Genomic DNA, 576,716 nt, shown 5'->3' with positions numbered 1-576,716 from the left:
GGTGAAGAAAGGGGGGATGGAAACTGTATGATTAGGACAGTATAGGATGATATCATCAGCATAAGCTGATATCTTAATGTGTTTCATCCAATTTGAAAGCTAGATACATGAGCATATTGTCTGATTTTGGTAAGAAAGGGTTCCAGTGCAATAATAAACAAAAGAGGTGATAAGGGGCAAACTTGTCATACCCCTCCAAATAAATGGAAGTTACCTGATAGCATACCATTAGCAAAAATTGTGTCTTTGGGGCCTGTGTACAGCAAAGAAATTAAAGCAATCATCTGTGGTTGAAAACCAATTCAGTTTATGCCTTAACCAAAATCCCAACCAAGCCTATCAAATGCTTTCTCTGCATCCAAAGCAATAGCAGCAATGGGGTGGTCTCATATAGAAGCCTTGCCTAGAATGCTTCAAAAAGACTTGAACATTGTTAGAGGTTAATTGACCTTTAATGAAAGCAGACTGCTCAGGACCTATGAAATCAGCCAGAATAGAATCAATTTGTGATGCTAACTTTTTTGCAAAAATGGTGTTATCCATATTAACTAAAGAAATGGGTCAATTATTCTTATACTGTGAGACAGCTTTGTTAGCTTTTGGAATTAAGCAAATTATGGCATCCTGGAAGGAGCCATGAGAGGTACCTTAAGTGATGAAAGAGATAAAAGTAAAAGGTTGGGAAGGAGAAGCTTTGCAAAATAACTGTAGAATTCAATAGTGAAACCATCAGTTCCTGGGGCTTTAACCCAGCGTAGGATGGAGACTATGTGGATGATTTATGAGAGTAAAATATCAGCCTCTAGTGGAGCGAAATCAATATGTTGAGAATAAGGGGAAGTAATTGGATTGAAGTATTTGATCAAATATGATTGTAGTTGTTGAGTTACTGGAGAGTATACATTTATATAAAAGTTAAGAAATTAATTCAAGATATCTTTACCTTTAAAAAGAGTTGCTCCTGCATTATTCCGTAAAGATTGAATTCTGGTTCTGCCCTTCTTATTTTTAAGTAGCTCACAAGTGATTTCCCCATTTTATATTTACCTCTAGAATAATGCACACTGCTCCTTAAGAGGTAAGAAGAAGCAGCGTTCGAAGATAGTCTGTTAAAAGGGAGTTTAGCATCAATAGGATGTTGAAAGGAAATCTAATTTTTAGAGTGATAGTATGTATGCTCCAATTTTTTATGTTATGAAGTAGCTGATTTGATTGGGTTTCCATATTTTTTTTCTTTTGGGACACATAGGTGGTCATTATGACATTGGCTGTGACTGTTAATGTGGCAGTAATACCGCCAAATTAAGACCATGGCGGTGATAATTCCCATAGACAGCCAATGCACCACACCAACTGCCAGGGCGTTAAAACCATGCATCACGGCGGTAGCTATCAACAGCCAGGCGATATACAAGGTACCGTCCACCATAATATGACACAGCAAATGACCACAATTTCCGAGGTGGTACCAACGCCATCAAATGCCTGGCGGAAACATAACATAGAAGACCAAAGACTCACAAACAGAGAAACAGAGAAGATCAACGCCGCCATGGAACCGGAACTTCAAGTCTTCCCGATGCTGTTCTATGCCATGCTCCACCTGGAACACCAACACTGACGAAGACACCGATGGTGAGTACAGCTGGCTAGCACACAAGAGAGGGAGGGAGGAAAAGGAGAGTGACACACACATGCACGACACACACCATTCACACACACACTGTACACACAATAAGCAGCAGATGCAAACCAATGGCACAGGACACACAGCATAATAATACAAGGACTACAGGTCGGCAGTACTGAGATTGTAATTACATGGCAACAGCCACCATATGACCCAACTGGAGAACAAATATATATGAACAATTGTCCAGAAAGGGCCATTGCCCAGTCCAAAGTACAAAAGGCTCACATGGTCACAGGGCTCAGTCCAAGGCCCAACTTGATCCTGACTAACTCCGCAAAAAACTGTGCAGGGGCAACATCTCGGAAGTGCACAGGCACCTCAGGGAGAAGGGGGTGGGGGCACCTCAGCTGAAGTCGGGAACTTGCCCACTGGTTCTGGAGGGGGCTCCATGCCTATTTCTCTGTGCTGGGGAGTGCAAGGTCACAGTCTCTGAGGTGGGGAACTTGCCCACTTGTTCTGGAGGGGGCTCCATGCCCATTTCTCTGTTTTGGAGAGTGCAAGGTAACAGTCTCTGAGGTGGGGAACCTGCCCAATGGTTCTGGAGGGGGCTCCTTGTACATCAGTCCCTGGAGGATGGCCTACAAGCCCTCTGCTGGAGATGAGGGCTGCTGTGTCTCAACAGGGGATGAGGGCCCGTGCCCACTTGTGGTGGTGGTGTTGGTAGCCTGCCAGCCTTTGTAGGAGGTGAGGGCTGCTGTGTCTCAGCAGGGGATGAGGGCCCCATGGCCACTGGTGGTGGTAGTGTTAGTACCCTGCCTGCCTCTGCAGGAGGTGAAGGCTACTGTGTTTCAGCTGGGAAAGGTGCCTCCGGGCAGCTTCTGCTTGAGGCGAGGGCTGGTGTGTCTCAGCAGGGGATGAGGGCCCCGTGCCCACTGGTGGTGGTGGTGTTGGTACCCTGCCAGCCTTTGCAGGAGGTGAAGGCTGCTGTGTCTCAGCTGGGGAAAGTTCCTCCTGGGCAGCCCCTGTTGGAGGCAAGGGCTGCTGTGTCTCATCAGGGAATGAGGGCCCTGAGCCCAATGGTGGTGGTGGTGTTGGTACCCTGCCAGCCCCTGCAGGAGGTCAGGGCTGCTGTGTCTCAGCTAGAGGTGAGGGCTTCTTCCCTTTCCTGGCTTGTGGAGTGGGATCCTTCCCTTTCCTGGCTGGTGGAGTGGGATCCTTCCTTTTCCTGGCTGGTGGGGGATCCTTCTCTTTCCTGGCTGGTGGAGTGGGACCCTTCCCTTTCCTGGCTGGTGGAGTGAGATCCTTGCTTTTCTTGGCTGGTGGAGTGGGATCTTTCAATGTATTGTCTCCACGACTAGGTGGTGCCTCCACTGTCCCCATGGACTGTTTGGCTGAGTTGCTGGGCTGGGTCGTTGGGCCCCTGCTCTTACGGGCAGGATTGGGGGGAGGAGTGGGGAAGGGAAGAGGTCAAGTTGGGCAAGGAAAAGCTTCCTAGGGACTGTGGGGCGGGATTAGGGAGGAGGGATGGGAGTGGAGGTTGAGGGAGTGGTTGTTGGATGAGTACGTCTGCTGGACTTGCGTGCAGGTGTATGGGCAGTGTGCTGATGTAAGGTGGATGGCTGTTGGGTGTCTGAGTCTCTGTGTTTGTATCCTTTAGGAGGGGGGACAGACACGGTGGGAGAGGACACAGGGGACACGTGGATGGATGTTGTGGAGGTGTCTGATAGTGAGGTGTGTGCTGCTTGATGTGGTGATGCTGGTGGTGGCTGTTGAAGAAGTGCATGCAGGTGTGAGTGTGGATGTGACTGTGAAGGAGGTGGAGGAGGAGGAAGAGGGGAGACAGTGGAGGCAGTGGATGTGGATGTGTGTGCAACTGTCTGTTGTTTGTGTGAGTGCTTGTGGACTGACGTGTGGTGCCTGTGTTTGGCTGTGCCACTCTTGTGTGATGTCTTGTGTGCATGCTCGTCTGTATGTATGCGTGGGATGGGTTGGGGTTGAGGAGACTGCAATTGGGAAGTGGTAGTTGGAGGGGGGACAGTAGGGAACAGGGACAATGGCTGCCATCAGAGTAGAGGGCAAAGCCTGAATCGATCTCTGTAGGGCCACCAATCCACTGTGGATACCCTCAGGAATGCATTCCATTGCTGCATCTGGTCACAATGGTTGACTGCCTTACAGAGATGGATCTCAGGAGGTCAATAGCCTCCTTACTCAGGGCAGCAGGGCTCACTGGGGCAGGGCATGTGGTGCCTGGGGTGAAGGAGATTCCCACCCTCCTGGGTGAGTGGGCACAGGCAACTCACTGTGACGCTACTGGGAGGGCGGTGCTGGTGCGGGGTAGCAGCTATATCTGCAGCTGGGGTGGTCACAGAGGTGTCTGCAACCACCAGGGAGCTTCCATTGGAGGAGGAATCTGAGTCAGTGTTGTCACCTCCTGTCTCCACTGTGGTGCTCCCCTCGCCCTCATCCCACTGGTTCCTTCGGCGTCGGTGGACTCTGACTCCTGGGTCCTGTGGGATGCAGCTCCCTCTGTCATCGGTGCTCCTGTTCCTCTGCCCGATGATGCTAATGCACACATGAACAGGATGACAGAAGGAAAAAGGGGGGCACTGTGTCAATTACAGCACCAAGACCACAGTTGGCATACACAGTACTGTCACACACAGGGATCAGGATTGAGCACTATGCATTGCACTGGCATTCAATTGTCTATATGCCATAGCAAGATGAGGGCCAAACTATCACCAACTGCACCCCTCCTGGGACCCACAAAGCCCTGCCTGACATAGAATGCAACCAAGCTAGGTTACCGGCATTTGCTATGCACCCATCACCCTTGAGCTGGATCACGCTGCAATGTCTGTCCTGGCATTAAGGGGCACCCACTAACTCACACCCACCACCCGGATCCCATGCCACCTACCAATTATTGTGGTAACGCCCTCCGTACTCACCCCTTGTGGCTGCTGTGAAGCTCTCAAGCCCCCATCCAGCTCTGGGTAGGCCACCGCCAGTATGCGGGCCATCAGAGTGGTCAGGTTCCAACAGGCACTCCTTCCTCGTTAGGAGGCTATCCCCAGCTGGGCCTCCGTGGTCTTCCATGCTGAGCATCTCAGGTCCACCCAACATTTCCTGCAGTGGGTGCTCTGCCTCCTGTAGACCCCCAGGATCCACACGTCCTTGACGATGGCATGCCACAATCCCTTCTTTTGATGGGCGCTGACCTGCAGAGGTAATACAGACAGGAGGACAGCATTACACATAAAATCCAGCTGTCACACATATGGCCCACAAATTCTGTTTCCAACTCCATTGGCACACACATTGTCTGGTGCTCACCATGTACACTACCACAAGATCCGCCCCCCCCCAAATGACATGATCCCTGCACACACATCTCCCTGCAACCTTCCCACATGCATCGTGCCCAAGGTGTACTGACCTGTTGGTCTAGAGGCCCATACAGCTGTCCATACTGGGGTAGGACCCCATCCACCAAGTGCTCCAACTCCATCAAAGTGAAGGCAGGGGCCCTTTCCCCAGTCACATGGGCCATGGTAGGTTCCAGGCACAGGTCACAGCAGCACATGCAGTGTAGATGTTGTCCTGTGGAGAGTAATGAATCAAGTGAGGATTCAGTTGGAAAATGGCAGTCACGTCCGTGGCGGTGTATACCGACACCGCTGCCGCTGATCCCCATTGGCCACTGTACTCCATAGAGCCCCATCTCAGCCAATGAGGAATTGCACAGCGGTGCAAGACAGCCTTCCACCATGATGACCAACGTCGGCGGAGTTACCTCACTCCTACCTGTCTCTAGATACATGACAGGCAGTCATCATTTCATGGGGGTGGAAAACATTCAGATCTTCCATAACTGCATCATTGCCAAAAATTGCACATACATTGCCATTCCCAATGTCCAATCACATTAATGCTGTATGCAGACTGAGGTGGTGGTTCTATTGCTCAATTTGTGACAGCCTACTCACTCTTGTGTCCCTTAGATACCTACCACTGTGGATGAATAGGAAGAGGAGACAACCCCCTGTGTACAGACCCCTTGTGGACTTGGCTACATGGGAGGACAGGCACATTATACTCACCTATGGACTGGACAGGGCCACAATCACAGAGCTGTGTGCCTAATTGGAGCCTGACCTGATATCAACTATCCGTCATCCCACTGGGATCCACTTTCGTGTGCAGGTTCTATCAGTGCTCCATTTCTTGGCAACTGGTTCTTTCCAAGCGACAGTGGGCTTGGCAGCAGGAATGTCACAGCCAATGTTCTCAATCGTGCTGGAAAGGGTATTGTCTGCCTTGGTGAAACACATGTGCAGATACATTGCTTTCCTCCAGGTGGAAGGTTTGGCCACTGTGAAGGCAGGATTCTATGCAATGGGATATATACCCAATATTATTGGGGCGATTGATGGTACACACATTGCATTTGTCCCCCCTGCCAGAATGAACAGGTGTTCAGGAATCAGAAGAGTTTCCACTCATTCAATGTGCAAATGGTGTACCTGGAGGACCAGTACATTTTCCACATGACACCTTTGTTCTGAAGAATAGCAGCATCCCAAACGTGATGGCCCAACTACAGAGGAACAGGGTGTGGCTAATAGGTGAGCCAGAGTCCCCACCCTTCAGGTGTTATCCCATAGCATTGTGCAAGGCTAATGTTTGTCCCTCAATACTTGCAGGTGACTCTGGCTACCCAAACCTATCGTGGCTCCTGACCCCTGCGAGGAATGCCAGGACAGGGGCTGAGAAGCGTTATAATGATGCACATGGGTGAACAGGAGAATAATCTAAAGGACCTTCGGCCTCCTAAAGGCCAGGTTCCGATACCTGCATATGACAGGTGGATCCCTGTGCTACTCACCCAAGAAGGTCTGCCAGATAGTAGTGACATACTGCATGTTGTACAACCTGGCCCTCAGAGGACAAGCGCCTTTTCTACAGGAGGAGGTGACTGGAGATGGCCATGTGGCAGCAGTGAACCCTAAGGACAGTGAGGATGAGGAGGCAGAGGATGAGGATGTGGACAACAGAACAACAGTTATACGTCAATACTTCCAATGACACACAGGGGAGACAGTGGAACTGACCATTACTCTGACTATTGGCTTTACCTGTGTGGTTGTGGCATGAAGGCATTCACTTCCTTTGCATCTCAACTTACTGTCACCTATGGCTTGTCATTTTAGAGATGTTGGTGATATTACAACAATGTCCTGATGTGATTACATGACAGCTACAGGTCATTATGTGTATGCTATCACAGTGTTCAGATCATTTGCACTAGATGTGACTGTTCCCTTAAATGCACCTTTTCAACACATAAAACAGTGTCACTCAAGTTGTGTTCAAGGGTGTTTATTGTAGTATAAATAATTGAGGGAAGGAAAGGTGCAATGGAATCGGGTAATGGTAGAGGAAAGTCCAGGGAATTGTTCCAGTTTGTTTGTAGCACAGGGCCAGAGTCCAAGGGGCCATAGGAAGGGGAACAAAGGCAGTTTAAAGTGGACAGGGTGACACGGTGGGACACAAGGGGGACAATCAGGAAAGTCTCATTTCCTGGAGGTGGTCTTGGCAAGTGTCTCTGGCTTCTGTTTGGGTCATAGGGAACGCTTGTGGGGTGGTTCACCTTCTGCAGGGGGAGGGGTGCTCTTGGCCTATGGGTCCTGTGGCGGGGACTCCTGCCCACTAGCTGCAGTGGAAATAGAGGGCTGGTCAATAGGCTGGCTAGTGGTAGTGGTCCGCTGGTGTGCTGTCGATTTCCTTATGATGTTGGCTATGTCTGCCAGGACCCCTGCTATAGAGATCACAGTGGTGTTGAGGGCCTGCAAGTCCTCCCTGATCTCCTGATGGTGTTCCTTCTGCAGCCACTTGTTCTCCTGTATGTTGGTAAGGATCTGGCCCTATGTGTCCTGGGATTGTTAGTAGGCCCCCAGTATCCTGTCAATTGCTTCCTGGAGAGTCGGTTCCCTGGGCCTGTCCTCCCCCTGGTGCACAGGGGTCCTCCCAGTGTCCCTGTTGCCCTGTGCCTCTGTCCCCTGAATGGTGTGCCCACTGCCACTGACCCCAGGTCCCTGATTGTCTTGAGGGTAAAGTGTGGTCTGGGGTCCCTGTACAGGTGGGCACACTGCTGATTGACGTGTCCTGGGGACAGAGGTGTGGGGACGCTGGGTGGGTGCTGTGGTTTTTGATACTGATTGAGGAGGCTCTGTGGTTGACTGGGAGTGGGATGGGGTGACCGACTGACCAGTGGTCCCTGATGGGCCAGGTAGTTCATCCAGATCCAGAAGTCCAGAGTTACTGTCATCACAGTGGGCATCTTCTGTTGGGGGACTGGTTTGGCGTGGCACCTCCTCTCCGCTGACTTTGGCTGGGGTACCTGTGGGGATGTAAGTGATGTATTATGCTTCATGTCTATGACATATTGTACATCCCTAGCTTCCCCTCTATCGTTGCTATTGCCCTGCCACCTGTATGGTGATGTATTGTGGGATTGTTAGTTCCCCTATGCTGTGCATGTTTTTGCGATGGGTGTCCATGCAGGGCTGGGAGGGCTGTCCATGCATTGGTATGGCATGCAGGTTTTGGCATTGGGGTTAGTCATATGTGTAGGTGCAGTGTGTGAGATGGAGTGGAGTGATGGGAGGGAGGGTGAGGAGGTGTGATGGCATGCAGGTATGGGGGTGATAAGAAGTAAATGTTGACTCACAGTGTCCAGTCCTCCGGCAACTCCAGTGAGTCCCTGAGGATGCAGTATTGCCAAGACATGCTCCTCCCATGCTGTGAGCTGTGGGAGAGGAGGTGGAGGCCCACCGCCAGTCCTCTGGATTATGAACTGGTGCCTTTCTGCCATGGATCGTACCTCCCCCCATAGGTTGTTCCACCTCTTCCTGATGTCATCCCTTGTTCATGGATGCTGTACCACAGTGTTCACCCTGTCCACAATTCTATGCCATAGCTCCATCTTCCTGGCAGTGGATATTTGCTGTACCTGTGCTCCAAACAGCTGTTGCTCTACCCTGACTATTTCCTCGACCATGACCGCAATTCCTCATCTGTGAAATGGGGATGCCTTTGTGGGGACATGGGTGTTGTGTGGTGTGTAGGTTTGAGGATGTTGGGTGATGTGGTAGGGTGTGTGAAGTGGGGTGTATGAGGGATGTATGGGTGTATGTGGTGTGTGTGTCTAGTTGTCACAGTTGTCTTGGTGTCAGTCTTGTGGCAATAATTTGTATTCCTAAAGGGTTGTGGGTAATGTGAGTGTATGTTTTATAGTGCTGTGGGTGAGTGTGTGTGGTGTGTGTATTGGTGTCAGGTGTGTGTTTTTGGTATTGGCCAATGTTGTGTGGTTTAGTATTTGGGTGTCCATTCTGAGCATGCCAGTGTGTACCGCCAATGGTTTACTGCCATTGAATGTCCGGCCGTGGTGATTCATGGGTCATGAGGTAGTGGGTGTTGTTTTGTTGGCGTAACGGTATGGGTGTTGCTACTGACACTTTAACACTGACCTTTGGGCTGGCGGATTTGTGTATGTAGCAGTATTCTGTCGGATTGGTGTGTTTGTGTCATTATTTGGCGCATGGATGTTCGCCTCCGCAGCAGTATGTTGGCAGGCGTCACTGCGGCGGTCAGTGGGATTTACCTCCAATGTCATGATGAGGGCCATATTTTTTTATGAAATCTCTTACACTGCTTTAAGGGAATCCCAAATCATAACAAAAGAGGAGTCAGGTGTATTATTAAGAACAAAAAAAATCAGAGGCAAAGGTTCCAAATTGAGATGTGAAGATTTTATCTGAAAATAGTGAATTTTTAAAAAGCTATCTACCTGCTTGTGGAGAAAAGGGTATGAGGTCAAGGTGTGTATATACTTGAGTGTGGTCTGATATCAGAATTGATCCTATATCGGACTAAAGGATGTGTTGGGTGAGTGATTCACTGAGAGAAAAAAGATAGTACATTCCAGATTGTGAATGGTGTTGAGCTGAATAAAATGTATATTCCGTGCTATCTTGGTGGCATAATCTCCAGTTATCAACTTATGTTTTACATTGAATGGCAGATTTGAATTCTTAGTGCATTTTAGTGGAAACAAACTTGATAGAATAATTTCTGTCTAATATAGGATCATGTACTTCGATGCAGTGACATCCTAATATAATGTAATCATCACGGTGCAAAAAAGGTTTGTCAAAAATTATGGTCCAAAAACATTATCAACAGAAACTGGACCATAGACATTAAAAATTGTTGAAGGTATATTATCAACAAGAAGTTTAACAACAATCTATCGACCTTCAAAATCAGACTCATGGTTAACAACTGTAATGTGTAACTTTTTGTGAGAAAGAATTAATACATCATTATTCTTATCTAAAGCAGCTGAGGCAAACACATTACCTTCCCAACATCTTTTTTAATTTGGCAACCTCTAGCTCGATCTTGCAGTAAGGCAACATCTGCTTTTAGTCTAACTCAATAGGAGAACACCCTATGCCTTTTAATCGGGTTACTTAAGCTTGTAATATTCCATGTGACAACCCTGAATAAACTATTACAATGGAAGAATGAACAATTATTATGTCTACGGTAGCAGAATTAACAAACATGCATGAAATAAGAAAGTGAATGAGAGTTTTGTTCAATAAGAAATGAAAGAGAAAAAGGTGTGATAGGACGAGAGGGAGAAAGTCAAAAAGGACAGAAAAGAACCATAGAAATAAACATCAGTAAGGAGACAATAAAATAGAAAGTGAAAAGACAGTACAAGTCATACAAATGATGTCTGAAAAAACATACCTACAAAAACACAGAACGATAGGGGGGTGGCAACACCGGAATATGACAGCAACAATAAGAAGAGCCCAGAGAATGCCATGACAGCCTTGAATTAAATGTAGATATCACAGAAAAGTGAGACCTTACAGGAATGAGACGTGGAGATGTAGACCTGTATCATTAGCAAAACACATTACGGAATTAGGTTTATTAGAGTGAAAGAAAAGACATCATAACAATTAAAATAAATCAATAATGTATTGATATTAATGAGAAAACTGGTGAGAATAATAAGATTTAGTTCAAGTAATTCTTGATTTGTCCATATCTTCTCCTCTGTGTTGTCGAATAAATCTCTTGAGTACAGTCTTCTCTTCATAAGTGATTGTTTTGTCCTCGGATGTCACTTTAAAAAATAAAATATGGATGAGACCATATCTAGCATTCATGGCTTTCAACTGATGATGCATATCGAGGAATTGTTTTTGGCGATCTGTAATAACTTTAGGTACATCCTGAGTGAAGAACAGACTGTGGCTGGCCTAAAGAATTTGTTTTTTTAGTTTTGACAGCAAACAGAAGTCTGTGTATTTCAAGAAAAAAAGAAAAAACGTATTGTGGAACCCATTGTAATTTAAGAAGAATGGTTGGGCTAATTTCCAAAAGATTCGGTTCAAAGGACTGAAAATAGGTAGTCAGATAGGAACCCTCAGTGTTTTCAGGAAGTCATATATCTGCAGGTCATTCCTGAGGTTTCGATTTTCAAGGTCCTCAGTGTGTTTTCATGAAGAGAAATTTCTGATTATAGATGAGAAATACGGAAAGCTGCAAGTTTTAGACTGTTTTTTGTTGTGTCTGTAAAAATTGTGATTCTAGAGAAGACTATTTGTCATCTAAAAGTTGCAAGGTTTTGCTAGTCTATTCCATGAAGGGTTTCAGTGCACTGATTTCTTCAAGAATCACACCTATGGAAACTGGAGTATATTTTAGTGGGGATGGGGAAACTTTTTTAGGACTTTATTTAGATCCTGATAACAATTTACTTGTTGAAGAGGCTTTTGGAATTGTACCTCTGTAAGACTCAAATTTCTGAGAAATAGCATCATCCATATTGTTATGTTTAGAATCTGAATCTGACAGAAGAACTTTGGTGGAGGCAGCAGATAGCTTGAGGTTTTTTATTTTCCGCATATATGGTAAGAGGGCCAGAGAAAAAGGAGGAAATTCAAGGAGATTACTGGTGTCGACAAGCACAGAAAGTCAAAATTTGGTTAGAACACACTTGAGGAAGTAATAACTTTTTAGGAATCTCAAATGCGGGCACAATGACTAAGGCAGTTATAAATAATAAAGCACTGAAGGATTGTTATCAATTATCTGCTCGTAAACAAGACAACGCTCTTATGAAAAATAGGTTACTGTGTTAAAAGTGATATGCGGCTTTGCAGGAAACATAAATGCAATTGGCAGTATGTTACGTCAGTCATTAGTAATTATATCATACCTCAGGGGCCAGTTGAAATAAATAAATAAAGGGAAGCATTGTGGTAAAGCAGCATGTTAGTGTGCAGAAATACTGTGTAAATTGCTCACCATTTATGGCCCAAAGTATAAAAAGTCATTACTATTTGTGAAATAGCATCATGAGTCAAGTTGGAAAAATACTGAAAAAATGTGGCTTTGAATCAATGAAATTATTACTGAAGCACCACAGCTCAGAATGCAGCAAGTTTGTGAGGATACATGCCCGCCAACTTCCAGTATGGCAGGGACGACCTCTTATGAAGTAAAATCCCCTGGGCTGGCTGCGCATTCAATAGGACATTAACTGAGTCTCAGATTGGCTCTGACAACTCACTGAAGCTTCAGGAGTAGACGTATGTTTGTATCCTTAGTTAGGTAAGGGACGGAGAGGTCTCAGAAGAGCTGAAGGCAACCACGTCCGCAGGAGCTCAGCTAGACGCTGCCATCTCAATTGGCACAAAGACCACACCACCACCATGATGACTTTGTAGCCATATAATCCCCTCGGGCAAGGCAGTGTGCCCTGGGAAGGGTATTACCAAAGCAGCCTTAGAAATTTATGAGCTTTGTAAAACTGTATTTCTCTTAGCTGCTAGAACATTCCCTGACATTGCAGGAGCGACATGAATAAAAGTGAAAGCACTGGGTGGTTTCAGATATAAAGAACTACCATATTTTTAGGTAACCGTGGGAGTACAATTCGCCCTGTGGACTTACATGTATGATCCAAGTATGTCATTGTGAAAGACGCTATTAGCATCCACAGTGCTGTAGTAAGTCCATGCACCCTATTGTGATACTCTACTCTTAGACTTGTATTCTTCTTGATAAGAATTCTTCATTTAAACTCTATTGGGCCTATTCACAAACTGAACTTTGTAGTATGTGTAGTAGTGCTACAAGAGTACTAGTCATGTATTACAAAATGCCCCAGATGCAGAGCTCTCAAAGACATGTACATCCATTTTGTTATAGTAAATGTGAGAGCAACTGGGAGTGGGAGGTCTAAGCAAGATTAAGAGAGGATTAAGGAGGGATTTATGAAAGGAGAGACACCCACCTACAGAAGAGTAAGCCCACAGCTTTTTACAAACTATGCTTTTAAAGTCAATCCAGTCAAAATAGACCCAAAATAGTAATACATGTACTCCAACTCAGACTTGGAATAAGTCAAGTCCCACGCATGTCCATTCACATGACCTGCAACACACTCCCTTCTAAAATAACAGAGCCACTAAAGATCTAGAGAAATATACTGGTAAAAAGGAACGTTTTATTCTTAAGATCCTCTAATTATGTAAACATTTAAGTAAATCATGTGTAATGTTATTGCAAGGTATGTTTTAACATCCAGTATATCTATATATTTTAAAGTTAATCCTATTGAATATTATAACAAGCATTACAGCACTTGCAACACACCTGGTATTGTAAGAAGTGATGGTTCTGAGCTCTATCATCTGCCTGCAGGTAAAATAAATTTCAACACCAACCAATCACAGTCAGGCTTACCAGATATTAAATGAACTCACACACCAAACAACGTTTTACATTTTCACATTGTTGGTGAATGTGTTTAGTTGCTTTCACCCTCATATTGAGGAATAATTGTTTAAGAAGGAGTCAAAGAGTTTAGAAGCAAAGTATCAACATATTTGTGATGTCAGGAGAAACAATTACCAGATGCCACTTCTCACCAGAAGTGTTCTTTGATATGGCTGTAGATTGAGAGCAAGAGTTGGATCCAGCTACAGCCCACACCCAGGCCATTCATGCCCATGTCTAAATACTAGTTGCACTCCATTTCATGACCACTGTTAGAAATGGGTTCTTTGGCTGGCAGTCACGTTACCCCCTGTCCAAGCAAGGACCCTCACTCTAGTCAGGGAAAGTCACACACAATCCAAATTATGATGTGCCCACCCACTGGTGGCTTGGAACTGAGCAGTCAGGCTGTACTTAGAAGGCAATGTGTAAAGTATTTGTGCAATAAATCATACAATACCACCATATAGCACCAAAAAAATACACCACAAAGTGCTTAGAACAATGTATAATATTTATCTGATAAGATGCAGGTCAAAACGATTAAAGATGCAATGAGTAAATGTTGAGATATCACTGAGAAGTGATATAAAGTGTCTTAAGTCTTTGTAAAACAAATAAATGTCTCTTAAAAACAATAAAGGTCACTTGCAAGCACAAAGTCCCTGGTTCACGTTCAAAATCTCTGCAAGGGACCGCAGAATGCAATGCGTGGATAACAGCGAGATGTACGTCAGTTTTATCCTTTCGGACACCGACTTGCGTCATTATTTTCCACGCAGGGGAAGGCTTTGCATCGATTTCCAGCGCGTGGACTTGGTTCCTCTTCGGGTTGCAGGGTTTTCTGGTGCCCTGGGGACTGTGCGTGGAATCCTGGGCTTGTGGAGCGAAGTCACAAGTGCTGCATCGATCCAGTGGGCGTTGCGTGGAAATTCCTCACGCACGGCAGGTGCTGCATTGATTCCTCTCTGGAAGTCCGGATGCGTTGTCCTGGGTCAGCTGTGCGTCGATCTGGTGGGCCATGCGTCAAAGTTTCGGTCGCCTTGCAGGAGATGCATCGATCTTCTCCTTGCGAAGTCGGTCTGCGTCGTTACGGTTCGGCGTGCAGTGAATTTCTCACAGCGGGGCAGGCTGTGCGTTGTTTTTAGCAGGCTGTGCATCTAATTTCCGCCACACAAGGAGTCCAGTTGCAGGAATTAAGTCTTTTTGGTCCTGAGACTTCAGGGAACATGAGGCAAGCTATATCCAAGCCCTTGGAGAGCACTTCTCAGCACAGCCATGGAGCAGCAAGGCAGCAGGGCAATAGCAAGACAGCAGTCCTTGTCAGAAAAGCAGTCCCAGTGAGTCCTTTGGGCAGCCAGGCAGTTCCTCTTGGCCGGTCTAGTTCAGGGATTCTTCACCAGCAGGTTTCTTGTCCAGAAGTGTCAGTGAGGTAGAGTTTCTACCCCAAGAAGTGCCTGTGAGGTATAGTGTCTACCCCAAGAAGTGTCTAAAGTTTGTGGTTTTGGGTCCTCTTCGTATACCCATTTTGGCCTTTGAAGTAGGCTTACTTCAGAGAAAAGTCTCACTTGTTTGTGAAATACTGTCTTGCCCAGGCAAGGCATCAGACAGGCACCAGGGGGTTGGAGTCTACATTGTGTGAGGGAAGGCACAGCCCTTTCAGGCTCGAGTGACCACTCCTCCCCTTCCTCTTAACACAGATGGCTCATCAGAATATGCAGGCTACACCCCAACCCCCTTTGTGTCCCTGTCTGGAGAGAGGTGCAAAGAGCCCAACTGTCAAACTAACCCAGACAGGGAATCCACAAACAGGCAGAGTCACAAAAATGGTTTAAGCAAGAAAATGCCCACTTTCAAAAAGTGGCATTTTCAAACATAAAATCTCACAACCAACTTTACTAAAAAGATGTATTTTTAAATTGTGAGTTCAGAGGTGCCAAACTCCACATGTCTATCTGCTCTCAAAGGGAATCTACACTTTAAGCTTATTTGAAGGCAGCCTCCAAGTTAACATATGAGAGAGATAGAGAGATAGGCCTTGCAACAGCAAAAAACAAATTTGGCAGTATTTCACTGTCAGGACATATAAAACACAATAGTATATGTCATACCTTAACCATACACTGCACCTTGCCCATGGGGCTACCTAGGGCCTACCTTAAGGGTATCTTACATGTAGGAAAAGGGAAGGGTTAGGCCTGGCAAGTGGGTACACTTGCCAGGTTAAAATTACAGTTTAAAACTGCACACACAGGCACTGCAGTGGCAGGGCTGATACATGATTACAGGGCTACTTATGTGGGTGACACAATCAGTGCTGCAGGCCCACTAGTAGCATTTGAATTACAGGCCCTGGGCACCTCTAGAGCACTTTACTAGAGACTTACCAGTAAATCAAATATGCCCATCACACTGAGAGCATAAGCACTTTAGCACTGGTTAGCAGTTGTAAAGTGCTCAGAGTTCAAAAGCCAACAAAAACAGGTCAGGAAAAATAGGAAGAAGGAGGTAAAAAGTTTGGGGATGATCCTGCAAAAAGGGCCAGATCCAACAACCACTGAATCTTCTCAGAGAGTCAGCACAGACAACATAGGCATTACACATGCAACCCAGTCTCTGTGCTTGCATGAGGTACTGAGATGCATCAGCAGAAGAGTGCACCAATGTATTACCACACAGCAAATCCTTTCTGCAACAGACACTATTGGAACTCCCTTAACTTTCAAGATGTCTGCAATGTCCGGGGATGTTTTACACATGTGTATACTGCCTTTTCTGGAAACACACATCGCAGCTACATCTTCAGATAGTCACCTCTTGCATATCACTTTGTTGCTGAGGAATTTGATGACATGTCGATCATTGGTAAGTAATAGCATCTCATGCTGTGGCCACATGTGCATCCGGAGGGTGGTATGTCAAACACATTCATAAAATCACTATACCACAATACTAGCTGCTGTGGCGGTATTTTGGCGGCCATCACTGCGGCGGTAGGCGGTTCTACCGCTGATGTCATAATGATGACCTTTGTTTCTTTGATATCACAGAAGTAGGTTCAAACACTATTGTATAAGAGAGTTGTTAGTTTGATAGGGCATGCACCAGTATTTCTGTCAAAGCCCAGCTCACCTGAGTTCTTGTTCAGTTCTGATGGAGGTTGAAGACAATCCGACCCCACCCTGAAACTGCTTGTTCCAGCACACTAGTTTTTAAAACAGTGCACTAAGAACAGAAGCTCAAGGGAAGGGGGGAAGTGGATAAAATAAAAAAGAGAGACAACACCGTTCTTGCGTTTCCACTGTTGAAGTGCTGCACAAATCTGCGGCCCTTTCTGACTTCTGTAGAAACTGGTGCCTAATGAAACATAAACAAAGAACAGATAAGTGCAACCTATTCCTAAATGGGTTCCTGACTATCCCTTTATTTATTAGAAATTCTCTTCTAAAAGTACCTCTTGGATCCTGGTCTCTAGTTTCCAGGTTTGGAATGTGTTACTGCTCTGGGATGTGTTTTCTATTACTGTAAAGCTTCTAAAACATTAAACAAATACCGTTATCAGAATTACCAATATCAAACATTCATCATAATATAACTAAAGCCTAAATTCCCAATAGCAGACTCACTTTTCCCATATTTCCAGAATCTTTTATAAAACAAATACTGTACTTTTACATCAAAATACAGCATGTAATTTGTGCAAGTCCTTGATTTACTGTTTGCCTTGCTGTTAATGGTTTCCACTGTTCGATTCTTAAAAGTTCCATGAGAAAAAACAATGTTTGCTTCACAAAGTTCTGCAAAATATTCTTGTAACAAAGAGTTTGAATCACAATGTTCGTGGAAGGTATTTCGTTTCAAATTGTCTATACATGAATCCAGAAATTGTTGTCAAAGTTCTTTCAGGTAATAAAAGGTTTTGCACTTACTTGTTGCTGGCAAGAGATACTGATCAGTCTAACCTTGTCTTCTTTCTCTTTTGCAGGTTACTCATAGGAGAGAGGCTGAAGCAAGAAGGAACCGGAAACCGGAAGAAGGAAGAGCCAGAAGCTGCGCCCATTGAAGTCAATGAAAGTCTGTAAAGAGCAGGAGTGCCAGCGCCGAGGGATCTGTTCTCAGGTAAGCGGGAGGTAGACGAGCACAAGCACTGGCTGAGGCTCGGGGATGCCTTTTATAGACAGGGCTGGGTGTGGTTTGAAGGGCTGGGCGTGGTCCTCACATGCTGCACATGTTCTTGGAAGGTGTGCAGAGCTGGGTGTGGTTTGAAGAGCTGGGTGTGGTCCTCACATGCTGCACATGTTCTTGAAAGGTGTGCAGAGTTTCAGTTATTATACAAATGAGTTGGATTAACACATGGCCTAGGGAGGAGTATTTTAAAGAAGCCTTGGTAAAAGCAAGGCCCAATGTGTAAACAAAACAGCACATTAACCAACATACACAGAAGCCTAGGGGGGGGGGAAGGTGAGATAACAAGAAAGGCTTTCAAGTAAGTTTAAAAGGGAGCTATTACAGAACCCACTAGTGCAGTGAGAGGGGACATGCTCTTTGCTGTGTACAAACCCTAACAGTTGCCCCCCTCAAAGGCCCTCCTACAGGACGGGGTTTTCCTGGATTTTTTAAATAAAACCGTCTAATCAGCTGTGGGGCATGTACATATGATGCTGGTTCCCATGAATTCTCAGATTCATCATATCCTTTCCATTCTACTAAATAAAACAGACGTCCACTAATTCTTTTTGAGTCTTTTATGCTTTTCACTTCATATTCCAGATTTCCCTTAATTGGTATGGGTGGAGGTGGTGGTTCAGGTCGGGTTTTTGAGTTGTACGGCTTAAGCAAGGACACATGGAATGTAGTATGTACTGGATATTCTTTTGGTAAATCTAATTTTACTGTTACCGGGTTTACTATGGCAGTTATACTAAAGGGTCCAATGAAACGTGGTTGCAGCTTTCGGGATCCCTCTATGTTTAGGTTCTTTGTGGAGAGCCATACCTTGTCACCAAAGTTATACATTGGGGCCTCAGACCTGTGTTTGTCTGCTTGTCTTTTCATGCTTTCCTTGTACTTTAATAAATGTTTCCTGGCTTTGTCTTGTATGTCACCTAACCTTGTTAGTCTATCCGTTACTGTAGGCAACAGGGAATCTTCTAACAAAATGGGTATAGCTCTTGGATGATATCCCTGCAATAAATAGAATGGTGAGCAAAGTAGAGCTGAATGCTCAGTATTATTATAAACAAACTCTGCTACAGGGAGAGCTTCCAACCATTCACTAGAATAATCAGCCAATAAACAACGTAGCGTTTGAAGTAAGGTTTGGTTCAGTCGTTCAGTCTGTCCATCTGTCTCTGGGTGGAAAGCAGTGGATAAGGCCACATCTATTTTCAGTTTTTCACATAATTTTTTCCAAAATCTGGAGTTGAACTGGCTCCCTCGGTCTGACACCACTTTGCTTGGCAAACCATGTAAACGCACAATTTCCCTTATAAAAATATCGGCAAATTCTGCCGCTGTGGGTAATTTCCGTAATGGTACAAAATGTGCCATTTTAGATAAAAAATCCACTATAACCAACACTGTTGTGAAGGATTTTACAGGTGGTAAACCTACAATAAAGTCTACGCTCACAGTGTGCCAAGGTTGTTTGGGTGTTGGCATTGGTATTAACAAGCCGTCAGGAGCCTTATGAGAAGATTTATGTCTTGCACAAATTTGACAGGTAGTGACAAATTGCTTAATGTCCTTTCTTATAGTGTCCCACCAAAAGTGTTTTTGCACATTTTCCAGGGTTTTTACCCAACCAGGATGACCTGCCAACGGTGAGGCGTGATGCCAAATTATCACCTGTATTTGTAATTCAGAGGTGGGCACTAACAGCATGTTGTCGTGATACAATAAACCTCGTTGTATTGTGTTATGGGAATCCTTTAACCAATCCTGAGGTGCTATTTGCATGTGTGCATTATATAGATCTGTGATGAAATCCTTCTGTTGTACTGGTGCCAACAACTTTTGGGGAGGAATACTGGGTTCTCCTATTTTATCTTGTTTCATGTCTGAGGTATGTCCGTATCTAGATAACACATCAGATTGAATTTGTTGTGCACCTGGTCTATAGGTTATAACAAAGTCAAATGTGCTAAAAAAATTTAACCAGCGCATCTGACGTGGTGTTAGTGCTTTAAGTGATCCAAAAAACTGTAGGTTCTTATGGTCAGAAAAGATTGTAACTGGGTACTTGGCTCCCATTAAATGGTGCCTCCATTCTGAAAAGGCTACTTTGATAGCTAGTACTTCCCTTTCAGCCACAGTGTAATTTTGTTCAGCTGGCAATAACTTTTTAGAATAGAAGGCTATAGGATGTAACTGGCCATCTACTGCATCTCGTTGAGAGAGAACTCCTCCTAAAGCTACTTGTGAAGCATCCGCTTCAACAAAAAAGGGCAAGTCAGGATCAGGATGTTTCAGAATTGGGGCTGAAGTGAACTTTTGTTTTAGGAGTTGAAAGGCGTGTGCCGCCTCATCAGTCCAAAGAAATCGTTGCCCTTTCCGCAACAAGGTAGTTATTGGGGCCGCAATGTCTGCAAAATGTGCAATAAACCTCCTATAAAAATTGGCGAAACCCAGAAATTTCTGAATATCTTTTACAGAGGATGGTTCTGGCCAATCAGCAATAGCACTGATTTTCTTTACATCCATAGTTATTCCTTGAGGTGACAGGCAGTATCCTAAAAAGTCCACCTTGTTGACATTAAAAGTACACTTTTCTAACTTAGCAAAAAGATGATTTTCTTTTAACTTTGATAATACTGCACGAACATGTTGGGTATGTTCTTCTGAGTTCTTAGAGTAAATGAGGATGTCGTCTATGTATACTATGACACAAACGTCCAGGAATTCGTGTAGGACCTCATTTATAAAGAACTGAAAGGCCGCAGGGGCATTACATAACCCAAAGGGCATTACTGTGTACTCAAATAAACCAAACTTTGTCTTGAAAGCTGTCTTCCACTCATCCCCCTCTTTTACTCGGACCAGGTGGTAAGCTCCCCGCAGATCTAGTTTAGTGTATACAGTAGAATGTCTTAATTGATACAACAACACAGGTATTAGAGGAAGAGGATATTTATTCTTTATTGCAGCCTTATTTAGTCCTCTATAATCGATACACGCATGCAGGGATTTATCCGGCTTCGGGATAAAAAAGAGTGGAGATGACACCGGAGATGTGGAATGACGGATGAACCCAGACTGTAGTAGGTCATCTAGGTAGGTTCTTAAGTATTTGGTTTCTTCGTCAGTCAGTTGACCTCTGTTATTAGGTAAAGGGGCCCCTGGGATAAGATCTATACGGCAGTCATAAGACCGATGTGGGGGCAGCACACTAGCCTTTACTGGATCAAAGACGTCTTTAAAGTCAGAATATTCAGGAGGGAGACTTGGTTCATCTTGTGTAACACTAGCACAGTGTAATACTGTGCTCTGTTCTGTACCTGCTTCTTGATAGCAATTGGTTCTACAGAAAGAGGAGTCCAAAGTAACAGTTCTATTCACCCAATCAATTTTTGGGTTATGAGTTGTTAACCAAGGTACCCCGAGAATCAAACCAAAATTAGGAGTATCTATTAGATCAAAGCTAATCACCTCTGTGTGCCCGTTCTGACAGACCATAACAAGTGGACTTGTTTGTTTTGTGATTAATCCAGAGGTCAATTCTGACCCATCCACTGCACATACTGCTTCTGGACAAGGCTTTAGGCACATAGGAAGTCCTAAGATTTCAGCTAACTTATTATCCACAAAATTTCCTGTCGCGCCTGAGTCCAGTAGGACAGGGAGAGAATGCCTCACTTGGGTAGTAACAATTAAAACGACCTGAATTATGAAATGTCTAGGTATGTGCGGTACCCTGAAGGCTGCAGCATTAGAGGTTTGATTAAGATGTTTTCTCGAACAAGTAACCTCTCCCCTTGTCGAGCGTAATCGTTTCCCGATTCAGTTGAGGAGGTGGAGGAAACAGCACCCTTTCGTGGAGTTTTAGGCTTTACTGGACATTCTCTGGCAAAGTGACCTGCCCTGCCACAATATAAACATAATTGAAATTTTCTCCTTCTTTCTTTTTCCTCTGATGTGAGTGGACCTCTGAGTGTCCCTATTTGCATAGGCTCTGGTTCAGGGAGTTTATTATCTGTGTCTTTCTTCTCGTGTCTAATAAAAGTTAACCGTGATTCCAGTTTGTATTTATCTCCCTTTCTTTCTCCTAGTCTATGTTCTAATTTCACAACTAAATCTACAAAGTCCGAATAGTCTTTTGGCAAATCAACGATATGAGCCAGCGCGTCTTTTAACTCGTCTCTCAAACCTTTATAAAAAAGGGAGACACGCTTTTCTTCTGGCCACTGTGTCTCGGTGAGTAAACGATTAAAACTAGTGAGATAGGTCAATAAATCCTTGTTACCTTGTTTAAGATTTAAAAGCTCATTATCACTTGCCTGCATGAAAGTGTGTTTTGCAAAAAGGCTGGTCATGGTACGTTTAAATTGATTCCAATTATGGAGGATGGGATCATCTCTATCCACGAAAGGAATTGACCAATTGGCTGCTGTGCCACCCAAATAAGACAAGACGAATGCCACTTTCGTATCATCAGTAGGGAACTGTTGTGGCTTACAAATGAAGTGTAATTGACATTGATTGATAAAAACATGGAATTTGTTACTATCTCCATGAAAACGTTCAGGTGCTGCTAAGGGCACAACATTAGGAACATTAACAGTAACCTCAACTGGGGAATGCAAAGTTGTATGTTTTGATGGCGCCACTGTCTCTGAGGAGGTTTTAAACAAAGGAGTAGAAGCTGTGTTCCACTGAGATCCCCTAAATTTATACCTGCTTAAATCCTGTTTTAAAGAGGTATTCTCCATCTTTAATCTCTCTATTTCCTCTTGCATATGTTGCAAGATGCCAGACAATGATTCATTATGAGCCAAGTCCTCATTTAGAGCCTGCGCCATATCCGTGACGTCAATGCCCTCTATTTCTTCCCCGGTATTCATCGTCCACCAGAACTGAAATTTTTTTAAGGCTTGTGCTTCTGTCAAAACCCAGCTCACCTGAGTTCTTGTTCAGTTCTGATGGAGGTTGAAGACAATCCGACCCCACCCTGAAACTGCTTGTTCCAGCACACTAGTTTTTAAAACAGTGCACTAAGAACAGAAGCTCAAGGGAAGGGGGGAAGTGGATAAAATAAAAAAAAGAGACAACACCGTTCTTGCGTTTCCACTGTTGAAGTGCTGCACAAATCTGCTGCCCTTTCTGACTTCTGTAGAAACTGGTGCCTAATGAAACATAAACAAAGAACAGATAAGTGCAACCTATTCCTAAATGGGTTCCTGACTATCCCTTTATTTATTAGAAATTCTCTTCTAAAAGTACCTCTTGGATCCTGGTCTCTAGTTTCCAGGTTTGGAATGTGTTACTGCTCTGGGATGTGTTTTCTATTACTGTAAAGCTTCTAAAACATTAAACAAATACTGTTATCAGAATTACCAATATCAAACATTCATCATAATATAACTAAAGCCTAAATTCCCAATAGCAGACTCACTTTTCCCATATTTCCAGAATCTTTTATAAAACAAATACTGTACTTTTACATCAAAATACAGCATGTAATTTGTGCAAGTCCTTGATTTACTGTTTGCCTTGCTGTTAATGGTTTCCACTGTTCGATTCTTAAAAGTTCCATGAGAAACAACAATGTTTGCTTCACAAAGTTCTGCAAAATATTCTTGTAACAAAGAGTTTGAATCACAATGTTCGTGGAAGGTATTTCGTTTCAAATTGTCTATAAATGAATCCAGAAATTGTTGTCAAAGTTCTTTCAGGTAATAAAAGGTTTTGCACTTACTTGTTGCTGGCAAGAGATACTGATCAGTCTAACCTTGTCTTCTTTCTCTTTTGCAGGTTACTCATAGGAGAGAGGCTGAAGCAAGGAGGAACCGGAAACCGGAAGAAGGAAGAGGCAGAAGCTGCGCCCATTGAAGTCAATGAAAGTCTGTAAAGAGCAGGAGTGCCAGCGCCGAGGGATCTGTTCTCAGGTAAGCGGGAGGTAGACGAGCACAAGCACTGGGTGAGGCTCGGGGGATGCCTTTTATAGACAGGGCTGAGTGTGGTTTGAAGGGCTGGGTGTGGTCCTCACATGCTGCACATGTTCTTGGAAGGTGTGCAGAGCTGGGTGTGGTTTGAAGAGCTGGGTGTGGTCCTCACATGCTGCACATGTTCTTGAAAGGTGTGCAGAGTTTCAGTTATTATACAAATGAGTTGGATTAACACATGGCCTAGGGAGGAGTATTTTAAAGAAGCCTTGGGAAAAGCAAGGCCCAATGTGTAAACAAAACAGCACATTAAACAACATACACAGAAGCCTAGGGGGGGGGGGAAGGTGAGATAACAAGAAAGGCTTTCAAGTAAAGTTAAAAGGGAGCTATTACAGAACCCACTAGTGCAGTGAGACGGGACATGCTCTTTGCTGTGTACAAACCCTAACAATTTCTTTGTACTTTTATCAGATTTTTAAATTTCATTGTGGTGTGTGGCCTGGAGTTTAAATAGGGCCTAGTTAAGTTTTGCATTTCGTTTTTCATCTTTTGTTAAGAAACAATGTTGCATAGTTCAGTACCTTTTCTCCATAATTGTTACATTTGCAATATTAATTTCTTTTACTATGTGGTCTAGACTACCAGCAGACCATCTAGCCAGTAGGCCCTGTACTAGTCATCAGTACATGAAAGAAATGTTTCTGTGGTATATGTTTATAAACCTTCATTTGTGACAGGGATGACATTGGATTAAATTACAAATGTTGGCTATTGTTTTTATGTATTTTTTTTCCTGCAAAAAGTGTATATGTGGAATAACATTTGATTCCATTTGAGGATTTGTGTTCTTGTGAAATTTTTGTAGCTCTGTTAATTTTCGTGTTTTACATTGCTGAATTAATGGTAGCGTTTTTTTTTTACCCTACCACCATGCCTTCTTTTTCCGGCCAGTCTGTGTGTGTGTGTGTTTATGTGTGTGTGTGTGCACGTGTGTGTGTGTTTGTCATCGGCCACCTTTTGTCTTTGTTCTCCATAGTATGTGGCCAGGAGACATTTTGTATAATCTGTGGCAATAGGCCTGACTGTGTTCTTTGCTCCCCATGCCTCCTTGCTAATCTTCATAAAAACAAAAAAAGATTATTACATACATCAATGCACTTCCCTGACTGTCACTGGTTTCGCCTTTAGAGTAGAGGGACATAAAGCAAAGACCTACATCTTTATGTTCTGTTATACTGATTGGAAATTACATTTTATGGTGTGGTTTGACTTTAAAGTGATGGTTTTACTATTACCTAAGTAACCATCCACACTAATATTACCCTTTTCTGTACTTATTCAAACTACAACACTGCCACGTTTCACTAAATGTTTTTCTTGCTTTTTTTGCACAAGAGAAAAAGACCCGTAGTACTGTCAAACAGAAGGCATGTACAGTTTTGTCAGTTCTTCAGTTTCTTCCATTTGTGCAGCTTAGTGCCATTGCCAACTAAGAGCTTTAAGATGGCCCAAAGAACCTTGCTTCCAAGAAAATGAGAAAAAGAAGCTTTCCGCCAGTGGTATGCCGACCACAACCTTTTTCTGGACATGTCTGCCTGCCTCACCGGCCTCCGGGGAGGAACCTGGGAGCAGCACTCCCTCATCAACAGCAGCACCCCAACCTAATCCCAAGACCATATCTGTCAGTGAGGTAGCCACTGCAATCATTGTGAGGAACAGTGATGCTGAATTTGATTTGTCTCTTTCACAAACTAGTACCCAAGCATTTCAGAAAACAGAGCAAAGTGGACACAGCTGCAACCAGCAATAGTAGATTTTCCTGAAGTTGGAGCAGAACAGGAGGTTGAACTTCCAGCCGAGCAATGACCTCCTCTTTTAGAATCATTGGCTTCCAGATCTCCAGCAACAAAAAGAAAGGGGACTCCTCCACCATCTTCTCCAAGCACCCATTTTGATGATGATGATGATGATAGGGACATAAAGTGGACCCAGCCAGAGTCTGGATGATACCAGGAGAGGCAAGGTAAAAGGAAGGTTCCTAAAAGCTTTAGAGTTATGGAAGGGAATGATGAGAAGGATGATGAGGACAAGCCAGTCATTGTGGGAGATGGAACAGAGGAGTCTGACATTACTATTCAGCCTGCTCTCAGGAATGTGCACAGGTAGCACAGCCAGCTCCCACATTTGTGAGGCCCCAGCTGAGACCTGCACCAACCCCTACCTTAGTAGAAGTATCCACTGCCGAAAGGCAATCAACGACACACCCACCTACCTCCACTTCATCTTCATTGGCCCACAATGAAAGTACTTCTTCCCACTTTAGGACTTTTTTTGCGCTTAGTAAACATGAGGAGAACATTGCAATATGCTCCTTTTGCCACACGAGTGTTAGTTGAGGTAAGCCTAGTTCACATTATGGTACTGGAGGCCAAATAGCCCCTATGAAAAAACATCACGCATTCCGGTGGGAGGAGAACCTTAAAAAAATTGCTAAACGTGGTCATGGTGGCCAAGGCTAGGAGAGCCGGGAAACATCAGCTACAAGTCCCATCATGGTGGGAGGTGATGCGAAAGAAGAGGGCAACATCCTCATGGTAAGCAGCTCTATCCCCAGCAGTGCACCAGAATCACTCACCTCAGCGACCTCACAATGGCACAAGAAGACTCAGAGTTAGATAGAGACAGCACGGCATACAGTGACTGCACCATGATTACCACCTACATCTCAAAAGTTGCCTGCGTTAGTGGCCACCACAAAAGAAGAAGATCCAGGCTACAATTACGTGCATGTTTAGGCAGGAGGGGCCCTACGACCACAACTACCCAATGTCACATTTGTACAATGGAAAGCTGGCTCACACAGCACCTGGTGATGGTATAGCTAGTCTGAAAGGGGGGTGGAACGGGGTAAGGGATAGGCAGCTCCAAGTTGCTGGTTGCCCTGCTGTGGCCTGGAGGCTGAAGGTGCAGCTAGTTGGCTGGTGGAACTGGACCCAGGAGCAGGGTCATGTGCCTGGCCCTACTCGTCCACCAGCCACTGGTAGAGGGCCCTGGTGGCCTCAAGCCTTTGCCACTGGAGCTGGGCCATTATCTCCTACTGGGTCAGTGGTGGTGGTGGACCAGCAGGAGTAGCTATATCAAGAAAGAAAAAAGTCAAAATATACAGTATAAGTACATTGCTGGTCCCATAGGACCATTGGAATTTTTTATGTGATTAGAAAAGTCACAGGGAGTGGATTTGATTTTACCAACACATGCCTCATATAAAAGGCCTAGGGAACCGACTCTCCAGGAGGCACTCACCACGATCCTGGGAGCATACCACCATTCCCAGGAGACCATGGGCCAGATACTGGACAAATTGCAGGAGAACATGCGGCTGCAGGATGGACAGTACCTGGGGATCAGGAAGGACTTGAAGAACATTAACACCACCCTGGTCACCATTGCAGGGGTGCTGGCAGACATGGCCAACACGATGAGGGAGGCAGTGGCACCCCAGCAGGCCTCTGCCACTAGCAAAACTGATGAACAGCCCTCCACGTCCGCTGCCTCTAGTGTACAGGAGGCCCTGCCACAGGACCAACAGGCCACCAGCACCCTTCCCCCTGCAGAAGGTGAACCACCATGCAAATGTTCCCTGCGATCCAGGCAGAAGCCAGAGATTATTGCCAAGACCCCCGCCAGGAAATAATACTCTCCTGATTGTCACCCTTGTGTCCCACTCTGTTACCCTGTCCACCTTGAACTGCCATTGCTCCCCTTCTTATGCCCCCTTGAACAATGCACCTGTGATACAAATAGACTGGACTCCAACCTGGACTTTCAACTATCATCCCCCCAGCCCATTGCATATCCTCTTCTACCTCTTAGCACTTAAATAAACACCCTTTGAAAAAAAGTATGGAGTATGTCAAATGATTTAAGTATGTATTAGTTCAACAAGGTTTAAACATTGAAAATCAACTATAGAAATGTAAACATAGGAATGACCTGCAGTTGGCTGTAGTCAACACACCAGGAGCGATAGTGGGGCACAAATATCTGCAAATAGAGATGCCAAAGGGTACAGTGAGTGGCCATAGAAGTGGGAAAAACAGCCTGCCAGTGTCAATGTCCAACACAAAACTGTCAATTAAATGTGAAGTTACACTGTATTACCTGTGTGTGCCTGTGTGTCATTAGAAGCATTGACAATATGTGTACTGTGACTCAGTTAGGAGCCATGGCCTGCTTCCCCCCCCCCCGAAATAGCGTCCGCCTGTCCTGTTTTGAGGGATGGTGGAAATGAGGTAATTCCTCATTGGTTAACATTTGGCCCTATGGGTTACAGTGGCCAATGGTGATGTACGCCGGCAGTGATGATATGCACCACCGCAGACGTGACCGCCATTTTCTATCTGTTCACTCACTTGCTACCTGACCTTAAACAGAAGAGGACCTACACTGAAAGTGCTGCTGTGTCTGGAACTGACCATGGTCGTGTCACTTGGGAAAGGGCCCCACCCTTCACCTCGGCGGAGTTGGAGCGACTGGTGGATGGGGTCCTACCTCAGCACTGAATGCTGAATGGGCCTATGGACCAACAGGTGAGTACTGCATGAGTACGATGCATAGGGCATGCATGCATGGAGTGCTGTGTGTAGGGGGGCGTTGGTGGATGGGCCCTGGTCAGCGTATTGCATATATGGTGGGCCATGTCTGTGCTAATGCGGATGGAAAAGGGCATTATGGGCCATTTGTGTAACAGGCACGACGGTCGGACTAATATCTTTCCCTGTGTCCAATTTCCCTGCAGGTCAGCGCCCATCAGAAAAAGGGAATATGGCATGCCATTGCCAAGGATGTACGGACCCTGGGGTTCTCCGGCAGGAGGAGCACGCACTGGCGCAAACGGTGGGAAGACCTGAGACGCTGGGCACGGAAGACTGCAGAGGCCCAGCTGGGGTGGCCTCCCAAAGAGAAAGGGGTGCCCGTCGAACCCTGACCCCCCTGATGGCCCGCATCATGGCAGTGGCCTATCTGGAGTTGGATGGGCACTTGGGGGCATCACAGCAGCAACAAGGGGGTGAGTACAGTGCCCCAATATACAACTTGCGCATGGTGGGGTGGTATCCGGGTGGGGTGTGTGTGCCTGTGAGTGCCCCTAGGCCAGGCCTGACATTGCAGAGTAGCTCCCATGTTAGGCAGAGTTCTGATGTAAAATACCTCCAACCAAGCTATTAGGCATCCACTACTGGGCAGGGGCCTGTGGGTCTCAGGTATGCTGCAAGTGGTGTTAGGTGTCCCTATCCATGGGTTGGTGACTAGCATTGTGACTGGAAGTGCATTGCATAGTATGTAGGGCTGTTCCCTGTGTGTGTGTGTGTGGTGTATGTCAACGGTGGTGTTGTTTGTGCCATTGACCAAGTGTATCCTTTGTCTCCCCCCCCATTTTTGATTTGTCACCCTGTCCTTATGTGCATTAGCATCACCTGGCGGAGGAGCTGAGGCACCAGCTTCGGAGGGAGCTGCAACCCACAGGGCCCAGGAGGCCGAATCCACCGACGGTGAGGGCACCAGTGGGATGGAGGGCGAGGGGAGCACTACAGCGGAGACAGGAGGGGACAGTTCTGACATGGATTCCTCCTATGATGGAAGCTCCCTGGTGGTGGCGGACACCTCTGTAACCACCCCAGCTACAGTTATAGCCGCCACCCCGTACCACCATTGCCCTCCCAGCAGCCCCTCAGCATGTTTCCAGTGCTCGCTCACCCAGGAGGGTTGGCATCTCCTTCACCCCAGGCACCTCAGGCCCTGCCCCAGTTTGCACTGCTGCCCTGAGTGAGGAGGCTATTGACCTCCTGCGATCCACCTCTTTTGGGCAGTCAACCATTGTGAGTGCCATCCAGGGGCTGGCAGCTCAATTGCAACAGACAAATGCATTCCAGGAGGGAATTCACACTGGCATGGCGGCCCAACAGAGATCAATACAGGCTCTGGCCTCCTCTCTGATGGCAGCTGTTGTTCCTGTTTCTAGCCTCCCCCTCCAACATCCTCTACCCAATCCCATTTCCCTCAACCCCAACCTATCACAAGCACACAGTCAGATAAGCATGCACCCAGGACAACACACAAGAGTGGACATGACAAACACAAGCACCACACTTCATCACACAGGCACTCACACAAACACCATCCAGATGCAGACATACCAACATCCACTGCCTCCACTGTGGCCCCCTCCTCCTCATCATCCACCTCCCTCCCACTTGTGTCTACACTCAGACCTGCATGCACTACATCCTCATCCACTACCCCATCACCAGCACACCTATCAGCACACACCCCTCACTAGCAGTCACCACCTCTACTTCCATGCACACGTCTCCTGTGTCCTCTCTCACTGTGTCTATGCCCCCTCCTCCCAAAGTAGACAAACGCAAACACTCAGACACCCAACAGCCATCCACCTCACAACAAAATCCAGCCCATGCACCTGCACCCAAACACAGCAGACAGACACCTCCTACAACCACTCCCCCTACCTCCACTCCCAGACCATCTCCCTCTTCCCGCCCCAATGTCCTACAAAGCTTTTTCGCTCCATCTTTAACCTCTTCCCTAGACCTCCCTTCACCCCATCCCTCACGTTAGGCCATGGTGGTTAGAACACATCCAAGCACCTCAGGCACCCAGTCCGGGGGCAGAGTAGTATCCACAGCTGCACCAGGTGGGAGAGGATCCCGGGCACCAGGCAGCCTCACCGATATGGTGCCTGCACCAAGTGCTGCGGGGAAGGGCAAGGAGGCACCCTCAGCTGCTGCAAAGAAGGGCAAGGAGGCACCCACAGCTGGAAAAAGGAAGGGCAAGGAGCAGTCCCTAGCTGCTGCCAAGAGGAGCAAGTAGCCATCCCAAGCTGCTGGCAGGAAGGGCAAGGGGCCTGCAGCAGCAGGCAAAAAGGACAAGATGCCTGGTGCTGGGACTCAGTCGGAGCCCCCAAAACCAACCATGGTAGTTCAGCCGTCTGAGGCTGGAGGGGATGGGCTGGAGCCTCCCCCATCACTGCTAACACTGCCACTAGCACCCCCATTGGCAGCACCAGCCCCAGTGGGCAGCCATCTGAGGCTGGAGGGGATGGGCTGGAGCCTCCCCCTACCACTGCTAGTGCTGCCACCAGCACCACTGCCAGCACCAGTGGCTGTGGTTGGCAGCCCCAGTGGGCAGTCAACTGAGGCTGCAGGGGATGGGCTGGAGCCCCCCCCACCACAACCACCACCAGCAGCAGCAGCCCCAGTGGGCAGGCATCTGGGGCTGCAGGGGATGGGCTAGAGCCTCCCCCCACCACTTCCAGCACCTCCACCAGCATCACCGCCAGCACTGAGCAGCCATCACTGCTGGCCGACAGTGTGTAGTCCTGCGTCCATGGGCTGTTGTGCGGCCTGGCCCCTGCAAATCCTATGGGTCTGACACCCAGGTAAGAGACTGTAGGGGTTATTCCAACTTTGGAGGAAGTGGTAATCCGTCCCAAAAGTGACGGTAAAGTGACTGATATACCACCAGCCGTATTACGAGTCCATTATATCCTATGGAACTCGTAATACGGCTGGTGGTAAATCCGTCACATTTGGGACGGATTACCACCTCCTCCAAAGTTGGAATAACCCCCTGTGACTTTGCACTCCCCAAGCTCTGCATCACAGGGCACAATGCCCCTTCCAAAGCCAGTGGAAGAAGCCATCCACTCACCCCATCCTTCTCAGGATGATGCACACTGGGCACAATGCCCCCTCCAGAACCATCAGAGAAGCCATCCACTCACCCCTTCCTTCCCAGGATGAGGCACACTGGGCACAATGCCCCTCCAGAACCAGTGGAGAAGCCATCCACTCACCCCATCCTTCCCAGAATGAAGCACACTGGGCACAATGCCCCCTCCAGAACTGGGCACAATATCACCTCCAGAACCAGTGGAAGACGCCATCCACTAGAGAGACTATGGTCTTGCACTCCCCAGGATGAAGCAGTGGAGAAGCCACCCACTAGAGAGACTGTGGCCTTGCACTCCCTAGGACCAAGCAGTGGGCAAGTCACCCACTAGAGAGACTGTGGACTTGCACTCCCCAGAACCAGGCAGTGGGCAAGTCACCCATTTGAGAGATTGTGGCCTTGCAGTCCCCAGGATCAAGCACAGGGCATGTTGCCCCCTCAAGGGCCAGTGGCATTGTACCTTCTTCCGGCTGAGGTGCCCCCCCATCCCCTTGAGGTGCCTGTCTATTTTCGACCTGATGCCCCTGCAGTGTTCTCTCCGTGTTGTTGCAGGAATGAGGTTGGACCTTGGACTTTGTGATGTGGCCCTGTGGCCCACAGACATTGAGGACTGGGCATTGTCCCTTGCATTGTAAATATGTATATACTTTTTTATTTGGATGCACGTAATTATAGTATTTTATCTTATTACACACACTTTAATCAATTCATTTTGTCCTTGCATTATTCCTGGGGGTACAGGTTGAATATGTAATGTTATTGCATCTGCTTGTGTGTGTGGTGTTGGGGGTGGGGTTGTTGCGTGTGTGTGTGTCACACTCTCTTTCCTCCCCCCTCTCCTGTGTGCTAGGCTGTAGCACTCACCGTGGCAGTCTTCGCCGGCATTGGTGTTCATAGTGGAGCAGAAGGTAGAAGAGCATTGGGAAGACATGCAACTCGGGCTCCATGGTGGCGTGGTTCTTCCTTGAGTGAGTTGTTTCCCTTCTGTGCAGTGTTTCCGCCAGGCTTTTGATTTCATTTGTATTGCCCCGGAAAAGGTGGCTGATAGGTGGGTCATATTACTGTAGGCGGTACATTGTCTTCCGCCTGGCTGTTGGCGGTTACTGCCGTGGTGCCTGTTGGTTTCGCCCTGGCGGTCGGTGTGTTAAAGTAGTTGTCTGTCTGAACGGTTTCTGCCGTGGTCATAATTTCATATTTATTACTGCCAGCCTGTTGGCGGTATTACCACAGCTTTATCACCAACCGCCAGGGTTATAATGAGGGCTTTTGTGTGGAAAAACCAAAAATAACTCAGATTAATGAGTATGGCATCATCCACTATGGAGTGCAGGTATTCTATTCTTGTTCTAAATGACTGAAAGCGTGCAAGCTAGTGCACCAGGTACAAATTTGCTACTCTCTGCAGTCTGCAATGGACAAAAAGTTAACTTTTATTGGCCCTGCTCTTCTCCAAATATGAGCAACTTGTCCCGCAACATGTGGCACATACCAAAAATATTTGTATTCAATGTTTTCAGCAGAATGGGACAGAACTTAGGAAGGAGTGTGGTACTAGGAGGTGACTGAGTGGGCATTTGGCAGGAAGGGAAAGACACTTTGGCCCTCATTATGACCCTGGCCGTTGGCGGTAATATGGTGGAAAGTACTGCCAACAGGCTGTTTGTCCTTTCCACCAAATTATGACATTGGAATCCACATCGCCAATGTACCACACCGACTGCCATGGCGGTAACAGCCGCCGGGCTAGAGATATCAATCCCCAGCCCGGCGGCCATCACTGTACCGCCTGCAGGATAATGACCCCGCCTACCGCCATGGTTTCCATGGCTTCCTTACCGCCACGAAAACCATGGCGGTAGGCACTATCAGTGACAGGTGATCCTTTCCCTGTCACTGATAGAGGTCTTCCTCACCCAACCCCTCTCTCCAGATACTCCCCACTCCCATCCTCTACAAACCTCCCCTACATTCATGCCCCCTTCACACACACACACACACACACACACACACACGCACACACACACCCATTCCCACATGCAAACACACATGCATACATCCATTTACAAACATATCTGCACACACTTTCATACATACACACAGACAAGCATTCACAGAACAAAACATACACACACTCACACCTCCATACATGCACATACATTCAACACGAAACACACACCCGCATACACGCATGCACAAATATTCACACACACACACACACAACACCGCCATCCCCTCCCCTGTCAGAGCACCCACTTACCTGTGTTCAGGGGGTCCTTCAGCAGGAGACGGGACTGTGTGCTGCTGCCAGCAGCAGCGTCCACCAGCAGAACACCACCAGGCTATATTATGGGTCATAATACAGCTGGTGGCGGTCTACTGGCGTGGGGCTGCTGAAGGCAGTAGCACCACATTACCGCCATCCACCGGCATGGCCACAGCCGAATTTCCGCCATTCTTCTGGTAGCAATCCGGCTGTGGTCATAATACGACGGGCGGCTGGTAGCCACAGGGACGGTCTTTTGGCGCCCGTCACCTTGGCGGTAAGTGTTTTTTACCGCCAATATCATAATGAGGGCCTTTGTTTTTATTTCGGTTGGCAATCCTCTGAAAGCTTGGTAAATGCCACATTAACAGAAGCTGATGCATGTTTCACAGCCAACACTGCTGTACTGGAATGAACCATGCTGCAGTTAGATGGAGTCATGGCCCATAGGTCGCGATCGCGAAGTACCATGGGCAGGGAGGTCATGGATGTTGATTGGTGGGATCTGCCTCACTTATCAAATACAATGGGAACACTAGTAATTGTCAATAACCAAGCATCGCCTATCCTTGCCACCGCAGAGACTCCCCCTTCAAGTGCTGCTGCATCTTCTGGCGCACTGGTGCAGACCCCGGCACTGGTGGTCTGTGAGACTACAAAAAAAATGTCACATTTTAGATGACAGATACACCTCCCCCCTTTTGTTTTTTTTTACAAAAAATGCAACTGCAGTACATGACTACAGTTCAAATCCCAGTATCTTCTTTCCCCTCTAAAATATCACTTTGGCCATTTTGTTGGTTGACAATGTCAGAAAAGCCAGTAGTCAAGCCAACCGTAATGGATGTGCACAGATATGATGATGACTGTAAGTCATTTGAAGCACAATGAAGGGGTACAACAGATTGGTCAATGAATGTAGGACATATGGTTTTGGTTACCAAACGCAATGGGACCATCCTCATACTACCTTCCTGCCATGCTGCACTGTCATCAAAACTGCTGGGATTCTGAATATAATAAATGGAAAACAGCATTGGGGGGATTACCATAACCTTGTCATTTGAGCATAAGCAAGAAATAGATTGCCTTCTCAACAAGCAAGTGTAGAAGAGCTTCTTGGGTCTGCGAATTCTGCAATCTTCACAGTCGACTACCTAATCTATTGTCTTAGTCTTGCAGTTTCAGTCTACAGAGTATATAAATAAGCGGAGAGGGACAGTTTAATAACCAAGCAGAAGAGAGATTAAGCTACAGATTAGTACAGACAAAAGTCAGCTACAGAAACAAGAAATATGGAAAAAAGTATAATGCAGGAAGGGGTAATACTAATCAACATTAAACAGAACAAAGATGATTTGAAAAAAGTCACAGTGTAAGAGCGAGGAGGAAAATATTTTCTAAGGGGGAAAGGTAAAAGTTGGAGAAATAAATAACATTAACAAGAATTTATTGGGGCCAGCAAAGCCATCTGCTGCTGCTGTGGTGCTAGTGGTGGAATTTCCACCCGCTGCAGCAGTGGTGGTGGCACCCTCCTCAGCCTGGCCATGTGATATCCTCTTCCTGCCCTTGGAAGTTGATTTAAGAAATGAAGAAGATAAAATAGATTAGTGGCACAGTTAATCCCCTTGAAAATATTTGGCAGACAAACATAGTAACAAATTGACTTTGTGCTTTTCTAAATCCGATCACCTATATTTTCGAGTTGACCTATTCCTAATTTCAGAAACCTTACCTAAGACCTGTTCCAAATTTCCTTAACTACATATGGAAATACTAATGCATTACAATGAATGATCTTTGCTTCACAAATCACAAATCCCTTTGATCGGCCAACTCAGTCAGTTTCCCATAGATGAATAGTACACATCACTAGGAGATTGCTTGGGACTGTACAAGCTACATAAAAAGAAAGACACAGAGAATGCTAACTCACTCATAGTATGTATTACTACTACTATGACGGTACCAATATCTTAGTGACAGGAGGACAGAGGAGTCAGAATAGCCTCTTAAATATTCAGCCCAAGCAAGTGCCTACAGCAATGAGCAAAACTAGATAGCACCAAGTATCTGGCTCACTCAAATTGTCTCACATTATAAACGTAACATCACGTGAACTTAACTTACCTCTGAGTGGGAGCTGCATGCTATTTGAAAAAATAAAATTAACATTGTAAGACACAACAAAATTGGTCATAATGACTAGGCAAGTACTACTACTCACCAAGCCCCCCAAACAGGACACCCAGCAGGACGAGCAGGCCCTGCTCCAGTTCCTGGATATCAACCCAGCGGTACATTAGCTGCTGCTAGGTGCGCCGATTCCCAGTACTTTGGTGGATGCAATGGCTCGACCTCCTCCATAGCAGCCGACGTTTCAGCAGGGTATACCCAGTCCTCGGTCTGCTACCAGCATGGAGGGGAGGTGGCGGTGCACAAAAAACAAGTGCAGCCACCTTTGCCTTGCTAAAAATGGCACAAGACTGCACCCCCTGGCGGCACTGGCGGCCACAGGGTGTGTGGTTTGCTGCACTGATGCCACCTCTGCCTCTCCCACACTCTTCAATGGCACTGGGTGGGAAGGGAATTTAAAAAAAGACAGAAGGAAAGAGAAGGAACAGAGAGGAAGACATTAGGGAAAAACAAGACAGGGATAAAAAGTCACAGAAAATAAAAAAAGAGCTGAAAACTTAAAGTACGACTGTGACTGGGGGTGAATGTATGATCTGTGACTGGGAGTGAATGTTTGCATTGTTCAGCGTTCCGTCCATTATCTGTTGTTTTTGTCACTCTAAGTGGGAATGGTAAGCCCAGATGTGGGGCATTTGCTCAATGTGCTACTGAATTGATGAGGGGTGACACCTGGAAACCAGTCCAGGGATGCTTGTTTCTGGTCCAAGGAGGACTTGGCCTGGCAGTTTTGGTTGCACTGTTCCTATGGGCAGCAGGTTCAAGACTGATTTGCATATGGCAGGGTTCAAACTGGGGTGGCATGGTGAGTAAAATAACACTGGATAAGTCCAGGTCTGTGACTGGGGTGAATGTTTCCATTGTTCAGCATTCCATCCATCATCTGTTGTTTTTGATTTTGTCGCCCTGAGTGGGAAGGGTATGCTGAAACGTGGGTCCTGTGCTCACAGTGTCACTGAATTCAAGCTAGCGTGGCTGATGAGGGGTGATACCCAGGATGCTTGTTTCTGGTCCAGGGAGGACCTGGCCTGGAAGTTTGGGCTACACTGTTCCCATAGGGAGCAGGGTCAAGACTGATTAGCGTATGGCAGGGTCCAAATTGGGGTGGTATGATGAGCAAAATAATGACAAATTAAACCCAGGTCTATGACTGGCTTGAATGTCCGAATTGTTCAGCATTCTGTCCATCAGCTGTTGTTTTTACTTTTGTGGCCCTATGTAGGAAGGGTATGCCCAAGACGCAGGTCCTGTGCTCAGTGTGACACTGGAGTCAAGCTAGCCTGGCTGATGAGGAGAGATACACTGGAACGGGTCTTAGAGTGCTTGTTTCTGGTCCAGGGGGGGCTTGGCCTGGCATTTCGGGCTAGACTGTTCCCATGGGGAGCAAGGTCAAGACTGATTTGTATATGGCTGGGTCCCAACTGGGGTGGCGTGGTGAGCAAAATAATGATGGATTAAACCCATATCTGTGACTGGGGGTGAATGTTCACATTGTTCAGCATTCCATTCATCATCTGTTGTTTTTGCTTTTGTCAAATTAGTTTTTGTTGGCATTAGGGACTTGTATGGGCATTTAGTTTACTCATAAGTCCCCACTAAATGGAAGTACATGTAGCCAGGGCCTGTAAGTTAAAGGCTACAAGAGGGCTGTAACACTTCTTCTGCAATACACTAATGTAGCACTGTAAAAGTTATCAAAAGCCTGCCACTCCATGCTGTAGTGCAGTTTTAATTTGCCATTTCAAACTGACAAAATAAACCATATGATAAGCCCAAACCTTCCTTTGTATGACCTATAAATAATTCATAAGGTATGCCCTAAGAGCACATAGGACAGGGGGCATGGCATTTAAAAGAAGAACATGCATACTTAAATTGTACATGTCCTGGCAGTGTAATACTGCCAAAGTCATTTTTTACAGTAGCAAGGTCACCTTTCCATATACCAAAACTGGGTTACCTTATTACAATTAATAAGTGACAGTTTCAGTTTGGGAACAGATAGCGAAGTACTTCTTTCACTTACTTGACCTGAAATTAATGGTGAAGTCAGATTTTAACTTTCTATTCTGAAAATTCCAGTTGTTAATGGCAGCATTTTTCTTCCGAAGCCAAATGTGCCTTTCCTCCTGTGTTGTGTTCATTACTGTTAATGGCTTTCCTATAGTGTGATGTATGTTCCTTCCAGATAGTGGGCAATAGACCCTGGGTGTGGGGGCAGTTGTTACTCTCCTGAGTAGGATGACCTGGGGGATCATACTCAGACCTTCCTGAGCTTCAAAGGCAGTCTACCCCCTTCCTGACTTCTAAAGCCACCTGCTGTGTCAATGGCCAGTGCAGTTCACACCTATGCCTGTCTGTCTTTTATTACCCTAGACAGATTGGAGCCAAATCCAGGGGAATAGAAGAACTGACCAGAGCCAGATTTGTGTTAGACAAAAAGGTGAACTACCACAAACAGGCCGGCATTAGGTATGAGTGTCACACTCATAATCCATCATCAGAATATTCCCAGACTTGAGAAGATTCAGAAGAAAAATTGCCCTGCTATTTGAAGATGGAAGACTTTACCCCCTTGCCTTGAACCCAGGTTTTCAAAAATGACACCAAAGGTCATTTGGCTGACTTCTTGTTTGAGCTACAGAGAAACAAAAAGCTTCCAGATGCATCCCCTGCAACTGCCTTGCTGACCTGCACCATTGCAAGTGCCTTGACCCTCCCGCTGACCTGTGATGGAGTGAACCCTGACCTTGATGGGATGCCCCCCACGTTATTGACACTTTGTTGGTGTTACATTGTTCTCCTTCAACCTAAAAACAAGAAGAACTGGTGAAAATCCAGAGATTCGGGGCTCTTCACATCAAAAAGAACAATCCAAAGTCGCATCACGGATGTGAGCGGACTTCCCCGAAGCCAAAACAGGAACTGCTTTCAACTATTGATTCAACCTTCCCAGCTACAAACTCTGGACTTCAGCCCCTGCTCTATGTGCTAACTATGATCTCCTCACTTTACCTCCCCCTCGCAACAGAAGCGCAGACTGAGGTTCCTCATGTGGAACTCGACTAAGTTAGAAGGTGAACTTTCCAACAGGATAAACCTGGCCCTTGTATTTAACCGATGCTCCATCACAGTCAGCGTGAACCTTTGACTTTGACCCTGTATAGTGCAATTAGATAACCACAATTGATGCTTTGTGCTTCTTGGTGATATTTTTATTTTTAACAATTCATAATTCTGGTTCTAATTATTGGATTTTTGTTGTTTTTGTATTGTTTTGTTCATTAAAGTCTACTACATTGTCCTAATCAGGTTTCTGATTTTTCTTGTGATGTGTTTTACTTTATTACTGTTTGAGTGCTGCATAAATAATTTTTGCATTTCCTCTAAGTTAAGCCTGACTGCTTTTGTGCCAAACGGCCAGAGGAGCAAGCACAAGTTTATTAGTGATTTTTGTGGTTCACCTTGACAAGGATTGTGTTTTTTATTTGAGTTGGGCACTTAACCCTTTCAACTAATACCCCAATCACTTACAACCATGATGACATTTGTTTGTGTGACTATAACATTTGCTCGTATATTTTGAAAAACTGGAGTTCTTTTCTGTAGACCTCTCTTTCTCAGAATTCTAGAAGATTCTGCCGTTATGAAACCTGCTCTCCAATGTTTATCAAAGGTTGACTTAATGGCACATAGAGATCACCATCTTCTATTACCTTCCTTACCTCCCTTTTCCTTATTCCCAAGAAGAACTGTTTGTTATTTTTTATGATGTGAGAATAGCTATTTTAAACTGTTTAGACTGGGGCAAACCTTTTCACAGCCCAGATCACAGTTTTGTTATTTTCGGGAGTCCAGGTAAGCATTCTGAAGTTTCTTCTATTTCAGTCTGGTATTGTGTTGTACCTACTATCTTTTTGGCATGCATTCTATCTGGAACTCTTCTCCAAGAGTTTTTTAAGAGGAGATCGATCTGGGCAACAACTGAGTTGCTGCTTTCTTGGCAGAGATTCAGGGAGTTTCTGTTTCTGAAATTTGTTGGCGAACTACTTGGGCTTGCCTGGACAATTTTGTGAATTATTACTATATTCAGGATGTATATGTGAAAAGTTGTTAGCTTGACCAGGTGGTATTGAGTTCTAGCCAATCTCAATGTTTATAATTATTCTTCATTATTTTGCATGGTTTGAAAATTGTTAACCCACTACTAAATTTGCTTCTTGCAGTATTAGATGGTCCATGTGATATTACTTCTCCTTTGGAAGTCAGCTGGTTTTGGTATTCGTCACAAATTCAACAAGGACAATGGATTGAGGGATAATATCCTAATTACTTCCTGGTAATCATCATTATCAGATCATCATGGTCAGAGTCATTGCAATATAACTACCCACTTATGCTTTTTAATTTCAGGAAGATGCAGGCTCAACTAGTCTTTTACACTGCTACTGTACGGAGGTGGAGAATACTTCCAAATAAATGACTGTGACAAGGGTGATACAGAATAAGGATGATGAAGACTGACAGTAAGTAATTTGGGCAAGAACATCTTACTTGAAATCATTCTCCAGGGACTTTGTCAGGAACTAAGAAATTCAGTTTCCTGATATGGATTGCAGTCACATTGAATTGTGTGTTTTATGTGAATAGTCTTTTTTACCTATAGAGGAAAGAGAGCTAATTGAAGCAGCGTGTTTGCAAAATGTAATGTAAATAACATGTGAAACTGTCCTGTGAAGAATATACATTTAGCTAGAACTGAAGATACTGGCTTGACTTGAACCACTCAGGTAGTTGGATGGGTACTGAGTCTGATGTGGATTACTCAGCTGTGTTGTGGAGGGTATTTCCTAAGCTCTGTAAGTGCCTGGGCATTGTGCTGGCCCTAGACACAGGAGGTCAGTGGTCACTAAAAAGCTGCAGGTGTGCTGGAACCTGTCTTCTGGACTGGGTTTAAGAGAAGATGCTCTCTTACAATTAAATAACTGAAACCGGAGGTCGTAGTGTTCTTGTCTGAATAAATCTGTAAACATATCACTTAGCATTTTTTATTTTTTTCCGAGCCAACCTTGCTTTTGAGACATGCTACCTCCTTTGCAAACCAAAAGATCCATATTGTAAGTCTGTGCAGGATTGGAGTAAATGAGAAAAAACTATACAAGAAAGGCCCATTCTGGTTGTACAGTACAAGACTATGGGGGTGATTCTAACCCTGGCGGTCGGTGATAAAGCGGCGGCCAACCCGCCAACAGGCCGGCGGTCCAAAAAATGGAATTCTGACCCTGGCGGCAACCGCCAACACAGCCCGCCACATTAACACTCCGACCGCCACCGCGGTACAGACAAACAGCGCGGCGGTCACCGCCAACAGGCAGGCGGCAGACAATGTACCGCCCACACTATCACAACTCACCAATCCGCCACCTTTTCCGGGGCGGGAGCCCCGCCGATAAAAACACGGCGGAAACAGACTACGGACGGGAAAACGCGCACCAAAACACACTCCACGAGTACGGAGGACAGCATGGAACCCGAATTAAACATCCTACCTGCACTCGTCTACCTGCTCATCTACCACGAGTACGAACTCCGGCGCAGACGACAACGGTGAGTACTGCACCTACGACACACGGGAGGGGGGAGGAGGAAAGCTTACGGGCACACACATATGTGACCCCCACACCCCCCAAACTATGTACACACCAATGCAGAGCAACAATGCACAGTGACACCACCCAAACCCCCCTGAAAAATGCAAAGACATAATTAAATTGTGAACCAAATTTTTATATAAAAAATAGACTCTGAGATGTATCGGCAACTATGCAAAATATCCCTAACAAAATAATACTATACACACTGCCATGGAGAACCGAGGCAATTAGTCCGCTACATCAAATTCAAATGGAACAGTCCGTGGGCTACAGTGTAGCGACACAAGGGCAAAGCCCACACAGGAGACCTGAGTCCTTTGGAGAGAACACTGCAGGGGCATCTGATGAAAATACTACAGGCACCTCAGGGGGAAGGGAAGGGGGGGGCACCACAGCCACATGAGTCCACGACGCAAGATCCACGAAGGGGCCACCATGCCCACTGTGCCATCCTGGGGAGTGCAAAGCCACAGTCTCTCAAGTCTCTACAGTGGGTGGGTTGCCCACTCTGCCATCCTGGGGAGTGCAAAGCCACAGTCTCTCAAGTCTCTACAGTGGGTGGCTTGCCCACTGTGCCATCCTGGGGAGTGCAAAGCCACAGTCTCTCAAGTCTCTACAGTGGGTGGCTTGCCCACTCTGCCATCCTGGGGAGTGCAAAGCCACAGTCTCTCAAGTCTCTACAGTGGGTGGGTTGCCCACTCTGCCATCCTGGGGAGTGCAAAGCCACAGTCTCTCAAGTGGATAACAGTGGGTGGGTTGCCCACTCTGCCATCCTGGGGAGTGCAAAGCCACAGTCTCTCAAGTGGATAACAGTCTCCACTGGTCAAGGAGGAGGCATGGTGGGCACAGTGAACCATAGACAGTGCTTGAGATGGCGGGGCCCAGCGGAGCGGTGCTTGAGATGAAGGGGCCCAGCGGAGCGGTGCTTGAGACGGCGGGGCCCAGCGGAGCGGTGCTTTAGATGAAGGGGCCCAGCGGAGCGGTGCTTGAGACGGCGGGGCCCAACGGAGCGGTGCTTGAGATGAAGGGGCCCAGCGGAGCGGTGCTTGAGATGAAGGGGCCCAGCGGAGCAGTGCTTGAGACGGCGGGGCCCAGCGGAGCGGTGCTTGAGATGAAGGGGCCCAGCGGAGCGGTGCTTGAGACGGCGGGGCCCAGCGGAGCGGTGCTTGAGACGGCGGGGCCCAGCGGAGCGGTGCTTGAGACGGCGGGGCCCAGCGGAGCGGTGCTTGAGACGGCGGGGCCCAGCGGAGCGGTGCTTGAGATGAAGGGGCCCAGCGGAGCGGTGCTTGAGACGGCGGGGCCCAGCGGAGCGGTGCTTGAGATGAAGAGGCCCAGCGGAGCGGTGCTTGAGACGGCGGGGCCCAGTTCATCGGTGCCTATCTTCACGGCGGGGCCCTGTTCAGCGGTGCTCTTCTGCACGGCGGGCCCTGTTCAGCGGTGCTCTTCTGCACGGCGGGCCCTGTTCAGCGGTGCCTATCTTCACGGCGGGGCCCTGTTCAGCGGTGCTCTTCTGCACGGCGGGCCCTGTTCAGCGGTGCCTATCTTCACGGCGGGGCCCTGTTCAGCGGTGCTCTTCTGCACGGCGGGCCCTGTTCAGCGGTGCCTATCTTCACGGCGGGGCCCTGTTCAGCGGTGTTCTTCTGCACGGCGGGCCCTGCTCAGCGGTGCCTATCTTCACGGCGGGCCCTGTTCAGCGGTGCACATCCAGTAGGTTCAAGGGAGCCAGACCTGGCCTGGACTCCGTGCTCAGACGCCCTCCGGCCGTGATGTTCCTGGGCCCTTCAGTGACGGAGTCCTGGGCCCTTTGGTGTCCTCCTTTACAGCTGGGATGTGGCATGTGGGGCCCACCTGCTCCGCGCTCCTGCTGGCTGACGTCTCCGCCCTGCTGCCCTTACGCTCCTTAGATGGGGCTCTCGGGCCCTTGCCTCCCCTAGACGTTGTGGCTGGTGAAGTGGGCGAACTCTGCTCCTTGGGGGCAGCCGTGTCAGTCTTCGCACGGCGGCCCTTGTGTTCCCTGGTCCTCTTGCCGGGGGGGGGCTGGATGTGTCCTTGCTGCTGATGGAGGTGTCACTGCTGGCAAAGGGTGGGCTCCAGAACCCATGCACAACAGTGACACCCGAAGTTGGGCTGGTGGTGGCTGTGGTGCTCTTGGGACTCTTTGCAGATGGAGGGGGTAGGTCATCGGAGGGGAAGAGGTCAAGATTAGCCAGGAAAACATTTTTAGGGCCAAGGTAAAAGGTAGGAGAAGTGGAGATGGAAGTGGAGGAATAGGATGTGGTTGTAGGAGAGTCAGGTGTGCTTTCATTGGGTGAAGGTGCAGGTGCTGTAGGCTGTTGTGAGGTGGATGTCTGTTGGGTGGGTGTCTGCCTGCGTTTGTGTGTCTTGGAAGGGGTGGTGACAGACACAGTGGGAGAGGAGCACAGGGCCATGCCTAAGGGAGAGGACTACACTACAGAAAGCGCCCTGGCCTAATGTCACCCCCAACCCTCCTCCCCACCCAGACGCCTCCACTGCGCAGAAAGATAGCTGAATGTGCTGATACTCACCCCCTTGTGTCTGCTGTGATGCTCTCAAGCGCCCATCCAAATTAGGGTAGGCCACCGCCAGGATCCGCGACATCAGGGGGGTCAGGGTACGACTGGCACCCCTCCTAGGTTGGGAGGCCATCCCCAGCAGTGACTCGGCGGTCTTCCTGGTTCCGCGGTGGATGTCCTCCCACCTCTTGCGGCAGTGGGTGCCCCGTCTGACGTGGACCCCCAGGGCCCGGACTTCCTTGGCGATGGCACGCCAAATCTCGACTTTCTGATGGGCGCTGACCTATGTGACATGTACCGGGTGGGAAGGAAACATTCATCAACTTACTGCATGTTAGATGTGATTGCCCCCCCTCCCCAACCTTGCAATATAGCACATGCTCTCATCTGTCGTGCGTTGCACTCCTCATTCGCCCCCCACCCCACCAACTTACATCCACCCCACTCCACACAGGCATCGCCCATTCCATGTGCACCCGGTGTACTCACCTGTTGGTCTGGAGGACCGAAGAGTAAGGCATACTGGGGGAGGACCCCATCCACGAGCTTCTCCAACTCTTCAGACGTGAAGGCAGGGGCCCTTTCCCCAGTCGCAGCAGCCATTGTCACTTCCAGACCGAGTTCACAGCAGCACTTGCAGTATAGGTCCTCTCCTGTGGATGATCAGGTCTCGAGTGATTAAGCAGATAGAAAATGGCGGTCACGCCCGCGGCGGTGCGTACCGCGGCGGTGCGTACCGCGACCGCACATCGTCATTGGCTCCTGAAACCCATAGGCTTCAATGTTGTCCAATGCGGCTCCGTATAGCGGTCTTCGACCGCCTACCGCCACGGTGTGCCCCGCCAGCGCAGTGACCTCACATCCCATTGTCCCACTTCACAGGTCAGGCAGCCGCCATTTCAAGGGCCCACATGGCATAATCTCTACTGCGACACACATGCCTAGGCCTGGCATTGACACACATACACGCCTTTCAATACCTAGATAACCGTGTGCCATGCAAGCAGTGGTGAACGTACCAGTGATTATCTTGACTCTGTGCTCCATGTTGTCCTTCCTAGGCACCGTCCGCTGGGATTTGCGAGGAGAAGGATGAATCCTCGCGTGTACCGACCGCTGGTGGACCTGTCGACAATGGAAGAACGCCACATCATACTACGATACCGACTTGACCGTGCCACTATCCATGAACTGTGTGCCCAGCTGGAGCCAGCCCTGATGTCCCCCATCCGCCAACCCACAGGAATTCCCCCTCTGGTGCAGGTGCTGTCAGTCCTCCATTTTCTTGCAAGTGGCTCATTCCAGACAACAGTGGCCATGTCATCTGGAATGTCTCAGCCAATGTTTTCTAAGGTTTTGTCTAGAGTGTTGTCTGCCCTGACGAAACACATGCGGAGATACATCATATTCCCAGAGGAGGTTGATTTGCCCACTGTGAAGGGTGATTTTTATGCCCTTGGACATATTCCCAACATAATTGGTGCCATTGATGGGACCCATATAGCCTTAGTCCCCCCAAAAGACGATGAGCAGGTGTACATAAACAGGAAGAGTTACCATTCTATGAACGTCCAGGTGGTCTGTTTGGCTGACCAGTACATCTCCCATGTGAATGCAATGTTCCCTGGTTCAGTGCATGACGCGTATGGGATGCATAATAGCAGCATCCCTTATGTGATGGAACAGCTACAGAGACACCGTGTGTGGCTAATAGGTGACTCTGGTTACCCCAACCTGCCTTGGCTATTGACCCCAGTGAGGAATCCCCGGAGCAGGGCTGAGGAACGGTACAATGAGGCCCATGGGCGAACTAGGAGGATCATAGAAAGGACCTTTGGGGTTCTGAAGGCCAGGTTTAGGTGTCTGCATATGACAGGGGGATCCCTGATGTACTCACCAAAGAAGGTGTGCCAGATCATCGTGGCCTGCTGTATGCTTCACAATCTGGCATTGCGACGTCAGGTGCCTTTCCTGCAGGAGGATGGTCCAGATGGTGGTGTTGAAGCAGCTGTGGAGCCTGCGGAGAGTGAAGAGGAGGAAGACTCAGAGGACGACAGGGACAGAGTTATCCAACAGTATTTTCAGTAGCACACAGGTAAGAATCAAGCACGCCATTTTACTTTTCCTGCAAGCCTCCTGCTTCTCAGCTTTGTCTATGACCCCCCAGTTCTTTAAAACTGATGTTTGATTTTCCCTTCCCTTTTCAGTGCTGTATGACCCACTCCGTGACTACTGCTTGGTTAGCCCATGGACTAATGCTTATTGATCTTGGTATGTGTTCAGCACAAAGTTAACAGAACATAATTGATCGGTAATGTGTTATACATTTGTAAATAATACAGCCTGACTCCTGTTTATTTTAAGTGCATTGAGTGATTTATTTTTTGTGCTAGATAATGTTACATGATATAAACACGGTGATGGGTGGGGGTGGAGTAATGGCCATGGCAGAGTCCAGTTCTCAGTCTCACAGGTGCATTTTCCATATGCCTGTGGAAGGATGGAGCAGGGGCAGTTCAAGGTTGGACAGGGTGGCAATGTGGGACAGTGGGATGACTTCAGGGGGGTCTCATGCTGGCGGGGGTCTTGACATCCTACTCTGTCGATTTCTTTGATCTCAGGCTCCTCTTGCGGGGTGGTGGTTCTTCAGCAGGAGGTGGGGTTCTGGTGGCCTGTCGTTGTGGTGGGGCCTCCTGTCCACTAGTGCCGGCGGAGGTGGTAGGCTGTTCCTGGCTAGGGACAGGGGCCCTGTGTGGTGCCACACGGTCCCGCAACGTGTCTTCTATACGGTTGAGGGCCTGGACTATGCTCCCCATAGCGGTAGAGATGTTGGTGAGTTGATTGGTGAACCCCATGTAGCGTTCCTCCTGCTGTGCCTGGATCTCCTGGAACCTGGCCAGTACCGTCGCCATCGTCTCTTGGGAGTGGTGGTAGGCTGCCATGATGGTGGTGAGGGCCTCTTGGAGAGTGGGTTCCCTGGGCCTCTCCTCCCCCCCCTGTCGCACAGCAGCCCTCCGAGTTGCCCTGTTTCCCTGGGCCTCTGTCCCCTGGACGGTGTGCCCACTACCACTGCCCCCAGGTCCCTGTTGTTGTTGGGGTGGTGGGTTAGCCTGGTTGCCCTGTAGTGGCAGACACACCGCTGATTGACCTGTCCTAGAGACAGAGGCATGGGCCCGCTGGGTGGGAGCTGTGCTGTTGTTCCCAGAGGGGGTTGGGTCTGCTGTGGCCTGTGTGTGGGGAACCCACTGTCCAGAGGTCCCCGATGGTCCGGGCTGGTCGTCAGGTTCCAGGTCGACAGAGCTGCTGTTATCGCTGGGTGCCTCTTCCGGGGGGGGGATGGACATTTCTGGACCCTCCTGGCCAGTGTGTTGGCGTTCGGGTCCTGCATGGGGTAAGAGAGTATGGGTATTGTTTCTGTGTGTGCTATTGCGTGCCATTGATTGGTGCCCTTGTCCCCCAGTGCTGCCATTCCCTTGGGGGAGGTGTTGTGGGGGTGTTGGGGGGGGGTATGTGCAGTGGTCATGCTTGGGTGATGGGTGTCCATAGTTTGTGGGGGCATGCAGGGGTTGGTGTTGGGTGGGTTGTGCTGGAGAGACATTCTCAGGGAGGATGTGTGATGGGGGGTTGGGGGTGAGGGTGGTGGTGGGGGTTAGCATGCTGGGGGGGGGAGTAGTTGAGATTGTACTTACCAGAGTCCATTCCTCCGTGTACTCCAGCGAGGCCATCAGGATGCAGGATGTTTAGTACCTCTTGCTCCCATGCTGTGAATTCGGGAGGAGTGGGTGGGGGTCCCCCACCAGTCTTCTGCACTGCGATGTTGTGTCGCGAGACCATCGAGCGCACCTTTCCCCTTAAGTCGTTCCAGCGTTTGCGGATGTCGTCTCTATTTCTGGGATGCTGTCCCACCGCGTTGACCCTGTCCACGATCCGCTGCCATAGCTCCGCCTTCCTGGCTATGGTGGTGTGCTGCACCTGTGAGCCGAAGAGCTGCGGTTCAACTCTTATGATTTCCTCCACCATGACCCGGAGTTCTTGGTCCGAAAAGCGTGGGTGCCTTTGGGGTGCCATGGGGTGGTGTGGATGAGGTGTGGGGTGGTATATATGGTGATGAGTGTGTTGGTGTGTGGTGCTTTGTGCTTCTATGTGGTGTGTGTGATGGTGTAGTGTGCCTCTGTGTGATGTAGCTCTCTATTCTGTGATGTGTGTCTCTCTCCTTCGTCTCTGATCTTCGGTCGTAGGGGTTTGTGGGTGATGTGGGTGTGTGTTTTATACTTGTATGGATGTGTGGGAGTGTTGTTGGTATGTGTGTCAGGTGTGTGTATTTCAAATTGCCCAATGTGGCAGTGTTTTGGAGCTGTGTGTGTATTTTGAGCGCGGCGGTGTGTACAGCCAATGGAATACCGCGGTTGAAAGACCGCCGCGTGGATTGGTGGGTCAGAATGGCATGGGCGTGTTTGTGTTGGCGTGGCGGTGGAGGTTTGGTCATCTCCAGTTTTCCGCGGCCCGCTGATGCGGTGGCCTTCCTTGGATGTCGGGTTTTTGGCGGATTCACAGTTGGTGGTCAGAATGACCGTGGCGGTTTACCACGGACGCGGCGGTAGTATGGCGGAGTTCTGACCGGCGGTATGGCCCTTTTACCGCCAAGGTCAGAATGACCCCCTATGTCCTAGTCTGAACATTTAAATGCTTACAAAGTGTGCTGCCTTCATTTACAACACTGTCCATTTGGCATTGTGAAGTTAATTGATGTCATATACTGCAAGTGATGATCTCTTGCTGGATCGTTACAAATTAACAACACTTTTAAGTCTCAGGGTTGAAAGTTTTTATAAATAGATGCAACATCTTCAGGTAGGCCTTGTGCCCTAAGGATCTGATTTACTTGGCATCTTTTCAATTTTTTCCTCATAGGAATGAGGCCCCTGTAAGTCTGTCATGCCTCTTTGAGCCTTGTTTAGGTACAGTTACTTGATTGGGCTTCCTTAATGTTTTTCAGAACTAAAAATTCCTCTAGTTCTGTACATGAGAATTAGAATGCGGCAAATCACTAATTTCAGGATAATAGTGTGCATCCAAAAATCATTCTTACTTTTAACTTTGTTCCTCTCATAATCTTTTTAATCAAATGTCCATAATGCACTGAGGACTTTTGCAAAACATATTCAACATCTTTTTTTAACTGTTCAGTTACAATCTCAGGTTGGTTGAGCTGGCCTATTACTCGATAATTGTGTTGAAACTGAAACTAAAAGGTTTGAGTGAAAGGAAACCGCAAGCTTGTACCTGGCATGGACTGGTACTCATAGATAAGATTTCTCTAGAGGTCACTCAGGAATACGTTCACCAATTTCAAATGACTTTCATTGCAATGATTGGTCTCATTTGTTTTTATTGTTGATATTTTCCTTTTCCCAAACAATTCTGAAACCCTAGAAAAGTTGAAGCATGTTTACCCATGTTGAATAGTTGACACACTACTGTATAGGGGTCATTATGACCCCGGCGGTAGGTGAGAATGTGGCGGTAGTACAGCTAACATGCTGGTGGTCCATACCGCCACATTATGACATTGGCACCATTCCTACTGCCATGGCGGTAGCAGGCGACAGGCCGGAGATATGAATCTCCAGCCCAGCGGCCGCTATAGTGCCGCCGACGGCATTTTGACCCAGCCAACAACCATGGCAGTAGGCCCGACCAGTGACAGGGAATTCCTTCCTTGTCACTTGTAGGAGGCTTACCCACCCCACAAACACTCCCCAGACGCCACCCCCCCTCCATCCATGCTCCCCCCTTCCAATCCCCCACCCTCATACACGCACACACCTGCAAACACGCACAATGCATACACCCACTCACTCACACTCGCATACATGCATTCATACACGCATACATCCAGTCATGCTCACACACATCCGTACACACATTCACACTGACATACAGACATGCATTCACATTTCCATTTCTACACGCATTCACACACATGCACAGACCCATGCAAACAACACTATACACACAGACGCATTCACGCACACACTCACACATTCATGCACACAACCCCCCCACACAAACACAACACCCCCCAATCCCTCTCCCGTGTCGGAAGCCCAACTTACCTTCATCCAGCTAGTCTTCCATCAGGGAATGGGACGGGGTGCTGCTTATGCCAGCAGCGCCGGCCAGCAGAACACCGCCAGGCCGTATCATATGTCTTGATACGGCTGGCGGCGGTCTACTGGCGTGGCGTGACGGTGCTGGTGGTAGCAGTGCCACCTTACCACCATCCGCTAGTATGACCACAGCCGGATTTCTGCCCTTCTTGTGGTGGAAGTCCGGCTGTGGTCATAATCTGGCGGATGGATGGTAGCCACAGTGGCGGTGTTTTGGTGGCTGTCACTGCAGCAGTAGGCAGTTTTTATCGCTAGTGTCGTAATGAGGGGCTAAGTCCTTCAGTTTAGGCTGTTTTGGGAGGTCAGCTAGAGATCAGGTAAATACTGTTATCCCTCCCCGACCCACTTGTGAACCCTAAAAAACTTTACCTGACAGATCGCTACACAATTTAAAAATCTAAAGAAACAAGGGTTAAATAATGCATTCATTGCCAACAACTGGAAACATCTCTTCTTGTTTGCATTGTTGTGTGGGAGGGACCACTCTGTTATAATTCATAGTAATGAACAGTGATGCTGGTGATAGTTGGGATGAACTGTAGTTCCCTGTAGACTTTGGGAAAGATGAGTAGTGGTAGTTTGTAGAAAGTCATAAGTGCATGGGATAGACTATGCAAGTTATGAAGCAGAAGACACCTAAAACAACTGAAATAACACTACTAGAACATGTTTGTATTAAAGGTATTAAATCTATGCACAAACGGCAAAACAAGTATTTGTCAGTACACAGAAAACTAAACCTTTTTGCTTCTTCGCCTCAGGTACTGGCAAGTAACGTAGTGATGCAAGACTATCAGTAGCTCTGTGACATATGTAGGGGTCCAAAATTGAATGGTGTGCTGATATAGTCAGCCTGATAGGATAAAAGCACAGATATTCCAGGTGCTGGTTGCATGTAAGCAAAGGCTGTTATTTTTAAAGGAATTTTTCCCAGGATATATTAAAACACATGTGAATTGTTTTAATGGCCAGTGCGTTCTAGAGAATCTCTTTCCAAAAAAGGGCAATCCGCATCTTGGGAGCACAAAACATTTGTAGACGTCACAATTACATCACTTTATCAACTCAAGGGTGTTGTAGTCTCATTATTGTCAGGCCATAATTCTGTAAAATTGGGAAATCCATTATCCCCTCCTTTTTTGCTTCCACTAATGACCGAGCTAACAAAAACTCTGAAGACACCTCTTAGTTCAAAGAAGACATTTATTATTATTTCACCACGAGGTTCCTAAAAGGAGATTAGCGTGTTGAAAGCACATGTTTAAAAATAGTCACAGCAATGAAAGGAAAATATACCAAAATGATTCTCAACTGCAATGTACACAGCAAATAGATGTATTTATATTATATTATAATTTCAAAGAAAATAATGAAGTAAAAATTCATCACCGTAGGGCCTGCCAAGCTCTTCATCTTTCTCATGCCAGCCAGCCAGTTCGACTGCGAAAGAGAAGGAGATCTCCACCCTCACGGGACAGATATCAGGCATCCAATGCCAAGAATCCTGATTGAGGCCACTCTCACTCTCACTGTCACACTGGGTCTTTTTATATCTTAAAAAACAGAAGAAGCTTTCTGGAAAATACCCTCATTTAGCAATTCAAACATGCTGGCTAGTTTAGGTCTGTTTTAAAAATAACATGTTGGGGTTTGGCCACAATCCCTAGATGTCAAATCAAAACAAGGCCGTTCACTGCTGTCTGAGTACATCCTTATCAACCAAAGCCCTTGGTGATAAAAAGCACGAAAACAAGCACAGTTTAAAATGTGGAAAAGTACGGTCAGCTTTAACATGACAGTGCCTAATGCTACGATAAAGTCAATAGGCAGCTAAACTGAATACAAAATGTAGTCTACAACTGGTGAACACAGGACAGCTAGCCCAGGTGCAAAGTGGTGCAATACAAAGTTAGTGGTCAAAAACACATATTTCAACACATATTTCACTACACCCCTTCAGTACAAGAATATTACCACGAGGCATTACCATCCGATATGAAGAAATGTAAATCACTAGGACCAGGGCTTTAAGTGAGATTAAAAAAAAACTGGGGGAGGGGGTCTCTTGAAGGGATGTGACTTATGAGCACCGACAGGGCCTGGCCCACTTAAAGCCCTGACTAGAATGTTTCTCATATATCACTGAAAATCATAAGATGTCAGTGCACTTAGGGGCACTGCCTTGTGCCATATTTACACAATTTCTTTTTACGCTTATGTGGCCCAACAAGACCAAAATCACGGCACAAGATATACAAATGGTGCAATGCATACATTGCATCACTTTGTAACCCTTTGCACTACATCATGCCTGCACCAGGCATAATGTATGGAAAGGGAGCATTCCTTTGTTAGGGGGGCTGAAAAAATGATCACAGCAAGCGTTAAAAAGAGGCATAACATTGTTTTCAATAGGCCTCAATGGGCTAAGTTTTGACACTAGTCAAACTACAGCCATGGTGCGCCTTATCTTAGATACAGTGCACGCATGGTTGTATTAGGGGGGTGCTAAGGGGTGCAAGAAAAGTGGTGCTGCACTTAATGCAGCACCGCTTTTCTTAAATCAGGGCCTTAGTAGTTTTAGGGCCTCTTTACAACATTGAGGGACCGATGGCTGCAATGCCACAGTGGCAGTCGGACCACCGCACTCTATGCAAGCCGACCAACACATAACAACTCTGGCAGTTCCCAACGGGCTGAAGGCAGTCGGAGTCGTGGTCAGCTATGGCGGCGCTGAGTTCAGTGCTGCCATGCTGATAAGGAGTCCAGTTTCCACCCACCATTAAAAGGATGGTGCTAACCCAGTGCTAGGGGCCACAGTGCGGCCCCTGCACTGCCCATGACTGGGTCCCCCCTGCCCAGCACCCTGCTACGCAGACAGTGTGCGTTCTGAGGGTGCTGGGTGCACCCTCTATGGGACGACATTGGCCCCATGAGGAGCCGAGGTCAATACAGCTGCACTGCTTCCAATGGGCTGACTGGTGGACACCTCTGATTTCAGAGGTTTCCTGCGGTCAGCTCAGTGGAAATCTCATAATGGGTCCAGGGGTAGACAGCCAGCTATGCAGCAGTCTCCTTTCCATGGGGCTAGGAGGCCAACAGTTGGTCTGCCAGCCTCATAATGAGGCCGTACATGTGGGACTTTTTTAGTCTATATGATTATATGAATACTTGCATTTTATCTCAATAATTTCTACCTGTCCTTTCTAGGCTATGGACCTCTCCAACTGTACCTCCCAGCAGCATGGTAATCCCGCAGGAGACAGTAGGGTTATTTTGCACATCAACTGCTCGAGTGTTCTACTTGCCTCAGATTTGTTGGCTAGTATAGGCCCCAGTGGTGCAGTGTCAGTTGGTGAGAAAGTCGTTCTTTCTAACTGATACAGAATTAGGCCAAGATGTATACTATTTGCTACAAAACCGCGCAAATGCAGTTTTGCGGCAAAAGTATAGTGCTGGCTTGTGCCATTCCACAGCGCCAGCTGGGCACCATATTAAAGGAATGGAGCAAACTTGGGCTAGCATCTTTAAAAAAGACACTAGCCGGGTGGGGGTGGTTGTAGAGAAGGAGGGAGTTGTGCGTCAGGAAATTATACTAGCCTGGTTAGAGGCAAAAAAATGTCTCTAACCAGACTAGCGCCATTTCCTGCTGCACAACCACCAAAAACATGATCACTGTCTTAGGAAACACGGGAGTCATGCCCACCACCCCAGTGGCCAGCACAGGGGACATGTGTCCCCTGGGCACGGCCATTGCACCCTGTGCCATGCAAGGGGCCCCAAGTTAGGGCCCCTGATGGCACTTAATTTTTTTTTAAATACTTCCAATACTTACCCTACGTACCTGGGACTGGGTCCCCTAATCTTTGGTGTCCCTCTGGTGTTGGTGGGGGTGTTCCTAGGGCTTGGGGAGGGCACCTGTGGACCCATTCCATGGTGTTTAACCATGGAAATAGGTTCACAGGTTCCCTAGCGCCTGGTCTGACCCAGGCGTTAAATACTGGTGCAAAGCAAGCTTGGCACCATTTTTTAGCCCCTCCTATATTTTGACGTTATAGGTGTCTAATGTCAAAATATAAATATGGAGTTTGGTTTGTGCCGAATTTGCGTAAAAAAATGACACAAATTTGGCGCAAACATAGTATAAATATGCCCTTTAGTTTTTACATTTTCAAAAAGATAGGAACTGCCCATAATTAGGGGATCACTAAGGGTGACAAGGTTGGTCAACATACATTTTTCAAATGAGCCTCTGTAAAGAGTGGGTGTGTTGCACTGGTGTGCTGGGAATGAAAAGGAAGTCAGCTGGACACACTTTCTAAACCTATCAAGTAATCTTTGTCAGAGTGAGCAGGCAGGCATTTGGCAGTCTACTGCCTGTTCTACCAGTAACAATTTATTTGCCATTTATCTAACCATCCACTCAATTGTGATGTGTAGGTGTGCAGCCTGCCGAAGTCTGATCAAGCAAGTCCTCTATTGCCCCACTGACCATAAGCATTGTTTTATTTGCCCTCACTCTAACCCCTCCTCAAATAAAGCTCAGTAATACTTGCTGCATTTTCCACTGATTCAGGTTTTGGGATTGGAACGGGCAAGGTCTGGAAGATATGTAGTAGTGGAGATTATATTATTTTGAAGGCATTTAGCCTTTTAAACCAGGAGGTATATAAAGAGTAATACCACCGTAAGCCTTCTGCAGTCTGCCCATGCAGTCCACCATTTTGCATTGTATTTAACCTCTAAACAATTTGTGAGCTGGAAATTCATATATCTAATGTATATATCTGCTGATTTCAAGAGATAAATCAATATTAAGAGGGAAAATCTGCTCTGGAAGGTCAGAAATGTTTAGGATTTCAGACAGTGTTTATTTTAGTTTCCAGAGGTTTTTGTGAACCAGGCTAGTACACCAAACGTTGTGAGCATGGATAGATGTTTCCAGGTCAGCTTAAGTTAGTGGTGCATAATCTATGAATAGGCAGTTTTTGGGTTCTTCTGTTCCAAATTGTAGTCCTTTAAGTTTGAGTGATTGTGTATCATTATGAATAGGGTCCACTACTAAAGTTAAACACAAAATGGTCAATGAGCACTCCTGTCTATTTCCTCTCTCTTGATAAAAAGTATCTAGCCTGTCACCAGTCATTCCAACTATCAAGCACGGTGACATATAATCAGAAAAAATGCACCCCAATATATGGGGACCCAGATCAATCACCTTAAGAACCACAGGCATAAAGTCCCTTCTCATGCAATCAAACGCTTTCTTACCATCTAATGTGATCAATAACGAGCACCTGCTTGCTGATGGGCTTCTCATTGACATAGAATGTTCTTCATCCACTGTCCCATCTTTATCTGGTCAGCATCAACCAGAAAGGGGATCAGTTTAAGTATTTGTTTTGTTATGGTCTTGGTGACCCAACCCTTATGAATGCATTGAAAAGGTCTGCATGTTCCTAACAGAAGCAGGAGAAGATAAAAGTCAAAAGTGAAGCCCACTGACCCTGGGCTCCTGATTGCACTTCTTAGATGTAGTGCTAAATATATTTTGACAGATGTTATCAGCTCCTCCAAGCCTCTCAGAAGGGAGTGATAAAGTTTACATGTACCAATAAAAGCTTTATGTCATTGGGGAGTTCTTGACCATTGGAGTAAAGGGACTTGAAGAATTATTTAAAATGGATTGCCTTTCTTATTCACTGGTTGCCTAAACCTTGTCTCCCCTCTTAAAGAATTAGATGTGTCTTGTTTTGCCATTGGGTCCTGCACGGCATGGTCAAACATAGATCCTATATTGTCCCCTTTTTGGTAAATTATTAGCCAACATGTGAGTACTGTCATTTCTGCTCTGTTAATGCCTAGTTTTGTAATTTGTCCTCATGGGGTGGCCAGTTGATGATGTGAAACTTTCATGCTGTTTATATATTTGGTCAAGGGCATTTAGTATTGCAGTCACATGAGTGTTCTGGGGTCTTCTATTCCTGTAGACCATAGCAGTTATGCTCATCACCAATCAGGATATAATTGTTTTAAGGTGTTCTAACACACTGCTCTTTGAATGTTCTTTACCTTGTTAAGATCAAAGAATTTTATGATGAACTCAAGCAACTTTGAGCAAAACATCTGATCACTGCAGATAGCCATGATTAGCATTTACACTGTTTTACATGGGGTGCCCATAGTGCACCTGCATCAGCATGCATGAGCATGAACAGGGATGGAGAGGTCTGATATGTGTGCTTTTAGGGAATATATATAGTCTGTGTGTAAATATGAAGAATGCGTGCATGAAAAATATATAGTGCCCTGACTTTGGGGTAGAGCATTCCTCATACATCCTTTGGACACAGATCCCATTGCCCAACATAGCAACATAGCGTTTCCGGTCGAGCTCTGCATTCCTCTCAAAATTCAATTCTCTGCAGAAGATAACTGCACATACATTGGAAGCATGTACATTGATTAAGGTGATGATTTGGTGGCCAACTTTGTTTTGTACTCTGATGTATCTGCCTGCCTCTGATGTGTTTTCCCTTCAATTGATTGCTTACATAATATAGTCGTTGTGGTTGTCCTGGTGAGTGCTGAGGCTCCAAAGTGTGTGGGGTACACTTTAAGATTGATGCATAATTGATATTTCACCATCAGGTGTGTTTCTTGGAGGACAGTCATATCCAGGATGAGTTCTCTTCAGAGCTATATTAGGGGAGTAGATACCCCCTACGTTGAGTGACATTAACACGAATGCTGGCATGGCATGTTGCGTCCCTTTGGAGCAATATCCCACATTGTTTTAGTTCCGGGTTGAAAATCCACCTAACTTGTTGTAGATCTCTCCACTAAAGGCCCAAGTGAAGCCGCACAGATGGGCCCCCATCACTTTTATTGTTATGTTCCTATGTCTTAGTATTTATAAACAGCTTTACTGAGTCCAGTGTACCTCCCCAGAGGGAGAACTAGCAATGACAGAAAGCAAGAGCAAGGCCACCTCTCTAAGATACTCCACTGTCATTGCAGTGGGAGGTCTACCACCTTTGTTTTTCCTGGGGTTTTAGGATTCATTTGCACCACTTTGTTGTCATGTCACTGCCTTTCACCATAGATTCTGGCTGGTTCAGATCTCCGAGAAGAATATTTTGAAAACATTAGATCCTCTGAGTGTATCTGTTGGAGGTCATGCTCTGCTGAGGTGATCAACATCTTTTTATCCTGCTTCTGGAATTAGAGACCAAACATGAGACGTCATCATAGCAGATTTTCTTAAGCATCAAGTCCTACAGTACAAACTGAAATGATCTCCCAGGTTAAAATGTAGTGGTGTAGAGAACTTCCAAAACCATCACTTGACTGTTACAATACGTCAGTGCACAACTCAGTGTGGCCACTTGTATAAACCTTTTAGATTATGTTCTGCTTTCTGCATCTCGTTGATTGCTATTCTGCATTATACAATTCTTTCTTCTTTGATTTTCTGTCGATTTCCAAACGTATCCATTGTCTGTTACATCCCTGTATGCATTCATAGCATGTCTTACCCAGCTCAGTGTTGACAGTCTCCGTCTAACTTGACACTGAATCCAACAGACTCTAGAAGCTATTACTTTGTTGTATTTCTGTTAAATCATCTGCTGGCAGCCTTTCCATGAGGTTCCCTAAGCTACCAAACACCTTGCATCATACACCACTATACTTTTCTTTTATGACACTGAGAGAGCGTAGCTTATATAATCTATATTAACATGGAATGTTTATGAATTAATGTGTGATAATGCCGCATAGAAACAGATGTAGTGAATTTTTGCTTAAACGTGCACTTAAAATGTGACCACGGGGAGTGGCCGCCAATGTATACGTGGACTAATAATGATGACTAAAATGTTTATAAAATGTTATACTGAATAAGTTTTATACTAATTATTAATAATTGCGTTATTGAATTTGTGCTGAAATCCTTATAGGCCTCAAGTTAGCATGAGCCGAAGCTTAGCTGCTTGGCTCTCATACTAAATGTATTTTCCCTATCTTGCAGTGTGCTGACTCGCAAAAGGACATGACCTCTTGTTTTCTTCAAACTAGAAGCTAAATGTAACCATAGCAGATCCGTTCCCATGAATTCTTCATTGCTTGTAGAAATTATTAGACAAAATGCAGCAGTGTAGATTAATGTAATGTACAAGGTCATTCAAACCGGTAAAGACAATGGAGCTACTGGCCAAAAGATGTGCAAAGAATTACAAAAAGATGAAATCATACCGGACGTGCTACCTCTGAAGACATCAAACATGAGGACCAATGAGAAGCTTGTAAAATAATATGGGGAGAAAGATTAATGACATAGGGGGTCATTACAATATTGGCGGTATAAGGCGCTTACTGCCGTGCAGAAGACCGCCAATACACCGCGGCGGCGGCGGTAGACCGCCACAGCTATTATGACACACATCACGAAATCCGCCGAAATTCAGACACCCACACAATACCGCCACACCAAAGGTCAGCGATAAACATGCGGAAACAAATCCTCCACCTCCACGCCAACAGAAACACGCCCATGCCATTACGACCCACGAATCTACGCGGCGGTCTTTCAACCGCGGTATTCCATTGGCGGTACACACCGCTGCACTCAAAATACACACACATCTACAAAACACCGCCACATTGGACAATTACAAATACACACACCTGATACACATACAAACACCACACCCACACATCCAATACAATATAAAACACACACCCACATCACCCACAAACCCCTACGACCCGAAATTCTGAGAGAAGGCGAGAGAGAGAGCACAGAATAGACAACCCCATCACACAGGGCACACAACACCATCACCCACACAACATCCAAGCACAAAACACCACATACCACTACACTCACCACACTCATCACCACATACACCACCCCACACATCACCCACACCACCCCATGTCACGCCAAAGACACCCCCGCTTCTCCGAGGAGGAGCTCAGGGTCATGGTGGAGGAAATCCTATGCGTAGAGCCACAGCTATTTTGATCACAGGTACAGCACACATCAATAGCCAGGAAGATGGAGCTATGGCAAAGAATAGTGGACAGGGTGAACGCAGTGGGACAGCACCCAAGAAATAGGGAGGACATCAGGAAGAGGTGGAACTGTCAGGATACTGTAGGAGGCTGGACTGGCTTGTAGTGAGTACCAAGGGGTACTTGCACCTTGCACCAGGCCCAGTTATCCCTTATTAGTGTATAGGGTGTCTAGCAGCTTAGGCTGATAGATAATGGTAGCTTAGCAGAGCAGCTTAGGCTGAATTAGGAGACGTGTGAAGCTACTACAGTACCACTTAGTGTCATAGGCACAATATCATAAGAAAACACAATACACAGTTATACTAAAAATAAAGGTACTTTATTTTTATGACAATATGCCAAAGTATCTTAGGGTGTACCCTCAGTGAGAGGATAGGAAATATACACAAGATATATATACACAATAGCAAAAATATGCAGTATAGTCTTAGAAAACAGTGCAAACAATGTATAGTTACAATAGGATGCAATGGGGAAACATAGGGATAGGGGCAACACAAACCATATACTCCAAAAGTGGAATGCGAACCACAAATGGACCCCAAACCTATGTGACCTTGTAGAGGGTCGCTGGGACTATTAGACTATAGTGAGAGTTAGCAAAATAACCCTCCCCAAGACCCTGAAAAGTGAGTGCAAAGTGCACTAAAGTTCCCCTAAGGACAAAATAGTCGTGTTAGAGGGAAAATGCAAGGAAAACACAACTCAGCAATGCAACAACGATGGATTCCTGACTGAGGGTACCTGTGGAACAAGGGGACCAAGTCCAAAAGTCACAAGCAACTCGGAGATGGGCCTATGCCCAAGAAATGCCAGCGGTTGGTGCAAAGAAGCTCTTACTAGGCTGAAGAACTGTGAATACTGCACGAACGACAAGGGCTAGAGACTTCCCCTTTGGAGGATGGATCCCCCACGCCTTGGAGAGTCGTGCAGAAGTGTTTTCCCGCCGGATGGACGCCAACAAGCCTTGCTACACGCAAATCGTGCGTTTGGCGTTTTTGGACGCTGCTGGGGCCCAGGAGGGACCAGGAGGTCGCAAATTGGACCTGCAGAGAGAGCGGACGTCGAGCAAGACAAAGAGCCCTCACTAAAGCAGGTAGCACCCGGAGAAGTGCCAGAAACAGGCACTACGAGGATGCGTGAAACGGTGCTCGCCGAAGTTGCACAAAGGAGTCCCACGTCGCCGGAGACCAACTTAGAAAGTCGTGCAATGCAGGTTAGAGTGCCGTGGACCCAGGCTTGGCTGTGCACGAAGGATTTCCGCCGGAAGTGCACAGGGGCCGGAGTAGCTTGCAAAGTCGCGGTTCCCAGCAATGCAGCCCAGCGAGGTGAGGCAAGGACTTACCTCCACCAAACTTGGGCTGAAGAGTCACTGGACTGTGGGGGTCACTTGGACGGTGTCGCTGGATTCGAGGGACCTCGCTCGTCGTGCTGAGAGGAGACCCAAGGGACCGGTAATGCAGCTTTTTGGTGCCTGCGGTTGCAGGGGGAAGATTCCGTCGACCCACGGGAGATTTCTTCGGAGCTTCTGGTGCAGAGAGGAGGCAGACTACCCCCACAGCATGCACAAGCAGGAAAACAGTCGAGAAGGCGGCAGGATCAGCGTTACAGAGTTGCAGTAGTCGTCTTTGCTACTATGTTGCAGGTTTGCAGGCTTCCAGCGCGGTCAGCAGTCGATTCCTTATCAGAAGGTGAAGAGAGAGATGCAGAGGAACTCGGCTGAGCTCATGCATTCGTTATCTAAAATTTCCCCAGAGACAGAGACCCTAAATAGCCAGAAAAGAGGGTTTGGCTACCTAGGAGAGAGGAGAGGCTACTAACACCTGAAGGAGCCTATCACAAGGAGTCTCTGACGTCACCTGGTGGCACTGGCCACTCAGAGCAGTCCAGTGTGCCAGCAGCACCTCTGTTTCCAAGATGGCAGAGGTCTGGAGCACACTGGAGGAGCTCTGGACACCTCCCAGGGGAGGTGCAGGTCAGGGGAGTGGTCACTCCCCTTTCCTTTGTCCAGTTTCGCGCCAGAGCAGGGGCTAAGGGGTCCCTGAACCGGTGTAGACTGGCTTATGCAGAATTGGGCACCTCTGTGCCCAACAAAGCATTTCCAGAGGCTGGGGGAGGCTACTCCTCCCCTGCCTTCACACCTTTTTCCAAAGGGAGAGGGTGTCACACCCTGTCTCAGAGGAAGTTCTTTGTTCTGCCATCCTGGGCCAGGCCTGGCTGGACCCCAGGAGGGCAGCTGCCTGTCTGAGGGGTTGGCAGCAGCAGCAGCTGCAGTGAAACCCCAGGAAGGGCAGTTTGGCAGTACCAGGGTCTGTGCTACAGACCACTGGGATCATGGGATTGTGCCAACTATGCCAGGATGGCATAGAGGGGGCAATTCCATGATCATAGACATGTTACATGGCCATATTCGGAGTTACCATTGTGAAGCTACATATAGGTAGTGACCTATATGTAGTGCACGCGTGTAATGGTGTCCCCGCACTCACAAAGTTCAGGGAATTGGCTCTGAACAATGTGGGGGCACCTTGGCTAGTGCCAGGGTGCCCTCACACTAAGTAACTTTGCACCTAACCTTTACCAGGTAAAGGTTAGACATATAGGTGACTTATAAGTTACTTAAGTGCAGTGTAAAATGGCTGTGAAATAACGTGGACGTTATTTCACTCAGGCTGCAGTGGCAGGCCTGTGTAAGAATTGTCAGAGCTCCCTATGGGTGGCAAAAGAAATGCTGCAGCCCATAGGGATCTGCTGGAACCCCAATACCCTGGGTACCTCAGTACCATATACTAGGGAATTATAAGGGTGTTCCAGTAAGCCAATGTAAATTGGTAAAAATGGTCACTAGCCTGTTAGTGACAATTTGAAAGTAATGAGAGAGCATAACCACTGAGGTTCTGGTTAACAGAGCCTCAGTGAGACAGTTAGGCACCACACAGGGAACATATACATGCACTCCTATGAGCACTGGGGCCCTGTGTGACAGGGTCCCAGTGACACATACATATAGGCCACAAACCTATGAGCACTGGGGTCCTGACCAGCAGGATCCCAGTGACACATAACAAACATACTGAAAACATAGTGTTTTCACTATGAGCACTGAGGCCTGGCTATCAGGATCCCAGTGAGACAGTGAAAACAGTGACAAACATCCTGACATACACTCACAAACAGGCCAAAAGTGGGGGTAACAAGGCTAGAAAGAGGCTACCTTCTCACAGATACTTCAATTCGATTTCCTCAGAAGCAGAAGATAACTCCTCAGTCCCGACCCGAGCTACTCACAACGAGTATTAATCCTTTGTGCTGAGTACCCCGGAGGGGGAAAGGGGAATGGGATGGTACAGAGGCTGCCACAGAGATGATGAACGCCAGTACTCAGTCTGCCTCTTCACATCTAAGATTGGATACAGCACCTGCAAGAGTCACAGTCGCAATTACTAGGGACATACAACATCAGTTTTTCACTTTCTACTCTCAACAATTAATTCTCTTTAATTCTAATATTTCTTCACTCACCCTGAGTTCTCTGTAGCCTTGCTTCTCTCTATAAATGATAGCTCTTCTTAAAAAATGCTTATTACTGATTCTGGAAGAACTTCTCAACCTTTGTTAGAGATTGGTTTTATGTTGCTATATATATATATATAGTTGGTGATAATGCGTTCTTCAAATCAGCTGATGTTATTTAATTTCTCCTGTCTTATTGTGACTTCTGTCAATACTTGTATTTGTAAATGCTTGTTTATTTAAGTTAGTTTCTCCTTTCTTACTTCCACATTTGTTGATAACTTGTATTTGTAAATGCTGATTTATTACAATTAGTTTCTCCTTCCTTACTTCGACATCTGTCGATAACTTGTAGTTGTAAATGCTTGTTTATTTAAGTTTGTTTCTCTTTTAAACTCTATTTTGGTTTATTACCATTGAATTTGTAAATGCTTATTTGTTAACAGTTTGTTTCTCCTTTAAACTTGGCCTTTGTTTATAACCTTGACATTTGTAGATACTTGCTCTTTTAAAGTTCGTTTTTTCTTTGACTTCAATATCTTAAACAAGAACCTTGTAAACATAAGGTTAATTCATACATTAACTCTGTAGCCTTGCCGACTTCCACAGGAATGGTCTACTATCAAACTCTTCGAATAAACCTTGACAATATTTATCTGTTTTCTGTAATATAATCTTCAAATGTAATTTTACCTCACAGGAGTTTCTGTTCTGAAATGCGCTCTCTCTTCACGCAGCTGATTCCTGTCAGACCTCAGATGAAGTGCAAGGCTTCCAGCTGGAGAGCTCGTAACCTAGCAACCAACCGATTGCAAGACTAGAACTGTAACTAACCTTCAGGACTCACAGCGGCCATCTTGGATCTTCTCTTCTTGATTCTTCCTTTGAAATAAGTGCAAGATTACTCTGCAAACCTTCTTCCAGTTTGGGCTTTGCTGTCTCCACTGAGGATATCTCTTTGCTTTTCTCATGCACTTCTTTGATTTGACTTGGCAAGTTTGTGTGGTCATGACAGTACTCCCCCTCAAGGAACAGTTCTCCAATTTAGGTTTGCTTGGGTAGGTTCTATGAAAGTTTCTCACTAATCTTGAAGCATGTACATACTTGTGCGGCTCCCAGGATCGTTCCTCTGGACCATAACCTTTCCAATCAATTAGATAATAAAGCTGGCCATTACGGATTTTGGAATCTAAGATTTGATTGACCTCATACTCTTCTGCAGAGCTAATCTGGATAGGAATTGGAGGGGAGTTTTGACGTAAATTTGGAGGACTGTTCTTTAACAAGGAGACATGGAAAACAGGATGTATCTTTAGATGAGCTGGCAACTGCAATTTAACTGCCACTGGATTGATCATCTTGTCAACTTTGAATGGGCCTATAAATCGTGGCTGAAATTTGCGATTTCCTTTGAGACGTAAATGACGAGTGGATAACCAAACTTTGTCTCCTTTCGAATAAATGGGGCTCTCTCTTCTTTTTCTATCAGCCTGAGTCTTATATGAGTCTTTTGCTTGAATTATGTTTTTTCTAGCCCTAACTAACGTGGTCTGCAAATCCCTCACCATCTCTTCTACTGCAGGCACTGAATCATCTTCTTTACCCAACATTACATTAGGATGTCTACCATGGGTCAGAGAAAAGGGGGTGAACCCAGTGGTGGAATGAACAGCATTATTGTAAGCAAATTCAGCTGCCCACATCAACTCGGCCATTCCTTCTCTTTATCGAATAAATTGAGTCTTAAATACTGTTCTAACTCTTGATTCACTCTCTCTGTTTGCCCATCGGTTTCAGGATGGTAACTGGTAGAGTAACGAGAATCAATTCCTAATCTTTTACTAAAGGCCTTCCAAAAGCGAGAAACAAATTGGGACCCCCTGTCTGAAACTAGAATTTTTGGGATACCATGGGCGCGTACTATGTGTTGTGTAAACAACTGTGCAACCTGTGGGGCTCGAGGGATTTCTTTCAAAGGAATGAAATGCGCCATTTTAGTGAAAGTGTCTACAAAAACTAGGATAGTTTTAAAACCTTGGCTACTAGGGAGGTCCACTATAAGATCCATAGTAACAGTATGCCAGGCATGGGGTGCAGTGGGCTAAGGTCTTAACAGACCTTGTGAAGCTGTTCTATTTGATTTCCCTCTTTGACATTTGTCACAAGTTGACACATATTGTCTTATCTGAGTTTTCATTTTTGGCCACCAAAATTCTCGTCGTATTAGATTTTGAGTCTTTTGAATTCCTTTGTGTCCAGCCAATTGATCGTCATGATAAGCCTGAAGAATTTTTTCTTGCAGCTCCACAGTCGGAACATACAGTGCACCTTTAAAGTATGGCAAACCTTTTTTGATTTCTCTTCCTTGGCCTTCTTTGGACCACGTCAGCATTCCTTCGAATGTTAAGTTTTCTTGAATTTCTTTGGATACATTTTCATACAATATGGCAGATATGAACTTCTCTTGTGGAATAATCAATTCTTTTTCTGAAGGCTCTTTAACTGCACCGGTATCAATTCGAGATAGAGCATCTGCCTTCCCATTTACTTTTCCTGGTCTGAAAGTGATAACAAAATCAAAGTCTGCAAAATATAGGGACCAACGCAGTTGTCTAGCTGTTAGAGTTCGAGCTGATTTTAAAAACTGTTAATTTCTGTGGTCCGTGTAAACGGTCACTTTATGCTTAGCTCCCAAAATGTAATGCCGCCACTCACAAAAAGTTTATTTGACTGCCAATAGCTCCTTATCCGCAATTGAATAATTTATCTCTGGGGGTGTTAATTTTCGAGAGAAATAGGCCACTGGATGTAATTGACCTGTATCTTTATGACGCTGGGAAAGGATACCTCCTATGGCAACATCTGAAGCATCTGCCTCCACATAATATGGCTCATCTGGATTGGGGTGGAGCAAGATTGGAGCTGAGACGAAGGAATTCTTCAAAAAATTAAAAGCATTTTCAGCTTCTTTTGTCCACTCAAACTTCACTCCTTTCTTCAACAATCGAGTAATGGGTATAACTGAGAAAAATTGGATATGAATCTTCGATAAAAATTAGCGAACCCCAAGAAACTCTGGATCTCTTTGACATTGCAAGGAGAAGGCCAATGTTGCACTGTCTTTATCTTGGCAGGATCCATACTAACTCCTTCTGGTGACAAAATGAATCCTAAGAACTCAACTTCTCCAATTTTACATAGAGATGGTTTTCTTGCAACCTTGTGAGGATGGATCGAACATGGGAAATGTGCTCCTGTATATTGTCGGAAAAGATTAAAATATCATCTATATAAACCACGGCAATCCGGTCGAGGAATTCTCGTAATATATCATTAACGAAATGCTGGAAGGCAGCAGGAGCATTGCATAACCCATAAGGCATCACCTGATATTCAAATAATCCGTATCGAGTCCAAAAAGCGGTTTTCCATTCATCCCCTGAAGCCACTCAAATCAAATTATATGCTCCTCGCAGGTCCAATTTGGTGTAGATTCTAGCATTCTTTACTTGATCTAATAAAACTGACACTAAAGGCAGTGGTTATCGATTCTTGATGGTAACCTGATTGAGGGCTAGATAATCAATGCAAGTTCGAAGACTCCCATCCTTCTTTGGTATGAAAAATAGTGGGGATGACACTGGAGATTCAGAAGGACGAATAAAACCATTAGCAAGATATTGATCCGAATACTCCTTTAAATGTTGATTCTCTGCTTCGGTCAATGCGTATATTCTGCTACATGGCAATATCGCACCTGGCTCCAGTTCAATTTTGCAGTCGTAGGGTCGATGTGGTGGCAATTTCTCAGCCTCCTTTTCATCAAAAACGGCGACTAAATCCTCATATTCTTTTGGGATTTCTGCTGTCTTTAGTGCACAGATCATTGAAGAGTGTGATGATGAACAGGCCGCTTGGGACTTGGTGGACACTTTCACTCCATCATGAAAGCAATTCTCTTTGCAGTAAGAGGAATTCATCTTGATCGTTCTTTTGCTCCAATCAATTTGTGGATTATGTTCTGTAAGCCAGGGCAGACCCAAAATGAGTTGAAATTGTGGAGCATCTATCAAATTAAAGATTATCTGCTCCTGATGTCCACCAAAACCTTGCATCTGAATTGGTTTGGTCTCATGGGAAATGGGTCCTGAAGAAAGATTGGTTCCATCCACAGCTCTTACTACTTCCAAAGTAGATTTCTTGATAAATCGAATACCCATTTTAAGAGCGTATTTGATATCACAGAAGTTGCCCGTAGCTCCAGAGTCTATCATAACTGAGATCCCTTGAATTTCATTCTCAAGGGTCTTAACTGATACTGTTTGTACCAAATGTGGCGCTGCGGTTTGTAAGGTATTCGCCACTCGTTGATCTAAAGGAGTTGTCTTGGGTTCTGCTTTCATCAGGGCAACTCCCTCTACTGATGAAGCTGGCCTTTTCCTGACTGAAGAGCTTTGGGTTTCTTGGGACAGTTTTTAACAAAATGCCCACATGCACCGCAATATAAACATAGTTGATTCACTCTTCTTTTCTCTTTTTCTTCCTTAGATAAAGGACCTCGGATGGAACCAATTTGCACTGGTTCTTCTATCGTTATCCCTTCTCCGGCTCTCGTATGATCATTTCTTACACAATCAATTCTCTGGGGAAATGGTCGATACTCTCTTCTCTTTTCTGCTCTTCGTTCAGTTAACCGGTGGTCAATCTGTAACACAAGATCAATTAACTCCGAAATTTTGGTGGGTCTATTTGGAACTTGTGCTAAGGCATCTTTCAATTCATCTCTCAGTCCACGATAAAATATGGTGGCTCTTTTTGACTCCGGCCAAGCAGTCTCTACAATGAGTTTATTGAAATGAGCCAGATAGGCTACTAGATCTTTATTACCTTGCCTGATTTCCAGTAGTTCATTGTCAGTGGCTTGAGCTGCAGTTCGCCGATCAAATATTCTTAAGAACTCCTCCTTGAAATTTTGGAAATTATATAAAACAGGATCATTTCTGAAAATTATTGGCATGGACCATGCGGCCGCATCTCCTGTCAGATAAGACAATATAAATGCCACTTTGGACTGGTCTTAGGAAAAAATGACTGGTCTACATAAAAAATGCAATGAGCATTGGGTCAGAAAAATCTGCGCCTTATTTGGATCCCCACCGAAGCGCTCGGGTTGAGCCAAAGGAATAATAGAGGAAACCGCATGAATTACTTGAGTGGATATACCTGCAGACTGTGAAGGGCTAGGGATTTGTGAAAACACAGATTCATTTGATTTAGCGGTGTTCCCTAACTCATTTATTCGCTGTTTTATTTGGACTGTTTCTTCTATGGTGTTATTTAATTGTTTCTGTAACCCTTCCAAAACGGTGGCTAATGCTTTTATATCAATTCCTTCTGCCATTCTGCTCAGGAGGAAATCTGTTTTTTCCCTAAAATTAGGGTGATGGCACTTCAATCTGTCAGGATACTTCAATTCGATTTCCTCAGAAGCAGAAGATAACTCCTCAGTCCCGACCCGAGCTACTCACAACGAATATTAATCCTTCGTGCTGAGTACCCCGGAGGGGGAAAGGGGAATGGGATGGTAGAGAGGCTGCCACAGAGATGATGAACGCCAGTACTCAGTCTGCCTCTTCACATATAAGATTGGATACAGCACCTATAAGAGTCACAGTCGCAATTACTAGGGACATACAACATCAGTTTTTCACTTTCTACTCTCAACACTTAATTCTCTTTAATTCTAATATTTCTTCACTCACCCTGAGTTCTCTGTAGCCTTGCTTCTCTCTATAAATGATAGCTCTTCTTAAAAAATGCTTATTACTGATTCTGGAAGAACTTCTCAACCTTTGTTAGAGATTGGTTTTATGTTGCTATATATATATATATAGTTGGTGATAATGCGTTCTTCAAATCAGCTGATGTTATTTAATTTCTCCTGTCTTATTGTGACTTCTGTCAATACTTGTATTTGTAAATGCTTGTTTATTTAAGTTAGTTTCTCCTTTCTTACTTCCACATTTGTTGATAACTTGTATTTGTAAATGCTGATTTATTACAATTAGTTTCTCCTTCCTTACTTCGACATCTGTCGATAACTTGTAGTTGTAAATGCTTGTTTATTTAAGTTCGTTTCTCTTTTAAACTCTATTTTGGTTTATTACCATTGAATTTGTAAATGCTTATTTGTTAACAGTTTGTTTCTCCTTTAAACTTGGCCTTTGTTTATAACCTTGACATTTGTAGATACTTGCTCTTTTAAAGTTCGTTTTTTCTTTGACTTCAATATCTTAAACAAGAACCTTGTAAACATAAGGTTAATTCATACATTAACTCTGTAGCCTTGCCGACTTCCACAGGAATGGTCTACTATCAAACTCTTCGAATAAACCTTGACAATATTTATCTGTTTTCTGTAATATAATCTTCAAATGTAATTTTACCTCACAGGAGTTTCTGTTCTGAAATGCGCTCTCTCTTCACGCAGCTGATTCCTGTCAGACCTCAGATGAAGTGCAAGGCTTCCAGCTGGAGAGCTCGTAACCTAGCAACCAACCGATTGCAAGACTAGAACTGTAACTAACCTTCAGGACTCACAGCGGCCATCTTGGATCTTCTCTTCTTGATTCTTCCTTTGAAATAAGTGCAAGATTACTCTGCAAACCTTCTTCCAGTTTGGGCTTTGCTGTCTCCACTGAGGATATCTCTTTGCTTTTCTCATGCACTTCTTTGATTTGACTTGGCAAGTTTGTGTGGTCATGACAGTACTCCCCCTCAAGGAACAGTTCTCCAATTTAGGTTTGCTTGGGTAGGTTCTATGAAAGTTTCTCACTAATCTTGAAGCATGTACATACTTGTGCGGCTCCCAGGATCGTTCCTCTGGACCATAACCTTTCCAATCAATTAGATAATAAAGCTGGCCATTACGGATTTTGGAATCTAAGATTTGATTGACCTCATACTCTTCTGCAGAGCTAATCTGGATAGGAATTGGAGGGGAGTTTTGACGTAAATTTGGAGGACTGTTCTTTAACAAGGAGACATGGAAAACAGGATGTATCTTTAGATGAGCTGGCAACTGCAATTTAACTGCCACTGGATTGATCATCTTGTCAACTTTGAATGGGCCTATAAATCGTGGCTGAAATTTGCGATTTCCTTTGAGACGTAAATGACGAGTGGATAACCAAACTTTGTCTCCTTTCGAATAAATGGGGCTCTCTCTTCTTTTTCTATCAGCCTGAGTCTTATATGAGTCTTTTGCTTGAATTATGTTTTTTCTAGCCCTAACTAACGTGGTCTGCAAATCCCTCACCATCTCTTCTACTGCAGGCACTGAATCATCTTCTTTACCCAACATTACATTAGGATGTCTACCATGGGTCAGAGAAAAGGGGGTGAACCCAGTGGTGGAATGAACAGCATTATTGTAAGCAAATTCAGCTGCCCACATCAACTCGGCCATTCCTTCTCTTTATCGAATAAATTGAGTCTTAAATACTGTTCTAACTCTTGATTCACTCTCTCTGTTTGCCCATCGGTTTCAGGATGGTAACTGGTAGAGTAACGAGAATCAATTCCTAATCTTTTACTAAAGGCCTTCCAAAAGCGAGAAACAAATTGGGACCCCCTGTCTGAAACTAGAATTTTTGGGATACCATGGGCGCGTACTATGTGTTGTGTAAACAACTGTGCAACCTGTGGGGCTCGAGGGATTTCTTTCAAAGGAATGAAATGCGCCATTTTAGTGAAAGTGTCTACAAAAACTAGGATAGTTTTAAAACCTTGGCTACTAGGGAGGTCCACTATAAGATCCATAGTAACAGTATGCCAGGCATGGGGTGCAGTGGGCTAAGGTCTTAACAGACCTTGTGAAGCTGTTCTATTTGATTTCCCTCTTTGACATTTGTCACAAGTTGACACATATTGTCTTATCTGAGTTTTCATTTTTGGCCACCAAAATTCTCGTCGTATTAGATTTTGAGTCTTTTGAATTCCTTTGTGTCCAGCCAATTGATCGTCATGATAAGCCTGAAGAATTTTTTCTTGCAGCTCCACAGTCGGAACATACAGTGCACCTTTAAAGTATGGCAAACCTTTTTTGATTTCTCTTCCTTGGCCTTCTTTGGACCACGTCAGCATTCCTTCGAATGTTAAGTTTTCTTGAATTTCTTTGGATACATTTTCATACAATATGGCAGATATGAACTTCTCTTGTGGAATAATCAATTCTTTTTCTGAAGGCTCTTTAACTGCACCGGTATCAATTCGAGATAGAGCATCTGCCTTCCCATTTACTTTTCCTGGTCTGAAAGTGATAACAAAATCAAAGTCTGCAAAATATAGGGACCAACGCAGTTGTCTAGCTGTTAGAGTTCGAGCTGATTTTAAAAACTGTTAATTTCTGTGGTCCGTGTAAACGGTCACTTTATGCTTAGCTCCCAAAATGTAATGCCGCCACTCACAAAAAGTTTATTTGACTGCCAATAGCTCCTTATCCGCAATTGAATAATTTATCTCTGGGGGTGTTAATTTTCGAGAGAAATAGGCCACTGGATGTAATTGACCTGTATCTTTATGACGCTGGGAAAGGATACCTCCTATGGCAACATCTGAAGCATCTGCCTCCACATAATATGGCTCATCTGGATTGGGGTGGAGCAAGATTGGAGCTGAGACGAAGGAATTCTTCAAAAAATTAAAAGCATTTTCAGCTTCTTTTGTCCACTCAAACTTCACTCCTTTCTTCAACAATCGAGTAATGGGTATAACTGAGAAAAATTGGATATGAATCTTCGATAAAAATTAGCGAACCCCAAGAAACTCTGGATCTCTTTGACATTGCAAGGAGAAGGCCAATGTTGCACTGTCTTTATCTTGGCAGGATCCATACTAACTCCTTCTGGTGACAAAATGAATCCTAAGAACTCAACTTCTCCAATTTTACATAGAGATGGTTTTCTTGCAACCTTGTGAGGATGGATCGAACATGGGAAATGTGCTCCTGTATATTGTCGGAAAAGATTAAAATATCATCTATATAAACCACGGCAATCCGGTCGAGGAATTCTCGTAATATATCATTAACGAAATGCTGGAAGGCAGCAGGAGCATTGCATAACCCATAAGGCATCACCTGATATTCAAATAATCCGTATCGAGTCCAAAAAGCGGTTTTCCATTCATCCCCTGAAGCCACTCAAATCAAATTATATGCTCCTCGCAGGTCCAATTTGGTGTAGATTCTAGCATTCTTTACTTGATCTAATAAAACTGACACTAAAGGCAGTGGTTATCGATTCTTGATGGTAACCTGATTGAGGGCTAGATAATCAATGCAAGTTCGAAGACTCCCATCCTTCTTTGGTATGAAAAATAGTGGGGATGACACTGGAGATTCAGAAGGACGAATAAAACCATTAGCAAGATATTGATCCGAATACTCCTTTAAATGTTGATTCTCTGCTTCGGTCAATGCGTATATTCTGCTACATGGCAATATCGCACCTGGCTCCAGTTCAATTTTGCAGTCGTAGGGTCGATGTGGTGGCAATTTCTCAGCCTCCTTTTCATCAAAAACGGCGACTAAATCCTCATATTCTTTTGGGATTTCTGCTGTCTTTAGTGCACAGATCATTGAAGAGTGTGATGATGAACAGGCCGCTTGGGACTTGGTGGACACTTTCACTCCATCATGAAAGCAATTCTCTTTGCAGTAAGAGGAATTCATCTTGATCGTTCTTTTGCTCCAATCAATTTGTGGATTATGTTCTGTAAGCCAGGGCAGACCCAAAATGAGTTGAAATTGTGGAGCATCTATCAAATTAAAGATTATCTGCTCCTGATGTCCACCAAAACCTTGCATCTGAATTGGTTTGGTCTCATGGGAAATGGGTCCTGAAGAAAGATTGGTTCCATCCACAGCTCTTACTACTTCCAAAGTAGATTTCTTGATAAATCGAATACCCATTTTAAGAGCGTATTTGATATCACAGAAGTTGCCCGTAGCTCCAGAGTCTATCATAACTGAGATCCCTTGAATTTCATTCTCAAGGGTCTTAACTGATACTGTTTGTACCAAATGTGGCGCTGCGGTTTGTAAGGTATTCGCCACTCGTTGATCTAAAGGAGTTGTCTTGGGTTCTGCTTTCATCAGGGCAACTCCCTCTACTGATGAAGCTGGCCTTTTCCTGACTGAAGAGCTTTGGGTTTCTTGGGACAGTTTTTAACAAAATGCCCACATGCACCGCAATATAAACATAGTTGATTCACTCTTCTTTTCTCTTTTTCTTCCTTAGATAAAGGACCTCGGATGGAACCAATTTGCACTGGTTCTTCTATCGTTATCCCTTCTCCGGCTCTCGTATGATCATTTCTTACACAATCAATTCTCTGGGGAAATGGTCGATACTCTCTTCTCTTTTCTGCTCTTCGTTCAGTTAACCGGTGGTCAATCTGTAACACAAGATCAATTAACTCCGAAATTTTGGTGGGTCTATTTGGAACTTGTGCTAAGGCATCTTTCAATTCATCTCTCAGTCCACGATAAAATATGGTGGCTCTTTTTGACTCCGGCCAAGCAGTCTCTACAATGAGTTTATTGAAATGAGCCAGATAGGCTACTAGATCTTTATTACCTTGCCTGATTTCCAGTAGTTCATTGTCAGTGGCTTGAGCTGCAGTTCGCCGATCAAATATTCTTAAGAACTCCTCCTTGAAATTTTGGAAATTATATAAAACAGGATCATTTCTGAAAATTATTGGCATGGACCATGCGGCCGCATCTCCTGTCAGATAAGACAATATAAATGCCACTTTGGACTGGTCTTAGGAAAAAATGACTGGTCTACATAAAAAATGCAATGAGCATTGGGTCAGAAAAATCTGCGCCTTATTTGGATCCCCACCGAAGCGCTCGGGTTGAGCCAAAGGAATAATAGAGGAAACCGCATGAATTACTTGAGTGGATATACCTGCAGACTGTGAAGGGCTAGGGATTTGTGAAAACACAGATTCATTTGATTTAGCGGTGTTCCCTAACTCATTTATTCGCTGTTTTATTTGGACTGTTTCTTCTATGGTGTTATTTAATTGTTTCTGTAACCCTTCCAAAACGGTGGCTAATGCTTTTATATCAATTCCTTCTGCCATTCTGCTCAGGAGGAAATCTGTTTTTTCCCTAAAATTAGGGTGATGGCACTTCAATCTGTCAGGATACTTCAATTTGATTTCCTCAGAAGCAGAAGATAACTCCTCAGTCCCGACCCGAGCTACTCACAACGAATATTAATCCTTCGTGCTGAGTACCCCGGAGGGGGAAAGGGGAATGGGATGGTAGAGAGGCTGCCACAGAGATGATGAACGCCAGTACTCAGTCTGCCTCTTCACATATAAGATTGGATACAGCACCTATAAGAGTCACAGTCGCAATTACTAGGGACATACAACATCAGTTTTTCACTTTCTACTCTCAACACTTAATTCTCTTTAATTCTATTATTTCTTCACTCACCCTGAGTTCTCTGTAGCCTTGCTTCTCTCTATAAATGATAGCTCTTCTTAAAAAAATGCTTGTTACTGATTCTGGAAGAACTTCTCAACCTTTGTTAGAGATTGGTTTTATGTTGCTATATATATATATATATAGTTGGTGAAAATGCGTTCTTCAAATCAGCTGATGTTATTTAATTTCTTCTGTCTTATTGTGACTTCTGTCAATACTTGTATTTGTAAATGCTTGTTTATTTAAGTTCGTTTCTCCTTTCTTACTTCGACATTTGTTGATAACTTGTATTTGTAAATGCTTGTTTATTACAGTTAGTTTCTCCTTCCTTACTTCGACATTTGTCGATAACTTGTAGTTGTAAATGCTAGTTTATTTAAGTTTGTTTCTCTTTTAAACTCTATTTTGGTTTATTACCATTGAATTTGTAAATGCTTATTTGTTAACAGTTCGTTTCTCCTTTAAACTTGGCCTTTGTTTATAACCTTGACATTTGTAGATACTTGCTCTTTTAAAGTTCGTTTTTTCTTTGACTTTAATATCTTAAACAAGAACCTTGTAAACATAAGGTTAATTCATACATTAACTCTGTAGCCTTGCCGACTTCCACAGGAACGGTCTACTATCAAACTCTTCGAATAAACCTTGACAATATTTATCTGTTTTCTGTAATATAATCTTCAAATGTAATTTTACCTCACAGGAGTTTCTGTTCTGAAACGCGCTCTCTCTCCACACAGCTGATTCCTGTCAGACCTCAGATGAAGTGCAAGGCTTCCAGCTGGAGAGCTCGTAACCTAGCAACCAACCGATTGCAAGACTAGAACTGGAACTAACCTTCAGGACTCACAGCGGCCATCTTGGATCTTCTCTTCTTGATTCTTCCTTTGAAATAAGCGCAAGATTACTCTGTAAACCTTCTTCCAGTTTGGGCTTTGCTGTCTCCACTGAGGAAATCTCTTTGCTTTTCTCATGCACTTCTTTGATTTGACTTTGCAAGTTTGTGTGGTCATGACAGGAACGACCTACGGGGGAAGGTGCGTTCAACGGTGTCCAGGCACCACATCGCGGTACAGCGGACTGGCGGCGGACCCCCACCTCCTCCCCCACAACTAACAACATGGGAGGAGCAAGTCTTGACCATCTTGCATCCTGAGGGCCTCGGAGGAGTAGTTGGAGGAACAGACACAGGTAAGTCAAATCTTAACTATCACATCCCCCACCCTACCTCCATGCTATCACACACCCCCACCCTCACACCCTCCCCTATCACCCAAACTCCTCACTAATGTACTAATAACACAAACTACACATCCCAACCCCAAGACCTGCATGACACAAATAAGCATGGACATCCATCACTAAAGCATGCCCACTGCACATACCCAGAACACCCCCCCAACCATCACCACACAAGTCCCCACACAGGAATGCCTGCACTGGGGTTCATGCACACCCAACCATTGCACACCATGAAACACACACATGCAATAATCATGTACTTATACCCCCGCAGGAACTCAAAGGAACGTCACCACACCAGAGGGTCCAGACAACAACACTCCACCCCCAGAAGAGGCCCACAGTGACGATAGCAGCTCTGCCCTACTGGATCTTGATGACCTGCCCGGACCATTGTGGGCCTCAGGACAGTCACAGCCCAACACTGACCTTCCACCCTCTGGTAACACCAGCACAGCACCCACCCAGCGGGCCCAAACCTCCCTACCCATGACAGGTCAATCAGCGGTGTGTCCGCAACTACAGGGCACCCAGGGTAACCCACCACCCCAACAACAACAGGGACCTGGGGGCAGTGGTAGTGGGCACACGGTCCAGGGGACGGAGGCACAGGAACATAGGGGAACTGGGAGGGCTGCTGTGCGACAGAGGGAGGACAGGCCAAGGGAACCAACTCTCCACGAGGCCCTCTCCTCCATCATGGGAGCATACCACCACTCACAGAAGACGATGGCGACGGTCCTGGACAAGTTGCAGGAGACCCTGCGTCTGCAGGAGGAGCAGTATTTGGGGTTCAGGGAGGAGCTCAGGACCACCGGCTCCGCCCTGGGCACCATCGTAGGGGTGCTGACGGACATTCAAAAGACCTTGAGGGACACCGTGGCACTCCAAGGGGCCCCTGACACTAGCCACGACGATGAACTGCCCACCACCTCCGCCGGCGCTAGTGGACAGGACGCCCCGCAACAGGACCACCACACATGCACCCCATCCCCTGCAGACGGACAACCACCACGCAAGCGGTCCCTGAGATCCAGGAACAGGACAGAGCAAGATGGCAAGACCCCCGCCAGGAAATAAGACCACCCTGATTGTCCCCCCACTGTCCCACTTTGTTACCCTGTCCAAATCGGAACTGCCCCAGCTCCACTTCCAATGGGCAGATGTGCAATGTACCTGTGAGACTAATAGACTGGACTCTGCCATGGACATTCCTCCACCATCACCATTTTACAACCCCCCTTCATTTTTTGAGCACTTAAATAAACACCCTTGAAACACTGAAAAAACTGGAGTCAGTCTATGATCTGTAATTTTGTATTATCAATTACAGTGTCATAATGGGTTACCCATTGGAAGGCTAACATACCAATGTCACACATCACAAGCCCTTCAAGGATGCAAGCAGTTGACACGTAGGTTACCACATTTGTGAAACTGAAATGGCAGGGGACAACTCAGTTAATAAATAGTGAGTGAAATGTCGGTACAGGATAGAGGTAGACGTTTGAAAGTTAATGTAATGTTAAACCAGAAAATGTACTCACCTGTGTCTCACTGGAAATATTGCTGTATAACAGACTCCCTGTTGTCATTTTCTTCTTCCTCAGCTTCATCCTCATCACTGTCCACAGGCTCCACAGCTGCTACAACACCGTCATCTGGATCATCCTCCTGCAGAAAAGGCACCTGGCGTCGCAATGCCAAATTATGGAGCATGGAGCAGGCGATGATGATGTCGCACACCTTCTTCGGTGAGTAGAATAGGGACCCACCTGTCATATGGAGGCACCTGAACCTGGCCTTAAGGAGGCCGAAGGTGCGTTTGATTACCCTCCTAGTCCGCTCATGGGCCTCATTGTAGCGTTCCTCTGCCCTGGTCCTGGGATTCCTCACTGGGGTCAATAGCCACGAAAGGTTTGGGTAACCAGAGTCCCCCAATAGCCATACACGGTGCCTCTGGAGTTGACCCATCATATCAGGGATGCTGCTATTTCACAGGATGTAGGCGTCATGCACTGAGCCAGGGAACATAGCATTTACCTGGGAGATGTACTGGTCTGCCAAACATACCATCTGGACATTCATCGAATGATAACTCTTCCGGTTCCTGTACACCTGTTCACTCCTGCGGTGGGGACCAGAGCTACATGGGTCCCATCAATGGCACCTATGACGTTGGGGATATGTCCAAGGGCATAGAAGTCACCTTTCACTGTAGGCAAATCCTCCACCTCATGGAAAACGATGTATCTCCTTCCGTGTTTCAGCAGGGCAGACAACACTCTGGACAAGACGTTGGAAAACATAGGCTGGGACATCCCTGATGCCATGGCCACTGTTGTCTGAAAAGACCCACTTGGAAGGAAATGGAGCACTGACAGTACCTGCACGTCAGGGGGGATTCCAGTCGGATGGCGGATTGGTGACATCAGGTCTGGCTCCAACTGGGTACATGGGGCCAGATGTAGCAACCCGTTTGCGAGTCGCAAACGGTGAAAATCGCCGTTTGCGAGTCGCAAACGTGGGTTTGGCATGCAGAAATGCATATTGCGAGTCGTTACCGACTCGCAATATGCATTTCCGACTCGCAAATAGGAAGGGGTGTTCCCTTCCTATTTGCGAGTCGCTGTGGGATGCAATACCATTTGCGACCGCGTACGTGGTCGCAAATGGCATCGCAGTTACCATCCACTTCAAGTGGATGGTAACCCACTCGCAAATTGGAAGGGGTCCCCATGGGACCCCTTCCAGTTTGTGACTGGACCCCAAAATATTTTTTCAGGGCAGGGAGTGGTCCAAGGGACCACTCCCTGCCCTGAAAAAATACCGAAACAAAAGGTTTCGTTTTTTTTGCAGTGCAGCTCGTTTTCCTGTCAGGAAAACGGGCTACACTTCAAAAAAAAAAAAACTGCTTTATTTAAAAGCAGGTCGCGAACATGGAGGTCTGCTGACGTCAGCAGGCCTCCATGTTAGCGAGTGCCCATACTCGCTATGGGGCCGCAATTTGCGACCCACCTCATGAATATTCATGAGGTGGGTCATTGCGACCCCATAGCGAGTTGCAGTCGGTGTCTGAGACACCGTACTGCATTGGGAATTGCGACTTGCAATTTGCGAGTCGCTCCGACTCGCAAATTGCAAGTCGCAATTCCCAAATTTCGTACATCTGGCCCATAGTTCCTGGATTGTGGCACGGTCAAACCTGTAGGTGACGATTAAATGTCTCTCTTCCATTGTCAACAGGTCCACCAGCGGTCGGTACACCGGAGGATTCCGCCATCTTCTCATATGTTCCAGCTGACGGTGCCTAAGAAGGACAACAGCGAAGAAACAGTCACTATTCCTCCAGGTATGTACCCACAGTCACACACAAGACTACACCAGACAATAAACCCTTCCTGTATGTGTGTTGAGTATAGGCCTAGCTATGTGTGACGCAGTAGTAAATGAAGCCATGTGGGCCCCTGAAATGGCGGCTGCCTGACCTCTAAACTGGGACAATGGGATTGTGGGGTAACTGCGCTGCCGTTGCACACCGTCGCGGTAGGCGGTCGTAGACCGCGGCGCAATGCTGCATTGGTTAACATTGGACCCTATGGGTCCCAGAAGCCAATGAACAGGTGCGCCGGCGGTGATGATGCGCCCCGCCGCGGACGTCACCGCCGCGGACGTCACCGCCATTTTCTATCTGTTCAATTACTAGATACCTGACCTTCGACAGGAGAGGACCTACACTGCTAGTGCTGCTGTGACCTCGGTCTGGAAGCGACGATGGCTGCTGCGTCTGGGGAAAGGGCCCCTGCCTTCACTGCACAGGAGTTGGAGAAACTTGTGGATGGGGTCCTCCCCCAGTACACGCTACTCTACGGTCCTCCAGACCAACAGGTTAGTACACAGGGAGCACGTTGTATGAGCTAGGCCTGGGTGGACAGGGCTGGGTGGAAGAGGGAAGGGGGCAGAGTTCATACTACAGTAAAGCATGGAAATAAATGGGCCACATGGTCAGAGTAGGGAGGGGGCCACTCACATTGATGGTGCAGTTGGTAATGACTGTTCCTCTTCCCTTGTGCATGTCATGTAGGTCAGCGCCCACCAGAAGAGGGACATTTGGGGTGCCATCGCCAAGGAGGTCCGGACCCTGGGGGCCCACCAAAGACGGGGCACCCACTGCCGGAAGAGATGGGAGGACATTCGCCGCTGCAGCAAGAAGACAGCGGAGGCTCAGCTGGGGATGGCCTCCCAACGTGGGAGGGGTGCCCGTCGCACCATGACCCCCCTGATGTTCCGGATCCTGGCGGTGGACTACCCGGAGTTGGATGGGTGCTTAAGGACATCACAGCAGACACAAGGGGGTGAGTACAACCTCATTCTGTGGACTTTGCGTGCAGTGGAGGGGTCTGGGTCGGGGAGGTGGGCTGTGGGTGTCCCTAGGCCAGGGCGATTTAGGTAGGCAAGGCCCCTTCGTAATGTAGGCCATGTGGCACTCTACCCCACCTCAGAAGAGTGGCAAGTTGAGGTATAGTTGCCCCTGTGGCATCCATGTGCGCAGATTTCCACCATTGCCATGTAGGCCATATCCCAGAAATTGCAGAGGCCAGGAGCACGGCGTTATGCATGGGGCTGCTGCGTCTGTCTTGTCCGCCAACGGTAGCGGTATGCCATCCACTAAAACTCTCTTTCTTCTGTCTCCCCCCCCCCCTTTTTGTGCTCTCCCTGTTTTTTTGTACATCAGCATCATCAGGCGGAGGTACAGTGGCACCGGAGCACGAGGGAGCTGCATCCCACATGGCCATGGAGGGCCACACCACAGACTCTGAATGCACCAGTGGGACGGAGGGCGAGGGGAGCTTCACGTCGGCTACCGGATCACCAACCAGCGACACGGACTCATCCACCGATGGGAGCTCCCCTGTGGTGGCGGCATTATCTGTGCACCCCACTTCTACAGGTACAGCTACCACCTCCCCTACCAGCATCGCCTTCCCAGCAGCCCCTCAGCCTTCGCCCGTGCCCGCTCACCCAGGAGGGTGGGCATCACCTTCGCCCCAGGCACCTCAGGCCCTGCCCCAGTCACCCCTGCTGCCCTCAGTGAGGAGGCCATTGACCTCCTCAGGTCACTCACTGTTGGGCAGTCTACCATTGTGAATGCCATCCAGGGTGTAGAACGAGAGTTGCAACACGGTAATGCATTCCTGGAGGGCATTCATTCTGGTCAGGCTGCCCTTCAGCGAACCCTGCAGTCTCTGGCCTCAGCACTGATGGCAGCCATTGTCCCTGTGTCTAGCCTCCCCCCTCCAACTTCCTCCACCCAGACTCAATCCCCTGTACCCCAGCCCATCCCAAGCACACCTACAGACCAGCATGCACACAAGTCAACACACACAAGTAGCTCAAGCAAACATAGGCACCACACACACCACAGGCACTCACACAAGCATCACACCCATACAGACACAGCAACATCCACTGTCTCCACTGTGTCCCCCTCCTCCTCTTCTCCCTCCTCCCTCCCAGTCTCGTCTACACACACACCTGCATGCACCACATCTACAGGCACTAGCACTCGCACCAGGACACCCAACATCACAAGCCGCTGACCTGCACTCACCACCTCCACTGCCATTTACACGTCCCTTGTGTCCTCTCCCAGTGTGTCTGGGACGCCCCCTCCCAAAGTACCCAAACGCCGACAATCACTCACCCAACATCCATCCACCTCACGACAGCCTCCAGTACCTCCACCTGCACCCAAAACAGCTAAAGTGACACCTCCTACAACCACCTCCTCTTCCTCCACTCCCAGACCCCCTCCAGCTACCCATTCCAGTGTCCGTCAGAAACTGTCCCTATGTCAAATTGACCTTTTTGCCCCCCCCCTCCAATTCATCAGTCCCGTTGTAGTGCCTCAGCCAAAAAGCCTCCAGTGCCAAGGCACTGGTAGCCCACCCCCTGTAAAGGCTCTGAAATTGGAGAGTGGACGACTGGACCGTGTCAATACTCCTGGTGGGACAACAAGTGAAATGGGATCGAAGGCGATTGGTGAGTCAGCTGTAACTCCAAAAAAGGTGGGGAAGGTCCAGAGGAAGTCTCCCCAGCCTGTTGTGAGTGTCACGGCGGAGAAGTGCGCCATCATTTCTGCCGGTCCAGACACAACCGCCAGCACCGTCGTCACTGGTCCAGAGACCACCTCCAGAGTCACAGCCCAGGAGGGCCCAAGTATCGTTACTGGTCCAGAGACCACCGCCAGAGTCACAGCCCAGGAGGGCCCAAGTATCGTTACTGGTCGAGAGACCACCGCCAGAGACACAGCCCAGGAGGGCCCAAGTATCGTCACTGGTCCAGAGACCACCGCCAGAGTCACAGCCCAGGAGGGCCCAAGTATCGTCACTGGTCCAGAGACCACCGCCAGAGTCACAGCCCAGGAGGGTCCAAGTATCGTTACTGGTCAGGAGACCACCGCCAGAGTCACAGCCCAGGAGGGCCCAAGTATTGTTACTGGTCCAGAGTCACAGCCCAGGAGGGCCCAAGTATCGTCACTGGTCCAGAGACCACCGCCAGAGTCACAGCCCAGGAGGGCCCAAGTATCGTCACTGGTCAGGAGACCACCGCCAGAGTCACAGCCCAGGAGGGCCCAAGTATCGTTACTGGTCAGGAGACCACCGCCGGAGTCACAGCCCAGGAGGGCCCAAGTATCGTTACTGGTTAGGAGACCACCACCAGAGTCATAGCCCAGGAGGGGACAGGATGCCACAGCCCCGCTGGGCAATGATGGAACGTCATGCCAACACTAATGTCCAGTGTGGAGATCGTCATGCCACACACCAATGTCCAGTGTGGAGATCGTCATGCCACACACCAATGTCAGTATCTGAACCGCCATGGCAAAGCACCGCTGAACAGGGCAAAGACCGACATGGCAAAGCACCGCTGAACAGGGCAAAGACCGCCATGGCAAAGCACCGCTGAACAGGGCAAAGACCGCCATGGCAAAGCACCGCTGAACAGGGCAAAGACCGCCATGGCAAAGCACCGCTGAACAGTCCTCAATTCCCATGGCAAAGCACCGCTGAACAGTCCTCAATCCCCATGGCAAAGCACCGCTGAACAGGGCAAAGACCGCCATGTCAAAGTACCGCTGAACAGGGCAAAGACCGCCATGGCAAAGCACCGCTGAACAGGGCAAAGACCGCCATGGCAAAGCACTGCTGAACAGGGCAAAGACCGTGTAGGAATGAATGGACCGCCACATCAGGTATCCTTATCCCATGTGCAGCTGGGACAGTGACAGGACAGGAACTTTCACGGGGAGACTCATCCAGTCTGGGCACCAGTCCCCCTCCAGAACCAGTGGAGAGCTGCATCTACTTGAGAGACTGTGGCTTTGCACTCCCCAGGATGGCACAGTGGGCAAACCACCCACTGTAAAGACTTGAGAGACTGTGGCTTTGCACTCCGCAGGATGTAACAGTAGGCAACCCACCTACTGTAAAGACTTGAAAGACTGTGGCTTTGCACTCCCCAGGATGGCACAGTGGGCAAACCACCCACTATAAAGATTTGTGAGACTGTGGCTTTGCACTCCCCAGGATACATCAATGGGCATGGAGCCCCGTCGTGGATCTGGCTCCGCATTCATGTGGCTGAGGTGCCCCCCCTTCCCTTCCCCCTGAGGTGCCTCTAGTGTTTCGATCTGATGCCCCGGCAGTGTTCTCTCGGATTTTGGTCAGGCATCTATTGTGGGCCTCGCCCATGCATTTTTGGACTGTTGGTGCACGGACATTGTTGTGTACATATCTGCACTACTTCTTGTATTGTATATATAATTATGAGTGATTTAGAGATACATATCAGTATATTTTTGTATGACATGTATATTGGCACATTACAATGTTTGACCGACATTCGCTTTGTCTTTGCATTCTTCTGTGGGCATTGTGGGTTGTTAATGTGTTATTTTTGACTGCATTGGTGTGTATGTTGTGATATGCGAGGGTGGGGGTGTTTGGTGGGTGTCCCCCTAACTTTTGCCTCCCCCGTGTCGTAGATGCAGTACTCACCGGTATCTTCTGCGCCTACGTCGCTGTTAGTCGTAAAGGAGCAGAAAGACAAGGGCAGGGAGTATTTGGAGTTCCGGGTCGATGGAGTCGTCGTTCCTCGTGGGATGTGTTAAGGTGAGCGTTTTCCCATAGCAAAAGCTGTTTCCGCCGTGTTTTTATCCACGGTGAATCCGCCCCGGAAAAGGTGGCGGATTGGCGGGTTGTAATGGTGTGGGCGGTACATTGTCTTCCACCTGTCTGTTGGCGGTAACCGCCGCGCTGCTTGTCTGTACCGCCGTGGCGGGCGGTGTGTTAAAGTGGCTGTCTTTGTTGGCGGTTTCCGCCAGGGTCATAATTCCCTTTTTTTGTCCGTCGGCCTGTTTGCGGTATTACCGCACCTTTTACACCGTCCTCCAGGGTTGTAATGACCACCATAATCTGTTTTGCAATAGGATAAAGATAGTGGGGTATAACAAAGGTCCAATAGAATTTTAGGGAAATGTACAACGAAAAAGGGATAAAAACCCATCACATGGGGAGCCATTTAGAATTAGGTAGGGAATGCTATTGATTTTATCCAGAAACCTTGTCACTCTGTTTGGTGACTTACTTTGGTTTACTTAAACCATCCTTTCCTAGATTGCCCATATTACACTTTACCTCCTTATGAGGGAAGAGCCCCTTTTTGCCCCGGAGCTGAGTTCTAACTGATGGCGATTTGACTGATGTCTTAAAGACGAAGACTAAACCTGTGCGCTGACCTAAACCTTGGAGGGTAATTATACCAATGCATTTGTGATTTGTCTGTTTGCTTTTCCTTTCTAGGTACCAACTGCTTACTTTTGACAGAGACCATAGATAGATGTTTTCCAAATTGGTGTTCCAAATTGTTTTGCATGAAGCCCAACATGCCAATGCTAATTAGCGGATAGGACAGGTGTTCACTAAACTGAGGCAAATAGACAAACGACTGATTCTATGCTTTGTTGAACTGGCGCATTATTGACACTCTGCTAAATTGATCTATGTTCACGCAGTGTTATGTTTTGATGTTTGTGATTCTCGCCTTAATGAAATCTTACCAAAGTTGCCATATCGTGACTATGCTATTATGTTTCTTGGTTTTGAGATTAACACATCTGCTTTTAGAATTGTAACCAATAGGGAATAAAACTCATAAAATTCTACTAAACTGGTGTGGTTATTCATGACTGCAAGGTCATGGTAGTGTTTTGAATTGATTAAAGACTTTGACTAAAGTGAAATGTATTGTTGTGATAAATATTGATGAGATCATAGATGTATTGATTGACATATTGATTAGCTATGTCGTCCTAAGGTGTCTCTCAACTGGGTCAAAAGATCCATTGGCCTAAAATGAGTCCTGACGTGTAATAAATTATCATAAAGGGACGCGTTAACAGTTCTGGTAGCAGAGCGACGTTTTGGCCCTTTGGGGCCCTAGGACAGAGAGTTATTGTTTAAATTGTTTTTCTGAGATAATGCAAATTGGAGGTATGATGCGTTTCTAAATTCACCATGACTTTCCTGGGATCTCGGAGCCTGCCTAAGTGAGTTGAGGATGTTCTCGGCGTTTTAACATTTGTGGTGTAGGATTTGTGCTTGCTCAGCTTATGCAATTTGCAGGTGATTTATGAAGTTTGTGTGTATTTAGGCCAGGTGATGTTGTTTTAGTAAGAGTGGGCATACTCCGCAGTATGAGAGTAGGGAAGTCGGCGTACTTCATGGCGCTTGGTGCTCAAAAATTATCCACGTGGTTGGTTGTTAGTGTATGGATCCGTCGTGGTCTAAGACTCCGGAGTATATTGATAAGGGTAGGAGACACTTGGGTTTATGTTGTAATTTGTGCAGTTTGATTAGGTCAATCGGGCGTGGTTGACAAGTCGAGTTTGAGTCAAATTGTATGTGTGAGACCTTCGATGGAGATTTGGCAAGTTCTAAAGTGCACTAGAGCAAACCATTGACAAGTCGAGAGTAGGATTTGATGGTCGAATTCTGCGTGCGGGTGCGGGAACTGAGAAGGAGAGAGTAGCGGCCGAGGCTTCTAGTGAAATCTCTGTAAAGTTCTGAAGAGACTGTGTTACCTTTCCTGTAGTAAACCGGCAAATTTGAGTTGTTGTTGTTGTTAAAAGAGCTTGCAGTAGTTTTGCATTAGTTTGGTGTGAATCTAGTGAGGGGAGGACGAGCCGCAAGACTTTGTCAGCTGCAGTGTGTGTGCGTGACGTTAGTGGTGCCACGCTAAGATAGGTCAGTTGCTGAGAGGGGTCGCGCACGGATTGGCTGCCGTCTGTGAGAGGCAATAGGTTGAGGAAGGTGGGTGAAGAGTGTCCTGGGAATTAAAGTCACTTTCTGATTAAATACAAACAAAAGAAAAGACGCAAAAATGAATTTTATCAAAGGTTTTAGGAGCGCTCTGAAAGGAGACGCATACAATATGTCGCGCCCTGCTTATGGATGAACCAGTGGCGCAAATTGACAGAAAAAGAGGGATGTTTGGCGTTTCTGGAGCATGGAACGTTCAATGCGAGAATTTTTGAGAATTTAAGGTGGATGTTAAGTGAACAAAACCCACCTCTAAGGCCAGCTCAGTACGAGGCATTAGCAGCTGGGATTTAATGGCCATTAAGCAGAGACAGCAGAAATTCAAGAGGAGAATGAGAAGGGCAGAAAAGACTTTAGCTGAACCTAGACGGGACAATGAGAGCAAGATGTGGAGATGGGGAATAGTTGACGGACTGAAATTGTTCCCACCAATAGCACAGGACAATGAGATGCAGGGAAAGAAAGCCTCCTGTAAGACAGACAAGGACTCTAAGAAGCCTAAAGAGACTAAGAGGTCTTGGATAGAGGAAGATGACTCAGACGATGAAGAGTTTCTTAATCAGTTACTGCATGATTGCCCGCCACCTTATGCAGTGGACGACAATGTTCCGAGCACCAGTGCGGGTCCTGGGAACCAGACGCAGGAGAAGGGAGTTACCGATACAGTACAGACTAGTGATACAGGTTTGATACAGAATGATGTAAGTGTACCCACTGCGCCTGACATGCAGATACAGTTGCAACCTCGACCGCAGATACAGAGAATTTATCCAGACGTCCCAGTACTAGAGACTACTACGAGTCTGATAGTGCCGCCGGACCCGATATAAACAAAATCAAGGTTAGTACAGATTGAGCCAACTCCACAATTGCTGCCCCAGCTGCAGCAACAGCTGATACCAGGGTATAATCCAGCAGCAGGACCTCCATTAATACCTGCCCTAGCCTCAGTGAGTCAAGCTCTGGGAGTTACTGCTCTGCGGAGTCTAGGACCAGGTCAGACACCAGCTGCCATATCATTACCAATTACTGTTGGTCCACCGGTGCCATTGTATGCACAAGGTAAGCCTGGTATGTGTGATCAGGGAGTAATGACCCAAGATGCAAAAAGAGGAGGGTCCATAGGAACTCCCCAGTTAATGGCCCCAGGAGAGCAATTAGTTGAAAGACCAAGGTCTTTACTAGACCTTAGCCCGGTTGAAGCACCGTTGGAGGCAATGAGACAGGCAGGGCTAGGTGTGCTAACCCCACAGTCAATAAGTACGAATGCTTCGCAGTCACCAATGATGCATGCGGGGAATATTAAACTGCAAGGTTTTACGGTGCAACAGCTGAATGACTGGTTAGAGAAAACCTATGCTCAAAAGACCACAGCAACTGTAGAGAAGTTAGAAAGGTCAGAGAAGGATGAATACCTGAACTTTGTGAGATTGGGTGTGGAGGCTGCTGAATTAGTGGAAGGAACAATGGGGGTGAACAGATTAGAGTCATAAACCGAAGCAGAATTGAGATATCTGTGCCCTAAGATCACTAAAGAAGTAGGTAAGGTACATCAGAGGTTGGCAAACCTGGCAGACAAATACAATATTGATATTGAGAATAATAAACTTTTGAAAAGAAGCTACAGATTAGAGTTTGATTCAAAGGACTTCGAGCACATGAGGTCTGCCGGAATGAAAGCGCATCTAAAAGAAATACTGCAAAGTGCTCAGATCTGGGGAGCCTTAGAAAAGTGGGAAGGCAGATGGGCAAAGAAAAGATATAAGGAGAAAAGCGACAGTCCGGGATCAAGTCAAGCTAAAGCTTCACCAGATACAGGATCAGTGAAGATGTTACCAATGAGAGAAACTGCTGGTGGGGTTCTAATCCATGTACCATGGACTAGGGGAGACATTCTGTCATTCACAAATGATTATCCCAGGTTGAGGGAGAAGCCGATAGAGTGGTATCAGCAGACAGATAGGTTTGTGAAGCTTGCAAAGTGTCTCTGGGAAGACTTAAATACTTTGTTTGAGATTATTGTTCCGCCCGAATTATGGCTTGAGTGCAAGAGAGGTGTAGACTGGCCGACACAGGAGCCGGCAAGGGATAAGGCGACCGGAGCACCCTCTGAGGAGGTGATGAAGTACTATCACAAAGTGATTGAGTTTTTGAAGCAGAAAGTGTCACCGAAAGTGACAGATTGGCAGAAAATAGACTGGACCTCACAGGAGGTTAAAGAATTGATCCATGCTTACTACGAGAGGTTGTTGAAAGCGTTCAAACATTACAGTGGCACTGAGACTATTGAACCGAAAGACATGAACCATCTCGTGTTCAGATTTGTTGAAGGGCTGAGACCAGAGGTTAGTCAGATGATTAAGAATCATTTGATTTGCTGGCAAGCGAAGCCGATTGATGAGGTGTTGCAGTATGCGAAATACTGTAGTGATGAGATTGAGCTGAAGTAGAGAAAACTGAAGGAGAAAGTAATGGTGATGCGGATTAAGGCAGCGCCGGCAGGTATGCAGGGAAATGGAATCCAGCAGATGATACAGCCGCAACCACAAGGAAATGGTGTGTTTCAGGTGCAGCCGAGAGGCCGAGGTCGAGGTTTTGTGAATCGTGGTCCAGACTTAAACACTGTTATAGTTCAAAAGGACGTACAAGGGATGAAAAAGATGTCACCATGTCACACGTGCGGGGGCGTGGGGCATTGGAAGCGGGAATGTCCAAATGTGGTGCATGATGGTGTCGTCCAACAAAGCACTAATGTCGGTACATTGCAAAACGTGAGAGGTCCAAAAATGAGAAGTCAAAATCAGAACTTCCAAAATAACATGGTTCGGATGTGGGGGCTACAGCCCATGCAGCAAATGCAAATGCTGCATGTTCAACCAGCACAAATGCAGCAAGCACAACAGCAGGTTCCCATGGTACCTAGACAGCAAATGCAATTACCATTAGCTCCAATGGGACAGCAACAGGTGATGCTTCCTCAGCAGGTCACAGGTCAAGTAGTGAGCCAAAATAATACAGTACAGCAATTTCCATTGCGTGGTGAAGATGGAATGAATGAGGAATGGTTGGATGACAGTTCAGACAGTGAAGAGTGCAGGCTTGCAGCGTCCCTAGAAGTAGATCAGAGGGGACCCTATGTAGAGGGAAAGGTAATGGGTCACACGATTTCCTTCTTGGTTGACACCGGAGCTACACGCTCTACAGTCAGAAGTGCAGAGGTTCCAAAATTGCCACTTTTAGGGCGTACCATAAGAGTGGTAGGAGTAGCAAACTAGTATTTGACAAATCCAATCACAGATCCGGTGCACGTTGAGATTGGCAACTTCCAGGGACTGCATAAGTTTGTAGTCTGCGATTCAAGTCCCATGTCCCTACTGGGAAGAGGCCTACTGTGCAAGACGAAATGTTCGATTACCTGTTCCAACAATGGCATTGAGGTTCAGACAAACAGTGATGATGAACGGGATGATGGTCAGTTTTCAGAATTAGAGAAGGAAACCGCAAACGAAGATTACCCTTTGATAACCTTATTCCCGATACTTACAGTAACTGACTTACCTGCTGAATTACAGGGGACAGTGATAGAGAAAGTGTGGGATTTGACAGGAAAGGAAGTGGGATTAATAAAAGGAGTGGAACCAGTTAAAGTACAAGTGAAGCCAAATGCAGTGTTTCCCCTGGTGCCCCAATATCACATGGCACAAGATGTCCTTATTCAGGTGTCGCAAATAATTGCAGACTTTGTAAAACAAGGAGTTCTGAAAGAGGTATTGAGCAGCCCATGTAATTCACCAATAATAGGCCTGAAAAAGCCTTGTGGGAAGGTTCGAATTGTGCAGGACTTGAGGAAAATAAACAAGATTGTGGTAAAATGTTGCCCCATAGTGCCGAACCCAGCAGTGATTATGTTTCAAGTTCCGTGTGATGCAGAATGGTTCACCGTTGTAGACTTGTCACAAGCTTTCTTTTCGGTGCCTCTTCATGAGGACAGCGAGTTTTTATTCAGTTTCAAATTCCTGGACATGGTGTACAGTTGGTGCAGAATTCCTCAAGGGTTTTCTGAGTCACCGTCCATCTTCAATCAAATATTGAAGAAGGATTTGGAGTCACTAGAACTGCCTTTCAGTTCAACTCTGGTACAATACATTGACGACTTACTAATTGCATCCAGAACAAAAGATGACTGCAGGTATGAAACAATTGCCTTACTAAATCATTTGGGAAAGAACGCACATAAAGTGTCCCCAAAGAAGTTGCAGTACTGTCAAAAAGAGGTGAAGTACTTAGGACACTTGATTGAGAGAGGGTCCAGGAGAATATCAAAGGAAAGGGTGACAGCTATTTTATAGATGAACCCCCCGACAACAAAAAGAGATGACAAGATGTTTTTGGGAATGGTGGGCTACTGTCGCCAGTGGATACCCAACTTTTCAATTATCTCTAAACCATTGATAAAGCTTACAGGCAAAGAAACTAAGGATGACCCGTACACCATAACTCTGTCCAAAGAAGAGCTTGAGTCATTCATTGGAATTGAGAGAGTGCATGTGCAGGGCACCAACATTAGGTATGCCTGATTACACAAAGCCTTTTCTACTGTTTTGTCATGAACTTGATGCTTGTTCTTTGTCTTGACACAGGTCCATGGAGGTGCAAACCGTCCTGTAGCGTATTTTTCAGCTACCTTAGACCCTGTCGCAGCAGCCTTACCAGGTTGTTTGCGCGCAGTTGCAGCAGTTGGTCAAAGCCTCACGCAGTGTGAAGGCATGGTGATGGGACATCCCTTAACAGTAATGGTTCCACATTCAGTTGAAATTCTGTTGACTTAAACTAAAACCCAGCACATGACAAATGCCCGACTTACCCGATATGAGACAATTATTTTGGGGTCACCAAATGTCTCCTTGAAGTGATGTACTGTATTGAACCCGGCAACTCTACTTCCTGTTGAAAGTACTGAGATTAATAATGAAGAGGAAGTGGAGCATGATTGTCTTGAGGTAACAGAACTATGTACCAAGCCCCGACCTGACATTCAAGATACACAGTTAAAAGAAAATGACTGCATTATGTTTGTTGATGGATCCTGTTTGAGAGACTCAGTCGGAATGCTGAGAGCCAGTTATGCTGTGTGTACAATAACTGGTATCATTGAAGCTTCCTGGCTCGAGAGAGTGTATTCCGCACAAGTGGCAGAATTAATTGCCCTTACTAAGGCATGCCACGCAGCTGAAAATCTGAGAGTCACTATCTATACTGACAGCAGATATGGATTTAGAATTGTACATGATTTTGGCCAATTGTGGTCACAGAGAGGTTTCATGACCTCTTATGGTTCTCCCGTGAAAAATGGCGAACACATTAAGGACTTATTGCATGCGATTCAGTTACCTCTTGAAATTGCCGTGGTGAAATGCAATGCTCATGTTAAGTCACATGACTTTGTGTCCATGGGAAACGGCTATGCGATCAAGTCGCAAGGTTTTGCGCATTGAACTGTATATCGTTCAAGGATCAGTGGGAATTATTACCGCAAACTGAAAATTAAACATACTTGAACTTTGCATTAAAGGTGGTTGATACACTAGATGAGCTAAAATCACTACAGGGTCGTGCAAGCAGGGAGGAGAAACGCTCTTGGCAGAGAATGCAATGTGTACAGAGGGCTGATGACTTGTGGGTCTCAGAGGAGGAGAAGCTAGTTTTACCAAACAGTCTTTTGTCACAATTTGCAAGACTTTATCATGGACAGGCACATCTTGGGAGAGATGCAATGATCAGGTCATTCAAAATTGACTGGTTTAACCCGAAATTCAGACAAGCCGCAGAAGTTACTTGTCACAGGTGCATCATCTGTCAACAGATGAATGCAGGAAAAGGGACTGTGGTATCTTTGAGCCACATAGGGAGAGCTGGCGGTCCATTTAGCTAGATGCAAATGGATTTCATTGAGATGCCTGTTTGTGGAGGATTGAGGTACATTGGTGATTGTGTGTGTTTTCAGCCACTGGATTGAAGCTTACCCCACATGTAGGAATAACAGTCTCACAGTTGCTAAGCTGTTGCTTAGAGAACTAATACCCAGGTTTGGTTTTCCAGTCTCTTTAGAATCAGATAGGGGCAGACACTTCGACAATGAGGTGATTAAGCTTGTGTGTGCTGCATTAGTCATTGAACAGAAGCTGCATTGAAGCTACCACCCTGAAGCCTCAGGACTAGTAGAACAAATGAATGGTACCTTGAAGTCGAGAATGGCAAAAATGTGCGCAGCTACCAATATGAAATGGCCAGATGCATTACCCTTAGTGCTGATGTCAATGAGAAACACTCCTGATAAGAAGACAGGACTCTCTCCTCACGAGATATTGATCGGCAGAGCTATGAGGCTACTCGCAGTACCCGCAAATGCTCTTGTGAATATCACGGATGATATGGTGTTGGACTACTGCAAAGGTTTGGCTGATGTGGCTCGCTCTTTTTCCCACCAGGTGGAAACCAACACATTGCCACTGATCAGTGATCCAGGTCATACCCTGCAAACCGGTGACTGGGTGCTTTTCAAGAAGCACGTGAGAAAGTCGTGTTTGGAGCCGTGCTGGAAGGGGCCATATCAAGTAATACTGACAACAACCACTGCTGTGAAATGTGCAGACTTTCCAAATTGGATACATGCCAGTCACACAAAGAAGGTAACATGTCCGACTGATGAGGAACCTGAAGTTTCTGACTCAGCAATTCCATAGAAAGAAGTCTCAGGGCCAGAAAATAGCCAAGGGGGAACTGAGACTGCAGGAGAGCCCACTGAGAACAGCCTAGTCCCTCGAACAGTAAACGAGTTCGAGAGAGGTGACAGTGAGCCTATCTCGGTAGAGGCAGCAGGAGAACTAAATCAAGGAGAGGTTCTCCCAGAAGTAGACGGGTATGGGTTAGAGCTTGAACCTGTTACAGACCCAGAAGAAGAATAAGGGGAAATAGTAGAGAGAGGTCAAAACACACCGGCATCGCCTGAGCCAGTTGCAGGTCAGTCAAGAGAAAACACCATAGCACAAGAGGAGGGTGCTGTTCAGCGTCCTGAAAGGACAAGCAGGAAGAAGTCTCATAAAGTTGATAACTGGCCAGAGAAACAGGCTGCGAAAGAAAAGGTCGTACCAGGTGAAACAATAACAGAAGAAACTGATACATCCTGAGTAGAGAATCTAAGTTAAGGAGAATTGCAAAGCGAACTCAGATTGAAAAGAAAAAGAACTGCAAATAGAAGGTCTGCAGGTCCTGAATGGGCATATGCAACGACATCCGAATGGCAACAAGAATTCTTAGCATTCTGTTTTGATCGAGAAGTACCAGCCCAATACTAAGGTACCTGAAATCAATCAGAGAAAGAGACTGTGTTAAAACTGACATTGCAAAAAAAAATTGAAAGCTGAAAAGCTGAGAAAGAGACTTATAAATTATCGGATGTGACACTGACAACCTGAATTGACTTTGAAACCCGATATTGACAAGCTGCTAACCTGATTGACGAAAAGGGGTCTTGGAGTGAGTGAAACGCTGTAAATACACGCAGAGAGAAAGAGACTTTGCATCAAGAAAAAAAAAGTTAAAAAAAGAGCTTTTATATTGTCCTCAAGTTGATTGTTTTGCTTTGTTCTGCTATCTGAGTCTTTACAGACCATGGCTCATAATAGGGGTAGTAGCAAGAAGGGTAAGGAATGTGGTTGGTTAAGTGTTATATTAGGTATTGTGTGTGCAATAATAATTATAGGTGTGATTGTGGGAATGCTGTGGTTGGATAAGAAAGCGAGTAACAGTGCTTCAAAACCTGAGACTACAACACTAACACCGTGGAAAAAGTTTGAGCAAGATACAAAACACTTGCATGAGGGAACTAACTCAAAAGGGGAACTCTACACTAACGTCTTCTATCGCTTGCTGAAAGAGTATGTTGAGACCATGGATGCGAAAAACTGTTATGTGCACAAAGATTCCTTCATCAGTGCAAGAAGGGGTCACTTATCATAGCGTACCATTAACATATGGGATAAGCTGTAGTTTGCTACTTACAAGATTCTATAATCAAGAGCATGTGCAATACTTTTATTCAAATTTGGATGTGGTGTTTTCTTTTGTGCCAGTGATTGAGTTTCTGAACAAATTAGCTAAGGAGCATAGTATAAAAATAGTTAGAGGTTTCTTCGAACAGACACTTACATTTGGGACAGCTTATGCACACCGCAACAATCTGACTTGCTTATTAACACCTGTAGAGAAAAGCTTCTTAGAGCACACTGATGATAGACGCAAAGCTTTGAAAGAGAGACTAGAAAAGGGGCTAGAGAAACGCACATATGCAAATGATTATGCTTACACTGCAATAAAGACACAAGGCAAATTACCTAAAGATGCATTACATGTAGGAAGGCTTTGTATACATAGACCGAAATCTGAACATGACACTTTATTTGTGGGAACGAGTGAATGCAGGCATGTGTTTTTGTTTCAGAGTAAATGGACATTCATGTTAAATGGACAGGATCCAGCGATCCCTGGGATCTATTATATCTGTGGACTTAATGCTTATTACCGTCTCCCTAAGGGATGATATGGGACATGTTATTTGGGGATAGTTTTCCCAAAGATTTACCAGATCGATGACTTAAAACAAATACCTAAAGCGTCTGAATTACAACATGCTAGACAAAAACGAGAGACAGAGGCTGCTGTCGTTGGTGACGTATTTGGAGCCATAATTCCTTCAGTAGGGGTTATTCTAAACTCCATAAAGATTTGAAAGTTGTCTACTATTGTGGATAACATGCTGACAAATTTTACAGGGGCTATACTCCTGATGGATACTGAACTTGCTGCGGAAAGAGCTATGACTCTTCAAAATCGGCTTGCTTTCGACATTCTTTTAGCAAAGAGCGGCGGAGTCTGCAAGATTCTCAACGAGCGTCATTGTTGCTCGTATATACCGGATAATAGTAAAAAGATTAGAGGTATGCTTACTGACCTAACTAGAGATAGTGCAGATTTGAAGGATTTGAAGGAACCTGGAGTGTGGGAGAAAGTGGGAAAAGAAATTGCCAGAGTAGGGAGCTGGTTTAGCAACATTTGGAATGGGGTTCTTGCAAAAATATTAGGGAGTCTATTAATTGTTCTAGCCTGTTTATTAGGTTTATGGGGAGCAAGCACAATTAATGTTAAAATTAAAAGAAATTGGACAAAAAGAAATAATAAGAATGAGGAAAGTGAAAGGGAGAAAATGTTTAACGAAATTTGGGAAAGTTCACACAAAGGACAAGGAGCCAGATGTATCAAAGGTTTTTAACCATTCTATGTCTATGGGAAAATGTGTTCATACATTTGGGCCAAGATGTTGAAATGCTCATTATGCGCAAGGTGAAACATTTAAAGTGAAAGGTCGAAAAGAAAAGGTTTGTGTGATGACGAACGTCATCAGAGGAGGGACTGAGAGAGCGTAGCTTTTATAATCTATATTAACATGAAATGTTTATGAATTAATGTGTGATAATGCCGCATAGAAACAGATGTTGTGAATTTTTGCTGAAACGTGCACTTAAAATGTAACCACGGGGAGTGGCCGCCAATGTATACGTGGACTAATAATGATGACTAAAATGTTTATAAAATGTTATACTGAATAAGTTTTATACTAATTATTAATAATTGCGTTATTGAATTTGTGCTGAAATCCTTATAGGCCTTAAGTTAGCATGAGCCGAAGCTTAGCTGCTTGGCTCTCATATTAAATGTATTTTTCCTATCTTGCAGTGTGCTGACTCGCAAAAGGACATGACCTCTTGTTTTCTTCAAACTAGAAGCTAAATGTAACCATAGCAGATCCGTTCCCATGAATTCTTCATTGCTTGTAGAAATTATTAGACAAAATGCAACAGTGTAGATTAATGTAATGTACAAGGTCATTCAAACCGGTGAAGACAATGGAGCTACTGACCAAAAGATGTGCAAAGAATTACAAAAAGATGAAATCATACCGGACGTGCTACCTCTGAAGACATCAAACATGAGGGCCAATGAGAAGCTTGTAAAATAATATGGGGTGAAAGATTAATGACATAATCTGTTTTCTAATAGGATAAAGATAGTGGGGTATAACAAAGGTCCAATAGAATTTTAGGGGAATGTACAACGAAAAAGGGATAAAAACCCATGACACGGGGAGCCATTTAGAATTAGGTAGGGAATGCTATTGATTTTATCCTGAAACTTTGTCACTCTGTTTGGTGACTTACTTTGGTTTACTTAAACCATCCTTTCCTAGATTGCCCATATTACACTTTACCTCCTTATGAGGGACGTGCCCCTTTTTACCCCGGAGCTGAGTTCTGACTCGTGGTGATTTGACTGATGTCCTGAAGGCAAAGACTGAATCTGTGCGCTGACCTAAACCTTGGATGGTAATTATGACAATGCATTTGTGATTTGTCTGTTTGCTTTTCCTTTCTAGGTACCAACTGCTTACTTTTGACAAAGACCATAGATAGATGTTTTCCAAATTGGTGTTCCAAATTGTTTTGCATGAAGCCCAACATGCCAATGCTAATTAGCGGTTAGGACAGGTGTTCACTAAACTGACGCAAATAGACAAACGACTGATTCTATGCTTTGTTGAACAGGCGCGTTATTGACACTCTGCTAAATTGATCTGTGTTCACGCATGTTATGTTTTGATGTTTGTGATTCTCGCCTTAATGAAATCTTACTAAAGTTGCCATATTGTGACTATGCTATTATGTTTCTTGGTTTTGAGATTAACGCATCTGCTTTTAGAATTGTAACCAATAGGTAATAAAACTCATAAAATTCTACTAAACTGGTGTGGTTATTCATGACTGCAAGGTCATGGTAGTGTTTTGAATTGATTAATGACTTGACTAAGGTGAAATGTATTGTTGTGATAAATATTGACGACATCATAGACGTATTGATTGACATATTGATTAGCTATCTCGTTCTAAGGTGTCTCTCAACTGGATCAAAAGATCCATTGGCCTAAAACGAGTCCTGACGTGTAATAAATTATCATAAAGGGACTCGTTACCAACACCTTGTGACATATGTGTCTCTTTACTTACAGTCAGCACAGGTTTCTGCTAACAAACTGACTTGCACAGCTCTTGTTAAAGTTATCAAGCTTTGTTTTATCTTCCCAATCACCTGCCCCTTCCCTTTGTTCCATAACATTGTCTAAACTCCACCAATACATGCACAGACCCTGAAAATATTCTTCCGGCATCAATAGGTGGCCTCATGGGAAAAATTGCAGGAGTAATATTTCTGTTGGCTAGACCATTTACTTGAACTGTTGAATGTCCTGTACCCTAAGGAAGATACACCAATTCAGAAGATCCTTGGAAACAGTTAAAGACAAAGGACTTTATCCACAACTGCGGGCATCTGAAAAGCTCTATCTCCCATTGAAAGCCACTCCCCATCTTGGTGAGATCCTCACAATGAGCTCTCCAGCTGTAATACTGGCATCATACCCTGGCCCTTAGTTATATTTCAGTGCACAGGATACTCTGTCGCAAACCTGACAATGTGACGGATGTCCCATTCACAGTATCACAAGTGCTTTATATCCAATGGCTTTTGTAATAAGGTTGATGGGATATCTGTCACACTTGTGAGGGGGTATCCTGTCTGCTAAAATATAAATCTGACCCCTTGTTAGTGTACAACTTTGGTGTTGCCAGTCCAGCCATATGTTTTTGAGGCAGCACATTAAAATCTGCTGCATGTAAGTGAATGTAAGTGATCCTCGAAAGACAGCCCTAAGGCAAGCATAAGGCTATTCACTTTGTGGACTACTGCTCTCTTCAGGCATAGCATCTGGGGATGGAAGGGGTTGGGAACGTGATACCTCCCCAAATAAATGCATTCTTGGCTTGGTAGCAAATTCTAGGGCACTGATTCAGATCTGGTATGTCTGTGTCTGTTTTCCTCATCAGGCATCAACAATAAAAGACAAAAAAGAGACCTTTGATGTAAGTCAGGAGACTGTGAGCACGACAGAGATATACATCTAGCAGCTGAACGTCATCATGTGACACCAGATAACCTGGAATCAATGCTGGCCTCCCTGTTTGCCCAAACTGTGAATCTAGGCAAGTATTTTATGTTACAGAGCCTCCTTTTTCTTTATTATTACATATAAGAGCAGATTGATTTCAGGATGTGCACTGTACAAGCACCTCCTATAGTTGAATTATTAGACACTAATGTTGCTCCACTTGCTATAAGAATCTAGGTCACGTTTAATGTTTACATGAATACAAACTGGCCTCTTAGTTCACTGATGGTATTTTCATTGTGGGGGGTGGGGTAGCCATTAGTATTTCTAAGTTAATGTTTAAAAACAATCACTTTTAACAAATTTCTGACTTTGCAGTGATATAATATGATCAAGCTAGGTGAAATGCTTCAGCATGTTAAAGAAATACACTTTTTAAAAATTTGAGGAGACACTAACATATTATTGCACTATTTACATGCCAAACGTTTCCTGGTGTTGCTCGTGCATTGACTTGTAGAGCCAAGCCAGCCACTTGGGTTGACTGTGGCTCAGCTTGCCCTATTAATTTGCAGGCACACTCACCTCTATTTGCAGCTTAGACTTAGTACATGGGGCTGTCAGTCACTTGATAAAATGATTTATAAAAGGCTTCTGACAGTAGAGACGAAGAAGAGTGTGTGCATTGAAAATACATTTAAAACAAAATGAGCCCATTGTATGGACTCCAGGCTGTTGTTTTGTATGTGACCATACAGTAGTCTGAGTTCTCATGGACAACTACTGTGTCAGTTTTCTCCTCATTCTCATTTTGCTAAGAGATTTTAATTTGTTTACTTTTTGGAGATGAAACTTAAATGTCTATAGTGATTGGTTTACAAGATAAATAGTAAATGTGCACCCAGTGAAGTACTCCTTGCATGGGTGGAAAACTGCTATTTTTTGTAACCCACAAACATTGGCAGTAAAAGGCTTGGAACGCTGCAGCAGTCTCAGGTTTCCAGACATAATACTGTGTTAAATAAATATTTTATATGTAAAACGTTCTTTATTGAGCACAGTACCACAGGTGTACATGCTAGCAGGTCCCCTGGAAACTGAACTCCTTGCATGGATTCTATAGCATGCTTAGTGCCAACAGAACAAGAACTGCATTTGAGTACAAACATATACACCCAAAGAAATAGACTATGTAAATATAATATGTCTTTTCCCTTAAATAAACTAATCAAAAGACAACAACATAAATCTATGCAAGTCAAACATAATCATTAAGCTTTACAGGAGGACAACCAATCCTACTTTACCTCTTAACACTAAACATCACAGATTCAGCATCAATTCATCCATTTGTATTTGTTTCTGACACCTTATTCATAGTGTCATTACTTTGGTTGCCCAAACTTGTAGGGACACTCTCACTCAAATCATTGGAAACATTAATACTTGGCTTGGTTCATTCTCAGTACACTTTGATTTCCCTCCATCTGACTCATTTAATCACATTGTGTCCTCTTATCTATGCACTTGACCACTCTCCTCGCATTCCACACCCTTGCATCCTGAGTGACCACACTGTTCTTATTCACTCACATGACTTTTAGAGCCGACCGAATTTAGAACCGCCTTTCACTTTAAATCCTGGTTTGAGTATTTTCACTCAGTCTCCCACTTCAAAAGTAGTTTCTCTTACTCTTCATTTGTCATCAAACCTACTTTTCATTTTTTCTTGTTTCTCCCTCACCCTTAGAGAGGTTTTCTCCAAAACCATGACATAAGCATTAGGCATTTTCTCCTTTATGCACCATGGGCATAACTTGGATACCAGGTCTCTTCCTTTCAACAAATGTAAAGGACTCACTTCTGTGACATAATGAGGAGTAATATGGTACATCCAAAACCTTTCCAGTAGAATATTTTCCCACTCCCTTCCAGATTACCATGCCAATTCAACACCATCCTTGTGTACACAATTCAACTTCTCAAACTGGCCATTTCCTTGAGGTTCAAATTGGACTGTGATTATATGCCTAATGCTACACCTATTCAGAAATTCCTCCATCTCATGTGATTGTAACTGAACAACATTGTCTTTTACTAGCACCTACGGACATGCTTCATGGGCAGAAAATGTTCCTTGTTGCCATTTGTTCAATACAGATTTTATATTTAAATGTTGTTTGTTGAGCACAGCACAATACCACCGGTCTACACACTAGCAGGTCCCCTGGAAACTGAACTCCTTGCACAGATTCTAGCACATGCATAGTGCCAGCAGAAAAAGAACTGCATTTGAATACAAACATATATACCCATAGTAAAAGACTATGGCCCTCATTCTGACCGCCGCCCGCCAAAGTCCCGCCGTCAGATTACCGTTCCGCGGTCGAAAGACCGCGGCGGGAATTCTGACTTTCCCGCTGGGCTGGCGGGCGGTCGCCTTCAGACCGCCCGCCAGCCTAGCGGGAAAGAGGCTTCCACGATGAAGCCGGCTCGGAATCGAGCCGGCGGAGTGGAAGCTGTGCGACGGGTGCAGTTGCACCCGTCGCGTATTTCACTGTCTGCGCAGCAGACAGTGAAATACATGTAGGGGCCCTCTTACGGGGGCCCCTGCAATGCCCATGCCAGTGGCATGGGCACTGCAGGGGCCCCCAGGGGCCCCGCGACCCCCCCTACCGCCATCCGGATCCCGGCGGTCGGACCGCCGGGATCTGGATGGCGGTAGGGGGGTCGGAATCCCCGCGGCGGTGCAGCAAGCTGCGCCGCCGTGGAGGATTCAATGGGGCGGCGGTACACTGGCGGGAGCCCGCCAGTGGTGCCGGTCCGACCGCGGCTTTACCGCCGCGGTCGGAATCCCCATTGGAGCACCGCCGGCCTGTCGGCGGTGCTCCCGCGGTCCTCCGCCCTGGCGGTCAAAGACCGCCAGGGTCAGAATGACCACCTATGTAAATATGAAACACTGGCAAACAAACACTCAAAAGGTGATGGGATACATGCATGCCAATAGTCTAATCAGTGGCAATCCATTTTGGGGTATCATTCCATCCCATTCATCATTTTTCAACCACTGTGCCACTATGGACAGAGGCCCACCTAATGCAAATTAGCACTGACCCTGTCCCTGTTGGAAACAGTCCATTCTAAACTTTGGGCATCACACCCTCCACACTGCAGCCCACTTCTTTTAAGTTGGGAAATTTGAGATTCACATCCCTTGAATCTCACTTACTAAGCTACATCAATGCTGCTCTCTAAGGTAAAACGTGACATGGTAGGATGTCTCTGACTTCTTCCTTGTAAGGCAGCTTTCAAGGAAAGGATGTTGCACAAGCCAATGAAGTGGCTGAAAGAAACCTGATAAACATAATGGCTGGGAGGTATAGGTTAGTGAGTGTTATTGATTGAGAACACATTCTACATCCTGTAGAAACACATTTTGGGCATCCTCTTCAAGTGGTACCTTGAAGTGCTCCCCTGGCACTGTGGAGCTTTTGTGCTAAATTATAAGGCAGGTAAAGTGTTTCAGAACTCACACTGCCCCCAGAATGGACCCCAAAATAGCACCTACGAAGTTCCAAAGGGAGTGTCAATGTCAGCAGCCATGTTGTTGGAAATATGTTTTTTCATTTTTACTGCCAAATGACAGCAAACTACTGTTGACCTAAATGTAGTGCTGCAAGCATATTAACAACAACAATGAAAAGACTTCTGGATGCAATGGGACAGGTTTCAGTTACAGCACATTCAAAGCATTATGTGCTGTCAGATATCTAACACCCCTACTTTGGAATATTAATTGAGAAGAATTTGATTGAATCCTGCACTCTCTTAAGAAAACATGTTGTGGGAGCACAAACACAAATCACGGTACTGGGTTATAACGAGGTCACCAAGAGAAGTGACTGGATTTTGGTTTGTCTGAATCTGAGGCACTGATGGTCACATCACTTTCCAGGTGTCAGCAGACAAAAGGCTGCCATCTCCTCAACCTCAGAGTGGCACAGAGAGGTCAAAAATTACATAGAGTTGTCATATATGTTCTTTATTACTCATATAAAAAATTAGTCACCCTTATTGTTAGAAATTGTGTTTCTAGTCTTCAGTGTATGTACCCTGTACAAGCAGGAACCACCACTTTAGTCAGAGTAAGTGAGATACACATTTTGAAATAACCTGTGCTCAACCTCTGGTAGCTTGGCACAGAGCCGGCAGGCTTAATTTAAGTGGCAATGTGTAAAGTATTTGTGTGATACACACACAGAGTAACACAATTAAAACACTACCAAAAAGACTCCACACAGATTTCGAAAAATAGCTTTCTGTTTTATTAGCAAAACGAGACCAAAGTGATATCATTCTCCAGATATGTGCATTCAAAGTTATCAGCATAAAATATAATGCTCCAGACTCTCGCCATAGTTCACTGTACGTGTGTGATCATACTGGACCAAAGAGAACCGATAAAATGTTGGTGAAACCTCCATTGAGGCTGTCACCCAGTATCAAGTACAAATAAGTCACTAAAGCCCAAAGGCACTAGAAGGAGGTTGGTGGGATACTCAGGCCATGCTCCAGTGCAGGGGAGCTGACTGCAAGAGAGCACAAGTGGGCAAAGCACAGTACCTGGGAGTGGTGTAAAAAAATGGAAGCCTACAGTGCCTAGGACGATCCAGGAGGCAGGATGCAGAAGTTGTTGGTGGGCTTTGGGAGCGGGACCAGCATTGTCGGCTAAACAGGATCCCTGGCAGAGGCTAATGCAGGGAGTACCGTGCGGCTCTGGTGTGTAGAGCAGGCTGCTGAACCTTGCACTTTGGGACATGCCCCTTGTTACTAGGGCAATGCGTCGTTGAGAACGACACAGAGTTTGCAGCAGTTGCTGTCAGCGATTGGCAAGAGTTCAGCTGTTTGTTAAAGAAAGGAGTGCTGAGTCCTCTGCAAAGTGGGAGCACTGGTCATTTTGAAAACAAAGAATAGAATGCTCAATCACTGTAAAGTCTCTTCTGCCGTCAGGTAAGTTTGAAGTCTTTTCTGGCCCTGATATTTCACAAACAAGGGGCAAGCCAAGAAGCTCCTAGAGTCACTCTGATTTTAGTCATTGTCCTCAGCAGGGAAGAGATCAGCAGGTAGCAGGGCAGCTCAGCAAAGCAGAGAAGCAGTTCCTCAGAACAGCCAATCAAGGCAAAGTGTCAATCCTTACAGCACAGAAGTATTTACTCTAGCAGAGTTCTTCCCAGGTCGAGTAGGGTACTGATTTTACGAGGTCAGAGACCCAGTACTTATAACCTGAAGTGCCTTTGATGTAGGGGGTGACTTCAAAGGACCTCTGTGAACTGCACAAGGATCCCTTTCAACCCAGCCCTGTATGCCAGGTTATTTGTGTGGGGGTAATCAGTCCTTTGTGTGGGGTCCGGCCACAACCCTTTGAAGTGTAGGTGTGAGCCCCTCCGATCCTTCCTGCCCAGGAAGACCCATCAGTATGCAGATGCATGCAGATGCAGTTGAGTGTCCTGTGTTGTGGCTGTCTATAGAGAATGCACAAATGTATCTGTCACCCAGCCCAGCTCAGAGGTGTACAGGAGACAGGAGGTCAGGCACACACAGAGTAGTAGAAGGAGAGAAATGCCCACTTTCTAAAAGCAATGTTAAATCCAACTTTACCAGGAAAGAGGATTCTCATTACCATGCCATTTATATAAAACATGATGTAGCTACTCAATTCTGGTTAATAACTAAAGCTTAAACATATATTAAGGGATTCCAAGTGCTGGCCTATAAGAGGATTAGACCTCACAGTAGTGAAAAATGACTTTGGGAGTTTTTCACTACCGGGACATGTAAAACTTAAAGTGCACGTCCTGCCTTTTACTTACATAGCACCCTGCCCTATGGGCTACCCAGGGCCTACCCCAGAGGTGATTTATATGATTTATATGTAATAAAAGGGTATTTAGGGCTTGTCAAGAGGCTTTAAATGCCAAGACTAAGTGGCAGTGAAACAGCACATACAGACTCTGCAATGGCTGGCCTGAGACATGTTTAAGGGAGCTGAAGTGGGTGACACAATCAGTACATCAGGCCCATTAGTAGCATTTAATTTACCAATCCTGGGTATATGGTATATCACTTTACAAGGGACTTACAAGTAAATTAAATATGCCAATTGTAAATACAACAAGGTTACCTTGTTTAAAAGAGAAGCAGGTGCACTTTAACACTGGTCAACAGTTGTAGAGTGCTCAGAGTTCTAAGGCCAACAAAGGCCCATTAGGCCCATTAGTAGCATTTAATTTACCAATCCTGGGTATATGGTATATCACTTTACAAGGGACTTACAAGTAAATTAAATATGCCAATTGTAAATACAACACGGTTACCTTGTTTAACGGAGAAGCAGGTGCACTTTAACACTGGTCAGAAGTGGTAGAGTGCTCAGAGTTCTAAGGCCAACAAAAATAAGTCAGAAAAAGAGGAGGAAGGCAAAAGGTTTGATGGTGACCATGAAGAAAGCACAATTTCCAACACTTTTGGTCATCATTCAGTGCCAAAGATAACAAATATTGGCATAGTCAATAGGTCTTGGCTTTAACATGCAACATTAAACATGCCCATCAAATTTCTAATGGATTTTCTATTGAAAAGAATGATTTCAAAATGGCTGCAGAAGCATAAGCATTATCATAACTCTTGTATGTTGTCATGCATGACTGTCTTGCTGCTTGCATACTAATGAAAAAATTAAACAAGTATTTAAAATGGGAAGCTAGAGAGAGAGCAGGATGGAAAGCATCTGGAAGCAGAGAAGGGGAAAGGGAGAGAAAAGCGAAGGCACAGAGGGTGAAGCAAAAAATGGGAGCAGAAGCAAAGCCACACACTCACATCCATGGAGTGCTAAATGTGAAGTGAAAAACAAACAGTCCTAAGTCAATATTGGAGGACACTAAAATGTTCTTGGGTGAACACGCCTGAGAATAGGAAGACAAGTCATCAAATCAAAAGCAGGCACATGAGATAAACATCAAAGCCATTCAAAGATGAGCACACACTAAGCATATATTTTGGAAACAATAGGTAGGCCTCCAGGCAGCTAAAGATGCCTGTAGCTGAGACCTAAAAAGAACGCCAGTAACCACACTTTGACACAAGTGAACCTGTCCAAAATTTAGGCACGTGGCTAATTCCAGAGGCATAGCTTCCATTAGTATAGCAGGCACGGTGGCAACGAGCCCCAGAGGCCTCTGAGGCCGTTTGAACTCCTGGTTATTGCAGTATTTCACAGTTCAAATAGTGGCAAGATGCTCACTTAATTCCCTGCAATACAGTCCATGAAACACTGGCAATAACACTTCCTAAATCCCATTTTTATGCTAGGAGAATATTCAAAAAAATTGTCAAGACAATTAGATCAGTGTAAGAAATTGGGTTATTTGTTGAGGAGGTTGGAAATCCCATTTTGGTAACAACCACAATCTTTGTCATGATGAACTACAAAAGTCACTAAATTAACCTGTGCTTAACCTTCTGGTAGCTTGGCACAAAAGCAGTCAGGCTTCACTTAGACTCAATGAGTAAAATATTTCTGCAGCACTCACACAGTAATTAGGCAAAAGCACAACACAAGAAAAATTCCAAATCAATGTAGAATAATAGAGTACATTTCAATAAATAAAATGATACCAGAATGACAAAATCCAATTTGTAGAAGCAAAGATATTCAATTTCAACATTTTAAGTAAAAATAAAACCTAAAAGCACAAAATGCCACTCATGATCATCTGGTTTTATTAGATTGGGAGAATATCACAAGTTCAGTCAATCAATGACAAAGCCTGGACCAGATTCAGGGACCAGGTTAGTCCCTTCTATGTCTGGCGCACAGAGTTCCATTTGCGCAAGGAAGAGGCTGAGCATCGCCAACTGTTGTCGCAATAGCGCGAATAGCAAGTCGGGTGCCGAGGACACTCATTGTTGTAGCTGGAAGAGCCAGTCAAGCACATTGGGTGGTTGTTGCTGTAGCTTTGTGTTGGCAGTCACCATGGGCTGTTGTTGGTGCGCAGAGCAGGTTTCACCAGAGCTTTGTGTTGCCAGCTGTAGCAGGCAGCAGAATCTTGTCGCAAACCTGCCCATTTGCAGTCATAAGGCACCCAAACTTCAGGATTTTCACCTTTTCTTTAGGAGAAATACACCCAACCAAGGATCCAGAGAAAGGGAGGAGCACATCCTGGAGACCAAGGACTCGCTCGTGTAGAGGCCAGTAGAGTTCAGGCATGTCCAGAGGAGGTCCAGACATGTCCAGTTACAGCAGGTCAGCTGGGCAGATGCAAGGATGCATCTGAAGCTTGCTAAGTCCCTGTAGCTCACACAGGAGGTCAACCAACAGACCCTTGGAGTCACTCTGGTTAGCTTGATATGAAGGCAAGCAGGTCCAATCTTACTTCTCAGAAAGCAAGGCAGTCCTTCATGCAGGAGGGCAGTCATCTGGCAGCAGGACAAGTCTTTGTCTGTAACTTCCACTGGTATAGGAGTGTTCTGCTGAGTGTCTCTGGAGGTCCAATATTCATACCTGGTGCCATCCTTTGTGTGGGAGGACTCCCTGTTCTACCCCACATCCTGTTATAGAAAGCTCTTCCCCTTTCCCTGGTCAAGGCTCCAAACTCCCTAGGGTGACAAAAGGCAGGGCAGGCCTAGTGTCAGAGTCCTTTGTGTGTGCATGAGGCAAAGCCTTTTCAAGTGTAAGTTGGTCTGGCTACAGTCATCCTGCCATGCTGGCACATTCTATCGACACCTAAGGCCCCTTTGTGTCACTGTCTGGAAGGAATACAAAAACCCCAGTAGCAGAGCTACTCATAATAAAGTGACCCAGGACACTGGCAGAAGGTACAAATGATTGGACATTTAAATACAAACTTTCTAATAGTGGCATGTTCACAGTTATGCCCTAAATTCCAACGTTACCATTAAAGAGGATTTTAAATTACCATTAATTTGCGCATGAACAGCATTCCTCTAGTGGCTCCCAGCCTAAAGTCATCATTTCTTAAACGTAATAAGGTAATCCAATGTTAGTCAATGAGAGACAGGGTGGCCTTACAACAGTGGAAAATGTCTTTAGGAGTTATTCACTGCCAGTACATGTAAAATGTAAATACACATATCCTACTTTTGAAATACAACACATGCCAGGGATTTCAGGCCTCACAATCAGAATGATAGTTACTAGGACACTTGTATCATTCTCACAACTGCTGGGCTTCAGATTCACAGTGCTATGTTAGCAGTCATTACAAATACAAGGATGAGTCAATCAATTATTAAATATTTATTTCATCTAATGCAAAACATATATAAGATTACATTTTATAATACAGAGACAAAATATAGACCACAGTATACTATGGATAAAAACCAAATCAAAACCATACAGCTAAATAAAATGTAAGCAGATCATGACTCCACATTCACATAAACAGAGATAATCGCGGGTAAACATTTCCGTATCTTTAAAACACGGTTTAAAAAACGTTGCTACTGAGAAACATATAAAGTGCGAGTGCAACTGCTGCAGGTACAGTAAAAAAATGAACACTCTCCTTGGCTGAGAATAAAAACTACACAAAATGTCAAGTGTGAAACAGAATGTTCTGTAAAATCGTCACATGGACATATAGGTATTTATAACAACCCATTGGTCTGATACCAGAAAGTAACGATCAAGTGTACTGTATTACAACGAAATCTAGTCAACAAAAATCGTGCTGTATTTAAAAAACCAGACCTACATACAGCTGAATACTTGGCTGACAGGGCATACTAGCGTGTTCTCACAAAAAGAAAAATGGCCCTCCTCCAAAAAAAAAGTATAGGTCTGGTACCAGGGGAAAAAGCAAACCAGTATACAAAAAAAAGTCCCACATGACCTGCGTAGCTTCTAATGTGCTTACCACATGCTATTAGTTCCGACCCCCTACAAGATAATGAAGTTTTAAATCAAAAATATAAATTAATTTATTTACCTAATGATAACATAATATCATCAAATAACAAATCTATTCAAAATATCTGTCATAATGTCTCTACCCAGTGTTCTCTATAAAACTATTTGCAATCAATATATACAGCAACCAACATATTACCAACAAAAGACAGACAAAGAAATGTACATAAATACAGAACCCAAAAAATTGAAAAAAAAAAAAAAAAAGGCCCCCAGTAATCACTCACTCATCCTCACATAATAAACATTTCCTCTTATATTCTCAATTCATGTCCCATTCCAGCCATACTATACATACAAAAACACCATACAATGGAAAAACAATGTTGATTTTCAGCCATTGCACTGTATAAACTTTGGTCTGTAGTCCATCACCTTTTTCAGGATCACTGTACAATACAATAACTTCTAAGACATGCGGGGGAATACCTCTCATGAGCTCTTCAAGCTTGCAACCATGTACATAGATCTACACGGCAGGGGATCCACCTCTCTTTAAACCTCCTGTTTCAATGATACCACCTTCAAACATAAATCCAGGAAGAAAACAAAGAACCGACCTTCCTCTTAGCCAGTCATGAAAGACAAATTCTCCTCCGTCCATACAAAAAATAATTTAGGCTGTCCAATATACGCAAGTGAATCTAATAAATGAGACCTGGGACCCCAATGTTTAAATCTCTAGGAAGCAAGGAGTTGAGCTGCATCCTCACTTCTGTGGTATAATCTCCTGTCTTTCACTAGCATATGCTACCATAGTGCCTTTTTTTAGGGTTATGCATGCAACAGCATGTGCCAGTGCACGGGTCTCGATTGCAAGACACTGCTGCATACAAAAAGGGCTGGGAGCCTGCTCATTGTTTACCATTGGTTGGCTTGCATGGCACTCTTCTTTACAGCCCCATAATTTATCACTGCAGGCATTTGTGTTCTCCCTGTGCAACAGGGACCAAGCACTGATTGATTCAATTTAATCAGTGCCTGTCCATGGCTCTTTACCTGACTGAGGTACTATTTTGTTCTTTTTTTACTTTTAGTGCTGTGCAAACAGAAGGCGTCTGACTAGCAAAAACCTATGCAGCAGGACAAACAGAATTGCAAAGATGTATTTTCTATAGCTAACACTTTTTTATTTTTCCAAGTCCTCTTTTCTTACTGTGCACTCATGTTTTCATTTGTTTTTTTCTCTTGAGCGCTGTTTTCAAAAGATGAGGATTATGGTATTCTAAATATTGCAAAGGGACTTTTTATTTTCTTATGTGAAACTTTTTAAATGATGCTTTAACACATAATCACGCAGTACACCCCGTCCCAACCCATTCCAATCCACCCCACCCCAGCTCATGCAAATCCACCCCACCTCATGACACACCAATCCACCCCACTCAGTACAATCCACGCCAGACCAATCAATCCAACCCACTCCAATCCAAAGCACTCATCCCTTTCCAGTCCTCTAAACTCCAATCCTCCCAACCAACCCCACTCCAATCTGCCCCACTTCAAATCACCCCACTATAATCCTAAAAAACTGCCACACTCCAATCCACCCCACTCCAACCCAAGACAATCTGCCCCAATCCAATCCAAAACAATTCCCCCACTCTAATCTGTCCCACTCCAATCCAAAACAATCTGACCCACTCCAATCCAAAACAATCCACCCCACTCTAATCTGTCCCACTCCAATACAAAACAATCTGCCCCACTACACACCAAAACAATCTGCCCCCACTCGAATCCACCCCACTGTAATCCAATCCACCCCACTCCGGTCCAATCCACCTCACCCCAATCCATTCCAATCCAACCTAATCCAATCCAATCTCCAATACGACCCAATCCAATCCACCCTTGTCGAATCCTACCCACTTCAATCCAGTCTACCCCACACCAATCCAATCCACCCCAGTCCACTCAAATCAAATCTACCCTACTTCATTTCACCCCATGCCACCACACTCCACTCAATCCACTCCACCCCACCCTAGTCTATTCCACGCCACCCCAATCCAATCCTCTTTAGCCCAATCCAACACAATCCAGTCCATCCCACTCACTGTAATCCACCTCACTCCAATCCAATCTATCCTGCTGCAATCCAATCCACTCTACTCCAATATATCACACCTAACCCATGCCAATCCAATCCCCCTACTCAAATTTACCACACTGCATTTCACTGCACTCAATTCCACCTCACTCCATGTCACCCAACTCGTTCCACCCCACTCAGTCCATCCTATGCCAGTCCATCCACTCCAATCCATCCACGCAGTACATTTCACCCCACTCCACACCACCCCACCTCAATGCAATTCACCCCACTCCACCCAAATCCAATCCAATCCAAACCATTCAAACCCACCCAATCCAATCCAGTGCACTAACCCCGCTCCATTTCACCCCACCCCACCCCACCCCACCCCAATCCTATCCACCCCCATTTTAACCCACTTCGATCCCATCCAGTCCACCTCACTCCAATCCAGCCCACTCCACTGCAGTCAAATACACCTCACTGCACACCAATCCAACCCACTCTACCCCAATTCAGTTCATCCCACTCCAGTTCTGTACTCCCCACTTAATCCAATCTATCCAGCCGACCCCACTCCAATCCACCACTCCAATCAACCCCACTCCAGTCAGTCCATCCCACTCCAGTCCAATCCACCCCAATCCATCCCACTCCAATAAAATCCACCTTTCCAGTCCAGTCCAATCCACCCCACTCCAGTTCAGTCTAATCCACCCCACTCCAATTCATCCAACTCCAAACCACCCTAATCTAATCCAATCCACCCCGAACCTGCACCAATCCACCCTACGCTAGTCCTATCACTCCAATTTAATCCACCCCATGACAATCCACCTCATACCATTTTAATCCATAGCACTCCAGGACAATCCACACAATCCAGTCCACCTACTCCATTCAATCCAACCTACTCTACCCCAGTCCGATCCACCCCAAACCACTGCAATCCACCACACTACCTCAGTCCACTCCAACCCACTCCACCCTATTCCACAACACTCCACTCTGTCCCACTCCATTCTATGTTACACCACTCTACGCCACTCCACTTTACATCACTGCACTCTACAACCCTGCACTCTTCAACATGTTCTCCAACAGAATCACTGAATTCTACTCCCCTCCACTCAATTCTATAACACTCTACTCCCCCCACTCCAATCTGTGACACTTTAAGCCACTAACTTTTAGTAATGCTTAACAGCAGCCACACTGATGTACAACATGGCAAAAAACATGATGCCAAAGACAATAACTCTTTTATAGGAAAGACCAATTAGCTTTGCCAATGTTTGTTTAAATTCTGCTTTAACACACTCATTCTCGATGTACTCTAGAAGAAACAAGTTAAAATCTTTGCTACTGTTGTCTTTTCACATCTTTAAACATCTTAACCAAGGAATACGTTTAACACAATTCAGAAGCAAACAGCCCCCAATTAATTCCCTGTTTAACTCGGCAGCAGGCTTAGACCAGACCGCTTGGATAAAAGTGGGTGGCTGTAGATATAAAATCCTCAATAAACTGGAAACCTAATTCAGCATGCCAAACGTAATTTGTGCATCTTTATGGGTCAGATAACAACTGTTAAAAATGGGGTCTCTAGTTGGCAGAGTTATACACCCTTGTCCAAGTAAGGACCACAATTCTAGCCAGGGTAAGTCACACACAATCCAAATTATCCTGTGCCCACCATCTGGTAGCTTGGCACCGAGCAGTCAGGCTTAAATTAGAAGGCAATGTGTAATCATACAGTAACAAAGTGAAAACACCACAAAAATACACCACACAGGTTTAGAAAAATAAATAATATTTATCTGAGTAAAATAAGGTAAAAACGATATATCACTTTTGTTAAAGGTTCAAACGAGTCTTAATCCTTAGAAATAAACAGTTGTCTCTTTGTTACACACAGTACCTGGTATGTGTAAAAAATAACGACACACAGAGACAGCAGAGGAGGAGATGCATGGAAAAATAAGGTGTACGTCGGATTTTCGGAAGCGGCACAGATGATGCATTGTTTCTTTCCACGCTGCAAGGGGGTTTGTGTCATTTTTCATCACGCCGTCTTGGTTCCTCACTGCGATGCAGGGATATTTTGACGCCCAGGGACAATGCAGGGAAAATCCTTGATGTGCTGGAAGAAGGCACAGGCGCTGTGTCAATGCGGTAGGCGATGTGTCTAATTTTCTGTCGCAAGGCAGGTGCTGCGTTGAATTTCCAGTCGGGAAGTCGAGGCTGCGTCATTCCGGTCGGCTGTGTGGTGATGTCTTGGTTGCAATGCAGGCTTTGTGTCAATTTCGGCAGGCGGTGCATCGATTTTCAACGCACAAGAAATTTCTTTAAGAGATATAGGGCCAGATGTAGCAAAGGGTTTGCGCCTCGCAAACAGCGAAAAACGCCGTTTGCGAGGCGCAAAAGCCTCTTTGCTATGCAGAAATGCATTTTGCGAGTCGGATCCGACTCGCAAAATGCATTTCCGACTCGCAAATAGGAAGGGGTGCTCCCTTCCTATTTGCGACTCGCAGTGGGATGCAATTCCATTTGCGACCGCGTACGCGGTCGCAAATGGAGTCGCAGTTACCATCCACTTCAAGTGGATGGTAACCCACTCGCAAATTGGAAGGGGTCCCCATGGGACCCCTTCCACTTTGTGAATGGACCCAAAAACATTTTTTCAGGGCAGGGAGTGGTCCAAAGGACCACTCCCTGCCCTGAAAAAATACCGAAACGAAAGGTTTCGGTTTTTTTTTAAGTGCAGCTCGTTTTCCTTTAAGGAAAACGGGCTACACTTAAAAAAAAAAAACTGCTTTATTTAAAAAGCAGTCACGAACATGGAGGTCTGCTGACGTCAGCAGGCCTCCATGTTAGCGAGTGCCTATACTCGCAATGGGGCCGCAATTTGCGACCCACCTCATGAATATTGATGAGGTGGGTCATTGCGACCCCATTGCGAGTCGCAGTCGGTGTCTGAGACACCGTACTGCATAGCAATTTGCGACTTGCAAATTGCGAGTCGCAGGGACTCGCAATTTGCAAGTCGCAAATTGCCAAGTTGCTACATCTGGCCCGAATTTGTTTTGGCCCTGAGACTTCAGAAAACTAGAGGCAAGCTCATCCAAGCCCTTGGAGAGCACTTCTGGGGAAGGCAGAGTCCTTCTCAGCAAGGTCAGAGGCCAGCAGGGCAGCAGTCCTTCTCAGCAAAGCAGTTCAGATGAGTCATTTGGGCAGCCAGGCAGTTCCTCTTGACAGGATGCAGGTCCAGAAGTGTCTGGTTTGGTGGGGTCAGAGACCACGTTTATATACCCAAAAATGCCTCTGAAGTGGGGGAGACTTCAAAGAGTTGTTTTGAAGTGCACAAGTTCCACTTTCAGTTCAGTCCTGTCAGCCAAGGTCCCAGTGGGGGTTTAGCAGTCCATTGTCTGAGGGCAGGCCACTGGCCTTTGAAATGTTAGTGTCAGGCCCTCCATTCTTCCAGCCCAGGAAGACCCATTCAATATGCAGATGAATGGGGATGTGACTGAGTGTCCTGTTTTTGTGGTTGTCTGGGTGAAATGCACAAAGGAGCTGTCAGCTGGCACAGACCAGACATTGATTGGAGACAGGCTGTAGGGCACAGGTGGTTTTAAGTGAAGAGACATGCTCACTTTCTAAAAGTGGCATTTCAAAAATAGTAATATTAAATCCAACCTCACCAATAAGCAGGAGTTTGTCTTATTATTCTGACCTGGTTACCCCTTTCCGATGAGAATCTACCACTTAAAAAGTATAAGAGGGCAGTCCAAGTGCTAGTCTATGAAAGGAGCAGGCCTCACAGTAGTGAAAAATGAATCTTGGAGTTTTTCACTACCAAGACATATAAAACACATATGTCCATGTCCTGCCTTTTACCTACGTAGCACCCTGCCCTATGGGTTACCTAGGGTCTACATTAAGGATGACTTATGTGTAAAAAAGGGGAGTTTAAGGCTTGGCAGGTACTTTTAAATGCAAAGTCAAAGTGGTGGTGAAGCTGCTCACACAGGCCTTGCAATGGCAGACCTGAGACATAGTTAAGGGGTGACTCATGTGGGTGGCACAATCAGTGCTGCGAGCCCACTAATAGCATTTAATTTATAGGACCTGAGAAAATGTATTGCCTTTTACTAGGGACTTATAAGTAAATCAGATATACCAATTGGGGTTGATTTAATGTTACCATGTTTAAGGGAGAGAGCATATGCACTTTAGCACTGGTTAACAGTGGTAAAGTGCACAGTCTTCAAACCAGCAAAAACAGTGTCAGAACAGTGGAGGGAAGCAGGCAAAAAGTTAGGTAATGACCACCCGAAGGCTGACAGGTCTAACAACATTTTAATAAACCAATTTTCCACTACCTCCATTAGTGTGTCCTCACAGCTCCGTCTCACAGCAACCCCCAGAAACTTATTTTTTTCTATATATATTCCAAATTTCTTTACCGGCTTCCGTTTCAACTTTACTGCAAATCTATCCACAACCGACAGTTTTCTCAAAATTCATTTTCTTACTTCTCATGTGATTAGACCATGAGTTAGGACACTTAAATAATAATTGAAGATAAGAAGAGATATCTGCAACCAAGATTTTTTCTCCATGTATAAAATATGTACAGGCCTTTTTTCTTTCCTGGCTCTACAGTCATGGTAAATCGTTGTTTAGATAGTAGTAGTGCAGTACTTCATTGTAGAGACTTTTTAGTTGTTTAGCAATAGTGGTTTAGGCAAGAAGTTGTTTAGGACCTAGTTGTTCAGGATGTTTCTCTTTGTGTAACACCCCTCACCACTCTAAAGTGTTCTGGGTATTCCACTCGCTGGCTGTATCTGACTGATGCCACAGTGTCTATGCAGAATTGCAGAAAATGTAGAAAATATATTATGCCCACATCCACTCCCATATCCGATAGAAAGCCCATCATAAGGGAGAGATTTACAAAGTCCAATGTGTAAGATTGTTTCATAAAGGACAAATAAAGTGTCCACTTTGTTGTCTGAGTATACCCTGCTATTAAGTAACACAAGGTTCAGACATGGTTCCACAGTGCGGATTCCCTTCCTAAAGCTATACTGAGCATAACTCACTGCCTGATTTTTTGATGCCTGATCTTCATGTTGTGATAATAATATCCTTCCTGCCACCTTAATGGAAGAATTTAGAAGAGAGATTGTCCTGCAGTAATTCGGGGTAGCTTTATTCCCTTTCTCGAATATGGGCACGATGACAGACTTTTTCGAATAAATAGTTGGGCTGACCTTCGATATAGCATTGAGAATGTAAGCAAAGGATCCAATAAATCAATACTGTCAAGGAACAAATGTAGAGAGAGGCACCTGATCTGGCCCTGGGTGCTTTGTCCTTTCAGCAGCCATAGAGAGCTATATTGACTTCCTCTATCTTAGTGGTCCTCAACCTGTGGTCTGGGGACCCCTGGGGGTCCGCAAACCCTCCTCAGGGGGTCCGTGACTACTTGGAAAACTAAATAACAGATTAATAAAATGTATATAAATAAAGTGGATAAATGTACAATTGAACAATTTAAAACATACTGTAAATGTCAAGGAATTTGAAATTGGAGGCTAAAAATTAAATTAGTATCCTCAAATTGATTCGTGGAGCAGTGCAGGTGCATCAAACAGAATTTAGTATGAACAAAGTGTGGCTTCAATTGAATTTAGAAAAGCTCCAACATTCTTATTAAAATTTTGTTTTTTTATTTTATGTGTTTGCAAATTAAATAAAATGTGTTATCATTTGTGTATGTGTTTGATGGAATGTTTGTTTCTGTATTTTTTGTGTATTTGTTTTGTAGTTCAAATCAGCGACAGTCTTTAGGCCTGGGTCTTCTGCTTCCAGCAATGACTCAGTGGGGGGTCCCTAGATTCCAAAAATGATTCAGTGGGGGGTCCCTCGGTTCCATTACTGATGAAGTCGGGGTCTTCAAAAGTAAAAAGGTTGAGAACAACTGCTCTAGCTCATATACAAGAACAATAATCCCTGCCTCTAGTCCCCTTGCCTTCATTATCTGCTCCGAGTAATGTACCATCAATCCCTGAAGAGAAGATAGTAGAAATATGACCCATCCACTTCTCCGACGAGATGACTGTCTCTAATGTAGGACAGCTAGTTTCGTAAAAAAATTGATATTAATAATTTTCCGAAAAGCAACATTATCAAATTGCTTACTTGCTTCAGGAAAGGCTTCCCAGGCCTCATCCCGTATCTGTTGGTTCCTTCACACAGTATTCTCTTGTACACTGATCTACACTCTTTAAAAACCCTCTTATCCCTCTGGACAGTATGAAGTATTAGCTTAAGAGATGTATGTGCTTTGCTGCATTCTGCATCAAATCAGCCAGACTTTCTGCCTGGCCGGGGGTACCTCATTAACCCTGCCCTTAAATACGAGGTCAAGGAGGCAAAAGATTGTAATATGTTGGTACCTGGGGCATTATGATTCAAACACGAATTTACTTGGTCCCTCTGTGAGCTCATTAGTTCTGATAAAATCGCATATTATTAATCTTTTTCTATTTCACAGTAACTCAATTCTTTCCACTGATCTAATTCCTTCCTTATTAATGATGACCCTTCGTTCCTCACTGGAATATCGAAGTGTACGATAAGAGTACTGTGGGGGCTAAGGTACGAGGGATAAAAATCTGAAAATTGCTCACATGAGAGCTTAGGTTATATTAAATCATTATAAAATCAATTGTTCTGGAGAAACCATTCACTGCAAACGAAGGGCACAGCAAATGTACAGTACTTACAAAATCAGAGGCAAATAGAAACTTGTACTTTTTTAGAAGATTATTTAAAACCTTCCCATATCTTGAGTGAGTAAAATGTGTTTCCCGGCCCACACCGTGTAAATCTCAGAAATGCAGCGTTTAAAAAAGATTTCCCGTTCCTTTTAGCTCTATTTATACGAGAACAATTAAAATCTTATTATAAAAATCATTTTGCAAGAATTGCGTGCCACCCTTCAGATCGTAGTAGACAAGTTAAAAACTTCAGGGATTTATAACTCACTTTGCCCAACATGCAATTAGAAATATGAATCACCAAACTGACTTTCGCCCTCTATTTTTAGATGCAATAGCTGGGGTACAATAGTCATCCATATGGAATGAAGTCGTCAGCCAGGTTTCCTGCAAACGTACTATATGGAAAATTGGATAAAGCTGCACCAGTCCTTGTTCGATAATTTACTTCACACCCCAGCGACATTCCAACACAGTAGCGGGGGTGATTCTAAGCTTGCCGCCCGCCAAGCGGGAACCGCCAGAAGACCGTACCGCGGTCAAAAGACCGTACCGCGGTCAAAAGACCGTACCGCGGTCAAAAGACCGCGGCAGTCATTCTGGGTTTCCCACTGGGCTGGCGGGCGACCGGCGAAAGTCCGCCCGCCAGCCCAGCGGGAAACACCCTTCCCACGAGGACGCCGGCTCAGAATGGAGCCGGCGGAGTGGGAAGGTGCGACGGGTGCAGTTGCACCCGTCGCGAATTTCAGTGTCTGCAAAGCAGACACTGAAATTCTTTGTGGGGCCCTCTTACGGGGGCCCCTGCAGTGCCCATGCCATTGGCATGGGCACAGCAGGGGCCCCCAGGGGCCCCACGGCACCCCATACCGCCATCCTGTTCCCGGCGGGCGAACCGCCAGGAACAGGATGGCGGTATGCGGTGTCAGAATCCCCATGGCGGCGCAGCAAGCTGCGCCGCCATGGCGGATTCCCATGGGCAGCGGAAAGTCGGCGGTACACCGCCGGCTTTCCGCTTCTGGCCGCGGCTGTACCGCCGCGGTCAGAATGCCCGGCGGTGCACCGCCAGCCTGTTGGCAGTGCTACCGCCAACCTCCGCCCTGGCGGTATTTACCGCCAGGGTCAGAATGACCCCTAGTAACTTCAACTCTGGCGGTACAATCTGCTGTAATTGCCATTTAAGATCTAACCTACCGCCATAATCTCCCTCCTCCTCCTTCTTAATAACGTCAGCCCACCCCACCCCCCCCAACTTGGGTCTCCGGAACCCCCGATCACCTGGTATGAGCAATCCTGATCTTCAAGTGAGCTGACAGGAGTAAAACGTTTAACAGTACAACCTGACTGAGCCGGACCTGGACAAGAGACCAAAGCTTGCATATGGGTGATAGGAGACCGGGTAATCCTGCTACTCTCATTCTGGGTATAAGGAGGTTTGTAGAGAGGTCCAAAGACTTCATTCTATTCTCAATGGGTTTACCATGCCTTGCAACAGTCCTTAAGTGAACGTAAAGTATTGTCCAATAAAAATTAAAGCAGAGTTTTTAAAACAACCATCTACTGAGCCTCACAAGTCATGGTGATATGATCCATGGCTGCCTTTTCCCTTACTGTAGATGAATAAAAGCTGTTGATACTGCCATGGTAGGCTTGGACATTACTTTCTGGTTAAGCCTACAAGTAGAGACTTTTAGCTTCTTTACTGGCAGTAGGCCAATAGGCAACGAGGAATGTTCAATAATGAGTACTCCAGTACACCTGGATTGGACCTGCTCCACAATAACAACTCTTACACCGTACCTTCTCCCTCTTCACCTGGCATTCCACCTTCCAGGATCACCATCACCTTGCCCTCTCTTATTGTGTTTTTCTTGTCTCACCTCCACAGTGTTGATTTCGTCATTTAGTACCCCCATGGCATTTGATAAAAAGGGCACAATGGCTGGGTTTGGCTTCTCCAGATTCTGTGGGGCGGCTTTTCTCTTACCCATAGTGTGGGCCGAAAGGAGGCGCTCAAGACACACAGACACAGATGAAAGAGAGGGCCCAGCGTGTTCAGATGCGTCCTGCACTGCGGGAAGGGTAGACGCTCTTTAAACGCTCTTGCGACTCCTCCTCTGCATCCTGGTGTCAGGGGAAATGTGGGATACGAGTCCCCACCAGCATCAAACAATCCAGCAAGGATGAGTCAGTGGTGCATGTCATACAACCAAAACAGGCATGAGTTGGAGAGGGTACTCTGAAGATTTTATACGTATGCATGCATATTAGACAGACTTCAAGAAACATACTGCCACAGCAACCTCCACTGTCACTGCCATGCAAATTATTCATCAGCGTACAAGTCTTGGTAGGTACGGTATTAAGAATTTCCACCCAATAAGAACTCAACATCGGTATTTTTAAATGTCTTCACCCGTCTTTGATCAACTCTGTTTCAAGTAAATTGGAAATACTCCTCTGTGCCCTTTTTGATACATTGTCTGATGATGATTTTCCAGAATTTCTAGAAAAGAGAAAAAGTAATTACCAACATAATGACCAAATGTGAATGTCACAACAGTTGTGAACATTTCAGACTCCGATGTAAAGCCCAGGAGTTGTGAAGGAAACTGAAAAATGCAAATAGGGGCCCCTAAACACAAGAGGCTAATATTCAGTAGAATAAAGCGATTTAATGTTTTTACACCTATTTGAACAAGACCAAACAACTAATGACAAAAGCTAGGCAGAGTGATCTCTTTGGATCCTGGTGATGAAAACAGTTAATCCCATTCGGATGTCATTTGAATATTGTGCACAGGCAGAGAGCTGCGAGCATGCTTTCTTAAACCCATTAAAAGAGGTTTTTTTTTTATCGCAGCTGAACACAACACATGTCTGTGACACTGCATAGGCCAACTGAAGTGGCTCTTTACCATGGACCCCAACAGATACATTACTTTTTCAACCCCAGTGACTGAAACGTTTCCTATTTTTTGCTCATGTACATGAAAAGCAAATATTTATGTATTGATGCTTCAGATCCTTCCACAGTTTCCTGTTTGAGATAATGCGTAAGTGATGTGCATGGATAACATTGGCTTAAACTTAATGAGAGGACCTGAGTACTGAAGATAGAATAACGTGCTATAGAAATATAAAGGGCAAAAAATTGAAACCAAGTTATCAAAATGTAAGTAAATCATTACTGAATCTAAATCCACATACATGTACCTTGACAATATATCTTCATGTACGGAGATATGGAGTTAGGAGTATTAAATCCATACCTCCTCTATGTGCACTTATCTTTCAATAATTTGGTCTTTAATATTTTCTCCAGAGTATACCTGTATCATGATATTCATATCCTCCCTCCTCAGTAGCAGAATCAGCCAAATGCAGAAACCTAGAACTACTAACAGATTACCAACTCAATTTGAATTTATCAAGTGGTGCTTTAGTAAAGTGTTCTTACTATTAGCAGTGAAATAGAGGAAACTAGTGCCTTTACATCACGAACAGGTGAGGTGTTTAGGGGCATTCCTAACTATCTGATCATGGTTGAACTAATGCAATGGTCTGTTGTAGGGCTACTTGTTCATCTTCAGTGTACCCACAATACGGATGCATAATTTGTGACTGGTGTAACAAAATGACCCTTGCCACTCCTACTCTGGATAGGTTTCATGGATTAAAAGTGCATCAAATATGAACATTTAAGGTGCACTTTAGTGATCCCAAAGCCCTGGATAACTATGATCCTGCTTTATCACTGCCCATTTATAAGCTAATGAATATTCTCCATTTGGCCATTAGAAACTTGATTTGGATCCATTTATTTCATAAGGCCGAAATGTGTAGAAGAAGCCTTGTTGTCCAGGCAGCTTTAATGTGGAATCTATCCCATTTGCGGAAACTTACAAAGCATTTGGACTTCTGCAGGTAATGTCACCCTTTAGACAGTAAATACATGGTTTATATATAGGAGAACTTTGTTAGCAAGCTAGTTAGATAGAAGATATTTTTTGTTAGCAGTTCACGTTACATGAAAAAATAAACACATGTGATAATTCGGATTATGATGTGATTTGAGTATTCTGCACAAGCAGTCAGACTTGGGAATGGTCTGAGATATGCAATCTCTGGGTTTCTCTGCTGCATTGTCGAGAGGATTCAGATTCACGGACAGTGTAAATTGTAAACGTTGCTGGTCAAGAAATTAGTGGTTAAAGTAAATCAAGAGTCAGCAAAGACTTTAGCCTACAAAGATTACTTCTATGCCAATATTTTGGATCTGTGTTACAAGTATGCATTACATATTTTTCTGTCTAAGTCAACGTGGTCTTACTTTACACCTCTGTCTTCCACAGGGCTGTGGCGTCTGAGACGGATACATTTTAAGAGTACAGGAAAAGCGCTGAAGAAGTGTTTTTCATTCCTTTCTATAGAAACACTGTCAGTAGTAGCATTACTTCACCATGATCACACTAAGTGCACAGCAGCAGTCAGTACTCTGAAAAAACACCAAAAGCCAAGTGTATCCTTGTTTTTGAAGTGAGTGGCAGTCCCACTTCTGTTCTCAGATTGTTCAGGTCAGAAGCTCATGTCCAAGGAAATGGATTATTGAGTGCCAATGTCCTCTCACTCTATATGTACAGAAAAAGACACAAGGAGTACAGCAGACAGATTTTTAGGTTGAAGGAGGAGGGTTCAATGTACATATTCATAAGGCATGGTCTTTCTAGGCTTCATTTCTAAATCTAATGGAGAAAGAAATTTCCCTCTGAAGCCAAAATGCTACTAAAAAAAGTGTATTATTTTTTAGGGAAATGCCTAGTTGATGAAGTCTTCAAACCACCAAAGTTTAAATAGCCGGCTCAGATTTATAGAGGTTTTATGTTGAGTTTGTGTTACTTTTTTAACACAGACTCAATGTAAAATCCTTTTTGGGATTTAAAAAGCAACAAAAATTGGTATTTGCACTTGTTTGTAAGAAAGGTGCAGCAGGTACGTGTACTGTGTTTTTTAATGTTTGGGTCATGGTGTGTGTATGGGTTTATGCAAGTATGAATAATTGGTAGTGGGTGTTGTGGATAAGGGTGTGAATGGGTGTGTGCACATGTGTTAATGCATGAGTGTGAGTGTGTATGTGTGCAGTTAGCCTTCCGCATGCCACTCTCCATTCTAAAATTGTCAACTGTCACTGCACTGCAACATATTCTACTACACTATGATAACTCAAAATCCTGAGGTATTTGTCCCCTCTCTCTCTCTCTCTCTTTGTTTCTCTCTCTCTCTCTCTGTCTCGACCTCAATTCTCATTCTACTTCAAAGTAAAGTCCCTCTTGTGCGTCAGATCAAGGGGGCTTGGTCAGCTTTCCTCCCCGGGATCTAGGTAAACACTAGCCCTCCTAGATGGCTTATAATACCAAATTCACATTTGCAGGATTTGCATTAGTGACATTGCAGATACTTCATTATCACACTCATTTATATTTGCATAACACTATAGAAGCCAATCCCAGCTAACTTTCAATAAATGGATTGAATGCCTAACAGAAATGCATAATTATTTAATTCACAACATAATTACAAGTGTACTAATTTGAGCAAGTGATTCATTACATTTTGTAAGTACATTTGAATGTTTTGTGGAAGCTACCATGTGGGAAACATGAGCTTAACACTTAGGGCTTGATTAAGAACTTGACGGACCGGTTACTACATCACAACGGTGATGGATATCCCATCCACCGAAATCTAAATCCCATTATTTGAAATGGGATTTAGATCTTGGCAAACGGAATATCTGTCACTGTTGTGAAGGAGTAACCCATCCGCCGAGTCACATCAAAGTAAATCAGGCCCTTAGATTCGACCTTAGAGGTTTACAGACACAAAGACTGTAGGCATCTGTATAAAAGACCTATCCTTTTACTAAAAGCAATATTCACTGTACCGACCAACAGGACTGAATAGAATTAGATCACTCTGTTATCATTTTGGCTGTACCAGGCAAGGGGATAAAAAGCACTATGTGAAAAACAAAACATTTGGGTGTTCTAATAAATGTTTATGGGTTCTTTGCAAGGCAAAGGCAATATGCAGCTTGGCCTGCTGGAGAAAAGGATTTGTCATGTAGCTTGCAGTCCAAAACTTATGTTATTTGGCCTCTCATATTGTTGTGAAGCTTGGTGCTCAACGAGTTAGTTTCTCCTGGTGCATGATGACCATGTTATGCTGTTTTACCTGCCTTTTTATGCAGCACAGCTTCCATAAATTGTTTGGTCCCTTGCCATTACTGGAAGTATTGGTTGCAGCTGTCATCTGCAAGTGTTCGATCAGAACTCTGGAGATGACTTCATAGGCCATAATCATCTACTGCTCTTCTCTCTAAGCTAGTGGATTGTATGTGCTTTTTGGTCAAGTAGAGTTTGTTGTGAGGGTCCAACCAGCTGCCCTGGTCCATGAATCAGCTTGTTGCCAGCAGTCACAAAGGAGGTTAGTTCTAAAGGGCAGGTTGGGGCTTATGACAATTTCTTTTCCTGTGAGTGTGTATGTGTGTGTGTGTGGGGGGGGGGAGTTTGTGTGTGTGTGTGGTGCATGCATACATGTGTATGTATATAATGAGCAAATAGTGAGTTTGGTTACGGGTTTACAGCGGTCACCAATAACCTAACCTAAATGAATGGGATTAGGAATTCCTTCTGTGATAGGTGGCCTGAATAAGATTATAAGCATAATTCTCTTGAGTCAATGAGGTGCATGTAGTGCTAGAAAAGGTTCTTTTACGGAGGCACTATTGCATTCAAATGGTCAGTCAATGTCTGAGTATATGAAATTGGATTACTGGTTAAAGAGGGTGAAATCCTACTGCAGCAGCAACCACTGTTCTTTTCAAGGTCAAGCACAAGCCAACACCAAATTAGCCTGTACTCAACTGTCAGGTTGCTTGGCACAAAAGCAGTATGGCTTAACTCAGAGGCACTGTGTAGGGTTAATGCAGCACACAAATAGCAATATTGTGAAAGTACAGCACAAGAAAAATCTCACAACAATTTAGACAAATAGAGTAAAATTCTACAAACTATTTGACACCAAAACAACAAACATCCAAGTAGAAGAGCCGGAGATATGCAATTTTAAAGGTTTTGTGAAATTCAAGCAATAAGAAGTAAACAGCACCAACTGAAGTTATCTGGTTGTGTTAGACCTGGTCCAACTCACAAGTTCAGGCTGACTCTGATGGACCGCAGGCCAGATACTGGACTGAATTCAGCCTGAAGTAAAGTATCTTGTGGACCCGGGAATCAAGATGCTAAGTCTTTGGGTTGAGCTGTGCGGGCCAGCGTTGATAAATCATTAATGAGGAGCTCCAATGTGAGGATCAGCATTGAGCCTTGTCATGCAGCAGTGGAGTTGGTGACCATCGACAAACAGCTGCAATGCGAGGTGCTGTGTCATCGTCAAAGAAGCCAGTGGAGCTTGTGTAGACTTATGCTGCAATACTTCGGCCTTGAGGACGAGCTGTGTTGCATTGGGCTGAGTCAATGGCACGCTACGTTGCACTGCTTCGAGATGTGGAGAGATGCATCAACGCTGAACAAGCCTGGTATGTCCCTGTGCCTTTGAACAGGGGGCCAGCCAACTGATCCTTAAAATTTTACTGAAGCTTTGGGTGCACACAGGCAGGCTGGATTCATCAGGGCAGCACACAACAGCAGATGGAACCAGGTACAACAACAGGCCTTTGGCAGCAAAGCAGGTCTTGCCCAGCAAGGAGGTCAGCAGGGCAGACTTCACAGCTAGGCAGACCTGCTTTCTGGAAGAGTCCACAAGCTCAGATGTGATCTGAAGAGTTGGGTCTGACAATATGTCTGACATTTCTCACCTTCCTGCCCTGGCCCCAGCTTGTCTGGGAGTACTAGTGTGAAACCCTTTGTGAGTGTGCTGAAGCTGAGTCTTTGTGAAGTTCAAATGTGGTAGTTACAGCTCTGCCTCATCTATCAAGTCAGAAATGCACCATCCTGCCAACACCTATTGCCTCTTTGTCTCATTGTCTGGGAGCAGTACACAAAGACTATCTGCCATCTACACCTAGTCATGTGGCCCACAATACAGGCTGCAGGCATCAAACTGCTAAGACAAACAAATACCAACTTTCTGAAAGTGGAATTTTCAGAACTGAGACATCAAATCCGACTTTACCATGAAACAGGGTATGGTTTTAAATTACAATTGTTCAGAGACCAAACACAATGTTTCTACCTGCTCCCATTTGAAAGTTATCACTTATTGAACTTAATAAGGTAACCCAATGTTATTCTATGGGAGAGGCAGGCCTTGCAGTAGAGAAAACAAAGTTAAGAGTTTTTAATTACCATGACATGTAAAAGTTAAAACTACATGCCCTACTTTTTGAATGCTCTGTACCCTGCCCAGTAGGCTGCTTCAAGTCTAACCTAGGGATGACGTATACGTATTAAAAAGGCAGTTTTAGGCCTAGCAGAAGGTTTATTTTGCAAAATTGACATGGCACTTTAAACTATATGCACTAGGCCGCAATGGCATGAGACATGTTTAAAGGGCTACTTAAGTGGGATCTACAAAGAGTAAAGTAGGCCCACTAGTAGCAGTTAATTTAGAGGCCCTGGGTACATATAGTATCTCTTTACTAAGGCCTTAATAGTACATTAAATTAGCCAATTTTGTGGGTGGCAGTTTTATTCTGTTTTAGGGAGATAGAACATGCATTTTAGCATTGGTTACCAGTGGTAAAGTATGCAGAGTACTAGGGCCAGCAGAAACAAGGTCAACAAAAACAAGAGGATTGAAGGCAGAGAGTTGGGGAAACCCATGCAAAGGTTGTAATATCAGGTGTGTCCTAGAATAATGACACTTTTTCTTCAGTTTTATTTTTTTTATTTTTATGGTCCATTTTTCGTGAAGGTTAACTTTTATATTATGAGTTTGCGTGTTATTTGCGTGTTCATGATTGACATTAGGGTGCTGTGCTACTGAATATGCTTGTTCAACCATGTGTCATTGTGACGTATGTTCAGTCATTTCAACTTGGAGTAGGTGATTTTTCCATCATTTGTTGCTTATGAAGTAATTTGTTATACTAGGCCATAGGTGAATCCTTTCTGTTATTTGTGACATTTTTATTATAGTAGGACCTTAATAATTTAGCTGAGTCCTCGAATGCTGATGGTGAGGAAAAATTATATTGATTTCTCCTTCAGAAGTATTGAAATCACAAAGGCTGAAATAGGTCTAGGAATTCTCCGAAACTGTGGTCAGTCTTTAAAGTAGTGTTGATATGAAGGTGTACATCAGGACGAGATTTTAAAGGCAAGGACCTTGGCTAGTTTCTGGGCTAAAATATTTTTCAACCACCTCTGGTATCACATTGTTTGTACCTTAGAAAGCATGACAAAACAAATAAATGTATTGACCTGGGTGCTGATCTAGGTATTGAACTAGGTGCTGTAACTGTTATTGAAGCATACCTTTTTTAAATTATGATTAGGATATGTAATTTATGATGCATTATTGAATACTGCACGTCCACAGCAGTTGTTGCTGTTGATACAATGTCAAACAGAGCTTCCTGTTGTGATATTTGGACTTTGATTTGTGGGCAGTGGGTGTTGTTCAATTGGTGGAGCAGTTCTAGCCTTTTCTCATACTTTAGTTATTGGGTGGCATATAGGTACATGCAATTGGTACGTTATTCATTGGATACTGGATTTGGAGCAAATAGCATAGTTTGCCTGGGTACAATTATTGTTAGGCTGGTTGGAGTTTAATGGCTGGAGGAATTTGATGGTCGGCTGTAGTTGAGCACTTGGTGCTATCAGTCGTTGACAGCTTTGCTGCCCATCCGATTGCAATAGAGCTATATGCCATCTTATATTTGCAATTAGGATGTCCACTCGGTAAACAAGTATTATATTGTACTAGAAGTCGCAATAATTTGAAGAGAAACGGGGACTGCAGAACAAGACATTTCATGGATAACCTTCAAAAGTGTTGCAATAAAGAAAGGGAAGGAGAGAAAGGGAAAATTACAGCTTGCAGCCGAAGAACTGAGAACGAATGGAGAACACACATAACAGAAACAGAAACATTTTAGCGAGAAAACAGGAAGTTAGAAGGAAAAGGCGTATGGATAATAGGCGACTCTGTTTCAGTTGTCAAAGAAGCAATGGCCTGGAAAAAATACTCAATCTGTAAACGAAATAGTTGAAACGTCAATTCCCAGAAAGAAATGTATTTATTTAGGATTCAGAAGAATGTTGGATTTATTTAAGATTCAAGCGCAGTTCAGAGAAATGCTGGTCATTACTAGTTAAAATGCATTTTTGAACTAAGAGTAAGATACCGATTTGATGAACAAGAGAGCTTTGTAGAAGAATATGTGATAAATATAGATTTTTGTAAAGCGTGATACAGACTCTCCCAGGAAAAAAATCGTTTTGCGCATAGAGGTGTAGGGAAGAAGGATTTGGGAAAGCGGAGATGAGATGAGTCATTCAAAGAAAGGAACCTTTGTAGAAGGAGCCATGAGCAAGACAGCATTGTGTTTTTCTTTCACACTGTCTTCACGGTTACGAAAACACGTATATTGTACAGGCTTGAAATGCTTTTATGCTCATCTGCTGGGATATTTTTTTGCAGAGAAGAACATGGTACCACGCTGACAGCTATGGGCTAGTGTACTAGCTCCCAGTTTCATATTGTCATGCCCAAATGTAATTGCACACTCACCTAAGGCACCGTACCATCACATCACGTAATGTCTCCAATCAATGTATTTTCATCATAATGTGCAGAACTGTGAATATACTATAACGTACAGTGCCTTAGCATTTTGGCGTTTATTTTATCACAACTACAATGTATTTGTGTCATAGAATCCATTTATACTATTTCCCAGATATTCAATGATAAAGAGATGAATTATCACTTTGCCAAAGGTCTGTGCATTTGCAAAAAGTATGACATTTAATTTTACCATTATTTGTTGCATAGGGATGGGATGCTATATTTTCATCTCTCGGTATATATGCACATATACATATTACTCCGACTGTTACTATTACTACTACTATTAGTAATAATAATAAACATAGCATTAGTACTTCTACAACTATTATTAATACAAAATGACATAATAATAATAATAATAAGAAGAACAATAATAACTCTAATAGGAATAATTGTAAATGATTTATTTAGCACCATCAGTGCAAATAGCGTGTTAAACACACGCAGCAAATACTTGAATAGGGGTGAGACGTTTTATTTAAATATGCCCAAATCAATTACTATGGATGGCGTGCTTTATTGATATATTTCTGAATATATGAATAATAATGATAATAATGATAATAATAATAATAACACTAATACATGGAAATCAAAGTAATACTAATAACAGTATCAATTTTACTACTGGTAAACCTACTACTACTACTGCTATTATTATTATTATTATTATTATTGATAATATAATAATATTAATAATAATATGATTCTGCCAGTGATAATGATTGTCGCTGATGTATTTATCCACATTAATACAAATCATCTACTGAACACATGGGACTGATGAACGAAAAACAATCTATAACACTGCTGCCTTTTGGCTGGGTTAGTACCATACATACATAGAAAACATATAAAGGAGGAAAAGGTGTCATAGACACTAGAAAACGTGGCATACCAGCTAGGTCGTTCAGTATTTTTCAAAACAGAATGAAGAACTCGAGTATTGCGAACACAGTTGTAGGTTAGTGAGACACAGGCTGAAAAAGTACACCTTCTACTTGGATGCCTTAGTGTGACAGAGGCATCTCAAAAGTAAGGGATCGGGTGGGAGAGTAGATGTTCCTCGCAGACCTATGAACACATGCTTCATTATCTGTTGGCAATTATCATAAATGAATGGGTAACGCCATTAAAGGCTGAGAAACTAAACGTCAAACAATGCAATTTTATTTATATTGTCAATGAGGACTGAAGACGTACAGCTTGGAAAACAACTGAATGTAAATATAAGCAGGTATTATATTCAACCCGCAAAAACAACCGAAAGGCAACCTCTCTGTACAGAGGGGTCATGGCATTTCAGCTTTGGGTATGAAATGGGCAGGGTGCAGCAAATTAGCCTAATCTGCTAACAGGCGTAATAGAATGAGTAGGGTGTGCCTTGAGATAATTTAGTTCAAACGCAAACTCTTGAAGCAACATAAAGAGATAAACAAAACATATAATAGCAGAAATGTGTAAATGGCAGAGAAGCTTATTATGAGATTACAATCTGCACCCACCAATGAGATTTGAGAATCAATACAGAAAAACAATTTTAGCAAAAGCGATTTATGCTAGCAAAGCCAGGTTTGTATTGTCGCAATATTCTTTTTATAAATTAGCCAAAGTTTTAACCTTCCAGTAAGTTACTGCTAATAAAATGAATAGCAGATAGTGACAGAACTAAAAGAAACCATTTGTTTCTACTTCTTGAAAATTTCCATTGTGAGATGTTTTTAAAAAGTATGTCTGTTCTACACATGCTTTAAATGAAAGGAGCAATAGTAGGAAGTTAAAGAGGCATATGTGCAAACGCAAAACTACATGCCGAATCTCGAAAACTGTCTCATTGCATTGTCAGCTTGCACTTGCGCTGAGCAATCCTGCTGGGTGTGGTCGCCCAGGAATATTTTAGTCCAGATGGTCAGAGGTTCAAATGCTGGTGGCTCTTGTCCTTTCGAGGTCCCTACAACGATTCCCTTTAAGTTGAGTAGCAATAACTTCTGTATTCCAGTGCCAAAATGCTCCAGGGGTAAACGTGCGGCTCACACAATTTATGCTGTTTTGAAACAGTCTAGAATTAATATCTTCACTCACTATATCTAAAATGGTGTGACTGTTTTGGCTCTACAAATATCACGTTCGCACTTGGTGCAAATGCTGGAGCCAAGTTGCCTGGAGTGCGTGTAACTTTGCTCAAAATTTGTATACAATTTTGCAACAATGGTTTAATTTACTTACCTGGCTTCACAATTACTGTATCACTTATATACAGGCATGAAATCTCGCAATCTGATTTCACAGTTTAACAATCCTAGCATTATTTTGTAATGTAATCTATTTGGAAAACCATTTAATAGTAGCACATTGTTTAATGCTACATTAACACCCATTATACTGTGCAATTTATTATGGGGCATATCATAGATGATGCACCACTTTTCTTGCGTCCCCCTACTGGCACCTAACAACACCATGATTGTGCCATATTTACAACACGGCTCACCATGGCGGTCATTATCAAAATAATGTCAAAATTTTGTGCACTAATGTAGCGCTCTGCTACACTAGGGTCAAAAAAGTTGAAGCTAGTGCAGCAAAGCAGAGGGAGGGACATTGAATATAATGGGTGTGTCATTTTACTACCTGGTCTGAACATGCATTAAAAATGATGGAAACAAAGTCACAGTGAAATGTTGTAGGTTTCAATGTGCCATTTTTTCGGGCCGCTCTGCACCAGAACACCCCCTTGCAAACATTATGCGTGACGCAGACATAATGTGGCGCAAGGGGTTGCAAAGTGGCCCAATGCAAGCATTGCACCACTTTGTCAATATTGGTGCAGCCGAAAAGTCACGTTTAGTTCCACTTTAGCATTAAAAAAATTACGCAATGGCAGCGCTAAGATGGCGCAATAGGCATGTAAATATTCCCTATATTCCATAAAGGAAGAAGTATAACTACAACTTAGTATTAAATTGTTAATGAACAAAATTATTTAAATCTTGCTGCGTTTGTATGAAAAAATATATGTTTTACATTCTAAACATTTTGGATTATTGCTTTTATAGTTGTTCACTAATGTTATCTCAATTAATTTCAGGTAAAAATATCGACTAAAACAAACTTACAATGTTCATTGGACGTACAATCTTCACATTTTCGATTCTATTCACTCATTACATTTCTTTATGAACCTAAAACTCTTGCCATTTCCTCCAAGGACATCTACACTTGAGAAGGTAAGACACCGACTCGACTCCTACTGTTTTAACCCATACACACCCACTTACATTGTTTGTACATGAAAAGTTGATACCATATTAGAAATTAAATGGTGCATTGAGATTTTGCCCCATCTTTGAGCAGGATAACATAAATGTAGCTGTGTACAGGGATTTTCTTCTTCCTGTAAGGTGGGGACAGAAAGGGGGATTCGTTTTGCATCTGCATCCATGTGGGTATGAATATAAACAAGCATTGAAAAAGCCAACACCTATGTGAGAGCTTTGGCCGATCTCCCTAAGCAGCGATAACATTATTTCATTCTAATATTAACTCCTATTCCTTTCCTATGAATCTGCTAACACCTCTACGGTGAAAATAGCTCTTGTGTAAAGACATGTTTTTATTTTCCCTATATTTAAATACTACGCATCTTGCCTTATTGGGCAATTAGGCCTATTTAGGGATGACTTCGAAGTGAGATTTTAGGCCTGTCAAAAGCGGTGAGTTTGTCAAATTGAATTTATAGTTTTAAAATTTCACAAACAGGCTACATTAGTAAGCCTGAAGTCAAGTTTGCACTTTACACTCTAGTGGTGGCCCAGCGTGTGCTGCAGTACTAGTGCCATTTAACTTACTGGCCCCAGGTTTACTCTATAGGTAATGTTAATAGGCAATCGGGTGTACGCCAGTTTAACTTGTTTCTAGGGATTAGGTTACATAAACTGGGTGCTGGTCCAAAATCCAGCACCAAATCATAAGAAAAAGGGAGGGCGACCATGCAAAAATACAGGTCGTAATACCACTTTCTCTGCAACGAAACATAAAAAAAGAGATGAGTGCTCAATAAAGCTCTCAATTCTTTAATCCTATACCCATAACGGACTGCTACTAAAAATAGTATTTTGCAAGATAACATTTTAAGAGCTGATGCCACTAGAGTTTCGTAAAGAGGGGATTGAAGAGCCCTTAACACCAGTGGGTGGCCCCAAGAATGACTAGGAGAGCGAGTTATTGGTCTTTTTTTTTAGCAAAAAATCACCAAGAGCCTTGTTACCAGATTATCAATTGCAAAACAGGCTGCCCTTTTGAAAGGCCAGGATTGCAGACCAGTGGCTCCTACGGGGGTCCCTGTTGATCCCAGCAGGACAGGACACTATCCCTGAATAGTTCAGCAAATTTGAGGATTATGTGAAGATCTTAATTGATAGCCTGAATGGATGATCTGCCAAAGCACACTTGACTATAATTTACTTTCAGAATAACGTTAGGTGACCCCCCTACTCAACTTGATTGTCTTTCTATGTAGCAATGCATTTGGAGGGACCGAACAATTAGGGGGATGAGTTGACTGGTTACTGGTATTTGTCCAAAACAGCCCTCATCACAGCCACAACCCATATAATGAAAGGTCGGATCTGTCCCTCTTGTGTTTGTACTTGCTCCAAACAATCTTCTATCTTTGGTTCTTCTTCCTCTGAATCTTGAAGATACAGGTTGACCCAAATTACTATCCTACTGTAAGTCCCTCTGGTTGAGGACCAAAAAGTCTGTGACCCATGAAGGAGAGCCTCTTTAAAAATGTTTTCTCGGAGTTGTCAGCCTTCCAAAACCGGATCTATAAATGTCTTCTCACTGCCACTGTTGTTTATGAGGATGACTCAGCATGCTCCTAGTAGGTCAAAAGAAACATCAGAGAGGAAGCAGACTTGTTGCCCCATAATGACAAGTCAACACCATTTGCTCTGATAAAAACTGAATGTTTTTAACAATGAGTGAATAGTGTATTTTTTGTATTTGGACAAAATATCGAGTTGTACATATCTCATTACAGAAATGTCAGAAAACATATTGTGATACAAAATATCATGGTTCAGAAACATTGTTGTCAATAATATTGACTTTTAGGTAAGTAATATTGTTGTCAAGAATATTGTTGTTGTTAATATTGTTTTCAATAATATATTTCTGTGTGTTAGTTCATAACTCATTTCTATGGTTATTATTGTTTGCATTGTTGTTAAAATATTTGTAAATATAGGTTGTGATATAAATTGATTTTTTTTTTATTTAATTGCAAATAGTAATTTATATGTGGTAATAAGTTGCTAGGTTTGCAGTGACATAAAGTAGGAAGTTAATTAAGTATAATTAATCAACAATTCTTTATTAATGAATTATTATTGATTCCATTGATGAATAAGTATGTAAATTGTGTAATAATTGTATTTGTCAAGTTATATATTAGGTACAAGCTGCTTAATTGATTATTAATTATGAAAATTGTGTACTACATGTTATAATTTGAAGTTATATATTAGGTGTGGGCTGCTGGGCTTGTAGGGGCATAGGATGGAAAGATACTTAGGTAATAATTAATGATTACGTTCTTATAAATATTTAATTCATTGATTACTTTGAGAAATTGGGTTATTGGTTGATTGGGGTGTGAGCTCTAGATATGAAACAGCTACAGTCCCTTGCAGGGCGAACAATAAAAAGGCACTAATTTAACCTTTGCTTAACCCTTGGTAGCTTGGCACAACAAGCAGTCAGGCTAATCTTAGAGGCAATGTCTATGTATTTAGTCAGCGCACAAACAGCAACCCAGTGAAAACACAACACAATAAAAATCCCAAAACAATATAGAATAGAGACAACTTGATTAAATTATTTAATGCCAAAACCATCAAAATCCAATCGGTAGAGCAGGAGTTATGAATTTTTAAAGTTTAAGATTGAAAATAGCACATCCTCAGTTTTAGAAAATGGCCATCTATGCACATTTAGCACCACAACCAAGGATCCAGGAGTGGATGGAGACAACGTGGGAGTTCAGGACTCACTCAGGTTGGGTCCAGGTGTGGGTTCCAGATGGTGGGAGCCTGTTATGTCCCTGTGGCTCTGAACAAGAGGCCAGAAAAACTAGGCCTTGGAGTCACTTCTGAAGTCCTGGGTGCAGGTAAAGATGTAGGGCTCCACAGGAGGGCTGGCCTCTGAAGGTTCAAGGCATGCTCCAGGCAGCAAAGAGGTCCTTCCAGGTATAACAGCAGTCTGAAAGAATGGGCAGCACATCACAGAAGCAAGCAGTCCTCTGAGAGTTCTTCCGCAGGTCCAGTAGTGAACTGAAGAGTGGGTCTGAGAGCTTTATTTTTATACCCTGGTACTCTGCTTCTAGAATTTGGGAGAAGTTTCCAGAAGGGTTCTTTGAAGTTCCAGGATTTTCCTGCCTCCCCTGCTCTGACTCTTAGCTGGCTCTACGTACAATACAGGGTTGGTAAGCCTACTGTGTGGTGGCAGAGCATAGCCTACTCAGGTGCAAGCAGGGCTGTGCTTAGCTCTGCCTCCCATCAAGTCAGTTAACAGACCATTCAGGCTCTACTAGCCCCACTATTGTGTGAGTGTCTGCAGTGAATTCACAAAGTATCAACTGTCAGTGATACACAGTAGTGTGACCTAAGTCAGACTGCAGGTACAGAGGGCTAAGGGCAGGAAAGTGGCATTTTCAAACTTGCAATGATCAATTCAGCTTTACCATTAAAGAGGGTTTATCATTACAAGTTCGTAGATATGAAAAATTATATATCTACCACCTCTGGCTTAGGAATTAGAGCTTGTTGTACATAAGAAGAAATCCTCAATGTTATTCTATGGGAGGGGTAGGCCTAACAGAACTGAAAAATGAAGTTGGGAGTTTTTGAGTACTAGGATATGTAAAACTTAAAAGTACATGTTCTACCATTTAATTACACAACAACTTGCCCTCTGGGCTACCTAAGGCCCACCTTGGGGGTGACTCACATGTAATAAAAGGTTTTTACGGCTTCACAAGGTGGTTTCAATGCAAGGTCGACATGGCAGTGTGACACTGCATTCAAGCTGCAAAGGCAGGCCTGGGACCTGTTTTAAAGTGCTACATGAGTGGGTGACACAATAAGTGCTGCATGTCCACTGTTAGCATTTAATGTACAGGCTCTAGCTGCATGGTATACCACCCTACTGGGGCTTACATGTAAAATAAATATGCTAATGAGTTATATGCAAATCAAAACATGTTTAGGGGAGGTAGCACAATCACGTTAGCACTGGTTAGCAGAGGTGAGGTGTACAGAGTACTAAGGCCAACAAGCAAAAATCCAGCAACATTTAGGAGGAAGGCAACAAGTTTGGGGGAGACCCTGTATAGAGTGCTATTTCCAACAATTACTAATTTTGTTAATTGTGTTACACTTATTTATTATAGTTATGTTGTGGACTACCAGGTTTGTGGGGTTAGAGAGTGGTAATTAATAAATAACTATTATTTTTAATTGATAATGAATTGCTAAATTGTTGACTAATTGTTGTAAAGTAGTTTATTAGTAAGGGCAGGCAGGTACCTACACTTAGCAATAAGGCCACAATCACATATAAGGTCCAGTCAAGGTCTCAGTAAATTAATCTTTGTCAACCCTTGGTAGCTTGACCCATGAGATGTTAGGCTTAACTTAGGTGTGTAAAGCATTTAGGGCCAGATGTAGCAAGCAGTTTTGCCCATTCTGTGTCTATGGGAAAATGTGTTCGTACATACGGCCCTTAATATCAACAAAACAGCAAAGAAGAAAAACACAGCACACAATAAAAATCCAACACCAATTTCTAAAAATATGAAAATATTTTGATCTTTCGAATGACATTAAAACAGCAAATATCCAATACAGGGATCTGAAGATATGATTTTTTAAGTTTAAATCCAAAAATGTGCTTTCTAGTGCATAAAAGCAAAAAGTTCCAACTGCTGACATCTGGTTACTCCAGATGGGACAAAGTTAAAGTTTGAGGCCAACCATGACAGAGACCAAGTTGGATACTCTGAAGATTAGGCCTCCATCAAAATGTCACCTTTGGAATTAGGGCCTCATTATGAGCCAGATTCACAGGGAGGACGCCGTAGCCATCGAAGTGACGTCCCCCCAAGAGTATTACAGTGTTCCCACAGGGCTGACCAGTGGAACATTGTAACTCGCGGTTCGCTTCGGCCTGCCTGGCGGAAACAGTGCTAAGATATGGGCTTCGACTCCTTTAAGGGAAAAGCAAAGCAGACAGTGCGCATTCTGATGGTGCTGTGCAGTGGGGGGGCCCTGCACTGGCTTTCTGTCAGCCTTTCCATGGCGGGGTCCCCGCCAAAGAAAGGCTGGTGGAAAGTGGGGTTGTAATCAGCCAGTCGGTGCTGAGTTGAAACAAGCCACGGCGGCACTCAACTGTGAGTTGAGTGCCACCGTGGCTTGTTACAACTCCAGCCACCATCGAGCTGACGGGAACCACATTCAAATTGGAGAGGGTGGTCCCCTGGCAGGTCCACCTGCCAGGGTTGTAATGTGGTGGTTGAACTGCCACATTTGCAGTGTTCTGACCGTCACCATGAGGCTGCCAGTCCTTGGACTGACAGCCTTGTAATCAGGCTCAATGTCTTTTTTCAGAGTTTTTTCTCTTGACATCGAGCGGGTCTCCCCCTCAGGCCGGCTTGCAGTTCAAGGACAGTGGCTTGGCTCAGCACAATACCTGGAGGTCTCATCAATGGTGAAAAGCTTCAGCGGGACAAACCTAAAATTCAGGCCGGGTCACGGTTTGACGTTGCTGGCTTGGCACTCAACTCTATACTTCTGGATCTTCTTCCAGAAGATCCTTTTGAGGTTTTGAAGTATCCACAAACTTGATCCAGTATTACAGAAGCTCTGAAATGCATCTTGGGAATGGGACTACAATTCCCACAATGTACCTTGTCATATCCTGAAGAGTCCACTGGATGCTGGTCAGCTGGGCTCTCCTTGCAGAACGTGCGGCAGGGGACTCTTAGTAGCGCCTTTGTACCTGTTGCCTACAGGGAATCCACTCCTGAATCTTTAGCAGCAAGGAAAAGTCCTTTTTCTGGTGAAGCCCAGATTGTGCAGCAGGTGTAGTCCTTTAGAGTGCAGTCCTTCTTGGTGCAGACCATGGGTTCAGCAGGGCAGTCCTTCTTCTTCTGATTCCTTCCAGCAGAGATCTGAGCTGCTAGTAAGCTCTTCTACTTTCATCCAGGTTTCTGGCATGGCAAGCAGGGGGGCACCCCTGACTAATGGGGTGCAGGGTCTCACCTTTTGTGATGACCACTTCTTGCAAAGTGTGGCACATTTCAAACCCGGAAAGCAGACTTTCAATATTCAGGATGGAGAAAATCTCTCCTGGAGGTTCAGGTCAGGATACGTCTACCCACAAGTGTAGCTAACCTTCCCCTACACTCCCCTTCCAAGTCCTCTGATCTAATTACAGCGGCTCTTATATGGCATCTGCAGCAGGTGCCAGAGCAGGAAATGGGGGAGGTCTGGTTCCTGTCCCAAATGTCTTTTCCTCCTTTGAAGACCAGTTTGGCCACCTAGCCCCCTTCCTGCTCTGGCACAAAGGGGAAAACAAAACTGGTAGTTTCTCCCTCACCAGGGCTTATAAAACAATGTTTATAATGTCCCTGCTTATGATTGCACTGGACTCTACCCTTGGGGCACCTAGGGTAGACCTTAGGTGTGACTTATACGTAGAAATAAGGTAGTTTAAGACTTTGGAACTACTTTTAATTCCAAAGTCGAATTTGGGCATACCGTTATATTGAAAGCAACCAACGAGGCAGAGCCGTCTTTAAAATAACACTAGACCGTAACAGCACAGCAGTGTACCCATAACTGCCTCAAAAGTACTGAACCTCTAAACCCACATGCCCTGCCATATACTAGGGACATACAGGTAGGGTTTCAGTACCAATTGGCAGTATACCTAATTACCATACATCTTTTTAGACAGAGCACTGGCCCTGGATTTGGTTAGCAGAGCCCAGTGCACAGAGTCAGAAAACACTAGTATCATTCAAAAACTGGAGCAAAAAGTGAGGGCAAATCTTTAAAAACTCAGTTTTCTCACATTAATCATTTAAATTGCATAATTGATTTATACGATTAAAATGATCATTTTTTAGGTTAAGCACTAATGTTATTGTTAAGGGTTGTATATTTGATGTAAATTAATAGGGTTATTCAAATATGTTATGTGTTTGAAGTGAGGTACTTTCCCTGGAGTGGGAATAGCCAATGTATGTGCATATGATCTTTCAATTGTTACTTCCACTTTCATGTCTACAGGCCCTTTGACTACAGCCTCCTCCCTTGGAAATGAGATCCGCAATATGGGAATCCAACTTGACTGTTATTGAACATCCATCAGAAAAGTTCTGAAAAAGGTAAATGTGAAGTACAAATCTTGGAAAGATTGTCAGTCTTTGGGACAAATTTAAGAAAAATGGTGCTGCTTCCAATGCAGTGCCACTTTTCTTGCACCCCTTGCACCCGCTAACATTACCATGTGTGAGCCATATTTAAGACACAGCGCACCATGTTTGAAGTTAGAACAATAGCATCAAAAGATTTGATGCTATTGGGGTGCATTGCTACGCAAGCGTCAAAAGTTTTGACACTAGTGTAGCGAACTGCAAAGAGGCCCACTGATTTAAATTGGTGCGTCATTTTAACAACTGTCCTGAGCAGGCATTAAAAATGACAGAAACATGGCACAGTGAAATCTTTTCAATTTCACTGTGCCATTTTTTTGGGCCTCCTAATGGGGGAATACCTCCCTTGCATACATTATGCCTGGCGCAGCATAATGATGCACATGGGATTACAAAGTGGCACAATGCATGCATTGTGCCACTTTGTAAATATTGTGTGGGGAAAAGGCACTTTAGCCCCGTTTTAGCATTAAAGAAATGATGCTAAGGTGGTGCTAAAGTGGCACAAGGAGCTCTTAAATCTGCCCCTTTGTCTCTTCACTTTCCAGACTGCACCTTCTTTATTGCAGTATTTCATTGGCAGTGACTCTGCCTCTCTTAGTTGATAATGGCTGGAGAAATCCTCCTTATTGTTCACATCTGGAAGTTCTCTCTTCCCCATGCTTCAGCAAATATGAAAGGTATGTCACCCTAACAGGAGTGTGTATGCTTGGGCATTGGTCCCGTGCACAGTGTGTCACTGGAACCATGCTATACCCAGTTGATGAGCCCTTAAAAAGGATGAAACTGGTCCTGGGTAGCTTGTGTTCTCATTCAGAGAGGTTCTGGCCTGGCGGTTTGGGCTGGTTTGTTTCCAATGGAGCAGGATTTAGACTGATTTGCATAGAGCTGGGTCCAAACTGAGGTAGTATGGTGTGCAAAATAATGATCGACTGGGATACGTCCTGAATGATTACCAGTGGCTGAGATTAATTCAAGCATTCCATTAATCACTTTTTGTTTAGTTTTATAAAGATGACATTATCGTGTTCTAACCGTTTAGTGCCTGCTGCTTGTGTCCTGGTCACATGACTGTGAATAGATTGGCATTTGACCTTTGTGTATTGCTCCCAGATAATGAGACGAAGGTGGACTAGGTGTTGCAAGATGGGTGGTGCCGATCTGTTTCATGTCCCACTTGCATTTCAAAGGGCTGCATCCAGCACACTCACAGAGGGATCTGACACCAGCCTTTTGTCACTATAGACTACTTGGAGCCTAGGCAGGGAAAGGGACTTTCCAGAACCAGATGTTGGGGTATCCTAGAAGATTCCCCCACTTTAAATGATGGCACCAGGTATAAATATTGAATCCATAGACCAACTCTTCAGTACACCTCTAGGGCTATGTAGGACCTCTGAAGGATTGCCTTATGCTTCAGAAGGGGGAAACAGCCTTTACCACGAAGCCAGAAGCCCACATGCCTTTTCAACGAAGGCTTAACCACACATGCAACACTACCACACATGCCATTTCCATGCATGCCTTTACAACGAATATGCCTTTACCACGCATGCCATTCCAACAAATTTTAGGGTGGGTATGGGTGATTGAGTGGTAAGGGATTTTTAGGGTTTAGGGTGAGTATTGGTTTTTGGGTGGAAAGGTGCTTTTAAGGTTTAAAGTGAATATGGGTTTTTGGGTGGTAAGTGTTTTAGGGTTTAGTGTGGACATTGATTTTTGGGTGGTAAATGTTTTTTAGGGTTTAGGTTAGGTTTTGTTTGTGTGGTAAGTGTTTTTTAGGGTTTGTGGTGGCTAAGTATTTGTGGGTGGAAAGATGTTTTTAGGGTTTATGGTGGGTATGCGTTTTTGGGTGGTAAGGTGTTTTCAGTGTTTAGGGTCGGCATGGGTTTTTAGGTGGTAAGTGTTTTTTTAGGGTTTAGAATGGGTAACTTTTTTTGATGGTAGTGGGTTTTTAGGGGTTAGGGTGGGTATGGGTTTTTGGTTTTTACCAGACATGCTTCTACAACAAAAAGTTTCATTGTAAAGACATGCATTGTAAAGACATATTTGTGGTAAAGGTTTTCTTTGTAATTTAATATATGGTAGTATTGCGGTCAATGTAATGACCACGGGGTAACTGCATGCGTGAGAATGGCATGATTGGTTCCATCATACAACCCCTCAGAGGACTTCCTTATCCTAGATCGTTGGAAGTGGTGCTAAATGTACTTCTGCCAAAACTTGAAACTAGTGACTTAAAGAGGTTTTCACTAAGAAACGGTTGAATACTGACAGGAGGCCAGGGCCTACCTGATTGCTGATCCGCATTGCTGGCTGGCCTGAATTTGCTGTAGCTCCTGCTATGTTCTTCTCTGCAGTAATCCTGTTCAGTGGGACCTTTGAACAATTGTATCTTGCCGCGCAGAGCCCTTATCAGCTACAGCCTGCAGCCTCATCCTGCAAGAAATTTTTGAATTCCAAACAAGTGACAAACTTGATACATAGAAAACTTCACTGCGACTTTGTCCAATGGCTCTCTGACAATGATGCCTTCTCCTCAGACACTGCAGACTCCCTTGCCCTGTTGAACTTTACCTTCTTAGGAATTTTTCTTCAAAATGTATTTTAAAACCGAAGGTAAACCGAGGATAGCCTCAATCCATATCGTGTAGCTAAACCATGATCCATCAAGGTCGGCCTTAACTTTTGACTTTGACCCATCTCACATGACCAGATACTCATGCTTATAGATTTTGGCCCTCATTACAACCCTGGAGGTCGGTGATAAAGTGGCAGTAATACCGCCAAATTATGACTATGGCGGAAACAGCTCAGACAGACAGCCATTTTAACACACTGACCGCCAGGGCAGAATCAACATGCACCATGGCATTAACCGCCTACAGCCAGGCAGAAGACAATGTTCTGCCCACTGTATTAATACAGTCCAATCTGCCACCTTTTTTGGGGCGGTACCAATGACATCAAAAGCCTGGTGGAAAAAGAGCACAGAAGTAAAAGGTCTCACCTATGGAGACTCAGGGAAGAACCACACAGCCATGGAGCCCGAGCTGCATGTCTTCCCCATGCTCTTCTACGTGCTACTCAAGTACAAACACCAACAACGGCGAAAACGACCACGGTGAGTACAGTCACCTAGCACATGGGGGGGAGGAAAAAGAGAGTGCCACACACACGCAACACACACACACCCAACTCCGTACACACAAGCAGATGCAGTAACATAACATATTTACCCCGTACCCCTCAGGAATAAATCAAGAACAACTACAATAGATTAAAAAGAGTGTAATAAGATAAAATAGTAGCAATACGTGCATCCAAATAAAAAAGTATATACATATTTACAAATGTAGGGGCACTGCCCAGTCCTCAATGTCTGTGGGCCACAGGGCCACATTACAAAGTCCAAGGCCCCACTTCACTCCTGCAACAACACGGAGAGAACACTTCAAGGGCATCAGGTCAAAAATAGGCAGGCACCTCAGGGGGACAGGGAATGAAGGGGGCACCTCAGCCAGAAGATGGTACAACACCACTGGTTCTTGAGTGGGCAACATACCCTGTGCTTGGTCCTAGGAAGTGCAAGGCCACAGTCTCTCAAGTGGGTGACTTGCCACATACTCTGGAGGGGGCAACATGCCCTGTGCTTGGTCCTGGGAAGTGCAAGGCCACAGTCACTCGAGTGGGTGACTTGTCCACATGCTCTGGAGGGGGCAACATGCCCTGTGCCTGGTCCTGGGAAGTGCAAGGCCACAGTCTCTCAAGTGGGTGACTTGTCCACTGGTTCTGGAGGGGGCATTGTGCACTGTGATCTTCATCCTGGGGAGGATGGGGTGATGGATGGCATCTCCACTGGTTCTGGAGGGGGCATTGTGCCCTGTGATCTTCATCCTGGGGAGGATGGGGTAAGTGGATGGCATCTCCACTGGTTCTGGAGGGGGCATCGTGCCCTGTGATGCAGATCTTGAGGAGTACAAGGCCACAGTCTCTCAGGTGGGTGTCATACCCACTGGATTTGCAGGGGGCAGGCCCCACAACAGCCCATGGACGCAGGTCTACAGAATGTCCACCAGCGGTGACGGCTGTTCAGTGGTGCTGCTGCTGTTGGTGGTGGGGGAGGCAGCAGCCCAGCCCCTGCAGCCTTGGACGGCTGCCCACTGCTGGTGATAGTTGTGGGGGGTATATCCAGCCCATCCCCTGAAGCCTCGGGTGGCTGCCCACTGGTGCTGCTGCTGCTGGTGGTGATGCTGTGCTGCTGGTGGAGTTGGTGGTGGTGGTGGGGGGAGGCTCCAGCCCAACCCCTGCAGTCTCAGATGGCTGCCCACTTGTGCTGCTGCTGCTGGTGGTGGTGCTGGTGTCGGTGCTGCTGGCGGAGCTGGTGGTGGTGGTGGAGGGAGGCTCCAGCCCATCTCCTGCAGCCTCGGACGGCTGCATCACAATGATTGGTGGTGGGGTCTCCGACTGAGTCCCAGCAGCAGGTCCCTTGTCCTTACTGCCTGCTGGTGCAGGCCCTTGCCCTTCCTTCCTGCAGCTGGGGCTGGCTCCTTGCCCTTCCTTCCTGCAGCACTTGAAGCTGGCTCCTTGCTCTTCCTTCTTGCAGCACTAGGGGCTGGCTCCTTGCCCTTCCTACCTGCAGAACTTGGGGCTGGCTCCCTGCCCTCCTTCCTGAAGCACTTGTGGCTGGCTCCTTGCCCTTCATTCCTGCATCACTTGGGGCTGGCTCCTTGCCCTTCCTTCCTGCAGCACTTGGGGCTGGCTCCTTGCCCTTCCTTCCTGCAGCATTTGGGGCAGGCACCCTTTCCATCTGGCTGGCTGGTGGCCGGGATCCTTTCCCACCTGGAGTTGCTGGGCACACTACTGTCCAAGTGGAATGGGTGGCTGAGGTGCTTGCCTGGGTTTTGACCACCCTGCCCTGACGTGAAGGACGAGGGGAAGGGTAGGGAAGAGGGGACGGGAAGATGGAGAAGGTTTGGGAGTGGAGGAAGAGGGAGTGGTTGTAGGAGGTGTCAGTCTGCTGTGTTTGATGCAGGTGCATGGGCTAGATGCTGTTGTGAGGTGGATGGCTTTTGGGTGTCTGAGTGCTTCTGTTTGTGTACTTTGGGAGGAGGGGGCACAGACACAGTGGGAGAGGACACAGGGGATGTGTGCCTGGATATGGGGGTGGTGACTGCCAGGAGGTGTGTGTTCTGATAGGTGTGCTGGTGATGGGGGTAGTGGATGAGGATGTAGTGCATGCAGGTGTGAGTGTAGACGCAACTGGGAGGGAGGCTGAGGTTGAAGAGGAGGGGGCCACAGTGGAGGCAGTGGATGTTGGTATGTCTGCATCTGGGTGGTGTTTGTGTGAGTGACTGCGGGATGAAGTGTGATGCTTGTGTTTACCACGTCCACTCTTGTGTGTTGTCCTGTGTGCATGCTTGCCTGCCTGTGTGCTAGGGATAGGTTGGGGTTGAGGGGAATGGGATTGGGTAGAGGAAGTTGGAGGTGTGAGGGTGGATACAGGGAAAATGGCTGCCATCAGAGAGGAGGCCAGAGCCTGGATTGATCTCTGTTGGGCCACCAAGCCAGTGTAAATGCCCTCCAGAAATGCACTGGACTGTTGCATTTGGGCTTCCAGCTCCTGGATGGCATTCACAATGGTTGACTGCCCAACAGAGATGGATCGCAGGAGGTCAATAGCCTAATCACTCAGGGCAGCAGGGCAAACTGGGGCAGGGCCTGAGGAGCCTGGGGTGAAGGAGAAGCCCACCCTCCTGGGTGAGCGGGCACGGGAAACTCACTGAGGGGCTGCTGGGAGGGCAGTGCTGGTATGGGGGTGGTGGCTGTACCTGTAGTTGGGGTGGGCATAGAGTTGTCCTCCACCACCAGGGAGCTTACATCAGAGGAGGTATCTGTGTCCGAACGGTCCTCTCCAGTCTCTGCCGTGGTGCTCCCCTCGTCCTCTGTAATAATGGTGCCCTCACCGTCGGTGGATTCCACCTCCTGGGTCCTGTGTTATGCAGCTCCCTCCGTCGCCGGTGCCTCTGCTCCTCCGGCAGAGGATGCTAATGCACATAAGGACAGGATGACAAAACAAAAAGGGGTGGGAAGAGTCAAAGGAAACAGTTGGTCAATGGCGGCACCATCACCACCGTTGGCGTACACAACACACTCACACACAGGAAACAGCCCTACACACTAGGCAATGAACTACCAGTTACAATGCTAATCACCAGGCCATGGGTAGGGACACATACAGCCAATTGCAGCATACCTGAGACCCACACACCCCTGCCCAGTAGTGGATGCCTACTAGCTAAGTTGGAGGAATTTTACATCAGAACCCTGGCCAACATGGGACCTACTCTGAAATGTCAGACCCGGCATAGGAGCACCCACAGGCCCACATCCCCCACCCGGGTACCACCCCACCAGGCATAAGTAAAAAGGAAGGGCACTCTGCTCACCCCCTTGTTGCTGCTGTGATGCCCCCAAGCAACCATCCAGGTCCAGATAGGCCACCGCCAGTATGCGGGCCATCAGGGGGGTCAGGGTTCGACGGGCACCCCTTCTTCATTGGGAGTCCATCCCCAGCTTGGCCTCTGTGGTCTTCCGTGCCCAGTGTCTCAGGTCCTCCCACTGTTTCTGACAGTGGGTGCTCCACCTGCCGTAGATCCCAAGGGTCCACACGTTCTCGGCGATGGCACGCCATATACCCTTCTTTTGATGGGCACTGACCTGCAGCGAAAATACACACAGGGAAAGGTGTTAGTCAGACGGTCCTGCCTGTTACACTCATGGCCCACCATGCCCCTTCCCATCCCCATTAGCACAGACATGGCCCAGCATACATGCTGCATGCTGCCCAGGGCACATCCACCAACCCCCCCCACACGAGACCTTCACATACAGCACTCCATGAATTCATGCCCCATGCATCGTACTCACAGTGTACTCACCTGTTGGTCTGGAGGCCCATACAGCAGTCGGTACTGGGGTAGAAACCCATCCACTAATCGCTTCAACTCCACCGAGGTGAAGGCAGGGGCTCTTTCCCCAGTCAAATGCACCATGGTAGGATCCATACACAGTTCACAGCAGCACATGCAGTGTAGGTCCTCTCCTGTTGAAGGTCAGGTAGCAAGTGAGTGAACAGATAGAAAATGGCGGTCACATCTGCGGCGGTGCGTACCATCACCGCCGGTGTACATCACCATTGGCCACTGTACCCCATCGGGCCCAATGATAACCAATGAGGATTTGCATGGCGGTTCCCGACTGCCTCCCACAACGGCGCACAACATCAGTGGAATTACCTTCACTTCCACCTGTCTCTCCATACTTGACATGCGGATGCCATTTCAGAGGGGGCATGTAACCTAACTGCATCACAGGTCACAATTTCACATTCTGGACATATGTCACCAAAATATTGTAACAATCACAATATACATTGAACTGAAGTGGTTATAATGTACAGATAATGACCAGCTGCTCACTATTTTACCCCATAAATTGCAACCGCTGCAGATGAATAGGAGATGGAGACATCCCCCGTGTACAGACCCCTGGTGGACTTGGCAATACTTGAGGACAGGCACATTATCCTCACCTATAGACTTGACAGGGCCGCAATCACAGAGATTTGTGCCCAATTGGACTCTGACCTGATATCTGCTATCTGCCACCCACCTGCCCCCCCCTGTGCAAGTTCTATCAGTGCCCCATTTTGTGGCAACAGGTTCTTTCCAAGTGACAGTGGACTTGGCAGCAGGAATGTCATAGCCAATGTTCTCAATGGTGCCGACCAGAGTGTTGGCTGCCCTGAGTAAAAACATGTGCAGCTATATTGTTTTCCCTCAAGTGGAGGATTTGGCCACAGTGAAGGCTGACTTCTATGCAATGGGACATATCCCCAACATCATTGGTGCGACTGATGGGACACATATTGCATTTGTCCCCCCCACAAAATGAACAGGACTTCAGAAAATCGTAAAAGCTATCACTCGATGAAGGTGCAGATGGTGTGTTTGGCAGACCAGTACATCTCCCATGTCAATTCTAAGTATCCAGGCTCAGTGCATGATGCTTTCATCCTGAGGAATAGCAGCATCCCAAATGTGATGGCCCAACTCCAGAGGCACAGGGTGTGGCTAATAGGTGAGCCCTGGTTCCTACCCAGTGGATGTTGGTGTATGGTGTGGCTAACAGTTGTCCCTCGATATTTGCAGGTGACTCTGGTTACCCCAACCTATCATGGCTACTGACCCCTGTGAGGAATTCAAGGACAAGGGCAGAGGAACATTACAATGCGGCACATGGACCAACACGAAGGATTATTGAATGTACATTCGGCCTCCTGAAGCCCAGGTTTCGGTGCCTCAATCTAACAGGTGGATCCCTGTGCCACTCACCCAAAAAGGTCTGCCAGATCATCATGGCATGCTGTATGTTGCACAAACTTGCCTTGCAATGCCATGTGCCTTTTCTGCAGAGGAGGAGGCTGGAGATGGCCGTGTGGCAGCAGTAGACCCTGTGAACAGTGAAGATGAGGAGGCAGAGGATGAGGATGAGGACAACATAAGTTCAGTCATTCGTCAATACTTCCAATGACACACAGGTAAGACAGTGTTATTTCACATTTCATTGACAGTTTGATGTGTGACATTGTCACTGGCAGGCTGTGAATTCCTACTTCTATGGCCACTCACTGTACCCATTGGCATCTCTTTTAGCAGATGTTGGTGCCCCAATATTGCTCCTGATGTGTTCACTGCAGGCAACTACAGGACTTTCCTATGTACACATTACAGTATAGTTGAATTGCACATTATGAATCTTGTTAAACAAATACATTTTGAAATCATTTGACATACTCCATACTTGTATTTTTTCTAAGTGTGTTTATTGAAGTGCTATGAAGAAAAGGGGGATGTGCAATGGGCTGTGGTGATGATGGAGGAAAGTCCAGGTTAGAGTCCAGACTATTTATAGCACAGGTGCATTGTCCAAGGGGGCATAGGAAGGGGAGCAATGGCAGTTCAAGGTGGACAGGGTGACAGAGTGGGGCACAAGGGTGACATTGAAGAGAGTCTTATTTCCTGGCGGGGCTTGGCAATAGTCTCTGGCTTCTGCCTGGATCACAGGGAACGTTTGAGGGGTGGTTCTCCTACTGCAGGAGGAGGGGTGATGGTGGCCTGTTGGTCCTGTGGAGGGGCCTCCTGTCCACTAGCGGCAGTGGAGGTGGAGGGCTGTTAAGTAGTCTGGCTAGTGGCAGGGGCCCGCTGTTGTGCCACTGCCTCCCTCATATTGTTGGCCATGTCTGCCAGCACCCCTGCAATGGAGACCAGGGTCGTGTTAATGGACTTCAAGTCCTCCCTGATCCCCAGGTACTGTCCCTCCTGCAGCCGCATGTTCTCCTGCATCTTGTCCAGGATCTGGCCCAGTGTATCCTGGGAATGTTGGTATGCTCCCAGGATCACGGTGAGTGCCTCCTGGTTCTCTGGGCCTGTCTTCCCCCTGGTCCTCCCCCTGGTGCACAGCAGTCCTCCCAGCTTCCCTGTTGTCCTGTGCCTCTGTCCCCTGAACTGTGTGCCCACTGCCACTGACTGATTTTCTTGAGTGCAAGATGTGCTCTGAGGTCCCTGAAGTGGTGGACACACTGCTGATTGACGTGTGATGGGGACAGAGGTATGGACCCACTGGGTGGATGCTGCAGTGATGTTTCCTGAGGGGGGAGGCTCTGCGGTGGTGTGAGACTGTGGCTGGGTAACTGACTGTCCGGAGGTCCCTAATGGGCCAGGTTGGTCATCCAGATCCAGGCGACCAGAGCTGCTGTCATTACTGTGGACCTCTTCTCTGGTGACACTGGCTGGGGTATCTGTGGGGATGTGAACGCAGTGTTATTGTTTCTGTGTGTGACATATTGTGCATGAGTGGGTTGCCTTCTATGGTTGTTACTGCCCTGGCAGCTTTGCCTTTTGTGAGTTGGTATTTGGTGAGCTAGCTGATTCTCTCTCGTGTGCCTGCTGTAGTGATAGGTGTTCATGCAAGTCTGTGAGTGGTGTCTATGCAAAGGTACGGCATGCAGGCCTTGGCATTGGAATGAGTAGGATGTGATGGTGGGGTGTGTGGGAGATGGTGGAGTGATGGGAGTGAGTGTGAGAGTATGTGATGGCTTGCAGGTAGGGGAGTGATAGTAATAGCGAGTTGACCTACCAGAGTCCAGTCCTCCTGCTACTTCTGCCAGGCCCTCAGGATGCATGATTGCCAAGACTTGCTCCTCCTATGTTGTTAATTGTGGGGGAGGAGGTTAGGGTCCACCACCAGTCCTCTGTACAGCGAGTTGATGTCTTGCTGCAATGGAACGTACCTTCCCCCGTAGGTCGTTCCACCTCTCCCTGATGTCAACCCTTGTTCTGGGGTGCTGTCCCACGGCGTTGAACCTGTCCACAATTCTCCACCATAGCTCCATCTTCCTAGCAATGGATATCTGCTGCAACTGTGCTCCAAATAGCTGTGGCTCTACCCGGATGATTTCCTACACCATGACCCTAAGCTCCTCCTCAGAGAATCTGGGGTGTCGTTGTGGTGCCATGAGTGTTGTGAGAGTGGTGTGAGTGAGGGTGATGTGTTGGGGTGTGTGATGTAAGGTGCGTGGGTGGTGTATGGGTGATGGTGGTATGTGGCTCGGGCTATGTGAGTGCTCTTGCTTTCTTTCTCTGCTTGCCATTATTGGTATTCGTAAAGGGTTGAGGGTAATGTGGGTGTGTTTTATAGTGGTGTGTGGGTGTGGTGTGTGTATGGGTGGCAGGTGTGTGTCGTTTCAATTTTCTAATGTGGTGTTGTTTTGTTTGAGTGTGTGTATTTTGAGCACAGCGGTATGCACCACCAATGGTTTACCACCATTGAATATCTGCCGTGGTGATTCGTGGGTCATAATGTAGTAGGCATTGTTCTGTTGGTGTAACGGTGTGGGTTTTGCTACTGCCAGTTTTTCACTGACCTTTGGGCTGGCAGATTTGTGTGTGTTGCTGAATAGTGACTGATTGGTGTGTGTGTGTCAAAATATGGTTAGCGGATAGCCCCCGTGCCAGCGGTATGTTGGCGGCAGTCAGCATGGCGGTAAGTGGGATTTACCCCCAATGCCATAATGAGGGCCTTTATATTTTAGAATCAATTTTCACTCAAAACTTTATAAAATCGTTACTCTGGTTCAAATGATTGGATTTAATTGATTTTGGTGTCATTTTATTGCTTTAACTTTATCTTAGTTTTTAAAATTGGTATTAAAATGTTCTTGTGATGTGTTTTTTCTTTATTGCTGTTTGTGTGCTGCATAAATTCTTAACACAATGCCTGTAAGTTAAGCCTGATTGCTTTTGTACCAAGTTACGAACGGGTTAAGCACAAGTTAATTTAGTGACATTTGTGGATCACCATGACAATGATTGCGGTTATAACTTGAGAATGGTTTATAATCCCCTCAACTGAAAACCCAAGTTCTTACAGCCATTTATGTCCAACGTTGTCCTCCGTACGTAATAGATGGCTGACACCCAATTCTAAACCATGCTAACTTTGTACAATATGCACCTTCCCACTTTAAATCCCATACATCTCTGCTCTGTTTCATAATGACTTTAAAAAGAGATGTTGTATAAAAGATGGGTGAGCTACTTCACATTCACTTTGAATTGTTTTTTCTGATCTATTCCAGTCATCAATCAGACCTCAAGAAGTTACAGCTCTAGAACTGATAAGATGTAATTTTATCCAGTTTTTGGCATACTCTTAAACCTCTTTCACCATGTTATAACAAGTTATTATTATACGATTCCACATAGTTTTCTCAGGGCTACAGTGCATTTTCTACATCTTTGGATGTCCAACATGAATAGCAAAATGAAGTGATATTTACTGCACAACTATAGTGAGAAGTGAGCATCTGCCTTTTTTCTAAAGCCAAATGTCGGTCTTTTGGCAGGCCTAAACTATGCATACCTTTTCACTGTTTTAGAAGTCTGTTTCCTGGGGGTTCAACATGCATTGAACTTCAGTTTCACTCTCGCCATTTAAAGAGGAAAGTAAACATTTCTAAAGATAGAGGCCCTCATTACAACATTGGCGGTAAATGTCGCTTACCGCTGTGCAGAAGACCGCCAACACACCGTTGCGGTGGTGGAATGCCGCTACAGCTATCACGACCCACAGCTCAGAAGCGGCCATAATACAGACACCCACACAAGTCCGCCACACCAAAGGTCAGTGATAAACTGGGAAAACAAAACTTCCATCATCACGCCAACAGGAATATGCCCACACTATCACGACCCACGAATCCACGCGGCGGTCTTTCAACCGCGGTATTCCATTTGCGGTACACACCACCATGAAGCATCACTTTCAGTGGAGAAAGGCGTCCACTACCTCTGTCCTTGGTAGGATGAAGCACTCTGGGCACAAAGCCCCCTCCAGAACCAGTGGAGAAAAGCATTCACTGCCTCAGTCCTTGGCAGGATGAAGCACTCTGGGCACAAAGCCCCCTCCAGAACCAGTGGAGTATCACATCCACTGCCTCAGTCCTTGGCAGGATGAAGCACTCTGCACAAAGCCCCCTCCAGAACCAGTGGAGTATCACATCCACTACCTCAGTCCTTGGCAGGATGAATCACTCTGGGCACAAAGTCCCCTCCAGAACCAGTGGAGACTGGTACCCACTTGAGAGACTGTGGCTTTGCACTCCCCAGGATAAAGCAGTGGGCAACCCACCCACTGAAATGACTTGTGAGACTGTGGCTTTGCACTCCTCAGGATAAAGCAGTGGGCAACCCACCCACTGAAAAGACTTGTGAGACTGTGGCTTTGCAATCCCCAGGATAAAGCAGTGGGCAACCCACCCACTGAAAAGACTTGTGAGACTGTGGCTTTGCACTCCACAGGATGAAGCAGTGGGCAACCCACCCACTGAAAAAACTTGTGAGACTGTGGCTTTGCACTCCTCAGAATACATCAATGGGCATGGTGCCCCCGCGTGGAGCAGTGGCATTGTGTGTTCATCAGGCTGAGGTGCCACCCCTCCCCCTCCCACTGAGGTGCCTGTTTCATTTCAATCTGATGCCCCTGCAGTGTTCGCTCCATTTCCAGTCAGGTATCTAGTGTGGGCCTCGCCCACGCATTTTGGGCCCAATGGTCCACGGAGAACGATTGGTGCACTATCCGGACTTGTATATATGGTGTACATAATTGTATATACTGGATTTGGAGTTTTGACTACTGGATTCTTATTGATTACAATCATTCAAATCATGTCCTTTTGTCCTTGCGTTATTCAAGGGGAGGAAGGGGGGTGTAAATGTAATGTTGTAGCATGTATTTGTGTGTATGGTGTTGTGGGTGAGGGTGGGGGTAGGGGTGTTGCATGTTGCATGTGTGTGTCACTCTCTTTTCCCTCCCCCCTCCCCTGTGTTGTAGGTGCAGTACTCACCGTGGTTGTTGCTGCCGTCATTGGAGCTCCTGAAAGAGGAGCAGGAAGACCATCGCTGGCAGGATCTGCAGTTCTGGCTCCATGGTGTCCTGGTTCCTCGTGGGGTGTAGAGAGTTGAGTGATTTTCCCTTCTGTGTACTGTTTCCGCCGTGTTTTTATTCATGTTGGTTCCGCCCTGGAAAAGGTGGCGGATTGCCGGGTTGTGATAGGGTGGCCGGTACGTTGTCTTCCGCCTGTCTGTTGGTGGTTACCGCTGCGCTGTTTGTTTCTACCTCCGTGACAGTCGGATTGTTAGAGTGTCTGTCTATGTTGGCGGTTTCCGCCGTGGTTGTGATTCAATTATTTTTTTGCCCGCCTGTTGGCGGTATTACCGCCGCTTTAACACCGACCGCCAGGGTTGTAATGATGGCCAGAATGTTCAAAGCTCCCCCACCCTCATTCAGAGCAATGCTCACTAATAAAGTGCAATATTTCCCACCTTAAACCCTGTACTCATATGTTGTGCATTATTGCATCATCTCAACTTTTCAAACCAACAAAACCTCTCTAAAAGTAATTTGCTATTCCTATCTACATTTAACCAGTGCATGACCATAAAACACCTGTTGTTGTTTGTTTTTTGTGTCATGACAAAATAGAACAGCATAAAATCACTTCTGCCATGCAGTGCTTCATGTACCTCAACAAAAAAAGCATAAATCAGGGCCTAAGTGTCTTATATTTGAAAAAAAGCATATGTGTCTTTTTCGTTCACTCTGTTCTTTCTTTGTATGTAACTAAATAAATATTTTTATTGCTGTTTAGCTTGAATCGAAACACACATGTTAAACTACAGAGACTATTTAACATGCAGCAAAGAGTGATCCTCCCCCACTAATGTGCAACAGTTTCCTAGGCAACAAAAGAAGAACTGGTTACCAGCTTGACTCCAGTTCAAGGGTAGAGTAAGCATAGTGTGTTCCACAGAAGGATCCAAATGTCACAATTGCAATTCTCTTGTTCTGCTAATGACTTTGAGGCAATATCAGCAAACACCATATTTAGGTCTCTCTCTTGTCTAATCAAAAGCCACAAAAAAAAAGTCAGTTTACTTGTTACCTAACCTACTGTTCTATCTCACTAACAGCAACACTCTAACAGACTTTTTTTCTACATACTCTTCCACAACACTGATCATTTGGCCTCGATCTCTGTCTTGCAGTAGGATAACTGCATCATCATATTGCATCATGGTGACTCCTTTGTCGTTCAGGCTTAGAGTATGCCAAAGTAGCAGCATCATGGGTGACTCCATTGTTTTTCGGGCTTGTGAACATTCCGAAGTAGCAGCATTGACAAAGAATTAGGGTTTCCTTAAGTGGACATTACTTGGATTGGCCACAAAGGGATGAAATAGCATCACATATTGCATATGGTGCAAAATGATTTGGGCACAAACACAGGTTCAGAAAGAAACCTTGGGAGAATTGATAAATCTCTTTTGCTGAGCTGCCTCTGCCTGTTCCAATATGTATTAAAAATAGTAATAGTCCAACACCTTATGTGCAAAAATTGGGAAATCCCAGAAGCACTTTTAAGACTACAACATTTTCTCCATATAACACTTCAGATGGAATAGAATGCATTTCACAGCAAAAACTGCAGGATCTTCTTGAAGAACATAAAGAAATGTATCCAGTTCTACCTGTTAATGTGTACAAAATGCTATTAAAACAAGTGACACCTTTTCTCACTATTATACATAATGTTTTAGCTACAATTGTACTTCTGAGGTACTGGTTAAATACCTATTTTCCCCATTTTTTCTGGGGAGGGTCCCTTCCTGGTACAACGGGAGCACCACAGTACCAATAGTACACCGACATATAAGCATTTACCCTACCCAGAGGATGGGTGGTAAAGAATAGAGGCAGGGTCATCAAGCTGACCAGTGAGCTCAGGCAGGAGGGGCAGGTCCAGAAGAGCAGACCACAAAGTGCATGCGGGGGACTGCAGGGTATGGCCGCAGACAATGAAGGGCAGTGAGGAGGGGGTAAGGGCAGCAAACTAACCACAAAGGGCAAGCAGGAGGGCAGTGACAGGACAATGGACCACACAGGGCAAGAGCGAGGTAGGGAGGGAGCAGGGGTGCAGACTAGAGCAATGGAGGGCTGTGGAGAGAGCAGGTACAGCAAGATTACTATGGAGGACAAGGGATAGGGGAAGTGGAAGTACAAGGGAACACTAAGTACACAAGGGAAGGCTCAAGGGTACTTTTAGACTTGTGAGCCTCAGGGTGGTCCTCTCTTAAATGTTTTGCCTTCCTCTTCCTTGTTTGCCGATCTCTTTTTGCAGGCCTTTGGACTCTACACACATTAGCACTGCTAACCAGTACTAAAGTGCCTGTACCACTCTTTAAAAGATGGTAACACTGGCTTAGCCCCAATTGGTATATTTAATTTACTCAGAAGTCCCTGGTAAAGTGGCACTACATGTGTCCAGGGCCTGTAAATGAAATGCTACTAGTGGGCCTGCGGCACTGAATGTGCCACTCACTTAAGTAGCCCTATAGATATGGCTCAGGCCCCCCATTGCAGCATATGTGTGCAGATTTAAATTGCCATGTTGACCTTGGAAAATAAACCTTTTACTAGGCACTAACCTTCCTTTGTAATGCATTTAAGTAGGGGTGGGTGAAATATTCTGCTCCACCGGTAAATTTGCAGAGCATGAGGTTTCGGCAAAACTCCATGTGGTGGAGTTTTTTCTTGGGTGTGGTGAGTGATAATGAGAATTTGCTTCCTCTAGCTCGGTTTTGAGTGCTAAAACGTCTCCTGGTGAGATTTCTCAACACAGGCGGTGGTGGCAAGTCACAACCATTTGTGTTAAGAAAGCTACCACTTGAGTAGAAAATCTACTTGGGCAGCAGAAAGAAGCAGCACCCTCTGCTGTGCCACATAGTGCTGTTTGTGATGATTTTATGGCACAGAAGAAGCTTCTGCTGCTAAAAATAAGTATGAGCAGTGTGATGTGACCAATTCCGCCCGTTCGCGGAACTCTATGAAATCTTCAGAGTTTTTCTGTAACTCTGTGGATTTCTGTGGAGTGAAACTCAGCAGATTCCCCCCAGGCCTACATATAGGTCACCCCTGGGGTATGACCTTGATGACCAAGAGAACAGGGTGCCTTGTATACAAAAAAATAGTCATGTCCTTTTTAGTTTTACATGTCTGGTTAGTTAGAAATTCTTACATTTGTTTTTCCCTGTTGCAAGGCCTACCTCTTCCATAGGACATCATTGGAGTTACCATATTACATTTAATAAGCTGTAATTTCCAAATGTGAACAGGTCACCAGTTCATGTTTTGTGTCCTTGGACTTTTAATGAAAAATCCTAACATATAGTGAAGTCAGATTTTAAATTACAATTTTGAAAATGCCACTTTTCGAATTATGGCATTTTCCTGCCTTAGCCATTTACTGCTGGTAGCCTGTCTCTGGGTCACATGGCTGGGTGTAGCTGACAATTGGGCTTTGTGTGTTCCTCCTAGACAGCCACACACCAAAAAAGAGCTTAGGAGTGCCTGGACGGGGCGCCACTGGCAGAATCAGAGGGCAGAGCTTAGCACAGCCCTACTTACACTTTTTTTTTATCTCTTCATTAATTTTGATACAGTCACTTAGAGCGAATTGCTCACATGTAGCAACAAATGAGAGGTATAGTTACAGAGACAAGGGTTATACTAATCAAATAAAAGTACAATTGAAATAGCATCATTTAACTGTGCCACAGAGCAAGAGTTAGTGTTTCAGTGTAATTTGCGGGGGTGGGACGCCATCTTTGATTTTAGGCGCAGTCGCGCTAAGGTGAATGAGTGTGTAATTTCAACCCTCTAAGTATGATGAGCAGCACTGAGTAGCATTACTGATAGAGTGATCCGGTCTACGCCACAGATGACTGGGTCAGATGAGGAATTCCTAATAGCACCATATAGGTGGACGCAGGAGATGCAGATTGGCGCGCCCCGAGGAAGCTGAGGAATTCACATCAACAGGGTGTTGGAAACCCCAATAGCAGGGGGATTTTGTGCCTGTCTAGTGTGGTTATTAGCTTCAATGTGTACAATGAAGGCATCCCAAATTTCAAAGCCTCCCTCTGCTAACCCTCTGAACTGCAAATGCTGCAGAGTTTAGGCCTCTGCATAGGACCACTGAAGCAAGTCGTGTATCCACTTGGTGTAGATAGGGTTGCTATTAAATGTTTAAAAGTTATGAAGGCCAAGTCAATAAATCTATGTAGTTGTTTATCCCTTTTGGTGCTGCAACGCGTCCCAGCAAGCAGGACTCTGGGTCTGGCGTCAGAACATGGGCAGTAATTTCCGCAACTGTTTCAGTGATGCGTTCCCAAGCCGTTGCCAACGGAGGGCAATCCCATACCATATGATAGAAATCCTCCAATTGATTCTGCGCATCGAGGACCACAGGATCTAATGCAGGAAGCATGCATTTTATGTGGGAGGGGGATAAGTAATAGTGGTGGAAATAGTTAAATTTGGTGGAATGGAGGCTCAGGTTTCGAGAAACACTTACCGGTAGAAAGCGCAGCTTTCCAAGCCGACTGGCACAGGGGAGCAAGAAGTGCTGCATCCCAGCCAGATCCTGTGTGTTCCAAAGTCGGGCAGGCCTCCGACAATAACATAGAATATAACTGTGATATCACTCTTTTGGTGACACTAATAGATAGGATCAATGTGAGAATCTGTGATGTCTGGGGTTCATCATCTCCTGCATCCCATGTGATACACAATGAGTTCCATATTGTGCAATATGTCAGAAAGACGCCAGCATGTATCCCTGTAATCTCCGTCAGTCGCCAAACGCTAACAGTGTAGCGTCCGATTAAAAATCACCTACTTTCTCAAGACCCGCTTCCCGCCATGGGGCCATGTTGTGGTGCACTAACAGGTCCAGGGCTCGGGACAGGTGCAACAGTGGGATCAGAGGTGAGTATGATGCATTGGGACCCCTTCCATGGACATAGTGCAGCCAGTATGTCTTGGCAGCATCCAATATGACGTTACCACGAGGTGTGGGGCATGTCTTTTCCAATAACCAAGCCAGCAATGGTGTTGGTGCAAGTTTGTCTGCCAACACTTTTTTATCTGCTGTGTGATGTTCCCCTATCCAAACAATAGGCCATTGCAGCTGGGCGGCCGCACAATACATTGCAAAGTTAGGCATACCTAAACCCCCATTAACCTGTGTGTGTTGGGTCGTGGTTAATGCTACGCGGCGTCTGTCTTTCCCCATAATAAATCAGTTGTTATACTCTGTAGGGACTTAAAGAATGAGCGAGGGAGAACAACCGGTAGCGCTGCAAAGTAGTGTAAAAGTAGTATAATAATCGAGAAAGGATGAGCATTTTGGCAATAGCTACTCTGCCCATGGGTGATAAAGGGAGAGATCCCCAAAAGGGGAGCGAGCCGGTATGGAGCGGAGAACTCTATCTATATTGCCCTCTCTGATGTCCTCCATCGAATGATACACCTGTATTCCCATATACTTAAAGGTGGAATGACACCACGGCAAATGGCACTCTGGTAGTTCCGATTGGAGATCCGGGAGGACAGGAGTCAAAGGGAAAATACAGAATTTAGACCAGTTTACTCGCAAGCAAGAAATGTCCGCAAAGGTATCCAATGTGTCCATCACACCCGGCATAGAGATTGCGTGGTCTCGCAAGTAAATCAAGGCATGGTCTGCATAGAGGAATATAATGTGTTGTGTGTGCAGCTCCGGGATGCCCCACTGTCGTGCATGTGTGCGTAAATTGGCAGCCAGTGGCTCTATAGCCATGGCAAACAGAAGGGGAGATAGCGGGCACCTCGACCTGGTGCCCCTGTGTATGGGGAATGAGTCTGAGATAATTTGCCCTGTCTTAACTCGAGCCGATGAGTTAGAGTATAGTGTTGTGATCCATGCTATATATCCTTTGCCAAATCCCATTGCACCAAGCGTTTTGATGAGGAAGTACCAGCTCAGTGTATCGACGCCTTCTCTATGTCTAACGATATGGCCACTCCACGATGGTGGGACCCCAAATTGTTGTGAAATATACGAAGCAGTCTCCTGATGTTCAGGAAAGTGTTTCTGCCCGGTATAAATCCTGACTGATTTTCACAGATCAGTTGTGGAATAAATTGGAGGAGTCTATTGGCTAGAATTTTCCCTAGCACTTTACAATCCATGTTCAGCAGGGAGAGAGGGCGATATGACCTGACATCAAGTGGATCACAGCCAGGCTTCGGGAGCACCGCAATAATGGCCCCATATAACGCTTCATTAAACACATTGAGCATGGGCTACAAAAGGTGGCTTGCCTGTATCCCACAGTACTCTATTGGCAAGCCATCTGTGCCAGGCACCTTATTTCGGGCCATTTGGGTCAGTGCAAGATGTATCTCCTCCAAGCAGATGGGGCCATCAAGGGCATCCACCTGCTCCGGCTGCTGGCGCCTCGGGGGGGAGAGTCCAGGAAGCTAGCTACTCGCCCTGTCGCGTGGGGGAGGAGGATGCGTATAGTTTCTGATAGTAGGCATAGAAAGCTTCATTAATCGCCGCTTGGGTATTTACTATCTCGCCAGAGTCTAATCTGATTCCCCCTATGGGTGAATGCTGGGGGGCATCTCGGACCAACCAAGCTAGCAAGCGGCCCAATCTGTCTCAGTCCGCGTATTGTCGTGTCATGTAATGCCTATAATCATGTTTGCCTAATCTAGCGTCAGCTTCCCTATGTCTGGCCCTCAAGGAACTAAGCTCCCCGGATGGCGCCCCTCCTCTAGCCGCAGCAATCTCCGCTGCCTGCATTTTGGACTCCGGTTCAGCCAGCTCCTTAACCAGAACCCGCCGGACCCCCACATAAGTGGCCATACAATGTCCATGAACTACCACCTTATGTGCATCCCACTGTCGCTTAACGCATCAATGTGTGATTATTGTGCGAGAAGTAAGTAGCTACGCATTGGGCGAGCTCTTCGCGAAAGGGGGGGTCATTTAATGCCTCTACCTATAAGTGCCACGTAGGTATTTCAATCGTTCGGGTGGCCCCAACCTAATTCACGCGTAACCAGCAGTGATCTGATGCAGTGCGTGCTAGGTAGTCAGAGCTGTGAACCTAATGCATCACTGTTGATGTTGCAAGGATCAAATCTATTCTGGTGTGCAGGTCATGGACAGGAGAGTAAAAGGAGTATTCACGTTCTGTTGGATGTCCCAATAGCCAAATGTTGTGCTAGCCATTCTTCACTCTCCAGGCCTCAAGCTCATGAGAGATATGTCTACTCGAGGCAGTCGGCAGTTGGGAAAGGAGCGGTCAAGATGAAGGTCCAGGACACAGTTGAAGTCATTACCCCAGAGGCTCTCCCCAGCAGGATCCCGGAGTAGCCCAGCCGTCGTCGCATGTAAAAAGCTTTTTGGATTAGTGTTGGGTGTGTATAGTGCCACAAGGGACAATGGTGCGCCGTCAAGATAGCCCTCGGTTACTACATATCGACCCTTAAGGTCTATTTGTGTGTGGTTGACCACGTAGGGCACTCCGGGGGCAATCCAAATTGCCATGCCCCGGGCGAATGATGAGGAGGTGGTATCAAATGTTCGACCTTTCCAGCTAGAGTGTATTCTCCCTAGGGTGGACTCCGACAAATGTGTTTCCTGCAGCATAGCGATATGCACTAGGTGGCACTTCAGGTTTGCGTGTATGCGCTGTCGCTTTCGTGGAGTGGCCATACCCCTTACGTTCCATGTAACCACATTGTAGCGTGGTGTATGTGCTTGTGTCTGTGTAGTCATGTCTGTATAGTAATGTTAGTCAGTGATGGAACCCAAGGGTTCTGGTCCGCATCCATCCAAACAAGACCTGTCCGCATCCCTCTGTAGGCACCGCAGCACCCCCAAAACTATGAGCGCGCCCCCATCCCTTCTCTCTAAGCATCTTTAGTGCAACATTATGAATTATTAACAATGTACATATAAAGATAAAACATAGTCTGCGAGCAGGCATGAGGAACAACTGGTCCATACGGAATAAGGGGCGGGGTGAAAGCCAGCCAGTGAAACCCGTGCTTCTGACCATCTGGATAGCACCTCGAGTCCCGCCGCCCCCTGATTCCACCAAGGAATCCTGGGAGACAACCCAGAGACCCGGTGTTGCCCATCCCTTGGCCCGAAGGGGCGGCCAGTTTCCAGCCATGGAGTTAACAGGGAGCCAAATATCATCCGCAGAGCATGGAGTGAGCAGCGGGCTTCGGGGGAGTCCTCGGAATCGAAGCGGCCTCCCCAATCAGTGTCAGTGTCTACGGGATCTCATAGTGTAGAGAAAGGGTTAGACATGGACTGTGTGGTCTCGCGCAACAGACGAGATCGTTCCTCCACCGCCAGTGCCGGGGTGGGCTTGGCTTCATCCGTGCCCGGCATTTACGCTTCCCCTTGGGAGTCGACCAATGCTCCCCTGTATCTTCCGGATGCGTAGGTTGAGCGAGTCCCTTGGCATGAAGCCAGGTCCATGCATCTTCCAAGGAGTCTAAAATGTGTACTTTGGGACAAGCTTGTACATGTAGTTTCGCAGGGAACAGAAGGGTGTACTTGACGTTATGCTCTCGAAGGTGTTGCTTCATTTGATAGAAGGAGCTGCGCTTCTTTTGAACTTCGGCAGTGAAGTCCAGGTAGGCAGATATTAGTGCATTCTCAAACCTCTGTGGTCCATCTTTACGGAAAAACTATAGAATAAGATCCCTATCTTGGTAATTGAACAGACGGGCTATTAATGGTCGAGGGTGCGCTCCCAGCGGCAGGGTCCTGCCCGGGACCCTGTGTGCTTGTTCCACCGAGAAAAAATTCTGTACTTTATCCTGTAGGACTGTGTCTGTGAGCCACTTTTCCAGGAACAATTCAGCGTTGGGGCCCACAGCCCGTTCCGGGAATCCCACCAGGCAGATGTTTTTATGCCGCCATCTCCCCTCCGCATCCTCCGCTCTGTGCTGCAATGTGTCGACCTCCGTAGACAATTGAAGCATCTTCTCTTGAAGTTCCTTCATGTTGGGGGTTAACACAGTCACTTCTTTCTCCGTTTCTGTGACTCTCTCGGTCAATATGCAATGGTCGGCTTGTAGTAAGTTAACATCAAGTGATACAGCATTGATCTTTGCTTCCAAGGTGGTTTTGGTGTCCAATATGGCCTGCAGTACCTTTTTGAATTGCGATGTGTGATTGTGTAGGGTGGCTTCCATTTGTTGTAATGCCTGGGAGGTTACATCCAGTCCCTTAGTTGGGGTATATGCTGTATCCATAATCGCTGCAGGTGTCCTAGCAGACTTTGGCTTGCCCATCCAGCCTCCAGATGTTGGGGAGGCCCCCGGGGGTCGCCCATCCTCTTGCGTGCCAGATAGCATGCTGCAAACAATGTTTATCAAGGGGGTGGTAGCAGTTGTCCCCTCAGGCGACCACGGATCACAGAGAGGCACCTGTCCCCGTGCAGATTTAGTACTACTATATAGAGCTGAATAAGGCCTGCGTCTTCCAGCGTGGTGGTGAACTGGTGTAGCCTGTGTCTGCCAGGCCGTGGCACAGTCAAAATATGAGATATCACAGTCTCGATAAAGCTTCAGTATCAAGTAGGTACGGGAAAGATGTCATCAACCGTCACCCCCTCGTTACAGCACAAACTGGGGGTTGCGACCAGGCCGTCCTAAAGCTTGGTCCATTTATTGGGCCCTGAAAGTCAGTTCCGAATGGGTATCTCCTGTGGTCCACCAAGCCACAGTGCCAGGGTAGGAGTACCAGTCCCCCAGCCACCAGGGTGAGCCTCCAGGCATCAGATCACAGCCCCAGTCCCTCAGTCCCCAATCAGCCAGCCAGGACCTTACCAAATGCCACGCTCCTCCTCCACTCAACACAGTGCAGGCCGCACAGGCTGCGGCTTGAAAAGTGTTGTCGAGGTGCCCAGGTGCGGACCCTCGTGCCCCTCTAGCGACCACCAGCAATGGGTCACGCACCTGCCGATCGCCTTCGACCGCCCCAGCCAAGCGTCCTCCCCCAGCGATGCCCGCAAATGCACTCACAAGGGCTGGCGCACGCATCCTACGCAGGCCAAACGGCCTCGGCTCTTGTCGCGTGCAGGTGAGGAGTCTTCTCAGCCTCCAGTCTTGCTCCACCGTAGGCTGGTACCCTCTGGGGTGTCCCAGGGGTGGCAGGGTTTGCAGCGATCTGCCAGGAGAGCCGGAGATCGCCTGGATACAGGAGATTTCTTTTGGCCGGGTGCGGAGCTTCAAACTATGCTGCTGCTCCGGTCACCATCTTGGCCACGCCCCCACAGCGCTACTTACCCTTGAATAGGCTGTGTCCTTCCTCCATACAAAGGGTTGCATACCCCCTGTAGATAGTCTGGAGCCAGGAAAGGGAAGGAAGTATACCTAGGGAAACCTCTACAAGCTTCTGCCACATTTCAAAGACACAACTGTGTATAAACACTGGAACTCAGACCCCAGCTCTTCAGTACATTTCTGGACCTGTGCATACTCTGCCAGGAAGAAGGACTGCTGTGCTGCTGAAAAGACTGCCATTCTGCTGGATGACTGCCTTGAAGGACTGTTGCTCTGTTGTGCTAATCTGCTGCCTGTTGCCCTCTTTCCTAAGTGAGAAGGGCTAGACCTTCATTTGTTGAACTGAGGATCCGCAAGTGACTCCAATAGCTAGTTGGCTAGCTGCCAGCATTTGTGGTTCTGAGAACCTGGGTAGGACCTGGGTCATGTTCCAGTGGGGTGGATAAGAGCTCCTATTCAGACATCGCGGCTTCGTAAGGCGTTTTGTAGGACGTGGTTTACAGAGATATTTTAGCCACATATTTCCTAATATTTTGAGGAAATCACAGGGACCATGGTGTCCTATGGGCTGGAGAGGGATGCCATGAAGGCATGAAGGTGGTCATGGGGGGGGGGCACTGAATCGCCATGAAATGGGGAATTAAGGCATCTCTCACTTGCATTTTGGTGTCACTAGCTTGAGGCGGTGTTGATACCTGATGTGTGCCCTCTCTGAGGTGAAACAACTCTGTGACCTGGACTATACGTCCTTCCTAGCCAACCAACATGCAGCTGGTGATAAACCAGGGGGCACATTGGTGTGGTTACTGTGATCAGAGATCACTGTGACTCTGGTGGGTGCCATACATGATTGAAATATTCAAGTCGACATCAATGAAGTATTCGCTCAGTATTACAAGCAGCTGTACTCTTCCCCCCAGGAACTGTCCGTGGCGCACGTGATGGATTACCTGCAAGTGGTGGTACTTCCTCGCTTGACCCCGCTGCAGTTGTTGGACTTTGAGCAGTCTCTCCAGATAGATGAGATTACCTTAGCAATCCACCAGCTGGCGCACTACAAGACTCAGGCATAGCCAGGTTTCCCGTGGAGTAATATGCAGCTTTGGAGCCACTCTTGCTCCTCGCCTGCTAAAGATCTACAGAGGGTGCACCACCATTTGTTTTTACCGAGTTCTCTACTTGACGCCCTCATAGTGGTGCTCCTGAAACTGGGTAGAGAACTCCTTGAGGTGAGCTCTTATTGCCTATTGTCAATCTTGAACATTGACTACAAAATCTTAAGTAAGGTCCTTGTGAATAAGTTATTTCCAGTGCTTGGTTCCCTTGTTCATTCAAACCAATGTGGGTTCAAGCCTCGAAGGGCAACTCATGCCAACATTCAGCACCTGTGTCACATTATGGATGTGGTGTCTGGGGGAGGGGGGTTGACATTCCAGGGCTGCCTACCTGGATTTTGAAAAAGTGTTTGATATGCTGAGTTGGTCCTACTTACTACAGATGCTGGAGTTATTTGGGATGGGTCTGAATTTTCCAAGTTGGGTCAAGTTTTAATATACCGCCCCACAGGTGGGGTTCATGACACCGATCAGATCTTGCTCTCTTTTTCCGTAGGGTGCTCTTTATCTACAGTCATTTTTGTATTAGCTATGGAGCCACTAGTGTCCAGGGTGGGACTAGACTGGCACACTGTGTCCTTATATGTGGATGATGTGTTAGTATATTTACAAGACCATGCATCCACGCTAAAGGCCCTTTCATGACCTGCTCAACTGCTTCAGGGAGATAGCTGGTCTCAAGGCCAATTGGGGTAAATCCTGTGTCTTCCCTTTACGCTGGATTGAACCAGAGCATCAAGAAGTGCCGGGCGTAGGGTGACTCCCCTAGATTTTTTAGACCTTTCGCCATCTCGTTCTACCACAGAGATAAGGACCTGCTCAATGATAATCATAGTAAGGCCTTGACCTTGATTTCCCAATCCATGCACTTTTGGACATGACTACCCCGCTCGCCTATGGGCAGAGTAATGGTGGGACAGATGCTGGTCCTTCCAAGACTACTATATTTCTTTGCAGATTTGCCAGTGAAACCAGCTAGATCATTTTTCAGGATTCTTAGGAGTCTGAGCTAGTTTGGTGACCTGCTCAGAAGCGGGTTTTGATCCCTATACTTCAGCACCCCATGCTCAAGAGGGGGACTTTGGGCCCCGAACCTAGAGTTGTGTTTCAGAGCAGTCCAATTAGAGTGGCCTATGTGCTGGCTGGCTGGGGACAGAAGGGCAGAGGGTGGCCTGGTTCAGGCAGACCTGTGGAGCATGGATGTTCTGGAGTAGCTGCTCTCCCCATGTAGACCGGCTAGAGGATTAGGGCGTCTCTCAAGAGTGGTCAAGCTCATCTGGACTTAATATTTCCAGCAAGGATGTCTACCGACCCCCTGTGCACCGCAGCTACCGCTCTGGAGCATGCCACTATAAAAAATCTGCTGAGGGTTCATGGTTCTTCTCCGTAGTGAGATGCCGGGCTCCACCAAATGGGTAATCTATACAGGGATGGTGCTCTGCTATCCTTCCAAGGGCTGCAGGAACTATGTAAGAATGGGGCAGGTCTTTTTCTTGCACACACTGCAATTAGGGCAGGGATTGGGGACGTATGACCATCAGAGCTGGCCGAGCTGCCTCTGCACTTGGGTTTGCAGTGCTTTTTAACACATGGGCTAGGCCACTGGGCAGTTTCAGTTTTATACACAGCTCTACAAGGGGGAGGGAGTGAATTTCTGACCCAGCGCAAGCCCAAGTGGGATGACTGCTTGGGCACAGAATTGACCATCAAGCAGTTGACCATGGCCTTAGAGCAGGTGAAGTTTGTCTTGCGCAACGCCCATTTAAAATTCACACAATTCAATTACTTACATCAAGCCTACCTTACACCGCACTGCTTGCACAAAATGTTTCTGGCAGTGTCCCCGGAATGCCCATGATGTGGTCACATCGATGTTACATTTATTCATATGGTTTGGGGATGCCCGCCACTATTGTGCAAATGGACTCAGGTGTTGAAGCATGTGTTGACGGTGATTGATGTCCATCTGGCATGAAACCATTTCCTTTGTCTTTTAGGGATCAAAAACTAAACTCAGTGTGCCAAACACTGCCTGTAGCTAGTTTATCTGTCATGGTCTTTTTCAAGTGATTAATTGCCATGGCTTGGAAGGCCCCTCATCCACCCGTGATTGAGTGCTGGCTTCAAGTGACTCATAAATGGGCTCTGGCAGAAGTGGACGTCTTGATACATGATCAAAGGTTGTGAGGGAGAGGTGAAGTAGCTATAATGTGGAGCACATATTTTCTTAAGTTGTTCGACAGATTAAGTCCACTGCCTCCCTAGGTCATAGTACCTCTCACAGTGAAACCGGCGGCTGGCCAGATCATACCAATATGTGACCCATTTGCTTCCACAAACTTGCTCACTGGACATCAGTTGGGGATCCTTCACTCCCTGGGGTGGACTACGAAGGGGTTCACCTCACCCTCTTCCCCCTCTTGTAACCACCACCAGGTTGCATCTTCCATGTTTATATTATCCGTCGGTTGCCCACGTTACCACACTCCAACGAAGGTGCAAATGGAAGCACCAGTCAGAGGGCTACAAAAGTTATTGTTTTGCTTCATTTAACTTTTTGATCCACACATTGGATACTTCTCTGCATGACATGGTGCATTTTGTCACTTTAGGTTAACTTACTATACTCATTATCTTTTGCTACCCCTTCTATGTCACTGTATGACCTGCTGCCAGAATATTTTTTAATGTTCAAATGATGGGGGTGTCAATCTATCCACCTCATGAACCTGTTGATTATTGTATCTGTTACATTCTAATGAGCACGTGAGTGAGAACCTTAAGAGGTTCTTAGAATGGAGAGGGAGAGCTGTGAGCGCGAGCTAGGAGCACGAGCGGTGGACGTTGTGGAGAGAAAACGAGAGGCTCGGACGTTGCTTTAGGAGAATCTTTTTAATGTAATAAAACCAGTAAAATATCTTTCTGGTCTGTGGATTAACTTCAATTCAACACTGGCGAAGAAGGTGGCTGACTCTGCATGTTTATGATTCCTGTAACGTCTCAACTCCGGCTTTTGGCAACAGCGGATCGTGTTTCTTTCATCACCGCTATTTTTGGCATTCTGCCAAGACAAGAATACACTGTGTTGGATTTCGACACTTCGGGCGGATCGTGTGTTTTTTTTCTTCAAGACTGCTATTTTTGACATTCCTGCATTGATTTCAGCACTACGGAGCGGTTTTGGGCTAAATTTGGATCGCGTTTTCATGACGCTGTTGCCACTGTCATTGGCATTCTTCTAGATAACGTGATTTCTATTTTTATTTGTTTTATGTTGCTCTCGGTCTCCTAGCAACTGAGTGACACCATTTCTGCTGTTTACACGCTATCTTCAATTTAGGATATTGACGCTGTTGTTGCTAGGTTGGTGCTTCCCAATCTCCTAGCAACCGAGAGACGCCATTATCACGCCGGCTCAGCAATTTTTTTTTTTGCTTTTTTTTTCACTGTGCTCTCAGTTTCAAAGGAACTGTTACGAGAGACGTTTATGTTGCTTCCGCATGACACTGTTGCTACTTGACTTACTTTAAAAAAAAAAAAAGTATTATTTTTGGGGACTGTTCTGACTTTTATTTTCCCACAGACACTGTTGTGTTGTTAATATCATATGTTTAAGTTTTCTCTAAGAATTTATTCATGCTCCTTTCAAAATTAGTACTAAATGTAGGTTATCTAGGTTCATTTCACACAATGTTCTGTAGTGTGTTGTTTTTTACTTATATGTTCGCATGTTATTAAGTTTGTTTTACAATATTTTTCACTGTATTTTAATATTTACATATCATTAAGTACTGTTGTACTGCAGTACATCTAACATACTAAAAATGCAGAATGTTTCCTCCCCACCTTTCTTTCTTTCCACTCCTGGTAAACCCCCAATCAAAGGGGCAAAGTGGAAAAAGGTTTTCGAGAGATACTCCAGAGTGTGTGGTACCTCGTTGAGCAATGAAAGGAGAACTGCTCTACTTCTTCATTGTTTGGGGACGGAAGGTCAAGAAGTTTTTGACCATCTTCCTGATCTTCCAGACAATGAAGCAAGTAATTTAAATGAATATGAGATATGCATTAGGAAACTGGATCTACATTATCTTCCTAAAGTTAGCACAATTTTAGAGAGGTACTATTTTGGAAAACGTGAACAAGCTGAAGGGGAAACTGTTTAAAATTATGTCACAGATTTAAGGCGTTTGTCCTCATCTTGTAAGTTTGGGTCAACGTTGGAAGAGAGGATCCGTGATCAATTCATGCTAGGGTGCAATATCGATAAAGTAAGAGATGAATTATGGCTTTTAGATGATCCTCATATTGATCAAGTTTTATCATTAGCCAAGAGAATTGAGCACTCACTTAAGTGTGTGGAGGTGGTGAAACGCTGTGACCCAAAGGAAGTGAATGTGGTTGGAAGTAGTAATAAGTCCAAAGTGACCCAGCCTTCTAGCAAAGGAATGTTCTCCAATAGTAATGGAAAGAAATGTTTTAGATGTGGGAGAGGAGGTCATCTAGCAAATAGTAAGCTTTGTCCAGCCGTTAACAGCTTTTGTTTGTATTGCAAAAAGAAAGGTCACTTTTCGGTTGTGTGTAATCTTAAAAAGACAAAGCAGTCGGTGAGTGTGATTGATGATAATTCTCATGTCAACAATGATGAATCTGACTTTGCTTGTGGTCAAATTGTACTTCAAGTTTCTAATGACAGCTTGTGTGGCCCTCTGGATTATATCACTGTAGAGGGAAAAAGAACCAAAGTGCTTTTTGATTCTGGCGCAAAGATTTCCATAGTTTCTAATATGTTTTATCAAGATGAGTTAAAGGGTAAGGTTAACCTTTTAAAACCTGATATTAAGCCTTGTGGATATGGTGGTGAGCCCATTGACTTACATGGTTATTTTGTTGGGTTGATTGAATATGGGGATTCTGACACCCCCTACCGCCATCCGGTTCCTGGCGGTTCTCCCGCCAGGAACAGGATGGCAGTAGGGGGTGCCGCGGGGCCCCTGGGGGCCCCTGCAGTGCCCATGCCAATGGCATGGGCACTGCAGGGGCCCCCGTAAGAGGGCCCCACGAAGAATTTCAGTGTCTGCTTTGCAGGCACTGAAATTCGCGACGGGTGCAACTGCACCCGTCGCACCTTCCCACTCCGCCGGCTCCATTCTGAGCCGGCGTCCTCGTGGGAAGGGTGTTTCCTGCTGGGCTGGCGGGCGGACTTTAGGCGGTCGCCCGCCGGCCCAGTGGGAAAGCCAGAATGACCGCCGCGGTCTTTTGACCGCGGAGCGGTCTTTCGGCGGGAACCGCTTGGCGGGCGGCGACCGCCGTCCGCCGCGGTCAGAATCACCCCCTTTGTGTTGATCTGCGCAAACTTAATAAATGTGTGATGGTAGACAGATATCCACTTCCCAACATATCTGAATTATTAACTATGGTGTCAGGTGCTAAAGTTTTCTCTACCATAGATTTAACCTCGGCATATCATCAGATAATATTGGATGAATCGTCCAGGAATTTAACGGCTTTTGTTACGCCTTTTGGCACCTTCAGGTTTATTCGTCTACCTTTTGGTTTAATCTCTGCTGCATCAGTGTTTCAGAGGGCTATGGAACTAATTATGCGAGGGATTAATGGTGTATGTGTCTATCAAGATGACATTCTGATCTATGGCAAAGACAATGTTGATCATAATGAAACTCTTAGAAAAGTTTTATCGAAGATTTCGGAGAATGGTTTAACTATTAAAGCAGAGAAATCCAAGTTTGCAGTTGAGCATATTGACTACCTAGGGCACACTATTACTGGAGGTGGTTTAATTCCTAAGAAAGATCTTGTTGACACAATTACGAGCTTAGCTTCTCCAACATCCAAAGAGGAGTTGATGAGATTTCTGGGTATGGCTGAATATTATAATAAATTCATTAAAGATTTTGCTAGTTCTTGTTATAATATGAGACTTCTGTTGAAGAAAGGGAAAGAGTTCATATGGAGTGAAGAGTGTGAGAAGGAGTTCATGATGTTAAAAAATTGCTTATGCAATGCCCCCAAACTAAAGAATTTTGATCCTGATTTACAGTCGATTCTCACAACGGATGCCAGTGGGAAGGAGTTAGGTGCGGTTCTACATCAGGGTATATGTAGTTCAGAGAACACAATTGCTTTCATCTCCAGGAGTTTGAAAGAAACTGAGACTAAGTACTCTGTAATAGAGAGAGAGGCTCTTGCAGTTTACTGGGCAGTTAGGAAATTTAAAACGTTTTTGTGGGGAAGGCCTTTTGTAGTTAAAACTGACCATAAACCTTTGTGTGAGGTTTTTAAATCTAAAGGTATTGATACTGTCTTGAGCAGGATTACTAAATGGATTGTAGCTTTGCAGGAATATGATTATGTTGTGGAGTATGTTCCTGGATCTGACAATTACTCAGCGGATGTGTTATCCAGACTAGTATCACCGAATTTGTTAAAGTTTGATGAAGTAGAAGATTTTGAACAATTTGATAGAGTATGTGAGGTGAGTTTTGAAATTATATCTGAGGAAAAGTGGCGTGAGGATACTAAATCTGACAGAGTGTTACAAGAATTGGTAAATTTGCTGCGGTCTGGATGGAATAGTAAGAATCAATGTAGTACAGAGTGCAGAGAGTTCTGGAGTGTGAGAGATCAACTAGCTGTTGATCGGGATTTGTTGCTTAGAGGGATGAGGTTAATACCACCTTCTAGTGTGAGAGGGCTACTGATAGATCATGCACATAAAAGTCACATGGGAATATCCAAAATAAAGGAGAGATTACGTTCATCGTATTGGTGGCCTGGTATGGATACTCATGTGGAGAGGGTGGTTCGTGAGTGTGTTCAGTGCGCTCTTAGTGAAAAGGCTATGAAGCCTAAGGTTCAACCTATGATTATAAGGGACAAACCGATAGGACCATGGGAAGATATAGCATTGGATATTTTAGGTCCTATATACAGCGAAGGGTCAGCTGAATATGTCATAGTGATCATGGATATGTATTCTAGATGGCCTGAAGTTTGTTTTACCAGGGGAATAGAAACTTGGAAAGTGATAGGATTTTTCACAAACCTCATTAGTAGAGAGGGTATTCCATCCACCCTTCTTACTGATAATGGTGTGCAATTGATTTCAAGAGAGATGGAGAGATTTCTTAAAGGGTGTGGAATAAGACATAAATTGTGTGCGTTATATCACCCTGAGTGTAATGGTTTAATTGAGAGATTCAATCGAGTTTTAAAGGAAACTATCACATTAGCCAAAGACAATCATCTAAATTGGAAACAGGAAATAATTAAAAAGGTGGCTGTATATAGGCATACTCCCCATTCAACCACAGGTCAAACTCCTTTTGTCTTATTTCGTGGAAGACGAGGGAACACTATTCTTGAGCCGAATTGGGTTAATGAGTTTTTAGGGGTGAAAGGAAAGAAGTTTATTGATGAAGGGTGGAAAGTCAGGGAACGGGAGAAATCTCTGATGAGTAAATGTAACTTTGATAAGAAGAATTCGGTGAAGAAAACTGTTGTAAATGTTGGTGATTGGGTTATGGTCAAGAATCCAGTTCTGAAAGGTTGTGGAAAGAAACTTTCCTCTCCAATGGAAGTTGTGAAACTTTTCACTAATGCTTTAAAACTTAGTGACTGTCGAATTTGGAATTTGAATAGAATTGCCAAGCTTCACAGTAACACTGTGAATTTGGAAACTCTGGAGGGACAGCAAGATGAAATCTCTCGTTCTGCTGATGAGATGAAACTAAGAAGATCTGAGAGGAACATCAAGATACCTCCACATTTAAAAGACTATGGGGGTCATTCTAACCCTGGCGGTCCGAGACCGCCAGGGCTAAAATGACTGAAGCACCGCCAACAGGCTGGCGGTGCTTCCCTGCCCATTCTGACCGCGGCGGTAAAGCCGCGGTCAGAAAACCGGGTCCGGCGGTTTCCCGCCGGATTTCCCCCACCTGGGCAAATCCTCCATGGGGATTCTGACCCCCTTACCGCCAGCCTGTTTCTGGCGGTTTACACCGCCAGGAAGAGGCTGGCGGTAACGGGCATTTAGGGGCCCCTGGGGGCCCCTGCACTGTCCATGACCCTGGCATGGGCAGCGCAGGGGCCCCCTAACAGGGCCCCAGCCTGCTTTTCACTGTCTGCCCAGCAGACAGTGAAAAGCGCGACGGGTGCAACTGCACCCGTCGCACACCTGCAACACCGCCGGCTCCATTCGGAGCCGGCTTCAGTGTTGCAGGCCGCCTTCCCGCTGGGCCGGCGGGCGTTAACATTGTTAGCGCCCGCCGGCCCAGCGGGATGGTCGGAATGGCCCCAGCAGTCTTTTGACCCCCTATGTTTTAAAAGGACCGAAGGAGTGGAATTAAAACACTATGGACGTGAGGGAGTGTATGAGACCGAGGAGAAATATCATGACTCCTTCCCACTTAAGAAACTGTGGGCCAGATGCAGGAAACGATTAGCGTTTGCGACTCGCTAATCGCATTTCCCGATGCAGAAATGCATATTGCGAGTCGGGACCGACTCGCAATATGCATTTCAGAATCGCAAATAGGAAGGGGTGTTCCCTTCCTATTTGCGATTCGGAGTGGCATGCAATACCATTTGCGACCGCATATGCGGTCGCAAATGGTATCGCAGTTACCATCCACTTCAAGTGGATGGTAACCCACTCGCAATTTGAAAGGGGTCCCCTTTGCGAATGGACCCAAAACCATTTTTTCCGGGCAGGTAGCGGTCCAAGGGACCACTACCTGCCCTGAAAAAATACCGAAACTAAAGGTTTCGTTTTTTTTTTTAAGTGCAGCTCGTTTTCCTTTAAGGAAAACGGGCTACACTTAAAAAAAAAAACTGCTTTATTGATAAAGCAGTCACAAACATGGAGGTCTGCTGACGACAGCAGGCCTCCATGTTTGCAAGTGCCTAGACTCGCTATGGGGCCGCAATTTGCGACCCACCTCATTAATATTAATGAGGTGGGTCATTGCGACCCCATAGCATTTTCCTACATCTGGCCCTATGTGAGGATGTAAAAAAATAATTAAAAAAATAAAAATATGCTAGCTTTATGTTTCGCTTATATTTTTGGAATGTTTCAGTATATATGTAGTGATGGTTATCTTAAAGTTTTTTGTATCTTTTCTTTACTCATACTGTTATTTGGTCATCAATGAAAGGGGAGAGATGTGTTACATTCTAATGAGCACGTGAGTTAGAACCTTAAGAGGTTCTTAGAATGGAGAGGGAGAGCTGTGAGCGCGAGCTAGGAGCACGAGCGGTGGACGTTGTGGAGAGAAAACGAGAGGCTGGGACGTTGCTTTAGGAGAATCTTTTTAATGTAATAATACCAGTAAAATATCTTTCTGGTCTGTGGATTAACTTCAATTCAACAGTATCCTATACCATTTGTGGTGACTCTCAATTAATGCCAACAAAGGAATTTGAACAAAATCAGTTACTGATCAGACAAACTTAATTCCAGTGGGGAGCTAACCCTTAAAGGGAGTTTAGACAAAATAAGGTCAAGGTATGTCTGGTTTGATGAGTGGATGTTCAAATCAAGAGACTAAGATCAAGGCAACTAATATATTGGTAGCACTATCAAGATATTTTAAGTAAGGACTTTACAACAAATAAGAGTGTTAAAAAAGTACAGTAGAAGCTATCCAGTGGCCAATCATTTCCAGAGTCCAGACTAATTGTAATGATGGGAACAGAAGCTCTTGACACCACAACAACAATGCATAACTACATGTCCATTTGTGAGGTACATTCATTACTTTGTGCAATGATGTTGGCAGGAATTATGAATGGACAATATCTGTTAGAAAATAAATCAGATTCTCCCAATAGGTCAATTGATTAATTGATAGCGCAATGGTTGACTTATGAGCATTGTTATTCGTAACAGAATGATTAATTAATTGGTACTGATGGATTGGTATCATGTATACTTGTCATGATTGGTGGTTGTTTTAGGTACCATGCAAAGCACTTCATCAAGTTTCACCTTATCAAATTGTACTTATTTAGTGCCTATTGCACTTTTGCATGATGCACCTTGTGAATAATACTCTATCATATTGAGTTAATGTTGCATGAAAACCATCATATTATTTTAGACTTGTTCAACGCAATAGGTTTTGATTGATGATAATTCAAAAGATCTTGTAAATGTTCTCAGAACTGGAACAAGCTGATTGTGATTAAACACAGCATGAATTGGGTAAAAAGTATTGTATGCTGAACAATTGTTTTACAACATAACCAAAACATGTTATGAGAAAATAGTGGCTGATATTCTCCAAGCCATATTGGGAGTTACTGGTCTAGTTGTTATTGGTTCATTGATAATCTTGAAGGACTACACTAATATGTATAAGGGAAGTCATTGTGTGTGTTCATTTGGCACAAGTAGAAGGCTTTATGTATTGTTTGTGATTTTTCATTTTATTGTAGAATAAGAAACTATCCTTTTAAATCACTCTGAGCATAAAAGATTTCCTGAATGGTGCAATAACCGGTCGGGGACGAAGAACCGACAGGTAATTAAAAATTTAAGGGCACCTCCAAAATCACACCGTTGGGTGAAGTTCAGGAGTAGTGAGGGTTTTTTTGGTTTAGGGATGGGTGATGTTTGGGGGTAATGAGGGGTCTTTAGAGTTTTAGGTATAGGGGTGGCTGAAGGTTAGAGATTATGAAGGATTTTTAGGGGTGTGACAGGACGAACAGTATAAAGGCAACGGAGAGGCGTTGGTGTTGCTCAGGTAAGTGGTTTATTCAAATTAAATGTTTGCTTTTAGGGAGTATTGGTTTTTAGAATTAAGGTGTTGTTTTTCTTCTCTGACTGGTGGTTTCCTCTGTTTCTCTTTCTTCTCTTTCAGGTTGCTGCTCAGGTGGTCTCTCGGGTGGTTCCAGTGTTGGGATACCGAAAACAGAAGGACATAAACGCTACGGTAAGTGGGGTGGAACAATACGTCTCTTTCTCTCTATACTATAACAGACTGGGGAAGAGGTAAGAAAGGGGTGGGGTTGTGCAAGTGAGGAGTTGTGGGAGCGAAGTGACCACTGCCTGGGGTTTGTAGTGCCTTGCAAAGTGTCTCACACATGTTTGTCCCTGTGTCTCTTAATTCCCTCCCGCTCTACCCTTCACCCTTCTCTAGCTCTCCTCCCCAGTCCCCCTTAAAGTAGTGCCCCCTCTGTGAGTCCAAAAGGACCGTACCTTGTTTAGCCACAACCCTCCAGGGTCGTGGCTGGCGCTAGGGTGGTCCCTCTGTTGATCCCCTTCGACAGTGTTGACCGGTTCCGGCACCTCGTGGTACGTGGGATCTCTTCTTTCGGGGTTCCCCGTCTGGCCGTCTCCGTAGATTTCCTCGTCCTCGGGTTTCTCCTCTGTGTGCTCTGCTTTTCTCTCCGTTCTCCTCTCTTCGGGCTTCTCTCTCTCCTTACTCGGTGCACTCGGGCTCTTTAGCGTCCCGGGCCGGAAACCCTCCTGGGTTACCCCGGCAACGTCTGGTCGTCGGCCTCTCTCCGGCTGCGTTTCCCCAGCAACGCGGGAACGCGGAAGTGACGTATCGGATGATTCCGATACGTCACCTGCAGCACTGCTCGCTGGATTGATCGGGGATACCCGGTCACAAGGGGTCAGGCATGGGTGCAGTGTGGGGTGGTGAGGGTTTTTTAAGGTTCATGGATGAGTGGGGATTGGGATGGTGAGGGTTTTAGGGTTCAAGGATGGGTAGCATTTATGGGAGTTGAGGTTTTTTAGGTTTTACAGATCAGTGGAGTTTAGAGCTGGTGAGTATTTTAAGCGTCGTTGTTGGGTAGAGTTTTAGAGTGGTGAATGGTGTTCAGGAATAGATAGGGTTCAGGGTGGAGGGGATTTTAAGGATTCAGTGACAGGTGGAGTTTATATGTAGAAAGTATTTTAGGTTTCAGTGATGTGGGAGGTTAGGGGTGGTGTGGGTTTTTTATGGTTCATGAATGGGTGGTTTTAAGGGGGTGGTGTGGTTTTTTTTTTCAATGATAATTGGAGTTTAGGGGTGGTGTAGGATTTTAAGAGATCAGGGATGATTGGAGTTTAAGCCTGGAAAGGGTTTTTACAGTTAAGGAATGGGTAGAGTTTACTAGTAGTGAGGGGGTTTTAGATTAAGAGAGAGTTTAGGAGTAGAAAGGGCATTAGGCTTCAGGGAAGGGTGGAGTTTAGGTGTCAGAGGTGCATGCAGTTTATGCATGGGGAGGCATTATTAGGGGGCACAGATAGAAAGTGTTTATGGGTGGTGATGGTTCAGCAAATTAAAAACATTCAAAGTAGTTGCTTGACAATGTAAAAGAGATAAACCAAAAATAATGTCCCCTGAGAGCAAAAATGTTTCTGAAAGTAATCATTTCATCTACACCTTAAAAATAGATATGCAGAAGACAATTTTGAAAAACAAACTTTCTATGAAATGTTAAATGTCATTTATACTGAAAAAAACTATAAACCAGTTTAGACAAAATGGTTTCTTTATAATGGTATTCCATTAAATAATTATTCTAGGATAGTTTTCTACAAATTAGTTTGTAAACGGAAATCAAGAAAATTATGTAGTATGAGGGGCAGGCAGACAAACAAGAATGTACATGTAGCCAAACCTTCCAATTTAGGAATTAGCGAGGTTGATAGACTTTAAACACTTCAATTACAGGGTGATGGAACAGAGAAAAGAGATTTCTACCTCAGTTTGGATGGATTTGAAGTAGAAGAGGGACTGAGTAACACTAGTGGCTTCAAACCTACATCCCCCTTTGTTCCAAATGTGGCTTATGACCCTGTAGATGCCTTTCATGATGTCGTTCAATAAGAACTCAAGAAAATAATTCCAAAACTAGCAGGTCTAACTTGACACTGAAAGCCCTTCAAACTCAACAGAGTATGAAGGATCTGTTCATCAGCCCTTCTAACAAGGGAGGTAATATGGTGTGCTTACCCAAAACCATGTACATTGAAGAGAGAATGAAACAATTGAATGGTACTGCTTGCTCTGCAAATACGACCAAAGCGGAGGGAAGATGCATGAAGGTTCCATATAATGAATTATCTGTTCAGTGGAGAGTCAGAGGGCACCTGGAAAAGGAAGGAATTTCAGTTCCTAAAATGTGATCATCCAAATATCCCAAACCTATACCTGCTGCCAAAAATGTATAAGGACTGAGTAATTCCACCTGGTAGACGTATTGTGTCTGCTTTTGTTAGCCTCTTGGAAAATACATGTTTTGTGTGGATTTTTTGCTGCATCCTTTTGAGGAAACGTTACAATACCTGTTGGACCTGGCTTTTTGACAGGGTCATCCCCAAACTTTTTGCCTCCTTCCTCCTATTTTTTTCTGACCTGTTGTTGTTGGCTTTTGAACTCTGGGCACTTTACCACTGCTAACCAGTGCTAAAGTGCATATGCTCTCTGCGTAAATTGTACTGTTGATTGGTTTATCCATGATTGGCTATTTATTTTACTTGTAAGACCCTAGTAGAGGGCACTATATGTGCCTAGGGCCTGTAGATTAAATGCTACTAGTGGGCCTGCAGCACTGGTTGTGCCACCCACTTCAGTAGCCCCTTAACCTGGTCTCAGGCCTGCCATTGCAAGGCCTGTGTGTGCAGTTTCACTGCCACTTCGACTTGGCATTTAAAAGTACCTGCCAAGCCTAAACCTCCCCTTTTTCTACATATAAGTCACCCCTAATGTGTGCCCTAGGTAATCACTAGAGCAGGGTGCTGTGTGGGGAAAAGGCAGGTCATGTACCTGTGTAGTTTATTTGTCCGGGTAGTGTAAAACTCCTAAATTCATGTTTACACTGTTGTGAGGCCTTCTCCCTTCATAGGCTAACATTGGGCTGCCCTCATACATTGTTGAAGTGGCAGCTGCTGATCTGAAAAGAGCAGGAAGGTCATATTTAATATGGCCAGAATGGTAATACAAAATCCTGCTAACTGGTGAAGTCGGATTTAATATTACTATTCTAGAAATGGCACTTTTAGAAAGTGAGCATTTCTTTGCACTTAAATCTTTCTGTGCCTTTCAATCCACGTCTGGCTAGGTTTAGTTGACAGCTCCTTGTGCATTCACTCAGACACACCCCAAACACAGGGTACTCAGCCTCACTTGCATACATCTGCATTTTGAATGGGTCTTCCTGGGCTGGGAGGGTGGAGGGCCTGCCCTCACACAAAGGACTGCCACACCCCCTACTGGGACCCTGGCAGACAGGATTGAACTGACTGAAAGGGGACCTGGTGCATTTCTTAGCCACTCTTTGAAGTCATCCCCACTTCAAAGGCACAATTTAGTATAAAACAGGGCCTCTGCCCTACCTCATCAGACACTTGCTGGAGAAGAAACCAGAACCAGAACCTGCATCCTGCCAAGAAGCACTGCCTGGCTGCTCAAAAGACTCACCTGTCTGCTTTCTACAAAGGACTGCTGCCTTGCTGTTGGCCTGCTGCCTTGCTGAACTCTTGTCTGGCTGCAAAAGTGCTCTCCAAGGGCTTGGATAGAGCTTGCCTCCTGTTCCCTGAAGTCTCAGGACCAAAAAGACTTCTCTTTTTCAACTGGACTCCTTGTGCGCCGAAAATTTCGACGCACAGCTTGCTCCGCGGTGAAAAATTCACCGCACAGCGATCCAGAAAGACTCCACTCGATGCGACGCCTGTGGTGCGACCGGAACTTCGACGCACGGCCTCACATGGACAACGCCGCCCAACTTCCAGAGATGAAATTGACGCGACGCTTGCTGTGAGAAAGAAAATTCCACGCACAGCCTCCAGGAATGACGCGCAGCCGGATAACAAGCCGAGGAATCCACGCACAGACCCTGGGACATCTGGTAATCCCGCAATCCATAGAAGGAGACGGTCCGCGTGCCGGAAAACTATGCACGTCTTCCCCGAGTGAAAAATAACGACGCAAGTCCGTGTGTGAAGGGGCGAAACCGACGCACACACCATTTTTCCTCCCATAGAACGACGCACGTCTCCGCACATGAAAAATAACGACGCAAGTCCGTGTCTGAATGGGCGTAACCGACGCACACACCATTTTTCCACACATCTCCTCTTCTGTGGCCCTTTGTGGAGATTTTCCACTCCAAATCAGGTACTTTGTGCTTGAAAGAGACACTTCATATCACTTTTTAGTGATATCTTTACAAATTCATATTGCATCTTTGATCGTTTTGACCTGCAAATACCCAGATAAATATTATATATTTTTCTAAACACTGTGTGGTGTATTTTTGTGGTGCTATATTGTGTTATTGTATGATTTATTGCACAAACGCTTTACACATTGCTTTCTAAGTTAAGCCTGACTGCTCGTGCCAAGCTACCAGAGGGTGGGCACAGGATAATTTGGATTGTGTGTGACTTACCCTGACTAGAGTGAGGGTTCTTGCTTGGACAGAGGGTAACCTGACTGCCAACCAAAAACCCCATTTCTAACAATACCACATCAAAGATAATTGCAATTTTCTGACAAGGACCGAGGGTATCATATGGAAAACTGACTTCTTTTGATGACAGTGAATGTGAGCAGCTTATATATGTCTGCAGGCTAGATCACTCTCTTACTTACTTTTCATAATGAGATTCTGATTGAAATGTTGCAATTTTGGTTGACAAACAACTACTTCCTGTTTGAGAGACATTTGTATATGCAGCTCCAGGGAAATGCAATGGGGACCTACTTCGCCCCAGGTACTCTTATTTGTTTATGAGTTGGTGGGAGAAGGAGGTCCTCGGTGTAGAGAGAGCCTTCCTGAAGCGTGTATACATAAATGGAGAGAAAGAGGGAAACAAAGAGGGAAATGACCTGGACATGTCATCTATTTCACAATGCATTCATAAAAGGTGTCAAATCCCTGCATGGGAACTGCCTTTGTCGGTTGTGGTTATCCTATAGGAATCCGTAAAGATTTTGAGAAATCATCTCACTCATGATAATTCCTGGCATGCTTTGCCATTGGTAATTTTTCCCACCACTAGAGGTAAGAGGTCGAGATTTATGAATAACAGGCCTGATTCACAAAGGTAAAATTAGACTTTTGATCTAAATTTAGACCAAAAGTCTAAATTACGACTTTTCAGTATTCGCAAAGGTAAGTTATGAGTAGTATCTTTATGTTCGCAGTCGGCTCGGATCATCCACACCGGGGGCGGATCATCTGCATTCGAGGTGAATCATCTGCACTCAGGCCGGACTATCCGCTCTCAGGGTGGAACATCCATACTTGGGGCAGATCATCTTACCTTGGGCTGGAGTCATTGTAATTACATGCACCTGCACATCATCAATGCTACCTGCAACCCTGCACCAAAAACCACATAAAAGCAGCACACAAGCCAGGTTCTGGTTTCTCCACAACTACATTGCACCTGCCTGCTCTACTTAAATAGAAGTCATGCTACCTTCTGGGAGGAAAAGAAACTACACTGAGGAGGAGACCCCCATGATCCTCAGATACACAATCATGAACTATAAGTGACTGCATGGTCTCCTATCATACAGCAGCTGTTCTGCACAGAAGGACGCCCTATGACATCAGCTTGCCACAGCCATCACTACATTAGGAGAGGACATACAGACAGCGACTGACATCAAAAAGAAGTGCCAGAATGCGAAGAGGAGGGCTAAGGAGAACTACACCAGGATGGAGGTGGCCAGAGCTTTTCCTGGTGTACCAACTCGAGCCTGCCTCCAACTCAGCCCACTTGAGAAAGACGTACTCTCCACCATAGACCCCCCACCTTCTCCATGGGCTGCCTGTGAGTGATGACCTCAATGTAGTGCCAGGTAATAGGTGACGATACTAACAATGACATCAAATGGGCAATGTCAGTAATACTCCACAAATGTGACCATGAATGTTGTCCCAAGTATGTAAAATCTGCATGGTGAGTTACACCCTCATTTGTCTCAACTAGTCCATTGCACTACAAGTCCCAGAATCCTTTATGATGGCAATTGCAACTTCCAGTTCTTCAGTCCCAAGCAATGGCCTATCACTGCTGCCTCATCCACTTAACACTGGTAAACCGCAATAGATAATATCCCTCATTAATTTACCAATGCAATTGTCATGTAGATGCAATTGTGTACAAATGTGACAGGTTGCACATATTCAAATATCTTGGTTGTGTCTGCTGACTTCTCCCTTTTGTTACCACATACATCCAGGGTACAGTCATACACTGGAGTAGAGGTCCCTGCACCATCAGAGAGGCAATGTCATGGAGCACAACAACCCATACTATCAGCACAAACTGGTACATAAATATGGCCAGAAGTGGGCAATAAGTCCTACTTTGTGATCAGTCAACTCATAGATACATTACATGGAATCTATAAACTGTGCCAAACCTGTGATATGTACTAGGTAATGTTGTGTATCACGTGTCAACTAGAATGTAAAGTGAAAACACACATATTATAGGCCCTGTAATATTGTCCAGAACGACACAGCCTGCAGTGACCTCTGAAACATGTATGGGTTTGATATCTGGTTGATATGCCGGACACTTGTAAGAATTACTTTATCAAATGGTCATGCTCTTAAACTGTGGTTTAAATGTCAGCAGCATGTGCTGTGTGTCTAATATCACTTTGTCACTCATTTCCATATGCTCACATATGGCTCATAACAGTATACCACATCCTAACATGTTGGCCAATGAAAGGTCAACTCAAAATGTATGTGTACAGCACCTACCTAAGGATTCATACTGACCCTCATGTAGGTGGATTCTACGTAGGTCAGTGCAGCAAGTCTATATGTTACAAGTCATCATGACTCACCTCAGGAGGTGTAAGGTGTTTGTGCCTCCCTAGGTGTACATGATTCTGTCACTCTGGGGAAGTGTCACAATCCATAGGTGTTATGTAGGAACAGCCCCAATGTTCATCGAATGCCACTCAAGTTCAGAGTAAGATAATACAGTGATTTGTGCAGCCTTGACTCACTCCATCGCTCAGAAGCCATTCCAAACCATGCAATGTGGCTTGCCCTGGCCTCATAGACATGATTTACTGGTGTTCCCAGCTGGAGTTACACAAAGTGTGATGCTCTGGTGCCTTGAGGGGCTCAGAAATATGTCCATGAGTCTCTCATAGAGAGGAGTAGTCAAAAATAGTTTAGAAGTCCATGACATGGATATTTGCTGACAAAATCCCAGGAACCAACAGCTAAAGTAAGGATGTGGATGAAGGGTGCACTGATACCAGCAGGCTTGCACTTAGGGAGTGGGGTTGTGGCTGGTAAGGTGGGTGTAGAGGAGGGAACATATACACATCTAGTGGTTGAACTGCACAATGTGTAACCTGTAAAGGTGGGAATCAGCCTAGCTTCTCCAGTAGACCAAATTGTGTAATCCTAGATCATTGTTTATTTCATTGTGCCTCCCCTTCCCCATAATCACAAATGAGTAAACCTTGGAATACTGGACTTTAGGATGTGTGTTCTAAATAACTGTATCTAGTATCAGGTAAAATAAACCATGATGTTGTTCTTGTACATTGGGAACACAGGCCAGAAGAAGAGTGCACAACAGAAATGGCTGACCTCACAGTCCACAATGGGCAATGTTGTTCTGTCTGGGGGGGAGCAGAATGAATGTTACCCTATCTTGCGTGATAAGTGGGCATATTGAACATGTACTCTGCAATGCACTGACAAAATCTGATGTGCACAGATGAACCAGCCCTGCATGTTGTGAAAGACTCCTTTACAAATTAGCAGATACTACATCATACATAGGATACATAATGTCCCTAAAAATGAAGGTGTGATCAAAGGTAGGCAGTGCAGGACACTTTAGTTATTTCTTTTTTATAGCGCTCAGTAACCTCCAAATCTATGTTTGCTTGTAAATGTGATACTTGGTTGATATGAGGGCCGCCTGTAACTTGTAGACCATTGTCCATACATGTACATGTACAATCAGCACCATCAAACATTGCCTTCAGTTATGGATATCCATGTTACATTACACCTGCTGTCAGTTCTGCTTCAGTGATATGAATGACACCTTCCAGGTATTTAGGAGACATCCTGTCTGTAGCAGTCAAACCCACTGCCATCTGTCTGACAGATGAGTGTGCCATATAGTGTCGCAGACAATTGATACCCTACCTATGTACAATCACCAAATCCTTGTGGAAGAGGATAAGCAGATATTGCCACTTCAGCATTACATCTGACGTTGGTGTGTAAAATGTACTCAATATAATCAGTGATGTGTGTGTCAAGTGTGCATATTCACATATAAATCATGCAGAACCTTAACCATGGTGCCACTTCTTTCACAAGCTGCTGTATCAAGGACCATGGGGGTAATTTTGACCTCGGCGGTCTTTTTCCAAGACCGCCGAGGACTGCCGCGCGGAAGACCGCCAGTGGTGGCGGTTTGCCGCTCGGCATATTATGACCGTTGGCAGCTCTCGATCCTTTTTCGGATGGAGAGCCGCCAACAGCCATACTGGCGGGCGGCGGGGAAGTGGAGGTTGCTCCACCTCCACCGCCCCGTCAACAGAACACCGCCCAGTGAATCACGTCCTGTGATTCGGCGTGGCGGTGTTCTGTTGACGGTGTGGTGTGGGCGGAGCAGCCCCCATGGATCCCATCCCCTCCCAGAGGATCGACGGACCAGGTAAGTCGATCGTCCGTTAGGGGAGGGGGTTGGGGTGTGTTGTGTGGGTGCATGGGGGTGTGCGTGTGTGTATGTAGTGGGGGTGTGTGAGTGCGTGTATGCTTGCGGTGGTGTTGTGAGGTTGGGAATGAGTGCGTGTATGACTGTAGGTATGTCTATATGGTTGTGTGCGTGTATGTTTGAATGTGGGCGTGCGTGTCTGACTGTGTGTGTGGATGTTGGCATGTATGTCGGTGTGTGTGCATGTATATGTGTTGGTGGTGCCTGCGTGCGTGTCGTGTGTGTATGAGTGATGTTATGTTGGGGGTCGGGTGGGGAGGGGGGTCCTGCCACCTTTGGGGGGTGGCAGGGATGGTGGGGGGGTAGGGCAGGGAGTTGGGGTGGGGGTGGGGGAGACCCCTATCAGTGCCAGGGAAAGAATTCCCTGGCACTGATAGTGCTTACCGCCATGGATTTCATGGCGGTTCCAAACCGCATGAAATCCATGGTGGTCAGCCGGGTCAAAATACCGCCAGCGGTATAGTGACGACCGCCGGGCTGGAGACCCTGGTCTCCAGCCCAGCTGTCGTCTCCGCCCTGGCAGGCGTAACGGAGAAGTGGCGGATGACCATGGCGGTATCCGCCATGGTCATAATTCCCAAAAAAAGACCGCCAGCCTGTTGGCGGTCTTACCACTGCTTCTCCGCCTTCCGCCAGGGTCATAATGACCCTCCATATCTTCTGCTAAGTACTCAAGGAGCCCAGCCCAGCAGCTTACATCAAGGGGGATCTCAATAACACACAGTGCTGTGGTTGGAACTGGCGAGTTTGCTTTTGCATTGTACATCTGCATTGAACACCTCAATGCCACAGTGTGAGCTGTCACTTGTAGGTGTACACAAACCAGGTCATATGTGACACATCCATTGATGTGAAGGTAATTGATTTAATACCTGTGTTGCACCACATGATATCATAAGGCAAATACTTAGCCTGTTACAACCTCTTTCTCACAGTTGGATGATGACGATGAGTCACTCAGAAGGAAAGACTATCCTCCAGTGGCGGACAATGGGCAACCTGAGGGGAGAACACACTCCTCTTTCACGCTGCCTTGTCAGCTGCCAGAATTAAATGAGAAGAGGAGGAGGAGGAAGTAGAGAAGGAGAAAAATCAGGCCCGCTTCCAATAGATGTAGAGGTCGATCCCCTGCACACTATTATTGGCCCACGCAGCATTGCATTAAAGCCTATATCTGCTTTGATCAGCATAGTGCCTCCTCCCACACCCCCAAGTATTGTCCATTTGTTACACATCACAAAGCAACCATCACTTCCTCACAGCCCTCACATCCAGGTCAGACATGTTGGTTCCCCTACACACTCCTACCCTGAGAGTGCCTCCAAGGCCTTCTGTACAACATCTGAGGTACATGCCAGCCCTGGTGAGGAGCAAGTAGCTGCCAGGCACAAACCTCCTCCTCACAACATCCCACCTGCCATCACCCCCCACCGACTGGAGTACATGCTGATTGCATCTTAGGCTGTCCCAGGCAGAGAAAACTGGCAGATATTCATGGTGGATAGTTGGAGGAAGTTTCTCCCAACAGCAGTCTAGGAAGCATACTCCCTGCACAGGGACCACCACCCCCTGTCCAGAAAGCAGCCCCCGTGTACAGGGAACACCAACCCCTGTCCAGAAAGCACCCCACCCCGTACAGGAACCACCACACCCTGAACAGGAGGCATCCCTCCCTTTACAGGAACCACCACCCCCTGTCCAAAAACACCCCCTAATATGGGCACAGGCACCCAACCTACCTCTACCTCAGAACCCCAGGAAGCCCCAACATCACAAAGATCCTCTTCACTGAAATTGAGAAGGTGCAAACGAGATCCCACATGCGCACTGTAACTTATGTTTGCACAGAAAAATGTAAATAAAAGACATATTCCACATTTAAATTGAGTTGAGTAATAGCTGATGATGGTCAATTGCTCATTCTGGTTGTATGCCATGTATGTGTTGATAAACGTGGCTAAGACATGTTCACTAGTAGAACCATCTAGGTACAAAGGTATCATGTTGAAGGCATAGCTAAACCACTCCAGATAGATACTTCCATACTTTGATTCCAGCAAATACAATGAACTACATAACATAGTGCTTTTTTTTCTTTAAAAAAAATATATGATTTGAAAGACAGGAACAAAATCAAATAATGCTCTTCAAACAGAATGGGCAGGGGACTTGAAGGACAATGGACAAAATAAATAAAACACATCAGGAAACGCTAGTGGAATCAGTCTATATACAGTATATTGTCTAGTCACACGTCATCCTGGCCATCCTCCCTCTCAGTGACAACCAGATCCTCTACATCTTTGGCCTCTTCTGGGCTCTCTGGTGGAGGACCTAACACTTGACGGGACTGGGACACACGAGGAGTACTGGGGAAACAGAGTAGGAGGATGAACAGAGAGACACATAGAGTGTGGTGTGGGAGGGAAGCTGGGACAGGGCAGACATCATGGCTGTACCCAAGGAAGTCAGGATGGCATTGAGGGAGACCATGGCATAAGCATTTTCCTCTCTTTACATATGCAGTTCCTCAAGGATCTGTTGTAGGAGCCGAGAGGTCATGCCATGCTCCCCCTCAGATGCCACCATTCCTTCCTGGGATGCAGCCATAGGGGTGACATATCAGGGAAGGGTTTGGGTTGCACACAAGGGCTGTGGGGTGTTGGGACAGGGATTATCCTCTGGGCACTGGGGCAAGGACTTGGAGGGGGACTAGTGGCAGGGGGTGCAGCTGTGGGCTCCAATGGAATGGCAGCCTCAAGAGGTAGGGAGGGGTCAGAAGCTGGCCCAGGTGTTGATTCAGCCCACCCTAGGGATACCTCAGGTAGGTACAGTTATTGTGTTTTGGTGGGAGAGTACAATTCCTCCTCCCCTGGCCTTAGGTGTCTAGTTCAATTCCTCCCCTACCGTGTCCACATCCTCCACCCAGTCTATGGCTGATATCGTGTCCGCCCAGGTGGACACACTCCCCCTACCTGAAGAAGTTCCAGGTCCCTACTCCTCCTGTTCATCTTCTGTTGATGAAAGAGGCCATGCTTGCCAATGTCTCGAGGGTGCCCTCCTCTGTCTGCGGTCCTCTTCCTGGTCTTCCTCGCCAGCTTAGGCCACTGAAATAGAAGTGAGAACATTATGTAGCTAGTGTACAACCCAGGGCATAGCACATGAGTACGTGAAAGAAGTGCTGACTTTGTTCTCCTTTGATCTCACTAACCAAACCTAGGTGACTTGGATCCCAAATGTATGTGTACTATCACTGTAATGCCCTGACATTACTTACACATTGATATCTGACACAATTGTGAGGTTTATACACTTCTATAGTGACAAAACCTGACCTTCAGCATTATTGCAATACTGAGCCCCAATTCACAAAGGTAAATAAGGATGTTTGTTATAAATAAGGTCTCCAATTTTCAGATTTTATAGATTTTTACAGATAAATACAGACTGAAAATAATCTACTTCCTGTCTGTATTGAGAATTTATTATTAAAATCGGACTGACTTTCCTTGTTGTCCTTCTGAATTCCAGACCAGATACTAAGCAGATAGATACCATGGGGATTCAAAAACAGGATGAATTTCCTTAAATACAGGCATATATTGATATATATTTGTATAAAGTGCTAATATTTACCTGTCAGTGTAGTGTTTTGTTATATTTGGCTGCTTAATGTGCTAAAACACAACAGGTATTAAAGTATGAGTGTATGTTTATCAGTTAAGTAAATATGGAAATATACAATTTTAAGACTCCATTTATTCTCAAAACATAAAATAAATACAGATAAATACCAATAAAATGGCAAAAAAAATTAATATGGATAAATACAGATGGAAATCTTAAACAAATAAATACCATAAAACCGGGAGCTCTAGTTATAAACTTAGATCAAATAACTGAGTTTACCTTGGCAAACTGGGTCTATGGCTTCCTGTCCTTGCTCCTAGTCATCTTCCAAAGTCAGTCTACAAGTGGAAATGGGACACAGTCTTGATGAAACTGTCCGCACCTAAGCATGTATCTATGATCTGAAATGTTCAGGATAGTTTTACACTGACTAGCACATGTCATCTGATGTGCAGCATGGTCTGCTTTCACACAAATGCTTGAATGGGTGTACAAATAAAAATCTGGCTTTGGTTATGACCTATGCTAAGCTGTGGGTCTATGTATTGGAGGATCCCTGACAACATCAGCCAATCTACATGCAGTTACCACATTTGGCATGCCAAGACTGCATGTTGGTGCTTTAAACCAGTTGGCATGTGTGTATAGTAGGTACAGCTAGCTAGACATTACATTTGACATACCAGCCACTGACATGTGCCTTTAGTTTCCCTTGGAAATGTTCGCACCATTTTGTATGAGACTAGTATCTCAAAGTCAGCCTTTACTTCAAGATACATGAAATGATACCTTACACTGACAAAAAACACACAAGAAGCATGCATGATACCACATCCAACACCAAAAAAAACATCTTGACCCCACACTGAACATTGCCTGGTTCATCCTTTTACCATTGCACCCAGCAGTGATAAGGACCTTGGTTTACCAGTCATGGTGTTGCATTGTATTTCTTCCTTCAAATGCAAGAGTGAGACCCATTTCTCCAGTAGTGTTCAGAGCACTACAAGCCTCAGGATGCACACTGGTTTCTGCATCCAAAGTGCTCCAATGAGGCTTTGGCCTTATGACTACTGCAACAAATGCTCAGGATGTGTACATGGAGTCATGAGTCACATGATGGTACAGCTCAGTCACCACTCACATCATACTAACAGAACATGATGCAGACACTGCACTTATCAGGACTCTGCTGCTCCAACTCCTCTAGCTTGGCCTGGAGGGTCGGCCAAGCTATCCTCAGTACCTCCTGCACAAAGATGTAAAGCGGGGCTGGTGCACTTGGGGCTGGGAAAACTGGCCCAATAGTTCCTGGGCCCTCAGTTGGGCCTAATGTTTCAAGTCCTCCTAGCATTTGTGGCATGTCCTGGCCTGCTGGTGGTACATGCCCACTGCACTGCAGCACTGCACAATGCTCTCCCAGAGTCAGGTATGCACTGCATTGCTCAGCTGGTCCTTGGGCCCCCCATAAAGCTAAGAGTAATTTTCCAGCGCTCTCCCAGCTAAAATGGCCGATACACATTTACTGAAGGGGTGCCTTCTCATCAAGTCCCTCAGCCATGTTGAGGGCATTTAGGGTACACAGAGCAGCAGGATGGCAGAGGATCCTATCTGTAGTAATGTATGACTCAGAATGACAGTAAAATGGCTGCATACAACTTCCTATCAAGGTCTTCCTGCCAAGCATTTCCTTAGTGTCATTTACGGAGAAATTCCTTAGGTTCCGGCCTGTCTTCAGATTCTCTGCCCTTATGTGGATCATCTGCACCCAGAGTGTACTTTATGCACCCAGATTTTACTCACCGTACTCGGACTGTAGAATCTGTATTTGGGCAGACGACCAGGTCAAACATGTGTTACAAATGCAAACAAGTGTAAAAAGGGCAGGAAGTCAAATGGTGGCATGGAATAGTTTATAGATATATTCTACATTACATTACTGTCCAGCAAAGTTTGGACTTTTGCATTATGGTACGCTTGGACAACATATGGTACTTACATCAAAGTATTCTGTAGTGCATCACCAAAGTAGGCACAGGGAGTAGTATTCATCCTTGGACATATAGGGCTAGATTCATACAGGACCAAAGGGCCAGAGCAGCAATGGGAACCCATAGCAGCACTGTCAAGTATGTCAGACCAGCACCCAAACAGAGACAGGAAATGCAAGTGTGTGGATCATGCACGACTGCTGCTTTGTTACTGAGGGTACTTATTGCAGCACCGGTTTAGACCCAAAACACAGTAACAAAACCAGCTCCCATCCCTCTAGCCCCCCAGGGAACCACAAAATATCCCCTGGCCACTCTGGCCCTGGGCTATGCCCCCATGCTAATGAGTGGGCACCCGCTCGTGCTAGTGTAGGCACTATAGGTTCACAATCACTATCCGTACTGCAGGAAGGGCAGCACATACATCTGCTGCCCTTTCTGTGCTACACACGTGCTTAGGCTTGCACAGAGCAGGTGCACAATCAAAGCGCATACCTGGGGCTCTTTGAAGAATATGACCAATGGAGTTTATTCACTGCGTGCTGCAGGGTAGTGTGTCTTTGTACCTGCGATAAGCCTTGATATACCTTTGGTGTATGGCGTGTGTGTTAGAATAACATTACCTGCCCAGCTTGAGGCAGCATCTCCATGTCATGTATCTCGCAAGCTACCTGTAAAGTTGACAAAAGACAGTGGCATGTCATGATAGGGGTACATGAGATGTGCATGTGTGATGCATTCTCCATTACACACAATCCAAAAACGCTAAACATTATGAAAGTAACCAATAGGAGTAAGTCTGAATCATGAGGAAGACTGTTAGTGATCATGGAACTCTCCCAAATTTGCCAGGTCCATTCTTGATTCACTGATCCAGATCAGATGGTCATGATGAATTCTGAGTCATGTACTCTCTGTTATTCCATAGTGAAACAGGAACAAAAGTCCCATGCCCCCACTATAATTAACAACAGACCTGGAGTGGCACATCCCATGGGCACCTCCCAAACATGTCAGCCATGGGCATTGAATATCCATGTCTCTACACTGGTCAGTTTGTTCCACGGTTTACATATGTCAGACATATGGCCATACTGCCACATGATTTGCCACACACGCATACAAGGTGCCTGGTTCTCAAAGGACCTGTGCCCTCGTAGGAAAGGCCACACAGTTGTGGGTGAGTCAATGCACTTGGGGAAGGATCACAAGAGTGTGAAAACTCATAGCAGCAATTTACCTTTAGGTACAAGAACTCCCCCTCTGATGTGGCACCTTCACCCCGAGGGGAGAGACACTTTGTGAAGCAGACCCCTCTTGTGACACTGTCCAGGGAGGTCTCACACATGCAGACATTTACCCTCCAGAGTCAATGAAGCCCTAAGAGACATTGTCCATGCTAATCCCTGAAAGGTGCACATGACATTTGACTCTTGGCAATTGCGTTTTTTTACAGACATCATGTATGGCTTATGAAGTAGTCTTAGAATGGAGTGTCAAAAGTCCAATTATCATCATTGACAACAGACTCAAACCACATGAAGACCATGACACAACATTTTGCTTAGGTGAAGAAAGTGTCAACCAGCTGGTCAGGCACCCTGCCCTCTATTTGGTACAGTGGCCCAGTTGCCCAGATTCAGACCTAGATGAGGGTCCAGAGGTATGTGCAGGCCATGATTTAATGCTATGTTGTGCAAAACACAACTGGTTATTATGATCTTGCACACAACTTGAGGTGAGTACGGCAGCACCTCCCTGCATGGTCAAGACATCTGAATCTTGACTACAGGAGACCAAACTGCACTATGAAATGGTACATACTGTGTCTGTTGAGGGCATATATGTGGCATGATGATAACATTCTTCTAATGGTTGTACATCTTAAAAAACAATTAATCATCTCATACTTGTGTGGTGCTTGGTACTTGCCTAGTAGCTAGATGTTGACAAATTCTCCCGGTGCAATTGACTGGGCAAGAGGTGATTTGCGGAATACATAGCTATCATGGATACTGCCTGGGAACACTGCATGCACATCAATGAGGCTACCACTGGCATCACAGTCACCCTGCTTGTGAATGGAGTGGCAGCAGTGTCTATTGCATAAGATGTGTGCATTGCGGTGAGGTGGATGAAGAGCCACGGGTGCAAACAAATGCACCCAGCACATGTAGGAAGTGTGAAATGAGGTAGAAATGCCTAGCTACCCTTTGCTTCTGGCCAGTGTAAGGGGCATTTGTATATGGTGATGTGCTCTCTTATTGATGCAGCCTAGTACCTGACGCAGGCATCGGGACTTGGTTCCCTGGGAGATGCCCACAAGGTCATCAGAGACCCTCTGTCACTACCCTTTAACAAAAAAATGGAGAGCTGCTAGGATCTTGACATAGGCTAGGATGGCATAAGAGCCACAGGTCACAAGCCAAGATCCTGCTCCCACTCACAAAACATCTCCAAGATGATATCAGGGGGAAAACAGTACCTGGCCCCGACATCCTGGCTGGACATCCCAAAGAAGATGGTCCTTTGTCTGAAGATCCTCTCTATTCTCCGCCTCCTCCTCCTCCTTCTCCTCAAATCCTACTGTTGCCTGGCAAGGGCCATACCAACAAACTCATTCAGCAATATTGAAAAGTCTGTGCACAGCAAGGCTAGGATTGGGTGTGGGCTGAGGAGTTTCAGCTGGAGCCAGGTAGGGGGATGATAGGCACTGACACATGTGTGTCAGTATATTGGATTATATCCTCTGCTCCATGTGCAGATGATCTGTCATAAATGCAGATAATCCACCCTGAGTGCGGATGTAAAGATAGTACTCATAACTTACCTTTGTGAATACAGAAAAGTCGTAAACTTAGACTTTTGCTCTAAACTTACACCAAAAGTCTAAGGCCCATATTTATACTTTTTAGCGCTGCATTTGCATCATTTTTTGATGCAAAAGAGGCGCAAACTTGCAAAATACAATTGTATTTTGTAAATTTGCGCCATTTTTGCATCAAAAAGTGGCACAAATGCAGCGCTAAAAAAGTATAAATATGGGCCTAAGTTTACCTTTTTGAATCAAACCCAACATCTTTGCCATTTACAAAGGGTCCAGGCAGGAGGCAGAAAAATGTGCTGAAGCCTTGAACAAAAATGGCTGTAATCTGACAAAATCTGTAATGTTAGTGTTGTTTTTACAGTCACACTTGTTGGAACATTTTCATCCTTAGCTGTAATCAATGCCCTTTGAGGTTGATGAATCTTTGGAGCCAGTAAGTGGTGTGGTAGAACCACTAACACAATTTCAGTGCAAACACAATTAATTTAAACACCATGATCAATTTGGACACAGAATGATATTTCTAGTTAGGTATAAAGTTAAGGGATTTATTACAAACTCAAGCTCACAGTCATATAGACCATTCACAAGACCACGGTATAAAGATACATGATCACCAAGGGTTTCCCCAGGTGGTGAAATAAGTTCAGGCGAACTAACATTAACAAAGGTAAACTTTCAAGAAGGACAATACATATCATTAAAAGAAATATCTGTGATACAGAAATTAAATGTTGCTCAGGATTAGCAATCATCAGTCAATTCAATTTAGCAGAGTCATAATTTTAACTGAGCTCAGAGAAACCCTAGAACTAGCCAAATTCAGGGAAATACATGGCAAAAGACAAAAAGTTCAAAAAGGCAAAAATAATTTGGAAAAAGATAATCTCAGACTGCAGACTACTAGCTGAAGTGGGCACAAGATATGTAAAAAGGGAAAGAGTCACCATGTCAGAAGCTCAGTCAAGAGCCTTCTAAGAGGGTTAGAAAAGGTTTTGAAATGTCAACGGGACATTTCAAAGGGGCAAAGGCTGAGAGAGGAGGATCCCTCTCCATGGGGCACCGCATTTAGGAAACAGTAAAGGAGATCAGCAATGCTTCTTCGAGCATGTGAATCTATTAGGAATCTGGAAAGCATCTTCTGACCAAAGTCCATCTGATCATTGATATATTAAAGTTCATAAAGCATTCTGATTTGCCAAAGGTATCAGTCCATTGTACGCAATATGGGCATCATCCAAGAGAAATTGATCACACAACTCCAAACATCCACATCTTTTCCCAAGTCTGTCATGGAAACATCATCCTTTTGTGTGACTCCATGTAAGTTTGAAACAACTGTATACAATGTCAGTCCATGTTTCGCAATGCTATGTTCTCAAGGACAATCTGATACATTCTCTGTATGGCCCAAACAAAGGGCCTATTAACAAATTCTTGTCATGGGAATAAAATCTGAAAGAAAACTCATGTTAAGGAATGAATAGGCATTTCGTACACAGTCATGAAATACAAACTTAACCGGGTTCACTTAGGCTAACGCAAGAGAATTACAGCAATACATTCAATTAACACATTTTAATAAACACATGTAATATGCAAACTTATAAGTTCAGCAATAATAACACTTCAGTAAGATGTGTGTTTCATTTCAATTTTAAATGCGGATAACTTTATTAATGCATTTCTTTAAGCACAATAGAGAAGTACATGTCTTTTATTTGTGGCCGCCTTTTTTACATTAGAAATTCAATATTGTTTCAATACATTGTTAGTCTAATGTCTAAATTGCATGATAGTATTAGTTCAATCCTTCTAGCATGTGACTTACTCAATGCAATTTCAATCTCAAGAATGTTGATGGACAATTTGTGCTTGTCCATGATAATGTTGTGCGATAGGGGACAGTTAACTATTTGGCAACTCTAGTCTTCCATTGCTTGAAACCCAAACATCATCTTCATTTCTCTTCACACATCCTGCTCTGACCCAACTTTGCTGTCCTTCTTCTGACACTTCATCCTGCAATCTCTTCCCTTCTTCCCATGTATTAACAGCAGTTAATATGAACGTTTTACTTGTCTCATCTTGTGTATCACTATCCCACTCTCCATTAAAGGAGGTACAACTATGGGCACAATATTGGGCAACTTCACCTGCACAGGTATTTCCTAAGGTTACATAATAAGTCGATTTTCTATGTGCCATGCATTTTACAAGGGCAATTTTTGCTGGTAACTGTAATACATTCAACAGATGATGAATTTTGTCACTGTTTCAGAAGAGCGAGAAGAAATCATGAAGCCTCTCTGGGACCATAACTGTCCGAAATCATGAACAACACCAAAACAATACTGACTATCAGTAAAACTTGTGACTTCTGCGGTTCAGAAACACAGAAGGTTCTAGTAAGAGTGGGCAATTTGTCTACTTGGGCTGAAAAGACTCCTCGAAACCCTGGAGACTTCTATCACGACTGAGACTGTGCAAATTGCATAACCTGCTCTCAGGGTACTGTCTTTATCTCATAAACAGAAGCCTTTAACAAACAGGACATAGTAATTTTCATCTAAGGGGACATCATGAATGTCAGGTCTTGGTTTGGTGCACAATTCGGTCCCATCAAGACAATCATGTTCAACCTCATCCTCATGGTCACTTGCATTTTCAACAGGATTAAGCATGAAAGTGGCAGGGTTCAGGACCGTGCATCTCCTGTTATTTACATCAAAGGAAGTGAGTACAAGCTGATCGTAATGGGTCAAATGTGCACTTGGTACAGGTCAACAAAATTTCCACTTAGTGGGGAATAAAAATGTTCACTGGGTGTCCCATAACAATGCCTTTGCACTGTTTAATGCTGGCACTAAGAGCTGCAAAGGCTTTCACATAACCAGCAAATGCCAATGCTACAGGATTAAGTGTAGCAGAAAAAACAGCCACAGGCTTGTTTGCATTTCTAAACTCAGAGAGCACATCCATCTCTTTCACTGCAAAATAAAGAAAAATATAGGTTATTATCAGGCCTTCACAGAGCTGGGGCTCAACATAGGCTTTCTCTCAGCTCAGTGAAGGTACATATGCAGTTGTCATACAATGGTACCGGATCAGACATATTTCTGTGTGTTAGTCTCTGTAAGTGCTTGGCCAAAAGGGAAACCTATGGAATCCACTGACGACAGTAGCCAACCATTTCTAGAAATTGACTTCTTTTGTGTTGCAGGGAGATTCATTCTCATGATGCTTGAAATTCTCTCTTGTGACACTTTCCTCACACCTTTCTCACTATGTTGACCTAAATACAGAACTTTTTTCTTACAATACTGTAACTTTGCTCGGTAACCTTTATGACCATTGTCTCCTACATGATTCCGGAGAGCAATTGTATCTCTTCTGCATGCTTCTAGGATATTTTACACAACTAGTAGGTCATCTATACATTGGATAAGACTGAATGATAAGGAATTTTAAGGGATGCCAGATCTAGGTGAAAACGGATGGTGACTCAGCATAGCCTTGTGGAGTTTGGCACCGTGCCAAAACATGCTGAATTTGTTTTAAAAAATGAATTGGCTTTCCTTGTGCAATGGCATGCAAAATAAAGCATGGCAAAGAGCAATCACAGTAAACAATTCTGCTTCACAGGGAATCTGAAATAAAATCACTGCTGTATTCGGTACCACAGGACAACATGGAACAACAATTTGTTTTCACTTTTCTCAAGTCTTGAACTAAGCAGTACTTCAATTGGGCTTCCACAATCCTGAAAAGGGTGAGTTACATGGACTTCCTAAAGTTTCCTTAAGGATACCTTGTTCAATCAGAAAGATAATCAAAGTGGTTGTTCCAGCAACTGTCTCTGGTGATATATTATACAGGGGTGTTTTTGGATACACTGAGTTTGGCTTCAATGTTACTTTAACAGGCTCAACTCATTTGATGATTCCTATTTCTTTTCCTAAAAAATTCCAAATTTCAGGTGTCACTGTTTCTTTTGAATCTTCAGGCAAATCATTACATGCCAGAAGTGGGTACAATGTGACACTCGGGTACTGCTTTTAATTTTAAAGGGCACATCTTCCTCATTTGTCTGAGTCACTACTCCTCTGGGTGTGCAGCTAATAGAACAGTTTAGCTTACACAGCAGACCATGTCCTAGCAAGCTTACATTACTTGAATCACAGACCTCAAATGGGTGCTCATCTTCAAATGAACCTGTTTTTACAGGGATGCACTCTGCTACATGGTTGATCAGTTGCATATTTGTGACTCCTACAACCTGGATTATTTTTCCTGAAGGGAATTTGGCATTTTAGCTGTTCTGACAGTAGAACATGTAGGTCCTATGTCAACTAAAAATTACACATGATGGCCCATAACATTGGCATTTACATAAGAACCACGTTGATATATGTCTATGGATTCACCTAGCATGCAATCCTCATCATCAGTTCTATCAGTTTGAAGAATTTTTGAAAATTCCTTGTCACTCAGGTCAATTAAGGGAAATTATGATGCTATCTGATTCACATATATTTTGCAATTTAATTTGTGTTTTGTTGAGGAACAATCATTTGCTATTATGACAATAGGGCTTGTCGTACCTGCAACTGCTGTCCTGGGGACATATTCACCTTTTGCAACAAGGGTCTTTGAACTCTTTGAACTTGGACTTGATTGTTGCCTGGTATCTGAACAACTCCAGCATTTTGCACTTGATTATTCACATTATTATATGGACCCTGCTATCACCAATGACCAAACTTTCAACATACATGACACAGATTAGTTCTCTTCAAAGCCTGGACATCAAGAGCACCTCCACTCTAATCTGAACAGCACATACTCTAACTCTAAGCTGGACAACATCCATCACCTGCTGTGGTACACCTTGCATCGCACTTGTGTTCACCATCATCTGTAAATTCTGATTTGCTTTCTGTGCTGCTTTCAGCTGCAAAACCATTACTTTTTCTTTCAACTTCACCTGCTTCAATTCCATGTCATCACTACAATATATTGCACAGTGCAGAATTTCATCAATCTGTTTATTCTTGCAGCAAGCCAGGTGCTGCTGAAGCATTTCACTTAACTCTGGCTTAAATCAGGCAATCTGCACAATGTGAACATAAATGACCCATATCTTTAGCTTCCATAGTCTCAGTACCACTGTGATGCTTTAAAGTATGCAACAATCGCTCATAATAAGCATGAATCAACTCTTCCAGTTCCTGGCCTGTTCTATCTATGTTCTGCCAATCAATATCTTTCAGGGGCACTTTGGCCCATATTTATACTTTTTGACGCTAAACTGCGCTAACGCAGTTTAGCGTCAAAAAGTTTTGCGCCGGCTAACGCCATTCTGAAGCGCCATGCGGGCGCCGTATTTATTGAATGGCGTTAGCCGGCGCAAGCAGACCGGCGCTGCCTGGTGTGCGCGAGAAAAACCACGTACACCAGGCAGCGCCGGCGTAGGGGGAAAATGGCGCATGGGCGTCTTAAAATGGGGCAAGTCAGGTTACGTCGAAAAAATCGTCGTAACCCGACTTGCGCCATTTATTTTCGACGCCCATCCCCCATCAACATGACTCCTATCATTGTAAAGATAGGAGTCATGCCCCCTTGCCCAATGGCCATGCCCAGGGGACTTCTGTCCCCTGGGCATGGTCATTGGGCATAGTGGCATGTAGGGGGGCACAAATCAGGCCCCCCTATGCCAAAAAAAATTATAAAAATAAAATAAAAAAATACTTACCTGAATGTCCCTGGGGTGGGTCCCTCCATCCTTGGGTGTCCTCCTGGGGTGGGCAAGGGTGGCAGGGGGGGTCCCTGGGGGTAGGGGAGGGCACTCTGGGCTCATTTTGAGCCCACTTGTCCCTTAACGCCATGCCTGACCCAGGCGTTAAAAAGCGGCGCAAATGCGCCGTTTTTAGCCACGCCCACTCCCGGGCGTCTCTTTTGCCCGGGAGTATAAATACCACGTAAAGGCCTGGGAGTCATTTTTTAGACGGGAACGCCTCCCTTGCATATCATTAACGCAAGGAAGGGGTTCACGCTAAAAAATGACGCACATTCCGGGAACTTTGGCGCTATTCGCCTCTAACGCCATAGTATAAATATGGCGTTAGTTGGCGTTAGTTTAGCGTCGAATTTGCGTCGAAAAAAACGACGCAAATTCGGCGCAAACGGAGTATAAATACGGCCCTTTATTCTTCAGAAACTCAATCATGTTGTAGTACGTTTTCCTCACCTCCTCAAATGGTGTGCCTGTTACCGGATCACTTTGAGGTCCACTATTAGGTGAATCAACATGCACTTTACAAACAGTCCACAAATCAGTTGGAACCACAATGACAAACAACGTATTCACATCTTCCCACAGACATTTTAAAAGTTTCACAAATGTCTCTGCTTGCTTATACCATTCTACAGGCTTTTCTCTCACTCTCAGGTAATCGTGTGTGAATGACAGTATATCACTTGTACTCCATGATACATGGACATAACCTCCGCCTGTTATTTATCTCATGGGCATGATTTTCACATTGCCCTCTGCTTGATTTTCTACTGACAGAGGCACATTTGGCTTTGCCTTCTTCTGATCTTGTTTCCTTGTCCATCTACCTTCCCACTTATCTAAAGCTCCCCATGTGTGTATGTATATAATCAATTCCTTAATATGCAATTTCATTCTGGGAGATCTCATGTTAACTATATCTCTTGAGTTTAAACTAATCTGTATCTTCTCTTTAAGGGTTTTGATTTTTCTAAATCCACATCATATTCTTTTTTTTACTTCAGCTAATCTCTGATAAGCCTGTCCTGCTCACTGTGTAACGTCTTTGAAGATGAACTGTAGTTCATCTTCTGTGTAGGTTTCCAATTGAGCTGTGTCTAACATTCCTAAAATCATTTTATTTGTTTACAATTTAAATGAGGGGACATTTACTGATCTATCTCTTGCAGGTGTTTCTTCTGCTTTGGCATTGCAAATTCTAGTTGAACGCAAATTATTTTACCAATCAGTCAACTGTTGTGCTGTTAAACCTTGCAAACTGATATTAGTTCTCTGAGCTACTTCTCCTGATCAGGTCTGGGCATGAAATAAGGTGGGATTCCCTGATGGAAACCTCACATCAGAAAAAAGTCCTGATTGATTTAACATCAGATTAGGTTCTGCAATTCATGTAGGAGTCAAAGTATGAATAAGAAAAGCCGTTCTCTCCATCTCCAAATTATTTCTATATACCAATCACTGCATTCTGATTGATGATATCCAAGAAGATATGACAGGTGTACCAGAAACAGTCAGGATGTTTATTGAATGAGCATTACTTCCAGAGTTGCCTAAAACATACAAGGAAACAACTAGACCTATGGTCACAGGAACTGGTAATAAATCGGGACCCAAAAGAGTCATCTGGTTCTGAGGCATTGCCATTCTTACACTCTGTCCTTTCATGACAGCACTGAAACTTTGTCCTGTTTGACTCTAGATTAAATTTGGCAGTGACTGCATTAAATTGATGCATGGTACAATTTTGCAGGGGCGGATTCACATAGGCGACAGCCCAGTTTGACTCACATTAGGACTTGGTACGGCATGATTTACAACTGGACTTGGGACGAACTCAACTTTGTTGACAGTCAGAATTGGTGGATACACTAGGGGCACTTAATTTGCAGGTCCTGGTACTATCTGATTTGGGGTCTGTGCAACTGGAAAAGTTGACACAATCTGGGTTACTTTTGTGTTGTTTCACTTCTCGCTCCTTCCTCAACTGAGTGACACAGAGGTGGATGATTTATCAGGAACTGATTTATAAACTTGTCATCTGAATCACTATCATATGTTACTGTCTTTTTTATTTTCAGCTTCTGTAGTCGGTTCTGCCATTTCTGATTTCTTCTTCATCTTAGGTTTTGTGCTTTCACTGTCTTCATTCAAAATAACTGGAAACATTCTGACTTCATCTAAAATATCTGATCTCCACATTTTCTGCTCTGCATACCATCTGGCTTCTGAAAGTGTCTTAATTGCTTTCTACATTCTGTTCTCATAGGTGACTGACATTCTTTCATGGGCAGTAAGTTCCCAAATACTAAGAGTTTCAAATGGTACTGGTCTTGGAGGTAGTTAAATTTTATTCATTATTCGGCTCAAGTTGTCTAAAATTCTCAAATTAAATGTTCCATATTGGGGAAGCGCTGAGGCACCTTCTTTCCTAGTAATCTTGCACCTTTGTTCAAGCCAAGTACATGCATGAAGACATTTAACAGACAACACAATATAACATGGAGTTCCTTCTGGTCGTGTTTCTATACCCTCCCTAACTGAAAAAAATACATCTCCTCAACACACTTTTAATTGCCTTAAAAAGCTTTATTTTCAGTTAATTTTAATCAATTACAATAACTTCAATCAAATCAGGAAGTAACTTCAATCACACAATCCTTTGCTCTCGATGTTCTCATTCAATAGCAACGCAGCACTGTTCACCAATGCCAGTGAGGCTTCTCATAAACAACCCATTCCAGTACGCACAAAATGACATCACACTTTTTTCAGTAGCTGCAGTCACTTCACATTTGTCCCACACACAATCACTGACACACACATCATGCAACATATTGTGTGCAAAAACCAACAACCTGTGTGCACACTACGGGTAGGAACTTAAACACTTAAAAGCTGTATGGGCTTACCCTTTCTGACTGTACCTTTCACAATTGCGCAACAAGTGAATCTTGACCAGCAATTCTCACTCTAGTTGAAACAGATCTTCCATGTGCACACAAGATTCATCTAATACTAACCAATAACTCACATTCACTCAAGGAAAAACTATTGTCACTGTCAACGATGTCTCATGATAAGCACCTCACTGCAGACAATAAATTACCCAAGTGTCTTCCACACTTGTGCGTTATCCCATGATCTTAGGTCACAATGGACCCGTCAGCACTAACAACAACAACCACAGACATTTTTCTGCAAGAAGAGCCACAATCACTTTGAGTACGACGACTCTGCAAAACACTTCTCAACATCACACTTCAACGCAATCTTCAAGCCAAAGCAGCACAAGTACAAAACCCTATTAATACTCACACATCTATCACTTGTAGGCACAATGCTGGAACTTCATCAATCTTCAGAATAAACCATGGGACAGAAGTCAGGTTGAACAATCTTTGGACTGGGCAATCACATGAGGGAAATACTATCTCCTTACCACTACCCAAAAATGGTTCTCCCTCCCTCATGGGACAAACCATACCTCTACTACCAGAACTGTTGGAGCATTTTCATCCTTCATTGGACTCAATGCCCTTCGAGGTTGATTAAACTTTAAACCCAGTAAGAGGTGTGGTAGAACCACTAACACAGATTCAATGCAAACTCAGTTAATTTAAACACCATTCCCAATGTGGCCAGAGGAGAAAAACTCTAGTCGGTAATCAAGGTTAGGGATGTTTTACAAACTCAAGGTCAAAATCATATAGACAAATTGCAAGTCCAAGTTATAAAGATACATGATCACCAAGGGTTGGCCTATGTGATGAAATAAGTTCTAGCCAACTAACTTTACCAAAACTACACATTCAAGAAGGACAATGCATATCATTATTAGACATATTGGTGGTATAGAAATTAAGCATTGCTCATGAATATCAATCATCAGTCAATTCAATTTAGCAGAGTCATAATTTTAACTGGGCACAGAGGAACCATACAACTAACCAAATTAGAGAAATACTTGTGTGGGGCAAAACGCATGTGGGCAAAGGACAAAAAGCACAAAAAGGGCAAAGATAATTTGGAAAAAGATGACCTTGGACTGCAGGCCATTAGCTAAAGAGACAAAAGAAAGGTAAAAAGGGAAAGTGTCAACATGGCAGAAGCTCAATCAAGAGTGCAAAAAAGGGTTAGAAAAGATTTATAAATCTCAAAGGGACAACTCAAAGGGGGCACAGGCAGAAAGAGGAAGATACCTCTCCAAAGGGCGTAGCATTCAAGAGACAGGAAAGGGGGTCCACAATGAATATTCAGACATCTGCATCTGTCAGGAAACTGACCAAATTATCATTGATACATTAAAGTTCATAAAACATTCTGATTCACCAAAGGTATCAGTCCAATTTACATTGTAGGGACATCATCCAATAGAAATCGATCACACAATTCACAATTGAAACATCCACATCTTTTCCCAAGTCTGTCATTGGATCTGTGTGACTCCATGTAAGTTTGAAACAATTGTATGAAATGGCAGTCCATGTTCCACAATGCTTTGCTCTTAAGGACAATATCATATATTCTCTCAATGTCTAAACGATAGGGCCTATTACCAAAATATAGTCTTGTCAAGGGAATGAAATCTAAAAGGAGACTCACATTGAGGGAATGAATCAGCATTTCCTGCACAGTCATGAAATACAAACTTAACAGGCCTCACTTAGGCTACCACAAGAGAATTACAGCAATAAATTCAATTAATACTTTTTAATAAACACATGTAATATACAAACTTATGAATTCAGCAATAATAATACTTCATTATTCATCATCAAAATGCTTTATTCGGTATAAAAATAATCAACCATATCAATAAATAAACATCACATCATATAAAAACAAAATTAATTCGGCCAATATATGTATTCCCTCATATCCTACTAGACAAATATACATGAGTAAAAGATTGCAGTCAAGAATTCATTAAGAAAAAAGAAATAAATCAATCAAGATAAAAATGTAAAATCATTTAAAAATACTCCAGATTATTTCGCTATGTTATGGTTTTCCCTTAAGAAAAGACCGCAGCCACCGCCACACCAATGCATCAGAAGCCATGCGCAGCCACAAAAAAGCTGAGTGATATTGCACAAAACCCCTAGGCCTTAGCTGGGGTAATAAAAAACGCCGCCTGAAGGGTGCATAAAAAATGCAGAACAAGGTAAAATGGATCAGAGTCTGCGGAGACACTCCATCACAGGGGCAGGGTTTTATAGATTTTTCGTCATACTGACCTAACAGAAAGCATAAATTACTTCTGATAACCCCAAGGCGGAATTGTGAGATAATAGTCCTTTCCCTCACATTTCTAATCTCCAGAAGATGGGGCTCAGGACCCACCCCCATCTTCAGCATTATAGAGTCCGTTACTGATTTTTTTCTTTAACTCCTCCTCCTCTCTTTTAGCCCCCAAAACATTCAGGAAATTTTCCTTAGCCCAACGTTTGTTGCGGCTGGTAAGACCCTCAGGAGCCTCAAACATATCCGGCCGCCCCAGTACATAGGCTACTTTTCTTATATACATTAGCCAGGGGATATCCTTCGCATAATCACAGGCCAAACAGTCCCGCAGAACCTCTCTATTAAAAGAGGCACATTCATTCATAACAAGAAGGGCTCAAGCTGGATGGTATCTTGTACAAACTCAAGATTTAATTCAATATGCAGAAAGAAACCAGAGGTATTTTGACCCACTCCTATCAGCCTTCTGCAAAAACGATTTTCCTCTACTACAGGGGCCCTATTATCCTTATACCCCCAAAGTGGAGCCCCATACAGCAAGACTGGGAGGCATTTACTTCAAACAAGGGCTTAATAGGTTTACTTCCCACCCGTGCAGCAAAGTCAAACGTGGCCCCAAATGTAGCATTAAAGAGCACCCCTCTCCTGACAACACAAGGTTTTCAAGAGCCTTTGTCATCAAAATTAACCCCTAAAAATTCGTTATTATGTGTAATACATTTAATATTAATCAGGGTAAACTAAATGGTGCCCCAAACTTGACTCCTGAATGCCATCTAACCTCCACAAGTAGGGTCATCAAGAGGGCAGGCGGGCACCTCAAGGATCCTTAGGTGGTGGTGGGGGAAGAATGCGCTTGGGTTTAGGCTTGGGAGGGGGGATTTAGGCTAGGGTTTGGGAGGGAGATTTAGGCTTGGTCTTGGGAGGGGGTGGATTTGTTTGGGTCTTGGGCGGAGTGGACTTCCTCTTGGTGGGTGGAGGGGCATGGGTGTTGGCGGGGGGTAGTGGAAGCCTTAGAGGTGGAAGGGATGGACATGAGGAGGTAAACAGACCTTTTGGGGTGTCACAGGGGAGGAGGAGTAGGTAAAACATCAAATTAAGTAAAGAAAGGTTTCTTGTATACATGGGGATGGTCATCTGAAGGGGGTTTGAGTGCGAAGGGTGAGGCAGTGGTTGTATGATGTGTCGGTGTGGATGTCTTTGGTGCGTGTTTGTGGGAAGTGTTTGTTGGGTGGGTGAATGTGGCTGTTTATGTTTCTTGGGCTGAGGGGTGGTGGAGGTGCTGAGGGATGCAGTGGTGGATGGGTGGCTGTTGGGGTGGTGAATACAGGTATGGTTGATGTGCTGCATGTAGCAGTGTCAGTGGTTGTGGTGTCTGAGGATGTGGTGATTGGTGTCTGCTGGTCTGCTGGGATGATGTCTGCAGGTAGGATATGTAAAGTAGCTGGATCAATAAATGTTGGTGTGGGCATCTGCAGGAATGCCGGCTGTGGTGTCTGTGAAGCTGGGGGTAGTGGGAGTGTCAGCACAGGCTGTGACTGTTGTTTTGTCTGCAGGTGAATGTTTTCTCTGTGTGTGCAGGTGGTGTGCCTTGTGGTGCTTATATTTGTCTGTGCTCCCCTTGGCTGTTGAGATTGATGCATGCCTGTGTGCTTTGGCTGGGTTTGGGAAGGGGGGATTTGGACTGGGAAGAGGAAGGTGGAGAGCAGTAGTCAAAGGGTGATTTGCTGCCGTCGGTGTGGAGGCCAGAGCCTAAAATTATCTCTATAAGCCAGCCAGTGCACCGTGAATGCCCTCCAGGAATGCATTGCTCTGTTGGATTTGAGTTGCCAGTCCCTGGATGGCATCCACGATGATGGACTAACCCACAGAGATCGGCTTCAGGAGGTAAATAGCCTCCTCACTGAGGGCAGCAGGGCTGGCTGGGGCCGAGGTGCCTGCGGTGAAGGAGAGCCCCGCGCTCCTGGGTGAGCGGTCATGGCCAACTGGGTGGGGAGCTCCAGGGAGGGCGGTGCTAGTAAGGGGAGTGGGGGACAAGAATGGTGCTGGGCTGTTCCCAGATAGGTCTGCCACCACCACGGTGTGTTCAGTGGAGGAGGATTCCAAGGATTATGTAGATGATCCAGTCTCCCTTGTGGCACTCCCTCGCCTTCCATCCCACTGGGTCCCTTGGCCTCACTGGATTCAGCCTCCTGGGTCCCGTTGGCTGCCACTTTCCCACTTGCCTATGCCCCTCTTCCTTCTCCAGATGATGCTGATGCACACAAAGGGAGGTAAATAGAGGGAGAGAGAGAGAGAAGGAAGGGTGAAAATGTGTCAACACCTAACATCCAGAAACACATATGAATATGTGCATAACATCTCATGGCCAATCTTGCCATTGCAAATGCACTCCAAGTTTGATAATACTTATTGCCCAAGGTAAGCTGCTTTGGACAGTTAACATCAGATCTGCACATGAGTAAAGATATGGACATGAAGAAGGTAGTGACTCACCATTGCAGCAAACGATTTGTCAGGGACATCTAAAAAATGACATGAATACACAATGTTGGTACTTCAGGGACCTCCCAGGGCACTTTCCTCATCAAGTACCGTCCCATAGTTGTAAGTCCAAGTCCTCACAATGAGATATACAATTGCAGCAATTGCTGTGCAATCTGCTCTCATGTGGTCTCATGTAGCAATATTCCATTGTTGTTAATCTACACATCCCTACACTCTGAAGGTGACATATGTTTGCATCGTGACCTATCATGTAAATACTCCTGTCCCATTGAGGCCTTTCTTTTGGTGGAACTGTGAAGCCAGACCTACTATCAGCCCATGGCAGCTACTTTACAATACCAAGACATTCTCAATTCATGTCGGGGACTTACACAGATGGGATTGCACTTACACCACTGATACACTGATGCTGAATGTTGGAGCTGGTCAGACACAATACTTAGGTTACCAATACTACCCCAACCATGGGATATTTGACATTTCAATCCAGTAACAGCATTGTCTTGTCACATATAAATCATATTTACCCTGGCTGGGTCACTGATATCCATTGTTGCTGTGCATCTACCATTGTCCACACTCACAGTATTCCAGTAGTAGGCCACCCAATCCCACTCAAGGCCTGACAAGGGCCAGGTCACAGTCAGTACTCACCCCATTGCGACTGCTATGCTGACCTCAAGCGCCCATACACCTCAGGAGAGGCCACCGCCAAAATGCGAGCCATGACAGGGGCCAGGGTCCGACGGGCACCGCTCCGTCTTTGGAGGACATCCCCTGCTGAGCCTCTGTGGTCTCCCAGGCCCAGCGGCTCAGGTTCTTTCACCACTTCTGACAATGGATGGTGTTGGAAAATGGGTTATTGGTAAGGGCAGGTGGTTACCTACACTTAGCAATAGGCCACTAACCTCCACTAAGGTCCAGTTAGGTCTCAGTAAATTAAACCCAGCTCAACCCTTGGTAGCTTGGCAACGAGCATCAAGGCTTAACTTAGGAGATAGAGTGTAAAGCATCCAAATATCACAAAGCAGTAATTAAATAAAACACAGGAAACAGTTTAAAAATCCAAAACCAATTTATCAAAATAGATTATATTATTATCTTTAAAATGACACCAAAACTAATAAAATCGGATAAGGGGAACCGGAGATATGAATTTTTAAAGAATTATTATTATTTTAGCGCCTAGAAACAAAAAGCGCCAATCGGGTCATCTGGTTGCACCTCGACCGTGGCAAAGTCAAAGATTCAGGCCGACCGCGATGGAGCCCTGCTTGGCTACAGACCGCGGGAGGCCTTGGTTAAAATGTTACCTTCTCCGCCGCCCGCCAAAGTTCCCCCGACAGAATACCGCAGCGCGGTCAAAAGACCGCCGCGGTAATTCTGAGTTTCCCGCTGGGCCGGCGGGCGACCGCCAGAAGGCCGCCCGCCCACCCAACCGGAAACCCCCTTCCACGAGGATGCCGGCTCCGAATGGAGCCGGCGGAGTGGAAAGGGTGCGACGGGTGCAGTTGAACCCGTCGCGATTTTCAGTGTCTGCTATGCAGACACTGAAAACCTTTGTGGGGCTCTGTTAGAGGGCCCCTGCAGTGCCCATGCCATTGGCATGGGCACTGCAGGGGCCCCCAGGGGCCCCACGACACCAGTTCCTGCCAGCAAGGTTCTGGCGGTCAAAACCGCCAGAACCAGGCTGGCGGGAAGGGGGGAAGCGCCGCCATGGAGGATTCCTCAGGCCTCCCTTTTCTGACCGCGGCTTTACCGCTGCGGTCAGAATTGGCCTGGATGCACCGCCAGCCTGTTGGCGGTGCATCCGCGGTCCCGGCCCTGGCGGTCGGAATGACCCCCTTAGTCTTTTTTTTCGAAGATTTTCTTCAGCGGGACGAATCTGCCAGTCCAATCCGACCTCCTGGAGCCCTTCTCCGGATACGCGATGCTGGAATCCTCGGTGGATATTTTTACCTTCGGACTTAGTCGTTTTTTCGAGATGAAAATCCTTCGACCGGGGTAAACCTGGATCTTGATCTGACGTCCATGGAGCCCTTCTCGGATAGGCTGGCTGGGAGGTCACGGTCACGGTCGCGGTTGAGGCAAGCCGGCTAGAGTTGCCGCGGAGGGTCGGTCCGTCTATAGAGCTTTTTTACAAAAGTTGTCCAAACTTCTCCAAACTTCTGGGGCTTCTCCCAGATGTCCTTTTAAGGTTCTTTTGGGGTCCACAGCTCACCCCAAGGGTCCAGAAGTTTTGAGATGGTCCTTGGGGGGGGGGAGGTGCGGACTACAACTACCAGAATGCACCTGGCGCAAACTCCTTTTTGGCCACTGGATAGTGGTCAGCTGGTCGCTTTCTTCCGGAGTTGGTGCAGGGGACTCTGGATAGCAATTTTTCACCTGTAGCAAACAGGGAGTCCCTCCTTGAACCAGTTGAAGCCAGGCAAAGTCCTTCTTGTGGTGAAGCCCAAGTGTGCAGCTGGTGCAGTGCTTCTGAAGGCAGGTTCCAGGTGCAGGCCAGGGGTCCAGCAGGGCAGTCCTTCTTCTTCTGTTGTTCTTCCTTGTTGGATGTGGTAGGGAACTGAGGTGTGGGTGCAGGCCTGCCAGTTTTATCCTTGCTCCTGGGTGAAAAGCAGGGGGGTCCTGATTCTCCTATCAGGTGCAGGGTCATTCCCCCTGTGATGACCACTTCCTGGGAAGTGTGGCAAAAATCAATCCCAGGAGGCAACATTCTCTAAAAATCCATCATGGCTGAATCTGATTTTTGGAGGTTACATCTGGCTGAGCCCACCCACTGGTGTGGCTAAAAATCATAAACACACCCCTCTCCTGCCCTCTCCTAATCTAATCAAGGGGGCACCTAGTTGTCTGGGGTTGCAGGATGTGGGGGTGTTGCTGGTTGCTCCAAATGTCCTTCTCTGACTTTGAAGACCAGTTTGGCAGCCCTCCCCCTTCCTGCCTCACCATCTGCTGAGGGGAGATTCCCTCCCACAGGCACATTCCTTTGTGTGAAGCCAGGCCACTTCACACCTCATCAAGGCAGCTTGGCCAAGCTACTAGAGCTGGCCAATCAGAGCACAGCAGCAAAAACAATGCAGGGCTGAAATGGGCAACTTTTCAGGTAAAGTTTAAAACTCTTTACCTGAACAAGTTATATTAAATCCAACAACTGGAAGTTGTGGGATTTATTACAACAATTAATTTGATACCAAATTCTTGGTATGCATCATTTAAGGAGACTTTAAAAATTAAAATAAAGTCTCCCCATTCTAGCCTATGAAGGCCATTTACTACCATAAGGGAAAAACGAATTTGGCTGTTTTTACCTCACCAGGGCTTATAAAACTATTTTTATAAAGTCCCTGCTTATAGTTACATGGCACCCAGCCCTAGGGGCACATAGGGCACATCTTAGGGGTGACTTATATGTAAAAATAAGGCAGTTTGAGACTTTGGAACTACTTTTAATTCCAAAGTCGAATTTGCATATAACTTTAATTTAAAAGCAGCCAGCAAGACAGGCCTGCCTTTAAAATGACACTGGGCACCTCAGCAGTTCACCTATGGGTGCACTACCTATGCTGTGGTCCCTAAACCTACATGCCCTACCATATACTAGGGACTTATAGGTAGGTTAACTTAGCCAATTATAATTAGCCTAATTTGCATATCCATTTTACACAGAGCACAGGCCCGGGGACTGGTTAGCAGTACCCAGGGCACCATCAGAGTCAGGAAAACACCAGCAAAAAGTGAAAAATGGGGGCAAAAAGTTAGGGGGGCCTCTGCAATCAGCCCTGTTTTCTCACAGATGGTCTGTTGGCTATGGACCCCACTTGTTTGGGGATGGCATGTCAAATCCCTTTCTTATGATGGGTGCTGACGTGGATGGGTGACACAGACAGGACGAAAAAGTGATTAGGACTGGCACAAAGTAGACAGCATTTGCCTACACATGTCAGACACACCACATCACTATCCACATCCATTGTTACTGGTCACACTCCTAATATCCATGCTCCCAGGATGCATGTACTCTGTGGCCGGTATGCCTACACCATTAATAGTGACACAGACCCCTACCACACACGACAATGGCATGGGGCTCACCTGCTCCACTTGGGCCCCATGCAGCTGTCCATACAGGAGTAAAACCCCATCAACCAGCTTCTCCAGTTCTTCTTGGGTGAAGGCCGGGGCCATATCACCTGCAGGTGATAGCTACCAGAGACAGTACACAGCAGTTGACATACTGGAGGTGTTGCTTGCAGGAGTGTCAGGAGTCAAGTGAGCTAAGCGGCAGAAAATGGCAGTCACGGGCGCCGCGTACATGACCATCACTGCTGGCGGTGATCATCATTGGCCCCATTCCCACATAGGAAAGCAATGTTAACCAATAAGAAGTTTCACGGCGGTTGCTACTGTCATGACGTCATACGCCGGCGGACTTGCATCACTTCCATCTGTCCTGTGTTGCAGACAGGTGCCAGCCATTTTATGTACAGTAAAGGGCTTGTTGTTGAAAAATAAGTGTGTCATGGTACTTATAGGTCCAGAATGCTGGGCAGGCCCATTTTCTACAATCATGTTTTGACACATACATGTCACATTCAACACACAGTGATGTAATGTGGGCGGAGTTCACATGAACTGCATGTTCACCTACCAGCTGCCCTGTAGGGGCTGTTGCACCCTAGATCTCTGTAACATCTAAATACATAGCCCATGCGGGATCCATATGTGTATACAACATGGGACATCACACATGTGTTGTGTGGCACATATAATCTACAGGCTCAACATTGGCCAGCAGGGATGGTAGATATGGTCATCCTGCATTCACAATGTAGTATGTGTCACCTGTGTAGGCATGTATGCATTGTTTGGTGTGTGGGACAACCTTTTGTGTAGCTAACATTTTTGGAGCACTAATCACAATCTACATTCTCTCCACTTCATCCTAGTTACCATGTAATGAAGAGAATGAGAAATGCACTGGTGTACCATCCACTAGTCGAGCTGGCTACCTTGCAAGAGAGACACATCATCCAGAACTATCGTCTGAATCGTATCACCATCATGGAGCTCTGTACCCAGTTGGAGGAAGATCTACTGCCTGCCATCCGCAATCCCTATGCCATCCCTCACACAGTACAAGTATTGTCGGTACTACACTTCCTTGCCACAGGGTCCTTTGAGGTCACAATGGGCTTGGCTGCAGGGATGTCATAGTTTAGTGTTGAAACATGTAATATCTGCTTTCCTAAAACACATGGACAGCTACATGAGGTTTCCCCAACCCAACCTGCAGATTTGGCCACTATAAAGGGAGACTTCTATGATCTTGGACACTTTTCTCATGTCATAGGAGCAATTGAAGGCACCCATATTGCTTTGGTTCCTACCACTGTAAACGAACAAGTATATAGGAACCAGAAGAAATTTCACTCTATTAAAACCAGGCGGTGTGTTTGGCAGACCATTACTTCTCCCAAGTGAAGGGCAAGTTTCTGGGATCTGTGCATAACGCCTACATATTGAGGAACAGCAATGTCCCACACATGATGGCATGTCTACAGAGAGAGAGGACTTGGCTCATTGCTAGGTATCAATATGGATGTGTGTCTCTGTTGTAGCACCTGTCAACACATTATTCTCTGTGCCTGGCCCTGGTTTGTAACATCTCCTGCCTTTATTCGTACAGGTGACAAAGTCTATCCTAACCAGCCCAGGCTGTTCACACCACTGAGGTTCCCTGCCAAAGATGCAGAGACACGTTACAATGAGGCCCACAGCAGGACGAGGCATGTAATTGAAAGGACCTTTGGCTTACTTAACTCACGATTCTGATGTCTCCACATCTCTGGAGGTACCCTTCTCTCCAATCCCCAAAAGGTGTGCCAGATCATAACTGCCTGCTGCATGCTCCACAATCTGGCCCTACTATCTTACATCCCATTACTGGCAGATGAGGAGGTGGCCGCTAGACCAGTGGGTGGTGATGATGACATGCAAAGTGATGAGGAGGCAGATGAGGATGGTGCAGCACATTCTAGAACAGAGTTGATCAATCAGTAATCAGTACTTTCAGTGACACACAGGCATGTTGTGTGTGTTGTAGCAGGTGATATATTTGCACTTGGGTTAATGACAATGCTCCTCCAGGCCATTTACATCAGTGCAGATGGACCATTTACCAATTCCTATGTGTGGGTGGTGATAGATGACTGATTGTATGTCAGGAGCAGTATAGCTGGTCTCAACTCAGCCATATGTACCCAATGCAGGATGCCAGGTATACATTCTATAGTGTGCTATGTGTCCTGTCATCTCATGTCCAGATGTGAGTCCAGCTATGGACTGTGTACACTGTAACCTTTCCTCTCCTAGCAGTTGCCTGAGCGATTCATGTCAAGTCGCCTTTGCTAACAGTTGAAGTTTTTGAGTTGAGCCCATTACAGATGTCAACTACAGCTATTTAGTCATGTACTTCTTGTGTTTGTTGATGTAGAAGTGTAATCAGTTGTGCACTGTTGCCTTGCAAAACCACAATGGCCACCACAATGATGGACTGCATATGCATCTAGAGTGCTACCATGCCTCACATCCTGATTTGTGTCCCTGTGTTGTGTTTATTTCAGATTTGATTGCTGGATCTACTCTGGTGTGGCTGGACTTCTATCTCTCATTCAAATTCAAATGACTATTGTGCCATCTCTGATGGCCTCACTCTACTTTAATTTCCACTGGCTGTTGGTTGAGGGGTATTACTACAAATGCCATTTAGCTGAACACACATTTGAATATCACACACACACAATAAAGACACAAATGCATTTGCTGTGATCTACCATGTTTAGTGAGCATATTTTGTCCAATAGTTGTTGAGTGGGTAATGGTGGATGAAATTATCGGAGTAGATGACCTAGCTGTGGTAGTTCAGGGCCAGTGTCCAAGGGCCATAGGTAAAATGGAGAAATTACATTAAACAGTCACTGGGCTGTGTCAGTGACTAACAAGGGAGGATATTCAGGAGAGGGTAATTTCCTAGCAGTGGGTTTGGTCTTGGCATCAGCTCCAGCCGGATGTTTGGATGGATGACCACATTTGCGGGGGTTCCTTAGCTACAGATGGTGGGCTGTCAGTGACCTGTGGCTTCCCTGGCTGCCTCTGATGTAGATGCATCAGATAAGGGTTTGCTAGTGGAAGGGGTCTGCTGGTGGGTGGAGTTGCGATGCAGCATGTTGGGGAGGTCCTTTAGCACCCCTGCAATGATGGCTAATGAGGAATTGAGTGCCTGCCACTGCTGCATGGCCTCCTGGTGGTATTCCCACTGCAGCCATTGGTTTTCCCCCAAGATGTTTAGTATTTGGCCCATCTTGTCCTGGGATTGCTGGTATGCTCCCAGGACCTGGGAGATTGACTCCTGGTCAGTTGGCTTCCTTGGATGCCCCATCCTCTGGCCGACAGGTTCTCTCCCATTCCCCCTGCCCACCTGTGCTTGCACCATTGGCATGGTGTGCCCACTCCCAGTGTCACCAGGACCTTCATTGTCTTGGGTGTGAGAGGTTGACTTTGGTCCCTGTACTGTGGGGCACACCACTGATTGACCAGTCCTTGTAACACAGGTTTGGGGACAAGGGGTTGGCTGTGCTGTCATTGCCCAAGGTGGGGGGGGGGGGGTGGATGTGGACAGGTTAAGGCTGGGATTGGTGGACTGACCAAGTGTCCTCAGTGGGCCAGGTAAGTCATCAATGTCCAGACATCCTGAGGCGAAGTTGTCACTGGGGCCTACATCCTGGGGAGGGCTGGCATTCTCTGGCACCATCTCCATGGTGGCAGTGTCAGGGGTACCTGTGGATGGATTGGATGAGTGTTACCTGCTGGAGGAGTCATTGGTTGTCTCTTTTTCTTATGCATACAGTGGGCTGACACTGCAGGCATTGTTTGTGGATTGTGGATTGTGGATTGTGGATTGTGGATTGTGGGGTAGGTCCATTTGGGCTTGACGAATGGGGATTGCATTTCTATCATTGCCATCTGTTGGTCCTCAGTCGAAGCATCCAGTTGGTGTGGCATGTGCATTTGTTATACATGCAGGAGTTGCTCTGTGCAGTGGACACAGCAGGTTTATTTGTAGTTGGGTTGGTGCATGATGGGATTTGTAATGATTGTTGTTGGCAGTGCTATCCATGCACTTAGGAGGGACTTTGTGGGCATTGTGGCTGGTAGTGGTGTGGCATGCAGGGGAGGGGTGCGAGGTAATTGGGTGTGAAGTGGAGTGGTAGATGGGATGAATTGCGGAGTGCTAAGGTGGTGAGGAAGCACGCTGGACAGGAGTATTGTGTGCCAGGGGGGTGGTAGTTATTTACCAGATTCCAGTCCTCTGTGTATTCCAGTCAAGCCGTCAGAATGCAGTGTTGGCAAGACCTTCTCCTCCCAAATTACGACCTCTGAGGGAATAAGTGGGAGCCCACTGCCAGTCTGCTGTACACAAATTTGGTGTTGTGATGCCATAAAATGCACCTTACCCTGTAGGTCATCCCACCTCTTCCAGATGTCCTCCCTTGTGTGTGGATCGTTGCCCACTGAGTTCACCCTGTTGACAATTCTCTGCCATAACTTCATTTTCCTGGCTATGGATGCTTGCTGGACCTGTGCTCCAAACAGTTGCGGCTCTACCCTGAGGATTTCATCGACCATGACCCTCAGCTCATCGTCTGTGAAGCGTGGGTGTTTCTGATGTGACATGGTGGTTGTGTTGTGGGTGGTGATGTGTACTGTGTGCAAAGGTGGAGTGGAGGGTGGTATCTGGTGTTTGTGTGCAGTGACAATGTGTGTATTGTGTTGCTGGTGTAGTTGTGTGGTGTGTGACGCATGTGAAGTGTGATGGTGCCTATGCTATGGATGTGCAGTGAGCTCTGTTGGTGTGCTGCTCACTGCCTGCGTTGGTAGTTGTGGTTGCAAAGGATTGTGGGCGGGGGTATGTGGGTGTGTTATATAGTACAGTGAGCAGGTGTGTATGGTGTGTGTTTGTGTCTCAGGTGTGGGGAATGTATACTGGCTAATGTGGTGCTGTGCTCTGGTAGGGGTGAGTTTTGCTTCGCAAATGGTTTTCTACTGTGCAATGACCGCTGTGCTAATTTGTGGTTTGTAATATGGAGGGCAGAATGTGTTTGGCAAGGTGGTGCTGGTGGTGGGACCGCTTCTATCTCACCCTCGGTCGTCCTGGTGGTGTCAGATTTGTGACTGTATCTTGGTGGTCTTCATTGTGGGCTCTGAACACTGGCAGTCTTTTGGCACCGCAACCACAGCGGTCTTGCCAATAGACCGCCAAACTTGTAATGAGGGACTCAGTCACAATTGTGATCTCCTCAGAAACTATTTACATTGGTGGATGCTAGTTATTTCAATTAGATTTCATCTTGAATTAAATTAGGAATGTGCTTATCCAGGATCAAAAGGTCAAGAGAACAGAGGACTTTTTCTTTGTTTCTGTCAAAACCACCATCTTTTGCCTTGAAACAACAAAACCTGATATTCCTAAACCTTGAAGTTCAGTTTAAGCCTTCCTGATCGTGGCCAGGAAAACCTTAAGCTTTCATCTATTTGTTTTAGAAGTGTATATTATATGTGCAAGGATTTTTTTATTTATTCATAATGGAAGAGTTTTGTAGAAGGGTTTGGGGCTCAGAATATAGGGCCATATGTGCGAACACATTTTCCCATTGACACAGAGGCCCTGATTCTAAGCTTGGCGGGCGGCGGTAGCCGCCCGCCAAGCGGGAACCGCCAGAAGACCGTACCGCGGTCAAAAGACCGCGGCGGTCATTCTGGGTTTCCCACTGGGCTGGCGGGCGACCGCCGAAAGTCCGCCCGCCAGCCAAGCGGGAAACACCCTTCCCACGAGGAAGCCGGCTCAGAATGGAGCCGGCAGAGTGGGAAGGTGCGACGGGTGCAGTTGCACCCGTCGCGAATTTCAGTGTCTGCAAAGCTGCAATGGCTGACGGAATCGGTATTGAAAAATAATGTCCCAAAGTTCTTTTCCATAGAGCGCGCCCACAGGGTCCCGGGCAGACCTCCACCACCGGGAGCATATCCACGTCCCCTCATAGCAAAATTACTGAACTACCGTGATAGAGACCTTATACTGCAACTATTCCGAAAAGCAGGCCCAATGCACTTTGAGAACACGCAAATAACCGCCTACCCGGATTTTACAGTAGAGGTACAAAAACGAAAATCATTCTACCGGGTCAAGGAGCGTTTGAGAGAGCACAATATCAAGTACTCCTTATTGTTCCCCGCTAAACTTCGCATACAAGACAATACCCGCACTCTATTCTTCTCTACGCCTGAAGACGCATGGACATGGCTTCACGCAAAAGGTCTAGCTGACCCACTATCACCCAATGATAAAAGCCTACCTCCAAGGGATAAACGCAGACCTCGCAGTAAACATGATAACAAACCTACTCCTGAACAATCGCGAGTTGAACGATCGCTATTGCTACAGTCTACATTGCGATTTGCCAACGCATCACCGACATCCTTATCTGGACAATCAGAAACAGATCCTGACCCAGAGTTAAACTCCGACTCGGCGGAGTCTGCCCGCGGCCCCAGCCTTACTCCACGTACAGCAGATGACATTTGTTAAATCTTTTCCCCTGTAGATAGGTGATCGCCTCATCCGCTACTCCTGTCTAGATACTTCCGTAGTTTGTCATCACAAAATTACTTTCCCTAACTCGTGTGGTCGGCTTGCTGCCGCTCCTGCTCGGCAAGGATACCAACATGCGCAAAATGGGCCGGGTCTAAGACACTCATCCACCTGCAGTCTTGGATAACCCCCCGCTCCATATGGACCGTTACCCTAATTCGACAAGTTTTGTTTCCTTCCTGTTATTATTGCAACTGCTGCTAAGTATAGTAGATTTTATAGTTGTAGTTGAATGTAATGTTTTATTGTTATATGTATTGACATGTACTATTTACAGAGCATCACAACACAATATACACCTAAGAGGCAGGCCACACACTCCAGTGACTAGGAGGCTAATTGACAAGTATGCGTTTCTAAGGACAAAGAAATTCAGGTTTACGCAGCCACAGGCGGTATCCCCCCATATTGACTCACTTAAATTCCATGGCATCCCAAAATCAGCGCTATACCACACACTATAAAATTCTCACATGGAATGTAAAGGGCATGGCATCCGCAAGCAAAAGGCAACGGATTTATACATACCTCAGGAGGCACCAGATACACATAGCGATGCTGCAAGAAACCCATCTAGTTGAGTCCTCGCTGGCATATACCAAAACGAAATGGAAAGGCCAATTATACGGGACCACCTTCTCAACATATGCTAGAGGAGCGATAATCTGGATAGCCCCCGGGGTTCCATACACTATGTCCCGCACGCAATGTGACCCAAACGGGCGGTACGTGGTACTGGAGGGTACTTTAGATGGAGTCCCCCTAGCCCTGATAACATTATACACTCCTAATACAAATCAACAAGACTTCCTCAAGGCACTGGGTAGCAGCATGCTCAGCGACCCCGCAACAGATGCCATATGGGGCGGGGACTTTAACTGCGTTCTAGATATCTTGAAAGACCGTTCTACCCCTCCATTAACTCACGCCCCGGCTAAACGAGCATCGCTTGACCTGGCAGATTGGGCATCCAATAATAGGCTAAGTGAAATCTGGAGAACTTTTCATCCCACACTACGTGAGTACTCTTTCTATTCACCAGTGCACAAACTTCACACCAGGTTAGATATGTTCTTCGCTACACCTAACATAATCCCAAAGGTAGCTACATCTGGCTACCTAGCCCGTACTCTATCAGACCACAACCCACACTACTCAACATTGCTCTGGGGCTACATACATGCCCGTATTCCAACATGGCGCCTGCAGCCAGACGCCCTGACTGACCCCCCTTTTAATACTGAATTGGCCACATGTCTGTCGTCCTATTTCTCTCTAAATAGAAAGACAACATCAACCCGAGCAACTGAGTGGGATGCCCATAAAGTAGTAATTAGAGGGCATTGCCTGGCAGCATCTGTGGGCATTAAGAAAATGCTGACCACAGAGTTATTAAAATTAGAATCCGAAATACATAGGGCGGAGATCGAAGTCTCAACCAATAATACCCCACTAGAAACACTAATCTCACTGAAAGCAAAATACAGAGAAACGGATGACAGTCTTAGCAAGCATGACTACAGACACTTCAAAACGAGACAACACGCCGAGGGGGACAGATCGGGCAAACTGCTGGCGTGGCTGGTGCGTCAATCTCCGCAATCGTTGCCGATAGGGGCTATCAAATTACAAACAGGAATAGTGGTTAACACTCAAGCTGATATTAACAAGGCCTTTTACACGTATTATCACTCGTTATACCAATCCTCTATCCCCCCTGCAGAACAACAACTGGCTGAATTTCTAGCTCAGATCCCTCAAAATTCAAATATTGTCAATAATGCTGACATGCTAGACGGCCCCATTACTATTGAGGAGCTTCGCTTGGCCCTCTCCCAGATGGCGCGCGGCAAGACCCCTGGCACAGATGGTCTACCACTAGAATACTATAACTCACAAAGCACTCATCTACTGCAACCCTTACTAGAGGTGTTTAATGAAGCACGAAATAGAAAACAATTACCAGACTCTATAAGGGAAGCATTAATAGTGGTCCTACCAAAACCGGGACGAGATCCACTGGATGTTAGATCATACAGACCACTCTCTCTTTTGAACTCGGATTGCAAACTCCTAGGGAAAATCCTAGCAAATAGATTGCTCCCCCATTTGCCGCACTTAATACACCCTGACCAGACGGGGTTTATCCCGGGTAGAAACACCTTTCTTAACATAAGGCGCCTAATCCGTATCATGCAAAATACCACTGACCCAAATAGTGTGACCGTGTCACTAGATATAGAGAAGGCGTTCGACACACTAGGTTGGGAATATTTATTCCGCACCCTCAAGGCGTTCGGCTTCCAGAGTGGCTTTATCAACTGGATTGCTACACTATATTCTAAACCAATAGCCCGAGTTAAAACCGGTCAGGTAGTGTCGGAAGCCTTTCCTGTAAATAGAGGAACCAGGCAGGGCTGCCCGCTTTCTCCATTGCTTTTCGCAATAGCTATGGAACCACTCGCAATTAAGCTCAGGGGATGCGCACAAAGATGGGGCATACGGGAGTTTGACACATATCACATAATATCATTGTACGCAGATGATGCCCTGATATACTTGCGCAATCATTTTATCTCCCTTCCCGGGATAATGCGCATACTGAACATGTTTGCTCTTGCCTCTGGCTTACATGTGAATTGGTCTAAATCCTGTATCTTCCCTCTTACTTGTTTGCCCTCTGTACAGCGAGCGTCTCTCCCCATGCATCAACTACCATGGACACACCAGACCTTCAAATATCTGGGTGTTCAAGTATATCACTCTATGTCAGATCTAAGGGAAGGTAACATAGACAGGCTGCTTCGCTCCACCCGAGGCTCCTTGATATTTTGGAGTTCCTTATCTCTATCGCCAATGGGCCGGACAGCAATAGTCAAGATGCTAATATTACTGAGATTTTTATATTATTTCTCCGCACTTCCGGGGATCTTGCCGCGTTCGTTTTTCCACAAAGCGCATTCCCTGTTAACTGACTTGCTCTGGGGCAGAGACAGACGCAGAGTAGCTCTAACTACCACACACTATCCACAAGAAGAGGGGGGCCTGGGCATGCCGAACCTTGAGCTGTATTATGCAGCAGCCCAACTTCAGTGGGTCACTAAATGGCTCAATGAACCATCCAATACAGAGTCCACAGCTATTAGGGCTTACACAACCCCAACACCGACATTAACATGTTTACTAACGGGCCCCTCTCATCTACAACATAATACTCCCTTACTGGACTCGGCCAGACACTGCTGGAAGAGATACGTACAGGGCAAAGGGCAGCCCCTCCCCTATTCTCCCCTGCTCCCACTGCCACAGCTACCAGGTATCCAGGCCCTAACCTCTCATCATGACGTACGAGCGGTTAATACCCTGAATGTGGGAGATTTTTACTATGACTCCAGTGCAATCAGGTTTACAGACTTGGTTGCTACGGAGGTAATGAAACCGGGTGCCTTTCTGACATACAATGCCATAACTAATCTTCTACGTCACATATGGGGCTGCGGTCACAACGAACCAAAAGAATCTCCCCTGCTTACTACAATACTCTCTATGGGTGAGGCAAAACGCGCTGTTACCAAACTATATAAAATACTTCTAGCAGGTAGCTGCAAGGCCCTTACATAGGTCAAGCACCGCTGGGACACCGTCCTTCCTGCACCAATTGCACAAAAATCCTGGGACACAGCCCTTAGTTCGATTAAGTTTGTATCTCGCAACTCCAGATTAAGATACACGCAATTCAATTATGTGCATCAAGCATATCTCTCCCCAGCTCGTATTCATAAAATATACCCAGGCGCTAATTCCATATGTCCGAGATGTGCTACCCCCGCAGCAACTTTCTACCATATGGTCTGGGAATGCCATGCAATTAACACTAGCTGGAACCGCGTTGTTGCTACAACCGCAGACGTGGTAGACCTGTTATTAACCCCTACTCCAGTATCTTGTTTGCTTAACATACGCCACCGCACAAAAGGAGATAAACATATCCACAAGTTTGTGGATCTGGCGTTTGTGACATATAAACGCCTGATAGCTACACATTGGAAGGCCCCAAATGCCCCTTCTCATTCCCTCTGGCTGCGAGACCTGCACGATTACGCACTGGCGGAATCTCAAACACTAAGGCAATTACAAAATAGAGGTCAGGCACAAGGCGGGACTGAAAGCTGGGACCTTTTTGTAGTCAGAATTGAATCCAGAGATGACAAATATCCACCATGAGAAAATCCCTTTAATACTCCTGGGACACGCTATTACTAAAATTAACCATAATAATCAAGTTTGCTGAAAACAGTCTCATCCTGCTGTAACGCCATGCCTAACCCATAACTTATTTTCCCGCCAGACGCCCCCTGCAACTGTCAGCTCCCTACACCACAGCGCATACATAGTAATGAAGCCCTTAATGCCTACATAGTCATACGCTCTCAATATTATATTTGACGCTAACATACATATTTAAGAATAATAACCTTTATGTCAAGTGTTATTTGTTATATAATGTTAATTGAAAGCCAGTACACTAAAATACAGCTATGTTGTACAGCGTAATGTACAAACGTTAAGAAAAGCATATGGAGTGGGAAGCTGGGCATTCTCTCACCAAGCCTTATGTACTGTACTGCTATTCTTGTACCCTGTTTTGTATTAAGCTTAATAAACAGATTTAAAAAAAAAAAAAAGAAGGCTGCTGCCTTAAGCAAAGTTGGATAACTGAATTTTAGAAGTATTTTTGGTACACCTAAGGATTTAAAAGTTCTGCAGAAGAAGCTAGGAAGCCCTCATGCTATGAATCACTGTTAGTGATCTTAGTGATCCTGTACAAAGTACAGTAGTTTTATATGACATCCCTGATTGTTATACTTTTGACATGTATTCTTTGTTGATTTCATCCCAACTTTCCAGAGTGCATTTAAAACCCTGTACTATTTTCTGAAGTTTGTATGTCAGGATACCAATCACAAAAATATTGTCAACATGAAGTGCATGGCCTACAAATAGATTACAGACACATTGCTCACTCTGGTGTAGAATTTCTATGATTATATTTAATCAGCTGATATTTTTCTAAACTCTAATTAGGACATATTTTCATCAGGCAGTATTTAGTCCATGATACTATGGTACTATTCCTTTTTTAAAGACTTGCATTATTTAAGTGATATTTGGAATTATTTTATATTGTTAACTTACTCATAATTGTTTAGTGCCCTCTGCCATTAGTAAGGCACAGTAGCACTTTCTTGATCTGGGCACCAATTTTCTACGGTTCAGGCATTTTTTATTGTTCGTGTATAGTTATTTGTTTTGTGCACGTTATATGTGGCTGGTGTTGATTTGTTAAAGGTCAATTTTTGTAATGGTCTTCTCAGTTAATGTGAAAGTAAAGTGCTAATTCAGATGAGTATCTTTCTAGTGTGTTATGTATATGGAAAGATACGTGTGGACAAACTTTTCAATTTTTCAATGGATTGTTAGTTGTTTGTTGCCTGGAGTTTTCAGAATGTTTTCTAGAAAAGCATTGCTAAACAGACACAAAGAAGTAATGGCGTGTACACATTAGTGTGGTATGTTTAACCTAATAATGTCTGCATCTATCTAACTTATATGTTGGTGTGGGGCATGTAAACGCTTTTGATCTGGCAGTTCTCTGTCCACAATATGGGTTTGGTGCTATGTTTTATTCAGTGTGTTCCATTTAAAAAGCAGCAAATGATATGTCTAGGTGGGGAAATGTTGTGGTGTGGGAGCATTTAGAGAACTACTGTGCTGACAATGGCATATGAAAAGTGTATTCACAGTGTGTGGTAAGGTCTGTATACTGTTTACTGATTGTGTCTTTTGTAAATTGGGTTTTGGTGATGTTTGTATAACAACAGTAGCAACTTTCATTGATCCTGAGTAGCATTGATTGCATGGTGGATTTCACATTGAGTTAGACTGATTTATAATTTGAATGGCCTGTGGTAGAGAAGCACACAGGTCAAACAGAACAGGACAGAAAATAATTTCATATCATCAGATCATGGCTTATGTTAGGATATCACCGCCATTAAGCAGTATGCCAATGGTAGTGGCTTAAGAGGCAAAGTAAGACAGCTTAAAATGTGGTAGTTTGTATGTGTTTATGTTTTATAGGTCTGAAGTTCCCCAGAATGTGTTGTTGGTATTTTCATTGTAGCTAGCTTCATCTGTTGAAAATTACTGTTAATTTTGAAAAATAACCTAAACTAAGTTTTAGCCATAAGACCGAGCATTTATTTTTTTCACTTAAAAAAAACTTTTTTATGCAATATCACATTACAAAACAACTTTTATAAATATGTTAACCCATGTAAGTAAAAAGAATAATAATAAAAGAAAATTGTGTAGTAGAGGTAGGTAGGGAAGGAAAGAAAATAAGTAAAATATTATAAGTGATTGAAATTATGACTAATTAAAGCTAATAATAATGTCACAATACCTTGAACCGAATTAGATACAAATAATGTATGACCATCTCATGAATATATTAATGATATAGCAGGTATGAGATTCATAGTTCATATTTAGTAACTGCATATAAAAGTCAAAGATGCTTGGCAAATTCTTCTATATCTGGCTGCTATAAATTATTAATTACTTTGGAAATGTCAAGGAAAACTATTACCAGAGACCATGCTGACTCTCTTTTCAGAGCAAGAGATCAGTGAGACACAAATTCTCTACATAAACTGTGATTGTATCATGTAGCACACCACCATGCTTAAAAAGATAGTTCTCTGGAACCCTACTTTTTTTCTGATTTGCTGAAAAGCAATTGCTAATAGTGTCAGTTTTAATGACATTCAACTGAATGTTTTCTAGTCATCTGACAAATTACCTCAAAATGTTTAAAGAATGAAAGAGAATATTTGAATGAAAATTAGAATTAGCCTGAGTCCGAACCACTTCCTAAAAGTCTGGCACAAAGTGACAAGGTAAACTTGAATGTTTCAAATCACTAACTAGGTGTTATATGATCAACATGTACCATGAACATCAGAATTAATTTTATGTAAAAACATAAGGTGACAATGCAAGTCTATTCTAAATGAAAAACAAAGTTAGAACAGTGTTTGCAGCATGACATGATGTTCTAACCCTAGGTCATGTTTTATACTATAAAGATATTTACCAGGTGACATTTAAATCCTGTTGCCAAACTAATTTAACCTTGCATTTATGTCTTTGAATATCCGATTGTTTAAAAAGATTTTAAATGATAGGATCTCCCAAATATTCCTTTTATACTGCTCCCATGTTTTTGAGAGTGTGAATTCTAAAATTAAAATATTTTAGACTTGTGAAAAGGAAATTATATTCTTCTCCAGAGAATAATTGGTAAATTCAAATTAAGCCTTAATTTCTAAAAGACTGCTAGTAAACTCATTTATTATCTATATGAATCAGTGTATTGTGCCAGAAGGTTTAAATAAAAAAAGTTAATTTTCCTTCTCTGTAGGAAAATGCTAGAGGTTCTAAAATTCTGCATGTATTTTTAACAATATGTGTTAACATAAATTTTGGTCTTTGGTAGAAGGACCTTAACCCAGCGTACATATTGGACAAGAAGGCCACAGCACACAGAATGTAATGTCCAACAGTAAAACACGAATAGATATTCCTGATGTCGTTCTGTAGGTTGGAAGAAGAAGTATGAAGTTGAAACAAGTCACGGATCCTGTTTGCAGATAGTGTCTTTATTTATAGTTGCTCAAAGCCATTGAGTCATCATGGAGATACAGCCAACACATGTTTCGTCACACAGGTGACTTCATCAAGGCTGTGGTAGCTAGCCGATGTGGGTAAGTGGTGATGCTAAGTAGCAAAGTAGCTCAGTGATCAGTTGAGTGGGCTTAGTGTAATGGTAAACCTGTAAGTAGTAATGCTGCGCCAAGCAGCTGCAGGTGCGTAAGGTAGAGAGCTTGTGTGATAATGCTGATATAAGAGGCCCTGATCCGCCTGTGATCATAACCAGCAAAAAGATTAGCGGTGAGCTTCCCGTAGTCGCACGATCTCGCGACTACGGGAAGCTCACCGCTAATCTTTTTGCTGGTTATGATCACAGGCGTATCAGGGCCTCTTATATCTCATTGCTACTTACAGGTTTACCATTATACTAAGCCCACTCAACTGATCACTGAGCTACTTTGCTACTTAGCATCACCACTTACCCACATCGGCTAGCTACCACAGCCTTGATGAAGTCACCTGTGTGACGAAACACGTGTTGGCTGTATCTCCATGATGACTCAATGGCTTTGAGCAACTATAAATAAAGACACTATCTGCAAACAGGATCCGTGACTTGTTTCAACTTCATACTTCTTCTTCCAACCTACAGAACGACATCAGGAATATCTATTCTTGTTTTACTGTTGGACATTACATTCTGTGTGCTGTGGCCTTCTTGTCCCATGTTTGCCTAGGGTACTCCTAGTACCCTTTTTGGTGCCTACTGGGTAGTAAGGCACTGGGCCGCTTTGCACCGGACTTTGCTCGTACTTCTTTACTCTGTGAATACTATTTGTTTACTGCTTAGAGGTGCGGCGCCTCTCACCCTTACTACCTTTTTTTCTCTTTTCCAGCGTACATATTGTTTAAACTGAAATGCTATTTGATAATCATAGAAATTGGGAAAGTTTATCCCTATTTTACTTACTCCTATTAAGCATTAATGAAGGCATACAGGATTTCCTTTCATCCCCAACAAAAGAGGATAATATAGAATTTATTTTCTTAAACAATTTAGAAGGAAGAATAATAGGAAGAGCAGCTATGATATATAGAATATTGGGAACTGTAGGGCACTGGTTTTATATTTAGTGGGTGAGTACCAATGTCAAGTAATCATCACAATTCTTGTCAGTACAAAGAGGTATATTCACTAAATTAACCTGAGCTCTACCCTCGATAACTGTGGCACAGAGCAAACAGGCTTAACTTAGAGGCATTGTGTTTATGCCATACTAAAACATTACTGAATTGAAAACACAACACAAGAAAAATTCCAACCCCATTTACCAAAATATAGTAAATATTAATAAATCAAATGACAGCAAAACAACATAAATCCAAGAAAAATCATAATTTCGTATTTCTAAACTTTAAATATATAAAATAGTGGCAAAAACCCTTATATGCCAACCGGGGTCATCTGGTTGCATTTGACCAGTAACTAGATGCAAGTTAAGGCTGACTGCAATGGGGCATGGGTTGGATTCAGACACCATGTTCAAGTCATTTGAAAGTTTTACCTTCAGACTTAGGTGCATATTTACAGGCCTCCTGGTGCAGGGCACCACAAGATACGGTGCATTTCTGTTAATTTCACATGCTCAGGTGCACAAATTGCTGCCTAGTGCCAACACAGGCACCCTTGAACCATAATGCAAGGGTGTCGATGTTATCAGCAGGATTGCTTTGTGCAGGAAGGGGAACCTTCCTGCACAACAACAATCCTGGGAGATTTTTTCTTCTTTCTATGTGTGTTGCACCTGCTCCAGGAAGGCTTATAGTTTTGACGCATTCGCAGGTTTGCAGATTCTTGTAAATCTGGGAATGTGGCAAAATGCATAGGTGTTGCATTGGAACACCCCCCGCAACACCCATGGTATGCCTCTCTGACATAGTGTAAGTCGACTTGCGCCGCATTGCCTTACACCATATCTACAAGGCCATGAAAAGTCATGCAAAGTCTGTAACTCAAAATTCCTCATTGCTGCAAATCAGCAGGCTGCCAACACCAGAGTGACTCCAAGTTGACTGGCCTTGTGTGAGACCTACAGGGACATACCAAGCTCCAGAGACCTTGAACTCTGTACTTGGCGTCTGCATAAAATGGCACCCACATAAATTTAATACAATTAGTAGTACCAGAGTGTTGATTTTTTAAAGTTCTTAATTCAAAATGACACCTAAAAGATTAAAGCACCAAACATAGGTATCTTGTCGTGGAGACTGGTGCAAAGTCAAATGTTTTTGCCAATCATGATGGTGCATTTTGGTGTCATTTTATTAATTAACATTTTCTCTATGTTTTTAAATTGGTTTGAGATTTTTCTTATGTTGTATTTTCACTTTATTATTATATGTATGTCTCTAAGTTAAGCTTGAATGTTTTTGTGCGACGCTACTAGAGGGTTAAGCACAGGCTTATTTAGTGACTTTTTGTGGTTCACTCTGACAAGGAGTGAGGTTGTTGCTTGAGTAGGGTTTATACCTCCCTCAACCAATAATCTGATTTCTTACTCCCAGTGAAAATTTGTGCCTCCGGATCTAGGGCCTGATTATGAGTTTGGTGATTGGGCCACCAGACTGCCCTGTTGGTGATCCCAAAAAGACTGCTGCGTCAGCAGTGTATTATGAGTTTTACAGCCAGTAGAACTGTCCACCTGGCAAAAAAAGCAGACAGCCAGCAACACAGCAGCTTGGTTATAGGTGGTCTGACCTGTAGAGCATTCAGCGCTAAGGCCAACCATTGAGCATATTATAAACACACAGTCACCATTACAGTCTCCTCTCCGCTGCCAGCCAATGGCGGTCGAGCACCATGGTTCACGTTCAGCAAAGTAACAGACAAGTACACATTGGATGAATAAAAAAAAAAACAGCTGACACACGTGACCAAGTGGACACACCTGCAAAGGACACTATAAAACACACCCCGTTAGAGGCCACAATTCTCTGCACTTCACTGCAGCACAGCAAGACAGCCCACACATCTTGTCGTCCATTGTTTGTCATAAGAAAGCCCTTTTTTCACCCACCCCATTTTACATGCCTCACAGACATTGGCCCTCATTACAACCCTAGCGGTCGGTAATAAAGCAACGGTAATACCGCCAACAGGCCGGCGGTAAAAAAAATAGAATCACGACCATGGCAGAAACCGTCAACACAGACAGCCACTTTAACATTCCGACCGCCATGGTGGTAGCAACAACACCGTGGCGGTGACCACCAACAGACAGGCGGAAGACAATGTACCGCCCACACTATTACAAGGCACCAATCCGCCAGCTTTACCGGGGCGATACCAACGCCATCAAAAGCACAGCGGAAACAGTCTTTGGAACGGAAACCACTCAACTCTCTACACTCAACGAAGAACCAGGACGCCATAGAGCTCAAGCTGCAGGTCCTGCCGATGCTGGTCTACCTCCTCATCTACCAGGAACATCAAAGACGGCGGCGACGGTCACGGTGAGTATTGCACCTAGTACACAGGGGAGGTAAAAGAGAGTGACACACACACGCAACATGCCACACCCCCACCCCCACCCTCATCCACAGCACCATACACACTAACACATGCAGCAACACTACATGTACACCCCGTAACCCCCCCGGAAAACACAAGGACCAAATGAAATGATTGTAACAAGTATAATAATCGAAAATTCAGATAGGGCAAGATAACTTGAAATTATCAGTGTATACAAATATTTACAGCAAGTACACAAGTCCGAATACTGTTCCATTAAATGTCCGTGGACCAGTGGTCCCAAAAAGCATGGGCAAAGCCCACACATGACACCTGCCTCAAAACAGAGAGAACACTGCAGGGGCAGCGGGTAAAAAAAAACACAGGCACCTCAAGGGGAAAGGGAGGGTGCACCTCAGCCGGAAATGAGATGACACCCCTGCTCCTCGAGGGGGCTCCATGCCCACTGCCTGGTCCTGGGGAGTGCAAGTCCACAATCTCTCAAGTGGGTGGTTTGCCCACTGCTTGGTCCAGGGGAGTGCAAGGCCACAGTCTCTCAAGTGGGTGGGTTGCCCACTGCTTGGTCCTGGGGAGTGCAAGGCCACAGTCTCTCAAGTGGGTGGGTTGCCCACTGCTTGGTCCTGGGAGTGCAACGCCACAGTCTCTCAAGTAGGTGGCTTCTCTACTGGTTCTGGAGGGGGCTTTGTGGCCAGAGTGCTTCATCCTGCCAAGGACTGAGGTTGTGGATGCTGTTCTCCACTGGTTCTGGAGGGGGCTTGTTGCCCAGAGTGCCTCATCCTGCCAAGGACTGAGGTTGTAGATGCTGTTCTCCACTAGTTCTGGGGTGGGCTTTGTGCCCAGAGTTCTTCATCCTGACAAGGACTGAGGTTGGGGATGCTGTTCTCCACTGGTTCTGGAGGGGGCTTGGTACCCAGAGATGCTGCACCTGGGGTGTAGCAGTTCCCATTCCGTCACCTGGGTGTCTGAGCCACGAGTTTTTCAGGGAACAGGTAGCATGATACTCCATGGAGGCAGAGACATACTCCACCCTGCGGCAACTTAGCCTGCCAACTGCTGGTAGTGCCAGTGCTGGTTGTGGTGCCTCATGAAGTGTGTGCAGGGTCCAGGACATCTCCAGCAGCCTCAGACGGCTGCCCACTGGGGATGCTGCTGATGTCCGCTGTAGTGGCACTGGCTGGGCACGTCGCGGGGCAGGTGGCCGTGGCTGTGGTGGTGTCTGCGTCGGAGATGCTGCCAGTGGTGCAGGTGTCTGTACTTGTGGAGGGAGACACCAGGCCGTCTCCTGCAGTCTTGGAAGGACACCCACTGAGGATGATGCTGGTGACTGTAGTAGAGGCAGCAGACATGCAGGTGGCGCAGAAGGTGGCGGTGCAGGTGGCGGTTGTTGTGGCGGTGCCCACTGCTGTACAGGTTGCTGGTCTGTCTTGCAGAAGGGGTGACACCAGTCCCTCACCTGGAGGCTCCGTGCCCTGATCTGACTTCCCTTTGCCCTTGTGTCCCTTCCCCACCTTGGAAGTCACTGCTGGGACATTGTGTAGGATGCTGGTCTGGCTTGTAGTGAGTACCAAGGGGTACTTGCACCTTGCACCAGGCCCAGTTATCCCTTATTAGTGTATAGGGTGTATAGCAGCTTAGGCTGATAGATAATGGTAGCTTAGCAGAGCAGCTTAGGCTGAACTAGGAGACGTGTGAAGCTACTACAGTACCACTTAGTGTCATATGCACAATATCATAAGAAAACACAATACACAGTTATACTAAAAATAAAGGTACTTTATTTTTATGACAATATGCCAAAGTATCTTAGAGTGTACCCTCAGTGAGAGGATAGGAAATATACACAAGATATATATACAAAATAGCAAAAATATGCAGTATAGTCTTAGAAAACAGTGCAAACAATGTATAGTTACAATAGGATGCAATGGGGAAACATAGGGATAGGGGCAACACAAACCATATACTCCAAAAGTGGAATGTGAACCACGAATGGACCCCAACCCTATGTGACCTTGTAGAGGGTCGCTGGGACTATTAGAAAATAGTGAGAGTTAGAAAAATAACCCTCCCCAAGACCCTGAAAAGTGAGTGCAAAATGCACTGAAGTTCCCCTAAAGACAAAGAAGTCGTGTTAGAGGAATAATGCAGGAAAGACACAAACCAACAATGCAACAACTGTGGATTTCCAATCTAGGGTACCTGTGGAACAAGGGGACCAAGTCCAAAAGTCACAAGCAAGTCAGAGATGGGCAGATGCCCAGGAAATGCCAGCTGCGGGTGCAAAGAAGCTTCTACTGGACAGAAGAAGCTGAGGTTTCTGCAGGAACGAAAAGGGCTAGAGACTTCCCCTTTGGTGGACTGATCCCGCTCGCCGTGGAGAGTTGTGCAAAAGTATTTTCCAGCCGAAAGAACGCCAACAAGCCTTGCTAGCTGCAAATCGTGCGGTTAGCATTTTTGGATGCTGCTGTGGTTCTGGAGGAACCAGGAGGTCGCAAATTGGACCAGGAGAGAGAAGGGACGTCGAGCAAGACAAGGAGCCCTCTCAGCAGCAGGTAGCCCCCAGAGAAGTGCCAGAAACAGGCACTACAAGGATGCATGAAATGGTGCTCACCCGAAGTCGCACAAAGGAGTCCCACGTCGCCGGAGACCAACTTAGAAAGTCGTGCAATGCAGGTTAGAGTGCCGTGGACCCAGGCTTGGCTGTGCACAAAGGATTTCCGCCGGAAGTGCACAGGGGCCGGAGTAGCTGCAAAAGTCACGGTTCCCAGCAATGCAGCCCAGCGAGGTGAGGCAAGGACTTACCTCCACCAAACTTGGACTGAAGAGTCACTGGACTGTGGGGGTCACTTGGACAGAGTTGCTGGATTCGAGGGACCTCGCTCGTCATGCTGAGAGGAGACCCAAGGGACCGGTAATGCAGCTTTTTGGTGCCTGCGGTTGCAGGGGGAAGATTCCGTCGACCCATGGGAGATTTCTTCGGAGCTTCTGGTGCAGAGAGGAGGCAGACTACCCCCACAGCATGCACAAGCAGGAAAACAGTCGAGAAGGCGGCAGGATCAGCGTTACAGAGTTGCAGTAGTCGTCTTTGCTACTATGTTGCAGTTTTGCAGGCTTCCAGCACGGTCAGCAGTCGATTCCTTGGCAGAAGGTGAAGAGAGAGATGCAGAGGAACTCGGCTGAGCTCTTGCATTCGTTATCTAAAGTTTCCCCAGAGACAGAGACCCTAAATAGCCAGAAAAGAGGGTTTGGCTACCTAGGAGAGAGGATAGGCTACTAACACCTGAAGGAGCCTATCAGAAGGAGTTTCTGACGTCACCTGGTGGCACTGGCCACTCAGAGCACTCCAGTGTGCCAGCAGCACCTCTGTTTCCAAGATGGCAGAGGTCTGGAGCACACTGGAGGAGCTCTGGACACCTCCCAGGGGAGGTGCAGGTCAGGGGAGTGGTCACTCCCCTTTCCTTTGTCCAGTTTCGCGCCAGAGCAGGGCTAAGGGGTCCCCTGAACCGGTGTAGACTGGCTTATGCAGAATTGGGCACATCTGTGCCCAACAAAGCATTTCCAGAGGCTGGGGGAGGCTACTCCTCCCCTGCCTTCACACCATTTTCCAAAGGGAGAGGGTGTAACACCCTCTCTCAGAGGAAGTTCTTTGTTCTGCCATCCTGGGCCAGGCCTGGCTGGACCCCAGGAGGGCAGATGCCTGTCTGAGGGGTTGGCAGCAGCAGCAGCTGCAGTGAAACCCCAGGAAGGGCAGTTTGGCAGTACCAGGGTCTGTGCTACAGACCACTGGGATCATGGGATTGTGCCAACTATGCCAGGATGGCATAGAGGGGGCAATTCCATGATCACAGACATGTTACATGGCCATATTCGGAGTTACCATTGTGAAGCTACACATAGGTAGTGACCTATATGTAGTGCACGCGTGTAATGGTGTCCCCGCACTCACAAAGTTCAGGGAATTGGCTCTGAACAATGTGGGGGCACCTTGGCTAGTGCCAGGGTGCCCTCACACTAAGTAACTTTGCACCTAACCTTTACCAGGTAAAGGTTAGACATATAGGTGACTTATAAGTTACTTAAGTGCAGTGAAAAATGGCTGTGAAATAACGTGGACGTTATTTCACTCAGGTTGCAGTGGCAGGCCTGTGTAAGAATTGTCAGAGCTCCCTATGGGTGGCAAAAGAAATGCTGCAGCCCATAGGGATCTCCTGGAACCCCAATACCCTGGGTACCTCAGTACCATATACTAGGGAATTATAAGGGTGTTCCAGTAAGCCAATGTAAATTGGTAAAAATGGTCACTAGCCTGTTAGTGACAATTTGGAAAGAAATGAGAGAGCATAACCACTGAGGTTCTGATTAGCAGAGCCTCAGTGAGACAGTTAGTCACTACACAGGTAACACATTCAGGCACACTTATGAGCACTGGGGCCCTGGGTTACCAGGGTCCCAGTGATACATACAACTAAAACAACATATATACAGTGAAAAATGGGGGTAACATGCCAGGCAAGATGGTACTTTCCTACACATTGCCACTGTCCTCTTTGGTCCTGGAAGAGGCCTTGCTGGGTGGTTGGTGCAGCTTCTCTCTTCAGCATGCAGGCCCCTTCTTTACCTTGGCAGGTAGTGGTTGTAGGAAGTGCACGTCTGCTGAGTTTGGGTGAAGGTGCATGGGCTGGAGGCTGTTGTGAGGTGGATGGCTGTTGAGTGGGTGTGTGCCTGTGTTTGCTTACTGTGGGAGAAGGGCTCACAGACACACTGGGAGAGGACACAGGGGACGTGTGCATGGTAGTGGGGGTGGTGATTGTATGTGAGTGGTGTGTGGTGATGGGCGTGCTGATAATGGAGGTAGTGGCTGAGGATGTAGTGCATGCAGATGTGAGTGGAGATGAGACTGGGAGGGAGGTGGAGGATGTGGAGGAGGGGGACACAGTGGAGGCAGTGGATGTTGTTGTGTCTGCATGTGTATGGTACTTGTGTGAGTGCCTGCGGGATGTGTGGTGCTTCTGTTTGCCTGAGCTACTTTTGTGTGTTGATGTGTGTGCATGCTGGTCTGATCTTGTGCTTGGGATAGGCTGAGGTAGAGGAGGGGGGAGGCTGGACACAGGGACAATGGCTGCCATCAGTGCTGAGGCCAGAGCCTGAAATGCTCTCTGTTGGGCAGCCATGCCAGAGTGAATGCCCTCCAGGCATGCATTTGTTTGTTGCTAATGCCTGTGGACACCATGGATGGCATTCAAAATGGTTGACTGTCCAACAGTGAGTGATCTCAGGAGGTCAATAGCCTCCTCACTGAGGGCAGCAGGGCTGACTGGGGCAGGCCCTGAGGTGCCTGGGGCAAAGGAGATTCGCACCCCTCCTGGGTGAGTGTGCACAGGAAACACGCTGAGGGGCTGCTGGGAGGGTGGTGCTGGTGGGGGGGTGGCAGCTATAGCTGTTGTTGTGGTGGGCACAGAGGTGCCCGCCACCACAAAGGAGCTCCCATCAGAGGAGGAGTCGCTGTCGCTGGTGTCCCCTCCTGTCCCCGTCCTGGAGCTCCCCTCGCCCTCCGTCCCACTGGTGCCTTCAAACTCCATACATTCACCCTCTAGAGCCATGTGGTTTGCAGCTCCCTCCTGCTCCGGTGCCACTGCTCCTCCGCCAAATGATGCTAATGCATACAAGGACATGGTGACAAAAGAAAAAGGGGGGGAAAGACAGAGGAGACACATGGTCAATGCCAGCAACACCACTACCGTTGGCGGACACAACACACAGGGAGCAGCCCTATGCACTAGGGCATACACTAACAGTTCTTAGGAAAATCACATGCCCATGGGGCATGCCTAAACCCATTTGCTGCACACCTGGAACCCACAGGAGGCTGACTAGTTGTAGATGACCACTACCACTATTGGGGTTGAGTGCCACAGAGCCTGCCTAACAAGGGACCCACCCTAGCAAGCTTGCCCTGGCCCAGGGGAACCCACAGCCCACTTCCCCTACCCAGACACCTCGTAAAGCGTGCAGAGTCAGCTGAATGAGACTGTACTCACCCCCTTGTGGCTTCTGTGATGCCCTCAAGCGCCCATCCAACTCCGGATATGCCACCACCAGTATCCGGAACATCAGGGGGGTCATGGTGCGATGGGCACCCCTTCCACGTTGGGAGGCCATCCCCAGCTGGGCCTCCGCCGTCTTCTTGCTCCAGCAGTGCAGGTCCTCCCATCTGTTGCAGCAGTGAGTGCTCTGTCTATGATAGACCTCCAGGGTCCGCACTTCCTTGGCGATGGCACGCCAAATACTCTTCTTCTGGTGGGCACTGACCTACAGGAAAGGTAAAGTAAGAATGGTTTTCACTCCCCCGTCTGGTTAATCTTACTCATTGGCCACAACTTCCCAACCATGCCCTGAAACACATACACTGACCATCCTCACTTGCAGACCACAGCCGCCACCCCACCCCCCATTTAACTTGCATCCACACCACTCCATACATTAATGTCACATCCACCATGCACACAGTGTACTCACCTGTTTGTCTTGAGGACCGTAGAGTTGCGTGTACCGGAGGAGGACCCCATCCACCAGGTTGTCCAACTTCACCGACGTACATCGTCATTGGCTCCTGGAACCCACAGGGCCCAATGATAACCAATGCTGAATTTCGCTGCGGTCTTCGTCCGCCTACCGCAACGCTGCACAATGCCAGCACAGTTATCTCATTCCCCCTTGTCCCTCCTTACAGGTCAGGCAGCCACCATTTCAGGGAGGCACATGGCAGGGCACCTAACTGTGTCACAGCACTTTTGGGCAGGAATACGGACAGACAGCGCCACACACCGATTAAAGCACAATAGTGCAAGACACCCTTGTGCTACCTATGTGGTATATGACCCTCTGCTCACCCTTCTCCTCCATAGGGCACATCCGTTGCGGTAGATGATGAGATGGTGTCAACCTCCGGTGTACAGACCCCTGGTGGACCTGTCGACAATGGAAGACAGACACATCATTATCACCTACAGCCTTGATAGTGCAACAATCCATGAACTGTGTACCCAGTTGGAGCCAGACCTGATGTCAGCTATCCGCCATCCCACAGGGATACCCCCTCTAGTGCAGGTCCTGTCAGTACTCCATTTCCTGGCAAGTGGGTCTTTTCAAACAACAGTGGCCATGGCATCAGGGATGTCTCAGCCAATGTTCTCTAATGCTGAAACACATGCGCAGCTACATCGTTTTACCCCAGGTGGAGGATTGCCCATAGTGAAAGGTGACTTCTATGCCCTGGGTCATATCCCCAACATCATTGGTGCCATTGATGGAACACATGTGGCATTTGTCCCACCCCGCAGGGATGAACAGGTGTACAGAAACCGCAAAAGCTACCATTCCATGAATGTGCAGATGGTGTGTTTGGCAGACCAGTACATCTCCCATGTGAATGCCAAGTATCCTGTCTCAGTGCATGACGCTTACATTTTGAGGAATAGCAGCATCCCTTACATGACGGGCTAACTCCAGAGGCACCGTGTGTGGCTAATAGGCGAGGCCAAGGTCCCCACACAGTTTGAATTTGTGTCTGGGTATGGGGTGGTTCTGAAGGGTTTGTGTATGTCTAACAGATGCCCCTCGATATTTGCAGGTGTCTCTGGTTGCCCTAACCTGTCATGGCTACTGACCCTAGTGTGGAAACCCAGGACAAGGTCAGAGGAATGCTACAATGAGGCGCATGGACGAACTAGGAGGATTATAGAGCAGACTTTCAGCCTCCTGAAGGCCAGTTTCCGGTGCCTCCATCTGACAGATGGTTCCCTATACTACTCACGAAGGTGTGCCAGATAATCATGGCATGCTGTATGTTGCACAACCTGGCTTTGCGATGCCAGGTTCCTTTTCACCAGGAGGATGGGCCTAATGTTGGTCTTGTGGCAGCTGTGGAGCCTGTGGACAGTGAAGAAGAGGAGGCAGAAGAAGAAGATATAGACAACCAAAACAACATCATCATGCAATACTTCCAGTAAGACACAGGTAAGAGACTGGCACTGCTCCTCTCATATCAGACTACTGTAGAACATTGCATAAATCTGCCTTTTTACCTCTGTGTATGGACCCTGACAGTTCACTTTGGCTTTCCTTTTCACAGATCTGTGTATCACAATCAGTGTTCTGCTATGTTTACTGCTGCCCAACAACTGTCATACTTTGGTATGTGCAAATGAACATTGCAATTCATATTTGTCAGAGAGGGTGTAATAACACATTTGTGACAGTACAGACTGACTCCAGATTTTTTTGTGATTCAATGGTGTTTATTTAAGTGCTAATCAGTGGAGGGGTATGTGCAATGGGCTGGGGTGATGGTGGAGAAATGTCCATGGTAGATTCCAGTCTATTGGTATCACAGGTGCATTGTCCAAGGGGGTATAGGAAGTGGAGTAATGGCAGTTCAATTAGGACAGGATGACATAGTGGGACAGAGGGGTGACAATCAGGAGAGTCTTATTTCCTGGCGGGGTCTTGGCAATGTTCTCTGTCTTGTGCCTGGATCTCAGGGACCGTTTGCGGGGTGGTTCTCCTTCTGCAGGGGGTGGGGTGCTGGTGGCCTGTTGGTCCTGTGGCGGGACCTCCTGTCCACTAGCACCGGCGGAAGTGGAGGGCTGTTCATCGTTCGGGCTAGTGTCAGGGGCCCGGTGGTTTGCCACTGCCTCCCTCGTGGTGTTGGCCATGTCTGCCAGCACCCCTTCAATGGTGACCAGGGTGGTGTTAATGGACTTCAAGTCCTCCCTGATCCCCAGGTACTGTTCCTCATGCAGCCGCTGGGTCTCCTGAAACTTGGCCAGTACTGTGCCCATGGTCGCCTGGGAATGGTGGTGTGCTCCCAGGATGTTGGAGAGTGCCTCCTGGAGAGTGGGTCCCCTGGGCCTGTCCTCCCCCTGTCGCACAGCAGTCCTCCCAGCTTCCCTGTTGTCCTGTGCCTCTGTCTCCTGAACCGTGTGCCCATTGCCGCTGACCCCAGGTCCCTGATTGTCTTGGGTTAGTGGGTTTGCCTGGGGTCCCTGTAGTGGTGGACACACTGCTGATTGATGTGTCCTTGGGACAGTGATATGGGCCCACTGGGTGGGTGCTGTGGAGGTGTTTCCTGAGGGGGGTGGTTCAGTCGTGGTTTGGGACTGTGGCAGGGGAACCGGCTGTCCAGAGGTCCCTGATGGGCCGGGCTGGTCATCTTGATCGAGGCGTGCAAAGCTGCTGTCGTCACTGTGGGCCTCTTCTGTGGGGGGACTGGATATGGCTTGCACCTCCTGTCCGGTGACATTGGGTAGGTATCCTGTTGGGGTGTAAATGCACAGTTATTGTATCTGTGTGCACCATCTTGTGCAATGTGTGAGTTCCCTGTACTCCTGTGCTAGCATTATTGCCTGGGCCCTTGTGTGAGGTTTGATTTTGTGGCCTGGGTGAGCCTCTCTACTGGACATGCTTTGGTGATGGGTGTCCATGCAGGTCTGTAATGGGAGTCCATGCATTGGTGTTACATGCAGGGATTGGTTTAGGGATGTGTGAGTTGTGATAGTGGGGTATCTGTGAGGTGTTGGGGTGATGGTGTGAGGGTAGGGATAGGGGTTTGTGATGGCATGCAGGTAGGGTGGGGGGGTATAGTAGTAAAGATTTGCCTTCCCAGAGTCCAGTCCTCCTGCTACTCCTGCGAGGCCCACAGGATGCATGATCGCCAAGGCTTGTCCTCCCATGTTGTTAGTTGGGCAGGAGGAGGTGGGGGTCCATTGCCAGTCCTCTGTATGGCTACCTGGTGTCTGGATACTACGGAACGCGCCTTCCTCCGTAGGTTGTTCCACCTCTTCCTTATGTCATCCCGTGTTCTGGGGTGCTGTCCCACTGCGTTGACCCTGTCGACGATTCTCCACCATAGCTCCATCTTCCTAGCAATGGAGGTCTGCTGCGCCTGTGATCCGAATAGCTGTGGCTCTACCCGGATGATTTCCTCCACCATGACCCTGAGCTCCTCCTCAGAAAACCTGGGGTGTCTTTGAGGTGCCATAATGTGGTATGGGTGATGTGTGAGGTGATGTTTGTTGTGCTGCGTGATGTGTTGTGTTCGGGTTTGTTCGTTATGGTTTGTGGATGTTGTATGAGTGATGGTGTTGTGTGCCTGTGGATGCTGGTGTTGTGTTTGCTATTCTAGCTATTCCTGCTTCTTCCCAAAAAGTCGTTGTAAGGGGTTGTGGGTAATGTGGGTGTGTGTTTTATAGTGGTGTGGGTGTGTGGGTGTGGTGTGTGTATCAGGTGTGTGTATTTTGAATTGTCCAATGTGGTTGTGTTTTGTAAATGTGTGTGTATTTTGAGCGCAGTGTGTACCTCCAATGGTTTACCGCGGTTGAATGACCACCATGTTGATTAGTGGGTCATGATAGTGTGGGCGTGTTCCTGTTGGCGTACCAGTGTAGGTTTTTCTATCGCCAGTTTATCACTGACCTTTGGTGTGGTGTACTTGTGTGGGTGTCTGTATTGTGGCAGATACCGGGATGTGGGTCGTAATACCTGTAGTGGATTTCTGCCGTGGCCACGGTATGTTGGCGGCCGTCAGTACGGCAGTAAGCGGGATTTACCATCAGGGTTGTAATGAGGGCCATTGTCTATTTTTTCCCCATATTCACTTGTCTTGTTTAGTTAGTCACTGTCACCCCCTTTCATTTCTAGTCATGTCACAAGCCAAAAACCCTCAATTTCCAGAGAATGAGTTGAGGGTCATGGTGAATGAAATCATAGAGGTTAGCCACAATTGTTTGGATCCCAAATTCAGCACACTCCTCTCAGTAGGAAAATGGAAATGTGGGACAGGATCATCGACAGAGCGAATGCTGTAGGCACCACCCTTCACACAAAGGAGGACATTAGGAAGAGGTGGAATGACTTCAAGAGCAAGGTCTGTTCCCTGATCTGCAGGCACCAGCTGCAGGCCAAGAATGCTGGCAGTGGCCCTCCCAGTGCCCCATTAGAACTCTTTCTCTGGGAGGAGAGGTCCTTGACCATCATGAATCCTGAGAACTTGTTGGGACTACTTGAGGGAATGGAGTCTGGTAAGTTACAACACAAAAATGTCATGCATGCCCACAGTTCAGCTTTTGCCACTGTCTTGTTCATGTGCCTCGCCAACATTCAATACCCAGAGTATCTGAGATATAACAGTCAATCTGTATAATTGGATACAACATCACAGCTGCCAATGCTCATCACATGCCATATGTCCAAAGGGTGCCTGGAAATCTCACAATGATAAAAACTCATTTCAGGATTCATGCTGTGTCTCAAAACATAAACATATGCTCAAAACTAATTGCAGCCTGCATACAGATATATAATACCAAATGCTTGTGAACTGATGGGAAGTAGAGGGCGTGACCCGACTGCAACTACCAGCAGGCTCTCTTTCAGTAACTCTAACCTCCAGCCCAATGGTCATTTGTCCAAATGCCCTTGTTTATGAGCTCCAAAATGAAGTGTACTTGCCCTGAAGGATACCATTTGTCAAGTGTTGGGGAGTAGACAGAGTGATTTGAATGCAAACTACAATATGCCCTGTTCCAGTAACTCCAACCAACAGCCCAGTGGTCACTTGTCCAAATATCCTTGTTTGTGAACTCTCACTTGAAGTGTACTCACCTGGGGAGATTTCATTTGTATAGTGTGTATAGTAGAGAGAGTGACCTGACTGAAACTCACAGGAGGCACTGTTTCTTTTACTCCAACCACCAGCGCAGAGGTGCTGTGTCCAAATACCCTTGTTTGTAAACTCTCAATTGAAGTGTAGGTTTGCATGCAATCCACTCTACTATGTCTTCAAATGGTCAAAACCATATCTTGACTCTCCACTGTGTTGGCTGTACTGGTGCTATAATGTCATTTTCCCCCTGAAGTGGCATGAGTCTACATTTGGTAGGCCACATGTCCACACATGCACAGGGAACACCCTGTCCATACCCACCACACCAGTCCTTTCATTGTCACTCAAGTGTAAGGATGAAGTCTGTACCATTATAGTTGCCTAGAGGGACTGTATGCAGTGAGTCAATCTTGGAGATTGTGCATGTATTTGTCCAGTCAGACCTAAAGAGTTTACCCTTCAGAAGCCCTAATGGTGTGTAGAGTCTTATTGTCGATCACATCACAGTACATGTTGCTGGGCATGGGCTAACTGATGTCAGTAGGCTTGCTTAGTCATTGTAGGACATCAGCAGGGTAGTGGGATAGTGTGCAAATGAATCCAAAAGTGTGTAGTCATGCCACTGTACTTATTGCCATGTGTGTTTTACACTTGTGGTATGTTGACAAATTGCCCATTTTGTGCTTGGTGTTTCTGACATGTGTGTGACACAACCATTTGGGCAAAAACCTGTGTTTGTAATCACTTGATTTGTCTCTTGCATCCATACAGGTAAACATCCATCAGAAGAAAGAGATTTGGAGAGCCGTCACCTGTAAGGTGCAGACACTGGGGTGTCCATAGCTGGTGGAGTGCCCACTGTTGCACGAGGTGGGAGGAACTGAGATGCTTGGCCTGGAAGATCTCAGAGGTCCAGCTGAGGCTGTTCTCCCAATGTGGGTGGGCTCATGTCAAATTGACCCACCTAATGGCCTGTATTGTAGCAGTGCTGCACACGGACCTTGATGGGCATTTGAGGGGAGCACAGCAGCCATACTGGGGTGAGACCAGTGCATATATCTGCCTTTCACATAGCCAAGTTGATGAGTTAGATTCTGATATCTCCGTCTGATGTCTCGTGATGAGCCATGTGTGACACCAAAGATAAGCAACTGTTTGTGTAGATATGTAATGTGGTCCATACTGATGTGCCTTGCCTTTTAGCCCAGGGACCTAGGACACAACTGAGTACAATTCACAAAACAATTGCTCATCAGGGACAACACATGGCTGTGTACATTAATCAATCAAGTAACGTTTGCTGTTGTAGTGGGTGTAAATTCTATTTAACAGACTACTACTCCTCAGTGTTACATCCCTGAGAAAAAGAGGTGATGGATCACTGTCCGCAGCCATGTGTCTGCTCAAGTGAGTAAATTGGCATCTGCCCCCCAGAAGCCACTTGTCTTCAGTGTGTGATGAGTGCTGGTGCCTCACTACTGTCTGTCATGTGAAGGGTGGCCATCATGCATGTGACAGATCATACAATGTTCTTTGGGTACAGCTACAAATCAGAACCTTCCCTTGGTAAGTGGGGAATTTCCATTAACATAATGTATGTACCATTAACATTCCTTGTGCTGACATGTTAGCATGTATCCGTTTCTCTTTTGGCAAAATGTATACACTACTGTTTCATGCAGGGTCTACCTGTGCTCATGGGATGATTTCTGTATTCCCTCACATATGGGTGCATGTCAACCTGTGTTTGGAATTGGACATATGCAAAGGGGCTACATTTCATGTGGTGCCACAGACATGAGTGTGTCACCATTGATTGTTGGCTCACACATACCCACCCATCATTGCATGTTCATTTGGCATGTACAACTGCAGTAGCAATGAGGGACATGACAGGTAGTACTAGATTTTTTAACCACAATCTGCATTTCCGTGCCATTGATGTGGCATCATGTGGCAAACTGTACTGCACATGTGAAATGTGGAAGGTTCATCGCCTGACTGTTGGCATGCAAAATGGAGTGGCTTGCAGTTATGTTGGAACCACATGTGATTGGGTGCATCCATTTATCCATTGACATCTGGATTTGCAGGACCAAAATGGAGACAGTGATGTAGCTTCTCATTGGGCAACATGTTGAGGGCCATCTACTAGTACTTGCAAATACCTGGGCCTCTCAAACATACAAAGGACTAATGGCTTCTACTGATGCAATCAGAATAGGTCATTGTAAGGTGTGCCATATAGTAGTGGTGATTTCCCTGGGGCTAGCTGATTCAGTGTGTTGTGGATTTTAGAGACATCTCCCTGACAATTTGCACATTTTGTTGGCAGTATACATTTACAGTCCAAATGTGCAGTATATCTTAGCAACATTAGTACTACATCCATGACTCCAATAGGGAAAATTACACATGGTGAAGTGTCATTGTGATATGTTTCCAGTGTGACACGAGTATTTCCATGTCACCTTCTTTAGACTACTCTACTGCAGTCAGCCACCTGGCAGGATTGTCGTGCATCATTTCTAATTGTTGAGTTAATGTGTATGTAACAAATAGATGTATGCATGACTTTGTGTGGGATCTATGGGCTTGGCATGGGCCTACTATTTTATGACAACAGGTAACTCAGGTATTCTACAGGAGCCAAAGCATTGAAAGAGATATGGTCTCCTACTTGTTCAATGGGTACTGTGATTGCACAACTTCGCCATGCAATTGTAGTTGTCCTAGATCCTGATTTTCCTGAGGGCAACTGTTGATAGTTCATGTGGCATGCATGCATATGGCATGGTACATGTAGGAGACACTTTGATGTAGTTTGTTGTTGGGTCCTACTTCACAGTATGGTAATATTTGCTAATCACAGCTGTTGTTCAAAAGTGATCATGAACATGTGGTGTCCCTTTTCCTCTGTATTTGCAGCATCACCCCAGGCAAGTGAAGGAGACAGGGTTCAACCAAGTGGGGAAGCATCTTGCCACTGTACCTCCAGTCATGACACCACCAACACAGAGGGACAAAGTGGCCCACAGTGTGAGGGGAATGCCTCATCATCATAGATTCTACCAGCCACTCCTTAGTGGTGGCAGACCCATCAGGACCTGCTCCTGTATCATCCTTGTTCGCCACCCCCTATTCTATCACCAGCCTCTCTGTTCCTCTCCACCTAGTTGGCTATGCCTGTTCACCCATGAGGGTAGGCATCTTCTTTGCCCCAGGCACCCCAGCCCCAGTCCCTGTTACCTCTGTTGCCCTGAGTGAGGAGGCTATTGACCTCCTGAGGAGTATTTCTGTGGTGCAGACTGCTATTGTGAATGCCATCCAGGGGTTGGCAAGCCAACTTCAGCAGACAAATGCTTTCTTGGGAGCCATTCATAGTGACATGTCTGTTCTACAGAAATCTTTTCAGACTCTGGTGTCCTAACTGATGGCAGCCATCCACCCCCAACTATCCTCCCCGTCTATCTCCCTCTTCCCAATCCAAATGCCTACCTGTTCAAACACACAGACACATTGCACCCCACTACTTCAACACACAGGCAGCACACATTGACACAAATACCACAAGGCACACCACCACACAGGCACCCAACATTCAGCCACAGACACCACATTAGCCATCATTTTAAAAGACACCCCACAACCCCCACTCACCACATCCCCCATGCACACCTCAGACACCATACTCCCAGACACCAGTACAAGGATGAGATCTGAGGTGCCTGCCTACTACATGATGCCCCTTCCTGGGCAGGTTCCCTGGCAGTGATTGGAGTCAAGTTTGGACACAGTAATGTGCATAACCTGATGTGGACTGGCCTATGGCCTTTGTTCTTAAGCATTTGAATTCAATAAATCAAGTTTGTATTTTTAGGTACACATTTGTCATGCAATTACTCTTCTGCCTTTTTGTTGTTTCTGATTGACTTGGGTTGTATGCCTACAGCTATGTGTGTTCCACCCCGATTGCTGATCCATTTGCTGTTGTTTGCAATATCGACTTTTTGGGCAATACTGGTGTCACCAAGGACAAGGGTAGATGTTCACTGTATGGAGATGTGGTTGTTAATCCAATTGGGGTGTCAGTGCATTGTTTTATGTTTGCTATGGTAAGTATTTCATCTTGTGTTGGCCAATGTTAGCATGTATGGTGTTAGAATTCTCCCCCTGATATGGATTGTACATTTGTCTCAGGTGTGAGAGTTATATATTTGGTTATCTACACATGGAGCGTGTTCAATTGTATTAGCTTCCTTTGCATTTGATTGACCATGTATCCATTTTGATGTGTGAACCTTGCAACTGCTTCATCTAGATGTATGGCCATTCTGTTGTTGTATGTGGTTTCTTTACTTGTACTTACACAATTGGCAGATAGGAATGCCACTTGTCTCTACTATTGTTTGTCCTTGAAATACATGAAGGGCCTGTTCTTGAGCAAATGATATTGTAGGGACATGTGCAAAGTGAAATGTGTCCCAGGGCAGCATCCTTCCAGGAGTCCTCCTGATGCAGGTATTGCTTGAATTGTGATCTTTGCATATTTGTTCACAAACTATTGTGCATCCCATTAATCGTCCATTGTATTTCAATGTGGGTGATGTGTAGGTCCATTAAAGGGATGTTTCATGGAAGGGGTATTTGTGTTCCGTGTCACATCCAGACATATGTGTCTTCAATATGACGACAGTCCAAGGCATGTGAGGAATGTGAAAGTGTCAGTTGATTTGATAGATGTGTTGTTGCTGTTGTGTGACACAATGTTCTGTACACTTCCCTGTCCCTGTGCCTGAGATGAGCAGACAGGTGTTTTTTTGTGGAGTGTCGCGGTGCAGTGTCAGTTTGGTAGCTATGAATGTGCCATTCATTGTGAATGACTCTGACCCGGGACACAATGACAAGTGCAGTAGGTGCCTGTAGTGTGACCCTTTATCATGACGACATGAGGATCTGTTGTTGTGCTTGATGACATAAGCAGGTGTGTGTTCTTACTGTCAAATGCATTGACGGTGGCATGGAATTTGGACTTCATTGATGAGCAGCAGCAGTGGCAGGATGTATGTGACGGGCTTCATAGCAGCACAGGACGTGTAACACTGCCTGCAGGTGGGCTGCCCCTTTATACTCTCTGTTTCTGTCTGCTGGGATCTGGTGGTTGGACCGCCATGGTCACATTGTTGGTGTGCAACATCGTAATGTGTCTGGCTGAAACACTGGCTCCATCGGCCTATTTTTGGCCTGCCTCGCCACTGCAGTGGTCTGCTCTGCCTACTAGCAGGACCACAGCGGTCTTTTCTCTATGGGCCCACCAGCATCGTACTGAAGTGGCCCCATCTCCAAGCTGATGGTGGTCAGACCGCAGCCGTGCCATGGCTGTGCACGGACCGCCAAACTCATAAATGAGCTTAGATCCTTCTAGCAGGGTATGGCCTCAAGCTGTAGCTGAAGAGAGCTCTGTGAAACTAGATACCTTCTCTGTGAGTTCCATCTAAATCAGATGTGTTCGGAGCAGGAACAACCTGAAGCTTTGGCCAAGCGGCAATGCACCTTTATTGAATCAGCTGAACAGGTTGGGCTTGGTCCACTGGAGGTCTTTGCCAAAGTTATAAACCCCAGCATTCAGTATTTGTTAGGAGGAGGACACTCAGACACCAGACAATGATCCAGGACTTTCAGGAAAAGTCTGACTCCAGCAAAGGAGCTCTTGACAGGTTGAATTGGAATTGGTCAGCTAGGAAAGTACAGGAAAGAAATCTTGCAGCTTGTTGTATACCTGCAATCTGTACAGGATGTCAGCTTTGTGACCCTTGGAGTTCAATTGTATTTCCTGGGTCCAAGAGGGAGAGCAGGTCCAGTCTTCTAGGCTCTTCTCAACTTACAGACTGAAGGTCTAGTCCTCTTCTGTTCTTCAACAAATCAGAAAGTATTCTGTGGAGGGTACTGTAGGTGCCATACTTATACCTGGCAAGAGCCTGTGGACGAGTGTGAATCCTGCACCTCCCGAACCAAGAGGTTAAAAGTTGCAAGGGCAAATCTACCCATTTTTGCAGAACTTTTTCTGTTTCTTATTATAAACATCTCCACAGTGCCCCATCTCTGGCTCACTCCAAGATGGTAAAATCCTTCTCCCCTTGTGCACAGCCTGTGTGCATGCCCAAGAAGTGTGGGCAGGGAAATCAGCAGCCCCTGTTCTGTGGTTATTCTAAACTAGTTGCAAGGCAGCTCCTCTCAAACTGGGAATAGCACCTGCTTGACTGGGGCAACAAATAAGGGCCCTGCTCAGGTACCAGCTAACATTTTACTATGATAGACAAGGCCTCGTTTAGGTAGATTTTTAATCTGAATGAACTGTTTAGGTAATTTCTGAATACAAAACTACAAATTTAAAGGCAAAAAGCAGTATGTTAAAGGTGATCTACAGAAAAACAACTCAAAATTACTTTTTTAGTTACATGTGTACCCAAACAAACTGTTTGGTGATTTGTTTTAGTGTACAATTAATTTTACAATGAATTTTGTGTAATTGCACTCAATTCTGCATGATTTTGAGATAACTTCATAAAATCATGCTGCAGCAGACTACACAAGTTTCAACTAATCATTATATTGAAAACTGTAAACATTAAGTGTTTTTGTTATTTTGCAGAACAAGTGTTCTAAGAACAAATTAAAAAAAGAAAGGACATAAAGGACACCCCGTCTTACTCCTCTGCCCAAATCAAATCAATCGGAAGAAAAACGTTGAACAAATAAAGCAGCATAAGAAAAAGCATGCAAGAGGGAAATTAAAGGTATGATTAAACGATCAAGACCATATTTAAATGTTTGAAAGGTAAATGACCAAGTAACTCCATTGAAGGTATTTTTTGTATCTGGAGTGACTGATGTTTGTATTTATTGGATTTACTAAGACTACTAAAGAATAATCTTTTGTTGTCTGATTTGGATTGTCCTTTAACAGAACCTGATTGTTTTTTTCCCAATAGCTTTATGTAAGAAACTGGGTTGGTGGTTGAGGGGGTTAAAACTCTACTCCAGCAGCATCCTCAATCCTTGTCAGGGTGCAGTTACAAGCAAACCCCAAAGTAACCCTTACTCATCCCTCCAGTAGCTTGGCACAGAGCAAGCACACCAAACATAGAGTGTAATGAAATAAATAATTTAGGAACAAAATTACAAAAATCCGGTCCAAATACTACCAAAAAGCACAAGGAACCAACTGTAGGTATCTGGACACGCTGGACCAGGGCAAAGTCACAAGTTCAAGTCGAGCACGGCAGAGCGCAGGCCAGATACAGCAACCAAGTTAGTCCCGCTGAACAAGAGTACCTTAAATCCTAGTTATGGAGCATTGTGAGATCCTGCATCAAGGATCAAGGATGCATCATGCAAGTGAGGCAATGCTAAGCCCTTGGTTGGTTTGCGTCACCCAGCTGCAATGCGAGGTCCTGTATCGTTGTTGAACGGCTTAGGAGATGAGGGGCTCGTCCTGCGAAGTTGAAGATGCATTGCACACTGCCTGGTTTTGAGGAAGTTGCAGGGTTTGGGATGCAGAGCCCTGTACAGTGCAGCAGTGTTCTGAGGAGGCTGCCATCTGCAATGCAAAGTCCTGCTTTGGGGATGTGTGAGGAGTTGTATCACGCTATGGTTCCAATGCAGAGATTTGGGAGACAATGTGACACACTGCATTGGTTCTGGTGGCCCCAGCTGGGCTGACAGAGGACCTTAAAGCCCATTTCAAAGGGTCAAAGAGTGCAGTGGCACAACTTGAAAGGGAAGGACTCACAGCTGGCAGAGTCCTGTTACTCTGTACAAGGTTTTTGGAGCCTGTTCTGCCCTGAGGCTCTAATCAGGGAGTGAGGCTGTGATCAGGAAGTGAGCCAAGTAGCCCTTAGTCACCCTGGTGGTCCTGGGTTCAATATCTAGGTCCAGTCCCTCTCACTCTGGCATGTGGTCAGGAGGGCAGCATGGCAGCAGGTCAGAGCAGAAGGGCAGCAGAGTGGCAGTCCTTCTTACAGCAAAGCAGTACTTCTTCTGATTCTTCAACAGCTCTAAACTTGTACTGAAGAGCTGAGTCTGAGTGTCCTTTATTCATAACTGGTACCCGCTTTTAAATAGGAGAAATTTCCGGAGGTTTCTACCAGCCTGAGGTGCCAGGCAACCCCTTCATTCCTGTCCTGACCCCTTTTGTCTGGGAATACAAAGACTATTGACACAACCTTTGCTAGTGTGTTCAGACAGAACCTTTGTGATGTGCATGTGTAGTAATTGACAGCTCTTCCCCCTTAAGTCAGAGTGCCTCATCCTGCCAACACCTAGCCTGCCTTTATCTAGGTAATTACCAGTGCATGGTGAGAGCACAAGTGATAGTTACCTTAGGGCACGAGTTATAGTTAGTTTAGATAACTAAAACAATAACTGGCAAATTTCAAGGGTTTTGTACATTTAAAATGTGAGTGACGCATTTTGGCATAACAGTCTTGCTCACTCACAGGTGGCAGTGCTTCCCAATCAACCAAATGCTCTTAGTGAACAACAAAAAGACAGGTCTAATCCATATTAACTCAATTTATTTCATGTTACAAAATCCGGCATCTTGGAACATGCACCATTTAAACATTAATGCCAGTAACATCCATTGAAAAATCATAAATTCCTGTTTTCCAGATATACCCTTGATGTTCAAGATATCATTATTGCATGTTTCCAAAGCATAATTTACCAGAATAATTTTGTATATGATAAGTGTGAGCTTCCTAACATGGTATTTTTATACTCATATAGTCTCACTTCTTAGAACTCCATGATCCGAATGGTAGAATGTATGATAATGAATTACGCCCAAGTGGGCTAAAAATAACTTCTTCTTGCATGTACATATGCTTTCAAGATTGAGAATCACATTATACAATCAAAACACAATTGTTTTAGTCCTTTAAGCATATTATTATAAAATAGTGTAAATATCACCCAAGTGTTCCATGTGCTTGGTGCTTGGAAGAAGAGGGTAGGAATATATATATATATATATATATATATATATATATATATATATATATATATAGATAGATAGATAGATAGATAGATCTATCTATATATATATATATATATATATATATATATATATATATATATATATATATATATATATGTATGTATCTTGTATGGTAATATATTACAACATATACATATATATATATATATATATATATATCTATATCTATATATATATATACATATATATATATATACACTGAAAAAAACAAAGGTTACATGGACGTTATAGTTAGGTTCTGAATTTACTAGTACAAAACCGTAGAAATTCAGCAGTTATAGGTACCTCAGCTAACTATAACTGGGGCTCCTGTAATGCACTGCTTATGACCTCCCACATCACATCACTCATAAATGGTCAGTGACATCACTCATGATGTCTCATATTGAATTCACAATGCACCCAAATACGTTTGTATACAGTGGAACGTAGTACACCAAAACATATATATATGTATATATATATAGACATCCTCCAGTAAAAAGATAATCATAATAAACAAATGAAATGAAATTTAATTAAAAATGAAATTAAATGAAATTGAATGAAAATACCTTGTAATCTTGGTGACAGATATTTATTGCTGCATAATGTAAGGGTCTCAACCAATATGTACAGAAAGTTGTTCATCATAATTGAGACCCATTGGGGCCTTACAGTTGAGACGCACAATATATTCTGACTCCATTATCTGAGGTTTCCTTTCCCTGTCGCCTCCTCTTGTGGTTACCACCACTCTGTCAATGCCAAAAAAACTAAGTGTATCAGGATTTTGAGCATAAGCTTGTTTCCAATGTCTGAGGTAGCGCGTAATCTTTTCAACGAGGATAATGAGGATACTATTGGTGTTGTGAGGGTAACGAGCAATGGCAATGAGGATGCTAAAACATTGAAGCAAATATCTGTTTCTATATGAGAGATTACTGAAAAAGGAAATTAATCGTTGGTGGGAAACCACATCCTTGGATAACTACATGGAAGTGGGCAGGGTGCCAAGAAGTCTACATTTATTATTCACCCCCACATACCAAAATCCTAACCCAAAATTGTTGGAGGAGTGGTCTGTACTGTTAGCTTCCACGTGTAAGGGATTGTTGAGTTTACTGTCCAAGTATGCCAATTTGGAACTTGAACAGAAATGTGAATAGATTGCAAATCAATCAATCAATCAATCATTTAATTTGTAAAGCGCACTATGTACCCGCCAGGGATTCGAGGCGCTGGGGGGGGGGGGGGGAGCTGTTAGCGGTCGAAGAGCCAGGTCTTGAGGAGTCTCCTGAAGGTGAGGAGGTCCTGGGTCTGGCGTAGAGAGGTGGGGAGAGAGTTCCAGGTCTTGGCGACGAGGAAGGAGAAGGATCTGCCGCCGGAGGTCTTGCGCTGGATCCTGGGGACGATGGCGAGGGCGCGATTGGCAGAGCGGAGTTGACGAGTGGGGGCGTAAAAGTTGAGTCTGGAGTTGAGGTAGGTAGGTCCGGTGTTGTGTAGAGCCTTGTGAGCGTGGGTGAGGAGTTTAAAGGTGATCCTCTTGTCCACGGGGAGCCAGTGGAGGTCCTTCAGGTGAGGGGAGATGTGACATCGGAGGGGTATGTCGAGGATCAGGCGGGCGGATGCATTTTGGATACGCTGGAGTCGTTTGATGTCTTTTGTTGGGATGCCTGTGTAGAGTGCGTTGCCGTAGTCAAGTCTGCTACTGACGAGGGCTTGGGTCACCGTCTTTCTGGTTCCTGTTGGGATCCACTTGAAAATTCTGCGTAGCATTCGAAGGGTGTTGAAGCAGGAAGAGGAGACGGCGCTGACCTGTTTGGACATGGTGAGGGCGGAGTCCAGGATGAAGCCGAGGTTTCTTGCGTGGGTGGCTGGGGTGGGTGGGGGTCCGAAGTCGGTGGGCCACCAGGAGTCATTCCAGGCCGAAGGGGTGCGCCCGAGGATGAGGACTTCCGTCTTGTCGGAGTTGAGCTTCAGGCGGCTGTCGTTCATCCACACGGCGATGGCTTTTAGTCCCTCGTGGAGGTTGGTTTTGGCTGTGAGTGGGTCTTTGGTCAGGGAGAGGACGAGCTGGGTGTCGTCGGCGTAGGAGATGATGCTGAGGTGATGTTGGCGGGCCAGTTTAGCGAGGGGGGCCATGTAGACGTCGAACAACGTAGGGCTGAGGGAGGAGCCTTGGGGGACGCCGCAGATGAGGTTGGTGGCTTTGGAGCGGAAAGGGGAGAGTCGGACTCTCGGGGTTCTGTCGGAGAGGAAGGATGAGATCCAGTTGAGGGCTTTATCTTGGATGCCAGCTTCATGGAGGCGGGTCAGTAGGGTGCAGTGGCAGACTGTGTCAAAAGCGGCTGATAGGTCGAGGAGGATGAGGGCTGAGGTTTCGCCATTGTCCATTTGAGTTCTGATGTCATCTGTGGCGGCGAGGAGTGCAGTCTCTGTGCTGTGGTTTCGTCTGAAACCGGATTGAGAGGGGTCTAGGATGGAGTTGTCTTCGAGGAAGTGGGCGAGCTGTGTGTTGACGATCTTCTCGATGACTTTTGCTGGAAAAGGGAGGAGAGAGATCGGTCGGAAGTTTTTGAGGTCGTTGGGGTCAGCCTTGGGTTTCTTGAGGAGGGGTTGGATTTCTGCGTGTTTCCAGCTGTCTGGGAAGGTGGCGGAGTCGAAGGAGAGGTTCATGATCTTGCGGAGTTTGGGGGCGATGATGGCGTTGGCTTTGTTGAACACGTGATGTGGGCATGGGTCCGTGGGAGAGCCTGAGTGGATGGTGTTCATGGTTGTTATTGTTTCGGTGTCGTCCATGTGGGTCCAGGCGGTGAGGCGGCAGGCGTCTGTGGAGATGTCAGGGGTGGGGTCTGGCGGCGGAGTGGCGTTGAAGCTGTTGTGGATGGTAGTGATTTTCTGGTGGAAGAAGGTGGAGAGGTCGTCGCAGAGTTTCTGGGAGGGCGGGATGTCGTTGGAGTTGGCGTTGGGGTTTGAGAGTTCCTTCACGATGCCGAAGAGTTCTTTGCAGTCGTGGGCGTTGTAGTTGATGCGTTCAGTGAAGTGGGCGCGCTTGGCGACTCGGATCCATTGGTGGTGTTCACGGTTGGCGTCTTTGAGGGGGGCGAGGTTGTCGGGTGTGCGCTCTAAGATCCACTTCTTCTTGAGCTTCTGGCAGAGGCTTTTGGAGGCGGTCAGTTCGTCTGTGAACCAGGCTGGTTTTTTCTTTCCTTGGTTGGCGGTGGGTTTCTTGAGTGGGGCTAAGGTGTTGGCGCAGTCGAGGATCCATTGATGGAGGTTGATGGCGGCAGAGCTCGGGTCGGTTGAGTCGGGTGGTGGGTTTTTGACGAGGGTGCTGGTTAGTTGGTCTTGGGTGATTTTTCCCCAACGGCGGTGAGGAGGTAGAGGGATGCGGTGGTGTTCGGTGATTTTCGTATAGGAAAAGTGGACGCAGTGATGGTCGGTCCAGTGGAGTTCGGAGGTGTGGCTGAAAGAGATGTGGTTGCTTGAGGTGAAGAGGGGGTCAAGAGTGTGTCCGGCGATGTGGGTGGGAGTGTTGACCAGTTGACGGAGTCCGAGGTTGAGGAGGTTTGAGGTCAGTGATGCGGTGTTGACGTCGTTGTTATTTTCCAGATGGTAGTTTAGATCTCCCAGGAGGATGTAGTCTGGGGAAGCGAGGGCGTGGGTGCTCGCGAGGTCGGCGACGGTGTCGCTGAAGGGGGCTCTTGGTCCTGGAGGGCGGTATATGAGGGTTCCTCTGAGGGTCGTGTTGGGGTCCGTGTGGATCTGGAAGTGTAGGTGTTCGGCTGTCTTGAGGGTGTCGTCCGTGTGGGTGTGGATTTTGAGGGTGGATTTGTGGGCGATGGCTATTCCGCCGCCGATTCCGTTGGTTCGATCTCTTCTGGTGATTTTGTATCCCTCCGGTATGGCGATTGCGATGTCCGGGGCCGAGGAGTCGTTCCACCAGGTTTCGGTCAGGAAGGCCACGTCAGGGGCGGTGGTGTCGAGTAAGTCCCAGAGTTTGATGGCGTGTTTTCGTGCGGAGCGTGTGTTGATGAGGATGCAGTTCAGGTGGTTGGTGTTGGAAGTTGTTGTTGTTGGCTTCGCCTTTCTGTCGCAGGAGAAGTTGCAGGTGCGGCAGGAGAAAGGTCCTTTTGTGTGCTTCGGGGTTGCAAGGAAGCACTCTGCGGAGGGGCCGGGGTTGAGTGCGCGGAGTTCGTTGGTTGAGTAGCGGACGCAGGGGATGCGGGGGGCGCGAGGACCAGGGGGGGTGGCGCTGGGCGCGGTCCAGGCGTGGACGGGCGCAGACGGGCTTGCCTCTGGCGTGCCTCCGGCGCGCCAGCGGCGCGGACGCGCAGCACCAGCCATTAAGAAGGGAGGGAGGAGCAGCTGGGAGGCGGGAGGCGGGAGGCAGGAGGGAGCGGCGAATGGGGGAGCGAGGGGGCGGGGCCGCAGGGAGGCAGCGGCAGGGATCGGAGAGCAGGGGGAGTGCACAAGGGGCAAAATGCACAAAAAATCGAGCGAAATTAAAGGCAGTCACAATATGAAAACACACAGTATGAAATACAGTAATGGCACAGTACACGATCGGGGAAACAGCAATCAGAGGGGCACAACGGGGGCAGAAGCGCCGGAGGCGAGGCGCAGAAAAATGAGAAAAACAACTTACGGGACGGCGGAAAGCGGCACACGGGTCAAGTGAAGCTAGTCAGAGCCCACTAGACCCCAGGGATGAGGCGCAGGAGGATGCCTGCGGGTGGAGGAGGGCCTCGAACACGCAAACAGCAGCGTGGTCGGGGGACAGAGGCAGGAGGCAGCAGGTTGGTGCTGCGGTCGTGGGGGGCGAGCTCAGGACCTGAAACAGGTCAGAGGTCGCTCACTCGCGACGCGCAGCGCCAGCCATTAAGAAGGGAGGGGGGAGGGAGGAGCAGCTGGGAGGCGGGAGGGAGCGGCGAATGGGGGCGCGAGGGGGGCGGGGCCGCAGGGAGGCAGCGGCAGGGATCAGAGAGCAGGGGGAGCGCACAAGGGGCAAAAGGCACAAAAAATCAAGCTAAATTAAAGGCAGTCACAATATGAAAACACACAGCATGAAATACAGTAATGGCACAGTACACGATCGGGGAAACAGCAATCAGAGGGGCACAACGGGGGCAGAAGCGCCGGAGGCGAGGCGCAGAAAAATGAGAAAAACAACTTACGGGACGGCGGAAAGCGGCACACGGGTCAAGTGAAGCTAGTCAGAGCCCACTAGACCCCAGGGATGAGGCGCAGGAGGATGCCTGCGGGTGGAGGAGGGCCTCGAACACGCAAACAGCAGCGTGGTTGGGGGACAGAGGCAGGAGGCAGCAGGTTGGTGCTGCGGTCGTGGGGGGCGAGCTCACGACCTGAAACAGGTCAGAGGTCGCTCACTCGCGACGTGCAGCGCCAGCCATTAAGAAGGGAGGGGGGAGGGAGGAGCAGCTGGGAGGCGGGAGGCGGGAGGGAGCGGCGAATGGGGGCGCGAGGGGGGCGGGGCCGCAGGGAGGCAGCGGCAGGGATCGGAGAGCAGGGGGAGCGCACAAGGGGCAAAAGGCACAAAAAATCGAGCGAAATTAAAGGCAGTCACAATATGAAACCACACAGTATGAAATACAGTAATGGCACAGTACACGATCGGGGAAACAGCAATCAGAGGGGCACAACGGGGGCAGAAGCGCCGGAGGCGAGGCGCAGAAAAATTAGAAAAACAACTTACGGGACGGCGGAAAGCGGCACACGGATCAAGTGAAGCTAGTCAGAGCCCACTAGACCCCAGGGATGAGGCGCAGGAGGATGCCTGCGGGTGGAGGAGGGCCTCGAACACGCAAACAGCAGCGTGGTCGGGGGACAGAGGCAGGAGGCAGTATTACGAGTCCATTATATCCTATGGAACTCGTAATACGGTAGGTGGTATATCCGCCACTTTTGGGACGGTTTAACACCGTCCTCCAAAGTTAGAATCAGGCCCTTAATCTCTTCTTATTCTATTAAACCTCTTTCTCTCCAATCTACCAGTCCCTCATGATATTTTCCCATTTTCTGTCCCCTTGTTAACATTCCCATTGGAGTCAAGTTTTTTTTTCCCTTTCTTGTCGTGCCAACACATATTGCGTGTTTTCCTTAGCTGCTGTCGGTATGAAGCCATAATAAACTTGTTTTGCTAGCACATTTGGCTAGCGTGCTCGTCATTTTTGCTGGGAAGCAGAGAGATACGGTGACCTAGTTTTTGCTGCAGTAAAATATAAAGGCCCGTATTTATACTTTTTGACGCTAAACTGCGCTAACGCAGTTTAGCGTCAAAAAGTTTTGCGCCGGCTAACGCCATTCTGAAGCGCCATGCGGGCGCCGTATTTATTGAATGGCGTTAGCCGGCGCTAGCAGACCGGCGCTGCCTGGTGTGCGTGGAAAAAAACCACGTACACCAGGCAGCGCCGGCGTTGGGAAAAATGGCGCTAGGGCGTCTTAAAAATGGTGCAAGTCAGGTTGACGCAAAAAATCGCCTCCACCCGATTTGCGCCATTTTTAACGACGCCCAGACGCCATTTACATGACTCCTGTCTTAGTAAAGACAGGAGTCATGCCCCCTTGCCCAATGGCCATGCCCAGGGGACTTATGTCCCCTGGGCATGGTCATTGGGCATTGAGGCATGTAGGGGGGCACAAATCAGGCCCCCCTATGCCCAAAAAAAAAATAAAAAAAAAAAGAATTATACTTACCTGAACTTACCTGAATGTCCCTGGGGTGGGTCCCTCCATCCTTGGGTGTCCTCCTGGGGTGGGCAAGGGTGGCAGGGTGGGTCCCTTGGGGCATGGGAGGGCAGCTGTGGGCTCATTTTGAGCCCACAGGTACCTTAACGCCTGCCCTGACCCAGGCGCTAAAATCCAGCGCAAATGCGGGGTTTTTTGCCCCGCCCACTCCCGGGCGTCATTTTTGCCCGGGAGTATAAATACGACGCATTTGCGGCGCAGTCATTTTTTTAGACGGGAATGCCTACCTTGCATCTCATTAACGCAAGGAAGGCGTTCACGCAAAAAAATGACGCTCTTTCCTCATACTTTGGCGCTAGACGCGTCTAACGCCAAAGTATAAATATGGCGTTAGTTTTGCGCCGAATTTGCGTCGAAAAAAACAACGCTAATTCGGCGCAAACGGAGTATAAATATGCCCCAAAGAATATATATTAAAGATTCTTAATATGAAGAGTACAAAACCAAATGTAATAGATTCCAAGAACGATAAGGTAAGAAATTACGCATTTTGAAAATACAAACAATGACAAATGAGATGGAAAAAACATTGAACAAAAATACAAAATCGCATAACAAGAAAAGATAAAGGAACAATATGCCCCCATAAGAGAAAAGATTGTGGTGTTGAAACTTCATGTTAAAAACTAACACATGTGGGCACTGGAAGTGATTAGAAGGAAACTTAGACAGTATAATATATTACATGTATAGCGACAAATTGAAAGAAAGAGGAACAAGAAAAGCTACTAAGAAAAATACAAGAAAATAAGCAAACTGTTCTTTGCAGATATGTCTATAAATCATGACACGATCTGAATGCTATGTATCATGTACATGAAAAAAGACAATGTGCACATCCTTACAAGCAACAATTTCAGCTGCAGTTGATGTTTACATTTCTGCATTGCTGCAATATTTTAAAAAATTGTTTTAATTCAACCGAATTTTCATAGGATGTATTTGTATTTATTTTATTGTTAATTTTAGAAAGACAAGGGGGAAATAGTCCAAATCTCACTTTGAGATATGAAAGAGCTTATGCTTAAAAATTGCATGCATTTATCAGCTGTGCTCTTTACAAAATCTTGTGAGAAATATAAAATATTTCCTGACCAGGAGATTTGTTTTTGATACTTGACAGCTGTTGGAAATGTAAATATAGCTGCAAATTTCAGGAAATACATTATAACTCCTCAAGGATTGTTAAAAGATGATTTTAATTTTGACTCACGCCTCAACTTGTGCCCCTTTGAATATCAAGTGGTTGAGATTCTGACATATGTAGAACATTAGGTATCAAAGAGCAAAAGAGGCAATTAGATCATTGCCTTCTGAATTCTCTGTTAAGCCATACATTCATAGATTGTTTTTTCTATTTCATCTTTCAAACTCTTCAACTTGTTTTTAAGGGAAGAAATCTCAGATTGGAAATGGTTTACTTTGAGAGCAGAACCCCATAGGTTTGAGACTCATTGCACAACTTCCAACATTCTCACCTCCATATGTGATTATTTATCATCTAACTGATGAATTCTTACATTCATCGCTTCCATATAGAACATTAATGCTTGGATTTCCTCCAAAGGCAATTATAGAGAAATAGATGGAGTAGCTTTCACTGGAGAAGAAGGATCCATGTTTAGCCTTTTATTGGTTGTTCTAGCATAGAAAGTATGTGCCTTAGTGTCAAAGGTATTCGGTGAGGAGGAAACAAAAGATATCTTTGTAATAAATGAAAGATGAGCTAATTTCTCTTTAGAGGATGTGATGACTTCCATAACAACTAAATTAGTGTCAGAAATAACAATTAGGCCCTCATTAATAACAATTAGGCCAACAGGCTGGCAGGGCTTCCCACGGAATTACGACCGTGGCGGAAGCGCCGCGGTCGCACCGCCGGGACCGGTGGTTTCCGGCGGTTTCCGGCCACTTTGGCCCCGGCGGTTGTAATCCCCCAAGGCAGCGCTGCCCAGGAGATTACGAGTTCCCCTCCCGCCAGCCTTTTTATGGTGGTATGAACCGCCATGAAAAGGCTGGCGGAAAGGGGAGTCGTGGGGCCCTCTGGCATGGGCAGTGCAGGGGCCCCCTGCCACGGCCCCATGGAGCTTTTCACTGTCTGCATAGCAGACAGTAAATAGCGCAATGGGTGCAACTGCACTCGTCGCACCGCCCCAACACCGCCAGCTCCATTTGGAGCTGGCTCCCGTGTTGCAGCCGACACCCCGCTGGGCCGGCGGGCGGAAAAGACGTTTCCGCTTGCCGGCCCAGCGGGGATCTCCAAATGGCGACCGCGGGAGTGCGGCTGCATTGGCGGTCGCGCAGCGGATACAACTTAGTGGGCGGCGCTTGTCGCCCGCCAAAGTTGTAATGAGGGCCTAAATATTACCAAGTTTATTAAATGTACGAGTGAAACAAGTTGCTAATCAGTTGGATTGTACTGTGAAAAAAGAGTTAGACACCACATTACTGTATAGCTGCCAGTTTTGAATAATGCCTCCAGAGAAATGTTAAAAGTGTTCTTATTATGTTAAAAAGGTGCTACTAGTAGGGTCAACTGAAGATTTTAGAAATACACATGAGCATGAGCTTGTGGCTGCCCTGGCAGCAGTGCATTCACTGTTATATGGCGCACCTTTCATGTTTGCACACAGCGCACATATTTAAAGAAGTAAATATGTAATGTGGCTCCTGGAGCTATTGTAATTTCCTGTTTTTCTTATGAGCACACCAATCAAGCATCATTGATTTGAAAAGAAATGTCCTGTGGGAAAAGTGCAATCAGAAATGTGCAAAAACAACATGAGCTGCATTAGGAATCTTTCAGCGCATCTTTCAGAACCTGACATAGCTTGTGGCTGACATTTTGTGAGCTTTTTGTATGTGTCTACATAGCTCACATATCTTTGTGTCAAGCTGGACTTGACAATGGGCAATCAAGAGAGAAAGCTGTGTGGACGATTGTGTGAAAAAGAGCAACATGGCATCCTTATTTTCATTAGGATGCCTCTTTATGTGGATCATATGTAAACACCATAGTCCTCATAACAAATCATATTCTAGTTTAGGAAAAATGCTGTGACTTTGTCCACCCCTAGTTTAGTCTGAATTCATTTAAGAGAATTATTGAAAGGAGAAAAATCCCCAACATTTTTTGCACCAGATATTTCTGCTATATTTCAATTTTGTCATTGAAGTTTCCCCTACTTTTTAATTTTGGCAAGGGTTTGCAAGTTTGCTAATGCTTGTATTCCATCTGCTCACCCACCCACACCCCAGATTGGTGGTTTCATCCATGTGTCCTATGAAGACTGCCCCTTATAATCCCTCAGACTGAGGCCCTCATTACAACCCTGGCGGTCGGTGTTAAAGCAGCAGTAATACCACCATCAGGCCGACGGTAAGAAAAATGGAATCATGACCACGGCGGACTACACCAACATAGACAGCCACTTTAACACTCCGACCACCACGGTGGTAGCAACAAACACCACAGTGGTAACCGCCAACAGACAGGCAGAAGACAATGTACCGCCCGGCCCATTACAACCCCCCCATCTGCCAGCTTTTCCAGAGTGGTACCAATGCCATCAAAAGCATGGGGGAAACAGTACTTGGAAGGGAAACCACTCACCTCTTGACACTCAACGAAGAACCAACACGCCATGGAGCATGAACTACAGGCGCTACCAATGTTGGTGTATCTTCTCATCTACCAGGAGTACGAAAGGCGGCGGCGATGACCTCAGTGAGTACTGCACCTAGCACACGGGGAGGGGGGAGGAAAAAGAAAGTGACACACACACGCAACACGCAACACCCCCAACCCCACCCTCACCCCCAACACCATACACACAAACACATGCATCAACATTACATATACACCCCGAAACCCTCTGGAAAAACACAAGGACAAAAGGAATGGAGTCAAAACAGTGTCAAATTTTAAATAGTCAGATATACATTACAAATGCAAAAACAGTATTTACAATATATACATAATGTACATAAGGCGGTACATTGTCCACTCAAAATGTCCGTGGGCCACTGGGCCAAAAGTCATCGCCCAAACCCACACTTGACTCCTGCCTCAAAATGGAGAGAACACTTCTGGGGCATCAGGTCAAAAACACACAGGCACCTCAGGGAGATGGGGAAGGGGGGCACCTCAGCCGGAAGATGGGACAATGCCACTGCTCCTGGAGGGGGCTCCATGCCCACAGTGATGTCGTGGGGAGTGCAGAGCCACAGTCTCTCAAATCTCTGAAGTGGATGGGTTGTCCACTGCCTGGTCCTGGGGAGTTCAAAGCCTCAGTCTCTCAAGTCTCTCAAGTGGGTGGGTTGCCCACTGCTTGGTCCCGGGGAGTGCAAAGCCACAGTCTCTCAAGTCTCTCAAGTGGGTGTGTTGCCCACTGCTTGGTCCTGGGGAGTGCAAAGCCACAGTCTCTCAAGTCTCTCAAGTGGGTGGTTTGCCCACTGCCTGGTCCTGGGGAGTGCAAAGCCACAGTCTCTCAAGTGGGTGACATGTTCCACTGGCGCTGGAGGGGGATTTGTGCCCAGTGTGCTTCATCCTGCCAAGGATAGGGTGAGTGGATGCCTTTCTCCACTGCTTCTGGAGGTTGCTTTGTGCCCAGTCTGCTTCATCCTGCCAAGGACAGAGTGAGTGGATGCCTTTCTCCACTGGTTCTGGAGGGGGCTTTGTGCCCAGTGTGCTTCATCCTGCTAGGGATAGGGTGAGTGGATGCCTTTCTCCACTGGTTCTGGAGGGGGCTTTGTGCCCACTGATGCAACACTTGGGGGGTGGCAGTTCACAGTCCCCTGGGTGTCTGAGCCACGAGATTGCAGGGACCAGGATGCATGATAGTCCATGGAGGCAGGGCTAGAGTCCATCCGGCGGCGGTCACGGCTGCACAGTGGCGGTAGTGCTGGTGCTGGTGGGGGTGCTGCCAGTGGTGGAAGGAGGCTCCAGCCATTCTCCTGCAGCCTCGGACGGCTGCCACTGGGGCTGCTGCTGCTGCCAGTGGTGCTACTGTCAGTGGTGCAGGTGGCGGTGCTTGTGGTGGGGCTTACAGTGGTGCAGGTGGCGGTGCTGGCCGCGGTGCAGGTGTCGGTGCTGCAAGTGGTGGGGGGGAGGCTCCAGCCCTTCTCCTGCAGCCACGGACGGCTGCCCACTGGGGCTGCTGCTGCTGAAAGTAGTGGTGCCTGCTGCGGTGCAGGTGGCGGTGCAGGTGGCGTTGCTTGCTGCGGGGCAGCTGGCGGTGCTGGTCGTGGTGCAAGTGGTGGTACTGGCAGTTGTGCTGGTAGCCACCAGCCCTTCTCCTGCAGCCTCGGACGGCTGAAGTGCCTTGCCTGTTGGTTTGTGCCCCTTCCTGACCTTGGCAGATGGCGGTGTCACTTTGGGTCTGGCAGCTGGAATCTTTGAGGTGGGCTTGCTGGGTGGTTGTTGTTCCTTCCCCTAGCTGGATGCTGTCCCCTTCTTCACCTTGCCAGGTGGCGGAATGGTTTTAGCCTTGGCAGGGGTTGGTGGAACACTGGCTGGCCTGATAGGTGTCTCCTTTGAGCCTTTGACAGCTGCAGGAACCACAGTGGATGTGGACTTGGGGGCTGAGGTGCTGGGCTGGGTTTTGGCCACCCTGGCCCGAGGGGAAGGACAGGGGAGGGGTATGGAACAGGTCAATGTTTGCCAGGAAAAGCTTCTTAGGGACACTGCTGCGGAAAGAAGGAGAAGGTTTGGGAGTGGAGGAAGAGGGAGTGGTTGTAGGCGGTGTTTGTCTGCTGAGTTTGGGTGGAGGTGCATGTGCTGGATGCTGTTGTGAGGTGGATGGCTGTTGGGTGGGTGGGTGCTTGCGTTTGTGTACTTTGGGAGGAGGGGTCACAGACACACTGGGAGAGGACACAGAGGACGTGTGCATGGATGTGGGGGCGGTGACTGCCAGTGAGGGGCATATAGTGTAAGGTGTGCTGGTGATAAAGGTAGTGGATGAGGATGTAGTGCATGCAGGTGTGAGTGGAGATGCTACTGGGAGGGAGGTGGATGACGAGGAGGAGGGGGACACAATGGAGGCAGTGGATGTTGGTGTGTCTGCATGGGGATGGTGCTTGTGTGAGTGCCTGTGAGATGAAGGCCCTCATTACAACCTTGGCGGGTGGCTTTGGCCACACCCCCGCTGCGGCCATTTGGAGATCCCCGCTGGCCCAGTGGGGATCTCGGCCGCAACACAGGAGCTGGCGGTGTTGTGGCTGTGCGACGGGTGCAGATGCACCCATTGCGCTTTTCACTGTCTGCATAGCTGACCGTGAAAAGCTGCACGGGGCCCCCAGGGGCCCAGCAACTCCCGGTACCGCCAGCCTTTTCCTGGCGGTTCAAACCGCCAGGAAAAGGCTGGCGGTGGGGGACTCGTAATCCCTGGGTAGCACTGCAAGCAGCGCTGCCCTGGCGGATTAACACCACTGGGGCAATTGTGGCGGGAAACCGCCGGCCCCGGGGGTGCGACCGTGGCACTTCCGCCGTGGTCGTAATGCCATGGGAAGCACCGCCAGCCTGTTGGCGGTGCTTCCTCCGAAACATCTCTGGCGGTCTTGGACCTACAGGGTTGTAATGAGGGCAAAAGTGTGGTGCTTGTGTATGCCTGAACCACTTTTGTGTGTTGATTTTGGAGAATGCTGGTCTGAAGGTGTGCTTGGGATAGGCTGGGGTTGAGGGGATTGGGACTGGGTAGAGGATATTGGAGGGGGGAGGCTAGAGACAGGGACAATGGCTGCCATCAGTGCTGAGGCCAGAGCCTGAAATGCCCTCTGTTGGGCCGCCACGCCAGAGTGAATGCCCTCCAGGTATGCATTTGTTTGTTGCAAATGCCTCTCAACACTCTGGATGGCATTCAGTATGGTTGACTGCCCAACAGTGAGGGATCTCAGGAGGTCGATAGCCTCATCACTGAGAGTAGCAGGGCTGACTGGGACAGGGCCTGAGGTGCCTGGGGTGAAGGAGAAGCCCACCCTCCTGGGTGAGCGGGCACGGGAAACATGCTGAGGGGCTGCTGGGAGGGCAGTGCTGGCAGGGGGATGGCGGCTGCACCTGTTGTAGGGGTGGGCATTGACATGTTCGCCACCGCCAGGGAGCTTCCATCAGAGGAGGAGTCGCTGTCTGTGGTGTCTCCTCCTGTCCCCCATCGTGGTGCTCCCCTCGCCCTCTGTTCCACTGGTGCTCTCACCGTCGGTGGATTCGGCATCCACACCCATGTGGGATGCAGTTCCCTCCGTCGCAGGTACCTCTGTTCCTCCACCAGATGATGCTAATGCACACAAGGACAGGGTGACAAAACAAAAAAGGGGGAGAGACAGAGGATGCACTTGGTCAATGCCAGCACCAACACTACAGTTGACGTACACAACACACAGGGATCAGCCCTATGCACTAGGCCATGCACTTCCAGTTACAATGCTAGTCACCAGCCCATGGGGTCCCTGCCCAGTAGTAGATGCCCACTAACACTATTGGGGTTGGAGTGCTTCAGAGCCTGACCAACAAGGGACCTACCCTGCCATGTTCGCCCTGGACTAGGGACATTCACAGTTCACATCCCCACCCAGGTAAAACCTTAACGCGAACAAAGTTATTAATCTGAATCTGTACTCACCCCCTTGTGGCTGCTGTGATGTCCTCAAGCGCTCATACCTCTCTGGATAGGCTACCGCCAGGATCCAGAACATCAGGGGGGGTCAGGGTACGATGGGCACCCCTTCCTTGTTGGGAGGCCAGCCCCAGCTTGGCCTCCGCCATCTTCCTTGCCCAGTGGCGCAAATCCTCCCACCGTTTGCGGCAGTGGGTGCTCCACCTGTCAAAGATCCCCAGGGTCCGCACCTCCTTGGCGATGGCACGCCAAATACCCTTTTTCTGGTGGGCGCTGACCTCCAGGAAAAAGACAGGAGAAGAGGGAATTAGTTAACCGTCTGGACCGTCACACTCATGGCCCACCATATCCCTCCAATCCCCTGATGCACATACATTGACCACCATACATGCAGCACTCTGGCTAGGACACCTCTGCCCCCCACTACATGTGGCCTACACACACAGCACTCTATCCATTCATGGCCCACGCGTCATGCTCACAGTGTACTTACCTGTTTGTTTGGAGGACCGTAGAGTAAAGTGTACTGGGGTAGGACCCCATCCACCAGTCTCTCCAACTCCTCCGCAGTGAAGGCAGGGGCTCTTTCCCCAGACACATGAGCCATTGTCCCTTCCAGACACAGGTCACAGCACCACTTGCAATGTAGGTCCTCTCCTGTTGAAAGTCAAGTAGCAGGTGAAGTGAATAGATAGAAAATGGCGGTCATGTCTGCGGCGGTGCGTACCGTCACTGCCGGCGTACATCGCCATTGGCTGCTGGAACCCGTAGGGCCCAATGATAACCAATGTGAAGTTGCGCGGCGGTCATTGACCGCCTATCGCAACGGCGCACAACGCCAGTGGAATTACTTCATTTCCACCTGTCCCTATTCACATGTCAGACAGCTGCCATTTCAGGGGGGCACAGGCCCTGGCACCTAACTGCGTCACAGCAGACAGTGGCACAGCAACTGACTCTCAGATTCACATACTGGTTCTGTAAATGTAGAAATGCATCATTATTATCAATAGATGTGTTATTATGATCCTCTTCTTACCGTTTTCATCCATAGCCTTCGACCACTGAGGATGAATATGAGATAGAGACATCCTCCAGTGTACAGACCCCTGGTGGACCTTGCAACAATGGAGGACAGACACATTATCCTAACCTACAGACTTGATCGGGCCACATTCCAAGAACTGTGTGCCCAATTGGAGCCAGACCTGATTTCAGCTATCCACCAGCCCACAGGTATCCCCCCTCTAGTCCAGGTTCTGTCAGTTCTTCATTTCCTGGCAAGTGGTTCCTACCAAACTACAATGGCCATGTCATCAGAGATGTCTCAGCCAATGTTCTCATATGTGTTGACCAGAGTGTTGTCTGCCCTACTGAAACAAGTGCGCAGCTACATTGTATTCCCCCAAGTGGAAGATTTGGCCACAGTGAAAGCTGACTTCTATGCCCTGGGACATATCACCAACATCATTGGTGCCATTGATGGGTCACATGTAGCATTTGTCCCGTCACAGAGAAATGAGCAAGTGTTCAGGAATCAAAAAAGTTATCACTCTATGAATGCCCAGATGGTGTGTTTGGCGGACCAGTACATCTCCCATGTGAATGCCAAGTTCTGTGCATGACACGTTTATCTTGAGGAATAGCGGCATCCCATATGTGATGGCTCATCTCCAGAGGCACCGGGTGTGGCTAATAGGTGAGCTCATGGTCCCCACCCAGTTGATGTAGGTATGTGGGTGTGGGGTTGTTCCTAAGGGTGAGTGTATGCCTAACAGGTATCCCTTGAATATTTGCAGGTGACTCTGGTTACCCCAGCCTCTCATGCCTACTGATCCCAGTGAGGAATGCCAGGACAAGGGCAGGGGAACGTTAAAATGAGGCACATGGGAGAACATGGAAGATCACTGAAAGGACATTTGGCCTCCTGGAGGCCAGATTCCGGTGCCTCCATCTGATAGGTGGATCCCTGTACTACTCACTCAAGAAAGTGTGCCAGATCATCGTTGCATGTTGCATGTTACACAACCTGGCCTTGAGATGCCAGGTGCCTTTTCTGCAGGAGGATGAGCCTGCAGATGGTCTTGTGGCAGCAGTGGAGCCTGTGGACAGTGAGGAAGAAGAGGCAGAGGAAGAAAATGTGGACAATAGAAGTAATATCATACTGCAGTACTTCCAGTGACACACTAACTTCACTATACTTTTCAGTTTTCTGTTGGACATTGTACAAGGCAGCCTGATTTCCCTATGTCTATGGCCACTTACTGTACCCTTTGGCATGTCTATTTTCAGATCTCTGTGGCCCACTCTGGCTCCTGCTATGTTTACTGCTGCCCACTAAAGGTCATACCAATGTATAAATAACTTTACATATGACTTGCAATGTTTTCAGAATGTTGTACTAATAAATATTTAAATCATTTGACCAACTCCCGATTTGTATTTGTTCCAAGGGTGTTTATTTAACTGCTAATACGTAGAGGGGGATGTGCAATGGGCTGGGGTGATGGTGTAGGAATGTCCTGTTAGAGTCCAGTCTCTTGGTATCACAGGTGCATTGTCCAATGGGGCATAGGAAGGGGAGTGATGGCAGTTCAAGGTGGACAGTGTGACAGAGTGGGACAGAAGGGTGACAATCACGAGTCTTGTTTCCTGGCGGTGGTCTTGGCATTGTTCTCTGGCTTCTGCCTGGATCACAGGGACCATTTGCGGGGTGGTTCTCCTGCTGCAGGGGGTGGGGGTGCTGGTGGCCTGTTGGTCCTGTGGCAGGGCCTCCTGTCCACTAGCGCCGGCTGAGGTGGAGGGCTGTTCATCGGTGTGACTAGTGTCAGGGGCCCGTTGGTGTGCCACTGCCTCCCTTATGGTGTTGGCCATGTCACCCTGCACCCCTGCAATGGTAGCCAGGATAGTGTTGATGTGTTTGAGGTCCTCCCTGATCCCCAGGTGACTGTCTCTCCTGCAGCCGACGGGTCTCCTGCAACTTGGCCAGTATCTGGCCCATGGTTTCCTGGAAATGGTGGTATGCTCCCAGGATGTTGGAGAGTGCTTCATGGAGAGTGTGTTCCCTGGGCCTGTCCTTCCCCTGTTGCACAGCAGTCCTCCCAGCTTCCCTGTTGTTCTGTGCCTCTGTCCCCTGAACCGTGTGCCCACTGCCACTGACCCCAGGTCCCTGATCGTCCTGTGTTTGAGGGGTTGCCTGGGGTCCCTGCAGTGATGGACACACTGCTGATTGACATGTCCTGGGGACAGTGGCATGGGCCCGCTGGGTGGGTGCTGTGGTGGTGTTTCCTGAGGGGGAGGCTCTGTGGTGGTATGGGACTGTGGCAGGGTCACCGACTGTCCAGAGGTCCCTGATGGGCCAGGTTGTCCATTGTGATCCAGGCATGCAGAGCTGCTGTCATCACTGTGGTCCTCCTCGGGGGGGACTGGATGTTGGTGACACCTCCTCTCCGGTGACGTTGAGTAGGGGTCCAGTGGGAATGCAAATGCAGTGTTATTGTATCTGCATGTGCCATCTTGTGCATGGGTGTGTTTCCCTGTATGGTTGTGATTGCCCTGTCAGCTTTGCCTTGTGTGAGTGGTGATTTTGTGGGATAGGTGATTCTCTCTAATGGGCATGCTGTGGTGATGGGTATACATGCAGGTCTGTGATGGGGGTCCATGGATTTGTTGTGGCATTCAGGGCTTGGTATTGGGATGGGTGAGTTGTGATGGTGTATGTGAGGTGGTGGAGTGATGGGGTGAGGGTAGGGGTAGGAGTTTGTGATGGCATGCAGGTAGGGTGGGGGATACAGTAGTAAAGATTTGAATGACCAGAGTCCAGTCCTCCTGCTACTCCTGCAAGGCCCTCAGGATGCATGATCACCAAGATTTGCTCCTCCCATGTTGTTAGTTGTGCGGGAGGAGGTGGGGGTTCCCCACCAGTCCTCTGTACTGCTACCTGGTGTTTTGCAATCACAGAACGCACCTTCCCCCGTAGGCCGTTCCACCTCTTCCTGATGTCATCCCTTGTTCTGGGTTGCTGTCCCACGACGTTGACCCTGACAATGATTCTCTGCCATAGCTCCATCCTCCTAGCAATAGATGTCTGCTGCACCTGTGATCCGAATAGCTGTGACTCTACCCGGATGATTTCCTCCACCATGACCCTTAGCTCCTCCTCAGAGAACCTGGGGTGTCTTTGGGGTGCCATGGATGTGGTGTGAGTGATATGTGTGAGGATGTGTGAGGATGTGAGGATGTGTGGGGTAATGTGTGGGGTTCTGTGTTGGGGTATGTGGTCTGAGGTGCATGGATGGTGTACAGGTGATGGTGTTCTGTGGCTCAGATTGAGTGGGTGCTCCTGGCTTGTGTCTCTCTCTGTTGGCAATCTTTCTTTTCTTGTAAAGAGTTGTGGGTAATGTAGTTGTGTGTTTTATAGTGGTGTGAGTGTGTCAGTGTGGTGTGTGTATGTGTGTCAGGTGTGTGTAGTTTGAATTGTCCAATGTGGTGTAGTTTTGTAAGTGTGTGTATTTTAAGCATGGCAGTGTGTACCTCCAATGGTTTACCGTGGTTGAAAGACCGCCGCGGTGATTCGTGGGTCATGATACTGTGGCCGTATTCCTGTTGGTGTAATGTGTGGCTTTTTCTATTGCCAGATTATCACTGACCTTTGGTGTGGCGGAGTTGTGAGGGTGTCTGTATAGTGGCGGATTTCTCTGTGTTGTTCATAAAAGCCGTAGTGGTATACCGCTGCGGTCACGGTATCTTGGCGGTCGTCAGCACAGTGGTAGGCAGCATTTACCCCGAGGGTTGTAATGAGGGCCTAAGTCATGACTGATTTATACTTTTTGTGGTCATTATGTGCACCCAGGGGAGCTGCCTGCATTCCTCCCTATGTAAATGTAAGCCATGACCTTCAAGCGCAGGTGGGGTTTTTATGCTTATTCCTTTTAATAAATATGGTTGTGACCTCATGGTTGGTCATCACTGACATAACTCTTCATGAACATTAATGCATCAGTTATGATAATGAGGTTTGGGTTCATTACCTGTACACATACTTTTGGGGTTGCCCACAAGTGAACACAAACTTTTATCATTGTGACTAAATGTTTGAAGATGGAGAATGAGTATTTCCCTCAGACAGTTCCTCCTCTACTTATTTTAGGTTGTCTCAAGGGCATCTAAATATGAACTACAGGTTCAAATGGATCCCCAGCATTTAGATAGATGCATCACAAACTCTTCTCTGAGGAAGGACACTTGAACCCACTGCTATTGATTGACACTTTAAGATTATGGAATCTAATGGAAAGCCATCGTTCATTGGTTCCCTGACATTGGTCCAATTAGCCTCCATTGCCAGCTTGAACAGAACTGTATTGAACTGTGTCCACTGGAATTGATATGCTGCCTACTTCCTCATGGCCATGACCAAGATAAGGGCCAGCTAAAGACTTGCTTTCCTGCCATGCTGTGGCTGACTGCCTCAAGGTGTACTGCACCTCCAGAGACCCTAAAGTAGCCTTACCCTGCTGCATCTCTCATTGCGTAATGAAATGCAGCTGCTGAGGACTCAAACTTTTGAATACTGATGATTTAGAACATTTAAATAACTCCTTGACCTCTGTACCAGCAACAAATGCAGGCTGTCAGAAAGATGGTTGTGTCTCAGACTGGAAAGCACACTTGTCTTTGCATCAAAGTTTAATAATTGTATTCTTTTTTTATTACTAGTTTGACTCAGCAGAGCACAGGTATTGAGCACCCAGTTGACTTGCCAGCTAGCTAGAGTCTGGAATTGTCCTGCTTCACTCTGTGCAGTGTGCACTCCCATCCAGTTGCCCCTGTGTGCCACTTGGCACTCCTCAGGTCACCTGACAAAAAAAGAATGTGCACTACTCTGAGTTACTGTACCATTGCGTTGCTGGTCACCACAATACTGTTGATTTTGCACTTGTTATTCATTGCATTTATTCAATGTCCATGAAGATTTAGCTTTTCAATCATCTTTAAGTAACATATACATAGGTTAGACTGGTATTACGATCCGCCATTTATGCTAACTTCTTGGCCTAAAGCCATTGTGAAATCTGGATAGGTAGTTAAACTGTAATGTTTAATCACTTTTTCCCTTCTGCTTGCAGTTGTTCTTCACATGTTCTAAGAGTTACAATTATTCATGTTTTCCACAGAAAGCTTCATGAAGATTCCTAATATCATGTGTTTAGTCAGTCACCCTGATTTAACAGTGGATGGTGTTCACAACTGCTCTCCATGTGGTTAAACACCCTAATTTAACAGTGGACGGTGTTCACAACTGCTCTCCATGTGGTTAAAGTTCCCTACTAAAAATACTAATCTCGTAGTCAACGTTCTGACATTGCGCGAATACAGTAGATTAACTATGGTGTTTATTACTCATTACCGGCGTCACTGGTCAGGTGACCTTGCCAATAAAAGGGGCCTTGAGCATGTACCCTCAGGCCAGTTACAAGTACCATTACTATGGCCCTGTGTCCCTTATTTGCATAGCATGTGGGCCCAGGGCCCATGACTTTACATTGGTGATGAGCGGATCTGACCCACATGTTTGCTGCCAGCAGCTACGCAGTTCCTCGTGGGGGGAAGTGGAGCCCACAAGTAAGGCACCTCCGCACCTGCTGCCATCACAATAGCAAATGGGAGAGCAGTAAAAGAGGGTGAAGCGTCACAGCCAGCACTGCGCTCGAGGTGCCTCTATGCTGCCAACCTGTACCGTAAGAGGCAGATATCCATCCTGCACCCGCAATGCCCACATGAGGTGAGAAGACTGTGCCCACCCTCTAGCAGCCCAAGTGCCAGCAGCAAGGAGAAAGCAGCCCGGCAATTTATCAGGACAAAAGCAGTGCAGCGGCCCAGCAAGAGTAAAGCTTGCTGCCTGCAGAGGCCCTGCCCGCAGGTGAGAGGAGTGTGGATAGGCCCTGCTGCATCCATTGTGAATTTCAGCTCAGCAAGTTGAACAGAACCAGCTAAAAACCAAGGCTAGAAGTGCTAGGAAGACTGCTGTGGCCCCCACTGGTGATGTAGCAGAACCACATACCTGATGGACTCCAGTGTGGCAGGCCTGGCCAAGACTGATTTGGGAGGGGGATGAGCCACCCTGCAGCCCCAGACATGGCTTGGACCCCCCTGCACTGAGTATGGTATGCCTGCCTCTGCACCGCCCGCACGAGCGGCACTGCCCACAAATTCTGAAAACTGACGTGGCCCAGTTGCAACCCGGTTGCAACTGCTGAGGCCTCCTGAAGTGACTACAGTGCTACCTAGTGGATAGCCATGGTACTGCCCCAGCATATTTGCAAATAAAGGGCCCCGTTTACTTTGGATATTACTGTGGCCCCAGTATTTCCAGTGAGGTCTGCACCACCTGTGAGAAGCACCAAGAGTGCTGTGTGCCCCTCTCACTGTATACCTACCATGCTGAGCACTGAGCCGCTGTGCGCATGGGCTTCCTGAGTGTGAAGAGTGGAGAAAGTGTGGCCGGACCCACGGCTGCACCTGTTTTGAGGGTCGCACCCCTCCGGCAGCATCAGAATCACAGAAACAAATAAAAGAAGAATGTGATCCCCAGGACTAAAGAGGCTGTTGTGGCCTGACAGGAGCAGTGGCTGCAGTGCCACCTAATGGCCGCTTGATGCACCCCAACTGGCCTCAGAGCTTTGAGTACCAGACTTACAAACAGGCAGCCTCAATGGAGAAATAAAAGCATTTTTGCATGCAACAAAAGCCACTCTTCTGCTTGGCACAAATAAATAGCCTGTATGTCCCCGCATGAAACAGTAAAGCACATGGACACCTTGAGAGAGGCCCTGTTGCGCTGTCAAGCACTGCCCGTAGCAGCTGACATTAGTGAAAAGTGATCTTGGAATGAGGTTACAGGCTCACACCGCCCAAAATGGTCGATGGAACAAGAAGGTCCAAGGTGCAGACTTGAAGAGCAGCCACGAGAATAGCCCAAGGTGGCCGCCTGCTATTACTGCTGCACTGAAGAAGAGGTGTGCTTAGTGACACACCAGCCATCCTCTGCCCTCAACGATTGAAGAGCACAACAAAACTTGCAGAGCATCTTATGCTTGAGTCTGTCATGTGCCTGAATGGCAAGGCCAGGAGAAGAAAGACTGTAAATCCCCACAAAGAGCTCCAAGCAGTAAAGCCAAAGACAGCAAGCCCTGCTAGGAAGCCACAAGGAGCACTGTGCGCTGCACGTGCACCCCCTCGCAGCTGTCTGCCACCACCGCAATTAGGATGATAGTGCCACATGTCCATAGTGGTGAACAGCCACCATCACAAGAAAGAAGAGCAAGCACAAGACGCCAGCAGAGGACACCCCTGAACAGACTGTCTAGAGGACGTGAGGGCCCTCAGAAAATGAGAAGACAATGCACGAAAGAGGCCATGCCAGAATGGCCACTGTTGGCCTGCTCATGACAATGTCAAGCGTACACGAACCTAGGTAGGACCAGGCACCATGATGGTGCAGCCTCAAGTAGCAAGGACTATGCCCTTGAGTGAAGGGTGAAGAAAGGTGATCCAGTGAGCGAAACACTGAAAAGATCCCTGAGGAAGGACCTGTGGGAAGTCCACAAGGAGAAAAAGTCAAGTCCTCCTGTGAGAGGCCGTGACGGAAGAAGGTACACAGTCCTTTGAACAGGACGCGACCAGCGAAAATTCCATGTGCAGCGAACATGTGACACATTGAAGGACACAACATCACAAGGAGAGACCTGATCAGAAGAGAGAAAAGCGTGGCAAGATGCCACAGCCCAAAAGAGAAGTGGAAAGAAGAAGGGAGTGGCATGACGCCATCTCGCAAAGGAGAAGAAAAGAGGAGAGAAAGGTGTGACATACCTGTCACACAGAAGATCCCAACAACCTCAGGTGCACATGAGGAGTGAAGAAATGAGTTCAAGTTGAAGGACACATTCTACCAGCCAAGATTGCATCCATCTACAGAAGCCAGCCACGGGGTGCAGCTGCGTCACTGGAGACAACCTGGTGGGAGTACCGAATGTAAGCCGCCTGAACATGTGAACCACACACCTGCCCCACGCTTCACAGGGTAACCTTCCAGCCACCGGCTGCTTGAGACAAATTGCATCCCAGCTAGTGACCTCACATGCCAAAGAAGAAGAGCAACACATGGCTACAAAGTCCCTACAGACATCTTCACTCCAAGCAAGACCTCACCACTTGTAGCACAAGTTGTCAATTGATAAGAAAGTCCTCATTACCACATGCAACACCAGAACCAACCTAGGAGCATCTCACCACCAGAGTGGATCCATATGCCTGTGACCCACAGCTTTACAAGAGACACCTATCCCTTTGCTGGATTTTTACATTTTATTTTTGCCTGGTGCCCCACTGCACGTAGGCACTGATCACACAATCAGCCTTGAGTTGTGCTTTGGACATTTTACTCACATCGAGCCAGCGAGTCATTCATGCGTACATTCTTCCCATCATGTTTTTTGAGGACTGGGATTTATATTATCTAGAGACCCGTATGTAACATCTATTACCCACTCAGAAGCCAGCCTGACAATTATTCTTTTCTGTGAATGAATATGCATAGGCAGCTAATATTAAAGCAAAACTTTGAACAACATATGCCTTTGGCCAAAGATTACTTCAGCACCCCTTGGGTGCCAAGGACGTAACGGTTACATGCTCGGCCATATCATTCGGGGTTCGAGGAGGTAACCATTCCAGCCTGCTATGTACCCTCAGGGGAAGCGCTAGCGCTTCCCCCAATGGCCTGGCCCCCCTCTCCCATGGGCAGGGATGGAAGGGGAATCACTTGCCCTTCCACCCCCACCCTATTTCCCCCCAGTGATGTCTGATGAAGTCAGTGCGCGATCGCGCGCTGACCTCATCAGAGGCTGACCCACCGGGCTGGAAGCTCAGCTTCCACCGCGGATCGGAAGAGAAATGCAAAACCATTTCTCTTCTGATCATGTGGTGGGAGGCACGAGAGGCATCAAAGGAAAGGAAAGGCATTTCCTTTCCTTTGATGTCTCTCTGAGCATTTCTGATCGTGAAGGGATTGGGCAACAGAAATGCCCACTAGACACCAGGGAGGTTTTTTAAAAATAATGTATGCATAAGGGGAGCGGCCCTTTGGACAAGGGCCCCTCCCCAGGGGGACAATTTTTAATTAGACCTTTTCTGCTCTCCCTGGGGGCAGATTGGCCCACTGTAATTAGGCAGATCTGCCCCCAGGGGGGCAGAAAACCCTTGACACCAAGGATCATTTTGTTCTTCAGTTTTATTATTAGGCAAGGGTCGCTCCCCTTGTGGGGCAAATTGTAAATTTGGCCATTTCTGGCCTTTTTACATTAGGCCAATCTGCTCCCAAGGGGGGCAAAAACCACTACACACCAGGGATTTTTTTAGGTCAGTTTCATGCAAGGGGAGCGACCCCTTATGCAAGGGATGCTCCCCTGGGGGGCAAATGTATTTTAGGCCATTTCTGCCCCCTTTGGGGACAGATCCGCCTATTTTAATTAGGCTGATCTGCCCCCCAAAGAGGGACAGAAATCACTAAGCACCAGGGATTCTTTTATTTTTTTTTTTTTTTTTTTTTACAGATGGGGAGTGACCCTCCCCAGGGTGGCAATTTTATTTTTGGCTATTTCTGCTCCCCTTGAGGGCAGATCAGCCTATTTATATTAGGCCGATCTGCCCCCAAGGGAGGCAGAAACCATTAGGCACCAGGATTTTTTTTTTGTGCCAATTTTGACACAAGGGGAGCGACCACTTAGGCAAGGGTCATTCCCCTGGGGGTCAAATTCATTTTAGGTCATTTCTGCAACCCTTGGGGGCAGATTGACCTATTTCTATTAGGCTGATCTGCCCCTGGGGAGGCAGAAACCACTTAGGCACCAGGGATTGATGCATGTGTGTTTTGTTTGGGGGGCAGTCCCTTGGGCAAGAGTCACTCCCCATGGGGGCACATTATTGTTGGCCATTTCTGCCCCCCTTGGGGGCAAATCAGCCTATTTTTGTAAGGCCCATCTTCCCCCAAGTGGGACAGAAATCCCACCAGAAACCACAGAAGATTTTTTTTTTTAAAAGGGTGGGGTTATGGCCATACTCCCACCCTAAATAAATGGGGACAAAGTTGTTCTGCTCACTGGTGGGCAATTACTTCTGATCCACTCCCGGGGGCAGAAAGCCTGCTAGATGACAGGGAATCCAAAAAAATAGTGGTGTGGCGGCTACCAACCAGTATGGGCATGGTTATGCCCCCCATCCCAACTGAAGGGGGTAACAGTCTATTAGCTCTCCCCACACACTAAAACATCTTATCCCACGGCAAGCAAGAGGACATTTGATTATTTTGGATTTTGGTTTTATATTTGGGCCATGAGAGCTTGTCTAACTCTCAAAATCTTACCACTTGCAATGATGAGGGCTGCACTTTTTGGACTTTGGGACAGTGCCATATCGAAAAATCTATGAGACTTAGACACATCTGAAAACTAAATATCTGGGTGAGTCCAGGGTGGTGTGCTTCACATACACCCTCCCCATTTTCTTACCCACAATGCCCTACAAACCTCCAACTTTGCTGGAAATCATACATTTTCCCACATTTTCCCATATTTTGTGATAGAATTGTCCAGAATCTGCAGGAACTCACAAAATTCCTACCGCCCAGCATTGTTGCATCTATACCGATAAAAGGTCTTCCCCACTTGTCAGCCTAAATATGTTTTTTTTAAACTGTCCTTTCGGACCCGTTTTGGTTCCCCCTCATTTTCGACCTGTCATAGGCACTTGTCCCACTTACCCCAGTGATATATAATTTTTAACAGGAGACTGAGGGGAACGAGGGGTGGTTGGGAATTTGTGCCAGTTCAGTGATCCCACACAGAAATGTGGGAAACATCACATTTTTTAGCTAAATTTGAGGTTTGCTGAGGATTTTGAGTAAGAAAACACTGGGGGATCTACAAAAGTCATACCTCCCTGGACTACCTCAGGTGTCTAGTTTTCAGAAATGTTTGGGTTTGGTAGGTTTCCCTAGATGGCTGCTGAGCCCAGGACCAAAAACACAGGTGCCCCCGCAAAAAAAAGTAGTTTTGTATTTGATAATTTTGATGTGTCCACATAGTATTTTGGGGTATTTCCTGTTGCGGGCACTCGGCCTACCCACACAAGTGAGGTACTATTTTTATCGGGAGACCTGGGGGAATGCTGGGTAGATGGAACTTTGTGGCCCCCGTCAGATTCCAGAACTTTGCAGCACCGAAATTTGAGGAAAAGGTGGTTTTTTTGCCAAATTTTGAGGTTTGCTAAGTATTCTTGGTAACAGAACCTGGTGAGAGCACCACAAGTTACCCCATCCTGGGTTCCCCTAGGTGTCTAGGTTTCAAAAATCTCCAGGTTGCTAGGTTTTCCAAGGTGCCGGCTGAGCTAGAGGCCAAAATCCACGGCTAGGCACTTTGCAAAAAACAGGTCAAATTTATTTTGGAAAATGTGATGTGTCCATGTTGTGTTTTGGGGCATTTCCTGTCGCAGGCACTAGGCCTACCCACACAAGTGAGGTGCCATTTTTTATCAGGAGGCTTGGGGAAATGCTGGGTGGAAGGACATTTTTGGCGCTTCTCAGAGTCCAGAATTTTCTGTTACCGAAATGTGAGGAAAAAGGTTTTTTTTGCCAAATATTGGGGTTTGCAAAGAATTCTGGGTAACATAACCTGGTCGGAGCCCCATAAGTCACCCTATTCTGGATTCCCCTAGGTGCCTAGATTTAAAAAATACACAGGCTTGGTAGGTTTCCCTAGGTGCGGCTGAGCTAGAGGCCAAAATCTACAGCTAGGCACTTTGCAAAAAACAGTCAGTTTTCTTCGGGAAAATGTGATGTGTCCACAGTTTGTTTTGGGGCATTTCCTGTTGTGGGCACTAAGCCTACCCACACAAGTGAGGTACCATTTTTATCGGGAGACTTGGGGGATTGTTGGATGTAAGGGAATGTGTTGCTCCTCTCAGATTCCAGAACTTTCTGTCACCGAAATGTGAGGAAAAAGTGTTTTTTTGCCAAATTTTGAGGTTTGCAAAGGACTCTGGGTAACAGAACCTAGTGAGAGCCCCACAAGTCACCCCATCTTGGATTACCCTAGGTATTTAGTTTTTTTAAAATGCACAGGTTTGGTAGGTTTTACTAGGCACCGTCTGAGCTAGAGGCCAAAATCCACAGCTAGGCACTTGGCAAAAAACAGGTCTGTTTTCTGGGGGAAAATGTGATGTGTCCATGTTGTGTTTTGGGGTATTTCCTGTCACGGGCACTAGGCCTTCCCACACAAGTGAGGTACCATTCTTGTTGGAAAACATTTTGTGACTACTCTCAGATTCCTGAGCTTTATGACACCCGAAATGTGAGGAAAAAGTGTTTGTTTGCCAAATTTTGAGGTTTGCAAAGGATTCTGGGTAATGGAACCTGGTGAGAGCTCCACAAGTCATCCCATCTTGGATTCCCCTAGGTGTCTATTTTTCAAAAATGCACAGGTTTGGGAGATTTGAGTATGTGCCGGTTGAGCTAGGGGCCAAAATCCACAGCTAGTCATTTTCCAAAAAACACGTCAGATTTCAGTTTAAAAATGTGATGTGTCTATGTTGCGTTCCCTGAAGCGGGCATTAGGCCTACCCACACAAGTGAGGTACCATTCTTTTCAGGAGTTTTGGAGGAACACAGATTAGCAGAACAAGTGTTATTGCCCCTTGTCCTTCTCTACATTTTTGCTTCCAAATGTAAGACCATGTGTAAAAAAGATGTCTATTTGAGAAATGCCATGTAATTCACATGCTAGTATGGGGACCCTGGAATGCAGAGATATGCAAAAACCACTCCTTCTCAACACCTTATCTGGTGCCCATTTTGGAAATACAAAGGTTTCCTTGATACCTATTTTTCACTCTTAATATTTTAGCAAATTAATTGTAGTATACCCGGTATACAATGGAAGACCATTGCAAGGTGCAGCTCCTTTATTGGCTCTGGGTACCTAGAATTCTTGATGAACCTACAAGTCCGATATATCCCCACAACCAGAAGAGTCCAGCAGATGCAATGGTATACTGCTTTTGAAAATCTGACATTGCAGGAAAAAGTTACAGAGTAAAACGTGGAGACAAATGGCTGTTTTGTTCACCTCAATTTCAATATTTTTATTTTTATTTAGGGTATTTTCTGTAGGAAAACCTTGTAGGATCCACAGAAATTACCCCTTGCTTAATTCAGAATTTTTCTACTTTTTAGAAATGTTTAGCTGTTCGGGATCCAGCATTGGTTTCACGCCCATTTCTGTCACTAACTGGAAGGAGGCTAAAAGCACAAAAATAGTAAAAATGTCGTATGTCCCAGTATAATGCCAAAATTGTGTTGAAAAATGTGGTTTTCTGATTTAAGTCTGACTGTTCCTGTAAGCTGGGAAGGAGGTGCTTTTAGCACAGCAAACCCTTTGTTGATGCCCTTTTCAGGGAACAAAAGCCTTCTTCTGCAGCCCTTTTTCCCTTTTTTTTTTTTTAAACTGTATTTTGGCTGTATTTTGGCTAATTTCTTGGTCTCCTCCAGGGGACCCACAAACTATGGGTGCCTCTAGAATCCCTAAGATTTTGGAAAAAAGGACACAAATTTGACGTGGGTAGTCTATGTGGATAAAAGGTTATGAGGCCCTAAGGGTGAACTGCCCCAAATAGCCAAAAAATGGTCTGGCACCTGGGGGAGAAGACCTGGCAGCGAAGGGGTTCAAACCTCACTGATGACAATGTGTCAAAACAAAAAAACATGTGCGGCATTTTTTAAGAAGGCGTGCCTTTATCAATGAAATATTGTTTCAAATAATCATACTCCGCAAGTAAAAAATAACACATATTTCGTCTGGGCATCACAAAAACTAAAAGAACGGAGGGAGGTACTTTCGGCGCTGTGCGCTGTTATTTCAATGCCAGGTAAGGTTATCTTCCCTTTGAATCTGCAAGTGCGTGTATAACAAGTACATACCAGAAGTAACATTCTTGGCAGATGGCAATATTTGTTATTTTAAAATTATAGAATTCCAAGCAGTGCTATGCAGGCATTATAATGCATCGTAAAGAGTGAACGATGGACCTTGAATATTTGCTCAGTTACATTGTCTAACTATATAAATATGTAACATTGTTCGCATGCTGTTTCTGATTTTCAAACGTTGATCGTTCTTATTGGATTTCCTGTTTTCTCTAAACAAATTCCATCTGGATTACCATTTCTGTTTTCCTTTAAATAATTAATGTATTTTCTCTTCACATCCTCATAAAATATGTATTCATTTTCAAAATGGATCACATTTCTGGAAAATTTCATGCGCATTTTTCCTTTCGTAATAAGACTCCGTCTATCCCTCGTTCTTGCTCTATCTTTTAGAGCAATAATACATCTGTATGCAGAATTATAAGGTGGCAAGTAACCACTGGGCAAGAATGCTTGGAATGTTCATTCTTCTAACTCTCTGTAGGATCAGATTTTTATATGTACTTGGATCACTGTAACTAAGGATATAAGTCATTTTTCATGCTGGATAACACAGATAGCTTTTGTATAAAATGAAAGAAAAATAAAGAAAGACAAATCTCTAAACTGACTCGACTAAAATGAATTGAAATGCGGTAAATGTGTGCGATGGTGTGAAAGTGCAGCACCCCCGTGTAATCTTATGTAACAGTCATACAGCCCATATAGTAACAATGAAATGCGTGACACCACTGGGACAGATTAGCTGACTGTTTTCGGGGTACTAATAATCATGGTTTAAAGTATAAATACTTTCAAAACAGTAAGAAACTCTAAAAAACACACCACCACCATCGTGTGCATCAATACACAGTAAAATGTACAAAATTGAACAACATAACAGTGAACAAAAAAACATTAAATTAAGAATGTAGAGCGCGAACACAATGGGGGAAAGGAAGAGGTGAGGTGCAGCAGAAGGGAAGAAAGAACACCAACTCACAGGGGAGGGCCAAGGGGTGGTCTTTAGCAACAAGATGGGACATAACTTCTCTGAGCAGTTTCAAAGGGTGGAAAGAGGGAGGTATTGGAGAGACGAAAAGAGCAAAGGTTGGAGCAGACAAATAGGAGCATGTAGACAATGGACACAAAGGGAGAAAAGGGAGGAATGGGAAGGAGTAATGAAAAACAACACACAGGGGCGGGCGCAGAGTGGTGGTAAGAGTGTGAGTGAAAGGGAGTAATGAGGAACAGCACACAGGTGTGGGAGGCAGGGGTGTGCTTCAGCAACAAATAAGACATAAGAGGCGAAAGAGGAAGGGGAGAAATATGCGTTTAGGTTGGAAACAACTCAACAAATAAAGCAAGGTAAGACCAAACTATTCTACTGGGTAGGATTACAAGAACAGTGAGGAAAGCTATTGACTCAGGATCAGGGAAATGAAATAAACAATAAAATAATTGAATCAGTGACATGGGCAAGGGTCAGACGCAAAGCTGACTCCACGTATCTGTTAAAGGACCAATAACAATGTAGCTGCAACGTCTGTAGCAAGACCACAAAGGATGATTTGTAAAAAAAATATAAAGTGCACTTACAACAAGTTACACAATCACATGTTTGTAAGCCACATCTGTTTGATTTATTCACAAAACATTTGTAAGCAAAGAAGAATAAATTAAATCAGTTAGAAATCAGAGCAAGTCGAGGATACATGCGGGTATATGACGTCTACCCACTGTTTACACAGGGTGGATGCTGTCTACCCTGCCAACAGCTTGGGCCCCACATACATTTGCTAAACTTATCCTTGTAGCGCATCTTTGTGCCTGAGTTGTCTGGCTCCTGTCATTATTGGCAGCCATCTTTGGGTCAGGCTACCCATTACGCCCTGTTGTTGCCCTATGGTCTCAGGCTTCTAACTTATTTGCTGTTTCCATTTCTCTTTATTTGAATTAGTTATTTTAGTTTTGCCAGTACTCCTTCTTGCGAGAGGGGAGCTGCTGGGCGTCTGTTTGGTTTGATTTGTCTTACCTGTTTTTCTCTGCATCCTCACACCATAGCCACTCACCCTTACATAAAGCCTTTTTGAGATGGAGGGTGCGCTTCCCCACAGCGGGCTCGCAGATGGTACACCAAAGGCAGGTCCGTTCATGCCCAGATGGTGCTAGGGGCCAGGACCTCTGGTTCTGCCTCACCGAGTTCCAAGTGCTTCTCCTACCTCCAACACAGAGAGCCAGCCAATTTGCTTCCTTACATCTGTGATTGAACTCTGGATTGCTGGAATGGAGCTTTAGCATGTCAGGATTGTGGCTATGTGCTGCGGATAGAGACTGCCCCCATGCTGAGGATGGATATTTCGCAGGTTCCTTTGAGGGCCCGGTTTTCTCTTTGAACTGCTGGTCCTTAGTTAAACACAAAATGAACTGTTTGATTGTATTATGGATCAGATTTCTAGCACAATCTTTGTAACATAAACTTGTCTCATTGATAACTTACAGCCAGATATTCCCTCAGCCATTCCACCGGGCTATGCAATACAGTATTTAGATAGACGAGCTTAGGGGCATATTTATACTCCGTTTGTGCCAAAATTGCGTCGTTTTTTTTGACGCAATTTCGACGCAAAACTAACTCCATATTTATAGTTTTGCGTTAGACGCGTCTAGCGCCAAAGTCCATGGAGTTAGCATCATTTTTTAGCTTGGACACCTACTTTGCGTTAATTATATGCAAGGTAGGCGTTCCCGTCTAAAAAATCGACTCTGAGGCATGTGCGTGGGATTTATACTCCCGGGCAAAAATCACGCCCGGGAGTGGGCGGGTCCAAAAAAATGACGTACGGCCGCTTTTGCGCCGTTTTTTAGCACCTGCAAAAGGCAGGCGTTAAGGGACCTGTGGCCTCTGAAGGAGCCCAGAGGTGCCCCCCCATTCCCCCAGGGACACCCCCTGTCACCCATGCCCACCCCAGGAGGACACCCAAGACTGGAGGGACCCATCCCAGGGACATTAAGGTAAGTTCAGGTAAGTGTTTTTTTAATATATTTTTTGTGGCATAGGGGGGCCTGATTTGTGCCCCCCTACATGCCACTATGCCCAATGACCATGCCCAGGGGACAGAAGTCCCCTGGGCATGGCCATTGGGCAAGGGGGCATGACTCCTGTCTTTGCTAAGACAGGAGTCATTTGTATGGGGGTTGGGAGTGAAAAAAAATGGCGCACATCGGGTTGAGGCGAAAAAATTGCCTCAACCTGACTTGCCCCATTTCTTGACGCCCAAGCTCCATATCCCCCTACGCCGGCGCTGCCTGGTGTACGTCGTTTTTTTTAACGCACACCAGACGGCGCCGGCGGCTAACGCCGGCTAATGACATTCAATAAATACGGCACCCGCATGGCGCTTCAGAATGGCGTTAGCCGGCACTAATTTTTTTTACGCAAAACTGCATTGGCGCAGTTTTGCGTCAAAAAGTATAAATATGGGCCTTAATGTGGTGGGGGCATTGCCATTATTTTTAAGCAATCTTTCTCCTGTACATTCACTGAGCAATCCATAACAGGCTGTGAACCGGCTCTTTTCTCCTTGGCCTGCTGTAGTAACTTTGTCCTATCAGGTACTCTCATCGATAGCCCACCTGGCCCTACATCTGGCTTTATTACTGCATTGGCTGAGGTTTTCCCTCCCTTGGTTTTGCATTATGCCAACTTCTCCATGGTGGAAAATTTTAATCTTTACTTAGAAGGCACGGAATGTTCAGTAGTAGCCGTGCTAGTTGCAGATCTGGAAGCCTTGCAGCTGCAGCAACTGGTATCCCTTCTGACGCATAAGCATGGTCATACGTTCAACCCTATTTTTTCCAATGTGAGTAAAATACTGGTGGATCCTCCTGACTGCTTATGTGGTCTGACCACTTATCAGTGCCTTTTTAGATCCTTTTGGGCATTCTGCCCCCGAAGTCTGTCTCTGGCCTTAACCCCTTGCCCGCCAGGGACATAATGGTTAGGTCCGTGGCTGCGCCGCTCAGGCGCCACAGACGTAACCATTACGTCCAGGTACCAGTACTTGCGCTCCCCCCGAGGGTTGCCCCCCACGTCACCAGGTCAGGGTTGGAAGGGGAATCGCTTCCCTGTCCCACCCCCCCAAATGATGGCAGCGCGCGATAAAGCGCTGACATCATCTAAGGGTGCAGGACGCGCTGGAAGCCATTTGCTTCCAGCGCGTCTACGGAGGAGGAGGTAAGTTTTTCCTTCGGGTGGGGGGGATTATAGAAAAAGAGGCATAAGGGAAAGGAAAGGGTTTTCCTTTCCCTTGATGTCTCTTTCAGCATCGCGATCGGGCAGCAGGAATGCCCACTAGAACCAGGGAATTAGTGTGTGTGTGTGCGTATGTTTGTGTATACAGTGTGAGGGAGCGATGCCTTGGGCAAGGGTCACTCCCCTTGGGCAAGGGTCGCTCCCCTTGGGGGGCCATTATATTTTTTGCCGTTCCTGCCCCCCTTGGGGGCAGATCGACCTATTTTGTTTAGGCCCATCTGCCCCCAAGGGGGGCAGAATCCACTTAGCGCTAGGGATCATGTGTGTGTGCGTGTGTGCTTTGTGTGGGGGTGGTCCTTTGGGCAAGGGTCGCCCCCCCAAAGGGGGCAATATAATCTATGCCATTTCTGCCCCCTGGGGGGTAGATTGGCCTATTTTTTTAGGCCCTTCTGCTCCAGGGGGCAGAAACCATAAAGACGCCAGAGATTTATTTTGTTTTCTATCTTTTTATTTTTTTCTGGTTTTGGGGGGCACCCCTTTGGGCAAGGGTCATCCTCAAGGGGCAAAAAGAACTATTGGTCAGTTCTGTCCCCCTCTGCCTATTTTTTGTTTAGGCCCATCTGTCCACAAGCAGAGAACACTAGACACCAGCGAAAATTTAGACATGGTTGGTGGCGGGGTGTTTGTCAAATGACGAAGTATGTGCATTTATGATAATAACATTTTATTTCTACTTTTTGCTCTAGTTCAAAGCATTGCTTCCTTTGCTGTGGCTTGTTTGCGGTTTTGGCAGTGGTTGTCCTGCGGTTTGAGTAGTTGCATATTTTAGGTAAGTAAATACATTTACTCCAAAGGAGTATTGTTGCCATGCATGAATGACATGTTTGTAGGTGGTGTACTGAATGCATGAATGTACTGAATGCAGGATTGTGTGTGAAATTGTCCTTAGATTTATGCACAATGATATTTGTGTTGTCTTATTTCTAATTTGTTTTTCTTTTTTTCTTTTTAGTGGGATATCATTGGTGATTGCTGTGGCTGTGCAGAGTAGTTGCTGGTGAGCCAAGCTTTTTCAGGCAAGTGAGCGGTATAGTTTTTGAGTTTATAACTCTTAGTGATAAAGCTACTCTTTGTTTATTACTTATCTTATACAGTGCTGGTGGTTCATTTGTCCAGTTGCTTTTTGTAGGAAGGATCATGCCTAACCATAGGATGACCACTCAGCAGGTTGTTGGTGTGCTTTTTAAGTCGTCTTCTGACCATGATTATGAGACTGACTCTGCATCTGAGGCAGAGGAGGAAGTGCAGGATTCTGGAAGTGAATTTTCTGTCAGAGATAAATCATCTGATGATGAAGCCACTCTCAGTGCTGATGAAGGGCCTGTTTTAGAGGAGGACACTGATGTGCCAAATGTGCAGCAGCCAGTGGCTGAAAGGCCTCCCACTGAAAGACCAGGCACGTGGGTTGCACCAAACATGGAGCACCCACAGTTGCCTGCATTTACTGGTTTCCCAGGGTGTTGAGTTAATACGGAAAACTTTTTGCCTGTCAACTTCTTTGAGTTGTTCATGGACGATATATTTTTGGAAGAGATTGTTGTGCAGACTAATTTGTATGCAGAGTAGTATTTGAGGGACAATGTTGCCAGACTTTGGCCACACTCTAGAGCTAGCTGTTGGATTCCCACAAATCTGAAAGAGTTGAAAAAGGTTCTTGGGTTTAACTTTTTTAATGGGGCTGATAAGGAAGCTGTTAGACCTGACAGCCTTAGGGTGGTCACCCCTAACTTTTTGCCTGCCTCCCTCCACTGTTTGGACACTGTTTTTGCTGGCTTTTAGACTCTGCGCACTTTACCACTGCTAACCAGTGCTAAAGTGCATATGCTCTCTCCCTTAAAACATGGTAACCTTGAATCATACCTGATTGGACTATTTAATTTACTTATAAGTCCCTAGTAATGTTCACTCTCTGTGCCTAGGGCCTGTAGATTAAATGCTACTAGTGGGCCTGCAGCACTGGTTGTGCCAACCACTTAAGTAGCCCCTTTTCCTTGTCTCAGGCCTGCCACTGCAAGGCCTGTGTGTGCAGTTTCATTGTCACCTCGACTTGGCATTTAAAAGTACTTGCCAAGCCTAAACCTCCCCTTTCTCCACATATAAGTCACCTCTAATGTGTGCCCTAGGTAGCCCCTAGAGCAGGGTGCTTTGTGGGTGAAAGGCAGGACATGTACCTGTGTAGTTTACATGTCCTGGTAGTGTAAAACTCCTAAATTCGTTTTTGCACTACTGTGAGGCCTGCTCCCTTCATAGGCTAACATTGGGGCTGCCCTCAAACAGTACTGAAGTGGTAGCTGCTGATCTGAAAGGAGTAGGAAGGTCATATTTAGTATGGCCAGAATGGTAATATAAAATCCTGCTGACTGGTGAAGTTGGATTTAATATTACTATTCTAGAAATGCCACTTTTAGAAAGTGAGCATTTCTTTGCACTTAAATCTTTCTGTTCCTTACAATCCACGTCTGGCTGGGCTTAGTTGACAGCTCCTTGTGCATTCACTCAGACACACCCCAAACACAGGGTACTCAGCCTCACTTGCATACATCTGCATTTTGAATGGGTCTTCCTGGGCTGGGAGGGAGGAGGGCCTGCTCTCACACAAAGGACTGCCACACCCCCTACTGGGACCCTGGCAGACAGGATTGAACTGAAGGGGGACCTGGTGCACTTCTTAGCCACTCTTTGAAGTCTCCCCCACTTCAAAGGCACATTTGGGTATAAAACAGGGCCTCTGACCTACCTCATCAGACACTTGCTGGAGAAGAAACCTGAACCAGAAACTACATCCTGCCAAGAAGAACTGCCTGGCTGCTCAAGGGACCCACCTGTCTGCTTTCTACAAAGGACTGCTGCCTTGCTGTTGGCCTGCTGCCTTGCTGAACTCTTGTCTGGCTGTGAAAGTGCTCTCCAAGGGCTTGGATAGAGCTTGCCTCCTGTTCCCTGAAGTCTCAGGACCAAAAAGACTTCTCTTTTTCACTTGGACGCTCCGTGCGCTGAAATTTTCGACGCACAGCTTGTTCCGCGGTGAGAAAAACGCCGCAAACCGACGCTGACCGACGCTGACCGACGCGACGCCTTCGGGACGACCGGAACTTCGACGCGCGGCTTCGCAAGGACAACGCCGCCCGACCTCCAGAGTAGAAATCGACGCAACGCCTGCCGTGAGATCGAAATTTCAACACGCAGCCCCGCAGAACGACGCGCAGCCGGAAAACATGCAGGAAAATCCACGCACTGACCCGGGACATCTGGTAATCCCCGCGATCCACAGAAAGAGACTGTCCGAGCACCGGAAAACGACGCACGACTTCCCCGCATGAAAAATAACGACGCAAGTCCGTGTGTGCTGGGGAGAAATCGACGCACACACCCTTTTTCCACGCATCTCTTCTTCTGTGGTCCTCTGAGGAGATGTTCCACTCCAAACCAGGTACTTTGTGCTTGAAAGAGACTTTGTTTGCTTGTTAAAGACTTAAGATACTTTATATCACTCTTCAGTGATATCTCTACAAATTCACATTGCAACTTTATTCGTTTTGACCTACAATTATCCTGATAAATATTATATATTTTTCTAAACACTGTGTGGTGTATTTTTGTGGTGCTATATGGTGGTATTGTATGGTTTATTGCACAAAGACTTTACACATTGCCTTCTAAGTTAAGCCTGACTGCTCGTGCCAAGCTACCAGAGGGTGGGCACAGTATAATCTTGGATTGTGTGTGACTTGCCCTGACTAGAGTGAGGGCTTTTGCTTGGACAGGGGGTAACCTGACTGCCAACCAAAAACCCCATTTCTAACAGAAGCCATCACTGTCTTCATATTGGTCTACTAGTCCCTTGATGGCAACTGCTGTATTTCCTGCAATTATGAGTCGCAACCAGTATGAGCCTCTTCTTCGTATGTTGCATTTTGTGGATAATGCTTCAGCCCTGGACACGAGATCACCCTGATTCTGACCGTCTTTTTAAGATCAGACCTGTCCTTGATCATTTGGTAGATCGGTTTTCAGATATCTATGTTCCAGGCAAAGAAATATGTGTAGATGAGTCTTTGGTCCTGTTCAAGGGTCGTTTGGTTTTTAAGCAGTACATTCCTAGAAAGAGGGCAAAGTATGGAATTTAATTGTATATGCTGTCTGAAAGTAGTACAAGGTATGTTTATAATTGCCGGGTCTACACTGGTAGGGATTCCAGTATTGACCCCCCTGGTTGTCCACCCACTTTTGGAGTTAGTGAGAAAATTGTGTGGGAACTTGGTAGACGACTGTTTAACAAAGGTCACAATTTATATGTAGATAACTTCTACACTGGTGTTCAGTTGTTCAAGGAGTTGTTCAGAGTGGACACTGTTGCTTGTGGCACAGTCCGCTCTAATCAGAAAGGCTATCCAAGAGAACTTGTCAGTAAAACACTTGAGAAGGGACAGTGCGGTACCTTGCGGAATGATGAGCTGCTAGCTCTGAAATTTGTAGACAGGAGGGATGTGTACATGCTAACTACCATCCATGATGAGAGTACTTCTCCTGTGGATGTTTGGGGTCAAGTTGCTGACGTGCGCAAACCTGTGTGCATTTTAGACTACAATAAGCACAACAGTGGTATTGATAGAGTAGATCAGAGGATGGAACCTTACACTGCTGCTCGCAAGTCTTATGTTTGTTACAAGAAATTAGCTGTTCCCCTGTTCCAATTGGCAACCTTTAATCCTTTTGTTGTGTTCAAGGATAGTTCTCCTGAGTCAAGGATGACATTTGTGAAATTTCAGGAGTCTATCATAGCGAGCCTTGTTGTGCTGGAACAGGCAAGTGTTCTTAGAGAAGCAGTGGTGGAGAGTGTGGCTAGATTGAAAGATCATCACTTTGCTGAGCACATTCCTCCCACGGCCAACAAAAACTTTCCTGCTAAGAGATGTAGAGTCTATGCTCGAAGAGGTATCAGGAAGGAGACTAGGAGGTACTGTCCTGATTGTCCTTCAAAGCCTGGGCTGTGTGTGGGTTGCTGTTTCAGGACCTACCACACACAGAAGAATTATTGGGAAATACCGTGAGTGTCAACTGCTGTTTTATATTTTCATATGTTCAGTTTCACGGTTGGTATTACTGTCATGTATTCAGTTAGAGATTTTGTGTTTGTAGTTTTGTACTTATTTATAATTAGTGGTTTCTTTGTTGTTTAAAAACAAAAAAAAGTGATGGTGGTGTGAATGGACTGGCGCTTGGCTGGCGGTGTGTGTGGGGTGGCGCTTGGCTGGCGGTGTGTGTGGGTAGGCACTTGGCTGGCGGTGTGTGTGGGGTTGCGCTTGGCTGGTGGTGTGGGTGGGTGGCACTTGGCTGACGGTGTGCATAGGGTGGCGCTTGGCTGGCATGTGAGTGGAGTGGCACTTGACTGGTGGTGTGCGTGGATTGGCACTTGGCTGGCGGTGTAAATATTGACTTGCTGTTGGCTACTGCAACACACTGCCACCCAAACGGAAGTCCACACACTCCAATCAACTGGTGTGGTTGCTGTATCAGGCATGAGGGTGTATGTAAGTGATGGGCCCTTGAGTGGCGCTCTCTGTCGATGCAAATGTTGTAATGTGCTGGGCCCGTGTCTGGCCGCGTGAATGGTCTTGTGCAAGTCATGTATGAAAGGTGTGTGAATAAAACTGTAAAGCGGTTGATGACTTGTCGTGGCTTTACAGCTCACAAGCTGTGAGTCATTGGTTCAGTTTTTTGGCCTTTCAGTTATTAACAGTGCATTTCATTTTTGTGAAATCTCTTTTTAATAACATTTGATCTACAAAACCATCACTCACTCTCATGCCAAATCCAACCAGTATGTGTGGTAAAAATAACAAAACCTGCTCCGCTGTAATCAGACATCGCAGCACACCCGTGACACGGTGTCTCGGGTGGGACCCCAATGGTGAAGCATGCCACCAAGTTGGTTGGTGGGTGTGGGTTCTTTTTAACATAACCTGTGTGTTTCTTTTCACAATTTTAGTGTTTGAAACAGCACATAAGTAAGTGGACATATCAAAATGATCTATTGCAAAACTACCTGTGTTTGGGAGGGTCCACCTACGTTTTTGGTCCCGGGTGTGGCCTTCATCTAGGGAAACCTACCAAACCCAGACATGTTTTAAAACTAGACACCCCAAGGAGTCCAGGGAGGTGTGACTTGCCTGGATCCCCCAACATTGTCTTACCCAGACTCCTCTGCATACCTCAAAATTTGCTTAAAACATTATTTGAGCTACAGGCCAAAATCCACAGCTAGGCACTTTGCAAAAAACAGCTCTGTTTTCTTTGGGAAATGTGTTGTGTCCATTTTGTGTTTTGGGGCATTTCCTGTCACAGGCACTAGGCCTACCCACACAAGTGATGTACCGTTTTTATCTGGACACTTAGGGGAATGCTGGTTGGAAGGACATTTGTGGCTTCTCTCAGATTCCAGAACTTTCTGTCACCAAAATGTGAGGAAAAAGTGTTTCTTTAGCCACATTTTGAGGTTTGCAAAGGATTCTGGGTAACAGAACCTGGTGAGAGCCCCACAGGTCACCCCATCTTTGATTCCCCTAGGTGTCTAGTTTTAAAAGATGCACAGGTTTGGTAGATTTCCCTAGGTGTCGGCTGAGCTAGAGGCCAAAATCCACAGCTAGACACTTTGCAAAAAACAGCTCTGTTTTCTTTGGAAAATGTGATGTGTCCACATTGTGTTTTGGGGCATTTCCTGTCACGAGTACTAAGCCTACCCACACAAGTGAAGGACCATTTTTATCTGGAGGCTTCGGGGAACGCTGGTTGGAAGGAAATTTGTGGCTCCTCTCAGATTCCTGAACTTTTTGTCACCAAAATGTGAGGAAAAAGTGTTTTTTTGCCAAATTGTGAGGTTTGCAAAGGATTCTGGGCAGCAGGACCTGGTGAGAGCCCCAAAAGTCACCCAATCTTGGCTTCCCCTAGGTATCTAGTTTTGCAAAATGCACAGGTTTGGTAGGTTTCCCTAGGTGCCGGCTGAGCTAGAGTCCAAAATCCACAGCTAGGCACTTTGTAAAAAACATCTCTGTTTTCTTTGGGAAAATGTGATGTGTCCAGGTTGTGTTTTGGGGCATGTACTGTCGCGGGCGCTAGGCCTACCCACTCAAGTGAGGTACCATTTTTTTCGGGAGACTTAGGGTAACGTTGGGTGGATGGAAATTCATGGCTCCTCTCAGATTCCAGAACTTTCTGTCACCGAAATGAGAGGAAAATGTGTTTTTTGGCCAAATTTTTAGGTTTGCAAAGCATTCTGGGTAATAGAACCCAGTGAGAGCCCCACATGTCCCCTCATCTTGGATTCCCCTAGGTGTCTAGATTTTAAAAATGTGCAGGTTTGGTAGGTTTCCCTAGGTGCCGGCTGAGCTAGAGGCCAAAATCTACAGCTAGGCACTTTGCAAAAACACGTCAGATTTCAATATAAATATGTGATGTGTCCATGTTGCGTTTCCTGTCGTGAGCATTAGGCCTACCCACGCAAGTGAGGTACCATTTTGATTGAGAGACTTGATGGAATGCAGAATAGCAAAACAAGTGTTATTGCCCCTTGTCTTTCTCTAAATGTTTTCCTTCCAAATGTAATACAGTGTGTAAAAAAGAAGTCTATTTTAGAAATGCCCTGTAATTCACATGTTAGTATGGGCACCCCGGAATTCAGAGATGTGCCAATAACCACTGTTTCTCAACACCTCATCTTGTACTCATTTTGGAAATACAAAGGTTTTCTTGATACCTATTTTTCACTCTTTATATTTCTGCAAATGAAATTGCTGTATAGCCGGTACAGAATGAAAACCCATTGCAAGGTGCAGCTCATTTATTTGCTCTGGGTACCTAGAGTTCTTGATGAACTTAGAAGCCCTATATATCCCCTCAACCAGAAACGTCCAGCAGACATAACGGTATATTGCTTTAAAAAATCTGATATCGCAGGGAAAGGTTACAGAGTAAAACGTGGAGAAAAATTGCTGTTTTTTTCACTTCAAATTCAATAGTTTTTCATTTCAACTGTCATTTTCTGTAGGAAACTCTTGTAGGATTTACACAAATTACCCCTTGCTCAATTCCAAATTTTGTGTACTTTTCAGAAATGTTTAGCTTTCCAATATCCATTGTTTTCACATCCATTTCTGTCACTAACTGGAAGGAGGCTGAAAGCAGAAAAATAAAAAACAATGGGGTATGTCCCAGTAACATGCCAAAATTGTGTTGAAAAATTGGGTTTTCTGATTCAAATCTGCCTGTTCCTGAAATCTGGGAAGGTGGTGATTTTAGCACTGCAACCGCTTTGTTCATGCCATTTTCAGGGAAAAAAACACAATCCTTCTTCTGTAGCCCTTTTTTCCCATTTTTTAAAAAGAAACAACATTTTTGCTGTATTTTGGTTAATTTCTTGGTCTACTTCAGGGGAACCCAAAAAGTCTGGGTATCTCTAGCATCCCTAGGATGTTGGGAAAAAAGGATGCAAATTTGGCATAGGTAGCTTATGTGGCCAAAAATTTACAGGAGCCTAAGCGTAAACTGCTCCACACAGCCAAAAAAAGGCTTGACACCTAAGGGGGAACAGGCCTGGCAGCGAAGGCGTTAAATCAGATCTAGGAACTGGGCAAAAATTACAGTAAAAAATTTCACCCAATCATTGACCACTAGCTGGCACAATTTGAGCAGCTGTATTAATACAGCATCTCACAGGTTGAGGACTGGATAACGAGGCCTTTAAACCTCAACGCGCATGTGACTGATAGGACAGTGAGCAGAACCAAACCGACCAAAGACTGGTTTAACAAGGAATTATCTGGGCTTAAAAAGCAATGGAAGCACTGTGAGTGGTTTTGGTGCAAGAACTTTGATGATGTTAGCAAAGCTAAATATCGCTCCGCTTCAAATTCTTACCTTCACGACATCAAACTAGTGAGGTGGGATTTTTACACTAATAAAATCGAAGCAGCCCAGTATTCATTGCATTACATTTTCACAATTGTAAAATCCCTGTCCTCCCTAGATCATGTCACAGCATATAGTCCCACCTCGAAAGAAAACTGCAATGCTATTGCTACGTTTGTTCAGCAGAAAGTAGCATTGATCTACTGCTCCTTTCCAGAGAGTACTAGAAACGCTCTGTGCCTACAGGTCGGGTATGAGCAGGCATATGATTCAGCTCAGCTACTCTAGTTTCAAACCTGTGAACCTGATGAGTTACAGACTTCGATGTTGTCTATCAAATTGGATTTACTTCTGGATGTGGCCTCTCCTGCAATTGGGAGATGGGGTGATCTCTCCAGTGTTGGGCGATCTGATTAATAACTCCTTTGGGTTTGCTCAGGTTCCTAACCACTGGAAGAATGCCTTTGGTAATGTGACTCCTGAAAAATCCTTCTCTTAACCCTCTTAAACTTGAGCACTATAGGCTGATCTCCTTGCTACCTTTCGCTGCAAAAGTAGTGAGAACATTTGTCAATCAACAGTTCTCAAGGCTTATTGAGTCAAGGAACTTGTTCCATAACACTCACATAGGCTTTTTTCCCCCGGTACAGCACAGAATTGGCCTTGTTGTTGGCCTTGTGAGTTGCGTGAGATTTTGGATGGGGGGGCTCGGCATCATTATTGATTCTGGCCTTGAGTGCCGCCTTTGACACTGTGTCTCACAACCTTGTTTCAAAGAGGCTGTGGACTTTCGGGTCTGGCTATAGGACCGTGCAATGGCTTGAGGGACCAGTCTCCATCTGGACTACAGACTGGTAGCCATCTGCACTTGGTCCTCCACTTCTGCCAAAGCCAAGGTCAAGAAACGTGGCATCCTGTTTGATCTAGGTCTCACCTTTGGTAATATCGCAACTGGATTTCTTTAATGATCTATACCTAGGAGTAGCGCACACTCAGCTGGTGAGGCTCAAACGAGTAAAGAATTCAGCCTCCAGACTGCTGCTCAATCTTCCTAGAAGGGCTTCAATGGGCTTGGCCCTGCAGAAACTTCACTGGCTCCCAGTAAAGAAATGGGTGTCCTTTAAGGCTCCTTGCTAATGCTATAGAGCCTTTAATAAAGCAGAGACTAGCCACCTTCATCACTTGATAATACCTCATCACCCTTTGACGTGTCTGAGATCCTCAGGGGCTTTATTGGCGGAAGTCCTTCCTATTAGGAGGACTCGGATGGGAGGCCACTCTTTCAGCTGTTTGGCTCCCAAGCTATAAAACTCTCTTATGTATACCTTAGGCAATCAAAGTCAGAACTGCTATTTTGAAATAATCTCAAAACATGGTTATTTAGATTGGGGTCTTATCATTTTGGTGCATTTCTTTGTCTTCTACTTGAGGAGTTAGACATTTCTGGGCTGGGACACCTCTTTGAAAACCAAATTGGTTATTATTATTATTGTTATTATTATTATTATTATTATTAATGCTAACAGTATTAGTTGTAGTAGTAGTAGTCATCATAGCAGTAGAAGCAGTCATGGTAGTAGCCATAACATTAGTAGTAATAGTAATAGAGGGTGGGCTTGCTGGGCATTTGTTCGGTGTAGCAAAGTGAAGTCAGGAGGGAGCTTATCAGATTCCAGCTGGGCCCATAATAAAGGCAGAGTTAAAGGGCCATCACGCCTCTTTTTGTTGGAGTATCTTGCCTTGAAGCTATTGGGAACCTTACATCTAAATGCAATGATGGGGAAACAAAGGCACATAGCTGATCTTTTCACAGGTACTAAAGAAAGGCATGATTTAACTTTGTTCAGTCCCTGTATATAAGATATGCATGCATTGTAAGAATGTCAGATGTGTTAGTCTGTACCAGTATTTACACAAATAAAAATGTTAATGCTACAAGCTTTTTATTTCTTTTATAGCAGTGTAGCAATTTGCATCCCAATGCAGGGTGTCAAAGCTCTTTACATCACACATACATATTATACACTGACAATAAATCATGTGTATCAATCAATGTACAGGATGTGCTACCTAAGACAGTGAGGGTTACAAGGTCTAAGAGTCACATGTCTTTCATACCTCACTGTGACTTACAATTTATGAGCTGGTAGTAACAAAAGGATGTTTGTGTTAAAACGCAGTAGCACACTTACTCATTCACATCAAATAAAAATCTGTTATCTGCGTATTCTGTAATGTGCTTTGCAGAAGACATACGAATCCTCAATGCTACCTTGATTCAAAACTGGGACTAGACTAAATACAGATCTCTCCAGCAAACACATTACCTTCTAAAGTTATTTTACCATTACTATCATTTCCTGAGATTATGTCGCCACTTTGCAGCAGGTACCTTAACCCCATAAGGTATTCAAAATAAAGACTTTGCAACTAACTAACCAGAAAAGATTTACCAGCACATTTCTTCTGGTTACCAATTTATTTTTGCCAGATTTTTAAAAAAAAATTTTAAATGTTGAGGCCAAGATTTTGCAAGGGATTGCATCACTTTTTTGACACAACCCTGACACAAAATTCATTTGTTGAATATTGTATTGTACTCCAAAGTACTCAGGATAGACCTAATAAACATATGACTTCTTCTAATGACAGTTCCTAAAAGGTCATGGGTTGCGTTGGCACATGCGATTTTATGCGCAGTGATATCATGTACCATTATGTCACTTGCACACCGCATTACTTGGTTAGTCCCCCGGCTTCTTTATTTAGGACGTGTGCCCTGTCAGAAATTACTGGAGTAATTCTATAGTTAATATAGTTATCAAGAATAAAACACACTTGAGGTAACTATAACTTGCACTACCATCATGCACAGTTTTGTCATCAATAATGTCATAAAAAATGCTGCAGTGATATTATCAAAGATGTTATAGAAGATGCCATGGGTGAGGTAATATCTGGGATAATGAGCAGTACATGGTGAGGGCCAGATTTACATTTATCATATGGCATGAGTGTGGTTGGCTGCAGGGCCCAGCCTGTCATCAGGCCCTGCAAATAACTTCCCGTGGGCAACCAATCCCAGCCACACATCACCTTTGGGATATGAGGCATGATGTTGGCCACAGGGCATGGCGGCACCCAACCCGACACCGGCAGCCAGCTTCCTGTCAGGGGAAGAGGTTGTGCAGCCGCCTTCCCAAAAACAATATTGGGCCTGGGGACCCAATCACTGTGGCCAATTCTTAATTAAAATTAGAGGGGTGTGCAAAGCCCCACCAAGCCACTACTGAACCTGGGAGCTATACTTCCTTGGGCCAAACCATTTATTTTAAAGGAGGAGGTTACCAGTCCCCAGGGAGCCCATTCCCCAAGGCCATTCAGTAATTATAAGGGAGACAGGTGCATGCCCCCCTGTCCAATCACTAAACAGCACAGAGAAGCCCATCAATATGGGCTAAAAACATTTTTTTAAGGGGACGGAAGGGCATATTCCCTCCCAATGCTCCTGAGGTGCCTCATCCTCAGAGGCAAAGTCTAATTATAGGGGAGGGACCGTGTGGTCCCCTCTCCAAGCCTTAAGAGGCCCTGGGGATCCCATTTCGCAGGGCCAAACATATTTATATAGGGGAGGTGTGTGTGGCACCCTGCCCATACTCTAGGGCAGTACATTAACTATAGGGGAGGGGACGTGTAGTCTCCCTCCCCAAGCTTTAAGAGGCCCCAGGGACCCGATCCCTGAGACCACACATTTATATTAGAGAAAAAGGGCATATGGCCTCTTCCCGAGCCCAAAGGGGCCTCAGGGACCTCACACCAGTCCATAAATTGACTTTGGGGAGGGGTCAGATGACCACCTAACGGAGCCTTCCAAGGCCCCAGGGGCCCCATCCGTCATGGCCAAAATAGTTATTTTAGAGGAGGGAGTGCATTCCCCCACTCCTTGAGCCCAAACAGGCCCAAGATACCCCATTCTCCTGGGCTAAAGAATAATAACAGGGAAAGGGCATATGACTCTATCTCTGCCTCTTAAGAGGCCCTAAGGAACCGATCTCTAGGGCCATAAGCAGTTATTGTAGAAAAGGGGCACATGGCCCCCCTCTGGAATCCCGATGGGCCCTAGGGGTCCCATCCTCTGGGACCTCTTCTAGTCTAAGTGGGTGCTCTGGTGCTCACCCGATCACCCACAAAACATATAATTGGGAGCAGTGGGGGGAGCGCCGGGGCCCCCGCGGCCCCAGCCAGCACCCTGCATGCTGTAAGAGCCATCAGTGCTTCTGCTCAAAGGAAGAAGTTTTTTTGCATGCTCCCTCCGGGTGGGAGTAGTGTGTGTTCCCTTGACTGGAGGAGTGCAGACATGGAAACAGAAGTCTGCTCCTACCCAGTGGGAGTATTTGTAATGCACCTGCTGAGTGGGAGCAGGTATGCCTCTTCTGCACACTTTTGTGCAGGCAGGGAAGGCATGTTTTGCACCAACCCAACTGGAGCTTTAAAAATGTTTCAACTAGGTGGGAGCAAACATATGCTTCCATGTCCATGTTTCTGTGGGAAGGAAAACTCCTGTGTCCTAGGAGTGGGCTCCCTGGGACAAAGTCTGTGTGATGGCCCCAGGGCATGGGATCCCCAGTACACAGGGCCTTCTAAGGCTCAGGGATGGGGAAGTGCACTCTCTCCCTTTTAACTATTCTTTGGCCCCAGGGAATGGGGTCCTGGGGTCCATTTGTGCTCAGGAGGGGGTTGAGTGCCCCGTTCCCCTACAATAAAGTGTTTGGCCCTGGGGGATGATGTCCTAGGTCCCCATTTTGTCTCGGGAGGGGGTCAGCATGTCCCCCTCTCCTACAACTAAATGTTTGGCCTCAGGGAATGAGGTCCCTGGGTACCCATTTTGGCTTGAGGACTGGGGCCATAGAAAGTTTTTGGCCCTAGGTGGATAAGGTCTCCAGGGCTGCTTCAGGCTCAGGGAGTGGGGCCAAGCACCCCAACTCCATTTTTTACAGCTGGGCCCCAAGAGATGGGGTCCCTGGGGTCTAAGATGGGCTATGGAAGGGGGTCCCACTCAGGGTCCCTTTCCCAAATATTGCTTAAAAAATGGCAGACTACTATTTTCTTTTTTTGCTGTGATTCCACTGGAGTCCTGCAGAATTGCAGCAAAAATGGCTGATCGTTTCACTTTTTTGGAACCCAACCACAAGGGCTAGAAGACTTGATATCCCTACCAGTCTCCTTATATATATTTTTTTTTATATTTTCAGGACAGGGGATTAGACCCTGAGTCCTGTAATTGCTGCCAGCAAAATTTTTCTTCATGTTGCTGGCTGCCAATCAGAGTCCTTCGAACCCAGCCATCCAGATATGCAAACATTTTGGATCGCCATATCTCCAAAACTACTGAACCTAAAATTACGAAAAGCACACTTTCTGGACCAAGATCTAGCTTTCTGCCAAATGTGGTAAAATTAAACTTAGCAGTTTTTGTGGTAGTGCTTCTTAAAAAAGTCTATGGAAAATACATGGGGATTTTGTGTTTTGGGGCTCCTGCTTAACGGACAACCTTGAAACTTTCCATGCACAAACTAGGCGAAAAAAAGAGAAACTTATTAGCAAATCTAAAAAGACAATTCATATGGAAACGCAGACTTAAGTATAACTACACAAATATATATTTTCACTGAAAAAAACAAAGTTTAAGGTAACAGTATAGCTAGTGAGAGTGTACAAAACCACTGAGATTCACCAGTTATAGCTAGCTGTGGTAACTATAACTCATGCCCTAAAGTGACTTTAACTTGTATCTCACCATGCACAGCTTTTTCATCAATAATTTAATTGCAAATGTTGCACTTATATTAAGAACTCTGCGCCAGGCCACAACTAGTAAGAATGTCACTATCCTTGTTAGGTCCAGTTAAATTTTTAGTCATTTTAACCTGGACTCAACCACTGCCAGATATGGCAAAGAGCAGACAAAAGGGATGGTCTCTAACTTATATCAAATACCTATTGACCACTCTTATTCAACAGCCTCATAGACATTAAGGTATACTGGCAGGATCGGCTTGGTACACACTATAAGGAACGGAACTAGAAGGAATTCATGGACTCAAACAACTGTACCTTGAGGGAGTCCAGGTTGAAATACACATAAATGATACTGGATGCTCTATAAGTTAAGGGGAGACAGGCTCACTCTGGGTGACAAATGCTGGAGATATCCACAACCTGACGGTGACTTTTACCACATTCTATGTCTATGCCCACACCCTGCACTTATTGGGCAGACGTTTGGTGCACGTTGCATAATATCAACCTGCTCTCCTTTGCCGAATTAGTGATTACATGATTTGATGGACGTTGACAATGCTACATCCCCACAGAAGAGAGGGATGTCGATGGCCCTGATGGTAGCGAATATGCATACCCTCTTGTCATTTTTCTATAGTGTCCACACATCTAGAATGGACAACAGAAATGTTCATATTAGCCACATATAAGCAAAGTGTTTACAAACTACAAGACCAACTCCCTAATTTTGAGGAAACATGGGGGGCATTCTTATACCTCAAAGAGTCCTAATTACTGATTTTATAGACACAGGTACCGTCCCTCCAACCCCATACCCCCTTTCATGCCCGATAGGAGACCTTTTCCCGTGACTGCCAAAGGGATATAAGGGCTAGGGAGCACTAGCTGCCCAGACTAATAATACTGGAGACACTAGACCCCGAAGGGGACAGTTCATGCAGAGAGGGGATGGGTAGGTTGTATGTGTCACTCCAGCATCTGGGGAAAAAGATGGGGGATAGGCCAGATGAGGTGGGTGAGGTGAAAGAGCAGGTGGGAGACATCGTTGAACGCATAATACTTTTTGATGACAACAAACCTGGCTACCATCCGGGAGTGTGCCGGCCAAGTTGACGAGAAGAGTAGTGCTGACTAGGCTTTCGCCATTAATAGAACCTATAACCACACTAGCTTTTTGGACAAGTACAGGGAGAGGCTAGTGGGGTAAAACAGGATGGGATAACCAAGGTGGGCAACTGGGCAAATCGTAATGCTACTGTAAGTTTTGCAATGACATTGATAATTTTATGTTGGATTGTGGTCACATGTTGATCTACATTGTATGTACATATCGAGTCCGCTCACTTGAAATGTTTCTGGAAAATTAATAAGAAATGTTTAAAAAAAAAAATGAGCAAGTGAAATTAAAATAATGAATCAACGTACTCGGAAAAGTGTACACAAAATTCCTTAGAAAATAATGGGCAATTAAACTCACATAAAATGGTGAGATTATTTAGCGTTTGCATTTATTGAATGTTAACATAATCAGTGGGTTACCAAATAAAACAATAGTTCTTTTATTAGCATGGCTAAACAATTGGTTTACTAAAAGGTAGTAGTTCACAAAATGTCTCGTGTAGTTTTTAAAAATATAATTCATACATTCAGCAAAAAAAGGAATGTAACTGATTCATCACCTTGTAGTGTCTATATGTTGATGAAAGCGTTTTGATTCTGATTTTGTCCGTCATTGTTGTAGATCTCTGGGCCTCTGAGAGTCTCGAAAGTTACATGTCACTGGCTACCCAGTAGCCTTTTTTGGCATTTCATAGTTTTCACAATACTTCTGTCATTTTAGCTCCCCTTTCCGTCCTTGCCCTTCGATGTTCTACTGCATCTTTCTCTTGCGCCGTTAGCAAGAATATGCTGAGCATATCTTCATTTTAGCAGAAAACATAATTAATGGTATAAGCAATAATTACTATGAGGTACGGAGTACCATAAGTGGTGTCTAGGTGGTGCTTTGTGGTCTGCAACCACTGCTGAATTAGAAGGCTGAAATTACAAATGACAGCAACCAGGTGGTGTTTATTTATTTTTTATCAATACTATGAACATATGTTACCAAGCACCCTTACTAGGTGGAGTACTGGCTGGGAAAATAACTGTTTTTCAAAGCTACAATGTCACCTGCTATTAATAGGACCCCGATTTACTAACTTTTTGCATTGTGGGTGACTCATCTTTTTTGGGCAACAAGACGCAAAATGTTAGTAAGGATTTACAAAGCAACACAAATCTTGATTTGTGCTGTGGTGTGTCACATTTCCCGCAAAACGTAGCACAAGGTTGTTCATTTTGTTGCCTTTGTTTGCCTTGCATCAGGAAGGCATTACACCGGATGGAGCGTGAGTGTTCTTGTGTATCCACCTATGCATTTTGATGCAAACCCAGATTTCCTAAGGTCAATACACCCCTGTTTGAACCAAAATGGGATGCCCATCTGAGTGTCGTGTAACACAGACAAATATCTTCACTTAACTTTGTCACTTCCTCTTTGCACGTGTACTGAAAGATTAGTGATAAAAAGCAGTGTTTTCTGCATCCTGGAATTATGGAAGTCCCACAGTTCTGCTACTATTGGGCATTCTGCCACCTGGCATCTTTCCACGGTAAATGGACAACACAATACTGCTCTATAAACCTGAATAAGGATGTAGTGCAAAGCTTGTAGTTGACTTGATTCGTTTTGTGTATTTTCAAGGTATCATTAAACAAAAACAAGACTACAATTTCCAGAATGAACTGCAGGAAGACCTAAACTAGAAAAGCAATGTAGTAGTACGATTAAATCACGTGAAATGTCACAAAGCAAAGAATAAATCATGGTTATGCATATATAGTTTGAAAGGCTGACAAAAAAGATAAAGCAGGGGCTAGCAATGATCACATCTGTCAAACGGCGATATGTTTTCCACACTGAGATCACTGAAGTGAACTTGTACTTTTTATAGATGTTCTGACCTAAACTATGCTTGTTATCAGATAGTTATATTTTTGTAAGGAATTTCAAGTGCAGTGAAGCTGAGTAGACAGCTTGGAAACAGAAATATCAGGGTGACCTTTCCTCTGCTCTTTTCCGCAATAGGTCAGGGCTGCAGAGGCAATCAGATGTGGTCCAGCCAGGCTTCTAATAGGATGTCAGCTCCAAGCAATCAATTTAAGCATTGGTAAGAAAACCCAGGCTGCAAACAGCAAGGCGCGGACATCCTCCAATTGTTGACAATTTCAGTCCAAGAGATGGCTAAGAAGGGTGTACATATATCTCTCAAACTCACATTTCGCTGTCAGCTTCGAAATCCGTACCGAGAACGCAGCTTGAAAAGAATACGATATGAAAATATCCTACCTTAGCAGGACTGGCGAAAAATAATTAACCTTCCCCATCTTGCAGATCTTAGAAAGGAAAGTGAAAAGTGCAAGAAAATCTGCCATTAGTGCCAGTGCGCTTCAGCGGATGATAGCGAGAGAAAACTCTGCAGCTGATTTTCAGCTGTGTGTCAAGTTATCTGCGCCTGAGGTACTTCAGACACCTGTCATAAAAAGGCATAACTCGGTGGTCTATTTACAGCGCCATCTCAATAAAATAGGAACATTTTAAAAGTTAGGTGCAAGTGAAACTGGTGCGCTCTCTGAATGAAGTATTAACAGTACTTTAAATGGATAGGTATTGCCCGGTACTGAGTACCCGCATTTCTTTAATTTGAAGGGGTGAATACCTGGACTTCTCAGCACTGTTGCAATATATTACAATGGCTGAGTAACGGAACTTCCCAGGAGCAAACAGGCACTCTAAATAGAGGGTACCTGCACTACCGATGTGGTTTTCACTTTTTTAAAATATACATTTTTCTCCCTTTTCTGTTTCGGCAAGTTTCAGTTCAATTGTTTTGTGTGTATGTATATGTCAGGATGTCTCTTTTCTTGCTCAATAGTGATAATATCTGTTTTATGAAGGGTATTCGTTTAAAACTGGAATTAAAGGTGTTAAATTCTTTCAGTGATATATATACACACTGGTAAGGCTTTGTGACCATGAGCAGAGTTGCTTCCCTGTGCAATGTCAATGTAGTAAGTCATCTGTGCAGCAGTTTTTTTACTTCAAGTAAGTTATGCTGTATAGTGGTAAGAATAGTTATTTTGCCATTTGCACTGTAGTAATAAATATGTGTTCATTAATAGAGATGCTCTCAATCTGTGTATATACACATATATATATACATCTCTCACTATATATATATGTATAGTTATAGTTAGGAAAACGTATTTTCACTATACAAACCAAGGGCCATATTTACACGGACTGACACATTATTGCGCTAAGGCAGCGATACATCAAAAAAACTTGTGCTGCAGTAAGACAGATTATGATACCTTGTATGCGTCATATTTACAATACGGCGCACCATGGTGTCAAAAATGGTGACATATCTGTGGGAATTAATGTGTTACCTACTTTAAGTGTGTACTTACCTTGTTGTGCTTTGGAGAATGCGTGGCTGGACTTGGGGACCCAATCCTATATGGATATGTAACAATCCTCGCATGTCCCTTGCATGGACTACACAGCGTCACATTGCATTGCTGCAGGGGATATTGATATATCAGGTGCCGTGGTCTCAGGTTCGTCAATGGGTCCTACAACATGGTTGTTACATGTGTCACATCCCATAAACTACGAGTTTATGGGATGTGATTTAATCACTTATTGCAGGGTCTTAAGTGACGTAAGGTGGTGAGATTCCTATTACTTAGCCACTGCGTCATTTCCCATGCCTGGGTAACAGAGAAGTAGGACTTCTGATGCATGATGATCCAACTGTGGTGGTCTGCCTGCCACATTACAATCCTGCCAGGGGACCGCCGTCTCTGCTGGGAACGTGGTTCCTAATAGGTCTATGTCGGACAGAGTTGTAACCAGCCACAGCGGTGCTGAACTCAGCGCCTATTGGTTGATTACACCCCACTTGCTGCCAGCCTTTCGATAGTGGGAACCCGACATGGAAAGGCTGGTGCAAGGCCAGTGCAGGGCCCCCCTGCCCAGCACCATTGGAATGCACACAGACTGCTTTACAGACAGTGTGCATTCCGAGGGTGCTGCTGTGCTAGGATATTGGCCTTGGCTCCCTTAAGGGAGCTGAGACCAATATTGTAGCACTGTTCCAGCCTGGCAGCCCAGCAGGAACCACTTTTTACAATGTTCCCGTCAGTCAGCCTATGGTGAACATTGTAATACGCTCGGGGGGATGTTACCGCCATGGCGGTAGTGTCCTCTCCCGAGTAGGCAGTCTTGGGTGGAACTGCCAAAGTCATAATGAAGCCCTTAGTGCAATGCATACAAAAGATGTCTCACACATTGCCAAACTTATAAATACCACTGCGTCCATTGTGAGTGACAATTTCCAAAGGAACACCTACCGTGCATACATTATAAACTGCGTAGCACAGCCAGTTCTAGAAGAGGTATTTTTTGATGCAGGCCTACAAAACCGATGCATTGGGCCTAATGCATCTCTTTGTAAATATGAAGCAAAGAATGCACTGCCAGAGCATCACAAATTATGACGCAATAGCAGCAAAAGCTCCTTGATAATATGCCTCCAAGTTTAAACTACACAAAACTTTAAAAATTCCCAAGTTATAGTTATAACTTTCATTTATAATTTATCTACCCCCTTCAACTTATTATAAGTAGCAGACCTCGCTACACATCTCTTTTCAGGTCGCTACCAAGACAACGCTAACTATAACTTGCACCCCTACCATGCACTGTCTTGTGACAAATATTGTCATTTGAAAAGTTATAAGTGTTGGTATGAATGCTATGATTTCAAATGCTCTAAGTGATGGAGTATGCAAGGATATAAACGGTGCACAGAAAAGGCATGAGTTGCACTTATTGTAGTATGGTGTGTGAGGCGACAACTGTGTTTAGAGGTGCCTGACACAGTAATTTGAAGGTGGTGAGAAAATTATAAATTGAAGTTATAATTATAACTTTACAATTTGTAATATTTGTGTATTTTTAATTGGGTTTGCATAGGAAGAATACATAAGGTATTTCTAATTATAAATGATCCTTTGCTTTTGTGTTTTTCTTGTATGTGAATTGTTTTTATTTTTTAATAAAAATATGTTTCAAATACCAGTGTGGATGGTCAATGATCGGAGTGTTGTAACGTGCAGTGTAGTACAGTAGATTGAAGAAGAGTGTTGTAGAATCTAGTGTCTTAAAGTGGAGTATTGTAGAGCGAAATATTGTGGAGACGAGAAGAGTGGAATGACGTAGCACACAGTAGAGTAAAGTGTTATACAGTGAAGTGACATGGTGCATTGTATCGTGAAGTGGTGTATCGTAGAGTGGAATGGGGTGTTGTAAGTGTAGAGATGAGTGTTGTACAGTGGAGTGTTGTTGACTGTAGTGTCATAAAATTGAGTGTTGTAGAATGGAAAGTCATCAAGTATAGTGTTGTAGAGTGGCATAGAGTGTAGCAGAGTGTTGTAGAGTGTAGAGTCATATAGTGGAGTTCAGTGGAGTAAAGTGTTGTATAGTTCAATGTTGTCATGTGTAGTGTCATGCAGTGAAGTGTGAGGGAGTTTCATACAGTGTAGTGCTTTAGAGTGGAGTATCATTATTTGCGAGAACTAAGTGCACGGTAGAGTGGCAAGTAACAGTGCTGCCTTGCTAGCGAGCTGAAAAGGGTATGTAACAAGGTGTAGACTGGAGTGGTGTATTGTGGGGTGGGGTAGAGTGTAATAGCATACAATGGAGTGGCATACAGTGGAGAGGGGTAGAGTGGAATACCATACAGTAGAGGGGCAAAGATTGAAGTTGTGAATAGTTAAACAGTGAAGAGTGGAGTGCCGTACAGTGGATTAGTGTAGAGTGGTGTATAGTGGAGTGGAGTAGAATAGGATAAAGTGAAATAGCGTAGAGTAGAAGAGCATAAAGTGGAGTGGCATACAGTGGAGTGGTGTACACTGGAGTGGTGTACAATGGAGTGGAGTAGCGTGAAATAACATATAGTGGAGTTGAATAGTGTAGAGTGGTATCCAATGGTCTATCATGGAATGGAGAAACGTAGAGTGGAGTGGCATACAGTGGAATAGCATAGAGTGGAGTGGTGTACAGTAGAGTGGCATAGACTGGAATAGCGCATAGTGAAGTAGGGTACAGTAGTGTGTGCATTATGGATGGGGAATGGGGGTGAGTGTAATATCACACAGTGGAGTGACATACAGTGTAATGGTGTCCAATGGAATAGCATAGAATGGAAGGGGTAGAGTAGAGTGGCATACACTGGAGTGGCATAGAGTAGAGTAGCATACATCAGAGTGGCATCCAGTGGAATATCATAGAGTGAATTTGAGTACAGTGGAATGGCGTAGAGGGGAATAGCATATATTAGAGTGGAGTATAACGTAGTGGCATACAGTGGATTGGAGTACACTAAAGAGGTGTAGTGGGGAGTTGCATACACTTTAATAGCATAGAGTGGACTGGCCTAGAGTGGAGTTGTGTACAGTGCATAGAGTGTAGTGATGATGAGCGGATTGTTGTACCTTGGAGTGATATATAATGTAATAGTACATAGTGGAATGACAAACAGTGGAGTGGTGTATAATGGAGTGCTATACACTGGACTGGCTTATAGTGGCATGGGATAGAGTGTAATAGCATATAGTGGAGTGGCATCTAATTGAATAGCGTAAAACAAAGTGGCATAGAGTGGAGTGCCATACAGTGGAATGGCATACAGTGGAATAGCTTATATTGAAGTTGTGTAGAGTGGAGAGGCATAGAGTGAAATAGAGAAGAGGTTAAAAGAGTACAGTAGAATGGCATAGAGTGGAAGAGCACATGGTGGAGTAGCGTCTAGTGGAGTGGGGTACAATAGAATGATGCAGACTGGAGTGGTGTACAGTGGCATTGCATACAATGTAATAGAGTAGAGTAGAGTGGCATAGAGTGTTGTCTTGTACAGTGGGGAGGTATAAGGTGAAGTGGCAGAGAATGGAATAGCGTATAATGTAGTGGCTACAGTACTGTGTGACATATGGCTATATTCAAAATTTAGCAGCAATGTAGACGATGATGTGCAGAGTAATGCTCTGCCTTGCATTTCTCCAGATTTACCAATCAACGCAGGGTCATACATGGTGACCTTGCTTTGCTTTTTAAATCTAACTTCGGTATTGCATTGCCCATGTGATCCTATTGTGGCGCAAGGGTACCGCAGTCCAATAATAAAGCTAGGCCTTTGTTATATTTTGAACCTTGGTATACCTTGATATGTTTGCAGTATACTGTGGTGAATGGCAATGACAAACCCGTATAAAAATGCTTATCAGCTGTTTTGAGAAAATGAAAAGGCAGCCATATTGTTTTTTACAACTCTTTGGCTGTGTTCCGTGTTAGGGCCTTAGATTTAGGTAATTAGTAGGTCCCTACCTATTACCACTTTATTACTGTGGTAATAGGTAGGAAAGTATATTTTTAAATATTTTTAAATATGTTTACAGCCATGTACCATGGTAATTTCACAAAAGTTGGTGAAATTCCATGAAAGTACAGCAGCGACAGATATCACTAAATTTAAATGCGTTATAACTTGAAAAATACATCCCCTACTTAACAGCAGTACCCAAAAAGCATTATTTCTGCATCCTAATGTATAATCCTGCCAAATGTCATGTACATCCATTGAACTGTTTTCCCTCTACATCAAATACAATAGTATATCGAGAATGCCTTGGTGGAATAATGCGCTTTGGGACCCCCTTTCATAATTGCACTCCGTCATTCATTCACCACAATAAGTTACATCATCTCAAAATGTAGAACATGCTATAGGTCTGGAAAGTTTTGTGGTGATGATTTGTTAAATGGGTGGAAAGTTAATGAGCAGTTAATATTTGAGAAATTCCTATCTTCGAGAATACTAACTATAATTTAAGAGGGGCAATCAGAGTTAATGTAATTTCTTTCTTTTTATCTATTGTAATTATTATGTATTTATTTATTGGTTTACATAATCATGTAACCATAAATGTGTTTTTTAGTTGTTGAAGTAGTAATTCTGTAACTTTACATATGAGGTCTAGTTTTTTTTGTGGGCTTCTTGCTACTTTTAGTAGGATTGATCTACACATGAAGCCCAAAGTGAATGGAAGCCAATCATTGTTGTTGGAAAAATGAAGATTATGATAAATTTTTCCCAAAGGCCAATAATCATGTCCTCCAAATTATAGTTTGTGTAGCTCAATGCTCAATCAGCTTTTCATTTGTTTGCACAGGGGTACATAAGAAACATGCTTTTTCTTTGCCATGTTAGATCAGTTTTAATTGGTGAGCCAGCGAGCATGCAAGGAAACCTTTTGCAGATTAAGATGTATTCTATATGTCATACATTTGTTTATAGTTTTCCATTAATATGTGACTATAAATCGGACTTTCAGTTGTTTATGAGGTAAATCTGAAACTTGACATAAACAGACTAGTTTTTTTGTTGGACTTCCTTGCAACATTTAGTAGTATTGTGCTACAAGACATCTCTATGATTTTGGGTCTTAGAATCTCAGAACCACTTCATACCTTCACCCAGAAATGGGGTCTCTAATTGGCAGAGGTATACACCCTTGTCCAAGCAGGGACCACAATCCTAGTCAAGTGAGTCAAACACAATCCAAATTATCCTGTGCCCAACCTCTAGCAGCTTGACACTTGGCAGTCAGGCTTAACTTAGAAGGTCATGTGTAAAGTATTTGTGCAATAAATCATGCAATAACACAGTGAGAACACTAAAAGAAGACAGACACAGGTTTAGAAAAATATAAGATAATTATCTGATTACATTAAGGTCAAAACAGTCAAGATTTGATAATCACAAGTTGAAATATAAATTTTTTAACCCCTTCGCTGCCAGGACTTTTCCCCTCCTGTGCCGAGCCTTTTTTTGGCTATTTGGGGCAGTTCGCGCTTAGGCCCTCATAATATTTTGTTCACATAAGCTACCCACACCAAATTTGCGTCCTTTTTTTCCAACATCCTAGGGATTCTAGAGGTACCCAGACTTTGTGGGTTCCCCTGAAGGAGACCAAGAAATTAGCCAAAATACAATGAAACGTTTTTTTAATTTTTTTTAAATGGGAAAAAAGGGCTGCAGAAGGCGGCTCGTGGTTTTCCCCCAGAAAATGGCATCAACAAAGGGTTTGCGGTGGCAAGATCACCAGCTTCCCAGCTTTCAGGAACAGGCAGACTTGAATTAGAAAACCCAATTTTTCAATACAATTTTGACATTTTGCTGGGACATACCCCATTTTTACTATTTTTTGTGCTTTCAGCCTCCTTCTAGTTAGTGACCGAAATGGGTAAGAAACCAATGCTGGATCCAGGAAAGATAAACATTTCTGAAAAGTAGACAGAAATATGAATTTAGCAGGGGGTCATTTGTGTAGATCCTACAAGTGTTTCCTACAGAAAACAACAGCTGAAATAAATAAATATTGAAATTGAGGTGAAAAAAACTGCAATTTTTCTCCACGTTTTACTCTGTAACTTTTTCCTGCGATGTCAGATTGTTTTAAGCAATATACCGTTCAGTTCGCTGGACTCTTCTGGTTGCAGGGATACATAGGGCTTGTAGGTTCATCGAGAAACCTAGGTACCCAGAGCCAATAAATGAGCTGCACCTTGCAATGGGTTTTTATTCTATACCGGGTATACAGCAATTCTTTTGCTGAAATATAAAAAGTGAAAAATAGGTATCAAGAAAACTTTTGTATTTCTAAAATGGCCACAAGATAAGGTGTTGAGAAGCAGTGGTTATTTGCACATCTCTGAATTCCGGGGTGCCCATACTAGCATGTGAATTACAGGGCATTTCTCAAATAGACGTCTTTTTTACACACTGTCTTTAATTTGAAGGAAGAAATGTAGAGAAAGATAAGGGGCAATAACACTTGTTTTGCTATTCTGTGTTCCCACACGTCTCCCGATAAAAATGGTACCTCACTTGCGTGGATAGGCCTAGCACCCGCAACAGGAAATGCCCCAAAACACAACGTGGACACATCACATTTTCACAAAGAAAACAGGTGTTTTTTACAAAGTTCCTACCTGTGGATTTTGGCCTCTAGCTCAGCCGGCACCTGGGGAAACCTAGCAAACCTGCACAGTTGTGAAAACTAGACACCTAGGGGAATGCAAGAAGGGGTGACTTGTGGGGCTCTGACCAGGTTCTGTTACCCAGAATCCTTTGCAAACCTCAAAATTTGGCCAAAAAAACACTTTTTCCTCTCATTGCAGTGACAGAAAGTTCTGGAATCTGAGAGGAGCCACAAATTTCCTTCCACCCAGCCTTCCCCCAAGTCTCCCGATAAAAATGGTACCTCACTTGTGTGGGTAGCCCTAGCGCCTGCAAAATGAAATGGCCCAAAACACAAAGTGGACACATCACATTTTTCCACAGAAAACAGAGGTGTTTTTTACAAAGTGCCTACCTGTGGATTATGGCCTCTAGCTCAGCTGGTACCTGGGGAAACCTAGCAAACCAGTGCATTTTTGAAAACTAGACATCTAGGGGAATCCAGGATGGGGTGACTTGTGGGGCTCTGACCAGGTTCTGTTACCCAGAATCCTTTGCAAACCTCAAAATGTGGCCAAAAAGCACTTTTTCCTCTCATTTCGGTGACAGAAAGTTCTGGAATCAGAAGTGAGCCACAAATTTCCTTCCACCCAGCATTCCCCCGACGTCTCCCGATGAAAATGGTATCTCACTTTTGTGGGTGGGCCTACTGCCCGTGAAAAGAAATGCCCCAAACACTATCTGGACACATCAAAATGATCAAATACAAAACTACCTGTTTTTGCAGGGGGGCACCTGCGGTTTTGGTCCTGGGCTCAGCAGCCTTCTAGGGAAGCCTACCAAACCTAGACATTTCTGAAAACTATACACCCAGGGGAATCCAGTGAGGTATGACTTGTGTGGATCCCCCAATGTTTTCTTACCCAGAATCCTCAGCAAGCCTCAAATTTGCTAAAAAATCACATTTTCCCACATTTCTGTGTGGGATGACCACACTGGGGCACATTTCATATCACCCAATGTTCCCCTCAGTCTCCCGGTAAAAATGATATCTCATTTGTGTAGGTGGGCCAAGTGCTTGTGAAAGGGAAGAGACAAAAACATGTTGATAATGAGGGGGAACAAAGGGGGTCCAAAAGGGCAGTTTTCCCCAAAAAATTTTTAGGCTGACAAGTGCAGCAGAATTTTTATCCGTATAGATAAGACAATGCTGGGTGGTAGGAATTTTGTGGATTCCTGCAGATTCCCAAAGGTTCCATCACAAAAGCTTGGGGAAAATGTGTGATTTCCAGCAAAGTTGGAGGTTTGCAGGGGATTGTGGGTACAAAAATGGTGCGGTGCATGTGAAACACACCACTCTGGAATTACCCAGATGTTTAGTTTTCAGATGTGTCTAGGTCTTGTGGATTTTTCTACATGGCTGCGTCCCACAGTCCATAAAGTGCAGCCCTCACCATTCCAAGTGGGACTATTTTGAGAGTAAGCCAACCTCTCATGGCCCAAATGTAAAATTAAAACCCAAAATAATCAAATGTCTTCTTGCTTTCTGTGGGATATGATGTCTTAGAGTGCGGGGGAGAGCTGAAAGACTGTTACCCCCTTCAGTTGAGGTGGGGGCGCAACCAGGCCAATACATACAGCCGTTTTGACGGTAATTGAAATACAAACATCAGTGCATACAAAATTAATTGGATTTCAAGCATGTTTTGGGACTCCCCATTTTTCTTTGCACCGCTCAAACAAATGATGCAAACTTTTAATCCTCTGACAATGTAACAGGTGCAACAGGTCTGCAAAGTTTTGCAAAGGTTCGTCAAAATGGTGCAAAGTTATTAAGGGCAACAATCCAAGAAGTCCCTATCTCTAGTAACCGTAACTATAACTAAAGAGTGGCTACCACCATCCTATAATAAATTAAAATAATTCCAAATATAATATAAATACACATATGTATATATGTGTGTGTGTGTAAATATATTTTCACTAAAAAAGCAAAGGTTACAGAGTTGTTATTCTTAGGTTTAATTAAAACGTACAAAACCATAGAAATTCACACAAAACCATAGAAATTAATCTGTTATCGTTAGTTATTTCAATTAAGTATAACTTGTGCCATAAAGTAACCTTGCCATGAACAGTTTTCTTATCAATATTTTTAGTTCAAATGTTACAGAGATACCATCAATGATGTCATAGAAGATGTCATAACTAATGTAATATCTGGGGTAATTAGCATGCTACCTGTGGTTGCGAGTTATAGTTACCTTAGGGCATGAGTAACAGTTACTTGAAATAACTCTAACTGTACTAGATGAATTTCCATGGTTCTGTGCTTGTAAAATCTGAACCTTACTATGAAATCATTGTAACCTTTGTTTTTTTCAGTGAATTTCTAGTTTTTTTTTTTTAAATGTTAAATAAGACGCTGATCGCAATGCACATTGGGGGGGATTGGATGAATGGCGTGGCCTGGCATTGTGTTGCCCCCACCAAAGTTTTCTGCTTCTACCTCCCCTCCTCCTTGCTGTCCATTGTCCAAGTCCATGACCCTGCTTCCTCATTACAGCCCTATGTGGCTGTTGCACTTCTTGCCTGCCCTGAAAAGTTAGCTTGCTGCCCCATCCACTTCCTCCCTACTCTCTGTTGCTGTGTCCCTGCATCCGCCCCTCCCTTCTGCTTTGCATGGCCTGATGTGCTGCCATAGCCCTCCATTTAGCTTGCCCACTTCTCCTGCCCTCAGTTGTCCAGTTCTAAGCCCCCTCATTTCCCTCCCGCTTAGCCTCTGTGCTTAGCTTGCTACCCTCTACCTTCTTTCCCCCTGCACTCTGATGTCTGTGTACATGCCCCTGCTCCTTCCTTTGTGCCATGGACCATCTACTCTGAGGGCCTGACTTATAAAAAGTTAGCACCGCCTTTGCATCATTTTTTGATGCAGAAGCGGAACAAACTTACAAAATATAAATATATTTTGTAAGTTTGCGCCAAAAAATGATGCAAAGGCTACGCTAACGTTTTATAACTCAGACCCTGAGTATTCTGTTGAGCTGTCATTGCCCCTCCCACCTACCTAGCATGGTCAGATGGCTGCTGCCTGTCCCTGTGACCTCCACCCTGTCTATTCGAGTTCCATCCCCCTATCCCCTCCCTCCTGGCCTCCATGATTTATTTTTCTGCCACTCCCTTGTGCCCTCTATGCTCTGTTGTGCTGCAACTGCTCCTACAGCCTGCCCTGCGTGGTATGTTGTGAATCCCATTCTCCTGCCCTCTCTTGTCTGTGTCTAGCCCTTACCTCTCACTTCTGTCCTCCATGGTCTTTTGTGCATGCCCCAGCCACCTCCCTCTTGTCCACCGTGGTTTTCTGCTTCCACTAACTCTCCCACATGCCATGCACTGTCTTCTGTGCTACCACAGTCCCTCCGAACTGACTTGTGCCCCCAAGTTTCCTCTGTTGTCTATGTTTATGTTATTACATTCTCACTATTGCCCTACATGGTATGTTGTGCTTCCAGTGCCTATCCCACTTGCCCTCCTTTGTCAGCTTGCTGTTCCTGTCCCCTAGCCTCCTGCCCTCCATTTTCCAAGAGCATGCCCCTATCCCCTCCCTCCTGTCTTGTCTGGTCTGTTGTGATGCCCGTGCCCCCTCTCTCCTTCCCTTCATGGTCCATTATGCTGCAACTGTCCCTCCTGTCTGCCCAGTATGGTCGGCTTGCTGCTGTTGCCTCTTTCCCCAATGCTACCTGTTGTCCATAAGCATGGGCCTGTCACCTCCCTATTGCTTTCCATGGTCCATTGTGCTGCACTGCTGTCCTGCTTGCCCTGTGTGGTGTATTGCGCTACTGCAACCCCTGATGCCTGCATGTAAGTTCAGATGATGGCCCTGCCCATTCCCCTCCTGCTGTCCATTATCCAAGCCCATTTCCCTACTTCATTCCTCCTGCCCTCCGTGATCTAATGTACCATACTGACCAACACTTTGAACTTGGTAAGAGAGAGATTTTGAAAAATAAAACCTGAGGAATTGTTTTTTCCCATTGGCTTACATTGAAAAAGAGGAGATTTCAGACAGGAAACAGATAAAATAAGCCTTTTTGGGTTTAAAAACATTGAGAATCTCCTTCCTGAACTGGGTCTGTTGGCATGTATGGTTGTACTGCCATTGCCTTTTTCTTCTGCCCTCTATGGCCTGTTATAATGCCACAGAAACTCTTGCCTGTCCTGCATGGTTGGTTTGTTGCCCCTGCCCCCCTCCCCCCTGCCCAGCATGGTCCATTGAGCTGCCACTGCTCCTCCTGTCTGCCCATCCTGGTCATCCTTTTGCCTCTGAACCCTCCTCCCTGCCGTCAATTATCCGAGTCTGTGCCCCTGACCTCTTCCTCCCCATAGTATTCCAATAAACAACTAGAATTCCAATATTCTATATTTATTACAAAAGTGCGCTACACCTAGCGTCATCTTGATTTAATCAAAACTGTAAAATGTAAAGCATTTCCTTTGGAAATGATAAAACTGAGAGGGTCTTACTCCCATAGAAATTATGGTTAGTGTTCTAAAAAACTAAATGAGGATGTATTTTCTGAGTTCTCAAATATGGACAAAGCACTTTAAAATTATTAGCTACCTGCACGGACACCAATCACCGACCTGCTTGGACACACATCACTAAAAGCATGCGCATTAGAATCACCTAGCCCACAAAATCACTACTCACACAAGGCAAAGCTGACAGGGCAATCACAACCATAGAGGGCAACATACCCATGCACATGATGTCACACGCAGAAACAATAACACTGCATTTACATCCCAACAGGTCCCCCACACAACATCACCAGAGAGGAGGTGCCAGCATTATCCAGTCCCCCTACAGAAGAGGCCCACAGTGATGACAACAGCTCTGGACACCTGGATTTGGATGACCAACCTGCCCCATCAGGGATCTCTGGACAGTCGGTTACCCAGGCACAGTCCCATACCACCACAGAGCCTCCCCCCTCAGGAAACACCACCACAGTACCCACCCAGTGGGATCATACCTCTTTCTCCAGGACACGTCAATCAGAAGTGTGTCCACCACTACAGGGACCCCAGGCCACCCCACAAACACAGGATGATCAGTGATCTGGGGTCAGTGGCAGTGGGCTCACTGTTCAGGGGACAGAGGCACAGGGAAGCTGGGAAGCTGGGAGGACAGGCCCACGAAACTGACTCTCCAGGAGGCACTTACCAAGATCCAGGGAGCATACCACCATTCCCAGGAGACGATGGGCCAGATACTGAACAAGTTGCAGGAGACCCAGAGGCTGCAGGAGGGACAGTACCTGGGGATCAGGGAGGACCTGAAGGACATCCACACCACCCTGGTCACCATTGCAGGGGTGCTGGTAAACATGGTCAACACCATGAGGGAGGCAGTGGCACCCCACTGGGCCCCTGACACTAGCCACACTGATAAACAGCCCTCCACCTCCACTGCTGCTAGGGGAAAGGAGGCCACGCCACAGGACCAACAGGCCACCAGCACCCCTTCCCCTGTAGAAGGAGAACCACCATGCAAATGGTCCCTGTGATCCAGGCAGAAGCCAGAGAACATTGCCAAGACAGTGCCAGGAAATACACCTCTCCTGATTGTCAACCTTGTGTCCCACTATGTCACCCTGTTCAACTTGAACTACAATTGCTCCCCCTCCTATGCCCCCTTGGACAATGCATCTGTGATACAAATAGACTGGGCTCTATCCTGGAGTTTCCTCCACCATCAACCCAGCTCATCCACTACCCCCTCTACTTCTTAGCACTTATGGAGTCTGTCAAATGATTGAACTATGTATTTGTTTAACAAGCTTGAAACACTGCAATACAACTGTACAGGAATAAATACATAGGAATGACCTGTAGTAGGCTGCAGTCAACACACCAGGTACCAGAGTGGGGCACAGATATCTGAAAATAGAGATGCCAAAGGGAACAGTAAGTGGCCATAGAATTGGGAGAATCCGCCTGCCATGTACAATGTCAAGCACAAAACTGTCAATGTACAGTGAAGTTACAGTTTCTTCCCTGTGTGTCACTGGAAGTACTGTCGTATTATTGCTGTTTTGTTGTCCTCATGCTGATCCTCTGCCTCCTCATCTTCACTGTCCACGGGGTCCACTGCTGTCTTAAGCCCATCTCCAGCCTCATCCTCCTGCAGAAAAGGCACCTGGCATCTCAAGGCAAGGTTATGCAACATGCAGCAGGCCACAATTATCCGGCAGACCTTCTTGGGTGAGTAGTACAGGGATCCACCAGTTAGATGGAGGCAACGAAACCTGGCCTTCAGGAGGCCGAATGTCCTTTCTATTATTCTTCTTGTTCGCCCATGTGCCTCATTGTAACGTTTGTCCTGGGATTCCTCATAGGGGTCAGTAGCCATGAGAGGTTGGGGTAACTAGAGTCACCTGCACATATCAAGGGGCAACTGTTAGACACACACTAACCCTTAGGGCCAACACCATACTGGATCACCAACATCCACTGGGAGGGAACCAGGGCTCACCTATTAGCCACACCCGGTGCCTCTGGAGTTGACTCATCACATATGGGATGCTGCTATTCCTCAGGATAAACGCATCATGCACAGACCCAGGTGAGCAGCTGGTCAGTATTCCACATTTCCAAACACTACACTGCAGTGCATGTTGTGACTGTAACAGTATATTGTTGGATAGTCCCAAATGGTGCCTATGTGTACTGTGATGCAGCTAGGTCCCATGGCCTGCCCCCCCGATATGGCGACCGTCTGTCCTGTGTGGATGGACAGGTGGAAATGAGGTAATGCCGCTGGCGTTGTGTGCTGTTGCGGGAGGAGGTCGAGTACCGCTGTGCAATTCCTAATTGGTTGTCATTGGGCCCTATGGGTTACAGTGGCCAATGGTGATGTACGCCAGTGGTGACGGTACGCACCACTGCGGACGTGACTGCCATTTTCTATCTGTTCACTCACTTGCTACCTGATCTTCAACATGAGAGGTCCTACACGGCAAGTGCTGCTGTGACCTGTGTCTGGAACCTACCATGGCTCGTGTCTCTGGGGAAAGGGCCCCTGCCTTCAATGCTGCGGAGTTGGAGAGACTGGTGGATGGGGTCCTACCCCAATACCGAATGCTGTATGGGCCTCCAGGTGAGTACATTGTGAGCACGATGCATTGGCATGAATGCATGGAGTGCTGTCTGTGAGGGCCTCGTGTATGGGGGGGTGGGTGGAAGGTTTCTGGGAAGCATGATGCATGTATGGTGGGCATTGTCTGTGAGTAAGGGGATGGGAGGGCTATGGCAGGCCATGAGTGTAACAGGCCTTTTTCTATGTGTATTTTTCTGCAGGTCAGTGCCCATCAGAAAAAGGGTATATGGTGTGCCATCGCCAAGGATGTGTGGACCCTGGGGGTCTACGGCAGGCGGAGCACCCACTGTCTGAAATGGGCCTGAGACGCTGGAAGTGGTGCCCGTCGAACCCTGACCCCCCTGATGGCCTGCATAATGGCGGTGGCCTATCCGTAGCTGGACGGGAGCTTGAGGGCATCACAGCAGCCACAAGGGGGTGAGTACAGTTTCCTAATATACTACTTGCGCGAGGTGGGGTGGTCTCCGGGTCAGTGATGTGGGCCTGTGGGTGCCACTAGGACAGGCCGGACATTGCAGGGTAGGTCCCATATTGGGGAGGGGCTGATGGATACCACCTCCTACCAAGCTAGTATCCACTACAGGGCAGGGGTCTGTGGGTGTCAGGTATGCTGCTATTGGCATTAGGTATTCCTGTCCATGGCCTCATGACTTGCATTGCTACTGGTTGTGCACTACCTAGTGTGTAGGGCTGTTACCTGTGTTTGTGTGTGTCGTGTACGGCAACGGTGGTGTTGCTGGTGCCATTGACCAAGTGTATCCTTTGTCTCTCCCCCCCTTTTTGTTTTGTCACCCTGTCCTTATGTGCATTAGCATCATCTGGCGGAGGAGCAGAGGTACTGGCGATGGAGGGAGCTGCATCCCACAGGTCCCAGGAGGGTGAATCCACCAACGGTGAGGGCACCAGTGGGACAGAGGACGAGGGGAGCACAACGGCAGAGACAGGAGGGGACAGTTCTGACAGTGATACCTCCTCCGATGGAAGCTCCGTGGTGGTGGCGGACACCTCTGTGCCCACCCCAACTACAGGTACATCCGCCACCCCCGTACCGGCACTGCCCTCCCAGCAGCCCCTCAGCGTGTTTTCCATGCCCGCTCACCCAGGAGGGTGGGCATCTCCTTTGCCCTAGGAACCTCAGGCCCCGCTCCAGTTAGCCCTGCTGCCATGAGTGAGGTGGCTATTGACCTCCTGCGATCCATCTCTGTTGCGCAGTCAACCATAGTGAATGCCATCCAGGGGCTGGCAGCCCATTTGCAACAAACAAATGCATTCCTGGAGGGTATTCACGCTGGCATGGTGGCAGATCAGAGATCAATCCAGGCTTTGGCCTCCTCTCTGATGGCAGCCATTGTCCCTGTTTCTTGCCTTCCCCCTCCAACTTCCTCTACCCAGTCCCATTCCCCTCAACCCCAATCTATCCCAAGCAGACAGGCAGACCAGGATGCACACAAGACAACACACAGGAGTGGCTCAGGCAAACACAAGCACCACACATCATCCCACAGGCACTCACACAAACACCATCCAGATGCAGACATACCAACATCCACAGCCTTCAATGTCTCCCCCTCCTCCTCGTTCTCCACCTCATCCCAGTAGCATCTCCACTCACACCTGCATGCACTATATCCTCATCCATTGCCACCATCACCCGCAAACCTATCAGTACACACCCCTCACTGGCAGTCACCACCCCCACATCCATGCACACGTTCCCTGTGTCCTCTTCCACTGTGAATGTGCCACATCCTCCCAAAGTACACACATGCAAGCACTCAGACACCCAAAAGCCATCCACCTCACAACAGCATTAAGCCCATGCACCTGCACCCAAAATCAACAGACACCTCCTACAACCACTTCCTCTTCCTCCACTCCCAAACCTTCACCCTCTTCCTCCCCCAAAGTCCCTAAGAAGCTTTTCCTCTCCACCATTGACCTCTTCCCTACTCCTCCCCCTGTCTTCACGTCGGTCCAGGGTGGTCAGTACCCAGGCGAGCACCTCAGCCACCCAGTCCACGGCCACAGTAGTGTCGACAGCTACTGCAGGTGGGAGAGGCTCCAGGGAACCAGGCATCAGACCTGAAAGTGTGCCTGCACCAGCTGCCAAAGGAAAGGGCAAGGAGGCACCACTAGCTGGTAAATGGAAGGGCAAGGAGGCACCACCAGCTGCCAAAAGGAAGGGAAGGGGCTTGCACCAGCAGGCAGGAAGGACAGGAGGCCTGGTGATGGGACTGATTCTGAGCCCCCACCACCAACCTTGGTGGTTCAGCCGTCTGAGGCTGCAGGGGAAGGGCTGGAGCCTCCCCCCATCACTGCCTGCACTGCCACCAGCAGCACCACTGCCAGAAGCAGCCCCAGCGGGCAGCCGTCTGAGGCTGCAGGGGAAGGGCTGGGGCCTCCCCCCACCACTGCCAGCCCCGACACCAGCCCCACCATTGCCACCACTGAGCAGCCGTCACCGCCGGCGGGCAGTGTGTAGTTCTGCCTCCATGGGCTGTAGTGCGTCCTGGTCCCCGCAAATCCTGTAGGTGTGCCACCCAGGTGAGAGACTGTGGCCTTGCACTCCCCAAGATCTGCATCACAGGGCACAAGGCCCCCTCCAGAACTAGTGGAAGAAGCCATCCACTCGCCCCATCCTTGCCAGGATCAAGCACAATGGGCAGAAGGCCCCCTCCAGAACCAGTGGGAGAAGCCATCTACTCGCCCCATCCTTGCCAGGTTGAAGCACACTGGGCACACGGCCCCCTCCAGAACCAGTCCAAGAAGCCATCCACTCACCCCATCCTTGCCAGGATGAAGCACACTGGGCACAATGCCCCCTCCAGAACCAGTGGAAGAAGCCACCTACTGGAGAGACTGTAGCCTTGCACTCCCCAGGACAAAGCAGAGGGCAAACCACCCATTAGAGAGACTGTGGCCTTGCACTCCTCAAGACCAAGCAGTGGGTAAACCACCCACTAGACAGACTGTGGCCTTGCACTCCCCAGGACCAAGTAATGGGCAAACCACCCACTAGAGAGACTGTGGCCTTGCACTCCCCAGGACCAAGCAGTGTGCACGTAGTCCCCTCCAGGACCAATGGCATTGTACCATCCTCCGGCTGAGGTGCCCCCACCATTCCCTGTCCCCCTGAGGTGCCTGTGTATTTCCGACCTGATGCCCGTGCAGTGTTCTCTTCGTGTTGTTGCAGGAGTGAGGTGGGGCATTGGACTATGTGTAGTGTCCCTGTGGCCAACGGACATTGTGGACTGGGCAGTGTCCCTCCATTTGTAAATATGTATATACTTTTTGATTTTGAAGCACATATTTATACTATTTTATCTTATTACACTCACTTTAATCAATTCCTTTTGTCCTTGCTTTATTCCTGAGGGGAACGGAGTGGATATGTAATGCTGTTGCATGTGGTTGTGTGAATGGTATTGGGGATGGGAGTTTTGCATGTTGCATGTGTGTGTCACTCTCTTTTTCCTCCCCACTCCCCTGAGTGCTAGGCAGCAGTACTCACTGTGGTCATCTTCGCCAGCGTTGATGTTCGTAATGCAGAGGTATAACAGCAGGGGGAAGATGTGCAACTCGGGCTCCATGGCATCGTGGTTGTTCCCTGAGTCTCCAGAGGTGGGTCCCTTGCCTTCTGTGTTCTGTGTTCTGTTTCCGCCGTGATTTTGTTGTCGTTGGTACGGACCCGGAAAAGGTGGCGGATAGGCCTGTCTTAATACAGTGGGCGGAATATTGTCTTCCGCCTGGCTGTTGGCGGTTACCACCATGGTGCGTGTTGCTACCGCTGCAGCAGTCGGTGTGTTAAAGTGACTGTCTGTCTGGGCGGTTTGCGCCGTGGTCATAATTCCTTTTTTTTTACTGCCGGCCTGCTGGCGGTATTACTGGCGCTTTATCACCGACTGCCAGGGTTGTAATGAGGGCCTAAGTGTTTTACATAATTCTGTAATTTGGCTATACGTGTTCTAGATTTGGTGATATTTGTGCTACATTTGGGCTCTTTTTTGTCTGGTGGCCATCTTGGGAGACATATTTTTTACGAATCTCCCTAATCACCTCATTTACTGTACTATACTCAGTAAAACATGTTTCAGTCTACATGTCATAAAGTATCAATGTATCAATGAAGTAGAAGAGGCAGATACCTGAGAACTCACTTAAAACATGTCCTAATCTTTCATTCTACAGCACAAACCATAATTTTCATGAGAAACTGAACCCCTCATTTTACACTTTCTAAATTAAGGGGGTCATTATGAACATGGCGGTAAACACCGCCGTGTTCATGCTGGCAGTCTTTCCATAGACCACCAGCCCCCCTGAGACCCTGCCGGCTTCATAAAGAACATTCCGCTGTGCCGGCGGGCGGAAATATTGTTTCCGTCGGCCGGCCCAGCAGAATGCAGGGCTGGGACATTGCTGATGGCTCCACATAGAGCTGCCGTCAATGCCTCAGTGCGGCAGGTGCAGCAGCACCCATAGCACAGAGATCAGCGCGACGGGGCACTGCACAGGGGCCCGTGCACTGCCCATGTCAAGTGCATGGGCAGTGCAGGGGCCCCCAGGGGTGCCCCGGAGCACCCCTTCTGCCAGCCTTTCTCTGGTGGTGGAACCCGCCAGGGAAGGGCTGGGGGAATCAGGATACATTATCCCTGTCGGATAATATAATCCACCATCGTCAGGCTGCCTGTCATCGGTAGCGGTGGCAGCAGCCCTCCCTGTGTTGATAATATGGCGGTTCATACCGCCATGCCAGTCTTTTCCACCGTCTCCAGCATGGCGGTCCGAACCACCAAGTTCATAAAGAGGGCCTAAATGTTTTAAGCATTACCAGTTTGATTCGATCAAGATGGCTTCAGGTTTGCCACAGTTTTGTCACAATACTGTTAGCAGTCTAGTTGTTCTTTAGAACACTCTGGGAGGCTGCAGAAGAACACAAGGAAATCAACTGACAGACTGCTTCTATTAGACCCACATGCTTTGCTGAAAATGTCAGACGATATTCTCAGATGGCTGAGAAAAATATAGTAAATTTACAGAAAATATGCTCTCATTTTAGCTTCTGGAACACCTTCCATAACCTCTACGTGCAAATCATGAAAAAAAAAAGTTTTCTCTCAAACATGATTCATGTAATCCCAGCAGACTTTTCACAGGGTAAAATAACCTTAGCAAAAAAGTATTTATATGATATCTAAATCTGTTATCTCCCTTCATAGTTTCTCCTTTTTGTGGCCCTCAAAACTTGCCATTCACAACAATGCATTTTAATGGGATGCTATCATGTGTAATGGTCCCAAGATGGCTGCCATCACTTTCTCTTTGAAGTGCTGACAGCCAATCACCATGAGATCTGTACTTAGGTTCCGCCTAGATATATAAATGTGTTTTTCCTTCAATACCTGAAAAGCTACTGAACGCATTAACACCAGCAGTTCGGGCTGCACTTGTGTCTAGAATCCCAATGGAAATTAACATGGGAAACACACTTTTTTTGCCCTAGTTCTTTTTCTCTGCCCCCGCTTGATGGATCACCCTGACGCTATCAATGCACAACATAACCTTAGAGGACACTTTGTTTTGGAAAGTTTATTTAAGTGTTATTATAGTAAGGACCAACTTTTCCCATAGACAAAACAGTTTTTGTTTTGCTAATAACTTTAGCTCAGTTTAATTGATCTTCACAAACTTTTTAAAACTAATACATAAGTTAGTTTAGCTGCTGTCTGGAAAGTTTCAGGGTGATTCATCAAGCAGGGGCTATGTAATGTCAATGGCGGTTTTACAGTTTTTAGACACGGCTACAGCCTTAAGTGCTGAACGGAATTATACCACATTTGACAGAAAGCTAGATCTTCTTCATAATTTTGTGGAAATCTGATTCCTGAGTTATTAAAGGAAAAATAATATAGATATCTAGGGATGTTGATCATTCCTGGAACCCCAGGTAGATATCTAGGCACGTTGATCATTCTTGGAACCCGGGTACTCGTGGGGATCGTGTCATTCACTGTAACGTTATCTCTCTGTAGGTAGGTTCTTGGACCTTTAGAAAAGCTTATTACAAACCCAATTTAATGGTGAACTTGGATTTGTAATAAGTATTTTGCAAAAGGTACGTTTAGAAGGTTGCCTTTCCCTACCTAAAGCCTTTTGAGGCCTATTTACGTGGGTGTCAACAGTCATCCAGGAGCTGAACAGCCCCCTCAAGACAGTGTGCACCTGTTCCCATGTCTGAGCGCAAGCCTTTGGTGTTGTGAAGTGTTCAGCTCCTCTGGCATGTTGACCATCCTGGCTGAACCCAGGAACTTGGTTAACTTCAGAGATGCCTACCCTGTTGCAGGCAAATGTTACCTGAAACCGGGGCAAGACACTCTTTGTTTCCCCAGTTCCGACAGACACCAATCCTAGTGGGAGAGAAGTTGCCATCAGAACTGGTTTAGAGCTACCACAGAGTAGAGATACCTAGGGGCATATTTATACTCCGTTTGCGCCGGATTTGCGTAGTTTTTTTTTACGCAAATTAGACGCAAAACGAACTCCATATTTATACTCTGGCGTTAGACGCGTCTAGCGCCAAAGTTCATGGAGTTTGCGTCATTTTTTAGCGTGGACACCTACTTTGCGTTAATGATATGCAAGGTAGGCGTTCCCGTCTAAAAAATTACTCCGAGGCATGTGCGCCGTATTTACACTCCCGGGCAAAAATGACACCCGGGAGTGGGTGGGTCAAAAAAAATGACGTCCAGCCGCTTTTGCGTCGTTTTTTAGCGCCTGGTCAGGGCAGGCGTTAAGGGACCTGTGGGCTCGGAAGGAGACCAGAGGTGCCCTCCCATGCCCCCAGGGACACCCCCTGTCACCTTTGCCCACCCCAGGAGGACGCCCAAGGATGGAGGGACCCATCCCAGGGAACTTAAGGTAAGTTCAGGTAAGTATATATATATATATTTTTTGTGGCATAGAGGAGCCTGATTTGTGCCCCCCTACATGCCACTATGCCCAATGACCATGCCCAGGGGACATAAGTCCCCTGGGCATGGCCATTGGGCAAGGGGGCATGACTCCTGTCTTTGCTAAGACAGGAGTCATTTTAATGGGGGTTGGGAGTAAAAAAAAATGGCGCAAATCGGGTTGAGGCGAAAATTTTGCCTCAGCCTGACTTGCCCCATTGTTTGACGCCCAAACTCCATATTCCCCTACGCCGGCGCTGCCTGGTGTACGTCATTTTTTTTCACGCACACCAGGCAGCTCTGCCGGCTAACGTCATTAAATAAATACGGCGCCCGCATGGCGCTTCAGAATGGCGTTAGCCGGCGTTAGATTTTTTGACGCACAACTGCGTTGGCGCAGTTGTGCGTCGAAAAGTATAAATATGGCCCCTAATTTCTTGGGCCACTGTTTTGGAGCGGGCACATGGTCTCTACAAAAGGAAGATTATTTCACCATCTTGGATTTAGGAAGAGAGGTGCACTGTGGGATTATTTACAGTACGGCACACAGGAGGTGCTGGAAAATAAGTAGGGTTGCCCTTGGGAACATTTACTCTGTTGTTTAGGGAGGAGCCAAAAGTCTCCCCTAACGATCGGCTTGCGCCGGGCATAAAAGAGGCACCCACACTACCCACCTCAGAATACATTCTGTACCTGTGGATAAACAGAAGAGGTCTGGAGCTGGCTTCTGTGACCTGAAAAAAGCCTAGAAGACAGGTCCTGCTCTCCCTCTTACACGCAGAAATGGAAGTGGACCTTAAGGGTCATAAGGTTTCTGCTAATGCTACAGGGACACAACAACTACAAAAGGCCTTTTTCTTCAACTGTCCAGCTGAAGAGTTTCAACTGAACATGCCCTGCTGGTGGCCTCCGGTGGAGTTAGTCTTCACCGCCAAGTGCTGCCCCCAAGGTCTTTGACCATTGACTGGTGTCAAAGTGTTCTCCTCACAACTTTTCCTGGGCCAAAGTTTTTGCATTGCTCCTTCTCAAAGGTTTTCCGCATTAGCAATTCTGTTTCAAAAGACCCTTTCTGGAGCCCACTTCAACTATAGCTTGTAGCCTTGCCTCACTGGAAGAATCTGAGCTCCAAAATAGTGACTGAGTCCAAAATATAAATATTCATCAGGTGAAGGCTCTAAAGTACCATGAATGGACTTTCTCTGAGTGTGAGATTCAAATTTCTCCCCCTTGAAACTTTACTGCCAAAAGTCAGTGACTTCACAGAGACATGTCCCGTGGTTATTTGACAATACAGAACCTTCTTTAGCCAAAGCCTGCTGCATTTTTCCAGCTGAGGATTTTTTACTTCAATTTCAAAGACTAAGGGCCGGAATTAGAGTTTGGCTGAAGGGGTTACTCTATCACAAAGGTGACAGAGATTCCATCTACTGTATTACAATTTCATTATAGCCTATGGAACTTGTTAAGCGGCAGATGTGATATCCGTCATGGTGGTGATGGAGTAACCCCTTGGCCAAACTTTAAATCAGGCCCCAAATCCGAAGTTAAAAATATTAACTGGTTCAAACATGGTTTCTATATATGACCTGTGTTCCATCACAGTCGCTCTCAACACAGGCCTGTGTACTGGTCAAGTGAAACCAGATGACTTTCTAAAGCTTTTGTTGCTTGTTAGAAACTGGGGTGGTCAATATGACATTGGCAGTGAGTGATAAAGTGGTGGTAATATTGCCAACATGCCGGTGCTAAATACAGCCAAATTATGACCATGGATGTGATCCTTCCTATAGACAGTACCACACCAACCGCCAGGGCATTAAACCACTGACCATGGCAGTAGCCATTAACAGCCAGGCAGAAGCTAAGGTACCACCCACCATATTATGACATAGCAAACCGCCAGGATTTCTGAGGCGGTACCGACACCATCAAAAGCCTGGCAGAAACATATCACAGAAAACAAAAGACTCACCAACAGGTGCGCAGAGGAACTTTGAGTTTTCCTGATGCTCTTCTACGTCATGGCCCTCCTGGAACACCAATACCGATGAAGACGATGACGGTGAGTACAGCCACCTAGCACACAAGGGAGGGAGGGAGGAAAAGGAGAAGGACACACACACGCACAACACTCACCATTCACACACACATCATATGCAGAACCAGCTGCAGAGCTAAACCAATGTCACAGGATCCACGTTAAAATAAAACAAGGACCACAACGAGAATCAACTAACACTATAATTTGATGCCAATAGCCACCATATTGTCCATTCAAATCCAAATCCAGGTGTCAATGTCCAGAATGGGCCAATGGCCAGTCCAAAGTACAAAAGGGTCACATGGCCAAAGGGCACAGTCCAAGGCCCAACTTGACTCCTGACACCATCTGGAATACACTGCTCAGGGGCATCATGTTGGAAATGGGCAGACACCTCAGGGGGCAGTGGAGGGGCACCTCAGCTGAAGTGGGGAACTTGTCCACTGGTTTTGGAAAGGGCTCCATGCCCAAATGTCTTTGGTGGGGTGTGTAAGGCCACAGTCTCTGAAGTGGGGAACTTGCCCACTGGTTCTGGAGGGGGCTCTGTGTCCAAATGTCTTTGGTGGGGAGTGGACAGGCACCGTCTCTGAAGTGGGGAACTTGCCCACTGGTTCTGGAGGGGGCTCCATGCCCAAATGTCTTTGGCGGGGAGTGTAAGGTCACAGTCTTTGAAGTGGGGAAGTTGCCCACTGGTTCCGGAGGGGGCTCTATGCCTAAATGACTTTGGTGGGGAGTGTAAGGCCACAGTCTCTGAAGTGGGGAACTTGCCCACTGGTGATGGAGGGGGCTCCTTGTACAACAGTCACTGGAGGGTGATCTACATGCCCTCTGCTGGAGGTGAGGGCTGCTGTGCCTCTGCTGGAAGTGAGGGCTGCTGTGCCTCTGCTAGAGGTGAGGGCTGCTGTGCCTCTGCTGGAGGTGAGGGCTGTTGTGCCTCTGCTGGATGTGGGGGCTCCTTGCCCTCTGCTGGAGGTGGGGGCTCCCTGCCCTCTGCTGGTGGAGTGGGCCTCTTGCCTTTCATTGGTGGTGGAGTGGGAACCTTCTCTGTCTTTGCTGGTGGAGTGGAAACCTTCCCTTTCTTTGCTTGTGGAGTGGATACCTTCCCTTTCTGTGTTGGTGGAGTGGAAACCTTCCCTTTCTGTGATGGTGGAGTGGGAACCTTCCCTTTCTTTGTTGTTGGATTGAGATCCTTGCCAATATTTGGTAGTGGAGGAGGATCCATGTGTCCTCTTTTGTGACGAGTCCCCTTGGTCTTTGACATGTCACTTGTGTCCTTGCCTTTAGGACTAGGAGTTGCCTCGACTGTCCCCATCTCCTGGCCTTTGCTTTTCACCACCCTAGTCCTCCCTTTCAGAGCCGGAGGTGTGCTCTCAGTAGGAGTGACAGCTATCACACTCTGGGGCCCCTTTGTGCCAGCAGTTGATGGGAGCAGTGGCAGACTGTTTGGCTACGATGCTGTGCTGGGTCATTGGGACCCTGCTCTTACATGCCGGAGGGTCTGCACGTCCTTGGCGATGGCACGCCACAATCCCTTCTTCTGATGGGCTCTGAAGTAAAACAGACAGGAGGACATCATTAACCATACAATCCAGCCACTCACACATATGGCCCACCAATACCATTTTCATCTCCACTGGCACACACATCACCCAGAGCACTGCATGTACACTACCACCAGACATACCCCCCACCCAAATGACACACTGCTAGCACACACATCTCCATGCAACCTTGCTGCATGCATCGTGCCCATGGTGTACTCACCTGTTGGTCTGGAGGCCTATACAGCTGTCCATACAGGGGTAGGACCCCCATTCACCTGGTGCTCTAACTCCTCCGAAGTGAAGGCAGGGGCCCTTCCCCCTGTCACAGGGGCCATGGCTGGATCCAGACACAGGTCACAGCAGCACACACAGTGGAGGTGTTGTCCTGTGGAAAGTCACAAATTAAGTGAGGTTTTAGACAGAAAGTGCCTGTCACGTCCATGATGATGTGCACCATCATCGCCTCTGGTGATCCCCATTGGATGCTGTACTCCATAGAGCCCCATTATAGCCAATGAGGAATAGCACAGTGGTGCAAGACCGCCTTCCGCCACGATGCCCAATGCCGGCGGAGTTACATCACTTCCACCTGACCATGCTTACAGGACAGGCAATCGCCATTTTAGGGTGGTGGACAACATTCAGAAATTGGAAACTACGTCATTGCTGTAAAGTGCACATACATTGCCGTTCACAGTGTCTGATTACATACTTGATCTATGTACACTGATGTGGTGGTTCCATTGTTCAGTTTGTGACACCCTACTCACTCTTGTGTCCCTTAGATACCTTCCACTGCAGAGGAATAGCAGGAGGAGACGAGACCCCGTGTACAGACCCTTTGTGGACTTGGCTACACTGGAGGACAGGCACATAATACTCAACTATAGACTGGACAGGGCCACAATCACAGAGCTGTGTACTCAATTGGAGCCTGATCTGATATTAGCTATCTGTCATCCCACTATAATCCTTCCCTTGTGCAAGTTCTATTAGTGCTTCATTTCCTGGCAACTGGTTCTTTCCAAATGACAGTGGGCTTGACAGCAGGAATGTCACAGCCAATGTTCTCAGTCGGGCTGGCAAGGGTTTTTTCTGCCTTGGTCAAACACATGTGCAGCTACATTGCTTTCCCCCAAGTGATAGATTTGGCTACTGTGAAGGCTGGATTTTATTCAATGGGACATTTTCCTAATATTGTTGGGGTGATTGACGGAACACATATTGCACTTGTACCCCTCCCCCGGCTCAATGAACAGGTGCTCAGGAATCGGAAGAGTTTCCACTCACTCAATTTGCAAATGGCGTGTCTAACGGACCAGTACACCTCTCACGTCACTGCCAAGTATTCTGGGTCAGTGCATGATGTCTTTGTTCTGAGAAATAGCAGCATCCCAAATGTGTTGGCACAACTACAGAGCCACAGGGTGTGGCTAATAGGTGAGCCTGAGTCCTCACCCAATGTATGTCAGTGTATACCTTCAAGAGTCATCCCCCATATCATTGTGTAAGGCTAACGTCTTTCCCTCAATTCTTGCAGGTGACTCTGGCCACCCAAACCTGTTGTGGCTCCTAACCCCTGTGAGGAATGTCAAGACAGGTGCTGAGAATCGGTATTATGGTGCACATGGGCAAACCAGGTGGATTATAGAACATACCTTCGGCCTCCTGAAGGTCAGGTTCAGATGCCTCCATGTGACAGGTGGATCCCTCTGCTACTCCTCTGAAAAGGTTTGCCAGATAGTTTTAGCATGGTACATGTCGCACAACCTGGCCATTTGACGACATGTGCCTTATCTGCAGGAGGAGGAGATTGGAAATGCCCCTGTGGCAGCAGTGGACCCTGAGGACAGTGAGGATGAGGAAGCAGACGATGAGGATGTAGACAAAAGAACATCAGTTTTACAGGAGGACTTCCAATGACACACAGATAAGGCAGTGGAACTGACCATTCCACTGATTAATTATCTTTTCAGTGTGGCTGTACGTGATGGCAGTCATGTCCTTTGCATCTGAACTGACTGTCACCTATGCCTTCTCATTTTGCAGATGTTGGTGTCATAACAACTGTGTACTGATGTGATGACTACAGACACCTACATGTCCTTATTTGTATGCTATCACAGAGTTCAGGTCAGTTGCACAAGATGTAGCTGTTACCATAATTGCACATTTTCATCACATAAAGCACTATTACACAAGTTGTGTTCAAGGGTATTTATTGTAGTGAAATCTATAGATGGAATAGTGCAATGGAATGCGTGATGGTAGAGGTAAGTCCAGGGGAGACACAAGGCAGACATTCAGGGGGTCTCATTTCCTGGTGGTGGTCTTGGTCTTGGCCAGTGTCTCTGGCATCTGTCTGGGTCACAGGGAACATTTGTGGGATGGTTCACCTTCTGCAGGGGGAGGGGTGCTGGTGGCCTGTGGGTCATATGGCAGGGCCTCCTGTCCACTAGCTGCAGCATATGTGCTGGGCTGTTGAGTTGACTGGCTAGTGGAAGGGGCCCACTGGTGTGCTGTATATTCCCTCATGATGTTGGCCATAACAGCCAGCACCACTGCTATGGAGACCATGGTGGTGTTGAGGTCCTGCAAATCTTTCATGATCTCCTGATGGTATACCTCCTGTGACCTGCTGGTTCTCCTGCATGATGTCTAGAATCTGGTCCATGTTATCCTGGGACTGTTGGTAAGTCGCCAGGACATTAGGGAGTGCCTCCAGGACAGTTGGTTCCCTGGGGCTGTCCTTCTGGCTCACAGCTGTCCACCCAGTGTCCCTGTCCCCCTGTGCCTGTGTCCCCTGAACGGTGTGCCCACTGCCGCTGACCCCAGGACCCTGATTGTTTTGGCTGTGAGGTGTGGACTGGGGTCCCTGTACAGGTGGACACCCTGCTGATTGATGTGTCCTGGGGACAGAGGTGTGGGGACTTTGGGTGTGCGCTGTGGTGTTGGACACTGAGGGGGAGGCTCTGTGGTGACCTGGGAGTGGGCTGGGGTGGCTGACTGACCAGTGGTCCCTGATGGGCCAGGAAGTTCATCCAGATCCAGGTGTCTAGAGTTACTGTCATCACTAGGGGCATCTTCTGTTGCGGGACTGCATAGCCGTGGCACCTCCTTGCCACTGGGAATGGCTGGGGCACCTGCGGGGATGTACGTGATGTATTATGCTTCATGTCCGTGACATATTCTACATCCCTAGCTTCCCCTACATCATTGCTGTTGCCCTGACACCTTTGTTTGTGTATGGTGATGTAATGTGTGATTATTAGTTCTCCATGCTGTGCATGTATTGGTGGTGGGTGTACATGCAGGGTTGGGAGGGCTGTACATGCAGTGGGTATGGCATGCAGGGTTTTCCATTGGGGTTAGTCAAATGTGTAGGTGCACTGTGTGGGATGGAGTGGATTGATGGGAGTGAGGGTCGGGGTGAGATGGAATGCAGGTATGGGGTGATAGGAGGTAAATATTGACCCACCAGTGTCCAGTCCTCCGGTTACTCAAGTAAGTCACTCAGGATGCAGTATTGCCAAGACTTGCTCTTCCCATGCTATCAGCTGTGTGGGAGGCGGAGGGGGTCCACCGCCAGTCCTCTGGATAGCGAGTTGGTGCCTTGTTGCCATGGCATGTACTTTCTTCCGTAGGTCATTCCACCTCTTTCTGATGTCGTCCCTTGTTCTTGGGTGCTGTCCCACAGCGTTCACTCGGTCCACAATTCTCCACCATAGTTCCATCTTCCTTGCAATGGATAGTTGCTGTACCTGTGATCCAAACATCTGTGGCTCTACCCTGACTATTTCCTCCACCTTTGTGGGGACATCGGTGTTGTGTGGTGTGTGTTGTGCAGTGGGTGTTGAATATTGTGGTGGGGCGTGGGGTATGTGATGGATGGATGGGTGTTAGTGGTATGTGTAGTTGTGTCTGTGATTTGCGTGTCTACCTCTTGGCTATTTTTCGAGTTCATAAAGAGTTGTGAGTAATCTAGGTGTGTGTTTTATAGTGCTGTGGGTGGGTGTGGTGGGTGTATCAGTGTCAGGTATGTTTTTGGTATTGGCCAATGTTGTGTTCTTTTGTATTTGGGGGTGGATTCTGACCGTGCCGGTGTGTACCGCCAATGGTTTACTGCCGTTGAATGTCCACTGTGGTGATTCGTGGGTCATAATGTGAAGTGCGTTGTTTTGTTGACGTGACGGTATGGGTGTTCCTAACAACACTTTACCACTTACCTTTGGTCTGGTGGATTTGTGTTTGTGGCAGTATTCTGTCGTTTTAGTGTGTATGTGTGTGATAATATGGCAAATGGATGTTCGCCTTCGCGATGGTATATTGGTGGCCGTCACTGCGGCGGTAGGCAACATTTACCGCCAATGTCACAATGAGGGCCTGGGACTCTAGTTGGCAGAGGTATACCTTGTACACATAGGGACCACAATCCTAATCTGTATAAATTACACCACAATCATCCCACATGGACTTCATGTATGCAGACATGAAGTTAGTGCCTCTGTTGGACACTATCTCTGTGGGAAACCCCACATGGGTAAAGATCCCCATCAAAGTTCTGGTCACCACAGGTGTAGTCACTGTCCTCAGAGGAATTGCCCCTGGGTAGCATGTGGCATGGTACACCAAGACCAGGATACACCTGTTGCCCAGGGCTTGTCTTGGGGTCCATCGACCAATGACATCATTGCCCACCCTTTCAAAGGGGAAGGCAACTATGAGGAGTGGGATCAGAGGGACCTTCAGCTTTTTCTCTGACTTCCCTCTGGCTTGGCAGGTGGGACAGGACCTGCAGAATGTACCTGAGGCTGTCTTCATTCGGGGCCAATGGAAGTGGGTGACATGCCTGGCAAAGCTCTTATCTTGCCCTAAATGTCTTGCTAGGGGTATGTCATGAGCCAGACCCAGTAGGAAGGCCTGGTAACACTAAGGGATGGTGACCCACTGCCTACACATAGAAGTACCCCATGTGGCCTCAGTGCAAATTCATAAGCAGAAAACCACTTGTCAATGTCATCTCCCACCACATAACTGGGCACCAAATCCTTAGATATATGAACCTTCTTGTCTCCAGCAGGCCCTGCATGTATGCTGCCACCAACACTGCTGGATTTAGAGTGCCTAGCCTTGAGTTCCAGCTCTTTCAGACTCAGTTCATGAGCCAATAGAAGTTTCTTCTCAGCTGAGGCTCTTTCAGCCTTAGCTTGCCTTTCAGCTCTCTCAGCTCCTGTTTTCCTTTCCTATCTTTCAGCTTCTATTTTTAACTTTGCCAACTGCAGCCTGAATTCTCTCTCCTATCTCCTTTCCTCTGTGGTCAGGCAATGACTTGAGACACTGCTTTCTGGTCTCGCAGGAAGAACAAATCCCATAGTGTCATCCCCTACTTCTTTTGGCAGCTCCTCGTAAGAGCCCTTCTCAGGCTCCTCAACTCATCATTCTCTTGGGTGTGGGACTCTGCCCAGGCCCTCAGCGCCGTTTGAAACTCTCCCTTCTTAGAAGCTCAATGGGCAGATAACCCCATATCTTTGCAGAAGCCCTTCAGCTGGCAAACTGTGTACTCTTCCAGTTTAGCCAGAACAAACTACCCAGCTCCACTTGTGGACCTAGTTAGAGACATGATTTATAGGATTTAAAAAAAGTGAAGCAGGAAAAATTGCAGAAAAGAAAACAAATCAAATTGACCTTTGACTGTGGGTGGGTAGTGTACACATAGCTATTGTATGGCACTGCACAAACATAAGTCCTATCCCACCGCTGCCACCAAGGGCAGAAAATGGGTTTCAAGTTGGCAGAGGTATCACCTTTGTCCAAGTAGGGACCACAATACTAGTCATGGTGAGTCACAGCACAATCCAAATTATCCTGTGCTCACGCTCCGGTAGCTTGGCACAGAGCAGGAAGGCTTAACTTAGACGGCAATGTGTAGCATATTTGTGCAATAACTCATACAGTAACACAGTGAAAACACCATAAAATATACCACACAGTTTTAGAGAAACAGATACTATTTATCTGAATAAAATAAGCTAAAAAATTACAAAATCCAATATGCACAAGTTGAGCTTTCACTTTTAAAGGCAGCATTTAATTTACAGGCCCTGGGCACATGTAGTGCACCTTACCAGGGACTTGCAGGTAAATTAGATATGCCAATTGGGTAGAAACCAATGTTACTAGGTTTATGGGAGAAAGCACATGCACCTCAGTACTGGTCAGCAGTGCTAAAGTGTGCAGAGTCCTAAAACCAGTGAAAAAAGCATCAGAAAAATGGAGGGGTGACTACCCTAAGGCTGTCAGATCTAACAGTGCTGAATAAATATTATGGTCTTGATTCACAATGAATCTCTGCAGTCATGGCGTAGGCTCAGCATTCACCGCAGAGTCTAGGCACTCTTGACAGAATCTCTGCAATGAGAATTCTCATTGCGAAGATTCATCCACGAATGTTGAGACTACACCACGACATCAGAGCCTCCGCCACAACTGTGGAGGGTCTTTGCAAATTGAGCCCTTTAATATTAACTCTAAGTTAAGCCTGTCTGCTTTGTGCCATTGGTACCAGGGGGTTGAGCTCAGGTTGACTTAGTGATTTTAAGAGTTCTCCCTTACAAGGGTTGTGGTTATTAATTGAGCGAGTACTCACTCTTCTCAAGTTAAATTCCAGTACACAATCACACTTCTCTCCGCTCCTAATTATTTATCAGTACAACAATGTGTCCCTGTGATAGGGAGTTAGTGAGTATTACTGTATTATCTATGACTGAATGTAGGCTAAGACTTGGACTATGATTAGGTATGCCTATGGATAGATTTGGTGAATACTGGAAGGTAGAAGATGGATTAGTCTAAGTGATAGCGTAAGACGAAACTTAGAAAGGAGACATGCGAGAAATATGGCACGTTCTGTGATGGGATAGGAGGTGGTAGGTAAGGGTGGGCACTGGAAAGCAGACCTTTTTCCCCCATAAAAATTATCTGTCTAGTGACTGAATCACAGTAAGATAATTAACTTCAAAAGGGTTGTGGAGTGGACCGAGTTCAAGTTCAAAAACAACACTGTAACAAACGCAGCAGTTGTCATTAAGAAAGGAACTTGAGTTATCCCTCATAGCAGCCACTTGTTGCTCCTGTCTCCTTGACTCTTTTCCTCCTAGTCATCCTTCTATGGGGCTACACACATAGACTGTAGAAAATAACAAAAGATGCCATTTTAAAAATAACACTACCAATTGCAGATTTTATACAAGAAACAAAATACCTCATACATTTTAAATTATTGCTAAGGAAAGTATAACTTCAAAGGTTTGCTAAAAAATCAAATAGACAAAATTTTACTCAACGTTTTATGATAATTTAGGAAATGGCTAGGAGAGGATCAGGAAACTCAGAATAAAGGAAGTAGAAGTGAAGGAAGACTTAGATAGACGGAACCTAAAAGGGAGAAGTTGGTGCCACAGAACGTTAAAAGGGGAAAGAAAAAACAAAGAAGACAGGAAGGAAACAGAAGTGTATGTTAGAGTAAACACAACGTAATGCACACTAAAAGGGGCATTTACCAAAAGTATAAAGTTAGGGAAGTATGGAAAATCATACTGTGGAACAAAGAGTAGGGATTAATTATTGTTAAATTGATGACGAATAAATCAATCTAACTTATCAGCCTTGGACATGCTTTCAGGTGTGATGGAGGTGATTGTTTTGGTTGCCCTGAGAATAGGAATGAAAAAAGAAGACATGGATTAATACTACCATGGTAGGCGTATATAAAAACGAATGTGCAAATATGTTGACTGATTTAGTAACCATTCCTGTCCCCTCTTTAAACTTCCAACCTATTCCACCTTCATACATTTTTTCTATCATCACACTACAGCTATCCCCAACGGCTCAAAGTTAGCCAATCACAGAGATGAATAGTGTTAAGCAACAGGGGAGGGGTCATGGAGGAGCAACATTAGCCTTGAGATCGTCTACCTTTTCTTCTCACTTGCTTCCTTTCAGCCTAAGTCTTTCTGGAAGAAACCTTAATTAATTAATAGCATCTCTTTATAGTTTGATTGTATGCCAAAACAATAAATAAATACATTCCTATTTATGCGTACACAGCACTCTTTATAGATTTGAACACTTTACTCAATAAATAATATATGCATGTGCAAGATGTTTCGAAAATATATAACAAACCTTTTAATCTCTTCATTTTGTGACTTAATAAACCCCTTTTATATTTAATATTATTACACGTGTTTACAATACCCATGATAAGTATTGCTGTAAACAAGGCACCTCTTAAACATCTGTAGTATTAGGACTTTGTGAAGCTGCAATGGTGGCAAATTCACAATACTTAACTGTGACAACTTTACGAAAAGTAAAATGTTCATACATTAAACCCTTCGCTGCCAGGCCTTTTCCCCTCCTGTGCCCAGCCATTTTTTGGCTATTTGGGGCAGTTCACACTTAGGCCCTCATAACTTTTTGTCCACATAAGCTACCCACACCAAATTTGCGTCCTTTTTGTTCAACATCCTAGCAATTCTAGAGGTACCCAAAGTTTGTGGGTTACCCTGAAGGAGCACAATATATTAGCCAGAAAAAAAAAAAACAGCAAAATTTTCGTTTTTAAAAACAAATGGGAAAAAAGGTCTGCAGAAAAAGGCTTGTGGTTTCTTCCGTGAAAACGGCATCTACAAAGGGTTGGTGGTGCTAAAATCACCATCTTCCCAGCTTTCTGGAACACGCAGACTTGAATCATAAAACCACATTTTTCAACACAATTTTGGCATTTTACCGGGACATACCCCATTTTTACTATTTTTTGTGCTTTTAGCCTCCTTTTAGTTATTGACAGAAATGGATATGAAACCAATGCTGGATCTCGGAAAGCTAAACGTTTCTGAAAAGTAGGAAACATTATGAATTCAGCAAGGGGTCATTTGTGTAGATCCTACAAGGATTTCCTACAGAAAATAACAGCTAAAATAAAACAATATTGAAATTGAGGTTAAAAAACAGTCATTTCTCTCCACGTTTTACTCTGTACCTTTTTCCTGGAATGTCAGATTTTTTAAAGCAATATATCGTTACGTCTGCTGGACTCTTCTGGTTGCGAGGATATATAGGGCTTGTGGGTTCATCAAGAACCCTAAGCACCCAGAGCCAATAAATGAGCTGCACTTTGCAATGGGTTTTCCTTCTATACCGGTATACAGCAATTCATTTGCGGGAATATAAAGAATGAAAAATAGGTATCAAGGAAACATTTGTATTTCCATTTTTATTTGCACATCTATGAATTCCGGGGTCCTCATACTAGCATGGGAATTACAGTGCATTTCCCAAATTGATGTCCTTTTTACACACTGTTCTACATTTGGAAGGCAAAAATGTAGAGAATAAAAAGGGGCAATAACACTTGTTCTTCTATTATGTGTTCCCCCAAGTCTCCCGATAAAAATGGTACCTCACTTGCATGGGTAGGCCTAATGCTGGCGACAGGAAATGCAACATAAACACATCACATTTTTACATTGTAATCTGACATGTTTTTTTGCAAAGTGCCTAGCTGTGGATTTTGGCCTCTAGCTCAGCAGGCACCTAGGGAAACCTACCAAACCTGTGCATTTTTTAAAACTAGATACCTAGGGGAATCCAGGATGGGGTGACTTGTGGGGCCCTCAGCAGGTTCTGTTACCCAGAATCCTTTGCAAACCTCAGAATTTGGCTAAAAATACTTGTTTGCCCCATTTCAGTGACAGAAAGTTCTGGAATTTGAGAAGAACCACAACTCTCCTTCCACCCATCCTTCCCCCAAGTGTACTGATAAAAATTATACGTCACTTGTGCGGGTAGGCCTAGCGTCCGTGACATAAAATGCCCCAAAACACAATGTGGACACATTCAATTTTCCCAAAGAAAACAGAGGTTTTTTTTGCAAAGTGCCTAGCTGTGGATTTTGGCCTCTAGCTCAGCCATCACCTAGGGAAACCTACCAAAACTGTACATTTATTAAAACAAGACACCTTGGGGAATCCAGGATGGGGTGACTTGTGAGGCTCTCACCAGGGTCTGTTACCCAGAATCCTTTGCAAACCTCAAAATGTGGCAAAAAAAAAACACCTTTTCCTCAAATTTTGGTGACAGAAAGTTCTGGAATCTGAGAGGAGCCATACATTTTCTTCCACCTTGCGTTCCCTAAAGTCTTCCAGTCAAAATGGTAATTCACGTGTGTGGGTATGCCTAGTGCCGTGACAGGAAATGCCCCAAAACACAACGTGGACACATCACATTTTCCTAAAGAAAACAGAGCTGTTTTTTGCAAAGTGCCTAACTGTGTATTTTGGCCTCTAGCTCAGCAGGTACCTAGGGAAACTTACCAGACCTGTTCATTTTTGAAAAATAGACACCTAGGGGAATCAAAGATGGGGTGACTTGTAGGGCTCTCACCAGGTTTTGTTACCCAGAATCCTTTGCAAACCTCAAAAGTTGGCCAAAAAAACACCTTTTCCTCACATTTCGGTGACAGAAAGTTCTTGAATCTGAGAGGAGCCACAAATTTCCTTCCACCCAGCATTCCCCTAAGTCTCGCTATAAAAATGGTACCTCATTTGTGTGGGTCGGCATGGTGCCTGTGACAGGAAATGCCCCAAAACACAATGTGGAAACATCACATTTTCCCAAAGAAAACAGAGCTGTTTTTTTGTAAAGTGCCTAGCTGTGGATTTTGGCCTCTAGCTCAGCCGGCACCTAGGGAAACCTACCAACCCTGTGCATTTTTTAAAACCAGACACGTAGGGAAATCAAGATGGGGTGATTTGTGGGGCTCTCACCAGGTTCTGTTACCCATAATCCTTCGCAAACCTCAAAATTTGGCCAAAAAAACACCTTTTCCTCACATTTCGGTGACAAAAAGTTCTGGAATCTGAGAGGAGCCACAAATTTCCTTCCACCCAGTGTTCCCCTAAGTCTCGCTATAAAAATGGTACCTCACTTGTGTGGATCGGCATGGTGCCTGTGACAGGAAATGCCCCAAAACACAATGTGGAAACATCACATTTTCCCAAAGAAACCAGAGCTGTTTTTTCTAAAGTGCCTTGCTGTGGATTTTGGCCTCTAGCTCAGCCGGCACCTAGGGAAACCTACAAACCCTGTGCATTTTTGAAAACTAGACACCTAGGGAAATCCAAGATGGGGTGACTTGTGGGGCTCTCACCAGGATCCATTACCCAGATTCCTTTGCAAACCTCAAAATTTGGCCAAAAAAACACTTTTTACTCACATTTCGATGACAGAAAGTTCTGGAATCTGAGAGGGACCACACATTTCCTTCCACTCAGCATTCCCCCAAGTCTCTTGATGAAAATGGTACCTCACTTGTGTGGGTAGGCCTAGTGCCCACAAAAGGAAATGCCCCAAAACACTATGTGGACACATCAAAGTTATCAAATTCAAAACTACCTGTTTTTGTGGGGGGAGCACCTGCGTTTTTGGTCCTGAGTTCAGCATCCATAAAGGCTTACCTACCAAACCCAAACATTTCTGAAAAATAGACACCAGAGGGAGCCCAGGGAGTTGTGACTTGCGTGGATCCCCCAGTGTTTTCTTTCCCAGAATCCTCAGCAAACCTCAAATTTAGCTAAAAATCAAATTTTTCCCATATTTCTGTGTGGAATCACCGTACCAGCACAAATTTCCTACCACCCAACATTTCACTCAGTCTCCCAGTAAAAATGATGTCTCAGTTGTGTAGGTGGGCCAAGTGCCTGTGACAGGGAAGATCCAAAAACATGTTGAAAATGAGGGGGAACCAAAGCGGGTCCAAAAGGGCGGTTTGAAAAAACATGTTTTTAGGCTGACAAGTGGGGCAGAATTTTTATCGGTACAGATGCAACAATGCTGGGTGGTAGGAATTTTGTGGATTCCTGCAGATTCCAGGAGGTTCGCTCTCAAAAATGTGGGAAAAATGTGTGATTTCCAGAAAAGGTGGAGGTTTGCAGGGCATTGTGGGTAAGAAAATGGTGTGGGGTGCATGTGAAGCACACCACTCTGGACTCACCCAGATGTTTAGTTTTCAGATGTGTCTAGGTCTCATAGATTTTTCTACATGGCACCGACCTAAAGTCCAAAAAGTACAGCCCTCACCATTCCAAGTGGGACACTTTTGAGAGTTAGGCAAGCTCTCATGGGCCAAATGTAAAACCAAAACCTAAAATCATCAAATGTCCTTGTGCTTGCTGTGGGATAAAATGTTTTAGTGTGCGGGGGGAGAGCTGAGAGTCTGTTTGCCCCTTCATTTGGGGAGGGGGCTTAACCATGCCCATACTGGTTGGTATCCACCACCCCAGTATTTTTTATTTCTTTTTAAATTCCCTGTCATCTAGTAGGCTTTCTCCGCCCCCAGGATTGGATCGGGGGTAATTGCCCCATCTGCTCACCGGTGGGCAGAACAACTTTGTCCCCATTTATTTAGGGTGTAGGTATGGTCGCTCCCCTTGCATGAAATTGGTGCAAAAAAACTTCCCTAGTGTCTAGTTGTTTCTACCCCCCCTTGGGGGTAGATTGGCCTAAGAAAAATAGGCCGATCTGCCCCCAAAGTGGGCAGAAATGGGCTAAAATAAATTTGCCCCCCAGGGGAATGACACTTGCCAAAGGGGTTGCTCCCCTTATGCCAATTTCAAAAGTAAAAAAAAATCCCTGGTGTCTAGTGGCTTCTGCCCCCCCCAGGGGCAGATAAGCCTAATCAATATAAGCTGATCTTCCCCCGGGGGGCAATAAAGGCCTAATAAAATTATTGCTCCCTGGGGAGCGACCCTTGCCAAAGGGGTCACTCCCCTTATGCTAATGTCATAATAAAAAAAATCCCTGGTGTCTAATGGCTCCTGCACCCCCCACCCCGGGGACAGATCAGCCTAATCAATTGCGGTGTGTGCTGATGTCAATGAGGGGGGTGAGGAAGCGATTCCCCTCCAGCCCTGCACTAGAGGGGTGGGGCGAAGCCCACAGAGGGAGCACTAGCACTCCCTCTAAGCACCAGTGCAGGAGTACTGTGCCGCTGGACGTAACCATTATGTCGTCGGCACATAACCGGTTAATGAAAATAACATTGAGAGCATTGTGTTTCTCCTCCAACTGCCAGCATGCAGTGGCGGCTCCTTCGTTTGGGTGCAAGTTGCAAACCTTTCAAGAAGAAGGGACAATCAACCATGTTTATTGTCCCTTCCTTGTAAAAAGGGTGGGCTATGGGGTGAGCAGCAGTGAGGGGAGTGCACTGTGCATTCCCCTCACTGCTCATGTATGTTTGGCCGCCTGTTGCGGGCCGGCCAAACATACATGTGTAGAAGGCTGTCTCCATCCCGGCAATTGTTGCCGGGCTGAAGAGAGCCTGCACAGGCTTCCAGTCTGCCTGGGAGCACCCTGCTCTGAGCAGCGTCAGGATTGGTGCAGAGGAGGATGGAAGCCTGTGCCTGCCTGCAGGACAGAAGAGGAGCGGTGCAGAGAGAAGCGGCGCGGAGATAGGTTTTTATATTTTTTTTTTAATTAAAATTTCTTATCCCCCCCAAACCTTCTCCTTGTGTGTGCCATCCCACCCGGCCCCCTGTAGCCCCGGGGAGCCGCTGCTGCCAGCATGGATAGAAAAATCTCTGTATTCTGATGTCTTCTTCGTGTTGAGTGGTCTCGGGTGAATTCTGGAAGCTTCTTTATTTGTGAAACACATCTTTCCTCGAATTAGCCCGACATACTTATTTCACAATTTGTTTTAAGTGACATCTTAGATAGTTTGTCTTACTCTCATTATTTATAATGTCACTCGAAGTTCCTCCCTGGAAAACAAATATACTATTGGTATTTGCCCATATTTAATTTTACATGCTGGCGCCAATTTAATTAATGAATGATGCATACTGTGCACTTCGGGCATCTGCACAAAAAACAAGAATTGTGATTTCCAAGTTGTGATTCTTATTGAATTTCAATTAGAAAACCCCCACAATTCTAATGTAAGAAAACTTACATCTTTAGACAGGGATTCCTAATAGGTCACAAATCTAACTATCTTATGAATATGAATGAGGTAGGTCTCATTTTGCGACCCATTAGGGATAAGGGAAACCACCCCTGAGGCAACCACTACGGATCCCCACCAGTAGGAGAACCAGACAAAAACATGCCAGCACTTCCAACTGCCGGAGCCCATGTCCAGGAAAAGCCAGAGCAGAAAAACCTCTGTAGGGGACCCCAAATGATACAAAAAAGAGACTGATGGACCAAGGACTACGACCACACCAGAGCAAACAAGCAGGAGCCATAGCCCACCCGGACCATGGGCCAACCCAAGTGGATCCAGAAACTGACCCACATCAGAAGAAACCACTCCAGAAACCAGAAAACAGAGACACCCCTAGGACCTCAGAAAGACCCAGAAGGGTGTAGCCGGGACCAGGAAGAGGAACAAAAGTAATCGAAAATCCATCAATGGAAGAGATTCCCAACCATACTGACCTGAACCCCTTCCACTACACCCACAGGAAATGAGAGGGACAGGAGGCATGAAGAACCACAGCTCCAGAGGCAAAACACCCAGAGGAAACAAAAACTGCAGAAGAATCAAGGAAACTAAAAGGCCACAAACATAAGCAAATGACCCAATGAACAAGCAGAGGAGAAACCCCAAACCAGGTACTAAACCAAACCACCACAAAAGCAGGAGAACAACCCAGCCACAAACAAAGTGGGGGCGACATTGAGGACGCAGATCCTTTCCCTCGCCACCCTTCAGATGGCACCACGGCATCCAAGAAGGAGGCCCCCAGCAAAGACAAACCGCCCAAACCAACAAAATGGAAACCAGCACCTGAAAATCCAACTATCTTCTGAATATGTGTGAGGTAGGTCTCATTTTGCGACCAATTAGGGATGAGGTCCTTTTACTTACCTATAATCTTCATTACGCCTGGTATTGGTTTCCATACCCCATTCATTCTATCTCAAGGACAGTCAGAAAAAAAGAGAAAAGGAATGCTGGGAACCCTGCCCTCCCACCCCATCCCACTGAGAGTGCTGAAGGCAGACATACCCAGCAGTCCGCCTGAAATACCAAGCTCCACAATGAAGGCCCACTGTCCGGGGGGGGGGGAGGGGCATGGTGAATGGGATGAGGACAAAAGGACTAGGAGTAATGAAGATTACTGGTAAGTATTAACACTTTACTCCCTGGTCTTCCGCTCCACGTCCCCTTCTTTACATGTGAGAAAACCCAAGCTGAGAACCCAGCCTTCATAATTAAAAACCGCCCTAAGAAGAAGGCCACCCCAAAAACGAATGCAGCACTTAATGGGACAGCTCCAAACAGACCAGAACAACAGAGGCGGACACAGACCAGAAAACCCCTCAGTCAAAAACTGGGCTCAACCCACAACACAGTTGGGATAAGACAAGGGACAACGATAAGCTTAAGCAACAAACAAACATCTGAGAGGGAAACCATCCCCGATGCAACCACTGTGGATCCCCACCAGTAGGAGAACCAGACAAAAACATGCCAGCACTTCCAACTGCCGGAGCCCATGTCCTGGAAAAGCCAGAGCAGCAAAACCCCTGTAGGGGACCCCAAAAGAGACAAACAAGAGACCGATTGATCCAGGACTACGACCACACCAGAGCAAACAATCAGGAGTCATAGCCCACCTGGACCCTGGGCCAACCCAAGTGGAACCAGAAACTGACCCACACCAGAAGAAAGCACTCCAGAAACCAGACACCCAAGGACCTAAAAAAAAAAACAGAAGGGTGTAGCCAGGACTAAGAAGAGGAACAAAATTAACCGAAAACCCAGCAATGGAAGAGAGTCCCCACCATACAGACCTGAACCCCTTCCACTACACCCACAGGAAAAGAGAGGGACAGGAGGCATGAAGAACCACAGCTCCAGAGGCAAAACACCCAGAGGAAACCAAGGCTGCCAACGAATCAAGGAAACTACAGTAAAAGGTCACAAACATAAGCAAACAACCCAGTGGACAAGCAGAGGAGAAACCCCAAACCAGGTACTAAACCAAACCATCACAAAAGCAGGAGAACAACCCAGCCACAAACAAGTGGGGGCGACATCGAGGACGCAGATCCTTTCCTTAGCCACCCTTCAGATGCCACCACGGCAACCAAGAAGGAGGCCCCCAGCAAAGCCATACCACCCAAACCAACAAAATGGAAACCAGCACCTGAAAATAGAGAAACACCCCACTTCAAGAAACTTGTTGCAGAAATAAGGGGCAGAGGACAAGGATAGTGGAGCCAGCCAGCAATAGTGAAACTGCGACAACCCCATGTGAAGGGAGGGAGTGCAAGGCCCCAGCTCCCCTGATCAGCTGACTCCAAGGATCCAAACAGGTGGGAACCAGCCGTCTGCAGGAAGCAGACTACCTATGTGAACATGGGGACCAGACACCCAAAAACAGGGTCCGAACTGACTGGAACCCACTCTGGAAAAAACTGAAGACTCAAAGAAGGCGAAAGAGCGTGCAACCGCACGGAGCAGCAACTTCATGACAGATTAGGAGACCAAGAGCAAAGTTGGAAAGCCCAAAAAGGCAGGGAGGCGAAAATACCACGAAAAAAAGCAGCCCAAGTAAGTCCCTGCAGAGACACAAAGGACACCCAGGGTGACCCTCAAAATGGGGCACCGAAAAGAAACCCAAAGGACTGATGAAGATGACTCCAACCCACAGATCCACCAAGCTAGGCCACCTACAACCTGCTCCTAATCAGCCAGTCCCAGACAGAAGCCAAATGGTAATTCACGTGTGTGGGTATGCCTAGTGCCGTGACAGGAAATGCCCCAAAACACAACGTGGACACATCACATTTTCCTAAAGAAAACAGAGCTGTTTTTTGCAAAGTGCCTAACTGTGTATTTTGGCCTCTAGCTCAGCAGGTACCTAGGGAAACTTACCAGACCTGTTCATTTTTTAAAAATAGACACCTAGGGGAATCAAAGATGGGGTGACTTGTAGGGCTCTCACCAGGTTTTGTTACCCAGAATCCTTTGCAAACCTCAAAAGTTGGCCAAAAAAACACCTTTTCCTCACATTTCGGTGACAGAAAGTTCTTGAATCTGAGAGGAGCCACAAATTTCCTTCCACCCAGCATTCCCCTAAGTCTCGCTATAAAAATGGTACCTCATTTGTGTGGGTCGGCATGGTGCCTGTGACAGGAAATGCCCCAAAACACAATGTGGAAACATCACATTTTCCCAAAGAAAACAGAGCTGTTTTTTTGTAAAGTGCCTAGCTGTGGATTTTGGCCTCTAGCTCAGCCGGCACCTAGGGAAACCTACCAACCCTGTGCATTTTTTAAAACCAGACACGTAGGGAAATCAAGATGGGGTGATTTGTGGGGCTCTCACCAGGTTCTGTTACCCATAATCCTTCGCAAACCTCAAAATTTGGCCAAAAAAACACCTTTTCCTCACATTTCGGTGACAAAAAGTTCTGGAATCTGAGAGGAGCCACAAATTTCCTTCCACCCAGTGTTCCCCTAAGTCTCGCTATAAAAATGGTACCTCACTTGTGTGGGTCGGCATGGTGCCTGTGACAGGAAATGCCCCAAAACACAATGTGGAAACATCACATTTTCCCAAAGAAACCAGAGCTGTTTTTTCTAAAGTGCCTTGCTGTGGATTTTGGCCTCTAGCTCAGCCGGCACCTAGGGAAACCTACAAACCCTGTGCATTTTTGAAAACTAGACACCTAGGGAAATCCAAGATGGGGTGACTTGTGGGGCTCTCACCAGGATCCATTACCCAGATTCCTTTGCAAACCTCAAAATTTGGCCAAAAAAACACTTTTTACTCACATTTCGATGACAGAAAGTTCTGGAATCTGAGAGGGACCACACATTTCCTTCCACTCAGCATTCCCCCAAGTCTCTTGATGAAAATGGTACCTCACTTGTGTGGGTAGGCCTAGTGCCCACAAAAGGAAATGCCCCAAAACACTATGTGGACACATCAAAGTTATCAAATTCAAAACTACCTGTTTTTGTGGGGGGAGCACCTGCGTTTTTGGTCCTGAGTTCAGCATCCATAAAGGCTTACCTACCAAACCCAAACATTTCTGAAAAATAGACACCAGAGGGAGCCCAGGGAGTTGTGACTTGCGTGGATCCCCCAGTGTTTTCTTTCCCAGAATCCTCAGCAAACCTCAAATTTAGCTAAAAATCAAATTTTTCCCATATTTCTGTGTGGAATCACCGTACCAGCACAAATTTCCTACCACCCAACATTTCACTCAGTCTCCCAGTAAAAATGATGTCTCAGTTGTGTAGGTGGGCCAAGTGCCTGTGACAGGGAAGATCCAAAAACATGTTGAAAATGAGGGGGAACCAAAGCGGGTCCAAAAGGGCGGTTTGAAAAAACATGTTTTTAGGCTGACAAGTGGGGCAGAATTTTTATCGGTACAGATGCAACAATGCTGGGTGGTAGGAATTTTGTGGATTCCTGCAGATTCCAGGAGGTTCGCTCTCAAAAATGTGGGAAAAATGTGTGATTTCCAGAAAAGGTGGAGGTTTGCAGGGCATTGTGGGTAAGAAAATGGTGTGGGGTGCATGTGAAGCACACCACTCTGGACTCACCCAGATGTTTCGTTTTCAGATGTGTCTAGGTCTCATAGATTTTTCTACATGGCACCGACCTAAAGTCCAAAAAGTACAGCCCTCACCATTCCAAGTGGGACACTTTTGAGAGTTAGGCAAGCTCTCATGGGCCAAATGTAAAACCAAAACCTAAAATCATCAAATGTCCTTGTGCTTGCTGTGGGATAAAATGTTTTAGTGTGCGGGGGGAGAGCTGAGAGTCTGTTTGCCCCTTCATTTGGGGAGGGGGCTTAACCATGCCCATACTGGTTGGTATCCACCACCCCAGTATTTTTTATTTTTTTTAAAATTCCCTGTCATCTAGTAGGCTTTCTCCGCCCCCAGGATTGGATCGGGGGTAATTGCCCCATCTGCTCACCGGTGGGCAGAACAACTTTGTCCCCATTTATTTAGGGTGTAGGTATGGTCGCTCCCCTTGCATGAAATTGGTGCAAAAAAACTTCCCTAGTGTCTAGTTGTTTCTACCCCCCCTTGGGGGTAGATTGGCCTAAGAAAAATAGGCCGATCTGCCCCCAAAGTGGGCAGAAATGGGCTAAAATAAATTTGCCCCCCAGGGGAATGACACTTGCCAAAGGGGTTGCTCCCCTTATGCCAATTTCAAAAGTAAAAAAAAATCCCTGGTGTCTAGTGGCTTCTGCCCCCCCCAGGGGCAGATAAGCCTAATCAATATAAGCTGATCTTCCCCCGGGGGGCAATAAAGGCCTAATAAAATTATTGCTCCCTGGGGAGTGACCCTTGCCAAAGGGGTCACTCCCCTTATGCTAATGTCATAATAAAAAAAATCCCTGGTGTCTAATGGCTCCTGCACCCCCCACCCCGGGGACAGATCAGCCTAATCAATTGCGGTGTGTGCTGATGTCAATGAGGGGGGTGAGGAAGCGATTCCCCTCCAGCCCTGCACTAGAGGGGTGGGGCGAAGCCCACAGAGGGAGCACTAGCACTCCCTCTAAGCACCAGTGCAGGAGTACTGTGCCGCTGGACGTAACCATTATGTCGTCGGCACATAACCGGTTAATGAAAATAACATTGAGAGCATTGTGTTTCTCCTCCAACTGCCAGCATGCAGTGGCGGCTCCTTCGTTTGGGTGCAAGTTGCAAACCTTTCAAGAAGAAGGGACAATCAACCATGTTTATTGTCCCTTCCTTGTAAAAAGGGTGGGCTATGGGGTGAGCAGCAGTGAGGGGAGTGCACTGTGCATTCCCCTCACTGCTCATGTATGTTTGGCCGCCTGTTGCGGGCCGGCCAAACATACATGCGTAGAAGGCTGTCTCCATCCCGGCAATTGTTGCCGGGCTGAAGAGAGCCTGCACAGGCTTCCAGTCTGCCTGGGAGCACCCTGCTCTGAGCAGCGTCAGGATTGGTGCAGAGGAGGATGGAAGCCTGTGCCTGCCTGCAGGACAGAAGAGGAGCGGTGCAGAGAGAAGCGGCGCGGAGATAGGTTTTTATATATTTTTTTTAATTAAAATTTCTTATCCCCCCCAAACCTTCTCCTTGTGTGTGCCATCCCACCCGGCCCCCTGTAGCCCCGGGGAGCCGCTGCTGCCAGCATGGATAGAAAAATCTCTGTATTCTGATGTCTTCTTCGTGTTGAGTGGTCTCGGGTGAATTCTGGAAGCTTCTTTATTTGTGAAACACATCTTTCCTCGAATTAGCCCGACATACTTATTTCACAATTTGTTTTAAGTGACATCTTAGATAGTTTGTCTTACTCTCATTATTTATAATGTCACTCGAAGTTCCTCCCTGGAAAACAAATATACTATTGGTATTTGCCCATATTTAATTTTACATGCTGGCGCCAATTTAATTAATGAATGATGCATACTGTGCACTTCGGGCATCTGCACAAAAAACAAGAATTGTGATTTCCAAGTTGTGATTCTTATTGAATTTCAATTAGAAAACCCCCACAATTCTAATGTAAGAAAACTTACATCTTTAGACAGGGATTCCTAATAGGTCACAAATCTAACTATCTTATGAATATGAATGAGGTAGGTCTCATTTTGCGACCCATTAGGGATAAGGGAAACCACCCCCGAGGCAACCACTACGGATCCCCACCAGTAGGAGAACCAGACAAAAACATGCCAGCACTTCCAACTGCCGGAGCCCATGTCCAGGAAAAGCCAGAGCAGAAAAACCTCTGTAGGGGACCCCAAATGATACAAAAAAGAGACTGATGGACCAAGGACTACGACCACACCAGAGCAAACAAGCAGGAGCCATAGCCCACCCGGACCATGGGCCAACCCAAGTGGATCCAGAAACTGACCCACATCAGAAGAAACCACTCCAGAAACCAGAAAACAGAGACACCCCCAGGACCTCAGAAAGACCCAGAAGGGTGTAGCCGGGACCAGGAAGAGGAACAAAAGTAATCGAAAATCCATCAATGGAAGAGATTCCCAACCATACTGACCTGAACCCCTTCCACTACACCCACAGGAAATGAGAGGGACAGGAGGCATGAAGAACCACAGCTCCAGAGGCAAAACACCCAGAGGAAACAAAAACTGCAGAAGAATCAAGGAAACTAAAAGGCCACAAACATAAGCAAATGACCCAATGAACAAGCAGAGGAGAAACCCCAAACCAGGTACTAAACCAAACCACCACAAAAGCAGGAGAACAACCCAGCCACAAACAAAGTGGGGGCGACATTGAGGACGCAGATCCTTTCCCTCGCCACCCTTCAGATGGCACCACGGCATCCAAGAAGGAGGCCCCCAGCAAAGACAAACCGCCCAAACCAACAAAATGGAAACCAGCACCTGAAAATCCAACTATCTTCTGAATATGTGTGAGGTAGTTCTCATTTTGCGACCAATTAGGGATGAGGTCCTTTTACTTACCTATAATCTTCATTACGCCTGGTATTGGTTTCCATACCCCATTCATTCTATCTCAAGGACAGTCAGAAAAAAAGAGAAAAGGAATGCTGGGAACCCTGCCCTCCCACCCCATCCCACTGAGAGTGCTGAAGGCAGACATACCCAGCAGTCCGCCTGAAATACCAAGCTCCACAATGAAGGCCCACTGTCCGGGGGGGGGAGGGGCATGGTGAATGGGATGAGGACAAAAGGACTAGGAGTAATGAAGATTACTGGTAAGTATTAACACTTTACTCCCTGGTCTTCCGCTCCACGTCCCCTTCTTTACATGTGAGAAAACCCAAGCTGAGAACCCAGCCTTCATAATTAAAAACCGCCCTAAGAAGAAGGCCACCCCAAAAACGAATGCAGCACTTAATGGGACAGCTCCAAACAGACCAGAACAACAGAGGCGGACACAGACCAGAAAACCCCTCAGTCAAAAACTGGGCTCAACCCACAACACAGTTGGGATAAGACCAGGGACAACGATAAGCTTAAGCAACAAACAAACATCTGAGAGGGAAACCATCCCCGATGCAACCACTGTGGATCCCCACCAGTAGGAGAACCAGACAAAAACATGCCAGCACTTCCAACTGCCGGAGCCCATGTCCTGGAAAAGCCAGAGCAGCAAAACCTCTGTAGGGGACCCCAAAAGAGACAAACAAGAGACCGATTGATCCAGGACTACGACCACACCAGAGCAAACAATCAGGAGTCATAGCCCACCTGGACCCTGGGCCAACCCAAGTGGAACCAGAAACTGACCCACACCAGAAGAAAGCACTCCAGAAACCAGACACCCAAGGACCTAAAAAAAAAACCAGAAGGGTGTAGCCAGGACTAAGAAGAGGAACAAAATTAACCGAAAACCCAGCAATGGAAGAGAGTCCCCACCATACAGACCTGAACCCCTTCCACTACACCCACAGGAAAAGAGAGGGACAGGAGGCATGAAGAACCACAGCTCCAGAGGCAAAACACCCAGAGGAAACCAAGGCTGCCAACGAATCAAGGAAACTACAGTAAAAGGTCACAAACATAAGCAAACAACCCAGTGGACAAGCAGAGGAGAAACCCCAAACCAGGTACTAAACCAAACCATCACAAAAGCAGGAGAACAACCCAGCCACAAACAAGTGGGGGCGACATCGAGGACGCAGATCCTTTCCTTAGCCACCCTTCAGATGCCACCACGGCAACCAAGAAGGAGGCCCCCAGCAAAGCCATACCACCCAAACCAACAAAATGGAAACCAGCACCTGAAAATAGAGAAACACCCCACTTCAAGAAACTTGTTGCAGAAATAAGGGGCAGAGGACAAGGATAGTGGAGCCAGCCAGCAATAGTGAAACTGCGACAACCCCATGTGAAGGGAGGGAGTGCAAGGCCCCAGCTCTCCTGATCAGCTGACTCCAAGGATCCAAACAGGTGGGAACCAGCCGTCTGCAGGAAGCAGACTACCTATGTGAACATGGGGACCAGACACCCAAAAACAGGGTCCGAACTGACTGGAACCCACTCTGGAAAAAACTGAAGACTCAAAGAAGGCGAAAGAGCGTGCAACCGCACGGAGCAGCAACTTCATGACAGATTAGGAGACCAAGAGCAAAGTTGGAAAGCCCAAAAAGGCAGGGAGGCGAAAATACCACGAAAAAAAGCAGCCCAAGTAAGTCCCTGCAGAGACACAAAGGACACCCAGGGTGACCCTCAAAATGGGGCACCGAAAAGAAACCCAAAGGACTGATGAAGATGACTCCAACCCACAGATCCACCAAGCTAGGCCACCTACAACCTGCTCCTAATCAGCCAGTCCCAGACAGAAGCCAAGACCAGGGGAGACCTGGCCACCCAGACGGGCACAACAAAAAGATCTCCCCTCAACCAGCAATGCTAGTACTCTGGAGGACAACAGAAAACAAAATAGAAGGCTACACCCCAAGCACAGAATCCAACCACAAGCCCAGGAGGACAGCCGCAAAGAAGAAGCCACAAAGAAAGGATGCACCATGGCTCAACAGTCCTCACAACAGGCCCTCAGACAGGACTACACTCAGGCAACAACAAAGGAGAAGAACGACTGGAAACAAACTGGACAGGCAGGGCAACTGACAGCAATAGTTATGGACAGAACAACACCTAGAAGCCTGAGACATAGCCCTTGCACCCAGCAAGGCTCCAGGCAGAAAAGAAACATGGAAAACAGGGCCTAAGTGGTCACAACCAAAACTGGAATGGGACAAATAGCGCACAGAGGACAAAGCAGGGGAGAACCAGAGCAGCATCCACATACACAAGGCACCCCCCCACAAGAGGAAAACCATAAAAACATAAAAACAAACCCCGGACCACCTGAGGGAGAAGTGCAACAGAATCCATAACCAACAAACCAAAAGGCATAGGCTAATGCAGGCAGGCCAACCCCCCAGAAATTCAGACATCCTAAGTCAAAGGCCAACCATCCCCTCAATTACAAAGCAGGGAGAAAAAATACCCCTGCAGCCATCCAGACTCCTACCAGACCACAGCGTCCTAAAGCAGTCCAATGAAATGCGTGGGAGGGACTACTCCAAAACAAGGAGGACCAAAGAAGGGGAAGCAGGGAGGACACCACAACCAACCTGCCTCCAGACATCCATCCCAACAAGGCAGAGATACAGCAACGTACCCTCCACAGGTGGCACAATCAACCAAGGATCCAGCAAACCTGTCACCAAAAACAGAAGGGGCAACATGGAAAAAGAGGCAAGGGATCCAGGTAACCATTTGAAGAATGGGAGCCCGATACCTGACCCCCAATTTGAGAAACACCCAGGCAGGCAGCACAGAAAGAGGCCAGGACCCTGACTGAAGATACCTATTCCCACCCGATCAAGCACAAATCACAGTCATAGAGTGAAGGCACATATGGCTACACCCTGATCACCAGCCACAGAAGCTAGGAGCGACCAACATGGAAACCATGGCCACTGGAAAGCAGAACTGGCAATGCCATGCAGCCCAGGCAGGCCTACTGAAGTCTCATAATAGCAAGGCCCACTACACAGGAACCTCCAAGAGGCCAACAGGACACAGGACCCACAAACATAGAACACTACTGCCCAAAAAAGCCAGAGACAAGGGTAAAAACATCAAAGCACCTGATGGAGAGGGAACCTAGTGACCACAAGGCCGCAGGCACCACCAGCAGTACAGGAAGCAGCACAATGACAGAGTATGACCCCAAAAAGCACTCATATGTGGAAGGAGTACACTGAAACCTCAGACTGTAGGCCCCTGTCACCCAACAACCAATGCATTGACCTGTGAGTCATTGCAGGTCCTGGAACCCTGATAACTGCAACCTCAGTCAAGAAAGAAGCCACAGGGATTTAAACTGGAAGAATCTGTCATATTCCTTTCCATGAATACAATCTCACCATACTCCGAGTGAAAAAAGACCCAGCTTGCACCACACCATAACCTTTCAGGAACATTACAAGCTGCACTCCAGGAGTGGCATAGAAGTGACCTCACACAGGTATCTGGAACCCCGTCCCGCAGCAAACCCATGTAGCCCGATATGTGTGAGCACCACCAGGCCATGATTTACAAGCAAAGCCCATATTCTCCACTGCTCCTGGAATCTCCACCTCCTAACCAGAAGACTGAGAGGATCTCCATGGCAGCATGCCCCCCCCCAACTTTGTCTGACCCCAAGGCCAACACACTATCTGTAACAAGCCTCTCATCATTGCAGCGAAGGGGGAGAGGAAGAAGCAGAGGAGAACCCCTTCAATCCTAAAAAAAGCACATGCAATTCAAACAAACTGCCTGGAACACCAAACAGAAATGCCCCAAAACGATGTTACTGCCACTTCACTGTCAAGGATTAAGGAAAATCGATATGCGGTACATAACCAATGTTCTGCAAATTAGGCATTTCCCTAACCCAGCCATGACACGGGACTTGAAGACCCACACCCCTCCTTTGATGTCCTGTCCTTACTGCAACACAGAGACAGGCCCCCGTGAAGAGACTACCATGCGGGAATCCCAACTGCAAAAAGAGAACCTTCCAGCAACTTCCTGTGAGCCTACACATCACCCTTCTAGCCCTGCAGTCCAGCAGGGAGGCAGACTAGCAAGCCAGCAAACATCCCCACCCTGCTGGAATGCTGGCTGTTGAAGTACCAAACAGAACAAAAATCCTGCATTCCACCTGTGACGCCGCTATCGGTACTCACCAAAACAGGGATATGCTGCACTCCCAACAAGGTTGTACCACACTGCGAGAGCAGGAATGGCTGTTGCATGTGCACACCCTGCATAGGTGCTAATGCAGAGATTGAAACCTGGAAGCCATACCCATGGTTGGATTTTATGCCTCCACTGAGCCATCACTGAAAGGAACACGACCTGCCTCATGAACACCACGCTGCTCCTCACAAGCCCCGCAGGCAGGGAGACACAGACCCAACCAGCCAGTACCCAGCCTAGCTGGAACACCAGATTACGCAACTGAACCAATGGATTGCCTACGCCCCATGGGAGCAACCCCATTCCTCATCCTCATTATCCTGTTGCAGCCAGAAAAAAAAACAGACAGCCTGCTGGGTAAGTACGTATTAAGTAGCTGATTATCAGACTTTTATAGTATTTTGAGTGATTGTTATTATGAATTACGATGAGTTATTGTGATTCCAATGGATTTATACAACCATGTAAAACTGTGTTTTTCTCTCAAATTTAATGGTCCAAATCTTTTGGACCGAATGTATTTAAATAAATATACTCCCAGTGGGAGAGCAGGGTTCCCAGCATTCCTTTGTTCTTTTTTCTGTCTGCAAGACATATATATCTCACATGGAATGAAGGGGACAAGGACAGGGAGGACCAGGAGGGTAATAGCCATCATAGGGATGGTGTTCTGCTGGAGTCAGCAGACAACCATGTCTTTGAATGTCTTTTAATAAAGTAACCACTTAAAAAAAAAAGAATAGGAAAATGTAATGTGTTTAAAAAATGGAAAATTAAAAATTTAAGTTTCATGTTTTAAGATTAAGCCTGCTCTTAAAAATATTTGTGTTTACATTCTCAAAGGGGAAGAGGTCACTTCCCATTTCCAAAGGGTTTTGCCACCTTTTACTATTCATGAGGTGGGTCGCAATTTGCAACCCCTTCGGGAATGGCGGCACTAACAGGGACGGCGGCCTGCTGGTGTCAGCAGACTACCATGTCTGTGACTGCGTTTAAATAAAGCAGTATTTTTTTTTTAATGCAGCCCGTTTCCTTAAGGAAAAGGGAATGCATTTCGAAAAAAAAAATGAAATGTTTTCTTTTCATTTTTTCAGAGCAGGCAGTGGTCTATGGGACTACTTCCTGCTCTGAAAAAATGTATTTGCATGCATTCACAAAGGAGAAGGGGCCCCATGTGAATGGATTACCACCAATTTGAAATTGGTGATAACTGCGATTGTTTTGCGACCGCATTCGCGGTCACAAAATAATGATACATACCATTTAGATTTGGTATTTAAAAGGGACGCCCTTGACACACCCCTTCCTAATGCCGAATCGCAAAACCCAAAATGGGATTCGGTAACAAGTTACTGAATCGCAGTTTGGGCTTTGTACATCCCAAAAAACATTTTTCTAGTCTGGGAATCAGCCCCTTTGAGACTAGAAAAATGCTTCATACATCTGGCTCCAAGGCTCTTCCAAATACTGAATCAAACCCAAATTACTATTCGGTAACAAGTTACTGAATTGTAATGTGCCATTTGTACATTCCATAACACTTTTAAGAGGTTGAAAATGGCTAATTCTGCGATTCGATCCGTTTGCGGCCTCAAAAACGTTTCGTACATATGCTTCTTCAATTTTATGGGCACTCAGCTTGCCTTTAATACTATTAATGATTCCAAAAAGTGGTTCGCACTAGTTTAGTAAAACTCAGATTTGATCTAATTAGTAGATTTGCTTCATATTAGTGCACTTTAAGGAATGTTACACTAAAGAAAATCAATTGAATTTATCAGCTTTTTCACATATTGTATAGATTGTTTTGCAAACTGATCCTTGACCAAACCAAATGAAAATAAAATGCAGTATCAAAGCGTCTGGATCTCAGTTCTTTCTGCAAACTGCAGTACAACGCCAGCCATGACCTTGGATTGTTCATGGTAAATTATAAAATACTCATGTACTATTTATAGCAAGAGAAGAATATACTGCAGTAGAACGATAGAACCAAAACTCTCTGTTTTATTCATATATTCCAGCAGGAATTTTTAACATAGCAATCACAGGAACAAAACTGACTGTGTAATCCTATTAAATGCTATGCTTTCAGTTTATAGGGATATAAAAACTCTCTAATCTCTATTGATAAATAATGCATGAACAATACTGAACCGAAACCTCAATAAAACAACCAATACAGTGTATTCCACACATCTAATAACCATACTACCCCATTAATGAGAGAATATAATAGGTTATTCGCGTGTAAAAAGTGCAATACAATAAAAATAACTATGTTAAGAGACTCAGTAAAACATTTCTGTGTTACCAAAGTAGCATAATGACTTCTTTGCAAGTCAAGAATACACAGACATGGATGGGAAAAAGGCTGGCCCATCTGTTTCAGAGGGAAGACTGTAGTTAATGACTCTTTTTGCTGTTATTTGTGAAAGCGGTGTTGTTAGTGTTCACTCATTTGACCCAAACCAGTATACATTTTGAGATGTGATGGAACATCTTTGCATCAAAAGCTAAAGTACAAACGAGAAGTGGGGATAGCAGCAGCGTTGTTACCTCCGGCTTGAAGGGGTCAAATAGCATCAATAGCAAAAGAAAGCACGGTACGCTCATTGAAACTAGTTTACTCCCAGTAGTTCCAACACTTTGGACCTCATTATGACCCTAGCAAGGTAGCAGTGCCATGAAACGGCTGGTGGAGACTGCATGCAGGTGGCCCCAGAGGGGCTTATTCACTACCCATGCACTTGGCATGGGCAGTGCAGGGTACCCCCTGACCAGCCCTGTCGCAATGTCCACTGCCTGCTTTGCGGACAGTGAACATTGCAACGGGTGCTGGTGCACCCTGCACACTACAGCATTGCTGCCGGCTCTATTACGAGCCGGCGACAATGCTGTAGGTCATTTCTCTCTGGGCCAGAAGGAGGAAACTGAGTTTCTGCCTGCTGACCCAGTGGGAAACTCGTAATGGGTCTGGCGGGGAGGCTGCCACACTGGTGGAAACCTACCAGTCGGGACTTCAGCAGACAGGCTTTTCCATCTGCTGAAGTCATAATAAGGCCCTTTGTCACTCCAGAGGCCCTCCACAGCAACTAGGAGGCTTTTGAGCAGAGGGAACGCCATTGAGGTCAAGAGGCATTTCTTGTCACTTTCACTACCCAGAACTTTGGTGAGTTGACTTCCATGGGTTTGAACCTATTCTATAAAAATGTTTCTAAGTTCTTCTCTTTGGACAACAAACATACTAATAAAGAAGAGGAGAATGTCGTTTAGTTATCAGCTTCATAATAAAAAATATTTATTGACAATTAATCAAACCCCTCAAGATCTGTTATTGGGGTAATTTCAACAAGATCTGTGTGAAAGTGAGGTACTCAAATCATTGATTAATTGTATGCATCTACATATCATACGTATTATATGTTTCCATTTCATATTCATATTAATTGGGAAACATATCCATGCATGTTTAAGTATTTATAGTTTTTATCAAAGCATGTTTCAGAGATATCAAACTCTTACTCAAAAAAGTGCAAACATGAAGCAAGGCAGTCAAATGGTTTAGAATGTGAGGAGATCAATGTCATAAACAAGAGTAAGACTGTTCTGACCTTGGGAAGATCTCAAGTGGTAGCTAATGTTGTTAATTATTTGGTGCTATCCACCAAGGTTGAGCACTCATTCAAAATTATGCAGGTCTTTGGCCAGATTTTGTCATCCAACTGTTGCTGTAAAAATGCACATGAACTGAGAATATCCTTGGCTTGAGCTGCAGAATCTCACAGTTCCTTCACTGTTCACTAGGTTCACACAAATTTATATGAGTGCACTATGTCCCAACTTATCATTATTTTTAAAGCGACAGGTATACTAAAGATGACAAGAAGGGCTTTCCATTGTTGACCTCTTACTCCTGTCTATTTTATTTTGTTTATTGAGTCTATGCCTGTACTTAAGAGCAGCCATGACATTCTAGGCAGTAGTGATATCCGCAGTGCTTCAAAATTTCATGTATATGTGATGATCTTGTCCTTTACCTTGCACCGACACATCTTAACTTGAACGTGTTTTGAATCCGATCATGTGATGGAGTATGGTCTCAGGGTACAAGATCAAAAAACTATAAAACATAGGTCTCATAGTCAATGCTGAGCAATGATAACCCTGTCACCTTTAGGCAACATGCCAGAGACTCTGGCTATCATTTAGAGGAGAAACAAAAGCAAACAACCTGCCATGTTTTTCTTTAAATATCCATCATCCAACTACACAAGTGACACTGGATTGCACATCATCCATCTGCACAGGAAGTGACATTACTTGATTTCTCATTCATCTGTACAGGAAATGACATCACTCATTTACCCTCCCAGGACCCACTGAAGAGCTGCCACAACATGGACCCGCAGCAGATGCATGAAATGGACATACTGCTTGCAGGCCAAAGGCAACTCTATCTGCGCCTGCCCACAACTGAACCATGCACAGTGTCAGGATCCATGGCCCTTCCCCCTCCCACTCGACCATGCTATCCTCCACACTCTCAACCACAGGTGCTGCTTCACACACTGCTGCCTTGTCACACAACACAACAGCGAGGGAGCATTCTCTTCAGCTTCCTGCAAGTTTTTATCAACTTACCCACACCAACAAATCACCAGACCAACAGCACCCAACGCCCCACTCTCTGATACTCACACAGTCCTGCAACTACTCACATACATGCTCCTCAACACCCACTCAGTCATCAAATACATCCCAGAGAGTTAGGACCTGCTGCACAGGAATTCCCTGACCACCCTTTTCTCATGGATACCTGACTGAACCCTGCTTCAGCACCTGACCTCGCCACAGCCACCCCTCTGGCTACAAGATTACCAGGCAAGAACGAGTACACAAGCTCAGAGAAGGAATCACCACCAGCCAACAGGGTCAGCTGCACCACATCCATGGACACATCATCTTCTAGCATGAAACCCCTGTCGTTCAAGCTCTACATCACAGCCAACTTCTCCCTAGGTGTCACTCTCATCTACAGACCACAGAGACCATGCATCACCTTCACCAACACCATCACAGACTTCATCGTACAACTTGCCCTTGATTCTAGCAAATATCTCCTGCTTGGAGACCTGAATTTCCACCTGCTGCCACTCAAGAGCAGTTACTGAAGACCTTGGAAATCAGGTCTCATCCAATGAGTAAAGGGACCTACCCACATCACCAGACTACCCTTGAACCCTATATTCGCCAACTTCAGTAACAACCGAATCAAAAAGCCACACCAGTTCTCTGAACAGATCACATCCTTGTCAAATTCAGCATTCCCAGTCCAGTCCAATTCACATACACCACCTCTAGAATAGCCTGCCAAAACAGGAACAGCATCACTGATAAGGACTGGAACACTGCTCTCAACACCCACTGACCCAAACATAGCAACAATCTCCCCAAAGTCATAAAAAAATTCAACAATTGGATTCCCTCTTGCGCCAACTCCCTGGTCCCCCTCAAACACAACAGAACCCTCTAAAACACAACAGAACAACAAGATACAGACCTCAGGCCAATTGGTTCACCAAGGTGCTCTGACTGATGGAACAATGCTACATATACCTGGAGAGCAAACAGAGAAGACTCCAAGACAGTGCAGACAGGAGTATGTTCAAATGCACCCTGAGATCCTACCATCAAATGATTCAGACTACCAAAGGTGTCTCTCGGATGGACTGCCTTGATGCCAGAAGCAAATAAATCTTAATCTTTGTGAAAGATTTCACCTCCCGATCGTCCACCTTTAGGTCATTCACTTCCTCGCAGGACCTCCGCAACAATCTCTCTCAATTCCTCAGCAACACAATTGCTGCCATTTATAGCAAATACAGTCTGCAACTGGACCTGACAGACGTCTCCAAATGCCTTCTAATGCACTTCTAACCACATTGCCCGTCATCACCCTTGAAAAAAGCATTGCCACCAAGAAGTCTATCAACTCAGGGACCTCATTGGATACCTGCTCCCATCATGGGTACTCCAGTGGACTACAACTCATCAGTGCAATGCTCAAACCCATTTTGAATACCTACACCCCTTCTGCAACCTTCCCAGATGCTTGGAAACATGCAACAGTCCTCCCATAGAAACTCTCTGTTGACCCTTCAATGTTCACAAACGAAAGACAGCTCTCTGTGCTACCATTCCTGGCCAAAGTCTTGGACAAAATCATCAACAGACACCTCACCGAATGCCTCAATGAAAACCAATGCCTCAAAACCACTCAATCTGGTTTCAGAACCAACCACAGCATGGAAACTGCCCTTGTCTGTTATGGGCATCACATCCCCCCACGCCCTTCGTACCACGGCATGGTTACAAACTCCTTGCCATGAGTATGTCTGTGACATGTTATTGTGCTATCTGTTGGTGCTTAGGAACACTACTTGTACCCTGGTGGCAATGGCAGGCACCAGGCTTTGTTTATTATTATTTGTTTATCTTGTTTACTGTTACACTGGCAGCAGTAGTAGGCATCACACTATACTTATTATTACTTGTATGCTCATTTATTGTAACCCTGGTGACAATGGTAGCCACCACTTTATGTTTAGTGCTGTACATCTGTCCAAATAACCCAGCCAAATTTGTGTATTGTAACCATGGTGCCAGTGATAGGTGCCAAACAGACATTTATATGCTAATTGTCATGAGGATTCGGCCATGGCACAATGTTTACATGTCTACACATTCAAACTTCCATTTGCATAATCACCCAATTTGCAAAATCAACAATGTACCTGACTCCATACCTGAACGGCAGACACGTGTCACATGTACCACCACCCTCAGCAGTGGGTATTTAAACCACGTTGTGAAGCAACTCACCACTTAGCCTCATTGGATCTTCAGCGTCACTTACCTGACTCTTGTCGGCACCCTCCTAGCCCCCAGTCCCGCAGCGGCATTCTTCCCATGTCTCTGAACCATTGGCTTCAGTTTGCTGCAGTGCTTCCTTTGTGCTGCAGTCTGCAGATTACCATGGTACCTGAAGCAGAAGACAAAATTGGACTCTGTGACCCAGGCTGCATTTCTCACATCACACAGCAAGCAATAGCAGGCAAACAACGCTACGAGGTAAAATTGAGTCACATTATTTACGCAAAATGGATCCTAGTACAAGCAGCGCCTTTATTGTCACTTATAGCATACTTTTGAACTATTGTTTGAACTCTGATCTGTTCAACTACAGATTCAAAAATTGAGTATAGGGACCTTAGCAGCTTAAGCCACTGACTATTGAAAAAGTCAGGTTAAATCTTTTATTTGGTGCAACAATTACTATTCTGATTCCTGCAGATTATATAATCTTTCTCTGCACAGTCAAAACTGGTGTAGGAGAATTTTCGTAGAAACTGAGTAGTTGTGCTTTTACGCACTGATTGGTATGCTGATTTTGAAACCTGACACATATTGTTCTGCATGTTTGAGTTGAATCATATCTAATAAGTGTATTTCATTGAGCATAATCATACTGGGAATACCCTTGAGCAGTCCTAGCATCTGGTGACCTATCCTGAGTAGTCTAGTATCTGGTGAACGTGTTTTCTGAACCCAGAATCCATGTCCTCCTGAACTCTTGAAGCAGTATCTTATATAGAGAAGTCTGAGTCATTGAAGACCTGGCATTTCTCTTTATCTCTCTATCCCAGCCCCGTTTGGCCTTGGGAACTTTCAGGGGTGCAATGTGTATTTCATTGCTACTTCATTAGTTCTCATCAAGAGTTGGGGACTGTTGTCTACCCATCAGAGCCACTTGGAGTTTCAGGTGAGTGGCTCGCAACAGAAGGCTAAGCCACAAAAAATAGTGTTCCCTTTGGGCGACAAAAACATTGATCTCTTGGTGTACGTTTTAGCTGCAAGCCCCTCTGACACAGCACAGTTAAATGCTATCATTCAGACCCTTCATGTGGAAATGCAAAACTCAAGGAAGAAATTCAGGAACTCAAGGGGGCATCAGCACGTCACTGTTCCCCCAAGTTTGGAGTAAATCACACGCAAACCAACACATCACCAAGTACAACCCACTCCGATCAAAATATACATGTTGCGGTTACAACCCCAACGTCTGTACTATTAGCCAATCCAGAAATATTTACTGGGGATAGTGCACACTATTCTGCTTTCATGAGTAAGCGTGGTGCACCAACATCACAAATGGGTGGGTGGTTGGTCACTGCACGTGGGGGGGGACGGAAACACTTGTGTGTCTCCCCAGGGGTTTAAAAAAAATCCTCTCTGGGTTTGGTCATGGTCTGCACCAGGGATGGGTGTGTGTGTGTCGGCCATTGGCTGATAGGTGCACCAATATGGTTAATGAAGTGCTTCACAATTTCATAGACATTTGTGTTGTCGTCTACATGGATGACATACTGATTTACTCAAAAACAAACAAGAACACATGCAGCGTTCCCAAGCTGTATTGTAGCAGTTAGGCCAATTCTCAATGTATGCTGAACTAGAGAAATGTACTTTCCACATAACGTCAGTGGAGTTTCTTGGTTACCAACTATCACCTACAAGGATTACCATGGACCCAAAAAGGTTGACACTATTCTCACGTAGCCAACTGCAACCACAGTAAAGGACATCCAAAGAATCCTTGGCCTTGCCAATTTTTACATAATTTTATACCACGATTTTTAGAGATAGTGGTTGCCATTACTATGGCCCTAATTTCGACCTCGCCAGTCTTTTTTAAAGACCGCCGAGGTACCACCGTGCTGAAGACCGCCAGTGCAGGCGGTTTTCTGTGCAGTAGCATAGTATTATGACATACTGGCGGTCGGCGGGGAAGTGGAGGCTGCTCCACCTCCACCGCCCCGTTATCAGAACACTGCCCACCGAATCAAGTCCCATGATTCGGTGTGGCGGTGTTCTGGTGACGGGGTGCTGGCGGCGGAGCAGCCCTCATGGATCCCGTCCCCTCCCGGAGGATCAACGGACAAGGTGATTCCGAAGGAATTCCCTGGCACTGATAGTGCCTACCGCCATGGATTTTGTGGTGGTTCCAAACCACCCGAAATCCATGGCGGTATGCAGGGTCCTAATACCGCAGGCGGTCTGGTGACAGATGCCGGGCTGGAGACCGAAGTCTCCAGCCCAGTGGTCGTCACCGCCCTGGCGGTCGGAATGGAGAAGTGGCAGATGACCATGGCGGTAACCGCCATGGTCATAATTCCATTTTGTTTTCTGCCGGCCTGTTGGCGGTATTACCGCCACTTCTCCCCCGTCCGCCAGGGTTGTAATGAAGGCCTATGTTTCTAAGGAAAGGGCAATCTTTTGTTTGGTCAATAGGTGCCATCCAGGCATTTCATACCTTGGAACAAAGCATCAGGTCCGTACCCATATTACAACTTCGAGACCCAGATCAACCATATTTTGTTGAGTTGGACGTCTCGCAATTCACCATGGAGAGAGTGTTGTCTTGGAAAGACCCACAAACAGGCCGCCTTCATCCCTTGGCTTATTACTCATGAAAACTACTCCCAGCAGAACAAAATTATGCAATAGCAGGAAGGGAGTTATTAGCTATTAAGTCTGTGTTCATGGAATAGCAACATAATTTGTTTGGAGCCAAGCATACCATCACAATATTCACAGACCACAGGAATTTACAGTTCTTCAGTTCAGTAAAGGCCCTCACACAACAGCGAATGTGCTGGCTTCACTTCTTCAGTGAGTTTGATATCCTTAATACATACCAACCTGGTTCCAAACAATTGCAATCAGACATCCTATCTAGATTAGGACATTCTAGAAACCCTGACAACAGCAATACCCCACCCAGTATAATTCCATCTAATAAGATTGCGGCCACAACAGACACAGATACCTTTATGAAAACTGTGAAACAGCACTCCAAGAATGCAATCCAAATGAATGGACCAAGAAACTGACCAACATGATAGTAGACAGTTACTACCTTCCTGCTGGCACATTATACATACCAGATCAAAACTTATAGCACCAAATTATCACTTGCAACCATGACACCTCCTTTGCTAGGCATTGAGTAATATAAAAAACCCTAGATAGTTGTCTATGAAATTTATACCATAATGTATACCATTATGTCACCACTTGTCGCATCTGTGCCTGTAATAAGATAAAATAAGTATAAATGTCTGGCCTTCTCCAACCCTTACCAATACTACCAATGCCTTGCAAGCAATTAGCCTTGATTTTATTACAGATCTGCCTGACTCAAATAAACACACAGCCATTTTAATAGTTGTAGACGTGCTTTTTAAGATGGGCCACTTCATACCACTAAAAGGCATTTCCATGGCATCAGAGCTCAGCAACATATTTCTCCAACATATGGTCAGAATCCATGGCAACTAAGATTATTTTCAATCGCGAAAGCCAATTTACATCCAAATTCTGGATGGGCTTTTGTTCCCTGCTAGAGATTGAAATCAATCTCTTGTCAGCCTATCAACCCCAAACAGATGGCCAAACAGAACTGGTCATCCAAACATTGGAACAAACCCTCAGATGTCTCATGTCCATGCTCACAAGTTCTTGGGATCAGGCTCTTCCATTGGCTGAATTTACTTATAATAACACTGGCCACACTGTACTAGGATGTTCACTGTTTTATTACCTCATGGGAATTCACCCTCACACCCTCCCCATAGGAACACCACACATATCAGCACCTGTCCCTTCAGTCTCAGAGTGACTAGCCAACTCCAAGACATTGAGCATAAAGCCAGAGGGTGTTTAGCCAAAAACAAGACATGAATAACGGTGCAGGCTGAAAGACATAGAAATCCTGAACCTAAGTAATAGGGGTATCTTGTTTGGCTCTCTACACGCAATATTACCTTGGCGGGACCAAGAAAATTACAACCATGCTTCATAGGGCCATCTGAGATCAAACAAGTGTTGGGCCCTGTCTTTGTTTGTCTTTAATTGCCTCCTGACTATGCCATACATCCAGTGTTTCATGTCTCCCTGATTAAGCCCTACCACCCTGAAACCAGGACAGATTCCCCACCTCATCCTATCATAGTCGGAGACCATCAGGAATATGAAGCACAATGCATACTAGATATCAAGCACAACCAAGGGAAACTATGCTATCTGATAGACTGGAAAGAGTATGATTGATCCGAACGGTCATGGGAACCAATGTCCTTTGTTCATGCCCCACATCCTGTACAGCATTTTCATGCTCTGAATCCAACTAAGCTCTATCTGGAAGACGACCTTTGGTGGAGATCTGTTGTGGTCATCACATCCTACAAATATTCATGCGATGCCTTGGTTACATACTCCTTGCCACTATTATATCTGTGCCTTGTTATTGTACTACCAGTTTATCTGCTGGTGCTTAAGAAAGCTACTTGTATCCTGGTGGCAATGGAAGACACCAAGCTATGTGTATTATTATTTGTTTACCTTGCTTTTTTTAAGCCTAATGGCAGTGGTAGGCATCACGATATACTTATTATTACTTGTTTGCTCATTTATTGTAACCCTGGTGGTAGTGGCAGGCACCACTACCGCCAGGTATTTACATTGGTTACATTTACATTTACATTTACAGGTATATACATTGGTTATTGCTGTACATCTGTTCTCATAACCCTGCCAAGTTTGTTTATTGCAACCCTGGTGGCAGTAGTAGGTGCTAAACAGAAAATGATGTGCTAATCGCTATAAAGATTTAGCCATGGGACAGTGGTTACACGTGCACACATGCAGACTGCGAATTGCATAACCACCCAATGTGAAAACGGCCAAAATCTACAATGTGCCTGACTCCACACCATGCCGGTAGAAACATGACACATGCACCTGCCCCTCGCAGCGTGGTTATTTAAACTACCTTGTGAAGGAACTCACCACTTAGCCTTGTTGGATCTTCAGCGTCACTTACCTGACTCTCGTAGGCACCCTCCTGACATGGATGACATCTGCATGATCCTGTACCTCTCTTCATCTCTGCAACATTTGACACAATCTCCCTCCTCATCCTCATCAAACACCTATGTGACATTAGAATCAAATGACATGGACTCCAGTGGATCTGCTCCTTCCTGATTGGTAGGACCCAGTCAGTCAACCTGGCACCCTACAACTCGGGCGCCAGTGACTTCTGCAGAGTTCAGCACATATATTGCCTGAGCCCAACCCTTTTCAGCACATACATGATCCCTCTAGCCAGCATCATCCTCTCTCACGTTATCAACATCCTCTCCCACTAACACCATGCAACTCATTTTCTACCTCATGGACAAGGCACCCAGTATCTGGATCAACTTCAATGCCCACATGACTAAAATGATCCACTGGATGAAAACTAACTGTCTACAGATAAACGCCAACAAGACCAAAATTGTTATTTTCACAAAGTACACATCAGCGAGGGACTCCACCTTGTGACCAACAAAGTTAGGACTGACACCTACCCCCACCTTCACCACCCATGCCAAGAACCCTTGGATCATCACTGACAGCAAACTCAACATCACTACCCAAGTCAATGCCTTTACTGACTCATGCTTCCACACCCTGAAGATGCTGAGGAGGATTTTCAAATCGCTCCCAATCAGTACCCAGAAAATTGTCATGCACACTCTGGTCACAAGCAAGCTGGACTATGGGAACACCCAGTATGCCACGATCAACAAAAAACTCACCAAAAGGCTGAAGACCATTCAGAACTCAGTGGCCAGAATCACTCTTATCCTCCCACATCACACTCAGACGTCTGAAATCAATGATGTCTAATATTTTATGGAAAATCAAAATTCCTAACATTGTAATAAGGAAAATATATAGCACAATGGGTGTAGGTAGTTGTGCTTTATGACACCTTGAGAGTTATTAGTATTAGTGGTGTGTCAAATATGTATACATTTCCTCTGTTTAAATGTGTTAAAAGTCTGTGGAATTATGCGTCATTAGGAAAGAAGTGTATTCTGGCATTTAGCACTAGTTTCTGAGTACAAAATGCACCCTTGTGTCCAGAATGGACGCAAGGGTGCATTTTGCACTGAGGAAATAGAACTAATTGCAACAGAATATGAACAGCTGTTCAGGCTCTCTGTTTTGCAGTAGGATGCTTTCCCCAAAATTACTCTGAATTACACGAGTGCTCCTAATTCCACAATTTTGGTAATTTTACGTAACAAGAGTGTTAGACCTGACAGCCTTAGGGTGGTCACCCCTAACTTTTTGCCTGCCTCCCTCCACTTTTTGGACACTGTTTTTGCTGGCTTTTAGACTCTGCGCACTTTACCACTGCTAACCAGTGCTAAAGTGCATATGCTCTCTCCCTTAAAACATGGTAACCTTGAATCATACCTGATTGGACTATTAATTTACTTATAAGTCCCTAGTAATGTGCACTCTATGTGCATAGGGCCAGTAGATAAAATGCTACTAGTGGGCCTGCAGCACTGGTTGTGCCACCCACTTAAGTAGCCCCTTTTCCTTGTCTCAGGCCTGCCATTGCAAGGCTTGTGTGTGCAGTTTCACTGTCACCTCGACTTGGCATTTAAAAGTACTTGCCAAGCCTAAACCTCCCCTTTCTCCACATATAAGTCACCTCTAATGTGTGCCCTAGGTAACCCCTAGAGCAGGGTGCTCTGTGGGTGAAAGGCAGGACATGTACCTGTGTAGTTTACATGTCCTGGTAGTGTAAAACTAAATTCGTTTTTGCACTACTGTGAGGCCTGCTCCCTTCATAGGCTAACATTGGGGCTGCCCTCATACAGTATTGAAGTGGTAGCTGCTGATCTGAAAGGAGTAGGAAGGTCATATTTAGTATGGCCAGAATGGTAATATAAAATCCTGCTGACTGGTGAAGTTGGATTTAATATTACTATTCTAGAAATGCCACTTTTAGAAAGTGAGCATTTCTTTGCACTTAAATCTTTCTGTGCCTTACAATCCACGTCTGGCTGGGCTTAGTTGACAGCTCCTTGTGCATTCACTCAGACACACCCCAAACACAGGGTACTCAGCCTCACTTGCATACATCTGCATTTTGAATGGGTCTTCCTGGGCTGGGAGGGTAGAGGGCCTGCTCTCACACAAAGGACTGCCACACCCCCTACTGGGACCCTGGCAGACAGGATTGAACTGAAAGGGGAGCTGGTGCACTTCTTAGCCACTCTTTGAAGTCTCCCCCACTTCAAAGGCACATTTGGGTATAAAACAGGGCCTCTGCCCTACCTCATCAGACACTTGCTGGAGAAGAAACCTGAACCAGAAACTACATCCTGCCAAGAAGAACTGCCTGGCTGCTCAAAGGACTCACCTGTCTGCTTTCTACAAAGGACTGCTGCCTTGCTGTTGGCCTGCTGCCTTGCTAAACTCCTGTCTGGCTGTGAAAGTGCTCTCCAAGGGCTTGGATAGAGCTTGCCTCCTGTTCCCTGAAGTCTCAGGACCAAAAAGACTTCTCTTTTTCACTTGGACGCTCCGTGCGCCGAAATTTTCGACGCACAACTTGTTCCGCAGCGAAAAAAACGCGCACACCGACGCTGATCGACGCGACGCCTTCGAGACGACCGGAACTTCAACGCACGGCTTCGCAAGGACAACGCCGCCCGACCTCCAGAGGAGAAATAGACGCGACTCCTGCCCTGAGATCGAAATTTTGTCGCGCAGCCCCGCAGAACGACGCGCAGCCGGAAAACAAGCAGGAAAATCCCCGCACAGACCCGGGACATCTGGTAATCCCCGCGATCCACAGAAAGAGACTGTCTGCGCGCCGGAAAACGACGCATGACTTCCCCGCGTGAAAAATAACGACGCAAGTCCGTGTGTGCTGGGGAGAAATCGACGCACACACCCTTTTTCCACGTATCTCTTCTTCTGTGGCCCTCTGAGGAGATTTTCCACTCCAAACCAGGTACTTTGTGCTTGAAAGAGACTTTGTTTGCTTTTTAAAGACTTAAGACACTTTATATCACTTTTCAGTGATATCTCTACAAATTCACATTGCAACTTTATTCGTTTTGACCTACAATTATCCTGATAAATATTATATATTTTTCTAAACACTGTGTGGTGTATTTTTGTGGTGCTATATGGTGGTATTGTATGATTTATTGCACAAATACTTTACACATTGCCTTCTAAGTTAAGCCTGACTGCTCGTGCCAAGCTACCAGAGGGTGGGCACAGGATAATCTTGGATTGTGTGTGACTTACCCTGACTAGAGTGAGGGCTTTTGCTTGGACAGGGGGCAACCTGACTGCCAACCAAAAACCCCATTTCTAACAAAGAGTAACAAAGTCAGCCAATTTGCAAAAAATTTCATTAGCGTAACGAAACTTTCATCCACCTCAAATTAATATGCGACACCAGCTTCCCGTTTTTAAAGGTTTTTCTAGCCTCACATTACCAGTATCTGACATAAAGCAACAAAGTCGCATATGACAATTCCCAGTGAGTTGAGGATATTTGTGCTCAAACCCAGCATCACAAGTATTTAAAAAATTGGATTTGAGATACTGTTTGACCTCTGCGAAACCTGGGTGATACTCTCTCCTCTTGGCAAAATACTCCATTGGCATTATTTGTGCCCTATTTAGGACAATCATTGCTAGCCCTTTGAAATCTCCAATGTTGCACTTGCACAGGAAAAAATGTCAAATTAGTAGACCTGAACAAACTGTTTATTCGTATCCAGTTTAAACATTATAAACTAGCACAAAAGCAGTTTCTCATTCCGAGATATGACCCTTCTTCAAATTGTGTGCCTTTGCAGTTTTTGTTCTTATACCTCATTTGAGTTTCATGGGTTTGTGAATTTTGGGGAGAAAAACTCGTCCCTTTGGGGGTTTAAATTCATGAGCTTAGGAATAATTGTTTGATAATATGTCAAAACGTGAAGACTTGGAAAATGAGGGGGGCTAATTATTACGACCATACTTGACAGTTTTCATTGGCCTTTGCCATATTCAATTCAGCACCATGCATGTGGAGGTAGAATTGTTCGCGTTGCGTTGACCTAGTATAGCTGAGTACTACAGCGGCAGCAGGGCTCCAGCAAAAACACAAAAGTGACTGAAACGGTTCATCTGCTCCCATCATACAGATACAAAGATGGAATGTATTTCTGTCAGCAAATGCTGACTATATCCTTCATTCTCATGCAAGAACAGGATTATAAAAGTATCACTCTTTATAGCAAGTTCAACAGTGTGTCACTTTAAAAAACCTGAACGTACATCAAAATAGAAATTATAAGGGATATTTCGGAACAAGCAGCTGGCTTTTTAAAGAAAGCCAGTTTTCAAAATGTACCTTGATTTGCTGGTGAAGTGATGTAATCTTACAGCTTTGGGCCGAAAAATAAAGACAGCAGCAGCATAGAATTACAGCTCTTTCTCGAACAGGAAAAATGGTTACTATGAAAGGATGTTTTGTGAGCAAATAATTACAGCTATGAAAAGTAATGATTAGAAACATGCTGGCAATAACTTTCAAGAGGCACTAAAAGCTTCCAGGCATTGATGAGCGTAAAAATCATTTAAAAAAATGTCTACCGTATTTTTATGAAACGCCGAAGAAAGATAGAAAGGAGGAGTTACATTTCTAACACAGTAGGTGTTGACATGATGCACGGCACCAGCAATGGCAGTATTCATGCGAAATGTCTACTAAGTATCAAGCCAGTACATACAACCACATAAACTGTTTCCAGTAACAAACCATTCCATTCCACACCAGGCAGAGATTACAGTTCATAGAGGGCAAGGTCACACCGGGATGTGTCATTTTGCAGTCAATTATCGCAGGAAGTAGCAGACACAGGACATTTCCAGACGCGAGCTCAGTGTCTCCGAGACTAGCACCAACCTACTCCCCTGCAAAGATTAATGAGTCTGCATAGTACCAGCAGAGGTGGCCACTCCGATATGTCGGAGGTGTGTCCCCCCACTGCTGAAAGGCAGAAAAATAAAATGATGATAAAAGTATTTTAATATAATTTTATATTTTACCAGGCTGTATGGTGACGTGGGGCCAGCATCCTCCACGTCACCAGCGAGGAGGAGTGCTAGGTGCGCTCTAAAGGCCGGCCTTCTGAGACTGCCCAGACCCACATGCTTACTTAGGACTCTCCACCCCAGCTGTATTTCACAGCCGGGTTGACACCAGGCGCAGGCTCCCACTCCTTCACTGAGTGCATTTCAGCCCCCTCAGACCAATCTCAGTGCTTCTCTATTGCTGTGTAACAGCATGAGACAAGCCTCTGGACAGGGCAGGGACGGGAGCAGAGAAGCACCAAGGCGGCAGGATCAGAGGAGCACCAAGATGGCGTCTGACAGCTGCAGTTAAGTGTTATTTTTTTCATTATTCCCCCCGCTCAGCCACTCCAGCCATTCCTGCAGCAGTCACCACTGCAAACAGCATCTGTGAACACATACATTTCTCTTAAAAGAGGTGGTTGATCAACAACACGCATGCTTTCTTCCACGAGCTGCGTCATAAAAGCGTATGTCTGGAAGCCTGGAAAACCTCACAAAGTGCCTGCCTGTATGAGCATCCTCCTGCTTGACCAACGTACTGCCTTGAATTCTGCTCATCTGAGAAGCAGACTGCCAACTAGGTATGACCTTACTAGTAAATATGGTGTGTCACCTTCCTCAATGAAACTGATGAGCACAATGTACTAAAATATGAATCTGCAAATACAGATTTGGAAAGAAAATGAACTACAACTTGGAAATCACATATCCCTATGTACTAATTATTACACTCACCATTTTGTAAGTTAATATTTTCAATTTCTGTTTAATAATAACCAAACTGCAATTCCTTATCAGCTGCAAAAAGAGAACTGGCAGTTGCAAATTGCAAATGTTGGATTGGAAGTGAAAAATGCAAGACATGTAATGTAATGTGATTGTCATTTACACAGTGCAACAAATACCAGTGTACTGACGCCATCTAGACAAATTGACAGAAAGGGAGAATCCACTTGGAGAAATCCAGGGCTTTAAAGACTTACAGAACCCAAGCAGAGCATATTACCGTCTAAAGTTCAGAGGGAGGAAGTGCCAGAGCACACATGCTCAGAGGAAGTTAGAAGGAGATGTAAATATATTTCTCTTTGTTACTCTAGCCTCAGCAAGGCACACCATTTTGATGTAAACAGAGGTCTACAGACTTTAGTAATTCTGGGTTTGTTTCAAAATCCATGGAGGGATGCATGGGAACACACATGCACCATCCATGGAATGCCTCCCCAACACAAGGGTATGCAAGGGAGAGGTATGCACTGCATTGCATTACTGTTTTTTTACCAAGACGCCCAAAGCCATGCAAATCGTGCTTTACAATAGGCTCTAGTCTCTTCTTATATATGCTTCTCTTGCTCTGGTACCAAATAAGTCTTCTGTATGATAAGAGAACCAAAATTAAATTGCATAATCATAATAACACAATTTGAGCATCACAAAAGAAAATCCATTTGTAGTTATTAAAATTAGGCCTTAAACACTTAGGCCCGTATTTATACTTTTTTTAGCGCCGCATTTGCGCCGCTTTTTGACGCAAAACGGGGCAAACCTACAAAATACAATGGTATTTTGCAAGTTTGCGCCGTTTTTGCGTAAAAAAACGATGCAAATGCGGCGCAAAAAAAGTATAAATACGGGCCTTACAGTTCACATTAAGTTCGATCTCCTTTAACACACAGTTCTGTTTATCAATGAAAGGCTCACAGAACGATCTCTGTTTTAAGCAAGTTTCTTGTTTTTTTCAGTTTAAACTTTAGGTTCCTAAAATTCCTCTGACTGAGTACACCGTGTGGAAGGCAAGTGCTGTTGAGATTCTGCCAACTCCTCTGGAGGAAAAAGTTAAAGGCATTAAAAAATCTGCTTGCTGGATGAAGATTTCAGAGGGTTGTAGAAAACCTGGAGTCTGGTATCCAATAGTTGCATTCTTCAGGAGTGACCAGTCTGAACCAGCAAGTAAAGAGAGAAAGGAATTAAGTGAAGAAACACAGCTTTGTTGTGGTGCACATTCCAGGCAGGAGGATTACTTTATATTGTAAAAGGACAGGCAAATGATATTACATCAATCATTACATGAGCAAAAACACACAGGATTGTCAAATAACAAACAGCCATGATGGAAAAGGGAAAGAAAGTAGAATAAAAACTTAAAGAAGGCTAGCTATGGAGCGGCTTTCCAAGGCAGTTGCAAATCCTCAGACAGGTGATTGCCATTTCAGAGCTAGAGGACTTAGGAGAAGCATCTGGTAACCTAGAAGCACAAGGAAAGGCAGACCCTGGAGAGTAATAATCACAAACTGTAGATTCTGGCTTCATGTGGCATCTTCTGAGCCCCAGGGAGTATGGAAGCATGCAAAGTACCGAAGTTCACAGGCATGCGGCTGGTGGAGTGGCAACAACCACCAAAGTATACTCCCCTTTTAAGGATTCAGGCTTATCAGGTAAAGCCAAAAAATGACAAACAAATCTGAAGGCATGGACAGTAAAGTCACCAGCAGGATAATCTTTTAGTGAACGGAAAACTGCAACAACCTCTGAAATGTCAGGAATGATAGATATTGCTTGCTTTGTATTGTTGATCTCCATCTACCACTACAAGAAAAGGAGGAGAACTCTGGCAAATAATGACCAATACAAAAGGCTTTAACTGGGAGGCATAAAAGGTAAGATGAATATTCCAAATGTTAGGAAGACAGAGCCTAAGAGCAACAGGACCATTTACTTGGGTATTACAAAAGGACCAAAAATAGAGAACAAAATCAGACTGGCAGTCATTGAGAGGTCAAAACCTGAAAGACAGTAAAGCCTTCTCTCCCACCTTAAAGTTTGGTACTAGTCTTCACAATATGTCAGTTCTAGCCTTCATAGCAGTTTTAGAATCTTGCAAATTCTGAGAAATCAATTTCTTTCAGAGTCAAATCTCTCCAGGAAATCAGCAGCAGGTAGAAGAGAAGTGTTCAATAGAGAAGATGGAAAATAATGAGGATGCACATCATGGATATTTATAGAATGGGGATACCTTGGTTGCAGAGTGAACACAGTTGTTATATGAGAACTCTACTAAGAGTAAAAATTCTGCTAGTTGTTTGTGAGGTAATACAGAAACTTGTCAGATACTGTTCAAGGCTCTGTTTGACCCTAGCAGTTGGTCCACTAGGTTTTGGATGGTAATATGAGAACCGAGCTTTATGGATACCTATGATAGAGCAAATTAAACGCCAGAACCTATAAATGTACTAAGAGCGCCTATCTGGGATTATAGTGTTGGGGAGGCAGGCAGAATATACTAGCTATAAATGTATTTTCCATCATGCTGTCAAGTAAAGGCCTCCATAACAAAAAATTGAGTAATTTTAGAAAAAAAGGTCTACTGTGACCATGATCACTCGTTTTCCTGCCAAAGGGGTGAGTCCGCAATCAAATTGGTAAAACTCGTATACTATAGATGAGGAGGGACAGGCAAAGGCTGTAGAAAGCCAAACAGCTTACTGTCAGCTATCTTGGATTGTGCATAGCAGGCCGGTATTTTAACAAAAAGCTCCACATCATTGCAAATGGTAGACCACCAGAAAAAACATAATACTGGTTCTAAGACTGTCTTAACCCCATAATGACCTGCTATGGCAGTGTTGTGGCACATTTCTGAACCTCGGTTTGAAGAACTTTATTAGGAATCCACTAGGCCTGCAGTAGAAAATACAGATTCTAGCAATAGGCCAAGATTAATTGACTCTTCAGAGCATTAATGTCTTCCTGAAAGATAGTAACATGAACATTTCTCACGCACTGTAAAAAGATAATTTTGCTAGACATACAACTTTGTCTGGAAGCAAAAGTACAGGTGTCTCAGAGTTCTCAACCAAAAATTTCCATATAGATGAGGCATTGGCAAGAATGTTCAGGGTGCAAGGGATGTAAATTAGAATTCATATTGAGAATAGAATTAGGTCTGATGAGCTTGTCTGCTGTTTCGACATTGCATGCGCTTAGATATTGGAGATTTTGATGGTCCAACCAACCTCAAAAGGTTTAAAGGTTTGACTGCTACCATAAAACATGTTGCCACTCCGTGCAAGCATGCTTGAGGACCAAGAGCATGCTTTCCAGAATTGCATACCATTGCTTATATGAATTCCAAATGTGGGAGGGCTAAACATAGGGTGGTGTTGGTTGTCCTCCTCCTGTGCTATTGTAGCAATGCTCCAACATCAAAATATAATGATCCAGATGCCTCAGTATAAGATCTTGGGTGAAAGCCTTTTGAAATTGACAAAAGCTTCATGACCTGTAGGGATCAAAGAAAAATCTTTATATATGTTCTCCTTCTTCAAAGTCACAGATATAAAGCTACTTAATGTTGGTGAAGTTCTTTTTGATCTGTCGATAAAAGCTAGCTAGTCCTTAAAAACTCTAGGCCTCCTTGATGGACTTGGCAGATGTCTTCAGATGGTCCATAGATAATCCTCTCTCAGAAAGACAATAAACCATGTACTCCACTTCTCTTCTTTCAGACTCATACTTCTTTACTTTACAGGATAAATGCTTTTCCTTGAGATACAGAATGATGGAACTAGCATTGACTTGATGTTCCTTAAGGGGAGCAGAGAAAATCAGGATGTTTTCCTTTTGCACCACAAGAAACTGGCTTAGGACGTAAGAGAATATTCTATTAATGAACTGCGGGAAAAATGCTGAAGCAAAGGGTATGGCCTGATATTTGTAGTGCCCAAAGAGTGTCCAAAAGGCCATCTTCTACTCATCATCCTTCGTTATCAAGCTCAGATAGTAATCTCTATGAAAGTCTAACTTCATGAACTATTTAGCATCCTGAACAGACTCAAGGATGTCATTGATAATTGGAATCAGGTCAAGTGATGTCCTTATTCAATGTGTGATAATCAATGCAAGGTCCTAGCTCTTTGGACTTCCTTGGAACAAAGAACAGAGGAGCTTCAGCGAGGGATGTGGACCAGAAAATGAGACTTTCCAAAGGTTTTCATCCAAAAAGTACCTTAGAACCTTCTTCTTGTGCTGGGAAAGGGAGTACATTCTACCATGGAGAATTATGGCTCAAGATTTTAAGATGGCACAATTAAAACCCCAATGTGATAATAGAAAAGAAAAAGACCCCCATCCCGCCTCCCAATTTGTACATGGACTTAATCACCCCAATTCTCATATAACCAGGATTTTTTTAATAAACATAAGTTGTTTTGTGATTTTTGACAAAAATGTGCAATAAAATATAAGTGAATATTTTAGTAAACCACTGAGTGCCGCTTGGTTATATGAGAATTGAGGTGATTAAGTCCATATACAATTTGGGAGACTTGGAAGAGGTCTTTTTCTTTTCTATTAACATATTATTCCCTGTCCTGTGGCCTTCAGAAATTCAGGGAGTCCCTTTTCATTTGTTTTGTTTTGCTTCACAGCCTGTCTGTGTGGGACTGGTATTGTTGGCACACTCTATAGGTAGTGATTATCGTGTGCTAGTGGTTAGCAACACGTGGATGCAAGATGAACACACTAAATCCTTTGGATTTACAGATGAGGAGTTTTGTCAATTGATAGGAAAACAGTCTTCAACAGCTAATCAGTCAGGAGTAACAGCTACAGATAATCAGGAATGAAAGAAACTATTATTCCTCAAAAATAAAATCAAAAGCATTGAATCCCACGGGTAGTTCATTTTCCAGTACCTGCGGGCTGGGGTTATACTGCAGGGCTTGCGGGTTAGGAAAATACTTTGGATTTCTGTCCACATTTAGAAATTCCTGAAAAAGTTGGCCCTGATCAGCAATTACTGTTCCAGGGACTGGCTAATGCTTATAGTAGAGACTGCCAGGGAGATGGTTTCTGTCTTTGGTCAATTAAATGTTGGAAATGGATTAGAATCTGAAGAAATTGAGTGCTGTAGAAGAAGCAAACGAAAGATTGGAAGAAATAGAAAATTACCTGACATTGTTCAATTATTATTTTCTTAAGAAAAAGACAGAGAAACTTAAGAAGGATATACAGTTTTTTCAAAAGGAAAAGGTGTATCAATATTTGAGGGACAACATTTACAACCATGACCAATACCAAGAGGGCCAATACCAAGAGACCAACATATGTACAGCAGAATGACCCCAAGAAGATTGTGACCTTCTCTGATTCTTCTGAATCAGACAATGAAGGAAGTTCCCATCAGTTCAATGCCACAGGTAGGAGAACACAACAGGGACAGGCAAGAAGGAATAGCTCCCCTTCTTCATTACGAACAGGGGGGGAGAAGGTGTACACCCAGAATGAGGTTCCAGCCCAGACAATAGGGAAACTATTACCCAGGAAACAATGGCAATGACTACCTACAAACCAGGAATAGGCAATACTGGAGCGTGCTAAGTGGACACATTAGTGCTCATTTTAATAAGCTCTTGGGAGCTTACTATGAGGAGATAGGTAAATAGTACCAGCATGTGGAGCATGGGAATGTTTGTGTCACATCAGGGAGAGAAAATAGAGAATTGTCTTTTAGGTAGTAAATTATTAGTTTAATATTAAGTAATTCTTTTTTGAAATATTGCAAATTGAGTGCAATATGAACACCTACAGAGAGTAACTATGTAGATATTGATTGAATAAATGTGACGCTCAGTGAGTCATTTCGGGTTATGTTATGTTATTGCAGGTTTTGGTTTATCTGGAAAGTCTATAGTATGTGGCAATCCTCATGAAGGCTTTTGGCTGAAACCTGCATAGATATATAACAAATCATCCACAATTGTTTAACAAAAATACTGGATGATAGCAACCACATGTTTGTGGACATTGAGAAGATTTATGTTGAGATTGAGTCACACAGTATCTTAAGAATTAAATGATGTGATTACTGGAAAGATTTATCAAAACAATGAGAGATTAACCCTTGGTTTAATAGTATGATTTGTGCTGTTAGCAGGTTTGGTGATGGGTATTGAATGAATGAAGTAGTGAATGATTGATTGATGGGTAAGAGTCTAGTATGCAGTAGTATATGTATAGTGTGGGAGGACCGGATGGTATGTTGTTAGTTAATGTAAGGATAAGGATTTTTGTAATAAACATAAGTTGTTTTGTAATATTTGACAAAAATGTGCAGTAAATATAAATGAATATTCTTTGCCCCATGGCCTTCAGGAGGCAGTCCCTTTTCATGTGTTTGGAAGAAACGCTTGATAAACCATAGGACTGAGGAAGGTCTGGCCTACAGTTGAGTGAGACTTGTGTTCAGAAGGTTCTTTAACCAGTGGAGGCCAATATCTCCCATATAATCAATTGATGAGTTGTGTTGTTCCATCCAGGGTATCTTAAGCAAAATGGCCTAGTATGAAAATGTGATTAGCTCACACACTGCCATCCCCTTTATGCTTACTCTAAGACATTAAAAGAAAAATCATAATAGAGGTCACAAGACTCACAGTACATGGTCTGGAAATGACTTCTTCCTGACCATAATTTGCAGTATCTGGGCAAAAATCAAGTCCACACAATTTGTAGAAAGGTAATAGTGGTTTAAAAGTCACCACATTTCCCATCAGTATACAATACAACAAAAACTCTGAACAATCAGCTCATCAGATAAAGACAATAGCTACTTAAACAGTGTCTACAAATTGTGAGAAAACAAATCCATAATTGTATCAATCCCTATGTTACCCAGAGCAAAATACAGTTTCAATATGTTAATACAGCCAGATGATGCTTCCAAATAGTATACATAACCAGGATAGTTCAAATGAATTTTTTGTTATATCACAAGCTGGCAGCCACCTCATTTTTGATGACTTTCTCAAGGCTGCAAAAATGCCTATCATAAAAATACATTGATTACAATATAATAAAAATAAAGCCAACAAGGTAATACACCTACAACAATAGTGTTGAAATCATGCCCCTAAAATCACAAAGAAAATACAGTCATTCCTAAAATAAATCAGTCACCATGAAAGTGCACCACCAGTGCTACCTAGAGAAATTCAAAAAAAGGAAAAAAGAAATATCAATACAAGAAGAAATTAGATATATAGATATATAGGAATGAAATACGTCTAGAAACAGCCAAATAGTTGTGACCCAGAGGATTAATGATACATAAAATAAAGAACACTTGTGCTATCCGAAAGTGATTATCAAAAGAATGGTCAAGTCAAACTATCATAAAATGTCATTACCTATAAGAGGTAAGGATGATGTCCAGTGTCCACCAAGGACACAGTAATGAAGAAACGAAGACTCGGCAAAACTGAGGCATATGTGGTCGCCTCTTTAATTCACTGCCTATTCAAAAGAACCTATGACAAATACAAGATGGACAAAGGCAATGAATACTCGGAGCAGCAAGAGAGGTTGTAAGAACATGAAACCTAAGCCTGGTAAACCGACCAGTATGCAAAATGACAAAATACATCAACAGAAAATAGACAAACATGTACAATATAATGAAATAAACAGCAATAAAAATTCAGTCGATCACGTCAATGTCATTAGACAGCAATAATGCAAGCCAGTCCCCAATGTCTTTCAGAATTTGTAAATGACAAACACACATTATTACTCAATCTAAAAGGAAAGGGAGAAGACAAATACAACTCATTTACAAGAAAGAGCTGAGGTCAATTATAATGAAATCAACAAACTCCACAAAAGTCAAATCATGCTCATGCATTGAGGGGGTAATGTCCCAATATAGTATGGTATATAATTACCTGATTAAACATAGTAAGTAGCTCCAATAAGAATTACAGAGAATAGTATAAATGGTGACCATGATAAGTACCCCGTAAACCTGTACAAAAAAACAGATGATATGTCAATAGAGCTCGCTCTAAATGACCGTAGGGAAATCAACCTACACCAGTAGACAATCTTACCTGTGGTAAGGCTGGATCGTGGTGGAATAGATTACAAAAAGGCCACCGCGTCCAGTAAGTCATTTAAATAATGACACCATCAGCATAAAAAAAGGTATCTATTTATCAGCTAGAGCACCCAGGGACAGAAACATGGGCGCCATATTGAACTGGAGACAACAACAAGTACACACTGCAATTTAGCTAATGGGGGTGAAATCTCACCACTACCTCAGCTCCCCGCTTGGTACCTCATGGGAGGCATTAAATAATTGAGTCCAGTCAGGAGGCAAACAGTCGGTCAAACACCAGTAGTAAACTGGTAACAAACATGGCCTCCATCAAACAATTGAAAGTAATTGTTGCATTTATATCAAGACAGGCTTGCTTTTCACCAAGATATTTCTAATGGAGGCATCTATCTGTAACAGAAAAACTGCTAAATTAATGCATGTCAATGACCATCCAACTACCTGAATCCTCAAAAAAAGCATAAAACATAAGCAGAAACAACCATGTAATGGAATTAAGAAACAAATGTGTCCAAAAATACATCAAAGTCAAAGTATGTAGAAATATAGATCAATAGTCCTGATCCAAATACAAATAGGGAAGCATGAACAATAATCCCAGTGCAGACAGATGAAAGCCAAGTTGGGAAACCAATATACCCAAAGTAGTGAGGTGATACACCTATCACAGACAAACAGTTTTGTCATAGCCTAAGTACTCTAGAATAGACCTAAATATAGCCAAATGACAAAGACACAAATATTAATATATGCCAATCTTTTCAGATGTATCAATCAAAAAGTCAGGCCATAGGAACCAAGAACATATCATCCAAGATAAGATGTAACTCCCGATCAACATTTAGTCCTTGGTACATCGCTCGAAGTCTAGTGATCTAGTTGGTTTCCAATTTACAGAGGGACCTAGCTCTGTTGCCTCCTTTTGGATGTTCCTGTGCCGTGCATATAATGTGGAATCTCAATTTGAATAGGTTACAGTCTTATGTTGGGCATTGAAGTGAGATGTCAGTGTATAATTTTCATTAGCATTTCTGATAGCATGGTTGTGTTCCTGTAATCTCTCCTTCAGCAGCCTTATGGTATTACCTATGTAGATACATTGCCACCCACATAAAATACAGTATACCACAAACTTAGTATTACAGTTCATAAACACATTGATGCTGTATTTAGTAGAGGTATTATATTGAAAGTGTTTAAGTCTGTTCAAAGCAAAAGGGCACATATTACAATGCCCACATTTGAAAAGCCCCCTGGTTGTGTCATTCACAATCCACCGATGTTGTGCTTTGGCCCCTGGGCCAGATAGCTGGGGCAAAGGATGTTATGTAAGGTTTTGCCTCTACTGTAGGTAATTCTAGGTTTACTAGAGACAGCATTTCTCAGTGAAATATCTACATATAAGACATGCCAGTGCCGATAGAGAATCTTGTAAAGTCTATTACTAGAGCTATGATATGGAGTAATGAATGCCAATTTGGGAGTACAGGTTGTGGATTTCAATTTGCTTCTAAGTACGCTCCGGCAATCTACTTTTAGAATCCTTTTTTTCATTTTGTCAATTACAGACATTGGATAACCTGTGACAAAAATCTGCACTCAAGATGCTTGAGTTCAGTGTGAAAATTGGTGCCCTCTTGGCAGTTACATCTAAGTCTAATCATTTCTCCATAAGGGATAGAATAGACTTGTGTTTGTGGATGCCCACTCTCAGCATTCAAGATTACATTGCACACTGTAGAATTCCTGAACAGTGTGGATAAGATCCTGGTTCCCTTACTCTATAGTGTCAGATCCAGATATGTTATCTGCTTGCAATGTAATTGGTGTGTAAATGTAATGTTATATAGGTTGACATTCAGAAAATGAACAAAGTCAGATGATTGGTCCAAGCCTCCTGTCCAATTCATGAGTATATCATCTATATATCTGCCCCAAAAATAACACATGTTCAATGAGTATGGGTCGACATTCTGACCAAATGTATTTTTTTCTATCCACCCCATGTAAAGATTCGTAAACAAGGGAAAAAATATAGAACCCACTGCCACCCTTTGGCACTGACAAAACCACATCCCATTGGGAACCTAGGAGGATGAGGGAAAGCATCCACAGGTGAATGAAACTCATAGCCCTCAGCTTTTGGCTTCATTTGGCGTCCTCTGAGTCCTCAGAATTAGTTACCTCACTTTAGATCTGTCAGAAGAAAATTGTTCAGATCAAAAGGCAAAATACACCACCAGGGCATGCAAAAACACTTTTAATCTTGCAAAATCCCCAGAATGCTTAGAATACAAAGGACTAAAAGTCATAAGAACTGGAATACACTGCTTGACGAAGGGTACCACTCCTTGTCATTCACTAGTCCAAATCTACATTTGTTGCCTTAGTACATCAGCTAGGTCCGCACCAGGATCCCTGCCAGAAGGAATCAAAATGTTTTTGGCATCACAACCTGTTTAGGTCTGGAAACTTACCCATAATTCTGTCCAGATCTTCTGCTCTCTAATGTACTGGTGACTGTTTCCAGATGCCACAATTTTACCACTCCCTGGAATATGTGGTAGACAAATGCTCTCAAAAGCTGCCACATATGTAATATTTAACTTTTTTATTTTAGTGACCTTTTTAATTCAAACATTAATTTAATATGTTATTATAGTATAGTTTAATATTTTCCATCAATTCTACACATCACTTTTAATATTTTTTCACAATAAGTAAATACTTCTTTTCACTGTAAGTGGGAAGTTTTTATTGACCTAAACTTAATTTTAATTTAATTTAATATACAATTACTGTATTAACTGTAGTAGTTCTAAAACTAATATGTTGCTCTATTATTAAAATAATGATTGATGGTAATTTAGTCTGAATTATTATAATCTACATTCTGAAGGTAAAGAAATAAGAAAAAAATGCAAAAACATTGGAACTTTCTGTGAAGTGATACACAAATTGCTGACAAATTAGGAGGATACCTAGCAATCACATACAGGAAAACCATAAGCCAAAGAGACAAATTAATAGATAGTAATTTTGTGAACAAAGACAAGGCGGGATGGTAGCTAAAAGGGGCTTAGGTAATGCACTAAATGTAAGGTTTGAAAAATTGGGCTGAGCAAAAGACACAAATAAACAAAGCATTATCTGCACTATTAAATTGGTAGTCTATGTTTTGATGTGTTGTACCAATGCATTGGTAGTACAATTTTCCAACTGAAAGAGCAGAATTTAGAGCATATAGAAACAGTGGAAAACCTGTGATGTAATTGGCCAAGTGTGGAAATCAAAAAGAATTGGTGATAGAAAAGGAGCACTTTGGCAATTAGAATCCAGATACATGTGTTATGTTCTACCTTGTAAATAGGCTGTCGGAATGCTCAGCGTGTGACAGAGACCCTGTCAATAGTATGGTTACTTGGGTATGTAATAGGAACTCTGGGAGTTTTGTGTAAGTTTAGCATTGTTTGCTATTCACAAAGGGATTTACTAATAGTATCTTTATGAGTGTAGAGTCTCTGCACATAAAAAAGACCTATATTTTTATGTGCAGAGACTCCACACTCATAAAGATACTTCTCGTAAATACCTTTGTGAATAGCAAACAATTGTTAACTTCCAGAAGAGTGTAGGTTTACCTTTCTGATTCAGGCCCATACCTTTCTTTATGCTCAATGTCAGTCAGAAGAAACTCACAAGACATTAACTTCATACATTGCCCTTCAGACCAAGAAGGAACAGGCACAATTTCTGAGCAAGCTCTTGGTAGGGACTGATTATTCTGCTTAAACCTATTGAGTGAGTATTAGTGAATGAATGATTATTATGCCACATAAAGGTATTCAACACAGAAATGAATACATCTTGTAAAAATTGCCAAATAAGAATGAAATGTGAAACTAACAGAATGAAACTGGACTACCAATTAAAACTACAAATAATACAATTCTGTGTTGTCAGTAGACTATAAACACACAAAATATCACCACAGAGATGTATATATGAAATACATCAATATTTAAAAAAAACCACCAGGGGCAGAAATCTTCAGAGAGAAAACAAGGATGAATCATTGCATTTAATGAACTTCAAATTATTGCCAAAAATATTAACATAGAGATGTCTATATGAAATCACGCCAACATTGAGTAATGCCCACAAGGGGCAGAAATCTTTGATGATAAAAAGAGGATTAACCATCTCATTTAATGAACTTTGAATGAATTGATGTGGGAAAACGTCAGTGCTAGGTATTCTCTAATTAGATGTAAAAAAATCTAATGCATGAGAATGAGTATAGAAAGATACATAACATAAGAATAAGAATATGAGAATGCTACACTGTAGTCATAACTTTTAACCTGTAGTAAAAAGTAAATCCCATAACTGGACGAATGAGAAAACTGAGATGAATCTAAAATCCTGTTCATTGCAATTAAAAAAACAAGTAATTTAAAGACTTTCACCATTTGATGTATTCAGGCATATTTGAACTTTAGTGGATCAAACTTTGAGACGATCATGGAAATCATACAGATATTAACATCAACAAGTATTACCACTCAAGAGAGGGAACAAGTTATGAACCACCACTCTTAGGAATACCTCGGAAATAACAGGAAGTGATGTAACACACTGTGATTTGATTTTAAGCCATGAAAAAAGATTGTGTTGTAGTCCCATGACCAATGGCTGAGAAGGCCAAAACATTGTTGATGATCAAAGAATTGGGACAGACTCTCATGGAGTGCAGGTCTCTTCATTACAACTTTGCTGTGATAAGTTTCTAATCAATGTTAAGCCTGTTGTGTATGAAATCAGGTTATTGGTTAAAGGGGTAAAAGCCCCACTCAAGCAACAACCACAATCCTGATCAGAGTGAATCATAACAGTCAGTAAATTAACCTGTGCTCAAACCGCTGGTAGCTTGGCACAAGCACTCAGACTAAACTTAGAGGTAAAGTGTGAACTATTAAATGCAGCACACAAACAGAAATAAAGTGAACACACAACAAAAGTAAAATCCCAAACCAATTTAAAAAATGGAGTAAATTTCCATCAATAAAATAATACCAAAATAGCAAAAATCCAATCTGTGAAAATGCGGATATTCTATTTAAAACTTTTAGGTAGGAATATAGCCTGCAAGCACAAAGCTCCACTCACAACCACAGATCATGCTACACCGGAGAAAGCAAAAGTTCAGGTTGACCTCATTGGAGTGCAGGTGGGATACAGGACCCAGATGAATTCCTTTTAAAGAGCTACCTTCTCAAATTGTGGTGTGAAAAGTCTGTTCGCAGTAGAGGAAGCCACGAGGAGCAGTGAGAGTGTTGCAAATGGTTGCCGTTGTAGTGCAAGGAGCAGGCTGGGCAGTACAGGCTGTTTTCGTGGTCATTCCTGGAACTTCATGTTGATGGTCACCACAGTTTGTCATTGTTGTAGCATGAAATACAGGTCTTACGCAGAGTCGGGACTACCTGAGCTTTGCATTCGTGGTTGTCATGGCGGAATCATCTCATTTTGAACAGGCCTATTTATGGATGTGAAAAGTCCAAAACCTCAGAATTTCACTTTTAATTACAGGACAACCTCATCTGATGCTAGCCAAGGGTCCAGGACCTGGGATGGTACCAATTGGGGATGAGGAACTCATTCCAGTAGAGACTAGCAGGGCTCAGGCAAGCCCAGTTGCAGGTCCAGGATAGTCCAATGCGGCAGGTCAACTCACAGTTGCAGTGAGGCCTCTGGAGATTGTTGTGCCCCTGTACCTCAAACAGAAGGTCAACCACCTGACCCTTAGAGTCACTCAGATCCAGTCCTTCTCAGAGCAAGGCAGTCCTCAAGCAGCAAGACAGCTGCCTGGGGACAAGCCAGTCTCTCTTCTGTAATGTCCTGTCCACAGGTCCAGTAGTGTACTGATAAGTGGCTTTGGAGGTCTAAAATGTATGCTAGGTGTTAACCTTATAAGGGGGGGATTTCATACATTACCATACATTTTGTTCTGCTATGTTGTTCCGTTCACCCGTCAAGGCTCCAAGATGTCTGTTGTGATAAAAGAGTAGTGACAAGCTCTTTTTTGTGTGCGGGAGAAAAAAGAGCCTGATTTAGAAACTGGCTGTAATGGTTCCGCCATCAACTTTTCAACAGGACACGCACCCACCGCTGTGATGGTCTGCCCTCCATAATTAGATATCTGCGGGGCGTAGGCGAAAGACTGCTGATGGTCCGCCATCGCCACCAAGAATTTTCATCCTCATCGATGGCACTATAGGCAAAAGTGGCTGGCAGAAGGGCCACAGCCCCTTTTACCGCCGAGACAATCATGATGTGCAGTCCCACTGAAGAAACTGTGGCGGCCAAATGTCCACACCTGAGCTGGCAGTTTGGGAGTTATATAAAGTTATATAAAGACAAAACTCACCTTTTTAACACTTTCCACATATCCTGCTGCCATGAACCTGTTGCTACAAGCCCTCCCATTGTTGCTGAGCAAGGTCCAAGATGGAAATTAACCCTGTCATTCCCAGAACAGAAGGTACATCATGGGTATTCCTGTTACTCTCAGTTTCAGCTTCACCGAATAACTGATCTCATGCATGGCTCATTAATTTGTGTAAACACCACCATAATGTTGTGCAGTGCTGAAGTGTGTAATGTTGAAGTCTGAAATTGTATCAGAACAGACCTTTAGAAATAAGTAGCACCCATCAATTTGGGACAGACTGCCTTCGTGGCAATGGACACCTACACGAAAAGTCTCAACAATCACAAATAGAAATGTGTCCATAAACGTCTGTGCAATAATGGCCTCAAAATATCTTAAGTATCAACTTAAACAGTATCCCCAATGTTACCCAAACAATCCCATGATAATGTAGCAGTTACACTACAACATGCTACAGGTTGGTGAACACAGAATGAAAGACAATTTTAACTGGTCAACTGTAAACATGACAGAGATATATGAAGGTAACATGTCATCTTGCTGTGTGCAATATATCACAAACATAACATCCCATCCAGCTGTACAGCATCAGGTCATCTTTGTAAAAAAAAAAAAAAAAATATATATATATATATATATATATATATATATATATATATATATATATATATATATATAAATATATTATTGATGCATCATGTCAAAACAAACTAACATGCATTCTCCAGTCACAAAAACAGAAACGCATATAATTTTGGTGAAAGTGTCCAGTAAACACATTATGCTTGCACCACAATGCATATGTCCATCACTAATGTGCAACACTAATGTATGCATTTAAAAAACACAACTAAAATATAAAACCTGTGCTTGTCACTGTAACAATAAGAGTAAGTGCATGTCACACACATTAGCAGAAATACCATAATTAGCAAACAATTAGTACCAATCAAAAAATAAAGCCAGGACAAAGTTATTCTCAAAATAAAATATCTTTCTATAAAGATGAGACAAGTCTGTCAATCAGAAATAAGAAAAGTCTATCTGGACAGAATGAAAAACATATACAGAGGCATCAGTCCGTGTGGGCTTTAACCCCTTCCCCGCCACGGACGTAATGGTTACGTCCATGGCAGCGCCCGTGTGGCGCCATGGACGTAACCATTATGTCCTGAATGCTGCCCTCGGGAGAAGCGCTAGCGCTCCTCCCGAGGGCCGCCCCCCCATCCCCCTAGGTCAGGGCTGACAGGGGAATCCCTTCCCCTTCAACCCCCGACCCCCCCTGTGACGTCAGCGCGCGAGCGCGCGCTGACAATCACACAACCTCCCCCATCGCGCTGGAAGCAGAGCTGGAAGCAGAGCTGGAAGCAGAGCTTCCAGCGCGATCGAAAGAGAAATGCTCAGCATTTCTCTTTCGATCACGTGGGGGAGGCCCGGAGGGGCTTCAATGGGAAGGAAATATATTTCCTTCCCTTTGAAGTCTCTCCAAGGGTTTCAAAAGGCGGATTGCTTGCAATCCGGCTTTTGAAACCCCACTAGACACCAGGGATTTTTTTTTTTTTATATGAAATTGACAGAAGGGAGCGACCCCTTGGGCAAGGGTCGCTCCCAGGGGGTCATTTTTTTTTAAGGCCTTTTCTGCCCCCCAGTGGGGGCAGAAACCTCTAGACACCAGGGATACTTTTTTTTTATTTTTATTTTATTTGTTTTCTTTTGTTTTTTAGGTGTGGGATGCGACCCCTTAGGCAAGGGTCGCTCCCATAGGGGGAAATTATATTTAGGCCATTTCTGCCCTCTTTGGGGGCAGATTGGCTTATTTTTATGAGGCCAATCTGCCCCCAAGGGGGGCAGAAACCACTAGACACCAGGGAGTTTTTTTTGTTTGTTTGTTTTTCACGTAAGGGGAGCGACCCCTTAGGCAAGGGTCGTTCCCTTGGGGGGCAAATTTATTTTAGGCCATTTCTGCCCCCCATGGGGGCAGATCAGCCTATTTTTATTAGGCCGATCTGCCCCCACGGGGGGCAGAAACCACTAGGCACCAGGGATTCTTGTTGTTGTTGTGTTTTACAGATGGGGAGCGTCCCCTTAGGCAAGGGTCGCTCCCCTGGAGGGGCAAATTGTATTTAGGCCATTTCTGCCCGCTTTGGGGGCAGATCGGACGATTTTAGGTCAATCTGCCCCCAAGGGGGGCAGAAACCACTAGGCACCAGGGATCTTTTTTTTGCGCCGTCACGCAAGGGGAGCGACCTTGTAGGCAAGGGTCGCTCCCCGGGGGGGGGGGGGTGAGGGGGGCAAATTTATTTTAGGCCATTTCTGCCCCCCCTGGGGGCAGATCGGCCTATTAGTATTAGGCCGATCTGCCCACAGGGGGGGCAGAAACCTCTAGACGCCTGGGCAAATAGTTTTTTTGTGTTTTTTTTTTGTTTGTCTGTTTTTTTAGAGATGGGGAGCGACGCATTAGGCAAGGGTCGCTCCCCTGGGGGGCAAATTGTATTTAGACCATTTCTGCCCCCCTTGGGGGCAGATTGGCCGATTGTAGGTCAATCTGCCCCCAAGGGGGGCAGAAACCACTAGGCACCAGGGATCTTTTTTTTTGCGCCGTCACGCAAGGGGAGCGACCTTGTAGGCAAGGGTCGCTCCCCGGGGGGGGGGTGAGGGGGGCAAATTTATTTTAGGCCATTTCTGCCCCCCCTGGGGGCAGATCGGCCTATTGGTATTAGGTCAATCTGCCCCCGGGGGGGGCAGAAACCTTTAGGCGCCAGGGCAAATTTTTTTTTGTGTGTTTTTTTTTTTTGTTTGTTTGTTTTTTTAGAGATGGGGAGCGACGCATTAGGCAAGGGTCGCTCCCCTGGGGGGCAAATTGTATTTAGACCATTTCTGCCCCCCTTGGGGGCAGATTGGCCGATTGTAGGTCAATCTGCCCCCAAGGGGGGCAGAAACCACTAGGCACCAGGGATCTTTTTTTTGCGCAGTCACGCAAGGGGAGCGACCTTGCAGGTAAGGGTCGCTCCCCGGGGGGGGTGGGGGGGCAAATTTATTTTAGGCCATTTCTGTCCCCCTGGGGGCAGATCGGCCTATTGGTAATAGGCCAATCTGCCCCCGGGGGGGGCAGAATCCTTTAGGCGCCAGGGCAAAATTTTTTTTGTGTTTTTTTTTTTTTTGTTTGTTTTTTTAGAGATGGGGAGCGACGCATTAGGCAAGGGTCGCTCCCCTGGGGGGCAAATTGTATTTAGACCATTTCTGCCCCCCTTGGGGGCAGATTGGCCAATTGTAGGTCAATCTGCCCCCAAGGGGGGCAGAAACCACTAGGCACCAGGGATCTTTTTTTTGCGCAGTCACGCAAGGGGAGCGACCTTGCAGGCAAGGGTCGCTCCCCAGGGGGGGTGGGGGGGGCAAATTTATTTTAGGCCATTTCTGCCCCCCCTGGGGGCAGATCGGCCTATTGGTATTAGGCCGATCTGCCCCCGGTGGGGGCAGAAACCTCTAGGCGCCAGGGCAAATTGTTTTTTTTGTGTTTTTTTTTTGTTTGTTTGTTTGTTTTTGTAGAGATGGGGAGCGACCCATTAGGCAAGGGTCGCTCCCCTGGGGGGCAAATTGTATTTAGACCATTTCTGCCCCCCTTGGGGGCAGATTGGCCGATTGTAGGTCAATCTGCCCCCAAGTGGGGCAGAAACCACTAGGCACCAGGGATCTTTTTTTTTGCGCCGTCACGCAAGGGCAGCGACCTTGTAGGCAAGGGTCGCTCCCCGGGGGGGGTGAGGGGGGCAAATTTATTTTAGGCCATTTCTGACCCCCCTGGGGGCAGATCGGCCTATTGGTATTAGGCCGATCTGCCCACAGGGGGGGCAGAAACCTCTAGGCGCCTGGGCAAATAGTTTTTTTGTGTTTTTTTTTTTGTTTGTTTGTTTTTTTAGAGATGGGGAGCGACGCATTAGGCAAGGGTCGCTCCCCCACTAGGGGGCAAATTGTATTTAGACCATTTCTGCCCCCTTTGGGGGCAGATTGGCCGATTGTAGGTCAATCTGCCCCCAATGGGGGCAGATACCACTAGGCACCAGGGATCTTTTTTTTGCGCCGTCACGCAAGGGGAGCGACCTTGCAGGCAAGGGTCGCTCCCCGGGGGGGGGTGGGGGGGCAAATTTATTTTAGGCCATTTCTGCCCCCCTGGGGGCAGATCGGCCTATTGGTATTAGGTCAATCTGCCCCCGGGGGGGCAGAAACCTTTAGGCGCCAGGGCACATTTTTTTTGTGTGGTTTTTTTTTTGGTTTGTTTGTTTTTTTAGAGATGGGGAGCGACGCATTAGGCAAGGGTCGCTCCCCTGGGGGGCAAATTGTATTTAGACCATTTCTGCCCCCCTTGGGGGCAGATTGGCCGATTGTAGGTCAATCTGCCCCCAAGGGGGGCAGAAACCACTAGGCACCAGGGATCTTTTTTTTGCGCAGTCACGCAAGGGGAGCGACCTTGCAGGCAAGGGTCGCTCCCTGGGGGGGGTGGCGGGGCAAATTTATTTTAGGCCATTTCTGTCCCCCTGGGGGCAGATCGGCCTATTGGTATTAGGCCGATCTGCCCCCGGGGGGGGCAGAAACCTTTAGGCGCCAGGGCAATTTTTTTTTTGTGTGGGTTTTTTTTTTGTTTGTTTGTTTTTTTAGAGATGGGGAGCGACGCATTAGGCAAGGGTCGCTCCCCTGGGGGGCAAATTGTATTTAGACCATTTCTGCCCCCCTTGGGGGCAGATTGGCCAATTGTAGGTCAATCTGCCCCCAAGGGGGGCAGAAACCACTAGGCACCAGGGATCTTTTTTTTGCGCAGTCACGCAAGGGGAGCGACCTTGCAGGCAAGGGTCGCTCCCCAGGGGGGGTGGGGGGGGCAAATTTATTTTAGGCCATTTCTGCCCCCCCTGGGGGCAGATCGGCCTATTGGTATTAGGCCGATCTGCCCCCGGGGGGGGGCAGAAACCTCTAGGCGCCAGGGCATATTGTTTTTTTTGTGTTTTTTTTTTGTTTGTTTGTTTGTTTTTGTAGAGATGGGGAGCGACCCATTAGGCAAGGGTCGCTCCCCTGGGGGGCAAATTGTATTTAGACCATTTCTGCCCCCCTTGGGGGCAGATTGGCCGATTGTAGGTCAATCTGCCCCCAAGTGGGGCAGAAACCACTAGGCACCAGGGATCTTTTTTTTGCGCCGTCACGCAAGGGCAGCGACCTTGTAGGCAAGGGTCGCTCCCCGGGGGGGGTGAGGGGGGCAAATTTATTTTAGGCCATTTCTGACCCCCCTGGGGGCAGATCGGCCTATTGGTATTAGGCCGATCTGCCCACAGGGGGGGCAGAAACCTCTAGGCGCCTGGGCAAATAGTTTTTTTGTGTTTTTTTTTTTGTTTGTTTGTTTTTTTAGAGATGGGGAGCGACGCATTAGGCAAGGGTCGCTCCCCCACTAGGGGGCAAATTGTATTTAGACCATTTCTGCCCCCTTTGGGGGCAGATTGGCCGATTGTAGGTCAATCTGCCCCCAATGGGGGCAGATACCACTAGGCACCAGGGATCTTTTTTTTGCGCCGTCACGCAAGGGGAGCGACCTTGCAGGCAAGGGTCGCTCCCCGGGGGGGGGGGTGGGGGGGCAAATTTATTTTAGGCCATTTCTGCCCCCCTGGGGGCAGATCGGCCTATTGGTATTAGGTCAATCTGCCCCCGGGGGGGCAGAAACCTTTAGGCGCCAGGGCACATTTTTTTTGTGTGGTTTTTTTTTTTTGTTTGTTTGTTTTTTTAGAGATGGGGAGCGACGCATTAGGCAAGGGTCGCTCCCCTGGGGGGCAAATTGTATTTAGACCATTTCTGCCCCCCTTGGGGGCAGATTGGCCGATTGTAGGTCAATCTGCCCCCAAGGGGGGCAGAAACCACTAGGCACCAGGGATCTTTTTTTTGCGCAGTCACGCAAGGGGAGCGACCTTGCAGGCAAGGGTCGCTCCCCGGGGGGGGGTGGCGGGGCAAATTTATTTTAGGCCATTTCTGTCCCCCTGGGGGCAGATCGGCCTATTGGTATTAGGCCGATCTGCCCCCGGGGGGGGCAGAAACCTTTAGGCGCCAGGGCAATTTTTTTTTTGTGTGGGTTTTTTTTTTTTTGTTTGTTTTTTTAGAGATGGGGAGCGACGCATTAGGCAAGGGTCGCTCCCCTGGGGGGCAAATTGTATTTAGACCATTTCTGCCCCCCTTGGGGGCAGATTGGCCAATTGTAGGTCAATCTGCCCCCAAGGGGGGCAGAAACCACTAGGCACCAGGGATCTTTTTTTTGCGCAGTCACGCAAGGGGAGCGACCTTGCAGGCAAGGGTCGCTCCCCAGGGGGGGGTGGGGGGGGCAAATTTATTTTAGGCCATTTCTGCCCCCCCTGGGGGCAGATCGGCCTATTGGTATTAGGCCGATCTGCCCCCGGGGGGGGGCAGAAACCTCTAGGCGCCAGGGCATATTGTTTTTTTTGTGTATTTTTTTTGTTTGTTTGTTTGTTTTTGTAGAGATGGGGAGCGACCCATTAGGCAAGGGTCGCTCCCCTGGGGGGCAAATTGTATTTAGACCATTTCTGCCCCCCTTGGGGGCAGATTGGCCGATTGTAGGTCAATCTGCCCCCAATGGGGGCAGAAACCACTAGGCACCGGGGATTTTTTTTTTGGCACCAATGTCACGCAAGGGGGGGGGCGACCCCATAGGCAAGGGTCGCTCCCGGGGGGGCAGGGGGTTTGGGGGGTGGGGGACAAATTTATTTTAGGCCATTTCTGCCCCCCCTGGGCCCGGCTGAGCTAGAGGCCAAAATCCACAGGTAGGCACTGTTTTCTATGAAAAAATGTGATGTGTCCATGTTATGTTTTGGGCCATTTCCTGTCGCGGGCGCTAGGCCTACCCACACCAGTGAGGTATCATTTTTATCGGGAGACTTGGGGGAACGCTAGGTGGAAGGAAATGTGTGGCTCCTCTCAGATTCCAGAACTTTCTGTCACTGAAATGTGAGGAAAACATGTTTTTTTAGCCAAATGTTGAGGTTTGCAAAGGATTCTGGGTAACAGAACCTGGTCAGAGCCCCACAATTCACCCCATCTTGGATTCCCCTGGGTTTCTAGTTTTCAAAAATGCGCTGGTTTGCTAGGTTTCCCCAGGTGCCGGCTGAGCTAGAGGCCAAAATCCACAGGTAGGCCCTGTTTTCTATGAAAAAATGTGAGGTGTCCAGGTTGTGTTTTGGGCCATTTCCTGTCGCGGGTGCTAGGCCTACCCACACAAGTGAGGTATCATTTTTATCGGGAGACTTGGGGGAACGCTGGGTGGAAGTAAATCTGTGGCTCCTCTTAGATTCCAGAACTTTCTGTCACCGAAATGTGAGGAACATGTGTTTTTTTAGCCAAATTTTGAGGTTTGCAAAGGATTCTGGGTAACAGAACCTGGTCCGAGCCCCGCAAGTCACCCCTCCTTGGATTCCCCTAGGTCTCTAGTTTTCAGAAATGCACAGCTTTGGTAGGTTTCCCTAGGTGCCGGCTGAGCTAGAGGCCAAAATCTACAGGTAGGCACTTCGCAAAAAACACCTCTGTTTTCTTCCAAAAATTTGGATGTGTCCACGTTGCGCTTTGGGGCGTTTCCTGTCGCGGGCGCTAGGCCTACCCACACAAGTGAGGTATCATTTTTATTGGGAGACTTGGGGGAACATAGATTAGCAAAACAAGTGTTATTGCCCCTTGTCTTTCTCTACATTTTTTCCTTCCAAATATAGGAGAGTGTGTAAAAAAGACATCTATTTGAGAAAAGCCCTGTAATTCACATGCTAGTATGGTCACCCCGGAATTCAGAGATGTGCAAATAACCACTGCTCCTCAACACCTTATCTTGTGCCCTTTTTGGAAATACAAAGGTTTTCTTGATAGCAATTTTTTACTCTTTATATTTCAGCAAATTAATTGCGGTATACCCGGTATAGAATGAAAACGCACGTCAGGGTGCAGCTCATTTATTGGCTCTGGGTTCCTCGGGTTCTTGATGAACCTACAAGCCCTATATATCCCCGCAACCAGAGGAGTCAAGCAGACGTAACGGTATATTGCTTTCGATAATCTGACATTGCAGGTAAAAGTTACAGAGTAAAACGTAGAGAAACATTTATGTTTTTTTCACCTAAATTTCAATATTTTTCTTTTTCAGTTGTTATTTTCTGTAGGAAACCCTTGTAGGATCTACACAAATGACCCCTTGCTGAATTCAGAATTTTGTCTACATTTCAGAAATGTTTAGGTTTCTGGTATCCAGCATTGGTTTCCTGCCCATTTCTGTCACTGACTGGAAGGAGGCTGAAAGCACAAAAAATTGCAAAAATGTGGTATGTCCCAGAAAAATGCCAAAATTGTGTTGAAAATTTGGGTTTTCTGATTCAAGTCTGCCTGTTCCTGAAAGCTGGGAAGCTGCTGAGTTTAGCACCGCAAACCCTTTGTTGATGCCATTTTCAGGGGAAAAACCACAAGCTTTCTTGTGCAGCCACTTTTTCCAATTTTTTTGAAAAAAACTAAATTTTCCCTGTATTTTGGCCAATTTCTTGGCCTCTTTCAGGGGAACCCACAAAGTCTGGGTACCTCCAGAATCCCTAGGATGTTGGAAAAAAAGGACGCAAATTTGGCTTGGTTAGCCTATGTGGACAAAAAGTTATGCGGGCCTAAGCGCGAACTGCCCCAAATAGGCAAAAAAAGGCCTGGCACAGGAGGGGGAAAAGGCCTGGCAGCGAAGGGGTTAATGGCTGTCAAGCCTGTAACTTAGCTCCTATTTAAACTGCCAAAATAAACCTTCTCTGGAAGGGCCATCTTTGCGGCTGAGAGAAGGCACCTCAATGATCTTAGTGAGGGGATGGGGGTCCTTGGGTTTGGGAGGAGGGGGCTGGGTTTTGAGGGTGAGAGTGTGGGTTTGGGAGTGGTGGGTTTGGGCTTGGGTTTGGGTTTGCGAGGGGTGGGTTTGAGTTTGGGTTTGGTAGGAGTGGTTTGTGATTTGGAATTGGTAGATTTACATTTGGTAGGGGTTGGGTGAGATGTAGAAGGGGTAAGGGCCAGGGAAGAAAGTAAGCTCTCCATAGGAAAATGAGCAGGATGTTCATGAGGGAGTTGAGTTTGGGAGGTAGAGGGAATGGCTGTGTCTGATGTGTGTGTTGAAGATGTGGGTGCTTGAGGTTCTGGTGTATGTGTTGTATCTTTAGATTTGTGTTTCCTACTGGGTGTCTGTTCGGTGGGTGAGTGTGGGCTTTTGGATAGCATATGTGTGTGTAGTGGATGTGGTATATATTGGTATAGTGGATGTGGATGTACTAGTGCATGTGTGTATGGTGTTGGGTGTGCTGACAGGTGTGTGCCAGTTGTAGCTTTTGCTGTAGTGGTGGATGTTGTGTCTGTGGATGTAGTGGTGGTAAGGGTCTGTGGTAATGGTGGGTGCACTGACTAGGGGTATGCTTGTGGTGTGTGTGGGTGTTGGTTTAGTGGTGGGTGTTGTGTCTGTAGGTGTGCTGGTGGTGGATGTGTGTGGCTGTGTTGTGGTGGGTGCACTGACTGGGGTGTGCTTGCGGTGTATGTGGGTGTTGCTGTAGTGGTGGGTGTTGAGTCTGTGGGTGTGCTGGTAGTAGGAGTGTGTGGTTGTCTAGTGGTGGGTGCACTGACTGGGGTGTGACTGTGGTGGTGGTGTGTGTGATGTCTGTATGTGTGTGTCTGTGCTTGTGTTTTTGCTGTGTTGGTGTTGGGATGTGCTGCTTGTGGTATTGTTTTGGGAGTGTGTATATGTTTGCATCTGCTTTGGACAGGACTGGGTTGACGGATATAGGATGGGAAGGATGTGAGAGTCTAGACACAAGGTTGGGGTGGGTGGGAGGCTGCAGCCAATGAGGAGGCCAGACCCTGGAATGACTGCTGTAGGCAATTTGTGGACCGTGGATTTAGCTGTTAATGTGTTTCATCATAGGTGATAGAATGTTTTGTTAGCACACCACTGAGTGATGAATGTGTCATTGCACCAGATACTACCACAGTGTCCTGTACTGACAAAGATTAGTTTATTAGTTCATTAAAACCATAAATGTTACATACCATACATAAATAAATCATCAATAAAAATTGACCCCTGAAGGGAAAAGTAAACTTCCATAAAAAGACAAAATACATCAGCTGCAAATGAAATGAATGAAAAAAGTTCCTGAAATAGAAACTTAGCTCCTCACCACCATAAATATCAAGGCCTGTTCTATTTAATACCAGTATGTAAAAATGTATAAAGTGCTAAGATGCCACATGCAAAACCCTAAGGTGCCACATACCTGCATTTAACACTTATAATAAAATTAGACTTTAAACATCTTATTGAGCAGTTACACACCAAAAAAAGAACGCAGCAGCTGCATGTGGCGGTGTGCTGTTAAGAAAAGGTGCCTATAAGGGTGCCAAAAGTAGGTACAGAGCTCCTTGCTACTATGAATGCTGGGGTATTTAATGCCCTTGCCTGTGGGTGTATAAAGTACTATGGTGCCACGCAATCTGCATAAAGCACAGGCGATGCCTAGCCTTGCTAAAGTGCTGGTTGAAGTTGGAAAGAATTCCATACATTTCCAGTCCCCTTCGTAGTCCCAGTTTTAACTGGCAAGCTTTTTAGCCTGTCTCAAAGGGAGCCCTTTTAAAAGGCCCTTAAGGAAATCACAGAACTGCACACATTGGATATGGAGCACTGTATTTGGTGGATTGAGGGCTTCTAATACAGCGTGTCTGCATGATCTAGTACTCAGTGACTTAAACTCTCTCCTAAGCAGGGGTCTCCGCAGGGAGTCCAGATGGGGGCAGATGCATAGAATATGAAGCAGTGCCTCTTTTGTCTGGTGGTTCAGACAGCATTGCAGGGACTCTTTTGTCTGGTGGTACATACAGCATTCCAAATCCCCTATGTCATCGTGTTCTTTCCTTTTTTGTAGAAAATCCAGTGTCAGAATCGCTCCCAGCATCAATGACAAAAACGTCTGCTTATTTTTTAGTGAGTAGGCGGCCTAAAAAATGACAGCCGTTCGGAGAACACTGTAAGATTTTAGTACCAACTACCCATGTGAATGTTCGGTGACTGCAGCTTTGTCCCCAATACCACGTTACGATTTTATTCTTTTATTTACTGATCTTTTGAAGCTCTGAACAGATGTATCAAGTGACCATAATTCATCCAACCCTAACCTCTTTATGCATCTGCTAAGGTAGTTTTTATAGGTATCATTTCTTCTTGGGAGATTGCTTTTGTACCAAACTAAGTTGGCCAGAGAGCCTTTTTAGCGCTCTTCTCAGTTTATAGCAGCATTTCACAAATGCTCCTGGCCCGGCCAAATCTTGCCTGGTCAATAAAAGTTCCAATCTAATCTGGGTTAGTGACACCTATTTTGGTAGCCGAAAGACCATTTTGTATGCTTTTATGATGATTTTGTCAAGTAGAGCTGCATCTGCAACAGCCTTTTTTCTCCCCCATATGAGAGTGTTGGAGGCAGCCTTGATTTCATACCTGCCACAAGTGGTTGAAGATTGCAACCCACAAGGTTTTTGCCAGTGTTGAAAATTCGAAGAGCAGGGCTAATGCTTTCCCCGATTGCTTCCTTTGTGGGTGCAAACGAATGCCTAGTGTCTATTTTGACACCTAAATATATGTAGGCCGATATCTACAAAGTGAATAGGACAGGCACGAGAATGCAGCCCTGCTTTACCCGAATAGATGTTCTGATTGGTCTTGATAAAAGGGTACAGTCACTGACTTTAACTTTAATCCAGGTATCCGTGTAGAGCATTTTAATGCCTTCTAATAAATTAAGTGGAATTCCCCACTGCTTGAGTTTGTCTGTAACTCAATAACAATTAGTTTGTTCACATAGGAATGCAATCATGAAAATATGGGTAGATACCCATCCACGATACTCGCACATTCCAGTTCTTACCCTCCTCTCCACATTAAATCATATTATGCACTTCTGGCTCTTTCTTACGTGCATATCGCATGTTAGTCTTTCTCCTGACATGTCCATAAAATTAGGGACCTATTATGTCAGCCTAACATAATCTGAACATATATTATGCATTTCTCTGATTTCAATGCGGGGGCTTCATCTGCATTCTTGTGCAACCACTTGACTCTCTAACTGGGTGTTGATGTGTTTCAAATCATGGCCTTTTAAATGCAGATTAAGGGAGATAAAATGTCCCGCCTGCCTGTAATAATATATCAATCATGATTCAAACTCTCTCTACCCTGGGTGTTAATTTGTAATGAACCACGCTTTTCTTTAGTAATCACATTACGATATACTGTATACTCTGTTTGCCCATGACTATGGGGGTCATTCCGACCCTGGCGGTCTGCAGCGGAAGCACCGCCAACAGGCTGGTGGTGCTTCCTGGGCGATTCTGACCGCGGCGGTAAAGCCGCGGTCAGAAAAGGGCAGCCGGCGGTTTCCCGCTGGCCCAGGGAATCTGCCATGCGGCACTGCTTGCAGCACCTCCATGGGGATTCCGACCCCCTTCCCGCCAGCCTGTTTCTGGCGGTGTCCACCGCCAGAACCAGGATGGCGGGAACGGGTGCCGTGGGGCCCCTGGGGGCCACTGCACTGCCCATGCCAGTGGCATGGGCAGTGCAGGGGCCCCCTAACAGGGCCCTACAAAGATTTTCACTGTCTGCTTTGCAGACAGTGAAAATCGCGACGGGTGCCACTGCACCCGTCGCACCCCTGCAACTCCGCCGGCTCCATTCGGCTTCATTGTTGAAGGGGATTCCCGCTGGGCCGGCCGGCGGTCTTCTGGCGGTCGCCCGCCGGCCCAGCGGCAAAGCCGACCGCCGCGGTCAGAATGACCGCCTATATCTCTATTTTGCTTTTGAAATCCCACTCTCTTACATACGACCTCCTCTCCATCATGCTCTCCATTTTACTGTACCCATAATGCTGCTGTTCCAATGGGCCTTGACAGTAGAAGAAGGATAAATGAGTCAGACCACAATAAATAAGGCGCTGGGCCAGAACGCCGTAACACTACGTTGGATTTAGCCTCGAAAATCGCCCGTTGACATACAATACCTCATACATTTCCAGACTGGTAAACAACCCAATGTAACGGGCTGGCAGACTGCTTGTTCGTCCTTTTGATGTGTGGATTTGATAACATGTCCACGGTTCGTTCACTCGCCGAGCGCTAATCTTAGCACTCGGATAAACCTAGAAGACTACATAATTAAGACACCATCTGTGACATAAGTTCTGGTTTAGCTTAGACCACGTATATTTTCAAATGATGCCCCATACTTTTAAGGGGGCAAGGGTCCTGTTACATGGACTCATTACTCATTAGCACTCTCTTGGGACTATAGATTCTACATGTGTAAATTACGCTCAGTTGCTTGATTTCTTGTTAACCCGACATGTATACAAACACCTTCATAATGGTTCTGATTACATTTAACGCTCCCCTGTAATATCTGTAATCTATCATGTTTATGATTAGTTACATACATGTTACGCTCTATGATATACCCTTTTGTTATATGATGAATTTATGACAATTAGTACATATGTTATACCAAATAATTTTCTTACACAGATTGAATATATTAACCGGCTAATATGCACCTCACTAAAATTGTTCTTTTCTGATGAATATCTATTAGATATGAGTTGTCTCTTTCTTCAGCCACTCAGTGATGTAGTAATAAGTAATATACTTACTTGTGGTAATATACCTTTAGTAAAGTGGAGTCACTAACTATACTCTTCCAGCACCGGTCCTCTCAATCGGATGCGTGTCGGCTCTTTGCATAAATGTCTACGACCTATTGTTCAAAAGAGCATCAATAAACTACTTTGAATTTAACACCTTGGATCTATGTAATAATTCTATACTTTGTACTACTATATACTATAAGTCTGGAATCTCACAATTGGATATACTGTGGGTTTCGCAACTTCTTTCAATTCTAAGATTTTAATTGGGGCAAATTGGTCCAGACCGCATTCGATAACCCACATTTGGTTCAGGACGATCATTATGAAGGATGAGAGATTTGGACCATAGGAACTCTGCCTCTTGAGTTTGACCCATAGTTTGTCCAGTGGGAATGCCGTCAAACGGTGCCTTGAAATCTACAAAACACATATAAAGCTGTCTGCCAGTAGTCTTCCCTGTAATTAATCCTACTGCCATGAGGTTGATTAATATACCTTGCTGACTCACAAACCCAGTGTGATTCAGCGGTATCCTGCTTATAACTGCTGCCCACTGCTCTAGGTCCTGTAGCAGCATGGTTACATAGTATTTGTGATCTGCATCAAACAATGTAATATTAGGCTATAGTCACTTAGAGTGGATGTTGTTACTCCTTTAAAAATTGGATGGAGAATAGAGCCTTTCCTACTGGGATCTGGCCATCTGCAAGGATGGTGTTGAACATACTGATAAGGAAACTGGCCCACCACATAGAATGTCCTTTAAAAAGGCTTGCAGAATTCTGTTTAGGCCTGGGGCACAGTCTGCACAAGATTTCTTTATGATTTTAAATAATTCGGCAGGTGTGTACTGTAATGGTGCCATGAGGGGGGGAATCCCTCATGGCTTCAAGAGGCCCCCTGCGGTCAGTCTCATCTTACCTATTTTTTGAGAAGTACGTCATCAAGAATTTGATCTAGTCTCCTCTGAAATGTTTGTGCTGCAGGCTGCTCTTGGACCTTTGTCTATCGCATTAATTAGTTTCCAGAACTTTCTTAAATCTTTTACTTTAGCTACATGGAGTAGCTTTGTCCACACATTTTCCTGCCTGCCTGTCTCATCTAAAGATCCAAATTTCCCTTTTCAGCTGCTTCTGTTCTTCCCAAAAGATGTGCAACAGGTGTGGGTCAGCACTGTGGCTTAGCTGCCTAAGTGTTTTATGAACCCTGGCTTTCAGGAGGTAAATATGGTATAGCAGGAGGGGTGGCTTGTCGGGACCTAAGCCAGTTCCCTTGTTAGAGCCATTAGCCAGGTACTTTGATACAAAGTAATCTGTTAATGTTTCCCAGGCTGATATCAGGTTAGTATCACCATAAACAAGCTTCTTCAGAGCTCCCACTGCATCAACAGCCAGTTCCTTTATAGAGTTGGAGCTCTACTTCAAGCCTTTTAGGTTTTCCGTCCTGGGTTATTCCAATGGTGCCTTTGCTGGCTCATGGTTACTCGTACTGACACCAATCCGGATCACTCTCCTGCAGAAAATTAACCAGTGAATAGTCTAAGTAGGAGAAGGATTTGTTGGTTGATCTTGTCCTCATCGACGGGGTGTCACCTGGAAATCGGCTGTTCAAGGCAAGCAGACAAGCCAGCTGACAGGCTCTTAAGAGTTTCTCCCCAAGCTTGTCTTGTCGCCTTAGTGGAGGCAACTATTGAACCAGAATTGCACCTGTGGCCTCAGCGGTCTCCTCGCTTAAGAGGTAAAACAGATTCAGATTAAAATCACCAGTTAGTAGGAAATATGAAGTCTGACATACATTCCTTAGTCATGGTGGTATGCTTGCAATGAGGTTGGACACTGACTCCACCTTCCTTCTTGCATTGATGTAAACAATTGCAAGGACCACAATTTCCCCTGGTTTCTTTGCCCAGTTATCCAGGGGCAAGACCTAGATCCATGGCTTTGCTGAGCTTTTCTCTGTAATTTCTGCTACTAGATTGGAATTAACATAGACCGACAGGCTACCCTTTGCCCGCCCATAAGGACTGCTTTACTGAGTTGTCTTATAGTAATCTAAATATTTTATACAGGGGTTGACAACTTGAGCCCACATTTCCTGCATCATTATTGTATCAAAGAAGTGAAGAAATTCCACGAGCGCAGCGTCTGCGATGTTTGCCTGAAACCCACTAATGTTCCATGAGCATATAGATAAGTTACCGAATTCCTCACATTGGACTTTCACTAATCTTCAGTCCCTCCTAGATGTGTTTAGCAAGGTCGACGACCGCCAGCTCCACCTGTGTTGACCTTCCTGCATCCTAAAGGTTCTTTGCTGTTCCCTTGAGGACCCATCTTTACTTATTTGGACAGTTAATCTGAGGACAAATAGAAGGGTTGGTGCTTGAACCACTGGAGGGCCGTCTCCACATCGCAATCCTCAGAACAGGCACGGAGGCATGGAGTGTCCTGTACTGGTCATGTGGTCCCAAATGTTGTCACTGCCATGATGTGGACTATTGGTGTTATTGATCTAGGATTCCTATTGTAAGGGCAGGATGTAGGGCTCCAACCGAGGTCATGCATCAGTGATAGTTTGCCTATTTAATTTGTTCCCATTGCACATTCCCTTTCCTCCATGGTTTCAAGGTCATGGAGCATATAACCCTAAATGGCAAAGACTATTGGGGTTAGGACTGGTTTTTGTAACCCAGATTCCATTTCTACAAGGACCTGTTGGCAAAATTTGTATGTTCAAAATACATTCTGAGTTGAGTCAGTTTTCTTTAAATAAATTAGTTAACACTTTATATCTTTGTAATTACAACATGTTTTATCCCAACTGAATGTTCTAAAGATTTGGCAACATGAAGGTGGAATATGGATGTGACAAAAGAAATGTCACAAATAATCTAACAAGGGTCTTGTACTCTGTGTCCAATAAATATAGAAACATAATACAAAAACAAGTGTGAGGTATTTTAAAAAAAGATGAAATAAACAGAAAAGAGTCCATTGTGGTTGATGGAAACATGGTAGTAGAGCCAAAAACAGTTTCAAGTCCAATATCCAAAATACAACTGTCCAGAGAGAAGGTAAATGTTTCCATGAAATAGTCCACAGCGTGAATGGTAGACACACAAGGAGGAAAATAGGTTTTGCGTCTCTTGGAGGAAGTGTGGTTGGTCTTGCCATCCTCTCCTGTTGGTCTGCATGACCATCCCTGCCGGGCAGCAGGCGGGAAGAGGTGCAGGGGCTAGGGTGGTAGGAGCAGGTTCCACATGTGGCAGGGCCTCCTTGTCTATGACTGGCAGTGGTGTAGTTTGTCCAAATCTGGAGGGTTCACAGGCAGGGGCACACGTTACAGGAAAAGCCCTGCACATATGGTGATAAATGTCAAATAGCACCCCAGTAAGGGAGCTCATTTTTTCAATGTGGGCCTGTAGTTCCAAGATGTGCTTTGTCTGCACCTCCTTGATCTCCTGGAGATCAGTTATAACCTGGCCCATCATGTCTTGGGACTGTTGGACTGATCCCAAGACTTGACCAATGGCAGTCTGGCTAACAAAAACCCCAGTGGCCTCCTTTGGCTGGCCTACATATTTCCTTACATAAACCATGCCCCAACTAGCCTGCACTCTTGAGGAAGTGTGTCTCAAACCACTAGGTCTGGGCAGAACTCGAGGATGTATTGTTGGTGTCTCAACAGGAGCCATGACTGGGGAACACAGGATTGATGCATGAGTCCTTGGTGCACAGTAAGTGAAGGTGTCCGCACACTGAGATGTTGTTGCAGCTGTGGTGGGAGGTGTAGATGTGGCTGAGTTTGACTCACTGGAGCTGTGTAGTCAGACAGACCAGATGGATCAGCTGGCTCATGGTCATCCTGATATGCAACATTGGAGTCTTCACTGAAGGATTGCTCCTGGGCTGGAGTGGAGATGTCTTGGCTGGCAGACGGTGGTGCACTGGGCTGGGTGTTTGTACCTGTTTTACAGAGGATATGTAATTAAAATATAGTTTGTGATTTCATGTGTCTTTTTCTACAAAACTGCCAACCTAAAAACTAGAAAGAGAGACTGATTAGGCCTTTGTGTTATTATCATTATTTTACTCATGCAGTCTGATTTATACAGATTACAACTGCAGTGCTGACCTTGTAGAGATGTCCCGCAAAACCAAAGTGTTATTTCAGATTTTTATGTCACATGTGACAGACATTGAGCCCAATACAGTGGTGAGTAGATTGGAGTACTAGACCATTCAAGGCCTAGCATGCTGCAATTCATTGGACACAATGTGGTTTATAATGTACATGAAACTGTAATAAGTCATTAAATAAACGGTGAAACTTAACTTGTGTGTGGCTACTAATTCTATTCAGCATGATTAATGTAAGCATTTTCACCAATTCAATATAGCTATGCACAGGTACACAAGAAGCGATATTTTAATTCATAGCATGACACGGTGACTGTCAAATTAACTAGTTTTTGAAATGTGCGTACATATGAAATTAATGGGCAGTGGAACAACATTACATTGCACTATTGTTTTTCAGATCCAAAAACAGAGCATCATGGTAGTTGTAGTCATCTGTTCTCACCATTGACAATACTTCTTTGAAAAGTAGATTACACATATCACTTTCAGTGACTATATTGGAGATAAACACACATTTGCAACTTCTACACACATATGGATATCATGTAACTAGGAGAAAATACCACTTAGAAACACCATACTTTTTTGGATGTAGTTTTGGACCTGTTTATGTAAGCACTGCAAAATACATTGATAGACAGTAATAGTCAGAGCCCAGGCAAGGGATGATTGATGGGGAACTACACACATGCTGACTGCACATATTGCATTATGTTAAAAGGAGAGATACAACCATGCTGCTAGCACTTTGTATGATACAACATATTTTGTTTAATCAAAATTAGCTATGTCTGTTTTGCTAAGGTTGTTGAATTATTGTAAACTTCTAACTTAAGAGCAGGACTTCATTAGTGATTAGGGAGACAAACACAGGTCTGACTTACCAGTCTGCACTCCATCAGGGATTCTAGTCAAGCCTTTAGGATTGAGAATTTGCAAGACCTTCTCCTCCCAATGAAAGAGATGTAACTGAGGGCTGGGAGAACCACCACTAGTACTCTGGGCCTCCAGGTGACACTTGGAGGTGAGTGAATGAATTTTCCCCCACAGGTCATTCCACCTCTTCCTAATTCCTCCCATGTGAGCAGTTTGTTAGCTACACCATTCACCCTGTCAACTATTCTGGCCCACATTTGCCTTTTCTGGGGAATGGTAGTATTTTAGACCTGTGTTCTAAGCAATTGTGGCTCTAATCTAATGATTTCATCCACCAAGACAAGTATTTCTCCTCCCTGCCATAGTGAATTATTGGGAAAAACTAAATTAGCGCTCAAAAAGATAAGGGAGAATCAACTGAATGTGGTTTTAGAAAATTACAAAGGGACAGAAAAGCTTGTCTTGAGTGGCAATTCCTATATCAAAATGGTCTTATGCAGTGTGATGGCAATGGATCATGGTCTGAAATGGAGTGTAATTTATAGTGCATTTTGCAGGTGTTCACAATTGTCCAATTTACAACAGGTGTGGGCTACTAGCATCCAACCAATGGACACAACCATAATAGTAAACTGCACTGGTCCCGTGACAGACTCTATCATGAGCACGCCACTTACACACCACCAGCGTAAATGTGTTATCTAAATAGGCTTGGCAGGATGATGCCGTCAAGACGGTGAAAGAGTGCTATTTATCAGCATTGGAGTCTGCTGTGTCGGCTGCGGGATGCAGGTGGTGCAGTGGAGTACACTCCGTTGTCGCGGTCTTTGCCTTAACTGCAATACATTCAAATATGGTGGGTGGGAGACCGCCGGTGTGATGGCTTTTTCGAGCCCACCGCCGATGCAGCTTGGAGGTAATACCACCAAGATCTCAATTGGGCCCAACGTCCTTTAAATGTAAGTGGAGCTGGGGGATACTCTACCCCTAACCATCCTGACAGAATGGCCCATTCTGTCCACATCTAATCCCCTTTGTGTCACTGTCTGGGAGGAATGTACAATCCACAACAGCAGACCAATTCACAGTCATGTGACCCAGGACCCTGGCAGAAGGTAGAAACTGGCCAAGAAAATGCCAACTTCATAAAAGTGGCATTTTTAGAATTGTGACTTCAAAACTGACCTTACCATTAAAGAAGATTTTAAATTGCAATTCATTTGAGTGCAAATTGCATATATCTATCTGCACCCAAACCAAAGCTATCACTTGTTAAATTTAATAAAGCAACCTGGTGGTAGTCAGTGGGGGAGATAGGTCTTACCACAGAGAAAATTGAATTTAGGAGTTTTCCGCTGCCAGAACATATAAAACTTGAGTACCCACATATTATTTTTATTTTATTTTTAAATACAATGCACCCTGCCCTGTTAACCTTTAGGGCCACCATTAGGGGTGACTTATGAAAAGGGAGATTTAGGCCTGGCAAAAAGGTATATTTTCTAAGATTGAAAAGGCAATTTAAAACTACACTACAGACTGCAGTACAGGCCTGAAACATGTTTTAAGAAACCACATTTGTGGGTAGCCCAATGAGTGCTACAGGTCCACTGTTAGAAATGGGGTTTCTAGTTGGCAGAGGTATACACCCATGTCCAAGTAGAGACCACAATCCTAGTCAGGGTAAATCACACACATTCCAAATTATCCTGTGCCCACCATCTGGTAGCTTGGCACTGAGCAGTCAGGCTTCACTTAAAAGGCAATGTGTAAAGTATTTGTGCAATAATCATAGAGTAACACACTGAAAACACCACAAAAACATACCACATACCACATATATTAAGAAAAATATAAGATATTTATCTGAGTGAATTAAGGTCAAAACTATCAAGATTTCATAAGTACAAGTTGTAAAATCACTTTTGTAATGATAAGAAGAGTCTTAAGTCTTTAAAAAGTAACAAGTGTCTCTTGGAAGAACAAAGTACCAGGTATGCGTCAAAATTACAGATACGGAGACTGCAGTAGAGGGTATGCGAGGAGAACAAAGGATGAGTGTTGGTTTTCTGGGCACACGCAGACAATGTGTAGATTATTTAGCACGCAGAAAGGACTTTGCTTTGAATTCCGCCGTACAGGCTTGAATCTTCTTTGCGATGCGGGGTCTTTTGACACCCAGAAATGATACGTGGAAATCCGGGGTGTGCAGGACGAAGTCACAGGTGCTGCGTCAATCCCATGGGTGATGTGTCAAAGTTTCTGTTGCCACGGCAGGTGCTACGTCGATTTCTCCTGCAGGAAGTCAGGCTGCGTCGTTCAGGTTCGGCGATGCATTGATCCAGTGGGCTGTGCGTCCAAGTTCCAGTCGTAATGCTGGTGCTGCGTCGATCTCTACTTGGGGAGCCAGGCTGCGTCATTCGGGTTCGACAATGCAGTGATTCTTTCACCACTAGGCAGGCTGTGTGACGATTCCAGAAGGCTGTGCATCGATTTTTGCCACACAAGGAGTTCCTTTGCAGAGTTGAAGTCTTTTTGGCCCTGAGACTTTAGGAAACAGGAGGCAAGCTCAATCCAAGCCCCTGGAGAGCACTTCTCAGCAGAGCCAGAGGCCAGCAAGGCAGCAGGGCAACAGCAAGGCAGCAGTCCTTCACAACAAAGCAGTCCAGGTGAGTCCTTTGGGCAGCCAGGCAGTTCCTCTTGGCAGGTTGCAGAATCTGGTTTAGAGTATCTGTCCCAGGAAGTGTCTAAGTTGGTAGGGTCAGGGACCCAGAATATATACCCCAAATTGCCTTTGAAGTAGGTGAGATTCCAAAGAGTGATTTTGAAGTGCAAAACGTCCTCTTTCAGTACATTCCTGTCTGCCAGAGTCCCAGTAGGGGGTTTGGCAGTCCATTGTGTGAAGGCAGGCCACTGTCCTTTGAAATGTAAGTGTCAGTCCCTCCACCCTTCCAGCCCAGGAAGACCAATTCAGTATGCAGATATGTGCAGGTGTGACTGAGCATCCTGTGTTTGTGGTTGTCTGGGTGAAATGAACAAGGGAGCTGTCAACCAGCCCAGACATGGAGTGGAGACAGGCTGTAAGGCACAGAAGGATTTTAAGTGCAGAGAAATGCTCACTTTCTAAAAGGGGCATTTCTAAAATAGTAATATAAAATCCAATCTCACCAGTCAGCAGGATTTTGTATTGTCATTCTAGCCATACTAAATATGACTTTTCTACCCCTTTCTGATCAAAACCCGCCACTCAAACAGTATGGGAGGGTAGCCCTAATGTTAGCCTATGAAAGGAGCAGGCCTCACGGGAGTAGAAAACGAATTTAGGAGTTTTCCACTACCAGGACATATAAAACACACAGGTACATGTCCTGCCTTTTACCTACATATCATCCTGCCATGGGGTTACCTAGGGCCTACCTTAGGGGTGTCTTATATGTAGAAAAAGGGGAGTTTCAGGCTTGGCAGGTACTTTTAAATGCCAAGTCAAAGTGGCAGTGAAACTGCACACACAGGCCTTGCAATGGCGGGCCTCAGACATGGTTAAAAGGCTACTTACATGGGTGGCACAATCAGTGCTGCAGGCCCACTAGTAGCATTTAATTTCAAGACCCTGGGCACATGCAGTGCACTTTACTAGGTACTTACAAGTAAATTAAATATGACATTTGGGTATGAGCCAATGTCACCATGTTTTAAGGGAAAGAGCATATGTACTTTAGCACTGGTTAGCAGTGGTAAAGTGTGCAGAGTCCTAAAACCAGCAAAATGTGTGTCAAAAAGTGGAGGGAGGAAGGCAAAAAGTTGGGGGTGACCACCCTAAGGCTGTCAGGTCTAACACCCACTAGTAGCATTTAATTTACAGGGTACATGCAGTGCCATTTTCTAGTGCCTTTAAGTTAATTAAATGTACCTATCAAACATATTCCAATTGTACCATGCTTTAACCTCTTTAGTGCAGGCGTCGGCCACTGGCTGACACCCACACTACCTCCCTGGTGTGGATCATGACCAGACTTACGAAGGGTGGAGATTGTGGTTATACAGAAAGAGGGAAGGCCCAAATGCAGCTGTGCCTCATATAGGCCGATATCCCTATTGGACGTTGAGGTAAAGGTCCTCGCCACAGTGCTGTCCACCCGAATGTTAGGGGTCATCCCCTCATTGGTTCATCTGGACCAGACCGGCTTTATGCCGGGGAGATCCACAAGACACAACTTGAGAAGAGCACATGTATGGTTAGCTACAATTATGAATCGTTCGGAGCCGCACTTATTTCTGGCCCTGGACGCGGAGAAGGCCTTTGATGCTGTCCACTGGCCCTTCTTGGAGGCCACGCTAAAGAGATTTGGTTTCGGCCCAAAGTATGTAGCTTGGGTGAGACTGTTATACACAAAAACGGTGGCGAGCGTGAGAGTTAACGGAGTCCTTTCCTCAGAATTGCGCATAGAGAGAGGCACGAGACAGGGTTGCCCGTTGTCCCCTCTACTTTTTGCCCTTACCCTCGAGTCTCTGGCGTGCAAGATCAGGAACTCAACAGGCCTATATGGCTTTAGACTAAAAGTAGACGAAAGTGAAGAGGAAAGTATCTCCCTATATGCGGATGACGTCCTCCTCTACATCACCCGCCCTGAGTGGACCCTCCCGTGATTGTTTCTATTAATTGAGGAATACGAGAGTCATTCCGGCTATTGCATTAATTGGCAAAAATCGATCCTTTACACACCGCAGGGGGGTGCTCATATGCCCCCTTTGCCGATGAGGCTACAGTGCACGAAAGAAGGATTCTCCTACCTGGGTATCTATGTTACACAAGAGGCTGACAGAAGCCATAACAGTAATCTAGGGAAGGTGGTGAGGGAATGCAGCTCTGATTTCAGCAGATGGACAACTTTACCTCTGACGTTGATGGGCAGGGTCACCATGGTCAAAATGATTTCTCCACCAAAGCTTCTATACGTTCTGCAGAACATGTACTACCAAATTCCCTCAGGCCAATTTAGAGACATAGAAGGGGACATACGACGTTTTCTGTGGGAAGGGAAACACCCACGAATAGCCCTTAAAACCCTACAGCGTAATCAGTCCACTGGGGGCCTGTCCCTACCGGATTTAGAGACATGATATTGGGCGGCACACCTTATCAACATAAATGACTGGGTATTTGCCACAGACGAACATCCCACATTCCGTCTGGAACGGCTACGATGGGAGGGCAAGACATGTAGACAATTCCTCTATGAGAAGGTGGGAGACCGACACCTCACCCCAGCCACGAAAGTGACTATAATGGCCTGCAAAAGAACTAACAAAACGGTGGGATGGTATAGACGACCCACCAGTATGACCCCTCTCTGGGAGAGTGGCTGGTTAAAAGAAATTAAGAAACTCAAGGGCTACGAGGGCTGGAACAGGATTGGAATTTCTGAGCTTGGGGATTTGATACAAAATGGGGAAATTATGCCCTTCGAATCTCTACAAGCAGAATACGACTTAAATAGAACTCAATACTTTCATTATTTACAACTGAGACACGTTTGGGTAGCGGAGGGTTTTCAGGTAATGGAAATTCCAGATTGCTCCCCCCTAGAGGGCCGGTTGTTTTCGACCAAGATAATAGCGAAAGGGACCTCGGCAGTATACAAGACCATAAACAATAATACGCCAAACACACTGACCGGCCTGCGCACCAGGTGGGAGACGGAAATAGGCCCCTTGGAGGACATAGACTGGGAGACTGCTTTGATGTTTCCCAGAGAGGTCACAATTAGGATACGACTCAGATTGATACAATTTAAGATTCTACACAGAATATACTATGACCCACAGAGACTATACCTGATGGGGAGGGCCAGGCGTCCAGACTGCAGCAGAGGTTGTGGTGGGGTTGGATTCTTTTTTCATGTCCTATGGGAATGCCCCAAGATTAAGGTGTACTGGAACAAGGTGATAGGAATACTTGCCGGGGTCCTGACTGACCCCAAATACATAACACTAGGCATATCCAATGACATAGACCTGCCCAGAGGGAAGCTCCTGTTCTGCGGGCTAGGGCTGATGGTTGCCAAAAGAGATATAGTACGACTATGGGGGGCTGAAAGCTGCCTGACAATAAGCATCTGGAGAAAGGGCATGGATGGGTTCATGATGGGGGAAAAAACAACGTATATCAACAGAGGATGCCCGCGAAAATTTCTAAAGATATGGGGGGACTGGACCATATACTACTCCCTGGGGATATAGATAAGACTGGAAAATGGCCTCAAGAGAGACATGAGAGATATAGGACTAAGGGCCGTTTATGGAGGGATGAAAAGAAATGAACAGGCTGGTGGGGCTGATCAAAGTGAGGTTGGGTGCCATAAAGGGAGTTGGGGGGAGGGGAGGAGGGTTGGGGGAGTTATCTTTTTTATTGTTGAATATATATCTCTATTTTCCCAGAGACACTATACTGTGATTCATATGTGTAACTCCTTGGAAATGTTATGTCTCAATTAAAAGGCAAATAAAAAAACTTATTAAAAACAAAAACAAAAAAAAAAAACCCCGGGAGACACAGAAGATCTTCCGTTTCCTCCCCCCGAACCTCCACCAGCCCCTTTGTGACGTCACAGCGCCGCAATGCGTGCTGACATCATTGTTTGTTTTCTCCTCTGGTGGGGAAAACAGCCCTAAACGGCCTTCCAGACGTTGGGGAAGGCGTCATTTGAAAGGGGAGACTCTCCCCTTTCAAACGAGGCCTCCCTGAAATTGTTTCCTGGCCCTCGATTGCACCACAGCTGCGATTGAGGACCAGGAAACCCCCACTAGACACCAATGATTTCAATTCCTTGGAAAATGGACCGCCCCCCACCGGGGGCATATTTTTTATTTAAAAAGGTAGGTTTACCCCTGGGAGAAGTGATTGTGCCCGATTGTGCCCCCCAGGGGTTTGAAAAGTAAAAATACACATTTTTTAAGAAAGACAAGAAATTGACAAGGAGTCGCCCGTGAGTAGGATGACCCCTGCGGGTATGGGTTCCTCTGGGCCTCTATATATATATATATATATATATATATATATATATATATATATATATATATATATTTATAGATACATACATCTATGTAGATAGATATATCTATCTTTATATAAATAGATATATCTACCTAAATAGATATGTATATAGATAGATGTCTATATATATATATATATATATATATATATATATGTATATATATATATATATATAGCGATCACTTTTCTCAACGCATGCGTGGTTTCCCTGGGGGCTGTAATCGGCCCCCAGCAAAATCATACCCAAATATAAAAGTTATCTATATATAGATATTTTCGCCACCAGTTGTCTTGCAGTTGCAGCTTGTGTCTTCAAAGCAATGCACATACTTCAACTGACGCGTTTCAACTGTAGCTTTTAGACAGCAATAAAAAAGTCAAGTAAGTCTTGTGATAATGTTTCTGCTACAAAAGGATTAGACTTTTGTCTAGTAGCAGTTTTGATGCCATAAAGTAGCGCAGAAGGTTTATATGCCTACTGCAAAGATCAAATCTGTATATTATGTAAATAGCTGAGTACATTAGTAAAGTCAGCCATTACCTGCGCTACAAATGAAATGTATTGTTGAGGGGCTATGGAGAGATGAAGGGCACTTTTGCTGGGTGGAAGTGAGGGAATCCGAGGAGGAGGTCATGGGAGTGGGAGCACCAACAATGATCGTTGGACTCGGTGCAAGAGGCGCTAAAGACTGTGACGATTGGTATGTGACAAGGTGAAGTAATAGTGTGTCTTTTTTTCAGTGTCTTGAAAGAACGTGCTGATTGAGGGAATAAGCAGCGGTAAGGTGACCTCTGCTGTGGCACGTATCACACACACACACCCACCAGCAATTTTGTGACTGTCTACTTAGACTACTGTTTTAGAGCAACAGTTTACCCATTAGCAGAGTTGGCATCTTGTTGGATGACTGCTGCTCAAGCCCTCACTTGAGTCAGAGGACAGCTCTGACCTAGGATCAGAGACTGAGACAGCAGATACTGAGACAGCATCTGAAGGATAGGACAATGGTGCAGACTCTGGGAGTGATTTTTCAGTCGGAGGAGTCCCATTCGATAACTCCTCTTCCATTGATCATGAGGGAGGTGATGAGGACAGTCCTGCTGTCCCTTCGCAAGCATAGTCTGTGCAGTGGAAAAATAATGGGTTAGCCCAACCTAGAGAGCAGGTGCATGCAGCGGCAAGCACAGAGAGAGTGCTCTTGTGGAAGCTCCCCAATGTATTCAGCCCCAAAGTCCCCCTCCGAAATTGTATTGTGGAGACATCAAAGTTATCTATGACAGAGCAGCCTGGTTTTGTAAGGCAGGCACCTGCATTTTTGGTCCTCGGCTCGGTGGCCTTATAGGGAAACCTACCAAACCCAGACATTTCTGGAAACTAGACATCCGGGGGAGTCCACAGAGGTGTGACTTGTGTGGATTCCCCAAAGTTTTCTTACCCAGAATAAACTCCAAAGGTGAAATGTTGCATAAAAACGAAAAAAAAATTCTTGCATTTCTGTCACACAAACTACAAGAATATGCTGGGAAATTCCTACCACCCAGTGTTTCCCCTCCTGTCCTGATAAAAACGATACCCCACTTGAGTGCCTGTACCTAGTGCCTCCGTCAGGAATGGATCACCCCAGGATCAACAGTTGCCCTTATGTAATGACCAACATTGACTGTTGTGTTATCTATTCCTGTTGCGGGCACTAGGCCTACCCACACAAGTGAGTACCATTTGTATCTGGAGACTTGGGGGAATGCTGGGTGGAAGGAAGTTTGTGGCTCCTCTCAGATTACAGAACTTCGCAGCACTGAAATCTGAGGGAAAAGTGGTTTTTTTGGGCCAAATTTTTAAGTTTGCAAAGGATTCTGGGTAACAGAACCTGGGGAGAGCCCCACAAGTCACCCCATTCTGGATTCCCCTAGGTGTCTAGTTTCCAAAAATATATAGTTTTGCTAGGTTTTCCTAGGTGCCGGCTGAGGTAGAGGCCAAAATCCACAACTAGACACTTTCCAAAAAACACGTCAGATTTCAATGAAAAAATGTGATGTGTCAATGTTCCATTTCCTGTCATGAGCGTTATGCCTACCCACGCAAGTGAGGTACCATTTTTATCAGAGGACATGGGGGAACACAGAATAGCAGAACAAGTGTTATTACCCCTTGTCTTTCTCTACATTATTTCCTTCTAAATGTAAGACAGTGTGTAAAAAAGACATCTACTTAAGAAGTGCCCTGTAATTCACACGCAAGTATGGGTACCCCAGAATTCAGAGATGTGCAAATAATCACTGCTTCTCAACACCTTATCTTGTGCTTATTTTGGAAATACAAAGGTTTCCTTGATTCCTATTTTTCACGCTTTATATTTCACCAACTAAATTGCTGTACACCCGGTATACAAAGAAAACCCATTGCAAAGTGCAGCTCCTTTATTGGCTCTGGGTACCAAGGGTTCTTGATGAACCTATAAGCCCTATATATCCCCACAACCAGAAAAGTCCATCAGACGTAACGGTACATTATTTTTAAAAATATGACATCGCAGGAAAAAGTTACAGAGTAAAACGTGGAGAAAAATCGCTGTTTTTTTACCTCAATTTCACTATTTATTTATTTCAGCTGTTATTTTCTGTAGGAAAACCTTGAAGGATCTACCCTTACTGAATTCAGAATTTTATCTACTTTTCAGAAATGTTTACCTGTCCTGGATCCAGCATTGGTTTCACGCCCATTTCTGTCACTAACTGGAAGGAGGCTAAGGGCCAGATGTAGCAAAATCCGAATGTGCGACTTACAAATTGCGAGTCTGAGCAACTCGCAATTTGCAAATCGCAAAATCGGAAGCAGAATGGTGTCTCAGACACCTTCTGCGACTCGCTATGGGGTCGCAAAGACCCACCTCATCAATATTCATGAGGTGGGTCACATTTTGCGACCCCATAGCGAGTCCCTGCACTCACAGAGATGGTGGCCTGCTGTAGTCAGCAGACCTCCATGTCTGTGACTGCTTTTTAAATAAAGGAAAACGAGTTGCAAAATGAAAAAAATACCGAATCCATAGGACCACTGCCTGCTCTGAATTTTTTTTTTTTTTTACATTCACAAAGGGGAAGGGTTCCCATGGGGACCCCTTCCCTTTTGCGAATGAGTTACCACCAGTGTGACACTGGTGGTAACTGCGAGTTGCTTTGTGACCGCATTCGCAGTCACAAAGCAACTCTGATTTGCGATGCGAGTTGCAAATAGGAAGGGAACACTCCTTCCTATTTGCGAGTCGCATTCCCAAATTGTGAGTCGGTACCGACTCGCAATTTGGGAATGAGCATCGCGTGAGGCCGTTTGCATGGCGCAAACAGCGTTTTTCGCAGTTTGCGCCATGCAAACGGCTTGCTACATCTGGCCCTAAAAGCACAAAAAATAGAAAAAATGGGGTATGTCCCAGTAAAATGCCACAATTGTGTTGATAAATGTGGTTTTCTAATTCAAGTCTGCCTGTTCCTGAAAGCTGGAAAGATGGTGATTTTAGCAACACAAACCCTTTGTTAATGCCATTATCAAGGAAAAAACACATGCTTTCTTCTTCAGCACTTTTTTCCCATTTTGCTGAAAAAACAAAATTTTAGCTGTGTTTTGGCTTATTTCTTGGTCTCCTCCAGGGGAACCCACAAACTCTGGGTACCTTTAGAATCCCTAGGATGTTGGAAAAAAAGGACGCAAATTTGGCGTGGATAGCTTATGTGTACAAAACGTCATGAAGGCCTAAGCGTGAACTACCCCAAATAGCCAAAAAAGGGTGCAGCCCGGGTTGGGGGGGGGGAAGGCCCAGCAGCTAAGGGGTTAAAGGAAAGAACACAAGCACTGTACCACTGGTTAGCATGCTTGTGCTCATTCATTAAAACAAAATGGCCTAACACCTGATTGGCATATTTAATTTACTTATATTTTCCTAGCTAATTGGGATACCAAATACCCAGGGGTGGGGAATTAAATGCTCCTACTTGGCTTGTAGCAATTATTGTGCTACCCAGTTAAGTAGCCCCTTGAAAAATGTTTCGGACCTGCATTGCACCCTTTGTGCAATTTTAAACTGACAATTCAACTTGGCAAAAACAAAACAAAACATTTTGCCATGCCTAAAACTCCCTTTTTGATACATATAGGCCACCTACAGAGTAGGCCCTAAACAGCCCATGGGCACTAACATTGTATTTTAAAAAGTGGAACATGTACTTTTAGGTTTTACATGTCCTGGAAGCGAAAAACACACAAATTTGTTTTTTACTATGTGTGGCCTTCCTCCCCCATAGAATACTATTGCATAACCTTATCACATTTAATAAGTGATAACGTTTGTTTGGAAACAGGCAAAAAATTAATGTTTGGTGTCTAATGAATTGTTCTCTGAAATCCTCTTTAAAGGTGAAGTCAGATTTTAATTTACAATTCTGAAAATGCCACTTTTAGAAAATTGTCATTTTCTTACACTCACAATCTAGTGCCAGCAGCTTGTTTTCTGGGTGAGATTACTAGGTATAGTTGGCGGTTGGTCTTTGTGTATTCCTCCCAGAAAGACAAACAAAGGGGACTAGGCTGTGACAGGAATGGTCATTGTGTCACACAAAGAACGTGGCACCAACCTTTTTGTGATCCCAGGGCCAATGGAGCCTGTACAAGAAGGCACAAAATCCAAATCAGGTGCCTACAATACACTGATGACATCTTATGACTGAGTCACACACCCCAGGGCCTGCAACAGAGTCTATCAGCGCTTAAAACCTTCATGGACCAGCAAGGTCTAGAAATAAACCTGGCCAAAACAAAACTGATGAGGCTCCTTGGGGCCAATCATAAATCTTTCAATTGGTTCCTAGGAGACAAACAAGTGGAGGTGGTGCAGTCATATAAATATTTGGGAGTCCATCTCTAACCATGTCCGAAATGGAAACGCCACCTGCTGTCGATCCAGGCAAAGGCCCACTCACTAACTTACAGTTTGAAGTTGCTTAAGAGGAAGTTGGATTGTCCAAATTGGTCTCACCTTTTAAAAATCATGTCAGCCCAGTTGCTCCCAGCCATTTCTTATGGGACCGAAGTGCTGCAGGGCCAGGAGATCCCATCATTAAACACCAGCCAAGTTAGAGCTGACAAGACAGTCTTCAATATTCCGAAAAGTGCCTCTCCCGCCCAGGTCAGGCTGGAGATGGGCTTAAAATATCAGATTTTTCAGCGACAGTGAGCTTTTCTCAAAGCATCTTGGAGGCTACGGCTTGCAGAGAACACCACCATACTCCATTCCTGCTGGCAAGAAGTCCAGGCTCAACAAAACAGTAATAGAAAAGGATCTTGGGGAAGTTATTTAAACCAAATCCTTATTTGCCTTGGTATGGAAGAATTATGGAAAAGAGGTGCAGGGAAGTCCAAATTCAATGGATTAGTTAATATCTCAGTTTGCTCTCTTTCACTAATCACTGACAATTCTTCCTTAGCCAAAAGATGGCACGCCGGGGCAGTTTTAGGGTCTTAAGCAACTCTGTCTCCTCAAGGCTATCTAGCTGTACACCTTTCCAATCAAACAAAACAAACATTTTTGCTATATCGCATGGGATTCTTTTATACCAAAGAAACTCGCCCACCCTGGAAAGAGCCCTATCACGACCAGAACTGCTGCCTTTGAGGATACAATCAGGAATCATTATTACACGCCTTTTGCACCTGCCCAGGTCTTGGCCCAGAAAGAAGGAAGCTGCTAAAACTTGTTTAACTCACAATATCCATTCCTGAAGACCAGCGGTAATAACTTGGCTCAAGGGCTACTCACTTCCATTCTGCTGCAGGGGGGTAATATTTTGACAACTGCTTCAAAAGGAACTGACCAAGGCTGACTTGGGATAACTGTTGACACACACAGCATTGCGGACAACACATCACAAGTCTCTCTACCTTAAGACCTTAGTTTTAATCCCCACTCATGATTTATGATTGTAATGAGTACAAATGCTCTATCAATGACTTACGAACAGATAGGGCTCTTATTCATTTTATTCAGCCTTCATCACAAATCTAGTTCTTATTATTTTGAGGCATTTCTAAGAACTCAACTTTTGACTCTTGCAATTGGCCATTTTATAATGTTTTATCAAGCTTTATATTGCAATGTTTTTTTCATTATTGAGCAATAAAGATATTTCACAATTATTAAAAGTTGACATAAGTACGTGCTTCAGGCTCAAATATAGCATACAATGACAGATATGCATTTTGAGTAATTATATGTAGCTTCTTCTAATTCTTCTGAAATTTCTTGGAATTCTCTGAAAACGAATTACCTGAGTTTCACTCATCTACTGGTGTTGGGCTTGGAGAAGGTTGAATGTCACAATATTGTGGTCAAAAGTTTGGCATACAGATATAGCATGATCATAAATTTTCAACTATCATAAGTAATATCAACCAAATATTGTCTATGTAGGTGTAAATGTACTATTACAGAGTCCACAGTGACAATATCTTGGCAGTCAATATTATGGTCAGAATATATGTGTGTATTGATATCTCACTCTAATGATTTGGTGCAACATCCTGGAGCACGTCTCAGGTTCTCTCTCATTAGGCAGTATATCATTATGCATTCCAACCAGCTTTATGGTGTATTAGTTCCAGAGACCAATCATCAAGTCTTGTAAGACAGACCAATGGGTCCAGGTGGTAACATATGTCAGACTCTGGAATCATCACAATGGTCAGAAACAGTATGCATGCTAATTAGGCACATTTCCAAGGACACCATATACAATGTGGCAGTTATTCTGAAACAAAAGTCGCAACAAACCTGCCTGTAAAGCCACATGTGAGCACAGAGATACAAATTGATAAAGACACCAACCATCCTCATTTCTCCTTCCCGACCCATTCTGTGCACTACTTGAAAGACCAGTGCACATCTTTGCAGTGGCAAGGGCTTAAGCAGGACTGGCTCTTTAGTTCATCCCAGTCACACAGCCAGGTAAGTGTCCCAGATTGATAGTACTACCTACACACTACTTATCACCTCTACACAAGTACTTTAAATCTATTAGGATTTGACTATTACCTTGTCTGTCTGTGCATACCATATACTGTCTCACCTGTGCATTGTAAGAACTCTGCAAGCAGCTCATGTGGTCCATGATATACCAAACTAGGTCTTATCAACATCATGTAGGAGCATAATCAACTTTTATTGGACAAGACAAAGCTTTTGCATGACACATTAGTGCTATACCAGGAACATCTGCAATTGGTAAGGGGGATGAACACCATGAAGCATAACATTGTGTTCGGACATGACTATCTTTTGCATGGGCAACCCTTGATTTTTGCCTTGACTGTTTTTTTTGGCTGTAAAACTTTGTGCACTTTAACCATGCTAACTGTTGTGAAGTGCCTGTGCTCCCACTTTCAACATGATGAAATTATCATACCCCTGATTGACATATTGAACTTACCTATATGTCTCTCATATATGGTACTATAGGCATGTATGTTAAATGTCACAAGTGGACTGCAGGACCCATTCTGCCATTCACTATAGTGACAGTGTAAACATGACCACAGGGCTGCTACCAGTAGCATAGCTATGCTGCTTTAACTTCAAAGTTGTCCTGTCAAAATATCCATTTGACAAGCCTAAACCCTCTTTTTAAATGTTAATAGTTCACTTCAAAGGTGGCATTGCTGCCCATATGGCAGATTGCTTGGCATTTGAAAGAAGGACATGAAGCAGTTTTATGTAAAGCATGTCTTTACAGTGAAAAGCTCATTTCACTGTAGCTTGGCTGCCTGTTCCATAGGAGCGCATGGGGATCCAATATTAAATATAATAGTGCTATTGTCACCTAGGAAATGGCCACAAAGTTCATCTTTGGGCGCGTTTTAAAATATTTATTACATGCCAATTCATTGGTAAAACAGGATTGCAATACATATTTTAGAATCGTCGCTTTTAGAAAGTTACCTGTTACCCAAAGCCTCTAATAGCCTGAGGAGGAATGACCAAGATGGAGACCACATCCGACACACTGTAGCGAGCTCTGATGCTAGCCTGTGCAAAATCCTTTAATAATCTTCCCCATCAAGCTGTGCTTTTGCATTTATTAATGCCCAGGTTACCTGCAATATCGAAGGCCCTGCTCTAGAGTGATGTTGAGTGAGTGCTGCCCCCATTCAGATGCTTTTGGCTGTGGAGAGCGGAGCTCAGATGCAGGGTCTGGGGTGTGTCCCAGATGCTAATCAGGGGCCATAATACGACGCACCAGAGGCGAGGTCAGGAGGGGACCTTGCCATTCTCTTTGTGCTAACCAAGAGGACCGACCTCTGCCCCCTGAGTGAGGCCTGATTTTCCCAATACGGCCTGGGCTCAGAGTAGTCTGGTGTGGGGGCACCACACATGGCAGGCACCCACAAGAGGAAGAGACAACAAATGGGAGCCTTTACCCATTTCTCTCAGTTCATCCCGGCAAACTGCCTGTTGCACCAAGGTGTTTGAAATCCTGTTGGCCTTGGCCTGGGTCATAAGTGAAGCTGCAGGGATGTGCTGCATGGAAGAAATAACCCCCACATGATTTCCCACACCTATAGGAAACCCTGGTATGTGGAGATGCGGCTGCGCTGCCTCAGAGATACCCAGCTGCCAGAGATGCTTTGGTCTCCACTGGAACAGAAGCACACAGACCTGCCAGCGACAGTGCTGCAGAGATAAGAATGCTACTGCAACAGCAGCCTCTATTCTGACTAGTGAAGGCAGATTTTGTTGGCTGACCCGAGATACTATGCGTAGCCATATGGCCATAATGTGCACATGCATTGGGGTACTACAATGAGTTCTCTGTAGAGCTACTTTCCATTCATGACCCCATGAGACTTGCTGTCTGCATGCGGGACCTACCGGCACCCCGTACCTGACTCTTAATAGGTTTACCTGGCTTGGGTCCTGGGGGAACAACATTATTTATGGGCCTCTCTGCCCATGGCTCTCTTAGCAGCCTTAACAGACTGGGGCTGATTATGGACACGCTTGAGCAGAGCTACCTGCTGTCGCCTTATGGGACATTGCAGGGACACAATGTACAGCTACCCCTTTGGACACTGCTTGCTCCCTTTTGGTGTCTGATCCTCCTGACCTCTACCTTTTGTGACAGTGGTGCTGCCTTCATACCAACTGCTTCAGCTGCTCTCAAACACAGGTGTGCACGCCCTCTTTTTGTTACCTAACAGACCCCAGCAGTGTCCCAGACTGTGCTGCTGAATGTAGAGGGGCATGCCTGCTGTGACTTCGTCATTAGCAGGTGACTCCTGTCACAGCGTTTACTGCATCATTGACACTGGGGCAGACCTGTGGCTTACAGACATGACTCATTGGCTGGGAGTGCAAGATTTCTGTAATGGGAAGTAAGTTGGTGACACCCTGGGCCTGGGCACTGGTGATCGGGTACTGAGTTTTGCTTCCTGCTTCCCTGACACTTTCTTAGCCCTATTACAAGGATCACTATGCAATAAAATAATGATGATAAAACCCAAGGCTGCCAAACTCTTGCCCCGGGACCTCAGCGAGCCAGTGCATCATCCCTTCCTGCAGACTGGGCTCTGGACACTCTGAGCCATCTTGAAGATCTTTGTCACACATACTATACCAAGTTTGAAAAAGTGCTGCAGGCCAGCCTAAGCACTAAAACATCGTTAGTGACCAAGACTGGCACAATCTCTCTATAGGCGAATATGTGTCATTCATCGCAAGTTTGCTGACCAGGCCAATGAGGTGAGTCAAATCTGTCTGCATTATGACCCACAGTGCGGGAGCTGTAGGCACAGTTGAAAACGGTAAGACAGTAGGTGGCCTCTCTACACCGCAGGGCAGAAGATGAAGAGGGGTGTCCTGGCATTCCCCTATTGGACTGAGGGGTCTAGTGTGAACTTATTTATTACAACCTGTCAGATGGAAACTGTACTAACAGACAAATGGGCATATTTATACTCTGTTTGCTCTGGATTTGTGTCATTTTTTTTCACCCAAATCCAGCGCAAACTTAACTCCATATTTATATTTTGACGCTATATCAAAAATATGGAGCTAACGTCATTTTAAGGATGTGAAACCGCCTTACGTCAATGAGATGCAAAGTAGGCACTCCCGTTCAAAAAATGACTCAAACACCCTAGCGGCATATTTATCAAACAGGGCAAAAAAGACGCACGGGTGGTAGGCAGACCCAAAAAACTACGCTAAACTCGATTTGTGTCAAAATGTAACGCCTGTGTCAGGGCAGGCATTAAAATGAGGCAAACATACCACTACTTAAGGAAAACACACACAAGCAACATCACAGACCAACAGGACAACGTGGAGGGGCTACTGATGCAGCTTGCAAGACAATGCTGAGCACAGGACCACCGGCAGCAGCCACCACCTCCACCCCAACGCAGCTAACAAAGGCAATGCAGAAGGCAGGAGAGGGTCTTCAGGAACAGGACAACCCTCCATGGCCTCTGGGAACAGGACATCACCCGGAGGTATTAACTGAACTGGCAAGCCATACAGCAGCAGCTGCACCATATTGAGCCACAACTGACAGCTAACCTGCAGACACCATGCAACATACCACCGGTGACCAAGCTGCTAGCTGTCCTGCATATGTTGACAAGTGGCTCCTTCCAGACAACGGGTGCCCTGGTCACTGGGGTATCACAGCCCTCATTCTCGGCCTTCCTGCCAAAGGTGTTAGATGCCATAATCTCCCTCACACCCTGCCACATCAGCTTTCACAACATCCGGCAGAAGCAGCAGGAGATAAAACAGGGCTTCAACCAAATCCATGGTTTTACGCATGTGCTCAGTGCAATTGACTGCAGCCATGTCCGGATCGTCCCACCTGCAGCAACAGAGCACCTATTCCGGAACAGAAAGCTCACGCATTCCATCAATGTGCAGGCTTTAGTTGACCACCAGGGATTGATTATTCACTAACGTGTTTGCCAAGTATCCTGGGAGTGTCCATGATTCATTCATATTCCTCCACAGCAGGATCAATCAGCACTTCCAGGACGGACAATATGGCAATGGCCTTCTCATTGGTAAGTCCATAAACCTAGCAATATACACACAGCATAAAAACCCTGTAGGACACATAAAACATACAGCACTATATTGACTCGTGGGCAGGGTGACACTGTGGTGTGACACTGTAGTTATGTTTTACACCCTGACACAATGGAATACACACCTCTGGAGAAATAACGGCTGCCACAAACATTAGCTGCCACTCTAGAGCAACAAGGGACCAATGTCAAAGCCCACAGTGACAATGACATGGCCTGCCCTGGGAGTACAAGTTGGAAGATGAACCATTTACAATTACATTAAGCCACAAAATCAATCCAACACCATCCCAAGTAGTATGTAGCGTGGAATGGGTGTGCCTTGTGTGTTGCAGAGGTCTAACACCATGAGACACATAGCATGATGATGCTGACTCACATGTAGGTGACATGGAAATACTGAGGCAGTCCAATCATCATACAACACTCCAGGGATGCCGTTGCCAGGTAGCAATAAGGAAGTGGACTGTGCTATGAACACATATTGATGTGCCACCAATTCAAACTGCACACTGCTGCACACACTGAAAGAGCCAATTGTTCATCAAAATAGCATATGTACATGGAGCTGGCCCTTCCTGCATAGATATATCCACCTCCGCAAGGCAGTCAGCCAGGTTCCCTGGAGCAGGTTCAGTAGTGTAGGTACACGGTTGCACATGAGCTACTGGCAGAGGGAACAACAAAAGTTTGCCTAGAACCAAGTCACACATAGGACAATTGTGCATTGTCAATACTGAACACCTCTGCCAACCTATGGAGATGTGTTGCACATTGTCAACTAGCCAAATCAAAGGGCCTCACTGTGCATTTCATCTGCAATGACATATGTCTAAATGAATGGGAGGTTCATGCCATGTAGTGCAACCATGTTACCGCCACATTGGAATCTGTTGTGTGTGTGGAAGTATCATGTCCCCTCCAGTGAAAGCACATGAAAACATCTGGAACACTACACAACGCATGGTACATGCATACTGACCAACAGTTTGGAAAAGAAAATCATAGATTCCAGGTCAATGAGCCAAACACGAGTTGTCAAGTCAAGTAACCCACTGCAGAAAAAAGCTTGCAGAAGCCCAGGATCTCACACAATATAACAAACCCATATGAGTCACAGACGACACAAGATATCAACTGGGATGCTACATGGCATGCCTGCTGCAAGCAACAACAAAATACTCACTCCTATCATATTTTGCAGTTAGGGGACCCAGCCATGGATCATGACCCCACTCCCCAACCCAAGCACAGCAGCAGAGCGTGCCTATAATGAGGCACCATGGAGGACATGCACCACTGTGGAAAGGACCTATGGCAGCTTGAAGTCCAGATTCAGGTGCCGTAACATCACAGGAGGCAGCCTCGTATATGCCCCACACATTGTGTGTAAAATTATACTTACCTGTGCTATCCTGCACAACATTTGTGTGTGGAGGAAAAACCCTCCATATGAGCCAGACCAAGAACTACCTGAGGAGAAGGAAGCGGATGGTGGCAGGGAAAATGAGGGGGAACAGCAGAACACAGCTGCAGGAATGTGTCGCAGACAGCAAATTGTACAAAACCTTTTCACTCAATAGTCACTCTACACACCTTGTTAAGATATGTAAATAAACACCTTACATGATCACACAATCCTGCTCTGGTTTCTTCATTCTCCATCACATGTTCCTAAGGAATGTGAGTATTACCTCAGGGAGCGTATTACAAAGACAAATCTGCCTACTTCTAGTGCAACATCACGTGATGTGTATGATTGTAGCGCAAACATCACACACATATAAAAAACTACTCATCTCTTGAATTTCCCATATGAACAACAAAAATCAATGGACCACAGCATATAACTCACATCCATGTTGCCAACATGGTCTACTGTAGCACATGACACACAACTATGACATCTCCAATCATAAGGTAAATAAGCGCCCATACATGAGGCAGTGGATGTGAAATATCAGTGGAAACAGGAGTGTATGAACAGACCCCTGACATTAGTAAGTGTAACATCTGCAATCTCTGCAAGTAGCTTGTGTGACAAGGGGGCATCATTTGTGAGAATGGATAGCATGAGTGTCCCAGGTATGACAAGCAATGTTCACAACACATGCCCTGCCCAGTCCATTCCTGGAAATAAGTCCTGCCACTGCCATGTGTTACGTCTCTGCCCTCCCATCTTCAGGGGGGGCTGTAAATGGACTATCTGTACCCTGGGAATCATCATTAACAATCAACCAGAGTCCCTTTCTGACTCCTAATTGCTTCCCTTTTCCATTTTTCATGCTATATAAGAACTACATTTGCTTGCATGGACTTCATGTTCCATGATGCACTGTCTGGCAGTTGGTAAGACCTGTAATCTTCTGTCCATTGCTTTGTACGGGAAAAGTCTGGTTGTCCCTTTATCCTAGATTCTCTCCTCCAGGACTTGTGAGAGACTGAAGCTGAACACATCTGTGACCTCTCTTGTGCAGCCCAGCCATGTGACTCTGCCCTGGCCTTGCTGCTGACTGGAACTGCTAATTAGCTGCCACTCACTGAAGCTCCTCATTGTGCATTGGGGTACGATTCCTTTGTGTTCCAGACCCCTTGTTGGATTGTGTTGCAGTCCTGATTCAGCCTGAAACTGCTCTCTGTTTACCTAGTCCTGTTCCTGCTTGTTGCAGTCAGAATCTGCTCGCTGTTTCACAGCCTTGTTCATGTTTGTTTCTGCCAGAACCTGCTTTCTGTTTCCCAGACCTGTTCCAGCCCTTGCTTCAACTTGAGCCTGTTACCTGTTCCTGACTTTGCTTCTTAGTTTCCTCTTGGGTTATCATGTCTGGTAAGTGTCCTATCACTCCCCACCTATGTAGAAGTGTTTAACTTTGTACTTGGGTTAGCACCTGGTTTCCTGGAGGCAAATTCAGCCCCCATCCTTTGTCTAGTGTTGCATGTAGTCTTTAGTGCCTAACAGTGACAGTGTACTATGACTGTATTCCAGGAATTGCCACTGTGTCTCCATCTGGACTCACAAGTGCTAGTGTCGTGTATGTAAGTACAATCCTTCCTTGTGCCCTAAGGGTCCAGACACAGAATCAGTTCTGCTGCCTCCTTCTATGGGACTTGTGTGATGACTATCTGTAAGATTAACCTGCACAGAGACACTGATGTTACCTGTTGCTGTGGAAAGTTCTGAGCCCTACCATGTGTACAACCTTATTGGGAACCCCAGCATGTTTGTCCATTACTGACCCGTTTCATATTTGTTCACACTAAGGTTGCACTGCTTTCACCTTTCTGTTTTCTCTGCCTTACCATAGCTGACCTTTACCTTTGTATGCTTTTAGCTGCTCTTCTGCTTTGGTACACTACCTCCTTGCGAGATACTCTGCAAATTGAAGGGGTGACCCTAACACAGTCATGACTAGACCCGCCCGAAACCGGTACACCATGGAGCCCAATCCTGACACAGGGTACACATGCACACACACTTGAACTGGACACTTCTGTGGAATGCACACCTGAAAATATGTGAACACATGCAGCCAGGGCAGCAGATACACCACTGCAACACAAGTAACATAGGTAATTGTAATGAGTCAAACTGACGTGTACCAAACATTTTATGGGTGGAATTAAGGCACAGTGTCTCAAACACAGTATGTACCAAACATGTACACATGTCAGACATTTGTCTAGTCCACACACAAGTCACCATGAAATTGTAACCAACAATTAATGACATATGAGGGGTAATGTATCCTACATAGCATCAGCCATCTTCAATCATATCCAATTTTTTTTGTTATGTGAAATGTAATGTCCCCAAAGTCAAACAACTACACACATCACATGAGTCAACACATATTACAAACACATATCATGACTGTTGTAGATTACTGATTGCCATTAGATGTAGATACCCATTTGGAACACATTCAGACATTTGCATGACGTCCAATGTATTGCATGCCATTCCTTCAGAAAAACACACATTATTGTTACAGGTCATTTACTCAACATACACAGTTGCATGCTCTACCACATGTGGCCAACCACTATACCATTCACTGCATCCTATTTTTATGTTGATACAGGGTGCATGCACGTTAAATATTAGAAAATCACGCAATCACAGCTTGAGTCAAAAATGTGCAAGTGCAAACTAAGCATACATGGGCACTTAGCCTGAATTCCACCTGCGCACCACACACATGCGGATATCTATTGAAATGGAAGCCTACAGGTAATGTGTGGTATTGTGCAGCACATGTATGTTATGAGTCAAAAATATTCATGCAAACATCGTATTTGTAAAAAAAAATACACGCAGGATGGAAAACGGGCCGCAAAGGGGACATGAAGTGATCAAATAGGAAATCCTGTTTACAGGCATGATACAGTTGGTGTGCTTTCACTTTCACTTTACAGTCTGTGCTATTTCTTGACTGTGTGGCTGTGTATTGTTGTTGCTGGTGTCTCTATTGTGTTTAATGTATCTTGTGGTGTCTCTTTTATCTCTTTTGTAAATTCTGTTTGTTTATTTTACCTGTGTATGTGATTTTGAAAACTTCACACAGTACCACAGCCACCAACGTCACATCTACCCCACCTGCTGCACTGTCAATGTCAATCTCTGCACCACAGACTACCACATCTGTTGCACCATCAACCTCTGCACCACAGACCACCACACCTGCAGCAATGGACATGTCCGCAATAGGGGAGCTCCAGAGGGACATGAAGAAGGTGCTAAAAAAGCTGTACAGCATTCAGAAGGATGTGGACAAAAACACAAGGAGACTGAAGGCAATCAAAACGACATTGAGGAGGGCCAACCTGTGAACTCTTGCCTCCCCTAACCCCTAGTTCAGTCCCCTCCCTCCTCATTCCTCATCCTGTTTTGTAGTGGGTTTAAGGGGTTTAGTGATAGGTTAGATTAGGGTAGCTGTTTAGATAGAATAAGTAGATTTGGGTGTGGTTTTTCATATTGTTTCATGTTAGTTTGTGGGTGGGTGGGGGTTAATGTTGGGGCTTTTGTGTATTTAGAAAAACTACATATATTAAAAAGAGAAAAAATATATATATATATATATGTATGTATATATATATATATACATACATATATATATATATATATATATATATATATATATATATATATATATTTATTTAGTATTAGGTAGTAGACGTTTAGGTTAGTATATGTTATCCTGCATGTGTCTCGTCATATAACGGGGGTGGAGGGCAAATGTTTAGAGTGTGTTGTTAAATGTGGTAAGTAAGCTTAGCATAGGGTAGTTAGGGCCAGTTGGGGGTAATGTATAGTTAGTATAGTTTAGGTTAGTATAGGTGTGTTACATAGTTTTAAGTTCGGTTACAGATATAGTTAATAAAAATGTAGGTACTCCCTTAATGCATGTGTCATATGCTTAGGGCTCAGGGTCTTTGCATGAGTGTACAGTGCTAATTGTCTTTTGGCCTGTGAATTCCATCCTCCACCCACATCCCTCTTTTGATGTGTTAATTCCCACTTTCAACTGAGCTGTCACATTAGCAGCCACAACAAATCGAAATCTCAATGCATCTGCCATCCATTGTACCCATCACTCAATGTGACTATGTTCACATGTATTGGACAGGTAGGTGTGCTTTTCCAGCTGTAATTGTTTTGATCCTGTGTTGTAATGTTGGGCACTGTGGGACATCTGCCTGCAGCCTAAAGTTCATGTCAACACTGCTAAACTGAGTAGTGCCAATTTCAGATGAGGTCAAGTATACAAATTTCACACCAATGTGTTTTACTTTTACTCCCAGCTGACGTTATTGGCCGAGCACTCTTACACAGCCATTCCTGCTGTAGATTCCTTGTGCGTAGATATCTGCTAACATTATTTCTGCACTCTGGTATTGACAGTCTTTGACCATAGACATGTTACACGCATCACAAATCTCAAGCAAAGTAGATGTGTCACATTACACAGAAACAAATTTGGTCTGTAGGTGGTGTTTATTTTAAAGTGCTGTAGGGCGATATTTACATAGTCCAGGTCTGTGACCCCCATTAGTGTAAAGCATTCTATTGTGATGCAACATAAGTGCAAGGTTGAGGGACATGTCATTGGACATGCTGAGGTGACGTGTCATCCAGTGCAGGGTAACATGAATTGCCAATTGAGTAGTGAGAGACAATTGCAGTCCATAGTGGAAAGGTTAACAGTGTGTCAGTGAAGAGTGCTTGTCACCAACTGTAGCAACACTGGCAGGTTGTCAAGCACAGGTCAAAGGGAAATCACTGCCCGTGTGGCATGGGCTGGTGCTACCGGGTACTCCTACGTGTGGAAATGATCTGTTCCACATCTTCATCCTCTGATGTGTGTGTTGTCTCCTCTGCCCTTGATGGTGGTGGTGGTGGGTTTGAGGGGGCCAGCACCTCCTTGGCCAGCTCCAACTGTACTCCCATTACTGTCCTCTCAAAGGTGGTCCCTGTGTCATCAGTGTCCTCAGCTGTGTTTGAGCTGGCAGGTCATAATATTGGGGTGGTGGATGGGTCCTCTGGGATGGCTGCTACATGAATGCTCCTCCTTGGAACTGGAGTTGGTGTCTGGAGGGTTACCGGGACATCTTGGAGGATTTCCTTGCTGATGCATTTCAGCTGGTCATCGAGGTCATGAGGCTAGTCCAGGAAAGGCAGATCCACAGGAAAGCCATCGCCCTCTGCAATGAGATATTGTACAATTAGTGTGTCTGTGTTGTGCAGTTGTAATGTGACGTCACTGACTTCCTATTGGTGGTACATTGCCATCTTGGTTCCCATGCATTGTTCCTGTTATTAATGTTTGCAGTCTCTGAGCCCTATGCCCCACCTGCAAGACACATGTAGAGTGGGCAGTTTAGGAAATTGTCTCCGTCACATCTTCTAGGTGTGGGTTCGGTCCAAATTGTGGTTTGCCACCTTCTTGTCCTCATCATCCCTCCCTCTGCTTCCATTTGCATGGTGACGGCTTCCAATGATTGTTGGTGTGATGATGCCACAGCACCACACCTAATTATATGGTCCTGCCCCAGTCTATCATTTTTCACATACACCTGTGCGGTGCTGAGACCTAGCACAACGCCATGCATGGCATTTACATAAGACAATGCACGTGTTACCATTGGTAGTTTCTCATGTTGATGTTTGAGTTTGTGTGCTGCATTGCATTGCACTGATGGACCGGGCAGAGTTTCATTTCCTCTTGTGACTGTGCAGGTGTGTTTGCCTTCCTACACACATATGTCCTCCCCCTCAATGTAGTTGTCTTAGCACTATGATACCTGAGATGTTGCATGGTGGCATTGCAGCTATTGTGACACAGGCACAGGGATGGCCAGCATGGGTATGAGATTACTGCTGTGTACATCATTACGTATGTGACAGTGCCTGATGGTTATTGAGTCTATGGACATGACAAGTTAACAGGAGTTGCACTTGGATAGGGATTGATGGGGATTGATCACGTAGTCATACTGAACCCTCATTTCAAATGTGTTTGTTCCATGGACACCTAACTGGCATTTCATAATTAACCTAAACACACAGCACATGTAGTTGTGGCAATGGGGAATGCTGCTTGAACCAATGGCCTGAGACTGGGCATTGTCCTCTAGTTTAGATTCTGACAATACCAGCTGTCCTGTGACACCAGACCAGTTTTACGTTCTGCCCTACCCTCCTGGTCTGCTTCAGCATTTCCAGCAGCCTCAGCATGGCGGTGTATCCCCATGCAAAGGTTGTTGGTGTTGTGTTGTGTTGTGCTGTGCCCCTGGATGCCCCTGCACAGCCCAAGCACCTGACATGCAAGGCAAGAACAAATCAGGTCAACCATTCATACGGCATGACTCATGAAGGCGCGGTTTAACAGGGGGGGTTTCCTGTACTCAGGCTGCACTATTTGATCTGCAGGACCCTTGTCCAGAGCAAGATTCAGACCCAGCACTGGATGAAACTATGTAGACATATGAATGGATAACCTTGATGAAGTAAGTCGGGGTATGGTTGGAGATTGTAGTGTCGCGCCAGAGATGTAACTGGTCGAGGGCACTACCAATTTTTAGTGTCAATTTACAGGGGTGGTCAGCCTGCCTCTCCTCGTGTAGTATGCAGTTGGTCACGTGTGCAAGGAGTTAAATAAAGGCAGGTCAGTGGGTGGGGAAAGTATAGACGAGAGGTCTTGGAGCAGAACGAAACCCACTGACCGGTGTTTTACAAGTAACCGAGTGTACTGTGTTTATTACATAGTGCGCCCTGCAACCACGCTTCGGTAGTCGCACCTCCTTGTGTGGTGCTCGTACCACGTGGTCTCGACCTTCGCTCCTCTCCCGAACTGTGCAGCACCCGAGGTGAAGAGAATCTGAAGCCGGCCTTCCGACCAACGGCACCGGTGTCTTCACTGCTCCAGTAGGCCCTGTCCCCTGGGCTCGTGTCCAACACAGAGCCCATCAATGTAGGGCGTGGCCGCAAGACTCCAGACGAGTAGCGTTGTCCTGGCAGCTATTTCCTCACGCTGCTCCAGTGGAAACCAGCATCTACTCGGCATCGGTGATTCTGATACAGGCAAAAGCAGACTCACCACACTGCTCGACCACCTGAACTGCCAGACACAGCGGATTTCACACTATGCTTGAGTGTGTATGAAAGTGTGGCTCCCTGTCTGAGGCCACCAGGACTTCAGCATCTGCCCAGCAAGTAAGGTGTATCATTCCTCTGCACTGGGGCAACAAACAAAAACAAACAAATAATAAATAAAAACAAACGAAGAAAGTGGATAAATACATTAGTACAGAAGTCAACATTTAGCTTCACTGGACACCAAAGATGGGGCCCACAAAACTCAGCAAGGATCCCCTGTAGACACCCCCAGAACTCTGCTACAGCCACTCAAAGTGCAAACCCGCAAACTTGTACGTAGACTCTGCTAACATGTCACACATTCCCCTGATCGAACCATTTGTTGTGGAGGGTGCACCATCGGCTCAAGCGTACAGATGGAACGACTGGGTGAAACAGATCTTACTCTTCTTCAAGGCTACTATGGTAGAAAACGCACAGAAGAGGGCCATGCATTTGCACCTCGGGGGGAAAGAAATCTACAAAATCTCAAATAACCTTACAGAGACCACCCCAAGACACACTTCACCCTCATAGGAGCCCTCAACATGCACTTCGTGCCCATGGCCAACACAGATTATGAACGATTCATTTTCCGGCAAGCCCACCAGCAAGCCAAAGAATCGATTGACTCCTTCCACATGCATTTAAAGGAACTGGCCAACTCTTTCAACTTTGCAGATCAGAATAAAGAAATAAGAGGTCCAAGAGTGTGCTTCGGTGAAGCTAAGAGAAAGAATTCTGGAAGAGTCTGGGAGTTCACTGCGAGACATCCTCATGATGGGGCGCACTAAGGAACTTTCCAAAGCAAGAGCGTCCCACATGGAAACAGCTCTCCAAAGACTGGTGAAAGAAGAGCCACTCAACGCAGTAATGCCAGCCCCCAGCAATACGAGAGCAAAGAAAACTGGCAGAACACCAAGGCTATGCGGATACTGCGGGGGGTCCCAACACAAACTCTCCGTCTGCTGGTGCGAGGGAAAAGATATGCAGGATGTGGAAAAATTATTCACTAAGTAAAAGTTTGTAGATCCAGCAAACCACAATTAGGAAGCACCACCGTCATCGCAGCAGTGAGCCAACCACAGGGAAATAGTGACATGGACGATGACGAAACTGAAGAACACATCATCCACTTTATTTTCACAGTGGGTGCAGCGAGCCAACCCTCAAAACAACTCCTGCGATGCCAAATACAAGTCGGTGAACATTCCACTCTTGCTGTCATAGACACAGGAGCTTCAATCATCATCTTAACAGCGGACATCTATCCCCAGATGAGTCCTGCCCTTAGCCTGAAAGCTGCCAACGTGAGAGTTTATGCATGCGGTCAAGACACACCTCTTGCACTCAAAGGCTGATTTGAGATATCGATTACTTACGGATCATGCTCAATTCGTGCTCATGAGTACGTGGCAGAAGGGGGGGCCAAGGGATGCTGATAGGATGTCAAACAGCCAAAGCCCTAGGCCTTGTCACGTTTGCGTTTGGAATATTACAAGAGTCCATGGCTGTCATCTTACAACAATTCAAAGAGGTGTTCAACGGCATAGGGTGCCTTTGTCGCAAAGAAATACGGCTGCATACAGATGAGTCAGTACAACCAGTAGTGCTCCGACATAGACGCATTGCGTTCCACCTATGACCATAAGTAGACAAAGAGCTGGAACAACTTGAATCGGCAGGAATCATCGAAAAGGTATCCGGACCCACACCGTGGGTATCACCAATCGTTTTTGCACAGAAACCGATGCAACCTGGGGCAGTGTGGCTATGTGTGGCATGCAACTCTCCAATGTCGCCATCAAGCGCAAGCGGAACCTGACCCCAACTATTGATGACTTGATCAGTGAACTAAGTGAGGCCTGCTGGTTCTCCAAGTTAGACTTGCACTCCGGGTACCACCAGCTAGTCCTTGTGAAGGAATCCTGATATATCATGAAATCTTTAACTCATGTTGGGCACAGACGTTACAAGAGACTTAACTTCAGCATATCTAGCGCTGCCGAAGTGTTTCAGAATATCATTCATGAATTCCCAGCAGACCTTCCCAGAGTCATGAACGTCAGTGACGATATTTAAGTTCACGTCAAAACCATTACAGAGCATCACAACCAGCTCCGAGGAGTACTCCAATGGATAAAAGACTCAGGGTTGACTCTCCACCTTCGAAAGTGTGAGTTTCTCATGCAGAAGATCCAATTTTTTTATATGTATTTTCTGCAGAAGGGATAGCACCAGACCCTAGTGAGGTACAAGACATTAAGGCTGCTCCTCCTCCCACCACTGTCACCAAAGTCCGAAGTTTCCTGGGTATGGTCAACTATTGTGGCCATTTCATCAGTGACCTTTCATCACTGACTCAACCCCTCCGAGCCTTGACAAAGTAATCTGAGCTGTGGGTCTGGGGGCCTGCTCAACAAGCAGCATTCGTAGCAACCAAAGATGCCTTATCAGGAGACACCATCCTTTGATATTTTGACCCCCACAAGGAAACCAAAATCGCTGTTGCTGCTGGTCCAAAGGGGTTAGGAGCAGTGCTGCTCCAGAGACAAGATAAACAGGAGTGGTCGCCGGTTGCTTTTGCGAGTAGGTCACTAACAGACACGGAACAGCGGTATTCGCAAATTGAAAAAGAGGGGGCTGCAAACATTTCCATCTCTATCTGTACTGACAACCATTTGTAGTGACCACAGCCCACAAGCCCCTCATTCCTCTGTTTAATGGGACTGCCTCCAAGCTACCTCCAAGAATCGAAAAATGGTTACTCCAGCTGCAAGACTATCGGTGTCGTCTTGAGTACCACCCAGGCTCCGACAACCCAGCAGACTACCTATCCCGTCATCCTAGGGAAGCGACCCTGGAGGAACAGCATGACGCTCATGAAGTGGAGGAGTATGTGTTGTATGTCTCTGATAGGTCACGACCATTAACTGTGTCAGCAGAAGCTATCATTCAAGCCACCAAACATGATGACTGCCTTCAAAAGGCTATACAAGCAACCAGTGGCATGTGGTAAGAAAACACTTGTCTGCGCTTGCACCTGAATCCAAGCAAGTATTAGAGAGCTTGTATCATGTTAGGAACAAGCTGTTGGTTGATCCTGATGGATGTTTGTTGAGAGGTCATCGCCTAGTTATTCCGTCTTCCCTAGCAGACGAAGTGGTTCAAATTGCCCATCATGTACACCAAGGGATGGTCAAGACCAAAAATAGATTGCAAATCAAAGTCTGGTTGCCCCTTATGGACGGAAAAGTCAAGCAGGTTGTACACTCATGTGAATGGTGTCAAGCGTCAGGAGAACCCAGTAGACCTGCTCCGATCGAGACTGAGGTTGGGCCTCAACAACCCTGGGTCTCTGCAAGCTTAGACATTGGCAGCCTTCCTGATGAAAGGCACACGTTAGTGATGATTGACAATTATTTTAAGTTCCCTGAAGTTGAAATCATCTCTGTTCTGATGGCTGAGGCTATAATTCCCAAGACTGAGAAGAATCTCACTACTCATGGAGTCATCACTGAGTTGTGGACAGATAACAGCCCTCCATTCCAGAGCCAGGAAGAAGCGTTGTATCTTAATTCCGTTGGCATTCGACATAAAAGAATCACACCCCGCTGGCCACAGGCGAACGGAGAAGTTGAGCTCTTTATGAGGATATTGAACAAAGTCCCTACCTCATCATCACAACTGGAAGCCCGGGACCATAGACGATGTACAGGTACACAACAAACTAAAGAAGGGGAACCAACAGGCTAGTCACTGTTGTCATGCAAAGGTTTCAGAACTAAAGGTAGGAGACACTGTGTTGTTGAAGGCGCAGTCACCACGAAGCAAGTTTTGTTTGCCTTTTGACCAGAACCCATGGGTCATTGTACATAGATGTGGGACTATGGTCATGGCCCAAACAGGAGACTCCACAATCACCCAGAATATCTCTATGTTCAAAAGATTCTACCCCCCCAGCACTCAATGTAGTTTCTGAGCAGGAATCGGTAGGGGATGGTGATCACAATTCTATCTGTGGTTCGATGAGCGCCCCATTAGTCTCCCAAGATACTTCCTTGTCAGCCCTCGACACCTCTGAAGATAACCAACATACTGAGACAGTCCCAGATGGTTTGGATACTGGTGTTCGCATTGACAGGTCCGTTAGCACCAGATATACTTTAAGAAATAATCCAGCTCTGTCCCAGGAGCTGCGAGATCATCGAGTGTGAACTACAATGTGAATAATGTTGCTGTTGTCCGGAAGTCATTTTTAATGGCCTGTTTGCTTTGCTGTTTTTCCTTTGTTGGGGAGGAATGTAGTGTTGCGCCAGTGATGGAACTGGTCGCTGGCACTACCAATGTTTAGTGTCAATATAGAGGGGTGGTCAGCCTGCCTCCCCTCGTGTAGTACGATATTAACCTGACCAGGTTGGACACGTGTGCAAGGAGTTAAATAAAGGCAGGTCAGTGGGTGGGGGAAGCATGGACGAGAGGTCTTGGAGCAGAACGAAACTCACTGACTGGTGTTATACGAGTAACCAAGTGTACTGTGTTTATTACATAGGGTGCCCTGCGCTGTGTGCTCTATGTTATGACCTCTCAACACCACAGGGATTACATTGGTCTGGGGGCCATGACGCACAGCTGCTCCGACCATACCGTACTCCCTTTGTGATTCTCCCAGCAGGGTGTGACTATAGGCACTGCCCCTCGCCATAACACATGCTGCTGTAGCAATACTAGTAGGTTGATCTTACGGGGGTTTTCCTCTTTTTGTGTGAAGCATGTTGTTACAAGTTGCCATGCAGGGTGTGTGAGGCATCTTGACAGACTATAGAAACATTACTTAGTGTGGACACACTTGATACAACTGCAGGTATATCCTGATGGCATGTGGTCACACAGTTATGATTTTTTTAACTGATTGCCTGTTCGCTGCTAAAATGGGTTTTTTAACACATCATTAGGTTGCCGCTTGTCGCCATTGGAGAGCAATGACAAGTATTTAAAAGAGTGCAGTTTTTGTAAAATTCCTTTCTGTTACCAGCTGCCACACTCATAATAATGTCATTAGGAGTGTTTTGAAGATACACAGATCACTCAATATACATGCATTTTGAACAACACGTACGTTTTAACCAGGTTTTTCCTGGACAGTGGGATGTAGAGCATATGGCATGATACAATCTTTATGTGTTTTTTTTTTCTGGATCACATTTGATTTTTTTTTTGCATATCTACTATATTTGATTGCATCATGTCTATCTTTGCAACCTTACCTTTTACAGATACTACAAAAATCTCAGGGAAGAACGTAAGTTACAAATAATCTCCCATATGGACATGTGCTCATGTGCGCTCGCAATTCAGGGCTGCTTATTGGCCCTGTACACTTGGGCCTGAAGAAAGCCATTGTGACATTTAGAGCACGGTTTTTGGCTGAAGCATGTTGACCAAGCACCGGGATGTGAGAGATCACAAAATTCTCACTTCATATCCATCTCTGTTTTAAGCCTACCCCAGGGGTCCATCTACAAATAAATGTTCCTTCATTGGGTGGGCATCCTGGAGGTAGTTTTAAAACCTTCACAGACACACTCACTGCACTTTAAAAATCAAAACCAGCTCTGCTGTAATCAGGCATTGTAGCACACCTAAGATGCATTTGGCGTCTTAAGTGGGAACCCTATGATGAAGCATACCACAAACTAGGTTGGTGAGTGAGGGTTCTTTTTAAGAGAACAGAAAGTTTTCCAATGAAACAAGAGGCTTTGTGTGGTAAGGCAGCGAAGAGACACTGATGACACACATATGACATTGTGTGGTTTACTTTGGTGGTATATTATACATGATTATAATTGTGCACCAGATGTGATCTGGGACCATTCTCTTCCTCCTTTGCGTGGTGGAACAGGCACTAAGACAATGCAGCATTTCCATAATTGGCCGACTCAACTGTGCTTATATGTTGTGTGACACCTGGGACACCCAGCGGACGTCGAATGCTCATTCTATTCACCGATTCACAACCTCTATACCTTGATGTACTGACTGGCTGGGACCATAGGTTAACCAATCAAAGGGCCATATTTATAGGCCCCTACCGCCACAGAAGCATCCCTTTTTGTGACGCTTCTGTGGTGCTAAGCACTGCCCCGTATTCACAAGGTGTCGTTAAGCCACTTTTAATCGGGAAGCCGATGGGTAGCTCTCGCCATAGGACCATGACCACTTCTTGAGGGAGGACTCGGGGCATCTCGGGGTGCAGCTACAATGGTTACTGCATTGGGTGGATGTGACTCCTTGCTCTGAAAGGATAGCCATCAGAACGATGCTGGGGTGGATGGTTTTTACCTCTGACTAACGGATTGCTGTTGCAACCCGCAACGAGGGATTGTGCCTGATAATGACAGCTCTGATGTGCTGGAATGGGTTTGTGCATGGTTGAAGTCATAGCATCTCCTACTCATCATCAATAGATATGGGACAACTACTAGGTGCTTGAGAGTTCACCTAGGGACACGATTTGATGCTGTGGATGGAGGCTGGGGTTGACAGTCTAGAAGATCTCTTTCACAAGGGAGTCCTATTGACTGTCCAGGAAATAATGGGCATGTATGACATGGGTGCAGGCCATTATTGACATATCACACCATCCAACAGATAACAAAAAATACTTGGGCAGCCGGAGAGATTGAACCATGCCCATTGCCTGTCTTACATGTACTTCTCCCATGGGGTGGTGATCGGATTTCCATACTATACATAGCATTGACATCTGGTACACTAGCAGATGGGGGACGGTGCTGACCAGATGAGACAATGTCCTTCCATAACCATTGACAGACAAGGAATGGGTGTGGGTGCTTCAGCATGTGAAAGAAGTTTCCAAGAATCCTAGAATCCGCTTTACACAATTTAATTATACACATCATGCATATGAAAAGAGAGAAGCAAAGTGCCTGTATTTGGCAGCCTGAGTCATAAGGAGGGTAGTGAACCACTTGTCCCCCACTTTTGGCCGCTGCTAAGGACCTTTACCTAGTAAATGTCCTGGATCTGTGTCCATACATCACTGCCTGTCTCTGGAATTGTGATTGGCTCGGCTCGTGTAGGGAGGACATATGAGGGCTCAGGCATGCCAGACACTAATCACCATTGGTCTCTAACTTGCATGGGTAGGACTGTGATAAGAGGAGTGATGACAGAGGCAGCAACTGGATAAGGTACTGTTGTGGCTTCACCCTCTGACCCAATATCACTTCATGAGCTACAGAACCACCTAACCCACTGCCTCCTGTGCCTGTGTTTGTGTTGGATTTTATCATATATCTGCCCTTCTCCTTTAAACGATGTGAGGGCAGATCTGCAGGTAATCCAGGAGCCAGGAGAGCACTTTATCTTTCTCCAGTTCAACTTTACATTCCACCTTCTTCTTTGTCTCTGTTGCAGCACCTACTTGGCCTGCTGCTAAGATTCTGCACTGTAATGGTGTGCCCTGCTCATGTGTGAGTGTGACATAGCCATGAATAGCATCAATATGAGACAGACATTTCTCTCTCAGGATAGGATGTGTGGACTGACATATATTCCACATGCCATCATTGACTCAACACTGCCTTTTTGAAACTACAACTAAACCAGCATTCACACAGACCTAGACCTCTGGGCACTGGTTCGTTCATAGATCTGGATTGTGCCACACTGCTGGGTGTTGATCCTTGTCTATGGATTATATGGCAAAGCTGTGTAACACACAAAAGACAAGTATGATCTTTAACACTTCTTCAATTGACAAGAATAGCATTCTCATTGTATAATCAAGACATCTGAAACATGAGCTCACGATGCCAAACTTTCACTCCTTGATGCCTTGGGTGAATTTGTGAACTTGTTTATAGCTCTGTTGAGGCACACTGATTGCATGTATAAAGAGGGGAGCAAATGGAGCAGCAGACCATGCACAGAATCAATTAGGGGAGGGTGGAATAGTCCGCTCCACTAGCAGAACTGGTGGAATTTGCTGACTCTGCATTACTCTTGTAACACCGAGTTCCTACCAAATTCCTCCAGTGGCTATGTGGCAGAATTTTTTGTTGTGCACTGCTCCAGAACGGTAAGTTGTCAAGTGTGAGTGAGATTTGGCATCCCCTAGCATGATTTCCAGCCGGTAGGAGGACATCCGGCAAGATTGATCCAACGTGGGCGGTCATGACCGTTCACAGTCAGAAGGCTGCTGCTCAAGATGAAAATCTATTGGAGTGGCAGCAAAATCAGCTCAAATAGCTGCATCCTCTGGCACACCGCGTGGTGCCATTTGCATACATTTTTCAGTGTGCAACATGCTACCAGCGCTAAATCACAGCATGAGCAGCATGAATGCTTAATAGTGCCCTTGGTGGAACTCTGCAGAATCCTGCTGAATGTTTGTGCAACTCCACAGAATTCCAGCTGGTCAAATTCAGCAAGTCATGCCTACCCATGCAATCATCTTCAACAGTCACTATTCACTTTAATTCCCACCTTTCTTGTGTCAAAGTTAATGTAGTAGTGTGCGTAATTGTAGTAATTTGCTTTTGAGCAATTATGTGGAATTTTGAACAAATGATGTGAAACTGCACATCATTATGTGAAATGCAAAACTGGTATTTATTGTTACATTTTATTGTGAAATGCACTCTTGTGTGTATTATGTATTTGAGGACACATTTTGCAATAAATTATATTTCTACAAACGCTACAAATGCAGTAGTTACTCACGGTTCAGTTGTTTGCATTGTTCCCATGCGCTCACATGAAAGTTCTGCCATGAATTGTACATGATTACACCACGTTACATGATAGAGCAATTTCAAAAATTTTGCATAACAAGCATAACACAAAATTACTTAAATCCTGCAATGTTACATTGGCACAGCAGAGATTTCGTCTGGGCCTAGGTTTCGGTTTGCAATAGTTGTGTAAGATTACATCGGCAGAGCAGAGATTTTGTCTTAGCCTAGGTTTAGGTTTGTGATGAGTGCTAGTAACAATAGTGACGTATTGCATATGAACATATATGCCTAATTTGTGCTTGTAGTACTGACCACGAAGTCTTATCTCTTTGTAAAGTTCAGCATTCAATTGACGTGAAAATACAAGAAGCTGTCATGTGCTTCACCAGGAACAGTGGCAAACACTTGTGTGAGGAGGCCGGTGACATCGCAGACAGCTTGCAAACTGATGGAATGCCAGCAGCGTTGACTGCACATACTTGTCATCCATGACTTTAGGCACCAAGGAGAAGTAAGCAAGAGCACAGAACTCCTATACCGCAAGCTGCCTGTCCAGTAGTGACTGGATCATGGAGATGAACTGCTGCACTTGACAAACACAAAGATTGTCTTGCCTCTACAGTGCCAGCCATGACCTCACTGGGCCTCTGAATTTATTTAGTGGCAACATTTGAAGGCAGCACCCTAGGATTTGTTTGATGCATGAGAGCACGCTGTGGGAGAAGTAAGTTCTTGTCACCCTTCAGCAACCACATCTAGATTCAGCTTTATTGCCCCTTTAGCTCTTCACCAGGCATTGGAAGAAGTAGTTTCTCATGACTAAGGGCAGCAGAACAAACACTAGCCCCATAATTCTGGAACTTTGGGACATATTTATACTTTTTTGCACCAACATTTGCGTAATTTTTTACGCAAATTTGGTTGAAAACTAACTCCATATTTATACTTTGGCGCTAGACCCGTCTAGCGCCAAAGTTATGGAGTTAAAGTCACTTTTTGGACGTGGTCAGGGCAGGTGTTAGGGGACCTGCGGGCCTATTTCCATGGTGGAACACCATGGGAATAGGTCCACAGGTGCTCTCCCCATACCCCAGGGACACACCCACTCACACCAAAGGGACAGCGGAGGATGGGGGACCCAATCCCAGGTATGTATAGGTAAGTACAGGTAAGTTTTTTTTTTTAAGTGTCATATGGGGCCCTGAAATAGGCACCCCTACATTGCAATAGGTGCAGTGGCCATGCCCAGGGGACCCTGGTCCCTGTGCTGGCCATTTGGGTGGTGGGCATGACTCCTGTCTTTTCTAAAACAGGAGTCATGTGTATGGATTATTTTTTGTCAGAAAATGACACTAGGCTGGTTAGAGTCATTTTTTTTACTCCAACGTACCTAACGCCATTTTTTGGTGTAAAACCCCCTTCTCCCATACCACCACCCCCCCCCCAACCCGGCTAACGTCATTTTTTTTTATGATAGCCTACCCTTTGCGCCGGCTTTCACCATTCCATAAATATGGTGCCTGGCTGGCACTCAAGAATGGTGCAAGCCGGTGCAAAATGTTTTGATGCCAAACTGCTTTAGTGCAGTTTAGAGCTTTAGTGCTCTACCTGTGGTGCTTACCAGTCTGTGATTGGTTAGTGAGTTGGCGAGTAGCAGCTGGGTAAGGGTGTTTCTGGTGAAGCTGTCATTTAAGAGCCCCTTTCATATTTAACGGAAATTCTGCAAAAGAGGCATATGTAAAAATCTTCACATTGACGACATTGTCAAAAATTTTACACATGCCTTTTTTGCAGGATTTCTGATTTCTGTGAATACGTTTTTCAGTGTTATCATATATGTTAATTTAGCACACATTTTGTCTATGTACGTATTTTTCTGTAACTCTGCAATTGATTCATTGTTTCAAAGTCACACATATTTAATTAGTGTATTGAACACCTTGTGTGGATTGGTTGTTAGACCTGTCAGTCTTAGGGTAGTCTTCCCTCAAACTTTTTGCCTGCTTGCCTCATATTCTCGCTCTATCTTTTTGATGACCTTTGTACTCTGAGCACTTTACCGCGGCTGATCCGTGCTAGAGTGTATGAGCTTCTCCCATAAAACATGGTAACATTAGTGTATGCATAGTCGACATATTTAACTTACTTGAAAGTCCCTTATAAATTGGTATATTGTATACCCATGTCCTTTAAATGAAATGCTACTAGTGGACCTGCAACACTAATTGTGCTACCCACTTAAGCAGCCCTTTAACCATGTTTCAGACCTGCCACTGCAGAGCCTTTATGTGCAGTTTCACTGCCACTTCGACTTTAAAACCCTTTGCCAAGCTCTAAAGTCCCCTTTAATTATGTATAAGTCACTCCTAATATAAGTCCTACATAGCCGACACTGCAGGATGCAATGTAACTAAAAGGCAGGGTATGTACTTTTAAGTTTTACATGTCCTGGTCATAACGCATACTCTGACAACCAGAAACCCCAGTTCTAATACGTTGTCATTGTGGTGAGACTAATTTTTATGTTGCTTCATATATCTTTCCTTTCTCATTCCTTCCAACCAATTGCTTCTGTGTTTGCAGTTTGCAGTATAAAAGGCGCTTGAGTGGGGTGTGACTCACTTCAAGGCAGGATCGATGAAACTCTAAGGTTGCTTGCATTGGTAGTATTACTTGATTAACAGTGAGTCGGCTTGCATTGGTAGTACCACTTGAGTAGTAGTGAATCTGCTGCATTGGTAGTACTACTTTAGTATTGGGTGTTACCATTTGTCTATTGGCCTTCCTCTATCTCAACCTATTTTTTTAAGCATGTCATTCGATTTGCATTGCCTCTTTAGTGCCAATCCTTGATTTTTTACGTACCATTCCTATTTTTGATTATATATATTTTTTTAATTGCGGTCCGTTACCTTGAACACACCCACATTTCTAGTTAATATTACTGGCTACTACTGCGCATACGTTTTCGATGACGTTATGGGAATTGTAAACATTGTGGTGTTGCTGGGCTGTGCGTCAACCACCCACGTGACACAGGTCAGACTAATTGCGGGTGACTCCAACCCATTAGGTGTCCGCGAGCCCCGGATGTGTTGAGGTGTGCTCCACCTCTGGTTTGTATTGAAATGGTTTGCTCTCGGGTTAGAGAGCGGGGTCATAAATAAACGGAGGGCGTGGTCTAGGGGGCAGTAGCTGCGGTGTGTGGATGGAACAGCAGCGATCACAGGGCACACGAGTCGGCTCTAAGAAGGCCCTCTAGGACCGCGTGCTCGCACAACATCAGTACCGATTGTGAGAGTGATTATTTATGAATAGCAATCGGAGCGCCGCATTAAAGCATATTCAAAGTAGCAGACATAACAATTGGCGACGAGGGCGGACGGAGCCACGCTGCGGCTCCAGTGGATCAGCCTAGTGCACGTGCGACATAACGGTGAGCAGCGCTCGCGCGGAGAGTGCGTTCGACAGTGCTCTTCGCCCACAACTCAAGGCGGCCACTGGACACGTGGTGCTGGTGCCACGTGTTAAAAAAAAAAAACAATACACCTAGAACGGCGGCTACTCATCGAGTGGTGCTCGTGCTATTCAGGTGTGAAAACGGCCATTACTAGTACGATACTATGCCCGCAGCATACCATTAAACAGCAGGAGACGCCAGAGAGACGGTGCCCAACACGTAGACCACAAAGTAAGAACACAGCCAGCACTATCACACGCCCAGTAAGCTAGGCCACAATTCCAATGTGAGGACATTATATGAGGGATGACATAAATCACCCCGACATGAACAAGTTGCGCACAAAGTGACACAAAACAGTAATCACAGGACAGGCAAGTCACGTTTCTTCCTGGAGGTGAGCAGTGTCGGAGCCACCGGTGAGAACGCAATACAACCATGTCGGCTATACCGCCAGTAGAGCCATTCGTAGTTGAAGGCGCCCCCTCAGCGCAGGCACCCAAATGGAAAGAATGGGTAGAGAGAGCACTTCTCTATTTTGAAGCGACAATGGTCAGAAATGCGGAGAAACGTTCCATGCTACTCCATATGGCAGGAAGGGATATCTACAAAATATCCAAGAATCTGGTAGAGGATACCCCGAAAACTCATGCCACGCTTATTGCTGCACTAAACAGACATTTCGAACCCATGGCCAACACAGATTACGAAAGGTTCATATTCCGGCAGGCCAGACAGGGAGCAGAGGAGTCACTGGATGCATTCCATCTGCTGCTTAAAGACCTAGCAAGCTCATGCAGATTTACGGACGAAACGGAGGAGGTGAGAGGACAAATAATACAAGGGTGCTCATTGTTGATACTCAGGGAGCGCATACTGGAAGAATCAGGAAAGTCACTGCCCGACATCCTACAAATGGGGAGAACAAAGGAACTCTCGAAAGTTCGGGCCTCCCATATGGAGGCAGCTTTGCAACCCCCCATCAAAGAAGAGGCTGTCAATGCAGTCATGGCGCCAGCAAACAGGCAAAGGACGAAGCCAGGTGGATCGCAAGGGAGACAGTGCGGATACTGTGGGGGAACACACCGACCGTTTGAATGCCCAGCGAGAGGCAAAACGTGCTCAAACTGCAACTGCTTTGCTAGGGTGTGTCGGTCAAAGAAGGCAAGACCAGGCAGCGCCTCCATCAATACAGCCTCGAGCAAGTCAGAACATGGCAGCGACATGGATGAGGATGAGAATGTCGTGCATGTGGTACATGCCATATTCACAGTAGGGAACACTGACAGCAGGAAGGCGAAGCTCCCAAGGTGCCAAGTCCAGGTTGGCACCCATGAGACTGTTGCGGTGGTAGACACCGGGTGTCAATTAACCTCATCGCGGTGGAAGAATATCGGCGAATGGTACCAGCCCCGACACTGACCAAAGCCAAAGTAAGGGTCTACGCCTACGGACAAAGCCAGCCTCTGGCCCTATTAGGGGCGTTTCAGACTAACATCACTCAAGGCTCACAGTCCGTCCCAGGCAGAGTGTTTGTAACGGAGGAGGGAGAAGGCATGTTGCTTGGGTGCAAGGCGGCGGAAGAACTAGGGATAGTTACCTTCGCATTCGGCATTCATCAAGAATCGATGGCAGACCTGCTGGACAGATATAAAGAAGTGTTCGAAGGGATTGGGTGCCTAAAAGGCAGAGAAATAAAGTTACACATTGACAAAACTGTCCAACCGGTCGCTCTCCGACATCGGAGGGTGGCTTTCCACCTAAGACCACAGCTGGAGAAGGAGCTAGATCAATTGGAAAAAGCAGGCATCATTGAGAAGGTATCAGGGCCTACACCGTGGGTGTCACCGATCGTGGTGGCACGTAAACCCAAACAACCGGGAGAGGTCTGCATATGCGTGGACTTATGCCTCCCCAATGCCGCCATCAAAAGGGAGCGGCATTTAACGCCCACCATTGACGATATCCTGGGTGAACTCAGCGAATCGCGCTGGTTCTCCAAGCTCGACCTTCGGTCAGGGTATCATCAGCTAGTACTAGCCAAAGAGTCGAGATACATCACAACCTTCTCCACTCACATGGGGCTGAGGAGATACAAACGGCTGAGCTTCAGTGTGTCCAGCGCTGCGAAGTGTTCCAAAATGTCATTCAGGAACTGTTGGCTGACCTACCGGGAACCATTAACGTGAGTGATGACATTCTCATTCATGCCCCCACAATGGCCGAACATCACGTTCGCCTTCAAAGTGTACTCCAGCGCATACAGGATGCAGGACTCACTTTACACCGTCGCAAATGCGAATTCTTAAAAGATCGGATTCAATTTTTTGGATACATTTTCTCTGCCAACGGTGTTGTCCCGGACCCGGCCAAGGTGAATGACATCAGATCTGCCTCACCGCCTAACAGTGTCACTGAGGTCCGAAGCTTTCTGGGGATGGTAAATTTTTGTGGCCGGTTTCTTAAAGACCTGTTGAATCTTACCCAACCTCTCCGGAGGTTAACCAAGAACTGTGAGTCATGGGACTGGGGGCCAGATGAACAAAAGGCATTTGAGGCCATCAAGGAGGCACTCTCCAGTGAGACAACACTGAGATATTTCGATCCAAAAAAAAATACAAAGATTGCAGTCGAAGCGGGACCGAAGGGTTTGGGGGCCGTGCGGCTCCAAGAACAATTGGGAGGAGTGTGGTCTTCTGTCGCGTATGCCAGCCGATCTCTTACCGATACGGAGCAACGATACTCCCAAATAGAAAAGGAAGCCATTGCTGTGCATTGGGGTTGTAAACATTATCACATTTACGTATATGGTCGCCCTTTTGTGGTGACCACTGACCATAAACCCCTGTTACCCCTTTTCAATGGCACCGCCTCGAAGCCGCCACCAAGGATCGAAAAATGGATGCTACAGCTGCAGGACTATCGATGCAGACTGGAGTATCACCCCGGGGCAGAAAATCCCGCAGACTACTTGTCTCGTCACCCGAGAACCGCTTCCGAATCAGAAATGTCAGACGCACGAGAGACGGAAGAGTACGTCAGATATGTCATTGACCGATCCCGACCACTCCCAATGTCGATGGCTGACATCGTTCAGACCACCAGCGAAGATGAGTGTTTGCAAAAGGCACTGATGGCAGTGCGACACAACAAATGGCACTCTGTGATGAAGCAATTACCTCTGCTGGACTCCGAGTCCCAGCGCATTCTGAAGAGCTTGTTTCATGTGAGAGACGAGCTCACGATGGATGAAGAAGGGTGCTTGCTACGTGGCACTCGATTAGTTCTTCCCTCGAGCCTCACGGGCAAGGCAGTGGAACTGGCCCACAATGGTCATCAGGGTATGGTCAAGACCAAAAGTCGGTTGCGCTCCAAGGTGTGGTTTCCCATCATGGACGAGCAGGTAGAGAGAGTGGTGAGATCGTGCATATGGTGTCAGGCTACCGGAGAATCGCCAAGGCCTGTACCCATTGAGACTGAGCCTGCTCCAAAAGGTCCGTGGGTGTCGGCCAGTCTGGATTTTGGCAGTCTGCTGGGTGGCAGGCACACCCTGGTCATCATGGACGACTTTTCAAAATATCCTGAAGTGGAGATCATCTCATCCCTCACCGCCGATGTAGTGATCTCAAGCATGGAGAAAGTCATGGCCATCCATGGCATCATCTCAGAGGTCAAGACAGATAATGGTCCTCCCTTTCAAGGTCGTGAGTTTTCCGAATATCTAGCCAACGTTGGCACAAGGCACCGGAGGATCACCCCAAGATGGCCCCATGCCAATGGCGAGGTGGAAAGGTTCATGAGGACTTTGAACAAGGTGATTCGCATCGCTCAGGCCAACCACCAAACAATGGACTATGCCATATATTCTTTCCTGCGAAACTACACGCAAACACCTCATTCTATGACTAATCGGTCTCCGAGTCACATGGCCTACGGGGGAGTGGCTAAAGATCTGATTCCTCACCACCCGTCGTGGATGCCTCTACCTCCCAACCTGGATCAGGTCCAAGAAAGACGGTTGGCCTCCAACCAGCGCGCCAGTATGAAAAGGCGTTCAGCTCATTCGGATATTGCTGTGGGTGATGCCGTGCTGTTGAAGAACCATTCCAGCGGAAGTAAGTTTCGCATGACGTACAGCCCCACCCCTTGGGTGGTCATCCGTTGGAAAGGATCTGCGGTGGTAGCCCGGCGAAGTGGAGAGGTAATTACGAGGAACGTGTCTCTGTTTAAACGATTTGTCCCATCGAGGGATGGCCTTCCTGATGTACTTGACGACCGCCAAGATGATCTCCCGCCGGTAGTTAACTCCCCGAGTGGTGAGGGTCATCCTGTTCCGGTGACGGGTCAGGAAGGGGTTGCGGCTGGAGAGTCAGTGAGTCCCCCAAATAGTTCAGGGGAGCCTGTTCCAGTTGGTGGTCGGGCTGAGTCTACCAGATATAACCTTCGCAGTAGTCCTGGCCCTTCAATTTGTCTTCGTGACCATTTAGTAGATGTGTGACTTTAATTGCAATGGTGTTTGTTTTTGTTTGTTGTCTTTTTGGAGGAATGTGGTGTCGCTGGGCTGTGCGTCAACCGCCCACGTGACACAGGTCAGACTAATTGCGGGTGACTCCGACCCATTAGGTGTCCGCGAGCCCCGGATGTGTTGAGGTGTGCTCCACCTCTGGTTTGTATTGAAATGGTTTGCTCTCGGGTTAGAGAGCGGGGTTATAAATAAACGGAGGGCGTGGTCTAGGGGGCAGTAGCTGCGGCGTGTGAACGGAACAGCAGCGATGACAGGGCACACGAGTCGGCTCTAGGAAGGCCCTCTAGGACCACGTGCTCGCACAACATCAGTACCGATTGTGAGAGTGATTATTTATGAATAGCAATCGGAGCGCCGCATTAAAGCATATTCAAAGTAGCAGACATAACAAACATCACTGGTCGGCGTATGCTTTGTTTGTATGCACAGCATACTATTAAGCATTACTGCAAATGGGTTTGTAAAAAGCGACAGTTGTTTTTAAGCAATTACTATCTGATAATATTAATAAAGCTACTAATACCATAAGGGTCTGATAATACCCCTAGGATTATTAATGATAATAATATTCATAAGAACAACTTGTCTTTACACAGCAGTAGAGTCTGCCGTGGTTTCCTTTGTAGGCGCTACAAATAACAGATTGTATTCTTTAGCCAGTTTAATTGCGTTGGATTTATTAGCCTTGGATGGATAATAGAAGGGTTACCATGCTCGGGAATACAAATCGTGAATTGCAGTGTTTTTTGCCACATTTCCGTCATTAAGTGGTAGCGTGGAAATAAACCATTACCTCAAAAAGATGCATATTGAATCGACTAAATTTAATTACATAACATCATCATGAAATATTCCAAAAAAGGCTGGATGCACCTTGGATGCTACTTTCTGTAAAACATAAACATTATTTTTCGTCCAGCTTTAGTTTTCTTTCTTCCTTTGTTTCTGGCTTTGTGTTGTGTTGCTCATTTCACACCGATCAGCCCTCACATGTGCGGTTGATAATGCCACCGTCAACAGAGTTCATTTCTTCAGATTGCAATCTCACTGTGTCTCCCTTTCTGTCACACTGCTTCAAAACAGCTTACTTCAAAACTTTATTAGGTTGCCAGCGAAACTTTGAAACAAACCTATCTTTTTTCAATCAGACTCCTTTTTCTTTTTTGTTCAGCTGATTGACTTTGATTTTGAACCTCTGAAACCGCTAGAAATGTTTACTCTTTTTGCGAGGGCAAAAATGAGAGCGAGTTGCCCGCAATGCCGAGCGGCAATCAGAAAGCCGGAAGAGTAACTAATACAAAATTAGAGGCGAAATATCACACAAATATTGCTCACCTTTTTGAAAACAAACAAAAAAAAGATTGTGCAAATTAATTTTCTACTGGGAGTGTAGGATTTCATTGCCTAACTGGGAGGTGTTGCAGTGGATAGTAAGGGAACCTGAAATTCTTCGGAGATCGATGTACTGCCAGAAGTCAAAGCACTATAACATTTGAATATTACATGTGGTAAAAACCCTTGAAATCACTCATTCTCAATATGCAGACCTACTTCAATGAGTCGTGCGCCCTCCATCACTTCAGACTCGCTCTGTTCCGGCAATTCAGGAAGAACCCCATAACATCTCTTCCAAAAACAACCCCATTTAATGTTCCTAATCAACATTAACCTAGAGTCAAGCAGCCAGTTCAGCTAAAACCTCAGAGTATTTATTGCAAACAGAGGCCCAGAATTATGGTGGTCTAGAGCAATTCCAACGCCACATTAGCGTCATGTTTTTGACGCTAATGTGGCGTTGGAAGGGAAAAAATGCCACAACATATTTACAAAGTGGTGCTAATACTTACACGTTATAACACCTTGCACCCCATTATGCCTGCGGCACGCATAATGTTTGCAAGGTGGGTGTCCCGGCACTAGGGTAGCTTTAAAAAATGGCACAAAGGAATCTATGAGATTCCTTTGCACCATTTTTATCGCCATTTTTAATGCCTGCTAAGTCCAGGCGTTAAAAAGAGGCTCCCATTGTGTTCCATGGGCCTCTGGTGCTTTGCAGGATTAGTATCATAATTTGTTATGCCAATCCTGCAAAGCGTCGGACTTGCGTAAAAAATGATGACACTAGTCCCCCTGAATACCGCCATGGTGTGCCGTATTTTCAATATGGTGCACACAGAGTGGTGTTAGGGGGGCCCTAAGGGGCGCTAGAAAAGTGCCACTGCACTAGATGCAGCACAGATTTTTATAAATCTGCTCCGTAGGGGGGTTCCATCATACTTTTGTGTTGCTAAAGTTACCCTAAGTGGGACGGGTATGCCCAGATGAGGGTCCCGTGCTCACTGTGTCATTGGATTCAAGCTAGCCTGGCTGATAAAGGGTGATACTCTGAAACCAGTCCCAGGATGCTTGTTTCCAGTCCATGGAGAACCTGGCCTGCTAGTCCGGGCTGGACTGTTCCTCATTGGGAACAGGGTCAAGCCTGATTTGCATATGGCTGGATCCAAACTGGGGTGGCATGGTGAGCAAAAGAACAATGGAATAAACCCAGATCTGTGACTGGGGGTGAGTGTTTGAAAAGTTTCTACACTCTGTCCATCAGCCTTCTGTGTTGCTAGAGTTGCCCTAATTGGGAAGGGTATGCCCAGACGTGGGTCCCTTGCTCACTGTGCCACTGGATTCAAGCTAGCCTGGCTGATAGAGGGTGTAGGACGTTGGCTCTGTGTATACTATATAAAAATGAGATATAGTATGCAGAGTCCAGGAGTTACTCAAGACTCTTGACAGAGACAATAATAGATTATACTAATGCTCTTTTTGTAGTAGTGTGGTCCAACAGTTAAGCTTATCAGAGGGTAGTGTGAACCATGTGTTGAACACACACAAGCAATGAGTGAAAATGCACACTCAATGACTTAACTCCAGGCCAATTGGTTTTTATGTAGAAAACTATTCTTTTGTTAATTTGTTTTTAGAACCACAAGATTAATTTGGCAGGTAAGCACATCAAATGAAAGGTACGTTGCATAGTAATACTTAGGACTTTGAATAGGATCAATATTGTACACAGTTTTCTTTGAAATGGCAAAAAGCTATTTTAAAAGTGGACACTGCAATTTTTAACAGTTCCTGGGGCAGGTAAGTAAAGTACAGTTTCTGAGGTAAGTACCACACTTAGGGGTTCAGTCTCTGAGACTTAAGTAGCCCACCGTTGGGGGTTCAAGGTAACCCCAGGCACCCAGCACCAGCAACACAGGGCCAGTCAGATGCAGAGGTCAAACAGGAGCCAGAATAACGTGGGTGCCTATGGAGACAAGGGGTACTCTGGTTCCAGTCTTATTGCAAGTAAGTACCCACGTTGTCAGAGGGCAGACCAGGGGGGTTTGGAGGAGTACTGGAGGGTCCCCAAGTAGGCACAAAACCCACAACCTCAGTGCCACGGGGCGGCCCGGAGCAGTGTGCAAACAGGGCATCGGGTTCTCAATAGAACTCTATGGAGTGACCCAAGGGTCACTTAGGCGGTGCAGGCAGGGCACAGGGAGGCCTCTCGGGCAAGTCACTGACTGGGCAAGGGTGAGGGCCGCCTGCTGGTCATTGCTGCTTCAGTGGTTGGTTTCTCACGGGCCTGGGGGCTGCGGTGCAGTGCTTCTCCAGGCATCTGATATCTTTGTCCTGGGCAGTCGCGGTCAGGGGGGTCCTCAGGATTCCCTTTGTAGGCGTCATTGTGGGGGTGCAGAGAGGTCATCCCAGGGTGGACACGTTGTCAGAGTGGCCTGGGGTCCTCTCTGAATAGCCGGATTCTCTGTACCAGGGCCGGGGGCATCGGGTGCAGAGTAGTTGGACTCACGCTTCTGGACTGAGGTGAGAGTCCCTTTAAAGTTGGTTTATTGGTATTTTCTTTGGGCAGGTCCACTGTGCACAGGAGTTTCTTGGTCCTCGGTGATGCAGACAGTCCCCTGGAGGCTTTTCAGGGGTCGCTGGTCCGGCAGGACGCGTTGCTTCTTTTCTTGCATCATTTCAAAACAGAAGACAGGCCGGTAAGGCTGGGACTGAGTCAGTTGGTGTCTCCTTCTCTTCTCTGTGGGGTCTTCAGCTCAGCAGTCCTTCTTCTTTATTGACGTCATCAGGAAATCTGAGGACCTGGGTTCAGGGTCGTCCCTAAATACTCAATTTAGGGGTGCGTTTAGGGTAAAGGGGAAGTAAGTTCTTGTCACCCTTCAGCAACCACATCCAGATTCAGTTTTATTGCCCCAATAGCTCTTCACCAGGCATTGGAAGAAGTAGTTTCTCATGACTAAGGGCAGCAGAACAAACACTAGCCCCATAATTCTGGAACTTTGGGACATATTTATACTTTTTTGCACCAAAATTTGCGTCATTTTTTTTACGCAAATTCGGTTGAAAACTAACTCCATATTTATACTTTGGCACTAGACTCGTCTAGCGCCAAAGTTATGGAGTTAAAGTCACTTTTTGGACGTGGAAACCTATCTTGCATCAATAAGATGCAAGGTAGGCATTCCCATGTAAAAAATTACTCTATGGCCTTAGCGCCATATTTATCCCACCATGCTAAAATCACGCACGAGGGAGGAGGGGTCAAATAATGGGGCAAAGCTTGCTTTGCCGCATTATTTAACGCCTGGGTCAGGGCAGGCGTTAGGGGACCTGCGGGCCTATTTCCATGGTGGAACACCATGGGAATAGGCCCACAGGTGCTCTCCCCATACCCCAGGGACACCCACACCCACACCAAAGGGACAACGGAGGATGGGGGACCCCATCCCAGGTAAGTATAGGTAAGTACAGGTAAGTATTTTTTTTAAGTGTCCTTGGGGGCCCTGAAATCGGCCCCCCTACATTGCAATAGGTGCAATGGCCATGCCCAGGGGACCCTGGTCCCTGTGCTGGCCATTTGGGTGGTGGGCATGATTCCTGTCTTTTCTAAGACAGGAGTCATGTGGTATAGATTGTTTTTTGTCAGAAAATGACGCTAGGCTGGTTAGAGTCATTTTTTTTACTCTAACCTACCAAATGCCATTTTTTGGTGCAAAACTCCCTTCTCCCATACCACCACCACCACCCAGCTAACGTCAGTTTTTTAAAATGCTAGCCTACCCTTTGCGCCAGCTTTCACCATTCCATAAATATGGTGCCTGGCTGGCACTCAAGAATGGTGCAAGCTGGTGCAAAATGTTTTGGTGCCATACTGCTTTAGTGCAGTTTAGAGCTTTAGGGGCATATTTATACTCCGTTTGTGCCAAATTTGCGTCGTTTTTTTCGACGCAAATTCGACGCAAAACTAACTCCATATTTATACTTTGGCGTTAGACGCGTCTAGCGCCAAAGTTCATGGAGTTAGCGTCATTTTTTGGCGTGAACACCTTCCTTGCGTTAATGATATGCAAGGTAGGCGTTCCCGTCTTAAAAAATGACTCCGATGCATATGCGTCGTATTTATACTCCCGGGCAAAAATGACGCCCGGGAGTGGGCGGGTCTAAAAAACCCGCATTTGCGCCGGATTTTAGCGCCTGGGTCAGGGCAGGCGTTAAGGGACCTGTGGGCTCAGAATGAGCCCAGAGGTGCCCTCCCCTGCCCCCAGGGACACCCCCTGCCACCCTTGCCCACCCCAGGAGGACACCCTAGGATGGAGGGACCCACCCCAGGGACATTAAGGTAAGTCCAGGTAAGTATTTTTTGTAATTTTTTTTTTTTTTTTGTGGCATAGGGGGACCTGATTTGTGCCCCCCTACATGCCACTATGCCCAATGACCATGCCCAGGGGACAGAAGTCCCCTGGGCATGGCCATTGGGCAAGGGGGCATGACTCCTGTCTTTGCTAAGACAGGAGTCATTTCAATGGGGGATGGGCGTCGTAAAAAAATGGCGCAAATCGGGCTGTGGCGATTGTTTTGCCTCAGCCTGACTTGCACCATTTGTGGACGCCCATACGCCATTTTCCCCCTATGCCGGCGCTGCCTGGTGTACGTTGTTTTTTTTTAACGCACACCAGACAGCGCCGGCGGCTAACGCCGGCTAACGTCATTGAATAAATACTGCGCCCGCATGGCGCTTCAGAATGGCGTTAGCCGGCGCTAATTTTTTTGGCGCAAAACTGCATTAGCGCAGTTTTGCGTCAAAAAGTATAAATATGGGCCTTAGTGCTCTACCTGTAGTGCTTACCAGTCTGTGATTGGTTAGTGAGTTGGCGAGTAGCAACTGGGTAAGGGTGTTTCTGGTGAAGCTGTCATTTAAGAGCCCCTTTCATGTTTAACGGAAATTCTGCAAAAGAGGCATATGTAAAAATCTTCACATTGACGACATTGTCAAACATTTTACACGTGCCTTTTTTGCAGGATTTCTGATTTTTGTGAATACGTTTTTCAGTGTTATCATATATGTTAATTTAGCACACATTTTGTCTATGTACGTATTTTTCTGTTACTCTGCAATTGATTCATTGTTTCAAAGTCACACCTATTTAATTAGTATATTGAACACCTTGTGTGAATTGGTTGTGTTAGACCTGTCAGTCTTAGGGTAGTCTTCCCTCAAACTTTTTGCCTGCTTGCCTCATATTCTCGCTCTATCTTTTTGATGACCTTTGTACTCTGAGCACTTTACCGCGGCTGATCAGTGCTAGAGTGCATGAGCTTCTCCCCTAAAATATGATAACATGCACAGTCGACATATTTAACTTACTTGAAAGTCCCTTATAAATTGGTATAACGTATACCCATGTCCTTTAAATGAAATGCTACTAATGGACCTGCAACACTAATTGTGCTACCCACTTAAGTAGCCCTTTAACCATGTTTCAGGCCTGCCACTGCAGAGCCTGTATGTGCAGTTTCAGTGCAACTTCGACTTTAAAACCCCTTGCCAAGCTCTAAAGTCCCCTTTAATTATGTATAAGTCACTCCTAATATAGGTCCTACATAGCCAACACTGCAGGATGCAATGTAACCAAAAGGCAGGATATGTACTTTTAAGTTTTACATGTCCTGGTCATAACGCATACTCTGACAACCAGAAACCCCAGTTCTAATACATTGTCACTGAGGTGAGACTCATTTTTATGTTGCTTCATATATGTTTCCTTTCTCATTCCTTCCAATTGCTTCTTTGTAGTTCCATTGCAGTATAAAATGTGCTTGAGTGGGGTGCTACTCACTTCAAGGCAGGATCGATGTAACTCTAAGGTTGCTTGCATTGGTAGTACTACTTGAGTAGCAGTGAGTCTGCTTGCATTGGTAGTACTACTTGAGTAGTAGTGAATCTGCTGCATTGGGAGTACTACTTTAGTATTGGGTGTTACCATTTGTGTATTGGCCTTCCTCTATCTCGATCTATTTTTTTAAGCGTGTCATTCGATTTGCATTGCCTCTTTAGTGCCATTCCTTGATTTTCTAGTACCATTCCTATTTTTAAATATATATATTTTTTTAAATTGCGGTCCGTTACCTTGAACACACCCACATCTATAGTTAATATTACTGGCTACTACTGCGCATACGTTTCTGATGACGTTATGGGAATTGTAAACATCACTGGTCGGCGTATGCTTTGTTTGTATGCACAGCATATTATTAAGCATTACTGGAAATGGGTTTGTAAAAAGCGACAGTTGTTTCTAAGCAATTACTATCTGATAATATTATTAAAGCTACTAATACAATAAGGGTCTGATAATGCCCCTAATACTATTAATGATAATAATATTCAGAAGAACAATTTGCCTTTATACAGCAGTAGACTCTGCCGTGTTTTCCTTTGTAGGCGCTACAAATAACAGATTGTATTTTTTAGCCAGTTTAATTGCGTTGGATTTATTAGCCTTGGATGGATAATAGAAGGGTTACCATGCTCGGGAATACAAATCGTGAATTGCAGTGTTTTTTGCCACATTTCCGTCATTAAGTGGTAGCGTGTAAATAAACCATTACCTCAAAAAGATGCATATTGAATCGGCTGACTAAATTTAATTACATAACATCATCATGAAATATTCCAAAAAAGGCTGGATGCACCTTGGATGCTACTTTCTGTAAAACATAAACATTATTTTTCGTCCAGCTTTAGTTTTCTTTCTTCCTTTGTTTCTGGCTTTGTGTTGTGTTGCTCACTTCACACCGATCAGCCCTCACATGTGCTGCTGATAATGCCACCGTCAACAGAGTTCATTTCTTCAGATTGCCATCTCACTGTGTCTCCCTTTCTGTCACACTGCTTCAAAACAGCTTACTTCAAAACTTTATTAGGTTGCCAGCGAAACTTTGAAACAAACCTATCTTTTTTCAATCAGACTCCTTTTTCTTTTTTGTTCAGCTGATTGACTTTGATTTTGAACCTCTGAAACCGCTAGAAATGTTTACTCTTTTTGCGAGGGCAAAAATGAGAGCGAGTTGCCCGCAATGCCGAGCGGCAATCAGAAAGCCGGAAGAGTAACTAATACAAAATTCGAGGCTAAATATCACACAAATATTGCTCACCTTTTTGAAAACAAACAAAAAAAAGATTGTGCAAATTAATTTTCTACTGTGAGTGTAGGATTTCATTGCCTAACTGGGAGGTGTTGCAGTGGATAGTAAGGGAACCTGAAATTCTTCGGAGATCGATGTACTGCCAGAAGTCAAAGCACTATAACATTTGAATATTACATGTGGTAAAAACCCTTGAAATCACTCATTCTCAATATGCAGACCTACTTCAATGAGTCGTTCGCACTCCATCAATTCAGACTCGCTCTGTTCCGGCAATTCAGGAAGAACCCCATAACATCTCTTCAAAAAACAACCCCATTTAATGTTCCTAATCAACATTAACCTAGAATCAAGCAGCCAGTTCAGCTAAAACCTCAGAGTATTTATTGCAAACAGAGGCCAAGAATTATGGTGGCCTGGAGCAATTCCAACGCCACATTAGCGTCATGTTTTTGACGCTAAAGTGGCGTTGGAAGGGATAAAATGCCACAACATATTTACAAAGTGGTGCTAATACTTACACTTTATAACACCTTGCACCCCATTATGCCTGTAGCAGGCATAATGTATGCAAGGTGGGTGTCCCGGCACTAGGGGAGCTGTAAAAAATCGCGCAAAGGAATCTATGAGATTCCTTTGCACCATTTTTATCGTCATTTTTAATGCCTGCTAAGTCCAGGCGTTGAAAAGAGGCTCCCATTGTGTTCAATGGGCCTCTGGTGCTTTGCAGGATTAGTATCATAATTTGTTATGCCAATCCTGCAAAGCGTCGGACTTGCGTAAAAAAAGATGACACTTTTCCCCCTGAATACCGCCATGGTGCGCCGTATTTTCATTATGGTGCACACATAGTGGTGTTAGGGGGGCCCTAAGGGGCGCTAGAAAAGTGCCACTGGACTAGGTGCAGCACAAATTTTCATAAATCTGCTCCGTGGCGGGGTCCATCATACTTTTGTGTTGCCAAAGTTGCCCTAAGTGGGACGGGTATGCCTAGATGTGGGTCCCATGCTCACTGTGCCACTAGATTCAAGCTAGCCTGGCTGATAAAGGGTGATACTCTGAAACCGGTCCCAGGATGCTTGTTTCCGGGCCAGGGAGAACCTGGCCTGCTAGTCCGGGCTGGACTGTTACTCATTGGGAACAGGGTCAAGCCTGATTTGCATATGGCTGGATCTAAACTGGGGTGGCATGGTGAGCAAAAGAACGATGGAATAAACCCAGATCTGTGACTTGGGGTGAGTGTTTGAAAAGTTTCAACACTCTGTCCATCATCCTTCTGTGTTGCTAAAGTTGCCCTAATTGGGAAGGGTATGCCCAGACGTGGGTCCCTTGCTCACTGTGCCACTGGATTCAAGCTAGCCTAGCTGATAAAGGGTGTAGGACGTTGGCTCTGTGTATACTGTATCAAAATGAGATATAGTATGCAGAGTCCAGGAGTTACTCAAGACTCTTGACAGAGACAATAATAGATAATACTAATGCTCTTTTTGTAGTAGTGTGGTCGAACAGTTAAGCTTATCAGAGGGTAGTGTTAAGCATGTGTTGAACACACACAAGCAATAATGGAAAATGCACACTCGATGACTTAACTCCAGGCTAATAGGTTTTTATGTAGAAAAATATTATTTTGTTAATTTATTTTTAGAACCACATGATTCATTTGGCAGGTAAGTACATCAAATGAAAGGTATGTTGCATAGTAATACTTAGGACTTTGAATTGGATCAATATTGTACACAGTTTCCTTTAAAATGGCAAAAAGCTATTTTAAAAGTGGACACTGTGCAATTTTCAACAGTTCCTGGGGCAGGTAAGTAAAGTACAGTTTCTGAGGTAAGTACCACACTTAGGGGTTCAGTCTCTGGGACTTAGGTAGCCCACCGTTGGGGGTTCAAGGTAACCCCAAGCACCCAGCACCAGCAACACAGGGCCAGTCAGATGCAGAGGTCAAACAGGAGCCAGAATAACATGGGCGCCTATGGAGACAAGGGATACTCTGGTTCCAGTCTTCTTGCAAGTAAGTACCCACGTTGTCAGACGGCAGACCAGGGGGGTTTGGAGGAGTACTGGAGGGGCCCCAAGTAGGCACAAAACTCACACCCTCAGTGCCACGGGGGCGGCCCGGAGCAGTGTGCAAACAGGGCATCGGGTTCTCAATAGAACTCTATGGAGTGACCCAAGGGTCACTTAGGCGGTGCAGGCAGGGCACAGGGAGGCTTCTCGGGCAAGTCACTGACTGGGCAAGGGTGAGGGCTGCCTGCTGGTCATTGTTGCATCAGTGGTTGGTTTCTCACCGGCCTGGGGGCCTGGGGCTGCAGTGCAGTGCTTCTCCAGGCATCTGATATCTTTGTAAAGGAAGAAAGAGGGGGAGGGACCGGGAGATTAAATGGTCCAGTGTACACTCTCCCAACAATAGTACGAAAATCAAAAGTACACTGTTCCATAAAAAGAAAAAGAAAACTAGGGAGACCTGAAACATCAGGAGCGAGTGCCCTCAATCATCACAATGGATGACTGGCATCATCATCGGGTAATGCTCCTCGCCAGGCCGGCAGTGCAACGCCTGATGGGCTCCCCACACAGGGGGGGCACTAAGCCGTATTGTTCTGATAGTGACTGATGAGTTCTAACTATCTAAACAGACATGCCTGCACTCGAGCACCAGTACACAAAGGAGAGAACAAGGAAAATTAAGGATAACATTGGTTAATCATCACTACATATATCATCATTTTAATCAATAGTCAGGGATGAAACCAAGATTAAAAACACAGGAAAGTAAAAAAATGAGTGTCAATGCTCAATTACTTTCAAAGAGCAATCAACTCGGAGGCATAACTCTCTAGAAATCCTCCTCAACCAGGGTCAACATGTTTCGCGTCGTGTGGTCCCTACGGATCCAATGACGCTTCATCAGGACCAAAATGATTAATATGTAAATAAGCTCCTCTCCAAATAAACAAAAATTAATGATATAGAAATCAAAAATTATATAAGCCGGTCACTTACATTGAAGTACACTAGGCTAAGTCACAGTCAGGTCGCCCACCCCCAAGTCGGGAACAGGCTCCTTGGTAAGCACGTCCCAAGGACTCTGCTAACAGTGAGGTAGCGCCGGTCCAAAGTAATGGACCTACCCTCCGGAAACGTGGAACCGCAACTTGAGAGGAGCTTATTTACATCTTAATCATTTTGGTCCTGATGAAGCGTCAAGACTGATTTGCATATGGTTAGGTCCAAACTGGGGTGCCATAGTGAGCCAAAGAATAATAGTTTAAACCCAAATCTGTAACTGTGGGTGAGTGTTTGAAAAGTTTCAACAATCTGTCCATCCTTCTTTTGTGTTGCTAAAATATCCAGATGGGATCAGAGGTGTGGCCTGACCACGTCAGTGTCCCCACAGAGGTAACATTTGTGACTGCAGGTAGGGTACATTTATCCTGTGCTGCCTGGCCAAGTAACATGAACAAACACAGGCAGCACCCTGTGATTAATGGAGAGAAAACAGAAGGCTTGAGAGATACAGGGGCTAGTATCATCATGGTATCGCAGCACCTGGTTCCCTCAACTCAGGTCCTGGTAGAGAGGTGTCATCCTGTCACTAATGCTAACAATGAGATCAAGTTCCACCCCATGACTATGGTAAACGTTGAATGGGGAGGAGTAGCAGGGCAGAAAGAAGTGGTTATGTCCTCATCCATACCTGTAGATTGCCTACTTAGTAATAACCTGGAGCATTCCTCCTGGGCTGAGGTAGAGCTAAAACCCATGCAGCAATGCTTGTGATCTCTGAGTGAGCTTGTGCCAAGACTAGGGCACAGAGCAAACTTCAGAGAGAAGAAAGGAGAGCTGGACCCTGAAAAAGTGGACCAGCTTCACAAGAGAAAAGGCAAGAAGACTTGGGGACCAGCTTCAAAACATATCCCAAAACAGGGCCCCTCTTCTCAGGAGGAGGAGTCACTGACCTTAGAGGGAACTGGGCCTGAATAGCTTAGGCCTTAGCATCCAGAGCTGTTGGGCCCAGGGGGACACTCTAGGGAAGATCTGTGCCAGGGACAAAGGGAGCGCCCCACTCTTGAAGGCCTGAGACAGAAAGCTGCTCAGGAGGAGCTAGGAAATGTCACTGGTATCCATAGGGTATACTGGGAGGAGGGGCTCCTGTTCAATGAGGCCAGAAACCTCAAGCCTGGTGCAACAAGGTGGGTGGTAGTGACACAGAAGCTTCTCACTTTAGTTCATGACATCCCCCTAGCAGGACATCTGGGCCAGAATAAGACATGAAGTAGGTTGGTTAACCACTTCTACTGGCCAGGTATGTCACAAAAAGTGAAGGACTTTTGTCAGTCCTGTACCTCTTGCCAGCCTAGTGGCAAGGCAGGTGGGCACTTAAAGGTCCCCTTAATACCACTACCTGTGGTTTCCTTTGAAATGGTAGGGGTTGATATTGTTGACTCCCTTGACCCGCCAACATCATCAAGACATAGATATATCTTAGTTGTACTGGATCATGCCACTAGGTACGTTGAGGCTATTTTCCTTAGGACAATCACTGTACCTGCAGTTGCAAAGGCCCTCCTGGGTATCCTTAACCGGGTTGGGTTACCTAAGGAGGTAGTATCAGAGAGGGGGGTCAAACTTCATGTCTGCATACTTTAAACATGTGGTAGGAATGTTGAGTGACCTATACATTCACTACCCAAACCATCCACAAACCAGTGGGTTGGTAGAAAGATTCAATCAGTCCCTAAAAGGCATGATTGGTGGGCTCCCTGAAAAACTCAGAAGGAGATGGGATGTCCTACTTCCTTGCCTGCTGTTTGTCTACATGGAAGTGCCAGCAAAACAGAGTGTGTTTTTCTCCTTTTAAACTTTTCTTTGGGCACCATGTTAGTGGACCACTGAGTCTTGTAAGGGAAGTCTGGTAGAGACCTTTCAAAGAGCCCAAACAAGATATGTTCTAGAATGACTGAGTATGAGAAAGTATCCTCTTTCTAGCATGGTTACCCCCATTTTTGGCCTGTTTGTGAGTGTTTGTCAGTGTGTTTTTACTGTCTCACTGAGATCCTGCTAGCCAGGACCCCAGTGCTCTTAGTTAAAACCCTATTTGTCAGTGTGTTTTGCGTGTCTCACTTGGATCCTGCTAGCCAGGACCCCAGTGCTCATAGCTTGTGGCCAATGTGTGTTGTCAGTATGCTTGACTGTGTCACTGAAGTTCTGCTAACCAGAACTCCGGTGCTTGTGCTCTCTCTACTCACCAAATTTGTCGCTATAGTTTAGTAATTTCATATTTCAATTCTGATTGGCACACTGGACCCCCGTATAAGTCCCTAGTATATGGTATCTAGGTACCCAGGACATTGGGGTTCCAGGAGATCCTTATGGGCTGCAGCATTTCTTTTGCCACCCATAAGGAGCTCATACCAACCGTTCTTCAGGACTGCCACTGCAGCCTGAGAGAAATAGTGCACACCGTATTTCAAAGCCATTTTACACTGCACTAAGTAACTTATAAGTCACATATATGACTAACCTTCATTTACTGAAGGCTAGGTGCAAAGTTACTGTGTGTGAGGGCACCCTTTCACTAGCAGAGGTGCCCCCACATTGTCCAGGGCCAATACTCCGGACTTCATGAGTGCGGGGATACCATTATAAGCGTGCACTACATATATGTTAATATATATATATGTAGCTTCACAATGGTAACTCCGAATATTGGCATGTTAGGTGCCTAAGATCATGGAATTGACCCCTCAATCCAAATCTGGTATTGGGGGCTAATCCCATGCACCCTGGGGGCTCCACCATGGGCCCCCAGTACTGCCAAACACGCTCTCTGAGATTTCCACTGCAACCCCAGCTGCTGCGACATCACAGACAGGTTTCTGCCCTCCTGGAGATTGAGCAGCTCAATCCCAGGAAGGCAGAACAATACATTTCCTTTAGGAGAGGGGTGTTACAGCCTTTCCCATTGGAAATAGGTGTTACTGGCATGGGAGGTGTAGCCACCCAGAGCCTCTGGAAATGCGTTTAAGGGCACAAACAGTGCCCTCCTTGCATAATCCAGTCTACACTGGTTCAGGGGCCCCAAGTCCTGCTCTGGTGCGAAACTGGACAAAGGAAAAGGGAGTGACCACTCCCCTGTCCAGCACCACCCCAGGTTTGATGCCCAGAGCTCTTCCAGAGAGTCCTTGGCATTAGCCATCTTGGGATCCAAGGTGTGGGGACCCTCTGAAGACCTCTGAGTGGCCAGTGGCAACAGGTCACGTCAGAGACCCCTCCTGATAGGTGCATACCTGGGTAGGTAGCCAGTCCCCCTCTCATGGCTATTTAGGGTCTCTCCTCTGGGTGTTTCCTCAGATTCGGTTTGCAAGATTCCTCCAGAACTCCCCTGCATCCTCTGCTTCAGCTTCTGACCATTGTATCATCCGCAGACTGCTCCAGGAACCGCTTAACTGCAACAAAGTATCCAGGATGACTCATGTGACCTGCTACTTCAGCTCCAGCCAGCATTTGCAACAGTTTCCAAGGTGTGCACACTCTGAGGACTGTGTGCCTTCACCCTGCACAAGAAGAACCGAAGGAATCTTCCATGGAGTGACGGACTCACTTCCCTGCTTCTGTACGCACCCTTCTGCGATGACAACCAGTACTCTTGGACACCTCTCCTGACAATGAGCCTGCTCCCTGGAACACACGTGGTGGACCAAAGTGAACCAGACTATCCAAAGGTCCAGCTTTTCAAATTTGGTGGAGGTAAGAGCTTGCTCCCCTCGCTGTAACAGTACCCCTGTGCACAGCGTCTTCTGCAGCTCCTTGGGATTCTGTGCACTTCTTCCAAGCATCCTTCATGCAAAGCGTAGCCCAGGTCTCCAGCACTCCATCCTGTGATGCACAGCTCCCTGAGTTGTTCTCCGGCAGCTTGGGACCTTCCAGTGTAGTGCTGCGATGACTGCACTTTGCATCTTCTTTGTCCCCATGTTCTGGGACTCCCGTGGGTGCTGCCTGGTCTTCTGAGGGCTCTCTGAAGTGCGGAGAGCCCCCTCTGTCTCCTCAGTCCAAATGAGACCCCCTGGTCCCTCCTGGGTCCAGGCAGCTCCTTTTTTATGCAAACTGCGTACTTGCTTGAACCAAGGCTTGGTGGCGAAATCCAGCGACGCAAGCAGCCTTCGTCCAATAACTCGACGTGGGACATTACCTGCACCAAGCAGGAAACCACAGCCATCTTCTTTGGTGCTCTCCTGTACTTTTCTTGTGACCGGAGAATCCACTGTTGCACCTTCTTCTAGGTTGGCAGGGGTTCCTGTCCTTTCTGGACTGTTCTTCCACTTCTGGACTTGGTCTCCTCTCTCCACAGGTCTTCAGGTCCAGGAATCCATTGTTTGTTGCTTGCAGTCTTGCTTGGTTCTTGCAAAATCCTTTATCACGACTTATAGTGTATCCTGAGGAAACTTGATGTACTTTATTCCTGCTTTCCTGGGCTCTGGGGTGGGGTATTTTACTTACCCATGGTGTTTTCTTACACTGTAAGCACCTCTCTACACACTACACTTGCCTAGGGGGAAATTCGACATTCGCATTCCACTATTTTGGAATATGGTTTGTGTTGCCCCTAGGCCCACTGCAATCTACTGTATTTTGTACTGTTTGCACTATTCTATGACTGTTTACTTACCTGATGTTGGTGACTAGTGTATATATTGTGTGTAATACTTACCTCCAGAAGGAGTATGGCCTCTAAGATATTTTTGGCCTTGTGTCACCAAAATAAAGTACCTTTATTTTTTGGTAGCACTGAGTATTGTCTTTTATTGTGTATAAGTACTGTGTAACTATAGTGGTATTACAGGAGCTTTGTATGTCTCCTAGTTCAGCCTAAGCTGCTCTCCTACAGCTACCTCTAGACAGCCTAAGCTGCTAGAATACTGCCTACATTTCACTAATAAGGGAGGACTGGACCTAGTATAAGGTGTAAGCACCTAAGGTACCCACTACAAACCAGGCCAGCCTCCTACACTAAGTAGATGGAGAAAGCCAGAAAAACTCTTCAGGCAAAAAGTTGCTATGATGGAGTTTCAACCATGGCAGAAAATTTGACTGTTGGAGCCTGTTGCTCCAAAGGCTCTCCAGGACAAATCGTCTGAGCCCTATCCTATTTTTGAAAGAAAGGGGGAGGTCACTTATCTAGTGGACCTAGGCAGTTGCAAGAACCCCAAAAGAATCATACATGTCAACCGCCTAAAACCCTTTTATGACAGAGCTGATGTGACCATGCTTTTGGTTACAGATGAGGGACAAGAGGATGAGAGTGAACCTCTCCCTGATCTCCTCTCCAGAAATCCCCAAGATGGTTCTGTAGATGGAGTAGTCTTGTCAGACACCCTCTCAGGACAACAGCAGAATGATTGCATGCACGTCTTCCACCAGTATGCTGAGCTATTTTCTCAGACCCTTGGGATGACAACTGGTGTACCCATGATGTGGACACTGGTGGCACCCTGCCTGTCAAAAACAAACTTTAAAGACAGTCTGACCATGGAGAAAATGTAGAAGCTGAAGTCAAGAAAATGTTGGATTTGGGTGTCATTGAGCCCTCAGAGAGCCCCTGGGCTAGCATAGTAGTTTTAGTCCCCCAGCCTCACTTTAAGGGTGACAAGAAATAAATGAGTTTTTGTGTGGACTACAGGGGTCTCAACTCAGCAACCAAGACAGATGTACACCAAATCCCAAGAGCTGATGAGCTCATTGGCAGATTAGGGGCAGTGAAGTATCTGAGTACTTTTGATTTAACATCAGGGTACTGGCAGACTGGTCAGACCCCAGGAGCAAAAGAGAGGTCAGCATTTTCTACTCCTAGTGGGCATTATCAGTTCACTGTTATGCCCTTTGGACCAAAGAATGAACCTGCCACCTTCCAAAGGTTTGTGCACCAAATCCTTGCTGGACTGGAAGTTCATAGTGCAGCTTATTCAGATGACATAGGGGTGTATAGTTCCACCTGACAGTATCACCTAATCCACCTAGGAAAGGCCCTTAAGGCTCTGCAAAAGGCAAGCCTCACTATCAAGGCCAGTAAGTCCCAGATAGCGTAGGGAAAAGTTGAGTACTTGGGCCACCTGGTTGGTGGAGGCCAAGTGCAACTTCTACAACCCAAGATTCAGACTATTCTGGCTTGGGAAGCTCCCACAACTCAGACACAAGTCAGGGCGTTCCTTGGCATAACTCAATATTAGAGGAGGTTTGTGAAGGATTATGGCACAAAGCTGCCTCCCTCATAAAACTTACCTCCAAGAAGGTGTCCAGAAAGATCAAATGGACAGTGAGTTGTCAAGAGGCCTTTGACACTCTGAAGAAAGCTATGTGCTCTGTTTCAGATCTAAAAGCACCAGACTACTCTAGGGAATTCATAGTCCAGACAGATGCTTCAGAAATGGGGATAGAAGCGGTCCTTTCCCAAAGGAATGAATATGGACATAGCCAATCAGTTGCTTTTATTAGCAAAAAGCTACTCCCTAGGAAACAAAAATGGAGTGCCATAGAGAGGGAAGCCTTTGCTATGGTTTGGGCTCTGAAAACATTGTGGCCATACTTGTTTGGCTCTCACTTCCCTGTTCAGACTGAACAAGGGCCTCTCAGATGGTTACAACAAATGAAAGATGAGAACCCCAAACTGCTTAGGTGGTCTATTCCCACCCCCAGGGGATGGACTTTAAAGTGGAACACAGACCTGGGACTGCCCATGACAATGCTGATGGCCTCTCCAGGTTCTTCCACTTAGAAGATGAAGACTCACTACGGCAAGGATATTCTCATCCTCTTTCATTTGGGAGGGGTAGTGTGAGAGGTGGCCTCTTTTTGCATGGTAAGCCCCCACTTTTTGCCTGATGACGAATTTGTCCTAGAAGTTGTAGTGCCCAGAGTCCCTGCTAACCAGGTTCCCTGGGCCAGATCTCTTTCCCTAAATTTGTTGGAATGCTTGGCACAATTGGATACACTCTTAAATATCACTGTAAGCCCCAAGTATATAGGTACCCCAGTACCCAGGGCATGGGATATTAAGAGTAGGCCCCTTCTAGGGCCCTGCTCACTGATGCACCCAGCACTGCCCTTGCAGGCTGAGTGTAATGGGGCAAACCTAAAAAGACAAACTCGACATGACACACTCTGTGTGTGCTCTGTTCACCCTACACTGCATATGTTATGGGTAAGTCACTCCTCTAGCAGGTCTTCCAGCCCTAAGGCAGAGTGCACAAAACTCTTTGTGAGGGCATAATTGCATGAGCAATATGCCCCTACTGTGTCCTTACCAAAACAAGGACATAGGCAGGGAACAGAGCAGCCATTTTAAGTACATGTACTGGACACTGGTCAAACATGAGGTCCCCAGCTACATGATGGCCACTCTCCACCCTGGGTTGTTTGGTAAAAAACAACCCAGAATGTTAAATCCAGACTGGTACCAGTATTGGATTTAACCCTAAATGGAAAAATTAATCTAATGGGCATAGTTGCTGACTGGTTCCATCCAACATGCCACTTCCAGACAGCCAATATACAAAAGTGAGGGAGAGCCCTGGCTCTCTGTTTTTTTAAAACAATGCCCTTCCTAGGTGGAGGAGCTAACACCCCTTCCCTTAGGAATGTGCACTCTCCTGCTGGTGAACTTCAAAGCGCCACCACCCTTGAAACTCGAGCCCCCAGGCCTGCTGCTACCAGCAGATGGTTTTCCCTTTGTCCACCCCCACGTTTGGAGGGAGCAAATGTGGGAAACCGCACAAAGGGTAGGAGGAGGGGTCAGACTGAGCATGCACCCCCCATGGGCTTGGAGGCGAAGTGGACCCCCTGTTTCATTTATCTCCATGTTGGATGACAGGAAAATAGCCAAAGAGGTTTAGGGAAGTGACCCTTCCCACAGGAAGTGGTCACTGTAGTGGGTGTAGCCACCCAAGGGTATGCATCCCATTGGACACTGCCAGGTTCCTCCTAAAATGCTCATTAAATTCAGTATGTAGTGGGCTCCCCAGACCAAGAAACCAGATTTCTCAGGAAGAAAAGAGGAAAGCAGCAACGAACCTGACAGGGTGAGAACAGAGGACCTGCTGCACCAGAAGAAGTTCCAAGACCCCTGCTTGCTGCACCAGAGTCTCGACAATCACCGCTTCAGAGGAGATAACCATTGGACGAACCTCAAAAGACCCTGAAGACATCCAAGCTTTGCAAATACCCTGAGATCTCCCTCCCGAGTGGAGGCACCACTCAAGAAACCCAAAAAATCTACAAGGAACCAGCAAACCGGTGAGGGTCACTTCACTGAGTGGACAATATCTCTGCAACCGGAAGTCACAGCCAGGCTCGCTGACACACCAACAACAGCCCAGATGAGACCTGCAAATGTGCCAACGTTGGTGGCAGAGCACCCTCGCGTGGCCGAATTGGGCTAATACCCCTGGTACTGGTCAGTTCAAATCAGACACCACCAAAAACAGCTCACCCAAAGTTTCAACTGGACCAGGAGGAAGCCCCATTCGAGGGACTTCAGAGACACCCTGGACCTCCCACCAGAGCACCCTCGTCGTCCTGCAAGGTCCCCGAAAGAAGACTTACCTCCAGCTCCAAAGGGTTCCATTGCGCACAGCATCCAAGACCTCTACCTCGCCCTGCATCCGGCAGCCCTGAGCCCTGAAATGCAGAACCTGCTGTGTGCCCCGGGACCCTTGCGACCTCAGCAGCCCAAAGTGACCCCAAGGCACCATTTTTAAATCTGCAAACCAGCTCCTTTTCTAGGTGGCCCCTCCAAGTGGCCTTGTGCCTTTGCTAAAACACTTTCCAGCTCTGCTCCTGCTGGAACCGGGAGCCATCCGAGGCTCTCCAGCTGGCACAGTGTGCCCACCGACTGCTTCGATCATCCTGCAAAAGAAGAGACTGGTAACTGAACTGTACGATTTGTTATGCATTTTTAAAAGTGACTGCCTATAGATTCATATGGTGCGTTATTTCACACAGAAAGACTAACTTTATTAAAACTTTGAAAAGTCATATCTCAAAAAGTACTTAACGTAACTTCAAGATCTTGGTCCTAAAATTTATATAAAAATCTGAAGTATTTTTATAATGTCTGGTCTTGAGTTATTCATTGAGTTTGTGTGGTGCATGGTTGGATTTGTGAGTACAACAAATGCTTAGCACATCTCCTGGACTAGCCTCACTGTTTGACCTGCTACCTTAAAAATTGGAGCATTAGGTGGTCTAATTTCTTCCTCTGGAAACAAAAGTGTGGTTGCCTGGACCCCCTGCACAGTGTGCCTATTTTTGCACACTACTTGGAGGGCCAGTCTCCTACAGTATGCTAATAGTATGAGGATCCTGCCCGAAAGGAGGAGGTTCAAAGGAGGATATATGTTACCCACAGTCTGAACCACAGTAAACAATTGCCCTTTTCTAAACTTGCAACATTAAAGAATACATCTGTTAATATGTTCCTGTGCCAATAAAACTATAGCAAATGCAAGATTTATTTCAAAGTTATTATATGCCATTATTACATAGCCTTTTTTCTTTTACTCCAATTCCAATTGAAGGGATGCAAGGTTGGCTCTAAATAGTTTTGAAAACTTCATAGGAAATGGTTAACCATTAATCTAAATTTTAGAAGACCCGATTCTGAGTCATAAAACACTTTTAAAACTGTAGACAGTGAGTGCTAAACGTATTCAATGTCCACAAAGGACTGCAAAGTCTCAGGTTGTCCAAATGTTAAGGCATCCTTTGCCTTATGTTTCTCAATTTGCACCATCCATTTCTCAGAAGAACTAAGCAGAGTTCCAGAATAATCCAGCCTGGGAGCCTTTGAAACTGTATTGCCATTTTTGAAGCAGTCTTTTTTTGGCATTAAGTTGACCCAGAACCACAGCTTTCATTTTAGTACTGTTTACAGTTATTACATCCGCAGCATAATTATTGCAACAGTCTTAACAGGAAGTGTAGTGCGTCCTGGGTACAACTGGGGGGCATATTTACACTTTTTGGTGCAAAACTGCACTAATGCAGTTTTGCATCAAAACGTTTTGCACCGACTTTCACCATTCTTGAGCGCCAGCCGGGCACCATATTTATGGAATAGTGCAAGCTGGCGCAAAGGGTAGGCTAGCGTAAAAAAAAGTGATGTTAGCCGGGTGTGGGTGGCGGTATTGGAGAAGGGGGTTTTGCACCAAAAAATGTTAGGCTGGTTAGAGTAAAAAAAAAATGACTCTGGCCAGCCTAGCGTCATTTTCTGATGCAAAACCCTCCATACCACATGACTCCTGCCTTAGAAAAGACAGGAGTCTCGCCCACCACCCAAATAGCCAGCACAGGGGACCAGGGTCCCCTGGGCATGGCCATTGCACCGAGTGCCATGTAGGAGGGCCCATTTCAGGGTCCCCAATGGCACTTCCACCATGGAAATAGGCCCACAGGCCCCCTAACAACTGCCCTGACCCAGGCGTTAAATAATGGTGCAAAACAAGCTTTGCACCATTATGTGACCCCTCCTCCCCCGTGCGTGATTTTAGCATGGGGATATAAATATGGCGCTTAAGCCATAGAGTCATTGTTTGCACGGGAACGCCTACGTTACATCTCGTTGGCGCAAGCTAGGTTTCCACGTCCAAAAAATGACTTTAACTCCCTAACTTTGGTGCTAGGCTGGTCTAGCGGCAAACTATAAATATGGAGTTAGATTTGCACCCAATTTGCATTTAAAAAAATGACGCAAATTCGGTGCAAAACAAGTATCCATATGCCCCTAAGTATGGCAGCAACACCTGATTGTAAAATATGAAGGGCCTCGTTATGAATTGCCCAGATAAGTTTTCCCTGGAAGGACTGGGTGGGGTTAGGGAACAGAAGCCTTTCAGGCATATGAAATATCCCAGCTTTTTCAACACCCAGAATTATGAGGTATGTAAATATCTGACAGCAGTACATGGTTCAGAAGTAGTATACCAGCACCAATTAACGGGCAACTGAGACCGATGCTATTTTAGTGATTGAAAAGAGCATAAAAGGGAAACATCTGTGGTTTTCCATGGAAAATATACCCGATCATTATCATTAGAATTAAACGGAGTCAGGTCTGGCTTACAAACCTAAGTATACTCTTCTTAATTTGGAAACCTGCTGTTAATCCATATAGTTTAGCACACCTCGTGATTGTAAAATTGGTACTCTATTGCAGTGTTTCCCAACCTGTGGTCCGGGGACCCCTGGGGGTCCGCAAAGCCTCTTCAGGGGGTCCGTGACTGCTTGGAAAATTTAATAATTTTAATAGTTTAGGTCCCCAGCTTTCAGTAATTACTCAGTGGGGGGTCGCCAGATTCCAATAATGATTCAATGGGGGTCCCCGAGCTCCGGTACTTATAAAATGGGGGTCCACAGAAGTCAAAAGGTTGGGAACCACTGCTCTAGTGCATTCCACCAAGTCGGGGTTGCCACTCAGGTGACACTTTCCCACAGCCGACCTTTATGTACTGAGTTAGGTGCTGCAGTCCTCTTTGTAGGTGTCATATCTAAATTACCATAGTATTTAAACAGGACAGAAAGATTTCCCAGTGCAAATTGCCTGTTTGAAATGCACTTTCACTTTGAGTGATACGAGGTAGTCTTCACCTGAGTCCAAGTTGGACTTTACTGTCCTGTCCAGCTCTACAAGTGATTCTTCCAAAGAAAAATGTCCATGGACAGCCAAGCTTCTCATATTGCATGTCCTACAAATAGGCACAATTGATGCCCCAGGGTACAAAAGATTGTCGTATTAAAAAAATTATGAAAGACATCATTCAAAATCAGTCAATAGCCTTGGATAATATTATCAGAGTGGAACCTCTTCTGGAGACTTTAAAATAGGTCTATGAAAGCAAGATGTCTTGATTTCAGGAACTTAAAATAAATATTTACCATGTTTCGAAGAGCGGTCACTAATGGATGCATTCCCAGGCTGATGGTCCTGTTATTCAGTTATTTAATCATCCTCTCTGTATGTGCACCGTAGAGTGTAGAGAAATTCCATCCATTGTCTTCTGAGACTGCTTCCAGGGACACGTGTTGTTGATTAGTTGATCAGTTTCAACACAGGTTTCTGTTAATTATGACAATACATTTCTGCCTCTGTTGGCACCTTTTTCCAAAACAGAACTCCCATTATAGCCTGTTTATTCTCATTTCCCTCTTCATCACTTTACGTTTCACAGTTTTCGCCCCAGGCGTGTTCACCGGAGTGCTTCAGATGTCTGTGCGCAGTGTAACAGAGATAGAATTATCTTAGATGAATCCTCATATTATAATTCCTCAATGCACAAAAGCATGGAGGGCATTTTTTTTATTGTATTGTGGCGTGTCATTTATTGCTTGTTGTCGTGTGTCTTTGTTATTGATCTTGATAATCCTGGGTAGATGGTTACATTTTCTACAATCTGGATGTAAAATCAAAGGATTCTAATCTATGAACCAGAGTGCCTTCCTGCACTGAAAGTCGAGGATCAATATATGTGTGGTTCTGAAATGATTACTGGAGTTTGTGTAGCAATATTTGTTTTGTTTTATTTCATTTGCTTGAAACACTCTATAAAAAACCTGAATTTAAGGCAATTCCAACACAAATAATACAAGATTAATAAGGATAAGAAGAAGAAAAAGAAGAGGATGAACAAACATGAGGATACCAACATTACTACTTCTACTACTAATAATAATAGTAATAAATATAATAGTAATTTATTTGTGTAATACATGTGTTGACTTTTCTTGATTCTAAAATAGCAGTTAATTAGTAGCAATTTAATGATCAATGTATCAAAGAAGGAACGCTGAGTTGGTATTCCTATTAAAATCCTTTGAATCATGTAAGTTAGGGCAGAATTAGATGACTACTTAAAAACAGGGGTTTTTAAGTTACTGTAAGCTAATCAACAAAATCAGGTAATGTCTCATAAAATGGAAGCACAATTTTTATAATACACTGCATAGCACATCAAAACTCCGTATTCATCTTTCCTTTGCATTGGCTTTGCTTTGTTGCTGGCTGTTTGTTGTGTTTTTATTTCACCGTGTTGCAGATATCACTCTGATATTTTTCATTAGAGGCGCTGTCCATATTGACACCGCGAAACCAATACATTTCTTCAGATTCTCATTTCTCAGTGGCATCCGTACCGATGCGTTTAAAATATTGTATCCCCGCATTTTCTTTAAAACTTTATTAGTTTCCCAAAGAAAATCTGAAAGGACTGCGAGTGTCATTTGGGCCCCGGAGGGTGTTTGCTAGCCCACTGAATATATGGAGGCCTTGGCCTCCCCGTGTCCAGCAAAGGATCACACGCTGCTTTTGGAATCACCACCAGCTGGCCCAAATGGTTTTGCATAAAATGCTTCTGCCACTGATAAGAATGCACTTCTTTTAAAACTGAATGGTGGGCTGCCTCACGTTGTTGCAGCTAGGTCTGGTCAACATTTTAATGACACTAATGAAATTCATGAAATTACTGAGTTTCGTTTTACATGAAGATCACTGAATTTCTCAAATGTTCGCATTAAGCGATTTCTCATTTCTTTGCAAAAACTCTTGGGCCAGATTTATGATGACCTTGCGCAGTTCCAATGCCACATTATGCTAATGTGGCGTTGTAAAGGGAAAAACGCTGCCCCATATTTACAAAATGGTACAATGCTTTAATTGCGCCACTTTTTTGTAACCCCTTGCACCACATTATGCCCGCAGCAGGCACAGTGTATGCAAGGGGGCGTTCCGGTGCTGGGAGGGGGGGCGTAAAAATGGCACAAAGGAATCTATGACATTCTTTTGTGCCATTTTTATCTGCATTTTTTAACACCTGCTAAGTGCAGGCGTTAAAAAAGGCTCCCATTGATTACAATGAGCCTCTGGGTGCTTTGCAGGATTAGCTTCATTATTTTTTACGCTAATCCTGGAAAGTGCCAGACTAGCATAAAAAATTATGATGCTAGTCACCCTAACTACCGCCATGGTACGCCATATTCTAAATACAGTGTTACAATGGTGGCATTAGGAGGGAGCAAGAAAAGTGGGGCTGTACTAGGTGCAGAGCCACTTTTCATAAATCTATCCCCTTGTGCGATAGAAGCAGGAGGCTTCTTCACAGAGAAAATGACATGACACAATGAGGTATATTTAGGAGCCCCTAGTGCCATTCTAATGTCACATTAGCATAATTTATTTTATGCTAACGTGGTGCTAGAAAGCCTAAAACGCATCGCCATATTTACAAAGTGGCAAAATGCATGAATTGTGCCACTTTGTAACCCTTTGCGCTACATTATACCTGTGCCAGGCATTATGTATGCGGGGACATTCCCCCATTAGGGGGGGGCAAAAAATGGTGGAAGGAAATATAGGAGATTTCCTTGCACCCTTGTTTTGGCACTTTTAACACCTGCTCAGAGTAGACAGTAAAAGGACGCTTCCATTGGTCGCATTGGGCCTCTGGGCGTTTTGCAGGAGTAGCATCTGAATTTTTTATGCTAATCCTGCCAAGCGTCGGACTAGTGCCAAAAATTCTGACGCCAGTCCCCTAACTCCCGCCATGTGAAATGGCTCACACAGTGTGGCATTAGGGGGTGCTAACTGGTGCAAGAAAAGTGGCGATGCACTATGTGTAGCACCATTATTCTTAAATATGCCCCAACATTTTCAGTTTGAACCAGTCTCCTGCCCCCTCTCTCTCCGTGACGTTTTACAAGAGGTTTGTGCTCTGAGAAAAGTCACTGACACAAGATACCAGCAAACCACATTTTGCTACCAAGGAGTAGTTTTGCAATTTTTTTTATTGAATTTCGTGGAATTTTGTAAGACAATATTACTCATTTCCCCACACTAGCCCGCTCTATATTTTTGACCTATATAAGATAGAAACCACGAAGGTGTGGGTACATTCCTCAAGTAGAAAAAAACAATGACCCTGATGCACAGTAACATTTGTTCCTGTGCAAGGTGCCATTGTTGATTTACTTGCCCAGATCCACCAGGCCTTGAATTGTGGATGTGGGATGGTTAAATCTGCCTCTGGAGGAATCTTAAACAGGATGGAACTCCATCTGAATTAAAGGTGGTAGTCTTGTACCTGCACCTGCACCTGCAAACTATCTGGGGTTCCTGCACCTAGAAATAGGACGTTGAAACTTCAAATTTGGCAGGGCAGGAGACTCACCGATTTACAGTAGGAATTCTGTTCTCCCAATAGCTAAATACAACCTAAATATTTTTTTCACTGTTCTCCAGCTATCCGACTTAGATTTTCTGTCACTGATCCTGAAAGAAATAGTTACATATTTTATTAAGCAATACAGGTGCCTACAATGTCCAATTGCAACTATGAAGCAACCGAAATAACATGTTATAAAAAAGTCAAAGGGTCTGACTATGACTGGCTGAAGTTTGGTGACTCCTGTGTTGATGTCGGAATTCAAAGCTTTAGATGTAGGCCCATATTTATGGAAAGTTTGCGTAATCTTACTGTAATTTATTCCGTTTAAGTTGGGAAGATTGGAATACTTCATGGACCTTCCAGTGCTGTGGCAGTTTGATAAAGGCCACTGGATTAATCAATTTAAGAATACTGAAAAGGGCCATAGAATGGAGGTTTGAATTTATTGTATGAGAAATGGACTGCAAAATTTGGAAGATAGAAAGACTTTATTCCCCACCTGGTAACTTGGTGTGCGAGTGCAGTGTATGTTGGAAAAGGTCTTTACCTTAGATTTAGGGGCATATTTATACTCTGTTTGCGCCGAAATTGCGTCGTTTTTTTTAACGCAATTTCGACGCAAAACTAACTCCATATTTATACTTTGGCGTTAGACGCGTCTAGCGCCAAAGTCCATGGAGTTAGCGTCATTTTTTAGCGTGGACACCTACTTTGCGTTAATTATATGCAAGGTAGGCGTTCCCGTCTAAAAAATCGACTCCGAGGCATGTGCGTGGGATTTATACTCCCGGGCAAAAATCACCCCGGGAGTGGGCGGGTCAAAAAAACCCGCATTAGCGCCGGATTTTAGCGCCTGGGTCAGGGCAGGCGTTAAGGGACCTGTGGGCTCAGAATGAGCCCAGAGGTGCCCTCCCCTGCCCCCAGGGACACCCCCTGTCACCCTTGCCCACCCCAGGAGGACACCCAAGGATGGAGGGACCCACCCCAGGGACATTAAGGTAAGTTCAGGTAAGTATTTTTTTTTATTTTTTTTGTGGCATAGGGGGGCCTGATTTGTGCCCCCCTACATGCCACTATGCCCAATGACCATGCCCAGGGGACAGAAGTCCCCTGGGCATGGCCATTGGGCAAGGGGGCATGACTCCTGTCTTTGCTAAGACAGGAGTCATTTCAATGGGGGATGGGCGTCGTAAAAAAATGGCGCAAATCGCGTTGAGGCGATTTTTTTGCCTCAGCCTGACTTGCACCATTTGTGGACGCCCATACGCCATTTTCCCCCTACGCCGGCGCTGCCTGGTGTACGTCGTTATTTTTAACGCACACCAGACAGCGCCGGCGGCTAACGCCGGCTAACGTCATTCAATAAATACGGCGCCCGCATGGTGCTTCAGAATGGCGTTAGCCGGCGCTAAATTTTTCTACGCAAAACTGCGTTGGCGCAGTTTTGCGTCAAAAAGTATAAATATGGGCCACAGTGTCATTAGGAGTGAGAGAAATCGGATGTCTGATGGTCTGTAACCATCCAAGAAAGCTGCTAGCACAATGTACCCAGGTCCTTGGAGGTAAAAGGTAAAAACCCTAGGATGTAAACTATGTAGACATACAAATGGAGAAGTCTTAGTGGCACTATGGACAGGGTTAATATGTAAGAATTAATTCAACCAGAGGTAAAAAGGATTACCAGTCACTCTGTGCTGAATTACAAAAACTCAGCTCAGCCCCTGATTGACACATTCACTCTGGCTTGTGGCCCGGGAATGGAAACCAGATAACAGGGCTACTATAATTTGGAGGGATTTACACAATGACTTTCAGAAATGAAAAATACATTTGGACCTCGAAAAGAATAACTGGGGGAAGCCAATGTAGCTGAAAAATGTCCTGCAAAAATATGTGTTCAAGGTCGCTAGCACTGGGCAACATCTTTCAGGGAGAAAAATGTGCCATTTTGGAGTAGGAATCAACTTCCACCATAATGACTTGATTTCCGCTAGATGGGGTGGAGCTACAATAAAGTCAATTGAGATGGTATGCCAGGGCCTGGGTGGAATGGGTATTGGATGATGGAGCCCAACAGGGTGAGAATGAAAAGATTTGCAATGAGCATATGTGGGACAAGGATTAAGGTAAAGCTCAGTGTCTTTCAAACTGAGGGCCACCGAAAGGAATTTTGCATGAGTCCTAAGGTAGTCTTAATGCCCCTGTGTCATGCACATTAAACAACTTTGTCACTTAAGGCTTTGGTTGGTACAAACAAAGACTTATCCTTGTATAGCATCTCACCAATTTTATGGTAGATACTTTTAAGCTTGTTTCAGGCTGGTTTTGTGAGTGAGGAGTAGACTGCTCGTACTTTCTGAAGAAAGGACTGGGTAGATCCAATTTTTCATTGTCGAGTAAAAATTTTCTGACCTCAGGTAGCTGGAGACTAAGGATACCTTTCAGACAGCACATCTTCAAATGTATATGTTGTACCAGAATTATAAGTGATGTAAATATTGTATTGATTAAAAAAGTAGGCACAACATGCTTGATAACTATTCTTACAGTGTAAGGTCATAAGATATTGGAGATTGGGATCTGTTTGAATCTCAAAAGGTTCACAAGGTCCCATCAGAAACTGTCTCAATTCTGTACAGGACATTTTCCTGACCTAAAGTTCCCGCTCCAAATCTGAGTAATTATTTACAGAATCAGATAGTACATGGGTAAATAAAAAGGTCTTATGTGTTAGTCCATCATCTTCCTGTAGCTGTAAGAGTAACACTCCAATGGCACGCTCAGAGGCATCCGTCTCCATTATGATTTTTTTTTTGTTGGATCTGGATGGTGAAGAATGGGAGCTTGATTGAAGGCTTGATTTAGTTTGACAAATCGTTCATCCTAACAGAAGCCAACATGGAGTTGATTCTCCATGGCCTTTGAGATGTTACAAGACAGGTAGGCATAGTCTTCAATGCATTATCTATAGGATTTGGCAAAACCTAAAACCCATTGGGTCTCCTTAACCTTCATTGACGATGACCATTTCAGAATGACTGAGATTTGATTTTGATCCATTGATATCTCTGTCTTACTTAAGTGGAAGCCTAAATATTCCATTTCAGAGGAGTCAAATTTGCCTTCCTCCAGTTTACAGAAACATTGATTTTATCTCAATCTAGTTAAAATGTGAGAGACATGTAATTGGGCTCCTTTGGAGAATATCAGGATGTAGTTGAGGTAGACTGTGACAATTTGGTTAAGCATGCCTGAAAATACATGGTCCATTACTCAGGGGACAATTGCTGGGGCATTGCTTAACTCAAATGGCATGACCCGATACTCGTTATGAACTGGGGGGCACTAAAAGCTGTTTTCTTCTCAACTCCTTCCTTAACTCGTAAGAGATGAAAAGCACCACAGAGGTCTATCTTGGTAAAGATTTCAGCACTCCTGACGGACTCTAAAATAGCCTTGATTAAGGGCAATGGATATCTATCATTGATGGCGATTTTGTTTAGGCCTCTGAAATGTCTTAATGTCTCAGGGTCTCAATTCATTTGATTTCTTTGAAATGAAAAAACATAGATGCTCCTGCCAGAGATGACGAGTGGATTATCAATCCATTCTGTGAATTCTCTTTCAGGCATTGTTTCAGGGCTTCCTTCTCAGTTTCTGAAAGGGAATGAATTCTACCGAAGGGAACAATAGCTCTGGGCTCAAAGATATTTCCTTAGGTTTATCAAAAATGTCAGATAAGGAATGATATTGAACTAGTATACGTGAATGAGGCTGATTCTTCCTGAATCTATGGGGGTCATATTAGCCATTTCATTGGGAGTCCAGTAATCTTCTGAAAGAAAAAAAAGTTTGTGCCATTTGCGAGAAAATTGGGAGGGTAATGATATGGTTCTAGTCTCCCAAATGATGTAAGGATAATGATACAAGAAACCCCTAGAGTCATAATGTGGTTGGGAGAAGCAATGAGATCGAAGGATGTTGTTCCTTGGTGCTTGCCAAAGGATAGTTTCAGTGGAACTGTCATCGCTTTGATAGGTACTGAAAGCAAAGTTGTACCGGCCATTGTCTGAACTTGCTCATGAGGAATGCTGTTCTTTTAGGTCCAGTTTTTATCCAGGTAGAGGTCACGTGCCCACTGAACCTTTTCCTTCTTACCTCTTGGGAATTTCAATAGAATGGGCTGCAGTAACAAAAAAGTCTGGTGAATCCCCAAACATTCCAACAAAAAAGATTGAAGCGATTCCCATTCTTTCCCCTCTCACAAGGGATGGGAGCTGGCATTTCCAGAAGACCTTTGTGACCAAACAGAGCAACCTTGGACTCAGTGTTCAGCTGACCCACAATACCTGCAGAGTCAATGTTTGTCTCTATTCTCTTTCAGAAGTTGATAATACTTTATGTGTCACACCAATGTGCATGGGTTCTCTTCCAGAGGGAAGAATGATTCCTGGTGCTAGGTGTCCATATTAATGCCAGGGACTCATGTGTTTCTGGAAGTTGAACAAGGCCACACTCTTCTTTTTTTGGACCTGCGTTCATGTCGGCACTGTTCGATCAGCAGAGCTTGAACCATTCAGTTCAAAATATGCTCTGTTTGCCTGGCGTGAACCAGTTCATCTTTATATCCTCTCTGAGACCTCTGTGAAACATGGCTACAAGAGTGAGTTTTACACAGGTGGTCTCAGCAGCTAATTGACAAAATCAGGTTATATAGATGAGAACTTTGTGTTTTTCTTATTCAGTGTCACAAACAGCTTCTCCTGCAGAAAACATCAAGGGACTGATTTAAGAAAAGTGGCCCTGCATCCACTGCAGCTCCACTTTTCTTGTGCCTTTAAGCATCCCACTAACACCACCATGTGTGCGCTGTATTTAATATACAGTGCAAAATGGCAGTAGTTAGGGAACTAGCATAAGCCTGTTTGACGCTAGTTTGGCGTTTTGCAGGATTAGCGTAAAAAATGTTGATGCTAATCTTGCAAAGCACATTGAGGCCCATTATAAATAATGTTGTGCCTTCTTTTAACACCTGCTCTGTGCAGGCATTCAAAATGCTGCAAAAAATGTTGCAAAGAAATCTTTTAGATTTCAGTCTGCCACTTTTTTGGGCCCCTTAATGGTGATACGCACCCTTACAAACATTATGCCTGGCGCAGGAATGTTGTGGCGCAAGGGGTTACAAAGTGGCGCAATGCATGCATTGCGCCATTTTGTAAATGTGGCGTTGTGATTTCTGGAGCCTAATGTCACATTAGCGTAAAAAGAATGATGCTAATGTGGCGCTAGAGCTTCTTAAATCGGTACCCAAATCTGGTCTCTCAAACACTTGTCTAAAGGTGGATAAAAAGGTTGCATAGTCTATGAGGCAGGGGTCCTCTGTGGCTACTAACGGGGTAGCCAAAGCTAAAGCTGCATCAGGCAAGGAACAAATAAGGAAGCCAATCTTTTCTGTATCCTGAGCAAAGTGTGATGGTTGAAAGGAAAAAAAGATTGTCAGGGAGTCTATGAATTCTTTTAGCTTGAGAGGATCTCCAGAAAAACATGGGGTTGCCAAAGAAACTGATGGTACTTCAGAGGCCCTTGTGACTATGGTTTAGCATAAAGCTAGGTTACCATCACGTAACTGTTGCAATTCTGATGTTGGTTGCTGTACAGTCTGCATCAAGGCTTGGACCTGATCCACCGGTGCTCCTTGTGCAGTATCTTGGGGTCGATCCATTGTCTCTGGGACTCAACCAATTAGTTTGTGTCACAATCTGTCAGGCTCAGGAGAACCACACCTTGAGTTCCATGAGAGCGAGTTGCCCAGGCCTTACAGTCTTTGTCTGCCAGAGGTGTAGGCATACCCCTCCAGCAGCCAGGATGTTGCCAATGCTTAGAGCACCTAAACAGACAGTGCCTTCCAGAAAAAGTCCCTGTATGAAAGTAATAAACAACTTGGCAAAAAGCCTCCGGAAGATAGCACTGCAGGTGAAAGCTGCTGGAATACAGAAAGTTGCAGAAACAGGAGAAGGCTGGAACTAGCAGAATAGTAGGACAGGTGTAAGGGCCCAGAAAAGCAGCAGGAAGCGTAGAAACTTTCAACAGGACTGACAAATGGTTGTGACACAAGGGCAAGGCAATTCTGATCTTCTTTTATGCACAAAACCAAGGAAATTACATTAGGGAAAAAAGGAAACCATGATTGATTCCAAAAAGACCATAGGTAAACTACGGATGGGCACCATATTGGATTAGGCAAATTTACTTCCTTCCCAAGGAATACTGGGAGGAAGAAACACCTAGAACATAGAGGTACACAAAGTACCTTCTAGCAGCAATCTCCCCTGGATCACCTGCGTTCCTTGGCCGGAGGTGCAGCTATGTTCTTAACTGAGGAGATCATTGTCTCCACAAGAACTAATTGCCTGAAAAGTCAACAGGCTGGTGGACTGTTTTGTTTCTAGTTCTGATACATGCCTGCAGCAGTTGTTCACAGCATCTGGAGATACTCTTACATCTCCTGATTTCATAGAGATGGCTTGTGGTAGAAATGGCTGGACCGGGAAAAACACACTTCAAATGCCCCCCTACACAGTCTCTTAATTGAGTAGCCAATGTTCCTTGTAAAACATTGACTTAAGAGGGTGCCAATGCTTTAACTTTCAGCAGCAGGTTTCAAGAAACATTCACCTTGGGGCATGTGACCATTGCTTCATGTAAGCCAAAGGCCATATACGATTGATCCTTTATTAGTTGGATGCAGAGAGGAATAAGTACACTTACCTTACTCTCTTCACCTAATTAAAATCTGATGAATTTCATGTACTTGTATTTATTTTTTTAGTTCCCTGCAAATCTTTTTACATATTGCTAAGTTAACAGGTTGCATGTAGGGAAATGTAGATCTTCTACTATTGTGTTTCTACTTGTGATGTTCTGTGTCTGACCTTTTCTGACTGATATATTTTATCAGCTTTTCTGTAAAATGTATTTACCCAGCTCTGACTTGTTGTTTTTACTTTGTCATCCTCTTTGACCTAAATGCTGCTTTGAGGCACACTTGCATCTCCTAACTACTGCATAATGGGCATCACATGTACGATCACTAAATTTTGGAGCTCCTATTTGACTTTTTGTGACTTAAAATTAGGAAGTCACAAAATGTAATGTACACATTGTCTCAGACACTGTTTGCGATTCTTAATGGGTCGCAAATGGACCCACCTCATCAATATTCATGAGGCATATCGCAAGTTATGGTCCATTGGGAATAGCCTGTAATCACAGGGATGGTGGCCTGCTGGGGTCAGCACACCACCATGTCTGTGATTGCTTTCTAAATAAAGCATTTTTTTTATTTTCAAGTGCAGCCTATTTTCCTTAAGGGAAAATGGGATGCATTTTAAAATGAAAATGTATGTGTTCTTTTAATTTTTTAAGAGTAGGCAGTGGTCTGTGGGACCATGGCTGCTGTTAAAAAAAGTTTGTGCCAACATTCATTCCCTTGTGGACCCCTGACAGTTTATGAATGGGTTACCACCTCCTTCATGAAGTCAGTGAAATCTGAATGTTTTACAACCACATTCTTGTTGCAAAACATTCACACATACCACTGCAAGTCGCTATCAGGAAGGGACGCCTGTAACACACCCCTTCCTAATACTGAATTGCAAACCCTATTTTGCGAGTCAATAATAAGTTACTGACACACAAAATAGGATTAGTATATGTAAAAAGGCTTTTTAGTTGTTGCAAACAACCCAATTTGCCACTCAAGTCTGCTAAAACCTTTCATAGATGTGGTCATTAATGTTTTTTCTGGGATAGGGTGTAACTAATGTGCATTCTTCAGTGTAAGCTAATTTTGAGCTCCTGGTTCTAATACTACAATGTGTCATTTTTAAAAGGCCTCTAGAGTGCATTAGTTATCATTCTGTGCCATTTCTATGATGATGTTTTGTCCTAATGTACATCCACATTGGTGGTTAATGGAAGTGTAATCAAATTCCCTTATCCTGAATGAAATTATGTTAAACAAAAAATGGGTGGAAGTTATAGAAAACCAAATTAAAAGGTGTCAGTACCTTGTTCGGGAAAGCATGGGCAACCAGGCGTTACTGGGACTAACAATGGGGGTTTTGGCCATTTACTCCTGATGTCATGGTGCCCAAACTTCAATTGGTCCTGAGGAACTGGGCCAAGTACCACTTCAGTACTTCACTCCCAGTAGTAGTGTGATTAAAGCAGTCCAAGGCTTCTGCAGTGAGAAGTAGACACAAGAGGGTTAATACAGGCTCACAACTTAAAATATGTTCAGCAGCAACAGTAAATGATAATCCAGTCAAATACCTCCTTTTATGGAAAAAGGAGCATTTATATATGAACACAAACTAAAATATGGCATTGACCTGTGGTCAGGGCTTTAGGGCCTCATTACGGGTTTGGTGGTACCGGGACCTCCATGTTGGTGGTCGCACCACCAACAGGCTGGCAGGGAAGACCGCCATATTATGACCATGGCGGAATTCACAACAGAATACAGTCAAAGCACTGCAAGCAAAACCACTGTGGTCTGAACGCCATAGACAATGGTAGTCACCTCCAGGCCAGCAGAGACCATGTTTCCACCGGACAGATTATAAGGTTGCACACCGGCATGGTTCCTGCTGCAGTCGCACAACCATGAAAACCCAGGCGGAAATCAAATGCATAAAATGAGACACTTCAGGAAGCAATACTCGTCCGGAGCCTCCATGGAACCTGAACTACATGTCTTCCCACTGCTCCTACTCACCCAGATACACCGGAATCAATGCAGAAGACGACGACCGCAACTGTGAGTACACACATTTACCTGTCACTGTTGTAAATTGCCAAAGTTTGTATGCTCACACAGTACACCAATCTGGAACAGGGGTGAGAGCGACACACACACACACACGTAACCTGACACTGACATTCACAATCACAGACAGCCACATACACACACGCACATACCCAGTACACACACTCTGACCATCACACACTCACACGTCATAAACACACACTTTTTCCCAGAAACACAGCACCGGCACAGTCATATACACAACAACACACACCACCACAAAACATCACCAAAACACCACAACCACAAAATCATCAATGTATTGGGAAGCACCAACAATAGTCACTACCCATTGTCAAATTACAAATACAACAGAACGTACCACTAACGGCAACAAACACACACAATCACACAGCCATACAACACAGTATACGACATACCCAGCAAACACAGTTCACAATGTATCTGACATACCATTCACCAAACACGCACACACACAATCAAAGCACACAAAGCCACACAATACTGCAACAAACACGCCAACACACACACCACTCAATACCATGACAACAACATGTCCCCAACATACACATGTCCATCACACTACACACACCCATCACTGGGGGACAAATAAACTGCACATAACCTCACATTATGCCCAGACAAAACAAGTAGCACAAGCATCACTTACACACAAATAATCACACCCAAACAATTTCAGACATTCCCAAATATGCCCTAAGAAAAGAAATGCAGGACAAATACGTAACGTCAAAACCAATAACTGGTCCAATTATGTATTAAAAGTGATATTAAATATGAAAATGTCCAAGGCCATGGGCAACACGCAACACCCCCAACACCATACACACAAACAGATGCAATAACATCACATATCTACCCCGTACTCCTCAGGAATAATGCAAGGACAAAAGGAATTGATTAAAGTGAGTGTAATAAGATAAAATAGTAGAAATTTGTGCTTCAAAATCAAAACAGTATATACATATATACCAATGGAGGGACACTGCCCAGTCCTCAATGTCAGATAGGCCAAGGCCCCACTTGACTCCTGCAACAACACGTAGAGAACACTGCAGGGGCATCAGGTCGAAAATACACAGGCACTACAGGGAGACGGGGGGCACCTCAGCCAGAAGATGGTAAAACACCACTGGTGCTGGAGGGAGCAACATGCCCTGTGCGCTGTCCTGGCGAGTACAAGGCCACAGTCTCTCAAGTGGGTGATTTGCCCACTGCTTGGTACTGGGAAGTGCAAAGCCACAGTCTCTCAAGTGGGTGATTTGCCCACTGCTTGGTCCTGGGGAGTTCTGAAGGGGGCTTTGTGCCCAGTGTGCTTCATCCTGGCAAGGAGAGGGTGAATGAATTGCTTCTTCCACTGGTTCTAGAGGGGGCCTTGTGCCCAGTGTGCTTCATCCTGGCAAGGAGGGGGTGAGTGGATGGCTTCTTCCACTGGTTCTGGAGGGGGCTTTGTGCCCAGTGTGCTTCATCCTGGCAAGGATGGGGTGGGTGGATGGCTTCTTCCACTGGTTCTGGAGGGGGCCTTGTGCCCTGTGATGCAGCCCTTGGGGAGTACAAGGTCACAGTCTCTCACCTGGGTGTCACACTGCAGGATTTGCAGGGTCCAGGACACATTGTAGCCCATGGAGGCAGGACTACACGCTGCCTGCCGGCGGTGACGGCTGCTCAGTAGTGGCAGTGGTGGTGCTGGTGTCAGGGATGCCAGTGGTGGGGGGGGGCTACAGCCCTTCCCCTGCAGCCTCGGACAGCTGAACCGCCATGGTTGGTGGTGGAGGCTCAGAATCAGTCCCAGCACCAGGCCTCCAGTCTTCCTGCCTGCAGGTGTAGGCCCCTTGCCCTTCCCTTTCACAGATGGTGGTGCCTCCTTGCCCTTCCCCTTGGCAGCTGGTGGTGCCTCCTTGCCCTTCTCCTTGGTGTAGGAAGTTGGCTCTGTATGTGCTATTTCAAAGTAAGGAATAGCATGCACAGAGTCCAACGGTTCCCCTTAGAGGTAAAATAGTGGTAAAAATAGATAATACTAATGCTCTATTTTGTGGTAGTGTGGTCGAGCAGTAGGCTTATCAAAGGAGTAGTGTTAAGCATTTGTTGCACATACACATAGACAATAAATGAGGTACACACACTCAGAGACAAATCCAGCCAATAGGTTTTTGTATAGAAAAATATCTTTTCTTAGTTTATTTTAAGAACCACAGGTTCAAATTCTACATGTAATATCTCATTCGAAAGGTATTGCAGGTAAGTACTTTAGGAACTTTAAATCATAAAAATTGCATGTATACTTTTCAAGTTATTGACAAATAGCTGTTTTAAAAGTGGACACAGTGCAATTTTCACAGTTCCTGGGGGAGGTAAGTTTTTGTTAGTTTTACCAGGTAAGTAAGACACTTACAGGGTTCAGTTCTTGGTCCAAGGTAGCCCACCGTTGGGGGTTCAGAGCAACCCCAAAGTCACCACACCAGCAGCTCAGGGCCGGTCAGGTGCAGAGTTCAAAGTGGTGCCCAAAACACATAGGCTAGAATGGAGAGAAGGGGGTGCCCCGGTTCCGGTCTGCTTGCAGGTAAGTACCCGCGTCTTCGGAGGGCAGACCAGGGGGGTTTTGTAGGGCACCGGGGGGGACACAAGCCCACACAGAAATTTCACCCTCAGCAGCGCGGGGGCGGCCGGGTGCAGTGTAGAAACAAGCGTCGGGTTTGTAATGGAAGTCAATGGGAGATCTAGGGATCTCTTCAACGCTGCAGGCAGGCAAGGGGGGGGTTCCTCGGGGAAACCTCCACTTGGTCAAGGGAGAGGGACTCCTGGGGGTCACTCCTCCAGTGAAAGTCCGGTCCTTCAGGTCCTGGGGGCTGCGGGTGCAGGGTCTCTCCCAGGTGTCGGGACTTAGGATTCAAAGAGTCGCGGTCAGGGGAAGCCTCGGGATTCCCTCTGCAGGCGGCGCTGTGGGGGCTCAGGGGGGACAGGTTTTTGTACTCACAGTCTTAGAGTAGTCCTGGGGTCCCTCCTGAGGTGTTGGATCGCCACCAGCCGAGTCGGGGTCGCCGGGTGCAGTGTTGCAAGTCTCACGCTTCTTGCGGGGAGCTTGCAGGGTTCTTTAAAGCTGCTGGAAACACAGTTGCAGCTTTTCTTGGAGCAGGTCCGCTGTCCTCGGGAGTTTCTTGTCTTTTCGAAGCAGGGGCAGTCCTCAGAGGATGTCGAGGTCGCTGGTTCCTTTGGAAGGCGTCGCTGGAGCAGGATCTTTGGAAGGCAGGAGACAGGCCGTTGAGTTTCTGGAGCCAAGGCAGTTGTCGTCTTCTGGTCTTCCTCTGCAGGGGTTTTCAGCTAGGCAGTCCTTCTTCTTGTAGTTGCAGGAATCTAATTTTCTAGGGTTCAGGGTAGCCCTTAAATACTAAATTTAAGGGCGTGTTTAGGTCTGGGGGGTTAGTAGCCAATGGCTACTAGCCCTGAGGGTGGGTACACCCTCTTTGTGCCTCCTCCCAAGGGGAGGGGGTCACAATCCTAACCCTATTGGGGGAATCCTCCATCTGCAAGATGGAGGATTTCTAAAAGTCAGAGTCACCTCAGTTCAGGACACCTTAGGGGCTGTCCTGACTGGCCAGTGACTCCTCCTTGTTGCTTTCTCTGTTCCCTCCAGCCTTGCCGCCAAAAGTGGGGGCCGTGGCCGGAGGGGGCGGGCAACTCCACTAAGCTGGAGTGCCCTGCTGGGCTGTGACAAAGGGGTGAGCCTTTGAGGCTCACCGCCAGGTGTCACAGCTCCTGCCTGGGGGAGGTGTTAGCATCTCCACCCAGTGCAGGCTTTGTTACTGGCCTCAGTGTGACAAAGGCACTCTCCCCATGGGGCCAGCAACATGTCTCTGGTGTGGCAGGCTGCTGGAACTAGTCAGCCTACACAGACAGTCGGTTAAGTTTCAGGGGGCACCTCTAAGGTGCCCTCTGGGGTGTATTTTACAATAAAATTTACACTGGCATCAGTGTGCATTTATTGTGCTGAGAAGTTTGATACCAAACTTCCCAGTTTTCAGTGTAGCCATTATGGTGCTGTGGAGTTCGTGTTTGACAGACTCCCAGACCATATACTCTTATGGCTACCCTGCACTTACAATGTCTAAGGTTTTGTTTAGACACTGTAGGGGTACCATGCTCATGCACTGGTACCCTCACCTATGGTATAGTGCACCCTGCCTTAGGGCTGTAAGGCCTGCTAGAGGGGTGTCTTACCTATACTGCATAGGCAGTGAGAGGCTGGCATGGCACCCTGAGGGGAGTGCCATGTCGACTTACTCGTTTTGTCCTCACTAGCACACACAAGCTGGCAAGCAGTGTGTCTGTGCTGAGTGAGAGGTCTCCAGGGTGGCATAAGGCATGCTGCAGCCCTTAGAGACCTTCCTTGGCACCAGGGCCCTTGGTACTAGAAGTACCAGTTACAAGGGACTTATCTGGATGCCAGGGTCTGCCAATTGTGGATACAAAAGTACAGGTTAGGGAAAGAACACTGGTGCTGGGGCCTGGTTAGCAGGCCTCAGCACACTTTCAATTGTAAACATAGCATCAGCAAAGGCAAAAAGTCAGGGGGCAACCATGCCAAGGAGGCATTTCCTTACACAACCACCCCCCCAAACGAAAGAGGATGAGACTAACCTTTCCCAAGAGAGTCTTCATTTTCTAAGTGGAAGAACCTGGAAAGGCCATCTGCATTGGCATGGGCAGTCCCAGGTCTGTGTTCCACTATAAAGTCCATTCCCTGTAGGGAGATGGACCACCTCAACAGTTTAGGATTTTCACCTTTCATTTGCATCAGCCATTTGAGAGGTCTGTGGTCAGTTTGAACTAGGAAGTGAGTCCCAAAGAGGTATGGTCTCAGCTTCTTCAGGGACCAAACCACAGCAAAGGCCTCCCTCTCAATGGCACTCCAACGCTGCTCCCTGGGGAGTAACCTCCTGCTAATGAAAGCAACAGGCTGGTCAAGGCCATCATCATTTGTTTGGGACAAAACTGCCCCTATCCCATGTTCAGAGGCATCAGTCTGCACAATGAACTGCTTAGAATAATCTGGAGCTTTTAGAACTGGTGCTGAGCACATTGCCTGTTTCAGGGTGTCAAAGACCTGTTGGCATTCCACAGTCCAGTTCACTTTCTTGGGCATTCTCTTGGAGGTGAGTTCAGTGAGGGCTGTCACAATGGATCCATATCCCTTCACAAACCTCCTGTAATACCCAGTCAAGCCAAGGAATGCCCTGACTTGATTCTGGGTTTTTGGAGCTACCCAGTCCAGAATAGTCTGCATCTTGGGTTGGAGTGGCTGAACTTGGCCTCCACCTACAAGGTGGCCCAAGTAAACCACAGTTCCCTGCCCTATCTGGCATTTGGATGCCTTGATAGAGAGGCCTGCAGATTGCAGAGCCTTCAAAACCTTCTTCAGGTGGACCAGGTGATCCTGCCAGGTGGAGCTAAAGACAGCAATATCATCAAGATAAGCTGTGCTAAAGGACTCCAAGCCAGCAAGGACTTGATTCACCAACCTTTGGAAGGTGGCAGGGGCATTCTTTAAACCAAAGGGCATAACAGTAAACTGATAATGCCCATCAGGTGTGGAGAATGCTGTTTTCTCTTTTGCTCCAGGTGCCATTTTTATTTGCCAGTACCCTGCTGTCAAGTCAAAGGTACTTAAGAATTTGGCAGCACCTAATTTATCTATGAGCTCATCAGCTCTTGGAATTGGATGAGCATCTGTCTTGGTGACAGAATTGAGCCCTCTGTAGTCCACACAAAACCTCATCTCTTTCTTTCCATCTTTGGTGTGAGGTTTGGGGACTAAGACCACTGGGCTAGCCCAGGGGCTGTCAGAGCGCTCAATTACTCCCAATTCCAGCATCTTGTGGACTTCCACCTTGATGCTTTCCTTAACATGGTCAGACTGTCTAAAGATTTTGTTTTTGACAGGCATGCTGTCTCCTGTGTCCACATCATGGGTACACAGGTGTGTCTGACCAGGGGTTAAGGAGAAGAGTTCAGGAAACTGTTGTAGGACTCTCCTACAATCAGCTTGCTGTTGGCCAGAGAGGGTGTCTGAGTAGATCACTCCATCTACTGTGCCATCTTTTGGGTCTGATGACAGAAGATCAGGGAGAGGTTCACTCTCTGCCTCCTGATCCTCATCTGTTACCATTAACAGATTCACATCAGCCCTGTCATGGAAGAGCTTAAGGCGGTTCACATGGATCACCCTCTTGGGGCTCCTGCTTGTGCCCAGGTCCACCAGGTAGGTGACCTGACTCTTCCTTTCTAGCACTGGGTAAGGGCCACTCCATTTGTCCTGGAGTGCCCTGGGAGCCACAGGCTCCAGAACCCAGACTTTCTGCCCTGGTTGGAACTCAACCAGTGCAGCCTTTTGGTCATACCAAAACTTCTGGAGCTGTTGGCTGGCCTCAAGGTTTTTGGTTGCCTTTTCCATGTACTCTGCCATTCTAGAGCGAAGGCCAAGTACATAGTCCACTATGTCCTGTTTAGGCTCATGGAGAGGTCTCTCCCAGCCTTCTTTAACAAGGGCAAGTGGTCCCCTTACAGGATGACCAAACAGAAGTTCAAAGGGTGAGAATCCTACTCCCTTCTGTGGCACCTCTCTGTAAGCGAAAAGCAGACATGGCAAGAGGACATCCCATCTCCTTTTGAGTTTTTCTGGGAGCCCCATGATCATGCCTTTTAATGTCTTGTTGAATCTCTCAACCAAGCCATTAGTTTGTGGATGGTATGGTGTAGTGAATTTATAAGTCACTCCACACTCATTCCACATGTGCTTTAGGTATGCTGACATGAAGTTGGTACCTCTGTCAGACACCACCTCCTTAGGGAAACCCACTCTGGTAAAGATACCAATGAGGGCCTTGGCTACTGCAGGGGCAGTAGTCGACCTAAGGGGAATAGCTTCAGGATACCTGGTAGCATGATCCACTACTACCAGGATATACATATTTCCTGAGGCTGTGGGAGGTTCTAGTGGACCAACTATGTCCACACCCACTCTTTCAAAGGGAACCCCCACCACTGGAAGTGGAACGAGGGGGGCCTTTGGATGCCCACCTGTCTTACCACTGGCTTGACAGGTGGGGCAGGAGAGGCAAAACTCCTTAACCATGTTGGACATATTGGGCCAGTAGAAGTGGTTGACTAGCCTCTCCCACGTCTTGGTTTGTCCCAAATGTCCAGCAAGGGGAATGTCATGGGCCAATGTTAGGATGAACTTCCTGAACAGCTGAGGCACTACCACTCTCCTAGTGGCACCAGGTTTGGGGTCTCTGGCCTCAGTGTACAGGAGTCCCTCTTCCCAATAGACCCTATGTGTTCCATTTTTCTTGCCTTTGGACTCTTCAGCAGCTTGCTGCCTAAGGCCTACAAGAGAGGGACAGGTTTCTTGTCCCTTACACAGCTCCTCCCTTGAGGGTCCCCCTGGGCCTAAGAGCTCAACCTGGTAAGGTTCAAGCTCCAAAGGCTCAGTTCCCTCAGAGGGCAGAACTTCTTCCTGAGAAGAGAGGTTCCCTTTCTTTTGCTGTGTTGCAGTTGGTTTCCCAACTGACTTTCCTGTTCTCTTGGTAGGCTGGGCCATTCTTCCAGACTCCAGCTCTACTTGTTCACCCTGTGCCTTGCATTGTGCTCTTGTTTTCACACACACCAGTTCAGGGATACCCAGCATTGCTGCATGGGTTTTTAGTTCTACCTCAGCCCATGCTGAGGACTCCAGGTCATTTCCAAGCAGACAGTCCACTGGGATATTTGAGGAGACCACCACCTGTTTCAGGCCATTGACCCCTCCCCATTCTAAAGTAACCATTGCCATGGGATGTACTTTTCTCTGATTGTCAGCGTTGGTGACTGTGTAAGTTTTTCCAGTCAGGTATTGGCCAGGGGAAACCAGTTTCTCTGTCACCATGGTGACACTGGCACCTGTATCCCTCAGGCCCTCTATTCTAGTCCCATTAATTAAGAGTTGCTGTCTGTATTTTTGCATGTTAGGCGGCCAGACAGCTAGTGTGGCTAAATCCACCCCACCCTCAGAAACTAGAGTAGCTTCAGTGTGGACCCTGATTTGCTCTGGGCACACTGTTGATCCCACTTGGAGACTAGCCATACCAGTGTTACCTGGATGGGAGTTTGGAGTGGAACCTGTCTTGGGACAGGCCTTGTCTCCAGTTTGGTGTCCATGCTGTTTACAGCTATGACACCAGGCCTTTTTGGGATCAAAGTTTTTACCCTTGTACCCATTGTTTTGTGAAGAGGCTCTGGGCCCACCCTCCTGTGCAGGTTTTTGGGGGCCTGTAGAAGACTCTTTACTATTTTTAGTTTTGGTTGTCTCATCACCCTTCCCCTGGGGAGTCTTTGTGACCCCTTTCTTTTGGTCACCCCCTGTTGAAGTCTTGGACACCCTTGTCTTGACCCAATGGTCCGCCTTCTTTCCCAATTCTTGGGGAGAAATTGGTCCTAGGTCTACCAGATGCTGATGCAGTTTATCATTGAAACAATTACTTAACAGGTGTTCTTTCACAAATAAATTGTACAGCCCATCATAATTACTTACACCACTGCCTTGAATCCAACCATCTAGTGTTTTCACTGAGTAGTCAACAAAGTCAACCCAGGTCTGGCTCGAGGATTTTTGAGCCCCCCTGAACCTAATCCTGTACTCCTCAGTGGAGAATCCAAAGCCCTCAATCAGGGTACCCTTCATGAGGTCATAAGATTCTGCATCTTTTCCAGAGAGTGTGAGGAGTCTATCCCTACACTTTCCAGTGAACATTTCCCAAAGGAGAGCACCCCAGTGAGATCTGTTCACTTTTCTGGTTACACAAGCCCTCTCAAAAGCTGTGAACCATTTGGTGATGTCATCACCATCTTCATATTTTGTCACAATCCCTTTGGGGATTTTTAACATGTCAGGAGAATCTCTGACCCTATTTATATTGCTGCCACCATTGATGGGTCCTAGGCCCATCTCTTGTCTTTCCCTTTCTATGGCTAGGAGCTGTCTCTCTAAAGCCAATCTTCTGGCCATCCTGGCTAACAGGAGGTCATCTTCACTGAGAGCATCCTCAGTGATTTCAGATATGTGGGACCCTCCTGTGAGGGACTCACTATTTCTGACTAACACAGTTGGAGACAGGACTTGAGGGGTCCTGTTCTCCCTATTTAGGACTGGAGGAGGGACATTGGCCTCCAAGTCACTAATTTCTTCCTCTGTGATGTCATCATCAGAGGGGTTGGCTTTTTCAAACTCTGCCAACAGCTCCTGGAGCTGAATTTTGGTAGGTCTGGAGCCAATGGTTATTTTCTTTATATTACAGAGAGACCTTAGCTCCCTCATCTTAAGATGGAGGTAAGGTGTGGTGTCGAGTTCCACCACCTGCATCTCTGTATCAGACATTATTCTGCTAAGAGTTGGAATACTTTTTTAAGAATCTAAAACTGTTTCTAGAATCTAATTTCAAACTTTTAACAATCTTTTAAACTCTAAAAGACAATGCTAAACAGGGACTTAACACACAAGGCCCTAGCAGGACTTTTAAGAATTGTGAAAAATTTCAAATTGCAAAAATGAATTTCTAATGACAATTTTGGAATTTGTCGTGTGATCAGGTATTGGCTGAGTAGTCCAGCAAATGCAAAGTCTTGTACCCCACCGCTGATCCACCAATGTAGGAAGTTGGCTCTGTATGTGCTATTTCAAAGTAAGGAATAGCATGCACAGAGTCCAAGGGTTCCCCTTAGAGGTAAAATAGTGGTAAAAATAGATAATACTAATGCTCTATTTTGTGGTAGTGTGGTCGAGCAGTAGGCTTATCAAAGGAGTAGTGTTAAGCATTTGTTGCACATACACATAGACAATAAATGAGGTACACACACTCAGAGACAAATCCAGCCAATAGGTTTTTGTATAGAAAAATATCTTTTCTTAGTTTATTTTAAGAACCACAGGTTCAAATTCTACATGTAATATCTCATTCGAAAGGTATTGCAGGTAAGTACTTTAGGAACTTTAACTCATAAAAATTGCATGTATACTTTTCAAGTTATTGACAAATAGCTGTTTTAAAAGTGGACACAGTGCAATTTTCACAGTTCCTGGGGGAGGTAAGTTTTTGTTAGTTTTACCAGGTAAGTAAGACACTTACAGGGTTCAGTTCTTGGTCCAAGGTAGCCCACCGTTGGGGGTTCAGAGCAACCCCAAAGTCACCACACCAGCAGCTCAGGGCCGGTCAGGTGCAGAGTTCAAAGTGGTGCCCAAAACACATAGGCTAGAATGGAGAGAAGGGGGTGCCCCGGTTCCGGTCTGCTTGCAGGTAAGTACCCGCGTCTTCGGAGGGCAGACCAGGGGGGTTTTGTAGGGCACCGGGGGGGACACAAGCCCACACAGAAATTTCACCCTCAGCAGCGCGGGGGCGGCCGGGTGCAGTGTAGAAACAAGCGTCGGGTTTGTAATGGAAGTCAATGGGAGATCTAGGGATCTCTTCAACGCTGCAGGCAGGCAAGGGGGGGGTTCCTCGGGGAAACCTCCACTTGGTCAAGGGAGAGGGACTCCTGGGGGTCACTCCTCCAGTGAAAGTCCGGTCCTTCAGGTCCTGGGGGCTGCGGGTGCAGGGTCTCTCCCAGGTGTCGGGACTTAGGATTCAAAGAGTCACGGTCAGGGGAAGCCTCGGGATTCCCTCTGCAGGCGGCGCTGTGGGGGCTCAGGGGGGACAGGTTTTTGTACTCACAGTCTTAGAGTAGTCCTGGGGTCCCTCCTGAGGTGTTGGATCGCCACCAGCCGAGTCGGGGTCGCCGGGTGCAGTGTTGCAAGTCTCACGCTTCTTGCGGGGAGCTTGCAGGGTTCTTTAAAGCTGCTGGAAACACAGTTGCAGCTTTTCTTGGAGCAGGTCCGCTGTCCTCGGGAGTTTCTTGTCTTTTCGAAGCAGGGGCAGTCCTCAGAGGATGTCGAGGTCGCTGGTCCCTTTGGAAGGCGTCGCTGGAGCAGGATCTTTGGAAGGCAGGAGACAGGCCGGTGAGTTTCTGGAGCCAAGGCAGTTGTCGTCTTCTGGTCTTCCTCTGCAGGGGTTTTCAGCTAGGCAGTCCTTCTTCTTGTAGTTGCAGGAATCTAATTTTCTAGGGTTCAGGGTAGCCCTTAAATACTAAATTTAAGGGCGTGTTTAGGTCTGGGGGGTTAGTAGCCAATGGCTACTAGCCCTGAGGGTGGGTACACCCTCTTTGTGCCTCCTCCCAAGGGGAGGGGGTCACAATCCTAACCCTATTGGGGGAATCCTCCATCTGCAAGATGGAGGATTTCTAAAAGTCAGAGTCACCTCAGTTCAGGACACCTTAGGGGCTGTCCTGACTGGCCAGTGACTCCTCCTTGTTGCTTTCTCTGTTCCCTCCAGCCTTGCCGCCAAAAGTGGGGGCCGTGGCCGGAGGGGGCGGGCAACTCCACTAAGCTGGAGTGCCCTGCTGGGCTGTGACAAAGGGGTGAGCCTTTGAGGCTCACCGCCAGGTGTCACAGCTCCTGCCTGGGGGAGGTGTTAGCATCTCCACCCAGTGCAGGCTTTGTTACTGGCCTCAGTGTGACAAAGGCACTCTCCCCATGGGGCCAGCAACATGTCTCTGGTGTGGCAGGCTGCTGGAACTAGTCAGCCTACACAGACAGTCGGTTAAGTTTCAGGGGGCACCTCTAAAGTGCCCTCTGGGGTGTATTTTACAATAAAATGTACACTGGCATCAGTGTGCATTTATTGTGCTGAGAAGTTTGATACCAAACTTCCCAGTTTTCAGTGTAGCCATTATGGTGCTGTGGAGTTCGTGTTTGACAGACTCCCAGACCATATACTCTTATGGCTACCCTGCACTTACAATGTCTAAGGTTTTGTTTAGACACTGTAGGGGTACCATGCTCATGCACTGGTACCCTCACCTATGGTATAGTGCACCCTGCCTTAGGGCTGTAAGGCCTGCTAGAGGGGTGTCTTACCTATACTGCATAGGCAGTGAGAGGCTGGCATGGCACCCTGAGGGGAGTGCCATGTCGACTTACTCGTTTTGTCCTCACTAGCACACACAAGCTGGCAAGCAGTGTGTCTGTGCTGAGTGAGAGGTCTCCAGGGTGGCATAAGGCATGCTGCAGCCCTTAGAGACCTTCCTTGGCATCAGGGCCCTTGGTACTAGAAGTACCAGTTACAAGGGACTTATCTGGATGCCAGGGTCTGCCAATTGTGGATACAAAAGTACAGGTTAGGGAAAGAACACTGGTGCTGGGGCCTGGTTAGCAAGCCTCAGCACACTTTCAATTGTAAACATAGCATCAGCAAAGGCAAAAAGTCAGGGGGCAACCATGCCAAGGAGGCATTTCCTTACATTTGGCAGCTGGTGGTGCCTCCTTGCCCTTCCCCTTGGCAGTTGGTGGTGCCTCCTTGCCCTTCTCCTTGGCAGCTGGTGGTGCCTCCTTGCCCTTCTCCTTGGCAGCCGGTGGTGCCTCCTTGCCCTTCCCCTTGGCAGTTGGTGGTGCCTCCTTGCCCTTCTCCTTGGCAGCTGGTGGTGCCTCCTTGCCCTTCTCCTTGGCAGCCGGTGGTGCCTCCTTGCCCTACCCCTTTGCAGTTGGTGGTGCCTCCTTGCCCTTCCCTGTGGCAGCTGGTGCAGGCACACTGTCAGTGCTGATGGTTGTTTCCCTGGAGCCTCTCCCACCTGCAGTAACTGTCAACACTACTGTGGCCGTGAACTGGGTGGCTAAGGTGCTCGCCTGGGTTCTGACCACCCTGGCCTGACGTGAAGAATGGGGGAGGGGTAGGGAAGAGGTCAGTTGCAGAGAGGAAAAGCTTCTTAGGGACACTGGGGAGGGAAGAGGGTGAAGGTTTGGGAGTGGTGGAAGAGGGCGTGGTTGTAAGAGGTGTCTGCTCTGTTTGCGTGCAGGTGCATGGGCTGAATACTGTTGTGAGGTGGATGGCTGTTGGGTGTCTGAGTGCTTGTGTTTGTGTACTTTGGGAGGCGTGATGGTGATGGGGTAGTGGATGAGGATATAGTGCATGCAGGTTTGAGTGGAGACGTACTGGCAGGGTGGTGGACGATGAGGAGGAGGGGACACAATGGAGGCAGTGGATGTTGGTATGTCTGCATCTGGATGGTGTTTGTGTGAGTGCCTGTGGGATGATGTGTGGTGCTTGTGTTTGCCTGAGCCACTCCTGTGTGTTGTCTTGGGTGCATGCTGGTCTGAATGTGTGCTTGGGATAGGTTGGGATTGAGGGGAATGGGACTGGGTAGAGGAAGTTGGAGGGGGGAGGCTAGAGACAGGGACAGTAGCTGCCATCAGGGAGAAGGCCAGAGCTTGGATTGATCTCTGTTGGGTCGTAATGCCAGAGTGAATGCCCTCCAGGAATGCATTTGTTTGTTGCAAATGGGCTGCCAGCCCCTGGATGGCATTCACTATGGTTGACTGCACAACAGAGATGGATCGCAGGAGGTCAATGGCCTCCTCACTCAGGGCAGCAGGCCTAACTCGGGCAGGGCCTGAGGTGCCTGGGGTGAAGGAGATGCCCACCCTGCTGGGTGAGCGGGCATGGGAAACTCGCTGAGGGGCTGCTGGGAGGGCGGTGCTGGTATGGGGGGTGGCGTCTGTGCCTGTAGTTGGGATGCAGCTCCTCCCTCGCCGGTGCCTCTGCTCCTCTGCCACATGATGCGAATGCACATAAGGACAGGGTGACAAAAAAAAAAGGGAGGAAGAGACAAAGGATATACTTGGTCAATGGCAGCAACAACACCACCGTTGGCGTACACAACACACACACACACAGGGAACAGCTCTACGCACTAGGCAATGCACTACCAGTCATAAGGCTAGTCACCAGCCCATGGACAGGAACACCAAACGCCAATAGCAGCATACCTAACACCCACACACCCCCACCCATTAGTGGATGCCTACTAGCTTGGTAGGAGGTGGTGTTCATCAGCCCCTGCCCAACATGGAACCTACCCTGCAATGTCTGCCCTGGCCTAGGGGCACGCACAGGCCCACATCCCCCACCCGGAGACCACCCCACCATGCGCAAGTAGTATATTGGGAAACTGTACTCACCCCCTTGTGGCTGCTGTGATGCCCTCAAGCGCCCATCTAGCTTCGGATAGGCCACCGCCAGTATGTGGGCCATCAGGGGCGGTCAGGGTTCGACGGGCACCCCTTCCTCGTCAGGAGAACACCGCCAGCTGGGCCTCCGCCGTCTTCCTTGCCCAGCGTCTCAGGTCCTCCCACCGTTTGGGACAGTGGGTGCTCCACCTGCCATAGACCCCCAGGGACCGCTCATCCTTGGTGATGGCACGCCATATACCCTTTTTCTGATGATCGCTGACCTGCAGAAAAAGAAAACACAGAAAAAGATATCAGTCATACCGTCCAGCCTGTTACACTCATAGCCCACCATAGTCCTCACATCCCCTTACGCATAGACATTGCACACCATACATGCATCACGCTGCCCAGAACACTTCCACCACCCCCCTGCACCAGGCCCTCACACACAGCACTCCATGCATTTATACCCCATACATCGTGCTCACAGTGTACTGACCTGTTGGTCTGGAGGCCCATACAGCATTCGGTACTGAGGTAGGACTCCATCCACCAGTCTCTCCAACTCTGCAGGGGGGAGGGCAGTGGCCCTTTCCCCAGTGACACGAACCATGGTAGGTTCCAGACACAGGTCTCAGCAGCACTTGCAGTGTAGGTCCTCTCCTGTTGAAGGTCAGGTAGCAAGTGAACAGATAGAAAATGGCGGTGCGTACTATCACTCCAGGCGTACATCACCATTGGCCACTGTAACCCATAGGGCCCAATGACAACCAATGAGGAGTTGCACAGCGGTACTCGACTGCCTCCCGCAACAGCGCACAATGTCAGCCACATTACCTCATTTCCACATGTCCATCCACACAGGACTGGCGGACTCCATTTCAGGCCATGGCACCTAACTGCGTCACAGTACACAAAGGCACCATTTGGGCTTATCCAATGACATATTGTTACAGTCACAACATGCAATGCAGTGTAGTGTTTGGAAATGTGGAATACTAACCAGCTTCTCACTTTTTTGCCCCCTAGATTACAACCGCTGCAGATGAATAGGAGATGGAGACATCCCCCATGTACAGACCCCTGGTGGACTTGGCAACAATGGAGGACAGGCACATTATCCTCACCTATAGACTGGACAGGGCCACAATCAAAGTGCTGTGTGCCCAATTGGAGCCAGACCTCATATCTGCTATCCGTCAGCCCACCTGGCTCCCACTCTTGTGCAAGTCTTATCCGTGCTCCATTTCTTGGCAACTGGCTCCTTCCAAGTGACAGTAGCTTGGCAGCAGGAATGTCTCAGACAATGTTCTCAATAGTGCTGACCAGAGTGTTGTCTACCCTGATTAAACACATGCGCAGCTACATTGTTTTCCCCCAGGTGGAGGATTTGGCCACAGTGAAAGCTGACTTCTATGCAATGGGACATATCCCCAACATTATTGGGGCTATTGATGGTACACATATTGCATTTGCTCCCCCCCCCCCGGAGAAATTAACAGGTCTTCAGAAATCGAAAGAGCTTTCACTTAATGAATGTGCAGATAGTGTGCCTGGCGGACCAGTATATCTCCCATGCTAAATATCCTGGGTCTGTGCATGATGCCTATATCCTGAGGAATAGAAGCATCCCATATGTGTGATGGCTCAACTCCAGAGGCACCGGGTGTGGCTAATACGTGAGCCCATAGTTCCCACCCAGTATATGTTGGTGTATGGGTATGGTGCTGGCCATAAGGCTTAGTGTTTGGCTAACAGGTATTTGCAGGTGGCTCTGGTTACCCCAACCTCTCATGGCTACTGACCCCTGTGAGGAATCCCAGGACAAGGGCAGAGGAATGTTACAATGAGGCACATGGGTGAACAAGAATAATAATAGAGAGGACATTCGACCTCCTGAAGGCCAGGTTTCGTTGCCTCCATCTAACAGGTGGATCCCTGTACCACTCATCCAAGAAGGTGTGGCAGATCATCGTGGCATGCTGCATGTTGCATAACCTTGCCTTGAGACGCCAGGTGCCTTTTCTGCAGGAGGATGAGGCTGGAGATGGGCGTGTAGCAGTAGTGAACCCTGTGGACGGTGAAGATGAGGAGGCAGAGGATGAGGATGAGGACAGCAGAACAGTTATTATACGACAGTACTTCCAGTGACACACAGGTAAGACAATGTAACTTCACTTTGTATTGACAGTTTTGTATTTGACATTGTACATGGCAGGCAGATTCTCCCAATTCTATGGCCACTTACTGTAATCTTTGGCATCTCTATTTTCAGATATCTGTGCCCCACTCTGGCACCTGGTGTGTTGACTGCAGCCAACTACAGGTCATTCCTATGTATACATCACTGTACAGTTGTATTGCAGTGCTTAACCCTTGTTAAACAAATACATACTTAAATCATTTGACATTTTCCATACTTGTATTTTTCAAAGGGTGTTTATATAAGTGCTAATAAGTAGAGGGGTATGTGCAATGGGCTGGGGTGATGGTGGAGGAAAGTCCAGGATAGAGTCCAGTCTATTTGTATCACAGGTGCATTGTCCAAGGGGGCATAGGAAGGGGAGCAATGGCAGGTCAAGGTGGACAGAGTGACAGAGTGGGACACAAGGGTGACAATTAGGAGAGTCTTATTTCCTTGCGGGGGTCTTGTCAATTTTCTCTGGCTTCTGCCTGGATCGCAGGGACCATTTGCAGGGTGTTTCTCCTTCTGCAGGGGGAGGGGTGCTAGTGGCCTTTTGTTCTTGTTGCGGGGCTCTTGTCCACTAGCGGAGGTGGAGGGTTGTTCATCTGGGTGGCTAGTGTCAGGGGCCCGGTGGTGTGCCACGGCCTCCCTCATGGTGTTGGCCATGTCTGCCAGCACCCCTGCAATGGTGACCAGGGTGGTGTGGATGTCCTCCCTGATCCCCAGGTACTGTCCCTCCTGCAGCCACTGGGTCTCCTGCAACTTGTCCAGTATCTGGCCCCTCTTCTCCTGGTAACAGTGGTATGCTCCCAGGATGTTGGTGAGTGGGTCCTGGAAAGTCGGTTCCCTGGGCCTGTCCTCACCCTGTCGCATAGCAGTCCTCCTAGCTTCCCTGTTGTCCTATGCCTCTGTCCCCTGAACCGTGTGCCCACTGCCACTGACCCCAGGTCCCTGATCGTCCTGGGTTTGTGGGGTTGCCTGGGGTCCCTGTATTGGTGGACACACTGCTGATTGACGTGTCCTGGGGACAGAGGTGCAGTGGTGGTGTTTCCTGAGGGGAGAGGGTCTGTGGTGGTATGGGACTGTGCCTGGGTAACCGACTGTCCGGATATCCCTGATGGGCCAGGTTGGTCATTCAGATCCATGCGTCCAGAGCTGCTGTCATCACTGTGGGCCTCTTCTGTGGGGGGACTGGATGTTGCTAGCACCTCCTCTCCGGTGACTTTGTGTGGGGGACTTGTGGGGGTGTAAATGCAGTGTTATTGTTTCTGCGTGTGTCATGTTGTGCATGGGTGTGTTGCCGGGATGGTTGTGATTGCACTGTCAGCTTTGCCTTGTGTGAGCAGTGATTTTGTGGGCAAGGTGATTCTCTCTAATGTGCATGCTCTAGTGATGGGTGTCCATGCAGGGCTGTGAGTGATGTCCATGCATTGGTGGTGCATGCAGTGCTTAGTATTGGGATGGGTGGGTTGTGATGGTGGGGTGTATGTGAGGTGGTGGGGTGATGGGGTTGAGGGTAGGGGTGGGGGTATGTGATGGCATGCAGGTAGGGTGAGAGATAGTAATAGAGATTTCACTTACCAGAGTGCAGTCCTCCTGCTACTCCTGCCAGGCCCTCAGGATGCCGTATTGCCAAGACTTGTTCCTCCCATGTTGTTAGTTGTGGGGGAGGAGGTGGAGTCCACCGCCAGTCCTCTGTACAGCATGTAGTCACAGAACGCACCTTCCCCCGTAGGTCGTGCCACCTCTTCCTGATGTCATCCCTTGTTCTGGGGTGTTGTCCCACGGCGTAGACCCTGTCCACAATTCTCCGCCATAGCTCCATCTTCTTAGCAATGGATATCCGCTGCACCTATGATCCGAATAGCTGTGGCTCTACCCGGATAATTTCCTCCACCATGGCCCTTAGCTCCTCCTCTGAGAACCTGGGGTGTCTTTGTGGTGCCATGGGTGTAGTGTGTGTGGTGTGTGGGAGGGTGTGTGGGGTGTTTTTTTGGGGTGTGTGCTGTAAGGTATTTGGATGGTATATGTGTGATGGTGTTATGTGGCTCTTGTTCTGTGGGTGCTCTTGGTCTCTCTCTCTCTCTCTCTCTGTTGTCGATTTATTTGGGTCATAAAGGGTTGTGGGTTGTGTGGGTGTGTGTTTCATAATGGTGTGGGTGTGGTGTGTGTATGTGCGTCAGGTGTGTGTAGTTTGAATTGTCCAATGTAGTGTTGTTTTGTTAGGTTGTGTGTATATTGAGCACAGCACTATGTACCGCCAAGGGTTTACGGCGGTTGAATGTCCATTGTGGTGATTTGTGAGTCAAAATGCTGTGGGCGTAGTTCTGTTGGCGTAACGGTGTGAGTTTTGCTACCGCCAGTTTATCACTGACCTTTGGGCTGGCGGACTTGTGTGTGTGGCTGTATAGTGACGGATTGCTATGTGTGGGTCATAATATGGGTAGCGGTAAACCGTGGTGGCAGCGGTATGTTGGCGGCACTGAGCATGGCAGTAAGTGGGATTTACCGCCAATGTCATAATGAGTCCTAAGTATGGCATACCCAAACAGTGTGCCTCACAAAATGACATAGAATGTCATTGAAACATCTATCTGAATACTATGAAATGATTCATAAGAGTATCTGGACCCCCTTATCTAACTCATTGACACATAGACAACTATTCTATGTCTTGCAATAGAGGCCTACTGAGCACACAAGATACATCCAAAGACAACCACAGGAAGCACAGTAACACCACCAATAGCATGAACACTAAACAATGTGCATGAAGGCCTCATAACATTCTGCAATACATGATGATTAGAAAACTCTACATGACTAAATCTAAACACCCTAATCACTAACAACTGTCTTAACATGTGATTCCTAGTACCTTAGTCCAGAATGAACACTTAAACAACTAATTACTAAAACATCCATGAATGACCAATACATCTAGAGTCAAGCAAAATGAATGACAACATATCAAATAACACCAACATGTGAATGTCAAATGGAACACCTGTTACACCATTAAGTCAGGCAGAAATTAGCAGAACCATAACTAAAACTCTCCAAACAGCCTCAGATTCACAAAGGTAAGTCGTATAAAGAAGAGGTATCAACATTACAAAAGCCACGAAGTATCAATTGACATGTGATGTACACAGGAAATAGTTTTTGTTGCAGTCATATAGGGGGGTAATTTTGACCTCAGCGGTCTTTTTTGAAGACTGCCGAGGGACCGCCGTGTGGAAGACCGCCAGTGGTGGCAGTTTGCCGCTCGGCCTATTATGACCGTTGTCAGCTCTCCGTCCTTTTACGGACGGAGAGCCGCCAACAGCCATACTGGCGGGAGGCGGGGAAGTGGAGGTTGCTCCACCTCCACCGCCACGGCAACAGAACACCGCCCAGCAAATCACGTCCTGTGATTCGCCGTGGCGGTGTTCTGTTGGCGGTGTGGTGTCGGCGGAGCTGCCCCCATGGCTCCCGTCCCCTCCCGGAGGATCGTCGGACCAGGTAAGTCGATCGTCCGTGAGGGGAGGGGGGTGGGGGTGTTGTGTGGGTGCATGGGGGTGTGCGTGTGTGTATGTAGAGGGGGTGTGTAAGTGCATGTATGCTTGCAGGGGTGTTGTGTGTATGGGAATGAGTGCGTGTATGTCTGTGGGTATGTCTTTATGGATGTGTGCGTGTATGTTTGAATGTGGGTGTGCGTGTCTGACTGTGTGTGTGGATGTAGGCATGTATGTCGGCGTGTGTGCGTGTAAGTGTGTAGGTGGTGCCTGCGTGCGTGTCGTGTGGGTATGGGTGTTGTGATGTTGGGGGTCGGGGTGGGGGGGGGTCCCTGCCACCTTTGGGGGGTGACAGGGGTGGTTGGGGGGTAGGGGAGGGAGTCGGGGTGGGGGTGGGTGGTGGTGGAGACCCCTATCAGTTCCAGGGAAGGAATTCTCTGGCACTGATAGTGCTTACCGCCATGGATTTCATGGCGGTTCAAACCGCTGGAAATCCACGGCAGTAAGCCGGGTCCAAATACCGCCGGCGGTATAGTGACGGCCGCCAGGCTGGAGACCCAGGTTTCCAGCCCAGCGGTCGTCTCCGCCCTGGCGGGAGGAACGAAGAGCCGGCGGATGACCATGGCGGTAACCGCCATGGTCATAATTTCACAAAGGAAGACCGCCAGCCTGTTGGCGGTCTTACCGCCGGTTCTCCGCCTTCCGCCAGGGTCATAATGACCCCCATAGTTATTGTATTGTCCTCTGTAGCATGAACAATATACATGAGCTAAGGGATTAGCAAACTAGCCACTTACCTTCTCAAAAAACATATACCTTAGACTAAAAGGTATTAGTACACGTGTCAATGTTATGTTTTGCAATGTTAATGTATTATTACCAGCATGATTTCCACTCTGTAGGATGCATACCCTCATCAAAAGTCACCTTTGCCAATATATAAATCTGTCCTGACAATGGAGATACCTTTTCAGACCTCCTAGGGAGTGTAGTGAATTTGACTTAGCTATATCCTGCTAGGCATGGCAGCCTCACATGACGTTGCCATCTATTTCAGGGCACAGGATTACCTGGCCCTGTTACTCATCTGTCAGACTCAATGTTGCACATAGAACAACATCCAGTGGAATAGGACTGATCTGAGACCAAAGAGCTATATAACTGATCAATTGGATAATTTGTCTTGGGAGCACTAGGTGGGTAGAATGACACAGCTATTTACACATATGTATGGTTGAGTAGAATTACACATATGACACAGTCACATGTGCATCTCCACATGCAGTCATACTATTTGGTTGACATAGGTTATGAACATGTCCCTGTACACAATACTATGGCCACATCTGTGTTTCTATGTTGCCAACTGGAATACTATGTCTACCTAGGTGACTTGATACCTGTATGATATACCACATTGTCACAGATGAGTTACTTATGCATCATGCACTGAACTTGTAGAGGCATGTACATGGGTTCCATCAGTTTTTTCCCCCCCGTGCTGCCCACAAATGCCCATCTACCTCAGGGTAGGCTACTGCCAAAATGCGGGCCATTGGGGGGGTCAAGGTCCGATGGGCACTCCCTCATTGGGAGGACATCCCCAGCTGGGCCTCTGCGGTCTTCCAGGCCCAGCACTTCAGGTCCTCCCACTGCTTCCTACAGTGGGTGCTCTGCCGGCTGTGGACCCCCTGGTTCCGCACATGCTTGGCAATGGCATGCCAAATTCCCTTATTCTGATGGGCATTGACCTGCATGGATGACAGACAAAAGGAAAAAGTCATGTCCACATGCACCATACCAGTAGCAGGGGACAGAACACTTCAGTGACATCAAGTAGGCAAACATTCCCATCTTCTCAGCTCACATTCATTTACAAATTAGCATCTGCATGCATCAACACCTTCACTACTTTACATTTTAGGTTCAACATCATACACCACACCTATCACACATTAGTTTTGCATTGGACTCACCTGCTCCTCTGATGCACCATATAGCTGTTCATACAGGGGTAGGATCTCCTCCATGAACTTATCCAGCTCTTACGGGGTGAAAGCTTGGCCCCTATGACCTGCAGGATGTGGCATGTTAGCTCCCAGAGGCAGTACACAGCAGCTCAGGTAGTGGAAGTCTTGCTGGCAGCAGTGTCTGGAGTCAAGTGAGCAATACTGCAGAAGATGGCAGTCACGCACACCATGCCCAAGACCGTCACCACAGGCAGACATCGCCATTGGCACAAGTTAGCCAAAGGCAGCAATATCTTCCAATGGCAATTTCCACCGCAGTTGTGACCACCTACCGCCAGGACGACTTCTGCCGGCCGACTTGGGTCACTTCCACATGTCCAGTACCTTAGGTCAGATGGCTGCCATTTTAAGCAGATTTCATGTATGGAATGGTTTTAAAATCTGTGTCATGAACTATACCCCATATTGTGCAAAATATCTGTAAGTACTGTCTTCAGGTTTAGTTATCTTTTTTGCATCTGTGCAGTAAATGCTGTGTAACTGGAGGACATGTGGTGATAGCCATATACACGTACTCTGAGGTTCCCATGTGCTTTGAAAATGTAGATAATGTCTAACAATATGTGTAAGACATGTCAAGTCAGTGGGACTTACAAACATTTTCAGTAACAGATGAATATGTATGTGTAGTTCAATAGTTAGCTGAGGGAATGTGCACCAAGGAGAGTGTCATTGGATGTATAGCTATGTGCTATTCTGTAGATGTCAGAGGTTGTAAATGGCCTTGACAGCAGATATATGTGAGTTGTTTATTTAACTTTACATGATGTGTGCATGCTGCATGTCACATACTGTTTACATATTTTCACATGGTTACCCTGCCATGAGAAGAGGAAGACAATCACCAGTGTACCATTCACAAGTAGACATGCACTCCATGGAGGAGAGACATTATATCCAGACATATCGGCTGAACCATCATACTATCATGGATCTTTGTGATGATTTGGAGCTAGATCTGATGCCTGCCATTTGCAATCCCTATAGCATACTTCCCATCATTCAAGTCTTGTCAGTGCTACAGTTGCTGGCCACTGGGTCCTTTTAAAATACAGTGGACCGAACTGCAGGGATGTCTCAGCAAATGTTCAATCTGGTTTTGAAGGATGTACTGTGTGCATTGTTGAAACACCTAGACAGCTACATCAGGTTTCCCCAACGTGCAGATTTGGCCTGTGTGAAGGCAGAGTTTTATGCAATGGAAACATTCCACATGTGGTTGAAGCCATAGATGGTACCCATGTAGCCTTGGTTCCCCCCAATGCCAATGAACAGGTGTATAGGAACAGGGAAAACTACCACTCAATAAACATTCACGTTGTGTGTCTGGCAGACCAGTACATTTCACAAGTCAGTGCTAAGTTTTCAGGATCATTCCATGATTCCTTCATGTGGAACAGCAATGTCCCACTGTCGATGACACGACTCCACACATAGACGGCCTGGCTGGTTGGTAAGTAACAACTGAAATTTGTGTTTTCACTGTATGTCTCCTGCCATCACAATGTTGCATGTCCCACATGTATGTTTGTGTTGTCCTACCAAATTGTTCACAGGTGACTCTGGCTATCCAAACCATCCTTGGTTGTTGACACCAGTGGAGTACCCAACCAAGCCCCGGGAGTACAAGGTGTGTCGTTGAATGGACCTGAAGGCAAGATTTAGGTGCTTGGAAATGTTAGGAAGGGCCAACCTCTACTCATCCATCAAGGTATGTGAAATAACAGTTGCCTCTCAATGCTCCACAATCTTGCCCTGAGATGACAATTATTATTTATACCAGATGAGGGGGAGCCAGCAGCACCTGTGGCTGGAAATGCAGATTTGCCAAGTGATAAGGAGCAAGAGGAAGATGAAGCAGGAGACTCTAGGGCAGATCTCATCAATCAGTATTTCATCTGACTAAAATGTATATGAAGTTGACATAATGTTGTGATGTAATTTTGCAACCTGAAGTAGATGAGTAGCATGTCACCTCCTTTCTTGCATCATCTGCGGTGTTGTAGACAGCTCCAATTTCCTGGCAATAGATGTTTGATAGACCTGTGCATGCAGACTGAAAGTTTGCATTGTGTACAGGACAGAGGGTCTACAATATCATGTATTGTTATAGCAGATGCAAAGTCACACCTGTGGATGTTACTTCTCCGATTTGAGGAGTGTATTCTGCTATGCCCTATCCCTTTTCTCTCTCAATCACAGATTTGCCTGGATCGTGTTTGGTTCATCATCTTTGGCAAACAACAGTGTCAGAAGCAGGTGGGAATTGCAGACAGACATGAGAAGTGGACATGGCTGAAACCAGGCCCTATTGCTCTTGATTATGTTGGGAGGTAATATGCTTTCCTGTCAAGTTCACTTGCAGGGCACAGGAGGTTGTCAAATGGTGTCATTTCTGTCTAGATATGTGTCTGGCAAATGTGTAAATGTGGGACCATAGCCTCTCCCATCACAATGGTTTCTGTTGTATGTAAACTACCTTGAACCTAGCTGCCAGTGTGTTGCTACTTTGCAGACCAATGTGAATGTCACTGTGGACTGACATAGACGAATGAGACCAATGTAAGTGAAAGGTTCCAGGACTGGGGACATCAGTACTGATCACTGTCTGAAAATGGCAGATGAACATTTTGAAGCTGTGGTATAGGTATGTGATAAGGCTTTACCATGTGATACAAAGGACCAATCTGTGTGCCTCCTGCCTTGTTGGTAGACTAACATTACCCTAATGTCTGTATCCTGTGGTTTAGCATTGTGTGACACCTAGCAAACATCCTGATGCTACTCTCAGGCATGCTCCATGTGCTGTTTGCATATCTATCAATGATTGTGTGTAGGTGTAGTTTACAACATTTTTGGAATCTCTCCTTTTAATAACCTATTGTAATGAGTCTCCTACTGAGGGAGTCCATGTTTCATGTCCATAACAATGGGTGTATAATACAGAGGGACATATTCAGACTAGAGTTGTTGTGCATAACTATTGTACATGGATGATACATTACACAAGCACAGGACCTGTGTTTAAGTGTGATTTATTGTGGAATTGAAACAACATATGTGACTATTTGCGTAAAAAACACACAAAATAAACAGTGATGGGTTCAGTCATGGTGGCTGGAATTATTAGGGTAGCTGCTACACCATTAGGATACACAAGTCCAGTGTCCGTGTACCATAGGAAAATGGAGATTGGTTACAGAACAGCCAAAAGAGTGTATCTATGCACACAAGGGGTACAAGTCAGGAGAGGTTTTCTTCCTGGCAGTGGGTTTGGCCTTTGCATTTGCTCCTGCTAGATGTTTGGGTGGGCATCAACATTTGTGGAGGGTTCTTCAGCTACAGAGGGTGGGGTGTATGATGCATGTCCTTCGCCAGGCAGGGCCTCCATTCCACCAGCAGTCACAGATGTAGAAGGGCCTGGTGTTTCATTGCTAGTGAAAGGTGTCAGATGTTGGGTACAAAACCTACTTAGTGTGGTATTCATGTCTCTCAGCCCACTCGCAATGGAAGCCAAGTGGGCATTTTGTGCCTGCTAATGCTGCATGACTTCCTGGTGGTTGTCCCTCTGCAGTTTTTGGATTTCCCCCAACATGGTGATAACTTGGCCCATTATTCTTTTGGAACTTTGGTAGGCTCCCAAGACTTAGGAGATGGTTTCCTGGTCAGTATTGTCCCTTTGAGTCTTCATCCTCTGACCCACAGCTTCCCTCCCGCACACCCTACCCCTCATGCCTGTGCCTCTTCCACAGTGCGCCCACTCCCAGTGATGACAGGTTCATCACTGTCAGACTTGGCAAGCTGAGACTCAGGTACCTGTACTGTGGGGCACACAATGGATGAAACAGTCCTTGGGACACAGGTTTGGGGGTGAATGGTTGCGTGTGATGTAGATTCAACAGGGCTGGAAGGGGTTGATGTGGGCAGGGTGAGGCTGACAGTTGTTGACTGACCAGGTGTCCCAGATGGGTCAGGTTTCTCGTCAGTGTCCAGATATCCAGGGGTGTTGTCCTCACTGAGATCGTCATTCAGGGTGGTAGTGACAGACTCTGGTATCCTCTCCATAATGACAAAGGGAAGGAGTGAAAGACAAAGTTGAGGTTAAATTGTGGGTATTGTTGCAGTTTTGTGAGATGCAGACAGTGCCTTAACATGATCCCCAGCAATGACATTGGCAGCTGCTGCACAGAATAACAATGCAACCTACAACTCTGTGACTTGAATACCATACTCCATTTATTGAGTTGTTAGACTAGGTTGGTACTGTTTGTACTGCTGATGCCATCTGATATTGTCTGATTATTGGCATGGCTGTATACCTCTGTTACTTCTTGAACTGTCGGGTGTGACAGATGGCACAAATAAGAGCCTACAATGCACATTGGTGTCCTTGAAGGGACACAGTATATGAGTAAGCAATGGACATTGACATGTATCAAGATGTACTGCAAGTGCATCCACTCAGCCATCTGAAATCCAAACAAGGGGAATATTTTTCTAGCTTGGAATCTTTCACATGTCCCCATTTTAACTGGGCACTCAGCTAGAGCTGAGTTTTGCTTGGGATGCTAGTGTGAGTTAGCCATTCCATTGCTGTCACTGGCCTGTACTGTTCCACACTAGAACAATAAAGATGGGTTTGAAAGAAAATTTGTTTAACATGCATCACATGTAATATTTGGTACAGTGTCCAGGAATTAGTGGACATATGGCATGCCAGCGAGGGGTATTAGGTGATTAGGACAGAGTTGTAGTGGGTGGTGTATTAATTGGGGTAGGTTTAAGTGGTGAGGGAGCATGCAGGACTAGGCAATTGGGTGACATGAATGTTGTGGGTTCTTACCAGACACCACTCCCGCAGGTATTCCTGTCAGGCCCTCAGGATGCAGGATGTCCAAGACCTTCTCCTCCCAAGATGTGAACGTAGGTGTAGGAGGTGGGGGCCCATGGCCAGTCTTTAGTACCGCAAGCTGGTACCTGGATGCCATGGAACTGACCTTACCCCTGAGGTCATTCCACCTCTTCCTGATGTCCTCCCTCGGTGTGGATAAATGGCTACAGAATTTACCCTGTTGACAAGACTATCCTTTGCAACAACTCCATTTTTCTGGCAATAGATGTTTGTTGGACCGGTGCTCCTAAAAGTTATCATTCTACCCTGACAATTTCATCCACCATAACCCTCAAAACCTCATCTGTGAAATGTGGGTGTTTTTGTGGGGACAAGGTAGTGGTTGTGAAGACGGTGTGGTTGTGTTCAAAGTGAAAGGGTGCAGTGTTAGGTAAATGGTGAGATGTTGGTGCTGTGATGTAAGTGAGTGATGGGTGTTGTGGATTGTGTGTGGCCCTAATATATGTGTTTAGTATGTTGTGCAGGTGTGTGATGTGTGCCTAGTGAAGTGTAAATGGGTGCCTATTCTTGCTAATTTGAACTCTTTGGGATGTTGTTTCTCTGTGGCTGTGTGTGACATTTTGATTGTGAAGGATTGTGGGTTGTGTAGGGGTATGTTATACAGTGCAATGAGTAGGAGTGTCAGGTGTGTCGATATGTATCAGGTGTGGGGTATTCTATCTATCTAATGTGGTGTGGCCTTCTGATTGAAATGAGTTGAGACCACAGCGGTTCGCACCGCCAATGGTTTTTTTTCCAGTTTTCCACCATTTGCGGATCGTAATATGATGGGAGGATTTTTGTCAGGCTGGGGGTGCTGGTGGTGGGACCTCCTCTTTACCTTCCTCCAGTTTCTTGGCGGTTTCAGACATTTGGCTTTTTTTTGGTGGATTTCACAGTGTAACTCTTAATACAGCGGTCGGATTACCACCAACATGGCGGTCTTTTCGCGGCCGCCATAAGGCGGTCTTCACAAAAGACAGCCAGACTCATGGTGTTTTAATAGGTAGGACCCTAAGTCCCACTTCCCTAACTCTAGCAGTAGTGGTTATTCCCCATCTACTGTGGGTGGCATTCAGATTAATCCCTATTTATAATCCAAGACTGAGTAGTTCCACTGCTGAAACAAATTAGGGCAGCGAGTTCCCCTAGGAATCTCTGGTCTGAAAATCAGTCTTATCCACACCAGCAGGATCCTAATGACTGAAGCCTTCCAGTGGACTCACTTTGCAAGTTTTGAAGCTGCAGCAGCTGTCTTCAATAAATTATTTATACTTGGCCCATGAGAGGCAGTGGTCAGGTGTCCTCGAGTTCCTCACATGTGGTCCTTCTGAGGCAGTGGACATGGGGGTTCTCGATGCTCCTACGATGCTAGTAAGTTTCTTGGGTTGCTCCATGCTGGTGGGGGGTGCAATATTTCTGGTCCTTAGTTGGGGCTTGATCAACATTGCAGCAATCTTTGCAGTGGCCTGGCATGCGGGATCACCACCTTCACTTCATACAACGCTACGGCCCAATTGGCACAACAGCAATTTTCATAGTGGCCCCATCTGACACATGAAGGCGTGACTTCACTCCCCACAGGCTACAGCCTGATTGTCACAGCACCAACATTCGCAGTAGCCCAACCTGGCATACAAGGTCATCAACTTCAAACCTGCATATGGGCAATGACCCGATCGGTGTCATAATGTTTACTGCTCGCTTCATGGATGTCCTCTTCTTGCATACCGGTGTTGCCGATATTGCCCTGCATCGGAGTAGTGACCTGATCAATGCAGCAGTCACCTTCTCACACCTCGCTAGAGGGATCCAATCACCAGGCTACCCCACTGCACCGCACTCCCTCCAGCACTCTCCTCTTCCTAACAGAGCCACTGATCTTAACAAGCAGGCAGGCAGTGCTGCTGCAGGCTCTGGGAGCAAGTGGTCTTGGATCCCTTTGGTGATGTCCTATCACCCAGCTGGGAGACTGGCAGCGCTTGGCCCCCTGACCTGGTCACAGGCAGGAGTCTTGGAGAGATTCTCCTCCTACAGCTTGACTGGTTGCTTGGCAGTTGACAATTGTGGGGGCTTTGAGCCATCAATGCGGTGGTCCAACTGCCACATTAAAACCCTAGGCCGCCAAGGAACCGTCAGCTCCACCAGGATCTGACATCCTGGCGGTCTGGAGGTGGTGGTGGTCCTAATCTGCCAGGGCAGCACTGCAAGCAGCGCTGCCCTGACGATTATGACCCCCTTCTCTGCCAGCAGTTTCATGGCAGTACTACTGCTATGAAAATGCTGGCAGAGAAAAGGTGCAAGGGGTCCCAGGTGGGCCCCTGCATTGCCCTTGCACTTGCCATGAGCAGTGCAGGGCCTCCCCTGGCTAGCACCATCTCAATGTTTACTGTCTGCTTTGCAGACAGTGAACATTGCAAGAGTTCTGCTGCACTCTGAGCTCTACAGCATTGCCGCTAGCTCGATTACGAGCCAGAGAGAATGCTGTAGGCTGTTTCCCGCTAAACCAGCAGGTGGAAACGCAGGTTTCCGCTCACTGACCTAGCGGGAAACTCTTAATTGGGCCAGCAAGGAGGTAGCCAGTATGGCGGCAACCTCCCTGTCAGATGTTTGGTGGATGGTGTGAACCGTCCTCCAAACTCCTAATCAGCCCATGATTCTTTGAAGTTTATGTTGGGGGTCTGCTTCCTTTTGAAGTGCCCTTACCTCTGATCTACCTTTCCTCCAGAAAGCAGTCTGTCACAGCAGGAGTGGCTTCATATCTGATAATCCCACAACAGAGGCCATGGGAGTGACTCAACCTTAACACCCGGATGTCAACAACAGTGATATGTGCATCAAAAGGATACCCCAGGGCCTCAGACCTACTCTTTTGATTCTCTTACTAGCCCCATCTCCTTTCTGAGATGTGCCCAGGTCCTCTCTTAGTGATGTATTTTTAAATCAAAGATCACCCTTTGACATTCACTGAACATTCTGGCTCTACGTTCCTCCAGTGTCCCATTTAGCTAGTAGGGATGCAGTAATCCACAAATCTGTCTGGGGAGATTCCTCTAACTCCCCATGTTCCACCACTTGGCCCTTGGTCTCCAGAAATAGAACCCATAATCTTCCATTACTGCTCCAGCCACCCAGCATATGCGTATAACATACACCCACTTCACAGCACTATATTTGTTATGTATTGTATTACTTACAGGTAAACATACACCCAGCAAAAGCATATACAATACATGCACTGTACAACACCTCAAAAGACACTTTGGAAATGTAATGTCAAGAAGAGTGAATGTGTAAGCAGGCCCATCACCAATTCGAAAGCTCCATTTGCTAATTTCCTTCCTGAACATAGATACTGGAAATTATAACAGATGATGAGGAACTCTCAGAGTCATTCCTAATAATAGTAAGGGGCACATTTCCTCCATGGTTAGTTTAGGTATTGCCCAAGTATTGTAGAGCTAGGCATAGCATGGGCCAATCACTGTCTGCTTTGCACACTTTCCTCCTCCCAGAATTTCACTGATGTGTCTTCAGTCGAAGAGAGAGTAAAATTTAGCTGCGACCCAAAAGTAAAATATTCTTTCATACTAAAGTTACAGGGAATCTGGCATGATTGTTCAGTATTCTGAGAGCAAATCCTTTAGATTTCACTTTAGTTATGGTTTTGTAAATATAGGAGTAATCTTAGTTAGAGATTTTGTTGCAGTCTCCAGTTTTTGCCTTGAAAACTGTTCCCGATAGAATCTTGGGATTCAGGGTACAAAGGCCCTCATTACAACCCTGGCGGTAAATCCTGCTTACCACCGTGCAGAAGACCGCCAACATATCGCTGCGGCAGCAGAATTCCGCTACAGGTATTACGACCCACAGCTTGGAATCCGCCACAATACAGACACCCAAACAAGTCCGCCACACCAAAGGTCAGTACAAAACTGGCGATAACAAAACCGACACCGTCATGCTAACAGGAATACGCCCACACTATCACGACCCACGAATCAACATGGCGGTCTTTCAACCGCAGTAAACCATTGGTGGTACACACCACCCCGCTCAAAATACACACACATTTACAAAACACAACCACATTGGACAATTCGAAACACACACACCTGATACACATACACACACCACTCCCACACACCCAATCCAATAAAAAACACACACCCACATCACCCACAAACCCTTACTGCCAGAATTTCGAAACTACGCCAGAGAGATACACTACCAAAAACAACACCAGCATCCACAGACACACAACAACATTACTTACACAGTATCCACGAACCTCAAATAACACACACCAACACACCCCCTCCCACATCACAACAGACACCACCTCACACATCACCCACACCACATCATGGCACCACAACGACACCTCAGGTTCTCTGAGGAGAGCGCAGGGTCATGGTTGAGGAAATCGTCGGGTAGAGCCAGAGCTATTCGGATCACAGGTGCAGCAGACATCCATTGCAAGGAAGATGGAGCTATGGCGCAGAATCGTCGACAGGGTCAACGCAGTGGGACAGCATCCAAGAACTAGGGATGACATCAGGAAGAGGTGTAACGACCTACGGGGGAAGGTGCGTTCCGTGGTCTCAAGACACCACATAGCTGTTCAGAGGACTGGCTGTGGACCTACCTCCTCCCCCACAACTAACAACATGGGAGAAGCAAGTCTTGGCTATACTGCATCCTAAGGGCCTTGCAGGAGTAGCAGGAGGACTGGACTCTGGTAAGGCAAATCTTTACTACTATATCCCCCCACCCTACCTGCATGCCATCACATACTCCTACCCTTACCCTCACACCCATCACCCCAACAACCCACTAACACAACCAACTCATCCCAAAAACAAGCCCTGCATGTAACACCAATGCATGGACACCCATCACCCAAGCATGTCCACTACAGAGTCTCACTCATGCCCCAAAATCACCAATCACACAAGGACCAAGCCAATAATGCAAGCACTGGAGTACAGTGTCAACCACCAATTGCAAACAATGACACACATAGAATAATTATGCATTTACACCCCAACAGGACCTCTAACCAACATCATCGGACAGGAGGTGCCAGACATATCCAGTCCCCCACAGAAGAGGCCCACAGTGATGACAGGAGCTCTGCACAATTGGATCAAGATGACCAGCCTGGCCCATCTGGGACCTCGGGACAGTCGGTTCCCCGGACACTGTCACAAGCCACCACAGAGCCTCCACCCTCAGGAAACACCACCACAGCATCCACCCAGCGGGCTCATTCCTCTGTCCCCAGGACACGTCAATCAGCAGTGTATCCACCACTACAGGGAACCCAGGCAAACCCACCAACCCAAGAAAATCAGGGATCTGGGGGCAGTGGCAGTGAGCACACAGTTCATCAGGGGACAGAGGCACAGGATAACAGGGAAACAAGGAGGACTGCTGTGCGACAGGCGGAGGACAGGCCCCGGGAATCCACTCTCCACGAGGCACTCTCCAACATCATGGGAGCTTACCATCCTTCCCAGGAAATGATGGCAACTGTACTGGCCAAGTTTCAGGAGAGCCAGTGGCTACAGGAGGAACACTACCTTGGGTTCAGGGAGGACTTGAAGTCCATTAACACCACCCTGGTCACCATTGCAGGGGTGCTGGCAGACCTCGCCAACACCAGGAGGGACACAGGGGCACAACAAGGGGCCCCTGACACTAGCATGGACAATGAACAGCCCTCCACCTCTGCCAGCGCTAGTGGACAGGAGGCACTACCACAGGAACAACAGGACACCAGCATCCCATGCCCTGCAGATGGAGAACCACCCAGCAAATGGTCCCTGAGATCCAGGAACAAGACAGAGAACAATGCCAAGACCCCCACCAGGAAATGAAACCCCCTGAATGTCACCCTTCTGTCCCACTATGTCACCCTGTCCATCCTTGAACTGCCATTGCTCCAGTTCCTATGCCTCTTTGGACAATGCACCTGGGAAACAAATAGACTGGACTCTGCCATGGACATCCCTCCACCATCCCCCCAGCCCATTTTACAACCCCCTCCAATTATTTGCACAGGAATAAACACACTTCAATCACAAAACAATCTGCAGTCAGTCTGTGCTTTCACAAATGTGTGATTGCAATAACTATGGAATATAGCAATGTCAATTTACTTGTTCACATACCAATGTAACACAGCTGTAGGCCAGCAGCAAACATAGCAGAGGGCACAAAGTGGGACCCAAATCTGTGAAATGGAAAGTCAAAGTGACGAGTCAGGGTCCATACACTAAATGAAAATGACACACTTATGCTAGTTCCAACAATAGAATTGGATGTGTGAAGCAGTGGCATCTTCTTACCTGTGTCTCACTAAGTATTGCCTGATGATGTTGTTTCGGTTGTTGATATCCTCTTCTTCTCCTTCCTCTTCTTCACTGTCCACAGGCTCCACAGCTGCCACAAGACCACCATCTGGCCCATCCTCCTGCAGAAAAGGCACTGGCGTCGGAAAGCCCGGTTGTGAAGCATACAGCAGGCCACGATTATCTGGCATACCTTCTTCGGTGAGTAGTAGAGGGATCCACCTGTCAGATTAAGGCACTGGAATCTGGCCTTCTGGAGGCCGAAGGTGCACTTGATCACCCTCCTAGTTCGCCCATGTGCCTCATTGTAGTGTTCCTCTGCCCTTGTCCTGGGATTCCTCGCTGGGGTCAGTAGCCATGAGAGGTTGGGGTAACCAGAATCACCTACAAATGTCGAGGGACAACTGTTAGACACACACTAACCCTTAGGGACAATCCCATACCCAGACAACTATGTCAACTGTAGTGGGACCTTGACCTCACCTGTGAACCACACACGGTGCCTCTGGAGTTGGCCCATCACATAAGGGATGTTGCTAGTCCTCAAAATGTAAGCATCATGCACAGAGCCAGGATACTTGGCATTGACATGGGAGATGTACTGGTCAGCCAAACACACAATCTGTACATTCATCAAATGGTAGCTCTTTCAGTTTCTGTACACCTGATCATTTCTGCGGGGGGACAAACGCCACATGTGTCCCATCAATGGCACCAATGATGATGGGGATATGTCCCAGGGCATAGAAGTCACCTTTGCCTGTGGGCAAATCCTCCACCTGAGGGAAAACGATGTAGCTGCGCATGTGTTTCAGCAGGGCAGATAACACTCTGGACAACACGTTAGAGAACATTGGCTGGGACATCCCTGATGCCATGGCCACTGTTGCTTGAAAAGACCCACTGGCCAGGAAATGGAGTACTGACAGGACCTGCACTAGAGGGGGGATTCCTGTGGGATGGCGGATAGCTGACATCAGGTCCGGCTCCAACTGGGGACACAGTTTCTGGATTGTTGCATAATCAAGTCTGTATGTGACCAGGATGTCTCTCTCTTCCATTGTCGACAGGTCCATCAGGGGTCTGTACACCGGAGGATGACACCATCTCATCACCTGCCCCAGCGGACATGCCTTATGGAGGAGAATAGGGAGCAGAGAGTCATCCAGCACTGAGGTATCACAATGTTTTATTGTCAGAAACTTAATTAATCTGCAATGTGCCGGTAGCTGTCTATATTCCCGGCCTAGATACATGTGACGCAGTTAACATCCATCCCATGTGGCCTCCTGAAATGGCAGCTGCCTGACCTGTAAGGTGGGACAAGGGGATATGAGGTAACTGCGCTGGCATGCTATACCGTCGCGGTGGGCGGTCGAAGACCGCGGCTCAATTCAGCATTGGTTAACATTTGGCCCTATGGGTCCCAGGAGCCAATAACGATGTACGCCAGCGGTGACGGTACGCACCGCCGCGGACGTGACTGCCATTTTCTGTCTGTTCACTCACTTAATATCTGACCTTCAACAGGAGAGGACCTACACTGCATGTTCTGCTGTGACTTCAGTCTGGAAGCGACAATGGCTCATGTGTCTGGGGAAAGGGCCCCTGCCTTTACTTCAGAGGAGTTGGAGAAACTAGTGGATGGGTTCCTCCCCCAGCACATACAACTGTACGGTCCTTCAGACAAACGGGTGAGTACACTGTGAGCATGCAGCATGGGCAATGCCTGTTTTGAGTGGTGTGGATGAAAGATACATGGGGGGGGCTGAGGCCTGCATGTGCGGATGGGGAGTGTATGTTCGTCAGGGCAAGGGTGGGAACTGAGGGGCAATGAGTATGACGGTCCGGACGGGTAAGTAATTAACATTTCCACCTGTACCATTCCTCTAGGTCAGCGCCCACCAGAAGAAGGGTATTTGGCGTTCCATCGCCAAGGACGTCTGGACCCTGGGGGTCTACCACAGACGGAGCACTCACTGCCATAAAACATGGGAGGACCTGCGCCGCTGGAGCAAGAAGACGGTGGAGGCCCAGCTGGGGATGGCCTCCCAACGTGGGAGGGGTGGCCGTCGCACCATGACTCCCCTGATGTTCTGGATCCTGGTGGTGGCGTATCCAGAGTTGGATGGGCGCTTGAGGGCATCACAGCAGCCACAAGGGGGTGAGTACACAATCATTCAGCTGACTCTGTGCGCATTACGAGGTGTCTGGGTGGGGGGGTGGTCAGTGGGTTCTCCTAGGCCAGGGTGAAGTTTGTAGGCAAGGTCCCTTGTGAGGCAGGCTATGTGGCACCCCAACCCCAACAGTGGTAAGAGCCATCTACATCTAGTCAGGCTCTCGTGACTTCCAGGTGTGCAGCAATTGGGGTTAGGCCTCGTACCCCATGGTCAGGTGAAATTTCTAGAAACTGTTAGTGCATGGCGTAGTGCAAGGGCTGCTCCATGTGTGTTGTGTCCACCAACGGTAGTGGTGTTGCATGCACTGAACATGTCTTTCTTCTGTCTCCCCCCCCCTTTTTGTGGTCTCCCTGTTCTTGTGTGCAATAGCATCATCAGGCGGAGGAGCAGGAGGGAGCTGCAACCCACTTGGCCCTGGAGGGCGAAACAACAGAGTCTGAAGCCACCAGTGGGACGGAGGGCGAGGGGAGCTCCATGGCGGGGACAGGAGCAGAGAGCAGTGACAGTGACTCCTCCTCTGATGGGAGCTCCCTTGTGGTGGCGGGCATCTCTGTGCCCACCCCATCAACAGGTACAGCCGCCACCCCCTACCAGCACCGCCCTCCCAGCAGCCCCTCAGCGTGTGTCCCATGCCCGCTCACCCACGAGAGTGGGCATCTCCTTCGCCCCAGGCACCTCATGCCCTGCCCCAGTCAGCCCTGCTGCCCTCAGTAAGGAGGCTTTGACCTCCTGAGATCCCTCACTGTTGGGCAATCTACCATTGTGAATGCCATCCAGGGTGTTGAGAGTAATTTGCAACAAACAAATGCATACCTGGAGGGCATTCATTCTGGGCAGGCGGCCCAACAGAGAGCATTTCAGGCTCTGGCCTCAGCACTGATGGCAGCCATTGTCCCTATGTCCAGCCTCCCCCCTCCAACTTCCTCCACCCAGACCCAATCACCTGTACCTCAGCCTATCCCAAGCTCACCATCAGACCGGCATGCACACTCATCAACACAAAAGAGTGGACATGGCAAGTATAAGCACCACACATCCCACAGGCACTCACACAAGCACCATCCCCATGCAGACACAACAACATCCACAGCCTCCATTGTGACTCCCCTCCTCCACGTCCTCCTCCTCCCTCCCAGTCTTGTCTCCACTCACACCTGCATGCACTACATCCTCAGCCACTGCCTCCATCACCAGCACGCCCATCACCACACACCGCTCACGTGCACTCACCACCCCCACTACCATGCACACATCCCCAGTGTCCTCTCCCAGTGTGTTTGTGAGCCCACCTCCCAAAGTACACAAACGTAGGCACACACCCACCCAAAAGCCATCCACCTCACAACAGCCTCCGGCCCATGCACCTTCACCCAAATGCAGCAGACATACACCGCCTACAACCACTACCTCTACCTCCACTCCCAAACCCCCTCCATCTTCCCGTCCCAGTGTGTCTAAGAAACTCTTCCTGGCTAACATTGACCTCTTCCCTACACCTCCCCCGTCCTTCCCCTAGGGCCAGGCTTTCCAGATCCCAGCCCAGCACCTCAGCCACCAAATCCTCAGGCACTGTGGTGCCAGCAACTGCAGGGTCATCGAGTGCGCCACCCATCAGGGCTGTCAGTGTGCCATGTAGCGAGGGCAAGGACATTCCGCCACCTGCCAAGGTGCAAAAGGTGCCCACATCCCGGAGGGAGAAGCCTAAAGTACCAGCCACCAAGGGCTCAGCAAAAACCAAAGGGAATAGTGGCAAGACAACTGTGGCACCATCAAAGCTGGGGAAGGGCCAAAAGCTGAAGAGCAGGTCAGGAGAGGGCATGGTGGCACCAACTGAGGGACCAGTGTCGCACTTTCTGTCCACGACCACGGCAACCTGTATGGAGGCAAACACCGCTAGCTGCCCTGCCACCACAACCGCCACCTGCACGTCACCTGCACCGCCCCCGGCACGTCTACAGCCTCAGCAACAGTCCCCCGCAGCCTCCCCAGTGGGCAGCCGACTGAGGCTGCAGGAAATTTTCTGCTGTGTCCCTCTGCAGGTGCTGACCCATGCACCACCACAGGCACCGCTGTGACAGACACCGCTGCAAGCACCGCCGCCGGCCCCGCGGCATCCTCGGACACAGGCACCACCGCTGACATGGCTACCATCCCCAGTGGTCAGTCGTCTGAGGCTGGAGGAGAGTTCCTGGACCCTGGGCAGCTTCTATGAGGCATTTCTTCCATCACCGTTTGCACCTGCCGGTGGAAGGCGCAGCCGCAGCAGTGTGGGCATGTTGCTGCCTCCATGGCGTATCATGCTACCTGAACCTCACCAATCTCGTGGCACGCACACCCAGGTGAGGGAATTGTACCGGCCACACTGCACATGGAGCACTCTGGGCACAAAGCCCCCTCCAGAACCAGTGGAGAGATACATCCACTACCTCTGTCCTTGGCAGGATGAAGCACTCTGGGCACCAGGCCCCCTCCAGAACCAGTGGAGAATGACCTCCACTTGAGAGACTGTGGCTTTGCACTCCCCAGGATGCAGCAGTGGGCAAACCACCCACTGGAGAGACTTGAGAGACTGTGGCTTTGCACTCCCCAGGATACATCAATGGGCATGGAGCCCACTCGTGCAGCAGTGGCTTTGTGCGTTCATCAGGCTGAGGTGCCCCCCCCTCTCCCTACCCCTGAGGTGCGTGTATATTTTCAATCTGATGCCCCTGCAATGTTCTCTCCGTTTCGAGTCAGGTATCATGTGTGGGCCTCACCCATGCATTTTGGGCCCAGTGGTCCATGGACAATGATTAGTACACTATCCGGACTTGTGTAGTTGGTGTACATATTTGTATACACTGAATTTTGACTTTTGAATACTGGATTTTTCTTGATTACAATGGTTACAATCATTTCCTTTTGTCATTGTGTTCTTCCAGGGGGTGAGGGGTTGTATATGTAATGTTACTGCATGTATTTGTGTGTCTGTTGTTGTGTGTGGTGGTGAGGGTGGGGGTGTTGCGTGTGTGTGTCACTCTGTTTCCTCCCACCCTCCCCTGTGTTGTAGGTGCAGTACTCACCGTGGTCGCCGCCGCCGCCGTTCGTACTCATCATAGAAGAGGAGATAAACCAGCATGGGCAGTACGTGGAGTTCGGGCTCCAGGGCGTCCAGGTTCCTCGTTGGGTGTCGAAAGGGGAGTGCTTTCCCTTCTGTGTACTGTTTCCGCCATGCTTTTGATAGCGTTGGTCCCCCCCCGGAAAAGGTGGCGGATAGGCCTCTTGTAATAGGGTGGGCGGTACTTTGTCTCCCGCCTGTCTGTTGGAGGTGACCGCCGCGCTGTTTGTTTCGACCGCCGTGGTGGTCGGAGTGTTAAAGTGGCTGTCTATGTTGATGGTTTCCGCCAAGGTTGTAATCCCATTTTTTTTTCCGCCAGCCGGTTTGCGGTATTACCGCCGCTTTAACACCAACCCCTAGGGTTGTAATGAGGACCAGAGTCTGGCTGTGGCCTTGAACATGTTATAGCAGTTCTAGACAGGAAGAATAAATGTAAAATGAAACCTCACTTATGTGCACTGAAGCTATGCTAGACTAAACAGTGCTCTCCAGAGTAGGATCAGTACGTTTGCCAGCCTTTCTGTTATGTCTGAGGATTTTCTTGGTTCCTGTTCTGCTTGTTATGTTTTCTTGGGGCTGCTCCAGGCCCAAGAAAAAGGCAGAGCCCTGACTGAATTTGGACACACCTGTCCAATGAAAGGCCCTGCCATGTATTTTGTCATTTACCCATGGAATGGGAAAGTAGATTGTGATGAACACGTTGAATTGATTCAGCGATCTGTGATCTCGCAGCTGGAGGCTCATTTAGGAACTGTGCATCAATTTGGAGGCCTCCGAGGCACTGAAATCATATGCCAACAACCACAACTCTTAGGATACCTCACTCTCCTGTCTAGATCCGTCTTCCGAGACCATAAACTAGAATCAGGGATGAAGTACATATATCCATTCCATCACCCACAGCTGCTAAGAGATTTCCAGAGAAAATGGCTTCCTCCTAGCGTTATACCAATGTACTTTACCCCACACATATTCCCTTATACCATGATTATGTGCCTGACTTTTCATGAAGTGCACACCATCTGATCCCATCCCAGCCAGGGGTCGACGTGAGTCTCCTTTGCAAAGTTTTTGTTCTTCCATCAAAGCACATCTCTTTATTAGCCAAAGACTCAGGGTTGTCCTCTGCCATCTCACTTTCCTCGAACACCACAAGATATTAGTTCCTGTAAACAATAAAGAAAATTATGTTTCTGATATCCGGTGCGGGCCTCACATTATCTGGTCTCTGCCATTTTCGTTGGTAATGCTGCATGTCCGAATACCCTGCACACCCCCTCTTACTGTACAGTAAGCCTTCACATCCAGGTCCCTTCTGAGAAGTACGTTGGTTCACGTTTGTATCATGCCTTCTGTTATGACTGGCGGAAGCATGACTATAGCAACAAATGCCTTTGGTCTTCTCCCCTCTCAGTTTGCCACACTCGTCTCTAATCATATAGCTCAGTGTACTTCTAAATGCTGCTATGTTTGGCATTTATCCATGTTGATTATGCTGTATGAAGCTATGAAGATTTAAGCAAATACTGACTCACGCTGTTGCTTACCCATCTCAGAGGGGATTTGCCATCAACAGCACCGCCAGACCTTCAATAAATAAAAGATAACATGTAATAGGCTGCTGCCCAGAGGAATTGTAAAGTAAACCTCTAACACGTCTTGTTGTCTTATTCGGATCTCGAAACCAAGAGCTCTGAACCTAGCACAGAAGTATATTGCTGTTTTCATTTGATGTGCAGTCTAGTCAAGCATTAAATGTATAGTTAACAGACACCCAATGGTCACAAGAGACTTGACAACTTAAATTACTTAGTTATAATGAAGATAAATAGCATTCTAGACATGGACACATATTGCTCCCAGAAGAGAAATTGGCACTCATGTTGTTGCCAGGCAACCCACACAAGACTTGTAAATGGTATGCTTCCTAGAATTTGATGTTATCAGTACTCAGAAATGTAGGTGTCTAGATTCTTGTTTAGTTCTTGTGCTACAGTTCATCTGAAAATTCAACTGTTTATACACACAGTGAACGTTATGTTTTAACAGAGCTTTGTTTCACTGAAAACAAGAACTATTAAAACTGAAGTGATCTTTATTTTTAATCGCCAATATATCGCAGTACATAGATAAATAAATAGATAGATAGATAGATAGATAGATAGATAGATAGATAGATAGATAGATAGACAGACAGACAGACAGATAGATAGATAGATAGATAGATAGATAGATAGATAGATAGATAGATAGATAGATAGATAGATAGATAGATAGATAGATTAGGTTCAAACTGCTTGCTTTTTAGTATGCTATATAACGCCAAATATTTTGAACGTCCGACTTCTTTAAATGCCATATATTAAACGCCAGATGCCTTGCAGGTAGGTGTAGACCTCTAGTGATGCAGGGTTTATTTCTTCATATACAGAGTGGACAAAGTTGTTTGAAAACCTTTTATTAAATCATATTGCATAGAATAACTCAGTAATCACAAGTGAAAAGTAATTCACTTCAAACATTAGAGAGACTTCTTCACAGTTTGACAGTCATACTCATGTCACACTGTATTGTCTTCACAATGTTAACACATCTAGATGCTTACTTTGCCTAGACTCAAGGTAAAAATATCGGAACACATAAATATCTGAAAAAACATTGTGATGCAAAAATCTCATTGTATATAATGTTGTTGTCATTGTTTTCCCAGTTATATCGTTTTTAATAATATTGATGTAGTTAATATTGTTTTCTGTGATATAATTGTAAGAATGTAGTTTCTATAACACTTTTAGTGTGTTTAGTTAACTTATTAATTTAGATGTTAGTATTTTGGTATAATTGTTGTCAGTTTTAAGAAATGTCATTATAATGTCATTTTTAGTATTGTTTATTTTTATTGTTAATTATGTTTTTATTTGTTTATTGATTATGTAAATTTTTAAGTGTTATATATTTAAATCGAATATGTTTTTAGTTTTATTATTACTAATTATACGTTATATTTTTGTAGCAGTTTGTTGGGTTTTAGGGATATAGGGTGGGAAGTTCAGTAAGTATTAAAAATATAAATTATTGCTAATTAGTTTTTAATTGTTAATTAATCATTTTATTAACTACTACTTATGTATTTAGCTTAATAGTAATTGATTTGAGTTACAGTTTAGTTATGGAATGCTGGGTGTGTATGAAAATAGGGTGGGAAGTTGAACTGAAATGTTTTTTAATGCTTTTTAAAATTAAGTTTTATTTGATTATTAATTATATTTATTACTTAATTGATTCATTATTGTGTACTTTTTGTAATGTATTATTTATGTTAAAAAATGTTACAAGTTTATTAAACATATATTTTTAATGCTGTGTAGTTTTTTAGGTTAATAGGTTGCTAAGAAAACAAAAATATGTTACATTTGGTATATTAATTGATTATTCATATATGCAATGTAATAATTGGTAATTAATTATGTATAATGTTTTTGAATATTAATTTTTAAAAAATGTAATGTGTAATTCCCTACTGCACATCTTAGACAACAGTGCGAACAGTAAATTTAAACCCTCCAAAGTCCAGTACTTTCCTTAATGTTCCTTAGAGTGGGGTGGGAATACTGAATGTCACCCCCTCTGAAGTCCACCCCTCTCCCTACTGTTGTTTAGACTGGAGTGGGAATAGCAGATGTAAGCTCTACGAAGTCCAACACTTTTTCTACTGTTGCTTAGACTGGAGTAGGGATAGTAAATCTAACCCCTCCAAATTCCCATACGTTCCATACTGTTGTTTAGACTGTAGTGGGAATAACAAATCTAACTCTGTCAAAGTTCATCCCTTTCTCTATGGTTGCTTAGACTGGAGTAGGAATTGTAACTTTGAATACTCCAAAATCCAGCACTTACCCTACTGTTGCATAAGCTGGAGTGGGAATAGTACACACAATATTTCCGGAGTCCAATGCGTTTCTAAATATCGGTTGAATGTATTTTATATTATCATTATTTTGTACTTTATATTATTTGTTTTAGTGTTAATTTAATTTTTTTGTATTTTTTGTAAAGAATGTAATTTTTGGCGTTTTGCATTTTTTATATTTGATACATTAGCTAAAATAATTAATCATCATCATTAGCTTTATTTCAGTAAATATAAATACCATAAAAGCACATCACATAAAAAAGGAACGGCAAGCTACATGATAAACAATTTAAGTCATAAAAGATTAAAAAGGAGAGAAAAAAGAAGAGAGAAATATTTACACATAAGCAGTTCCCTAGTAATTAATCTATTTTGATATTAAATTGTTTATGTGCTTTCTTATTTGCCTATGCGTGGGTGTGCTTTTTATGGTAGTAAATTTAAAATATTAAAAAAATAATCTAATGTAAAATAAATATTCTTATTAAATATGTTACAGTTTAGTAATAGTCACTGAAAAAAACAAAGATTAAAGTAATATTATAGTTCGGTCTGATAAATAGAGCAGTTTTTGTTTTAAAATTAACCTTAGAAATCCACAGGAAAAAAAGGTTAAAGTAACATTATAGTAAGGTCAATATGTTAATAACAGAATTAGGGCCTGATTCTAACTTTGGAGGACGGTGTTAAACCGTCCCAAAAGTGGCGGATATACCACCTACCGTATTACGAGTTCCATAGGATATAATGGACTCGTAATACGGTAGGTGGTATATCCGCCACTTTTGGGACGGTTTAACACCGTCCTCCAAAGTTAGAATCAGGCCCTTAATGTTTTGTACTAAATACAACAAATAAATTCATCAGTTATAGTTAGCAGAGCTAACTACAACTTGCCCCCCTGCCATGCACTGCATATGACCTCACATATTACATCACTCATGGCATGTCCTATGACATCAGTTATGACTTCATTGATGACATCACTTATGACATCAATAATGACATAATTCAAGCTCTTTTTCTTCACACATTGCTCTTTAAACAAGTATGGATTTAGCGGCCTGAAAGTAAGTACAAAATATCTTGGAATAACATGAAACATCCTTAATGCCATCACAGATAGAACTCCCATAGATGTAGCAAACATGTTAACATTGACCATATAACATACACTTCATGTTCACATTAACAATCAACCACAGATAGCTGGGTAATCCCTACTGCTCACAGTGTTCAATTTGTATACAACTGTTCAGAGTAAATAAAGTTCCTTAATTAATTACCTTCTACAGACAGCTTTTAGCTATATGAAACTTTTTACAGTCACTGAACCTAAATTGAGAGAAATTAAGTTGATATGAGTAGAACAGTGGGTATTAAATGTTGTTTACTCTGTGCCACACTGTTTACAGACTGTGAAACTCTTATGAGAAAAACACAAAAATAGTATTAATAAGTATTTACTAGGAACAATGTACACTCCTGCAGCCAGGCCCTTTGTCTAACTCCCCACAGGCATCTAAGCCCACGTTGCACAGAGCCTTTGCTCGTGAGTAGTGGGGGGTGGATCACAGGGCTTGGCCTGCCACCAGGCCCTGTTGTCAAACACCCACCAGGCTGCAAATACTACAGCCTTTGCAGTGTGCAGTGCAGGGTTGGCATTTGGGTCACAGGTTCTGCATTCCCTCAGACAAAACATATGTATTAACCTCTTGGGTGCCATGGATGTAATGGTTACTTCCTCGGGCAGAGCTCTGCTGTACCAAGGACGTAACCATTATGTCCAGGGACTGACCCTTGGAGGAGTGCCAGCACTCCCCCTGTGGGCCAAGCAGCAGGGATGGCAACGCAAATGCTTCAGCTGCAACCTCCAACCCCTCACCCGGGCATCTAATGACATCAGCGTGCACTGCGTGCTGAATTCATTAGAGGTCGGCGGATGCGCTGGAACCATTTGCTTCCAGCGAGTCTTAGGAGAAAGGGGTGAGTTTTTCCTGCGGCCCAAAGTTTTTTTTCCCTATAAGAGGCATTGGGGTAAATGAACTCCGATCATGTAGCAGGAATGGCCACTAGACAACAGAGATTTAAAAAAATATATATTTTACTACGGGGAGCGGCCCCTTAGAAAAGGGTCGCTCCCCATGGGGGCACACTACTATTGATCTATTTTTATCAGACCCGTCTGCCCCCCAGTGGGGCAGAAACCACTGGGACACCAGGGATTATTTGTTGTGCTTGTTTTGTGTTTGAGGGGTCGGCCCCTTGGGCAAGGTCGCTCTCCTTTGGGGGGCATTCATTTTGGCCATTTCTGGGGGGCTGGTCAGCCTATTTTTGTGCGGCGGCAGAAACCACTAGGAACAAGAGATTATTGTTTGGGTGCATGTTTTTTACAGGGGGGCTTGGCCCTTGGGCAAGGGTCACTCCCCATGGGGGCACATTACTTTTGGGGTTTCATTTTTATCAGGAGACTGAGGGGAACTCTGGGTGGTGGTAAATTTGTGCCGGGGCGATGATCCTACACAGAAATGTGAGGAAAATTTACTTTTTTGGCTAGATTTATGGTTTGCAGGGGATTCTGGGTAAGAAAACTTTGGGGGATCCATGCAAGCCACACGTTCCTGGACTCTATCAAGTGTCTAGTTTTTGAAAATATCTGGGTTTTGTAGGTTTCCCTAGATGACCGCTGCACCGGGACCAAAAACCCAGGTGCCCCTCCCTTGCAAAAAACAGGTAGTTTTGTAATAGGTAACTTTGGTGTGTCCATTTTGTGTTTTGGGGCATTTCCTGTTGCTGGCACTAGGCCTACCCACACAAGTGAGGTACCATTTCTATCGGGAGTTGGACGTTTGTGGCTCCCCTCAGATTCCAGAACTTTGCAGCACTAAAATTTGAGGAGAAAGTGTTTTTTGAGGTTTGCAAAGGATTCTGTGTGACAGACCCAGTGAGAGCCCCACAAGTCACCCCATCCTGGATTTTCCTAGGTGTCTAGTTTTAAAAAATGTACAGATTTGGTAGGTTTCCCTAAGTGCCAGCTAAGCAACAGCCCAAAAATCCACAGCTAGGCACTTTGCCAAAAAGACATCAGTTTTCAATGGAAACATGTGATGTGTCCATGTTGCGTTTTGGGGCATTTCCTGTTGTGGGCACTAGGTCTACCCTCATAAGTGAGGTACCATTTTTATTGGGAGACTTGGGGGAATACAGAATAGAAGAACAAGTTTTTTTTGCCAATTGTCTTTCTCTACATTTAGAGAAATGCCCTGTAATTTACATGCTAGTACGGGGACCCCGGAATTCAGAGTTGTGCAAATATCCACTGCTTCCAAATCCCATATCCTGTGCCCATTTCAGAAATACATAGGTTTTCTTGATACCTATTTTTCACTCTTTATATTACACCAAATGAATTGCTGTACAACCGGTCTAAATCCATGTATTGGCTCTGGGTACCTGGGGTTCTTGATGAACCTAAAAGCTCTATATATCCCCGCAACCAGAAGGGTCCAGCAGACGTAACAGTGCATTGTGTTAAAAAATCTGCCGCAAATGGAAAAACTTACAGAAGAAAACGTAGACTGAAATGGCTATTTTTTTTAACTCAATTTTAATATTTTTTATTTCAACAGATGCTTTCTTCTGCAGCATTTGTCAAATTTTTCTAAAAATCCCAAATTTTAGCTGTATTTTGGCTAATTTCTTGGTCTCCTCCAGGGGAGCCTAAAAACTCTGGGTACCTTTAAAATTTCCAGAATGTTGCGAAAAAAGGACCGAAATTTGACGTGGATAGCTTATGTGGACAAAAAACTATGAGAGCCTAAGTGCAGACTACCCCAGATAGAGAAAAAAGGCTTAGCAGTGAAGGAGTTAAGTGGAGGGGATGTGCAGCCCCCTATAGACTCTTAATTGGCCCCAGAGACCCCATTGCTGAGGCCAGTTCCAACAAAAAGGGGAGCTGGGCCATGTGACCTCTTTCCCCAAGCCCTAAAAGGGATCCTATCCCCTGGGGCCAAATACAATTGAACAAGAGAGGAGGGCATGCAGCCCCCCTCCTGAGCCTTATTAGTCCCCAGGGACTCCATCCCTCAAAGCCATTGGCCACATGGCTTACGTCCTCGAGCTTTCACAGGTGCTGAGGGCCCCATTCCCCCAGGGCTGTTTATTTTTAAAAGGGGATTGGAACCCTAACCATGACTTATTAGGCCCCTGGCACCATATCCCCTGGGGCCTCACTGCATTTTGAAGGAGAGGCAGCCACATGGTTCCCCTCCCCGAACATATTAGGCACTGGGACCCTAACCTCTGGGGCTGTGTTACAGTGTACAGTGGAGGGAGGCCGCGTGGCCCACCCTCCCGAGTCTTATTAGGCCGCAGGTACCCCATCCCGGGGTGCTGTATTTTATCAAAAAGGGGAAGGAGCCAGGAAACCCCACACTCCCCAAGCCTTATTTGGCCCTAGGACCCCATCCTCAGGTGCCAAGTAATTACTAAAGGGAGGGGGCAGATGCCCTTTCTCCCTAAGCCTAATTAGGGATCAGAGATCCCATTCTGGGGCCAAAATGTGATTAAAAGGGGAGGAGGACCTCACAGCCCTCTCGCTGAGCCATTTTTGGCCCCAGGGACCCCAACACCCAAGGCTCAATTTACTTATTTAGGGGAGGTTGCATACAGCCCCCTCCCCAAGCCATATTCGGCTCCAAGGACCTCATTCCACAGGCCTCTACTTATTTATATAGTGGGGCATGTGGTCCCACTCCCTAAGCCATTTTCCACCCAGGGACCACATTCCTGCTGGGCCAATAACATTAATATGGGGAGAGGGTGTGCTTGCCATCCAAGCTATTTTCTCCACCGGGGAGCCTTCCCCGGGACCTATGTAGTTAAAAAGGGGAGTGAGGCTGTGTGCCCCATCTCTGAAGTTTGAAGCTTGGCCTAAGGGCCTCTAACTGAATTAAAAGGGACTGGGCTGCACGGGCTCCCTTTGCTGAGAAATTATAGACCACATGGAACCTACCCCCAGTGCTACATTCTATGCAGCCCCCGCCCAAGCTATTATAGGCCCTGGGAAGCCAAACCCCAGAGTCACATTAAATAAGGGGTAGAGGTGTGTGGCCTTCCTCCCTGAGCCTTTATAGACTCCAGGAAGCCTACCTCTGGGACCAAATTCAACAGTTAAGGACCGAGGTGAGGACCTTCACACTGAGGCATCATAGGCCCTCTCACAGGGCAGAAATTCACCAAAAAAAGAGAGGGGACCACACAGCCCCCCTTCTCAAGCCTGGAAAAAGGCCTCAGAGCCACTAACTTTAGGAAAAGGGAGGAGACAATGCAGCCCCTCTCCCTGAGCCTTTTTTGGCCCCTGGGACTGCATCTCCTGGGTTAAGCTCACATCTTTTATCCTGGGAAGCCCACCCCCCAGGACACAGCAGTTCCCTGCCTGCACTGGCGTGGTCAGAGAAAGTTGTGCTTGCTTCCACCCGGTGTGAGCATTTTCAAAACTTCAGCCAAATGAGAGTGAACACTAAGGGACTAGTTACGAGTTTGTTGGTCCACGGACTGCCAAACTCGTGGTGGAGGTCAGACCACCTCAATCCCGGTGGTCTGACTGTCGGACTATGATTCTGGCTGTTGGACCGCTGCCTCCACCGGGATCTCGATGGGTTGGCGGTGGTCGACATTGTGGTCAGCCATGGCGGTGCCGAGTTTAGCACTGCTGTGCTGACCACGATTTTCCCTTTCTGCCAGCCTTTTCATGGTGGGGTCCATGCCATGAAAAGGCTGGTGGAAAGACAGTGCCCCTGCACTGGGCACAACCAGTAATCGTAATATGACAATGATGAGGCTGTCAGCTTGAAACCTGCCTCACCACTGCCATACTGGAGTTGTGGCGGTTTAACCGCTCAACTTCTAATCGGGCGCTTAGTCTGTTCACAGCGGGTGGGAACTTTCAAAATGCTCCTGCCAGGTGGAAGCAAATAGAGGTTTCCCTACCCATGCCAGTGCAGACAGGGAAACTGCAGTGTACAGGGGATGGGCTCCCTAGGACAGCATGTGAGCCATCCTCTGGGGTATTTTTAGAAATTTAGGTAGGGTCTTCAGAGCATTTCCAATTTTTGGGGAGGGGGCTGCACAGCCCCCCCCCCTTTTTAGTGAGTTTTGGCCCTGGGGGTGGGATTCCTGGGGCCCATAATTGCTTGGGAGAGGGGCCCCTTATTAAATGCAGCAATGGAGGATAGAGTCCCTGGGGCTAAATGTGGCTTCGGGAATGGGCCATGTGACCCCCCCTCCACATACTAATGAATGGGGCACTAGGGGATCGGGTCCCTGGGGCTGAATATGGCTTGGAGAGAGGGCATTCCACGCTCCCCCCTTAATAACACAATGCGGGTAGCCCTGCCTGCCATTTTTTTCTGATCCCACAGGAGACCTGCACGATTGTGTCCGAAACGTCTGATTTTTTGTGGATTTTGGCCCCATCGTGGGTGCCCCCCATTGGGCCTGAGGGGCAGCAGGGTATACCCAACCTGTCCCCTTTTAAGTTTTTTTTGTTTTGTTGTTCAGGACAGGTGACTAAGGGCCAGATGTAGGAAGGAAGCAATTTGAGAGTTGCAAATTGCGAGTCCTTCCGACTCGCAATTTGCAACTCGCAAATTGCTATGCAGTACGGTGTCTCAGACACCGACTGCAACTCGTTATGGGGTCGCAATGACCCACCTCATGAATATTCATGAGGTGGGTCGCTAATTGCGGCCCCATAGCGAGTATAGGCACTCGCTAACATGGAGGCCTGCTGTAGTCAGCAGGCCTCCATGTTAGCGACCTGCTTTTCAATAAAGCAGTTTTTTTTTTTTTTTTTAAATGTAGCCCGTTTTCCCTAAGGGAAAACGAGCTGCATTTCAAAAAATCCTAAACCTTTTGTTTCGGTTTTTTCAGGGCAGGGAGTGGTCCCTTGGACCGCTCCCTGCCCTGAAAAAATATTTTGGGGTCCATTCACAAAGGGGAAGGGGTCCCATGGGGACCCCTTCCCGTTTGCGAATGGGTTACCATCCACTTCAAGTGGATGGTAACTGCGACTCCATTTGCGACCGCATAAGCGGTCACAAATGGAATTGCATACCATTGCGAATCGCAAATAGGAAGGGAACACCCCTTCCTATTTGCGATTCGGAAATGCATTTTACGAGTCGGTAACGACTCGCAAAATGCATTTCTGCATAGGAAACACGCATTTGCGAGTCGCAAACGGCAAATTTTGCCGTTTGCGACTCGCAAAGTGCTTCCTACATCTGGCCCTAAGTCCCTTAGGGCCAGATGTACGAAAAAAACAAATTGCGATTTGCAATTTGCGAGTCTCTGCGACTCGCAAATTGCAAGTCGCAATTTGGGATGCAGAAAGGTGTCTCAGACACCTTCTGCAAGTCGCTATGGGGTCGCAAAGACCCACCTCATTAATATTAATGAGGTGGGTCGCAAATTGCGGCCCCATAGCGACTATGGGCACTCGCTAACATGGAGGCCTGCTGACGTCAGCAGGCCTCCATGTTAGCGACCTGCTGCTCAATAAAGCAGGTTTTTTTTTTTTAAAATGTATCCCGTTTTCCCTAAGGGAAAACGAGCTGCATTTAAAAAAAATCCGAAACCTTTTGTTTCGTTTTTTTCAGGGCAGGGAGTGGTCCCTTGGACCACTCCCTGCCCTGAAAAACTATTTTTGGGTGCAATCACAAACTGGAAGGGGTCCCATGGGGACCCCTTCCAATTTGCGATTGTGTTACCATCCACTTGAAGTGGATGGTAACTGCGATGCCATTTGCGACCGCATATGCGGTCGCAAATGGTATTGCATACCATTGCGAGTCGCAAATAGGAAGGGAACACCCCTTCCTATTTGCGAGTCGCACATGCATATTGCGAGTCGGTAACGACTCGCAATATGCATTTGTGCATTGCAAACCCACGTTTGCGAGTCGCAAACGGCGATTTTCGCCGTTTGCGACTCGCAAAAGGGTTGCTACATCTGGCCCTTAGTCCTGTAATGCCCACCTGTAAAAAAAAAATTCTGATGTTGCTGGCAGCCAATCAAAGCACTCACTCCACAGTAGTCTGACTTCAGCAGTAGCAAATTGGCCCAAGGGAAATAAATCTCCCTGGGCCAATCAGAATGCTCCATTTTCGAATTGGCACTCCTGTGAGAGTCTCTTGAACCTATTGTTGACCCAGCTGTCCAGATACGTATATTTTTTTCAACTTAATTTCTCAAATCCAACAGAACAGATTTACACCAAATCACAAAAGATACAATCTATAGACTAAGATCTAGCTTCCTGCCCAATTTAGTGTAATTCTATTCAGCATTGTTTGCTGTAGCCCTTCTTAAAGAAGTCTATGAACAGTCCATGAGGATTTTATGTTTTGGGTCCCCCTTTTTATCAGTCCCCGCTTGATGGATCACTCTGAAACTTTTCACGCCCAAACTAGTCAGAAGCTAGCACCTTTTTTGAAAGATTTTGGAGATTTGGCAAATGGGACCAAGCCTATTAGCAACACAAAACATGCTTTCCCTATTGAACAGCTGACCTAACTATACCTACCCAGTGGTGACAGCTACTGCGTAACAAATCTATCCATCCATCCATTCATCTATCTATCTATCTATCTATCTATCTATCTATCTATCTACATATACATATGTGTGTGTGTTTGTATAAATATATATATACATATATATTTAAATATTAGTAGAATTTATTTAATTTACATTATAATAATTTTATATATTATATTATTTAACATTTACTACTTCCAACAGTATATAAATTACAAATTAAACTTTTTTATTTTTTATTTGGACTATATGAGTGTCCACAATACTTTTTAAAATATTTTGCACTCACCATTATAACTGTAGGTACACAACAGTATAGTAAACATTATTTTTGACACAATATCTTTCTCAACAATATTGTTTACCACAATATTGTGTCATTGAACCCACATTGTGCACCGTCTCCATTAGTCCATCTCACTGTCTTTGCCTTTGAAAATATCTATTGAAATAATCTGCCCACCGTAACGTGTAATATCCACATATGGTTTCCTTTTCAAGACGAGTCTAGATTGCCAGTCCAAAAAATGCAACATAAGAAATGCTAGATAATAGTTTCCTTTGTCCTTTAAAACCAGGGCAACAAAGAGAAATGGCATTGTACCAGCAATCAATATTCACCTCTGCATGACTCTTCCAACCACTTTGTAAAGTGTTGCAGCTGGAAGTCCAGATAGTAACGTTTCATGTCTGAGACTGCTAGTTCCTCCTTTATTATATGACAGTTTCAGGGTAGTTAATTCACTATGGTTCTTTGCCGAGTCCTCAGCAGAGATCATTATCAAATTCATAAAATATCCTCCTTGGGATTAGGCACAATACTCCATAGAATACATATAAACATTTTGGTAATTTCATCATCTTCAATACACCAACCCTGCCCATCACAGAAAATTGTAGTTTTGCCAAGAGCCACTGGAGTTCAGGTCTCAGAAATCACTCTGTGTTTGTTTTATGCAATACTTCTGTCTTGGTCGGGCCATACTATGAGTCCTAAATATATGATATCTTCAATCTGCCATTGTAGTCCAAGATTTGGGTATGCCATCATCAGTGCCTCAGCTCATGCCCCAATAAGTACAGCTTGGACCAGTAAGTGGGAAATCCTGACATTGCACAATACTCATCCAAGAGCTAGAGCACCTGGGTTACCAAGGCAACCAGGTCTCTCAGTAACATTAGCATATCATTTTCGTATTGTGATATGACATGCAAGGGGGCACCTATCTTAATCCAAAGTTGCCCAAAGTTCTTTCTGCTCATTTGAGCCAGAGGTTCCACCACAAAGAGGATCAATGAACAGCCATTTCAGAACATCCATTTCAGATACCATGCCTCAAAGTACATTTGTCTGACCCGCGCTGAGGGTGATGAGTAGAGGAGGCATATCTGCTTCAAAATGATGAGATCAGGAACGCAGCTCTCATGTATGAAGAAAATAAAGCACCACCCTCACGTCAAACACCTTCTCAATTTCAGAGATGTCATAGCTAAGGTGTTTCTGTTTTTGTTTTCTAATCATTCTCTGTATACAGAGACCTCTGTTCAGTTTCCATTCTTCCCTCAAATTGGGACATTTTTGCCAGTACATGTTCTTGCATACCTCTGTTGTTTGTATAACACCCATTTCGTCTTCAGTAAGAGAACCCATGAAAATATTTGCTGCAATACCATGTTTGGAAGCTATCCCAAAATTACCTTCACATTTTTAATTTGGTACCTATGAAAATAAGTGTAGAGGCTTTCTAAGATCACATTCAACCTTATAAAAAATGCCTTTCAAGTCTCCATCCTCATGGGCATGCATTAGTAAGCTTCAACTTAACACAGTCACCAGAGTTTCTGAAAGACTGTTGTCTACACTTCAAATCTCTTTCCTCCCTTCAACCGCACAGTAAAATGGCATTTTACTGTGGGCTATGCCTACCCACAATTATGGTCAAATAGGGTATACAAATGTTCTTCGACTGTTTCCAATGTATAAACACGTCACCCAAAAATACTGTAATTTCTAAATGAATTGCTGGATTGTCCCCCTTCTGAACTACCTCTAAAACAGAATGCATTGTCTAATTTTCTATGAGTATTGAGCATAAAATGCTTTATTTGAACATAGAGTGTTTGTGAGTGTAGCATTCCCCCTAGCAAGGAATGATATTACTTGCATTACTTACTTTTTAATGATATATATGTAAAAGATGTTTGTGTCACACCTGCCTGAAGGGTCAACTGTAGCAGCAGAGTTTTTTATGTTAAAATCTAGAGTTATTAGGTAATCATTTTGACAGACTAATGTTTGGTTTAATTTTTAATAATGATGTTATATTAATAAACAGTGGACATATTAAATGGCCACCATCTTATATAAGGATTGTATTCTGCTCATGCTAACTTAAGCTAAATAGAATTATTAGGTCTTATTGTGTTTATTTCTTCTCTCGGTGGATCATCCCAATGTGCCACAGTGTTACAGAGAGTGTAATCGAACACTCAGTGACGTCAACACTCAAGCGCTGCTGTATTTATAAATAAGCTGCATCTTTTCTCTTTGTGCCGGAGAAGTAGCAATGTAAAAAGCTGAATGCCGTGCAAAACCTACAACTTCCTAATCAGAGGCCAAGGGCTTCTCTGGTACTACTGAAGACAACACTTCAACTGAAGACAAAACGGAAACCCATGAGGGACTTTGACATTGGCAACAGCTTTGGTATCACAATTACTAGACAAATCTTTCAGACCTTTAAATGACAATCTTCTCTGTGAAAAGGGTTTTTCTTCCAAGGCTGACCTTTAAGAGTTGGGTGCAATTTTAATGTGAGTGCACACTTTCTCCTAGTATATACAGCCATGTTCAGCAAAAGCACAAGAAATTAATACATGTTTATTTCTGTGACTGTTTTGCTAATCCCACAACCATTTATTTTCAACTGTGATAACTATAAATAGGTGTGCAGTGCAAAAGCTATGGAAATGGGGAGAGAGCATGTTTATTCTGGAGCTAATTGTTCTGGGCTCAAACCTATGCACAAATGTGTGGGTACAAATGAAAATAATGAATGTAAAGCGTAACTTATGTTTTTATGTATGTGTATCTTACAACCTTCTGGAACGTCATGTTCATTTCATTGACATTCAAGCTGATGTACTCATTTTGTAACTTACCTGATCATGTGTTTGTTATGCATAAACATTGACGAGGCAGGCCCATTTTTCCAAAAGTTGCAATTGTGTAGATTATAAATGCATTACACATTTGTAGAGAACAGAAAATGACCCATTTTTAAAGCTGTTCCACTTAACTAACAAATTCTGAAAAGCTGTTATGTAAGTCAAATTAAAACTAGATTAACAGGGGCATTTTACCAGAATTCACCATTCAAGTCAGTTGCAACTCCATTCACAAGCCTCTGAGAGCACCACAAAAGTCAGAACCCGAGCTATTGCCGAGATCTTTTGGCTTTGCCTATGCTTGTTTTTCATTATTCTGTCTTTACAGAGAAAAGTGTGATTCTTAACCTATAAATGTGTTAATAGTGACATCTGCAGGGCTAGAGCAGAAGCAGATGCAAGGTCATTGTGTAATGCAACTAAAGAAAATGTTTCAACTGTTTCCGTACTTTTGACTGTCTTCATTGTTAGGGAAATGTTACTAACATGTGTGTTTTCTTCGAGGGTGAAAGGAAAGAAGCAGTTTTAATTGTTCTTCATACGTGTTCATATTCTTGGTGAAGTGGGAAAAAAGGATCCACAGATGAGACAGAAGTGAAGGAAGTCAAGAATATCAAATGGATTAGTTTAGGTTTTGTCAAAGCAGCAGAAGCTAATAGAAAACTTGGTGTAAATCTAATGTATAATTATTAGATATCTGTTAATGTTCTGATTGGTCATACCTTTCTCACCTTATGCTTTAACCAATCATTTCCGTTTAACAAATTTAATTTAAAGTTCAGCCCCCATTGTTAGGGGGTCATTCTGTTGATTTCATGGTCGTGTTAACTTGCTCATGCTGATCAACTATTGTTGAGTTCAGCCCTTTTTGGATCATTCTTGGAGTGATTAATGCTTTAATGGTTTAGCGCATCAAATAGTACAAGATCTAAACCATTACCCCATCCTTATTCTGTCCTAATTCCTGATGTTGGAGCCTGATGGTGTGCCTCTGATGAAGTAGACGTTGCTACTGTTATCTGTAGACCATTATGTATTGACTGTGATTTGTTATGTTTCTTTTGTTTTCTAGGTACCAGCTGCAAATTATTAATTACTGCTGCATATATTTTTTATATTACCCAAGCTAGATGTTTTCTAAATTTGTGTTGCTAAAACTTTTGCATGAAGCCCAACATGTCAATGCTAATTAGTGGTTAGTGAGGGAGGTGTTTCTCATAATATGTTTCTGATGTTTCTTTGTTTTCCATTATACTGATTGTTAGAAATGGGGTTTCTGGTTGGCTAGGGTATGCACCTCAGCCAGGCAGAACTTACCCACTCTAGTCAGGGCAAGGGAGTTACATGTCCAAGATAACCCCTGCTCACCCCCTTGGTAGCTTGGCACGAGTAGTCAGGCTTAACCCGGAGGCAATGTGTAAAGCGACTGCACAACACACACAATACACGTGGCGCAATATCCCCACCACAAAAGAAACACAACACCAGATTATATGAAATATTCTGGCCCATATTTATACTTTTTGATGCAAAACTGCGCTAACGCAGTTTTGCGTCAAAAAAATTAGCGCCGGCTAACGCCATTCTGAAGCACCATGCGGGCGCCGTATTTATCGAATGACGTTAGCCGGCATTAGCCGCCGTCGCCGTCTGGTGTGCGTTAAAAAAACGACATACACCAGGCAGCGCCGGCGTAGGGGGATATGGGGCTTGGGCGTCAATAAATGGGGCAAGTCAGGTTGAGGCAATTTTTTCGCCTAAACCCGATTTGCGCCATTTTTTTTCACTCCCAACCCCCAAAGAAATGACTCCTGTCTTAGCAAAGACAGGAGTCATGCCCCCTTGCCCAATGGCCATGCCCAGGGGACTTCTGTCCCCTGGGCATGGTCATTGGGCATAGTGGCATGTAGGGGGGCACAAATCAGGCCCCCCTATGCCACAAAAAAAAAAAACACTTACCTGAACTTACCTTAATGTCCCTGGGATGGGTCCCTCCAGCCTTGGGTGTCCTCCTGGGGTGGGCAAGGGTGACAGGGGGTGTCCCTGGGGGCATGGGAGGGCACCTCTGGGCTCCTTCAGAGCCCACAGGTCCCTTAATGCCTGCCTTTTGCAGGCGCTAAAAAACGGCGCAAAAGCGGCCGTACGTCATTTTTTTTGACCCGCCCACTCCCGGGCGTGAATTTTGCCCGGGAGTATAAATCCAACGCACATGCCTCGGAGTTTTTTAGACGGGAACGCCTACCTTGCATATAATTAACGCAAAGTAGGTGTCCACGCTAAAAAATGACGCTAACTCCATGGACTTTGGCGCTAGACGCGTCTAACGCCAAAGTATAAATATGGAGTTAGTTTTGCGTCGGAATTGCGTCAAAATAAACGACGCAATTCCAGCGCAAACGGAGTATAAATATGCCCCTCTGTATTGTACGCAACGTAATTATTAGACCAAACATCACATATCAGTACTATCTTGCTACCTTAGCAGTTGTCAGAACGTTACACATTAGTTACTCTGCAACCTAGCAGTAGTCACACATTACACACAGGTTACTCAGTATTCTGCAACACAAGCAGTAGTCGGGAAAACACGTTATTGCGTCACAGCACTTGTCATAAGAATATCATAAAATGCCCATAGTAGGAACATTAGAAAACATATGGCAAGTTAGAAAAACATATTAGCAAGCATCTCCATAAAAGGAACATTTGCATACACATATGTAAAAACATGAAACGCAGGTAGGTAATATGTGAATCAAACAAAAGTCTGTAGAAAGAACTTTGGATTGCAACTATATTGGTCCTTTAAACAGTACCTGGTTGGATGAAGGCACCTCCAGTGCCTAGAAGGCGAACAATGGGGCCCCCGGCGCTCCTATGCACAAAACGGGTGCCTCCCTTATACTCTGGGGTCAGAGGAGGGCGACATGCACCTCCTCTCTTTTATAGAAAGACCCCTCTGGGGACCGTGATTACTGGGGGCCCCCCGGGGCCTCAACCGGCCCTCACGAGGGGGGCCAAAGCCAGCAAAAACAACTTAGGGCAGGAGGGGGGCACCACGCACCCCCTCCAGTTTAATGACAGGCCCCTCCCGGGACCCGTGATCTCTGGGGGCCCCCCTGGGCCTCCACTGGCCATTCCACCAAGCTGGGGGGGGCACAATAATGCCCGTTTTACCTAACAGCAGAAAAGGAGCATCCTGCTCCTAACGCAGAGGCCAGGGGGAACGGGGCACTCCCCGCGCATTCCCCTGGTCCTGCCGTGAAGCCACAAGAAGATCAGACCCCTTCTGGGGCCCGAGCAGACACTCGCCTGCACCCGATGTGGTGCGCGAGTGTTCTTCCAGCTTCCCGGGCTGCTGCGTGATCTTATTTAAAGGGGCACAATGCAGCAAGGAGCCTACGAGCTCCCAAGGCTCCATAAGCAGGCTGCAATCAGCGCTATGGCAGCCGCAACCACGGAGAAGCATCCTTCATGAAGAAATGGATGCAGGGCTCAGGGGCCACAGCACCCTGCCCCTGGGGAGCAGAATCTTAAGACAAGGTCCTCAGGTGGAGGGCCCACCTACAGGCCAACACAAGGGAAAGGCAGCAAGTGGCAAGTCCTTCACAGTGACCAGGCAGGTCACAGGTCAGCACAGCAGCAGCAGTCCATGGCGGTTCCTGGTGAGTCCTTTCAGCCTTTGGTGTCCAGTTCCAAGATGATTCCAACAGTCTCCAAATTGTGGGGAAAATCCCCCTGTACTTATAGTCAGTTCTTACAGTGTTTTACAATGGTAGGGAGAGGAGGTTCCAACCAGTTACAACTGGTTCTGGGAGTGCCCCCTCTCTCCTTTCAGCACAGGCTCCAAACATCAGTGGGGGGTTAACAACCCTATTGTGTGAGGCCAGGGCACAGTCTTTATAAATGCAGGTGTGCCCCGCCTCTCCCTTCTCTCAGCCCAGGAAGACTATTCAGTATGCAGATGCACCTCTGTGACACCTCCACCCTCCCTGTGTACAGGCTGTCTGAAAAGTATGCTCAAAACCCCAACTGTCACTCTGCCCAGACGTGGATTGGAGTCAAGCTGCAAAACACCAGAGTCATAAGCGCAGATTAATGCGCACTTTCTAGAAGTGGCATTTCTTTGATAGTAATAAAAAATACACCCACACCAGTAAGCAGCATTTATTATCACCATCACAACCATACCAAACACGCCTATGCTACCCCTCATAAATTAGACAATACCCCTTACACATAAGGCAGGGCATTTCTAATGCAATCCTATGAGAAGGCAGCACTCACAGCAGTGAGACACCAGTTAGGATGTTTGTCACTACGAGGACAGGCCACGCAACTTGGCACATGTCCTGCCTTTCTACATACATGGCACCCTGCCCATAGGGCTAGCTAGGGCGTACCTTAGGGGTGACATACATGTAGTAAAAGGAGAGTTCTGGGCCTGGCAAGTAAGTTTAGATGCCAGGTCCCTGTGGCAGAAAACTGCGCACACAGGCCCTGCGCTAGCAGGCCTGAGACAGGTTTGAAAGTCTACTTCAGTGGGTGGCGCAAGCAGCGCTGCAGGCCCACTAGTAGTATTTAATTTACAGGCCCTGGGTATAGAGATACCACTGTACAAGGGACTTATAGGTAAATTAAATATGCCAATTAGGTATAAGCCAATCATACCAACTTTAGATGGGAGAGCACCTGCACTTTAGCACTGGTCAGCAGTGATAAAGTGCTCAGAGTCCTACAGCCAACAGCGAGAGGTCAGAAAAACCAGGAGGAAGGAGGCAAAAAGACTGGGGATGACCCTGCGTAAGGCAAAAAGTCCAACACTGATGTATTCAATTACTCTTTCTCAGATTCTGGTGCTATGGTTTTGTGTAATATCCAATGAGTTAATTTGTCTACTCACATTGATTAAACTCAGATATATAAGGCGTTCAAATCAGTCTTTGTTTTCTCTCTATATGTATCATTTGTGCTTGAGGATTATTTTCGCGACCTTAGCATTGTTAATATAGAGAAATACAATTGTTAACTTCTTAATAAACTGGTGTGGTTATTGAGGTTGAATTGATTACATATGTTGTTGATGATGATTATGACGCATTAAAATTGACGTCCCCTCGAAACAATGTTGGTTCAGTTCATCGACCTGGTGGGTGAAATCCGCTATTCAGACTGAGATAATAGCTATGGTTATTCCATGTTCACAGTTTTTGGTATCAGATTTATGGTTACGTCATTTGTCTAATGACGTCATTGTTTGTGTCATAATTTGTGAAAGTTTATTCAGTGTGTTTTGATTACTAATTCTCAAAGATGTTTTACAGATTTGATAAAATTAGTTGCTAGATGCCTAAAGTGACTTTACCCAGTCCTTGGAGAAGCTCTGGGTTGATAGGGAGTGTTCTTAGCGTTCTGTTGTTGTATTGAGTGTAGGAAGATTATGCGCTTGCACAGCTTAAGCTACTTTGCAGATGATTGAGTTGTGTGTGTTTATAGGGAGTGGGCGTACTCCAAAAGAAGTGTGAGTAGGGAAGTTGGCAAACTTCACGTGTGTGGTGCTTACTGGTCGGAAAAATTGTCCACGTGGTTGTTAATAAGACAGACCTAAATGAGAGAGGTCTAAGACTCCGAAGTATATTGACAAGTGTGGTGAGAAACTTGGTATACGTTGTAATTTGTCTATTTAGTATACCAATAGGTGTGGTTAGTAAGTGGAGTTTGCAAGTTAATTTGGGAGTTTGAAATTTTCGATTGAGATTTGGCGAGTTCTATGTGCACCAGGGCAGTATCCATTGATCAGTTGAGAGTGAAATTTGCAGGTCGAATTTTGCTTGAGGATGTGGGAAACTGTGAAAAAGAATAGCTACAAGTGCGAAAGCTGGTTAAGGAATTTGGAAGGTTTCTGAAGCGATTGTGTTATCCTACCTATAGTAAATAGAAAAAATAGTTTTTCTCTTGGTTTAAGAATTGCTCACAAATTAATATTGCATTTGTTTGAGTGTGTTAAATTTACAAAGACAAGCCAAAAGGCTTTGACAGCGGCTATGTCACTGTGTGTGTGGGTGTGACATCAGTTTTGTGCTACACTGAGATAGGTTGGTTAGCGAGAAGGGTTGTGCACGGATGGGTGGACGATCATGTGGTGTGATTGGATGAGAAGAGTATTGAAGAGGATTGTGGGATTGTAGTCACTTTCTGAATAATTGTTTTTGGACAGATTTTGTTGAAAATGAAGTTTATTAATGCTTTAAAAAGTGATTTTAGAGGTGATGAGTATATTCTGGCAAAAGAGGGAGAGATTTGTCCACCAGAAGGAACTCCAGCATTTATTGTAATTGAGGAGAAAGGTACCGGAAGATGTCTTCGGGTAAAACATTGGATTAAGATCACAAAAACAGAAGGTTGTTTAGCCTTTCCAGAAAATGTTACTTTTAATTTGAGGATTTTGGGGGATTTGTGGCAGAAAATGTATGGTTTGAGACATCCTCCGAGACCAGCTCAGTTCGAAGCTTTAGTGATTTGGGAACTAGTAACTAGGCAGCAACAGTCTTTGAAATTGGAGAGGAGAATGAGAAAGGCAGAAAAGTCACTAAAAGAGGCTAGATGGGACAGTGAGCAGAGACAGTGGATGCTCAATACTTTACAGGGTGTTCAGTTGTTTCCACCATTGACAAAAGACGATGAAAATGAGACAAACAAGGTTTCAAAGAAGACTAATAAGAGTTCTTCAGCAGTCGAGTGACAGAAATCAAAAGAGCTCAAAAGAGTTATGTTCCATAATGATGAATTGGACGATGATGAGTTATATCTGAGATTTTGAGGAATCATCCGCCACCATGTGTAGCTCAAGAGGGCTCCAGGACTAGTGATATGAGTCCTATTGCACCTTTACCAGCTGTAGTATCACAGAGTTCATTTCAGGGTGATCATATCACCACAGAGAGTCCTTGCCAGGTTAATTCCAACATGAATCAGAGTTCTCTAGGACAAAGTTCACTGAGCTCAGGTCAGAATAATTTCTTGGGCAAGTACAGATGCAGAGTAGTTTTAATGAGTCAATAAACAATGGACAACTACCAGAGATAAATATTCCTGAGATTTATCCAGAAGTTCCATTTGTAAAGATGACTACTAATCTAGTGTTGTCTTTGGGTCAGAATCCACAAGAGCTGGGATTGATTCAGAAAGAGCCTACTCCAATTCTGTTACCACAGGTGCAGAATATGGGAATAATACAGCCTTAGAATGTAGAAACAAGAAGCCCAGATGCAATTTCAGTACCAATTACATTTGGTTCACCTATGCTTTTACATGTCGAAGACAATAGTGGTGTAGCAAACTCCTTTATTCAAAGTGAGAATGAAAATATTGGGTTTACATCTTCCATGGCACATACCCTAAATGAGTCAACGTCTTTAATAGATCTGTCTCCTGTTAGAAATTCTGGAGTAATTGGATCATGCAATGTCCAGGAGAGGAGATTATTAACTCCACAATGTCCTGAATCCAATACAGCAGCAGTCATCAAGTGCTCAGCCTGATAAGAGTTCATTAAAGGGTCTGTCTGCACAGGAAATAACAACATGGTTAGAAGATTTGAGTATTTCAAACACCCCAGAGGATCAGAATAAGGAAGATTAAGTTATAAACAGAATGAGATTATCAATGGAAGCGGGTGAACTTCTTGAAGGGACTGTAGGAGTAAATAGACTTGAGTCATATACTATAGCCCAGTTGAGATACCTGTGTAAGCTTATTACAGAGACAGCAGGGGAAGTACAACAGCAATTACAGGAAGTAGCTGATCAATAGGGAATAGATCTTACAAAAATGAAGAACCTGAAGAGAAGTTATAGATTACATTTTGAAACAGAATATTTTGCACACATGAGATCTGTAGGGATGAAAACACATCTTAGAGAATTACTCAAGAGAATACAAGTTTGAAGGGCTTTGGAAAAATGGGAAGGCAGATGGGTCAAGGAAAGGGAAAGACCAAATAAAAAGTTAGATACTCCTCTTGTAGATATAACACAGACAAGAGAATCAGTGAAGATGTTACTGATGAGAGAACCTCCAGAGGGAATTTTGTAGATATCTTGGAGCAGAAGTGACATTTTAAGTTTTACAAATGATTACCCAAGGTTGAAAGAGAAGCCAGTGGAATGGAATCAGCAAACAGATAGGTTCGTGAAACTTTCGAAATGCCTGTGGAAGGACTTGAAAACTCTCTTTGATATTGTTGTTCCAGCAGATTTGTGTACTGAATGTAAAAGGAGTGTAGATTGGCCTACAATTGAACCGCAAAGAGATCTGAAAACAGGTGCACCATCTCCAGAAGTAATAAAATGTCACTATAAGGTCATTGAGTTCCTGAAGACGAGAAGTTTGCCGAAAAATATTGAGTGGCAATGCATAGATAGAACAGCACAAGAAGGTAAACAGTCGATTCATGCTTACTATGAAAGGGTGTTAAAAGCTTTTAAACATTACAGTGGTACAGAACCAATTGAGCCGAAAGACATGGTTAATTTTGTGTTCAGGTTTGTTGAAGGATTGAGACCAGAAATTGGCCAGATGATTAAGAGTCATTTGATCAGTTGGCAAGCTAAACCGATTGATGAGGTGTTACAATATGCGAAATACTGTAGTGATGAGGTCAAATTGAAGCAAAGAAAGTTGAAAGAAAAGGCAATGATGATAAAGATTAAAGCTGCAAAGATGGGGATTCAGGGGAATTTTCAACAGCAGCTCCAAGGAAATGGTTTGTTTCAGAATCAAAGCAGAGGTAGAGATCGAGATGGAATGATGCTTCCTGTTGTTAATCGGAATGTAGATTTGAATCAAGAAAAGCAGCAGGGAAAAAGAATGTTACCTTGTCATGTTTGGGGGGCAATTGAACATTGGAAATAGCAGTGTCCAATGTTGAATCAAGGGTGTTGTTCAGCAGACAAATGGCATCAATACTTATCAGAGCATGATAGGACTCAGAATAAGAGGTCAAATTCAGAATTTTCAGAATGGTGTGAATACTATGCAGTGTTTCCAACCCTTACAGCCGATGCAGCAGATGCAAAATGTAAAACTGCAGGTACAACAAGTACAAATGCCCCAGGTGCAACAAATTCAGCCACAAGTGCAGATGGTGCCTGCACAAAAAATTCAGATACCAGGATAAATTGAGGTGCCAGAGAGTCCTATGGATCAGCAACAGGTGATGCTTTTTCATGTGGTCATGAATCAGAGATCAAACCAGAGTGTCACTACAGTGAATCAATTTCCTTTATATAGTGAGAATTAAATAAATGTTGTATGGCTGATGGATACTTCAGATGAGGAGGAGTGTGTGATGGCTACTTCTTTAGAAGTGAATCAGAAAGCTCCTTATGTAAAGGGAAAATGCATGGTCATGAAGTTTCTTTTCTGGTTGATACTGGATCTACACGCTGAACAGTGAGATCTGTAGAGGTTCCAGATTTACCTTTGTCAGGGAGGACAGTTTAGATTGTGGGAGTTGCAAACAAACATTTGACAAATCCTCTTACAGAACCAGTCATTGTTTAAATTGGTAAATTTGAGGGTATGCAGAAATGTGTGGTTTGTGATTCCAGTCCTGTGTCACTCCTGGGAGAGATCTTTTGTGCAAAACAAGATGTCCAACTACTTGTTCAGATGAAGGAATTGAAATTCAGACAGACAGTGATGATGAAGTCTTATTGTTAACAATGAGCCAGTAGCTGAGGAGTTTTCTTTGATTAGTTTCAATGAGCCAGAAGTTGAAGAAACACCTTTGACTGATTTGATTAGTTTCTTTCCAGTTTTTAAAATAAAAGATCTTCCGGTTGATTTACAGAGGACCGTTAAGTCTAAAGTTTTGGATCTTTCCGGAAATGAGATTGGGTTGATTAAAGAAATAGAACCAGTCAGAGGTGCAGTGAAGACGAATGTGGTGTTTCCTCAGACTTCACAGTATCCAATGACAATTGAGACAATCAAAGGTATAAAACGTTTGATAGAACAGTTCATGGAGAAAGGAATCTTGAAAGAGGTGTGGAGTAGTCTGTGCAACTCACCAATAATTGGTTTGACAAAACCATGTGGGAAAATTCGTCTTGTTCAGGATTTGAGAAAAATTAATGATATATAAGTGTTGTCTAGTTGTGCCATAGCAGCTGTGAATATATTCCAGATTCCACGCAATGCTGAGTGGTTTACTGTGTTAGACCTGTGTCAAGCATTTTTCTCTGTGACTCTTCATGAGGGCAGTAAATATCTCTTTTGTTTTAAACTATTTGGCTGAGTCTACTGTGCAAAATTCCACAGTGGTTTTCAGAGTCACCATCGATTTTCAATCAGATTTTGAAAAATAATCTAGGGTAATTGGTGATGCCTTACCAATCGATATTGGTGCAATACATAGATGATTTATTGATTGCATCAAAGACAAAAGAAGGATGTAAAAATGATACAATTGCGTTGTTAAATTTCCTGGGAGACAATGGTCATAAAGTGTCCACTATTAAATCAATCAATCAATCATTTGTAGAGCATGCTACTCACCCGCTAGGGTCTCAAGGTGCTGAGGGGGAGGGGTCGGGGGAGGTGCTACTGCCCGAACAGCCAGGTCTTGTGGTGTTTCCTGAAGGTCAGCAGGTCCAGGGCCTGTCGTAGGTGGACGGGGAGGGAGTTCCAGGTCTTGGCGGCGAGGTGGGAGAACAATCTGCTGCCAGCTGTGGTTTGGTGGATGAGAGGAACTGTGATGAGGGCGAGGTTGGTGGAGTGGAGTTGACCCCCACCAACACCTCTGCCAAGGTTGACCCCAATGCACCCATCCACACCAACATCCTGGGTGCCTGGACCCCCACCAACCATGAGGAAACTACCAAGACCATCAGCACCATCCACTCCGGTTCACCAGCTGACCCCTGCCCACACCATGTCTTCAATAAAGCCAGCCAAATCATTGCTCCCCAGCTCCGGACCATCATCAACAGCTCCTTCGAGACCGAAATCTTACTGGAGAGCTGGAAACATGCCAAAGTCAACGCCTTGCTCAAAAAGCCTAAAGCCGAGCCGAAGACCTCAAAAACTACTGACCCATCTCCCTCCTTCCCTTCCCTGCAAAGGACAGCGAGAAGATAGTCAACAGCCAACTATCTCGTTTCCTGGAGGACAACAGCCTACTCAACATCTCCCAGTCCGGCTTCAGCAAGAACCACAACACCGAGACCAGCCTTATCGATTGCACCGACGACATCAGGAGCGGGCTCGACAAAGGTGAAACTGTTGCCCTCATTCTCCTTGACCTTTCCGCAGCCTTCGACACCGTCTGTCACCACACCCTTCGCACATGCCTCTACGATGCCGGAATCAGCCACAGAGCCCTGGATTGGCTCACATCCTTCCTCTGTGGAAGAACCCAAAGAGTCCGCCTCCCGCGTTCCTGTCTAAAGCCACCAAGACCATCTTCGGAGTCCCCCAGGGATCCTCACTCAGCGCCACCTTCTTCAATGTCTACATGGCACCGATCGCCAACATCATCCAATCCCATGGCCTCAACACATCTCCTACGCAGATGACACTCAGCTCATCCTCTCCCTCACGAAGGACCCCGAAACCGCTAAGGCCAGCCTCCACATCGGACTTCACGCCATCACCAACTGGATGGAAGTAAGCCACCTCAAACTGAACTCAGAGAAGACGGAGATCATCATATTCGGCTCCAACTGATCAGCATGGGACTACTCCTGGTGGCCGCCACTCTGGGGTCTGCCCCAACGCCAACCACCTACCCTTGCAACCTCAGCTTCATACTGGACTCATCGCTCTCCATGACCCAGCAAGTCAACACTATCTCATCCTCATGCTTTAACACCCTTCGCATGCTCCACAAGACCTTCATGGATCCCCGTTGGGCCGGCATTGTGGAGTGCTTTGTGAGCTTGGGTGAGGAGCTTGAAGGTTATCCTCTTGTTGACGGGGAGCCAGTGTAGATCTCTCAGGTGGGGTGAGATGTGGTTGCGGTGTGGGATGTCAAGAATGAGGTGTGCGGAGGCGTTCTGTATACGTTGCAGTCTTTCCTGGAGCTTGTCCATGGTTCCCGCATAGAGAGAATTGCCGTAGTCCAGACTGCTGCTGACAAGGGCCTGGGTGACCATCCTTCTGGTTTCTGTAGAGATCCACCTGAAGATCTTGCGGAGCATGTGGAGGGTGTTGAAGCAGGAAGATGAGGCAGCGTTCACTTGCTGGGTCATGGTGAGCGATGAGTCCAGGATGAATCCTAGGTTGCGTGCATGGTTGGTGGGTGTCGGTTCAGTTCCTAGGGTGGCCGGCCACCAGGAGTTGTCCCAGGCGGATGGATTGGAGCCAAGGATGAGGATCTCTGTCTTGTCTGATTTCAGTTTTAGGCAGCTGCTCTCCATTCAGTTGGCGATGGCCTTCATTCCGTCGTGGAGGTTGATTTTGGCAGTGGCGGGGTCCTTGGTGAGTGACAGGATCAGCTGGGTGTCATCGGCATAGGAGATGATGTTGAGATTGTCTGATCAGACGATGTTGATGAGCAGTGCCATGTAGATGTTGAAAAGGGTCGGGCTGAGTGAGGATCCTGGGGGACCGCCGCAGATGGTCTTGGTGGCTTCAAATAGGAAGCGAAGGAGGTGGACTCTTTGGGTTCTTCCCTTTGAGGAAGGATGGGATCCTGTCCAGGGCTTTGTGGCAGATCCCTGCATTGTGGAGGCGTGTACGAAGGGTGTGGTGGCAGACGGTGTCAAAGGCAGCTGAAAGGTCTAGGAGGATAAGGACCGCAGTTTTGCCTTTGTCGAGTATGGTCCTGATGTCATCGGTCGCGGCGATGAGTGCGGTCTCGGTGCTGTTGTGTCTACGAAAATTGAGATGTGTCCAGTGTGTTGTTGTCTTCAAGGAAGCGGGTCAGTTGGTCGTTGACAATCTTCTCGATGACCTTCGCCAGGAAGGGGAGAAAGGAGATGGGCCGGTAGTTCTTGAGATCTCTTGGGTCTGCTTTGGGTTTCTTTAACAGGGCATTGACTTCGGCATGCTTCCAGCTTTCCGAGAAGGTGGCGGTGTCGAAGGAGCTGTTGATGATCATTCGGAGTTGGGGGACGAATATGGAGCTTGCTTTGTTGAAGATGTGGTGGGGGCAAGGGTCAGAGTGTGAGCCAGAATGGATGGTGCTCATGGTTTGATGTGGGTCCAAGAGAGCAGGAGGTTGGTGGGGCTGGGGTCCGGTGGGTCGGGGTTTGTGGTGACAGCGGCTGTTGTGGAGGTTGGGGGATTGAAGCTGTTGTGGATGTCCGTGATCTTGCAGTGAAAGAAGGTGAAGAGGGCATCGCAGATGTCTTGTGAAGGTAGGGTGTCGTTGGAGCAGGATCTGGGGTTGGCGAGTTCCTTAATGATGTTGAAGAGCTCTTTGCTGTTGTGTGCGTTGTTGTCGATGCGTTACTTGTAGTAGGATCTCTTGGTGGTCCATATGAGCTGATGGTGTTTGCGGATGGGGTTCTTGAGGGCAGTGTGGTGGATCTATGTTTGTGGCGCCACTTCTTCATGAGTTTTCTGCACTCCCGCTTGGAGGCCTGATGGTCGGCGGTGGACCAGATGGCCTTAGTGCTGGTAGGAGGGTTTCTTGATCGGGCGAGGGTGTTGGCACAGTTGTTTATCCATTATCTGAGGTTGAGGGAGGCTGTGTTGGGGTCGATGGTGATGGGTGGCGGGGCTTGGGTGAGGGTGGAGATCAGTTGATCTTCAGTGATCTTGTTCCAGCTGTGGTGGGGGATCTTTTGTGGGTTGTGATGCGTGGTGGGTTTCTTGAAGGTGAAGTGGACGCAATGGTGGTCGGTCCAGTGGAGTTTGGTGGTGTGGCTGAAGGTGACGTGGCTGCAGGCAGAGAAGACGGGGTTGAGCGTGTGGCCGGCAGAGTGGGTGGGTGTCGTGACAAGTTGTTTGAGACTGAGGTTTCTTTCAAGAGAAGTTGGGAATTGACTAAAAAGATGAGGTGTATATAAATTTTACTATGCAAATTGTTGATACCTTGGAAGAGCTGAAGGGTCTACATGACAATGTTCCAAAAGAAGAGCGGAAAGATTGGGTCAAGCTTAAATGTGTCCAGAGGGAGGACGATGTGTCGGTGACAGCAGAAGGGAAGGTAGTTCTGCCAAATAGTTTACTGACTCAAATGGCTAGATACTACCATGGTCAAGGACACATAGGAAGAGATGCAATGGTTTGGAGATTTAAACAACATAGTTTTAACCCAAACTTTAGACAGGTTGCTGAAGTAGTTTGCCATAAATGCATTGTCTGCAAGCAAATCAATGTTAGTAAAGTGACAGTGGGCAATATGGGGCACATTAGCATGGCGGGAGGACCATTCAGCAGAATGCAAATGGATTTCATTAAGATGACTGCATGTGCTGGTTTGAAATATGTGTTGGTGATTGTGTGCATTTTTAGTCAGTGGATTGAGGCTTACCCTACAAGGAGGAATGATAGTCTAACAGTAGCTAAGTTACTGCTTAGAGAGTCGATTCCACGTTTTGGATTACCGGTCTCTTTAGAATCATATAGATGAAGCCACTTCAACAATAAGTGATTAATTTTCTATGTTCAGCTTTAAACATTGAGCAGAAACTCCATTGCAGTCACCACCCAGAAGCTTCAGGACTTGTAGAGCAGATGAATGGAACTGTAAAATCCAGACTAGTAAAGATGTGTACATCAACAAATTTGAAATGGACAAATGCTTTACCGTTGGTTCTAATGTCAATGAGAAATACTCCTGACAAGAGGACAGGATTTAATGGGAAGAGCCATTAGACTGCCAGCAATACTTACAAATGCTCTTGTAAATATTATGGATGACATTGTGTTAGATTACTGCAAAGGTTTGGCTGATGTGGTTTGATCTTTTTCTCAACAGGTGGAAGCAACCACAGTTCAACAGTCTCAAGGTCAGGGACACAATCGGAAAGCTGGGGATTGGGTTGTCATTCGTAAGCACGTGAGGAAGTCATTCTTGGAGCCAAGGTGGAAGGGTCCCTATCAGGTGATATTGATAACGACTATGGCTGTGAAGTGTGCAGGTTTACCGAACTGGGTGCATGTGAGCCATACTTGGCAGGTGAACAATCCAACAGAGCAAGGAGAAGAGCTGTTGAGATTGCCTGCAGCCAAGCATATTCCAGGACAAGAACAAGAAAGAGGAGAACTGGAGGCAGTACCTGGAAAGGTTCCAATTGATTTACGTACTCCTGTGTCAGATGAAGGAGAGAGAATCTTGGAGGAAGATGAATCATCTACAAATGAAGTTGTGAGAGAACAGGTACTACGATTAGAAGAGAGAATACCGGTCAAAATAAATTCTGCTCAGAGGAGGTTGTCCTCAGAAGCAGATGGTCTGATACACCAGAATGAACAAGTGACTGACCCCAATGGAGAGGGAGTTGAGACAGATCCAAGCCAAGAGGGTTTGACTCCTCCTGAACCAATTGCGGGAACGTCAAAGGAGAAGAGTTCGAGTTTGATTCTGAAAACAGTGTTGACAAGAAAAACTTTGAAAGGTGCCAATTGACCAGAGAAAATCTCAAAGGCAGGGAAGATAAATGTGATTCCACCAATTCAAGAGGAAACAGAGCTGAATAAAGGAGAAAACATCAGTGAAGAAGAAGCTGAAAATAGTCAAAGAGCAAAGAGAAAGAAAGTTGCAAACAGGAGATATTCTGGTCCGGAATGGGCGTTTCTAACCACAAATAAGTGTTTTGAATTTTTTTTTTGAGAGAGACATCCCGAGTTCATATTTTGGTACGTGAAGAGATCAAGAAAAGAACTGATGCTGAGTCGAATTTTTTGGAAAAATAAATAGAAAGAATTTTGATAAAGTTGTAACTAAAGAGACTTTGATAACCTGACTTGACAAGCTGCTAAACTGGCTTTGAAAGATTTGTACTGAAATATGACAAGAAGGTTCCTGACGATGTGAATGATTTTTGGGAAAAAATAAATAAATTAGGATGGATTGATGATTGAAGATTTTTTTTTTTTTTTTTTTTTTTTTGCTTATTTCTATTCTTTGGTTCTTTATAGCTCATGGGAAACTTTAGCAATCAACAGACTAAAAATGGTCTTTTTAAATATAAAGGAATTTGTTTGGCGATTGTTTGTGTGATAGTATGTGAATTATTATTTGTGAGTGTGGTTGTTTATGAGACGAGTGGAGCCAACCATGCTACAAAGACACTCACAACTGTTAGTTTGTTTGAAACTACTACTGATCCTTCAGCAATAAATAGGTTTAAGATAGATGTTAACTACTTACACGAAGAGAAAGATCTTTCGTCTAATGTCTTCTATCGCTTATTGCGTGAGTATGTTGAGGTAATGGATGCAAAAGATTGTTATGTCTGCGCACATATTCCATCCTCTGTAGAGGAGGGAATTGCTTATCATAGCTTACCTCTTACTTATGCTATAAGTTATAGTCTTTCACTAACACGATTCAATAACCAGGAATATATCCAATATTTATTTTATAACTATGAAGTCATGTTTTCTTTTGTGCCTGTCATTGAGTATTTGAATAAAATAGCAAAAGATAATAACATAGTTTCAGTAAGGGGTTTCTTTGAACCTATATTAACTTTTGGTAAAGCATTTGCTCACTGAAATATTCTCACTTGTTTCCTTACATCAGTAGAGAAGAAGTCTTTAGAGAGCAAAGAAGGCAAAAGAAGAGAAATTAAAGCTAAAATAGATAAGGGAATAGTTAATCATATGGATGGAATTGATTATGCTTACACTGACATTACTAAACAAGGAAAGCTAGCATTAGATGCAGATCATGTAGGGAAGCTTTATGTACATATGCCACAAAGTTACTTTGATAAAATATATGTGGGTATGAGTGAATGTAGAAATGTGTTTTTGTTTCAGAGTAAATGGAGTTTTATGATGAATGGTCAAGATTCTCCAGTGTCTGGTGTATACTGTATATGTGCAAAGAATGCTTTTTACTCTCTTTCTAAAGGATGGTATGGCACAAGTTATTTGGGAGTAGTCTTTCCAAATATGTATCAGTTGGAAGACTTCAGTAAGTTTCCTAAATTTACTAAAATTCAAATGAGACACAAGCGAGAATCGGTTTCTAGCATTGTGGGAGACATATGTGGAGCAATAATTCCTTCAGTCGCAGTTGTTCTGAATGCAATAAAAATACAAAAGTTGTCTACAGTTGTGGATAACATGTTAATGAGTTACTCAGGAGCTATTATTCTCTTAGATACTGAATTGGCTGCCACAAGAGCTGTGACTCTTCAGAACCGCCTTGCACTAGACATTCTCTTGAGAAGGAAGGTGGAATTTGCAAATTACTTGGTCCAAGTCACTGTTGTTCATACTTACCAGACAACTCTAATTTAGTTAGAGGTTTGAATAACAATTTAAAAGAAGATGAACCAGAAGAAAAAGTACTATCTGAAACTACTGTCTGGGAAAAAGCTGGCAAGGGAATTGCTTCAGTGGGAAATTGGCTGGCAACTTGGGAAAAGGTATGACATTGAAATTGGTCTAATGGATTTCAGTTATTGTGTTTTGTCTAATTGGAATTTGGGGAATATATCAAATGTTTAAAATAATCAAAAGAAAAAGGATTGACAAGAATCAGAGGAGTGTAGAAGTTCAAATGGATAAATGTTTTGGAAAAATACAAGGAGAAAGAAAATATATAAAATGGTGAAAGAATCAAGGTTCTAAATTTTGAAATGAAATAAATAAATGTATTTGAGTGTTTATGTGATGACATATATAGTCATCAAGGGAGGGATTGTGACTGCAGAGTTTTCTATGTTAAAATATAGAGTTATTAGGTAATCATTTTGACCGACTAATGTGCGGATTCATTTTTAATAATGATGGTATATTAATAGACGCATGACTTCTTGAATGGCCACCATCTTATGTAAGGATCGTATTATGCTTGTGCTAACTTAAGCTAAATAGAATTATTTTTCATTATTATGTATTTCCAGAGAAGAGTGTGCTTCTTAACCAATAAATGTGTTAATAGTGACATCTGGAGGGCTAGAATAGAAGTAGATGCAAGATCATTGTGCAATGCAACTAAAGAAAATGTTTCAGCTGTTTCCATAGTTTTGACTGTCTTCATTGTTAGGGAAATTTTACTAACATGTGTGTTTTCTTCGAGGGTGCAAGGAAAGAAACAGTGTTAATCGTTCTTCCTACGTGTTCATATTCTTGGTGAAGTGGGAACAAAGGATCCACAAAATATATAAAATATATTAGTTTAGATTACGTCAATGGAGCAGCAGCGAATAGAAAACTTGGTGTAAAACCAATGTATAATTATTACATATCTGTTAATGTTCTGATTGGTCATAACTTTCTCACCTTATGCTTTAACCAATCATTTCCGTTTAACAAGATTAATTTAATGTACAGCCACCATTGCTTGGGGGTCACTCTGTTCTTTTTCATGGTCGTGTTAACTTGCCCATGCTGCTCAACTATTCAGTCCTTTCTGGATCATTTTTTGAGTGATTAATGCTTTAACCCATTGGCAGCCAAGGACGCAACCATTAAGTCCTTGGCTGTGGCGCTGAGCGCCAAGCATGTAACTGTTACGTTTTTGGACCGGCTCATGTGAGGAGCGCTAACGCTCCCCCCATGAGCCTCACCCCCACGATCCCAGGGCAGGAATGGAAGGGGAATCTCTTCCCCTTCCACCCCCACCCCCCACTGACATCATCAGAGGTCTCCACCCATCCAGCACGATCGGAAGAGAGGCCAGAGGCAAGGGACAAGGGTCACTCCCCTGGGGGACAAATTTATTTTAGCCCATTTCTGCCCCCCCCTTGGAGGCAGATTAGCCTATATTAATTAATTAGGCCGATCTGCCCCTAAGGCGGCCAGAAACCACTAGGCACCAGGGATTTATTGATTCTGTGCCAATTTCACGCTAATTTCACAATAGGGGAGTGACCCCTTAGACAAATTTACTTTAGGCTATTTCTGCCCCCTTGCAGGCAGATTGGCCTATTTTTCCAGGGATTTTTATTTTCTAAAATTTTTACAGATGGAGAGCGACCCTTGCTGATGGCAAGGGATAAGGGTCACTCCCCTAGGGGGACAAATTCATTTTAGGCCATTTCTGCCTCCCTTGGAGGTAGATCGGCATATTTCTATTAGGCCCATGTGCCCCTAGGGGGTGCAGAAACCACTTAGGCACCAGGGATTAGTGTGTGTATGTTTTTTGATTTTGGGGGGGCAGCCCACCAGAGACCAGGGAAGATTTTTTTTTCAAAAAAAGAGGGTGGGGGTATCGCCATACCCCCACCCCAAATAAATGGGGACAAAGTTGTTCTGCCCATCAGTGGAGAGATGGGGCAATTACCCCCAATCCACTCCCGGGGGGGGAGAAAGCCTACTAGATGCCAGGGAATGAAAAAAAAATAGTTGGGTGGTGGCTACAAACCAGTACGGGCATGGTTATGCCCCCACCCCAACTGAAGGGGGTAACAGTCTTTCAGCTCTCCCCTGCACACTTAAAGATCTTATCCCAAGGGCAAGCGAGGGGACATTTGATTATTTGGGGTTTTGATTTTACACTTAGGTCATAAGAGCTTGTCTAACTCTCAAAATCTTCCCACTTGGAATGGTGAGGGGTGTACTTTTTGGACTTTAGGAGGCTGCCATGTAAAAAAAATCTATAAGACCCTGACACATCTGAAAACTAAACATCTGGTTGTGTCAAGTGTGGTGTGCTTCACATGCAGCCCGCACCATTTTCTTACCCACAATGCCCTGCAAACCTCCAACTTTGCAAGAAATCACACATTTTCCTCATTTTTGTGATCAAACCTTCCAGAATCTGCAGGAACCCACAAAATTCCTACTACCCAGCATTGTCGCATCTATACCGATTAAAATTCTGCCCCACTTGTCGGCCTAAAAATGTGTTTTTTTCAAACTGCACTTTTGGACCCGCTTTGGTTCCCCCTAATTTTTTACACGTTTTTGGCTTTTCCCTGTCACAGGTACCTGGCCCACCTACACAAGTAGGTATCATTTTTACAGAGAGACTGAGGAGGACGTTGAGTGGTATGAAATTTTTCCCAGTGCGGTGATCCCACACAGAAATGTGGGAAGAATGTGATTTTTTAGCTAAATTTGAGGTTTGCTGAGGATTCTGGGTAAGAAAATACTGGGTGATCCACGCTAGTCACACCTCCCTGGTCTCCCTCAGGTATCTAATTTTCAGAAATGTTTGGGTTTGGTAGGTTTCCCTAAATGGCTGCTGAGCCCGGGACCAAAAATGCAGGTGCCCTCCCCCCCCACAAAAATAGGTAGTTTTGTATTTAATCATTTTGATGTGTCCACACAGTGTTCTGGGGCAATTCCTGTTGCAGCACTAGGCCTACCCACACAAGGGACGTGTCATTTTTATTGGTAGACCTGGGGGAATGCTGGGTAGAAGGAAGTTTATGGCTCCCCTCAGATTCCAGAACTTTACAGCACCAGAATGTGAGGAAAAAATATTTGTTTTGTCAAATTTTGTGGTTTGCAAAGGATTCTGGGTAACAGAACCTGGTGAGAGCCCCACAAGTCACCCCATCCTGGGTTCCCCTCGGTCTCTAGTTTTCAAAAATGTATAGGTCTGCTAGGTTTTCCTAGGTGCTGGATAAGCTAGAGGCCAAAATCCACAGCTAGGCACTCTGCAAAAAACAGGTCCATTTTCTTTGGGAAAATATGATGTGTCCTTGTTGTATTTCCTGTTGCAGGCATTAGGCCTACCCACGCAAGTGAGATACCATTTTTATCAGGAGACTTGGAGGAATACAGAAAATAAGAACAAGTGTTATTGCCCCTTGTCTTTCTCAACATTTTTGCCTTCCAAATGTAAGACAGTGTGTAAAGAAAGACATCTATTTGAGAAATGCCCTGTAATTCACATGGCAGTATGGGGACCCCGGAATTCAGAGATGTGTGAATAACCACTGCTTGTCAACATCGTATCTTGTGCACATTTTGTAAATATAAAGGTTTCCTTAATACCTATTTTTCACTTTTTATATTTCACCAAATGAATTGCTGTATACTCGGTATTCAACGAAAATCCATTGCAAGTTGCAACTCCTTTATTGGCTCTGGGTACCTCAGGGTCTTGATGAACCTACTAGCCCTATATATCCTCACAACCAGAAGAGTCCAGCAGACGTAACGGTATACTGTTTTTGAAAATCTGACATGGCAGGAAAAAGTTACAGAGTAAAACGTGGAGAGAAATGGCTGTTTTTTACCTCAATTTCAATGTTTTTTATTTTTGCTGTTATTTTCTGTAGGAAAGGGGTAATGGTTTAGATCTTGGACTATATGATGCATTAAACCATTAACCCCTTCGCTGCCAGTCCTTTTCACCCTCAGGTGCCAGGCCATTTTTTGGTTATTTGGAGCAATTCGGGCTTGGGCCTTCATAACGTTTTGTTCACATAAACTACCCAGGCCCATCCTTATTCTTTCCTAATTCCTGATGTTGGAGCCTGATGTTGTCCCTCTGATGAAGTAGACATTGTTGCTGTTATCTGTAGACCATTGGTAATGTATTGACTGTGATTTTTTAAGTGTTTTTTGTTTTCCAGTTACCAGCTGCAAATGGTTAATTACTGCTGCATATATTTTTTTATATTACCCGAGCTAGATGTTTTCTAAATCTGTGTTACTAAAACTTTTTCATGAAGCCCAAAATGTCAATGCTAATTAGTGGTTAGTGAGGGAGGTGTTTCTCACATGCTCATGATATGTTTCTGATGTTTCTTTGTTTTTCATTATACTGATGTATTCAATTTCTCTTTGTCAGATTCTGGTGCTATGGGTTTGTGTAATAACCATTGAGTTAATTTGTCTTCTCGCATTAAACTCAGATTCATAAGGCGTTCGAATCAGCCTTTGTTGTCTCTCTATATGTACCATTTGTGCTTGAGAATTATTTTTGTGACCTTAGCATTGTTAGTATAGGGAAATAAAATTGTTAACTTCTTTGTAAACTGGTGCGGGCATTGAGGTTGAATAGATTACATATGTTGTTTATGATGATTATGATGCATTACAATTGACATCCCCTCAAAACAATGTGGGTTTGATTAATAGACCTGGTGGGTGAAATCCACTTTTCAGACTGAGATAAACCCTCTTGGCTTGGATCTGTCTAAACTCCCTCTCCATTGGGGTCAGTCACTTGTTCAGTCTGGTGTATCAGATCACCTGTTTCTGAGGACACCCTACTCTGAGCAGAATTTCTTTTGACCGGTATTCTCTCTTGTTCTCCTGGTTCCTGTTCTCTCACCAATTCATTTGTGGATGATTCACCTCCCTCCAATATTCTCTCTCTCCTTCATTTGACACAGGAGTAGGTAAATCAATTGGAATGTGTCTAGGTACTGCCTCCAGTACACCTCTCTCTTGTTCTTGTCCTGGAATACGCTTAGCTGCAGGCAATCTCAACAGCTATTCTTCTAGCTCTGATGGATTGTTCACCTTCCGAGTATGGCTTGCATGCACCCAGTTCCGCACACCTGTATACTTCACAGCCGTTGTCGTTATCAATATCACCTGGTAGGGACCCTTCCAACTTGGCTCCAAGCACAACTTCCTTACGCGCTTATGAACGACGACCCAATCACCAGCTTTCAGGCTGTGTGCCTGATCTTGAGACTGTTGAATTGTAGTTGCTTCAACCTGATGAGAAAAAACTGAACCAGTTCAGCCAAACCTTTGCAGTAATCTAATACTATGTCATCTGTAATATTTACAAGAGCATTTGCAGGTATTGCTGTCTGTCTTCTGGCTCTTCCTATTAAGATCTCATGGGGCGACAATCCTGTCTTCCTGAAAAGAGTACTTCTCATTGACATTAGAACCAACTGTAAAGCACCTGGCCATTTCAAATTCGTTGATGCACACATCTTTGCAAGTCAGGACTTTAGAGTTCCACTCATCTGCTCTACAAGTCCTGAAGCTTCTAGGTGTTAACTGTAATGGAGTTTCTGTTCGATGTTTAAAGCTGAAACATGCAACTTAATCACTTCATTGTTGAAGTAGCTTCCTCTATCTGATTCTAAAGAGATTGAGAAACTGAAACGTGGAATCAACTCTCTAAGCAATAAATTAGCTACTGTCAGACTATCATTTCTCCATGTAAGGTAAGCCTCAGTCCACTGACTGAAAATGCACACAATTACCAACACTTATTTTAAGCCAGCACATGCAGGCATCTCAATGAAATCCATTTGCATTCTGCTGAATGGTCCTCCCACCATGCCAATGTGCCCCATATTGACCACTGTCACTTTACCAACATTCATTTGCTTGCAGACAATGCATCTATGGCAAACTACTTAGGCAACCTGTCTACATTTTGGGTTAAACCAATGTTGCTTCAAACTCTGAACCTTTGCATCTCCTCCTATGTGTGCTTGACCATGGTAGTATCTAGCCATTTGAGTCAGTAAACTATTTGGCAGAACTACTTTCCCTTCTGCTGTCATCCAGACATTGTCCTCCCTCTGGACACATTTAAGCTTCACCCAATCTTTCCGCTCTTCTTTTGGAACATTGTCTTTTAGACCAGTCAGGTCTTCCAAGGGATCAACAATTTGATTAGTAACATCTTCATACCCCTCATCATTTTCAGGCAACAATTCCCAACCTCCCTTAAAAGAAATACCATTCAGGGCACAGAACTTTGCAAACTGATCTGCGTATGCATTTCCCAAAGACACATAATCCTGTGCCCTTTGGTGTGCACTGCATTTCACACACAGACATTTTCTCAGGTTTCTGAACAGCGTGTAACAATTAATGAATTCTTTCACCATTCCTCACAGGTTAGAAGTTAGGAAACCTGTCTGTGACCATATCTGGCCAAAATCGTGCACACTGCCAAGTCTTTATTGACTATCTGTATAGATTCTTACTTTAATCTGATCCAAAATCTGGCATGCTCTAGTAAGAGCCACTAATTCCGCTCTCAAAGTACCCACATTGTCTCTTAAGCAGGAGCCATCAACAAAGATAATTTGATCATTATCTTCAAGGGAGGTGTCTCTAATATCTGCTCTGGGTTTTGTGCATAACTCTGTAATTTCCAAACAATCACGTTCAGTATCATCCAATTTATCTGAACCAACCCTTTCAACCGGGAGTAAAGTTGCTGTGTTAAGCACTGTACATCTTTTGATTGTCACATCAGGAGCTCCCAAAATTATTGACTCATACCTAGACAATGTCAGATTGGTTAAGTACTGTGTATTTGAACATGTCAAAAGAATGTTCTATTGAATGGGGCACCCACCATCACAGCAAGAAGATATCCCATTAAAATAGCCTCACTTTGAGCAATGCTCTGCTCTACTGTTGCAATAGATCGCAAACATCCTGGTAAGGCTGCTGCGACTGGATCCAAAGGTGCTGAAAAATATTCTCCTGGATGGTTTACACCACCATGTGTCTGCGTCAAAACAGACAAAGAGCATGCATCTTGTTCATGACAAAACAACAGACAACTCTTTGTGTGATCCGGCATACCTAAAGCTGGAGCATGACACAAACTCTCTTTCAGGTCAGTGAATGCTTTCATGCCCTACTTCCATCATTATAGGATCAGAAACATCTTTATGTGTCAATATCTGTAACAGCCTTGAAATAACACCACTGACAACACCATCCAACTATTTCCCAGAAACATCCTTACATCTTTTTGCGTGGTTGGTACTTTCATCTGCAAAATTGTCACAACTCTCTCCCTCGAGATTCTCCCAGTCCCTTTCTCAATTAGTTAACCCAAGTATTTCACCTCTTTCTGACAATACTGCAATTTAGTACGGGACACTTTATGACCATTGTCTCCCAGGAAATTCAACAACGCAATTGCATGATTTTTACATCTTTCTTTTGTCTTTGATGCAATCAATAAATCATCTATGTATTGCACCAATGTTGATTGGTAAGGCATCACCAATGACTCTATATTCTTTTTCAAAATCTGATTGAATATCGATGGTGACTCTGAAAAGCCCTGTGGATTTCTACACCAACAGTAGACTCTGCCCAAGAATTTAAAACAAAAGAGACATCTGCTGTCCTCATGAAGAGGCACAGAGAAAAAGTTTGAAACCGGTCTAACACAGTAAACCACTCAGCATCGCATGGAATCTGGAAAATAATTACAGCTGTATTTGGCACAACTGGACAACACTTGATCACAATATCCTAAATGTTTCTCAAATCCTGTACAAGATGAATTTTCCAACATGGTTTTCTCAAACCCATTATTGGAGAGTTGCCCAAACTATTCAACACTTCTTTCAAGATTCCTTTCTCCACAAATTGTTCTATCAAAGGTTTTATACCTTCGATTGTCTCAATTGTTATCGCATATTGTGGAGTTTGAGGAAACACCACATTCGTCTTCACTGCAGCTCTGACTGGTTCTACTTCTTTAATCAACCCAATCTCTTTTTCTGAAAGATCCTAAACTTAACACTTAACAGTCCTCTGTAAATCAACTGGAATATCTTTTATTTCAAAAACTGGAAAGAAACTAATCAAATCAGTCAAAGCTAATCAAAGAAAACTACTCAGCTACTGGCTTATTGTTAACAGTAAGCCTCGCGTCTTCATCATCCCAGTTTTTCTGAATTTCAATTCCTTCGTCTGAACAAGTAATTGAACATCTTGTTTTGCACAATAGATCTCTACCCAGGAGTGACACAGGACTGAAATCACAAATTTATGCAAACCCTTAGGATTACCAATTTTAACAATGACTGGTTCTGTAAGAGGATTTGTCAAACGTTTGTTTGCAACTCCCACAATCTGAACTGTCCTCCCTGACAAAGGTAAATCTGGAACCTCTACAGATCTCACAATTGAGCACATGGTTCCAGTATCAACCAGAAAAGAAACTTCAAGACCATGCACTTTTCCCTTTACATAAGGACCTTTCTGATTCACGTCTAATGATGTAGCCATCTCACACTCCTCCTCATCTGAACTATCCATCAACCATAGATTGTTTATTTCATTCTCACTATGTAAGGGAAATTGATTCACTGTATTGACACTCTGATTTGATTTCTGATCCATGACCACCTGAGAAAGTATTACCTTTGCTGATCCATAGGACTCTGTGGCACCTGAATTTGTTTTGGTATCTGAATTTGTTGTGCAGGCACCATCTGCACTTGTGGCTGCAATTGTTGTACCTGGGATATTTGTACTTGTTGTACCTGCGGTTGTATATTTCCATCTGCTACATCGGGAGTAAGGGATAAAAACCCTGCATAGTATTCACGTCATTCTGAAAATTCTAAATTTGACCTCTTATTCTGAGTCCTCTCATGCTCTGATAAGTATTGATGCCATTTGTCTGCTGAACAACACCCCCTTGATTCAACATTGGGCACTGCCATTTCCAATGTCCAATTGCCCTGCAAACATGACAAGGTAACATTCTTTTTCCCTACTTCTCTTCGTGCATCATCACAGAATTCAAATCTACATTCCGATTCACAACAGGAAGCATCATTCCACCTTGACCTCTACCTTTGCGTTGATTCTGAAACATACCATTTCCTTGTGGCTGCTGTTGAAAATTCCCCTGAATCCCTGTCTTTGCAGCTTTAATCTCCATCACCATTGCCTTTTCTTTCAACTTTCTTTGCTTCAATTTGACCTCATCTCTACAGTATTTCGCATACTATAGCACCTACTCAATTGGTTTAGCTTGCCAATGACTCTTAATAATCTGACCAATTTCTGGTCTCAATCCTTCAACAAACCCTGAACAGAAAATGAATCATGTCTTTCGGGTCAATTGTTTCTGTACCACTGTAATGTTTAAAGGCTTGCAACACCCTTTCATGATACGCATGAATTGACTCTTTCCCTTCCTCTGCTGTTCTATCTATGCGTTGCCAATCTTTTTGTTTTCAGCAAAACCTCGTCTTCAGGAACTTAATTACCTTGTAGTAATATTGAATTACTTTTGGAGAAGGTGCACCTGTTTTCAGATCTCTTTGCAGTTCACTTGTAGGCCAATCTACACTCCCCTCACACACAGTACACAAATCTGCTGGAACAACAATATCAAAGAGAGTACTCAAGTCCTCCCACAGGCATTTCACAAGTTTCACAAACCTATCTGTTAGCTGATACCATTCCACTGGCTTCTCTCTCTCAACCCTCGGTAATCATTTGTAAAACTTAAAATATCAGTCCTGCTCCAAGGTACATGTACAAAATTCCCTCCTGGAGTTGTTATCATCGGTAATGTCGTAGTTTGGACTCTTGCTCTGGGCAAGACTGCTGATTTAAGGATGACAGTACTTATGTTTGTAGGGTACTATGCCTATCTTACAACAAGTCGCCACTGTCATCCCAATCCTTCCAGCTCACTAGCAGCACCTCACCAAAAACAATACCAATAGTGAAAGGTGATTTGTGGCATCCTTTACGCATGGACTCAAGAACAAGATATCTCAGGGAGTGTCGTGGTTAAACGGAGATTACCCCTTTCTCACAGATACATTATGTCTCAACCAAACACAGGCAATAACGAAAAAGCAGTAAAGTTTCAATAGTTTTTAACACAACTGCAATTTGTGATATGTTGCATGGGCTGCAAAGATTAGGATAATGAACAGTGCAAGAAACAGAATTGTGAAGACGAGAGTCATTATTACAAAGACCCCCACCATCTTGCAATAGCATGTAAAAGACATAAGAGGTGTAATATGTCCTAATACCCTAACATTATAGGCCTAACCTTCTACCTAAAGGAGAGCTGGGTTTGCTAAACCTAATCTGCCAATGCCATGTCCATGAGAGGAGCCCCCAACCCTCGTTACCTTGGAATGAGGTCTCTATCTCAGACTCCACAGGGACACGAAGACTGGGTCAGCGTCAAGACGACGTGCAGCATCAATATCAGCAATGGTGGCAATGCCCTCTGGTCGGAATCCCTCTGATTATCTGTCTAAAGTGTGATGTATTTATACAGATGTACCAGGACCCCTGATGTAGGTGTGTTCCCAAACAAAAGATAACAGATAGGCTTGGGGGGGCAATTATTATAAACAAATCCCTCGAAAGTATAGAGAGGAAAAGTCCCTAAGTGTGAACACCTACTGTTTGTTTGTCTTTGTCACTTGATCTTGATGCCTTAGCGCGGTGGCATTGATAATGCAAAGTATAACAGGTGGCCTAACTATAAACAAGGCAGCCATCTTAGATGAATTAAATAATTAAATGGGCTAAGACAGAGCAAGCTAAGCAGGTTAAAAGTCACTAGGTGACTGGGGCACGCGTCTGCAAGCCAAAGGCTAAGCTAACTCCTGTTATCCCATTAAAACAAACTAGGATTCACTACAGTAACATCTTCACTGATTCTCTTGTCTGTGTTATATCTACAAGAGGAGTATCTAAATCTTTCTTTGGCCTTTCTCTTTTCTTGACCCATCTGCCTTCCCATTTGTTCAAATTTCTCCAAACTTGTACTCTTTTGAGTAATGCCTTAAGATGTGTTTTCAACCCTGCAGACCTCGTGTGCAAAATCTTCTGTTTCAAAATGTACTCTATAACGTTCCTTACTGTTCTTCATTTTTGTAAGATCTATTCCATATTGATAAGCTACTTCCTGTAATTGCTGATGTACTTCCCCTGCTCTCTCTGTAACAATCTTACACAAGTATCTCAACAGAACTTTAGTATATGACTAGAGTCTATTTACTCCTATAGTCCCTTCAAGTAGTTCACCCGCTTCCATTGATAATGTCGTTCTGTTTATAACTTCATCTTTCTTATTCTGATCCTATTGAGTTTTTGAAACACTCAAATCTTCTAACCATTTTGTTATTTCCTGTGCAGGGAGACCCTGTAATGGAACCTTATCAGGCTGAGCACTCAATGACAGCTGCTGTATTGGACTCACACATTGTGGAGTTAATAATCTCCTCTCCCGGCCACTGCATGATCCAATTACTCCAGAATTTCTAACAGGAGACAGATCTATTAAAGACCTCAACTTGTTTTAGGTTTGTCCCATGGAAGACATAGATCCAATATTTCCATTCTCACTTTGAACAAAGGAGTTCGCTACACCACTGTTGCCTTGGACATATAAAGGCATAGATGGACCAAATGTAATTGATACTGAAATCTCATTTGGGCTTCTTGTTTCTACATTCTGCGGCTGTATTATTCCCATATTCTGCAACTGAGGTAACAATATTGTAGTAGGCTCTTTCTGAATCAATCTCAGCCCTTGTGGATTCTGACCTGAAGACAGCACTAGATTAGTAGTCATCTTTACAAATGGACCCTCTGGATAAATCTCTGGAATATTTATCTCTGGTAGTTGCCGATTGTTTATTGAATCATTAAAACTACTCTGCATCTGTACTTGCCCAAGAGAATTATTCTGACCTGAGCTCTGTGAACTCTGTCCTAGAGAACTCTGGTTGATGTTGGAATTAACCTGGCAAGGACTCTCTGTGGTGACATAATCACCCTGAACTAAACTCTGTCATACTACAGCTGGTAACAGTGGGGTAGCACTCATACCACTTGTTCCAGAACCCTCTTGAGACACTTATAGTGGCAGACAATTTCTCAAAATCTCAGATATAAACTCATCATCGTCTGATTCATCATCATGGAACATAATTCTTTTAGCTCTTTTGATTTTTGTCCCTCTACTGCTGAACAACTCTTTTTAGAAACCTTGTTTGTCACATTTTCATTGTCTTTTGTCAATGGTGGAAACAACCGAACACCCTGTAAAGTATTGAGTCTCTCCTGTCTCTGCTCACTGTCCCACCTAGACTCTGTTAGTGACTTTTCTGCCTTTCTCATTCTCCTCTCTAATTTCAAAGACTGTTGCTACCTGGTTACTAGTTCTCAAATCACTAAAGCTTTGAACTGAGCTGGTCTCAGAGGAGGTCTCAAACCATACATTTTCTGCCTCAAATCCTCCAAAATCCTCAAATTAAAAGTACCATTTTCTAGAAAGGCTAAACAACCTTCTTTCTTTGTGATCTTAATCCAATGTTTCACCCGAAGACATGTTCCGGTACCCTTCTCCTCAATTACCATATATATGCCGGAGTACCTTTTGGCAGACAAATCTCTCCCTCTTTTGCCCAAATATAGTCATCACCTCTAAAAGCACTTTTTAAAGCTTTAAAAAACTTAATTTTCAATAAAATCTGTTCAAAAACAATAAATCAGGAAGTGACTACAATCCCACAATCCTCTTCAATGCTCTTCTCATCCAATCACACCACACGATCGTCCACCAATCCATGCACGACCATTCTTGCAAACCAACCTATCTCAGCGAGGCACAAAACTGATGTCACACCCACACACACACAGTGACATAGCCACTGACAAAGCCTTTCAGCTTGTCTTCGTAAAGTTAACACACTCAAACTAATGCAATATTAATTCGCGAGCAATTCTCAAACCAAAAAAAAAAAAAAAAAATCTATTTACTATAGGAAGGATAACACAATTGCTTCATAAACCTTCCAAATTTTGCTATCGGCTTTCGCACTTGTAGCTATTATTTTTCACAGTTTCTGACATATGCAAGCAAAATTAGACCTGCAAATTTCCCCCTCAACTGATCAATAGATACCGTCTTGGTGCACGTTGAACTTGCCAAATCTTAATCGAAAATTTCAAACACTCAAATTAACTTGCAAACTCATCTCACCAACCACGCCCCATTGGTCTACTAAATAGACAAATTACAACATATACCAAGTGTCTCACTGCACTTGTCAATATACTCCAGAGTCTTAGACCTCCCTCATTTAGGTCCGTCTTATCAACAACCACGTGGATAATTTTTCCGAGCACTTAGCACCACACACATTTGAAGTTTGCTGACTTCCCTACACACATAGGGCCACATGTACGAAATACAGGTTTTGTGACTCACAAATTGCGAGTCAGACGAATCGCAAATTGCAAGTCAGAGCTACTCGCAATTTGCGAGTCACAAAACCTTATGTACAACAGTCTCAATGACACTCTTTGCGATTCGCAAGGGGGTTGCAAATGACCTACCTCATGAATATTCATGAGGTAGGTCAAAATTTGCGACCCCATTCGGAATGGCCGCCCTCACAGGGATGGTGGCCTGCTGGAGACAGCAGACCACCATGTCTGTGACTGCTTTTAAATAAAGCATTTTATTTTTTTAAATGCAGCCCGTTTTCCTTAAAGGAAAACGAGATGTATTTCAAAAACAAAAAATGAAAAGTTTTCTTTTAATTTTTTCAGAGCAGGCAGTGGTCCTACGGACCACTGCCTGCTCTGAAAAAATGTTTTCTCTGCCATTTACAAAGGTGAAGGGGTCCCATAGGGACCTCTTCCCGTTTGCGAATGGGTTAGCACCAGTTTGAAACTGGTGCTAACTGCGATTGTTTTGGGACCGCATTTGGGGTCACAAAACAATCATTTATGGGACAGCGACTCGCAATTGGGAAGGGAACACCCCTTCCTAACTGTGACTCGCAAACCCTTTTTGCAATTTCGTAAGTAGATTACCGAATCGCAAAAATGGGTCTGTACATCCCAAATTGCATTTTGCACGTCTCAAACAGGCCGATTCACAGTTTGCGACGTGCAAAATGCTTCTTACAAGTGGCCCATACTTCTTTTGGAGTACACCCACTCCCTATAAACTCACACACAACTCAGTCATCTGCAAATTAGCTTAAGCTGTGCAAGCGCATAGTATACCCACACTCAATTAAACAACAGAACGCTAATAACACTCACTAGCAACTGAAAGCATCTTCAAGGACTGGAGAAAGTCACTTTAGGCATGTAGCAACTCATTTTATCAAATCTGTAAAACATCTTGAAAGATTAGTAATCAAAACACACTAAAAAACTTTCACAAATTATGACACAACCAATAACATCATCAGAAAAATGACATAACTGTCTATACTTCAAATCTCTTCCCTCCCTTCAACCGCTCAGTAAAATGGCATCTTACTGTGGGCCATGGCTACCCACTTGTGATCAAATAAGGTATACAAATGTTCTTCGTTTGTTTCCAATGTATAAACACGTCACCCCATAATAATGTATTTTCTAAATTAATTGCTGGATTGTCCCCCTTCTGAACTAACTCTAAAACCGAGTGTATTGTCTAATTTTCTATGAATATTGTGCATACAATGCTTTATTTGAACACAAAGGGGTCATTTCAACTTCAGCGGTTTTCCGCTCAGCTAATTATGACTGCTGGCAGCCATCTGTCCTTTTCCGGACGGAGAGCTGCCAGCAGCCATACTGGCGGACGGCGGGGAAGTGGAGGTTGCTCCACCTCCACCACCCCGTCAACAGAACACCGCCCACTGACTCACGTTATGTGATTCGGCATGACGGTGTTCTGTTGGCGCGGTGCTGGCGGCGGAGCAGCCCCCATGGATCCCATCCCCTCCCAGAGAATCAACGGACCAGGTGAGTTGATCGTCCGTTAGGGGAGGAGGGTGGGTGGGTGTTGTGTGTTGTGTGCATGCATGGGGGTGTGCGTGTGAGTATGAAGAGGGGGTGTGTGAGTGCATGTATGCATGCGGGGCGTGTAGTGTGTTTGGAAATGTGCCCGTGTCTGCCTGTATGTATGTCTGTATGGATGTGTGCGTGTATGTCTGAATGTGGGTGTGCGTGTATGACTGTGTGTGTGTCTGTTGGCATGTTTGTTCGTGTGTGTGCAGTTATGTGTGTTGGTGGTGTCTGCATGCATGTCGGGTGTGTGTCTGTGTAGTGATGTCGGGGTAGGGGTGGGGAGGGGGGTCCTGCCCACTTTGGGGCATGGCAGGGGGTTGGGGGTTGGGGGAGACCCCTATCAGTGCCAGGGAAGGGATTCCCTGGCACTGAAAGTGCTTACCGCCATGGATTTCATGGCGGTGCCCAACCCCATGAAATCCATGGCAGTCAGTCTGGTCATGATACCGCCGGCGGTCTTGTGACGGCTGCCGGGCTGGAGACCCAAGTCTCCAGCCCAGCGGTTGTCTCCACCCTGGCGGTCGGTTCGGAGAAGTGGCGGATGACCATGGCAGTAACCGCCATGGTCATAATTCCAAATTTTTTACCGCCAGCCTGTTGGCGGTAAGACCGACACTTCTCCGCCAACCGCCAGGGTTGTAATGAGGGCCAAAGTGTTTATGAGTGTAGCATTTCCCCTAGAAAGGAATGATATTACTTGCATTACTTACTTTTTTATACTATGTATGTAAACGGTGTTTGTCTCACACCTGCCTGAAGGGTCCACCAATAGGTGCTTTTAGTGCCACTGGATGGGCATTTCAGCTTTTGCATCCTACCTCTGGTTTGAGCAAACAATTAACTCACATACTCTTTAAACAGATGGAACCCATAAAAGGAAACAGGTAACCTTGGCTCACCTTGATATCAATGCTTAAATATCAAGAATCATACAGGTCCCTTGCAATGCAGAGGCAGATGACCTGCCGTAGATTTATTTGAATTTATTGAAAAAGGTTAGGATAACTCCGGGGTTATATGTCGGAACCATGGGTGCTTCAAGCTCCCGTGGCTCAACAACGACTTCATTCTAACCACTAATGCGTTTACCACGAATGCGTTTACAACTATTTTACCATTGTAAATGCGTTCCTGCTAAAGGCATTAGCGATCAGCATGCACGGTTCCAGCAAGCTTCCCCCCTAAACCCTGATCACCCCAGCCCCCACCCCACCCCAAAAACTAAAAATACCCCTAGTCCCCACCCTGCCCCTAAAACCTAAACACCCCAACCCCCCAACCCACCCCTTAAACCTAAACCCTTACCTCCCTCCCCCCTAAACCCTAATCACCCCCAGCCCCCCACCTTGTCCCAAAAACTAAAAATACCCCAAGTCCCCACCCTGCCCCTAAAACCTAAACACCCCAACCCACCCCTTAAACCTAAACCCTGCCCCCTAAACCCTAATCACCCGAGCCCCCCACCACCTCCCACCCCCAAAAAAAACCCAGTCCCAGTCCAACTTACCTCCTCCTTCACCTCGACTCCGACTCCCTTCTTCTGTACCTTAACCATGCATGTACGTTGTTCAGACATGGGTGGTTAAGGCACCAAAAGCAGGAAGTTGTGGAAAACGAAAGCGTTGTTTCGCTTTCATTTTTCACAACTTTGTGGTTTCGGAGTCGTTGTTCCAGGTGTTTCCCTAATTCCACTGATCAGATAAGCTAAGGGTGAACAGAAAACAAAAAGCTTTGGGTAGAAGGAACTTGGAACAGGGACTAAATATTGACTGGGATTTGACTACTGTGAAGCTATTGGCAATGAGTGTTCTGCTCGATTAAGATTGTTTGCGTCAGGACTTTTGGTTTACCACAAGGCAACTGTGGATTAGAGCGTTTATGATGAAAATTTTGCAAAGCAGAATAAAATAGTTTCACCATTTAGAATTAGATATCAAGATGTAGTTCTAATACGCGATACACATGTATTACCGCAGACTTAAGAGAAGGGTAACGTAATCATGCTGGTGGCCTGGAATAGGCTTAAAGAGTTAGGAAATGGTGAGCAAATCCTCAGTTTTGCCAAAAGTGATATGGTTCACAATGTTCACAAAGACGTTTGATCTAAGACTATGGGAAACGTTAACTCTAGATTTATTAAGCCCATTCAGCACATCCGTGTTATAAATTATAGACATGATTTTGTTTTTATACTAACCTTTCTGAGCAGTATTGTGCAATGTTGGGGACGCAAATATTAAAGTGATGATCAATTTCTTTGATAGGATGGTTATGCAACAAATATTTTAATTAGTATCTGGAAAATTACCCATATATGCGCCTACAGCTTCTGGCTGTGGGGGGCAATAAACAGTGAAGATAAAATGACAAAATGCCAGCCCCTTAATTTTCCCATCCTTCAGCCAAGGTATGAAAAAGTTGGACTGCCAGCACTAGAGTAAGATATAGCATTTCTAAGTGTAAGTCGGGGCAACGTGTATCTGTTCTTTTTTGTCTACTTTATATCACATTAGTTACCCCTGTTACATTATTATTTCATCCACCGGTCACCTGAAGCATATGTATATATTTAGGGGCATATTTATGTGTTTTGTGGTACAGGGCAGTGTAGCAAGTCACCTCACAGGGCAGGAATGAGCCATATTTATCCAATAAAGAATGCAGCACACATAGAAAGAGAAATAATGAGGAGAAATAAAGATTTCTCTTTGTTACACCTCTCCTGGGAAGGCGTATCTTTTTGGCGCATTCCCAGGTTAACTGAGTTTGATAAATCTGGAAATGCATCAAAAACCATGGGAGTTGCATGGGAGTACCCACACACTGCCCATCAAACTCTTCCTTTTGTGCAAAGTAATGTCACACAGCGATTTGCATTGTCTTACATTACTCCATATTTGTGGAGCCATTCAAAGCCACACAAAGTGACTTAAAAAATATGATTTAAAGGTCTGTGCAAGCATGACACAACTCTCTCATAAATATACCCTTTAATATATATGAGTTTGCAGAATTCAGTAAAGGGAAATTAAGAAGTGTCACCAGGAAAAAGGTATTTGGACAAAATATCAGTTTTTTTTAAATGAAATACAGAAATATCAGAAACAAATGTGTGATACAGAAATAGTGTGTTGCGGGAATATCGCTGACCAGATTATTGATTTTTTCAGGTAAGTAATATTGTGAGCAAGAATGTAATTCCTATTAATATTGTTTGCCATAATAAAATTGTAAATAATATTGTGTTTGAATTATTTTAAGGTGTTTCAGGTAATATATAAATTTTATGTGTTATTGTTTGTCTAATTGTTATTTACAGGTCCTTTGTGTCAGTTCCCCAGTTACTGAATTGTTTACTATGTTATGGTGGTATTGTGCTCAACCTTGTTTACCTTATCTATGTTTAATCATGTTCAGCTTGGTTTGTTTTGTACTTCCTTTGTTAATTTTAGTTTTTTTCTCCTCCATTGACTTTCCCACCATTTTTCCCACCACATTTTCCAGCTGCAGCTCCCTCCTGCTTCCTCCCTCACAGGTCCCGCCTACCACATTTCCAGCGCTCTTCCCTCCTCCCAGGACCTACTTAGTTGAGGCTGCAGCACAGCCCCCTTGAAGCTGTCCTACGTGACAGCTTCCCCTTGCATCTTTGCTGCCTCCCTGGTTACTGAATTGTTTTCTTTGTTATTGTGTTATTGTGCTTAACCTTGTTTAATTCATCTTTGTTTATTCTTGTTCAACTTGTTTAGTTTTGTACTGCCTTAGTTAATGTCAGTATTTTCTCTGCCCGCCCGCTTTCCTGCTGTTCACCCCTTTTTTCATCTCATTTCCCTTCCGCTTCCCACCCTTGTAGCCCCCTCACCACTTCCCAGCGCTCTTTCTCCATCCCAGAACCTGCCTAATGGAGGTCGTAGCGCAGCTCCACAGCCTCTGCGCCTAACCCATGCCAAAGACAAGCCTGTCCATGACCAGGAACCTTGGTTCTCCCACCCAATGCTGATATACCCCAGCCAAGCTCCGAGCCCTGGAGCCCAGACTTCAGAACAACAAATGCTGCTACACTTCTCCATGATGAACAGTATGACTTTTTCCCTGCTGGCACTGTCTTTTCTCCTGCAACACCAGAGCACCTGCACGCACAATGACCACTACCCTGCTGACCAGTCCAATCACGACTGCTTTGGAACACTCCTCTGCCTTCGGCTCAATGCATGATCACGCTGCAAGCACCCAAGATCTGGGAAACCATCACCTTCTTTACCTCCAATATTACTTTACTAACCAAGACTTTCCTCAACCCCCCCATATCCACTCCCAACATTGCCTCAGCAACTCTAGACAGCTACAAGATATTACACGGGGCATAATCAACAAACAAGGAGGTGGACTCCCCATCATCTACAAAGAGACCATCCACTGCACCACCACCATGGATGACACCGCCCAGTTCATGGAACACCTCAATTTCCAACTCAAAATCAATGGCAAAACAACTAACAGAGGCACTCTTGCCTACAGACCTCCAGGACCATGCCCCAGTTTCTGTGACACCATGCCTGTATTCATCGCCCCGATTGCCATTGATTCAAAACAATACATTTTTCTCAGAGACCACAATTTTCACCTCAATGAGGCCAACACTTTCAACCTCCTCAAAAGCATGAAGAACATTGGATTTGCCTAATTAGTCACCCACCCTACACACTACGCAGGACACATGCTCGACCCCCATCTTCATGGTCAGTGACAGAGTCAACTACAGCCATGCTGCAGAGTTCACCAGCACAGACCATGCCATCATCCACTTCACCATTACAGAATCTCAGACCTTGCTACCAAGCCTTCCAGCACCTCACACTACAGCTGGTTCAAAGTATCAGAGAGTCAGTGGACTGACGCCTCCAACACTTCCCACCCTAACACCGCAACAAATCTAGTACAAGCATGTAAGAACTTTTCTGCCTGGATCACAGATTGCCCTGACAGAGTTGCACCCATCAAACCCTCCAAACTCAAGAGACCCAGCAAACAGGCCAGCTGGAATACCATGGAACTGGGAACTGTAAAACACGATTGCAAGTGACTAGAAAGGAAATGGTGCACCAGCAAGGATCTCACACACCAGCCACATTCAAGTTGTCCCTCAAATAATACCACCAACTACTTAAAGAGACAACTAGGAGCACCCTGTCCAACCGCATTGAAGCCAGTTCTAACCACAGCAAAGAACTCTTCAACATTGTCAGATAGTTCTCCAACCCCTCAGGCACCAAAAACATCCTCCCCCTTCCCAGACTCTGCAATACTCTGACAGACTTCTTCCACAACAGGATCTCCACCATTTACAAAAACTTCAAACCCCAACCCAACGCTGCCGACACCCTCAGCCCCCTCACTCCAACAGATGCAAATTCCGATGCAATCTCTGACTACCTGCTCACTACCTGAGACCAGCCCACTACACAAACGACCTGAGCCATCATGAACTCCATCCACTCAGGAGCACTCATCGACCCTTGTCCCCACCACATTTTCAACCTTAGGAGCAAAATGATAAGCTGTGAGCTCACCATCATTTTCAACTCATCCACAACTAGAGCCACTTCCCTAAAAGTATGGAAACAGCCAGAAGTCAAACCTCTGCTCAAGAAACCTTCTGCCGACCCCAGCAAACTCAAGAACTACTGTTCCATCTCTCTGATCCTCTTTCCCACCAAAGTCCTTGAAAAGGTCATCAACCGCCAACTCACAAGACACCTGGAGATGAACAATCTTCTAGCCTATTGCAAACCCATACTCTGCATCAAGTAAAAGCACCAAAAATGTCCCTGATCGCTGCTACTAGTGACATTGGAACTCTCCTCAACCCTGATCCTCCTCGACCTCAGCAGCATTTGACAACTTATGCCAACACACTCCTATCAAGAGGCTTAATCACATTGGAATCCAAGGTGACACACTCAAATGGATCACATCCTTCCTTACCAGAAGAACCCATAGAATCTGGTTACCACCTTTCACCTCAGAACCCAAGAACATCATTTGAATTGTCCCTCAAGGCTTCTCCCTCAGTCCTAAACTGTTCAGCATCTGCATGACCCTTTTGGCCCACAACCTCAGAACCCATGGAATGAACATCATATCCAATGCAGATTGTAATTTTTTATATTATATGTTGGAAAATGGGTTATTGGTAAGGGCAGGTAGGTACCTACACCTAGCAACAAGCCACTAACCTCCACTTAGGTCCAGTTAGGTCTCAGTAAATTAACCCCAGCTCAACCCTTGGTAGCTTGGCAACGAGCGTCAAGGCTTAACTTAGGAGACAGTGTGTAAAGCATTCAAATATCACAAAACAGTAATTAAATAAAACACAGGAAACAGTTTAAAAATCCAAAACCAATTTATAAAAATAGTTTATATTTTTATCTTTAAAATGACACAAAAACGAATAAAATCGGATAAGGGGAATCGGAGATATGAATTTTTAAAGAATTATTATTTTTCTAGCGCTTAGAAACAAAAAGTGCCAATCGGGTCATCTGGTTGCACCTCGACCGGGGCAAAGTCAAAGTTTCAGGCCGACCGCGATGGAGCCCTGCTCGGCTACAGGTCGCGGGAGGCCTCGGTTAAAAAGTTACCTTCTGACTTAGGGGGTGATTCTGATGTTGGCGGGCGGCGGGAGCCGCCAGAAGACCGTACCGCGGTAGAAAGACCGCGGCGGTCATTCTGGGTTTCCCACTGGGCTGGCGAGCGACTGCCAAAAGGCCGCCCGCCAGCCCAGTGGGAAACAGCCTTCCCACAAGGACGCCGGCTCAGGATTGAGCCGGCGGAGTGGGAAGGTGCAAAGCAGACACTGAAATACAAGGTGGGGCCCTCTTACGGGGGCCCCTGCAGTGCCCATGCCACTGGCATGGGCACTGCAGGGGCCCCCAGGGGCCCCGCGGCACCCCCTACCGCCATCCTGTTCCTGGCGGGAGACCCGCCAGGAACAGGATGGCGGTAGGGGGTGTCAGAATCCCCATGGCGGCGGAGCGCGCTCCGCCGCCATGGAGGATCCTCAAGGGCAGCGGAAAGTCGGCGGTACACCGCCGACTTTCCGTTTCTGGCCGCGGCTGAACCGCCGCGGTCAGAATGCCCAGCGGTGCACCGCCAGCCTGTTGGCGGTGCTACCGCGGTCATTCGCCCTGGCGGTTTTTACCGCCAGGGTTAGAATGACCACCTTAGTCTTGATTTTGAAGATTTTCTTCAGCGGGACGAGCCTGCCAGTCCAATCCGACCTCCTGGAGCCCTTCTCCGGATACGCGATGCTGGATTCCTCGGTGGAGATTTTTACCTTCGGACTTAGTCGTTTTTTCGAGGTGAAAATCCTTCGACCGGGGTAAACCTGGATCTTGATCCGACGTCCATAGAGCCGTTCTCGGATACGATGGCTGGGAGGTCCCGGTCAACTTTTTACCTTCGGATTTAGGGGGTTATTCTAACTTTGGAGGAGGTGTTAATCCGTCCCAAAAGTGACGGAAAAGTGACGGATTTACCACCAGCCGTATTACGAGTCCATTATATCCTATGGAACTCGTAATACGGCTGGTGGTATATCCGTCACTTTACCGTCACTTTTGGGACGGATTAACACTCCTCCAAAGTTAGAATAACCCCCCAAGTCAGGCCGGGTCGCAGTTGAGGCAAGCCGGCTAGAATTTCCGCGGCGGGTCGGTCCCTCTATGGAGCTTTTTTACAAAAATTCTCAAATCTTCTCCAAACTTCTGGGGCTTCACCCAGATGTCCTCTTAAGGTTCTTTTGGGGTCCACAGCTCACCCCAAGGGTCCAGAAGTTCTGTGATGGTCCTTGGGGGGTGCGGACTACAACTCCCAGAATGCACCTGGCGCAAACTCCTTTTTGGCCACTGGGCAGTGGTCAGCTGGTCGCTTTCTTCAGGAGTTGGTGCAGGGGACTCTGGTTAGCAATTTTTCACCTGTAGCAAACAGGGAGTCCCTCCTTGAACCAGTTGAAGCCAGGCAAAGTCCTTCTTGTGGTGAAGCCCGAGTGTGCAGCTGGTGCAGTCCTTCTGAGTGCAGGTTCCAGGTGCAGGCTAGGGGTCCAGCAGGGCAGTCCTTCTTCTCCTTTAGTTCTTCTTTGTTGGAATCTGATGGGGATCTGAGGTGTGGGTGCAGGTCTGCCAGTTTTATCCTTGCTCCTGGGTGAAAAGCAGGGGGGCCCTGGTTCTCCAATCAGGTACAGGGTCGTCCCCCTGTGATGACCACTTCCTGGGAAGTGTGGCAAAAATCCATCCCAGAAGGCAACATTCTCTAAAAATCCAACATGGCTGAATCTGATTTTTGGAGGTTACATCTGGCTGAGCCCACCCACTGGTGTGGCTAAAAATCATAAACACACCCCTCTCCTGCCCTCTCCTAATCTAATCAAGGGGGCACCTAGTTGTCTGGGGTTGCAGGATGTGGGGGTGTTGCTGGTTGCTCCAAATGTCCTTCTCTGCCTTTGAAGACCAGTTTGGCAGCCCTCCCCCTTCCTGCCTCACCATCTGCTGAGGGGAGATTCTCTCCCACAAGCACATTCCTTTGTGTGAAGCCAGGCCACTTCACACCTCATCAAGCAGCTTGGCTAAGTTGCTGCAGGCTGGCCAATCAGAGCACAGCAGCAAAAACAATGCAGGGCTGAAATTGGCAACTTTTTAGGTAAAGTCTAAAACTTTTTACCTGAACAAGTTATATTAAATCCCACAACTGAAAGTTGTGGGATTTATTACAACAATTAATTTGATACCAAATTCTTGGTATGCAACATTTAAGGAGACTTTAAAATTTTAAATAAAGTCTCCCCATTCTAGCCTATGAAGGCCATTTACTTCAATGAGGGAAAAACGAATTTGGCTGTTTTTACCTCACCAGGGTTTATAAATCTATTTTTATAAAGTCCCTGCTTATAGTTACATGGCACCCAGCCCTAGGGGCACATAGGGCACACCTTAGGGGTGACTTATATGTAAAAATAAGGTAGTTTAAGACTTTGGAATTACTTTTAATTCCAAAGTCGAATTTGCATATAACTTTAATTTGAAAGCAGCCAGCAAGGCAGGCCTGCCTTTAAAATGACACTGGGCACCTCAGCAGTGCACCTAGGTGTGCACCACCTATGCTGTGGTCCCTAAACCTACATGCCCTACCATATACTAGGGACTTATAGGTAGGTTAACTTAGCCAATTATAATTAGCCTAATTTGCATATCCATTTTACACAGAGCACAGGCCCTGGGACTGGTAAGCAGTACCCAGGGCACAGCCAAGAGTCAGTAACCACCAGTACCTGTCCAAAAAGTGTGGGGGTGACCAGGGCAAAAAGGAGGACTTTCCTACATTATATATATATCTTAGACCATATGTATATATAGATATAATTACTATAGGTATAGATATGTAGACATATATGTTCTGTTAAG

This window comes from Pleurodeles waltl, chromosome 4_1, assembly GCF_031143425.1.
Source record: "Pleurodeles waltl isolate 20211129_DDA chromosome 4_1, aPleWal1.hap1.20221129, whole genome shotgun sequence".
Taxonomy (NCBI): Eukaryota; Metazoa; Chordata; class Amphibia; order Caudata; family Salamandridae; genus Pleurodeles; species Pleurodeles waltl.
This window is presented reverse-complemented; position numbering follows the sequence as displayed.